We start from the raw sequence: 514,778 nt of genomic DNA, 5'->3' as shown, positions 1-514,778 counted from the left end.
GAGGGGAGAACCAGACAACACCTCCTCCTGAAGCCACAGAGGAACCAGCTGAGCAGCACAGGACCACACACAGTCTCCCTGAGGTGAGCCCACTGTGAACTACTGTCTGTATGGTATTAGGTCAGGGCCTGTATCCACAAACCCTCACAGAGAAGGAGTGCTGATCTAGGATCAGTTTAGCCTTTTAGATCATAGTGAATACGGTTATTTGTAAATATCTTAGATCAACACTCCTGGTCTTAGATGCTTTGTGGATACGGGCCCTGGTCTTGACAAATTTTGTGTTAAGTGTAGAACCATGCCTTAGAATGACCAAACCATCAAAGGCATAGTTCGGGATTCTGGCAATGGATCCCTTTATCCACTTCCCCAGAGTCAGGTGCATACCATTTTTACGTCTCTACATCCAGTATGCAGGAAGTTAGAGGTAATTTCATGAGTCAATGATAACTACACCATATTATGTTACATTACAGCCTTATTCTAAAATGGATTCAATAAATATTTTTCTCATCAATCTACAATCAGTACTCCATAATGACAAAGCAAAAACTGCTTTTTGGAATTTTTTGCAAGTGTATACCTAAGTATTTAGACCTTTGCTAGGAGACCATTGATCATCCTTGAGATGTTTCTACAACTTGATTGGCGTCCACCTGTGGTAAATTCATTGATTGGACATGATTTGGAAAGGCACACATCTGTCTATATAAGGTCCCGCAGTTGACAGTGCATGTCGGAGCAAAAACCAAGCAATGAGGTTGAAGGAATTGTCCGTAGAGCTCCGAGACAGGATTTTGTCGAGGCACAGATCTGGGCAAGGGTACCAAAACATTTCTGCAGCATTGAAGGTCCTCAAGAACACAGTGGCCTCCATCATTTTTAAATTGAATAAGTTTGGAACCCCCAAGACTCTTCCTAGAGCTGGCCACCCCGCCAAACTGAACAATTGGGCCTTGGTCAGGGAGGTGAAGAAGAACCCAATGGTCAAGAACCTTCCAGAAGGACAACCATCTCTGCAGCACTCCACCAAACAGGTCTTTATGGTAGAGTGGCCAGACGGATGCTTACTCCTCAGTTAAAGGCAGGACAGCATGCTTAGAGTTTGCCAAAAGGCCCCTAAAGGACTCTCTGACCATGAGAAACAAGATTCTCTGGTCTGATGAAACCAAGATTGAACTCTTTGGCCTGAACTTACAGCCATATTCTAAAATAACCGCCATAAAATAAGTAATTTTTGGGGGTGTGGAACGAACAGCTGACTTTAGACGGAATTAGGAATTTTCTAATCTGACTTCTCTGTGGCTGTGTATGGAAATTGTCTTTCTGCGCCGGGTGTCAGTTAAACTACAATACCAAAGAAATTCATATCTTGCAATAAACTACTTTAACCTCAAGAGAAGACAGGTTAAATGTAAAAAATAAAAAGCATAATGTTCTCGTACTTTAACAGTCCTGATCAGACAGGTCTAGACAATATCCAAAACAACTAAGAATACACTGAATTCATATATTTTCAATAATTTACAACACAATACCACTACAATGTTTTTCAATCTGGGAGGTCAAGTCAATAAAGTATTCGATAATTTGTGTATTTTGGATGCCATTAAAATGTACCAGAAGCCGCCAGAAGAGGGATAGTTTTCCAAAAAGTTCTTAACCCGGGGGATCCTGGCTGGCTACTCCATGTGCTTGTGGAAAACACTAAGCCCTACCATGGACGTCCGGTGTCGGTCGGTGCTCAGTGAGTGAGGATACTTGTTACAGTAAATGGAACGAGGGTAGGTGGTCCATGTCATGGGAGGTATCGGTAGAGGTGACATTCACTGGAGACAGAGAGGCAGTGTGAGGCGTTGTCCAGATTGTTTTTGCAGTCTTGCTCTAACCACCAGACAACAGAAAGGTGAGCTGAACATGACAGTATGCAAGTGGAAGGGAGGACAGTAACAGGTGACCCAACTGTGGTTTGTGACTACTACGATTTCCCATTGTAGCCAATTCAATGGCAGTAATTCCGTTACCAATTTGGTAACAGAATTGCGAGTTTCAATCCCTTGATATCAGAAAAAATAATAACTAATTGGTACAATAAGTCTACTTTTACATGTTACTTATGACCTGTTATTATGCTTCCTCCTCATGAGTGTAAACTGTGTAACAAGAGTTTCTAAGTAACCTTATCAGACATAGGAGTGTTCACAACGGGGAGAAATCGTATCAGTGTGGTACACAGGGGATATCTGGGAACTATTCTTTAGCTGACATATTATAACTATCATGTGAAATGTCTTGGGGTAAGAAGGTATGTCATCCCCCTTGGCGTTTTTCCTATTTTGTTGCATTACAACCTATAATTTAAATAGATTATTATTTGGATTTCATGTAATGTACATACACAAAATTGTCCAAATTGATGAAGTGAAAAAAATAACTTGTTCAAAAAAAACATTATAACGGAAAAATGGTGCGTGCATATGTATTTAACCCCTTTGCTATGAAGCCCCTAAATAAGATCTGGTGGAACCAATTACCTTCAGAAGTCACATAATTAGTTAAATAAAGTCCACCTGTGCGCAATCTAAGTGTCACATGATCTGAGTATATATATATACGCCCCAGAGTCTGCAACGCCACTAAGCAAGCAGCACCATGAAGACCAAGGAGCTCTCCAAACAGGTCAGGGACAAAATTGTGCAGAAGTACAGATAAGGGATGGGTTAAAAAAAAATGTCAGAAACTTTGAACATCCCGCGAAGCACCGTTAAATCCATTATTAAAAAATGGAAAGAATATGGCACCACAACAAACCTGCCAAGAGAGGGCCACCCACCAAAACTCACAGACCAGGCAAGGAAGGCTTTCAACAAAGAGACCAAAGATAACCCTGAAGGAGCTGCAAAGCTCCAGTGGAGATTGGAGTATCTGTCCATAGGACCACTTTAAGCTGTACACGCCACAGAGCTGGGCTTTACGGAAGAGTGGCCAGATAAAAATTCCTTGCTTAAAGAAAAAAATAAGCAAACATGTTTGGTGTTCGCCAAAAGGCATGTGGGAGACTCCCCAAACACACGGAAGAAGATACTCTGGTCAGATGAGACTAAAATGTAGCTTTTTGGCAATCAAGGAAAACGCTATTTTTTTCCTTGCAAATAGTTTTGCGCGCTCAAGTTTGTTTTATTTCTTGTTTGTTTCACAATAAAAAATATTTTGTATCTTCAAAGTGGTAGGCATGTTGTGTCAATCAAATGATACAAATCCCTCAAAAATCTATTTTAATTCCAGGTTGTAAGGCAACAAAATAGGAACAATGCCAAGGGGGGGTGAATACTTTCGCAAGCCACTGTGTCACTCAACAACCCCTTTGTTAACTTTTCATTTGAAACGGGCTTGTGTAAATATGTTTTTAGAGAAACTAAACCTAGGCTAGAACAAGGTCAGTTGAATATTTAACATACTGAGGTGATGTACACTGGAAAAAAATATAAACGCAATATATAAAGTGTTGGTCCCAGGAAATTGTCCATACGCACAAAAAGCTTATTTCTCTAAAATGTGTTTAAAATGAACAAGATAAAACAAACATTCAGATAGGATGATGGGGACAATTTCAGTGAAAAATATAAGAGGGCAACAGTACTTGTGCAGTTTCAGAATGATAACTTCCAAAATAAGTATGCTACATGACATTTATCATGAAGTCACCCAGGTGTCCCACACAAGTAGCCCAAATGTACCCAAGTGGCCAAATTCGTGAAGGTATACATTTTGAAACAAATAACTATATACGAAATACCAAAATGGTATTCTAACACCCCCCCCCCCCCCCCCCCACCAAAATGGAGAATAAAAAATAATAATAATGGAAAAAATAATAATTATTGATTAACCTGCGGGATTGTCGGAGACCAGCCATCCAGACAGCTGATGAAACCGAAGAATTTCTGCACAAACTGTCAGAAACGGTCTCAGGGAAGCTCAGCTGCGTGCTCACCAGGGTCTTGACCTGATTGCAGTCTGGCATCGTGACCGACTTAAGTGGGAAAATGCACACCTTCGATGGCCGCTGTCATGCTGGAAAAGTGTACTCTTCACGGATGAATCGAGATTCAACTGTACCAACTGATGGCAAACAGTGTGTATGGCGTCGTGTGGGCGAATGGTTTGCTGATGTGATGAGATCCTGAGGCCCGCCATCACCTCATGTTTCAGTATAATGTAATGACCCCATGTCGCAAGGATGGGTACACAATTCCTGGAAGCTGAAAATGTCCCAGTTCTTCCATGGCCTGCATACTCACCATACATGTCACCCAATGGAGCATGTTTGGGATGCTCTGGATCGACACGTGCGACAGCGTGTTTCAGTTCCCGCCAATATCCAGCAACATCGCACAGCCATTGAAGAGGAGTGGGACAACATTCCACAGGCCATAATCAACTGCCTGATCAACTCTATGGGAAGGAGATGTGTTGCGCTGCATGAGGCAAATGGTGGTCACGCCAGATACTGACTGGTTTTCTGAACCAGCCCCTACTTTGTTTTAAAAGGTATCTGTGACCAATATATGCATCTGTAATCCCAGTCATGTGCAAACCATATATTAGGGCCTAATTTATTTATGTCAATTGACTGATTTCCTTATATGAACTGTAAATCATATTTTTGTTCAGTGTAGATGGAATAAAGTAATTATATTATTTTCTACTCTATTCTTGCTAACACACCGTTCTTTCTAAAAAAGTCTGGTCTGAGCTTGAAAGATGGTCATCATAGGAGATTTGATGTGTAATGTAATAAGCAGGTCTGCCTTTCAAAATTTCATTCAACCACACCCTTTGAGCTATGACATCATGTCGCCAACCAATAAGATCCTCTCTATTAAGTAAAGCAGAGGCCAAGAGAACAGCGATCCTTGAAGCACCATCTCTGAAACCATTAACACTCGTAGCCAATGCATTAACCAAGTGTACCAAACTGAATGCACGTTCTCTGCTTTACACTCAGTTTGCAATTTAATAACATACTTCTAGCAAAACTGTAAACATTGGTCTCTACATTGCTACACAATTTCGCCAATTGCCTTTCCACATGTGAAAACACTTTTAGATAATGAGTTCACTTACAAATCAGAGCTTGAGCACTATAAATAGGCCACAGGTAAACATTTGGTTTGGACAACAATGTTGTCAACCATGGGATGAGCATGAGGGCGACTGGGCAACAGGTTCAACCAAATCTGAGCCACTATACTGTTGCAGGTATCATCTGGATATTTCGAAATTAGACTAAGTGCTGTAGTCTTACTGGTACAGTAATATGTACTGTACTTTCATAATGATAAGGATCTATCACTAAAACCATTCAAATGTTTTTACAGAACTGCAAGAAAACCAGTATCTGGTGGAAGAGGTCGACTGTTCACCCCAGAGCAGGAGACCCACATTGTAAATATGGTCATTGCAAATAACTGCATCAGACTCAGAGAACTGCAGGACCACATAATGGTAGATAACACCGTATTCCAAAACGTCAACCGAGTGAGTCTCTCTGCACTGTCTCGTCTACTGAAACGCAATAGAATTAGGATGAAGCAGCTGTACAGAGTCCCTTTCGAAAGAAATGCAGACAGTGTAAAACAACAGAGATATGAATATGTGCAGGTAAGCTATACTATCCTATCATTGGTACTGGATCTGGAAGTATATGGTCTACATCATATTGTCTTACATCCCTGTCTTTTCCTACTGTGCTACATTGTCTTGTCTCTTTCAGAGCGTCATGGAGCTAGAAGCAGATGCAGTGCATCATGAGCTAATATATGTGGACGAGGCAGGTTTCAACCTTGCAAAAACAAGGAGCCGCGGCAGAAATATCATTGGACACCGTGCCATCATCAACGTCCCGGGACAACGTGGTGGCAACATAACAATGTGTGCGGCTATTAGTCAAAACGGCGTCGTTCACCATCATGCAATCCTAGGCCCATACAACACTGCACACATTATCACATTTCTGGACACCCTCCACAACAGATTAATCCCTGATGACCAGGGGCCAGAGCATCCCAGGTACGTTATCATCTGGGACAATGTTAGTTTCCACCGGGCTGCTGTGGTCCGCAATTGGTTCACAGATCACCCACTTTTCATCTCACTCAATCTCCCCCCATACTCTCCGTTCTTGAGTCCTATTGAAGAATTCTTCTCTGCATGGCGTTGGAAGGTGTACGATCGCCAGCCCCACCAACGCATACCCCTTCTACAGGCAATGGAGGAGGCTTGTGGAGACATCGATCAGGGGTCATGCCATGCCTGGATACGGGACTCCAGGCGATACTTTCCACGCTGCCTAGCTCAAGACAACATCGCATGTGATGTGGATGAAGTCTTATGGCCAGACCCACAAAGGCGGCGAGATTTACCCTAATTTTCTTCTGTTCTTTTTTTTTCTTCTTGCACCAATGTTTTTGTTTTCTTCTACTGCGCTTGTTGTTTGAGGAGTGTTAGAACATTGAGGGGTAAAAAAAAAAACTTTTCCCCCTTATTTGTATTGATAGTGTGTTATGTTCGGAATACACATCCATAGTTTACACATTTGGATACCTGTGTTTACTACCTGTATGACAAAACTTTATTGCAAACTGCTATGCCCTGCACACAGAAAAAGTAAAAGCCACAAGTGTTTTTCCATTTGTACTATCAGTGCGTAGTTGGTGCTTATTCAAATGATGGGCTGTGTGTACTGAATTGACGCAAAAATACTTTTTTAAAAGAGTGAAGGGTTTTGCAAGAATTGTATGTTTTGGTGGCTAGTGTGTAGAGTTTTGCTAAAAAATAGCCTATAGTTTCAAAGATAGTGCCTAAGCAATCAGAAAAAAACTGTAATGGTAAGAGTTGTGGAACAGGGAGGGAAAGGGAAGACACCTGTATAAGATCCAGGAAAAGGTGGGGGAGGTCCTCGGGTCAACAGAGAAGGGAGGAAGACGTAATCACAAGACTGAAACTGGGACACACAAGGCTCAACAGCACTTTGAAATTAGGGAAACAATCCGACTGGGAAGTGTGATCAATGCCAGGAGATGGAGACAGTGGAACACATCCTATTTCAGTGACAGCGATATGGGAGGGAACGGGACAGTTTTATTAGTAGGAGTAATGGCATTGAACAGCCTAGTTTAATTTAATTGTTAAGAAAACCTTAAGGTGATATTGTAGTCAATGATGTATTCCGATAGGGAGAATTGTTAAATTGGGTAGGATTCAACTTCAGACCTTATCCATCTCTGGTCCACAGTCCAGTAGGTGGCGGTAATGCATCACTAAATTTGGTTGTCGAACGCGATTTACAAACCACTGAAGAAGTGTACACAGAAGTGACCAATAATTTTCACTTTAGCGTTTTTGTTGTTATTTAGACGTTTATTAACACACTGGAACTCGAAATATGACTCATTTAACTACACAGCATCACATACTTACCCCAGGTAGTTTTTAATTCGCGTTGGGGACATGACTTGATGGATAGATCTGTTAATAGGTAACTAACGCTAGCTAGCTGCTAACAATGGCTAACTGTATGGTTTTTCACACTCAAATAGCCTCCATCATGGAGGTTCTAGCGAATGCAGCCGTGTCAGAGATCTGTAAACTCGTAGACGACGACTATGCAGTGTGTCGTTTGGAAATAACTCAAAGCCAGAAAGAAAACAGGACATTGCGGAGAAAACTACTAGAACTGAAGGTGGCACGGGAGCGCGCAGCGAGAACAACGCGAGAGCGCGTCCCCGCCAGTCGTCCCAGTAGCGTCAAGATCCTCGATCGATACAGAGGAATGGCAAGAGGTACATTTTTCTGAATGTGGATGCTGCAGGGCCTATCGCCCCGTTCACATCTGCGCACATGTGACTTCAGATGCGTTAACAACAGGTTAACCAGATTTGGGTCTTGGTCAGTTTTGGGATAGTATACAATAACTCCACTGAATTTACTTAACTAACTTGCAAAAAGACAATCATTTTCTAACCAGATTCTTGATTTACTGCATTTCCTATGTAACAATCAATCCATCTATAAATTGTATATCAAGAAGTTATGCTTAGTGTCACCTTACATCCTTGACAATTCTAGTGCCAAAACTGTCATTAGTGTACAATATAGCATTGACAGTGGCTAACCTAACCACCTCTTTTCCCCCAATCACTTTCTCAGGGGAAGGACATCTCACTGGAGGTCACAGGAGCTTTGTGAAGCCAGCGGGACACAATATATGGAGAGATGACCAACCAATCACTGTTGATGAGGGGAGTGGAACCTCAACCCAGCACATTATTATGATAGAGGTCAGTGGAATAGTGTTACAGTACATTTCAGAAAGGCTCCCCTCAGCTATTCACTTCCTTACATGTACATCGGCATTTATCTGCCTGTGAGACTTCACTATGCCATTGTTATCCTATTCAACTCATGTATCGGTAATAACCTTGTGTCAGGCTGCAGATGCAGAGGCTGTAGGTCCTGGGGTCAAGCAGGAGAGGTCTGAAGGAGAAGAGGACCCACGGCAACGCAGAGACATCCAGACTGGAGCGGCTGGAGAGCCCCCTGTAGCCACGGAGGACCTCGCCACCACCACCCAGCCCAGGAACCGATGCAGCATCACGGAGGTCAGTGGAATGCCGAACGCCGTCCTCAAGTCAGAGACAGACACAGAGACGTTAACTGTAACACAAATGATCTCACACACAGGATCTGACCACAGATCAGACCCAAAGAGACTGAGTCTGGGTAGACTTTGCTGTCCTCCTGCTCCCGGCTCAGAGTACTTATCGGTATTACAACCAGAGCCAGGGGACTGTTAATTCCTATGGAGATAGTTATGCGTTAAACACTGGAGGTGATGATCGGTCTTGTTCTTACACTACAGAGATGGACCCTGGCAACATATCCTTGGGTTTAGAGACACAGACTGTTCGGTCCAGAGGGGACTGGAACCAGTACAGTAGTAGTGTATACTCTGAAGGGTTCCTAGATAAGAAAGGGGAGGGTCTGGTCGTAGATGAAGTGACTGTGAAAGTGGAAGGCGACACTCCTCTGACATAGAATGCAGATGAGACTCCGTTAGGAGAAGGACACTCGCAGGGCAACACCAGTGACTTCTTAGACTACAGGGAAAGCTTAGAGACAACCCACTCCCCTTTACATGCGTTCAGCGGTCCCGACCCAGTGTCCACGTCGATGGGGCCTTCCGATTCACACGGCCGCATCCTTTTTGATCAGGTATTGAACTCAAAAGACAGGACTAGAGCCCAGTCTCAGGGAGGGGGAGCCACATCAGGCACTAGTAAAGAGAAACGGTTCCTCTGCATGTTCTGTAACAAAGGCTTCAGCTGCACCCAGAAGTTGGAGATCCACCAGAGGGTCCACACAGGAGAGAAATCCTTCAGCTGTACCCAGTGTCATATGCACTTCGCCCAGGCTGGCAACCTGAAGAGGCACCAGAGGGTCCACACAGGGGAGAAACCATACAATTGCCCCCACTGTGAAAAGAGGTTCTCCCACCAACACCAACTGAAGATGCACCTGAAGGTCCACACTGGAGAGAGGCCGTTTGCCTGTAATCACTGTGGGAAGAGGTTCTCAGAGAGGAGCTACCTCAGGATACACCAGAAGAAAAAACATTCCACTCAATAACATCGAAAGAAACCATTCCACTCGATAGCTTCTGACATTTCAATCAAACCCTGCATTAAAGCTAGACTCAGCTAGATGATGTACATGCACAAAGTAAACAACAGTAGTGGGTCAATTTGCGCAACTACTAAGAGTGAGGCTTAACTTCTCTGCGGTTTTGGTACCACAGCTACCATGTTGTAGCAACGTGAAGCGAACCCGTGTGCATGCACAGATACTCTGTGTGACTGTGAGAGAGCAGTCTAACATCACGCTCATCAAAATATCTTCGGTTCTGATAGTGGTAACCTCAGTCTTCCTTTAAAAATGCAGGTTCATCTTGATTGTTGTCAGAATAACGGGAATAACAGATTTCTGGGTAGAATATTTTATTCAAGCATTGTGTGATTTATAAAGGCATATATAAGCTTAATGAGTCTCTTACATAGTGTTTGTACTATGTAGGCAATATATTCACAAATGCCTATTTCATTACTTGCATTCAACTACTTAATTTCCCCCCCCCCCCCAAGACACTTTTAATGAGAAAATGAGTGCAGTTCATCAAGTCCATGCAGATTTGTAGTTGGGCCGGAGGTATGTGGTGGTTTTCACATGGTGTAATTAAAACGTGTTTATGTTTAATAAACACAAAATGGAACTTTTAATTCTAAGACTTTCATTGAGACTCTCTTTAATATACATCTCACCCTATTCTGCATACACCCAACAGTGCTTTATAACCATTATACACTTACTAAATATACCTACACTAGGGCTGTGACAGTCATGAAATTTTGGATGAAGGTAATTGGCCTGCCACATTTTAAGGCACATTTTCTCCTCTTCTTCACTCCTGACTGCATGTTCTGCCATAGAAATATAATGACTAGAACCGGCGTCCCCATTCAAGTCATTGATGGCATAATACAACATGTTGCTTGTTTCAGCAAGGAGCTACAAAGTTTCATTGCCTTGTTAGGAGTCCATGTTACAGGAAAAATGGACTCAACCGCACAAATGCCTGACCGTCCCATCTTCAGTCCGCTGTTCGTTCCACAATTATATATATACAACAGAAATATAAACGCAATATGTAAAGTGTTTGTTCCATGTTTCATGAGCTGAAATAAAAGATCCCAGATATTTTCCATATCCACAAAAAGCTTTCCCAAATTTTGTGCACAAATTTGTTTGCATCCTTGTTAGTAAGCATTCCTTGAGAACCAATTAAAATCAGATTACCTCCCTCTCGCAAAGACTGCATCATTACCTCTTCATTTGAGTAAGAACATTTCAATATTTTATTAAATCAAATGTTTTTTTTTGTGTTAAATAGTGAAATACCTGTCACGTTATTTAGTAATGACAGAATGCATTTGAAACTTCACAGCACAGTAAAACTTTTGTTTGACAAATACAATTATGATTAAAATATATATAAGAGTGGGAAAAAGGATGCTCATTCATTGATAAGCACAACAAAAATGGCATTAATGCTAAGTAATAAAATGAAGACAGTACTTCTAAAATCCTATTTCACACCATAGCCTGCTGAACTTGCAAGCTTTTTCCTTCATTTTGATTTCGGCACAAATGAAAATGTGGCACTGACCCACCCATGGATTGATGTTTCAGTGTTGTCTCAATGAAGAGTTCGGCGTTCGACTAGCCCTGAGCGATATGCACACACAGATCCAGGCCTGCTAGAGTTAGCAGGCAGGCGGATGAGCAATATCCACCGTTGTAATACTGATGAAGCCTGAGCTGGATTGTGAAACCCTGAGTAGATCTAGCTGGCTTCGTATGATACACCTCTGAGGGAGTGTATGTCTGTGTAATCTGTATCACCTCTCTTCCAGGAGGAGGAGGGTCCAGGGGTGCTGCTGGTGAAGGAGGAGGGGTGTGAGGAGGGTCTGGGGAACACTGAGGGGACCATGGTCATGGAGGGCAACCAGACTACACCGCCTCCTGAACCCACAGAGGAACCAGCTGAGCAGCACAGGACCACACACAGTCTCACTGAGGTGACCCCACTGTGAAATACTGTCTGAATGGTATTAGGTCTGGGCCCGTATCCACAAAGCCTCAGAGCAGGAGTGCCGATCTAGGATTTTTTTTTTTTTAGGACAGTTTTACCTTTTAGATCATAATGAATAAGACGATGTAGACAGCTGGTGACCTGATCCTCGATCAGCACTTCTACTCAGACTTTGTTGGGCCCGTATCCACAAAGCGACTCAGAGTAGAAAATTGGTTGTAAGTGCTGAGAATAGAGACATTTTACTTCTACTCTTATGGGTAAAAATAAAAGCTATGCTTGAAGCCTCTTTAGTCATGAGTCCCACCTAGTTGACAGATATTTAGGAGACCTCATGAGCTTTCCTAACCAGTTAAGAGTTATCAGCTTTCCTAACCAGTTATTTCCTAACCAGAGATATCAGCAGGTGTCTTGATAATAGGAAAATGCAGCGAGTCAGTGGTTCCTGCGCCATAGACAGGCAATTGCTTTAGAGTTGTTCATTTTGTTTGTCGATATTTCTATATGATCAATCAATAAATAATCTAGACCTACATGCAACAGTATCTCTTGCGCCTTTTGACAATGATTTCACGAGGCCTATTTCATATGTTATGATTAATTACCTAGATGTTATTTCAAGTTATCCCTTTGGAGCTTAACATCAAAACTGCTCAAAAATATGACCTATGCCTTTAACGGAGTGAGCACTTGTCATTCACTCGAGTCGGACACTTTTTTGGGCCAAAATGATGATTGAGACGATCAGAGCGCACTTGTATCCCAACTGGAACTTGTCAATATTCCAAAACCAGTGCTTAATTTGAGGAACCGGATCCGGGAACCTCTCCGTTTTGGACTGTTTCGTTCCGGTACCTTGAAGAGGAGTGAGACAACATTCCACAGGCCACAATCAATCAGCAGCCTGATCAACTCTATGCAAAGGAGATGTGTCGCAAAGGTTATTTCTTTAAAATGCCAACATTTTAAGCAATAAATAATAGTAGGCAAAGTGATCGCGTCAGTCGGAAATTCCATTTGACGTACAGCCCCATTCACCGTGGTTGTCTGAAGCGTGCTATAGAGTGCACAGCGGGCGATGCCTCATCACGATTGTGGCAAATGATGGGGAATTACCAATGTCAATAAGCATTATCACAGTCTTTCCTTTGCAGTACCTCAAACTGTCGCGATAACCAGCTGAGAAACTTATGAGTGGATTTTACTCCTGGCTCAGAGTTTGTCTGGGCAGCGTCTTAACCCCACCCTAAAACCTACTCTGAGCTGTTTTTTGTTTTTGTTGTGGTCTTAAAACAGGTTTTAACAGTACTCCTAAGACCTTTTCTGAGATGGTTTGTGGATACGGCCCTGTTCTTGATACATTTTGTCTTAAGTGTGGGACCATGCCTTTCAATTATCAACCCATTAAAGATTGTCAAGTAGTTACATCAACTAACGTGTTTGCATAGTACTCATAGCAATCCCTCATTGCCCAATCAGAAGATGCTCCATAGCAGGGTGCTCATATCAGATTTCTTGATCCAACATCCTCTCACTTTGTATCTCTTACAGTCAGTACACATGGAGGATGGGAAGATTGATCTGCTGATAGTCAAAGAGGAGACAATAGAAGACGGACCAGAGAGCATTGACTTGCTGAGTGGACTAAAGTTGGGGGAGCAAGGTAAGGGAGACATACTCACACAGTTTTTTAGGTACACCATGCCGTTCACGAAAATGGTTTGCTTCTGCAGATAGTGATTCATGTGGCCGTAGCTTGCTATATAAAGCAGGCAGACAGGCACAGAGGCATTCAGTTACTGTTTGATTGAACGTTAGAATGGGCAAAACGAGTAACCTAAGTGACTTTAAGTGTTGTATGATCGTTGGGCCAGGCGCACCGGTTCCAGTATCTCAGAAACGGCCTCCTGGGCTTTTCACGCACAACAGTGTCTAGGGTTTACTGAGACTGTGTGACAAAGAAAAAAACATCCAATCAGTGGTAGTCCTATGGGTGAAAAAAACAGTCAGAATTGTGCAAGCTAACAGGCGGGTCACAGGCGGGTCACATACAAGCAAAGAAAAATGGCGCAGTACAACAGTGCTGTGCTGAACAGCATCTCCGAACGCACAACTCGTCGGTCCTTGTCACGGATAGGCTATTGCAGCAGATGACCACACCGGGTTCCACTCCTATCAGCTAAAAACAAGAAGAAGTGGCTCCAGTGGGCACGTAATCACCAACACTGGACAATTGGAGTGTGAAAAACATTTGCTGGTCCGACGAATCCCGGTTACTGTTGCCTCATGCTGATGGCAGAGTCAGGATTTGGCGTAAGCAGCATGAGTCCAGGGCTCGATACTGCCTGGTGTCATCGGCACAGGCTGGTGGTGTAAGGGTGTGGGGAATGTTTTCCTGGCACGTTAGGTCCCTTGATACCAACTAAGCAACATTTGAATGCCACAGCGTATCTGTCGCTGTTCTGGAGGAAAAAGTGGGCCCAACCTGTACTAGATGGGTGTACCTAATAAAATGTGTATAGCCTACTTTTAAAAAATATTTTTTATTTTATTTAACCTTTATTTAACTAGGCAAGTCAGTGAAGAGCACATTCTTATTTACAATGACTGCCTACTGGGGAACAGTGAGTTAACTGCCTTGTTCAGGGGGATTCGATCGAGCAACCTTTCAGTTACTGGCCCAACGCTCTAACCACTAGGCTACCTACCAAGTACGTGTCTTGACTGCATCAAACCGAGAGAAGCTAGTTGGCTAAAATAGCTAACTAAGTTAGCTAGCTGGGCTAATTGAGTCTGCATGCACTTTTTTCCTGTCCGTCAGTAATAAATAACAACACCTCCATTCAGATGATCAAATAGTAGCCTACCTGTTGGGTCTTGTTCGTTGTAGCATATACAGCAGATCAGAACGACAGATTTTTACATTGTCAGCTCGGGGATTCGATCCAGCAACCTTTCGGTTACTGGCCCAACGCTCTAACCACTAGGAATAGTGGTTAGAGTGTTGGGAATAGAATATATCTTCAATGGAATAGATCTTCAATGGGAATAGTGATGCACCTGGCTGTAATTATTTCTTCATTTTCTTCATTCATAAAATGAAACTTACGTTTACATGCAAAAACACGCATTATAATGTATGAATTTGACCAGGTAATTGACTCAAACTCCATTTGTAGAGTTCTCTGCCATGTTTGTAAAGTCTATTTTCTAAACTCTTCCTGCAGGTGGTTGGCTGGAGGCTAACAGAGGAGACTGGCCAGCCATCTTGGTATCCCAGACGGCTGCATTCAAGGGCCCGGGGGTCGCCATCACCAAGCAGGCCAAGACCAGAGACAACATAGTGGAGGTCAGTGGATGGGACAGCATCCTCAACTCTGGGCTGGTGAACAACACTGTTAACCACAACCAGAAACAGACAGTCGAACACAAAACAACAACCAAACGTAGTCTCCATGACAACAGACTGGCTGAGACCAGAGCGAGGCGTAGATTGGGTCTGCGGGGACGAGGAGCTGTCCCTATGTGGCGGGAGAGAACAGACACAAACTCGGCTAGCGATGCTCCATCATGCTCCTATAGTTGTGATTCAGAGAGACTGATGGGGCCTCAGGTTAACCCCCTAACAGGTGCTGCCTTCAGCCTGCCTTCTATAGGATCTATCAACTGGAACATGGACCCTGCGACAACACAGACACTCTCTGGCCTTCATCCTCCTCACACTCTCCTAATGTTAAACCAGACCTCAGACAATGCCAGTGCCTCAACACTAAATGGCTACACAAGCTCATTGACAAATGACATTATTGGAGATGGAATCTGTGGGAAAGCCTTCAGTTTCCCCAAACAGGTGGAGAGCCACCAGAGGATTCACACGGGGGAGAAACCATTCGGCTGCCAACTGTGCCGGGCCAGTTTCTCACATTCATTCAACTTAAAGAGGCACCAAAGGGTCCACACAGGGGAGAAACCCTTCAGCTGCCCCCAGTGTGAGAAAAGGTTCTCACACCAGCACCAGCTGAAGATGCACCTGAAGGTCCACACGGGAGAGAGGCCATTCGCCTGTACACACTGCGGGAAGAGGTTCTCAGAGAGGAGCTACCTCAGGATACACCAGCAGAAAATGCACACAGCCCATGTATAGAGTATAATGACATGTAATGTAGTACTAGTTAGTTTGTAGTTAATTGTGTTGGCTTTGGATGTAGTAGGGAACTGGGTGAGCTGAGGAAATAATGAGTATGATGAGGCAGAGTAGATGATATGGTGATGGTTGGTGTGATGTCTGTAAAAATGCTTCACTAATGAAAAGTGACAACCTTGTCCTGTTGTTTAATGCTGGTGTTTTATAATGAGACGATAGTGCCTTAATTCAGGTTTACTTGACGTGAAGCAATGTGTGCATTTGTACATATTTAGTTATTTTTAGGTGTTTTTAATGTCTTTTTTAAATCAGGTATTTTGTTTTTAATAACATCAAGTTTTTTTTATTGCAAATGTCTGCCATTTTTAAGCCAAGGATTTGCAGATTGACTTGACAGTTTAACACTTTTTGGCTTTGCTAGCTTTGTTTCCAAAATGCAGCCGGACACAGTACCATCTTTTTTTTAAATTTCACCTGGTTGCCAATTCCAGATATTTTAAGAACATCATTTGAGGAGTCTCCTGAAGCGTGAGAGGAATGGGAGCTAGAGGAATCCACTAGTGCTGAGGGCTCGTAACGAAGGACGACCGGCTACTATTCTGAGCTGAGTGCGGTGAGCTTTCTGGCGAACAGAGCTGCTGGAGCATCACCTAAGTGGCTGCTGCACAGAGGAGAAGTCCAGGCTGACTCAGGCTGGTTCCCAGACTTACCCTCTACAAGATCGTCAGCAAGACTTCGTCACCATCCTCTGTCTAGCTCCCTTCGCTCAAGCAATGAACTGACCCTCTCCGTCTTCGGAGGATGCCGCTTTCAACGACTTGGCCCACTATTGGTTGACCTGTCATGATATATTGCTTGTTTTTTGTCTTCTTTTAGCTCTTGAAGCACGTTGAGATTCTATGAAAAGCGCTATAGAAATGTAATGTTGAACCTTTTCCAAATGATTCTAAAATTAATTTCAGCAAAGCGAGTGTACCATATTTACAGAAAAGTAAATAGTGGGAAGTTATGCTACTTGTCACATGTATTGTTTTGTGCAATAAAAGTACTGTAATTCACATTATGTGAGTGCATGACCATTTCTTTGAAATTAAATACAAAATTGACTGTGCTGATTGACTTGGTTGTTTTTGTATCAAATCAAAATGTATTATCATTGCAGGGACTGAGTTTCCCTTATCTCCGTCTAACCAAAACATTATACTTAATTCTTGAATCAACACAGATGGACATTTTCTATAATAAACTCCAATGGCTCCATATTGTTGGGTACTTGAATCACAGTGTTAGAGATGGGCTTGTCTGTGGTTAACATTTTATAATATCAAGTTTCTGTTTGTACAGCAAAGTTTCTTATATAAACCTTTATGTTCTTCTGTTCAATTTGTGTTTATAGTCAGCAGTCCATGAGGACCTGCTGATATCTGGTGTTGCTGACGGGAGAGACTGGACCTCTGAAGCTCCTGGTCACAAACCCTGGCCCCAGATCAAAACCCTGGATCAGGAGCCGTTGCTCTTCCTTCCCGAGTCAGAACCAGGACTGAACCGTAAGGGACAGAGACTCCACCACCACACAGAACATAACCAGTGGACAGGTGGACTGAACAACCTCAGTCCTGGTGGTCATCAGAGAGACAGGCTCCAGTCAGGGATCCAGTCTGCAGCCCAGACCCTTCTCTTCACAGTCTCAGTGCAGGGATGGAGCAGGGCCTGGGGCTGATAGAGACAGACCCTCCTGTTCCTATGATACAAACCCCACAATATCCATGATGAACAGAGCAGGTCACCCTGGGCTTCAGCATTCACAGGGAATGGTGGGAGACCCACCTGGTGGGGTTTGGGTTCATAGAAAGCCTGGGTCTAGCCTTCCTCAGTTACCTCAGGTTTACCCCACCAATACAGAGAGGGTCAGGATGGGCGTTCACCACGAGAGGTACCTAGCCTATAACACAGCACACAATCCCAACAACACCCAAACAATGGCTAAAGGTCAAATAGGGAGCTCAAAGACTAACCACCTGAGGGCGGTGGCTCCTGCTTCTACCTCTTCTGGTGTCATTGGGTCACAACGTGGGAGGCTGAGCATTAGGACGGACAGCGACAAACCGCATGCCTGCCCCACGTGTGGGAAGCACTTTACTAAGGTGAAATATGTGAAGCAGCACCAGACCGTTCACACCAAGGAGAGGCCCTTCAAGTGCAAACTATGTTACAAGAGCTTCTCCCGCCTGAGTAACATTTTCAGACACAGGAGTGTCCACAACTGGGAGAAGTCGTAGCAGCGTGTCTTGAGATGTACACAGAGAATATCTGGGAACCATTCTTTGGCTGAAATATTATAGTGATAATGTAAAGTAGGGCCAGGCGGTATATCATATTTGACTATATAGCGGTAGTTTGTGTTTTTACTTGTATAACGGTCTTTCAGTGTTTGGTTTGATAAACGTGTTAAGCCAGTGTAATGTCCGTTTTTATAGTTTGCGACTTGAGTAGTCTCCCTTCCACACAAACCAAGCCCTGCACTCGGTGTCACTCAAGGAGAGCATGTTTTGCTGCTTACCACGAGTCACAACTACCACTTGCAGTGACAGTCTGCATGGTCAATGCATTCTATAATTTCACTATTAGTTTGTGTATCTTACTGTCTGCAAACAGCTAGTGTGTCTTTTCTTAGCAAGTTTGGCTAAAATAAATCGTATTAGCTAATGCTAATCGCACCTAGTTAGAGCAAACGCAGCTATCTAGCCGGATACCTGGTGTAGGCCGAACATGTTGTTTGTGCAACGGTATATCATAAATCGAAGAGGAACAGGCAAAGCATAAATATTTCAGCTACAGTAAGCGAAACATTTCATGTAACGTTCATTAGGGTCCACTGGGAAACACTGACCAACATTGGTTCCTACCCTGTTACAATAACCTTCCCTGGCTTTTTAATTCGTTATGTCATACGCTGCATTCAAAGTGACCACTATATTCCAGATTTTGGTTGAAGTTTCATTAAACAGTATAAAACCCATCAGAATGTACAAAGCCCCATTTATTTGCGTGTTTATCATTTAGAAATATAATTTCCTTCGAACCTTGCCACCGATATGATCTAGCCAGCCGTTCTTTTTAGGTAATTTACTGCTCTGAGTTTGAAAGGGTTTTCACTAGATAACACAGCCAAAGTCTAAATTGGTTATATCATAAAAATACATGAAAATAAAAATGAGCTTTCTGGTCTTAATTTAAGGTTAGGTGTAAAAATCAATGTTAAGAGAAATTGTAAAAATAGGCAGAGTTCAGCCATAATTATGACTTTGTATCTGTGTACGCTAGAGAAACAGATCGAAATATACTAATCATGAATTGGTTGATGTAACGTAATAAGCATTACCGTAAGTCAATGAACAGCACGCATACCCCTTTTCATTTGCCACGCCCTTTGAGCCATGACGCCAACCAATAATATCCTTTCTCTAAAGTGCAAACGAAAGTAAACAGTGACCAAGAGCAATTTAAACTTCAGCGTTTTCTATTGTTATTTAGACGATTATTAACGACATGGAACTCAAAATATGACTAATTTAACAGCAAAGCATTACATACTTACCCCAATGTAATATTTAATTCGCGTTGGAGAGGCCTTGGTTGATATATGTTATCTAGGTAAGGCTAGTTACTTTACCTGCTAACAATGGCTAACGTTACTAACTGTATGGTTTTTCACACTCAAATTGCCTCCATCATGGAGGTGCTAGCGAATGCAGCCGTGGCAGATATCTGTAAACTCGTAGACGACGACTATGCAGTGTTTCGTTTGGAAATAACTCATAGCCAAAAAGAAAACAGGGCATTGCGGAGAAAACTACAGCTACTGGATCTGAAGTTGGAACAGGAGCGCGCAGAGAGGACAACGAGAGAGCGCGTCCTCGCCAGTCGTCCCAGTAGTGTCAAGATCCTTGACCGATACAGAGGAATGGCAAGAGGTACTTTTTGCAGAAGGCTGCGTGACCTGTCTCCCGGTTCCCATCAGCGCATATGTTCCGATGTGTTGTTACCTAGAATTGGGTCTTGGTCAGTTGTTGGATAGTATGCAATGCTAGCTCCTGATTACTGAGCACAATTTTATTTTACCAGGCAGGTCAATTAAAAACAAATTATTATTGCACAAAGAAAAACACTATTCTAACCAGATTCTTGATGTACTGAATTTCATATTATTATATACAATGAAAACAATGTGATGCATAGAACATAATACATCGCTCAATAAATTGTGTATCAAGAAGTTATAAGAAGTGTTACCTTACATCCTTGCCAATTGTAGACAGGGTCAATAGTGTACAATATAGCATTGAGCATTGACAGTACCTAACTTAACCCCCCAATCACTCTCTTACATGAAGGACATCTCACTGGAGGCCACAGGAGCTTTGTGAAGCCAGCCGGACACAACGTGTGGAGAAATGACAAACCCATAGCTATAGATGAGGGGAGTGGAACCTCAATGCAGAATGTTATTGTGATAGAGGTTAGTGTTATAGTGTGACATAACATTTTAAGTACAGAAAATGTGGCCTGTTCACTTGCTTACATGTACATCCTTATTTATCTGCCATAGGGGTGCTTGTGAGACTTCCCCATGACATTGTTATCCAATTCTACTAATGTACCGATAATAACCTCCTCTCTTCTTGTGTCAGTCTGCAGATGTAGAGGCTGCAGGTCCTGGGGTCAAGCAGGAGAGGTCTGAAGGAGAGGAGGACCCACGGCACAGCAGAGACATCCAAACTGGAGCAGCCGCCGGAGTAGCGCACCCTGTAGTTCCGAAAGACCTCGCCGCCGGGCCCCAGGCCAGGACCCGACGCAGCATGACAGAGGTCAGTTGAAAGCCGTCCTCAAGTCAGAGACAGACACAGAGACTTTGACACACAGATCAGAGAGACTGGGCCTGGGGAGACTGGGCTGTCGTCCTGCTCCCAGCTCAGAGTATTTACCGGTATTTCACCAGAGCCAGAGGGCGGTTCCTTCTCGTGGTAATTGTGACGCGTTAGATATTGGTGTTGATGATCTGTCTTGTTCTTACACTACATAGATGGACCCTGGCAACATATCCTTAGGTTTAGAGGAGAGATGGATCCTGGCAACATGTCCTTGGGTTTAGAGCAGAGATGGACAACTGCCGGCCCGCATATCAATTTCCAAAAACAGATATAATTTTTTATATATATATATTTTTTTAAATTTGGTTGTGCATCAGCAGTTAATCTTGTGTCAGTCACTGACTGCTGAGCAATTAGCCCATGTCAGCTAACTTTTTTAAGATTGGTAAGTCCAGCCAGCTATCTAAACTTGTAGTGATCATGGTCAAATTACCGACTGGGGGGCCCCCATTGATTATGTTTGTCACTCTCACTCGGATATCATATTCAAAACTGCAAACATTTCTCTCCGCCCCATCGCAAAATGTGTAGAGTCAGGGATCGCGACTCAGTGTCCACGTCGATGGCACCTTCCGATTCACACAGCCCTGTTCTTTTCGTTTGGGTATGAACTACAATTTAGTAGATATTAAGATGGTGCCGAAGAGGATCGCTGAATTTTTACATGCTCTTAACTGTGCTATTTTGTTCGTTTTTTTGCGTTGCTTAACTTTTGTTGTACATAATGTTGCTGCTACCGTCGCTTATGACCAAAAATAACTTACCGACATAGGAACAGAGATTATTCACCTTGAGCTAGAAGAAGCTTTTTCCTTTAACGAGTTCGATGAGAAGGATATACTACTTTCCCGGGAACAGGCCATAATCCCCGTCATTTGCGTGAAGAAAAGATGGAGGAAAAGGGGGCGCAGGTCGGGCTGCCTTCTGAGAATCCGTAGGCGAGCGAGTAAACTCCCACTGCCATCCGTTCTACTAGCTAACGTGCAATCATTGGAAAATAAAATTGATGACCTATGATTAAGATTATCCTACCAACGGAACATTAAAAACTGTAATATCTTATGTTTCACCGAGTGTTGGATGAACGAAGACATGGATAATATAGAGCTGGCAGGATTTTCCATGCATCAGCAGAACAGAGAAGAAGCTACGTCTGGTAAGACGAGGGGCGGGGGTGTGTGTGTATTTGTCAATAACAGCTGGTGCGCAATGTCTAATATTAAAGAAGTTTCGAGGTATTGCTTGCCTGAGCTAGAGTACCTTAAGATAAGCTGTAGACCACACTATCTACCAAGAGTTCTCTATATTATTCGTAGCCTTCTATTTACCACCACAGACCGATGCTGGCACTAAGACCGCACTCAACCAACTACAAGCAAACAAGAAAATGCTCATCCAGAAGCGGCGCTCCTAGTGGCCGGGGACTTGAATGCAGGCAAACTTATATGTTTTACCATATTTTTACCAGCATGTCACATGTGTAACCAGAGGGGGAAAAACTAGACCACCTTTACTGCACACACAGATGCATACAAAGCTCTCCCCCGCCCTGCATTTGGCAAATCTTACCATAATTCTATCCTCCTGATTCCTGTTTACAAGCAAAAACTAAAGCAGGAGGTACCACTGACTCGCTCAATACGGAAGTGGTCAGATGACGCAGATGCTACGCTACAGGACTGTTTTGCTAGCACAGACTGGAATATGTTCCGGGATTTATCCAGTGACATTGAGGAGTATACCACCTCAGTCATCAGCTTCATCAATAAGTGTATTGACAACGCCGTCCCCACAGTGACCGTATGTCCAAATCCCAACCAGAAGCCATGGATTACAGGCAACATCCGCATCGAGCTAAAGGCTAGAGCTGCCGCTTTCAAGGAGCGGGACTCTAACCCGGAAGCTTATAAGAAATACCTCTATGTCCTCAGACAAACCATCAAACAAGCAAAGCATCAATACAGGATTAAGATTGAATCCTACTACACCGGCTCTCACGCTCGTCGGCTGTGGCAGGGCTTAAACTATTACAGACTACCAAGGGAAACCCAGATGCGAGCTGCCCAGTGACGCGAGCCTACCAGACAAGATAAATGCCTTTTAATGCTTGCTTCGAGGCAAGCAACACTGAAGCATGCACGAGAGCACCAGCTGTTCTGGATGACTGTGTGATAACGCTCTCGGTAGCCAATGTGAGCAAGACCTTTAAACAGGTCCACATTCACAAAGCCGTGGGGCCAGATGGATTACCAGGACATGTACTCAAAGCATGCCAGACCAACTGGCAAGTGTCTTCACTGACATTTTCAACATCTCCCTGACCGAGTCTGTAATACCTACATGTTTCAAGCAGACCACCTGCTAGTCCCTGTGCCCAAGGAAGTGAAGGTAACCTGCCTAAATGATTACTGCCCCATAGCACTCACATTGGTAGCCATGAAGTGCTTTGAAAGGCTGGTCATGGCTCACATCAACAGCATCCTCCCGGATACCCTAGACCCACTCCAATCCACATACCGCCCCAACAGATCCACAGATGATGCAATCTCAATCACACTCCACACTGCCCTTTCCCACCTGGACAAAAGGAACACCTATGTGAGAATGCTGTTCATTGACTACAGCTCAGCGTTCAACACCATAGTGCCCACGAAGCGCATCACAAAGCTAAGGACCCTGGGACTTAACACCTCCCTCTACAACTGGATCCTGGACTTCTTGACGGGCCACCCCCAGGTGGTAAGGGTAGGCAACAACATGTCTACCATGCTGATCCTCAACACTGGGGCCCCTCAGGGGTGTGTACTTAGTCCCCACCTGTACTCCCTGTTCACCCATGACTGCGTGGCCAAACACGACTCCAACACCATCATTAAGTTTGCTGATGACACAAGTGGTAGGCCTGATCACCAACAATGGATGGACAGCCTATAGGGAGGAGGTCAGTGTGGTGCGCCAGGACAACAACCTCGCCCTCAATGTGAGCAAGACAAAGGAGCTGATCATGGACTACAAGAAAAGGCAGGCCGAACAGGCCCCCATTAACATCGACGGGGCTGTAGTGGAGCGGGTTGATAGCTTCAAGTTCCTTGGTGTCCACATCACCAACAAACTATCATGGTCCAAACACACCAAGACAGTCGTGAAGAGGGCACAACAAAACCTTTTCCCCCTCAGGAGACTGAAAAGATTTGGCATAGGTCCCCAGATTCTCAAAGTTCTACAGCTGCACCATCGAAAGCATCCTAACTGGTCACGGCCTGGTATGACAACTGACCGTAAGGCGCTACAGAGGGTATTGCGTACGGCCCAGTACATCACTGGGGCCAAGCTTCCTGCCATCCAGGACCTCTATACCAGGCGGTGTCAGAGGAAGGCCCTAAAAATTGTCAGACTCCAGTCACAGACTGTTTTCTCTGCTACCGCACGGCAAGCAGTATCGGAGCTTGCCGTCTAGGTTCCTTGGTGTCCACATCACCAACAAACTATCATGGTCCAAACACACCAAGACAGTCGTGAAGAGGGCACAACAAAACCTTTTCCCCCTCAGGAGACTGAAAAGATTTGGCATAGGTCCCCAGATTCTCAAAGTTCTACAGCTGCACCATCGAAAGCATCCTAACTGGTCACGGCCTGGTATGACAACTGACCGTAAGGCGCTACAGAGGGTATTGCGTACGGCCCAGTACATCACTGGGGCCAAGCTTCCTGCCATCCAGGACCTCTATACCAGGCGGTGTCAGAGGAAGGCCCTAAAAATTGTCAGACTCCAGTCACAGACTGTTTTCTCTGCTACCGCACGGCAAGCAGTATCGGAGCTTGCCGTCTAGGACCAAAAGGCTCCTTAACAGCTTCTACCCCCAAGTCATAAGACTTCTGAACAATTAATCAAATGGTCACCGGACCCCATTTGTTTTGTACACTGCTGCTATTTACTGTTTTATTATCTATGCATAGTCACTTCACCCCTACCTACATGTCAAATTACCTCAACTAACCTGTAAACCCGCACACTGGCTCGGTACCGGTAACTCCTTTTTATAGCCTCTTATTTTATTGTTACTTTTTTATAATTTTTCTACTTTAGTTTATTTGGTCAATATTTTCTTAACTCTTCTTGAACCGCACTGTTGGTTAAAGGCTTGTAAGTTAGCATTACACAGTAAGGTCTACACTTGTTGTATGCGGCGCATGTGACAATTTTATTTTATTTGAATTTATTGTTGTCAGCAGAAAAGATCCACAGATGCAATTGGAATAACGAGAGTAAATTATTTCAGTGTTGAATATTCCCGAGTAAAATATTGCATCCAGGCATTGACTTTTGACGTATCATAGCTGACTATTTACCCACATGATATTTATGTCCACAATGATGGGTTTAACAACAATTAAGTAATTCTGTAACTACAGTATAGGACTCAAACGTACTGAGGATAGGTAAACGCTCCATGTTGAAAGTGTGTTTGTCTGTATCACCTGTTTCTTCCAGGAGGAGAGTCCCGAGTTGCTGTTGGTAAAGGAGGAGGGGTGTGAGGAGGGTCTTGGGAACCCTGAGGGGACCATGATCATGGAGGACAACCAGACTACATCTCCTCCTGAGCTGCACAGTACCACACATAGTCTCACTGAGGTGAGCCCACTGTGAACTACTGTCTGTATGGTATTAGGTCAGGGCCTGTATCCACAAACCCTCTCAGAGAACGAGTGCTGATCTAGGATCAGTGGAAGCCTTTAATATAATTATGAATAAGGTTATGTAGATGGGTGGGGAACTGATCCTGTATCAGTACTCCTACTCTGAGACTCTGTGGATCAGGGCCCAGGTCTTCATTAATTTAGTGTGGGACCATGCCTTTTCAATGTTCAAACCATTAAAGAATGTCAAGTAATAAAATCAACTAACACTTTTGCATAGTACTCATAGAAATCCCTCATTGCCCAATCAGAAGATGCTCCCAATCAGATGGTGCTCCAATCAGATTTCTTGATCCAATATCCTCACTCTGTATCTCACTAAAGTCAGTAGACATGGAGGATGGGAAGCCTGATCTGCTGCTGGTCAAAGAGGAGACAATAGAAGACGAACCAGAGAGCATTGACCTGCTGAGTGGATTAAAGATGGGGGAGCAAGGTAAGGGAGAAATACATATAGCCTCCATACAGTAATAGATATTCAATGGGGATAGTGATGCACCTGGCTATGTGTTCTTATTTTTCTTAATTCATAAAATTATATCAATACAACTTGTGTTTACATACAAAAACATACAGGTGGTTGGCTGGAGGCTAACAGAGGAGACTGGGCATCCATCTTGGATTCCCAGACCGGTGCAGCCACTGAGCATGCAAGGACCAGAGGTGACATAGTGGAGTCCTGTGGATGGGACAGTGTCCTTAACTCTGGGCTGGGGAACAACGCTGTTAACCACAACCAGAAACAGACTGTCGAACACAAAACAACAACCAAACTTAGTATCCATGACAACAGACTGGCTGAGACCAGGGCGAGGCGTAGATTTGGTCTGCGGGGACGAGGAGGTGTACATATGCAGCAGGAGGGAACAGATACAGACTCGGCTAGCGACGCTCCGTCCTGCTCCTATAGTTGTGATTCAGAGAGACTGATGGCACCTCAGGTTAACCCCCTAACAGATGCTGCCTTCAGCCTGCCTTCTATAGGATCTATCAACTGGAACATGGACCCTGCGACAACACAGACACTCCCTGGTCTTCATCCTCCTCACACTCTCCTAATGTTAAACCAGACCTCAGACAATGCCAGTGCCTCAACACTAAATGGCTACACAAGCCCATTGGCAAATAACAGTAGTAGTGACGCTATCAGTAGATCCGGTGGCAAAGAGAAGCGCTTTCTGTGTCCATTCTGTGGGAAAGCCTTCAGTTTCCCAAAACAGGTGGAGATCCACCAGAGGATGCACACGGGGGAGAAACCTTTCGGCTGCCACCTGTGCCTGGCCAGTTTCTCCGACTCGTCCAACCTGAAGAGGCACCAGAGAGTTCACACAGGGGAGAAACCCTTCACCTGCCCCCAGTGTGAGAAGAAGTTTTCCCATCAGCACCATCTGAAGAAGCACCTGAAGGTTCACATGGGAGAAAGGCTGTAGGCACTGCGAGAAGAGGTTCTCAGAGAGGATCTACCTCAGGATACACCAGAAGAAAAACCATTCCACTCAATAACATCGAAATAAGCCATTCCACTCGATAGCTTCTGACATTTCAATCAAACCCTGCATTAAAGCTAGACTCCGCTAGATGATGTACATGCACAAAGTAAACAACAGTAGTGGGTCAATTTGCGCAACTACTAAGCGTGAGGCTTAACTTCTCTGCGGTTTTGGTACCACAGCTACCATGTTGTAGCAACGTGAAGCGAACCCGTGTGCATGCACAGATACAGCTGCACAGCTGGATGAGGTGAACTGAGGAAAGAATGTGTATGATGAGGCAGAGTAGTGATGTTGAACCTTTTACAGAGTATTCTAAAATGTATTTATCAACATAGTGAGAAGTTATTATACTTGTCACAGATTGTTTTTGAAAGTAGGGGAGAGTGGGGTAAGTTGAGCCTTTTCATACATTCAGGGAGCTTGCAATTGGCATGCTGACTGCAGGAATGTCCACCAGAGCTGTTGCCAGAGAATTGAATGTTCACTTCCTGCCTCTTATGTTGTTTTTGTGAAATTGCAACTGCAGACCACGTATATAGCATCCTGTGGGCAAGCGGTTTCTGATGTCAGTGTTATGAACAGAGTGCCCCATGGTGGTGGTGGGGTTATTGTATGGGCAGGCATAAGCTACGGACAACAAACACAATTGCATTTTTATTGTTGCCAATTTGAATACACAGAGATCTGTGACCAACTGTATTTCATGTCATGTAAAATCCATTGATTAGGGCCTATTGAATTTATTTCAATTGACTGATTTCCGTATATGAACTGTAACTCAGTAAATTGTGGGAAATTGTTGCATATTGCATTTTATATTTTTGTTCAGTATATTTCAGGATGTTGTGTATCCCTGGAAATAATCTGCATGTATTTAAACATTACAGTTTACAAAACTTATGGGGTAAGTTGAGCTGCGGGACAGGGTAAGCTACACATTTTTGTTCTGTACCATTTTTATTTACCAAACAACATTTTGAAAATCCCCCCCAAAAAAGAAAGAAATTCAACACAATTGCTTTTTGGTATTTTAATTATTTAAAAAATGAACACAAGCTTAACACCTAACATAGTGTCCTCCAAGCTCATCACTAAGCTAAGGACCCTGCGACTGAACACCTTCCTCTGCAACTGGATCCTGGACTTCCTGACGGGCCGCCCCCAGGTGGTGAGGGTAGACGACAACACATCCACTGCACTGATAATTAACACGGAGCCCCCACAAGGGTGCATCCTCAGCCCCCTCCTGTACTCCCTCTATACCCACGACTGCGTGGCCTCACACAGTTCCAACTCCATCATCAAGTTCGCTGACGACATGACAGTAGTAGGCCTGATTACCAACAACGATGAGAAGGCCTACAGAGAGGAGGTAGGCACTCTGATGGTGTGGTGCCAGGTAAATAACCTCTCCCTAAAAATCAGCAAACCAGGAGGAACCAGGCTGGATGCCCCCCATCCTCATCAACGGGACTGCCATGGAAAAGGGAAAAAAACATTTAAGTTCCTCGGCGTACACATCTCCAAGGAGCTGAAATGGTCAAACCACACAGACACTGTGGTGAAGAAGGCAAGACTGCGAGTCTTCGACCTCAGGAGGCTTGATGCCTTTCCCCGAGGGTCCTCACAGTGTTCTACAAGAGCACCATTGAGAGCACACTGTCGAGCTGCATCACAGCCTGGTATGGCAACTCCACCGCCGCTGACCGCAAGGCTCTACAGAAGCCCATTTGAACACAACATTGGGTTCACACTGCCTGTCCTTCGGGACACCTAAAACACCACGTGTCGCAGGAAGGCCAAGAAGATCATCAGGGACCCTCTGCCACCAGAGCAACTGCCTGTTCTCCCCGCTTCCATCACTCAGTACTGCAAAAACTGTCAGACTGGCCTATAGCTTCTACACCCAGACCATCAGGCTGCTGAATAATCACCGCTAGACAGCTACCCGCCCCCCCGGACTTCCTGCCCGCTGCCCCCCCATGGGCACTCTTCACCCCCCAACTGACATTTACCCTGCCCCCACCCCCCAATGGACATTTATCATTGTTGTGGTTGTAAATATGTATATTGTTATTTTTTTATTATCGTTTCATTCACTTTTTTTTTACCTGCACTGTTGGAGCTTGGAGCTTAAAAATGTCTCCGTACCCTGCTGTTACACAAATTACACCTGTGCATGTGACTAATAAACTCATCTAATCAATACCTGGGGCTGACAGAAACGTCCATCTCTATGATACAAACACCACAGTATCCATGATGAACAGGGCAGGTCACCCTGGGCTTCAGCCTTCACAGAGAGTGGTGGGAGACCCCCCTAGTGGTAGTCTATCAGGAAGTCTCTTCTCCTTCAGGGTCTCATCTAATGCCTAGTGACTGAGTCTGTAAAAAGCCTCGAGTTGGACCCTATTTTTACCCCACCAATACAGATCGTGTAAGGATGGGCGTTCACCACTAGAAGTACCTAGTCTATAGCACAACACACAATCCTAACAACACCCAAACAATGGCTAGAGGTCAAGGAGGGAGCTCAAAGACTACCCCACTGAGGGGGGTGGCTCCTGCTCTACCTCATCTGGTGTCATTGGGTCACAACGTGGGAGGCTGAACGTTAGGTCGGACGCGAATAAGCCGTACAACTGCCTCACGTGTGGGAGGCGCTTCACTGAGGCGAACTATGTGAAGAGGCACCAGATCGTTCACACCAAGGAGGCAAATCAAGTGCAAGAGCTTCTCCTTTCTGAGTTACTTTCAGACATAGGTCCACAACGGGGAAAATCGTAGCAGTGTGGCTGAGATGTTCAAAGGGAACCATTCTTTGGCTGACATATTATAGTTATCATGTGAAGTGTCTTGGGGTAAAAGTGTAATTAACCACATAACCCTCTGTTAAATTGTCATTTGAAACAAGATTGTGTAAATACCTGTTTTTACAGAGACCGTTAACCTAAGCTAGAACAAGGAGTTACTGAGCTGAATAAAGTAATTATATAATTTTATACTCTTACTAACACACTGTTCTTTCTAAACACGAGCTTAAAAGATACTGATCATAGGATAATTGATGTGTAACGTAATAAGCAGTACCGTATTTAAAAGAACAACGCGCAAACTTTTAAAATTTCACCACACCCTTTGACCTATGACTCACACCAATAAGATCGTTTCTCTTCAGTGTAAACGGAAGTGAACAGTGACAAAGAACAATTTCCACGTTAACATTGTTATTTAGATGTGTATTAACACCCTGGACCTCAAAATATGACTCGTTTAACTGTACAGCATCACATACTTACCCCAGGTAGTGTTTAATTTGCGTTGGAGACAGGGCTTGGTTGATATATGTTATATAGGTAACGCTGCTGACGTTAGCTAACTGTAACGTTATGATTTTTCACACTCAAATAGCCTCCATCATGGAGGTGCTAGCGAATGCAGCCGTGGCAGAGATCTGTAAACTCGTAGACGACGACTATGCTGTGTTTCGTTTGGAAATAAGTCAAAGCCAGAAAGAAATCGTCGCATTGCGGAGGAAACTACAGCTACTAGAACTGAAGGTGTCACCGGAGCGCGCAGAGAGAACAATGCGAGAGCGCCTCCTCGCCAGTCGTCCCAGAAGTGTCAAGATCCTCGACCGATACAAAGGAATGGCAAGAGGTACATTTTGCCCCGTTCCCCTCTGCTCATGTGTTTGGATAGTAATGCAATAATTCCTCTGATTACATAGCTATCTTGCAAGAAGTTATGAAAAATGTTACCTTACATCATTGACAATTCTAGACAGTGTCAGTAGTGTACAATAGACGGTTGTGTCATTGACGATAGCTCACCTGCCTAACCACCTCTTTCCCCACAATCACTCTCTCAGGTGAAGGACATCTCACTGGAGCCTACAGGAGCTTTGGGAAGCCAGCGGGACACAATACATGGAGAGATAACCAGCCAATCACCGTTGATGAGGGGAGAGGAACCTCAACCCAGCATGTTATCATGATAGAGGTTAGTGTAATAGTGTGTCAGAAATATTTCATACCCCTTGACTTATTACACATTTTGTGTTATACCCTTAATTTAAAATATATTAAATTGCTTTTTCCCCCCACCCATCTACACACTACCTTATAATGACAAAGTGAAAACATGTTTTAAGAAATGTTAGCAAATTTATTGAAAATGATATACATAAATATCTCGTTTAGATAAGTATTCAGATTCCTGACACAATTTATAGAATCACCTTTGGCAGCGATTACAGCTGTGAGTGAGTCTTTCTGGGTATGTCTCTGCTTTCCACATCTGGATTGTGCAACCTTTGCACATTATTCTTTAAACGTTTTTTTTTTTAAGCTTTGTGAAATTCATTGTTTATCATTGCTAGACATTCATTTTCAGGTCTTGGCATATATTTTAAAGGAGATTTAAGTCATCTGTAACTCGGCCACTTAGGAACCTTCATTGTCTTCTTGGTAGCAACTCCAGTGTATATTTGGCATTGTGTTTTAGGTTATTGCCCTGCTGAAAGGTGAATTCTTCTTCCAGTGTCTGGTTAAAAGCAGGATTTTGCCTGTGCTTCGCTCCTTTCCGTTATTTTTTTTATCTTGAAAACTCCCCAGTCCTTAACGTTTACAAGCATACCCATAACACTATGCTTGAATAACCCATAACACTATGCTTGAATAACCCATAACACTATGCTTGAATAACCCATAACACTATGCTTGAATAACCCATAACACTATGCTTGAATAACCCATAACACTATGCTTGAATAACCCATAACCACTATGCTTGAAAATATGGAGAGTGGTACTCAGTAATGTGTTGTATTGGATTTGCCCCAAACATAATACTTTGTTTTCAGGACAAAACGTTTATTGCTTTGCCGCATTTTTTGCAGCATTACTTTAGTGCCTTGTTGCAAACAGGATGCATTTTTAGGATTTGTTTAATTCTGTACAGGCTTCCTTCTTTTCTCTCTGTCAATTAGGTTAGTATTGTGGAGTAACTACAATGTTGTTGATCCATCACAGCCATTAAACTCTGTCACTGTTTTAAAGTCGTCCCTGAGCAGTTTCCTCCTTCTCCGGCAACTGGGTTAGGAAGGATGCCTGTATCTTTGTAGTGACTCTGTGTATTGATACACCATCCCAAGTGTAATTAATAACTTCACCATGCTCAAAGGGATATTCAATGCCTGCTTTAAAAAAATATTTCAACCCATCTACCAATAGGTGCCCTTCTTTGCAAGGCAATGGAAAATCTCCCTGGTCTTTGTGGTTGAATTTGTGTTTGAAATGCAATGCTCAACTGAGAGACATTACAGAAAATTGTATGTGTGGAGTACAGAGATGAGGTAGTCGTTTAAAAAAAATCACATTAAGGCCTATTATTGCACACAGAGTGAGTCCATTCAACTTATAATGTGACTTGTTAAGCACATTTTTAGTCCTGATCTTATTTAGACTTGCCATAACAAAGGGATTTAATACGTATTGACTCAAGACATTTCAGCTTTTTATTTTTTATTCATTTGTAAAAAAAAATATGGCGGAAACATGATTCCTCTTTGACATTATGGGGTATTGTCTGTTGGCCAGTGACAAAACAAAAATCTAAATGTAATCCATTTTAAATTCAGGCTGGAACAAACAAAATGTGGAAAAGGTCAAGGCGTGTGAATAGTTTTATAAAGACAGTATATCTCCCATTGTGGCGTCTGTGAAAGCATGGGCCATTGAGACGGTGACGGAAATCTCAATTTTGAAGTAGTACATTTTATTTTTCTACTACTTCTATGAGATGGCAAACAAACTGAAAGGGTGCTCACTGCCACCTAGAGTCTGTTGCTTGAGCAGGTATGAAGTCCATGTTGATGATTTACTGGCACCTGCATTTACTCACAAGTATAATTAATTGGCTGATCAAAGATCCTTCCTGATGACCTGAATATAATTATGTGATCATTCCTTAACCCACAGAAAGTCCCACTGAGTTGACTGCTTCAAAACGGTGTAAGTCCTCAATGGCTTTGCCCATGCTAAAACAGGATTTTGGGCACCTGAGTCCTCTATCTCTGTTGTACATCTTCATTTATCTGCCATAACGGAGCTTGTGAGACTTCCCTATGACGTTGTTATCCAATTCAACTCATGTACCGGTAATAACCCTCTCTCTTCTTGTCAGTCTGCAGATGTAGAGGCGGCAGGTCCTGGAGGATCATCTCTGGTCAAGCAGGAAAGGTCTGAAGAGGAGGTGGACCCACGACACAGCAGAGACATCCAGACTGGAGCAGCAGCTGTAGTTGCGCCCCTTGTTGCCATGGAGGACCACGCGACCGCCGTGCAGCCCAGGACCCGACGCAGCATCACAGAGGTCAATGGAACGCTGAATGCCATCGTCAAGTCAGACACAGAGACTTTAACTGTAACACAAAGGCTCTTACACACAGGATCTGACCACAGATCAGACCCAGAGAGACTGGGGCCGGGGCCACTGGGCTGTCCTCCTGCTCCCGGCTCAGAATATTTACTTTCCGGTAACCCAAGCCCGAGGACGGCTCATTCCCATCGGGACTCAGGTGACGCATTAGAGACTGGCAATAATCCGTCTTGTTCTTACACTACAGAGATGGACCCTTGCAACATGACCTTGGATTTAGAGACCCAGACTGATCTGTCTAGAGGGGATTGGAACCAGTACAGTAGTAGTGTATACTCCGAAAGGTGCTTAGATAAGAAAGGGGAGGGTTTGGTCGTAGATGAAATGACTGTGAAAGTGGAGGGCGACATTTCTCCCACATGGAATGCAGATAGTGACCTAAGAGACGGACACTCACAGGGCAGAGATTTCTTAGATTACAGGGAATGCTTAGAAACGAATCCAAATGTCACGACCCACTCCCCTTTACTCGCTCTCAGAGATCGCGACTTAGTGTCTTCATCGATGGGGCCTTCCGATTCACACAACTGCCTTTTTGATCACGTATTGAACTCAAACGACAGGGCTAGAGCCCAGACTCAGGGAGGAGGAGCCACATCAGGCAATAGTAAAGAGAAACGGTTCCTCTGCATGTTCTGTAGCAAAGGCTTCAGCTGCCCCAAAAAAGTGAAGATCCACCAGAGGATCCACACAGGGGAGAAACGCTTCAGGTGTACCCAGTGTCACATGCGCTTTGCCCAGGCTGGTGACCTGAAGAGGCACCAGAGGGTCCACACAGGGGTGAAACCCTTCAGCTGTACCCAGTGTCATATGCGCTTCGCCCAGGCTGGCCACCTGAAGAGGCACCAGAGGGTCCACACAGGGGAGAAACCCTACAGCTGCCCCCAGTGTGAGAAGAGGTTCTCCCGCCAGGACCAGCTGAAGATGCACCTGAAGGTCCACATGGGAGAAAAGCTGTTAGCTTGTACGCACTGAGCTACCTCAGGATACACCAGCAGAAAAACCATTCCACTATATAACATAGAAAGTAACCGTTCTACTCTATAGCTTCTGACGTTTAGATCAAACCCTGCATTGAGGGCAAAGATTAATTTTCATTGTTGTCCGCAGAAAAGATCGACAGACGCGTTTGGAGTAACGGGAGTAACATATTTCGGTGTTGAATATTCCTGGGTAGAATATTGCATCCAGACATTGTGTGATTTATAAGGCATATATAAGCCTAGAAAGTAAAATCTAATTGTATTTGTCACATGCTTCGTAAACAACAGGTATAGACTAACAGTGAAATACTTACTTACGAGTCCTTTTCCGACAATGCCGAGTTAATGAGAAAAAATGAAGAAAAAAAATAGAAAGTAATAAGAGTAAAAAATAGACCGAGAATAACAATGATGAGTTAAAACAACATGGCTATATACAGGGAGTGCCAGTACCAAGTCGATGTGCAGGGGTACGAGGTAACTGAGGTAGCTATGTACATATAGATAGGTACTAGGCCTTACAAAAAAATTGTATGTGGGGTACAGAGATGGGGTAGTCCTTTAAAAATCATGTTAAACACTAATATTGCACACAGTGTCCATGCAACTTATTGTGTGACTTGTTAAGCACATTTCTTTTGTCGTGAACTTATTTAGGCTTGCCATAACAAAATGGTTGAATACCTATCGACTCAAGACATTTAAGCTTTTCATTTTTCATTAATTTGTAAACATTTCTAAAAACATAATACCAGTTGACCAAGCGGTGATGCATGCAGCCAGATCAGCTCCTTTGTCTTGCCAACGTTGAGAGAGGGGCTGTTATCCTGGCACGACACTGCCAGGTCTGTGACCTCCTCCCTATAGGCCACCGTTGTGTCGTCAGCAAACTTAATGAGGATGTTAGAGTAGTGTACGGCAGTTGTGGGTGAACAGGGAGTAAAGGAGGGGACTAAGCACGCACCCTTGAGGGGCCCCCGTGTTGAGATCAGTGTGGCGAATGTGTTGTTGCCTACCCTTCTGGTTGGGATACGTACGTACGGTCATTGTGGGGACGATGTCGTTGGTGCACTTATTAATGAAGCTGGTGATCAATGTGGTAAACTCTTCAAACAGTCCTGTAGGATAGCATCCGCTTCATCGGACCACTTCCGGGACCACTTGCACTGGTACTTCCCATTTGAGTTTTTGCTTGTAAGCAGGAATCATGAGGATAGCGTTATGGTCAGATTTGCCAAATGGAGGGTGAGGTCGAGTTTTGATGCGTTTCTGTGTGTTTTGATGTGTTTCTGTGAGTCGATAGGTATTCAACCATGTTCTAGAGTTTTTTTTCGCCTTTAGTTGCACAGGTGACATGCTGGTAGAAATGAGGTAAAACAGAATTCAGTTTCACTGCATTAAAATCACTGGCCACTAAGAGTGTTTTTTTATAGTATTTTCTTGTTTGCTTATGGCCCTATACAGTTTGCATCGGTTTGTACTTAGACAGCTACAAAAAATACAGATGGAAATTCTCTTAGTAAATAGTATGTTCTACAGCTTATCATGTGGTATTCTAGCTCAGGCGAGCAGAACCTTGAGACTTCCTTAATATTAGAGATCAGGCATCAGCTGTTGTTAACAAAGAGACACACACACCTCCCCCTGAGTTTACCCAAAGCTGCTGTTCTGTCCTGCTGATGCATAGAAAAACCAGCCAGATGTATATTGTCCTTGTTCAACCAGGACTCAGAGAAACATAGGATATTACAGTTCTTCAGGTCCCGTTGATAGGATAGTCTCGAACAGAGCTCGTCCAGTTTGTACTCCAGTGATTGTACGTTCGCCAATAGAACGGAGAGTAGATGCGTTTTTTTCACTCGGCGACGCAGATTTGTCAGGGTGCCCGCAAGTCAGCCTCGCTTTCACCGCCACCTCTTTCTCCTCGCAGTCTCTGTTTCATGGAAATATGGCTCTCTGTGGACATGCTGTCGGAGTTGGTACAGCCACCAGGATTCTTTGTGCGTAGCTCCGACAGGAATTACCATCCCTCCGGGAAGAAGAAGGGCGGGGGTGTATGTTTCATGATTAACGAGTGGTGTAATTGTAACAACATACAGGAACTCAAGTCCTTCTGTTCACCTGACCTAGAATTGCTTACAATCAAATGCCGGCCGATACCACGACAGTCCTCAAGGATCTCCACTGGACTCTATGCAAAATGGAAACCATATATCCTGAGGCTGCATTTATTGTAGCTGGGGACTTTAACAAAGCAAATTTGAGAACAAGGCTACCTAAATTCTATCAGCATATTGATTGTAGTACCCGGGCTGCAAAACACTGGATCACTGCTACTCTTACTTCTGGGATGCATACAAGGCCCTCCATTCGGCAAATCTGACCACGACTCCATTTTGCTTCTCCTCTCCTATAGGCAGAACTCAAACAGGATGTACCCGTGACAAGGACCATTCAACGCTGGTCTGACCAATCGGAATCCACACTTCAAGATTGTTTTGATCACGCGGACTGGGACATATTCCGGGAAGCCTCAGAGAATAATATTGATTTAAACGCTGATTCTGTGATTGAGTTTATAAGGAAGTGCATAGGAGATGTTGTACCCATTGTGACTATTAAAACCTACCCTAACCAGAAACCATGGATGGTGGCATTCGTGCAAAACTGAAAGCGCGAACCTACGCATTTAACCATGGAAAGATGACCGGGAATATGGCCGAATACAAACAGTGTAGTTATTCCCTCCGCAAGGCAATCAAACAAGTGAAATGTCAGTATAGGGACAAAGTGGAGTCGCAATTCAACGGCTCAGACACGAGACGTATGTGGCAGGGTCTACAGACAATCACTGTCAACAAAAAGAAAATCAGCCACGTCACTGACACCAACGTCTTGCTTCCAGACCAACTAAACACCTTTGCCCGCTTTGAGGATATCACAGTGCCACCGACACAGTGCCCACTACCAAGGACAGCGTGCTCTCCTTCTCCATGGCCGACGTGAGTAAGACATTTAAACATGTTAACCCTCGCAAGGCTGCCGGCCCAGACGGCTTCCCCAGCCGCGTCCTCAAAGCATGCGCAGACCAGCTGGCTGGTGTGTTTACAGACATATTCAATCTCTCCCTATCCCAGTCTGCTGTCCTTACATGCTTCAAGATGGCCACCATTGTTCCTGTACCCAAGAAGGCAGAGGTAACTGAACTGAATGACTATCGCCCCGTAGCACTCACTTCTGTCGTCATGAAGTGCTTTGAGAGACTAGTCAAGGATCATATCACCTCCACCTTACCTGCCACTTAGACCCACTGCAACTTGCATACCGCCCCAATAGGTCCACAGACGATGCAATCGCCATCACACTCCACACTGCCCTATCCCATCTGGACAAGAGGAATAGCTATGTAAGAATGCTGTTCATTGACTACAGCTCAACATTCAACACCATGGTACCCTCCAAGCACATCATTAAGCTTGAGGCCCTGGGTCTCAACCCCACCCTGTGCAATTGGGTCCTGGACTACCAGACAGGCCGCCCCCAGGTGGTGAAGGTAGGAAACATCTCCACTTTGCTGATCCTCAACACTGGGGCCCCACAAGGGTGTGTGCTCAGCACCCTCCTGTACTCCCTGTTCACCCATGACTGCATGGCAATGCATGCCTCCAACTCGATCATCAAGTTTGCAGACAACACAACAGTAGTTGGCTTGATCCCCAACAACGACGAGACAGCCTATAGGGAGGAGGTGAGGGTACTCGGAGTGTGGTGTCAGGAAACCAACCTCTCACTCAACGTCAACAAAACAAAGGAGATGATCGTGGACTTCAGGAAACAGCAGAGGGAGCACCCCCTATCCACATCGACGGGATAGTAGTGGAGAGGATGGAAAGTTTTAAGTTCCTCGGCATACACATCACGGACAATCTGAAATGGTCCATCCACACAGACAGTGTGGTGAAGGCGCAACAGATCCTCTTCAACCTTAGAAGGCTGAAGAAAATTGTCTTGCCACCTAAAAAAACTTTTACAGACGCACAATTGAGAGCATCCTGTCGGGCTGTATTACCGCCTGGTACGGAAACTGCACCGCCCACAACCGCAGGGCTCTCCAGAGGGCATTGCGGTCTGCACAATGCATCACCAGGGGCAAACTACCTGCCCTCCAGGACACCTACAGAACCCGATGTCACAGGAAGGCCAAAAGGATCATCAAGGACAACAACCACCCGAGCCATTGCCTGTTCACCCCGCTACCATCCAGAAGGCGAGGTCAGTACAGGTGCATCAAAGCTGGGACAGAGAGACTGAAAAATGCTTTAAATCTCAAGGTCATCAGACTGTTAAACAACCATCACTAACACAGAGAGGCTGCTGCCTACATACAGACTTGAAATCATTGGCCACTCTAACAAATGGGTCACTAGTCACTTTATTAATGCCACTTTAATAATGATGTTTACATATCTTGCATTACTCATCCCAAATGTGTATACTGTGTTTTATACCATCTATTGCATCTTGCCTATGGCACTCGGTCATTGCTCATCAATATACTTAGATTCGTGTGTATTAGGTAGTTGTTGTGGAATTGTTAGATTACTTGTTAGATATTGCGCACTGTCAGAACTAGAAGCACAAGCATTTTGCTACACTCAATAACATCTGCTAACCATGTGTATGTGACCAATAAAATGTGATTTGATTTGAATATGGCCTGGTCAGGGGTAAGCAATTTGTCCCGCGCCGCCGACCCATTGCAATAGAAATCTTAATCAAAATCAAGGTTAGTAATCGCTGTTCTGATGTCCAGAAAACAAACTAATGGCGGAAACATAATGTACTAAAAAAGGTAAAATGGCAGCTATTACGATCCAGTAGGGCTGTGATGGATTTGTTTTTGTACACCTCTGTTCGGTCCGCACCGTGAACCCGAATGAATACATAAAAAAACATTGTTATAAAATAAATGTTTAGATTAGGCCTAATGGCTTCACAGTCGTTTACAAGTGCGATGGACAGAGATTGTGGATTAAAAAAGTTAATAGTATGTTCTCCACTGCTCAACTACAATAGCCTATGCAGAGTGGCGGATGTAGCTTGTTGTTGGCCAATCACAAGTCATCAAAGTGCCACTACAGTCATAGAGCCTCCTTGTGTGGGTAAGCAAATTAGATTATCTAATAAATTGAAAATGGAATTAACATGATGGAATTAAACGTTAAAGGAGTATATGTATGTGCTACAACGAACAAGACCCAACAAGTAGGCTGCTATTTAATCATCTGAATGGAGGTGTTGTTATTTGTTACTGACAGACAGGAAAAAAGTGCATGCAGACTCAATTAGCCCAGCTAGCTAACTTAGTTAGCTATTTTAGCCAACTAGCTTCTCTCGGTTTGATGCAGTCAAGACAGGTACTTGGTAGGTAGCCTAGTAGTTAGAGCGTTGGGCCAGTAACCGGAAGGTTACTGGGTCGAATCCCTGAGCTGACAAGGTAACAATCTGTTGTTCTGCCCCTGAACAAGGCAGTTAACCCACTGTTCCCCGGTAGGCCGTCATTGTAAATTAGAATTTGTTCTCAAACTGACTTGCCTAGTTAAATAATAAATCATATTGGATGATAAATAACCTAGCTATGACAAGCTAGAAGTTCATATACTAGCGCAAGTCAGCTCAGTTTGTTGATGCCTCTCCCTTGCTCCAGTTTCACTTGCTCATGGTATACACACCTCACAGAAACACACCTCACAGTACAACACCTTCTAACCTTTCCTCCACCTGCTCTCCCTCGCACTGTATCAGCTCTAGTTAATAAACTAGCTTACAAATGGACTTTTCTGCTGCTTCCCTCACTCAGATCTGAACACGTCTATACAGAACTGGTCATCCTCGGGTCCGTTCGGAATGGGTCTCTGTATTTATGCATATTTGTCCGGGTGGGAAAGCCCCAGATTCATTTCGGAACAGGTCAAATTTTTTAGACCTCTATTTGTCAAAACAGGAACAGGAATGATGTCACCAAAACTGGAGTTGGGCCACAAATAGGGTGCTTTTTAATTTAGTGTATTTTGCCAAATAAACAAAAATGAACTACAGTAACTGTTAGAATTTCATTTTTCCTCTGTATCATAACCGTACCGTGACCCCAAAACCGCAATACGTACCGAACAGTGGGTTTGGTGAACCGTTACCTCCCTGTAAATAAATGAATGAATCACAGACCAGCCTAAATGTAGAGCTGCGCTCTTTCATGGTCCTTTGTTTCACCGGATTTGGGACTTGCTGCCACCACTATGACAGCTTACAGAGAGTTCGCAGGGGACTTGCCATACAGACCTTGGCCCTCGGATTATGCCCCCCTTTTCTTCACCAGCATGTGGAGTAAAGGCAGCTTCCGGTTGTGGGGAGGACTTGGAGTTTGACTCACGGCTTTGCCAGGATTTTATGAATTCCTTCTGCCTGTTTAGGCATTGACGTTGTGAACTTAAAGCCTCATTCAGTCGGGGGAACCCATCCCTCACAGCTGAGAGGGTGGCAGGACAGGTGACTGGGGATCCTGAGCAGGGATGTACCACCTCCTCGGCCCCAGCAACGCTACAGGGGATGTCTGTGACAGGGACTGGCCCCGCGCCTACTGGACTAATGGTGCCAGCCTTCAGAAGTCACGCAGCATCAACTCATCACCCCTTGCACACCTCTTCTCTGTACCAACAGGTCCAGCCAGCTGTACCCAGCTTGGTCCTCAGCCTGCGGGACCTGAGTTCCAGCCTCCAGCCCGAGCAGCATTGCTCCAGGCACCATCTCATTAACCTGTGCGTCAGCCATCAGACCGTGCACCGGTCCAGGAAGGAGCCCTGCCCCCACCAATCCCGTCTGCGGTGCTCCAGTGGATGCTGCAGCCTTCATCACTGCCTACACAAGGGCCTCAGGCACCCCAACTGTGCCAACGCCAGCACTCCACAAGTGAGACTTCTGGATGTTAAGCCTGTGATGGAGAACCCTCCAGACCCAGGAGTGGACCACCATCCTGTCCCGGTAGGAGAGCCTCTACCATGCCTACCCTACTCCTCTGCCTCCAATCTTGGGACACTATCAGGCTCTGTTGGGGAACCTACCCCAACACCCTACTGGACATAGTGGACTAGCCCTGCTTTAGGGTGCCTAGACACAGTTTGTCCCCTGGCTACTCCTTACTTGCCACTGACAGAGGGCAACATGGGGGTGCCGGAATATAGCTGGTCGAGGGGGGGCTCCCAGCTGACTTTGTTGACACTCAGGCAGGTGAAATACTTCTTCTCTAAGACCCAGAAAGTAAATCATTATTATACTGACTGATCTCTAGCTCAATGGAGAGGGTTCTCCATAACAGATCTAAGTTGCCTTTGCCATGTAGAGGAAAAACACACCTCATAACCAAAAAAGGTTGAAGAGGGTGTCACAGTGATCCCTGGAACCATGTTCTCCCGTGGGACAGGGATGAAATATGGTTTGGGTTCCCCTGTCTTGTTGTCCAGAGCAGTGGTTTTCAACCGGTGTGCCTTGAGGAACTCTCAGGTGTGCCCCGAAACGTTTCCTAATCTTGAAAAAAACAATACTCCCTTATAAACGTGACCTGTGGAACGCAAATTTAATTTTGACTTGAGGGCACCAGTGCCGCTCAGATAATATATCGAATGGCACATAGTTGCATCTGTATCGTTGTTTCAAGTCCAGTGCGGTCAGGCTGTTGTTATATTTGAATCATTCATGAGCAAAGTAATGTATCATTTTACTTTGCCTGTGAGAACCATTAGCACAGGCAAGTCTGATTATTAGTCTTAGCTCTACCAGAGCCTCTGCCATAGAAACAAACAGAGCAAGGCTTCTCCATCACAGGCTTAACATCCAGAAGTTTCACCTTTTACAATGCAGAAAACCACTTGCCTCTAGCTCAAACCATTCGAAACTAAAGACCTATTTTCCCGGATCTACATTAATTTCTTTCTTCTTAAAGGGGTACAAACCAATGAATCATGATGAGTAAGGAACTATGCAAACTATGAAAATAGTTCAAATAAACACTATTTAATCTCTAATGGGGATGGGTAAATACTCCATGTTGAAAGTGTGTTTATTATCTGTGTGTACATACCTGAGGGAGTGTATGTCTGTGTAATCTGTATCAGCTGTCTCTTCCAGGAGGAGGAGGGTCCAGAGGTGCTGCTGGTGAAGGATGAGGGGTGTGAGGAGAGTCTGGGGAACCCTGAGGGGACCATGGTCATGGAGGACAACCAGACTACACCTCCTGAACCCACAGAGGAACCAGCTGAGCAGCACAGGACCACACAGTCTCACTGAGATGAGCCCACTTTGAATGGCATTAGGTCAGGGCCCTAGTGCTGATCTGCAACATCCTTTCACTCTGTATCTCTTACAGTCAGTAGACATGGAGGATGGGAAGCCTGATCTGCTGCTGGTCAAAGAGGAGACAATAGAAGACAGACCAGAGAGCATTGACCTGCTGAGTGGACTAAAGATGGTGGAGCATCTTAGCCTCCCGCCAAACATCTGCAGGAAGAGGTTTTAACCTCATAACAGTTGCTGCCTTTAGCCTGCCTGCTACAGAAGATATCAACTGGAAGATGGACCCTGCGACAACACAGACTCTCCCTGGTCTTTGTCCTCCTCATACTTTCCTAATGTTAAACCAGACCTCAGACAATATCAGTGCTTCAACAGTAAATGGCCACACAAGCCCATTGACAAATAACAGTAGTAGAGATGGAATCAATAAAGGCGGAAGCACCAAAGAGAAGCGCTTCCTGTGTTCATTCTGTGGGAAAGCCTTCTGTTTCCTCGAACTGTTGGAGATCCACCAGAGGATGCACATGGGGGAGAAACCGGTCGGCTGCCACATGTGCCAGGTCAGTTTCTCCCACTTGTCCCACCTGAAGAGTTACAAGAGGGTCCACAAAAGAGGGAAATCTTACAGCTGATCCCAGTGTGAGAAGAGGTTCAGCACGAGCTGACGATGCCCCTGAAGTTCCACATGGGAGAGAAGCCGTTCGCCTGAATGCACTGCGGGAAGAGGTTCTCAGAGAGGAGTTACCTCAGGATACACCAGCAGAACATGCACATGGCCCATGTATAACATGTAATGTAGTACTAGTTAGTTTATAGTTCATTCTGTTGGTTTTGTATGTAGTAGGGAACTGGATGAGGTGAACTGAGGAAAGAATGAGCTAGATGAGGCAGAGTAGATGATATGCTGATGGTTTGTGTGATGGAGTCTGTAAAAATGCTTAACTTATGAAGAGTGACAACCTTGTCCATTTAGGTTGATACGGGTGTTTTATAGTAAGATAATGATAGTGCCTTAATTAATATTTACTTGACAAGAAGTAGTGAAGCTGTGTGTAATGTAATGTTGAACCTTTTCCAAAGTATTTTAACATTCATTTTATCCAAGTGAGGTACCAGATTTACAGAAAATGTAAAGCGTTACCATAATGAAAAGTTATTATTCTTGTCACATATCATTTTGTGCAATAAAAGTACTGTACTTCATAGTCCCTAATGTGAGTGTATGACCATTTTATTGAAATTAAATACAAAATCAACTTACGTTTTTGTTGTTGACAGAGACTCCACCACAACCACCACCACACAGAACACAACCAGTGGACAGGTGGACTGAACAACCTCAGTCCTGGTGGTCATCAGAGAGACAGAGGCTCCAGTCAGGGATCCAGTCTGCAGCCCAGACCCTTCTCTTCACAGTCTCAGTGCAGGGATGAAGCAGGGCCTGGTAGAGATAGACCCTCCTGTTCCTATGATACAAACACCACAGTACCCATTTTGAACAGAGCAGGTCACCCTGGACTTCAAGCATTCACCATGAGAGGTACCTAGCCTATAACACAGCACACAATCCCAACAACACCCCAACAATGGCTAGCGGTCAAGGAGGGAGCTCAATGACTAACCACCTAAAGGTGGTTGCTCCCGCTTCTACTTCTGGTGTCATTCACAACATGAAGAGGCCCTTCAAGTGTAAACTGTGTTAAAATATCTTCTCTTTCCTGAGTAACCTTATCAGACATTGGAGTGTCCACAAGGGGAAGAAATTGTATCAGTGTGGCTTGAGATATATATAAAAAAATATTTCATTAAACTAGGCAAGTCAGTTAAGAACCTATTATAATGACGGCCTACCCCAGCCTAACCGGGACGATGCTGGGCCAATTGTGCTCCACCCTATGGGACTCCCAGTCATGGCCAGTTGTGATACAGCCTGGAATCGAACCTGGGTCAGTTGTGAAGCCTCTAGCGCTGAGATGCAGTGCCTTGGAGTGCTGCGCCACTCGGGAGCCCAAAATCAGGGCTGGGGTCAATTAAAAATAAAGGCAGTCAATTCAGAGAGTAAACTTAAATAACAATTGGGGGATAAAATCTAATATTTTCAATTACTCCTCAAACTAATAGAAGATCATTTTTTTCCATGTTTTAATTTTAAATTAAAATCACTTCCTGGATTAACTGCCTTCAATTCAAATTGACCCCAGTCCTGCTTGAGATGTACGCAGATGATTTCTGAGAACTATTCATTTGCTGAAATATTAGATATCATGTGAAGTGTCCTGGGGCAAGAGTTTATTCAGATTTTTGGGGTAAGCTCACTTTTTATTGAAGTGTAACATATTTCCCCTCTGAGTTTGGTTTTGCCTATGTTTTATTAACCTCTCTAGGGTACGTGGGATGGTAGTGTCCCACCTCGTCAACAGCCAGTGAAACTGCAGGGCGACAAATTCAAAACAACAGAAATCCCATAAACATACATGTATTTTACACCATTTTAAAGATACACTTGTTGTAAATCCAGCCACAGTGTCTGATTTCAAAAAGCCTTTACGACGAAAGCAAACCAAACGATTATGTTAGGTCAGAGCCAAGTCACAGAAAAACACAGCCATTTTTCCAGCCAAAGAGAGGAGTCACAAAAAGCAGAAATATAGATACAATTAATCACTAACCTTTGATGATCTTCATCAGATGACACTCATGGGACTTCATGTTACACAATACATCTATGTTTTGTTCGGTAAAGTTCATTTTTATATCCAAATATCTGAGTTTACATTGGTGCGTTATGTTCAGTAGTTCCAAAACATCTGGTGATTTTGCAGAGAGCCACATCAATTTACAGAAATACTCATAATAAACATTGCTAAAAGATACAAGTGTTATGAATGGAATTTTAGATCCACTTCTCCTTAATGCAACCGCTGTGTCAGATTTCAAAAAAACTTTACGGAAAAAGCACACCATGCAATAATCTGAGTACGGCGCTTAGAGACCAAAACAACCCAAACAGATATACGCCATGTTGTGTAGTCAATAGAAGTTAGAAATAGCATTATAAATATTCACTTACCTTTGATGATCTTCATCAGAATGCACTCCCAGGAATCCCAGTTCCACAATAAATGTTTGTTTTGTTCGATAATGTCCATCATTTATGTCCAAATACCTCCTTTTTGTTTGTGCGTTCAGTACACAATCCAAACTCACGATGCGCGATCACTAGGAGCAGACGAAAAGTCAAAATGTTCCGTTAGTCCGTAGAAACATGTCAAACGAAGTTTTAGAATCAATCTTTAGGATGTTTTTAACATAAATCTTCAATAATGTTCCAACCGGAGAATTCCTGTAGAATTGCAATGGAACAGAGCTAACTATCACGTGAACGCGTGAGACTGAGCTTGTGGCTCTCTGGCAGACCTCGGACTCATTCCCCTCTCATTCGCCCCCACTTCACAGTAGAAGCATCAAACAATGTTCTAAAGACTGCTGACATCTAGTGGAAGCCTTAGGAAGTGCAATATTATCCCATAGACACTGTGTATTCGATAGGCCAAGAGTTGAAAAGCTACAAACCTCAGATTTCCCACTTCCTAGTTGGATTTTTTTCTCACGTTTTTGCCTGCCATATGAGTTCTGTTATACTCACAGGCATCATTCAAACAGTTTTAGAAACTTCAGAGTGTTTTCTATCCAAATCTTGACAATTGACGTTAAAGGTAAAAAATACAATTTTCATTAAATTCTTCTTCAAGTACTTCAAGAAATTATTAAATATTTTGACAACCCTATTTATAAGCTTTTAAATTATATCAAACTCAACCGTTAATATTTTCTAATGATGAAGACATGGATGTCCCATGGTGGGGGAAGCAAAATGTGTCAACTTTGAGCATCTCTATCTCCTGAATGTTCTGGCATTCAGATACAAAAAGTCACTTTCTGACCACTTGGGCAAATATGTACGGTAAATTTCATTCAAATCAAAAGGGGTGTGGTCAAAAAGTGATTGAAATCAAATGGAACGAGCCTTTTGTTTAAGAGGGTAATAGAGCTTGTATTCCTAAAAATCGGAGATGAGTTACCTCTGGTTCGTTCAGCCATTCCTATGGGGGAAAATATATATATCTATTTTTTGATAAACGGTGAAAATAAGGTCTGAGGTAAATTACAGGTTTAGGGGATATTTTATGTTATGTTCTATGATATATCATCAGACCTTTATGAATTATGAAGCCTTTATGTGATTGTTTTGATTACGTAAATGCTTCAGAATTCCCCCAAAGTTATGTTAGCTGATGAATCAGATCTCTTAAGCCTCAAGTTAGCTCTGATCTGGAAAGATACTGATGAATAGGAGATGTGTAATGTAACAAGCAGTACCGTATACAAAGAACAGCGCGCATACGCTTTTCTTTGTTTTATTCTTATTTTTTATTTATTTTATTAACAAATATCAACAAACAAAAGAGGAATAGTCACATGCAAACAAGCATACATACAAACTATTTACATTGCCAGGAATCCTAAACAAACAAATCATATTCATTAATAATACAAGTTTTAATTGCCTTTGTGACCAACCAAAATGACCAACTGACCAGCCCAAATAATTTTATTCTCAAACCAGTTACGAAAAAAAAGAGATTTATACGATTTTAAAATATCTTTGTTGTTCCATGTAAAGTATCTGTGAGGGGGGAAAGCGCGCAAACGCTTTTCATTTAGCCACACCCGTTTTGAGCTAACGTTACGTCCTTTCACCTCAGTGTAAACGGAAGTAAACAGTGACCAAGATCATTTCCACGTTACAGTTATTTGATATTTATACTTTTTGTTGACACGATGGAACTCTAAATATGACTCGTTTAACTGCACAGCATCACATACTTAACCCGTGCAGTCTTTATTTCGCGTTAGAGACAGGACTTGATAGGTGTTATCTAGGTAACGCTAGCTGCTAAGGGTTAGCTAACAATGGCTAACTGTATGGTTTTTCACACTCAGATAGCCTCCATCATGGAGGTGCTAGCGAATGCAGCCGTGTCAGAGATCTGTAAACTCGTAGACGACGACTATGCAGTGTTTCGTTTGGAAATAACTCAAAGCCAGAAAGAAAACAGGGCATTACGGAGGAAACTACTGGAAATGAAGGTGGCACGGGAGCGCGCAGAGAGGACAATGCGAGAGCGGGTCCTCGCCAGTTCCAAAAGTGTCAAGATCCTCGACCGATACAGAGGAATGGCAAGAGGTACATTTTGCAGAATAGTCCAGGCGAAATGAAAATGATGTTCACTGTTTCATAAAGCATATAATTTGCAACACTTGTACAAATTGTGGCCCTGAACATTTCAATACTATCCATCTGCAGCCCTGCGGTATAACCTGCGTCTTAAACTAGTCTGTCAACAAAATCAATACTATCGCCATCTACTTGTAGGGATTAAGGATGATTTTCCTCCCCCCTGAATTCGTATTTTATGACAATAGATGTAGAAAACACATTCATTAAAAAAAAACACACGATTAACTCTGGATACAATCGCGTTTGATCACAAACATGTATATTTATGCAATACATTTTCCAAAAAGGATGAAAAGAAAACTACAATGATATGTATGTCCAAAATAATCTGTTTTGAGGTACTGAAAATAATTACAAAAACATGTTATAGAATAGCGAACACTTTAAAATTAACTCAGTGGAAACGTATCTGAATTCTTGATAAATGGAGGAGGACGTTCAATTATCAATCATTTGGTAATTAAGAACAGTGGTATGATATGACATAACAATTTTAGCAATTTTATTTATCTTGCAGTGTTGAAAATTGTGTTCATATGAGAAAAAGTTTGAAACCAGTTTCTGCATATGTAAATATTTATATTTAAAGATGATAACAGGTTATAGCTACAAACATGCCAGTCTGGTGGTTTTAAAGGCCCGAGGTAGGGCTGAAATGTTAAACCTATATTAAAAGTGAGGTTTTCCGTTCAGCCCCACTAAAACAAAATCAAACTCATCAGAAAACAGTCACATACTGACAACGTATCAGGCTCCTTAACGCAATGACAAACATACCACACTTTTCTATTAAAAAGATCTTACAGTATGAATATGCATAGGTTAACCCTAATGTCCATTTGTTAAAATACACTCGTCTTTTTCATCAAAAAGATATGATACATGACAGAGATGTTAGAATCCCTCTTCTCTTTTCTTCCCTCGCTATATCTGACACTAATTACAGGCCTCTCTCATTGTTTTAAGTGGGAGAACTTGCACAATTGATGGCTGACTAAATACTTTTTTGCCCCACTGTACATGCCAAATATAGAACATAGTGTTCCATGAAGGTAATAGAAAAGAGCTCCTACTCTTTCTTTTATCTGTTCAGACACCAATCCTACCTACAGGTCTGGAAAATTAGCTCTTTTAGTATTTCTCCAGCAGGTTTCCTCATGTCAAAGATAATAAAAACAAAAACACTACAGTAAATACTACAGTATACAACAATCCGCAAAAACACTTACGATAGTATATACTACAGTTTTCTTTCACTAAAGTATTAATACAAGACTTTACAGTAAATACTACAGTATTCACTGTTGTGTTTTTCCAGACTTCAGTACACAAAAACACTAGTAGTAGAGTATAATATAGTCTCTTTTTTTTTTATTAGGGAAGCGAGAGATACTTCACATTGTTCCAGTTTTCCAGACGGTCAATGACTGCAGAATGGGTCTAAATGATAGTAATCAGAAAATGATAGTGTATGGGGAGAAGTACATCAATAAATAACCTCATAGCCATGTTCACAGATGGTTGCAAAAACACATTCATATGCACATGTAGTGACTGTTCAAATAAAAAGACTAAGTCATCACCTGAAGTAACCTCTTCAATAAGAGACACACATGGAGACTGAGCAGAACACTGTCATTGAAGTTGTGTAGCCACACTCATAATAAGAAGTGGTTGTTTCAAAGACAGAAACATAATGTTTGAATTTAGGCACACGGGCTGTGGTCTCAACAGACAAAACAGACTGAGCCATAGCCAGACATAGGAGCTTCAGGCACTCAGACATCTGGTCTCCAATCCATTTATTTCCTAGCATCTCCGACAAAACATCTTCCCTCATGTTTTCTCTTTCCGCTGTAGATGTACAATAGTCCACTAACTATTTGAAAGAAAATAACACTTGATCGTTGTGCTAGTTCATGGTTAGACTGGAATTGAGGTGACTCGCAGTACACTTCATATGCCTCCTCCTTTCTCTGTTTGTGAAAAAGCACACTTGAACCGTGCATTGTTTTGACAACAGCAAATACTCCATTTGCCTCTGCTGGATCCAGGAACTGGCTGGGCAGGTTTGAAGTTGAGGTGACATCCCCATGGTGAACACCTGAGTGCTTACTTAATACGTGCTTGGATAGCTTTTTCCTGTTTTCTTTCATGTTACATTTGGGGCGTACTACCGTTTGCCTGTTTTTATATGACACATACCCACCGGGAGATTATTTGATGTCCCAGCCTCTCCCCCGTTGTGTGGTGTCCCAGCCTCTCCCCCGTTGTGTGGTGTCCCAGCCTCTCCCCCGGTGTGTGGTGTCCCAGCCTCTCCCCCGGTGTGTGGTGTCCCAGCCTCTCCCCCGGTGTGTGGTGTCCCAGCCTCTCCCACGGTAGGTGATGTCCCAGCCTCTCCCCCGGTGGGTGGTGTCCCAGCCTCTCCCCCGGTGGGTGGTGTCCCAGCCTCTCCCCCGGTGGGTGGTGTCCCAGCCTCTCCCCCGTTGTGTGACCTGGTGTGTGGTGTCTCAGCCTCTCCCCCGGTGGGTGGTGTCCCAGCCTCTCCCCCGTTGTGTGACCTGGTGTGTGGTGTCTCAGCCTCTCCCCCGGTGGGTGGTGTACCAGCCTCTCCCCCTGTGGGTGGTGTCCCAGCCTCTCCCCCGGTGGGTGGTGTACCAGCCTCTCCCCCTGTGGGTGGTGTCCCAGCCTCTCCCCCGGTGGGTGGTGTCCCAGCCTCTCCCCCGGTGGGTGGTGTCCCAGCCTCTCCCCCGGTGGGGAGATGGAGGAACTGATTCTTATTCAAAAACAAAGTCGCAAAAACAATGGAAGTGAGCCTGCACCCTGAAACCAAGGTTGCACCTGTCGATGCAACATCCTTTGGGAACAAACACAAAATGCAGAATACATTAACTCCAGATCAAAATGAATGAACACTAGTGACAAATATTATTGACCAACTGTTATATTGAATTGCTCTACCGAGGTGAGCATTTAAATGCAGGTTTAGTTTGCTTCAGTCGGTGGCCATAAGGAATTTAGAGGCCCACAGAGGACAGTGATACAGCTTGCAGCACTGTGTGCATTTCTGCCCCGGGGGTGGCTGCGTCCCTTCCTGCACACTGATTTGACAACAAAAAAACTAGAGTTATCGAGGACATTGCTAGCTAGAACAACAACAATATGAATGAGGATGTACTTTCTGAGGACTAAGGATACAATGGAGGTTGGAACGAAAATATACTCCAGAACTTTCTAAGTGCCCTAGTGGTAAATTGAACGTCACCAAGTCAGCCTTCTTCCATCTGAAAAACATCTTACGACTCAGACCCTCTCTCACCGAGCCCACTGCTGAAACCCTCATTCACACGTTTGTTTTATCACGCCTGGACTACTGCAGCGCCATTCACTACGGAGTCCCCACCAATACACTGGACAGACTTCAACATGTATAAAACATTTTTTTTTTTTTTTAAATGAGGCTGCGCGAGTCCTCACACACACACCAGCCCTTGAGACCCCATCACCCCACCCTCATCGAACTCCACTGGCTCCCAGTTCAATACAGGATCATCTTCAAATTGCTCATGCTCACCCACAAAGCACTCAATGGACTGGCGCCCACATACCTTACTGACCTCCTGCACCCCTTCACTCCCACCTGTTCACTGCGCTCCTCTGACACCGGCCTCCTCCACCTCCCTCGCACCAGGCTCCGCTCCACGGGAGACCTGGCTTTTAGCACTGCAGCTCCCCAACTCTGGAACTCCCTCTCCATGTCTACCTCACGATCCATACACATATTCAGTTCCACACGAACACACTTCTTCACACAGGCTTACCTGGATTCTCTGTAGTCTTGAGCTTTTATCTGTCCGTCAAGTTCACGTCCCTGGTTAGTCTGTCGTCATGTTTAGTGTTCTCCCTGGTTAGTCTGTCGTCATGTTTAGTGTTCTCCCTGGTTAGTCTGTCATCATGTTTAGTGTTCTCCCTGGTTAGTCTGTCGTCATGTTTAGTGTTCTCCCTGGTTATTCTGTCATCATGTTTAGTGTTCTCCCTGGTTAGTCTGTCATCATGTTTAGTGTTCTCCCTGGTTAGTCTGTCGTCATGTTTAGTGCTCTCCCTGGTTAGTCTGTCATCATGTTTAGTGTTCTCCCTGGTTAGTCTGTCGTCATGTTTAGTGTTCTCCCTGGTTAGTCTGTCGTCATGTTTAGTGTTCTCCCTGGTTAGTCTGTCATCATGTTTAGTGTTCTCCCTGGTTAGTCTGTCGTCATGTTTAGTGTTCTCCCTGGTTAGTCTGTCGTCATGTTTAGTGTTCTCCCTGGTTATTCTGTCATGATGTTTAGTGTTCTCCCTGGTTAGTCTGTCATCATGTTTAGTGTTCTCCCTGGTTAGTCTGTCGTCATGTTTAGTGTTTTTCCTGGTTAGTCTGTCATCATGTTTAGTGTTCTCCCTGGTTAGTCTGTCGTCATGTTTAGTGCTCTCCCTGGTTATTCTGTCGTCATGTTTAGTGCTCTCCCTGGTTATTCTGTCGTCATGTTTAGTGTTCTCCCTGGTTAGTCTGTCGTCATGTTTAGTGTTCTCCCTGGTTAGTCTGTCGTCATGTTTAGTGTTCTCCCTGGTTATTCTGTCATCATGTTTAGTGTGCTTTTATATACTTAATTTAATATAGGATTTTATTGTTTTTTTATCCTGTTGACTTTGGGTGTCGTGACAATAAATAAGTCTAATAATAATAATACTTTTTTTTAAATTATCATTGTGGGAGGATTTGCTGATTTTCTGTTTCTCTCTAACTGAACATCTCAAAATGAGCTTGATTTGATGTTATCTTGACTGGGAGTGTGATCATAAAGTGCTCCAAAATGGAAATGTTCTCTTCTGAAATATAATTTGAGGAATGGTAGTTGACCCATAAAGTGCCCATGAAATCACCAGGTTCCTGGGTCCAGACCAATCAAAGGCCTTTGTGTCCCATGAATTTACACAAAGTTACAGGGTTTACACAGTCCACCATTATATAATAATCGGAAATCTTTATGATCCAAAAATGCCGATTACCAATTGTTATGAAAACTTGAAATCGGCCCTAATTAATCGGCCATTCCGATTTAATCGGTGGACCTCTAGTGCATGGCGTCATTGTCATCCTTGACCATCAAAACATAGGTGTAGACATCACCTTTTCTGTGTTAATGTTTCATTCAGAAGATAACGCAAAATAGATTATTCGGTTATGGCGGAATGGAAAATGGCCACCAAGAGGCATTTTTGTTATGCCTCCATATCAGAAAATGTAAAGGGAGCCAAATTGTACACGTGTGCCAAGTTTTATGCTTTTATGAAAAAGTTAAGTTGTCAACTAAAACTTGGCACATATTCCCTGGACTAGAAGGCAGAGGCTGCGGGGCCTGTTGCCCTGTTCTCTGCGTGTGATTTTTGATGTGTTAACCACATATATGGTTAACCAGAATTGGGTCTTGGTCAATTTTTGGATAGTAATGCAATAATTCACCCGATTACTTAGCAATCTTGCACAAAGACACTATCATATTCAAACCAGATTCGTTATTTAACACAATTCCTATTATTTACTCATAGAAAACAATGTGACGCATGGAACATAATAAATGAATCAATAAATAGTATATCAAGAAGTTATGAGAAGTGTTACCTTACATCCTTGTCAATTGTAGACAGTGTCTATATTGTACAAAATACCATTGAGCATTAACAGTAGTTAACCTAACCACCTCTTTTCCCTCAATCACTCTCTCAGGTGAAGGACATCCCACTGGAGGCCATAGCAGCTTTATGAAGCCAGCGGAACACACTACATGGAGAGATGACCAACCAATCACTGTTGATGAGGAGAGTGGAACCTCAACCCAGCACGTTATTGTGATAGAGGTTTGTGTAATAGTGCTGCATAAAGAAATAAACGTTTTACTTTGTAAATCAAATGTGGCCTGTTTATTTCAGAAAGGCTTCCCTCAGCTATTCACTTGCTTACATGAACATCCTTATTTATCTGCCATAGGGGAGCTTGTGAGGCTTCCCTACGACATTGTTATCCAATTCAACTAGTTACCGGCAACAACCTCCTCTCTTCTTGTGTCAGGCTGCAGATGCAGAGGCTATAGGTTCTGGGGTCAAGCAGGAGAGGTCTGTAGGAGAGGAGGACCCACGTCACTGCAGAGACATCCAAACTGGAGCGCCCCCTGAAGCCACGGAGGACCTCGCTGCCGCTGTGCCCCATCCCAGGACCCGACGAAGCATCACGGAGGTCAGTGGAACGGCGAACGACGTCCTCAAGTCAGAGACCGACACAGAGACTTTAACTGTAACACACAGGCTCTTACATACAAGATCTGACCACAGATCAGACCCAGAGAGACTGGTGCTGGAGAATCTGGGCTGTCCTCCTGCTCCTGGCTCAGAGTATTTACCTGTATTTCACCAGAGCCAGAGGACGGTTAATTCCCATGGAGATGGTGATACGTTAAACACCGGAGGTGATGATCCGTCTTGTTCTTACGTTACAAAGATGGACCCTGGCAACATATCCTTGGGTTTAGAGAGACAGACTGATCTGTCTAGAGGGGACTGGAACCGGTACAGTAGTAGTGTATACTCTGAAGGGTGCCTAGATAAGAAAGGGGAGTGTCTAGTTGTAGATGAGGTGACTGTGAAAGTGGAGGACGACACTCCTCTGACATGGAATGCTGACAAGACTCACTTAGGAGAAGGACACTCGCAAGGCAACACCAGAGACTTCTTAGACTACAGTGAAAGCTTAGCGACAAATCTAAATGTTGTGACCCACTCCCCTTTACACTCTTTCAGGGATCGCGACCCAGTGTCCACGTCGATGGCTCCTTCAGATTTACAAGGCTGTGTCCTTTTCGATCCGGTATTGAACTCAAACGACAGGGCTAGAGCCCAGGCTCAGGGAGGGGGAGCCACATCAGGCAATAGTAAAGAAAAATCGTTCCTCTGCATGTTCTGTAACAAAGGCTTCAGCTGCCCCCAGAACGTGGCGATCCACCAGAGGGTCCACACAGGGGAGAAACCCTACAGCTGTACCCAGTGTCACATGCGCTTTGCCCAGGCTGGAACCCTGAAGAGGCACCAGAGGGTCCACACAGGGGTGAAACCCTTCAGCTGTACCCAGTGTCATATGCGCTTCGCCCAGGCTGGTGACCTGAAGAGGCACGAGAGGGTCCACACAGGAGAAAAGCCATTCGCCTGTAATCACTGCGGAAAGAGGTTCTCTGAGAGGAGATATCTCAGGATACACCTGCAAAAAAACAATTTCCACTCTTTAACATAGAAAGTAACCATTCCACTTGATAGCTTCTGACGTTTAGATCCTACATTAAAGGAACACTCAGAGAGATGACGTAGATGCAAAAAGTAAACCGCAGCGGTGGGTCAATTTCTACAACAACTACGAGCGTTGAAGTGCAAGGCCCAGACATTGTTGGATATACAGTAATGTCAGAAATAATTCACACCCCTTGATTGTTTTCCACATTTTGTTGTGTTACAGTCTGATTTTTTGTTATTACTGAAATTGACATTTTGTGTGTCACTGGCCTACATACAATACCCCATAATGTCAAAGTGGAATTATGTTTTTAGACATTTTTACTAATGAATAAAACATTCAAAGCTGAAAGATCAAATCACATTTTATTGGTCACATACACATGGTTAGCAGATGTAAATGCGAGTGTAGCGAAATGCTTGTGCTCCTAGTTCCGAAGATGAGCGATGACTGAGCGGCAGAGGCAAGATGTAATAGATGGTATAAAATACAGTATATACATATGAGATGAGTAATGTAAGATATGTAAACATTATTAAAGTGGCAAGTGATCAATTTATTAAAGTTCCCAATGACTTTCAGTCTGTATGTAGGCAGCAGCCTCTCTGTGTTAGTGATGACTGTTTAACAGTCTGATGGCCTTGAGATATAAGCTGTTTTTCAGTCTCTCGGTTCCAGCTTTGATGCACCTGTACTGACCTGACCTTCTGGATGGTAGCGAGTTGAACAGGCAGTGGCTTGGGTGGTTTTTGTCCTTGATGATCTTTTTGGCCTTCCTGTGACATCGGGTGCTGTAGGTGTCCTGGAGGGCAGGTAGTTTGGCCCCGGTGATGCGTTGTGCAGACCGCTCCACCCTCTGGAGAGCTTTGCGGTTCTGGGCGGTGCAGTTGCTGTACCAGGCGGTAATACAGCCCGACAGGATGCTCTCAATTAAAAAGTTTGTGAGGGTTTTTAGGTGACAAGCCAAATTTCTTCAGCCTCCTGAGGTTGAAGATGCGCTGTTGCGCCTCCACCACACTGTCTGTGTAGTTGGACCATTTCAGTTTGTCTGTGATGTGTACGCCAAGGAGCTTAAAACTTTCCACCTTCTCCACTACTGTCCCGTCGATGTGAATAGGGGTGGGCTCCCTCTGCTGTTTCCTGAAGTCCATGATCATCTTTGTATTGTTTATGTTGAGAGAGAGGTTGTTTTCCTGACACCACACTCCTGGCCCTCACCTTCTCCCTGCAGGCTCTCATCATTGTTGGTAATCAAGCCCACTAATGTTGTGTCGTCTGCAAACTTGATGATTGAGTTGGAGGTGTCCATGGCCACACAGTCGTGGGTGAACAGGGAGTACAGGAGGGGGCTGAGAACACAACCTTGTGGGGCCCCAGTGTTGAGGATCAGCGAAGTGAAGATGTTGTTTCCTACCTTCACCACATGGGGGAACCTGTCAGAAAGTCCAGGACCCAGTTGCTCAGTGTGGGGTTGAAACCCAGGGCCTCAAGTGTAATGATGAGCTTGGAGGGTACTATAGTGTTGAATGCTGAGCTGTAGTTACTGAACAGGATTCTTACATAGGTATTCCTCTTGTCCAGATGGGATAGGGCAGTGTGCAGTGTGATGCCGATTGCATCGTCTGGGGATTTATTCGGTCAGTATGCAAATTGAAGTGGGGTGGCAGGTAAGGTGGAGGTGATATGATCCTTGACTAGTCTCTCAAAGCACTCCATGATGACAGCAGTGAGTGCTATAGGGAGATAGTCATTTAGTTCAGTTATCTTTGCCTTCTTGGGTACAGGAACAATGGTGGCCATCTAGAAGCATGTGGGGACAGCAGACTGGGATATGGAGAAATTGAATATGTCTGTAAACATGCCAGCCAGCTGGTCTGCACATGAGTCAATAAGTATTTAACCCCTTTGTTATTGCGAGCCTAAACAAGTTCAGGAGTAAGCATTTGCTAAAATGTCACATAATAAGTTGCATGGACTCTGTCTGCCATAATAGTGTTTAACATGATTTCTGAATGACTGCCTCGTTTCTGTACACCACACATGCAATTATCTGTAAGGTCCCTCAGTCGAGCAGTGAATTTCTAACACAGATTCAACCACAAAGACCAGGGAGGTTTTCCAATGTCGCACAAAGAAGAGCAGCTATTGGTAGATGGGTTAAAAATATAAAAATACTGTACATTGAACATATCCCTTTGAGCACGGTGAAGTTATTAATTGCACTTTGGATGGTGTATCAATACACCCAGTCACTACAAAGATGCAGGCGTCCTTCCTAACTCTGTTGCCAGAGAGAATGAAACTGCTCAGGGATTTCACCATGAGGCCAATGGTGACTTTAAACTAGAGGTCGACGGATTATGATTTTTCCTCACCGATACCGATTATTCGGACGATTTTTTACAATGTATTTGTAATAATGACAATTACAACAATACTGAATTAACACTTATTTTAACTTAATATAATACATCAATAAAATCAATTTAGCCTCAATAAATAATCAAACATGTTTAAATAATGCAAAAACAAAGTGTTGGAGAAGAAAGTAAAAGTGCAATATGTGCCATGTAAGAAAGCTAACATTTCAGTTCCTTGCTCAGAACATGCAGAGCAAGGGGAACAACTACTCCAAGTCTCAGAGCGAGTGACGTTTGAAACGCTATTAGCGAGCACCCCGCTAACTAGCTAGCCATTTCACATCGGTTACACCAGCCTACGCTTGAAGTCATAAACAGCGCAATGCTTGAAACATTGCGAAGAGCTGCTGGCAAACACAGTAAAGTGCTGTTTGAATGAATGCTTACGAGCCTGCTGTTGCCTACCATCGCTCAGTCAGACTGCTCTATCAAATCATAGACTTAATTATAATATAATAACACACAGAAATACGAGCCTTAGTTCATTATTAATATGGTCGAATCCGGAAACTCATATTATTCTTTCAGTGAAATACGGAACCGTTCCTTATTTTATCTAACGGATGGCATCCCTAAGTCTAAATATTGCTGTTACATTGCACGACCTTCAATATTATGTCATAATTACGTAAAATTCTGGCAAATTAGTTCGCAATGAGCCAGGCGGCCAGAACTGATGCATATACCCTGACTCTGCGTGCAATGAACGTAAGAGAAGTGACACAATTTCACCTGGTTAATATTGCCTGCTAACCTTTCTTTTAGCTAAATATGCAGGTTTAAAAATATATACTTCTGTGTATTGATTTTAAGAAAGGCATTGATGTTTATGGTTAGGTACACGTTGGAGCAACGACAGTCCTTTTTCACGAATGCGCACCGCATCGATTATATGCAACGCAGGACACGCTAGATAAACTAGTAATATCATCAACCATGTGTAACTAGTGATTTATGAATGATTGATTGTTTTTTATAAGATAAGTTTAATGCTAGCTAGCAACTTACCTTGGCTTCTTACTGCATTCGCATAACAGGCAGGCTCCTCGTGAGGCAGGTGGTTAGAGCGTTGGACTAGTTACCGTAAGGTTGCAAGATTGAATCCCTGAGCTGACAAGGTAAAGTGTACCTATGATGAGAATTACAGGCCTCTCTCATCTTTTTAAGTGGGAGAACTTGAACAATTGGTGGCTGACTAAATACTTTTTTGCCCCACTGTAAATGCATGCTCTTCAACCGATCACTGCCCGCACCTGCCCGCCCGTCCAGCATTACTACTCTGGACGGCTCCGGCTTAGAATATGTGGACAACTACAAATACCAAGGTGTCTGGTTAGACTGTAAACTCTCCTTCCAGGTTCAAATTAAACATCTCCAATCCAAAATTAAATCTAGAATCGGCTTCCTATTTCGCAACAAAGCATCCTTCACTCATGCTGTCAAACATACCCTTGAAAATCTGACCATCCTACCGATCCTCGACTTCGGCGGTGTCATTTATAAAATAGCCTCCAACACTCTACTCAACAAATTGGATGCAGTCTATCACAGTGCCATCCGTTTTGTCACCAAAGCTCCATATACTACCCACCACTGCGACCTGTATGCTCTCGTTGGCTGGCCCTCGCTTCATACTCATCGCCAAATCCACTGGCTCCAGTTCATCTACAAGCCTCTGCTAGGTAATGCCCCGCCTTATCTCGGCTCACTGGTCACCATAGCAGCCCCCACTTGTAGCAAGCGCACCAGCAGGTATATCTCACTGGTCACCCCAAAGCCAATTCCTCCTTTGGCCGCCTTACCTTCCAGTTCTCTGCTGCCAATGACTGGAACAAACTGCAAAAATCACTGAAGCTGGAGACTCATATCTCCCTCACTAGCTTTAAGCACCAGCTATCAGAGCAGCTCACAGATCACTGCACCTGTACATAGCTCATCTGTAAACAGCCTATCCAACTACCTCATCCCCACACTGTATTTATTTATCTTACTCCTTTTCACCCCAGTATCTCTACTTGCACATTCATCTTCTGCACATCTACCATTCCAGTGTTTAATTGCTATATTTTAATTACTTCGCCACAATGGCCTATTTATTGCCTTAACTCCCTTATCTTACCTAATTTGCACTCACTGTATATAGACTTTCTGTTTTCTTTTTTTCTACTGTATTATTGACTGTATGTTTTGTTTATTCCATGTGTAACTCTGTGTTGTTGTATGTGTCAAACTGCTATGCTTTATCTTGGCCAGGTCGCAGTTGCCAACCTGTTTTAAATAAAGGGAAAATGTAAAAAATTATGCAGATTCTTTGTTGAGACGTGTATGTGTGGTTTTCATATCGTGTATTTACAAATTGTTTATGTTTAATAAACACAAAATGGGACGTTTCATTCTAAGGCTTTCATTAAGACTCTCTTCAGTATACATCACATCTGATCTCACCCTATTCTGCATAAACCCAACAGCACTTTATAACCAATATACTAAAAATACCTACACATACCCACACACTAACAAACACCTACTGTACACGTCAAAATAGTTTAGTCAGGTTTGTCTGATGGTGACTTAGAACTTATCATAGCTGAATTATTTCTACCCACAACATATTAATGTCCACCATGATGGGTTTAACAATAATGAAGTAATTCTGTAACTACAGTATAGGACTCAAAAATAGTGGGAATGAGTAAACACTCCATGTTGAAAGTTATTATCTGTGCATGTGTACGTACCTGAGGGAGTGTATGTCTGTGTAATCTGTATCTCCTGTCACTTCCAGGAGGAGGAGGGTCCAGAGGTGCTGCTGGTGAAGGAGGAGGGGTGTGAAGAGGGTCTGGAGAACCCTGAGGGGACCATGGTCATGGAGGACAACCAGACTACACCTCCTCCTGAACCCACAGAGGAACCAGCTGAGCAGCACAGGACCACACACAGTCTCACTGAGGTGAGCCCACTGTGAACTACTGTCTGAATGGTATTAGTTCAGGGCCCGTATCCACAAAGTGTCTCAGAGCTGATCATTGATCATAATGAATGAGACTATGTAGGTGGGGAGCTGATCCTTGATCAGCACGTCTACTCTGAGACTCTTTGTGGATACTGGCCCAGATCTTGATTAATTTTGTGTGAAGTGTGGGACCATGCCTTTGAATTATCAAACCATTAGTGTCAAGTAATCAATTCAACTAACATGTTTACATCGTACTCATAGCAATCCCTCATTGCCCAATCAGAAGATGCTCCATAGTAGGGTGCTCATATCAGATGTCTTAATCCAACATCCTCTCACTCTGTATCTCTTACAGTCAGTAGACATGGAGGATGGGAAGCCTGATCTGCTGCTGGTCAAAGAGGAGACAATAGAAGATGGACCAGAGAGCACTGACCTGCTGAGTGGACTAAAGATGGGGCAGCAAGGTAAGGGAGACATACATATAGCCTACATACAGTAATACATCTTCAATGGGAATAGTGATGCACCTGGCTATTGTTTTAAACAAATTAGAATGTGTGAACTTGACCAGGTGATTGTCAAACAAAAAACTCCATATGTAGAGTTCTCTGCCATGTTTGTAAATTATTTTGTAACCGCTTCCTGCAGGTGGTTTGCTGGAGGCTAACAGAGACTGGGTGGCCATCTTGGATTCTCAGACTGGTGCATCCAAGGGCCCAGGGGACGACATCACCGAGCAGGCCAGGACCAGAAGCGACATAGTGGAGGTCAGTGGATGGGACAGCGTCTTCAACTCTGGGCTGGGGAACAACACTGTTAACCACAACCAGAAACAGACAGTCGAACACAAAACAACAACCAAACTTAATCTCCATGACAACAGACTGGCTGAGACCGAGGCGAGGCGTAGATTTGGTCTGCAGGGACAGGGAGGTGTCAGTATGTGGCGGAAGAGAACAAACACAGACTCGGCTAGCGATGCTCCATCCTGCTCCTATAGTTGTGATTCAGAGAGACTGATTGCGCCTCAGGTTAACCCCCTAACAAGTGCTGCCTTCAGCCATCCTTCAATAGGATCTATCAACTGGAACATGGACCCTGCGACAACACAGACACTCCCTGGCCTTCATCCTCCTCACACTCTACTAATGTTAAACCAGACAGACAATGCCAGTGCATCAACACTAAATAGCTACACAATCCCATTGACAAATGACAGTAGTAGTAACGCTATCAGCAGATCCGGTGGCAAAGAGAAGCGCTTCCCGTGTTCATTCTGTGGGAAAGCCTTCAGTTTCCCCAAACAGGTGGAGAGCCACCAGAGAATGCACACGGGGGAGAAACCATTCAGCTGCCACCTTTGCCAGGCTAGTTTCTCCCACTCCTCCAACCTGAATAGGCACCAGAGGGTCCACACAGGGGTGAAACCCTTCAGCTGTACCCAGTGTCACATGCGCTTCGCCCAGGCTGGTCACCTGAAGAGGCACCAGAGGGTCCACACAAGGGAGTAATCCTACAGCTGCCCCCAGTGTGAAAAGAAGTTCTCCTGCCAGAACCAGCTGAAGATGCACCTGAAGTTCCATACGGGATAGAGGCCTCCTACGCACTGCAGGAAGAGGTTCTCAGAGAAGAGCTACCTCAGGATACACCAGCTGATAAACCATTCCACTCTATAACAAAGAAAGTAACCACTCCACTCGATAGCTTCTGACTTTTAGATCAAACCCTGCATTAAAGACAATTCATTTGAATTGTAGTCAGCAGGAAATCTCTACATATGCATTTGGAGTACCGAGAGTAACATATTTTAGTGTTGAATATTTCTGGGTAGAATATTGCATCTAGACAATGCGTGACATGTAAGGCATTTAAGCAATGCAAGAACTTTCCATTATAAATTTCAATCTGGTTCTGGTGAGCATCATTTGAAAGCTTATTATATTTCCAACATGACTAGCTAAGTTCTAAAATACGATCTTACAGTGTTAGGCTTTGACAAGGCACTTTAGACAAACAGATCGGCGTTTTGGTGCGCGTAGAATGGAGTCATACGTGCATTCAAGTGCGTGTTCCACTTCAAATTTTCCTCACAATACGACAACCATGCTCATTCTGTTCAGGACAACCCAGGGTATGACATGTGTCATCCTTGTCACTGTACATCAAACATGACAAACGTTGATACTGCAAATGACACGGGTTTTCAAATGTGAAACGTGAAGTGCACATTTTTGTTGACAAGCTCCATTACTGCAGGAATGAAATAATACAGTTTGATTGTTTAAGAAATCTAAAAAGTCTCTCTTTTTTTGTTTACAATCATTCCACGACACTTCTCACAAAAACGTCTGTAGCGTCCGAACGGTTTTGCCTGCAAACTAATATGACCCCTCTATGGAAAGATGAGGCGCTCCCGAACATGATGTTCTCCGTTTTGCTCTACGGCCCCCATAAGTGTCACAGGACTTGTCGGAAGGTAACCGGTGCTGATTAAAACAATGAATGGAAGTATGGAAGTAGTTTTGGGCCTACCCCAAAAAAGAAGAATACACTAAGATCGTGTTTTGTAACTTAGCTAGTCATGTTGGGAAAAGAATAAGATTTAAAATGATGCCCACCTGACCCAGATTGAGATTTATAACGGAAGATGTTTGCATTGCTTTAACAACGATAGTAATTGTGTTATGGTGGGAACAGAGGGCAGTGTAATTATATATATATATATTTTTAAATAAATAGATGTGTGCTTGCTTCAGGTCCTCAACATCGAAGCTAGGGGAATTCAAAAAGCGCCTTATATTTGAAGGCTCTTTCCTTGATTCATAAAATATCATTATTTTGTAGGAACTGCACGGTTTGGAGAGGTGTGTCCACTTGGAGTCACCAGTTAGTCCTCACTTAAACCCTTGTCGTTTGTTGGTCTTATGTTGCACCTACCCCCCATTTTTCCAATGTTATTATCATGTTACTGAATGTATCCATTTCGTAATCAACAAATGTGGCAAAGTCCAGTAAAATGAATGTGAAATCAAGTGTCATGTTTGGATTCAGTCTTGTCAGGTGAACTGTTGTGTCCTGGGGAAATGATCAGACCAAAGTGTTCTCTTTCAACTGCTACCATGGTAATGCATATACATTTACATATTTATTCTGTTGGAAACATTTCAATATGGCCCTTTCTATATAGACAAATGTCCACAAGTGTAAAGGGTTAATGAGAAAATTTCTCAAGTTCATTACGTTTTTTTGTTGTTGAGATGTGTATGTGTGGTTTTCTTGTGTATTTAAAACTTGTTTATGTTTAATAAACACAAAATGGGACTTTTCATTCGGAGACTTCCATTGGGACAATTTTGTATACATCAGGGTCTGTATTCACGAAGCGTCTCTGAGTAGAATATTTGTCATAAGTGCTGAGAATAGATACATTTTACTCTGATGGGTAAAAATAAAAGCTATGCGTGAAGCGTCTTTAGTGATAAGAGCCATGCCTAGTTGACAGATACAGTATTTAGGAGACGTCTTAACCAGCTTAAAGTTACCAGCAGGTGTCTTGATGATAGAAAAAAGCAGCAATTCAGTGTTTATTGCACCACATGCAATTGCTTTGGAGTTCTTAAAATAATGTTTTTTCATCATTCTAAATGAACAATCCATAAATAATTTAGACCTACATGCAACAGTATCTCTTGCACTTTTTTGGATTTATAAGCTGGAAGTAGAAACTAAAATGTTGTTGTTCATTAGTTTACGCCAATAAGGGGAGGGGTGGTAGGGTTAGTAGAAAATAATAGAGTAAAATAAAAATAAAATGACATTGTTTATTTATATATGTATTTTATATGTGTTATGGCGGTGTAAAGGAGGCGAAGTCAGGTGCAGGAGAGCAGAGTAGAGTAAACATGAGCACTTTTATTCCGTTCAACAATAGGCACAAAAAAATGACATAAGTGCCCAAAAACACGGAACATAAACTATAAAAGTATCGCGCGTGAACATACACCATAAACAAAGAACAATTACACACAAAGACATGATGGGGAACAGAGGACTAAATACATGTAGCTTGATTGGGGAGTGAAAACCAGGTGTGTATGGAACAAGACAAAACAAATGGACATATGAAAAAGGGAGCGGCGATGGCTAGAAAGCCGGTGACGTCGATCGGCGAACGCCGCCCGAACAAGGAGAGGAGCCGACTTCAGCGGAAGTCGTGACTGTGGGCCAGATAAACTGGAACATACATACGCCCGACCGGACACTGGAGGGGAGCGGATTCTGTACGCAACGCCTGCTCAATGTCCGCGTCCAACTCCCACACGACCGGTGCTACCAGGCAAGAGGCCGGGAGTATGGGAGTCTGATCAATGGGCCGCTCCTCTGTGTCATACAGCCGGGACAGTGCGTCTGCCTTCGTATTCTGGGAACCTGGTCTGTAGGACAGGGTAAACACAAAATGGGTAAAGAACAGGGCCCACCTTGCCTGACGAGGATTCAGTCTCCTCGCTGCCCGGATGTACTCCAGGTTGCGGTGGTCAGTCCAGATGAGGAAAGGGTGTTTAGCCCCCTTTAAGCCAATGTCTCCACGCCTTCAACGCTTTAACCACAGCCAACACCTCCCGGTCCCCCACATCTTAGTTACGCCCCGCTGGGCTGAGCTTCTTCGAGAAGACAACACAGGGGCGGAGTTTTGGTGGCGCACCCGAGAGCTGTGAGAGCACGGTTCCTATCCCAGCCTCGGATGCGTCCACCTCCACTATGAACGTCAGAGAGGGATCCGGATGGGCCAGCACGAAGTAAACAGAGCTCTTAGCTGCCCAAAAGCCCTGTCCGCCTCAACCGACCACTGTAACCATACGGGACCCCCCTTCAGCAGTGAGGTAATGGGAGCAGCCACCAGGCCAAAACCCCAGATAAATCTCTGGTAGTAATTGGCAAACCCTAAAAATCGCTGCACCTCCTTTACCGTGGTGAGAGTCGGCCAAATACGCACGGCTGCAATGCGGTCACTCTCCATCTCCACCCCTGATGTGGAAATGCAATATCCTAGGAAGGAGACGGCCTGCTGAAAGAACAGGCATTTCTCAGCCTTGACATACAGGTCATGCTCCAACAGTCGTCCGAGTACCCTGCATACCAAGGACACATGCTCGGCGCGTGTAGCGGAGTATATCAAAATGTCATGTAATTTAAGAATGTGAAATGTCAGAATAATAGTAGAGAGAATTATTAATTTCAGCTTTTATTTCTTTCATCAGTGGGTCAGAAGTTTACATACACTCAATTTGTATTTGGTAGCATTGCCTTTAAATTGTTTAACTTGGGTCAAACGTTTGGGGTAGCCTTTCACAAGCTTCCCACAATAAATTGGGTGAATTTTGGCCCATTCCTCCTGACAGAGGAGGCGTAACTGAGTCAGGTTTGAAGACCTTGCTCGCACACTCTTTTTCAGTTCTGCCCACACATTTTCTATAGGATTGAGGTCAGGGCTTTGTGATGACCACTCCAATACCTTGACTTTGTTGTCCTTAAGCCATTTTGCCACAACTTCGGAAGTATGCTTGGGGTCATTGTCCATTTGGAAGACCCATTTGCGACCAAGCTTTAACTTCCTGACTGATGTCTTGAGATGTTGCTTCAATATATCCACATAATTTCCTGCCTCATGATGCCATCTATTTTGTGAAGTGCACCAGTCACTCCTGCAGCAAAGCACCCCCACAACATGATGCTGCCACCCCCGTGCTTCACGTTTGGGATGGTGTTCTTTGGCTTTCAAGCCTCCCCTTTTCCTCCAAACATAACGATGGTCATTATGGCCAAACAGTTCTATTTTTGTTTCATCAGACCAGAGAACATTTCTCCAAAAAGTACAATATTTGTCCCCATGTGCAGTTGCAAACCGTAGTCTGGCTTTTTTATGGCTGTTTTGGAGCAGTGGCTTCTTCCTTGCTGAGCTGCCTTTCAGGTTATGTCGATATAGGACTCGTTTTACTGTGGATATAAATACTTTTGTACCTGTTTCCTCCAGCATCTTCACTAGGTCCTTTGCTGTTGTTCTGGGATTGATTTGCACTTATAGCACCAAAGTACGTTCATCTCTAGGAGACAAAACGCTTTCCTGAGCGGTATGACGGCTGCGTGATCCCATGGTGTTTATACTATGTTTACTATTGTTTGTGCAGATGAGCGTGGTACCTTCAGGCGTTTGGAAATTGCTCCCAATGATGAACCAGACTTGTGGAGGTCTACAATTATTTTTCTGAGGTCTTGGCTGATTTCTTTTGATTTTCTCATGATGTCAAACAAAGAGGCACTGAGTTTGAAGGTAGGCCTTGAAATACATCCACAGGTACACCTCCAATTGACTCCAATGATGTCAATTAGCCTATCAGAATCTTCTAAAGCCAGACATACATTTCTGGAATTTTCCAAGCTGTTTAAAGGCACAGTCAACTTAGTGTTTGTAAACTTCTGACCCACTGGAATTGTGATACAGTGAATTATAAGTGAAATAATCTGTCTGTAAACAATTGTTGGAAAAATTACTTGTGTCATGCACAAAGTAGATGTCCTAACCAACTTGCCAAAACTTTAGTTTGTTAACAAGACATTTGTGGAGTGGTTGAAAAACAAGTTTTAATGACTCCAACCTAAATGTATGTAGACTTCAACTGTATGGAATCATGTAGTAACCCAAAAATCTTTTAGATTTTAGATTGTTCAAAGTAGCCACGCTTTGCCTTGATGACAGCTTTGCACACTCTTGGCATTCTCTCAACCAGCTTCACCTGGAATGCTTTTCCAACAGTTTTGAAGGTGTTCCCACATGTGCTGAGCACTTGTTGGCTGCTTTTCCTTCACTCTGTGGTCCAACTCATCCCTAACCATCTCAATTCATTCAACTCAACTCAATTCATCGTCATCTACAAGACCCTGCTAGGTAAAGTCCCCCCTTATCTCAGCTCGCTGGTCACCATTGCATCTCCCACCTGTAGCACACGCTCCAGCAGGTATATCTCTCTAGTCACCCCCAAAACCAATTCTTTCTTTGGCCGCCTCTCTTTCCAGTTCTCTGCTGCCAATGACTGGAACGAACTACAAAAATCTCTGAAACTGGAAACACTTATCTCCCTCACTAGCTTTAAGCACCAACTGTCAGAGCAGCTCACAGATTACTGCACCTGTACATAGCCCACCTATAATTTAGCCCAAACAACTACCTCTTTCCCTACTGTATTTTATTTATTTATTTATTTTGCTCCTTTGCACCCCATTATTTTTATTTCTACTTTGCACATTCTCCCATTGCAAATCTACCATTCCAGTGTTTTACTTGCTATATTGTATTTACTTTGCCACCATGGCCTTTTTGCCTTTACCTCCCTTATCTCACCTCATTTGCTCACATCGTATATAGACTTGTTTATACTGTATTATTGACTGTATGTTTGTTTTACTCCATGTGTAACTCTGTGTCGTTGTATGTGTCGAACTGCTTTGCTTTATCTTGGCCAGGTCGCAATTGTAATTGAGAACTTGTTCTCAACTTGCCTACCTGGTTAAATAAAGGTGAAATAAAATAAAAATAAATAAAAAAATTAGGTTGAGGTCAAATAGCCCTTACACCGCCTGGAGGTATGTTGGGTCATTGTCCTGTTCAAAAACAAATGATAATCCCACGAAGCACAAACCAGATGGGATGGCGTATCTCTGCAGAATGCTGGTTAAGTGTGCCTTGAATTCTAAATAAAAAATCGGCAGTGTATCAAATACTTGTTCTCCCAACTGGATAGGTTGGGAGAACATAGGTACCCTTCAACTGTGAGAGACGGAATCTAAAACAAAAATCCAGAAAATCACATTGTTTGATTTTTAAGTAATTAATTAGCATTTTATTGCATGACATAAGTATTTGATACATCAGAAAAGCAGAACTTAATATTTGGTACAGAAACCTTTGTTTGCAATTACAGAGATCATACGTTTCCTGTAGTTCTTGACCAGGTTTGCACACACTGCAGCAGGGATTTTAGCCCACTCCTCCATACAGACCTCCTCCAGATCCTTCAGGTTTCAGGGCTGTCTCTGGGCAATACGGACTTTCAGCTCCCTCCAATGATTTTCTATTGGGTTCAGGTCTGGAGACTGGCTAGGCCACTCCAGGACCTTGAGATGCTTCTTTCGGAGCCACTCCTTAGTTGCCCTGGCTGTGTGTTTCGGGTCGTTGTCATGCTGGAAGACCCAGCCACGACCCATCTTCAATGCTCTTACTGAGGGAATTAGGTTGTTGGCCAAGATCTCGTGATACATGGCCCCATCCATCCTCCCCTCAATACGATGCAGTCGTCCTGTCCCCTTTGCAGAAAAGCATCCCCAAAGAATGATGTTTCCACCTCCATGCTTCACGGTTGGGATGGTGTTCTTGGGGTTGAACTCATCTTTCTTCTTCCTCCAAACACGGTGAGTGGAGTTTAGACCAAAAAGCTCTATTTTTGTCTCATATGACCACATGACCTTCTCCCATTCCTCCTCTGGATCATCCAGATGGTCATTGGCAAACTACAGACGGGCTTGGACATGCGCTGGCTTGAGCAGGGGGACCTTGCGTGCGCTGCAGGATTTTAATCCATGACGGCGTAGTGTGTTACTAATGGTTTTCTTTGAGACTGTGGTCCCAGCTCTCTTCAGGTCATTGACCAGGTCCTGCCGTGCAGTTCTGGGCTGATCCCTCACCTTCCTCATGATCATTGATGCCCCACGAGGTGAGATCTTGCATATGGAGCCCCAGACCGAGGGTGATTGACCGTCATCTTGAACTTCTTCCATTTTCTAAAGATTGCGCCAACAGTTGTTGCCTTCTCACCAAGCTGCTTGCCTATTGTCCTATAGCCCATAAGTAAATAACACAAACAGCACTTACAGTTGACCGGGGAAGCTCTAGCAGGGCAGAAATTTGACTAACTTGCTTGTTGTAAAAGGTGGCATACTACGATGGTGCCATGTGAACGTCACTGAGCTCTTCAGTAATGCCAATCTACTGCCAATGTTTGTGTATGGAGATTGCATGGCTGCATGCTTGATTTTATACACCTGCAACGGGTGTGGTTGAAATAGCCAAATCCACTAATTTGAAGGGGTGTCTACATACTTTTGGCCATGTAGTGTAGTTGAAGGCTTTTTCTTTGCGTAATAAAAATGCATTGAAACTACTTAGGAACTGTACAGTTTGGAGAGGTGTGTGGCCACTTGGAGAGACACCAGTTAGACTTCTCACTCAAACCCTTGTAATAGGTTTTTCTTATCTTGCACCTACTCCAACGTTTCAATGAATATTTGTATTATGTTACTGAATGTATCCAAAGTATTTTCAGATTTAGTTATTGACAAATGCTGTGAAAAGTACAGTAAATGTAAAATGCACATAAAATCAACAGTGTCATTTTTGGATTCAATTTTGTGTCAGGTGAACTGTTATGTCCTTACGTTTGGTCTTATAATTTCCATATAATCTCCAAAGTGTTTTCTTTCAATTGCTACCATGGTAAATCATATGCTTTGTACAGTTCTTCTGTTAGAAACATTTCAATTTGGCCCTATCCATATAGGCCAATTTCAACAAATGTAAGGGGTTATCAAGTGTGGGACCATGCCTTTGAATAATCAAACCATTAAAGACTGTGAAGTAATTATTATACCTTTATTTCAACAAGGGACACAGACTAAGACCACGGTCTATTTTACAGCTGGGCCCTGCATATACATGTTTACACATACAGTTTAGGTACAATGATTAAAAAACTACACAAGACAAACAAAACTATCACAAAAAAATAATAAAAAAATACAGCAATAGATTTCATTTACACATAGGTTATTCTACTAACAGCACAAGAACTTGCATTCCCCGAAACAGTTACAAACAATACAAAAATAAAAATGCTCCAATAAATATTTAAAATGAGCAACAGGGGGACAAGAGTCTCAAGTTTTAAGTTTAGTCTGCGGGCTATTCCATAAGCAAGGAGCGTAACAGGAAAAGGCAGTCATACCCAACTCTGTGGAAATTGCATGGGCCTCAAGTGTAATCCATGCTTGAGACCTGGTTTTAGGAATTCTAATTCTAATATTGATGAGTGATGATAAATAAGAAGGTAGTTTATTCAGAAGTGCTTTATAGACAAACACGATAGCATGTTGTTCTCGTCTCACGGACAGCGAAGTCCAACCCACATTATGATATAAAACACAGTGGTGAGTTCTGTAGCTAGCACCCGTAATAAACCTAAGTGCACAATTATAAGTAGAATCCAGCGATTTAAGTGTTGTTGACGTAGCATGCATGTAAATAATATCCCCATAATCTATAACAGACATAAAAGTAGCTTGCACAATTTGTCTTCTATTTGCAGAGGACAAGCATGTCCTGTTTCTATAGAGGAAGCCTAGCTTGATTTTTAGCCGTTTAAAAAGTTTGTCAATATGCATTTTAAAAGACAGTTCATCATCAAACCAAATCCATAAGTATTTATATGCAGAGACCTGGTTAATTCGAGAACCATCTAAGCTCATAAGTGCAAGTATATTTTCAGCAAACTTTTTGAACCTATTAAAAATCATAAAATGTGTTTTCTTTGCTTTTAAAACAAGTTTCAGCTGTATAAAAGACCCTTGTAATATCTTAAAATCTGTTTCTAATAGTGATAATGCTTGGTCAGCCATTGAAGCGATAGAGTACATGACAGTGTCATCAGCATATAAATGAATTTGACACTTTCTTATCTCATCACCGATATTGTTTATGTAGAGAGTGAACAGTAATTGACCAAGTATAGAACCTTGTGGGACCCCTTTAACCAACTCCAATGGCTCTGACTGGATGCCGTCGACTCTAACAGCCTGACTTCTATCCTTTAGATAGTCATGAAACCAACGACAGACATCCAGGCCCAGTCCTATTGACGACAGCTTACCCAAAAGTATCGCATGGTCTACAGTGCCAAAAGCTTTAGATAAATCTATGAACAAGGCGGCACAGTACTTTCTATTATCTAGGGCATTAGTAATTTCATTTACAACACGTACAATGGCCGTAATAGTACTGTGTTTAGGTCTAAAGCCAGATTGATTACTAGAAAGAGTATTGTTAACAGTTAAAAAACATTGTAGTTGCCTATTCACCAGTGACTCTAGAATTTTAGCCAAACAGGAGAGCTTAGAGATGGGCTGATAATTATCCAACTCACTACCATCACCTCCCTTGAGGAGTGGTAAAACAAAAGCTGTTTTCCAAGATTTAGGAATCTTTCCTACGACAAATGTTTGATTAAAAATGTGTGTCACTACACCAGCAATAATAGATGCCGCACACTTGAGTACATATGGATCCAGATTGTCAGCGCCTAAAGATTTCTTAGAATCTATAGCAGATAAGACCTCATCTTATCTAATCAAAGCAAACTAACATCTCTGCATAGTATCAAATCAGCAAACATGTTTGCATAGTACTCATAGCCTTCCTTCACTGTCCAATCAGAAGATGCTCTATAGCAGGGTGCTCATATCAGATTTCTTGATCCAACATCCTCTCACTCTGTATCTCTTACAGTCAGTAGACATGGAGGATGGGAAGCCTGATCTGCTGCTGGTAAAAGAAAAGACAGTAGAAGATGAACCAGAGAGCATTGATCTGCAGAGTGGACAAAAAATGGGGGAGCAAGGTAAGAGAGAAATGCATATAGCACATTGTCTTCCAACAGGTAGCATCGCTTCTATGCAAGGCTCATCCCTCATCAGTGCTGGAGGGATCTTCTCACTATCTGACATAAAACAATGCATATAGTCTACATACAGTAATGCACCTGACAATTGTTTTGTTCTTCTTCATTCATAAAATGAAATCAGTACAACTTATGTTTGCATACAAACGCAGACATAATAAATTAACTTGACCAGGTTATTGACAAATAAAAAATCTAAAAAATCAAACCTCTTCCTGCAGGTGGTTGGCTGGAGGATAACAGAGGAGACTGGGCGGCCATCTTGGATTCCCAGACGTGTGCAGCCAATGGCCAAGCAGAGGTCATTGGATGGGACAGTGTCCTCATCTCTGGGCTAGGGAACAACACTGTTAACCATAATCAGATACAGTCAGCCGAAAGCAAAGCAACATCCAAACTTAGTCTCTATGACAACAGACTGGCTGAGACCAGGGCGAGGTGTAGATTTGGTCTGCAGGGTCGGGGAGGTGTCCGTATGCGGCTGGAGAGAACAGACACAGACTCTGCTAGCGATGCTCCGTCCTGCTCCTATAGTTGTGATTCAGAGAGACTGATGGTGCCTCAGGTTAACCCCCTAACAGGTGCTGCCTTCAGCCTGCCTTCTATAGGATCTATCAACTGGAACATGGACCCTGCGACAGCACAGACTCTCCCTGGCCTTCGTCCTCCTCACACTCTCCTAATGTTAAACCAGACCTCGGACAATGCCAGTGCCTCAACACTAAATGGCTACACAAGCCCGATGACTAATCACAGTAGTAGTATTGCTATCAGTAGATATGGTGGCAAAGAGAAGCACTACCCGTGTTCATTCTGTGGGAAAGCCTTCAGTTTCCCCAAACAGGTGGAGATCCACAAGAGGATACACACAGGAGAGAAACCGTTCAGCTGCCACCTTTGCCAGGCCAGTTTTTCACACTCATCCAGTCTAAAGAGGCACCAGAGGATGCACACAGGGGAGAAACCATTCAGCTGCCACCTGTGCCGGGCCAGTTTTTCCCACTCATTCAACCTGAAGAGGCACCAAAAGGTCCACACAGGGGAGAAACCATACAGCTGTACCCAGTGTGAGAAGAGGTTCTCCCGCCAGCAGCGGCTGAAGATGCACCTGAAGGTCCACACAGGAGAGAGTACGTTTGCCTGTACGCAGTGCGGGAAGAGATTCTCAGAGAGGAGCTGCCTCAGGATACACCAGCAGAAAATGCACACGGCCCATGTATAGAGTATAGTGACATCATAATCTAACTGAGCAGCAGCAGTTAGGGAGATCTCCTTGTAAAATGTTATTCTTTTTGTTAAATTATTTGGTATTTAGTGAACAGATTGGCTGTTTCAATGCAGTGCTGTGTTTTCCACATCTGGAGATGTTAGTAGATGTTTTTCCTTTGAGAAGATTGTTTGTTTTTGAGAGAATGATCAACCTGGCTCTAAAGACTAGATGATCAAGATGACTTAGTAGACTATCTGGCAAGAAGCAACAAGGGCAAGATTGAGGGACTAGGGCATCAGGACAAGAGAAGTAGGAGGAGAAATAGAGGATAAAACCAACAGAAAAAAGGAATTGATTTGGAGGATTTCTAAAGGAAAGACAGTACAAGACATTGGAAAGTCAACCAACAAACAAAAACACACACAAAGGAGAGGTAGGATTGTTCTGGACAATGTAATTGGTGACTACAGTGTTAATTACACAACTAATAGCATTATATTTTCATTATAAATAGTGCATTATTTAAAACCGTTACATGCATGTCAGTGGAGGCTGGTGGGGGGAGCTATAGAAGGACAGGCTCATTGTAATGGCTGGAATGGAATATATGGAACGGTATCAAACATATGGAAATCATGTTAGACTCCGTTCCTTTTATTCCATTCCAGCCGTTACAATGAGTCGGTCCTCCTATACCTCCTCCCGCCAGCCTCCACTGACATGCATCAATACTCAAATTCTAAAAAGAACAATGGCAACAGTAACAGAAGCTTGGCATATTCCATTTGATCTACTAGCAGAAAAAAACTCTGAACATTATAAACCATACTAAAACTGCTGAGGGAAAATCCAGAGACATTGTTGGCTGATTACACCCTAATTGGAGACTCGCCCACACCATCTGCCTGGTACAGTTGAAAGCAGAATTAATCCATGAAGAGCACACTTCTCCTGGGTGCCAGTGGCCAATCGAAGGTGAGCATTTGCCCACTGAAGTCGGTTAAGAGGCCGAACTGCAGTCAGGTCAAGACCCTGGTGAGGATGACGAGCATGCAGATGAGCTTCCCTGAGACGTTTTCTGACAGTTTGTGCAGAAATTCTTCAGTTGTGCAAACCCACAGTTTAATCAGCTGTCCAGGTGGCTGGTCTCAGACCATCCCGCAGGTGAAGCAGCCGGATGTGGAGGTCCTGGGCTCATGTGTTTACACGTGGTCTGCGGGTTGTGAGGGTAGTTGGACGTACTGCCAAACTCTTTAAAAACGACGTAGGCAGGTTTTTGGTAGAGAAACGAACAGTCAATTCTCTGGCAACAGCTCTGGTGGACATTCCTGCAGTCCGAATTGCAAGCTCCCTGTAAAACTTGAGACAGTGGTGGCATTGTGTTGTGTGAGATGCCTTTTACTGTCCCACGCACAAGGTTCTTGATATGCCATTGCAAAGGAGAAATGCTCACTAGCAGGGATGTAAACAAATATTTGCACAAAATTTGAGAGAAATAAACTTTTTGTGCCTATGTAAAATTTCTGGGATCTTTTATTCCAGCTCATGAGAAATGGGACCAACAATTTACAATTGCGTTTATATTTTTTTTCAGTATATTCTTTAAAGAACGAAGAAGTTAACTACTGACCTTCACCATGCATATAGGGAAAGGCACTCAACTTGTACTGCAGTGACTCAGATGACTCAGATGACTGATGTTTGGATAAAATAAATGGATAATAAGATGATATTTGGAGCTGTATTAGATTTATTAGATTTCAATGTTGCATTTTATGTTATTGATCATGATTTGTTATTGAAAAACCTCACTTGTTATGGCTTTACATCACCTGCCATCACAGTTACTACATCAGAGTTTCTTATCCAATAGAACTCAAGAGAGTATTCTTCAGTGGTAGCTTCTCTAACATCAGATATATACAGTGCGGTATCCCTCAGGGCAGTTGCCTTGGGCCGTTACTCAATTTTTACAAATTATTTGCCACTTGTCTAAAATGACAATGTATGCTGATGATTGCACACTCTACACATCGGCACCTACAGCCAGTACATCCAAGTAGTTAGTAAGTGTCAGAATGGGTCATTAAAAATAAACTGGTCATAAATACGTCTACAACCAAAAGCATTGTATTTGGTTCAAAGCATTCTCTTAGACCTAAACCTCAACTGAAGTTTTGCATAAAGGGTGTGACCATTGGACGAGTTGAAGAAGCTGAACTCCTAGGAGTAACATTGGATGGTCAGTTATCATGGTCAAGTCATATTTGGCCTCCCGAGTGGCGCAGCGGTGTAAGGTGCTGCATCTCAGTGCTCGAGGCGTCACTACAGACACCCTGGTTTGAATCCAGGCTTTATCACAACCGGCCATGATTGAGAGTCCCATAGGGCGGTGCACAATTGGCTTAGCGTTGTCCGGGTTTGACTGCTGTAGGCCGTCATTGTAAATAAGAATTTGTTCTTAACTGACTTGCCTAGTTAAATAAGGGTTAAAAAAATATACACTGCTCAAAAAAATAAAGGGAACACTTAAACAACACAATGTAACTCCAAGTCAATCACACTTCTGTGAAATCAAACTGTCCACTTAGGAAGCAACACTGATTGACAATAAATTTCACATGCTGTTGTGCAAATGTAATAGACATCAGGTGGAAATTATAGGCAATTAGCAAGACACCCCCAATAAAGGAGTGGTTATGCAGGTGGTGACCACAGACCACTTCTCAGTTCCTATGCTTCCTGGCTGATGTTTTGGTCACTTTTGAATGCTGGCGGTGCTTTCACTCTAGTGGTAGCATGAGACGGAGTCTACAACCCACACAAGTGGCTCAGGTAGTGCAGGGCAACAACCCAGCAGCAGAACCGCTACCTCCACCTTTGAGCAAGGAGGAGCACTGCCAGAGCCCTACAAAATGACCTCCAGCAGGCCACAAATGTGCATGTGTCTGCTCAAACGGTCAGAAACAGACTCCATGAGGGTGGTATGAGGGCCCGACGTCCACAGGTGGGGGTTGTGCTTACAGCCCAACACCGTGCAGGACGTTTGGCATTTGCCAGAGAACACCAAGATTGGCAAATTCGCCACTGGCGCCCTGTGCTCTTCACAGATGAAAGCAGGTTCACACTGAGCACATGTGACAGAGTCTGGAGACGCCGTGGAGAACGTTCTGCTGCCTGCAACATCCTCCAGCATGACCGGTTTGGCGGTGGGTCAGTCATGGTGTGGGGTGGCATTTCTTTGGGGGGGCCGCACACCTCCATGTGCTCGCCAGAGGTAGCCTGACTGCCATTAGATACCGAGATGAGATCCTCAGACCCCTTGTGAGACCATATGCTGGTGCGGTTGGCCCTGGGTTCCTCCTAATGCAAGACAATGCTATACCTCATGTGGCTGGAGTGTGTCAGCAGTTCCTGCAAGAGGAAGGCATTGATGCTATGGAATGGCCCGCCCGTTCCCCAGACCTGAATCCAATTGAGCACATCTGGGACATCATGTCTCGCTCCGTCCACCAACGCCACATTGCACCACAGACTGTCCGGGAGTTGGTGGATGCTTTAGTCCAGGTCTGGGAGGAGATCCCTCAGGAGACCATCCGCCACCTCTTCAGGAGCATGCCCACGTGTTGTAGGGAGGTCATACAGGCACGTGGAGGCCACACACACTACTGAGCCTCCTTTTGACTTGTTTTAAGGACATTACATCAAAGTTGGATCAGCCTGTAGTGTGGTTTTCCACTTTAATTTTGAGTGTGATTCCAAATCCAGACATCCATGGGTTGATAAATTTCATTGCCGTTGATCATTTTTGTGTGATTTTGTTGTCAGCACATTGAACTATGTAAAGAAAAAAGTATTTATTAAGAATATTTCATTCATTCAGATCTAGGATGTGTTATTTTAGTGTTCCCTTTATTTTTTTGAGCAGTGTATATACACTACTATTCAAAAGTTTGGGATCACTTAGAAATGTCCTTGTTTTTGAAAGAGTCCCAGAGTCGCCTCTTTACTGTTGATGTTGAGACTGGTGTTTTGCGGGTACTATTTAATAAAGCTGCCAGTTGAGGACTTGTGGGGCGTCTGTTTCTCAAATTAGACACTCTAATGTACTTGTCTTCTTGCTCAGTTGTGCACCGGGGCCTCCCACTCCTCTTTCTATTTTGGTTAGAGCCAGTTTGCGCTGTTCTGTGAAGGGATTAGTAAACAGCATTGTACGAGATCTTCAGTTTCTTGGGAATTTCTCACATGGAATAGCCTTCATTTCTCAGAACAAGAATAGACTGACGAGTTTCAGAAGCCTGTAATCAAACCCACAAATGCTGATGCTCCAGGTGCTCAACTAGTCTAAAGAAGACCAGTTTTATTGCCTCTTTAATCAGAACAACAGTTGTCAGCTGTGCTAACATAATTGCAAAAGGGTTTTCTAATGATCAATTAGCCTTTTAAAATTATCAACTTGGATTAGCTAACATAACGTGCCATTGGAATACAGGAGTGATGGTTGCTGATAATGGGCCTCTGTACGCCTATGTAGATATTCCATAAAAAATCAGCCGTTTCCAGCTACAATAGTCATTTACAATATTTATCTACACTGTAATTCTGATCAATTTGATGTTATTTTAAATGGAAAAAAAATTGCTCTCATTTAAAAACTAAGTGACCCCAAACTTTTGAACGGTAGTGTATATATATTGACAAAGTTGTTGTGAAGATGGAGAGAGGTATGTATGTTATAAAAACATATTCTGCGTTATTGGCACAAAGATCAACTGTACTATTTGTTCAGGCTTGGATCTTGTCCCATCTTGATTACTGTCCGGTAATATGTCAAGTGCAGTAAAGAAAGACCTAGCAAAGCTGCAGCTGGCTCAAAACAAAGCAGCACACCTTGCCCTTAACTTCACACAAAGAACTAACATCAACAGCATGCATGAAAGTCTGTCATGGTTTAGGGTTGAGAAGAAATTGACTACTTCTATTCTAGTCATTTTAATAAACATTTGTGTGTTGGAAATGCCTAAACACTTGTATAATCTATTTGCATACACTTCAAAACAGACATACATACCCCACCAGACACACCACTATGGGTTTCTTCACAGTACCCAAACCAAAAACAGATTTAATCCGTTGCTCAGTTATGTATAGAGCCATGTCATCGTGGAATGCTTTACAAAAACATATTCTATCACAGCGCCTCTCCTCTTTCTAAAAATCTAATTTAACTGTACTGTATATAAGAATATGAATATTTGAATAGTATTTTTGTTGTCTCTTGGTCTCTTTCCTATATATACAGTGCCATCAAGACAGTATTCGGACCCCTTGACTTTTTCCACATTTTGTTACATTACAGCCTTAGTCTAAAATTATATATTTTTTAAACATCCTCATCAATCTACACGAAATACCCCTTCATACATTTTTGCAAATTTATTAAAAAAAAGAAAAGGATGCAGACCCTTTGCTATGAGCCTCGAAATTGAGCTCAGGTGCATCCTGTTTCCATTGATCATCCTTGAGATGTTTCTACAACTTGATTGAAGACCACCTTTGGTAAATACAATTGATTGGACCTGATTTGAAAAGGCAAGACATGAGGTTGGAGGAGTTGTCCGTAGAGCTCCGAGACAGGAAGGGTACCAAAATATTTCTGTAGCATTGAAGATCCCCAAGGACACAGTGGCCTCCATCATTCTTAAATGGAAGAAGTTTAGAACCACCATGACTCTTCCTAGAGCTGGCCGCCCGGCCAAACTGAGCAATCGGGGGAAAAAGGCCTTGGTCAGGGATGTGACCAAGAACCCAATGGTCATTCTGATAGAGCTCTAGAGTTCCTTTGTATTGATGGGAGAACCTTCCAGAAGGACAACCATCTCTGCAGCGCTCCACCAATCAGACCTTTATGGTAGAGTGGCCAGACAGAAGCCACTCCTCAGTAAAAAGCACATGACAGCCCGCTTGGAGGAAACCTGGCACCATCCCTACGGGGAAGCATTATGGTGGCAGCGTCATGCTGTGGAGATATTTTTCAGCGGCAAGAGACTGGGAGACTAGTCAGGATCGAGACAAAGATAAACGGAGAAAAGTACAGAGATCCTTGATGAAAACCTGCTCCAGAGCACTCAGGACTCAAACTGGGGCAAAGGTTCACCTTCCAACAGGACAATGACTCTAAGCACACAGCCAAGTCAACGCTTTGGGACAAGTCTCTGAATGTCCTTGAGTGGCCCAGCCAGAGCCTGGACTTGAACCCGATCTAACATCTCTGGAGAGACCTGAAAATAGCTGTGCAGCAACGCTCCCCATCCAACCTGACAGATCTTGAGAGGATCTCCACCAGAGAATAATTGGAGAAACTCCCCAAATACAGGTGTGCCAAGCTTGTAGCGTCATACCCAAGAAGACTCAATACTGTAATCGCTGCCAAAGGTGCTTCAACAAAGTACTGAGTAAAGGGTCTGAATACTCTAAAAACCTATTTTTGCTTTGTCATTGTGGGGTATTGTGTGTAGATTGATGAGCAGAAAAAACAATTGAATCAATTTCAGAATAAGGCTGTAATGTAACAATGTGGGAAAGGTCAAGGGGTGTGAATCATTTCAGAAGGCACTTAATTCTTATGTTTTCATTTTTTGTTTTTGTTGAATGTAATAATGTGTCTATTACAGTTCTGTACTTTGTCATGTATTTGTATGTTTTATGTGGACCCCAGGCAGAGTAGCTGATGCATGTGCAGTAGCTAATCGGGATCCTAATAAACTAAACATGTAATGTATTACTAGTTAGTTTGTTTGTAGTTAATTCTGTTGTATTTGGATGCAGTAGGAAACTAGATGAGGTGAACTGAGGAAAGAATGAGTATGAAAAGGCAGAGTAGATGATATTGTGATGGTTGGTGTGATGGCCGGGGGCTTTACTTGGCTCATCGCGCTCTAGCGACTCCTTGTGGCAGGCCGGGCGCCTGCAGGCTGACCTCAGTTGTCAGTTGAGCGGTGTTTCCTCCGACACATTGGTGCAGGTGACTTCCGGGTTAAGCGGGCGGGTGTTAAGAAGCACAGTTTGGTGGGTCATGTTTCGGAGGACGCTTGACTTGACCTTCACCTCTCCAGAGCCCGTTGTGGAGTTGGAGCGATGATACAAGATCGTAATTGGATATCTCGAAATTGGATGCACCAAAAAAAAAATGATAAGCATTGTCTGTACAGTAAAATGCTGTAAATGACGTCAAGAGCTCAGGCTCTGTGCTTCACAGCGCTGGATGGGTTTTGAATGACAGCTGTTCTGAACTTGAGCACCACACGTGACAAGAAGTTGCCCCCATCCCTCCCTCTAATTGGGCAACTTTTGCAGATGTTTTGTTTTCTGAGGGAAATGCTGTAAATTAAGAGGTCTCAATGTATTCTGAAAGATGAGACGTTGAGGATTATAATAAATACTGCTTTGATGTCATACTTGCAAGTCAAAAACCTGTGAGTCCAGACGTGCTCTTCACATTTCCATGTCATCAAATTCATGTCATAAACACTGTGAACATTTATGATCACTATGTTTGATGTACATTTACTAGATGACATGGCATCATACCCTGGGTTGTTCTGAACAGAATGAGTCTGTCTATTGTGAAGAAAATTTGTCACGAAACACACACCTGAATGCACCCGACTCCTTTCTATACCCTATACAATTACAACCCGTTTCTCTGAATTGCCCTGTGAAACCTTAACACTAAGATTGTACCTCATGTTGGCAATAGAACAAGCTTTCAAATGATGCTTACCTGACCCAGACTGAAATTTATAATGGGCTGTTTTTGGATGGCGTAAACAACAGTAATTGTGTGATGTCGGGGATGAGGGTCTGTGTTCCAAACAAAACAGCTACAAGTCTGTTTGCTCTAGTTCCTCAATGGCACAGCTAGGAGCTCAAAAAAGCACCTGATAGTTGAAGACTTTGTGTCATGAAATTACTTAGGAACTGTGCACACTTTGGAGAGGTGTCACCAGTTAGCCCTCACTTAAACCCTTGTCATTTTTTGGTCTTATGTTGCACCTACCCCACATTTTCCAGGAATATTCTTATCATGTTAATGAATGTATCCAGACTATTTTCAGATTTCATTATCAACAAATGTGGTGAAAAGTGCAGTAAATGTAAAAATAGTGATTTTGGGACTCAGTCTTGTATCACATGAAATGTTGTGTTCTCAACTTTGGTCTAATAATGTTCCTATCAGCTCCTAACTGTTCCAATTTTAATTGCTACCATGTTTATGCATATGCTTTTCATATTTATTCTGTAAGAAACACCTCCCTGACCGAGGCTCCAGTCATGGATCCAGTCTGCAGCCCAGACCCTTCTCTTCACAGTCTCAGTGCAGGGATGATACAGGGCGATAGACCTTCCTGTTCCTATGATACAAACACCACAGTATCCATGATGAACAGAGCAGGTCACCCTGGGCTTCAGCCTCCACAGAGAGTGGTAGGAGACCCTCCTGGCGGTAGTCTACAGCAAGGCTGTCTTCTCCTTCAGGATCTCACCTGGTGACTGGGTTCATAGAAAGCCTGGACCTGGGTCCAATACAGACAGGGTCAGGATGGACATTCACCACAAGAGGTAAATAGCCTATAACACATCAAACAATCCTAACAACACCCAAACAATGACTAGAGGTCAAGGAGGGAGCTCAAAGACTAACCACCTGAGGGTGGTGGCTCCTGCTTCTACCTCTTCTGACGTCATTGGGTCACAACGTGGGAAGCCGGGCATTAGGACGGATGCTGACAAGCCGTATGCCTGCCCCACATGTGGGAAGCGCTTCACTGAGGCGACTTATGTAGAGAGGCACCAGACCGTTCACACCAAGCAGAGGCCCTTCAAGTGCAAACTGTGTTACAAGAGCTTCTCCTTCCTGAGTAACCTTTCCAGACATAGGAGTGTTCACAACGCGGAGAAATCATAGCAGTGTGGCTGAAGATGTAAACAGGAGATATCTGGGAACCATTCTTTAGCTGACATACAGTGGGGCAAAAAAGTATTTAGTCAGCCACCAATTGTGCATGTTCTCCCACTTAAAAGATGAGAGAGGCCTGTAATTTTCATCATAGGTACACTTCAACTATGACAGACAAAATGAGAGAAAAAAATCCATAAAATCACATTGTAGGATTTTTTATGAATTTATTTGCAAATTATGGTGGAAAATAAGTATTTGGTCACCTACAAACAAGCAAGATTTCTGGCTCTCACAGACCTGTAACTTCTTCTTTAAGAGGCTCCTCTGTCCTCCACTTGTAACTTGTTGTTACATGTATTAATGGCACCTGATTGAACTTGTTATCAGTATAAAAGACACCTGTCCACAACCTCAAACAGTCACACTCCAAACTCCACTATGGCCAATACCAAAGAGCTGTCAAAGGACACCAGAAACAAAATTGTAGACCTGCACCAGGCTGGGAAGACTGAATCTGCAATAGGTAAGCAGCTTGGTTTGAAGAAATCAACAGTGGGAGCAAATATTTGGAAATGGAAGACATACAAGACCACTGATAATCTCCCTCGATCTGGGGCTCCACGCAAGATCTCAGCCCGTGGGGTCAAAATGATCACAAGAACGGTGACCAAAAATCCCAGAACCACACGGGGGGACCTAGTGAATGACCTGCAGAGAGCTGGGACCAAAGTAACAAAGCCTACCATCAGTAACACACTACGCCGCCAGGGACTCAAATCCTGCAGTGCCAGACGTGTCCCCCTGCTTAAGCCAGTACATGTCCAGGCCCGTCTGAAGTTTGCTAGAGAGCATTTGGATGATCCAGAAGAAGATTGGAAGAATGTCATATGGTCAGATGAAACCAAAATATAACTTTTTGGTAAAAACTCACCTCGTCGTGTTTGGAGGACAAAGAATGCTGAGTTGCATCCAAATAACACCATACCTACTGTGAAGCATGGGGGTGGAAACATCATGCTTTGGGGCTGTTTTTCTGCAAAGGGACCAGGACGACTGATCCGTGTAAAGGAAAGAATGAATGGGGCCATGTATCGTGAGATTTTGAGTGAAAACCTCCTTCCATCAGCAAGGACATTGAAGATGAAACGTGGCTGGGTCTTTCAGCATGACAATGATCCCAAACACACCGCCCGGGCAATGAAGGCGTGGCTTCGTAAGAAGCATTTCAAGGTCCTGGAGTGTCCTAACCAGTCTCCAGATCTCAACCCCATAGAAAATCTTTGGAGGGAGTTGAAAGTCTGTGTTGCCCAGCAACAGCCCCAAAACATCACTGCTCTAGAGGAGATCTGCATGGAGGAATGGGCCAAAATACCAGCAACAGTGTGTGAAAACCTTGTGAAGACTTACAGAAAACGTTTGACCTCTGTCATTGCCAACAAAGGGTATATAACAAAGTTTTGAGAAACTTTTGTAGGTGACCAAATACTTATTTTCCACCATCATATGCAAATAAATCCATTAAAAATCCTACAATGTGATTTTCAGGATTTTTTTTGTTCTCATTTTGTCTGTCATGGTTGAAGTGTACCTATGATGAAAATTACAGGCCTCTCTCATCTTTTTAAGTGGGAGAACTTGCACAAAAGGTGGTTGACTAAATACTTTTTTGCCACACTGTATTATAGTTATCATGTTTAGTGTCTTAGGGTTAGAGGGTTTTTTGGATTACTAAGTCCCTCAGTTGAGCATCTTTCTCATATGAAACAGACTTATTTTTTAGTGTGCTGGCATACACAAAATATTGTCATTGAAGTGTAACTATATTTCCCCTCTGAATTGGTCTAATCTATTCATAAAAATATACTGTCCCTCTTTTGCATCACACACCCTTCCCCCAAAAAAACATTAGCAGTGGTGAGGTAGACCAGAATTAAGTGGTAGAGACTTACAATATTTGCCTAGTGAAGCCTACCAGAGAAGATTTTGGACTGGCGTGATTTTTTGTGTGCATCCTCCATCCAGAGGAAGCAGATGCTTCGCTGCTCAGGGCTCAACCTGTGTCAGGCTTTGCTCTCTGGAACAGGGAGCCGCTCAAAGGGGTGATCAGTATGGTAGTGTTGCGTGTAGAGGTGGATCAAAGAAAAATTTATATTTGTGGAGTTTGTGACGCCCGCTATTTGGTGAGACCCGGTGGCAATGGTGAGACTGAGAATATCGTCTGTCTTGTTGAGCTTTGACAGAGTTTCTACCTGATAAGGTCAGGTTAGGTTATATTTGCTATTCTATGAGGGCCTATACAGAGGGCCTATACGGAGCCCGCTACGGTTCTTTAGGTGCCAAGGATTCAAACATGTTGCATCAGTGTGTAGAAGGGATATCACACAATGTGAGAAATGTGTAGGAGGGAATAGTCATAAGGAGTGTACAGTTGGGATAGAGAAAGCATTGTATGTCAACTGTGGGGGCGCTCATGCAGCTGGGGATCCGAAGCGCCCTCAAGGACAGGTTGAGATTGCCAGAGTTCGAGTTGGGAGGAAAGTTTCCTATGCTGAGGCAGGGAAGAGAGTAGAGGTGAGTGATTTGACTGGGAGCCCCCTAGTGAGTAGGCCTAAAGGGAGAGATCCAGAGAGTATGAGATTTTGTCAGGTTGGACTTCCTGCTTTTATAGCCATGGTGATCAACCACACTGCACTGATGGAGTAGAAATCACAGAAGATAGATGTGGTAGTTGCAGCAGCAGAGAAATATTTGGGTGTGAGAGACTTTAGTGCAGAAAATGTACAGGGAGTTTTGAGAGAAGGGGTTCCATCCTCCAAGGCTGACGGCCAGATGTTGGATCTCTTAGGGCCAAAGTAGTTTGATGGGGTGGTGTGTTTTTGGGGAGAGTGGGTAGGTGTAGGGTTAGATGGTGGTGCAATTTAGAGGTCCTGAACAGTCATTCTGAAACGTATTTTTTAACTAACTACCAGGAAGTTAGAAAAGACAGGTTGGATGTGTGGGAAGCTTATATTAATGAGCTTGCCTTGACTGCCCTTTGAAACACCTATATCAAGCAACTTGGATGCAGGGAGAAGTGTTGCTGTAAAATCATCTCCGTTTTTTTGTAATACATCTCCCGTTTGGCATGTCTCTCGTGATGCAGTTCACAGCAGCACTGACGGGTGTGTTGACCTGACAACTGCGTTTGAGGTTTGAACGACCCTTTTGTTCCATGCAGGCTGAAGACCTAGCTAGCCCGTAACTAGCTACCCTCAGGCACAGCCAATAGATGAATAGGGTAAACTTTCAATTATATTTGCTGACACCTCACTGTCAAATGTTGGCACCAGTGGAGTAGCTATATAGCAATATAAACCACGCTCCTCTGCAAACACGCCTTCTCTGGTGTTGGTTTCACGGTGGTCCTTATTTAAATTAGATAAGAGAATATCATGTTGTATGAAAATGAGAGTTAAGGTGATGTCATCCCAAGGTGATGTCACCTTAACCCCTTAATAATGAATCCAAGTGTTTGACATGGGGAGGGGACCAGTCATTTATGATAAAACTTTATAAATGTAGAAGCAACAGTGACCTTGATGATTTTCCCATTACTTTTTTTTTTTAACCAAAAAGGTGCAATCCCCCCTCCGAGCTGCGAAAGGCAGCAATAAGCAATACGGCGTCTAGTCTGCTGGAAAGCCACCAACTAATAACATCCTTTCTTTTCAGTGTGTACGGAAGTAAACAATGACCAAGAACAATTTACACATGAGCGTTTTTTCATTGTTATTTGGACATTTATAAATACCATGGAACTCAAAATATGGCTCATTTAACTGCGCAGCATCACATTCCCCATCTATTATTTAATTCGCGTTAGAGACAGGACTTGGTTGTTAGACGTTATCTTGGTATCGCTAGCTGCTAACAATGGCTAACTGTATGGTTTTTCACACTCAAATAGCCTCCATCATGGAGGTGCTAGCAAATACAGCCGTGGCAGAGATCTGTAAACTCGTAGATGACGACTATGCAGTGTTTCGTTTGGAAATAACTCAAAGCCAGAAAGAAAACAGAGGATTGCGGAGGAAACTACTGGAAATGAAGGTGTCACGGGAGCGCGCAGATAGAACAATGCGAGAGCGCGTCCTCACCAGTCGTCCCAGTAGTGTCAAGATCCTCGACCGATACAGAGGAATGGCAAGAGGTACATTTTGTATGAGGCTGCGGAGCAGGTCGCCGTTCATATATAGCTCAGTGCCTGTTGCCCCGTTCCCCTCTGCACGTGTTCAGATGTGTAACCCAGAATTGGGTCTTGGTCAGTTTTTGGATAGAATGCAATAATTCTCCTGATTACTTGACTACCTTGCGCAAAAACACAATATCATATTGTAACCAGATCCTTTATTTACTGTATTTCTTATTATTTACTAATTGAAAACAATGTGATGCATGGAACATAATCGGCCTACATCAATCAATTAATAGTATATCAAGTAGTTATGAGAAGTGTTACCTTGCCAATTCTAAACAGCATCAATAGTGTACAATATACCGTTGAACATTAGCAGTAGCTAACCGAACCACCTCTTTTCCTCCAATCAATCTCTCGAGTGAAGGACATCTCACTGGAGGCCACAGGAACTTTGTGAAGCCAGCAGGGCACAATACATGGAGAGATGACCAACCAATCACTGTTGATGAGGGGTGTGGAACCTCAAACCAGCATGTTATCATGATAGAGGTTAGTGTAACAGTGTTGCATTGAAAATTACAATTACTTTGTAACTCAAATGTGGCCTGTCTATCTTAGCCTAGGCCACTCTGACATTGTTCATCCATATATTCTTATTCCGTTCCTTACTTAGATTTGTGTGAATTGGGTATTTGTTGTGGAATTGTTAGATATTGCTGAACTGTCGGAACTAGAAGCACAACCATGTGTATGTGACCAATCAAATTTGATAGATTGATCTGTCCTTGCTAGGTGCCCCGCTAACGCCTTCTCTGGGTTGGTATTATGCCTATTATCTCAACACCTTCCTTTTCATATAGAATTAGCTTGAGCACTTCATACCATTTTAATACCACAGTGAATATACCTATTTACATTATCAACACTTTTTCCCTTTCTTGCCCTAGTTTGGCGCAGTGGTAGCATATTGGGCAATTCTGGAAGGTTGAGCACCTCTGGGAGCCTCAGGGCCTCTCCTTCCTCTTCCACGTCCTCTTGACATTGTGGAGGCACGGTCGGCAGAGAACTGCCCTGGTGGGGTCTTCCCCATCTCCTCATTATGTGTCCTGCCCACACCATCCAGAGGATATTCACATTTTTCCCATGTAGACCTGCACAAGTCTGGTTCATCCTTGGGAGCAATTTACAAACGCTTGAAGGTACCACGTTCATCTGTACAAACAATAGTATGCAAGTATAAACACCATGGGACCACGCAGCCGTCATACTGCTCTGGAAGGAGACGCATTCTGTCCCCTAGAGATGAATGTACTTTGGTACGAAAAGTGCAAATCAATCCCAGAACAACAGCAAAGGACCTTGTGAAGATGCTGGAGGAAACGGGTACAAAAGTATCTATATCCACAGTAAAACGAGTCCTATATCCACATAACCTGAAGGCCGCTCAGCAAGGAAGAAGCCACTGCTCCAAAACCACCATAAAAAAGCCAGACTACGGTTTGCAGCTGTACATGGGGACAAAGATCATACTTTTTGGAGAAATGTCCTCTGGTCTGATGAAACAAAAATAGAACTGTTTGACCATAATGACCATCGTTATGTTTGGAGGAAAAAGGGGGAGGGGGGTCTTCCAAATGGACAATGACCCCAAGCATACTTCCAAAGTTGTGGCAAAATGGCTTAAGGACAACAAAGTCAAGGTATTGGAGTGGCCATCACAAAGCCCTGACCTCAATCCTATAGAAAATTTGTGGGCAGAACTGAAAAAGCGTGTGCGAGCAAGGAGGCCTACAAACCTGACTCAGTTACACCAGCTCTGTCAGGAGGAATGTGCCAAAATTCACCCAACTTATTGTGGGAAGCTTGTGGAAGGCTAGCCGAAACGTTTGACCCAAGTTAAACAATTTAAAGGCAATGCTACCAAATACTAATTGAGTATATGTAAACTTCTGACCCACTGGGAATGTGATGAAATAAATAAAAGCTGAAATCATTCTCTACTTTTAATCTGACATTTCACATTCTTAAAATAAAGAGGTGATCCTAACTGACCTAAGACAGGTAATTTTTACTAGTATTAAATGTCAGAATTTGTGAAAAACTGAGTTTAAATGTATTTGGCTAAGGTGTATGTAAACTTCTGACTTCAACTGTATATGTGAATAACTCACATCAGAGTGTTTAAATAAGTTCCGATCATAATCCTTTACTCGGGTGTTACACGTTGCAGGTCACGACATCCTAATCAGACACTCATAATGCACCTGTTTATCTATCCTAGATATGTGTCCCACTAGCGCCATCTCTGGGTTGGTATTATGACTATTATCTCAACACCTACGACATTGTTATCCAATTCAACTCATGTACCGGTAATAACCTCCTCTCTTCTTGTCAGTCTGCAGATGGAGAGGCTGCAGGTACTGGAGGATCGTGTCTGGTCAAGCAGGAGAGGACTGAAGGAGACGACCCACAACACAGCAGAGAAATCCAGACTGTAGACACGGGGGACCATTCCACCACCGCTATGCCCCAGCCCAGGACCAGACGCAGCATCACGGAAGTCAGTGGAATGCCGAACGCCGTCCTCAAGTCCGAGACAGACAAAGAGACTTTAACTGTAACCAAAAGGCTTTTACACACAGGATCTGACCACAGGTCAGACCCAGAGAGACTGAGGCTGGGGCCACTGGGCTGTCCTGCTGTTCCTGGCTCAGAGTACTTACCATTATTTCGTCAGAGCCAGATGACGGATCATTCCTGTGGAGATGGTGATCGTGACGCGTTAGACACAAGCAGTGATGATCCGTCTTGTTCTTACTCTACAGAGCTGGACCCTGGCAACATGCCCTTGGGTTTAGAGACACAGACTGATATGTCTAGAGGGGACTGGAACCGGTACAGTAGTAGTGTATACTTTGAAGGGTGCCTAGATAAGAAAGGGGAGGGTCTGGTCGTAGATGAAGTGAAAGTGGAGGGCGACACTCCTCCCACACGGAATGGAGATCGTCACCTTGGAGACGGACACTCACAGGGCAGAGATTTCTTAGATTACAGGGAAAGCTTAGAGACAAATCCAAATGTCACAAACCACTGCACTTTACACGCATTCAGGGATGGCGACCCAGTGTCCACGTCGATGGGACCTTCCGTCCCACACGGCTCAAATGACAGGGCTAGAGCCCAGGCTCAGGGAGGGGAAGCCACATCAGGCAATAGTAAAGATAAACGGTTCCTCTGCATGTTCTGTAATAAAGGCTTCAGCTGCCTCCAGAAGGTGGAGATCCACCAGAGAGTCCACACAGGGGAGAAACCCTTCAGCTGTACCCAGTGTCAGATGCGTTTTGCCCAGACTGGTGACCTAAAAAGGCACCAGAGGGTCCACACGGGGGAGAAACCATTCGGCTGCCACCTGTGCCGGGCTAGTTTCTCCCACTCCTCCAGCCTGAAAAGGCACCAGAGGGTCCACACAGGGGAGAAACACTACAGTTGCCCCCAGTGTGAGAAGAGGTTCTCCCACCAGCACCATTTGAAGATGCACCTGAAGGTCCACACGGGAGCGAGGTCGTTTGCCTGTACGCACTGCGGGAAAAATTTCTCAGAGAGGAGCTACCTCAGAATACACCAGCAGAAAAAACATTCCATTCTATAACAGAAAGTAACCATTCTGCTCAAAGTTTAGATCAAACCTTGCATTAAAGACAAAGATTAATTTATTGTTGTCAGCAGAAAAAAAACAGAGGTGCATTTGGTATAACAAGAGTTACAGATTTCAGTGTTGAAAATTCCTGAGTAGAATATTGCATTGAGATAGTGTGATATATAATATATACAGTGCCTTCGGGAAGTATTGAGACGCCTTGACTTTTTCCACATTTTTTTACATTACGGCTTTATTCTAAAATGGATTAAATTAAACAAATCCTCAGCAATCTACACACAACAACCCATAATGCGAAAATAGGTTTTTAGACATTTTTGCAAATGTATTACCAATAAAAAACACCTTATTTGCATACAGTACCAGTCAAGTTTGGACACCTACTAATTCAAGGGTTTTTCTTTATTTTTACTATTTTCTACATTGTAGAATAATAATGAAGACATCAAAACTATGAAATAACACATGGAATCATGTAGTAACCAAAAAAGTGTTAAACAAAGATTCTTCAAAGTAGAGACCCTTTGCCTTGATGACAGCTTTGCACACACTTGGCATTATCTCAACCAGCTTCATCTGGAATGCTTTTCCAACAATCTTGAAAATGTTCCCACATATGCTGAGCACTTGTTGGCTGCGGAGGCAGGGACTGGGAGACTAGTCAGGAAAAATGAACGGAGCAAAGTACAAACAGATCCTTGATGAAAACCTGCTCCAGAGCACTCGGGACCTCAAACTGGGGCGAAGGTGCACCTTCCAATAGGTCAACGACACTATGCACACAGCCAAGACAATGCAGGAGTGGATTCGGGACAAGTCTCAAAATGTCCTTGAGTGGCCCAGCCAGAGCCCGGACTTGAACCCGGTCAAGCATTTCTGGAGAGACCTGAAAATTGCTGTGCATCAATGCTCCCCATCCAACCTGACAGAGCTTGAGAGGATCTGCAGAAAAGAATGGGAGAAACTTCCCAAATACATGTGTGCCATGCTTGTAGTGTCATACCCAGGAAGACTCAAGGCTGTAATTGCTGCCAAAGGTGCATCAAAAAAGTACTGAGTAAAGGGTTTGAATACTTATGTAAATGTGATATTTCAGTTTTGTTTTTGTAATAAATTAGCAAACATTTCTAAACCTGTTTTTGCTTTCTCATTATGGGGTATTGTGTGTAGATATAATTTTTGATTAAGGCTGTAACATAAAAAAAAATGAAAAAAGTTAAGGGGTCTGAAGACTTTCCAAAGGGACTGTAAAGCCTAAAGTTTGTTGCATATTGTGTTTGTACTGTAAGCTCTACAATGTTCACGAATGCCTGTTTCATTACTTCCATTCAACTATTGTTTCGACATTTTTTTATAAGAAAATTAAGGCAATTTATCAAGTACATGCAGATTTTTAGTTCAGACACAATACCCCATGATGTCAAAGTCGAATTATGGTTTTTCAAAATGAAAAGATGAAATGTCTTGAGTAAGTTAGTTTTCAACCCCTTTGTTATGCCAAGCCAAAATAAGTTCAGGAGTTAACATTTGCTTAACAAGTCACATAAGTTGCATGGACTCATTGTGTGCAATAATAGTGTTTAACATGATTTTTGAATTACTACCTTTGTACCGAACACATCTGTCATGTCCCTCAGTCGAGCAGTGAATTTCAAACACAGGTTAAACCACAAAGACCAGGGATGTTTTCCAATGCCTCTGAAAGAAGGGCACCTATTGGTAGCTGGGTTAAATATAAAAAGCAGACATCAAATATCCCTTTCAGCATGGTGAAGTTATTAATTACACTTTAGGTGTATACAATATTCCCAGTCACTACAAAGATACAAGAAGGAAACCGCTCAGGGATTTCACCATGAGGCCAACGGTGACTTTAAAACAGTTATAGAGTTTCATGGCTGTGATAGGAGAAAACTGAGGATGCATCAACAACAACATAGTTACTCCACAATACTAACCTAATTAACAGAGTGAAAAGGAGGAAGCTTGTACAGAATAAAAAATATCCTGAAACATGCACCCTGTTTGCAACAAGGCACTAAAGTAATACTGCAACAATTGTGGCAAAGCAATGTCCTTAATACAAAGTGTTATGTTTGGAGCAAATACAACACATTACTGAGTACCACTCTCCATATTTTCAAGCAAGCATTATGTTATGGGTATGTTTGTAATCGGTAAGGACTGGGGAGTTTTTCAGGATAAAACAAACAGAATGGAGCTAAGCACAGGCAAAATCCTAGAGGAAAACCTGGTTCAGTCTGTTTTCCACCAGACACTTGGATATGACTTGACCTTTCAGCAGGACAATAACCTGTCAGGGGGGAGATAATCGGCATAACACCGGCATAATTATATTTAGATTCCCTATTAATTCAATAGCAACTCTGTGGGCCTAGTCATAAAGATTTAGCATTTTACTTTTAACATAGCAATTAGAACAAACATTTTGTTGGAGGAAAGCTGAATTGAGAATGTCCTTATTTATTGATTATGTTAATAACATGTATTTGTGGATCAACAGAACTGCTGTATTTATGTGGGGAATCTGTAAGTATCCTGTCAAATCTCATGTTGGTGAAGCAAGGTAGGTGAAGCATGGAGTAGGGTATAAAATGTATTTAAACATATCAGCTTCACATGTATTTCTTTAGTGTTATTAGCGTCTTTAGTGTTATTTTTTTTTCTGGGTGAATAAGGTTTGTAAAAAAAATATCCTTGTGGTTGGGGGGGTAATGCCTAAAGTATGGTCAGTATATGTGGTCTCATCTCATTGGGAACAATAGCAAGGTAAGTTTATGATGAAACTTGCATGTGTTTTTGATTAAGTTGATCACATAGTCCTCAGTCACACAATTGTTAATAATGTGATTTTTTTTGTAACAAACATTCTATCACAGGTGCAGTGTCCAGTGGGCTTACTGGCATAGTCTGCACAGATTAGTAGTGACAATGGAATGCAGGGACTCGGAGGAACCTTGAGCCAAAGCGGTTAAACAGCATTGACTATACACACCATAAGGCCATTGACCAATATGCAGAAAAGTGTCCAGAATGTCATCCCCTGCCTCCCACTCCTGCATTCCACTCACAGGAGGAATTGAATAGGAGCTTGAGACACCTGAATCTGCCTGTGGGGAGTCTGCTAAAATTGGACTTAAAGGATTATTTATTTGTGGCTGTGCCATTTTAATGTATTTGAAGAAAATTAGCTGATGGCCTCTCAGTGGCTGGAAGACTGTGGATACTCTGTGGCCCACAGAGGCCCTGTTGTCAGTGTTGAAGAGCCATGGCTGTCAGCAAGCCCTGATGGAGTGCTGAACACCAAGGAGCTGTTTGAGATCAAGTGTCCTGTCATGGGGAAGGGCGGTTTTCTCTGGATGTTGTCTTCAATGGGAAAGCCTGTAATGTGAAGGTGGTGGAGGGCACACCCCAACTGCAACCACATGGGCCACGTGGCTACTACATGCAGATGCAAATTGGTCTGTTTTGCACAGGACTGTGAGAAAGTAAGGTGTTCATCTGGACTCCGTCCCAGCAAGTTGCCATCCCTGTTCCCTATGATGCATAGTTCTGTGCAGAGGCTGTCCGGGGGTTGAAGGCATTCTACTCAACACACATGCTGCCATTTATTGTTGAGGAGCCTCAGGAAGGCAAAATATAGTGACAAAAATATGCAGCTCTGTAGACGTATGTAGTCAGATGTCTCTCCTGTTTTCAGTTACCATTAACAAATTGTTTTTCAATTAAAAAGCCTGACTTAATGCATCAACAGTCTCAGTGTTGTGGAAATTGTTTTTGACTTTGTTTTTAATATTAATGAGTATGTAAAACTAATAATTAAGTCGAGTTGTTATAGAATGAATTGACATTTATTTAACATAACTTTTGAGAACTTTCATTCAGCGTCTTCATGATTGATATCACCACGCAGGTTACACAAGGCAGCACAGATTCTAAGTATTTTGTCCATTTTCGATGAGAGGTTGATTGGCACTGTCTGTGAGATGATTCGAAACCGTTTGAGCCTTTGAATTACGCGTTCCACATGAACCCGCACGTTAGCTATCCGTCGTGTACATGTGGTCTCCTCTTCTGACAGCTGTGCGCCTCTTTTTGTGAAGGCTGGAATTGTTCATTTGACCTTCCTCTCATGTAGCAGATCACGGTTTGTGAAGCCCCGGTCTTGAAGCCCCGGTTCAGAAATCAGTATGGCTTGTTAAACAAGTTCATGGACAAAACCGTACAATAAAACACCATACTGCATGAACGCTCCCAATAATATTTAATAATCATAATAATTAAGTATATATAAAATTAGATTTTTTTTGAGTTGTGAAGGAAATAAATTGTGCTATTATGACTGTGCTTAGATGCAAGAGGGAGACACACAATGAGAGCAGGCAAACTGCTCAAGCGTTTGGCTTAACTGTCACTGATGACTGTCTGACCAACCCTTCTTCATGAATGCATCTAAGCTCTAGTCGGCTGGCCCTCGCTACATATTTGTCGCCAGACCCACTGGCTCCAGGTCATCTACAAGTCCATGCTAAGTAAAGCTCCGCCTTATCTCAGTTCACTGGTCACGATGGCAACACCCACCCGTAGCACGCGCTCCAGCAGGTGTATCTCACTGATCATCCCTAAAGCCAACACCTCATTTGGCCGCCTTTCATTCCAGTTCTCTGCTGCCTGTGACTGGAACGAATTGCAAAAATCGCTGAAGTTGGAGACTTTTATCTCCCTCACCAACTTTAAACATCTGCTATCTGAGCAGCTAACCGATCGCTGCAGCTGTACATAGTCTATCGGTAAATAGCCCACCCAATTTACCTACCTCATCCCCATACTGTTTATATTTATTTACTTTTCTGCTCTTTTGCACACCAGTATCTCTACCTGTACATGACCATCTGATCATTTATCACTCCAGTGTTAATCTGCAAAATTGTAATTATTCGTCTACCTCCTCGTGCCCTTTGCACACAAGTATATAGACTCTTTTTTTTCTTCTTCTCTTTCTACTGTGTTATTGACTTGTTAATTGTTTACTCCATGTGTAACTCTGTGTTGTTGTCTGTTCACACTGCTATGCTTTATCTTGGCCAGGTCGCAGTTGTAAATGAGAACTTGTTCTCAACTAGCCTACCTGGTTAAATAAAGGTGAAAATAAACACAACAATGGAGGATCGTAGCCAAGCCATTTGTCTGGGTAAGGATGCTCCACTTTAGGCTTCTTGTCAAAGAAGTGGTAGGAGCCCACAAAGAGACGTTTTGGAAGTTTCTTTAGGTTCAACGCTTTGAGCCAGAGCCGCAAAGGTGGATGCAGGTCCTATGGGGCTCCACAGGTACATACAGGTCGATGTCGCAGAGATGGTGTTCAAAACATTCTTGTTGTAAAAACGACCTCCTCTTCATCCAATTATTGTAATAGCCTCTTACTGAACACATAATGCTTGTCATGTTGATCGATATTAGGATTTTGTGCGGTTCTGTCATTGTAAAACTATCAAGCTCTCAACTAAAGGTACCGCTTTTGCAGCTTTCACCTCCCGCCTCTAGCACGCGCTAGCGTTTCGCGAATGTTGCCGGAAATAGAAACACGATTGCAACTGATAACTCGCCAGGATCACCGTGACGTTTCAGAATAAGGCGACACTATACCAGAGAAGAAGAAGTGAACAGTGACCATGAACAATTTCCACGTTAGCGGTTTTATTGTTGTTATTTATACGTTTATTAACATCATGGAACTCAAAATATAACGAATTTAACTGCACAGCATCACATGTAGTGTTTAATTTGCGTTGAAGACGACTTGGTTGATAGATGTTATCTATATAACGTTAGCTAACAATGGCTAACTGTATGGTTTTTCACACTCAAATAGCCTCCATCATGGAGGTGCTGGCGAATGCAGCCGTGGCAGAGGTCTGTAAACTCGTAGATGACGACTATGCAGTGTTTCGTTTGGAAATAACTCAAAGCCAGAAAGAAAACAGGGCATTGCGGAGGAAACTACAGCTACTGGAACTGAAGGTGGCACGGGAGCGTGTCGTTGCCAGTCCCAGTAGTGTCAAGATCCTTGACCGACACAGAAGAATGGCAAGAGGTACATTTTGGCGGAGGCTGCGCAGCCTGTCACCGTTAATATATAGTTTAGTGACTGTCGCCCCAATCCGCTCTGTGTTCGGATGTATTACACATAATTAGGTATTGGTCAGTTGTTGGATAGTGTGCAATAATTCCCCTGATTAGTAAGCTATCTTGCGCAAAGACACAATATCATATTCTAACCAGATTCTTGATTTACTGCATATTCTATTTACACAATGAAAACAGTGTTATGCATGGAATATAATACATCTCAGTAAATATTATATCAAGAAGTTATGAGAATTGCTACTTTACATCCTTGTCAATTGTAGACAGTGTCAATAGTGTACAATATACCATTGACAGCACCTAAACCACCTCTTTTCCCCAATCATTCTCACAGGTGAAATACATCTCACTGGAAGCCACAAGAGCTTTGTGAATCCAGCGGGACACAATACATGCAGAGATGACCAACTAATCACTGTTGATGAGGGGAGTGGAACCTCACCACAGAACATTATCGTGATAGAGGTTAGTGGAATAGTGTTACATTAAATTACAGTGCATCGTGTGACCAGTTCACTTCAGAAAGGCTCCCCTCAGCTTTTCACTTGCTTACATGTACATCCTCTTTTATCTGCCCTAATGGAGCTTGTGAGACTTCCCTATGACATTGTTATCCGTTAATAACCTCCACTCTTCTTGTGTCAGTCTACAGAGGCTGCAGGTCCTGGTGTCAAGCAGGAGAGGTCTGAAGGAAAGCAGGACCCACGGCATAACAGAGACATCCAGAATGGAACGGCTGGAGAGCCCCCTGTAGCCACGAAGGACCCCACCACTGCGCAGCCCAGGACCAGACACAGCATCACGGAGGTCAGTGGAACGCCGATCGCCGTCCTCAAGTCTGAGACAGACACCGAGACTTTAACTGTAACACAAATGCAATTACACAGAGGATCTGAACACAGATTATCAGGCCCAGAGATACTGGGCCTGGGGAGACTGGGCTGTCCTCCTGGCTCAGAGTATTTACCAGTATTTCACCAGAACCAGAGGACTGTTCATTCCCGTGGGGATGTTGATGGTGACTCGTTAGACACTGGCGGGGATGAACCGTCTTGTTCTTATGCAACAGAAATGGACCCTGGTAACATATCCTTGGGTTTAGAGACACGAACTGATCTGTCTAGAGGGGACTGGAACCAGTACAGTAGTAGTGTATACTCTGAAGGGTGCCTAGATGAGAAAGGCGAGGTTCTGGGCATAGATGAAGTGACTGTGAAAGTGGAGGGCGACGTTCCTCCCACATGGAATGCAGATAGTCACCTAGGAGATGGACTCACACAGGGCAGAGATTTCTTAGATTACAGGGAAAGCTTAGAGACAAATCCAAATGTCGCTACCCACTCCCCTTTACACACGTTCAGGAATCGCGACCCAGTGTCCAGATCAATGGGGCCTACTGATCCACACCGCCTCGTCCTTTTCGATAAGGGATTGAACTCAAATGACAGGGCTAGAGCCCAGGCTCGGCGTGGAGGAGCAACATCAGGCAAAAGTAAAGAGAAACGGTTCCTCTGCATTTTCTGTAACAAAGGCTTCAGCTGCCCCCAGAAGGTGGAGATCCACCAGAGGGTCCACACAGGGGTGAAACCCTTCAGCTGTACCCAGTGTCCCATGGCCTTCGCTCAGGCTGGTGACCTGAAGAGGCACCAGAGGGTCCATACGGGGGAGAAACCCTTCAGCTGTACCCAGTGTCCCATGGCCTTTGCCCAGGCTGGTCACCTGAAGAGACACCAGAGGGTCCACACAGGGTAGAAATAATACAGCTGACCCCATTGTCAGCAACAGCTGAAGATGCACCTGAAGGTCCACATGGTAGAGAGGCTGTTTGCCTGTACGCACTGCGGGAAGAGGTTCTCAGAGAGGAGATACCAGAAGAAAAAACATTCCACTCGGTAGCTTCTGATGGTTAGATCAAACCCTGCATTAAAGACAAAAAGACGAAAAAGATCCACAGACTCATTTGGAATTACAAGAGTTACCGATTTCAGTGTAGAATATTGCATTCGACGTTGTGTGATATATATACACTGCTCAGAAAAATAAAGGGAACACTAAAATAACACATCCTAGATCTGAATGAATGAAATATTCTTAATAAATACTTTTTTCTTTACATAGTTGAATGTGCTGACAACAAAACGACACAAATTATCAATGGAAATCAAATTTACCAACCCATGGAGGTCTGGATTTGGAGTCACACTCAAAATTAAAGTGGAAAACCACACTACAGGCTGATCCAACTTTGATGTAATGTCCTTAAAACAAGTCTAAATGAGGCTCAGTAGTGTGTGTGGCCTCCATGTGCCTGTATGACCTCCCTACAACGCCTGGGCATGCTCCTGATGAGGTGGCGGATGGTCTCCTGAGGGATCTCCTCCCAGACCTGGACTAAAGCATCCGCCAACTCCTGGAGAGTCTGTGGTGCATCGTGGCGTTGGTGGATGGAGTGAGACATGATGTCCCAGATGTGCTCAATTGGATTCAGGTCTGTGGAACTGGCGGTCCATAGCATCAATGCCTTCCTCTTGCAGGAACTGCTGACACACTCCAGCCACATGAGGTCTAGCATTGTCTTGCATTAGGAGGAACCCAGGGCCAACCGCACCAGCATATGGTCTCACAAGGGGTCTGAGGATCTCATCTCTGTACCTAATGGCAGTCAGGCTACCTCTGGTGAGCACATGGAGGGCTGTGCGGCCCCCCAAAGAAATGCCACCCCACACCATGACTGACCCACCGCCAAACCGGTCATGCTGGAGGATGTTGCAGGCAGCAGAACGTTCTCCACGGTGTCTCCAGACTCTTTCACGTCTGTCACATGTGCTCAGTGTGAACCTGCTTTCATCTGTGAAGAGCACAGGGCGCCAGTGGCGAATTTGCCAATCTTGGTGTTCTCTGGCAAATGCCAAATGTCCTGCACGGTGTTGGGCTGTAAGCACAACCTCCACCTGTGGACGTCGGGCCCTCATACCACCCTCATGGAGTCTGTTTCTGACCGTTTGAGCAGACACATGCACATTTGTGGCCTGCTGGAGGTCATTTTGCACGGCTCTGGCAGTGCTCCTCCTGCTCCTCCTTGCACAAAGGCGGAGGTAGCGGTCCTGCTGCTGGGTTGTTGCCCTCCTACGGCCTCCTCCACATCTCCTGATGTACTGGCCTGTCTCCTGGTTGCGCCAAACCTTCTTGCCACAGCTCGCATTGATGTGCCATCCTGGATGAGCTGCACTACCTGAGCCACTTGTGTGGGTTGTAGACTCCGTCTCATGCTACCACTAGAGTGAAGGCACCGCCAGCATTCAAAAGTGACCAAAACATCAGCCAGGAAGCATAGGAACTGAGAAGTGGTCTGTGGTCACCACCTGCAGAACCACTCCTTTATTGGGGGTGTCTTGCTAATTACCTATAATTTCCACCTGTTGTCTATTCCATTTGCACAGCAGCATGTGGAATTTATTGTCAATCAGTGTTGCTTCCTAAGTGGACAGTTTGATTTCACAGAAGTGTGATTGACTTGAAGTTACATTGTGTTGTTTAAGTGTTCCCTTTATTTTTTTGAGCAGTGTATAAGGCATGTACAGTTGAAGTCGGAAGTTTACATAGACCTTAACCAAATACATTTAGACTTTTTCACAATTCCTGACATTTAATCCTGGTAAAAATTCCCTGTTTTAGGTCAGTTAGGATCACCACTTTATTTTAAGAATGGGACATGTCAGAATAATAGTTTAGAGGGATTTATTTCAGCTTTTATTTCTTCTCATTCCCAATGGGTCAGACGTTTACATACACTCAATTAGTATTTGGTAGCATTGCCTTTAAATAGTTTAACTTGGGTAAAACATTTCAGGTAACCTTCCACAAGCTTCCCACAATAAGTTGGGTGAATTTTGGCACATTCCTCCTGACAGAGCTGGTGTAACTGAGTCAGGTTTGTAGGCCTTCTTGCTCACATACGTTTGTTCAGTTCTGCCCACAAATGTTCTATAGGATTGAGGTCAGGGCTTTGTGATGGCCACTCCAATACCTTGACTTCGATGTCCTTAAACCATTTTACCACAACTTTGGAAGTATGCTTTGGGTCATTGTCCATTTGGAAGACCAATTTGCAACCAAGCTTTAACTTCCTGACTTGAGATGTTGCTTCAATATATCCACATAATTTTCCTTCCTAATGAAGTCATCTATTTTGTGAAGTGCACCAGTCCCTCCTGCAGCAAAGCACCCCCACAACATGATGCTGCCACCTCTGTGCTTCACGGTTGGGATGGTTTTCTTCGGCTTGCAAGCCTCCCCCTTTTTCCTCCAAACATAACGATGGTCGTTATGGCCAAACAGTTCTATTTCTGTTTCATCAGACAGGGGACATTTCTCCAAAAAGTACGATCTTTGTCCCCATGTGCAGTTGTAAACCGTAGTCTGGCATTTTTATGGCGGTTTTGGAGCAGGGGCTACTCCCTTACTGAGCGGCCTTTCAGGTTGTCGATTTAGGACTTGTTTTACTGTGGATATAGATACTTTTGTACCTGTTTCCTCCAGCATCTTCACAAGGTCCTTTGCTGTTGTTCTGGGATTGATTTGCACTTTTCACACCAAAGTACGTTCATCTCCATGAGACAGAACGTGTCTCCTTCCTGAGCGGTATGACAGCTGCGTGGTCCCATGGTGTTTATACTTGCGTACTATTGTTTGTACAGATGAACATGGTACCTTCAGGAATTTGGAAGTTGTTCCCAAGGATGAACTTGACTTGTGGAGGTCTACAATGTTTTTTCTGAGGTCTTGGCGGATTTCTTTTGATTTTCCCATGATGTCAAGCAAAGAGGCAGTGCATTTGAAGGTAGGCCTTGAAATACATCCACAGGTACACCTCCAATTGACTCAAATTACGTCAATTAGCCTAACAGAAGCTTCTAAAGCCATGACCTAACTTTGGGGAATTTCCCAAGCTGTTTAAAGTCACAGTAAACTTCTGACTTCAACTGTATAGGGCTGGGCGATTTATATCCAATTAATTCAAATTAATGTTTGAAATGCATGTATCACAAGAATTTTGTTTTTGTTTGTATATATATTTTGCATTCTACAGTGCCTTCAGAAAGTATTCATAGCCCTTGACTTATTCCATATTTTGTTACAGCCTGAATTCAAAATGGATTAAAAATATAATAACTCTTGACCATCTACACAATACCCCATAATGAAAATACACAATACTCCATAATGAAAATACACAATAACCCATAATGAAAATACAGAAATATCTAATTTATAAAAGTATTCACACTCCTAAGTCAATGCATGTTAGAATTACAGCTGTGAGTGTCTAAGATCTTTCCACTCCTGGATTGTACAATATTTGCACATAAGTTTTTAATTCTTCAAACTCTGCCAAGTTGGTTGTTGATAATTGCTCCACAGCCATTTTCAAGTCTTGCAATAGATTTTCAAGTAGATTTAAGTCAAAACTGTACTTAGGCCCCTCAGGAACATTCAACGTCATCTTGGTAAGCAACTCCAGTATATATTTGGCCTTGTGTTTTGGCTTATTGTCCTTCTGAAAGGTGAACTCTTTCCCAGTGTCTGTTGGAAAGCAAACTGAACCAGGTTTTCCACTAGGCATTTGCCTGCGCCTAGCTCTATTCCGTAGTCCTTTGCCAATTTACAAGCTAACCCATAACATGATGCGGCCATCATGAAAATATGTGTTACTCAGTGATGTATTGGATTTGCCCCAAACGTAACGCTTTGCATTCAGGACTTTTATTTCTTTGCCATATTTTTTTGCATTATTACTTTAGTGCCTTATTGCAAACAGGAGGCATGTTTTGGAATATTTTTATTCTGTACAGGCTTCCTTCTTTTCACTCTGTCATTTGTGTTAGTGTTGTGGATTAACTATAATGTTGTTGATCCATCCTCAGTTTTCTTCTCTCAGCCATGAAACTCTGTAACTGTTTAAAAGTCACAATTGGCCTCGTGATGAAGTTCCTGAGCGGTTTCCTTCCTCTCCAGCAACTGAGTTAGGAAGAACGCCTATATATTTGTTGTGACTGAGTGTATCCAAAGTGTAATTCATAACTTCACCATGCTGAAAGGTATATTCAATGTCTGCTTTTTAAAATGTTTTACCCATCTACCGGGGTGCCCTTATTTGCGAGGAATTGGAAAACCTCCCTGGTCTTTGTGGTTGAATCTGAGTTGCAGCGATGGGACAAGACTGTAACTACCAATTGATACCACAAAATTGGGGTGAAAAAAATATTTTAAAAAACATGATTGTGGAAAATTAATGTTCAGTTCTGTCGCAAGTGGTTGTGGTTCTACGTACCGCTAGCTGTATTTTAGCCACATAGCACACATGCGCTTGCTGTCTAGTCTGTGTTTTATAAATGTGCAATGTATGTATGTAAAGAAAAAAAAATACATTCATAAAAGGAATTGGCAACTCGTTCTCATTCCGAGAAATAAGCATCTTCTTGTCCAGGTAGGCCACTTGATTTCAATATCTAAACAAAGTGAACAGGCTATGTTGTTCAAACAGTTGGAGATGGACAGGAGGGTGCAATCATCACACTTCAACTGTTCTGCCTTGGTAGCAAGCAAATAGATCCAAGTGAACCAATAACTTTGATTTGAAGTTGGCTAGACTTGAAATATAAAGATTAGCTGGCTACTCACTAGAACGTGGGCTTGTGCTTGAGAGATTGTTTATGAGACTGGTGTTAATTTTCAGCTACAAGGAGATAGTCATTATTAGTGAATGCACGTTATGCAGGGTTCTGGTTAAATTTGTAACATAAATTGCATTTTCATAGAATTGAAAGCTAGGTCAGTGATTAATGTAAAAAAAAAAAGCTGTTTAAATTATTTTGATAAAATAATTACATTATTTGTGGGTCTTATGGTTGAAGAAGGTCATATTTAGCCTAGGTATAATTTTACAAACCGTGAATTCATTAGATTTATTTATGACTGTTTGAAATGATTTGTATTGACCTTTTTTAATTGTGCAACAAAGCTTATTTAGAACTTTAGAAAATCGCCCAGCCCTAGGCATATAAGCCTAAAAAGTATGTTTATATATTGTTTGTATTGTATAGGCTCTGACGTTCATAAATGCCTATTTCATTACTTCCATTCAACTACTTAATTTCTTTCCCAAGACACTTTTTAATGAGAATTTATGTAGTTTATCATGGAGATTTGTAGTTGAGACGTGTATATGTGGTTTTCATATGGTGTATTTAAAACTTGTGTTTAATAAATACAAAATGGGACTTTTCATGCAGACTTTGAGACTTTCTTTAGTTCACATCTGATCTCACCCTATTCTGCATACACCTGACAGTGCTTTATAACCAATATACACTTACTAAATATACCTACACATACCCACACACTAACAAACACCTACTGTACACCTCAAAATAGTTTAGTCAGGTTTGTCTGATGGCGACTTAGAACTTATCGTAGCTGATTTATTTTTTACCCACAACATGTCCACTATGATGGGTTTAACAACAATAAAGTAATTATGTAACTAGAGTATAGGACTCAAACGCAGTGGGGATGGGTAAACACTCAATGTTGAAAGTGTTTTTATTTTCTGTGTGTACGTACCTGAGGGAGTGTATGTCTGTGTAATCTGTATCACCTGTCTCTTCCAGGAGGAGGAGGGTCCAGACGTGCTGCTGGTGAAGGAGGAGGGGTGTGAGGAGAGTCTGGGGAACCCTGAGGGGACCATGGACATGGAGGAAAACGAGACTACACCTCCTGAACCCACAGAGGAACCAGCTGAGCAGCACAGGATCACACACAGTCTCACTGAGGTGAGCCCACTGTAAACTACTGTCTGCATGTTAGTAGGCCAGGGCTCGTATCTGCAAAGCCTCTCAGAGCAGGGTAGCTGATCTAGGATCTGTTTAGCGTTTTAGATTCTAATGAATAAAGATATGTAGACAGATGGGGACCTAATCCTAGATCAGCATTATTACGCTGAGACGTACAAGTATTTCGCTACAACCGCAATAACATCTGTGTATGTGACCAATAAAATGTGATCCTAGATGAGCCCTCCTACTCTAAGACACCTTCTAGATACCGTCCCTGATGTTGACTTAGTCATCATTGCGACCAGGGTCTCTTTCACGAGTGGGCCCTGCTTATACAATTAATAATCAAATCCGATATAATGTAAAACAAACAAAAATACAGAATTACACAAATATTCAAGAAAAGGTTACGATGGCCCCCAAACAATATTTTAAATTGCCCGAGCGGCACCAGAACATCCAATTGTAATGTATTTTGTAGTTGGTTCCAGCAATGAGGTGCATTATAACAAAAAGTGGATTTACCAAGTTTGGCGGAGACCCGAGGAAACTCAAGTGTTAACCAACCGTATGAATGGGTTTGGTATCTCATGATTTTTATACTTTAACAACAAAGTTAGGTAAGTTGGAAGCTTGTGTAGTAGAGCTTTCAACAAAAATGTCTACAAGCACTGTTACAGCAACAGAAAAATGGCTTCAAGAGCTTTGTCCAAATAATGGTGGACTCGACTAACAAAATAATGGACGATCTGACCAGGGATAGGTGAATGTCATATGGAAGAGACTTGCAGCAAGATAATAACAAACTAAATCCACATGAGATGATATCAGCAAATCATAATTACAGATGACTGGGAAAACAGACTATCTAGGGACAATCCAGGAGGAATAACATTGTTGTGGATGGTATACCAGAGTCTACACATGAGACCTGGATGGAGTTAGAGGAGAAAGTGAGAAAATGATCACTGTGAAAAGCTGCAGATTGATCAAAAGAATATTGAGGTGGAGCACGCCCACAGGTCTGGAAAACATGTAACCAGCCCAGGTGACAGACCCAGGCTGATAGTGGTCAAGTTCCTAAGGTTCAAGGACAATATGGCTGTTCTGGAGAGACCCACGAACTTGAGATGAACCAACATCTTCCTTAACAAGGACCTCTCTGAAGTTCTACGCCAGAGGCAGAAAGAGCTTATCCCAGCTATATGAAAGCTAGCATGGGGACATTGCTTACATCTGTTACGACAGTCATTGTCCACCCTCTGTCATAAAAGCCCAGGAGGAGTGAGAGAGCCAAGCTTCCGGGTCAGTAGCTTCAGCCCAACATCACATACATACACCAACTGTCACTCACAGGTGCCTGATTGACTGACTCTTAGCGAAACAGTTATTATTTCTCCCTTCATATTATGTCCATCTCAGGTAAGCTACCCAGGAAAGGGCTAAGATTAGCCCATATTAATTACAGTGCCTTCGGAAAGTATTAATACCTATTGACCCATTCCACATTGTTGTTACATCCTGAACTCAAAATGGATAGAATGTATTTTTTTCTCACTCATGTACACACAATATCCTATAATGACAAAGTGAGAATATGTTTTTCAGACATTTTTTGCATATTTGAGATGAAATACGGAAATAGTACCTACCTACATCTTTAGTATCTTCTTTCAAACAGGATGCATGTTTTTGGAATATTTTTATTCTGTACATGCCTCCTCCTTTTCACTCTGTCAATTAGGTTAGTATTGTGGACTAACTATGTTGTTGATCCATCCTCAGTTTTATCCTATCAGAGCCATTAAACTGTAACTGTTTTAAAAGTCACCATTGGCCTCATGGTGAAATCCCTTAGCGGTTTCCTACCTCTCCGGCAACTGACTTAGGAAGGACACCTGTTTCTTTTTAGTGACTGGGTGTATTGATTCACCATCCAAAGTTAATAACTTCACCATGCTCAAAGGGATATTCAATGACTGCTTTTAAAAAATATGTTTACTCATCTACCAATATGTTCCCTTCTTTGCGAGGCATTGGAAAACCTCCCTGGTCTTGGTGGTTGAATCTGTGTTTGAAATTCACTGCTTGACTGAGGGACCTTACAGATGATTGTATGTGGGGGATACAGAGATGAAGTAGTCATTCAAAAAGCATGTTAAACACTATTATTGCACACAGAGTGTCTTGTTTAAGCAGGTCCAGTAATATCCACTCAACTTTCATGGGCATACTATTCGGTTGTCGTGATACTTGGCCTGGTATCGTATCGTTTGTAAAATGTTGGTATCATGACAACACTAGTTCAAATAAATTATGCAAAATAGGTGGCAAAAAAAGTCAGCCAGGCAGCTCAGCTGGTTGGTTGACATAATGTAAATGTAGATTGTTTTTTTTTACAAAATTTAACAAAATTGTGAAGTTATATTACCAAACCAAGATAAATGACCGAAAATGTATAACAAAACCTTTTGATATTGCCAATCATTTCAATGACTAATCAGGGCATAACTACAATCTGCCTCCTTAATTAGTCTAGTGCACATGCTCATTAGGCCCAAGCTCGTTTTCCCTGGCTAAAACGTTCTTATTATACCTCAGTGGGCTAAACTTCATAAATACTGCACCCTCAATTTCAAAACTTCTTTGCTAGTTATACAATCATGTAACTAAGAAATTAGCTGGGGAAAATTTTTTAATTATGTTTTGTTGAACAGTCATATCTTGTTTGAGATGTCTGTCATAAGATGACTGGTGAAGGATATCATTGCTACTAACGGGGATTCAAGTTCAGTTTTGAGATCCACCGGCATCATTGGCGTAGGGTTAGCTGGACATTTCTGACTGGTCTTGGAACTGTGACAACAGTCAGCCTCTCTCCGCTTGGCTCAATGGGATATGTAGTGATTTTTGCCAACACAGCCAGATATTTACAGTCTTGTACCCTTAACCTTTTTTTTAACTGACTATTGAATTACTTAATTAAATCGGACTATCAGTATAATGAGTAATCCAGGAATGTTACAAGTTAATTCACATGACAACTTGCATAAATAGCAAATCTACAGATCGCTAAGACTACACTGAATGGCTAAATTACTTCCAAACTCTCAGATTCCACGGAGCTCCTCTTCACCCCTCTGATCATGGTCAAGTCATAATGAGAGTTGTTGTGAAGATGGGGAGGGGCCTGTCTGTTGTTCTGTGTTACAGTACAAATCACCTGCACTGTAAAATCAACTGTTAAGGGTCTGGTATTGGCCCATCTTGATTACTGTCTGGTAATATGGTCAAGTGCAGCAAAGAAAGACCTACCTAGCAAAGCTGCATCTGTCTCAAAGCACTGAGATGCAGTGCCTCAGACCGCTGCGCCACTCAGGAGCACTAAAGGGTTGACGAGAGATGAACTGCTTCTATTCCAGTTTTCATCCGGAAATATTACTGTGATGAAAATTCACGATTGTCTGCATAATCAAATAACATTCAGCTCAGACACCCCACAAGACATGCCACCACGGGTGTCTTCACAGTCCCCAAGTCCGAAAACAAATTCACGGAAACGCACAGTATTATACTGAGCCTTGATCGCATGGAACTCCCTTCCATCTCCTATTACTCAAGCATCTCATTGACCGGTGGGGTCTGTGAGGCGACACACTAACACACATATTTTTGTTGTTGTATTGTTTGTATATAGTATTTTACATTTGTGTGACTGTCCTTGTCTATCACTAAGTGTTTTGTTACTTGTCGTCCTTTGTGGGTTTTTTTGTGGACCCCAGGAAGACTTTTGCTGCTGCTTTGGCAAAAGCTGATGGGGATCCAAATAGTGTTGTCTGCGTACATGCCTTTCAATGATACAAGTCCAACAAGTCCAAATAGTGCCAACTAAACCCAACCTTTACTATTGCAGTCAATAGACATGGAGGATGGGAAGCCTGATCTGCTTCTGGTCAAACAGGAGACAATGGAAGATGAAGCAGAGAGCATTGATCTGCTGAGTGGACTAAAGATGGGGGAGCAAGGTAAGAGAGAAATACATATAGCCTACATACAGTAATAGATCTTCAATGGGAATAGTGATGCACCTGGCTATTATTTTGTCCATACAACTCCATATGTAGAGTTTTCTTTGCCATATTTTTAAAGTCTATTTTGTGACCTATTCCTGCAGGTAGTTGGCTGGAGGCTAACAAAGGAGACTGGGTGGCCATCTTGGATTCGCAGGCCAGGACCAGAGGTGACATAGTGGATGTCAGGGGATGGGACAGTGTCCTCAACTCTGGGCTGGGGAACAACACTGTTAACCACAACCAGAAACAGACAGTCGAACACAAAACAACATCCGATCTTAGACTCCGTGACAACAGACTGGCTGAGACCAGGGCAAGGGGTAGATTTGGTCTGCAGGGACGGGGAGGTGTCTGTATGCGGCGTGAGAGAACAGACACAGACTCTGCTAGCGATGCTCCGTCCTGCTCCTATAGTTGTGATTCAGAGAGACGGATTGGGCCTCAGGTTAACCCTGTAACCGATGCTGCCTTCAGCCTACCTTCTATAGGATCTATCAACTGGAACATGGACCCTGCGACAACACAGACACTCCCTGGCCTTCGTCCTCCTCACACTCTCCTAATGTTAAACCAGACCTCAGACAATGCCTGTGCCTCAACACTAAATGGCAACACAAGCCCATTGACAAATGACAGTAGTGGAAGCAGCATTAGTAAAGGTGGCGGCGCCAAAGAGAAGCGCTTCCCGTGTTCGTTCTGTGGGAAAGCCTTCCGTTTCCCCCAACAGGTGGCAATCCACCAGAGGTTGCACATGGGAGAGAAACCGTTCGGCTGCCACCTGTGCCGGGCTAGTTTCTCCCACTCGTCCAACCTGAAGAGGCACCAGAGGGTCCACACAGGGGAGAAACCGTTTGGCTGCCACTTGTGCCGGGCTAGTTTCTCACACTCGTCCAACCTGAAGAGGCACCAGAGGGTCCACACAGGGGAGAAACCCTACAGCTGCCCCAGTGTAAGAATAAGTTCTCCCACCAGCTGAAGATGCAGTTGAAGGTCCACAAGGGAGAGAGGCCGTTCGCCTGTACGCACTGTAGGAAGAGGTTCTCAGGGAGGAGCTACCTCAGGATACACCAGCAGAAAATGCACATGAATAGTGACATGTAACGTATTACTAGTTAGTTAGTTTGTAGTTAATTCTGTTGGTTTGGGATATAGTAGGGAACTGGATGAGGAGAACTTAGGAAAAAGTATGATGAGGCAGAGTAGATAATATGGTGATGGCTGGTGTGATGGTGTCTGTAAAAATGTGTCACTGATGAAGAGTGACAGACTTTCTCTTTAGGTGTTTGATAGTGAGAATGATAGTGCCTTAATTCATGTTTACTTGACGAAGTAGTGAAGATGTATGTAGTGTGCAATTCCACGCTAACAGTGACGCTGATGCTCACTTTTTCACTTTATGTATGCTAAGCAAAAACCATTGATTGCAAAGTTTTACAAACCATACATACACCTACAGTTGAAGTTGGAAGTTTACATACACCTTAGCCAAATACATTTAAACAATTCCTGACATTTAATCCTAGTAAAAATTCACTGTCTTACGTCAGTTAGGATCACAAATATATTTTAAGAATGTGAAATGTCTGAAAAATAGTAGAGATTTATTTCAGCTTTTATTTAATTCATCACATTCCCAGTGGGACAGAAGTTTACGTACACTCAATTAGTATTTGGTAGCATTGCCTTTAAATTGTTTAACTTGGGTCAAACATTTTGGGTAGCCTTCCACAAGCTTTCCATAATAAGTTGGGTGAATTTTGTCCCATTCCTCCTGACAGAGCTGGTGAAACTGAGTCAGGTTTGTAGGCCTCCTTGCTCGCACACGCTTTTTCAGTTCTGCCCACACATTTTCTATAGGATTGATGTCAGAGCTTTGTGATGGCCACTCCAGTACCTTGACTTAGTTGTCCTTAAGCCATTTTGCCACAACTTTTGAAAAATGCTTGGGATCATTGTCCATTTGGAGGACTCATTTGCGACCAAGCTTTAACTTCCTGATTGATGTCTTGAGATGTTGCTTCAATATATCTACATAATTTTCCAACCTCATGATGCCATCTATTTTGTGAAGTGCACCTCCACAACATGATGCTGCCACCTCCGTGCTTCACAGTTGGGATGGTGTTCTTCGGCTTGCAAGCCTCCCCCTTTTCCTCCAAACATAACAATGGTCATTATGGCCAAACAGTTCTATTTTTGTTTCATCAGACCAGAGGACATTTCTCCAAAAAGTACGGTCTTTGTCCCTATGTGCATTCGCAATCCGTAGTCTGGCTTTTTTATGGCGGTTTTGGAGCAGTGGCTTCCTTGCTGAGCGGCCTTTCAGGTCATGTCGATATAGGACCTGTTTTACTGTGGATATAAATGATTTTGTACCTGTTTCCTCCAGCATCTTCACAGGGCTCTTTGCTGTTCTGGGATTGATTTGCACTTTTCACACCAAAGTACGTTCATCTCAAGGAGACAGAACGTGTCTCATTCCGGAGCAGTATGACAGCTGCGTAGTCTCATGGTGTTTATACTTGCGTACTATTGTTTGTACAGATGAACGTGGTACCTTCAGGCGTTTGGAAATTGCTCCCAAGGATGAACCAGACTTGTGGAGGTCCACTTTTTTTTTCTGAGGTCTTGGATGATTTCTTTTGATTTTCCCATGATGTAAAGCAAAGAGGCACTGGGTTTGAAGGTAGGCCTTGAAATACATCCACAGGTACACCTCCAATTGACTCAAATTACGTCAATTAGCCTATCAGAAGCTTCTAAAGCCATGACATCATTTTCTGGAATTTTTCCAAGCTTTTTAAAGGCACAGTCAACTTAGTGTATATAAACTTCTGACCCACTGGAATAAAAGTGTAATAAAAGTGAAATAATCTGTAAACAGTTGTTGGAAAAAATTGCTTGTGTCATGCACACAGTAGATGTCCTAACCGACTTGCCAAAACTATAGTTTGTTAACAAGAAATTTGTGGAGTGGGGGAAAAGGGAGTTTTAATGACTCCAACCTACGTGTATGTAAACTTCCGACTTCAACTGTATATGCAGAAGTCCACTTTTAACAATTGCCACTGACAATGTTACTAAAACACATTTATTTGAGGAACGGTGCAGATGCAAATTTTTATAAAAGAATGACAGTTTTTTTGTGACCACTTTTTCCCCAAAACTCTGAATTCAGATTCAAATATGTCTGCAGAAAGAATGTGTCAGCTATGATATGACACCTTGAGTTTGAAAAAAACAATGTAGATGATTGAACTACAGTCAGTGAAGTGGATCAACACCCAGTAACATAATGACATCATGGGTCCTTGATCTGTACTATATAGAAATGCATAATTATGAGTGTAATTCTCTACCAAGGTAGAAACATGTAACCCTCCTTTGCATGTTTGAGTATTATACTACACACTGGCTATTATTCTAATGAGCTCCGCACCCAAACAAGACCAAATTTGGTTGGTCAAGACCGGACCAAATCTGTACCAATCATAGACTTCTATGTTTAACAAGTTTGGACATTACAGTAAAGTCCAGTAGAGTATATTACATTATACTGTACTGAACTATAATCTTCTTTGCTGTACTTTACTGTGGTCTACTCTGCTTTACTGTAACTGTTTTGAGACTATGATTTCCTATTGTGGCCAATTCAATTGCAGCCATTCTGTTACTAATTTTTATTTTTTGTCACTGTTAGCGATTTGGTTAGAGAGGGTAGCGTCTCTGGCAACCTAACCGATAGAATGAACAACCAGCCGGATTGGGTAGCAGCACTAGATTTGTGTCAGGACTATAGCCTGTGGAAGGGTGAATAATTCAAGTTTATTGAAAATATGTCAAATCATTATTTGTATATGTTGGTAACCCGTTGTATAAAAGTGATAATGGCCTCGAACCCAGTGTTTGGAGGATATGTTGGGAGGGTGTTAGAAATGTCCTCTCACTGTCAACTGCGTTTGTTTTGAGCAAACTTAACATGTGCAAATATTTGTATGATCATAAGATTCAACAACTGAGACACAAACTGAACAAGTTCCACAGACGTGACTAAAATATATGGAATAATGGGGGGGGGGTAAAAAGTAACAGTCAGTATCTGGTGTGGCCACCAGCTGCATTAAGTACTGCAGTGCTTCTCCTCCTCATGGACTGCATCAGATTTGCCAGTTCTTGCTGTGAGATGTTACCCCACTCTTCGACCAAGGCACCTGCAAGTTCCCGGATATTTCTGGGGGGAATGGCCCTAGCTCTCACCTTCCGATCCAACAAGTCCCAGATGTGCTCAATGGGATTGAGATCCGGGCTCTTCGCTGGCCATGGCAGAGCACTGACATTCCTGTCTTGCAGGAAATCACGCACAGAACAAGCAGTATGGCTGGTGGCATTGTCATGCTGGAGAGTCATGTCAGGATGAGCCTGCAGGAAGGGTACCACATGAGGGAGGAGGATGTCTTTCCTGTAACGCACAGCGTTGAGATTGCCTGCAATGACAACAAGCTCAGTCCGATGATGCTGTGACACACCGCCCCAGACCATGACGGACCCTCCACCTCGATCCCGTTCCAGAGTACAGGCCTCGGTGTTAACGCTCATTCCATCGACTATAAACGTGAATCTGACCATCACCCCTGGTGAGATAAAACCATGACTCGTCAGTGAAGAGCACTTTTTGCCAGTCCTGTCTGGTGTTGCTGGTGATGTTTGGTGAGGGCCTGCCTTACAACAGGCCTACAAGCCCTCAGTCCAGCCTCTCTCAGCCTATTGCGGACAGCCTGAGAACTGATGGAGGGGTTGTGTGTTCCTGGTGTAACAGTTGTTGCCATCCTGTACCTGTCCCGCAGTTGTGATGTTCGCATATACCGATCCTGTGCAGGTGTTGTTACATGTGGTCTGCCACTGCGAGGACGGTCTGCCACTGCGAGGACGATCAGCTGTCTCCCTGTAGCGCTGTCTTAGGCGTCTCACAGTATGGACATTGCAATTTATTGCCCTGGCCACATCTGCAGTCCTCATGCCTCCTTGAAGCCCTCATGCCTCCTTGCAGCATGCCTAAGGCACGTTCACGCAGATGAGCAGGGACCCTGGGAGTCTTTCTTTTGATGTTTTTCAAAGTCTGTAGAAAGGCCTCTTTCGTGTCCTAAGTTTTCAGAACTGTGACTTTAATTGCCTAGTGTCTGTAAGCTTTTAATGCCTTAACGACCATTCCACAGGTGCATGTTCATTAATTGTTTACGGTTCATTGAATATGCATGGGAAGCAGTGTTTAAACCCTTTTACAATGAAGATCTGTAAAGTTATTTGGATTTTTACAAATTATCTTTGAAAGACAGGGTCCTGAAAAAAAGAGACGTTTCTTTTTTTTGCCGATTTCACATAGTCATTTCATCATTAAGACCTTTAGGAAATAATGTCTGGATGAAAATCCCCAAAACATTATTTTTGCTCAGAGTATTATTTATATCAACTCCCCTGTCTGATATCTTAACTTTCTGTATACCACAAAATCTAAAAGGTAGAAATGTCATATTTCAGGTCATTAAAATGTACTGCTGACTGGATAATACCTGTCGTTTCTCCTGATTTCAACCATTATGTACACAAATTATCTGCTTGAGAGAAACGAGAGGTTTTACCTACATAGCCCACGTGGACATTTAATAATGTAGATAACATGGGTGGTGGAACATGTAATAATGTCATTTATTTGGAATCATATTCCTGTATGTGGGTTTCTTCTTTTTTCTCATTGTATTCAATTGTTACCATGCACCTGCAAAAAAGATAGCTCAGATGTGTGAGTGCCTTTTGAATTTTGAAGCATACCAAACATATCCTACTAATTTGAGTGTCCCAGATTTACTATGTTACTTCTAGTCTGAGACAAGGCTGTTCAAATAGATACTCTTGCAGAGTTTCTCATGACTCTCCATCATTTGCTTGGAGCAGATATGCTCCTGCCCTCCCTCCTGGAATGCCTCCCAAAGCTTTCAGAATTCAGCATCACATAGCAGTTTTTCACCCATAGGTACTGCGGTCAAGTTTGACACCGGTCTGCAAATCAGTAGTTGCAGACTGCAGTAACTTGTTAAGAGGGTCAAGGAGCCCCAGGATTTTGTGAGCCGTGTTAGCAATAAACTTAAAGCTCGGCTCTCAGCTGCTTTCAGTATGCCTGTGATCTCAAGTCTCACATAGCAGCACCATATACGCGAGTAGATTCCACTTCATCGAGCATCTCTGTGATGTCACTTGATTTAAAGATGACTGACAGCATGGCAAGATGGTCATTCCGTCTTGGATCAAGCAGTCTTTTCAGTTTTTTTCCCACTGTACTGTGCAGCCACCGTGGGTTTCCTAAAGAAATTGTACAGGGAACTACATACATTACCGTGTCAATCTATCGCCTCCTCAGACGACATAGCGTACACCACAACCAACTGCAGACCTTGAACCAGGCGCTACAAAAAGCCTGTTTTCTCCCACTGAAAATGCGGCTTGGGTAAGTGTCAAGACGGGAGGCTCTTCCTCCTCATCACCGGGGTCGTCGACAGCAGTGGTGTATATTCATTGGATGCAATATATGAACCAAGAAAAAAAACTACCTAATTTATCAGGTAGCCTAGGACAACAACAACTAAATGGAAGAACTGTATGACAGAGTCATAGACCGTTTCGGCAACATGAGAGGAGGATGGCATTGGCGTTTCTCTACAAGTAGGGTGAGTCAACATGTTCTACTTGCAAGCACGCACGAACACACATGAAATCAGTACCATGGACAGCCAAATCATACTGTATTTAGTTTACGTTGGATTAAATTGTTTTTGGTATCTGTTATTTGTCACTGTATTAGACTAAGCATAGGTGATTTGATGATGATGAAATGTTGAAATTGCGTTGGAACAGTGTTTTATTTGTGACTTGCTTAACTCTCCATGGTTCTAAATCAATAGTTGTTAGGAGTCCGAAAATGTCGGAAACATTAACTTGCTTGACCATGCTGTGTAGGTCATGTAACTGCTTGTTACATGCAATATGCCTTGTGGACTTCACCGGACAGATGTTGCTCTCTGGTTTTGTGATGAAACGCAGGTGTGGTTGAATTTATTCTGCCACTGTGTCGTCTTATTGTCTCAGCCTTAGGCCTATATAGCTATGTCAAGGCATATGAACTAACAGGTTTATAGAGCAAACAATGCTATTATCACAACACAGGTTGTAATATGGTATTTTTGTTCCTGGCTTGACTTCCCCAGGGATTTTACCCACGCACCGCTACTTTCAGGTGCTAGTGGCTGGAGTAACAGTGGTGTTTGGTGATGATGTTTCCCTCGTGCTGTTGGTGCTAGGCCATGGCTATTTTCAATCTTGTTGGGTCTGCAGGCGGTATGGGGGATGTGCGGGTATTGAATTTGCTGCTAGGCTCCTCAACCTCGGTGGTCGGGCTAGCAGTGAGCTCTGCATCAGATGCAACATGGTGGTCTGAGGAAGGCCCTAAAAATTGTCACGGACTCCAGCCACCCAAGTCTTATTGTAATCTCCAGTACCGCACGGCAAGTGGTACCAAAGCACGAAGTCTGGAACTAACAGGACCATGAACAGCTTATACACCCAAGCCATAAGACGACTAAGTAGTTAGTTAAATAGTTAACCAAGTAGCTACCTGAACTTTGTCCATTGACCCTTTTTGCACCAACTTTTTATACTCATCACATAAGCTGCTGCTATGTCACTTTATTTCGTAATTATATGTACATATTTTTATTTTTTTTCACCTTTTTTAACCAGGTAGGCTAGTTGAGAACAAGTTCTCATATACAACTGCGACCTGGCCAAGGGAAGTTTAGACCGTCCCCTCGCCCATACCCGGGCGCGAACCAGGGACCCTCTGCACACATCAAAAACCGTCACCCACGAAGCATCGTTACCCATCGCTCCACAAAAGCCGCGGCCCTTGCAGAGCATACTACTTCAAGGTCTCAGAGCAAGTGACGTCACTGATTGAAACGCTATTTAGCGCGCACCGCTAACTAAGCTAGCCGTTTCACATCCGTTACACTCACCCCCCTTTTGACCTCCTCCTTTTTTCCGCAGCAACCAGTGATCCGGGTCAACAGCATCAATGTAACAGTATAATTTTAGACCGTCCCCTCGCCCATACCCGGGCGCGAACCAGGGACTCTCTGCACACATCAACAACCCACGAAGCATCGTTACCCATCGCTCCACAAAAGCCAGGGAACTACTACTTCAAGGTCTCAGAGCAAGTGACGTCACTGATTGAAACGCTATTTAGCGTGCACCACTAACTAAGCTAGCCGTTTCACATCCGTTACATAAACAAACATACAGTCAATAATACAGTAGAAAAAGTCTATATACAGTGTGTGCAAATGGGGTAAGATAAGGGAGGTAAAGGCAATAAATAGGCCATGGTGGCGAAGTAATTACAATATACCAATTAAACACGAGTGATAGATGTGCAGAAAATGAATGTGCAAGTTGAAATACTGGGGTGCAAAGGAGCAAGATAGATAAATAAATAAATCAATACAGTATGGGGATTAGGTAGTTGGATGGGCTTTTTACAGATGGGCTATGCACAGGTGCAGTGATCTGTGAGCTGCTCTGACAGCTGGTGAGCTGCTCTAAAGCTAGTGAGAGAGATATGAGTCTCTTGCAGTTCGTTCCAGTTATTGGCAGCAAACTGGAAGGAAATGCGGCCAAAGGAGGAATTGGCTTTGGGGGTGACCAGTGAGATATACCTGCTGGAGCACGTGCTATGGGTGGGTGCTGCTATGGTGACCAGTGAGCTGAGATAAGGCGGGACTTTAACTAGCAGAGACTTGTAGATGACCTGGAGCCAATGGATTTGGCGATGAGTATTACTCAAGGGCCAGCCAACGAGAGTGTACAGGTCGCAGTGAAATCGGAGAACGAGAGTGTGCAGGTCGCAGTGAAATCGGAGTAGATAGCCAGAGAAAATTTACAAACCCACCCTATGGCTCTATTTTCTTTCTCTCTACATTGTTGGGAAGGGCCCATAAGTAAGCATTTCACTGTTAGTCCACACCTGTTGTTTACGAAGCATGCGACTAAATACAATTAGATTTAGATGGTATAAAGTTGTTCTATTTTTTCTTACTATATTCTTACTCACACTTATTTCTAAACAAGTATGTTCTGCGAAAAAATAGCATATGAAATTTCGAATGCACAATTGCGGTTAGTCCTACCATTCATTCACTTTGCTACAGCGCGTCAAACATGTGAGTCGAAAAAGACGAGTGAATTCTACTAAATCAAGCGACTATATTAGTATGAAGTTTAATTATTAAACACATAGTACGCTAGTATTGTTATTCGGACAAAATCATTGATCATAGGAGATTTGATGTGTAATCTGTAGTACCGTATTTCAAAAAACCGTGCGCATAACTTTTTATTTTAACCACGCCCTTTGAGCAATGACGCCAACCAATAAGATAACTTCCTTCTACACAGAAGATACATTAACGGTGACAAAATACAATTTCACGTTAGCGTTTATGTTATTTAGACGTTTATTAACACCCTGGAACACAAACTAATTTAACGGCACAGCATCACATACTTAACTCAGGTAGTCTTTAATTCACGTTGGAGACGACTTGGTCGATATGTTATCTAGGTAACGCTAGCTAGCTGCTAACTTTAGCTAACAATGGCTAACTGCAATGGCAACGTTATGGTTTTTCACACTCAAATAGCCTCCATTATGGAGGTGCTGGCTAACGCAGCTGTGGTAGAGATCTGTAAACTCGTAGACGACGACTATGCAGTGTTTCGTTTGGAAATTTCTCAAAGCCAGAAAGAAAACCGGGGATTGCGGAGGAAACTACAGCTACTGGAACTGAAGGTGGCACGGGAGCGTCGTCCCAGTAGTGTCAAGATCCTCGACCGATACAGAGGAACGACGAGAGGTACATTTTGTAGAAGGCCGAGGCTGCGGGCATGTGTTCAGATGTGTTACCCAAAATGGTGTCTTGGTCCTAGAGAATGATAGTGGACTCAAGCTTGTTAGCATGGGCAGCATTTTGAAGCAGTCAACTGGGTGGGACTTCCAATGGGTTAAGGAAGGGCCACATTATGCCATTCAGGGATCTTTGATCAACTAACGAATTATACTCGTGAGTAAACATTCCATAACTGCAGGTGGCAGTAAATCGCCAACTTTGGCTTTATACATGTTCAAACAACGCAGTACAGGTGGCAGTATGCACGCTTCTAGTTTGTTTGCCAACTCATAGAAGTAGTAGAAAAATAAAATGGACTACTTCAAAATGGAGATGGCCTCAAATCAAATTGTATTTGTCACATGCGCCGAATACAACATGTGTAGACTTCACTTTGAAATGCATGCTTACAAGCGCTTCCCAACGATGCAGAGTAAAAAATAAGCAAAATACAAATTGTAACATGAGGTGTAAAACACACAAGATTGAAGCTATATACATGGAGAAAAAGTACCATATCACCAAAGATATTCATAACTAACCCAAGATAGTTCATCTGTGTCATTTACAGTGGGAGCAAATGAAGCATAGTGGTCAGAACAAGCAAGGAGGTGGGCAAAGCCAAGCACGAGCTAGCAAGATCCTATTGGTGTGTTGTAGTGTGTATTTGCATATTTCCATTAGGGAACACCACCTCTGAAGTGCACATGTGCACTCCAACACAATGCAATTAATTTTTTGGGGGGCAAAGGGTCAGGTCTATCAAACTTAGTGCACTGTGTTCATAACAGATTATAGTTTTGGGATCAGACGTTTCATGGTTGAGAATTTGCAGAATGTCGACCCAGTTTCATCATCCTCTCCCACTACCACATTTTATATATATTAGCTTTAGGTTGAATGTACACAACGGTAACAAACAATTGGGGGAACTCACGGGGCAGATAATAGGGTCGCAGTGACACAGAAAGCAGTTCAATGTCGGGGGTACAGCGTCTCTCTCAGCAGGATCGATTTACACCACTGGTCCCTGACAAGCAGGCAGATGCCCCCGCCGTGATGTTTCCCTGTGACTGTCAGATCACGGTCCGCTCTGACCAGAGTGAAGCTGGCCAGCTCCACTTCCCTGTCCGGGACTCTGTCATTGAGCCAAGTCTCAGTAAATGCCAGCAAACAGGCCTCCCGGTATTCGTGTTGGAAGCGCAGATTCGCTGACAGTGATTCTCTCGTTAACACAGGTGTGAGCGCTTTTCCCCCTCAGTGACTGGGCATTGATTAACAACTGATGGGTCAGGGAAGTTTTTCCTCTTTCCACGTTTGCATTTGGGTTTGTAATCCACTCGCAGACAATCGGGGATTAGATGGGCCATTGGGATATCCATCGCGTTTGTGTTGCATTGTACAATTGTGGCCAAAAGTTTTGAGAATGACACACTTTAATTTTCACAAAGTCTGCTGCCTCAGTTTGTATGATGGCAATTTGCATATACTCCAGAATGTTATGAAGAGTGATCAGATACATTGCAATTAATATCAAAGACCCTCTTTGCCATGCAAATGAACTGAATCCCCCAAAAACATTTCCACTGCATTTCAGCCCTGTCACAAAAGGACCAGCTGACATCATGTCAGTGATTCTCTCGTTAACACAGGTCTGAGTGTTGACGAGGACAAGCCTGGAGATCACTCTGTCATGCTGATTGAGTTTGAATAACAGACTGGAAGCTTCAAAAGGAGGGTGGTGCTTGGAATCATTGTTCTTCCTCTGTCAATCATGGTTACCTGCAAAGGAAACACGTGTCGTCATCGTTGCTTTGCACAAAAAGGGCTTCGAAGGGGAAAGTATATTGTTGCCAGTGCGATTGCACCAGAATCAACCATTTATAGGATCATCAAGGAGAGCGGTTAAAATGTTGTGAAATAAGTGTAAAAATTAAAAACATAAAAGAACGCCACATCAAACGTCACACACACTGCGGTATGATGCAACAGAGCCGCGCCCCTTCCTCCTTATTGGTAATCTCAATGCCTTTGGATGAATCCGGGAACATATCTCAGTCTGTACTACAATGGTGCTGCCCATGCTCTCACTGACCCATAATGGGACAGATACAATGTGATGTCTATCTAAGTCTATGGTCTTGGTTAGTGTTTGAATAGTATGCAGTATACCCTGCACAATTTGTTTTATTTTACCAGGCAAGTCAATTACGACTGTTCTTATTGCACAAAGATCATATCATATTCTAACCATATTTCCAATTGTAATACTTATAAAAGGATGTGATGCATGGAACATAATCAATAAATAGTATATGAAGTTAGGTGAAGTGTTACCTAACATCCTTGTCAAATGTAGACTGTCATTAGTGTACAATATACCGTTGATCATTGAGAGTTGCTAACCTAACCACCTATTTTCCCCCACTCACTCAGGTGAAGGCCACAGGACCTTGGTGAAGCCAGCGGGATACAATACATGGCAAGATGACCAACCAATCACTGTTGATGAGGGGAGTGGAACCTCAACCCAGCATGTTAACGTGATAGAGGTCAGTGTCATAGTGTAACAGAACGTTACAGTACATCAGATGTGTCCTGTTTATTTCAGAAAGACTCCCCTCAGCTATTCATGTACATCCTTATTTATCTGCCATAACAGAGCTTGTGAGTTCACTGCGACATTGTTATCCAGTTAAAATGCCTTTAATAACCTCCTCTCTTTGTGTCAGTCTGCAGATGTAGAGGCTGCAGGTCCTGAAGGATCGTCTCTGGTCAAGCAGGAGAAGTCTGAAGGAGAGGAGGACCCACGGCACAACAGAGATTTCCACCCTGTAGCCACGGAGGACCTACACACCGCTGCCGCGCCCAAGCCTAGGACACGGCACAGCATCACGGAGGTCAGTGGAACGCCGAACGCCGTCCTCAAGTCAGAGACAGACACCGAGACTTTAACTGTAACCAAAAGGCTTTTACACATAGGATCTGACCTCAGGTCAGATCCAGAGAGACTGGGGCCACTGGGCTGTTCTCCTGCTCCCAGTTCAGAGTATTTACTTTACGGTAACCCAAGCCCGAGGACAGCTCCATCCAATCGGGACTCAGGTGACGCATTCGAGAATGGCAATGATCCGTCTTGTTCTTACGCTATAGAGATGGACCCTGGTAACATATCCTTGGGTTTAGAGACACAGACTGATCTGTCTAGAGGGGACTGGAACCGGTACAGTAGTAGTGTATACTCTGAAGGGTGCCAAGATAAGAAAGGGGAGGTTATAGTTGCAAATGACGTAAAAGTGGAGAGCGACGCTCCTCCGACATGGAATGTAGACGAGACTCATTTAGGAGGACACTCACAAGGCAAAGATTTATTTGATTACAGGGGAAGCTTAAAGACTAATCTAAATGTCACCACCCACTACGCTTTACACAATTTCAGGGATTGCGACCCAGTATCCACGTTGATGGCCCCTTCGGATTCACACGACCGCGTCCTTTTCGATCAGGTATTGAACTCAAAGGACCAAAGGGCCAAGGCACAGGGTGGGTGTGCAAAATCAGGTAGTAGTAAAGAGAAACGGTTCCTCTGCATGTTCTGTAACAAAGGCTTCAGCTGCCTCCAGAATGTTGAGATCCACCAGAGGGTCCACACAGGGGTGAAACCCTTCAGCTGCCCCCAGTGTGAGAAGAGGTTCTCCCAGGCTTGTGACCTGAAGAGGCACCAGAGGGTCCACACAGGGGAGAAACCATATAGCTGCCCCCAGTGTGAGAAAAGGTTCTCCCAGGCTGGTGACCTGAAGAGGCACCAGAGGGTCCACACAGGGGAGAAACCATTTTGCTGTACCCAGTGTGACATGCGCTTCGCCCTGGCTGGCAACCTGAAGATGCACCTGAAGGTCCACATGGGAGATTCTCAGAGGGAAGCAGCAGAAAAACCATTCCACTATAACATAGAAAGTAACCATTCCACTCAATAGCTTCTGATGTTTAGATCAAACCCTGCATTAAATATAAAGATTCATTTTGGTTGTTAGAAGAAAAGGTCCACAGATGCATTTGCAATAACGAGAGAAACAGATTTCACTGTTGAATATTGTGTTACATATTGTTTGTACTGTGTAGGCTATATGATGTTCACAAATGCCTATTTCATTACTTCCATTCAACTACTTAATTTTTCCTAAGACACTTTTAATGAGGAAATGAATGCAGTTTTATCAAGTTCATGCAGATTTTTTGTTGTAACATTACATGCAAGTCATTTAACAGATTTTCTTATCCAGAGCGACTTAGTAGTGCATTAATCTTAAGATAGCTGGGTGAGACAACCACATATCACAGTTGCAGGAAGTCACTGCTTTGTTCTTTGTACTCCATGGAGTTGTCAATCAACCGTGATGTGGTTTTGGAGCTGGCAGGACTTCCCCGAGAGGAAGAGCAGCTCCGTCTTGTTGAGCTTGAGGTGGTGGGCCGGGTACGCAGAGAAACACGTATGTGTGGTTTTCGTATGGTGTATTTAAAACTTGTTTTATGTTGAATAAACACAAAATTCAAGACTTTAATTGAGACTCTCTTCAGTACACATCACATCTGATCGCACCCTATTTTGCAAACACACAACCACACTTTATAACCAATTATGGCAGGAATTGCCAGGGACCTCGGGATACAATATCACAAAATACAATATGTATTGCGATTCAATACTGTGATTTTATAGCTGTTCCATGGTTCAAACATTTCTCACCAAAAGTCTGTTGCAGAGGGACAAGAGTTCCATTAGAACACTTATGGAAATAAAAGTTGTGAAAACAAATTGGCTCCCTATTTTAAAAGGAATATGGAGAACAAACTATGAAGCAAAACACCTACAGTACACCAATAAATTAGTCAGGTTTGTCTGACTTTTGACTTATAATGGACTTCTTTTTACCCACAACGTCATATTAATGTCTGTGATGGGTTTAACAATGAAGTAACTAATGACAATATAGGATTCAAACGTAGTGGGGATTCGTAAACACTTCATGTTGAAAGTGTGTTTATCTGTGTGTACGTACCTGAGGGAGTGTATGTCTCTGTCACCTGTCTTTTTCCAGGAGGAGGAGGGTCCAGAGGTGCTGCTGGTGAAGGAGGAGGGGTGTGAGGGGAGTCTGGGGAACCCTGAGAGGACCATAGTCATGGAGGAATACCAGACTACACCTCCTCCTGAAACCCCAGAGGAACCAGCTGAGCAGCACAGGACCACACACAGTCTCACAGAGGTGAAGCCACTGAACTAGTCTGTATGGTATTAGGTCAGAGCCTGTATCCACAAAGCCGATCTAGGATCAGTTTAGAATTTTAGATTACAATGAATAAAGCTACAGTTGAAGTCGAAGTTTACATACACTTAGGTTTTAGTCATTAAAACTTGTTTTTCAACCACTCCACAAATTTCTTGTTAAACAAACAATAGTTTTGGTAAGTCGGTTAGGACATCTACTTTGTGCCTTTTTATATCGCTTGGAAAATTCCAGAAAATTATGTCATGGCTTTAGAAGCTTCTGATAAGCTACTTGACACCATTTGAGTCAATTGTAGGTGTATCTATGAATGTATGTCAAGGCCTACCTTCGAACTCAGTGCCTCTTTGCTTGATATCATGGGAAAATCTAAAGAAATCAGCCAAGACCTCAGAAAAAAGAATTGGATACCTCCACAAGTCTGGTTCATCCTTGGGAGCAATTTCCAAATGCCTGAAGGTACCATGTTTATCTTTACAAACAATAGTACACAAGTAATAACACCATGGGACCATGCAGCCGTCATAATGCTCAGGAAGGAGACGCGTTCTGTTTCCTAGAGATGAACATACGAAAAGGTGCGAAAAGTGCAAATCAATCTCAGAACAACAGCAAAGGATCTTGTGAAGATGCTGGAGGAAACAGGTACAAAAGTATCTATATCCACAGTAAAACTAGTCCTATATCAACATAACCTGAAAGGCCGCTCAGCAAGGAAGAAGCCACTGCTCCAAAACCGCCATAAAAAAGCCAGACAATGGTTTGCAACTGCACATGGGGACAAAGATCATACTTTTTGGAGAAATGTCCTCTGGTCTGATGAAACAAAAATAGAACTGTTTGGCCATAATGACCATCGTTATGTTTGGAGGGAAAAGGTGGGGAGGCTTGCAAGCCGAAGAACACCATCCCAACCGTGAAGCACGGGGGTGGCAGCATTATGTTGTGGGGGTGTTTTGCTGCAGGAGGGACTGGTGCACTTCACAAAATAGATGGCATCACGAGGCAGTAAAATTATGTGGATATATTGAAGCAACATCAAGACATCAGTGAGGAAGTTAAAGCTTGGTCAATGGACAATGACCCCAAGCATACTTCCAAAGTTGTGGCAAAATGGCTTAAGGACAACAAAGTCAAGGTATTGGAGTGGCCATCAAAGTCCTGACCTCAGTCCTATAGAAAATTGGTGGGCAGAACTGAAAAGGCGTGTGCGAGCAAGGAGGCATACAAACCTGACTCAGTTACACCAGCTCAGTCAGGAGGAATGGGCCAAAATTCACCCAACTTATTGTGGGAAGCTTGTGGAAGGCTACCCAAAACCGTTTGACCTAAGTTAATAAATTTAAAGCAATGCTACCAAATACTAAATTGAGTGTGTGCAAACTTCTGACCCACTGGGAATGTGATGAAAAATAAATAAAAGCTGAAATAAATCACTCTACTATTATTATGACATTTTCACATTCTTAAAATATATTGGTGATCCGAACTGACCTAAGACGGGGCATTTTTACTCTGATTAAATGTCAGGAATTGTGAAAAACTGAGTTTAAATGTATTTGGCTAAGGTAAACTTCAGACAGATTCTTACAGACACTTTGTGGATACTGTCTTGATTAATTTAGTCTGAAGTGTCAAGTAATCAAATGAAGTAAGACATTTACATAGCAATCCCTCATTGCCCAATCAGAAAATGCTCCATAGCAAGGTGCTCATATCAGATTTCTTTGACGCAACATCATCTCACTCTGTATCTCTTACAGTCAGTAGACATGGAGGATGGGAAGCCTGATCTGCTGCTGGTCAAAGAGGAGACAATAGAAGATGGACCAGAGGGTATTGATCTGCTGAGTGGACTAAAGATGGGGGAGCAAGGTAAGAGAGAAATACATATAGCCTACATACTGTACAGTAATAGATCTTCAATGGGAATAGTGATGCACCTGGCTATGATTTGAAACAATATACAAACTTGACAATGAAAAAATCTCCATATGTAGAGTTCTCTGCCATGTTTGTAAAGTATATTTTCTAACCTCTCCCTACAGGTGGTTGGTTGGAGGCTAACAGAGGAGACTGGACGGCCATATTGGATTCCCAGACCAAGACGGGTGCAGTCAAGGGCCCAGGGGACAACATCACAGAGCAGGCCAGGACCAGACGCGACATAGTGGAGGCCAGTGGTTGGGACAACATCCTCAACTCTGGGCTGGGACAAAACAACCAGAAACAGACAGTCAAACACAAAACAACAACCAAACTTATTCTCCAAAACAACAGACTGGCTGAGACCAGGGCGAGGGGTAGATTTGGTCTGCAGGGACGGGGAGGTGTCCATATGCGGCAGGAGAGATCAGACACAGACTCGGCTAGCGATGCGCCGTCCTGCTCCTATAGTTGTTATTCAGAGAGACTGATTTCGCCTCAGGTTAACCCCCTAACAGGTGCTGCCTTCAGCTTGCCTTCTATAGGATCTATCAACTGGGACATGGACCCTGCGACAACACAGACACTCCCTGGCCTTAATCCTCCTCACACTCTCCTAATGTTAAACCAGACCTCAGACAATGCCAGTGCCTCAACACTAAATGGCTACACAAGCCCATTGACAAATGACGGTAGTAGTGACGCTATCAGTAGATCCGGTGGCAAAGAGAAGCGCTTCCCGTGTTCGTTCTGCGGGAAAGCCTTCCGTTTCCCCAAACAGGTGGAGATCCACCAAAGGATGCACACGGGGGAGAAACCGTTCAGCTGCCACATGTGTCAGGACAGTTTTTCACACTTGTCCAGCCTGAAGAGGCACCAGAGGGTCCACACAGGGGAGAAACCATTTGGCTGCCACATGTGTCGGGCCAGTTTTTCACACTCGTCCAACCTGAAGAGACACCAGAGAGTCCACAGAGGGGAGAAGTCCTACAGCTTACCCAGTGTGAGAAGAGGTTCTCCCACCAGCTGAAGATGCAGCTGAAGGTCCACAGGAGAGAGGCCGTTCACCTGTACACACTGTGGGAAGAGGTACTTCAGGATACACCAGCAGAAATTCACACGGCCCATGTATAGAGTATAGCCCTCAAACTCAACTCTGGACCTCAATGCCAGTTCCACAGTGTTTTTTTTCCATTGTTCTCCATTGAGAACACTGAGGCACTGATTTAGACCTGGGACACCAGGTGGGTGTAGGGCTGTTAGTTACAGTGACCGCCGTAGCGGCGGTCACGTCTCATGACAGCAGTCAAATTCCACGTGACCATTTAGTCACGGTAATTAAGCTTCTCCAAGCTCTGATGGTGCTGATGATCATTAGTAGCCTACCAAACTTGCTAACTGCCTGGTGCTCAGCATTCTGTTGTCCCTCTAATCTCTCTAACATCAATGCAAATGTAATCAAACACTTCATGAGAGCCCATGTTGCACAACATTTATATAGACTATGCAATTGCTTGAGAAAACAGAGTGATGGCCTCCATTAAAAAGAGTATCCCATCAGATTTCTATAGGCTAGGCCTACTATATTTATTTCTCAATTTTCCTAATATTAAGCACATTGTTTCTCTTGGCACACCTGCACTTGGGGAGTTCCTCCCAATCTTCTCAAGAATACTTTCCGTATGCTTGTCTGTACAACTTTACAGTCTGCAGTCCATGAGGACCAGGTGTTGCTGGCAGGAGAGACTGGACCTCTGAAGCGGCTAGTCACAAACCCTGGCCCCATATCAGAAGCCATCGCTGTTCTTTCCCGAGTTGGAACAGGGACCAAACTGTAAGGGACAGACACTCCACAACCAGTGGACAGGGGGACTGAACAACCTCAGTCCTGGTGGTCATCAGAGAGAGACAGAGGCTCCAGTCAACAGCTCCGGAGCCGGGCCTGGGGCTTAGAGATAGGAACAGGAGGGTCTATGATAAACACCACAGTATCCATAATGAACAGAGCTGGTCACCCTGGGCTTCAGAATTCACAGAGAGTGGTGAGACTGGTCATGGAATATTCTAATCAAGTGAGAGAGACTCATTTCGTCAATCTTAATTTAAGATTGATTAATTATTGCAATAATGAAACTGTCAACCCCACAATCATGTGTTGGACCGAGCGCTTAACCTTACAGAAAAATGCATAGTTCTTACATGGTAGATTTAAAAATGCTTAGTCATGGCTGGTTCCACCCCTCCCAAGCAGATCGGGGGGCATCATAAGCCACCTCATGGTTATCTGCACTAGGTGTTGTTTTACCCCCAACCCGGCTCAGTTTCCCAGATACAATGAGGGGTTTGTTCTACTCCTCCAGGCTCTATCTCTGATCACACACACCACATCTTGTCTATGGAATGCAGTCTTTAGCCATCATAAATCAATTGTCAGCTCAAGCCCCAGAGGCCCAACTCAGTCCCACAGACACAGAATTCATCAAAGCAAAAACAGTATTAAACAATCTTATCATTTTTCTACCATAGACACCCTAATAATTTGGTATATTTTCACCTCTTAATTTTGCCTACTGTTCTGACTTGGTGGTGCACATGTAGCCTATAACACCCGCTTGCTTAACCCGGAAGCCAGTCGCACCAATGTGTTGGAGGCAACACCGTTCACCTGACGACGAGGTCAGCATGCAGGCGCCCGGCCCGCCACAAGGAGACGCTAGTACTCCCGGCCAAACCCTTCCCTAACCCGGACGACGGTGGGCCAATTGTGCGCCGCCCTATGGGACTCCCGATCACAGCCGGTTGTGATACAGTCCGGGATTGAGCCCAGGTCTTTAGTGATGGCTCTAGCACTGCGATGCTTAAGCAACAAAGCACGAGGGGTTGTGGTATATGGCCAATATACCACGGCTAAGGGATGTTCTTATGCACGATGAAACATGGAGTCCCTGGATACAGCCCTTAGCTGTGGTTTATTGGCCATATACCACAAACACCCGAGGTGCCTTATTGCTATTATAAACTGGTTACCAACGTAATTAGAGCAGTAAAAAGATATGTTTTGTTATACCTGTGATATACCACGGCTGTCAGCCAATCGGCATTCAGGTCTCAAACCACCCAGTTTATAAAGTGCCTTAGACTGCTGTGCCAATCGGGAGGCCCCCTCGCCTTCTTGTCTCAACATTTTCAATGTTCTCAATACACATCTTCACACATATTTTAGATGCTTTTCACTGACCGCAGCAACTCAAATCAGCTAGGCCTATTGCCATCCGCTCTGCCAAAATTGTAGGCTTCCCAAACAGGCATAGCACTACGAGCCTGTGATTTGAAACAATCCACAGCTTTTTTTTTAAAATAAGTTAATGATCCTGGATTCCTCTGTGGCCAAGTCATGCTTTCTGGTGTAGTATTTTATGTATGTATTATTTTATTTATGTATAAACATTTACTGTTCATTTACTTACCTATTCGACCCACCACTATGCCATTTCTCTCCTATACTATTGGCTTTCATTGTCCAGAAGCCAAAGACCAAATCAGTCATAATAGCAACCCATCCTAGTTGATGCATCTTTCGATTCCACCTCTTTACTAAGTTCAACAGATTTGAATCTGTCACATATGGACCCGCTATCAGGTGCTGCTGTTTAGAATAGCGTTTTACCAGGTGCTCTGTTAAGAATGGTCAAACCCACGAATTGCATTTTTGCAAATGTTAGAAAATTGTTTATTTTGCTTCATTACATGAGTTGTATGTTCTGTTAAGATGCATTATCATGATTTTGGTCATTTGGAGCACTGTGGGTGGATGCTCGATTGGACCCAATTCATATGGGTCTGGTAAATTTTCTCAAATGTCTGGTCACGTCGTCTGTCTGTCCGGCGACACATTTTCCTAAGAGAAAACCTGGAATGTGCCCACTCTGGTATTGGCGCACGCAGATAGTGCGGTAATGGTGCGCTGTCTGTTCATCCGCACCTGCCCACAAATGCTAATAACCCACTTGCAACTGCAGGGACAACTATGACTCACTTAAGTGAAAATCTGAGACCCTCACCTGGCTAATATAGTAAATTACTGTAGGCTACCAGTGGTGTGTATTCATGGTTGCCAAGAGAAGCCAGGTTTACTCAAATTGACCAAGGAAAAAAATAGAATGTCTTTCATAATTTTCCTTACATTCGACAAGAGGCTGAATGTCTCACCAGAGAAAGCATCTGAGCGAGCTAAACAGCGCCCCTCTGTCTCTGTAGGCCATCTATCTGATGCACACAAAAAAAAGCAGTGTGACATTGTTTGCCGCCCATAGCATTGAATGCAAGGGAAGCCAACAAGCATTTGGCCTCCCTTGATAAAAAATAATAATAGCCAATCAGCGTTGGGTAAACTGAGTGAGCTCAACTGTGAATGGTCCAGGCGCACCAAAAAAAAAGTCATTAAAGTGTCAAGGGAAGCCATTTTGGATTTTGCTTCACTCCAATCGCATCAAGAGCATACGTATATCATTGACAGAAACTCATTGTGTTGTCGTCCTCCAGTGGCTAGCTAGCTAAAATGGTCCCTTTCCTAAATTAGCCCTGGATGGAGATAAGGACTTGTGGTTTTACTTAATTCTCTACCTGCCAATGATTATAAAAGGTGATTCTAATCCAACCATACATTCATACATTGTGCCACTGGCCTGAGAGGATGGAAGTTCAAGATGTAGAAGGCTAATGTTAACTAGCTAACGTTGCCCACGAAAGGAAGTTAGGCTAGAATTTTAACCAGGTTGCCTAGGACAACAAATGAAAGCATGTACTGTATGACAGTGATAAACCGTTTTGTCAACATGAAAGAGGAAGGCATTGCCGTTTCTCAACAAGTAGGTCAACATGTTTTTTCTACTTGCACGTGCACACAGAAATCAGAACCATGGACAACCATGAAGAGCCACATAATATTTAGATTACGTTGATTGGACTAAATCGTTTTTGGTATCTTTTAGTTGTCATTGTATTAGACTAAGTATAGGTGATTTGATCATGTTGAAATGGTGCTGGAATAGTGGAGGCAGCTTCTGTTTTCTACTTGCGCTAACTCTCCGTGGTTCTAAATCAATATTTGTTTAGCAGCCCCAAAATGTCAGAAACATTAATTTGCTCAACCATGCTGTAGGTTATACCTTATGGACATTAATATTTAGACCTTTGCTAGGAGACTCGAAATTGAGCTCAGGTGCATCCTGTTTCCATTCATCATCCTTGAGATGTTTCTACAACTTGATTGGAGTCCACCTGTGGTAAATTAAATTGACATGATTTGGAAAAGGCACACACCTGTCTATATAAGGTCCCACAGTTGGACAGTTCATGTCAGAGCAAAAACCAGGCCATGAGGTTGAAGGAATTGCCCATAGAGCTCCGAGACAGGATTGTGTCGAGGCACAGATCTTGGGAAGGGTACCAAAACATGTCTGCAGCATTAAAGGTTTTCTAGAAATACAGTGGCCTCCATCATTCGTAAATGGAATAACTTTGGAACCACCAAGACTCTTCCTGGAGCTGGCCACCCAGCCAAACTGAGCAATAGGGGGAGAAGGGCCTTGGCCAGGAAGGTGACTAAGAACCTGATGGTCACTGATGAGCTCCTCTGTGGAGATGGGAGAACCTTCCAGAAGGACAACCATCTCTGTAACACTCCACCAATCAGACCTTTATGGTAGAGTGGCCAGACGGAATCCACTCCTCAGTAAAAAGCATGACAGCCCGCTTTGAGTTTACCAAAAGGCACCTAACGGACTGACCATGAGAAACAAGATTCTCTGGTCTGATGAAACTAAGATTAAACTCTTTGGCCTGAATGCCAAGCGGCACATCTGGAGGAAACCTAGCACCATCCGAAGATGTCGATTATGGCAGCCCCCCGCACCGCTCTGATTGAGGGTTAAATGCATTGTTGTACAACTGACTAGGTATCCCCCTTTCCCTACGGTGAAGCATGGTGGTGACAGCATCATGCTGTGGGGATGTTTTTCAGCAGCAGGGACTGGGAGACTAGTCCGGATCGAGGGAAAGATGAACGGAGCAAAGTGCGGAGAGATCCTTGATGAAAACCTCCTCCAGAGCGCTCGGCACCTCAGACTGGGGCTAAGGTTCACCTTCCAACAGGACAACGACCCTAAGCACACAGCCAAGACAAGGGAATCCATTTTTAGAATAAGGCTGTAATGTAACAAAATGTGGGGAAAAAGGGGTCTGAATACTTTCTGAATGCACATTTGGTTAGGGGTAAAGTGACTAGGCAACAGGATAGATAACACATTAGCAGCAGTGTATGTTCAGTCAAAAGTTAGTACAAAAAGGGTCATTGCATATAGTCCAGGTAGCTTTTTAGCAGCCATATGGCTTGGGGGCAGAAGCTGTCATATGGCTCAGGGTCCTGTTGGTTCCAGACTTTGTGCATTGGTACAGCTTGCCATGCGGTAACCGAGAGGACAGTCTAGGACTTGGGTGGCTGACAATTTTTGGGGCCTTCAAATACATCAACAATATTTTGTACACAGTACATCACTGAGGCCGAGCTCCCTGCCATCCCGGACCTCTATACCAGGCCGACACCCCGGACCTCTATACCAGGCCGAGGTCCGGGATGGCAGGGAGCTCGGCCTCAGTGATGTACTGTGCCGTACACACCTCTGTAGCGTCTTGTGCAGAGGCCTCAGTCGCACTACTGTCTGTCTCAGCAGCCTACTCTCTGTAAAGCAAAGTTATGAGAACTTACAAATTCAGGATGCAAATCCAGGGGAATGCAGGCGAACAAAGCACTATTCACGATTCCACTCGTTCACAAAGAGGCAGGCGATTAGAACTCCGTCAAATAAAGAATACGCGTTCTGAGCTTTGCTCAACACTGGGAGTTGACCCATAGGCTAATGGATTTTCTTTGTGTACAAAATATTGTTGATGTATTTGATTATAAAACAAAAGAGGAGGTCCGGACCTCTGTGTCATGGCCTTGCCGTACCAAGCGGTGATGCTGGCAGTCAAGATGCTCTCAATGGTGCAGCGGTAGAACCAAATATTTTCAGGCTCCCGAGGAGGGAAGAGGCATTGTCGTGTCTTCTTCACGACTGTTGGTGCGTGTGGACCATATTATTTCCATAGTGATGTGATATTTCACTAACGGTATGTATTTACTAAGTTTAATAGGTTCACGCCTATGCCCACGAAGCAGCCAATATTTTAGAGCGAAGCGTTGTCAAGCGAAGGCGCCGGTTCCGGTCAAAACACTGTGTTTGCGCCAGCCGAAAAGAGCCCTGGGCTTGTAGTAACGTAGTAAAACAGTACCGTATTTCAAAGAACAGCGCGCATACCCCTTTTCATTCAACCACACCCTTTGAGATATGACGCACGCCAATAAGATCCTTTCTCTTCAGTGTAAACGGAAGTGAACAGTGACCAAGAACAATTTCCACTATATCGTTTTAATTTGTTATTTAGACGTTTATTAACACCATGGAACTCAACATATTACTACTTTAACTGCACGGCATCACATATTTACTTCAGGTTGTGTTTAATTCCCGTTGGAGACAGGGCTTGGTTAATAGATGTTATCTAGGTAACGCTAGCTAACAATGGCTAACTGTATGGTTTTTCACACTCAAATAGCCTCCATCATGGAGGTGCTAGCTAACGCAGCTGTGGCAGAGATCTGTAAACTCGTAGACGACGACTATGCAGTGATCCGTTTGGAAATGTCTCAAAGCCAGAAAGAAAACAGGGGATTGCGGAGGAAACTACAGCTACTGGAACTGAAGGTGGCACGGGAGCGCGCAGAGCGCGTCCTCGCCAGTCGTCCCAGTAGTGTCAAGATCCTCGACCGATACAGAGGAATGGCAAGAGGTACATTTTGCAGAAGGCCGAGGCTGCGGGACCTGTGACCCCGTTCCCCTCGGCGCATGTGGCTTTAGATGCGTTAACCACATTATGGTTAACCAGAATTGGGTCTCGGTCAGTAGTTGGATAGTATGCAAGAATTCACCTGATTACTTAGATGTCTTGCACAAAGGCACAATATAATATTCTGAATGTTCTATGATGCATGGAACATAATCAATTGACCTATAAATTGACCTATACATAGATTGTCTGGAAGTTATGAGAAGTGTTACCTTACATTCTTGCCAATTCTAGACAGTGTCCACAGTGTACAATATAGCGAGTGATCATTGACAGTACCTAACCTAACCACCTCTTTTCCCTCAATCACTCTCTCAGGTGAAGGACATCTCACTGGAGGCCACAGGGGCTTTGTGAAGCCAGTGGGACACAATACATGGAGAGATGACCAACCAATCACGGTTGATGAGGGGAGTGGATCCTCAACCCAGCACGTTATCGTTATAGAGGTCAGTGTAATAGTGTTGCATTAACAATGAGTTACTTTGTAAATCAAATGTGGCCAGTTTTTTTCCCCAGAAATGATTATGCCTGCTCGCAGATTTCCCAAAAATGTATATTTCACTCAGCTCTTCACAGAGCGAGGTGGACAGGGCTATATAGGATTCGTAGTTCTTTGATTTTGTGCGATTAATTTACCAGCTATGAAACAAAACAGAGGAAGTACTTTTAAAATAGCTACTGCAGCATTTATTTGACTATAAATGTGATCATACTTTACTATTTTTATTCACAAATGTTAGGCCCTGCATGTAACTAACTATAAGTTCCTTGAATTTTACTTTCACGGGTGCCTTTTCATTATCTGGATAGACAATTGTGGTTTCTAGCTAACGTTACACCAATCAAAGCAGTGTTGTGTGAAGTGAAGCAAAACTTGAATGGTCAAAACCATTGATTTTGGGGCGACAGGTTTGCATAATGCGATCATATCACGCAATTATACCATTTATAAAATATTCAGTTCTATGTATATTTAATACAGACACAAGGCTGTTTGGCTCATCTCAGTCGCAAATGGGAATAACTTTACAGCTGTTTCTGATTAATGAACAATGCCATGTTGGTGGGTGGTAACATTCAAATAAAACCCAGCCCTGAAATGAAGAGTAGTTTGAAAAGCATTTGTATGTCGCATCATAGGAAAACACACCGCATTCACATGGATTTGCACAAAGTGGACAGTTCGGATTTGTCACTTCAAACCCAAATATATCATACTTTGATTAAAACAATGACTTATTGACTTAAATCATTGTGCAACATCATGGGTAAGCTATGGCCATCATCTTTCAGTTTGAAAAAGTTGATTTCTACTGGTGTGGGCATTTAAACTTCCAATTACGACCACAAAGATGGCCGCCGGTCAATTCACCATTGAATGTCAACTTAAGTAAGAATGTATATTCTGTTATCTATAGTTCTATGATTTCAATAGGTTTCCTATGGATATATTCACAGTATAATATAAAACAGCTGATATTCCCATTCAAGTCAACATTCTCTGATGTATGGACCGCCAACCCTCTTGGTACCAATTGAAAGTTAAAATTGTATTCCCATTTTAGTACATTTATCAGTAAAAACATGAAACCCACCACCCTGTTTTCAAGAGCGTGCCTCAACTGATGACTGGCACAACACAAACACCTCAGATGATGTAAAATAGTATAAGCTACAACATATGCAAGAAAAGTACCTTTTTTATTTTTAGAGAAATCAAAAAATAGACCCCTGTTTGTAAGCTTTTGAAATCATATCAAACTCACCATTTGTCTTCTGCAGTGGTATGCAAAATGGGTCAACTTTGAGCACCTCCCTCTCCTGAATGTTTTGGCACTCAGGTCTAAAATGTTACTTTCTTACCACTTCTACCATGGAAAGTTTCATTCAAATCAAAAGGAGTGCGGTCAAAAAGTGATTGAAATTAAATGGAATGCCCCATAGGGTAGCTTGTGAGACGTCCCTACGACATTGTTGTCGTTGTTGTCTTTTGACCAATCACATCACATCTTTTCACATCAGATCTTTTTCAGAGCTGATCTGATTGGTCAAAAGACCAATTAGTGAAAAAAAATATCTGAATTGGGCTGCTGTCTAAATGCAGCCTTCTTGTGTCAGTATGCAGATGCAGAGGCTGCAGGTCCTGGGGTTAAGCAGGAGAGGTCTGAAGGAGAGGAGAACAAACGACACAACAGAGACATCCAGACTGGAGCAGCGGCTGGAGTGGTTCCCCCTGTGGCTACGGAGGACTCTTCCACCACCCCATCGCAGCCCAGGACGCGACGCAGCATCACGGAGGTCAGTGGAACGCTGAACGCCGTCCTCAAGTCAGAGACCGACACAGAGACTTTAACTGTAACACAAAGGCTTTTGCACACAGGATCTGACCACAGATCAGACCCAGAGAGACTGGGGCCAGTGGGCTGTTCTCCTGCTCCCAGTTCAGAGTATTTACTTTACGGTAACCCAAGCCCGAGGACGGTTCATTCTCATCAGGACTCAGGGGACGTGTTAGAGACTGGCAATGATCCGTCTTGTTCTTACACTACAGAGCTGGACACTGGCAAAATTCCCTTGGGTTTAGAGACACAGACTGTTCTCTCTAGAGGGGATTGGAACCAGTACAGTAGTAGTGTATACTCTGAAGGGTGCGTAGAGGGTCTGGTCGTAGATAAAGTGACTGTGAAAGTGGAGGGCGATGTCCCTTCCACATGGAATGCAGATAGTCACCTAGGAGATGGACACTCACAGGGCAGAGATTTCTTAGAAAACAGGGAAAGCTTGGAGACAAATCCAAATGTCGTTACCCACTCCCCTTTACACGCATTCAGCGGTCGCGACCCAGTGTCCACGTCGATGCGGCCTTCCGATTCGCACAGCCGTGTCCTTTTCGATCAGGTATTGAACTCAAACGACAGGGCTAGAGCCCAGGCTCAGGGAAGAGGAGCCACATCAGGCAATAGTAAAGAGAAACAGTTCCTGTACAAGTTCTGTAACAAAGGCTTCAGCTGCACCCAGAAGGTGGACATCCACCAGAGGGTCCACACAGAGGAGAAACCATTCATCTGTACCCAGTGTCACATGCGCTTCGCCCAAGCTGGCACCCTGAAGAGGCACCAGAGGGTCCACACAGGAGAGAAACCCTTCAAATGTACCCAGTGTCACATGCGCTTCGCCCAGGCCGGTGACCTGAAGAGGCACCAGAGGGTCCACACGGGGGAGAAACCCTTCAGGTGCCCCCAGTGTGAGAAGAGGTTCTCCCGCCAGGACCAGCTGAAGATGCACCTGAAGATCCACATGGAAGAAAGGCCGTTTGCGTAGCTACCTCAGGGTGCACCAGCAGAATAACCATTCCACTCAATAACAGACCAAGAACGTAACCATTTCTACTTGATACTGTTGCTTCTGATATTTAGATCAAATTTAAAGACAAAGGTGAATTTTCATTGTTGTCAACAGAACAGATCCACAGATGCATTTGGAATAACAAGAGTAACAGATTTCAGTGTTGAATATTCCTGGGTATAATATTGCATCCAGACATTGTGTGATATATAAGGCATATTATAAGCCTAAAAAGTCTGTTACATAATGTATTTGTACGGTTTTGGCTATATGTTTTATTACTTCCATTCAACTACTTCAATTGTTTCCCAAGACACTTTCTATTTGTTATTAAGAAAAGAAAAAAAAATACCCCCTTTTTTTCACCAATTTCGTCATATCCAATTGTTAGTTACAGTCTTGTCTCATCGCTGCAACTCCCGTACGGACTCAGGAGAGGCGATGGTCGAAACACAACCCTGCCAAGCCGCACCAATGTGTCGGAGGAAACACCGAACACCTGGCGTGCACTGCGCCCAGGCCGTCACAGGAGTCACCAGGACTTCCCGTCCGGCCATACTCTCCCCTAACCCGGACGACGCTGGGCCAATTGTGCATCGCCTCATGGGTCTCCCGGTCATGGCCGGCTGCAACACAGCCCGGTATCGAACCAAGATCTGTAGTAACGCAGCTAACACTGCGATGCAGAGACTTACACCGCTGCGCCACTCGGGAGGCCCCCAAGACACTCCTAATGAGAAAATGTATGTGTATTTATTGTTGATACGTGTATGTGTGGTTTTCATATGGTGTATGATAAGCACCTAAATTCTAATGCAGTGGCTGTACAGTAATATGCTATAAATGACATCAGTGCTCAGGCTCGGTTTGGGTTTTGACTGACAGCTGTTCTGAACTTGAGCACAACATGCGACAAGTTGCCCTCATCGCTCCCGCTAATTTGGCAACGTTTTTGTTGTCTGAGTGAAGGAAATGCTGTAAATTAAGAGGACTCAATCTATTTTGAAAGATGAGATGTTAAGGATTATAATAAATACCACTTTGATGTCATACAAGCAAGCCAAACACTCATGTGTCCAATTGTGCACTTCACATTTCCATATCATAAAACTCATGTCATATACAGTCGTGGCCAAAAGCTTTGAGAATGACACAAATATACATTTTCACAAAGTCTGCTGCCCCAGTTTGTATGATGGCAATTTGCATATACTCCAGAATGTTATGAAGTGATCAGATGAATTGCAATTAATTGCAAAGTCTCTCTTTGCCATGCAAATGAACTAAATCCCCCAAAAACATTTCCACTGCATTTCAGCCCTGCCACAAAAGGACCAGCTGACATCATGTCAGTGATTCTCTCGTTAACACAGGTGTGAGTGTTGACGAGGACAAGGCTGGAGATCACTCTGTCATGCTGATTGAGTTTGAATAACAGACTGGAAGCTTCAAAAGGAGGGTGGTGCTTGGAATCATTGTTCCTCTGTCAACCATGGTTATCTGCAAGGAAACACGTGCCGTCATCATTGCTTTGCACAAAAAGGGCTTCACAGGCAAGGATATTGCTGCCAGTAAGATTGCACCTAAATCAACCATTTATCGAATCATCAGGAACTTCAAGGAGAGAGGTTCAATTGTTGTGAAGAAGGCTTCAGGGCGCTCAAGAAAGTTCAGCAAGCGCCAGGGCTGTCTCCTTAAGTTGATTCAGCTGCGGGATCGGGGCACCACCAGTAGAGAGCTTGCTCAGGAATGGCAGCAGGCAGGTGTGAGTGCATCTGCATGCACAGTGAGGCAAAGACTTTTGGAGGATGGCCTGGTATCAAGAAGGGCAGCAAAGAAGCCACTTCTCTCCAGGAAAAACATCAGGGACAGACTGATATTCTGCAAAAGGTACAGGGATTGGACTGCTGAGTACTGGGGTAAAATCATTTTCTTTGATGAATCCCCTTTCCGATTGTTTGGGGCATCCGGAAAAAAGTTAGTCCGGAGAAGACAAGTTGAGCGCTACCATCAGTCCTGTGTCATGCCAACAGTAAAGCATCCTGAGACCATTCAATGTGTGGGGTTGCTTCTCAGCCAAGGGAGTGGGCTCACTCACAATTGTGTCTAAGCCATGAATAAAGAATGGTACCAACACATCCCCGAGAGCAACTTCTCCCAACCATCCAGGAACAGTTTGGTGACGAACAATTGCTTTTCCAGCATGATGGAGCACCTTGCCATAACGCAAAAGTAATACCTAAGTGGCTCGGGGAACAAAACATCGATATTTTGGGTCCATGGCCAGGAAACTCCCCAGACCTTAATCCCATTGAGAACTTGTGGTCATTCCTCAAGAGGCGGGTGGACAAACAAAAACCCACAAATTCTGACAAACTCCAAGCATTAATTATGCAAGAATGGGCTTCCATCAGTCAGGATGTGTCCCAGAAGTTAATTGACAGCATGCCAGGGTGGATTGCAGAGGTCTTGAAAAAGAAGGGTCAAAGCTGCAAATATTGACTCTTTGCATCAACTTCATGTAATTGTCAATAAAAGCCTTTGACACTTATGAAATGCTTATAATTTTACTTCAGTATTCCATAGTAACATCTGACAAAAATATCTGACACTGAAGCAGCAAACTTTGTGGAAATTAATATTTGTGTCATTCTCAACTTTTGGCCACGACTGTCCACTGAGTGTACAAAACATTAGGAACACTCTTTCCATGACTGACTGACCAGGTGAATCCATGTGAAAGCTATGATCCCATATTGATGTCACTTGTTAAATCCACTTTAATCAGTGTAGATGAATGGAAGGAGACAGTTTATAAAATATTTTTAAGCCTTGAGACATGGATTATGTATGTGTGTCATTCAGAAGGTGAATAAGCAAGACAAAATATTTAAGTGCCTTTGATCGGTGTATGGTAGGTGCCAGGTGCACCAGTTTGAGTGTGTCAAGAACTGCAACGCTGCTGGGTTTTTCACACTCAACAGTTTCCCTTGTGTATCAAGAATGGTCCACCACCCAAAGGAGATCCAGCCAACTTGACACAGCTGTGGGAAGCATTGGACTCAATATGGGCCAGCATCCCTGTGGAATGCTTTTGACACCTTGTAGAGTCCATGCCCTCCTGACAAATTGAGGCTGTTCTGAGGGCAAAAGGGGGGTGCAACTCATTAGTAGGAAGGTGTTCCTAAGGTTTTATACACTCAGTGTACAGCGTCAATGTTTCTGATCACTATGTTTGATGTACAGTTACAAGATGTGGTGTCATAACATGGCATCATAACCTGTTCTGAACAGAATGAGCTATTCGCCACAGAACACGCACCTGAATGCTCACCAAAATTACAATCTGTTTCTCTGAAATGTCTTGTGAAAGCCAAACACTGTAATATCGTATTTTATAACTTAGCTAATCATGTTGGCAATAGATCTGCACCTGACCCAGATTGCCATTTTAAAATGGTCCGGTTTTGGATTGCGATAACAGCATTTGTGTGATGGCGAGGCTGCAGGGTTGTGTTCCAAACAAAACGACTACAAGTGCGCTTGCTGGAGTTCCTCAACGGCACAGCTAGGAGAGCAACTACAAGGTGCATTCTTTTTTTGAAGACTCTTCTTTGAGTCATAAAAGTGCATTGAAATTATGTTGGAACTGTGTACACTTTGGAGAGGTGTGTTGCCAGTTAGTCCTCACTCAAACCCTGTGTCATTTTTTGTTGCACCTACCCAACATTTTCCGGGAATATTCTTGTCATCTTACTGAATGTATCAAGAGTATTTTCAGATTTTCATTATTAACAAATGCGGTAAAAAAAAGTATAGTAAAATATAAAATGCACATCAAATGAACAGTGTAATGTTGCGATTCAGTATTGTGTTGGGTGAACTGCTGTGTCCTCTACTTTGGACGCAACAGTTATCATGATCTCAAAACTGTTCCCTTTCATTTGCCCACCGTGCATTTCATATTTCTTCTGTAAGAAACATTTAAATGTATCCATATCCTTATACAGTGCCTTCGGAAAGTATTCATACCCCTTGACTTATTCCACATTTTGTGTTACAGCCTGAAATCAAAATTGATTAAATTTTTAAAAATTGCTCACCCATCTACACACAATACCCCATAATGACAAAGTGAAAACATGTTTTCCGAAATGTTAGCAAATGTATTAAAAATGAAATACAGACATATCTACATTACATAAGTATTCACAAACCTGAGTCAATACTTTGTAGAAGCAAGCAGTGATTACAGCGTTGAGTTTTTCTGTGTAAGTTTCTGAGAGTTTTCCACACCTGGACTGTGCAACATTTGCACATGTATTATTTTCAAGATTTTTGAAGCTCTGTCAAATTGGTTGTTGATCATTGCTAGACGAGCATTTTCAGGTCTTGTCATAGATTTTAAAGTAGATTTGAGTCAACTGTAACTCTGGCACTCAGGAACATTCACTGTCTTTTTGGTAAGGAACTCCAGTGTAGATTTGCCAATATGCTTTAGGTTGTTGTCCTGTTGAAAGGTGAATTAATATCCCAGTATCTGGTGGAAAGCAGCCACTTGCCAGTGCTTAGCTTAGTTTATTTTTTATCCTGAAAAATTCCCCAGTCCTTAGCGATGACAAGGATGCCCATAACATGATGCAGCCACCATTATGCTTGAAAATATAGAGAGTGGTACTCATAACACATAACACTTTGTATTCAGGACAAAAAGTAAATTGCTTTGCCACATTTTTTTGCAGTATTACTTTAGTGCCTTGTTGCAAACAGGATGCATGTTTAGGAAAAATGTTTTATTCTTTACAGGCTTCCTTCTTTTCACTCTGTCAAATAGGTTTGGACTGTGGAGTAACTACAATGTTGTTCATCCATCCTCAGTATATCAAAAGGACGCCTGTATTGTTGTAGTGACTGGGTGTATTTATACACCATCCAAAGTGTCATTTAATAAATTCACCATGTTCAAAGGGATATTCAATGTCTTTTTTTTTTTTTACCCATCTACCAATAGTTGCCCTTCTTTGCGAGGCATTGGAAAACCTGTAGGGTACTGAGATGAGGTAGTCATTCAAATCATGTTGATTTCATGTTGATATTATTACACATGCAACTTATAAGACTTGTTCAGCAAATTCTTACTCCTGAACTTATTTAGGCTTGCCATAACAACGTGGTTGAATACTTATTGACTCAAGATATTTCAGCTTTTTGTTTTTTAGAAATTTCTAAGAATTTCTAAAAACATAATTCCACTTTGACATTATGGGATATTTGTATGTAGGCCAATGACTTAAACATCTAAATTTGACACATTTTGCATTCAGGCTGTAACACAACATGTGGAAAAAGTCAAGTGGTATGAATACTTTCTGAAGGCACTGTCGGCCGTGTAAAAGGGTTAATAAACACAAAATGAGACTTTCATTGAGACTCCATTCAGTAAACATCACACCCTATAAACACTCCATGTTGAAAGTGTGTTTATTATCTGTGTGTACGTACCTGAGGGAGTGGATGTCTGTATCATCTCTCTTCCAGGAGGGGGAGGGTCCAGAGGTGCTGCTAATAGAGGGGGGGGGGGTGTGAGGAGGGTCTGGGGAACCCTGGGGGGACCATGGTCATTGAGGACAACCAGACTACACCTCCTGAATCCACAAAGGAACCAGTTGAGCAGCACAGAACCACACACAATCTCACTGAGGTGAGCCCACTGTGAACTACTGTCTGTATGGTATTAGATCAGGGCCCGTATCCACAAAGTCTCTCAGAGGAGGAGAGGTGTGGGACCATGCCTTTGAATTATCAAAGTATTAAAGAGTGTCAACTAATCAAATCAACTAACATGCTTGCATAATACTCATCACAATCCCTCATTGCCCAATCAGAAGATGCTCCATAGCAGGGTGCTCCATATATTTAGGTGTACATATTCTTATTCCATCCCTTTAGATTTGTGTGTATTAGGTAGTTGTTGAGGAATTGTTAGATGACTTGTTAGATATTACTGCATTGTCAGATCTAGAAGCACAAGCATTTCGCTACACTCACAATAACATCTGCTAACCATGTGTATATGACCAATTTTTTTTTAAATGATATCAGATTTCTTGATCCAACATCCTCTCACTCTGTATCTCTTACAGTCAGTAGACATGGAGGATGGGAAGCCTGATATGCTGCTAGTCAAAGAAGAGACAATAGAAGATGGACCAGAGAGCATTGATTTGCTGAGTCAACTAAAGATGGGAGAGAAAGTTAAGGGTGAAATACATATAGCCTACATACAGTAATAGATCTTCAATGGGAATAGTGATGCACCTGGCTATTGTTTTTTTCCCATAATTTTCTTCATTCAACATTTTTTATCAATACAGCTGATCTTTACATACAAAAACACATATTATTACTAACATTATTAAAAGAGTTTCTTATATAAACCTTTATGTTCTTCTGTACAATTTGTGTTTACAGTCTGCAGTCCATGAGGACCTGCTGATATCTGGTGTTGCTGGTGGGAGAGACTGGACATCTGAAGCAGCTGGTCACAAACCCTAGCCCCGGATCAGAACCCTGGATCAGGAGCTGTCACTCTTATTTCCCAAGTCGGAACAAGAATCAAACCACAAGGGACAGAGACTCCACCACCACACAGAACACAACCGGTGGACAGAACAACCTCAGTCCTGGTGGTCATCAGAGAGACAGGGGCTCCAGTCAGGGATCCAGTCTGCAGCCCAGACCCTTCTCTTCAGTCTCAGTGCAGGGATGATACAGGGCCTGGGGCTGATAGAGACAGACCCTCCTGTTCCTATGATACAAACACCACAGTATCCACGATGAACAGAGCAGGAAACAATGTGGCCAAGCACCAGACCGTTCACACCAAGGAGAGGCCTTTCAAGTGCAAAGTATGTTACAAGAGCTTCTCTTTCCTGAGTAACCTTACCAGACATAGGAGTGTCCACAATGGGGAGAAAGCAGTGTGGTTTGAGTTTTACACAGGGGATATCTGGGAACCATTCTTTATCTGACATATAGTTATCATGTGTCTCGGGGTAAGAGGGTAATTAACCACATACCCCTCATTACCCTTTGTTAACTTGTCATTTGAAACAGGCTTGAGTAAATGTTTTTAGAGAAACAGTAAACCTAGGCTAGAACAAGGAGAGTTTAATATTTACCACACTGAGGTAATGTAGATGGAATAGTCATTCTCGGGTCGTTCCATCTGATTTTAATCACTTTTGACCACACCCCTTTATACATATCTGCCCATGGTAGAAGAGGTCAGAAAGTGCATTTTTAGACCTGAATTCCAAAACATTTAGGAGATAGAGGTGCTCAAAGTTTACCCAATTTGCATACCCCACCATACCATGAGACATCCATGTCTTCATCACTGGGAAAGATAAACAGTTGAGTTTGATAGAATTTAAGAGCTTACAAACAGGGTTGTCAAACTATTTTATAATTTATTTTAAAAAGTCATACAAATGAATAACTTTTAACCTAAATCCAGTTAAATTTTTTATTGATTTTACATTTAATTCAACCAAATGTAAATCAAAACTAGACGTTGAACTGACGTCAGTGCGCAGGATGTCTAATGGTGCAAAATGGATCAACTTTAAGCACCTCTATCTCCTAAATGTTTTGGCAATCAGACCCAAAAAGTCACTTTCTTGACCACTTCTACAATGTGCAAATATGTATAGAAAGTTGGCATCAAATCAAAAAAGTCATTGAAATCAAATGGAACGACCACACGCTTTGAGCTATGATCCCAACCAATAAGATCCTCTCTTCAGTGTAAAAGGGGGCACCGTTTGGTGTGACGCAGACCCGGTGGAGAACGCAAGACTGAAGTGACCCTGTCGGTACTTTTGAGTTTTGATACAGAGCTATTACCTGATAGAGTAATGTTAGGATATGTAAGTTATCCAGTGAGAGCGTTTGTTCCAAACCCCCTACAGTGGGACAAAAGAGTGTGTAGTTTTGGTGTGAAAAGCTGTGTGTCAATTGTGGGGGTGGCCATGTTGCTGGGGATCAGAAATGTCCTGTGCGAGTGAGACAGGGTGAGAGCAGAGCGGAAAGTGTCATATGCTGAGGCATTGAGGAAAGTAGAAGATGGAGCGCTATGGGTGAGAGATCCTGAGAGGATCCCTGTGAGTAGTAGGCCAGTACAGAGTGACTTGAATAGTTTAGGCTTTAGTAAGGTTGTCTTCTTGGTGTTTATTGCTATGGTCATTAATTGTACCGCACAGATGGAATGGAAATCCCAGAAGATAGATTTTTTAGTAGCAGCAGCAGGGACGTTTTTAGGTGTCAGATTTTAGGCGCAGAAGAAATACAGGAAATTTGAGAAGGGCTTCCATATTCGTCAGGGCCAAAGTAGTGGGAAGGAATGGTGGGTTTGTTGGGGATAGTGGTGTATATGAAGGGTTAGATGGAGGTGCAATTTCTTTTTTCCTATTCCCCTTTTCTGTGAACAAAATGTGCGATTCACACTGACCTGTGAAGGGCAGCAATACGCAACAAAGCATCTAGTCAGAAGATGTCGTATGCGGAGGCAGTGAAGATGGGTCAAGGATCCCAAGAGGCTCCAGTTGAGTAGTAGACTTTTGTCAGTAGAGTGATAGGCCTACAAATGAAACATGCTTCAGTAAGGTTGGCTTTTTTAGTGTTCATTGCCATGGTTATCAACTGTACCGCAGGAATGGAATGTAAATCACAGACAATAGGTGTTGTGGTGGCAGCTGCAGAGAAGTTCTTGGGATTACGAGAAATTACTACGGAAGAGTTATATGGTGTGTTGAATGGTAGTGTTCTGTCCTCCCAGGCTGTTGGCATGGTGTATTATCAGATAGGATCAACATAGCAGAATGGGGGGTGGGTTTTTAATGAATGTTGGGTTAGTTGGCAGGGTTTGAACTTTTCCCAATTATACTCCAGTCCAGCTGATGGCGGTAATGTAACGGTAATATTGGATGCCAACCGGAATTAAATTTACTGAAGACGTAGTCTCCCGGAAAACCAAACAAAAAGAAAGTAAACGGAAGTTAACAATCATTTCAAAGTTAGCATTTTATTGTTGTATTTAGACGTTTATTAACACCCTATAACCAACATATGACTCATTTAACGGCACAGCACCACATACTTACCCCAGGTAGTGTTTAATTCGCGTTGGAAACAGGACATAAATTAGAGGTTTTATATAAGTAACGCTAGCTAGCTGTTAACGTTAGCTAATAATGGCTAACTGTATGGTTTTTCACACTCAAATAGCCTCCATCATGGAGGTGCTGGCGAATGCAGCCGTGGCAGACATTTGTAAACTCGTAGACGACGACTATGCAGTGTTTCGTTTAGAAATAACTCAAAGCCAGAAAGAAAACAGGACATTGCGGAGGAAACTTCAGCTACTGGAACTGAAGGAGGCACGGGAGCGCGCAGAGAGGACAATGACGCGAGGACGCGTCGTCCCAGGTAGTACGACTACGAGTAGTGTCAATATCCTGGACCGATACAGAGGAATGGCAAGAGGTACATTTAGCTGAAAAATATATAGCTCAGCGCCTGTCACCATGTTCTCCTCTGCACATGTGTTCAGATGTGTTAATTGGGCCATGGTCAGTTTTTTGGCTAGTATGCAATAATTCTCCTGATTACTTAAATATCTTTCGCTAAGACACAATATCATATTCTAACCATATTCTTGATTAACTGCATTTCCTATTATTTACTCAATGACAACAAAGTGATGCATGAACATAATACAGAGATAAATAAATAGTGTCCAAACTGTCAATAGTGTACAATATAGCGTTGAGCATTGACAGTAGCAAACATAACCTCCTCTTTATCCTCAATCACTCTCTCAGGTGAAGGACATCTCACTGGAGGCCACAGGATCTCTGTGAAGCCAGCAGGACACAATACATGGAGAGATGACCAACCAATCACTATTGGTGAGGGGAGTGGACCCTCAACCCAGCACATTATCATGATAGAGGTTAGTGTAATAGTGTTGCATTACAAATTACAGTTACTTTGTAAATCAGATGTGGCCCATTTATTTCAAAGGCTTCCCTCAGCTATTCACTTGCTTACATGTACATCCTAATTTATCTGCCAATTGCAAGCTTGTGAGACTTACAACATATTTATCAAATTCTACTCATGTACTGGTAGTAACCCTCTCTCCTTTGCAGTCTGCAGATGCAGAGGCTGATGGCCCTGAGGTCAAGCTGGAGAGGTGTGAAGGAGAGGTGGACCCACAGCCCAGCAGAGACATCCAGACTGGAGTGCCCCCTGTAGCCATGGATGACCCAACCACTGCCCCAGTGCAACCCAGGACCCGACACAGCAGCACGGAGGTCAGTGGAACGCCGACCGCCGTACTCAAGTCAGAGACAGACACCGAGACTTTAACGGGGCTGGGGCGACTGGGCTGTCCTCCTGCTCCCCGCTCAGAGTATTTACTTTACGGTAACCCGAGCCCGAGGACAGTTCTATCACATCAGGACACAGGTGACGCGTTACAGACTGGCAATGATCCGTCCTGTTCATACGCTACAGAGACCGAGATGATACCTAGTGATATATCTGTGGACTTAGATACACAGACTAATCCAATGAGAGGGGACTGGAACCGGTACAGTAGTAGTGTATACTCTGAACGGTGCCTAAATAAGAAAGGGGAGGTTATAGTCTTAGATGACATGATTGTGAAAGTGGAGGACGACACTCCTCTGACATGGAATGCAAACGAAACTCACATAGGACACTCGCAGGGCAACACCAGTGACTACTTAGACTACAGGGAAAGCTTAGAGACAAATCCAAATGTCGCAACCCACTCCCCTTTACACGCGTTCAGGGATCGCGATCCAGTGTCCACGTCAATGGGGCCTTCTGATTCACACGGCCGCATTCTTTTTGATCAGGTACTGAACTCAAATGACAGGGCTAGAGCCCAGGCTCAGAGAGGGGGAGCAACATCAGGCAATACAAAAGAGAAACGGTTCCTCTGCAAGTTCTGTCACAAAGGCTTTAGCTGCCTCCAGAAGGTGGAGAGTCACCAGAGGGTCCACACAGGGGAGAAATCCTTCAGCTGTACCCAGTGTGAGAAGAGGTTCTCCCACCAGCACCACCTGAAGAGGCACCAGAGGGTCCACACTGGGGAGAAACCCTACAGCTGCCCCCAGTGTGAGAAGAGGTTCTCCCGCCAAGACCAGCTGAAGATGCATCTGAAGGTCCACACTGGAGAAAGGCCATTCGCCTGTACACACTGCGGGAAAAGGTTCTCAGAGAGGAGCTACCTCAGGACACACCAGCAAAAACACCATTCAACTCTAACATAGAAAGTAAACATTCCACTCGATAGCTTCTGAGGTTTAGATCAAGCCCTGCATTATAGACAAAGATTAATTTTCATTGTTGCCATCAGAAAAGATCCACAAATGAATTTGGAATAACAAGAGTAACAGATTTCAGTGTTGAATATTCCTGGGTAGAATATTGCATCCAGACATTGTGTGATATATAAGGCATAAGCCTAAAAGGTCTGTTAAATAATTGTGTTTCTACTGTGGAAGATATATAATGTTCATAAATGCCTATTTAATTATTTCCATTCAACTATTTAATTTTTTTCCCAAAACACTTGAGAAAATGAATGCAGTATCAAGTTCATGCAGATTTTTTGTTGTAATGGTGTATTTAAAACTTGTTTATATTTAATAAACATATAATGGGACTTTTCATTAAGACTTATTCACCACCCTGGGATTTCTTCAAATTTTGTAATAAAGTATGATTAAAATGGATTGACTTGTCATTTTTAGTCAATGATCTACAATGTCAAAGTGGAAGAAAGATTCCAACATTTTTGAAAGATGAATGAAAAATAAAAACGAATACCTTGATTAGCTAAGTATTCACCCCCAGATTTAATTCAAAACTGTAACTTGGCCACTCAGGAACATACCCTGTCTTCTTGGTAAGCAACTCCAATGTAGATTTGGCCTTGTAGGTTATTGTCCCGCCTGAAAGGTGAATTGCTCTCTCAGTGTCTGGTGTAAAGCAGATAGAAGCAGGTTTTCCTCAAGGATTTTTCCTGTGCTTTGCTCCATCCCGTTTCTTTTTATACTGAAAAACTCCCCAGTTTTGCAGAGTTCCAGCATACCCAGACCATGTTTAGAGCCACCACCATGCTTGAAAATGAGGCGGTTACTCAGTGATGTGTTGGATTTGCCCCAAACATAAGGCTTTGAATTTAAGCAACCAAAAAAAGTACAATTACTTTAGTGCCTTGTTGAATACAGGAATGTTTTGGAATATTTTTTTTCTGTGTATTTGTATTCTTTTCACTCTGTCGTTTAGGTCAATATTGTGGAGTCACTACAATGTTGTTGATCCATCCTCAGTTCTCCCATCACAGCCATTGAACTCTGTAGCCGTTTTAAAATCACCAATGTCCCAATGAGCAGTTTACTTCCTGTCCTGCAGCTCAGTTCAGAATGACGACTGCATCTTTTATGTGTCTGAGTGGTTTAATACATCATCCACAGCTTAACCCTTATGAAAAAAAGATTGCAGTCAGAGTGCAGTATAACTGCAGAATACTGCAAATACTGCATCCAAAATATTTTTTTACTGCAGTAATTTTTGCAAGGTAACTGCAGTTAGAGTGCAGTATAACTTATAATTAACAGTAATTCTGCAATTACTGTGTCCAAAATACCAGTCAACTGCAGTTATTTAACTTTTACTGTAGTTTCAAAACTGAAATATTTTTTTGTAAGGAAATTAACTTCAGCATGCTTAAATAGATATTCGATGTCTGATTTGTTATTGTTACCCATCTACCAATCACTGCCCTTCTTTATGAGGCTTTATAAAAGCTCCCTGTTCTTTGTAGTTTAATATGTGCTTTATTTGACTCAGGGACCTTGCAGATGTTGTATGAATTGGGGACAGCGGAAGGTGGAGTCATTTAAAAATCATGTCAACCCCTATTATTTCACCAAGTGAGTCCATGTTACAGAGTAGGTGATTTGTTCATGGTCAACTGCCCCTTAGAACCAACATCTCCGGCTTTAAATGGCCCATGTCGCATCAATACAAGTCAAACATTAATTCTAGTGTCAGAATTGACTACAAAGTGTAAAGTTAGTCTTGTCCAAAACAGAGTGAGTGAGCTTGTTGGAGGGCTGGGTATGGATTATCTACTGATGCTTAATTGCCCAGAGACAACACACCCCCAGCTGTGGTCCGCCCCCAACCATGTGGGCATTTGTTGTTAAGTCTGCAGCGCACGCACATTTCGCTCTGCAAATAGGAGTGAAAGTGGGCTTCCATAAAAGTTGTTCAACAACCTTGGGCAGATGGCCAGGATATAGATTTCAAATAAAATTGTATTGGTCACAAACATATTTAGCAGTTATTATTACGGGTGTAGCGAAATGCTTGTGTTCCGAGCTCCAACAGTGCAGTAGTAACAATACACAAATCTAAAAGTAAAAGAATGGAATTAAGAAAATATATAAATATTAGGATGAGCAATGATGGAGTGGCATTGACTAGGATACAGTATGTACATATGGAGATGAGTAAAGCAGTATGTAAACATCATTAAAGTGACTAGTGTTCTATTATTAACTTGGCCAGTGATTCCATGTATATGTACATAGGGCAGCAGCCTCTAAGGTGCAGGGTTGAGTAACCGGGTGTTAGATGGCTAGTGATGGCTGTTTAACAGTCTGATGGCCTTGAGATAGAACATGTTTTTCCAGTCTCTCGGTCCCAGCTTTGATGCACCTGTACTGACCTCGCCTTCTGGATGGTAGCGGGGTGAACAGGCCGTAGCTCAGGTGGTTGATGTCCTTGATGATCTTTTTTGGCCTTCCTGTGACATCGGGTGCTGTAGGTGGCCTGGAGGGCAGACAGTGTGCCTCCGGTGATGCGTTGGGCAGACCACACCACCCTCTGGAGAGCCCTGCAGTTACGGGTGGTGCAGTTGCCGTACCAGGTTTGCGCTTTCAGTTTGGCGTGAATGCTGCCATCTATCCACGGTTTCTGATTTGGGTAGGTTTTAATAGTCACCGTCGGAACAACATCCCCTATCGATTCCTGATGAATTCAGTCACCATGTCCGTGTATATATCATTGTTGTTCTCAGAGGCGACCCGGAACATATCCCAGTCCGCTTGATCAAAACAATCTTGAAGCATGGATTCTGATTGGTCAGACCAGCATTGAATAGACCTTAGCACAGGTACTTCCTGTTTGAGTTTCTGCCTAAAGGAAGAGAGTAGCAAAATGGAGTCGTGATCTGATTTGCAGAAGGAGGGCAGGTGAGGACCTTGTAGGCATCTCGAAAAGGAAAGTAGCAGTGGTCTACTGTTTTTCCTAAGCGAGTACTACAGTCAATGTATTGATAGAACTTCGGTAGCATTTTCCTCAAATGTGCTTTGTTAAAATCCCCAGCTTCAACAAATGAGGCCTCAGGATATGTGGTTTAAAGTTTGCATAAAGTCCAGTGTAGTTCCTTGAGGGCCGTCTCGTGGTTTCGGCTTGAGGGGGAATATACACAGCTGTGACTATAACGGAATAATCCCAAGAATTCTCTTGGGAGATAACCCCTGTCTGCATTTGATTGTGAGGTATTCTAGGTCGGGTGAACAAAAGGACTTGAGTTACTGTATTATCACAATCACACCATGAGTAGTTCATCATTAAACATACACCACCACCTTTCTTCTTCCCAGAGAGTTCTTTATTCCTGTCTGCACGATGAACTGAGAACCAAACTGGCTGTATGGACAGGGACAGTATATCCCTAGAGAGCCATGATTCCATGATACAGAGTATGCTACAGTCCCTGATGTCTCTCTGGAAGGAGATTCTCGCCCTGAGCTTGTCTACTTTATTGTCCAGAGACTGAACATGAGCGTAATATACCCAGGAAGCGAACAAAAAAAATACTGCAAAGTTGCTTCGGAGCTAGAAGTAGCGCTGCCATGTCTGTCCGCGCCATCTGGAATAGCTGGATTATTATCCAACTAGCTTCTACTTGGGCTGTCAACCGTCAAACCCGAGACTGCGGTGTTGTTGGTAAGTAGCTATGTTTTGTTTATAGCTAGTTGATAGGCTATGCCTGTATGATACTAGGACACCATCAAGGAAGGTAATTTGACTGACATGCTTGGCAAGGTAGCCCCAGCACCACCAGACAAAATGTTCATAGATACAGTATCTGTATCGGCTGTGAATAACAAAAGATGAAAGACAAGTGTAATATTTACAAATTGTTATAATTAGCACAACACTGCTTCTACAGTATTAAGGATGGTTTATTAGTAAGGCTTGCGAAGCAAGAGTCCCCACTTTAAATCTTTGACATACACTATGTATACAAAAGTATGTATAAAATCGAGCACACAGCTACGCAATCTCCATAGACAAACATTGGTAGTAGGAGGGCCTTACTGAAGAACTCAGTGACTTTCAACGTGACACAGTCATATAATGCCACCTTTCCAACAAGTCAGTTTGTAAAATGTCTTCCCTGCTAGAGCTGCCCGAGGCAAATGTAAGTGATGTTATTGTCAAATGTAACTTCTAGGAGCCACAATGGCTCTGCTGCGAAGTGGTAGGCCACACAAGCTCACAGAACGAGAGCGCAGCGTGCTGAAGCACGTAGTAAGTAAACATCGTCTGTCCTCAGTTGCAACACTCACTACCGAGTTCCAAACTTCCACTGGAAGCAACGTCAGCACAAGAGCTGTACGGCGAGAGCTTCATGAAATTGGTTACCATAGCCGAGCAGCCGCACACAAGCCTAAGATTACCAAGCATCGGCTGGAGTGGTGAAAAGCTCGCTGCCATTGAACTCTGAAATATTAGAAACGCGTTCTCTGGAGTGATGAATCACAATCCACCATCTGGCAGTCTGATGGATGAATCTGGGTTTGGCGGATGCCAATAGAATGCTACCTACTTGCCCCAATGCATAGGGCCACCTGGAAAATTTGGTGGAGAAGGAATAATGGTCTGGGCCTGTTTTTCACGGTTCGGGCTAGGCCCCTTAGTTCCAGTGAAGGGAAATCTTAAAGCTGCAGCAACATTCTGGACGATTCTGTGCGTCCAACTTTGTGGCAACAGTTTGGGGAAAGCCATTTGCTGTTTCAGCATGACAATGTCCCCATGCACAAAGCGAGGTCGATACAGAAATGGTTCGATGAGATCGATGTGGAAGAACTTGAATGAGCCCTGACCTCAACCCCATCGAACACCTTTGGGATGAATTGGAGTCCTAATCAGCAAACATCAGTGCCTGACTTCACTAATGCACTTGCGTCTGAATGGAAGCTATTCCCCGCAGTAATGTTACAACATCTAGTGGAAAGCCTTCCCAGAAGAGTGGGGGCTATTATTGCTGCGATGGGGGACCAACTCCATATTAATGCCCAAGGTTTTGGAATGAGATGTTCGATGAGCAGGTGTCCACATACTTTTGATAATGTAGTGTATTTAAATGTGTAATTCTTACTCTGACCTGAGAAAGGCAGCAATACAGCGACTAGTCTGCTGGAAACGCACAAGAAGAAGAGTGTAAACGGAAGTAAACAATGACAAAGAACAACTTCCACGTCAGCGTTTTTATTGTTGTTATTTAGATGTTTATTAACACGATGGAACTAAAAATATGACTAATTTAACTGCACAGCATCACATACTTACCCAATGTTGTATTTAATTCGCGTTGGAGACAGGACTTGGTTGATAGACGTTATTTAGGTATCGCTAGCTAGCTAGTTGCTAACGTTAGCTAAACGCAACAATGGCTAACTGTATGGTTTTCCACACTCAAATAGCCTCCATCATTGAGGTGCTAGCGAATTCAGCCGTGGCAGATATCTGTAAACTCGTAGACGACGACTATGCAGTGTTTCGTTTGGAAATAACTCAAAGCCAGAAAGAAAACAGGGCATTGAGGAGGAAACTACAGCTAATGGAACTGAAGGTGGCACGGGAGCGCGCAGAGAGGACAATCCGAGAGCGCGCCCTCGCCAGTCGTCCCAGTGGTGTCAAGATCCTCGACCGATACAGAGGAACGGCAAGGGGTACATTTTTTTTAGAATGCGGATGCTGCGGGGCCTATCGCCCCGTTCTCCTCTGCGTATGTGTTCAGATGTGTTGTCCAGAATTGGGTCTTTGACAGTTTTTGGATAGTATACAATACCAACCCCGTCTTGCACAACTTTATTTTACCTTTGTTTTACTAGGCAGACCAATTAAGCACAAATTATTATTCCACAAAGACAAGATCATAAAGTAGATTATTGATAAACTGAATGTTGAATTATCATACTCCAAAAGAATGTGATGCATGGAACAGTCAATCAATCAATAGTATATTAAGAAGTTATGAGAAGTGTAACCTTATCCTTGCCAATTGTTAGACAGTGTCAATAGTGATAGTGTACCATATAGTGTTGTGTATTGACAGTACCAAACTTAAGCACCCCTTTTCCCCCAATAATTTTCTCAGGTGAAGGACATCTCACTGGAGACCACAGGAGCTTTGCGAAGCCGGCAGGACACAATACGTGGAGAGATGACCAACCCTTAGCTGTTGATGAGGGGAGTGGAACCTCAACCCAGCATGTTATCGTGATTGAGGTTGGTGTCATACAGTGGCTTGTGAAAGTATTCACCCCCCGTGGCATTCTTCCTATTTTATTGCCTTACAACCTGGAGTTAAAATATATTTTGGGGGGGTTTATATAATTCGATTTACACAACATGCCTACCTCGTTGAAGATGCAAAATATGTTTTGTGAAATAAACAAGAAATAGAAAAAAAATGAAAACTTGAGCGTGCATAACTATTCACCCCCCCAAAGTCAATACTTTGTAGAGCCACCTTTTGCAGCAATTACAGCTGCAAGTCTCTTGGCGTATGTCTCGAAAGCTTGGCACATCTAGCTACTGGGATTTTTGCCCATTCTTCAAGGCAAAATTGCTCCAGCTCCTTCAAGTTGGATGGGTTCCGCTGATGTACAACAATCTTTAAGTCATACCACAGATTATCAATTGGATTGAGGTCTGGGCTTTGACTAGGCCATTCCAATACATTTAAATGTTTCCCCTTAACCACTTGAGTGTTGCTTTAGTAGTATGCTTAGGGTTATTGTCCTGCTGGAAGGTCAACCTCTGTCCCAGTCTCAAATCTCTGGAAGACTGAAACAGGTTTCCCTCAAGAATTTCCATGCATTTAGCACCATTTATCATTTCTTCTATTCAGACCAGTTTCCCAGTCCCTGCCGATGGAAAAACATTGACAGGGATGGTGTTCAAGGTGATGAGAGGTGTTGGGTTTGTGCCAGACATAGCGTTTTCCTTGATGGCCAAAAAGCTCAATTTTGGTCTCATCTGACCAGAGTACCTTCTTCCATATGTTTGGAGAGTCTCCCAAATGCCTTTTGGCCAACATATTATATATTTTTTTTATTCAATGGCTTTTTTCTGGCCACTCTTCTGTACAGCCCAGCTCTGTGGAGTGTACGGCTTAAGGTGGTCCTATGGACAGATACTCCAATCTCTGCTATGGAGCTTTGCAGCTCCTTCAGGGTTATCTTTGGTCTCTTTGTTGCCTTAATGCCCTCCTTGCCTGGTCCGTGAGTCTTTGGTGGGCGGCTCTCTCTTGGCAGGTTTGTTGTGGTGCCATATTCTTTCCATTTTATAATGAAACAATATAGGAAAAATTCAAAGGCAGGTGAATACTTTTGAAAGGCACTGTAGTGTAACATTAAAAGTTACAGTACATCAAATTTGGCCCGTTTATTTCAGAAAGGCTACGCATAGCTTTTCATTTGCTTACATGTACATCCTAATTTATCTGCCATAGGGGAGCTTGTTAAAGATGGCGCTGAAGAGGATGGCTGACGTTTTACATGCTCCTGACCAATTGTGCTAGTTTTTTTGTGTTGTTTAACTTATTTTTGAAACTTATTTTGTACATAATGTTGCTGCTACCATCTCTTATGAATGGAAATAACTTCTGGACATCAGAACAGCGATTACTCACCACGAACTGGAAGAAGCTTTTTCCTTTAACGAGTCCAACGAGAAGGACATACTGCTCTCCCGGGAACTGGCCCAAATCCCAGTCTTTTGCGTGAAGAAAAGACGGAGGAAAAGAGGACGCAGATCGGGCTGCCTTCTGAGAATTCTTAAGCGAGCGAGTAAACTCCCACTGCCATCCATTCTACTTGCTAACATGCAATCATTGGAAAATAAAATTGATGACCTACGATTACCCTACCAATGGCACATTAATTATTAAGAACAGTAATATCTTAAGTTTCACCGAGTCGTGGCTGAACGACGTCACAGATAATATAGAGCTGGCCGGATTTTCCATGCACCGGCAGAACAGAAAAGCTGTTGTAAGAACAGAGAAGATGTCTGGTAAGACGAGGGATGGGTGTGTGTGTCTTTTTGTCCATAACAGCTGGTGCGCAATGTGTAATATTAAAGAAATCTTGAGGTATTGCTCGCCTGAGGTAGAGTACCCAATGATAAGCTGTAGACCACACTATCTACCAAGAGAGTTCTCATCTATATTATTCGTAGCCATCTATTTACCACCACAGACCTATGCTGGCACGAAGACCGCACTCAACCAACTCTAGAAGGCCATAAGCAAACAAGAAAATGCTCACGCAGAAGCGGTGCTCCTAGCGGCCGGGGACTTTAATGCAGGCAAACTTAAATCCATTTTGCCACATTTTTACCAGCAAGTCACATGTGCAACCAGAGGAAAAAAAACAATAGACCACATTTACTCCACACACAGAGATCCATAAAAAAACTCTCCCTCGCCCTCCATTTGGCAAATCTGACCATAATTATATCCTCCTGATTCTTACTTACAAGCAAAAACTAAAGCAGGAAGTACCCGTGACTTGCTCAAAGTGGTCAGATTACGTAGATGCTACACTACAGGACTGTTTTGCTAGCACAGACTGGAATTTGTTCTGGGATTCATCCAATGGCATTGGGGAGTATACAGTACCACCACCTGAGTCATCGGCTTCATCAATAAGTGCATCATCCCCACGGTGACCGTACGTACATATCCCAACCAGAAGCCATGGATTACAGGCAACATCCGCATCTAGCTAAAAGCTAGAGCTGCCGCTTTCAAGGAGCGGGACACTAATCCGGACGCTTATAAGAAATCCCGCTATGCCCTCAGACGACCCATCAAACAAGCAAAGCATCAATACAGGATTAAGATTGAATCCTATTACCCCGGCTCTGACGCTTGTCGGATGTGGCAGGGCTTGCAAACTATTACTGACTACAAAGGGAAACCCAGACGCGAGCTGCCCAGTGACGCGAGCCTACCAGACGAGCTAAATGCCTTTTATGCTCGCTTCGAGGTAAGCAATACTGAAGCATGCACGAGAACACCACCTGTTCTTGATGACTGTGTGACAACGCTCTTGGTAGCCGATGTGAGCAAGACCTTTAAACAGGTCAACATTCACAAAGCCGCAGGGGGCCAGATGGATTACCAGGATGTGTACTCCAAGCATGCGCGGACAAACTGGCAAGTGTCTTCACTGACATTTTCAACCTCTCCCTGACTCTGTAATACCTACATGTTTCAAGCATACCACCATAGTCCCTGTGCCCAAGGAAGCGAAGGTAACCTGGCTAAATGATTACTGCCCCGTAGCAGTCACATCGGTAGCCATGAAGTGCTTTGAAAGGCTGGTCACGGCTCACATCAACAGCATCCTCCTGGATACCCTAGACCCACTCCAATTCTCAAACCGCCCCAACAGATCCACAGATGACGCAATCTCAATTGCACTCCACACTGCCCTTTCCCAACTGAACAAAAGGAACACCTATGTGAGAATGCTGTTCATTGACTACAGCTCAGCATTCAACACCAGTGCCCATTAAGCTCATCACCCTGGGACTAAACACCTCCCTCTGCAACTGGATCCTGGACTTCCTGATGGGCCGCCCCCAGGTAGTAAGGGTAGGCAAAACACGTCTGCCACGCTGATCCTCAACACTGGGGCCCCTCAGGGGTGTTTAGTCCCCTCCTGTACTCCCTGTTCACCCACGACTGTGTGGCCAAACACGACTCCAACACCACCATTAAGTTTGCTGACGACACAACAGTGGTAGGCCTGATCACCGACAAGGAAGAGACAGCCTATAGGGAGGAGGTCAGAGAACTGGCAGTGTGGTGCCAGGACAACAACCTCAATGTGAGCAAGACAAAAGGAGCTGATTGTGGACTACAGGAAAAGGCGGGCCGAACAGGCCCCCATTCACATCAACGGGGCTGTAGTGGAGCAGGTCGAGAGTTTCAAGTTCCTTGGTGTCCACATCACCAACAAACTTTACATCGCTGGGGCCAAGCTTTCTGCAATCCAGGACCTATATAATAGGCGGTGCCAGAAGAAAGCCCACAAAATTGTCAGAGACTCTAGTCACCCAGGTCAGACTGTTTTCTCTGCTACTGTACGGCAAGTGGTACCGGAGCACCAAGTCTAGGACCAAAATGCTCTACCCCCCCGAGCCATAAGACTGCTGAGTACTTCCGGGTCACGGAATCTCCCCATTTTTCAAAATAAAAGTCCTCCATGTCGAAGTGTCAACCTGTATTTATTCATGAAATGAAAAATAATTGTCTGAACATTAACAGTGATTCATATTTCTACATATTTAGGTGACATTAAATATGGATTTTAAAACAGAATCTATATATGGAGTTATTTCATGGGGGACTGAGGTCTATATGCACAGCAACACCTTTTACTCCACCCACTCCATTGGTCGCAATGCAATACACTGTAGGCCTACACATTACATATTGGCTTATAGAGAAAGAAACTATTCTATGTGCAGAGGTAAACATGGGGTTGGGAGTACAAACCTATATACACACTAAAATATCAGCACAAAAAAAACAACACAAGGCTAATTTCTGTTGTCTAAACAAAAACTAATTCATTTACAATTTAAATGTAATGAACATCAACCAGGCTATAGGTACACAGTCACTACAGTCACCAATTGTATCAGATGTGTACCATTTAAAAATCATGGTCAAACACACTCTAGGATACATTCAATAATTTCAGTCCCCCATTTCATAAAATGTTTCGGCAGAGACAATGAATTTTACACACGTTATGATACATTCATTTGTTGCGATCCCTCAGAATAAATCCACTGAATTAGTGATGGGAACCCCTGAAATGGAAATGTTTTTATTAGGATATTGATATTGGTTCATAGAAAATACTTTGAAACTGTGATTGTTCAAAGTCCAGACAACTGCTTGTGGCTTGCCTATGTGGCCAGGTGTGTTCTGGTGGTATAAACCTACCTAACCAGATTGAATACAATGAGAAGCCCATCCACAATTGACGGTCCATCAGCAGATAATTAAGTAGGCTAAGCAACCGGTTTTTGTTTTATTGTTAGTTTTTTGAAGTATGCTAAGCAGTCAGGGCTTTGTTCATGCAGGAACAGTCATGTATGCCTTTTTAGAGAATAGTGTAGGTTAAAAGGAAGAATAAACCAATATCACAAAATGCCTCGCTCAAATCGATATTATATACAACTATAGATATTGGTGCCCTCCACTATATGATTTCCTCATCTGATAAACCTCTACCACAACTTTCTGTCTCTAAGTGGTAGTATGCACCTCTGACACTCTTGGATGCATCTTTATCCTCAAAAGTGTGTCCATTTTGCATATTAAGTTGGCAGTCTGAGGGTCTTCTCTGAGCAGTTGACATTCCCTCATTTAAACTCTCTACAGGCAATAGGTTTTGTAGCTGAGCCCCATATACATTCTCTGTACCATTTTGTTCAATTTCACCTTGTTGTCACGAGCAATAGAATGTCTAAATATGACCTCTTATTGTAACACATATTCCTACCATTTGACACTGCGTTTAATGACAGTGGGTTTTCCAATTTGCCATTGCAAAGTTTTTGGCAACTTCCTCCCAAAATTGGAAGTCAAATGTTTCGCCATTGAAATAGCATGATAATCTAAAAATGTATTTAAGAACAAATTTTTTTTGTAAAAAATGGGGTGATTCTTAACTTTCTGATCCTCCCCAACATCCCTGCCACCCTCATACAATTTGTTTCAGATTTGGTGGTTCAACAGCATTATTTTAATTTGTCATCTGTTGTGTCACGTTATTCAGATCTATGCATTTATCAGTACGGTCCGCTCCACACTTAACTATCACCATAGACAACGGTGTCACTATCAGTACAGTCAACTCCTACTATAGCACTTGGTCCACCCTTTAACAGTCCCTCCACATGTACAGTATATTGCATTTTTTGGACAAATACAACAACATCGGAAGAAGCCTTTGACTTGCCTCCCAAAGTGCCACCATACACAGCACAGCCATTAGTTAGACAGCACAAGCATGTTTACATCAGCAAGAGCAGGGCAGGGCTCATGATTGGAATATCAATTGCAGTGTGTAATGCAGTGCAGCCTCGTTTTATTTTCACCATCTCAGCAGCGCAAAAAACTCAGGAACGAAGTTTGACGTGTAACTTTTCCCTGTGCTTCTCCGAGCATGCACTTCCTATAGCCTATTATAAACTGGGTGGTTTCGAGCCCTGAATGCTGATTGGCTGAAAGCCATGGTATACCATTTGTTATGACAAAACATGTATTTTTACTGTTCTAATTACGTTGGTAACCAGTTTATAATAGCAATAAGGCACCTCGGGGGTTTGTGATAAATGGCCAATATACCACGGCTAAGGGCTGTGTCCTAGCATTCCGCGTTGCGTCGTACATAAGAACAGCCCTTAGCCATAGTATAGTGATCATATACCACCCCCTCCATATACCACACCCCCTGCAGTTTATCAAGTTCATGCACATTTTTTGTTGAGACATGTGTATGTGTGGTTTTCATATGGTGTATTTAAAACTGATCTCACCCTATTCTGCATAAACACGACAGCGCTTTATAACCAATATAAACTTAAATATACCTTCACATACCCACACAAACAAACATCTACTGTACACGACAAAATAGTTTAGTCAGGCTTGTCTGATGATGACTTTTGACTTATCATTGCTGACTGTATGTCCACCATGATGGGTTTAAAAACAATGAAATCATTCTGTAACTACAGTATAGGACTCAAACGTAGTGAGGATGGGTAAACACTCCATGTTTAATCTGTGTGTACATACCTGAGGGAGTATACAGTATGTTTGTGTAATCTGTATCACCTGTCTCTTCCAGGAGGAGGGTCCAGAGGTGCTGCTGGTGAAGGAGGAGGGGTGTGAGGAGAGTCTGGGCAACCCTGAGGGGACCATGGTCATGGAGGACAACCAGACTATACCTCCTCCTGAACCCACAGAGGAACCAGCTGAGCAGCACAGGACCACACACAGTCTCACTGAGGTGAGCCCACTGTGAACTTCTGTCTGAATGGTATTAGGTCAGGGCCTGTATCCACAGAGCCCCTCATTGCAGGAGTGCTGATCTAGGATCAGTTTAGCCTTTTAGATCCTAATGAATAAAACTATATAGGCAGGTGGGGACCTTATCCTAGATCAGCACTCTTACACTTAGATGCTTTGTGGATACGGGCCCAGGTCTTGATTCATTTTGTCTTAAGTGTGGGACCATGCCTTTAAATTATCAAACCATTAAAGCGTTTCAAGTAATCAAATCAACTAACATGTTTGCATAATACTCATAGCAATCCCTCATTCTTGATCCAACATCCTCTCACTCTGTATCTCTTACAGTCAGTAGACATGGAGGATGGGAAGCCTGATCTGCTGCTGGTCAAAGAGGAGACAATAGAAGACGAACCAGAGAGCATTGACCTGCTGAGTGGTCTAAAGATGGGGGAGCAAGGTAAGGGAGAAATACATATAGCCTACATACAGTAATAGATCTTCAATTGGAATAGTGATGCACCTGGCTATGATTTTGTCTTTCATAAAATTAAATCAATACAACCTATGTTTACATACAAAAACACATTATATGTATGAACTTGACCAGATAATTGAGAGAAAAAAACTCCATATTTAGAGTTCTCTGCCATGTTTATTTTTCTGCAGGTGGTTGGCTGGAGGATGACAGAGGAGACTGGGCGGCCATCTTGGATTCACAGACCCAGACGGATGCAGCTAAGGGCCCGCGGGACAACATAGTGGAGGTCAGTGGATGGGACAGCGTCCTCAACTCTGGGCTGGGGAACAACACTGTTAACCAGAAACAGACAGTCGAACACAAAACCACGTCTGAATTTAGTCTCCATGACAACAGACTGGCTGAGACCAGGGTGAGGCGTAGATTTGGTCTGCAGGGACGGGGAGGTGTTCCTATGCGGCAGGAGAAAACAGACGCAGATGCGGCTAGCGATGCTCCGTCCTGCTCCTATAATTGTGATTCAGAGAGACTGATGGCGCCTCAGGTTAACCCCCTAACAGGTGCTGCCTTCAGCCTGCCTTCTATAGGATCTATCAACTGGAACATGGACCCTGCGACAACACAGACACTCCCTGGCCTTCATCCTCCTCACACTCTCCTAATGTTAAACCAGAACTCAGACAATGCCAGTGCCTCAACACTAAATGGCTACACAAGCCCATTGACAAATGACAGTAGTAGTGACGCTGTCAGTAGATCCGGTGGCAAGGAGAAGCGGTTTTCGTATTCATTTTGTGGGAAAGCCTTCAATTTCCCCAAACAGGTGCAGCTCGACCAGAGGATGCACACGGGGGAGAAATCGTTTGGCTGCCACCTGTGCCATGCCAGTTTCTCCCGCTCGTTCAACCTGAAGAGGCACCAGAGGGTCCACACAGGGGAGAAAACCTACAGCTGCCCCCAGTGTGAGAAGCGGTTTTCCCACCAGCACCACCTGAAGCGGCACCAGAGGGTCCACACAGGGGATAAATCCTACAGCTGCCCCAGTGTGAGAAGAGGTTCTCCCACCAGTACCATCTGAAGATGCATCTTAAGGTCTATACGGGAGAATGTTTGCCTATACTCACTGCAGGAAGAGGTTCTCAGAGAGGAGCTACCTCAGGATACACCAGCAGAAAATGCACACGGCCCATGTATAGAGTATAGTGACATGTAGTAATAGTTTGTTTGTTTGTAGTTCTGTTGGTTTTGGATGTATTAGGGAACTGGATGAGGTGAACTGAGGAAAGAATGAGTATGGTGACAAACCCCACTGATCTCATGAGCCTTATTAATACATACCCCAGTTCTTACTCCCAGTCCCCTGCTGACCTCATCACTAACTACAATGACTGCCTTTTTCCCTGGATACCCTCGCTCCCCTCAAAACCCGCTCAGTCTCCTTCACCCACACTGCTCCCTGGTACACCCCCGAGCTACGCCAGTTAAAAGCAAGGGGACTGGTCTAGTAGTTAATTCTCAAACATACAAAGATCACCTGTTAAAACGCCCTCTCAGCTGCAAGAACATTTTACTACTCCGACATCAACTCTGTTTAAAAACAACCCAAAAGTTATCTTCTCCACAGTGAACCGCCTACTTCAGTCTCCTGACAACTTCCCTGCAGACTCCTCCCCCAAACAGTGCAACAAGTTCCTGAAAATCCATGACATTCACCAACACCTACTTACAATGCCCAGTACAACCTCAGCATCACCATAGATAGTTTTTACGGTCCCTCTGTCAACACAAGTCAAAAGCCTTGGGGTCACTTTGGATCGAAACCCTCATCCATGCCCTCGTCACTTCCCGTTTCGACTATTGCAACACTCTCCCTCCCAAACTCACCAACAGACTTCAACTGGTCCAGAACTCTACTGCTAGAATCCTCACCCAGATCAACCGATCACATTATACCAATCCTCATCAATCTACACTGGCTCCCTGTGCAATCCCGTATTAACTTCTAAGGTACTCCTCCTCATCTACAAAGCCCCCCACAACCCGGCACCCACCTACCTCTCTGACCTTCACCCAGCACGTGCCCCCTCTGCTCCTCCTCTTTCCATGTCACCCCCCCCCCCCCCATGCACAGGTCAAATAGAGGGTGCTTATATTTGTCCTGTTTCACTGCATGTATTAGTGGTTAACCAGTGTGAAATGGAAATGTGTGTTTTTTTAATTTCCCAACGCCCTCAGACACCCTGGGAGAGTGTCACGGGCAGGGATCAGCCATTATTGACGGCGATACTGGAGCAATTAGGGTACATTGACAGATTTTTTTTATCTAGTCTGCTCAAGGATTGTAACCAGCGACATTTTCGGTAACCAGCCCAATTCTCTTAACCGACGACTACCTGCCGCCTCTCCACCATAGTTGCCTGAACCTTCAACTGCTCTGCACCAGGCTCTGGAATGCACACACCCCAAACATACAACATGCAGACTCAGTCATCTCCTTCAAAAACATCCTAAAAACACACCTCTTCAAGGATGCCTATAACCTATAGCCTATCATTGACTCTGTCCTACCCAACCCCCCCACCCCGTGTCTTCTCAGTATACCTACAGTGCCTTCAGAAAGTATTCAGTTCACACCACTTGATTTTTTCCACATGTTGTTGTGTTACAGGATTAAATAGAACATTTACAGTGCCTTGCAAAAGTATTTGTACCCCATGGCGTTTTTCCTATTTTGTTGCATTACAACCTGTAATTTAAATGGATTTTTATTTGGATTTCATGTAAAATAGTCCAAATTGGTGAAGTGAAGATGAAAAAAATTACTTGTTTCAAAGAATTCTACTAAATCTAAAACGGAAAAGTGGTGCGTGCATATGTATTCACCCCCTTTGCTATGAAGCCCCTAAATAAGATCTGGTGCAACCAATTACCTTCAGAAGTCACATAATTCGTTAAATAAAGTCCACCTGTGTGCAATCTAAGGGTCACATGATCTGTCACATGATCTCAGTATATACACACACACCTGTTCTGAAAGGCCCCAGAGTCTGCAACACCACTAAGCAAGGGGCACCACCAAGCAAGCGGCACTATGAAGACCAAGGAGCTCTCCAAACAGGTCAGGGACAAAGTTGTGAAGAAGTACAGATCAGAGTTGGGTTATGAAAAATATCCGAAACGTTGAACATTCCACGGAGCACCATTAAATCCATTTTTAAAAAATTGAAAGAATATGGCACCAAAACAAACCTGCCAAGAGAGGGCCGCCCACCAAAACTCACGGACCAGGCAAGGAGGGCATTAATCAGAGAGGCAACAAAGAGACCAAAGATAACCCTGAAGGAGTTGCAAAGCTCCACAGCGAAGATTGGAGTATCTGTCCATAGGACCACTTTAAGCTGTACACTCCACGGAGCTTGGCTTTATGGAAGAGTGGCCAGAAAAAAATCTAATCAAATTTTATTTGTCACATACACATGGTTAGCAGATGTTAATGCGAGTGTAGCGAAATGCTTGTGCTTCTAGTTCCGACAATGCAGTAATAACCAACTAGTAATCTAGCTAACAATTCCAAAACTACTACCTTAGACACAAGTGTAAGGGGATAAAGAATATGTACATGAAGATATACGAATGAGTGATGGTACAGAGCGGCATAGGCAAGATAAGATACAGTAGATGGTATTGAGTGCAGAATATACAGTGCATTGCGAAAGTATTCGGCCCCCTTGAACTTTGCGACCTTTTGCCACATTTCAGGCTTCAAACATAAAGATATAGAACTGTATTTTTTTGTGAAGAATCAACAACAAGTGGGACACAATCATGAAGTGGAACGACATTTATAGGATATTTCAAACTTTTTTAACAAATCAAAAACTGAAAAATTGGGCATACAAAATTATTCAGCCCCTTTACTTTCAGTGCAGCAAACTCTCTCTAGAAATTCAATGAGGATCTCTGAATGATCCAATGTTGACCTAAATGACTAATGATGATAAATACAATCCACCTGTGTGTAATCAAGTCTCCGTATAAATGCACCTGCACTGTGATAGTCTCAGAGGTCCGTTAAAAGCGCAGAGAGCATCATGAAGAACAAGGAACACACCAGGCAGGTCCGAGATACTGTTGTGAAGAAGTTTAAAGACGGATTTGGATACAAAAAGATTTCCCAAGCTTTAAACATCCCAAGGAGCACTGTGCAAGCGATAATATTGAAATGGAAGGAGTATCAGACCACTGCAAATCTACCAAGACCTGGCCGTCCCTCTAAACTTTCAGCTCATACAAGGAGAAGACTGATCAGAGATGCAGCCAAGAGGCCCATGATCACTCTGGATGAACTGCAGAGATCTACAGCTGAGGTGGGAGACTCTGTCCATAGGACAACAATCAGTCGTATATTGCACAAATCTGGCCTTTATGGAAGAGTGGCAAGAAGAAAGCCATTTCTTAAAGATATCCATAAAAAGTGTTGTTTAAAGTTTGCCACAAGCCACCTGGGAGACACACCAAACATGTGGAAGAAGGTGCTCTGGTCAGATGAAACCAAAATTGAACTTTTTGGCAACAATGCAAGACGTTATGTTTGGCGTAAAAGCAACACAGCTCATCACCCTGAATATACCATCCCCACTGTCAAACATGGTGGTGGCAGCATCATGGTTTGGGCCTGCTTTTCTTCAGCAGGGACAGGGAAGATGGTTAAAATTGATGGGAAGATGGATGGAGCCAAATACAGGACCATTCTGTAAGAAAACCTGATGGAGTCTGCAAAAGACCTGAGACTGGGACGGAGATTTGTCTTCCAACAAGACAATGATCCAAAACATAAAGCAAAATCTACAATGGAATGGTTCAAAAATAAACATATCCAGGTGTTAGAATGGCCAAGTCAAAGTCCAGACCTGAATCCAATCGAGAATCTGTGGAAAGAACTGAAAACTGCTGTTCACAAATGCTCTCCATCCAACCTCACTGAGCTCGAGCTGTTTTGCAAGGAGGAATGGGAAAAAATGTCAGTCTCTCGATGTGCAAAACTGACCGATCGCAGCAAAAGGTGGCACTACAAAGTATTAACTTAAGGGGGCTGAATAATTTTGCACGCCCAATTTTTCAGTTTTTGATTTGTTAAAAAAGTTTGAAATATCCAATAAATGTCGTTCCACTTCATGATTGTGTCCCACTTGTTGTTGATTCTTCACAAAAAAATACAGTTTTATATCTTTATGCTTGAAGCCTGAAATGTGGCAAAAGGTCGCAAAGTTCAAGGGGGCCGAATACTTTGGCAATGCACTGTACATATGAGATGAGTATGTAAACAAAAAGCCACTGCTTAAAGAAAAAAATAAGTAAACATGTTTTGTGTTTGCCAAAAGGCATGTCGGAGACTCCCCAAACATATGGAAGAAAGTACTCGGGTCAGATGAGACTAAAATTGAGCTTTTTGGCCATCAAGGAAAACCCTATGACTGGCACAAATCCAAAACCTCTCATCACCCTGAGAACACCATCCCGACAGTGAAGCATGGTGGTGGCAGCATCATGCTTTGGGGATGTTTTTCATCGGCAGGGACTGGGAAACTGGTCAGAATTGAAGGAATGATGGATGGTGCTAAATACAGGAAAATTCTTGAGGGAAACCTGTTTGTCTTCCAGAGATTTGAGACTGGGACGGAGGTTCACCTTCCAGTACGACAATGACCCTAAGCATACTGCAAAAGCAACACTCGAGTGGCTTAAAGGGAAACATTTAAATGTCTTGGAACGGCCTAGTCAAAGCCCAGACCTCAATCCAATTGAGTATCTGTGGTATGACTTAAAGATTACTCTACACCAGCGGAACCCATCCAATTTGAAAGAGCAGGAGCAGTTTTGCCTTGAAGAATGGGCAAAAATCCCAGTAGCTAGATGTGCCAAGCTTATATAGATATACCCCAAGAGACTTGCAGCTGCAAAAGGTGGCGCTACAAAATATTGACTTTTGGGGGGTGAATAGTTATGCAAGCTCAAGATCTGTTTTTTTTTGTGTATTATTTCTTGTTTGTTTCACAATAAATATTTTGCATCTTAAAGTGTTGTGTACATCAAATGATACAACCCCCCCCCCCCCAAAAAAAAATATATTTTAATTCCAGGTTGTAAGGCAACAAAATAGGAAAAATGGGGGTGAATACTTTCGCAGGTCACTGTATTAAATTATCAAATTGAGATTTTTGTTTTGTCAGTGGACTACACACAAGACCCCATAATGTCAAAGTGGAATTATGTTTTTTGAAATGTTTAGAAATTAAATTAAAAATTCGAACTGAAATGTCTTGAGTCAGTAAGTTTTCAACCCCTTTGTTATGGCAAGATTCAACCACAAAGACCATGGAGGTTTTCCAATGCCTCGCAAAGAAGAGCAGCTATTGGTAGATGTGTAAAAATAAAATAAAAAGCAGACATTGAATATCCCATTGAGCATGAGGAAGCTAGTTACACTGTGGATGGTTATCAATACACTCAGTCACTACAAAGATACAGACGTCCTTCCTAACTCAGTTACCATAGAGGAAGGAAACCTCAGGGATTTCACCATGATGCCAATGGTGACTTTAAAACAGAGTTTAATGGCTGTGAAAGGAGAAAACAGAGGATGGATCAACGACATTGTAGTTACTCCACAATACTAACCTAATAGACAGAGTGAGAAGAAAGAAGCCTGTATATAATTGAAATAGTCCATAACATGCATCCTGTTTGCAACAAAAGCATAAAGTAATACTGCAAAAAATGTGGCAAAGCAATTCACCTTTTGTCCTGAATACAAAGTGTTATGTTTGGGGCAAATACAGTACATTACTGAGTACCATTCTCCATATTTTCAAGCATTGTGGTGGCTGCATCATGTTAAGGGTATGCTTGTAATCTTTAAGGACTGGGGAGTTTTTCAGGATAAAAATAAACAGAATAGAGCTAAGCACAAGCAAAGTCCTAGAGGAAAACCTGGTTCAGTCTGCTTTCCACCAGACACTGGGAGATGAATTCAACTTTCTGCAGGACAATAACCTAAAATACAAGGCCAAATATACACCGGAGTTGCTTGCCAAGAAGACAATGAATGTTCCTGAGTGGCTGGGTTCTATGGCAAGACATGAAATGGGTTGTCTAGCAATGAACAACATCCAATTCAACAGAGCTTGAAGAATTTTGAATAGAATATTGGAAAAATGTTGCACAGTCCAGGTGTGAAAAGCTCTTAAAGGCTTACCCGGAAACACTCTAGCTGTAATTGTTGCCAGAGGTACTTCTACAAAGTATTGACTCAGGGCTGTGAATACGTATGTAAATTAGATTTCTGTACTACATTTGCAAACATTTCCAAAAACAGTTTTTAACTTTGTCATTATGGGGCATTGTGTGTAGATGGGTGAGATGTATTTAATCAATTTTGAATTCAGACTAGCACAAATAAATGTGGAATAATTCAAAGGGTATGAATACTTTCTTAAGGCACCTACAGTACATTCGGAAAGTATTCAGACCTCTTGAATTTTCACATTTTGTTACATTCCAGCCTTATATATATATATATATATTTAAAATCTCATTAACACAATACCCAATAATGATGAAGTAAAAACAAGTTAAGAATGTTTTGCACATACAAAAAAATACAAAATATATCACATTTACATAAGTATTCAGACCCTTTGCTAGGAGACACAAAATTGTGCTCAGGTGCATCCTTCCATTCATCATCCTTGACATGTTTCTACAACTTGATTGGAGTCCACCTGTGGTAAATCCAATTGATTGGACATGATTTGGGAAGGCACACACCTGTCTATATTCGGTCCCACAGTTGACAGTGCATGTCAGAGCAAAAACCAAGCCATCATATCGAACGAATTGTCTGTAGAGCTCCAAGACAGGATTGTGTTAAGGCACAGATCTGGGGAAGGGTACCAAAACATTCTGCAGCATTGAAGGTCCCCAAGAACAGTGGCCTCTATCATTCTTAAATGGAAGAAGTTTGGATCCACCAAGACTGGCTGCCCGGGCAAACTAAGCAATTGGGGAGAAGAGCCTTGATGTGACCAAGAACTCGATGGTCACTCTGACAGAGCTCCAGAGATCCTCTATGGAGATGGGAGAAACTTCCAGAAGGACAACCATCTCTGCAGCACTCCACCAATCAGGCCTATATGGTAGAGTGGCCAGACGGAAGCCACTCTTCAGTAAAAAGCACATGACAGCCCGCTTGGAGTTTGCCAAAAGGCACCTAACGGACTCTCAGACAATGAGAAACAAGATTCTCTGGCCTGATGAAATGAAGATTGAACTATTTGGCCTGAATGCCAAGGGTCACGTCTGGAGGAAACCTAGCACCATCCCTACGGTGAAGATGGTGGTGGCAGCATCATGCCGTGGGGATGTTTGTCAGCGGCAGGGACTGGGAGACTAGTCAGGATCGAGGCAAAGATGAATGGAGAAAAGTACAGAGAGATTCTTGATGAAAATCTGCTCCAGAGCGCTCAGGACCTCAGACTTGGGCGAAGATTCACCGTCCAACAGGACAACTACCATAAGCACACAGCCAAGACAACGCAGGAGTGGCTTCGGGAAAAGCCTGAATGTTCTTGAGTGGCCCAGCCAGAGCCCGGACTTGAACCTGATCGAACATCTCTGACGAGACCTGAAAATAGCTGTGCAGCAACGCTCCCCATCCAACCGGATGAGAGGCTCTGCAGAGAAGAATGGGAGAAACTCCCTAAATACAGGTGTGCCAAGCTTGTAGCTTCAACAAAGTACTGAGTGAAGGGTCTGAATACTTATGTAAAGGGAACATCTGTTACTTTTTATTTACCCAAAAAATTACAAACCTGTTTTTCCTTTGTCATTATGGGGTATTGTGTGTAGATTGATGAGGGGGGAAAAACAATTTAATAAATTTTATAATAAGGCTTTCAACTAACAAAATGTGGAAAAAGGGGTCCCAATACTTTCCGAATGCACTGTATGTGTCCCCCTATCCCGCACCCTAAACCGGGTCCATATCCTCTACCCAACTCCTCCCTCCTCTTTTTATCTGCCCTGTTTTGTCTGGTCCTTTATTTAAATATTAATTTGATTGATGCACTTGATTTGATCTTTTGTACAGTTATTGATTTTATGTAGGCCTACGTTTAATGTAAGATTACCTTGATTTCCCTGAAAGGTGTCCTCCAAATATAATGTATTATTATTCTATTATGATGATGATGATGATGATGATGATGAGGCAGACTGGATATGGTGATGGTTGATTTGATGGTGTCTGTAAAAATGCTTTACTGATGAAGAGTAACAAACGTTGTTCCTTTAGGTTGATACTGGTGTTTTATAGACAGATAATGATAGTGACTTAATTCATGTTTACCTGACATGAAGTAGTAAAGATGTGTGTAATGTTGAACCTTTTCATAAGTATTCTAAAATAATTTTTTATCAAAGCGAGGGTACCAGATTTACAGAAAAGGTAGTGTTACCATAGTGATAAGTTATTCTATTTGTCACATTGTTTTGTGCAATAAAAGTGATGTACTTCATATTATGTGAGTGTGTGACCATTTTGTTAAATACAACGTGAACTGTGTCGACTGCCTTGGCTATTTTTGTACCATTGCAGGGACTGAATTTTCCTTCTCCCTCTCTCTAGTGGTCCGTCGGTTTCGACGGTGACGACTCGTGGATGTCATTTTGGTTTATTGTGGGTTCTTCAGTGTCTCAGGAGTCAGTTTTGAAGAGCAAACTGAGGCATGAGGGACAGACATGTACTTCTGGTGGTGTTATGGGCGCGGTTGTGCAAGAATGATGCTTTGCTCTGGCTACAGATAGATGTTTCTGTCCCGCTCTAAATTGTCTACAGAGGTGAGCGTTTGAGTGCCAAGTGGATATCGGGTAGAGGCGATGTCTGTGAGTTGGCTGGGCTGGATATTGCAAAACTTGAGGTTGTGTTTAAGGTGGTCTATGAAGCGTTTTTTGGGGTCGGCCTATATTCTAGTGCCCTTGCTGCAGCTTGCCAAAGAATATCCTGATGATGTGGCCTGTACATCGGACCTGTGCCTTAATGATCTTAGTCTCAATGCTGGTACTGTTAGCTTTGTGCAGTACCTCCAGGTTGGAGACCTTGTCTTGCCGCCGGATACCCATAATAGATCTCAGAGATTGTGTATGGAATGTCTCCAGCTGTTTGAAGTGGTGACTGTACAGGGTCCAAGTTTCACAGCCATACAACAGAGTTAGGATGACTACCACATTGTAGATTTTCACCTTTGTGAAAAGAGTGATGTTACGGTTTAGTATTCTGTTCCTCAGCCTTTCCAATGACTGGCTTGCTTTCTGGATTCTGCTAGTTATTTCTTGGTCGAGTGAGCCATCCTTGGAGATGGTGCTCCCCAGATATGCGAAGTGGTCGACATTCTGGAGCTTGGATCCACTGGGTTGGACAGGAGTGATGGTTGATGATTACAGTTTTTTCCCAAGCTTTATCAAAGTTGTCTGCTAAAGACTGGAGGTCTGCCTCTGTGTGCGCAAGTAGGGCACAGTCATCGGCAAAGAAGGCCTTGCGGACAAAATGTTCTTGTGGTTTGGTCTTTGCTCTTAGCCTGCACAGGTCGTAGATTCAACCATCATCCCTGTATCTGATGTAGATGCCTGTTGAGGTCCTTAGTGGCGTGGTTGAGGACGGCGGTGAAAAAGAGGTTGAACAGCATCGGGCTCAAGATACATCCTTGCTTGATGCCATTGAAGATGGGAAAGCCTCAGAGATATCACCACAACAGTGGATCTGCCCTTGCATTTCATCATGGAGTACACGTCATGGATGGCCTTTTGGGGCATCAGGTTTATGGTTGTGGGTCGAACAGTGGATTGTCTGTTCAGGAGATTGCTTAAGTGTTCCACCTCTCTGCAATACTTGTTTTGTCTCTGAGGAGGTTTTTGTCATCTGCTGATCTCAGAGGTGATGTGCAACATTTCACCGGTCCGTAGATGGTTTTGAGGCATTCAAATAACTGTTTGGTGCAGTGTGTGTGTCTGCATACATTTGTGTGCATTCTGCTAGTCCCTCTCACCATTGATCTTGCATCGATCGGAGCTGTTTCTGCAGTCTTTGCTGCAAGTTTTTGAACTTGTCTCTCTAGGAGGCAGATTGCATTCTTGTCTTTCCAAAACAACCCCCAGACTTCTTTTCCTTCAGGAGCATCATGATTTCGTCATCATTGTCATTGAACCCGTCTTGGTGGGTTCTCTTTTTAGTGCCAAGGAGTTTTGTTGCTGATTCCTGTACAGTCTCTTTGAACTCCTCACACATTTTTCCGAAGGCGTATCCAAGGGGATGATGCAGTTTGCAAGTTGGGTATCCAAGCTGCCTTGCAACTGAGCCCTGAGGTGGGCATCTTGCAGCTTCCCTGGGGCGGGTGTAGATTTTTTTTGTGACGCCTTGGGTGGTTTGGCACGATGTACAGTGGGGCAAAAAAGTATTTAGTCAGCCACCAATTGTGCAAGTTCTCCCACTCAAAAAGATGAGAGAGGCCTGTAATTTTCATCATAGGTACACTTCAACTATGACAGACAAAATAAGACAAAATAATCCAGAAAATCACATTGTAGGATTTTTAATGAATTTATTTGCAAATTATGGTGGAAAATAAGTATTTGGTCACCTACAAACAAGCAAGATTTCTGCCTCTCACAGACCTGTAACTTCTTCTTTAAGAGGCTCCTCTGTCCTCCACTCGTTACCTGTATTAATGGCATCTGTTTGAACTTGTTATCAGTATAAAAGACACCTGTCCACAACCTCAAACAGTCACACTCCAAACTCCTATGGCCAAGACCAAAGAGCTGTCAAAGGACACCAGAAACAAAATTGTAGACCTGCACCAGGCTGGGAAGACTGAATCTGCAATAGGTAAGCAGCTTGGTTTGAAGAAATCAACTGTGGGAGCAATTATTAGGAAATGGAAGACATACAAGACACTGATAATCTCCCTCGATCTGGGGCTCCACGCAAGATCTCACCCCGTGGGGTCAAAATGATCACAAGAACGGTGAGCAAAAATCACCACACACGGGGGGACCTAGTGAATGACCTGCAGAGAGCTGGGACCAAAGTAACAAAGCCTACCATCGGTAACACACTACGCCGCCAGGGACTCAAATCCTGCAGTGCCAGACGTGTCCCCTGCTTAAGCCAGTACATGTCCAGGCCTGTCTGAAGTTTGCTAGAGAGCATTTGGATGATCCAGAAGAAGATTTGGGAGAATGTCATATGGTCAGATGAAACCAAAATATAACTTTTTGGTAAAAACTCAACTCGTCGTGTTTGGAGGACAAAGAATGCTGAGTTGCACCCAAAGAACACCATACCTACTGTGAAGCATGGGGGTGGAAACATCATGCTTTGGGACTGTTTTTCTGCAAAGGGACCAGGACGACTGATCCGTGTAAAGGAAAGAATGAATGGGGCCATATATCGTGAGATTTTGAGTGAAAACCTCCCTCCATCAGCAAGGGCATTGAAGATGAAATGTGGCTGGGTCTTTCAGCATGACAATGATCCCAAACACACCGCCCGGGCAACGAAGGAGTGGCTTCGTAAGAAGCAGTTCAAGGTCCTGGAGTGGTCTAGCCAGTCTCCAGATCTCAACCCCATAGAAAATCTTTGGAGGGAGTTGAAAGTCTGTGTTGCCCAGCAACATCCCCAAAACATCACTGCTCTAGAGGAGATCTGCATGGAGGAATGGGCCAAAATACCAGCAACAGTGTGTGAAAACCTTGTGAAGACTTACAGAAAACGTTTGACCTCTGTCATTGCCAACAAAGGGTATATAACAAAGTATTGAGATAAACTTTTGTTATTGACCAAATACTTATTTTCCGCCATAATTTGCAAATAAATTCATTAAAAATCCTACAATGTGATTTTCTCATTTTGTCTGTCATAGTTGAAGTGTACCTATAATGAAAATTACAGGCCTCTCATTTTTTTTAAGTGGGAGAACTTGCACAATTGGTGGCTGACTAAATACTTTTTTTGCCCCACTGTACATACCAAGGATTGCTCTGACCATTCTATGTGCAGCACTCTTCGCCATGCATGGCTCTTGGTATCTTGACATCCTTAATGTAAGTCTGTCGCACAATGATATAATCCATCAGGTGCTTGGATCTTGGGTGCATTCATGTAGTTTTGTACTTGTCTGCTTGCCCAACAATGGTGTTGATGATGGCGAGGCTATGCTCTGAGCATTTGCTCAAGAGCAGGAGCCCATTTCCATTCATGGTTCCCACTCCATATTTGCTAATCACTCCTTGCCAGTTGGTGCCGTCTTTGCCCACCCTGGCATTGAAGTCTCCAGCAATGATTAGTTTGTCACTCCGGGGAGTTGTTGGATGAGTAGAACTGCTCTTTCATATTGTCAGGGCTTGGTAATGTAGGTGCATTAGCACTGATTATTGTGGCATGTCTGGTCTTGTTGAGAGGAATCCTGATTTTCATTAGCCTCTCATTTAGGTCAAATAAAATACAATTTTATTGGTCACATACACATGGTTAGCCGATGATACAGCCCAACAGGATGCTCTCAATTGTGCACCTGTAAAAGTTAGTGAGGGCAAATTTGATGATTGAGTTGGAGGCGTACATGGCCACGCAGTCGTGGGTGAACAGGGAGTACAGAAGGGGGCTGAGCATGCACCCTTGTGGGGCCCCAGTGTTGAGGATCAGCGGAGTGTAGATTTTGTTTCCCACTTTCACCACCTGGGGGCGGCCCGTCAGGAAGTCCAGGACCCAATTGCACAGGGCGGAGTCGAGACCTAGGGTCTCAAGCTTAATGATGAGCTTGGAGGGTACTATGGTGTTTAATGCTGAGATGTAGTCAATGAACAGCATTCCTACATAGGTATTCCTCTTGTCCAGATGGGATTGGGCAGTGTGCAGTGTGATGGCGATTGCATCGTCTAGACCGATTGGGGCGGTAAGCAAATTGAAGTGGGTTTAGGGTGACAGGTAGGGTGGATATTACATGATCCTTGACTTGTCTCAAAGCACTTCATGATGACAGAAGTGAGTGCTACGGGGCGATAGTCATTTAGTTCAGTTATCTTTGCTTTCTTGGGAACAGGAACAATGGTGGCCATCTTGAAGCATGTGGGGAAAGCAGACTGGGATAGAGATTGATTGAATATGTCCGTAAACACACTACGGAGAAGGAGAGCCCACAGTCTTTGGTCGCTGGCCGTGTCGGTGGAATTATATTGTCCTTCAAGAGCGTAAAGAAGTTGTTTAACTTGTCTGGGGCCCACTACTGAAGTCTTGCAGGTGCCTGTGAAGGTTGGTTTTCATGGCAAGTCCCAACCCATGTATTCTATCCTCATCGTTTGGTTTCCCTTTCCAGAAAAACGTTCACTGATGGTGCCATCGTCAGCTAACCTTGTTTCACTCAGAGCTGCTATGTTGATCTTACATCTGCTCAGTTCTCTGCACAGCAAGGGAGTTCTTCTCTCGGGATGTTGTCCATTGTTCTAACGTTCCAAGCAGCTATTATGAGCTTATTTTTTACCGGTTTGCCTGTTGTTTCTTTTTTGTTTATATTGCTTGTGTTTCTACCGTTTGGGGAATTATCTGCCAGCCATGGTAAGCTGGACAGATTCAGTAGAGCAGGCGATTTCTAGGGCACCTTTTCTAGCCCCTTCCCTAGGTTAGATTGAACAGTGCTGTCCTGAAAGGGCTGCTCAGACATCCAGGGTGCTGCCACACATTTTCTCTGTCCTGGTTACGCAGATGAGCGGCCAATATCCTGAACCGCCAACATGCAGGTTCATGGCTACGACTGCCAGTGAACATCTCTCCCTGTCCATTCGCCATTCCCCCACCACTGTAGGGCTGTAGAGAAGTGATGTTAGCATGAGTTACCTGTGCGTGAGTTAATTATAGTGGGAGAGCCGTTGCACTGAGAAAGTCCCACTGTCTCTAGGTCCAAAGCTAGGGCCCAGAGGCACGGTAAATGTTGCGGCTGGAAGCTTCTTCAGCTCCAGTGGATGGTCAGGGACATGTGTGTCCTGCCTTCGTGCACTCCACAATGCATTGCTGCTATTTAACCCATAGGTGGGTTAGAGATTGACGGGCGCCAGGGCATGTCTGCTCACTGCCCACTACTGCTCCGAGATCCCCTGGAGTTTAATATGGGGTCGCTCGATACCCAGTTACGATGTATTGCCACGGGGAGGCACTACAGTAGTCTTGGTGGTGGAGAGGCTATGTACTGGCAGGGGAGACTTACATACAGTGCATTCAGAAAGTATTCGGATCCCTTGACTTTTTCCACATTTTGTTAAGTTACAGCCTTATTCTAAAATGGATGGAATTGTTTCCCCCCTGTCAACTAACACGCAATGCCCCATAATGACATTTTTGCACATTTATTAAAAATAAACTATTACATTTACATAAGTATTCAGACCCTTTACTCAGTACTTTGTTGAAGCACCTTTGGCAGCGATTACAGCCTTGATTCTTATTGGGTATGACGCTACAAACTTGGCACACCTGTATTTGGGGAGTTTCTCCCATTCTTCTCTGCAGATACTCTCAAGCTCTGTCAGGTTGGATGGGGAGTGTCACTGCATAGCTATTTTCAGGTCTCTCCAGAGATGTTTGATAGGGTTCAAGTCTGGGCCCCTCAAGGACATTCAGAGACTTGTCCCGAAGCCACTCCTGCATTGGCTTTTCTGTGTGCATAGGGTCGTTGTCCTGTTGGAAGGTGAACCTTTGCCCCAGTCTGAGGTCCTGAGCACTCTGGAGCAGGTTTTCATCAAGGATCTCTCCGTTCTTTGCTCCATTCATCTTCCCTCAATCCTGACTAGTCTCCCAGTCCCTGCCACTGAAAAACATCCCCACAGCATGATGCTGCCACCACCAAGCTTCACCATAGGGATGGTGCCAGGTTTCCTCCAGACATGACACTTGGCATTTAGACCAAAGAGTTCAATCTTGGTTTCATCAGACAAGAGAATCTTGTTTCATGTTTTGAGAGTCCTTCTGGAAGGTTCTCCCATCTTCACAGAGGAACTCTGGAGCTCTGTCAGAGTGACCATTTGGTTCTTGGTCACCTTCCCTGACCAAGGCCCTTCTCCCCTGATTGCTCAGTTTGTCAGGGCGGCCAGCTCTAGGAAGCGTCTGGTGGTTCCAAAGTCTTCTATTTAAGAATGATGGAGGCCACTGTATTCTTGGGGACCTTCATTGCTACAGAATGTTTTGGGTAACCTTCCCCAGATTTGTGCCTCGACACAATCCCGTTTCGGAGCTCTATGGACAATTCCTTCGACTTCATTGCTTGGTTTTTGCTCTGACATGCATGGTCAACTGTGGGACCTTATATAGACAGGTGTGTGCCTTTCCAAATCATGTCCAATCAATTGAATTCACCACAGGTGGACTTCAATCAAGTTGTAGCAACATCAAGGATGATCAATGGAAACAGGATGCACCGGAGCTCAATTTTGAGTGCCATAGCAAAGTGTCTGAATACTTATGTAAGTAAGGTATTTATTTCTGTTTTATATATTTTTTTACAAATGCAACAATTTCTAAACCTGTTTTTACTTTTTATTATGGGGTAATGTGTGTAGATTGTGGACTTTTTAAAAACGTAATCCATTTAAAATAAGGCTGTAACATAATGTAGAAAAAGGGAAGGGGTCTGAATACTACTGAATAGCTGAAAGCAGAAAGTAGCAAGCAGGCAGGCGGCAAGCACTAACTACCACTACACCACGGCACTAGATGCATCACACACACACAAAGTACTTTGACCATTTGGTCAAGTTAACCATGTGTTGACTGACTTGGTTATTTTTGTGTCATTGCAGGGACTGAGTTTCCATTATACTTAATTCCTAAATCAACACATATGGCCATTTTCTATAATAAACTCCAATGGCTCCATATTGTTTGGTACTTTTAAAAACATGTCACCTTTATTTAACTAGGCAAGTCAGTTAAGAACAAATTGTTATTTACAATGACGGCCTACCTGGGAACAGTGGGTTAACTGCCTCGTTAAGGGGCAGAACAACAGATTTGTAACCTTGTCAACTCGGGGAGTCGATCCAGAAACCTTTCGGTTACTGGCCCAACGCTCTAACCACTAGGCTACCTTCATTTAATCACATTGTTAGAGATGGGCTTGACTGTGGTTGACATTTATAATATAATGTCATGTTTCTGTGTGTACAGCAAAGAGTTACTTATATAAACCTTTATGCTTTTCTGTACAATTTGTGTTTATAGTCTGCAGTCCATGAGGACCTGCTGATATCCGGTGTTGCTGGCGGGAGAGACTGGACCTCTGAAGCGGCTGGTCACAAAACCTGGCCCCTGATCAGGACCCTGGATCAGGAGCCGTCACGGTTGCTTCCTGAGTCTGAACCAGGACTGAACCACGAGGGACAGAGACTCCACCACCACACAGAACACAACCAGTGGACAGGTGGACTGAATAACCCCAGTCAGAGATCCAGTCTGCAGCCCAGACCCTTCTCTTCACAGTCTCAGTGCAGGGATGGAGCAGGGCCTGGGGATGATAGAGATAGACCCTCCTGTTCCTATGATACAAACACCACAGTATCCATGATGAACAGAGCAGGTCACCTTGGGCCTCAGCATTCACAGCGAGTGGTGGGAGACCCCCCTGGTGGTAGCCTATCAGGAAGCCTGTCTTTTCCTTCAGGGTCTCGTCTATTGCCTTGTGACTGGGTTCATAGAAGGCCTGGGACTGGACCTGGGTCTAGCCTTCCTCGGTTACCTCAGGGTTACCCCACCAATACAGACGGGGTCAGGATAGGTGTTCACCACAAGAAGTACTTAGCCTATAACACAGCGCACAATCCCAACAACACCGAAACGATGGCAAGAGGTCAAGGAGGGAGCTCAAAAGCTCCTGCTTCTACCTCCTCTGGTGTCATTGGGTCACAACGTGGCAAGCCGAATATTAGGGCAGACGCCGACAAGCCGTACAGCTGCGCCACGTGTGGGAAGCACTTCACCCGGGCAAACTATTTGAAGGAGCATCAGACAGTTCACACCAAGGAGAGGCCCTTCAAGTGCAAACTATGTTACAAGAGCTTCCCCTTCCGGAGTAACCTTATCAGACATAGGAGTGTCCACAATGGGGAGAAATTGTAGCAGTGTGGCTTGAGATGTACACAGGGGATGTCGGGGAACCATTCTTTAGCTGACATAGTTATATTGTGAAGTGTCTTGGGATAAGAGGGTAATTAACCACATACCCCTCATTAACCCTTTGTTAACTTGTCATTTGAAACAGGCTTGTATAAATACCTGTTTTTAGAGTGACAGTAAAACTAGGCTAAAACAATGACAGTTTAATATTTACGTTATTGACGTGATGTAGATGGAATAAAGTTCTATAAATTTCTCTTCTTGCTAACACACCGTTCTTTCTAAACAAGTCTGCTCTCTGCTTAAAAGATACTGATCATGGCAGATTTGACGTGTATTGTAAGAAGTAGTACCGTATTTCAAAGAACAGAGGGCACACCTTTTTATTTTAACCACACCCTTTGAGCTTTGACGGCAACCGATAAGATCCTTTCTCTTCAGTGTTAACGGAAGTGGTGTGTCTTGATTTGTCTAGTTCTCTCTGGCCTTTTCTCATTTGGGCAAAAGTCTGTCCTCTGCAGTAGTGTAGGGTATATGCAGGTATACACCTATATCCACTTATTTTTCAGTGTGCTCAATTCTTAAAATCCCCATAATGCGTATAAAAGTAGTGTAGTGGAGGTATACACTGCATAAATTAATAAGGCCGATGGAACATATCAGAATGTTTAGCTTAAAATGTTGATAAACTATTATTGCTTCACATTTTAGGTGCAGCAATGTGCACACAGCAGTAGGCCTCAGTGGGAATGTTCCAAAATGCAATTTCCAGGTAAACACCATTCTAAAATGTGCACCGCACATTCAAGCGGTTTCCTGGACAGAGATGGTCATATCTGTTAGAAATTTAGAAAGAGGGGAGATCTAAAGATGCAACAACTATAATGGGTTGCTAATATGACTAGGATAATGCCTTGGCTGTTAGACAATGAAAGAAAGAAAACCAATAGAATCAAATTTATAAAGCCCTTTTTACATCAGCCCGGGCCTCCCGGGTGGCGCAGTGGTCTAGGGCACTGCATCGCAGTGCTAGCTGTGCCACCAGAGACTCTGGGTTCGCGCCCAGGCTCTGTCGCAGCCGGCCGCGACCGGGAGGTCCGTGGGGCGATGTGCACTGTGTTAAGAAGCAGTGCGGCTTGGTTGGGTTGTGTTTCGGAGGATGCATGGCTTTCGACCTTCGTCTCTCCCGAGCCCGTGCGGGAGTTGTAGCGATGAGACGAGATAGTAACTACTAACAATTGGATACCATGAAATTGGGAAGAAAAGGGGGTCAAATAAAAAAATTGCTATACAGAAACCCAGCTTAAAATCCCAAACAGCAAGCAACGCAGAAGCTCTGAGGGGTGGCCAGTCCTCTTCTGGCTGTCCTGGGTGGAGATTATAACAGTACATGGCCAAGATGTTCAAACGTTCATAGATGATCAGCAGGGTCAAATAATAATAATCAGTGGTTGTAGAGGGTGCAACAGGTCAACACCCCGGGAGTAAATGTCAGTTGGCTTTTCAGGAGAATGTATGAGGAAGTTGTTATAAAATAATTGACTCCACGTTTCTATGGTGGGATTTGGGCTATACAGTGACAGGTGTGGTTGAGACTTCCAACGTTATCCCTGAGAATCCTATCAGAGATGATTTTTTGATCGTTAGAAGTGAGGATTTTTGAAAAAGTGGATCCCTTCTTTTTGGCTGACCTATATGTTGTTTCAAGCTCGGTAAAAGACAAACTGGGAACTGTTACATCTGTAAAATTTTTGAGGAGGGGGAGGGTTTAGATTTTTTTGTGCATTCTCTGCCCAGAGACAAAAGATGCTCCATTTCCCACGCCTCGGTGATTGACCTGTGTTATGCCTTGCTCTCCAGAGCAGGATGCCGCATGGGGTAGTGTAGAAGTGGATCAAATGATATTCCTGGAGTTTGTGACGCGTGCCGTCATCCTCCGCCCAGAGGCAGCTGGCACTCCACGTCATGTGCCTCGCGGTTTTGAGTGTAGAGGTGGATCAAATGACACAAACCGGTGCACAAACCGGTGCGTTCAAATGCACTCAGATATTGTGTCTTGCTCATTTACCTTCTGAATGGCACACATACACAATCCATGGCACAATTGTCTAAAGGCTTAAAAATCATTCTTTAACCTGTCTTCTCCCCTTCATCTACACTGATTAAAGCAGATTTAACAAGTGACATCAATAAATTATCATAGACTGACCAGGTGAAATCTCTCTCATGGAAAGAGCAGATGTCTTTAATGTTTTGTACACTCAGTGCATGTGTAGGGTTAGATTATTATTATTTTTTTCTCCCTTCCCCACTTTTTTTTGATAATGTGCAATTCACATTCTGACCTGTAAGAGGCAGCAATATGCAGCACAGTGTCTATTCCCCCTATCCCTGCTTTGTTGGTTGAAATGGGGGTGGTTTCGTTGAGTTTCGACGAGCTAAGCTGGCCATGCTCTATGGGATGAAAGTATGGGGGCATGACTCAACTCACCCCGCAAGGTGTCTGTTGGGAGAGACATGGGAATGGGGAGGTGAGGGAACTGGAGTGAGAAGAGGAAGAGGTAGACCAAGCTATGTGACTCCTGTCTGTTGGCCGTGTGTTCCTCGGTGGCTGTTGCCAGAGCCTGATGTTGACATGACCATTCTCTGTGAAATAAGGGCAGAGGACTGCGGAAAGCCTTCTGTGATGGTTGAGGCGCATCTGTGGTCGTTGTGGGGTCTCTAATTGCAGATTTTCACAGATGGGTCAAGGGACCCAGACAGTGGGAGAACAGGGTTTGGGATACATATTCCCCAGTTTCAGATACACCAGGGTAGGCGGCTGTCTGATGGAGCTTCAGTTTTCTCTGCTAAAATGCTAGCACTAGTGTGGGTATTGGGATGGGTGAAAGAAGTGGGGCCTAAAGGGGTAATTGTGTGTTCAGACTCTGCGACTAGCCTGGTCAGGCTGAGAGAAGGTTAGTCAAAGGCACGCCCAGACCTGATAACAGCTGTTGATGGCACTTTATAGGGTGGGGAAGAAAGGGTGTAAAGTAGGTTTTCAGTGGGCCCCAGCTCATATTGGGATGGGGAGAAATGAGTCAGCAGATGAGGTGGCTCTGAAGAGGGACGTAGATGTGGTGGTCCTATTAGGGGGGGATGGAATGTAGGCGCATCATAGCAGAAGGGTTGACCCAGGAGCGGCAATATATGTGTGTGTGAGTGAGTGAGTGAGTGAGTGAGTGAGTGAGTGAGTGAGTGAGTGAGTGAGTGAGTGAGTGAGTGAGTGAGTGAGTGAGTGAGTGAGTGAGAGAGAGAGAGAGAGAGAGAGAGAGATTTTCTCTATCCAGAATTCTGAGAGGAAGGTCAGTAGGTATCTGTGGAGTGAAAGGCAGAATGGAGTGCTGTTGACAAGACTGCGGTTGTTGTTTTTCTCTATTCCACCGGCCTGCACCTACAGGTGTGAGGCTATTAGTTGTTTAAAATGTGTAATCACACTCCGACCTGAGAAAGGCAGCAATGCAGCGTGTAGTCTGCCTGAGAAACTCACACAAAGGTGAAACTGAGAAGACACTGTCTGTCATTTTGAGTTTTGAAGCGGAGTCTTTACCAGAAAAAGTCATGTTAGCATATGTCAGTTATCCTGTGAGAGCTTTTTAGCCAAACACACAAAGGCTGTTTTAGATCCCAAGCTTATGGCGATGTTGCAGCAGTGTGTCGGAGGAAGAGTCCGAGATGTGAGAAGTGTACAGGAGGGTATGGGACTGTGTGGTATCAGTTGAAAAATAAACTCTGTCAATTGTGGGGGTGCCCATGTTGCTGGGAATTAGAAGTGCCTGGTGCGAGAAAGACAGGTTTTATGCTGAATCAGTAAAGAGAGTAGAGGATGATGTTAACGTTCACTGCCTACTCGCTCTCAAAAACACTAGGCGGCATTCAGTCTTCTCCCAACTACAATCCTGCTGATGCTGTGTTTTAACGTTTAGAAACCGCTTGTGATTTGGCTTTTGAAAAATATGGCCCTTATCTTTCACAAGCAAGAAAGAATCTAAAATAATAAAGATACATTTACTGTAGCATTTTTTTACACACAGATCCATACATGCTAGATAGCTAATGAGCACAGGTTGTCTTCAGTAAACAAGCACTGTAACATTGAGATACGGCCGTGTGGGAACACTAACCCTATCATGGTGTGTATCAATTTAACCTTTAGTTTAAACGTTTTATTCTCGCTGATAAGGTACATATGCTTCCAAAACCGAACCGAAAGTGACGCGTGTTTATGTTACGTTGTTGCCTTAGCTAGCTCTCCCAATCAACACCTGTGATTGCTTTATGCCTTGATTTTATGTCTCTCTCAAATGTCAACATGCCTTGCACACTGTTGTTTAGGATAGTTATTTTCTTAGTTTACTGTGGAGCCCCTAGTCCCACTCAACATACCTCAGATACCTCCTTTGTCCCACCTCCCACACATGTGATGACCTCACCCAGCATAACTAGCCCGTCCAGAGATGCAACCTTTCTTATCATCACTTGGTGCCTGGGTTTACCTCCACTGTACCCGCACCCCACCATACCCGTCTGTACATTATGCCCTGAATCTATTCTACCACACCCAGAAATCTGCTCCTTTTATTCTCTGTCCCCAACGCACTAGACGACCAGTTTTGATAGCTTTAAGCCATACCCTCATCCTACGCCTCCTCTGTTCCTCGGGTGATGTGGAGGTTAACCCAGGCCCTGCGTGTCCCCAGGCACTCTCATTTGTTGACTTCTGTAACCGAAAAAGCCTTGGTTTCATGCATGTTAACATCAGAAGCCTTCTCCCTAAGTTTGTTTTACTCACTGCTTTAGCACACTCTGCCAACCCTGATGTCCTTGCCGTGTCTGAATCCTGGCTAAGGAAGGCCACCAAAAATTCTGAGATTTCCATCCCCAACTACAACATTTTCCATCAAGATAGAACTGCCAAAGGGGGAGGAATTGCAATCTTCTGCAGAGATAGCCTGCAAAGTTATGTCATACTTTCCAGGTCTATGCCCAGCTTCTAATTTAAAAAATGTATCTCTCCAGAAATAAGTCTCTCACTGTTGCCGCCTGTTATATACCCCCCACAGCTCCCAGCTGTGCCCTGGACACCATATGTGAAATGATTGCACCCTATCTATCTTCAGAGTTCGTTCTGCAAGGTGACCTAAACTGGGATATGCTTAACACCCCGGTAGTCCTACAATCTAAACTAGATGCTCTCAATCTCACACAAATTATCAAGGAACCCACCAGGTCCAACCCTAAATCCATAAACATGGGCACCGTAATAGATATTATCCTGACAAATTTGCCCTCCAAATACACCTCTGCTGTTTTCAATCAGGATCTCAGCGATCACTGCCTCATTGCCTGCATCCGTTATGGGTCCGCTGTCAAACGACCACCCCTCATCACTGTCAAACACTCCCTAAAACACTTCTGCGAGCAGGCTTTTCTAATCAACCTGGCCCAGGTATCCTGGAAAGGTATTGACCTCATCCCGTCAGTCAAGGGTGCCTGGTCGTTCTTTAAAAAGTAATTTCCTCACCATCTTAAATAAGCATGCCCCTTTCAAAAAATATAGAACAAAGAACAGATATAGCCCTTGGCTCACTCCAGACCTGACTGCCCTTGACCAGCACAAAAACATCCTGTGGCGGACTGCACTAGCATCAAATAGTCCCCCGAGATATGCAACTTTTCAGGGAAAACAGGAACCAATACACGCAGTCAGTCACGAAAGCAAAGGCTAGCTTTTTCAAACAGAAATTTGCATCCTGTAGCTCTAACTCCAAAAAGTTTTGGAACACTGTAAAGTCCATGGAGAATAAGAGCACCTCCTACCAGCTGCCCACTGCACTGAGGCTAGGTAACACTGTCACCACCAATAAATCCACGATAATTGAGAATTTCAATAAGCATTTTTCTACAGGTGGCCATGCTTTCCTCCTGGTTACCACAAACCCGGCCAAAGCTAAGTTAATAAACAGATCACTGACCATTTTCCCACTGTACCTTCACCCCTGTGCAATCCGGCTTCCGAGCTGGTCACGGGTGCACCTCAGCCACGCTCAAGGTACTAAACAATATCATAACCCCCATCGATAAAAGACAGTACTGTACAGCCATCTTCATCGACCTGGCCAAGGCTTTCGACTCTGACAATCACCATATCCTTATCGGCAGACTCAACAGCCTTGGTTTCTCAAATGACTGCCTCGCCTGGTTCACCAACTACTTCTCAGACAGAGTTCAGTGTTTCAAATCGGAGGGCCTGTTGTCCGGACCTCTGACAGTCTCTATGGGGGTACTACAGTGTTCAATTCTCGGGCCGACTCCTTTCTCTGTATATATCAACTATGTCGCTCTTTCTGCGGGTGATTCCCTGATCCACCTCTACGTAGACGACACCATTCTGTATACATCTGGCCCTTCTTTGGACACCGTGTTAACTAAACTCCAAACTAGCTTCAATGCCATACAACACTCCTTCCATGGCCTCCAACTGCTCTTAAACGCTAGTAAAACCAAATGCATGCTTTTCAACCGATCGCTGCCCACACCTGCCCGCCCGACTATTCTGGACAGTTCTGATTTAGAATATGTGGACAACTACAAATACCTAGATGTCTGGCTAGACTGTAAACTCTCCTTCCAGACTCATATTAAACATCTAAATTCCAAAATTATATCTAGAATCGGCTTCCTATTTCACAACAAAGCCTCCTTCACTCATGACGCCAAACATACCCTCGTAAAACTGACTATCCTACCGAACCTCGACGATGTCATTTACAAAATAGCTTCCAATACTCTACTCAGCAAACTGGATGCAGTCTATCACAGTGCCATCCGTTTTGTCACCAAAGCCCCTTATACCACCCACCACTGTGACCTGTATGCTCTAGTCGGCTGGCCCTCGCTACATATTCGTCGCCAGACCCACTGGCTCCAGGTCATCTATAAGTCTATGCTAGGTAAAGCTCTGCCTTATCTCAGCTCACAATAACAACACCCACCCGCAGCACGCGCTCCAGCAGGTATACAGTGCCTTGGTAAAGTATTCGGCCCCCTTGAACTTTGCGACCTTTTTCCACATTTCAGGCTTCAAACATAAATATATAAAACTGTATTTTTTTGTGAAGAATCAACAACAAGTGGGACACAATCATGAAGTGGAACGACATTTCTTGGATATTTCAAACTTTTTTAACAAATCAAAAACTGAAAAATTGGGCGTGCAAAATGATTCAGCCCCCTTAAGTTAATACCTTGTAGCGCCACCTTTTGCTGCGATTACAGCTGTAAGTCGCTTGGGGTATGTCTATCAGTTTTGCACATCGAGAGACTGACATTTTTTCCCATTCCTCCTTGCAAAACAGCTCGAGCTCAGTGAGGTTGGATGGAGAGCATTTGTGAACAGCAGTTTTCAGTTCTTTCCACAGATTCTCGATTGGATTCAGGTCTGGACTTTGACTTGGCCATTCTAACACCTGGATATGTTTATTTTTGAACCATTCCATTGTAGATTTTGCTTTATGTTTTGGATCATTGTCTTGTTGGAAGACAAATCTCCATCCCAGTCTCAGGTCTTTTGCAGACTCCATCAGGTTTTCTTCCAGAATGGTCCTGTATTTGGCTCCATCCATCTTCCCATCAGTTTTAACCATCTTCCCTGTCCCTGCTGAAGAAAAGCAGGCCCAAACCATGATGCTGCCACCACCATGTTTGACAGTGGGGATGGTGTGTTCAGTGTGATGAGCTGTGTTGCTTTTACGCCAAACATAACGTTTTGCATTGTTGCCAAAAAGTTCAATTTTGGTTTCATCTGACCAGAGCACCTTCTTCCACATGTTTGGTGTCTCCCCCAGGTGGCTTGTGGCAAACTTTAAACGACACTTTTTATGGATATCTTTAAGAAATGGCTTTCTTCTTGCCACTCTTCCATAAAGGCCAGATTTGTGCAATATACGACTGATTGTTGTCCTATGGACAGAGTCTCCCACCTCAGCTGTAGATCTCTGCAGTTCATCCAGAGTGATCATGGGCCTCTTGGCTGCATCTCTGATCAGTCTTCTCCTTGTATGAGCTGAAAGTTTAGAGGGACGGCCAGGTCTTGGTAGATTTGCAGTGGTCTGATACTCCTTCCATTTCAATATTATCGCTTGCACAGTGCTCCTTGGGATGTTTAAAGCTTGGGAAATCTTTTTGTATCCAAATCCGGCTTTAAACTTCTTCACAACAGTATCTCGGACCTGCATTGTGTGTTCCTTGTTCTTCATGATGCTCTCTGCGCTTTTGACGGACCTCTGAGACTATCACAGTGCAGGTGCATTTATACGGAGACTTGATTACACACAGGTGGATTGTATTTATCATCATTAGTCATTTAGGTCAGCATTGGGTCATTCTGAGATCCTCACTGAACTTCTGGAGAGAGTTTGCTGCACTGAAAGTAAAGGGGCTGAATAATTTTGCACGGCCAATTTTTCAGTTTTTGATTTGTTAAAAAAGTTTGAAATATCCAATAAATGTCGTTCCACTTCATGATTGTGTCCCACTTGTTGTTGATTCTTAACAAAAAAATACAGTTTTATATCTTTATGTTTGAAGCCTGAAATGTGGCAAAAGGTCGCAAAGTTCAAGGGGGCCGAATACTTTCGCAAGGCACTGTATCTCACTGGTCGTCCCCAAAGCCAACACCTCCTTTGGCCGCCTTTCTTTCCAGTTCTCTGCTGCCAATGGCTGGAACGAATTGAAAAAAAAAAATTTGGTGAAGCTGGAGACTTATATTTCCCTCACTAACTTTAAACATCAGCTATCTGAGCAGCTAACCGATCGCTGCAGCTGCACATAGCCCATCTGTAAATAGCCCATCCAATCTACCTACCTCATCCCCATATTGTTTTTATTTACTTTTCTGGTCTTTTGCACACCAGTATTTCTACCTGCACATCATCATCTATCACTCCAGTGTTCATTTGCTAAACTGTAATTACTTCGCTACTATGGACTATTTATTGCCTTACCTCCTCACGCCATTTGCACACACTGTATATAGACTTTATTTTTTTCCCTATCGTGTTATTGACTGTACGCTTGTTTATTCCATGTGTAACTCTGTGTTGTTGTTTGTGTCGCACTGCTTTTCTTTATTTTGGCCAGGTCGCAGTTGTAAATGAGAACTTGTTCTCAACTAGCCTACCTGGTTAAATAAAGGCGAAATAAAAATAAAAAGATTGTGTGTCGGGGATCTTAAACTAATCTTCCCCATACAGAAGACACCTTCGTCCAATTACTTTTATGTGTAATGTCATGGAACTGAGAGTCATGATAAATGTCCAACTGCCTGCCAGACCAGTGAAAACAATTATGCTGGCTTGCGCAGCAATCAAGCAGATTTAAAAATATATATATTTCGGATCTATTTCGGTCTGATAGACCAGACCCAATTTGGATCTGATTCACCCTCATCTCTGAAATATTTTGGGTCGACCCACCTCGGATTCAAAACGGAATTGATTTTCAAAAAATGACGGGGTCCTGTAGGTGTCGGATGGGAATTTTACAGATCCAATTCGGTTCAGATCTCAATTTTGGGATTCGAGAAATGTGCAATTCACACTCCAAACTGTGAACGGCAGCAATACCGCAACACGGCGTCTAGTCCGTTAACACGAAGAAGTTAACGGACGCGAACAGTGCCCAAGAGTAATTAATACGTTAGTATTTTTATTGTTGTTATTTAAACGGTTATTAACACTCTGGAATTCAAAATGTGACTAATTTAACTGCAAAGTATCAAATACTTACCGGCTATAGTGTTTAATTCGCGTTGGAGACAGGACTTGAATGATATATGTTATCTAGGTAACGCTAGTTGTCGAGCTGCTAACAATGGCTAACTCTAACTGCATGGTTTTTCACACTCAAATAGCCTCTATAATGGAGGTGTTAGCGAATGCAGCCGTGGCAGAGATCTGTAAACTCGTAGACGACGACTATGCAGTGTTTCGTTTGGAAATAACTCAAAGCCAGAAAGAAAACAGGGCATTACGGAGGAAACTACTGGAAGTTAAGGTGGCACGGGAGCGCGCAGAGAGGACATTGCGGGAGCGCGTCGTCGCCAGTCGTCCCAGTAGTGTCAAGATCCTCGACCGATACAGAGGAATGGCAAGAGGTACATTTTACAGAAGGCCAAGGCTGCCTGTCATTTATAGCGCAGTGCCTGTCGCCCCGTTCCCATATGCACATGTCTAGATTTGTTACCCAGAATTGGGTCTTGGTCAGTTTTTAGATAGCTAATCAGAGGAATTATTGCATACTGTATGCATGTGAAAAGACACTATCATATTCTAACAAGATTCTGGATTTACTGCATTTCCTATTATTTACTCAATGAAAACAATATGATGCATGGAACATAATACATCGATCAATACATTGTATTGTAAGTTATGAGAAGTATTACCTTACATCTTTGCCAATTGTAGACAGTATCAATAGTGTACAATGTACTGTTGAACATTGACAGTACCTAACCTAACCATCTCTTTTCCCCCAATCACTCTCTCAGGTGAAGGACATCTCACTGGAGGCCACAGGAGCTTTGTGAAGTCAGCGGGACGCAATACATGGAGTGATGACCAACCAATCACTGTTGGTGAGGGGAGTGGAACCTCAACCCAGCACGTTATCATGATAGAGGTTAGTGGAATAGGGTTACATTAAACATAATTGTGACTATATCAAATGTGGCCATTTATTTCAGAAAGGCTCCCCTCAGCTATTCACTTGCATACATGTACGTCCTCATTTATCTTCCATAGAGAAGCTTGTGAGGCTTCACTACGACATTGTTATCCAATTCAACTCATGTACCAGTAATAACCCTCTCTCTTCTTGTCAGTCTGCAGAGGCTGCAGGTCCTGGAGGATCCTCTGTGGTCAAGCAGGAGAGGACTGAAGGAGAGGAGGACCCACAACAGAGCAGAGACATCGAGACTGGAACAGCGGCTGTACTAGTGCCCCCTGCAGCCACGGATCACCTATCCACTGCTGCGCCCCAGCCCAGGACGCAATGCAGCATGGTGGAGGTCAGTGGAATTCCGAACACGGCCCTCAAGTCAGAGATGGACACAGAGACTTTAGTTGTAACACAGAGGCTTTTACACACAGGATCTGACCACAGGCCAGACCCAGAGAGTCTGGGGCTGGGGAGACTGGTCTGTCCACCTGCTACCGGATCAGAGTTTTTACTTTACAGTAATCCGAGACCGAGGACTGTTCATTCCCATCGGGACTCAGGTGACACATTAGAGACTGGCAATGATCCGTCTTGTTCTTACTCTACAGAGGTGGACCGTGGCAACATGCCCTTGGATTTGGAGACACAGACTGATCTGTCTAGAGCGGACTGGAACCCCTACAGTAGTAGTGTATACTCTGAAGGGTGCCTAGATAAGAAAGGGGAAGTTATAGTGGTTGATGAAGTGACTGTGAAAGTGGAGGGCGACGCTCTTCTGGCATGGAATGTAGACGAGACTCACTTAGGAGAAGGACACTCACATGGCAGAGATTTCTTAGATTACAGGGGAAGCTTAAAAACAAATCTAAATGTCCCGACTCACTCCCCTTTACACGCATTCAGGGATCGCGACCCAGTGTCCACATCAATGGCACCTTCCGATTCACATGGCCGCATCTTTTTCGATCAGGTATTGAACTCAAACGACATGGCTAAAGCCCAGGCTCAGGGAGGGGGAGCCACTTCAGGCAATAGTAAAGAGAAACAGTTCCTCTGCATGTTCTGTAACAAAGGCTTCACCTGCCCTCAGAAGGTGGAGATCCACCAGAGGGTCCACACAGGAGTGAAACCCTTCAGCTGTACCCAGTGTCACATGCGCTTCGCCCTGGCTGGCAACCTGAAGAGACACCAGATGGTCCACACAGGGGAGAAACCCTTCAGCTGCCCCCAGTGTGAGAAGAGGTTCTCCCAGGCTGGTGACCTGAAGAGGCACCAGAGGGTCCACACAGGGGAGAAACCCTTCAGCTGTACCCAGTGTCACATGCGCTTCGCCCTGGCTGGCAACCTGAAGATGCACCTGAAGGTCCACACGGGAGAAAAGCCGTTTGTCTGTACACACTGCGGGAAGAGGTTCTCCGAGAGGAGCTACCTCAGTATACACCAGCAGAAAAACCATTCCACTCTATAACATAGAAAGTAACCATTCCACTTGATATCCTCTGACGTTTAGATGAAACCCTGCACAAAGACAAATAGATTGATATTGTTGTCAGTGGAAAATATCCACAGATTCATTTAGAATAACGAGTGTAACAGATTTCAGTGTTGAATATTGCATCCAGGCATTGTGTGATATACACGGAGTGTATGAAACATAAAGAACACCTTCCTAATATTGAGTCGTACCACCCCCTTTTACCCTCAGCACAGACTCAATTCGTCAGGGACATGGACTTTACAAGATGTCGAAAGCATTTCCCAGGGATGCTGGCACGTGTTGACTCCATTGCCTCTCCCACATTTGTGTCAAGTTCCTTTGTGGTGGACTATTCTTGATACACACGAGAAACTGTTGAGCTTGAAAAACCCAGCAGCGTTCCAGTTCTTGACACAAACTAGTGCCCCTACTACCATCCCCCGTTTTAAAGGCACTTAAATATTTTATCTTTCCCAATAACCCTCTGAATGGCACACATACACAATCCCTGTCTCAATTGCCTCAAGGCTTAAAATTCCTTTAACCTGTCTCCTCCCCTTCATCGACATTGATTGAAGTGGATTTAACAAGTTACAACAATAAGGGATCATAGCTTTCAGCTCGATTCACCTGGTCAGTATCATGGAAAGAGCATAATGTTCATGTTTTTTTACACTCTGTATAAGGCATATATATATATATATATATACATACATACATATCTACTGTGTAGGCAGACCAGTGGTCACCAATCATTCGATCGACCTGTCAATCTCCAAGGCATTTCTAGTCGATCACCAAACATTTCTATATAAAGTGTTCCTATTTTTTTTTAAATTGGTCTCGGGCTGTTGGTGGTAGGTGCAGCCAATTCAGCTACCCTGTGTGCCGGGTAGGCAAACTGTTGCCATTTCATGTGTCTGAAGGTACAAATTCTGCCTTCCGGTGGGCCTGGAGAGGAAATCAAGTGCACTATGCTACCGCTGGCCAATCAGAATGCTCAGATGACAGAGTCTGCAGTAACGTAGCAGGCATGAAAGAAAGCTATGACAAAATTGATACTGTGAGATTTCAAAACGTTTAAAACCATGACTAGAGAGAGACTGTCAACGAACACAGCAAAGAGCTGCTGTTTTTATGAGTGAGTTCATGTTTAAGTTCTTACTCAGAACTGTCAACCCTTTGTATTTCACACTTTTATAAACCATACAATGCACGTTCTTCCTATTTCTACTCAGCGCTACAACAAGCAGTGCAGCGGTAATGAATGAGGAGGAAAGTGTCTCTATAAGCCTTGTTATTCTTAGCGGCTTGAGTCTTTTTTAATATCAAGGAATATTTCACTTTCTCTGTTCATAGCAGTAACAACAGTAACAACAAGCCGTGTTTGGCCACGCGGTCGTGGGTGAACAGGGAGTACACGAGGGGACTAAACACCAGAGGGGCCCCAGTGTTGAGGATCAGTGTGGCAGACATGTTGGTGCCTACCCTTACCACCCGGGGGCGGCACGTCAGGAAGTCCAGGATCCAGTTGCAGAGGGAGGTGTTTAGTCCCAGGGTCCTTAGCTTAGTGATGTTCTTCGTGGGCCCTATGGTGTTGAATGCTGAGCTGTAGTCAATGAACAGCATTCTCACATGGGTGTTCCTTTCATCCAGGTGGGAAAGGGCAGTGTGGAGTGCAATTGAGATTACGTCATCTGTGGATCTGTTGGGGCGATATGAGAATTGGAGTGGGTCTAGTGTATCCGGGAGGATACTGTTGATGTGAGCCATGACCAGCCTTTCAAAGCACTTCATGGCTACCGATGTGACTGCTACGGGGCAGTAATCATTTAGGCAGGTTACCTTCGCTTCCTTGGGCACAGGGACTATGGTGGTGAAGACACTGATCCATAGATTTGTCTGTCAAATCCTCCACCCACCATGCACTCTTTAAATAGCCTACTTAGGTGTCAGTGAAGGGCTGTTAAGTTAAAACCAAGACTCGAATTGAGAGGGTATAACATAGGCCTACCTTTTTATTAAAGAACATTGTGAAAAACACAGGCCTACCCCTTAGCTTAAGATTTTGAAGAAAATGAAACCGATCTGATTATATAAAGTGGATCTATAACAGCGCTTGGGTCCGTGATGCTTTAAGCTAGGAACAAACTATGAAATGCCCGGGAAAGACGTGACTCTGATATATACAGTGCCTTGGGAAAGTGTTCGGCCCCCTTGAACTTTGCGACCTTTTGCCACATTTCAGGCTTCAAACATAACGATATAAAACTGTATTTTTTTGTGAAGAATCAACAACAAGTGGGACACAATCATGAAGTGGAACGACATTTATTGGATATTTCAAACTTTTTTAACAAATCAAAAACTGAAAAATTGGGCGTGCAAAATTATTCAGCCCCCTTAAGTTAATACTTTGTAGCGATTACAGCTGTAAGTCGCTTGGGGTATGTCTCTATCAGTTTTGCATATCGAGAGACTGACATTTTTTCCCATTCCTCCTTGCAAAACAGCTTGAGCTCAGTGAGGTTGGATGGAGAGCATTTGTGAACAGCAGTTTTCAGTTCTTTCCACAGATTCTCGATTGGATTCAGGTCTGGACTTTGACTTGGCCATTCTAACACCTGGATATGTTTATTATTGAACCATTCCATTGTAGATTTTGCTTTATGTTTTGGATCGTTGTCTTGTTGGAAGACAAATCTCCGTCCCAGTCTCAGGTCTTTTGCAGACTCCATCAGGTTTTCTTCCAGAATGGTCCTGTATTTGGCTCCATCCATCTTCCCATCAATTTTAACCATCTTCCCTGTCCCTGCTGAAGAAAAGCAGGCCCAAACCATGATGCTGCCACCACCATGTTTGACAGTGGGGATGGTGTGAGCTGTGTTGCTTTTACGCCAAACATAACGTTTTGCATTGTTGCCAAAAAGTTCAATTTTGGTTTCATCTGACCAGAGCACCTTCTTCCACATGTTTGGTGTGTCTCCCAGGTGGCTTGTGGCAAACTTTAAACAACACTTTTTATGGATATCTTTAAGAAATGGCTTTCTTCTTGCCACTCTTCCATAAAGGCCAGATTTGTGCAATATACAACTGATTGTTGTCCTATGGACAGAGTCTCCCACCTCAGCTGTAGATCTCTGCAGTTCATCCAGAGTGATCATGGGCCTCTTGGCTGTATCTCTGATCAGTCTTCTCCTTGTATGAGCTGAAAGTTTAGAGGGACGACCAGATCTTGGTAGATTTGCAGTGGTCTGATACTCCTTCCATTTCAATATTATCGCTTGCACAGTGCTCCTTGGGATGTTTAAAGCTTGGGAAATATTTTTGTATCCAAATCCAGCTTTAAACTTCTTCACAACAGTATCTCGGACCTGCCTGGTGTGTTCCTTGTTCTTCATGATGCTCTCTGCGCTTTTAACGGACCTCTGAGACTATCACAGTGCAGGTGCATTTATACGGAGGCTTGATAACACACAGGTGGATTGTATTTATCATCATTAGTCATTTAGGTCAACATTGGATCATTCAGAGATCCTCACTGAACTTCTGGAGAGAGTTTAATGCACTTTTGCCACCTGATATGTGGCAAAAGGTCGCAAAGTTCAAGGGGGCCGAATACTTTCACAAGGCACTGTATATGGGAATATCGTTGTTGCGTTTCTTTGACTTTGAGGCTGAGCTACAACCTATAGCCGAGGAGAGAAAACATTTGCCATGCTTGGGAAGTAATCTAATTCTTTCACTATCAATTGATTAATATTCATTTTCTGTACAACAGAAGCTTTTCAAACCCAGACAGCTTTTAGGGGAACACTTGTGACCTCTCTTTGGGTTAAGCCACAGAAGAAGAGTCGCCAGCAGTTAAAGCTTACATTTCCTTAGTTGGTAGACCTACTCTGTTTGGGCTGGAAAGGTATAGGCCCAACTTTTGAATGTACCATGCTCAGATTCCTAATGATGTCACAAATTAAATGATTTGCAAACGGACAGTTTTGTTGCAAACAAAACACACTGATTTGGCATTGGAGAAATATGGTAAGATGAACACATCAGTCCATTCTTAGCCTGTAATTTCGCAAATTTGTTTGGTGTAAAAGGACAAAGAGTTGCATGACATTTCAATTTCTCTGACCTGCAAATATGATGATAGATTCATGCAATGCTTTTACTATAAAAGGAGATCTTTCCACCCCTACTCTTGTTCACGGTGGTCTGCGAACCCACAACCTTCTGGCCCGCAGCCGTTTGCGTTATCAAAATTCCTGCATTGCCAAGTAATGCTTATAGGACGAAGAACAGTTTGTAAAACTGCATATCTAAGGCTATGGTCTGTCCAAGAAGTGAGGGTAAATGATAGCTTTGTTATCTGCTATCCACTTATTATTTTGGGTATAGTGGAGAGTCACTTTTTTTCTTTTCTTCAAGCGTTCAGGTAGGGTTTAGGTCAAATATATTTTGCTGAAGGGACATTTTCATTTCAGAGAGGTCCGATTTTTAATAATGTTCACTCCCTAAAGTTACTGACTGAAAACCGAGAAATAACTGCTAATTCTGTTTTTATACTAACTGGTTACCATGGTGAATAATCCAATAATTATTGGTAGGACACATGAAAGGAAACAGAGTTTACCGGAATCTCTTCATCAAAAATACTGTCAGATAAATAAAATGTCCTTGTAGGTCTAATAGAAAAACACCACATAGCCTATATTGGCTCAGAACAGGGCAGCACGGCTGGCCCTTGGATGTACATAGAGAGCTAACATGAATAACATGCATGTCAATCTCTCCTGGCTGAAAGTGTAGGAGAGATGGACTTCATCACTACTTGTATTTGTGAGACATATTGTCATGTTGAATGCATAGATCTGTCTGTTTGAACTACTGGCACACAGCTCAGACATCCATGCATACCCCACAAGACATGCCACCAGAGATCTCTAAACAGCCCCCAAGTCCAGAACAGATTATGGGAGGCACACAGTACTACATAGAGCCATGACTACATGTAACTCTATTCCACATAAAGTAACCGACGCAAGCAGTAAAATTTGATTTTTTTTTTTAAAGAAAAAAAGATTAAAATACACCTTATGGAACAGCGGGGACTGTGAAGCAACACAAGCAGACATACACACACACAATAACGTACAGCGCATTTGGGAAAGTATTCAGACCCCTTGACTTTGTCCTCATTTTGTTATGTTAGCCTTATTCTAAAATGGATTAAATTATATTTCTCATCAACCTACACACGATACCCCATAATGACAAAGCGAAAAAAGGTTTAGATATGTTTGCAAATTAATAAAAAAATCACATTTACATAAGTACCCTTTGCTATGTGATTAGAAATTGAGCTCAGGTGCATCCTATTTCCATTAATCATCCTTGATATGTTTCTACAACTTGATTGGAGTGTACCTGTGGCGCAGCGGTCTGAGGCACTGCCTCTCAGTGCTTGAGGCGTCATTACAGACACCCTGGTTCGAATCCAGGCCGTTGGGCGGTGCACAATTGGCCCAGCGTAGTCCGGGTTTGGCCGTCATTGTAAATAATAATTTGTTCTTAACGGACTTGCCTAGTTCAATAAAGCTTAAATTAAATTTTAAAAAATTGAATCTATTGATTAGACATGATTTGGAAAGGCTTTGGATCTGTCTATATAAGGTCCCACAGTTGACAGCAAAAACCAAGCCATGACAGCAAAAACCAAGCCATGAGGTCCAAGGCATTGTCTGTAGAGCTCCGAGACAGGATTTTGTCAAGGCACAGATCTGGGGAAGGGTACCAAAACATTTCTGCAGCATTGAAGGTCCCCAAGAATACAGTTGCCTCCATCATTCTTAAATGGAAGAAGTTTAGAACCACCAAGACACTTCCCAGAGCTGGCCGCCCGGTTGAACTGAGCAATCGGCGGAGAAGGGCCTTGGTCAGGGAGGTGACCAAGAATCCGATGGTCACTCTGACAGAGCTACACAGTTCATCTGTGGAGATGGGAGAACCTTCCAGAAGGACAACCAGCACTCTACCAATCAGTGGCCAAACGGAAGCCACTCCTCAGTAAATGGCACATGATAGCCCTCTTGGAGTTTGCCAAAGGGCACATAAAGACTCTCAGACCATGAGAAACAAGATTCTCTTGTCTGATGAAACCAAGATTGAACTCTTTGGCCTGAATGCCAAGTGTCACGTCTGGAGGAAGTCTGGCACCATCCCTACGGTGAAGCATGGTGGTGGCAGCAACATGCGTTGGGGATGTTTTTCAGCGGCAGGGACTGGGAAGACTAGTTAGGATCGATGGAAAGATGAATGGAGCGAAGTACAGAGAGATCCTTGATGAAAAACTGCTCCAGAGCGCTCAGGAGATCAGACTGGGGCTAAGGTTCACCTTCCAACAGGACAACAATCCTAAGCGCACAGCCAAGACAACGCAGGAGTGGCTTCGGGACAAGTCTCTGAATGTCCTTGAGTGGCCCAGCCAGAGCCAGGACTTGAACCCAATTGAACATCTCTGGAAAGATCTGAAAATAGCTATGCTGCGATGCTCCCCATCCAATCTGACAGCTTGAGAGGATCTGCAGAGAAGTGGAGAAACTCCCCAAATACAGGTGTGCAAAGCTTGTAGCATCTTACCCAAGAAGACTCAAGGCTGTAATCGCTGCCCAAGGTGCTTCAACAAAGGACTGAGTAAAGGGTCTGAAATACTTATGTAAATGTGCTGCTTTTTATTTTTAATACATTTGCAAAATGTTCTAAAAACCTGTTTTTGCTTTGACATTATGGGATATTGTGTGTAGATTTATGGGGGGGGGGCAACTTAATTTTAGAATAAGGCTGTAACGTAACAATGTGGAAAAGGTCAAGGGGTCTGAATATTTTCCAAATGTACTGTACGCACTATACACACAAGTACCAATGGATTTTGTGTTGTAGATATGTAGTAGTGGAGTAGGGGACTGAGGGCTGTTTTTAAAATTGTATAACTGCCTTAATTTTGCTGGATCCATAATAAATGTCATATATCATAGAATTCAAAAGCTATTTCCATGTTATTGAAAATGTTATTGCATCAGTGGTTTTGTTGCTAGGACACTCTGATAGGACCACATTATGTTCAAATAGCCACAATAGCCTATTGGATAGTCTAAAACTTCAACTTAAAGCGGGTACAGGACCTAAAATGCGCGCAGGAAGTTCCACAGAATTCTCACAACATTCTAGTTAATGTCCACACAAACTGAAATTTGCTCAGTGCCACCCAAAAAATTAAGGGAACAGTGGTCCCCCAGCTCATGTTGGGGTTGGGGAAATTAAGCAGCAGATAAGGTAGCGAAGGGAGCTCTGAAGAGGGAGGAGGTAAATGTGTCCCATTAGGAGGGATGGAATGTTGGAGCATCATAGCAGAGGGGCTGACCCAGGAGTGGCAACGTGAGTGGGAGAGAAGAAGGCAGTTTTTCTCTATCCATAATTCTGTGAGGAAGGTCAGTGGGTATGGGGAGTGAGGTTGGGTTATTGTTAGTGATGAAACACACAGATGGGAAGTGTGAGGAAGGTGGCGAGGTAGAGATTGAAGTATGTTATATTGCCGGTGGTATGTGGAGAATAGGACATTCTTCCATGAGCTGACTAACCGCATTTTTGCTTGTAACAATTTTGAGCTCAAATGATAGGCAAAGCGAAATACCAAGGAAGCTGTTGTCTTTTCTATATTCCACCGGCCTGCACCTACTGGTGTGAGGCTATTATTAATTCGCATTCCGACCTGAGAAAGACAGCAATTCACAGTACATCGTCTAGTCTGCCGGAAACGCACAAGACGACGAAGAAGACAGCAGATAGTCTGCTGGAAACTCACAGGAAGAAAAATAAGTCAACGGAAGTGAAGTGACCAAGAACAATTTCCACGTTAACGTTTTTATTTAGACGTTTATTAAAACCCTGGAACTTAAAATGACTAATTTAACTGCACATCATCATATACTTACCGCATGTAATGTCTAATTCGGGTTAAGGACTTGATTGATAGATGTTATCTAGGTTATGCTAGCTAACTGCTAACAATGGCTAACTGTATGGTTTTTCACACTCAAATAGCCTCCATCATTGAGGTGCTAGCAAATGCTGCGGTGGCAGAGATCTGTAAACTCGTAGACGACGACTATGCAGTGCTTCGTTTGGAAATAAGTCAAAGCCAGAAAGAAAACAGGGAATTACGGAGGAAACTACTGGAACTGAAGGTGGCACGGGAGCGCGCAGAGAGAACAACACGAGAGCGCGTCCTCGCCAGTCGACCCAGTAGTGTCAAGATCCTCGACCGATACAGAGGAATGGCAAGAGGTACATTTTGCGGAAGGCATATGAGGCTGCGCGGCCTGTCGCTCTGTTCAACGCTGCATGTGTTCAGATGTGTTACCCAGAATTGGGTCTTGGTCAGTTTTTGGAAAATATGCAATAATTCGCCTGATTGGCTTAGACACTATCACATTCGAATCAGATTCTTGATTTACTGCATTTCTTATTATTTACTGAATGAAAACAATGTGAAGCATGGAATTTAATAGATTGATTATAAATAAACTCAGCAAAAAAAGAAACGTCCCTTTTTCAGGACCCTGTCTTTCAAAGATAATTTGTAAAAATCCAAATAACTTCACAGATCTTCATTGTAAAGGGTTTAAACACTGTTTCACATTCTTGTTAAATTAACCATAATTAATAAACATACACCTGTGGAACGGTCGTTAAGACACTAACAGCTTAGACGGTAGGCAATTAAGATCACAGTTATGAAAACTTAAGACACTAAAGAGGCCTTTCTACTGACTCTGAAAAACACCAAAAGAAAGATGCCAGGGTCCCAACTCATGAGTGTGAATGTGCCTTAGGCATGCTGCAAGGAAGCATGAGGACTGCAGATGTGGCCAGGGCAATAAATTACTGTGAGACGCCTAAGACAGCGCTACAGGGAGACAGGATGGACAGGGGATCGTCCTCGCGGTGGCAGGCCACGTGCAACAACACCAGCACGGGATTGATACATCCGAACATCACACCTGCGGGACAGGTACACGATGGCAACAACTGCCCGAGTTACACCAGGAACGCACAGTCCCTCAATCAGTGCTCAGACTGTGCGCAATAGGCTGAGAGAGGCTGGACTGAGGGCTTGTAGGCCTGTTGTAAGGCAGGTCCTCACCAGACATCACCGGTAACAATGTCGCCTATGGGCACAAACCCACCGTCGCTGGACTAGGCAGGACTGGCAAAAAGTGCTCTTCACTGACGAGTCACGGTTCTATCTCACCAGTGGTGATGGTCGGATTCGCGTTTATCGTCAAAGGAATGAGCGTTACAGCGAGGCCTGTACTCCGAAGCAGGAACGATTTTTTTTGGGGTGGTGGGTCCGTCGTAGTCTGGGGCGGTGTGTCACAGCATCATCGGACTGAGCTTGTTGTCATTGCAGGCAATCTCAACGCTGTGCGTTACAGGGAAGACATCCTCCTCCCTCATTTGGTACCCTTCCTTCAGGCTCATCCTGACATGACTCTCCAACATGACAATGCCACCAGCCATACTGCTCGTTCTGTGCGTGATTTCCTGCAAGACGGGAAGGTCAGTGCTCTGCCATGGCCAGCGAAGAGCCCGGATCTCAATCCCATTGAGCACGTTTAGAACCTGTTGGATTGGAGGGTGAAGGCTAGGGCCATTCCCCCAAGAAATGTCTGGGAACTTGCAGGTGCCTTGATGGAAGAGTGGGGTAACATCTCACAGCAAGAACTGGCAAATCTGGTGCAGTCCATGACGAGGAGATACACTGCTGTACTTAATGCAGCTGGTGGCCACACCAGATACTGACTGTTCCTTTTGATTTTGACCCCCCATTTGTTCAGGGACACATTATTCCATGTCTTTGGAACTTGTTCAGTTTGTCTCAGTTGTTGGATCTTATGTTAATGCAAATATTTACACATGTTAATTTTGCTGAAAGTAAACACAGTTGAAAGTGTAAAGACATTTTTTGCTGAGTTTAGTATATCAAGAAGTTATGTGAAGTTTTACCTGACATCTTTGCCATTTCTGTGTCAATAGTCAATAGTGTACAATATACCATTGAGCATTAACAGTGCTTAACCACCTCTTTTCCCCCAATCACTCTCTCAGGTGAAGAACATATCACTGGAGGACACAGGATCTTTGTGAAGCCAGTGGGACATAATACATTGAGAGATGATAAACCAATCACTGTTGATGAGGGGAGTGGAACCTCAACCCAGCACATTATCATGATAGAGGTCAGTGTAATAGTGTTATGTTAAAATGAGTTACTTTTTATAAAACAAATGTGGCCTTTTTATTTCAGAAAGGCACCCCTCAGCTATTCACCATCTTAGATGTACGTCCTCATTTATCTGCCATAAGGAAGTTTGTTAGACTTCCCTAGGACATCAACTCATGTACCGGTAATAACCTCCTTTCGTGTCAGTCTGCAGAGGTTGCAGGTCTTGGGGTCAAGCACGAGATGTCTGAAGAAGAGGAGGACCCACGGCACAGCAGAGACATCCAGACTGGAGAGACTGGACCACCCCTTGTAGCCACGGAGGACCCCACCACCACCCCAGCACAGCCCAGGATCAGAAGCAGCATCACGGATGTCAGTGGAAAGCCAGATGCCGTCCTCAAGTCAGAGACAGACACCAAGACTTTAACTGTAACACAAAGGCATTTACACAGAGAAAGACAGGGGCTGGGGAGGCTGGGCTGTCCTCCTGCTCCCAGCTCAGAGTATTTACTTTACGATAACCCGAGCCCGGTTCATTCCCATCGGGACTCAGATGACGAGACTAGCAATGAACCGTCTTGTTCTTACACTACAGAGATGGACCCTGGCACGCCCTTGGGTTTAGAGACACAAACTGGTCCATCTAGAGGTGATTGGAACCGGTACAGTAGTGGTGTATACTCTGAAGGGTGCCTAGATAAGAAAGGGGAGGGTCTGATCGTAGATGATGTGAAAGTGGAGGGCGATGTTCCTCCCACATGGAATGCAGATAGTCACCTTGGAGACGGACACTCACAAGGCAGAGATTTCTTAGACAGCAGGGAAAGCTTAAAGACAAATCTAAATGTCGCAACCCACTCCCCTTTACAGGCGTTCAGGGATCGCGACCCAGTGTCCACGTCGATGGGGCCTTCTGATTCACACAGCCGCGTTCTTTTCGATCAGGTATTGAACTCAAACGACCGGGCTAGAGCCCAGGCTCAGGGAGGGGGAGCTACATCAGGCAATAGTAAAGAGAAAAGGTTCCTCTGCATGTTCTGTAGCAAAGGCTTCAGTTGCTCCCAAAAGGTGGAGATCCACCAGAGGGTCCACACAGGGGAGAAACCCTTCAGCTGTACCCAGTGTCACATGTGCTTCGCAGAGGCTGGCAACCTGAAGAGGCACCAGAGGGTCCACACAGGGGTGAAACCCTTCAGCTGTACCCAGTGTCACATGCTCTTCGCCCAGGCTGGTAGCCTGAAGAGACACCAGAGGGTCCACACAGGGGAGAAACCCTTTAGCTGCTCTCAGTGTGAGAAGAGGTTCTCACGCCAGCACCAGCTTAAGATCCACCAGAAGGTCCACACAGGAGAGAGACCATTTACCTGTACGCACTGCGGAAAGAGGTTCTCAGAGAGGAGCTGCCTCAGGATACACCAGCAGAAAAACCATTCCACTCTATAACATAGGAAGTAACCATTCCACCCAATATCTGTTTAGATTTCAGCGTTTAATATTCCTGGGTAGAATATTGCATCCAGACATGGTGTAAAATACAGTATAAGGCATATACAGTATATACAGTGCCTTCAGAAAGTATTCACACATCCCTTGGCTTTTTCCACATTTTGTTGTTACAAAGTGGAATTAAAATGGATTGAATTGTGATTTTTTTGTCAATGATCTACACAAAATGGAATTTCTTACATTTGTTTAAAAAAAGAAAAATAACACTATCTTTATTAGCTTAGTATTCAACCCTCCGAGTCAATACGTGTTAGAATCACCTTTGGCAGCGTAATCGCTGTAAGCCCTTTCCACACCTGGTTTGTGCAACGTGTGCTGATTTTATTCTTCTCAAAATTCGTCAAGCTCTGTCAAATTGGTTGTTGATCATTGCTCGACAACAATTTCAGGTCCTTCGCTCCATTCTGTTATTTTTTTTTTTTATCCTGATAAACTCCCCAGTCTTTAACGATTACAAGCAGACATAAGCCTAGGAAGAGTAGTGTGAATATTGTATATATTTTTTAATAATTTTGATTGTTTCTTTTTGCATTTGTATATTTTAGTTTTGGCTGCTCTAGGGTTTGATCACTATATCCTGTGGTCTTGACTCTTGAAGTTGCAGGATCGTAAAATGAAGTATTTTGGCTTGATAGCTTGCTGGCTGTTTGTTTAATCTGTTTGGAAATATTACAACAAGGACTGCGTGCTGTGTCCAGAGGTAACAGAGAAAGTTCCAGTGAAAGCTCCTAACCAAGGGGTTGAATACTTAGTGGCAAGAAAAGGTTTGTTAACCCTTTGGAAATACCTGAATTCCTGCATAAATTGGTCATAAAATTTGATCTGATCTTCATCTAGGCCACAACAATAGACAAATGGTCTGCTTAAACTAATAACACACAAACAATGATACGTTTTCATGTCTTTGAGCACAGTGTAAACATTCACAGTGCAGGGTGGGAAAAGTGAAGCCTCGGATTTAATAACTGGTTGACCCTCCTTTGGCAATTTTCTGTAGTTGCGGATCAGACCTGCACTACGGTCAGAAGGAATTTTTCACCATTCCTCTTTACAAAACTGTTTCAGTTCAGCAATATTCTTGCGATGTCTGGTGTGAACTGCTCTCTTGAGGTCATGACACAGCATCTCAAATCGGGTTGAGGTCAGGACTCAGGTCAGGCATATTTTCATCTGTTGAAGCAATTCTGTTGTTGATTTACTTCTGTGTTTTGGGTCGCGGTCCTGTTGCATCACCCAACTTCTGTTGAACTTCAATTGGCAGACAGCCTAACATTCTCCTACAAAATGTCTTGATAAACTTGGGAATTCATTTTTCCATTGATGATAGCAAGCTATCCAGGACCTGAGGCAGCCCCAAACCATGATGATCCCTCCACCATACTTTACAGTTGGGATGAGGTTTTGATGTTGGTGTGCTGTGCGTTACTTCCAAACAACTCAACTGTAGTTTCATCTGTCCACAGAATATTTTGCCAGTAGCGCTGTGGAACATCCAGGTGCACTTTTGCAAACTTCAGACGTGCAGCAGTTTTTTTTGGACAGCAGGGACTTTTTACGTGGTGTCCTCCCATGAACACAATTCTTGTTTAGTATTTTACTTATCGTAGACTAGTCAACAGAGATGTTAGCATGTTCCAGAGATTTCTGTAAGTCTTTAGCTGACACTAGGATTCTTCTTAACCTCGCTGAGCATTCTGCGCTGTGCTCTTGCAGTCATCTTTGTAGGACGGTCACTCCTAGGGAGAGTAGCAACAATGCTGAACTTTCTCAATTTATAGACAATGTCTTACCATGGACTAATGAACATCAAGGCTTTTAGAGATACTTTTGTATCCCTTTCCAGCTTTATGCAAGTCAACATTTCTTAATCTTAGGTCTTCTGAGATCTCTTTTGTTTAAGGCATGGTTCACATCAGGCAATGCTTCTTGTGAATAGCAAACTCAAGTTTTGTGATTTTTTTTTTAGGGTAGAGCAGCTCTAACCAACATCTCCAATCACGTCTCATTGATTTGACTCCAATTAGCTTTCGGAGGAGTCATTAGCCTAGGGGTTCACATACTTTTTCCAACCTACACTGAATATTTAAATCTTGTATTCAATATAGACACAAAAAATACTATAATTTGTGTTATTAGTTTAAGCACACTGTTTATTGTTGTGACTTAGATGAAGAGCAGAACATTTGATGACCAGTTTATTCAGAAATCCAGGTAATTCCAAAGGGTTCACATACCTTTTTCTTACCACTGTAGCAGAGAAAGTTCAGGGAATGCGCCTAACCACTGCCAAGATGTGGCTTTTCAGCAGCGGTGGCATCACCCAGGTGGGTGCTACATTCCTGTCAATGGAGGACCAGTACCAGAGAAGCAGCTCCAATGGAGTGACTGACCAGTCAGCGAAGCAGGTGCGGTGGCCTGTTTTCTTTCAGACTGTCTTTGTTTCACCTTGGCTGTCCCCTCGATGCCCCCTCTACTGAACCTCCACTGCCTTTCCACTGACCCTAAAGTCCAAACTGCCTCAACTTCATCCCAAGCTGCCTGAAGCTTTCAATCTCGATAATTGACATTTGTTTGACTATTTATACGCTTTGAGTCTTTGAAAAGCACTATACTAGTTCAAAAATGTATTCATATCTGTAACCCAACTATTCCTAGGTTGGGTCTACATGTTAATGTTCTTCAATTGTTTGAGCCATTTAAGAGGACCACAATGGAAATATGTTTTCAAACTTGTCATCCTCGATTACTTTAAAATGCGTTATCCAGATGCGTGGTTGAATGGATGTAAATGATCAAATAAATCTAACATGATGCAGCCACCACTATGCTTGAAAAGATGGAGAGTAGTACTCACTAATGTGTTGTATTTGCCCCAAACATAACACTGTATTCAGGAAAAAGTTAATTGCTTTGCCACATTTTTTTGCAGTATTACTTTAGTGCCTTGTTGCAAACGGGATGCATGTTTTTTGGTCTGTACAGGCTCTCTTCTTTTCACTGTGTCAATTAGGTTAGTATTGTGGTGTAATTACAATGTTGATCCATCCTCCGTTTACTATCACAGCCATTAAACTCAAACTCTTTTAAAGTCACCATTGGCCTCGTGAAATCCCTGAGCGGCTTCCTTCCTCTCTCCGGCAACTGAGTTAGGAAAGATGCCTGTATCTTTGTAGTGAATGGACGTATTGATACACCATCCAATGTATATACTGTATTTTATACCATCCATTGCATCTTGCCTATGCCGCTCGGTCATCGCTCATCCATATATTTATATGCCACCCCTTAGATGTGTGTATTAGATGTGGAATTGTTAGGTGTTACTGCACTGTCGGGACTAGAAGCACAAGCATTTCGCTACACTCGCAATAACATCTGCTAACCATGTGTATGTGACCAATAACATTTTATTTGAAGTGTAATGAATAACTTCACCATGCCCAAAGGGATATTCAACTTTTGCTTTTTAAAATTGTAATTGAATTTATATCTACCAATCGGTGCCCTTCTTCACGAGGCATTCGAAAACCTCCCTGGTCTTTATGGTTGAATCTGTGTTTGAAAGTCACTGCTTAACTGAGAGACATTACAGATAATTGTATGTGGGGGTACAGAGATGAGGTACCCCACATACATTACAGATAATTGTCTCTCAGTTCAAAAGCCATGTTGAACACTTATTACACACGGAGTGAGTCCATGCAACTTAAGCACATTTTTACTCCTGAACTTATTTAGGCTTGACATAACAAAGGGGTTGAATACTTATTGACTCAGGACATTTCACCTTTTCAGATTCTAATGAATTTGTTAGTGTGTAGGCCAGTGACAAAAAAAATATATATACAATTTAGTAAATTTTAAATTCAGGATGTAACACAACAAAATGTGGAAAAAGTCAAGGTGTGAATACTTTCAGAAGACACTGTAAGCCTAAAAAAAAGTTGACATTTATCTATATCTAAAGCAATGTCATCTAATTAAGCAAGAAAAAAACTAATGAATAGTGGACTCAGTGATATGTTTGAAATGTAAGTTGATTTATTGTTGAAATCGTTTTAATTCTCTTATGACAAGTGTCATTCGTTCACAATAGTTGTATCCAATACAAAAATACAAATATTTAATGAACTGGGTACCCAATAAAAATAACATTTGAGCGCACTCAATTATCTCTGTGTAACTCTGTGTTGTCTGCTCATACTGCTATGCTTTATCTTGGCCAGGTCGCAGTTGCAAATGAGAACTTGTTCTCAACTAGCCTACCTGGTTAAATAAAGGTGAAATAAAAATGTTAAAAAATCTCAGTTCCTACCAGAGATGAGGCGATGATGATTGTGGCTGATGATTGTGGCGGCTGCAGATCAGGGGTATTCTACCTTAACCCTACGAGGTCTGGCATCTGCTGGTTTTGTTCTACCTGATAATTAATTGGACCCACCTGGTCTGCCAGGTCTAAATCAGTATCTGATTAGAGGGGAACAATAAAAACAAGCAAGTGGAACTGGCTTCGCGGTCCAAACGCCAGTTAGCACAGAATAGATGTTCAGGCTCTAGGGGTTGCCAACAAAGTCCAAATCCATCAAATTATTGTGAAGAATTTAGGGACTCTCTTTTTGTGTGAAAACGTTGTCTAAAATAGCATGGCCTACATATACAGTAAGTGTGATGCACGTGACATCATGGGAACTCCGAGAGAAAAAAAAAACACTTTATATCGGAGTTGTCTCTTAAAATTGGAGACGGTCTATTCATGAGGCTAGCATAACATCTCACTCACTTTTGTATTGAATCCAGGCGGTTAACGTGAGATTCAACTCTTACCCTACGAGGTCTGGAGGGGTATTCCTATCTAGGCCTAAACGGCATTCTCCTTATGTAGGCTACCATGACGGTTCCACGTGGGCGAAAACATTGCAGCCTAAATGTAATTATACTGTTAATTACATGCTTCAAATTATGATGAAAAGCCAGGAATTTCACTAGCATTCATAACTGAATGTTTATGATGCAAATCAAATAGGCGAAACTTTGTGCAAACTCGACAGCTGTCCATTTTGCGCGCCTCTTATCCCCGCGACCCAGTATTTTACCCCTTATGCATGATATTAGGGCTATATACGGCCAGTAAAACATGGTGCAGCCAAGCGCCATGGTATGTTTATGTTAACAATTGTACATGACTCATCAGAGGGAGAAAGGTTTGGAAGCCCATTCCCGCCACCCCCCAAAAATAACCAAAATGTATACTGTCTCAAAATGTCAAGATATTAAATCTACATTTCGAAATAGTATAGAAAATATACAGTGGGGCAAAAAAGTATTTAGTCAGCCACCAATTGTGCAAGTTCTTCCACTTAAAAAGATGAGAGAGGCCTGTAATTTTCATCATAGGTACACTTCAACTATGACAGACAAAATGAGAAAAAGAATCCATAAAATCACATTGTAGGATTTTTTATGAATTTATTTGCAAATTATGGTGGAAAATAAGTATTTGGTCAATAACAAAAGTTTCTCAATACTTTGTTATATACCCTTTGTTGGAAATGACAGAGGTCAAACTGTAAGTCTTCGCAAGGTTTTCACACACTTGCTGGTATTTTGGCCCATTCCTCCATGCAGATCTCCTCTAGAGCAGTGATGTTTTGGGGCTGTTGCTGGGCAACACGGACTTTCAACTCCCTCCAAAGATTTTCTATGGGGTTGAGATCTGGAGACTGGCTAGGCCACTCCAGGACCTTGAAATGCTTCTTACGAAGCCACTCCTTCGTTGCCCGGGCGGTGTGTTTGGGATCATTGTCATGCTGAAAGACCCAGCCACGTTTCATCTTCAATGCCCTTGCTGATGGAAGGAGGTTTTCACTCAAAATCTCACGATACATGGCCCCATTCATTCTTTCCTTTACACGGATCAGTCGTCCTGGTCCCTTTGCAGAAAAACAGCCCCAAAGCATGATGTTTCCACCCCCATGCTTCACAGTAGGTATGGTGTTTTTTGGATGCAACTCAGCATTCTTTGTCCTCCAAACACGACGAGTTGAGTTTTTACCAAAAAGTTATATTTTGGTTTCATCTGACCATATGACATTCTCCCAATCTTCTTCTGGATCATCCAAATGCTCTCTAGCAAACTTCAGACGGGCCTGGACATGTACTGGCTTAAGCAGGGGGACACGTCTGGCACTGCAGGATTTGAGTCCCTGGCGGCGTAGTGTGTTACCGATGGTAGGCTTTGTTACTTTGGTCCCAGCTCAACTGCAGGTCATTCACTAGGTCCCCCCGTGTGTGGTGATTTTTGCTCACCGTTCTTGTGATCATTTTGACCCCACGGGGTGAGATCTTGCGTGGAGCCCAAGATCGAGGGAGATTATCAGTGGTCTTGTATGTCTTCCATTTCCTAATAATTGCACCCACAGTTGATTTCTTCAAACCAAGCTGCTTACCTATTGCAGATTCAGTCTTCCCAGCCTGGTGCAGGTCTACAATTTTGTTTCTGGTGTCCTTTGACAGCTCTTTGGTCTTGGCCATAGTGGAGTTTGGAGTGTGACTGTTTGAGGTTGTGGACAGGTGTCTTTTATACTGATAACAAGTTCAAACAGGTGCCATTAATACAGGTAACGAGTGGAGGACAGAGGAGCCTCTTAAAGAAGAAGTTACAGGTCTGTGAGAGCCAGAAATCTTGCTTGATTGTAGGTGACCAAATACTTATTTTCCACCATAATTTGCAAATAAATTCATTAAAAATCCTACAATGTGATTTTCTGGAATTTTTTTCTCATTTTGTCTGTCATAGTTGAAGTGTACCTATGATGAAAATTACAGGCCTCATCTTTTTAAGTGGGAGAACTTGCACAATTGGTGGCTGACTAAATACTTTTTTTGCCCCACTGTATATATATATATATATATACATACAGTTGAAGTTGGAAGTTTACATATACCTTAGCCAAATAAATTTAAACTCAGTTTTTCACAATTCCTGACATTTAAGCCTAGTAGAAATTCCCTGTTTTTGATCAGTTTAATATGAAATGTCAGAATAATAGTACAGAGAATGATTTATTTGAGTTTTTATTTAATTCATCACATTCCCAGTGGGTCAGAAGTTTACATGCACTCAAATAATATTTGGTAGCATTGCCTTTAAATTGTTTAACTTGGGTCAAACGTTTCAGGTAGCCTTCCACAAGCTTCCACAGCCAAGACAAGTGTCTTGATTTCTTTTGACTTTCCCATGATGTCAAGCAAAGAGGCACTGGGTTTGAAGGTAGGCCTTGAAATACATCCACAGGTACACCTCCAATTGACTCAAATAATGTCAATTAGCCTATCAGAAGCTTTTAAAGCCATGACATCATTTTCTGGAATTTTCCAAGCTGTTTAAAGGCACAGTCAAGTTAGTGTATGTAAACTTCTGACCCACTGGAATTGTGATACAGTGAATTACAAGTGAAATAATCTGTCTGTAAACAATTGTTGGAAAAATCACTTGTGTCATGCACAAAGTAGATTTCCTAACCGACTTGCCAAAACTATAGTTTGTTAACAAGAAAATTGTGGAGTGGTTGAAAAACGGGTTTTAATGACTCCAACCTAAGTGTATGTAAACTTCCGACTTCAACTGTATACATGTATGTATATTTCCATATGTTTCTTAATTTCTAGCATTGTGTGGCGATTTCCATCAATCCGTGTTGCAGAGATAAGCATAGCAGGGCTGCCGGCAAACGTGTGTTGAGCTGGCATATACCCCAACACTTTTGATTCTGTGTGATAAAAAAATATTGACACAAAGGCATTGAAAATGTTGGAATTAATAGACCAGCACAATATTGATGACTTACTGTGTGAGTAACTTTTTAATTGCAGATGCAAATTCCTACACAATTGCAACCCTTCTTAAAGCAAACTCAGCCCTGTTCGTTCTATTGTCCAATCACAGATGTCTAAATTTTTTTTTAACCATATGACCTGATTAGAAACAATCTGGTTCCATCATTGCCCACATAAAGTGGTTCTCAAACCTCTCCTCAGGGACCCCCAGATGTTTCACAATGTTGTTTGAGCCCTGAACTAGTTCAACTGATTCACCTAGTCAAGGGTTTGATGATTAATTTACAAGTTAAATTAGCTCTGGGACAGATCAAATACATGAACCGGCTGGGGGTCTACGAGGACAGGTTTGAGAACCTCTGGTTTAGCCAACCAGATAAGGCAAAACTCTGGGCCCCCGGAAAAAAAAAAAAAAAAAAGGAATTGATAAAACAAATTCTGAGGGAACGGATAAAATAAGATGGAATGGATAAAAAGAAAACAGGCGGAACAAATAAAACAGAGGGAACGGATAAAACAAAACTGAGCGAACGATTTAGTTTGGCTGTTTTTTTTCTCCTCCACCAAGGCCCCTAAGGGTCTCCATAGGCTTAGGCTGGAGTTTGACAGTCAGCCGTTCCGCTCTGTGGACAACTAGTCCCATTGTTAGGGCGGGGATACAAGCATCTCGTCATTGTATCTAGTATCTCTGGTACCGTAATTCAAAGAAAAGAGCGCACAACTTTTTATTTTGCAACACCATTTGCGCTATGACGCTAACCAATAACATACTTTCTCTACAGTGTAACGGAAGGAAACAATGACGAAGAACAATTTCCACCTTGGCGTTTTTATTGTTGTTATTTTGACGTTTATTAACACCAAGTGAATTTAAAATATTACTAATTTAACTGCACAGCATCACATATTTACCCCATGTAGTCTTTAATTCTCGTTGGAGACAGGACTTGGTTGATAGACGTTATCTAGGTAACGCTAGCTAGCTAACTAACAATGGCTAACTGTATGGTGTTTCACACGCAAATAGTCTCCATCATGGAGGTGCTAGCGAATTCAGCCGTGGCAGAGATCAGTAAACTCGTAGACGATGACTATGCAGTGTTTCGTTTGGAAATAACTCAAAGTCAGAAAGAAAACAGGGCATTACGGAGGAAACTACAGCTACTGGAACTGAAGGCAGCACGGGAGCGCGCAGAGAGGACAATGCGAGAGCGATACAGAGGAATGGCAAGAGGTACATTTTGCAGGAGGCCGAGGCTGCGGGGGCTTTCGTCCCGTTTCGCATGCGTTTAGAAGTGTTACCCAGAATTGGGTCTTGCTCAGTTTTTGATAGTATGCAATTCTTCCCCTGATTACTTAGCTATCTTGCACATTTGTTGTATTTTACTTTTATTTTACCAGTCAGGACAAATTCTTGCACAAAGACACCACCATATTCTAACCAGATTCTTGATTTACTGAATTTCCTATTATCATACTTTTAAAATAATGTGATGCATGGAACATAATCAATCAATAAATAGTATGCCAACAAGTTATAAGTGTTACCTTACATTCCTGCCAATTGTAGACTGTGTAAATAATGTATAATTAAGCGTTGAGCATTCACATGATCTAATCTAACCACCCCTTTCCCCCCAATCACTCTCTTAGGTGAAGGGCATCTCACTGGAGGCCACAGGAACATTGTAAAGCCAGCGGGACACAATGGGTGGAGAAATGACCAGCCCATAGCTATAGATGAGGGGAGTGAACCTTCAACCCAGCATGCTATCGTGATAGAGGTTAGTGTCATATTGTAACATCAGAATTACAGTACATTAAATGTGGCTTGTTCATTTCAGAAATGCTTTCCTCAGCTATTCACTGGCTTGCATCAATATGTATATGCCGTGTAGGAGCTTGTGAGACTCCCTAAGACATACTTATCCAATTATATTGATTATAACCTCCTCTGTTCTTGTCAGTCTGTAGATGCAGAGGCTGCAGGTCCTGGGGTCAAGCAGGAGAGTACTGAAGGAGAGGAGGACCCACAACACAGCAGAGACATCCAGACTGGAACAGCGGCTGGAGTGGCGCCCCCTGTAGCCACAGAGGACCTGGCCACTGCTCTGAATGTCAATCTCAAGTCAGAGACAGACACTGATACTTTAAATGTAACACACCGGCTCTTACACACAGGGTCTGACCACAGATCAGACCCAGAGGGGCTGGGTAGACTGGGCTGTCCTCCTGCTCCTGGCTCAGATTACTTACCGGTATTTCATCAGAGCCAGAGGACAGTTCATTCTCTTGGAGATGGTGACGTGCTAGACACTGGGGTTGATGATCTCTCCTGTTCTTATGATACAGAGATGGACCCTGGCAACACGTCCTTAGGTTTAGAGACACAGACTGATCTGTCTAGAGAAGACTGGAACCGGTACAGTTGTAGTGTAAATTCTGAAAGGTGTCTAGATAGGATAGGGGAGGTTATTGTGGTAGATGAGGTGACTGTGAAAGTGGAGGGCGATGCTCCTCCTGCACGGAATGCAGATAGTCACCTTGGAGACGGACACTCACAGAGCAGAGATTTCTTAGATTACAGGGGAAGCTTGGAGACAAATCTAAACGTCACAACCAATTCTCCTTTACATGCGTTCAAGGATCGCGACCCAGTGTCCACGTCGATGGGGCCTTCCGGTTCACACCATTTCGATCAGGTATTGAACTCAAACAACAGGGCTGGAGCCCAGGTTCAGGGAGGGAGAGCCACATCAGGCAATGGTAAAGAGAAACGGTTCCTCTGCATGTTCTGTAACAAAGGCTTCAGGTGCCTCCAGAAGGTGGAGATCCACCAGAGGGTCCACACAGGGGAGAACCCCTTCAGTTGTACCCAGTGTGAGAAGAGATTCTCCCGCCAGGACCACCTGAAGAGGCACCAGATGGTCCACACAGGGGAGAAACCCTTCAGCTGCCCCCAGTGTGAGAAGAGGTTCTCCCGCCAAGACCAGCTGAAGATGCACCTGAAGGTCCACACGGGAGAGAGGCCATTCTCCTGTACGCACTGTGGGAAGAGGTTTTCAGAGAGGAGCTACCTCAGGACACACCAGCAGAAAATGCACACGACCCTTGTATAGAGTATGGTGACATGTAATCAGGATGAAAGTAAGGTGGTCCTGGTGGCGTCCCGGCAAAATAAATAGTGGGGGTATGCCGTACCGGTAAAACATGAGCCAATCACAATAATGCAAGCAAAATGTCAATAAAACTGTAGGCTATTACACCATTATTTTTCATTAAGCTACCGCATAGCTGAGGCATGAACAATTTGCGAATAGACTTGAAAACCAGTGGTATAACTTCTCCAAAATTCGACGTGGTTCGACGGGAACACTGACATTTTTCCAAGGCAGTGATGAATGGCTGACAGACACGTGGACAGCAGTGGATGTATAAATTCTGGCCTAATGAAAAATCGTCAAAATGTCATTAGACTTTGTGGTGTTTTGTGTGACAGACGTCTCTTTCCGTTTCCATGTTTGGGGGCTGGAAATACAGTGCATTCAGAAAGTATTCATAGCCCTTGACTTATTCCACATTTTGTCATGTTACAGCCTGAATTCAAAAGGTATTCAATATAGTTTTTTCTCTCATCCATCTAAACATGTTTTTAGAAATGTTAACTGTATTTCATTTCAGAAATTTGCTATCTAATTTACATATGTATTCACAATCCTGAGTCAATACATGTTGGAATCACCTTTGACAGTGTTTACAGCTGTGATGTCTTTCTGGCTAAGTCTCTTAAGAGCATTGCACACCAATATTTGCACATTATTATTTTTATTTTTTTTCAAGCTCTGTCAAGTTGGTTGTTGATCATTGCTAGACAGCCATTTAAGTCTTGCCATAGATTTTCAAGCTGCTTTAAGTCAAAACATTTAACGTCATCTTGGTAAGCGACTCCAGTGTATATTTGGCCTTGTTTTAGGTTATTGTCCTGCTGAAAGGTGAATTAATTTCCCAATGTCTGGTGGAAAGCATACTGAACCAGGTTTTCCTCTAGGGTTGTGCCTGTGCTTATCTCCATTCCGTTAACTTTTTATCCTGAAAACCCCCACATTCCTTAACGATTACAAGCATGCATATAACATGATGCAGCCACCACTATGCTTGAAAATATGGAGAGTGGTACTCAGTAATGTGTTGAATTGGATTTGCCCCGAACATACACTTTTTTGCCCTGAATACAGTGTTATTACTTTGCCACATTTTTTACAGTATTACTTTAGTGCCTTGTTGCAAACAGGATGCATGTATTGGAATATTGTTATTCTGTAGAGGCTTCCTTATTTTAATTCTGTCAATTAGGATAGTATTGTGGAGTAACTCTAATTTTCTTGAGCCATCCTCAGTTTTCTCCTCTCACAGCCATTCAGCCATTAAACTCTTAACTATTTTTAAGTCACTACTGACCTCATGGTGAAATCCCTGAGCGATTTCCTTCCTCTCAGGCAACTGAGTTACGAAGGATGCCTATATCTTTGTTGTGACTGGATGTATTGATACACCATCCAAAGTGTAATAACTTCACCATGCTCAAAGAGATATTTAATGTCTGCTTTAAAAATATATATATTGAAATACCTACAGGTGGCCTTCTGTGCGAGGCATCGGAAAACCTCCCTGGTCTATGTATTTGAAATTCACTGTTCGACTGATGGACATTACAGATAATTGCATGTGTGGGGTACAGAGATGAAGTCATCAAAAAAAAAAAGTTTAACATTATTGCTGAACTTATTTAGATTTACCATAACAAAGGGGTTGAATACTTAATGACTAAAGACATTTCAGCTTTTCATTTTTTAATTCATTAGTAAAATAATTCAACAAAATATAATTCCACTTTGACATTATGGGGTTTTGTGTGTAGGCCAGTGACAAAGGAATTCATAATTGAATGTATTTTAAATTCAGGCTAACACAAAATGTGGAAAAATTCAAGCGGTGTGAATACTTTCTGAAGGCAATCCTGACCCTGGACCCTAGATAAGATAGACTGGGCTAACACAGCAAACCTTTTAGGCCAATAATATGCTGTTTTTAAATGTTTTTTTGTTTGCTTTATAATCGTGAGAGAAATTAGTTATACATAGATAGCTATCAAGGTTAGCAGTATTTTCTCAAAATGAACCTCATTGTGCTTCTACATCTGCATTGCTAGCTGTTTTGGGTTTTAGGCTGGGTTTCTGTATAGCACTTTGACATCTGCTTATGTAAAAAGGGCTTTATAAATGCATTTAGAAATACCAGGCCTTTGGCATGGTGCAGGAGCAGATAGGGTCAAAGTAGTGGAATGGGGTAGTGGGTTAATGAGGAAGGGTGTTTATTTATTTTAAAATATCTTCCAATTTAAAATAATGTTTTTTTAAAATTATCGCAAAGTATAATGGATTTATATTATAGTCCAGTTGGGGGAGGTAATGCAACATATTGGATGCCAACCGCCGTTAAACTCCGAAGAAGAAGTAAATGGAAGTAAACAGTGATCAAGAAAACGTCAGCGTTTTAGCAAAGATATTACTCATTTAATTGCACAGCATCACATACTTATCCAATGTAGTCTTTAATTCGATTTGGAGATGTTATATAAATAATCAAATATCAAGCATTACTAGTTGGCCAAACGCTCTGGTTAAACCGGATGTCCTCAGATAACTCTGGGCCCAGTGTCCTCAGTCAAGTTTAGAGCCTACGTGCAATAACATGATTATCCTTGCACAAAACAGCTCAAGGGAAGGACACATGGCTGCCATCGCTCAAAATGTACTCCCCTGTAAACTACAAAGAACATCCTGCAACACTAACGAGCTTAGAGTGCCAAACTATTTCACTGACATTGGTCTTTGCTTGCACTCCTGCAAAAACAGGAAACACCTGAGCCTAAAGCAGACACTGCCAGTTCCCCTTATCTCACGCTTCCTTGACACACAGACATTTCATAAGCACTCACACTCCACCCCCCTCTACTGGTCGGGTGCCAAGAGCAGAGGACTCTGCTGTGCACCAACACGACGAGACTCCGCCTACATTATTCTGTGTATACATTCTGCTGCAAACTCTGTCTAAGCAGCTTAATTAGCTGACTCCTCACAGAGGCATATGCTTCGGTCTTTTAGGTTTTTGCTACACTTGAATCCACTCTGTCCAGCGTCATTGTTTTGCACTCCCTCTCCAGTATGTGAACACCAACAGAGACAGGACTTGACTGATAGCTAACGTTACCTAGATAGCATCTAACAATGGCTAACGTGAACAGTATGGTTTTTCACACTCAAATAGCCTCAATCATGGATGTTCTAGCGAATGCAGCCGTGGCAGAGATCTGTAAAGTCGTAGACGACGACTATGCAGTGTTTCGTTTGGAAATAACTCAAAGCCAGAAGGAAAACAGGGCATTGAGGAGGAAACTACAGCTTCTGGAAATGAAAGTGTCACGGGAGCGCACAGAGAAGACTATGCGAGAGCGCGTTCTCGCCAGTCCCAAGATCCTCGACCGATACAGAGCAACCGCAAGAGGTACATTTTTCAGAATAGCCCTGGCAATATGTGGAAATTATGTTCACGCTTTCATAAAAGCATGACACCAAGGGTGCGTTCGTAAATTCAATCTATCTACTCTGATTTCAGCGCACTCTCGTCTGGGTGTGCCAGGGAGGGCAGAAAATCTGATGCATTTACGAACGCGCAACACCGGTTAAAAGTGACCGGTGTCAGTAAACCTCTGCAAAAAGTGATTCTATTGTTGCCAGCAGATTGTCACCAACGATCTAGATAACATGAAAACAGCCTAACTAGCTCTGCTACGGCGAGTAAAATGGTCAGAGTGAGGTGTTCTCTCATGTGTCTGGAAGTAGCTAGCCAACTTTAGCCTGTTAGCTTGGGTGCTTGACTGCCGTTTTGAGGTCAGAACGCTCGGATGAACCCAGTTCCTCGATCAGAGCGTCCAGTGTGCACTCCGAGAGCGAAACGTTCTGAATTTACGAACACACCCTTAGTAGACAAGTAGAATTTGGGGGCCCTGAACACATATGCAGCCATCGTAAAAAAAAACGCATCCTGGTGGCTTTTTTCCATTCCGCCATAACCAAATAATCTAACATGATATTACAGAAAAGGTGATGTATACCTACCCCTATGTTTTGATGGTCAATGACTACAAGGATGCCATGCACAACCTCAAACCTCATTTTGCTATTCCACCATAACCGGACAATGCATTTTCTGTAATATCTGCTGAACCAAACACAACACAGAATGTGATTTATAAAAAAATGACACACCTACACGGCCAAAAGTTTGGACACCTCTTCAAATGAGTTGATTTGCTATTTCAGCCATACCCATTGCTGACAGGTGTAAACAATCGATCACACGACCATGCAATCTCCATAGACAAACATTGGCAGTAGAATGGCCCGTACTGAAGAGCTTTGACTTTCAACGTGGCACAATCATAGGATGCCACCTTTTCAATGAGTCACTTTGTTCAATTTCTGCCCTTCTAGAGCTGCCCCGGTCAACTGTAAGTGCTGTTATTGTGAAGTGTAAATGTCTAGGAGAAACAACGGCTCAGCTACGAAGTAGTAGGCCACACAAGCTCACAGAACGGGACTGCTGAAGCGCATAGAGCGTAAAAATCGTCTGTCCTTGGTTGCAACAATCACTACCGAGTTCAAAACTGCCTCTAGAAGCAATGTCAGCACAATAATTGTTTGTCGGGAACTTCATGAAATGGGTTTCCATGGCTAAGCAGCTGTACGCAAGCCTAAGATCACCATGCGCAATGCCAAGTGTCGGCTGGAGGGGTGTAAAGCTTGCCACCATTGGACTCTGGAACAGTGGAAACACGTTCCCTGAAGTGCCAGGAGAATGCTACCTGCCCCAAATCCATAGCGCCAGCTGTAAAGTTTGGTGGAGGAGGAATAATGGTCTGGGGCTGTTGTTCATGGTTCGGGCTCGGCTCCTTAGTTCAAGTGAAGGGAAATCTTAACGCTGCAGCAAAGTGACATTCTAGACCAGGTCTGGGCAACTCCAGGCCTCGGGGGCTTGATTGGTGTCACACTTTTCCCCCATCCCTAGCAAACACACCTGATTTCAACTAATTGCATTGAACTGAAGATCATAATTAGTTGATTATTAGAGTCAGGTGTGTTAGCTGGCTGGGGCATAAGTGTGACACCAATCAGGCCTCCGAGGCCTGGAGTTCCCCAGACCTGTCTAGACGATTCTGTGCTTCCAACTTTGTGGCCATAGTTTGGGGAAGGCCCATTCCTGTTTCAGCATGACAATGCCCCCGTGCACAAAGCGAGGTCCATACAGAAATGGTTAGTTGAGATCGGTGTGGAAGAACTTGACTGGCCTGCACAGAGCCCTGACCTCAACCCCATCGACTGCGAGCTGGGTGGAAACGCATTCTCATCAGTGCCCGACCTCACTAATGCTCGTGGCTGAATGGAAGCAAATCCCTGCAGCAATGTTCCAATATCTAGTGGAAAGCCTTCCCAGAAGAGTGGATGCTGTTATGGCAGCAAAGGAGGGACCAACTCCATATTATTGCCTATGATTTTGGAAGGAGAGTTTTGATGAGCAGGTGACCATACTTTTGTCCATGTACTATATGCTTTGATGGTCAAGTACAACATCATAAACAGTTCCGATAATTATATAATGGTGGACTGCCATGGGAAGGTCTCCTCTAAAATCGCCATTTCTCACAACATACACCATAGAATATTATTTCTGTTGATTTAAAAAAAACTTTTTTTTGAGAAACAACACTTGAAAGTGAGTCCCAGTTTAGGAGCAATGCGGAATCAACCATTTTTTTTATTTATTCTGCTTTACTGGAAATGTATTCATAGAGTTAGGCCAATATTGGACTAAAGGAGCCTAATGTTAGTCCTTATAGTCCAAGGATCTAAAATGTTTTGTTTAAAGGCGAATTGTCTCTGGAAGCCAAAACAGCCAAACACTATTTCTAAACATGAATTGATTCTCAATTGCGGTACTGTTGTAGAAGCATAAAGACCTCTACATTCATATCACATCAAAATGATTTCACAAATGCAAAATACACACTTAACTTGTTTTAATTAAACACGGTTGCAACCAACCAACAGTATTTTTCAGTGACGTGTTTGTGGCGTCCATCTTCCGTTTACACAGGTGTTCGGAGACACAGGAAGCTAACTAACACAGGTAGTCCACTCTGTCGTCCTTCTGTTTTCCATAAACAAGCACTGTAACATGTTAATAGGGCTGTGTGGTAACCCTATAAAAAAAGGTGTCGTAAATAATTTATTGCTGATATGAAAGATATGTTCCCAAAACCGTACTGCAAGCGATGTTAAATGTTGAAAGCAAGTGTTGGGGCTCTTAATAACAAAACTACCCAGGTCAGAAGATACTATCGCCAATTGGCGCTAAAGCAGTTTTGCGTCTATGAATGAAGTAGCATGGAGTCAGCTATTGACACCAAGCTAAGGCAATAGCAAGCAGGATTCTGAACAGGACAGGGACATATGTCTGGTCCCCCCCCCACTATAACTTTTTAACCATAGACTTCAAGAAGGCTTCGGTAGTATGCATGGTGCTGGAAGATTGAGATTCTATGGTATGCTTCTCAAGATTGTTACAAACATGGACATTTTTTTTGACTACAAGGGTCGTTTCACCAAATGAGTACCTTCCTTTTGATATTTTAAGTAGAAATTGTGCACCGGTATTACATTTTAAAGCCTGTTTATATTAAATGAAGTTTCCCTTAATATAGACCACATGGAAACATTGGATACATTTGATTTGCCTATATGAATAAAGACTTCCTAATGTGCCACAATTCAGCATTTTGACATGCCGCCCTCTTGTGCATCTTCTGTGACTTAGAATATTTGAACCCACTTAACTTGGGAGAAATGTTGGGATTTTCTCCATCATTGTAAAGCCCTAGCTGTTGTGTTTCTTTGACAGTCATTTCTGAAGATTTTTGTTTCTTTCATGTGATTAGTGGTTCGTCTCCTCACGTGAAATGCCTGTCCCTCATTTTAAGGTCAACCCTGTTACGTGAACTCTTGTTCAATAGTTTCACTATATTAAAACATCTAATAGACTAACCAGTGTAAAAGCTGAGCTGGTTCTACTCTTCTTTTTAAATCGTCCATTTTCTGGTGATTTGTGCTGGAAAACTAAGCAGGTCGAGCATTACACATCAACCTTGTTACCCATAGATAGACATGCTATAAAATGTTTTTTTAACAATGATTTTTGTGGTTGTGAAGGACACATTCAATTACCCCTCCCTGTTGCCCACAACAAGCTTCCATTCCCCCTGTCATAAGGGGATTTACTGATGATTTAGGATGAAATCGTCAACCCTGTTACTTTATTTGGCACTTACACTACCCACAATTTGGTGGCACAACCCTCAATTATGGGCAATACAAGAGTTTTCAAACCCAGAGTTCCAAGTGGCCAGCACAGGAACACCTCTCAAAGCAGACTCGACAGACCAGCCAGGGGTTTGAGAAGTGATTTGTTACTTTTCTCAATCTGAAGGCACGACATAGATTCCAATGTCTCAAGTAGCTGAACAAGTCATCACAATAACCTGTTCTAATTTGTCAAAAACAACTTTATAATCGAAGGAGTGCCTTTGATTTGACGGTCTGCACGTTTATCAAAGTTAAAAAAATATATTATATATATATATACATACACACATACATACACACACACACACACACACACACACACAGTACCAGTCAAAAGTTTGGACACCTACTCATTCAAGGGTTTTTCTTTATTTTACTATTTTCTACATTATAGAATAATAGTGAAGACATCAAAACTATGAAATAACACATGGAATCATGTAGCAACCAAAAGTGTTAAACAAATCAAAATATTTTTTAGATTATTCAAAGTAACCACCCTTTGACAGCTTTGCACACTCTTGACATTCTCTCAACCAGCTTCATGAGAAATGTTTTTCCAACAGTCTTAAAAGGAGTTCCCACATATGCTGAGCACTTGTTGGCTGCTTTTCCTTCACTCTGCGGTCCAACTCATCCCAAACCATCTTAATTGGGTTGAGTTCGGGTGACTGTGGCAGCCAGGTCATCTGACGCAGCACTCCAATACTCTCCTTCTTTGTCAAATAGCCCTTACACAGCCTGGAGGTGGGTGTTGGGTCATTGTCCTGTTGAAAAACAAATGATTGTCCCACTCAACGCAAACCAGATGGGATGTCGTATCGAAGCAGAATGCGGTGGTAGACATGCTGGTTAATTGTGCCTTGAATTCTAAATAAATCACTGACAGTGTCACCAGCATAGCACCGTCACACCACCACCTCCATGCTTCACGGCGGGAACCACACATGCGGAGATCATCCGTTCACCCTCTGCGTCTCACAAAGACAGGATGGTTGGAACCAAAAATCTCAAAATCTCACATTTCCACAGGTTTAATGTCCATTGCTTGTGTTTCTTGGCCAAAGCAAGTCTCTTCTTATTGGTGTCCTTTAGTAGTTTCTTTGCAGCAATTCGACCATGAAGGCCTGATTCACACAGTCTCATCTGAATAGTTGATGTTGAGATGTGTCTGTTAATTGAACTCTGTGAAGCATTTATTTGGGCTGCAATCTGAGGCTGGTAACTAATGAATTTATCCTCTGCAGCAGAGGTAAATCTGGGTCTTCCTTTCCAGTTGTGTTCCTCATGGGAGCCAGTATGATCATAGCACTTGATGGTTTTTGCAACTGCACTTGAAGAAACTTTCAAAGTTCTTGAAATGTTTCGTATTGACTGACCCATGTCTTAAAGTAATGATGGACTGTCGTTTCTTTGCTTATTTGAGCTGTTCTTGCCATAATATGGACTTGCTCTTTTACCAAATAGGGCTATCTTCTATATACCACCCCTACCTTGTCACAACAACTGATTGGCTCAAACGCATTAAGGAAAGAAATTACACAAGATTGTGCAAAGCTGTCATCAAAGCAAAGGGTGACTATTTTGAAGAATCTTTTTTTGGTTACTACATGATTCCATATGTGTTATTTCAGTTTGTCTTCACTGTTATTCTACAATGTAGAAAATAAAGAAAACCCCTTGAATGAGTAGGTGTGTCCAAACATTTGACTGGTACTGTATATAATAGTTTTTATTCTCCAAATTCATAAAAATTAACAAAAATATAGTTGTTGCATAAGTATTTAGCCCCTTTTGGTTACGCACGCCTAAATTAGTTCAGAAGTTGGCTTAGAAATCACAATTTTATATGGACTTTTTATGAAAGAATAGGTTGACACGATTTTTGAATGTTTACCTTTTTCCCTGTCCCCCATACATCTGTAAGGTCCCCCAGTCAAGCATTGACATTCAAGCACAGATTCAACTACAAAGACCAGGGAGATTTTCAAAAGCCTCAAAGAAAGGCGGGGATTGGTAGATGGTAACAATAACACATCAGACATTGACTATCTCTTTAAGCATGGTCAAGTTAATAATTAGGCTGTGGATGATATTAAATCCTCCAGACACATCGGCCGAATGAAATACAAGAAGTACAACAGTACTTCAGTACGGTTATACAAGAAGACCGGTTGACCAAATGTCACAACACATCAAGAGACAATGACTTGCCCACATTCTCAGAATGCCCAGTTTTGACTCATTATGGGCTAATGTCCCAAAGAGGATGAAGTGGAATGAGTATGTGCATCTATTTAGAATGAGATTTGTCAGCCTTTGTGGACAACTCTCTGGCTAGAGGGTCTCGTACACTCTGATCTGCTATGACCCTGTTGGTCATCCAAGCCATGAATCTTGCCTAAAATGAATATCTGTACAATGGACAAGTACTGTATACTCTACCCTACTCTACCCCCCCCCCCCCCCATTGCTACTGCTTGCTCTTTGGGGGTCTAGGCCAGGCTGTTGTGAAGCACTCTGACCGTCATTGTTGTGAAAAGGGCTATATAAATGAGTCTGTATTTGTCAGTTGATCGTCCAGCCACAAAGCATCATTTGTTGGCGGATTTGCTCATTTTATGTTTAATTCTAATATTATGTTGTGTATGTTGTCAGAATCTGCGATTTCAGTGGCTTTCTTCCCATGGCTTACTATGGCAGTCCACCATTATATAATAAACTGAACTATTTATGATGCTGTACTGGGCATCATTGTCATCCTTGACCATCAAAACATCGGTGTAGACATCACCTTTTCCTGTGTTTTAATGTTTGGCTCAGAAGATATGACACAAAATACATTTAGTTGTGTCAGAATGAAAAACTGCCGTTTTTGTGATAGCCCCATATCTGAACATATTCATTCCCAAAGTGTACCAAGTTTCATACTTTTTATGAAAAAGTGAACATATCACCTAAAGTTTGGCACATATCGACTGAACGACATGGCAGAGCCTGTGGGGCCTATAGCCCCGTTCTCTTCTGAGCATGTGTAACTTTAGATGTGTTAATGATATCGTTAACCAGAATTTGGTCTTGGTCAGTTTTTGGATAGTATGCAATAATTCCCCTAATTACTTAGTGATCTTGCGCAAAGACACATTCTAACCAGATTCTTGATTTACGGCATTTTCTTTTATTTCCTCAATGAAAACAATATCGATTTATAAATAGCATATCAATAAGTTATGCTAAGTGTTACCTAACATCCTTGCCTTGTAAACAGTGTACAGTAGTGTGGAGCATTGACAGTACTGAACTTAACCTCTTTTCCCCCAATTACTCTCTCAGGTGAAGGACATTTCACTGGAGGCTACAGGAGCTTTGGGAAGCCAGCGGGACACAATACATGGAGAGATGACCAACCAATCACTGTTGACGAAGGGAGTGGAACCTCAACCCAGCATGTTATCGTGATAGAGGTTAGTGTTGCATCAAATTTACAGTACATTAAATGTGGCCAGTTTATTTCAGAAAGGCTCCCTTCGGCTATTCACTTGCCACAGGGGAGCTTGTGAGACTTCCCCACGACATTGTTATACAATTCAACTCATGTACCGGTAATAACCTCTTGTGTCAGTCTGCAGATGCAGAGGCTGCAGGTCCTGGGGTCAAGGAGGAGAGGTCTGAAGGACAGGAGGACCCGCGTCACTGCAGAGATATCCAGACTGGAGCGCCCCCTGAAGCCACGGAGAACCTCGCTGCCGCCGCACCCCAGCCCAGGACCCGACGCAGCATCATGGAGGTCAGTGGAACGCCGAACGCCGTCCTCAAGTCCGAGACAGACAACGAGACTTTAACTGTAACACACAGCCTCTTACACACAGGATCTGACCACAGATCAGACCCAGAGAAACTTTGTCTGGGGAGACTGGGCTGTTCTCCTGCTCCCGGATCAGAGTATTTACCATTATTTCACCAGAGCCAGAAGACTGTTCATTCCCATGGAGATGGTGACACGTTAGACACTGGAGGTGATGATCCATCTTGTTCTTACGTTACAAAGATGGACCCTGGCAACATATCCTTGGGTTTAGAGACACAGACTGATCTGTCTAGAGGGGACTGGAACCGGTACAGTAGTAGTGTAAACTCTGAAGGTTGTCTAGATAAGAAAGGGGAGGGTCTGGTCGTAGATGAGATGACTGTGAAAGTGGAGAGTGATCCTCCTCTGACATGGAATGCAGACGAGACTCACTTAAGAGAAGGACACTCACAGGGCAACAATAATGACTTCTTAGACTACAGGGAAAGCTTAGAGACAAATCTAAATGTCCCGACCCACTCCTCTTTACACATGTTCAGGGATCGCGACCCATTATCCATGTCGATGGGGCCTTCCGATTCACACGGCCACATCCTTTTAGATCAGGAATTGAACTCAAACGACAGAGCTAAAGCCCAGGCTCAGGGAGGGGGAGCCACGTCAGGCAATGGTAAAGAGAAACGGTTCCTCTGCATGTACTGTAACAAAAGCTTCAGCTGCTCCCAGAATGTGAAGATCCACCAGAGGGTCCACACAGGGGAGAAACCCTTCAGCTGTACCCAGTGTCACATGCGCTTCGCCCAGGCTGGCGCCCTGAAGAGGCACCAGAGGGTCCACACAGGGGAGAAACCCTTCAGCTGTACCCAGTGTCACATGTGCTTCACCCAGGCTGGTCACCTAAAGAGGCACCAGAGGGTCCACACAGGAGAGAAGCCGTTCGCCTGTACGCACTGCAGGAAGAGGTTCTCTGAGAGGAGATGCCTCGGGATACACCAGCAGAAAAACCATTCCACTCTATAACATAGAAAGTGTTGGATTCGGGGTTAAACTTGGAACATTGTTATACTCAGAAGTATAGGAACACTAGTTACAAAAGAGACATGAGGGGGGGGGGGGGGGGGGCTGAGTGCATGGAAAACAATCGCATGTGACAGTATTGGTAAGGGGAGAAACCGTTGAAGGCTCATATCACTTAGTTCCCTGCTTAGCAATAATGATGCAATGTTTAGCGATAAGGAGGAGACTCCACCCACAGTGGGGTATGAATACTACCACGGGGGAAGCCATGTCTGTGTCGGAATTACAGCTGTATCGACCCTTTGGGAAGAATTCAACTTGGTTAAGCTTCTCTGGTGTCCGTGAGTTATTTACTCAAAATTAGAACCGAACAAAAGTAACCATTCCACTCGATAGCTTCTGACGTTTAGATCAAACCCTGCATTAAAGGAACACTCAGAGAGATGACGCAGATGCACAAAGTAAACAACAGTAGTGGGTCAATTTCCACAACAACTACGTGTTGAAGTGCAAGGCCCAGACATTGTAAGATGTATAAGCCTAAAAAGTAAATTGCTTAGTGTTTGTACTGTGTAGGCCAGTGTTTACCAACTCCAGTCCTCAAGTCCCCCAACAGTACACATTTTCATTGTAGCCCCGGACAAGCACACCTCATTCTACTCAGAGGGCTTGATGATTAGTTGACAAGTTGAATTAGTGCCACAATAAAAATGTTTAATGTTGGTGGTACTTGAGAACTGGAATTGGGGAAACACTGGTGTAGGCTATATGATGTTTTCACATGCCTAGTACATTCCTTCCATTTAACATGTTTTTTTCCCCCCAAGACACTAAGATAACATGAATGCAGTTCATGCAGATGTTTAGTTGAGACGTGGATGTGTGGTTTTCAGATGGTGTATTTCAAACTTGTTTATGTTCAATAAACACAGATGTAACAGGGTTATATTGGTGATTCCCCTTGCCACTTTATTGTTAAGCCAATGGGTTTTTGGTTTGAGTTTGTTTTGCCTTCACCTACTCAACATGGCATCTTATTGGCTGGTTTGCGTAGCTCCCTTACGAGGGAGGATGTTCCAGTTAGAATCGTCCCAGTGAACAAGCACCAAACCAGCGGTAAGTTGTTGGTTGCAAAGCACTGTACATCAAAAGTGATTTTATACTCAAGTGATGATTTAAATGTACAATTTATATCAAATTGTTTGTAAATGTTATTCGAACATCACACATAAGATGCAGCGGTTTTTTGGAGAATATTTGTTGTGCATTTTGTTGTAGAGAATTCCCGCCAGTACTAGCTAGCAACTTACTGTGTCTGGTGGGGGGGTTCATATATTTTGTACAGTGCGTGAGTGCAGAGTTGGATGGTGAGACGTGCATTGCATGACGTGCAATTTTGTGTCGTTCTTATCAGGTACATTGTTAAATACATTATATTGTATATTGTAATTGTATTATTTTGGTAACTAGCCCAGTGAACAAGCACCAAACCAGCATGCGTGAGTGCAGAGTTGGATGGTGAGACGTGCATTGCATGACGTGCAATTTTGTGTCGTTCTTATCAGAATAAAGCTACATGACTGGTGCTACATGTTGGAGTTCCGTGTCGATGACTGATTGTACACAACGCAAGACGAGTACTGTTACACCTACATGGGACTTTTCATTCTAAGACTTTCATTGAGACTCTTTAATAAACATCACATCTGATCTCACCCTATTCTGCATAAACATGACAGCTCTTTAGAACAAATATATACCTACTCACTAACAAACACCTACTGTATACGTCAAAATAGTTTAGTCAGGTTTGTCTGATGATGACTTGACTTATAGCTGACCCATTTACCCACAACATATTTATGTCCACCATGATGGGTTTAACAACAATGAAGTCATTATTTAACTACAGTATAGGACTCAAACGGAGTAGGGATGGGTAAGACTCCATGTTTTTATCTGTGTGTACGTACCTGATGGAGTGTATGTCTGTGTAATCTGTATCACCTGTCTCTTCCAGGAGGAGGAGGGTCCAGAGGTGCTGCTGGTGAAGGAGGAGGGGTGTGAGGAGGGTCTGGGGAACCCTGAGGAGGCCATAGTCGTGGATGACAACCAGACTACACCTCCTCCTGAACCCACAGAGGAACCAGCTGAGCAGCACAGGACCACACACATTCTCACTGAGGTGAGCCCACTGTAAACTACTGTCAATTATATTAGGTCAGGGCTGATCCAGGATCAGTTTAGCCTTTTAGATCACAATTAATACAATTATATAGAAATATCCTAGATCAGTACTTCTATTCTGAGACTCTTTGTGGATACGGGCCCAAGTCCTGATGAATTTTGTCTTAAGTGTGGGACCAAGCCTTTTTATCAAACCAATTATCAAACCATTAAAGACTGTCAAGTAATTAAATAAATTAACATGTTTGCATAGTACTCACAGCAATCCCTCATTGCCCAATCAGAAAATGCTCCATAGCAGGGTGCTCATATCAGATTTCTTGATCCAACATCCTCTCACTCTATCTCTTACAGCCAGTAGACATGGAGGATGGGAAGCCTGATCTGCTGCTAGTCAAAGAGGAGACAATAGAAGATGGACCAGAGAGCACTGACTTGCTGAGTGGACTAAAGATGGGGGAGCAAGGTGAGGGAGCAATACATATAGCCTACATATAGTAATAGATCTTCAATGGGAATAGTGATGGATCTGGATATTTATCAAAATGAAATCAGCACAACTTATGTTTACATACAAAAACACACAAATGTATGAACTTGACCTGGTAATTGACAAAAAAAAACATGTAGAATTCTCACATGTTTGTCAAGCCCATTTTATAACCTCTTCCTGCAGGTAGTTGGCTGGAGGCTAACAGAGACTGGACGGCCATCTTGGATTCCCAGACCCAGGCGGGTCCAGCCAAGGGTCCAGGGGACAACATCACTGAGGCGGCCAGGACTAGAGGTGACATAGTGAAGGTCAGTGGATGGGACAGTGTCCTTAACTCTAGGCTGGGGAACAACACTGTTAACCACAACCAGAAACAGACAGTCGTACACAAAACAACATCCAATTTTAGGCTCCATGACAATAGACTGGCTGAGACCAGGGCAAGGTGTAGATTTGGTCTGCGAGGACGTGTCCGTATTCGGCTAGCGAGGCTCCATCCTGCTCCTATAGATGTGATTCAGAGAGACTGATGGCGCCTCCGTTTTTAAAAGTTTTTTTGTTGAATTTTACCCCCTTTTTCTCCCCAATTTCGTGGTATCCAATTGTTAGTAGCTACTATCTTGTCTCATCAAAACAACTCCCCTCCCGTACGGGCTCGGGAGAGACGAAGGTTGAAAGTCATGCGTCCTCCAATACACAACCCAACCAAGCCGCACTGCTTCTTAACACAGCGCGCATCCAACCCGGAAGCCAGCTGTGTCGGAGGAAACACAGTGCACCTGGCAACCTTGGTTAGCCCGCCACAGGAGTCGCTGGTGCGAGATGAGACAAGGATATCACTACGGGCCAAGCCCTCCCTATGCCAATTGTGCGTTGCCCCACGGACCTCCCGGTCGCGGCCGGCTACGACCGAGCCTGGGCATGAACCCAGAGTCTCTGGTGGCACAGCTGGCGCTGCAGTACAGTGCACTTTACCACTGCACCACCCGGGAGGCCTGATGGCGCCTCAGTTTAACCCCCTAACAGGTGCTGCCTTCAGCCTGCCTTCTATAGGATCTATCAACTGGAACATGGACCCTGTGACATCATAGACACTCCCTGGCCTTCGTCCTCCTCACACTCTCCTAATGTTAAACCAGACCTCAGACAATATCCGTGCCTCAACACTAAATGACTACACAAGCCCATTGACAAATGACAGTATTAGTAGTAGTAATGCTATCAGTAGATCCGGTGGCAAAGAGAAGCGCTTCCCATGTTCGTTCTGTTGGAAAGCCTGGATATCCACCAAAGGATGCACACAGGGGAAAAAATCGTTAGTCTGCCACTTGTGCCGGGCCAGTTTGGCCCACTCCTCCAACCTGAAGTGGTACCAGAGGGTCCACACAGGGGAGAAACCCTACAGCTGCCCCCAGTGTGAGAAGAGGTTCTCCCGTCAGCACCAGCTGAAGGTGCACCTGAAGGTCCACACTGGAAAAATGCTGTTCACCTGTACGCACTGTGGGAAGAGGTTCTCAGAGAGGAGCTACCTCAGGATACACCAGCAAGAAATGCACACGGCCCCTGTATAGTGACATGTAGTGTAGAACTAGTTAGTTTGTAGTTAATTCTATTGGTTTAGGATGTAGTAGATTACTGGATGAGATGAACTGAGGAAATAGAGTATGATGATGATGCAGAGTAGAGGATATGGTGATGGTTGGTGTCCTAAAATGCTTCACTGATGAAGTGTCATGTTTACAGAATGTAATTTTTAACCTTTTCCAGAGTATTCTAAAATACATTTATCAAAGGGAGGGTACCAGATTTACAGAAAATGTCAAGTTATTCTAAACTCAGCAAAAAAATAAATGGCCCTTTTTCAGGACCCTGTCTTTCAAAGATATTTGGATTTTTATGAATTAACTTCACAAATCTTCATTGTAAAGGGTTTAAACACTATTTCACATGCTTGTTCAATGAGCCATAAACAATTAATGAACATGCACCTGTGGAACGGTCGTTAAGACACTAACAGCTTACAGACGGTAGGCAATTAAGGTCACTGTTATGAAAACTTAGGACACTAAAGAGGCCTTTCTACGGATTCTGAAAAACACCAAAAGAAAGATGCCCAGGGTCCCTGCTCATCTGTGTGAATGTGCCTTAGGCATGCTGCAAGGAGGCATGAGGACTGCAGATGTGGTCAGGGCAATAAATTGCAATGTCTGTACTGTGAGATGCCTAAGACAGCACTACGGGGAGACGGGGCGGACAGCTGATCGTCCTCACAGTGGCAGACTACGTGTAACAACACCTGCTCAGGATCGGTACATCCGAACATCACACCTGCGGGACAGGTACAGGATGGCAACAACAACTATGCGTTACAGGGAAGACATCCTCCTCCCTCGTGTGGTACCCTTCCTGCAGGCTCGTCCTGACATGACCCTCCAGCATGACAATGCGACCAGCCATACTGCTCATTCTGTGCTTGATTTCCTGCAAGATAAGAATGTCTTGGCCAGCGAAGAGCGCGGATCTTAATCCCATTGAGAATGTCGGGCCATTCCCTGCCCAGAAATGTACGGGAAATTGCAGGTGCCTTGGTGGAAGAGTAGGGTAACATCTCACAGCAAGAACCAGCAAATCTGGTGCAGTCCATGACGAGGAGATGTACTGCAGTACTTAACGCAGCTGGTGGCCACAGTTACATTTGATTTGGAACCCCCCCCCACACACACACACACACACACACACACACACACACACACCATTTTATTCAGGGACACATTATTCAATTTCTGTTAGTCACATGTCTGTGGAACTTGTTCAGTTTTACTTGTCACCTGATTGTAATGCCATTTTGTTTTAATGTTATTTTTGTATCATTCCAATGGCTCTATATTGTTAGGTACTTGATTCACATTGTTAGATATTTGCTTGACTGTGGTTAACATTTTAGAATGTCATGTTTCTGTTTGTACAGCAAAGAGTTTCTTATATAAACCTTCATGTTCTTCTGTTCAATTTGTGTTTATAGTCTGCAGTCCATGGAGACCTGCTGATATCCGGTGTTACTGGCGGGAGAGACTGGACCTCTGAAGTGGCTGGTCACAAACCCTGGCAACAAATCAGAACCCTGGATCAGGAGCCGTCTCTCTTCCTTCCTGAATCGGAACCAGGACCCAACCAAGAGGGACAGAGACTCCACCACCACCACACAGAACACAACCAATGGACAGGTGGACTGAACAACCTCAGTCCTGGTGGTCATCAGAGAGACCAAGGCTCCAATCAGGGATCCAGTCTGCAGCCCAGACCCTTCTCTTCACAGTCTCAGTGCAGGGATGATACAGGGCCTGGGGCTGATAGAGATAGACCCTCCTGTTCGTATGATACAAACACCACAGTATCTATGATGAATAGAGCAGGTCACCCTGGGCTTCAGCCTTCACAGGTAGTGGTGGGAGACCCCCCTGGTGGTAGTCGGTCTTCTCCTTCAGGGTCTCATCTAATGCCTGGTGGGGTCTGGGTTCATAGAAGGCCTTGGCCTGAATCTGGGTCTAGCCTTCCTCAACTACCTCATGGTTACCCCACAAATACAGACAGGGTCAGGATCAGTGTTCACAACGAGACGTACCTAGCCTATAACACAGCACACAATCCCAACAACACCCAAACAATGGCTAGAGGTCAAGGAGGGAGCTCAAACACTAACCACCTGAGGGTGGTGGCTCATGCTTCTACTTCCTCTGGTGTCATTTGGTCACAACATGGGAGGCCGAGCATTAGGACGGACGCCGATAAGCCGTATGCCTGCCCCACATGTGGGAAGCTCTTTGCTAAGACAAAATATATGAAGCAGCACCAGACCGTTCACACCAAGGAGAGGCCCTTCAAGTGCAAACTATGTTACAAGAGCTTCTCCTTCTTGAGTTACCTCATCAGACATAGGCGTGTCCACAACAGGGAGAAATTGTAGCTATTCTTTAGCTGAAATATTATAGTTCTCATTAAGTCTACTGGGGTCAGAGTTTTTGGGGGATTACTAGGTCCTTTTAGTTGATTATCTGGGGATGCTCTCATGATACAGGCTTGTTGTTTGGTGTGCTGGCATAGCCAAACAAAAAAACACTGAAATTAGCCAAAAACTAAGTTTTCATGAATTTTTGCAATACCTTACATTTTTTGGACTTTGTACCTGTGGAACATAGTGGAAACCCTTTAAAGCTTGGTCCTTGCCCTCCGGGGGTCCTTGCTATCCAGAATCCTTTGGATGTTACACACAAGCCTCTGAATTTGGTTTTGCCTTTTTTTCCTATTCATAACAAATGATTTATAATACCTTTAACACATTTGGCATAGTCAGGTTGCACCTGTTCCTTTATGTGATCAAATCTGTTAATAAATGCCCCTCCTAAATGTGGAGTATGAAATCATTTTTACATAACTTGTTTTTGCTATCGTTCTTTTTTTTTTACATCCGTTATTAGACAGTGGCAACGATGATGATTATTGAAATGGTCTACAACCGCCACTGCCCAGCTCATGTTGGGGTAGGGAGAAATGAGGCAGCAGATGAGGTAGCCAAAAGCAGCTGTGAAGAAGGAGGCGGTGCATAAGGGGGGATGGAATGTACGAGCATCATAGCAGAGGGGTTGATCCAGGAGTGGCAACGAGAGAGAGAGAGAGAAGTGGGGAATGCAGTTTCTCTATCCAGAATTCTGAGAGGGAGGTCGGGTATCTGGGGTGTGAAAGGAGGGATGGGGTTCTGTTGACAAGGCTGAGGTTGGGTCATTGTGGATTGGGTAGTGGGTTATTGTTAGTGGGGAAACACACAGATGGGAAGTGTGAGGAAGGTGGTGAGGTAGAGATTGAAGTATACCATGTTATATTGTCGGTGGTATGCTGAGGATAGGACATTCCTTCTGTGAGCTGACTAACCGCATTTTCGCCTGTAACAATTTTGAGCTAGGACTTTCACGTCTGATGTAAAAAAGGGCTTTATAAATACATTTGATTGAGCTCAAATGACAGGCAAATCGAAACAACAAGGAAGCTGTTGTATTCCACCGGCCTGCATCTACTGGTGTGAGGTTATTAGATATTTAAAATGTGCCATTTGCACTCTGACCTGAGAAATGCAGCGATACAGCGTCTAGTCTGCCGGAAATGCACAAGAAGAAGGTTTGATGTGTAACGGAGCAGTATCATATTTCAAAGAACCGCACACATACATTTTCATTTAACCACACCCTTTGAGCTATGATTCCCAACCAATATAAGATCCTTTCTCTTCAGTGTAAACAGAAGTGAGGATGTGACTCGTAGGTGCAAGATGGCGCAAGCAGGAGGAGGTGTGGATCATAAAGATAGATAGAGGACTCTTCTTTATATCTGTGCCATTATAGCGTCTGACAGCCTGGAAAACAGAGCAAAGCAGAGTTAGGAAATAAAACGTCCAGTTCTGTGTATGTCCCCTCGTCTTATAGGAGAACGTTTGTTGAAGAGGAGCGGAACAAGTTGCCAAATCAGAGTAATCCATTTGAGATATCCAGACTGGTGGAAAGAGTGATGGTAAAGGGAATTCTGTGTGGATTATGAGAAGTGGACTTGTTCTGATTTCTTGTACATCAGAGGAACAGAAGGAGCGGGTGTTGTGTTTCACCCGATTCGAGAAGGTTGCCATGTCATGCGTGGCTATTCGGAGCAGGGCACCCCTCAAGGGGGTCATATCTGGCGTCCACAGGAGGCTGCGGAGGGGACAACGGCTGGAACGGAGCAAATGGAATGGCAAACATGGAAACTGAGTTTGATACCATTCCACTGATGCCGCTCCAGCCATTACCTCAAGCCCGTTCTGCCCAATTAAGGTGCCACCAACTTCCTGTGCAGGAGTCTTGTGGGAAATCGACGTTGCAGAAATAAAAAGGTATCCATGGGGTGATTGATGCACGGCATTCACGTGTGGTGAATGGAGTTTTTTTTTTTAAATAATAATTTACGAGTCCATCCGTACCCAGGTGCAGTTTGGGTATATGAATTACCATGTAAGAGGGTTTATCCAAAGACCAACGCAGTGTAATCACTGTAGAGGTTATGGACATGTGGAAAGTGTCTGCAGAAGGGACAATTCGAGATGTCCATGTTGTGGAAGAGATCATCTCATGTGTTGTAAAAGTGAGGAGCATGTGAAGTGTTGCAATTGTGGTGGGGATCATGAAGCGAACATCTTAAAAATGGCCGACGAGGGTGGAAGAGGATGAGGTCACTGAAGTCAGGGCCAACCAGAACATTTCATATGAAACAGCTGTAAAAAAAGGATTGAGGGATCTAATAGTCCTGAAGAGCCTATGGTGGTGAATAGGCCTTCTCTGCAGGGGTTGCCAGACATTTTGCATGTCAAGAAGGTGGACTTTGTGGCCTTTATAACTATGGTGGTTAACGGCACTGCCAAGGTGGAGAGGAAGTCCAGGGAAATAGCCATCATTGTGGATGTGGCAGAGCAGTTCCTGGGACTGGAAGACTTCTCAGCGGAGGAGATGCATGGAGTATTGTCAAGAGCCATACCACCCTCTCAAGCCTTAGAGCCTGAGAGGGGAGATATGAAGCTGAAGGGTGGAAGTAGTGAGCTTTGTTTTTGTTAATGTATTATTTTTTGTTGTGTGGATTAAGTTAGTTTTCCTACATCACATATGGATTTTCTTTTTAACTTGTTTTTTTCCAACCCCGTCCAGTTGGTGGCAGCAACACACCTTATTGGGGAAAAAAAACCCCACAGAAGAAGTTGTAGAGGTAGTTGTAAACAGAAGTGAAGACTTAACGTAGGAAGATGTCGGAAGCGGATGTTTTGTTTGAAACTGACGGCTTTGGATGAAGTGACATCCGTGAGAATAACAAGAATTGGGCTTATTTTGTTTGTGTGTGTCCGGAGCAGACGGAGCGTGCTTTGCGACTCATAAAGATATCGGATTGGAATGTGTCGCGTGAGGATCATCAAAGCAGGGCGCCTATCAAGGGGGTTATCTCTGGGGTGACACTAGAAGGGAAAGCAAAATACATCACTGAAGAAGTAGATGGAATGGTTGGTGCACGCCGACTGACCTGCATGGTGGATGGATTGAGGAAGCCCGCTTCATCCATTCTATTGTCCTTTGAATTAGTCTCCCTTCTCACATATTTGGGTTATGTAAGAGCCTTTGTGCCCGAACATAACGCAGTGTGATAAATGCAAAATATTTGGATGCAAGTGTACACTACTGGTCAAAAGTTTTAGAACACCTACTCATTCAAGGGTTTTTCTTTATTTTTACTATTTTCTACATTGTAGAATATTAGTGAAGACATCAACTATGAAATAACACATATGGAATCATGTATTAACCAAAAAAAAAAGTGTTAAACAAATCAAAATATACACTACCATTCAAACGTTTGGGGTCACTTAGAATTGTTTTTGAGAAAAGAAAAGCATATTTTTTTGTCCATTTAAAATACATTTATCAGAAATACAGTGTAGACATTGTTAATGTTGTAAATGACTATTGTAGCTGGAAACGGCAGAATTTAAATGGACTATCTACATAGGCATACAGAGGCCCATTATCAGCAATCGTCACTCCTGTGTTCCAATGCACGTTGTGTTAGCTAATCCAAATGTATCATTTTAAAAGGCTAATTGATCATTAGAAAACCCTTTTGCAATTGTTAGCACAGCTGAAAATTGTTGTCTTGATTTAAAGAAGCAATAAAACTGGCCTTCTTTAGACTAGTTGAGTATTTGGAGCATCAGCATTGGTGGGTTCGATTACAGGCTCAAAATGGCCTGAAACAAATAACTTTTCTGAAATGCATCAGTCTATTCTTGTTCTGAGAAATGAAGGCTATTCCATGTGAGAAATTGCCAAGAAACTGAAGATCTCGTACAACTGTGTACTACTCCCTTCACAGAACAGAGCAAACTGGCTCTAACCAGAATAGAAAGAGGAGTGGGAGGCCCCGGTGCACAACTGAGCAAGAGGACAGTACATTAGTGTCTAGTTTGAGAAACAGACGCCTCACAAGTCCTCAACTGGCAGCTTCATTAAATAGTACACGCAAAACACCAGTCTCAATGTCAACAGTGAAGAGGCGACTCCGGGATGCTGGCCTTCTAGGCATGATTCCATATGTGTTATTTCATAGTTTTAATGTCTTCTATTATTCTACAATGTAGAAAATAGTACAAATGGTGTTCTAAAACTTTCGACCGGTAGTGTATGTAGACGGGATGACTATCAAAACATTATATGCCAGATGGTTAAATGCTGCAATTGTGGTGGTGAACATGCACCCAAATTCCTGAATTGTTAGGGTGAAGGAGACAGAGGTGGCAAAAATAGGGCTGTCAGGGAGAAGGGAGTAACGTTTTGGAAACAATGGTAGTTCGATTAGAGACACTAGGGAATGTTCCTCGCCATCAGAGAGATCCTTACATGTTAAACGATGACTTGCAATGGTTATAAACTGCACGGCGCAAACAGAAAGAAAAATCAAAGAAAATGGTAACCATTGAGTGCTGCTCAACATTTTTTTGGGGGGACTTATAGCAGAGACATTACAAGTAATCCTGTCAATGAATGTTCCGCTCTCACAGGCCCCTGAGCCTGTGTTGGGATGCGATTTGGACTATGATTGAAGGAGTGGGATGGGTTTTGGATTTATTTCACTTTTTGTATGACGTCGTCGCCCTCCCTCCCATTTGGTGGATGCCAGATGCAGCGAGAGGCTAGAGAGGCTCAGAGATTTAGAATCAGTCAGGATGTTTCATATACAGAGGATGTAAGACAGATTGGTATGACTACAGTGCAGAATGATGGAGCTCCCATGGCTGCTCCTGTACTAAGTGGACCAACTGTTGGGGCTGGTATGTTTTCTAGACCTGTTCAGAAGTCTTGCGCTCATGAACGTGCTCTGTCAAAGGACATTTTGATAGTGACAAAACTTAACCTATGACGTTATCAACACGACTCGGGTTGTGGAAAGCCGAAATGCCAGGTTGAAGGTTATTGTGGATCCGGCAAAATAGTTATTGGGGTTAACAGATACCGTTGAAATGGTTGTAGACATGCTGAAGAATCCTACGGGTGGATTGTTTCAGAATGATATAAATACAGTTTAATGGGTTGGGGGCTTGGGAGGGTTAGTAGGGCTTTCCCCCCCAGTTATTTTTTCTTAGTAGTGCATAATTAGGTAGACCATGATTAACGCACACTCCAACACAGTAGGTGGCGGCATGCACCTTTAAACGTTTGTTTGCGGACGGCAATGATATCGAAGACTATGACGAACGGAAGTGAACAGTGACCAAGATCCACGTTAAGAGTTTTTATTGTTAATATTTAGACGTGTATTACCACCCTGGAACGCAATATGACTTGATTGCACAGCATCACATACTTAACCCAAGTAGTTTTTCATTCGCGTTGGAGACAGGACTTGGTTGATATGTTATCTAGGTAACGCTAGCTAGCTGCTAATAATGGCTGGTAACTCTAACTGCATAGTTTTTCACACTCAAATAGCCTCCATCATGGAGGTTCTAGCGAATGCAGCCGTGGCCGAGATCTGTAAACTCGTAGACGACGACTATGCAGTGTTTCGTTTGGAAATAACTCAAAGCCAGAAAGAAAACAGGACATTGCGGAAGAAACTACTGGAACTGAAGGTGGCACGGGAACTCGCAGAAAAGACAACACGAGAGCGCGTCCTCGCCACTCGTCCCAGTAGTGTCAAGATTGTCGACCGATACAGAGGAATGGCAAGAGGTACATTTTGCAGAAGGCTATATACATATATATATATATATATATATATATATATATATATGGCAATGCCTTTCGCCCCCTTGCCCTATGCAAATGTATTCAGATGTGTTACCCAGAATTTGGTCTTGGTCAGTTTTTGGACTGTACGCAATAATTCCCCAAATTACTTAGCTAATTTGTGCAAACACACACTATCATATTCTAACAAGATTCTTGATTTACTGCGTTTCCTATTATTTACTCAATGAAAACAATATGATACATGGATCAATAAATAGTATATCAATAAGTTATGAGAAGTGTTACCTTATCCTTGCCAATTGCAGACTCTCAATGGTGTATAATATACCATTGAGCATTGACAGTAGCTAACGCCAGGGTTTCCCCAAACTCAGTCCTTGGGGTGCACGTTTTGGTTTTTGCCCTAATACTACACAGCTTATTCAAATGATCAAACCTTGATGATTAGTTGAGTATTTGAATCAGCTGTGTAGTCTTAGGGCAAAACCCAAAATGTGCACCCCTTTGGGTCCTGAGGATGGAGTTTGGGAAACCCAGAGTTAACCTCACCACCTCTCCCCCCCCCCCCCCCCCCCCCCCCCCCAAATCACTCTCTCAGGTGAAGGACATTACACTGGAGGCCACGGGAGCTTTGTGAAGCCATCTGGACACAATACATGGAGAGATGACCAACCAATCACTGTTGATGAGGGGAGTGGAACCTCAACCCAGCAAGTTATCGTGATAGAAGTTAGTGTAATAGTGTTACATAAAAATGTGTTACTTTATAAATTAAATGTGTCTGTTTATTTCAGAAAGGCTCCCCCTCAGCTATTCACTTGCTTACATGTACATCCTCATTTATCTGCCGTAGGGGAGCTTGTGAGACTTCCTTACAACATTTATCAATTCTACTCATGTACCGGTAATAACCCCCCCTCTTCTTGTCAGTCTGCAGAGGCTGCTGGCCCTGAGGTCAAGCAGGAGAGGTCTGAAGGAGAGGAGGATCCATGGCACAGCATAGACATCCAGACTGGAGTAGCTGGAGCACCCCCTGTAGCCACAGAAGACCCCACCACTGCCACAGCACCGCCCAGGACCCAATGCAGCATCACGGAGGTCAGTGGAACCCCGAACGCTGTCCTCAAGTCAGAGACCAAGACTTTAACTGTACACACAGGATCTGACCTAAGGTCAGACCCAGAGAGACTGGGCTGTCCTCCTGCTCCCGGCTCAGAGTATTTACCGGTATATCAACAAGTCTTGAAGCTGGTTCATTCCCATGGAGATGGTAATGCATTAGACACTGAAGTTGATGATCCATCTTGTTCTTACACTACAGAGATGGACCCTGGCAACATGCCCTTGGATTTAGAGAGACAGACTGATCAGTCAAAATGGGACTGGAACCAGTACAGTAGTAATATATATTCTGAAGGGTGCCTAGATAAGAAAGGGGTGGTTGTAGATGAGATGACTGTGAAAGTGGAGAGGGATGTTCCTCCCACATGGAATGCAGATAGTCAACTAGGAGACGGACACTCACAGGGCAGAGAATTCTTAGATTACAGGGAAAGCTTAGAGACAAATCCAAATGTCACGACTCACTCCCCTTTACACGCACTCAGGGATTGCGACCTAGTGTCCACATCGATGGGGCCTTCCAATTCACACCTTTTCGATCAAGTATTGAACTCAGACGACAGGGCTCAAGGAGGGGGAGCCACATCGGGCAATAGTAAAGATAAACGGTTCCTCTGCATGTTCTGTAACAAAGGCTTCAGCTGCCTCCAGAAGGTGGAGATCCACCAGAGGGTCCACACAGGGGAGAAACCTTACAGCTGTAACCAGTGTGAGAAGAGGTTCTCCCGCCAGGACCACCTGAAAAGGCACCAGAGGGTCCACACAGGGGAGAAACCCTACAGCTGTACCCAGTGTCACATGCGCTTCGCCCAGGCTGGTCACCTGAAGATGCACCTGAAGGTCCACACGGGAGAAAGGCAGTTTTCTTGTACGCACTGCAGGAAGATGTTCTCAGAGAGGAGCTACCTCAGGATACACCAGCAGAAAAAACATTCCACTCTATAAAATAGGAAGTAACCATTCCACTTGATAGCTTCTAGTGTTTCGATCAAACCCTGCATTTAAGACAAAGATACATTTATCAGAAATTTGGGAGAATGAGAGTAACAAATTTCAGTGTTGAATATTCCTGGGTAGGATATTGCATCCAGACGTGTGAGATGTATAAAAGTCTGTTTCATATTGTTTGTGCTGTGTAGGCTATATGGTGGTCACAAATTTTCCCAAGACACTTAATGAGAAAATGTATTCCGTTCATCAAGTTCATACTGATTTTTAGTTGAGACACATGTATGTGTGGTTTTCATATGGTGTATTCAGCTCTTGTTTGTTTAATAAACACAAAATGGGACTTTTCATTCCCATGACTTTCATTGAGACTCTTTAGACCCACACATTAAAAAGCACCTTCTGTACAAGTCAAAATACTTTAGTCAGGTTTGTCTGATGACTTTTGATTGATAATTTCTGACTTGTTTTTACCCACAACATCAGTAATGTCCTCCCTGATGGGTTTAACAACAATTTAAGTAATTCTGTAACTACGGTATAGGACTCAAACGGAGGAGGTCAGAGGCCTGGCAGTGATTGTGGACATGATCGTGGATTATAGGAAAAAGGGGGCTGAGCGCGCCCCCATTCTCATCGACGGGGCTGTGGTGGAGCAGGTTGAGAGCTTCAAGTTCCTTGGTGTCCACATCACCAACAAACTATCATGGTCTAAACATACCACGAGAGTTGTGAAGAAGGCACGACAATGCCTATTCCCCCTCAAGAGACTGAAAGGATTTGTCATGGCTCCTCATACTCAAAAATGTCTACAGCTGCACCATTGAGAGCATCCTAACTGGTTGCATCACCGCCTGGTGTGGCAACTGCTCGGCCTCTGACCGCAAGGCTCTACAGAGGGGATTGCGTACGGCCCAGTACATCACTGGGGCCAAGCATCCTGCCATGTAGGACCCCTATACCAGGCGGTGTCAGAGGAATGCCCTAAAAATGGTCAAAGACTCCAGCCACCCTAGTCATAGACTGTTCTCTCTGCTGCCGCACAGTAAGCGGTACTGGAGTGCCAAGTCTAGGTCCAAAAGGCTTCTTAACAGCTCCTACCCCCAAGCCATAAGCCTGCTGAACAGCTAATCAAATGGACCCCCCGCCCCCCAAACACACACTTTTTTCCTACGCTGCTGCTACTCACTGTTTATTATTTATGCATAGTCACTTCACCCCTACCTACATATTACCTCAACTAACCTGTACCCCCGCACATTGACTCGGTACCGGTACCGAGTCAACGTAGCCTCGTTATTTTGTTGCTCTTTTATTTTGTATTTTATTTAGAAAATATTTAGCTTAACTATTGTTGGTTAAGGGCTTGTAAGTAAGCATCAAATACAATTTGATTTGAAACAAGGTGGGGATGGGTAAATACTGTTTTACATTAGTCCTTTGGCAGACACTCTTATCCAGAGCGATTTACAGTAGTGAGTGCATACATTTTCATAACTTTTTTGTACTGGTCCCCTGTGGGAATCAACCCACAACCCTGGCGTTGCATGCGCCATGCTCTACCAACTGAACCACACGGGACGCCATGTTGAAAGTGTGTTATCTCTGTACACATGTGTACATAGCTGATACAGATTACACACGCCCTCAGGTATCTCTTCCAGGCAGGAGAAGGGTCTAGAGGTGCTGCTGGTGAAGGAGGAGGGGTGTGAGGAGGGTCTGAGGAACCCTGAGGGGAACATGGTCATGGAGGACAACCAGACGACATCTCCTCCTGAAACCACAGAGGAACCAGCTGAGCAGCACAGGACCACACACAGTCTCACTGAGGTGAGCCCACTGTGAACTACTGTCTGAATGGTATTCGGTCAGGGTCTGTATCCACAAACCCTCTCAGAGTAGGAGTGCTGATCTAGGAACAGTTTAGCATTTTAGATTATAATGAATGAGACTTTTGTGAGGGCATTTTGAAGTTAAACCTTACTAATGCTTATGTACCGAAATATGTCTTTACGCCCAGGCATTGGGCTTGAGATTGTCAAAGAAACTAACTCATAAGATATAAAGGTGTGCGTGCATTAATAAGAGGCTTGTTCTAACTGTTCTGTGTGTGTAGCATAACCCCATCATATCTGGGCGCACAGCCAAGAGCTGACAGAAACTAACTGGTTCCTCTTAGCTTAACTGGAGACAGGGAAAAGTGTTATCTTCTGCACACAAGTCATAGAGCTATTGTTCTGTTTGGAGCCTGTTTCTGGGCGAGAGACTCATGCTTTGTGTGTGTGAACAGGTCGACCATACATAATCTGGGCCGACAGTCAAAGGCGCTTGCTTGCCCAACTTGGGAGGACCGTTGAGCTACTCTTAGCTGAAGTATGCCTGGAGTGACTTCCTGTCATTCTGGACCGTATTGTCCTCACTCAGTTGTGACAGACTGAGGCAACCTTTTCACCCAGTTGTCTCCCCTCACACACACATACACAGGGTCACGTGTTTTGCAGATGCTTGCATGGGGTAGTTTGACTATATAAATGCTCCTGTATTCTTTGCACAGGAGGGTCTCTCTCCATCTCACCTGCGTGGGTGGTGCGACCAGCCTCCTCATTATAATACGTTTTTAATAACAGTAATTGATTATTATTATTTTGCCTCTCTTCATTATTAGTTCAAGGTAGAATTTCCACCACACTATGTAGACCGGTGGGGACCTGATCCTCAATCAGAACTTCTACACTGAGACTCTTTGTGGATACGGGCCCAGATCTTGATGGATTTTGTCTTAAGTGTGGGACCATGTCTTTGAATTATCAAACCATTGAAGAGTGTCAAGTAATCAAATCAACTAACAAGTTTGCATAGTATTAATAGCAGTCCCTTATTGCCCAATCAGATGATACTTCATAGCAGGGTGCTCATATCAGATTTCTTGATCCAACATCCTCTCACTCTGTATCTCTTACAGTCAGTAGACACGGAGGATGGGAAGCCTGATCTGCTGCTGGTCAAAGAGGAGAAAAGAGGATGGACCAGAGAGCATTGACCTGCTGAGTGGACTAAAGATGGGGGAGCAAGGTAAAGGAGAAATACATATAGCCTACATACAGTAATAGATCTTCAATGGGAATGGTGATGGGTCTGGCTTTTATTTTCTCTTTATTCATAAAATTAAATCAATTCAATTCAACTTATGTTTACATACTAAAACACACACAATCTATGAACTTGACCAGGTAATTGACTCAAATTCCATTGGGCCCGTGGGACGACATCACTGAGCAAGCCAGGAACAAAGGCAACATAGTGGAGGTCAGTGGATGGGACAGCATCCTCAACTGTTAACCACAACTAGAAACAGACAGTCGAACACAAAACGACAACCAAACTTAGTCTCCATGACAACAGGGTGTGGTCTGTGGGGACAGTATACGGCGGGAGGGAAAAGATTTGGCTAGAGATGTTCCCTCCTGCTCCTATAATTGTGATTCAATGAGACTGATGCCGCCTCAGGTTAACCCCCTAACAGGTGCTGCCTTCAGCCTGCCTTCTATAGGATCTATCAACTGGAACATGGACCCTGTGACAACACACTCTCCTGGCCTTCGTCCTCCTCACACTCTCCTAATGTTAAACCTGTCCTCAGACAATGCCTGAAGACTAAATGGCTACACAAGCCCATGACAAATGACAGTAGTAGAGATGTAAAGTTGGCAGCGCCAAAGAGAAGCGCTTCCTGTGTTCGTTCTGTGGGAAAGCCTTCAGTTTCCCCAAACAGGCTGAGATCCACCAGAGGGTCCACACAGGGGAGAAACCATACAGCTGCCCCCAGTGTGAGAAGAGGTTCTCCCACCAGCACCAGCTGAAGATGCACCTGAAGGTCCATAAGGGAGAAAGGCTGTTTGCCTGTATGCACAGCATGTAATATAGTACTAATTCGTTTGTAGTTAATTATGTTGGTTTTGGATGTATCGGGAACTAGATGAGGTGAACTGAGGAAATAATGAGTATGATGAGACAGAGTAGATATGGTGATGGTTGGTGTGATTGTGTCTGTAAAAATGCTTCACTGATGAAGTGACAAACTTTGTCCCTTTAGAGACTGGTGTTTATAGTGAGATAATGATAGTGCCTTAATTAATGTTTACTTGACATGAAGTAGTGAAGCTGTGTGTTATGTAATGTTGAACCTTTTTAAAGTATTCTCAAATGTATTTTATCAAAGCGAGAGTACCACATTTACACAAAAGGAAAAGTGTTACCATAGTGAGAAGTTATTCTTCTTGTCACTTATCGTTTTGTGCAATAAATGTGATTTGTAATGCCGTTTTGTTGAAATTAAATACTAAATGGACTGTTCTGACAGACTTGGTTATTTTTGTATCATTGTAGAGACAGTGTTGGCTCCATATTGTTAAGTACTTGAATCCCTGTGTTAGAGATGGGCTTGACTGTGGTTAACATGTAATATAATATGCCATGTTTGTTGGTAAAGCAAAGGGTTTATTTTATAAACCGTTATGCTTTTCTGTACAATCTTTGTTTGCAGTCTGCAGTCCATGAAGACCTGCTGATATCCAGTGTTACTGGCGGGAGAGACTGGACCTCTGATGCGGATGGTCACAAATCTTGAACCAGGACAATGCATCAGGAGCCATTCCTGAGTCAGAACCCAACCGTGAGGGACAGAGACTCCACCACAACCATTACACACACAGTGCCTTCTGAAAGTATTCACACCCCTTGACTTTTTCCACATTTTGTTGTTACAGCCTGAATTTAAAATGGATTAAATGTAGATGAGTTGTGTCACTGGCCTACACACAAAACCCCATGTCAAAGTGGAATTATGTTTTTCAAAATGTTTACAAATTGATTAAAAATGAAAAGCTGAAATGTCTTGAGTCAATAAGTATTCAACCCAATTGTTCAGGAGCAAGAATGTGCTTAACAAGTCACATAAGTTGCATGGACTCACTGTGTGCAATAATATAGTGTTTAACACGATTTCTGAACGACTACCTCTACCCTACACATACAATTATCTGTATTAAAATGAGTACCACTCATTTTCAAGCATAGTGGTGGTTGCATGAATTGTGTATGGGGAGTTTTTCAGGATAAGAGACACGGAATAGAGTTAAGCACAGGCACAATGTGCATTATTGTTATGAATCTCACATGGCTGTAGCAAACTTTGCCACCCAATAATTGACTTTGGCTGTATTTATACAGATGTATGTCACCGTGTCACTGTGTTTAGTCTACAGTCCTTGACCTCAAGCGGTTTGCAGTAAATGGCCTATAAGTTACCTTCAGGTGATGACTGAGGTGAAATATTGAACCTGTAGTTGATATTCCAGACTGTCTGGTCTTCACAAACTGAGTCAGTGTACAACATGTTGACTTCTGGGTCATGCCATTTGATTTCAATCACTTTTTGCCCACACTCCTTTTGATTCGAACTAAACTTTCAATACATATTTGCCCATGGTAGAAGTGGTCAGAAAGTAACATTTTGGACCTGAGTGCCAGAACATTCAGGAGAGGGAGGTGCTCAAAGTTGTCCCATTTGGCATACCTCATCATACCATAAGATCAATGTCTTCCTCACTGGGAAAGATAAACAGTTGAATTTAATATTTTAAAAGCTTGCATACAGGATTGTCAAACTATTTGATAATTTCCTGAAATTAAAGTTTAATTTAAAACATTTTTAAACTTTAATGTCAATTATCTAAAAACAAATTAAACTATTTTATATATATATATATATTTTTACATATGTTGCAGCTTTTGACCATATTTGACATAATCTGAGATGTTTGTGTTTATGCCCGTCATCGGTTGAGAGACAGCACGCTCTTGAGAACATGGTGGGTGTCATGTTTTGGCTGATTAATGTACTAAAATGGGAATAACATTGAAATTTCTACTTTCAAATGGTACCACAAAAATGGTTGGAGGTCCACATATCAGAGAATGTTGACTTGAATGAGATATCAGTTAAATTTACTGTCAATCTTCCATATGAAACCTATTGATATCATAGGAATATAGATAATAGAATAGACATTCCCATTTAAGTTGATATTCAACAGTGGGTGGACCGGCAGCCATCTTTGTAAGTAGGAATTGGAAGTTAAAATATCAATTTCAATATCAATGGTGTACCAGCTAAATTGCAGTGGTCTGAAGGGATAGGCCCATTCTATGAATTATATTTATATGATTGAATTAACGCCCACCCTGTATTCAAGAGTATGCATGCTGTCTCAACTGATGGCGGACACAACACATACACCTCAGAGGATGTTAAATTAGGGTCTAAACTACAACATATACGAAAATAAATTAAACAAATCTGAGTTTGTGTTATTAGATACAGTCTTTTATATATTTTTTTTATAAAAAAACATTTACTTCAAGAAATTCTAAATAGTTTGACAACCCTGTTTTTAAGCTTTTAAATTATATCAAACTCAACAATAATATTTTCCAGTGATGAAGATATGGATGTCTCATGGTATGGTGGGGTATGCAAAAAGGGGCAGCTCTATCTCGTGAATGTTTTGGCATTCAGGTCCAAGAATGTCACTTTCTGACCACTACTCCCATGGGCAAACATGTATGGAAAGTTTCATTCAAATCAAAAAGAGTGTGGTCAAAAAGTGATTCAAATCAAATGGAATGACCTTTCTGTTTACGAGGGTAATTAACCACAAACCCCTCATTAACTTGTCATTTGAAACAATGTGGCCAATCAGCTTAAATCCAATAGTTTTTTTTCATATTGAACATAGATATTAAGCTGTACACAACCAGTGCTATATGTATGTCCAATATGAAAAAAAAAACGATTGGATTTAAGCTGATTGGCCACACTTTAAAAGCCACAAAATGAGCAGAAACGCTCCTCTGGGTGTAAACTCTGTGGATTTGGAAACAAGTGCTCCTGAGTAGAATGGAACCCCCCCTTTTACTGCGACACAACGTACAGGCAATTCTGTAATAAATTATAGGAGTACACACACACAAAAAAAACATTGTTGAGCATTTAGACTTGAAAAAACAAATAAATCACATAATATCTCATAGAAATACTTTGAATTATTCTTTGTATGATAACTAGTATAACATTTGGATAATTGTGCACCTTTCCCATCATTTTCAACCTAATTATTAATTCCTTACAAAACAACATTGCAGTTTCATAACTGCCGTTTTGGACTCAGTAATTGCAGAATAATTGCAGTTTGCGGTGGTTGAACTGCAGTTTTACTGCACTGCAACTGCAGTTACAGTTACTAAAGTATGCTTTAGTGAGTAATCCCAACCCCACTTTTACTTTGGCACCTAGAAGTTGTCTCTATAAGCCAATATGCAATTGAAGGCCTATATTGTATTGCATTGGGACCAACGGTGTGGGTGGAGTTGAAAGTGTTGCTGGACATACAGTATACACCTCAGTCCCCCATGAAATGACACCATATAGCTTCTACGGACACTAGTGAGTAATCCCAATCCCACTTTTACTTCAGCACCTAGAATAGTTATCTCTAAACGCCTATATGTATATAATGTATAGTGTATTGCATTGGAGGGATTTATTTGACATTGGAACATGTTTAAAACCTCAATGTAATGAAAATATCACTTAAATATGAACAAATATGAATCATGGTTAATGTTTAGACAATTACGTTTCACATATGAATTAGTACAGGTTGTTGATACTTTACTAGTACATGGGGAACTTTTATTTTGAAATATTTCGAAAATCCGTGACCCGGAAGTACTTTTTTGTGTCGTGACAAGGCGCTGGCGTAAACAGTGACCAATAACGTTTTCGCAGTTAAGAGTTTTACTTTAGACGTTTATTAACAACCTGGAACTCAAAATATGAATAATTTAACAGTATAACATAATATACATACCCCATGTAGTGATTTCGCGTTTGAGACGGGACTTGCTTGATATATGTTATCTCGGTAACGCTAGCTAGCTAGCTGCGTAGCTAACAATGGATAACTGTATGGTTTTTCACACTCAAATAGCCTCCATCATGGAGGTGCTGGCGAATGCAGCCGTGGCAGAGATCTGTAAAGTTGTAGACGACGACTATGCAGTGTTTCGTTTGGAAATAACTCAAAGCCAGAAAGAGAATAGGGCATTGCGAAGGAAACTACAGCTACTGGAATTGAAGGTGTCACGCGAGCGCGTCCTCGCCAGTCCAAGAAGCATCAAGATCTTCGACCGATACAGAGGAATGGCAAGAGGTAACGTTACATTTTTGCAGAATGCCGAGGCCTGTCGTTCCGCTCTGCGCATGTGTGACTTTAGATTTGTTACCCACATACTATATATGGTTAAAAATCATTGGGTGTTGTAATGTATGTATGTAATAATTCCCCAGATTACTTAACTAGATATCTTGCGTAAAGAGACTATTATAACCTAACCAGATTCTTGATTTACTGCATTTCCTGTTATTTACTCATTGAAAACAATGTGATGCATGGATCATAATACATCAATCAATAAATAGTATATCAAGAAGTTATGAGAAGTGTTACCTTGCATCCTTGCCAATTCTAGACATGATCAAGAGTGTACAATATAGCTTTGAGCATTGACAGTAGCTAACTTAACCTCCGCTTTCCCCCAATCACTCTCTCAGGTGAAGGAAATCTCACTGGAGGCCACAGGAGCTTTGTTAAGCCAGCGGGACACAATAAATGGAGAGATGACCAACCAATCACTGTTGATGAGGGGAGTGGAACCTCAACCCAGCACATTATCATGATAGAGGTCAGTGTAATAGTGTTGCATTGCAAATTACAGTTACTTTGTAAATCAGATGTGGCCCATTTATTTCAAAGGCTTCCCTCAGCTATTCACTTGCTTACATGTACATCCTTATTTATCTGCCAATGGGGAGCTTGTGAGACTTCCCTATGACATTGTTATCCAATTCTTACATGCTGACTACACCGGCCACACGTGTGCGCCATCGCGCGCATGTTGATTTTGTGTATCCACACCAGACACGATCAGGACACGCAGGTTGAAATATCAAAGTGAACTCTGAACCAACTATATTAATTTGGGGACCAGTTGTTACTCGGTGAGGGAAATGTTATTTTTATGTATCGAATCAATGCTACTTTTTAATAACTAATTAGAAAGGTTCAAGCAGGTGACGGACTGATTGTGTATGGAGAAACCCTCATTATCACTGTTCCTCAACTTGGCAGTACGCCCAGAATATTGCTATGGGAACAAAAGAGGTATCTGTTTCAAGATCTCAACTTGGAGAGAGAGAGCCTCGTGAGGCACCGGTAGTGATTAATTAATTATGTTAAATCATGCAAATATAACTTGTCTGTGCGTTGCCATATATAAGACAACTGTTGGGACCGCCCCAACGGAGCTTCTTATAGACTTGTACGGGTTTGTTGTAACCTCTCCAGCTTGCTGATATTAAATAGTTATTCATGTTAAGATTGACTTCAGGTGTCCCTGGTGTTGAATTTCCACCACAACACATATGAAACATTCATGGACATTTAGCTAGCTATCTTGCTGTTGCTAGCTAATTTGTCCTGGGATATAAATATATTTTTTGGTCTGGATCTGAAGAATATCGACCCACTTTGAGTCACAGAAAATGTGTTCTCTACTCTAACAATGAATCCACAGATACCAGGGGAAACCGAGTTGGTTTCTAGTAATCTCTCCTTGTTCAGTCATCTTCTGTGGATTTTACAGATGGAAGTTTACATACCTTAGCCAAATACATTTGAGCTCAGTTTTTCACAATTCCTGACATTTAATCCTAGTAAAAATTCCCTGTCTTAGGTCAGTTAGGATCACCACTTTATTTTAAGAATGTGAAATGTCAGAATAATAGTGATTTATTTCAGCTTTTATTTCTTTCATCACATTCCCAGTGGGTCAGAAGTTTACATACACTCAATTAGTATTTGGTAGCATTGGCTTTAAATTGTTTAACTTGGGTCAAATGTTTCGGGTAGCCTTCCACAAGCTTACCACAATAAGTTGGGTGAATTTTGTCCCATTCCTCCTGACAGAGCTGGTGTAACTGAGTCAGGTTTGTAGGCCTCCTTGCTCGCACACACTTTTTCAGTTCTACCCACAAATTTTCTATGGGATTGAGGTCAGAGCTTTATGATAGCCACTCCAATACCTTGACTTTGTTGTCCTTAAGCCATTTTGCCACAACTTTGGAAGTATGCTTGGGGTCATTGTCCATTTGGAAGACCCATTTGGGACCAAGTATTAACTTCCTGACTGATGTCTTGAAATGTTGCTTCAATGTATCCACATCATTTTCCATCCTCATGATGTCATCTTTTTTGTGAAGTGCACCAGTCCCTCCTGCAGCAAAGCACCCCCACATCATGATGCTGCCACCCCCGTGCTTCATGGTTGGGACAGTGTTCTTTGGCTTGCAAGCCTCCCCCTTTTTCCTCCAAACATAACAATGGTCATTACGGCCAAACAGTTCTATTTTTGTTTCATCAGACCAGAGGACATTTCTCCAAAAAGTACAATCTTTGTCCCCATTTGCAGTAGCAAACCGTAGTCTGGCTTTTTTTATGGCGGTTTTGGAGCAGTGGCTTCTTCCTTGCTGAGCGGCCTTTCAGGTTATGTCGATATAGGATTTGTTTTTACTGTGGATATAAATACGTTTGTACCTGTCATCTCCAGCATCTTCACAAGGTCCTTTGCTGTTGTTCTGGGATTGATTTGTACTTTTCGCACCAAAGTACGTTCATCTCTAGGAGACAGAACGCATCTCCTTCCTGAGCGGTATGATGGCTGCGTGGTCCCATGGTGTTTATACTTGCGTACTATTGTTTGTACAGATGAACGTGGTCCCTTCAGGCATTTGGAAATTGCTCCCAAAGATGAACCAGACTTGTGGAGGTCTACAATTTTTTTTCTGAGATCTTGGCTGATTTCTTTTGATTTTCCCATGATGTCGAGCAAAGAGGCACTGAGTTTGAAGGTAGGCCTTGAAATACATCCACAGGTACACCTCCAATTGACTCAAATTATGTCAATTAGCCTATCAGAAGCTTCTAACGCCATGACATTTTCTGGAATTTTCCAAGCTGTTTAAAGGTACAGTCAACTTAGTGTATGTAAACTTCCGACCCACTGGAATTGTGATACAATGAATTATAAGTGAAAAAATGTCTGTAAACAATTTGGAAAAATTACTTGTCATGCACAAAATAGATGTCCTAACCGACTTGCTAAAACTATAGTTTGTTAACAAGAAATTTGTGGAGTGGATGAAAAGCAAGTTTTAATGACTCCATCCTAAGTGTATGTAAACTTCCGATTTGAACTGTACTAGGCACATGATCTGAACCAAATGGGAGTCTAGGTCTGTACCACTATCCGATTAGGGGGGTCAATGTGTTTTTGTGTCCCCACTTTGGTTCTGAAATCACCAACACCTACTAATTAACTTGTCATGTTTGCAGTTGAAGTGTTGAAGCTCGTAATGTATCAATATTGATTGTTAAAAAAAGTGCGCCAGATTGCTGTCCTCAATCTGAAATGATGAACTTTACCCTGTATATCTAAAAATGACCATATACACTGATTGTTCGAAGCAAAACTACCAAAACGTATTGCTGATGGTGAACCTGAACAATCGAAACTCAAATCTATTGTAAACCCCCGTTCAGCAGCTTAACTAGGCTACTGATATTTCCTGGGGTTGTTCGGCATGCAAGCTGACTTGTAGACCAATGACTGTCGACACAGGCATATTCTTAGTTTGACACTGAATAGAGGACGCATTAGTTGTGACAAAAGATGAGGTATGGTAAGGTAGAAATAAAGTAACATGTTAGTGAATCAGTGCTTCGTAATGTTTGAATGGACTTTCTGACCGAAGCGTGCTACATTTGGATCGGTTTGGGATCCGCGGACCAATGCAGTTGTATCTGAAACGTTTCAATTGGGACCGTTGCGTTTTGGTTAAATAGTTACATCCCTTCCAATTCTACTCATGAATAATAACCTCTTGTCAGTCTGCAGATGCAGAGGCTGCAGGTCCTGAAGGATCATCTCTGGTCAAGCAGGAGAAGTCTGAAGGAGAGGAGGACCCACAACACAGCAGAGACATCCAGACTGGAGCAGCGGCTGTAGTAGCGCCCCCTGTAGCCACGGAGGACCTTGCCCCCGCCCCCCAGCCCAGGACCCGATGCAACATCACGGAGGTCAGTGGAACTCCGAACGCCGTCCTCAAGTCAGAGACAGACACCGAGAATTTAACTGTAACACAAAGGCTTTTACACACAGGATCTGACCACAGATCAGACCCAGAGAGACTGGGGCTGGGGCCACTGGGCTGTCGTCCTGCTTCCAGCTCAGAGTCTTTACTTTACGGTAACACAAGCCTGAGGACGGTTCATTCCCATCCGGACTCAGGAGACGCATTAGAGACTGGCAATGATCTGTCTTATTACACTACAGAGATGGACCCTGGCAACATATCCTTGGGATTAGAGATACAAACTGATCTGTCTAGAGGGGACTGGTACAGTAGTAGTGTATACTCAGAAGGGGGCCTAGATAAGAAAAGGGAGGGTCTGGTTGTAGATGAAGTGACTGTGAAAGTGGAAGGTGACGTTTCTCCCACATGGAATGCAGATAGTCAACTAGGAGACGGACACTCACAGGGCAGAGGTTTCTTAGATTACAGGGAAAGCTTAGAGACAAATCCAAATGTCGTGACCCACTCCCCTTTACACTCGCCCAGGGATCCAGACCCAGTGTCCACATCGATGGGGCATTCCAATTCACACGGCCGCGTCCTTTTCGATGAGGTATTGAACTCAAACGACAGGGCTAGAGCCCAGGCTCAGGGAGGGGGAGCAACATCAGGCAATAGTAAAGAGAAACAGTTCCTCTGCATGTTCTGTAACAAAGGCTTCAGCTGCCCCCAGACAGTGGAGATCCACCAGAGGGTCCACACAAGGGTGAAACCCTTCAGCTGTACCCAGTGTCACATGCGCTTCACACAGGCTGGTGATCTGAAAAGGCACCACAGGGTTCACACAGGGGAGAAACCCTACAGCTGCCCCCAGTGTCATATCCGCTTCACCCAGGCTAGCAGCCTGAAGAGGCACCTGAAGGTCCACACGGGAGAAAGGCCGTTCGCCTGTACGCACTGTGGGAAGAGGTTCTCAGAGAGGAGCTACCTCAGGATACACCAGCAGAAAAACCATTCCACTAAATAAAAACCATTCCTATTCATAGCTTATTTAGTTTAGATCAAACCCTACATTAAAGACAAAGATGAATTGTCAGTGTTGTCAGCAGGAAATATCCACAGATGAATTTGGAAGAACGAGAGTAACAGATTTCATTCAGTGTTGAATATTCCTGTGTAGAATATTGCATCCGGACGTTGTGTGAAAAATAAGGCATATATAAGCCTAAAAGGTCTGTTATATATTGTGTTTGTACTGTGTAGGTTATATGATGTTCACAAATTCCCCCCAACGCTGTTAATTAGAAAATGTAGGCAGTTTATCAACTTCATGCAGATTTTATGTTGAGACGTGCATGTGTGGTTTTCATATGGTGTATTTAAAACTTGTTTATATTTAGTAAACACAAAATTGAACTTTTCATTCTGACTTTCATTGAGACTCTCTTTAGCAGACGTCACATCTGATCTCACCCTGCTATGCATACACCCAACAGCGCTTTATAACCACTATACACTTCCTAAATATACCCATAGTCTATTATACTAACAAACACCCTATATAGTCTATTACACTAACAAACACCCTGTTGTCTATTACACTAACAAACACCCTGTTGTCTATTACACTAACAAACACCCTATATAGTCTATTACACTAACAAACACCCTGTCGTCTATTACACTAACAAACACCCTGTCGTCTATTACACTAACAAACACCCTATATAGTCTATTACACTAACAAACATCCTATAGCAGGGCTGCACAACCCTCTTCCTGGAGATCTACAGTCCTGAGGGTTTTCAGTCCAACCCTAATTTAACACACCTGATTCTACTTGTTAGCTGCTCAACAAGACCTTACCTAGCTGAATCAGATAAATTAGGGTTGGAATGAAAACCTACAGGACAGTAGATCACCAGGAAGAGGGTTGGGCAGCCCTGCTCTATACTTTATTACACTAGCAAACACCCTATATAGTATATTACGCTAACACCCTATATAGTCTGTTACACTAGCAAACACCCCGTCGTCTATTACACTAACAAACACCCTATATAGTCTGTTACACTAGCAAACACCCTATATAGTCTATTACACTAACAAACACCCTATATAGTCGATTACACTAACAAACACCCTATATAGTCTGTTACACTAGCAAACACCCTATATAGTCTATTACGCTAACACCCTATATAGTCTGTTACACTAGCAAACACCCCGTCGTCTATTACACTAACAAACACCCTATATAGTCTATTACACTAACAAACACCCTATATAGTCTATTACACTAACAAACACCCTATATAGTCGATTACACTAACAAACACCCTATATAGTCTATTACACTAACAAACACCCTATATAGTCTTATTACACTAACACCCTAAATAGTCTTATTACACTAACAAACACCCTATATAGTCTATTACACTAACAAACACCCTATATAGTCTTATTACACTAACAAACACCCTATATAGTCGATTACACTAACAAACATTATGTCGTCTATTACACTAACAAACACCCTGTATAGTCTATTACACTAACAAACACCCTATATAGTCGATTACACTAACAAACATCCTGTCGTCTATTACACTAACAAACACCCTGTATAGTCTATTACACTAACAAACACCCTATATAGTCTATTACACTAATAAACACCCTATTACACTAACACCCTATTACACTAACAAACACCCTATATAGTCTATTACATTAACAAACACCCTATATAGTCCATTACACTAACAAATACCCTGTATAGTTCATTACACTAACAAATACTCTGTATAGTCTATTACACTAACAAACACCCTATATAGTCTTATTACACTAACAAACATCCTATATAGTCTATTACGCTAACAAACACCCTATATAGTCTATTACACTAACACCCTATATAGTCTATTACACTAACACCCTATATAGTCTATTACGCTAACAAACACCCTATAGTCTATTACACTAACAAACACCCTGTCGTCTATTACAATAACAAACACCCTATATAGTCTATTACACTAACAAACATCCTATAGCAGGGCTGCACAATCCTCTTCCTGGAGATCTACAGTCCTGAGGGTTTTCAGTCCAACCCTAATTTAACACACCTGATTTTACTTGTTAGCTGCTCAACAAGACCTTACCTAGCTGAATCAGATAAATTAGGGTTGGAATGAAAACCTACAGAACAGTAGATCTCCAGGAAGAGGGTTGGGCAGCCCTGCTCTATACTTTATTACACTAGCAAACACCCTATATAGTCTATTACGTTAACAAAGACCCAAAATAGTATGTTACGCTAACACCCTATATAGTCTGTTACACTAGCAAACACCCCGTCGTCTATTACACTAACAAACACCCTATATAGTCTATTACACTAACAAACACCCTATATAGTCTATTACACTAACAAACACCCTATATAGTCGATTACACTAACAAACACCCTATATAGTCGATTACACTAACAAACACCCTATATAGTCTATTACACTAACAAACACCCTATATAGTCGATTACACTAACAAACACCCTATATAGTCGATTACACTAACAAACACCCTGTCGTCTATTACACTAACAAACACCCTATATAGTCTTATTACACTAACAAACACCCTATATAGTCTTATTACACTAACAAACACCCTATATAGTCTATTACACTAACAAACACCCTATATAGTCGATTACACTAACAAACACCCTGTCGTCTATTACACTAACAAACACCCTATATAGTCTTATTACACTAACAAACACCCTATATAGTCGATTACACTAACAAACATCCTGTCGTCTATTACACTAACAAACACCCTGTATAGTCTATTACACTAACAAGCACCCTATATAGTCTTATTACACTAACAAACACCCTATATAGTCTTATTACACTAACAAACACCCTATATAGTCTTATTACACTAACAAACACCCTATATAGTCGATTACACTAACAAACACCCTATATAGTCTATTACACTAACAAACACCCTATATAGTCGATTACACTAACAAACACCCTGTCGTCTATTACACTAACAAACACCCTATATAGTCTTATTACACTAACAAACACCCTATATAGTCTTATTACACTAACAAACACCCTATATAGTCTATTACACTAACAAACACCCTATATAGTCGATTACACTAACAAACACCCTGTCGTCTATTACACTAACAAACACCCTATATAGTCTTATTACACTAACAAACACCCTATATAGTCTTATTACACTAACAAACACCCTGTATAGTCTATTACACTAACAAACACCCTATATAGTCTTATTACACTAACAAACACCCTGTATAGTCTATTACACTAACAAACACCCTATATAGTCTTATTACACTAACAAACACCCTATATAGTCTTATTACACTAACAAACACCCTATATAGTCTTATTACACTAACAAACACCCTATATAGTCGATTACACTAACAAACACCCTATATAGTCTATTACACTAACAAACACCCTATATAGTCGATTACACTAACAAACACCCTGTCGTCTATTACACTAACAAACACCCTATATAGTCTTATTACACTAACAAACACCCTATATAGTCTTATTACACTAACAAACACCCTATATAGTCTATTACACTAACAAACACCCTATATAGTCGATTACACTAACAAACACCCTGTCGTCTATTACACTAACAAACACCCTATATAGTCTTATTACACTAACAAACACCCTATATAGTCTTATTACACTAACAAACACCCTATATAGTCTATTACACTAACAAACACCCTATATAGTCGATTACACTAACAAACATCCTGTCGTCTATTACACTAACAAACACCCTGTATAGTCTATTACACTAACAAACACCCTATATAGTCTTATTACACTAACAAACACCCTATATAGTCTTATTACACTAACAAACACCCTATATAGTCGATTACACTAACAAACATCCTGTCGTCTATTACACTAACAAACACCCTGTATAGTCTATTACACTAACAAACACCCTATATAGTCGATTACACTAACAAACACCCTATATAGTCTATTACACTAACAAACACCCTATATAGTCGATTACACTAACAAACACCCTATATAGTCGATTACACTAACAAACACCCTGTCGTCTATTACACTAACAAACACCCTATATAGTCTTATTACACTAACAAACACCCTATATAGTCTTATTACACTAACAAACACCCTATATAGTCGATTACACTAACAAACACCCTGTCGTCTATTACACTAACAAACACCCTATATAGTCTTATTACACTAACAAACACCCTATATAGTCTTATTACACTAACAAACACCCTATATAGTCTTATTACACTAACAAACACCCTATATAGTCTTATTACACTAACAAACACCCTATATAGTCGATTACACTAACAAACATCCTGTCGTCTATTACACTAACAAACACCCTGTATAGTCTATTACACTAACAAACACCCTATATAGTCGATTACACTAACAAACACCCTATATAGTCTATTACACTAACAAACACCCTATATAGTCGATTACACTAACAAACACCCTATATAGTCGATTACACTAACAAACACCCTATATAGTCTATTACACTAACAAACACCCTATATAGTCGATTACACTAACAAACACCCTATATAGTCGATTACACTAACAAACACCCTGTCGTCTATTACACTAACAAACACCCTATATAGTCTTATTACACTAACAAACACCCTATATAGTCTTATTACACTAACAAACACCCTATATAGTCGATTACACTAACAAACACCCTGTCGTCTATTACACTAACAAACACCCTATATAGTCTTATTACACTAACAAACACCCTATATAGTCTTATTACACTAACAAACACCCTATATAGTCTTATTACACTAACAAACACCCTATATAGTCGATTACACTAACAAACATCCTGTTGTCTATTACACTAACAAACACCCTGTATAGTCTATTACACTAACAAACACCCTATATAGTCGATAACACTAACAAACATCCTGTCGTCTATTACATTAACAAACACCCTGTATAGTCTATTAAACTAACAAACACCCTATATAGTCTATTACACTAACAAACACCCCAAATAGTCTATTACACTAATAAACACCCTATTACACTAACACCCTATTACACTAACAAACACCCTATATAGTCTATTACACTAACAAACACCCTATATAGTCTTATTACACTAACAAACACCCTATATAGTCGATTACACTAACAAACATCCTGTCGTCTATTACACTAACAAACACCCTGTATAGTCTATTACACTAACAAACACCCTATATAGTCGATTACACTAATAAACACCCTATTACACTAACACCCTATTACACTAACAAACACCCTATATAGTCTATTACATTAACAAACACCCTATATAGTCCATTACACTAACAAATACCTTGTATAGTTCATTACACTAACAAATACTCTGTATAGTCTATTACACTAACAAACACCCTATATAGTCTTATTACACTAACAAACACCCTATATAGTCTATTACGCTAACACACACCCTATATAGTCTATTACACTAACACCCTATATAGTCTATTACATTAACACCCTATATAGCCTATTACGCTAACAAACACCCTATAGTCTATTACGCTAACAAACACCCTATATAGTCTATTACGCTAACAAACACCCTGTAGTCTACTACGCTAACAAAAACCCTATATAGTCTAGAGTACTCCCAGCGCCGACAGAGATGGCTGCCTCGCTTCGCGTTCCTAGGAAACTATGCAGTATTTTTTTTTTTTTTACATGTTATTTCTTACATTGGTACCCCAGGTAATCTTACATTTCATTACATACAGTCGGGAGGAACTACTGAATATAAGAGCAACGTCAACTCACCATCATTACGACCAGGAATATGACTCTCCCGAAGCGGATCCTGTGTTTTGCCTTCCACCCAGGACAATGGATCGGATCCCAGCCGGCGACCCAAAACAACGACGCCGTAAAAGGGGCAAACAAAGCGGTCTTCTGGTCAGGCTCCGGAGACGGGCACATTGCGCACCACTCCCTAGCATACTACTCGCCAATGTCCAGTCTCTTGACAACAAGGTTGATGAACTCCGAGCAAGGGTAGCATTCCAGAGAGACATCAGAGACTAACGTTCTTTGCTTCACGAAAACATGGCTCACTCGAGAGACGCTAACGGAGTCGGTGCAGCCAGCTGGTTTCTTCACGCATTGTGCCGACAGAAACAAGCATCTTTCTGGTAAGAAGAGCCTTATGATTAACGAGACTTGGTGTGATCATAACAACATACAGGAACTCAAGTCCTTCTGTTCACCTGACTTATAATTCCTCACAATCAAATGTCGACCGCATTATCTACCAAGTGAATTCTCTTCGATTATAATCACAGCAGTATATATTCCCCCCCAAGCAGACACATCGACGGCCCTGAACTAACTTTATTTGACTCTATGTAAACTGGAAACCACATATCCTGATTTTATTTATTCGTTATTTTACCAGGTAAGTTGACTGAGAACACGTTCTCATTTGCAGCAACGACCTGGGGAATAGTTACAGGGGAGAGGAGGGGATGAATGAGCCAATTGTAAACTGGGGATTATTAAGTGACCAGATTAGGAATTTAGCCAGGACACCGGGGTTAACACCCCTACTCTTACGATAAGTGCCATGGGTTCTTTAATGACCTCAGAGAGTCAGGACACCCGTTTAACGTCCCATCTGAAAAACGGCACCCTACACAGGGCAGTGTCCCCAATCACTGCCCTCGGGCATTGAGATATTTTTTTAGACCAGAGGAAAGAGTGCCTCCTACTGGCCCTCCAACACCACTTCCAGCAGTATCTGGTCTCCCATCCAGGAACTGACCAGTACCAACCCTGCTTAGCTTCAGAAGAAAGCCAGCAGTGGTATGCAGGGTGGTATGCTGCTGGCTGAGGCTGCATTCATTGTTGCTGGGAATTTTGACAAGGCTAATCTGAAAACAAGACTCCCTAAATTCTATCAGCATATCGATTGTGCTACCAGGGCTGGTAAAACCATGGATCATTGTTATTCTAACTTCCGCGATGCATATAAAGCCCTCCACGCCCTCCTTTCAGAAAAGCTGACCACGACTCCATTTTGTTGCTTCCAGCCTACAGACAGAAACTAAAACAAGAAGCTCCCACGCTCAGGTCTGTTCAACGCTGGTCCGACCAATCTGATTCCACGCTTCGAGACTGCTTTGATCACGTGGATTGGGATATGTTCCGCATTGCGTCCAACAACAACATTGACGAATACGCTGACCGAGTTCATTAGAAAGTGCATCGGCGATGTTATACCCACAGCAACGATTAAAACATTCCCAAACCAGAAACCGTGGATTGATGGCAGCATTCGCGCGAAACTGAAAGCGCAAACCACTGCTTTTAACCAGGGCAAGGTGACCGGAAACATGACCGAATACAAACAGTGTAGCTATTCCTTCCGCAAGGCAATCAAACAAGCTAAGTGTCAGTATAGAGACAAAGTAGAGTCGCAATTCAACGGCTCAGACACAAGAGGTATGTGGCAGGGGCTACAGTCAATCACGGATTACAAAAATAAAACCAGCCCCGTCGCGGACCAGGATGTCTTGCGTGAGTAAAACATTTAAACATGTTAACCCTCGCAAGGCTACAGGCCCAGACGGCATCCCCAGCCGCGTCCTCAGAGCATGCGCAGACCAGCTGGCTGATGTGTTTACGGACATATTCAATCAATCCTTATCCCAGTCTGCTGTTCCCGCATGCTTCAAGAGGGCCACCATTGTTCCTGTTCCCAAGAAAGCTAAGGTAACTGAGCTAAACGACTACCGCCCCTTGGCACTCACTTCCGTCATCATGAAGTGCTTTGAGAGACTAGTCAAGGACCATATCACCTCAACCCTACCTGACACCCTAGACTCACTCCAATTTTCTTACCGCCCCAATAGGTCCACAGACGACGCAATCGCAACCACACTGCACACTGCCCTAACCCATCTGGACAAGAGGAATACCTATGTAAGAATGCTGTTCATCGACTACAGCTCAGCATTTAACACCATAGTACCCTCCAAACTCGTCATCAAGCTCGAGACCCTGGGTCTCGACCCCGCCCTGTGCAACTGGGTACTGGACTTCCTGACGGGCTGCCCCCAGGTGGTGAGGGTAGGTAACAACATCTCCACCCCGCTGATCCTCAACACTGGGGCCCCACAAGGGTGCTTTCTGAGCCCTCTCCTGTACTCCCTGTTCACCCACGACTGCGTGGCCATGCACGCCTCCAACTCAATCATCAAGTTTGCGGACGACACTACAGTGGTAGGCTTGATTACCAACAACGACGAGACGGCCTACGGGGAGGAGGTGAGGGCCCTCGGAGTGTGGTGTCCGGAAAATAACCTCACACTCAATGTCAACAAAACAAAGAAGATGATTGTGGACTTCAGGAAACAGCAGAGGGAGCACCCCCCTATCCACATCGACGGGACAGTAGTGGAGAGGGTAGTAAGTTTTAAGTTCCTCGGCGCACACATCACTTTTGGCTTGTCACCAAAAGCACTCACAAACTTCTACAGATGCACAATCGAGAGCATCCTGTCGGGCTGTATCACCGCCTGGTACGGCACAACCGTAAAGCTCTCCAGAGGGTACCTTCCCTCCAGGATACCTACACCACCAGATGTCACAGGAAGGCCATAAAGATCATCAAGGACAACAACCACCCGAGCCACTGCCTGTTCACCCCGCTATCATCCAGAAGGCGAGGTCAGTACAGGTGCATCAAAGCTGGGACCGAGAGACTGAAAAACAGCTTCTATCTCAAGGCCATCAGACTGTTAAACATCCACCACTAACATTGAGTGGCTGCTGCCAACATACTGACTAGACTCCAGCCACTTTAATAATGGAAATTGATGTAAAAAATGTTATCACTAGCCACTTTAAACAATGCCACTTAATACAATGTTTACATACCCTACATTACTCATCTCATATGTATATACTGTACTCTATACCATTTACTGCATCTTGCCTATGCCGTTCTGTACCATCACTCATTCATATATCTTTATGTACATATTCTTTATTCCTTTACACTTGTGTGTATAAGGTAGTAGTTGTGGAATTGTTAGGTTAGATTACTCGTTGGTTATTACTGCATTGTCAACTAAAAGCACAAGCATTTCGCTACACTCGCATTAACAACTGCTAACCATGTGTATGTGACAAATAAAATTTGATTTGATTTACACTAACAAACACCCTATATATTCTATTACACTAACAAACACCCTGTCATGTATTACACTAACAAACACCCTGTAGTCTATTACACTAACAAACACCCTGTAGTATATTATGCTAACAAACCCCCAGGTGGTGATAGTCTATAGTCTATTACACTAACAAACACCTTATATAGTCTATTACACTAACAAACACCCTGTCGTCTATTACGCTAACAAACACCCTGTCGTCTATTACGCTAACAAACGCCCTGTAGTCTATTACACTAACAAACACCTTGTCGTCTATTACACTAACAAACACCATGTAGTCTATTACGCTAACAAACACCCTATATAGTCTATTACACTAACAAACACCGTATATAGTCTATTACACTAACAAACACCTACTGACTTATCATACCTGACTTAATTTTACCCACATCATATGTCCACCATGATGGGTTTAACAACAATGAAGTCATTCTGTAATTACAGTATAGGGCTGAAACGTTGTGGGGATTGATAAACACTCTGGGCCATACTTGCAAAAAATAGAAAAAGTTAAAGGTTAAGTTTAAGCGACCAACTGATTAGCGTAATAGGTTAGCATAGGGATACATTTGCAAGCTTATGTAATGGAAACAGCTGACATGTAGCCTTTGCTCACATGCCACTATGTCAACGATTTTAATGGGCTGATGCTTAAACTTAACCTTGAACTTAAACCTGTTCTAATGTTCGTAAGTATGGCCTCCACTTGCTAAAAGTGTGTTTATTATACGTGTGTGCGACTGTGTGTGTACGTACCAGAGGGAGTGTATGTCTGTGTAATCTGTATCACCTGTCTCTTCCAGGAGGAGGAGGGTCCAGAGGTGCTGCTGGTGAAGGAGGAGGGGTGTGAGGAGGGTCTGGGGAACACTGAGGGGACCATGATCATGGAGGACAACCAAACTACACCTCCTGAACCCACAGAGGAACCAGCTGAGCAGCACAGGACCACACACAGTCTCACTGAGGTGAGCCCACTGTAAACTACTGTCTGAATGGTATTAGGTCAGGGCCCATATCCACATAGCTTCTCAAAGTAGGAGTGCTGATCTAGGATCAGTTTAGCCTTTTAGATCATAATAATAACAAATCAAATGTATTTATATAGCCCTTTGTACATCAGCTGATATCTCAAAGTGCTGTACAGAAACCCAGCCTAAAACCCCAAACAGCAAGCAATGCAGGTGTTGAAGCACGTTGTCTAGAAAAAACTCCCAAGAAAGGCCAAAACCTAGGAAGAAACCTAGAGAGGAACCAGGCTATGTGGGGTGGCCAGTCCTCTTCTGGCTGTGCCGGGTGGAGATTATAACAGAACATGGCCAAGATGTTCAAATGTTTATAAATGACCAACATGGTCCAATAAGAATAAGGCAGAACAGTTGAAACTGGAGCAGCAGCACGGCCAGGTGGACTGGGGACAGCAAGGAGTCATCATGTCAGGTAGCCCTGATGCATGGTCCTAGGGCTCAGGTCCTCCGAGAGAGAGAAAGAAAGAGAGAATTAGAGAGAGCACACTTAAATTCACACAGGACACTGAATAGGACAGGAGAAGTACTTGAGATATAAAAAACTGACCCTAGCCCCCCGACACATAAAGTACTGCAGCATAAATACTGGAGGCTGAGACAGGAGGGGTCAGGAGACACTCCAGAGCCTTTCCGTTCACCTTCACACTCCTGGGCCAGACTACACTCAATCATATGACCCACTGAAGAGATGAGTCTTCAGTAAAGACTTAAAGGTTGAGACCGAGTTTGCGCCTCTCACATGGGTAGGCAGACCATTCCATAAAAATTGAGCTCTATAGGAGAAAGCCCTGCCTCCAGCTGTTTGCTTAGAAATTCTAGGGACAATTAGGAGGCCTGCGTTCTGTGACCGTAGAGTACGTGTAGGTATATACGGCAGGACCAAATCAGAGAGATAGGTAGGAGCAAGCCCATGTAATGCTTTGTAGGTTAGCAGTAAAACCTTGAAATCAGCCCTTGCCTTGACAGGAAGCCAGTGTAGGGAGGCTAGCACTGGAGTAATATTATCAAACTGTTTGGTTCTAGTCAGGATTCTAGCAGCCGTATTTAGCACTAACTGAAGTTTATTTAGTGCTTTATCCGGGTAGCCGGAAAGTAGAGCATTGCAGTAGTCTAACCTAGAAGTAACAAAAGCATGGATTCATTTTTCTGCATCATTTTTGGACAGAAAGTTTCTGATTTTTTGCAATATTACGTAGATGGAAAAAGCTGTCCTTGAAACAGTCTTGATATGTTCGTCAAAAGAGAGATCAGGGTCCAGAGTAACGCAGAGGTCCTTCACAGTTTTATTTGAGACGACTGTACAACCATTAAGATTAATTGTCAGATTCAACAGAAGATCTCTTTGTTTCTTGGGACCTAAAACAAGCATCTCTGTTTTGTCCGAGTTTAAAAGTAGAAAGTTTCCAGCCATCCACTTCCTTATGTCTGAAACACAGGCTTCTAGCGAGGGCAATTTTGGGGCTTCACCATGTTTCATTGAAATGTACAGCTGTGTGTCAGCCGCATAGCAGTGAAAGTTAACATGTTTTCGAATGACATCCCAAGAGGGAAAATATATAGTGAAAACAATAGTGGTTCTAAAACAGAACCTTGAGGAACACCGAAATGTACAGTTGATTTGTCAGAGGACAAACCATTCACAGAGTCAAACTGATATCTTTCCGACAGATAAGATCTAAACCAGGCCAGAACTTGTCAGTGTAGACCAATTTGGGTTTCCAATCTCTCCAAAAGAATGTGGTGATCGATGGTATCAAAAGCAGCACTAAGGTCTAGGAGAACGAGGTCAGATGCAGAGCCTCGGTCTTATGCCATTAAAAGGTAATTTACCACCTTCACAGTGCTATGATGGGGTCTAAAACCAGACTGAAGCATTTCATATACATTTTTTTTTTTTTTATTATTATTTTTTATTTTAGCCCTTTTTCGTGGTATCCAATTGTTGTAGTAGCTACTATCTTGTCTCATCGCTACAACTCCCATACGGGCTCGGGAGAGACGAAGGTTGAAAGTCATGCGTCCTCCGATACACAACCCAACCAAGCCGCACTGCTTCTTAACACAGCACGCATCCAACCCGGAAGCCAGCCGCACCAATGCGCCGGAGGAAACACCGTGCACCTGGCCACCTTGGTTAGCGGGCTGGGCACACTGCGCCCAGCCCGCCACAGGAGTCACTGGTGCGCGATGAGACAAGGACACCCCTACTGACCAAGCCCTCCCTAACCCGGGCGACGCTAGGCCAATTGTGCGTCGCCCCATGGACCTCCCGGTCGCGGCCGGTTACGACAGAGCCTGGGCGCGAACCCAGGGACTCTGATGGCACATCTGGCGCTGCAGTACAGCGCCCTTAACCACTGCGCCACCCGGGAGGCTCGTATACATTGTTTGTCTTCAGGAAGGCAGTGATTTGCTGCGCAACAGCCTTTTCTAAAATGTTTGAGAGGAATGGAAGATTCGATATAGGCCGATAGTTTTTATATTTTCTGGGTCAAGGTTTGGCTTTATTACTGCCACTTTTAGTGAGTTTGGTACACATCCAGTGGATAGAGAGCCGTTTATGTTCAACATAGTAGGGCCAAGCACAGGAAGCAGCTCTTTCAGTAGTTTAGTTGGAATAGGGTCCAATATGCAGCTTGAAGGTTTAGAGGCAATGATTATTTTCATCATTGTGTCAAATGATATAGTACTGAAACACTTGAGTGTCTCTCTTGATCCTAGGTCCTGGCAGAGTTGTGCAGACTCAGGACAACTGATCTTTGAAGGAATACGCAGATTTAAAGAGGAGCCCGTAATTTGCTTTCTAATAATCATGATATTTTCCTCAAAGAACACTATGTAGACAGGTGGGGACCAGGGCCCGTAGTTATCCAACTGCCTGAAATTTCAGTTTTGCAAATTTGGTCCTAATTTTACACATAGGAGTAAGAGCCGGTTATCAACATTCCTATCTCAAGGTGTATTTAAGAGAGCTCAAGAGGTATCCTAACCAGTTAGGAGTTGCCAGAAGATGGCTGCATTGAGACGATGATAAGCACACACATTTTTAACAAACATATGGTAATGACAATTTAATCAAAAGATACCGGTTAGATAGAGATTTTATACTTTGTGACTGACCTTGTCTGTGATGCTATTTCTCCATCTATGAAAAATACACTGTGTACAAAACATTAAGAACAGCTTCCCAAAATTGAGTTTTGCCTTCAGAACAGCCTCAATTTGTCAGGGCATGGACTCAACAAGGTATCGAAAGTGTTCCTCAGGGATACTGGCCCATGTTGACTCCAATGCTTCCATCAGTTGTGGCAAGTTGGCTGGATGTCCTTTTGGTGGTGGACCATACTTGATACACACAGGAAACTGTATCAAACTGTACCCCTTCAAAGGCACTTCAATATTTTGTCTTGCCCATTCACCCTCTGAATGGCACACATACACAATCCATGCCTCAAGGCTTTAAAATGTTTTTTTTTTTTTTTTTTTTACATGTTTCCTCCCCTTCATCTGATTGAAGTGGATTTAACAAATGACTTGAATAAGGGATCATAGCTTTCACCTGGTCAGTCTGTCATGGAAAGAGCAAGTATTCATAATGTTTTGTACACTCAACGTATGATTATTTATTAGCCTAGTGGTTGTTAGTATTTAGGCATATCATGTGAATGAAACCTCGTGAAATCATTGTCAAAAGCGCAGGCCTACATGGGAATACTGTTGCATGTAGGTCTAGATTATATATATATATATATATATATAGAAATATCAATACATTATTTCAACAACTCTAAAGCAATTTCCTGTCTATGGCACCGGAACCAATGACTCGCTGCCCTTTTATATTATCAAGACACCTGCTGATATCTCTGGTTAGGAAATAACTGGTTAGGAAAGCTGATAACTCTTAACTGGTTAGGAAAGCTCATGAGGTCCCCTAGATATCGGTCAAATAGGTGGGACTCATAACTAAAGAGGCTTCAAGCATAGCTTTTATTTTTACCCATAAGAGTAGAAGTAAAATGTCTCTCTTCTCAGCACTTACGACCAATTTTCTACTCTGAGGCTTTGTGGATATGGCCCCTGTTCTTGATTAATTGTGTCTTAAGTGAGGGATCATGTCTTTGAAGTATCAAACCATTAAAGAGTGTCAGAAAGTAAAATCAACTAACACGCTTGCAAAGTATCACATCAACTAACATGCTTGCATAGTACTCATATCAATCCCTCATTGCCCAATCAGAAGATGCTCCATAGCAGGGTGCTGATATCAGATTTCTTGATGCAACATCCTCTCACTCTGTATCTCTTACAGTCAGTAGACATGGAGGATGGGAAGCCTGATCTGTTGCTGGTCAAAGAGGAGACAATAGAAGACGGACCAGAGAGTATTGATTTGCGTGAACTTAAGATGGGGGAGCAAGGTAAGGGAGAAATACATATAGCCTACATACAGTAATATATCTTCAATGGGAATAGTGATGCACCTGGCTTATTTTATATTTTTCTTCATTCATTCATGAAATCAATACAACTTATGTTTACATACAAAAACACACATATTGTATGAACTTCTCCAGGTAATTGACAAAAAAAACTGCATATGTAGAATTCTCTATTCGCCATGTTTGTAAAGTCTATTTTGTAACCTTTTCTTGCAGGTGGCTGGCTGGAGGCAAACAGAGGAGACTGGGTGGCCATCTTGGATTCCCAGACTGGTGCAGCCAAGGACCCAGGGGACAAAATCACTGACCAGTCCAGGACCAGAGGTGACTTAGTGGAGGTCAGTGGATGGGACAGCGTCCTCAAGTCTGGAGTGGGGAACAACACCTTTAACCACAACCAGAAACAGACAGTCGAACAAAAAACAACAACCAAACTTAGTCGCCATGACAACAGACTGGCTGAGACCAGGACAAGGGGTAGATTTGGTCTGCAGGGACGGGGAGGTGTCCGTATGCGACAGAAGAGGACAGACACAGACTCTGCTAGCGATGCTCCGTCATGCTCCTATAGTTGTGATTCAGAGAGACAGATTGGGCCTCAGGTTAACCCCCTAACAGGTGCTGCCTTCAGCCTGCCTTCTATAGGATCTATAAACTGGAACATGGACCCTGCGACAACACAGACTCTCCCTGGCCTTCATCCTCCTCACACTCTCCTTATGTTAAACCAGACCTCAGACAATGCCACTGCCTCAACACTAAATGGCTACACAAGCCCATTGACAAATGACAGTAGTAGTAATGCTATCAGCAGATCTGGTGGCAAAGAGAAGCGCTTCCCGTGTTCATTCTGTGGGAAAGCCTTCAGTTTCCCCAAACAGGTGGAGATCCACCAGAGGATGCACACAGGGGAGAAACCGTTCAGCTGTCATATTTGCCGGGCCAGTTTCTCCCAATTGTCCAACTTGAAGAGGCACCAGAGGGTCCACACAGGGGAGAAGCCTTACAGCTGCCCCCAGTGTGAGAAGAGGTTCTCCCACCAGCACCATCTGAAGATACACCTGAAGGTCCACACGGGGGAAAGGCCTGTACGCACTGGGGAAAGAGTTTCTCGGAGAGGAGCTACCTCAGGATACACCAGCAGAAAATACACACGGACAACGTATAGTGTATAGTAAGTGATACAGAATTTGTCACTTAAAAAAAAAGCCAAAAACAAATAAAGTATGTCTTCTCTTTCAGGGTCCTGTCTAATGCCTGGTGACTGGGTTCCTACAAGGCCTGGGCCTGAATCTGGGTTTAGCCTTCCTCAGTTACCCCACCAATACAGACAGGGTCAGGATGGGCATTCACCACAAGAGGTACCTAGCCTATAACACAGCAAGCACACAATGCCAACAACACCCAAACAATGACTAGAGGTCAAGGAGGGAGCTCAAAGACTAACCACCTGAGCGTGGCTCCTGCTTCTACCTCCTCTGATGTCATTGGGTCACATCATGGGAGGCCGAGCATTAGGACGGACACAGACAAGCCGAATGCCTGCCTCACGTGTGTAAAGCGCTTTGCTGAGGCGAACTATGTGAAGAAGCACCAGACCGTTCACACTAAGGATAAGCCCTTCAAGTGCAAACTGAGTAACATTATCAGACATAGGAGTGTCCACAATGGTGAGAAATCGTAGCAGTTTGTCTTCAGATGTACACATGGGATATCTGGGAACCATTCTTTAGCTGACATATTATAATTATCATGTGAAGTGTCTTGGGGTAAGAGGGTAATTAACAAAGATTTTATGAATTATGTGGTTAACTTGTCATTTAAAATAGGCTTGTGTACCTGTTTTTAGAGAGACTAGGCTAGAATAAAGGACAGTTTAATATTGACCTTACTGAGGTGATGTAGATGGAATAAAGTAATTATTATTTTCTACTGTATTCTTGCTAAACAAGTCTGCGCTCAGCTTGAAAGATCCTGATCATAGGAGATTTGATGTGTAATGTAATAAGCAGTACCTTATTTCAAAGAACAGCGTAAATAACTTTTTCATTTAACCACACCCTTTGAGCTATGACGCCAACCAATAAGATACTTTCTCTTCAGTGTAAACAGAAGTGGGTGCGGCTAGGCGACAAGGTGGAAGCGGATGTGGAACTTGAATCGGATGGCGGTGTAAAAAAGGATGAGTGGATTTTTGTCCAAAAGAATGGGAAAAGGAGAAAAATGTGTGGATTCTGATCATATCCCATTTTATCTGATATTCCTGCGTTTTTTGGAAAAACAAATGTAGGCCTATGCCAGACTTGGTGAATCCGTCTCCATGTAGTGCGTTTCTGCTGATCAGAAAAGGCGTGTCTCAACCAAATGTATGAATATAATGTGTCTTGCATTGATGTGCCACCTGTCAAAAGGAGTCATTTTTGGAGTCTTGGAAAAAGTCGACATTGCTCTACTGAGGAATGAATCGTATGGTAAATGACATGAAGGAGAAGAGTTTGTCTGTCCTTGTTTTTTGTGTCTCCCAAACCAAGTGCAGCTGTGATATGCGTGCTATCCTGTGAGATCCTTTATATACAGACTAATTAATAAAGTGATGGAGAAGCTACTCATGACAAAAGGTTAAAAAAAATAATAATTGAATCACTTCCTGAATTGCAGTAGCGGTGCGTGGGTAAAATCAACAGGGAAGCCAATCTAGGGGGAAAATGCCATATTACATCCTCTGTGTTGTGATAATTGTTTACTCTAAGAAAACCAATGGTCCAAACCTAATTTCTCTATCGTAATCTTTTTAAAAGTTATTGGAGCTTTTACCCTTGTAAAATGGCCAATTTTGAGACATTATTATCTCATTTTAGTAAACGCTTTTCACAGTAAATTCAGCTTGTGTCATGTTAATTCCTCAAAAGTCACTGCTGTCAACAGAGCGTGCTGTTTATTATCAGACGTTTTACGTTTCCGAAATGTAAATGTTTTATTTATTTTATTTCATCTTTATTTAGACCAGCTGAGAAAAAGTTCTCATTTACAACTGCGACCTGGCCAAGATAAAGCAAAGCATTGCGACAAAAACAACAACACAGAGATACACATGGGATAAACAAACGTACAGTCAATAACACAATAGAAAAATATGTATACAGTGTGTGCAAATGAAGTAAGGAGGTAAGGCAATAAATAGGCCAATAGTGGCAAAGTAATTACAATTTAGCAATTTACACGAGTGATAAGTGTGCAGATGAGGATGTGCAAGTAGAAATACTGGTGTGCAAAAGAGCAGAAAAACAAATATGGGGATGAGGTAGGTAGTTGGTTGGATGGGCTATATACAGATGGGCTGTGTACAGCTGCAGCGATCGGTAAGCTGCTTTGACAGCTGACGCTTAAAGTTAGTGAGGAAGATACAGTTTAGGTCGGAAGTTTACATACACTTCGGTTGGAGTCATTAAAACTTGTTTTTCAACCACTCCACAAATTTCTTGTTATTATCAAACTATAGTTTTGGCAAGTCGGTTAGGACATCTACTTTGTACATGACACAAGTCATTTTTCCTACAATTGTTTACAGACAGATTATTTCACTTATAATTCACTTATTAACAATTACAGTGGGTCAGAAGTTTACATACACTGAGTTGACTGTGCCTTTAAACAGCTTGGAAAATTCCAGAAAATTATGTCATGGCTTTAGAAGCTTCTGATAGGCTAATTGACATCATTTGAGTCAATTGGAGGTGTGCCTGTGGATGTATTTTAAGGCCTACCTTCAAACTCATTGTCTCTTTGCTTGACATCATAGGAAAATCAAAAGAAATCAGCCAAGACCTCAGAAAAACAATTGTAGACCTCCACAAGTCTGGTTCATCCTTGGGAGCAATTTCCAAACAACTGAAGGTACCACGTTCATCTGTACAAACAATAGTACGCAGGTGTAAACACCATGGGACCACGCAGCGTTCATACCACTCAGGAAGGAGACGCGTCCTGTCTCCTAGATATGAACGTACTTTGGTGCGAAAAGTGCAAATCAATCCCAGAACAACAGCAAAGGACCTTGTGAAGATGCTGGAGGAAACAGTTACAAATGTATCTATATCCACAGTAAAACAAATCTTATATTATTTTATTTACCTTTATTTAACAAGGCAAGTCAGTTAAGAACAAATTATTATTTTCAATGACGGCCTAGGAACAGTGGGTTAACTGCCTTGTTCAGGGGCAGAACGACAGATGTTTTACCTTGTCAGCTCAGGGATTCGATCTTGCAACAAAAATAGAACTGTTAGACCATAATGACCATCGTTATCTTAGGAGGAAAAAGGGGGAGGCTTGCAAGCCGAAGAACAGCATCCCAACCGTGAAGCACAGAGGTGGCAGCATCATGCTTTGGGGGTGCTTTGCTGCACGAGGGACTGGTGCACTTCACAAAATAGATGGCATCATGAGGATGGAAAATTGTGGATATATTGAAGCAACATCGCAAGACATCAGTCAGGAAGTTAAAGCTTGGTCGCAAATGGGTCTTCCAAATGGACAATGACCCCAAGCATACTTCCAAAGTTGTGGAAAAATGGCTTAAGGACAACAAAGTCAAGGTATTGGAGTGGCCATCATTAAGCCCTGAACTCAACCCTATAGGAAATGTGTGGGTAGAACTGAAAAAGCATGTGCGAGCAAGGAGGCCTACAAACCTGACTCAGTTACACCAGGAGGACAGAGCTGAGTGTATGTAAACTTCTGACCCACTGGGAATGTGATGAAAGAAATAAAATATGAAATAAATCACTCTACTATTATTCTGACATTTCACATTCTTAAAATGAAATGGTGATCCTAACTGACCTAAGACAGGACATTTTTTTACTAGGATTAAATGTCAGGAATTGTGAAAAACTGAGTTTAAATGTATTTGGCTAAGGTGTATGTAAACTTCTGACTTCAACTGTAAAATCCACAGAAGATGACTGAACAAGGAGAGATTACTAGAAACCAGGTTTCCCCTTCCCCTACAAGGTTTCCCCTTGTATCTGTGGATTAATTGTTAGAGTAGAGAACACACAAAATAAGTCTCTAACTTCAGTGATTTTTGCAATTTGCTCCAGTCATTGGCAGCAGAGAACTGGAAGGAAAGGTGTCCAAATTAGGTGTTGGCTTTGGGGATGACCAGTGAAATATACCTGCTGGAGCCCGTGCTGCGCGTGGGTGCTGCTATACCTAGCAAAGACTTATAGATGACCTGGAGCCAGTGGGTCTGGCGACAAAATGTAGCGAGGACCAGCCAACGAGAACATACAGGTCGCTGTGGTGGGTAGTATATGGGGCTTTGGTGACAAAACGGATGGCACTGTGATAGACTGCATCCAATTTTCTGAGTAGAGTGTTGAAGGCTAATTTGTAAATGACATCGCCTAAGTCAAGGATCGGTAGGATCGTCCGTTTTACGAGGGTAAGTTTGGCAGCATGAGTTGAAGGAGGCTTTTGTTTTGCGAAATAGGAAGCCGATTCTAGATTTAATTTTGGATTGGAGATGCTTAATGTGAGTCTGGAAGGAGAGTTTACAGTCTAGCCAGACACCTAGGTATTTATAGTTGTCCACATATTCTAAGTCAGAACTGTCCAGAGTAGTGATGCTAGTCAGGCGGGCGGGTGCAGGCAGTGATCGGTTGAAGAGCATGTTTTTAGTTTTACTTGCATTTAAGAGCAGTTGGAGGCCACGGAAGGAGTGTTGTATGGCGTTGAACCTCGTTTGGAGGTTTGTTAACACAGTGTCCAAAGAAGAGGTGGATCAAAGAATCACTCACAGCAAGAGCGACATCATTGATATATACAGAGAAAAGAATCGGCCCGAGAATTGAACCCTGAGACTGCCAGAGGTCCGGACAACAGGCCCTCCGATTTGACACACTGAACTCTATCTGAGAAGTAGTTAGTGAACCAGACGAGGCAGTCATTAGAGAAACCAAGGCTGTTGAGTCTGCCGATAAGAATACGGTGCTTGACAGAGTCGAAAGCCTTGGCCAGGTCGATGAAGACGGCTGCACAGTATTGTCTTTTATTGGTGGCGGATATGTTACAGACCCCACTGAGCGAGATAGAACATGAAGAATCAGATTTGTCTTGGTAAATTTTATAACATAAGGAAGTGAAATTTCATCACCTCAGCGCGTTTAGTGGGTGGACACCCTATAATATGCTAACTCCAGGCTGTAGCCATATGTACAACAATGTATTATTGTGGATTCTGTCATCATGGGCCTTCAGAAGCTTCAAGGAAGCTAAAGGTCATTTGACACGAATTTTGATTTTGCATTTACTATCCCTTTAAAACCTCCCAGTTTGAACACACCCAGTAGGTGGCAACAATACACCATTTTTGTGTAGTCCGTCGATAAAACCTCAAAGAAGACGACGTAAACAGAAGTAAGCCGTGACCAAAAACTATTTCCACGTTTGCGTTTTTGTTGTCATTTAGACGTTTATTAATACCCTGCAACTCAAAATATGACTCATTTAACTGCATAGCATCACAAACTTACCCCAGGTATTATTTAATTCGCTTTGGAGACAGGACTTGGTTGATATATGTTATCTAGGTAACGCTAACTAGCTAGTTGCTAAAGTTACCTAACAATGGCTATGGTTTTTCACACTCAAATAGCCTCCATTATGGAGGTTCTAGCGAATGCAGCCGTGGCAGAGATCTGTAAACTCGTAGACGACGACTATGCAGTGTTTCGTTTGGAAATAACTCAAAGCCAGAAAGAAAACAGGGCATTGCGGAGGAAACTACAACTACTGGAACTGAAGAAGGTTGCACGGGAGCGCGCAGAAAGGACAATGCGAGAGCGTGTCAACGCCAGTCGTTTCAGTAGTGTCAAGATCCTCGACCGATACAGAGGAATTGCAAGAGGTACATTTTGCATGAGGCTGCGTGGCCTGTCGCCCCGTTACCCTCTACACATGTAGAGCGTTAACCACATATGTTTAACCATAATTGGGTCTTGGTTAGTTTTTGGATAGTATGAAATAGCCTAATTCCGCTGATTACTTGCAATATAGCGTTAAACATTGACAGTAGCTAACCTAATCACCTCTTTTCCCCCAATCACTCTCTTGGGTGAATTACATCTCACTGGAGGCCACATGAGCTTTGTGAAGCCAGCAGGACACAATACATGGAGCGATGACCAACCAATCACTGTTGATGAGGGGAGTGGAACCTCAACCCAGCAAGTTATCATCATAGAGGTTAGTGTAATAGTATTACATCAAAATTACAGTACATTTCAGAAAGGCTCCCATCAGCTATTCACTTGCTTACATGTACATCCTCATTTATCTGCCATAAGGGAGCTTGTGTGACTTCTCTACGACATTGTTACCCAATTCTACTCCCGAGTGGCACAGCGGTATAAGCCACTGCATCTCAGTGCAAGAAGTGTCATTACAGTCCCTGGTTCGAATCCAGGCTGAATGACATCCGGCCATGATTGGGAGTCTCATAGGGCGGCGCACAATTGGCCCAGCGTCACCCGGGTTTGGCCGGGGTAGGCCATCATTGTAAATAAGAATTTGTACTTAACTGACTTGCCTACCTAAATAAAGGTTAAATAACATTTTAAAAATACCATCAACCCCCCCTTCTTGTGTCAGTCTGCAGGTCCTGGGGTCAAGCTGGAGAGATCTGAAGGAGAGCACATCCAGACTGGAGTGGCTGGAGTGCCCCCTGTAGCCACGGAGGACCCCACCACCGCCCCAGCGGCACCAAAGACCCGACGCAGCATCACGAAGGTCGGTGGAACGCTGAATGCCGTCCTCAAGTCAGGGATCGACACCAAGAATTTAATGGGTCAGGGGCGACTGGGCTGTCCCGCTCTCCACTCAGAATATTTACTTGATGGTAACCCGAGCCCGAGGATGGATCTGTCCCATCAGGACTTAGGAGACACGTTACAGATTGGCAATGATCCGTCTTGTTCATACGCTACAGAGATGATACATGGTGACATGCCTGTCGGCTTAGATACACAGACTAATCCAATGAGAGGGGACTGGAACCAGTACAGTAGTAGTGTATACTCTGAAGGGTCCCTAGATAAGAAAGGGGAGGTTATAGTCATAGATGAGGTGACTGTGAAAGTGGAGGGTGACTCTCCTCTGACATGGAATGCAGATGAGACTCGCTTTGGAGAAGGACACTCACAGGGCAACACCAATGACTTCTTAGACTACAGAAAAAGCTTAGAGACCAATCTAACTGTCGCAACCCACTCCCCTTTACACACGCTCAGGGATTGCGACCCACTGTCCACGCCAATGGCATCTTCCGATTCACAATACCTTTTCGATCAGGTATCGAACTCAAAGGATCAAATGGCTAAAGCACAGGGAGGGGGAGCCACATCAGGAAATAGTAAAGAGAAACGGTTCCTTTGCATGTTCTGTAACAAAGGCTTCAGCAGCTCCCAGAAGGTGGCGATCCACCAGAGGGTCCACACAGGGGAGAAACCATTCAGCTGTACCCAGTGTCATATGCGCTTCACCCAGGCTGGTGACCTGAAGAGGCACCAGAGAGTCCACACAGGGGTAAAACCCTTCAGCTGTACCCAGTGTCACATGAGCTTTGCCCAGGCTGGCAACCTGAAGAGGCACCAGAGGGTCCACACAGGGGAGAAAACAACAACCCCCTAGTGTGAGAAGAGGTTCTCCTACCAACACCAACTGAACATGCACTTATAAGTCCATACGGGAGAAAGTATGCGCTACGAGAAGAGGTTCTCAGAGGATACACCAGCAGAAAAAAAAACATTCCACGGATTGACCTAGAAATTAACCATTCCACTCAATAGCTTCTGACATTTAGATCAAACCCTGCATTAAAGACTAAGATTAATGTTAATTGGTGTCAGCAGAAAAGATCCACAGATGCATTTGGAATAAAGAGAGTAGCAAATTTCAGTGTTGAATATTCCTGGGTAGAATATTGAATCCAGACAGACGTGTGATATCTAAGCCTGAAAGGTCTGTTTCATAGTGTTTGCACTGTGTAGGATATATGATGTTCAAGTACAGAATATTTTTCCCACAATACTTTTAATGAGTAAATGAATGCAGTTTATGAAGGTCATGCAGATTTTTAGTGTGTGGTTTTTATATGGTGTCTTTAAAAAAGGTTGGTTTAATAAACACAAAATGGGACTTTTCATTTATTGAGACTCTTTAGTATACATCACATCTGATCTCACCATATTCTTAAAACACCAGGCAGCGCTTTATAACCAATAAACATGTATAAAAAAAGAAAAGGCCATTCCAGCAAACTGGACGCACTTGAATGGACGTTTTTACATGGTCCTTTGTTTCGCCGGATTCTGACTTGGCTACGGTTAAGATGTTCCATTACCCAAAACATAATTAAATTCTGCGCCCAAAACAGAATAAAATTCTGCGCCCAGGAGGCAGATGAGTTATCCTGCCCTGCAAAGCCATGAGGCTGTTGTCACCACCCACAACACACGGACGAAGCCATCGAGTCCCAGAAGAAGATGAGCTGCGAGGTCTTACGCACCTCTCTCATCACACAGTCAACCATTGGTCAGGTAGTGACCTCCCTCACCAGCTGGGAGCTGCTGAGGGACTACGAGGACCTGCCCTGTAAAAGAGAAGAGATCAGGAGGGCATACTCTAGGGAACATTTTTTATATAATTTTCTTAGGTTGGGGAGAAACAAACTCGATATACATAAAAATGACTAATCTAAACTGTAGAAATTATAATGGACTTACATTTACAGTGCATTCAATTCAGACCCCTTGACTTTTTCCGCATTTTGTTAAGTTACAGCTTTATTCTAAAATGGATTACATTGAGAGAAAACAATCTACACACAATACCCATAATGACAAAGCAACATTTTTTCCAGTTTATTGAGAATAGAAATACTGAAATCACATTTACATATATAAAGTATTCAGACCCTTTACTCAGTACTTTGTTTGAAGCACCTTTCGCAGCGATTACCATCTCAAGTCTTCTTGAGTATGATACTACAAGCTTGGCACACCTGTATTGGGGACGTTTCTCCCATTTTTCTCTGCAGATCCTCTCAACCTCTGTCAGGTTGGATGGGGAGCGTCGCTGCACAGCTATTTTCTGGTCTCACCAGAGATGTTTGATCGGGTTCAAGTCCGGGCTCTGGCTGGGCAACTCAAGGACATTTAGAGACTTGTCCCGAATCCACTCCTGCGTTGTCTTGGCAGTGTGCTTAGGGTCGTTGTCCTTTTGGAAGGTGAACCTTCACCCCAGTCTGAGGTCCTGAGTGCTCTGAAGCAGGTTTTCATCAAGGATCTCTCTGTACTTCGCTCCGTTCATCTTTCCCTCGATCATGACTAGTCTCCCAGTCCCTGACGCAGAAAAAAGGCTCTCTTGGTAGGCTCTCAGTTTCCGGCCGTACCCAGTCTTCAGTCTCTGGCCCTAGTTGCAGGTTCACACTGTTCTGACTTAGGTTCCTGGACTCCTGTCTTAGTGCTAGGTCCCCAGTCCTCTGCTGTTCTAGGTCCACAGCCTCCTGCACTAGTAACCCCTAAGTTTGCTGCTCTTTCAGGCCCTAGGCACCCTACATTGCTAAGCCCAATGTTTGCTTTGCAGTCAGGTTTTCAGTCTCCCTGCCTTATTAGGTGTGCAGCTTCCTATCCCGCCAGGATTAGAGCCCCCCTGCCATGCTAGGCCCTAAGTTAACTGCCCCATTGCAGGTCTGCAGTCTCCTACCCTGCTTAGATTTCAGCCACCTGCCTGAGTTGGTAGACAGTTGCCTAGCCCACCAGGCTGAAGGTGCCCGCATGCTTCCCACTCGAAACAGTTCGGTAGAGTTTGTGAATTATGACATTTGGTGACGTTTTTGTTAGTTTTGGACATCAGTTAATGTTTTTTTCGGCTGTTCGGGCACACATTTTTTCTGGAGGCAAGCAGAAGTTCGGAGCCGAAGTCTACGCACCTTCATCAGTGATTGGTCAACAGTAGGGATTCTTCAATAAAGGTCTGTTGTAGTTCAACGAGAGACAACTCGTTTTCGTCGAAAAATACTGCATCAAACATCTTAGACGTAAAACTGCGCGACTAAGATCGGTAAAAACGTCAAAATTAATGACCGATGTCTTGAGTTATCTTATATTAATTCTGACTATTTTGAGGAACTGTATTCTGGCTACAGCATTTCAAAATGGACAAACATTACTTTTGCTGCTTTTTTCTCATTTTTCAAGCGAATGTATTTTAAAGCCTAACTGAAACATGCTGACACCTTTAGAGCCCCTTGCTATGCTATGTTCGCTGCCCTATTGGTGTTTTTAGTTGTAGACAGACGACAAGTTTGGCTGTTGACCAAGTTTTCAGAGTTTCTTCTAGAAGTGTTCATCTGAAATAAACCACATTATCACTTATGGTGTAAATGTATGTGCAACTGTGTGGTGGTGACCAAGGGCCAGATTCAGATTTATGTAATGTACACCTTTTTCTTACGCATTTCTCAGTAGTTGGTAGACGTACCTTATGCAGGTGAGTAACAGGCTTTGCAGGCGTGGTTCCCTTGCGCGGGCTGAATCAATTTAATTCAACCGCAGAAATCCCTCCAACTGGCTGGCCAACAGATTTTCTTGTGGAGTTTTCAATCAATCGTGTTTTCAGGACATTTATCTAAAGTCATCCCTTTAAATTTGGTGTACCTTTAATAATTTGAATTTTCTCGACTCATTAGAATATACGGAGAGAATGGTTCAGAATATTAGGGATCAATGAAAGAAAGCCATTTAAATACATGCATATTCGTCTCTTTTTCAGCACCAATTGTTAGATTTAAAAATATATATTCTTGTAGAATATTTAGGGTTAGGAAAGTATTTATGAATCATACATAAACAGGTTTGGAGAGCCTATTACGCACAAAAAATATTGGTGAATCAAAAATATTGGTTTGATTCGTTATGAAAATTGCCAAATTAAATGGTTTATTCCATGAAATATTGGAAGGTGAAACATGTGTGCAACAGGAGTTCAACAATAGTCCTATAAATCTTCCCTAATCACGGAACTGCGTTCCATGATTCAAATAGGCTACGTGTCCCAAATTATTGCGCAATTTGTAATACGTTAGCCTAATACAATCCACTATTGCTAGCGACCCCCAGGAACAACCACACAGACATGGCAGAGGAATGGAAGCTAAACTAACAATGTAATGAAATTATGCCTACAAAATCAAGCCATAGGCCTACAATTAAAAGTCAGAATAACGACACAGCGATTTATACTACACTGTGGAAAAGTTGAAATACCGGTCATGTTGACATGCTTTTCAGTTAGCTGAAATATTACTGTTTTCACATTTATCTCCAGCGATCATTAGGTAAAATATATCTTAAACGATTGTAATTTATATTTACAATCCAAACGGATTATTCATTTACCTAGGTGTTATCAATAGCTCTTATCAATTTGTAACTGACAGTGCATGGAGAATGGTGTAATTTCTATTAGAAAAAATTAAGTAGATGCTTTTTTCACTTGGAAGCGGAAAGTGTGCTCGACCTTATTCGTAGTTTCCTCGTGCATAAAGGTGGCGGAATTATGCGGGAATCAAGTCAAGGTCAGAATATGGCATCTGCTGACACACCTCCGCCACACCTTCATTCCTTTGAAACGAATAGCATTGATATGGACACATCTGCCTGGTTCTTACCGGACCGCCTGTGGTCAGACCTAAGTCAACTCGGCATTTAAGTCACTAGCGGATGAGGGTTCAGACGGCGTCAGCTAGCCGTTTTACAATACTTACTGAATATACCTACACACAGCCACACACAAACACCTACTGTACACGTCAAACTAGTTTAGTCAGGTTTGACCAATAATGACATTTGACTTATCATAACTGACTTGTTTTTACCCACATGATATTTATGTCCACCATGATGGGTTTAACAATGAAGTCATTCTGTAACTACAGTACAGGACTCATGTAGTGGGGATGGGTAAACACTCCATATTGAAAGTGTGTTTATTATCTGTGCCTACCTACCTGAGGGAGTGTGTGTCTGTGTCACATGTCTCTTCCAGGAGGAGGAGGTGCTGCTGGTGAAGGAGGAGGGGTGTGAGGAGGGTCTGGGGGAAATGCACAGGCCCATGTGTAGAGTATGTAATGTAGTACTAGATAGTTCATTCTGTTGGTTTAGGATGTAGTAGAGAACTGGATGAGGAGAACTGAGGGAAGAATGAGTATGATGAGACAGAGTAGATGATATGGTGATGGTTGGTGTGGTGGTGTCTGTAAAAATGCTTCACTGATGAAAAGTGACAACTTTGTCAAATCAAATCAAATGTATTTATATAGCCCTTCGTACATCAGCTGATATCTCAAAGTGCTGTATAGAAACCCAGCCTAAAACCCCAAACAGCAAGCAATGCAGGTGTAGAAGCACGGTGGCTAGGAAAAACTCCCTAGAAAGGCCAAAACCTAGGAAGAAACCTAGAGAGGAACCAGGCTATGTGGGGTGGCCAGTCCTCTTCTGGCTGTGCCGGGTGGAAATTATAACAGAACATGGCCAAGATGTTCAGATGTTCATAAATGACCAGCATGGTCGAATAATTGTAAGGCAGAACAGTTGAAACTGGAGCAGCAGCACAGTCAGGTGGACTGGGGACAGCAAGGAGTCATCATGTCAGGTATTCCTGGGGCATGGTCCTAGGGCTCAGGTCCTCCGAGAGAGAGAAAGAAAGAGAGAATTAGAGAGAGCATATGTGGGATGGCCAGTCCTCTTCTGGCTGTGCCGAGATAATGATAGTATCTTAATTCATGTTTACTTGACATGAAGTAGTGAAGCTGTGTGTAATGTAACGTAAAACATTTTCCAAAGTATTTTAACATTCATTTTATCAAAGGGAGGATACCAGATTTACAGAAAAGGCAGTGTTACCATGATGAGAAAAGTCATTCTACTTGTCACATATCGTTTTGTGCAATAAATGTGATTTGTTTTAATTAAATACGAAATTGACACTGTCCTGACTGACTTGGTTATTTTTGTATCATTGCAGGGACGGAGTTTGAACATAAAAAATCAATCCAATGGCTCCATATTGTTAGGTACTTCAATCAGTGTTAGAGATGGGCTTGACTGGTTAACATTTTATAATGTCATGTTTCTGTGTACGGTAAAGAGTTTCTTATATAAACCTTTATGCTTTTCTGTACCATCTTTGTTTGCAGACTGCAGTCCTTGAAGACCTGATGATATCCAGTGTTACTGGTGGGAGAGACTGGACCACTGAGGTGGCTGGTCACAAACCCTGGCCCCGTCTCAGAACCCTGGATCAGGAGCCATCGCTCTTCCTTCCCGAGTCGGAACCAGGACCCAACCGCAAGGGACAGAGACTCCACCACAACCACTACGTAGAACACAACCAGTGGACAGGTGGTCATCAGAGAGACTCCAGTCAGGGATCCAGTCTGCAGCCCAGACCCTTCTCTTCACAGTCTCAGTGCAGGGATGAAGCAGGACTTGTGGCTGATAGACCATCTTGTTCCTATGATACAAACACCACAGTATCCATGCTGAACAGAGCAGGTCACCCTGGGATTCAACCTTCACAGGGAGTGGCGGGAGACCCCTCTAGTGGTAGTCTTCTCTTTCAGGGTCCCGTCTAATGCCTACTGAAAGGGTTCATAGAAGGGACCTGGGTCTAACCTTCCTCAGCTGCCTCAAGGAGAGTCCCTTCATGTGCAAACTATGTTACAAGAGCTTCTCCTTCCCAAGTAACCTTATAGACATAGGAGTGTCCACAACGGGAAGAAATCGTAGCAGTGTGAGATGTGCGCAGGGGATATCTGGGAACCATTCTTTAGCTGTTATATTATAGTTATGTTAAGTGTATTGGGGTAATGCTTTGTTAACTTGTCATTTGTAAAAAACTGTTTTTAGAGAGATGGTAAACATAGGCTATAACAAGTAAGTAGCCTTGCATGAACCTTAGCTCATCTCCTATTTCTGTAGTGTGAGGCAGCTTGACGTACAAGTACACCCCCTGGACAAGACGCAGTCTATTGCAGGGCCTTAGCCTTAATCTAGCTCCTTAATGCTGAGTGCCAAGCCTAGACTCATCAGGGCCCATTTTTACAGTCTTTGGTATGACTCGGCCAGGGATTGAACTCAACCTTCCAATCTCAGGGCAGACACTAACCACAAGGCCACTGAGTTGGTCAGACTATAACAAGGACTATTGAATATTTACCTTACTGAGGTAAAGTCATGCTATTTTCTACTCTATTCTTGCTAACACACTGCTCTTCATAAACACGTCAGCTCTCAGCTTAAAAAAATACTGATCATAGGATATTTGATGTAATGTAATAAGCAGTACCGTATTTCAAAGAATAGCACGCATACATTTTTCATCTAATTATACCATTCAACCTATGACGCACACCAATAAGATCCTTTCTCTTAAGTAAACGGAAGCGAACAAGGACCAAGAACGATTTCGATGTTAGCGTTTTTATAGTTATCTAGACGTTTATTAACACCCTGAAACTCAAAATATGATTAATTTAACTGCACAGCATCACATACTTACCTCAGGCCGTCTTTAATTCGCGCTGGGAGACTTGGTTGATATATGTTATCTAGGTAACGCTAGCTAGCTGCTAACAATGGCTAACCATATGGTTTTTCACACTCAAATAGCCTCCATCATGGAGGAGCTAGCAAATACAGCCGTGGCAGATATATGTAAACTCGTAGACGACGACTATGCAGTGTTTCGTTTGGAAATAACTCAAAGCCAGAAAGAAAACAGAGGACTGCGGAGGAAACTACAGCTACTGGAACTGAAGGTGGCACGGGAGCGCGCAGAGAGGACAATGCGAGAGCGCGTTCTCGCCAGTCGATCTAGTAGTGTCAACATCCTGGACCGATACAGAGGAATGACAAGAGGTACATTCTACAGAAGGCTGCTGGCCCTGTCGCCCCGTTCCCCTCTGCGCATGTGTTCAGATGTGTTACAGAATTGGGTCTTTGTCAGTTTTTGGATAGTATACCATACTTCCCCTGATTACTTGGCTATCTTGCACATATATATATTTTTAACCAGCCATGTCAATTAAGTGCAAATTATTCTTGCAAAAATATTCTTTACCGAATTTCCAATTGTCATACTCAAAAAAAAATTAAGTGATGCATGGAACATAGTCAATCAATAAATTGTGTATCAACAAGTTATGAGAAGTGTTACCTTACATCCAGGGCCAGATTACTGAATAGGCACTCAAGAGTTCAATTTTCATTTCATCTGACCAGGGCACCGGTTCCAATCCAAGTGCCAATGCCATTTAGCAAACTTACATTTGTTGGTAGTCAGATTAATCAGGCTGCAATACACAATTTATTGGTATATACAGTTTGAAAATAATAGGGATGGGCATTGACATTTTTCGACTGTTGGAGTACTTGCATGCTTTCTTTCTGAGTAAAAATGGAAAAAATATGTGCATTTATCTATATGCCAACAGAGTGCAACAATGCCTAATTTATCAAACCGTTACAAATAAAATCCTAATTGCTAAATTGCCCTGTATATATTCAGTCATTTAAAAAGCAAGCGCCATTTAAGATTCATTTATTGACATCGTAATATCAACTGCTAGTAACTGGATTGTTCACAATCCTCCTCTGATTCAGAATATACCATTTTCATTGTCCTGACATAGCTATTGAAGATGAAAAACGAATATCCCCCCAATTTTTTTTTTTACCTTGGTGCCAAACTGAACCATATACCCACCAGCTCTCTAAAAAGTTGGGTAAACAATACTTTCCTGTCTATATTTTGTCTGCCAGAGTAAGTTTAAATGTATAGTACGTTTTAAATTTAAATTTTACATTTGCAGGCATTAGTTTCAGGCTGTATATCCCAATTCATTGTGTATTACAGCCTTATTAATCAGAATAATTTGTTGGATAACATGAAATAGAGCTCTATGGCCACGCACACCAATGGTGGGTTTGTCTTCGAAATGAGAATGCATGAGCAGAAAATAACCTCACACCTTACTGTAAAATATAGTGGTGGATCTTTGGTCCTGGGGCCCTTTAAGGTCAACCGCATCATGAACTTTACCCAGTTGCAGGTGTAACGGATGTGAAACGGCTAGCTTAGTTAACGGTGGTGCGAGCTAAATAGCCTTTCAATAGGTGACGTCACTTGCTCTGAGACCTTGAAGTTGCTCTGCAAGGGCCGCGGCTTTTGTGGAGCGATGGGTAACGATGCTTCGTGGGTGACTGTTGTTGATGTGTGCAGAGGTTCGCGCCCGGGTATGGGCGAGGGGACGGTCTAAAGTTATACATTGATGCTGTTGACCCGGATCACTGTTTGCTGCGGAAAAGGAGGAGGTCAAAAGTGTAACGCTGCTAGCGGTAGTGCGAGCTAAATAGCGTTTCAGTCGGTGACGTCACTTGCTCTGAGACCTTGAAGTAGTAGTTCCCCTTGCTCTGCAAGGGCAGCGGCCTTTGTGGAGCGATTGGTAACGATGCGTGTCAGTTGTTGATGTGTGCAACAACTGTGGTTCGAGCCCGGCGAGGGGACGGTTTATAAAGTTATACTATTACACAGGCAGTGTATGGGCGAGGGGACTGTTTATAAAGTTATACTGTTACACAAGCAGTGTCAATAGTGTACAATATATTGACAGTACCTCACCACCACCTCTTTCTCTCAGGACTTCTCACTGGAGGCCACAGGAGCTTTGGGAAGCCAGCAGGTCACAACGTGTGGAGAGACCAACCAATCACTGTTGATGAGGGGAGTGGAACCTCGACCCAGCAAGTTATCGTGATAGAGGTTAGTGTAACATGAAAAATGACAGTACATAAAATGTGGCCCATTAATTAATTAAGGCTTGAATGTTAAATGACGAGACAGAGGCATTGATGCGAGTAACCAGTCTTGTTCAGTACATCAGAACACATCCGGGTATCTCAAGCACCCCGGTAAAACACATTTACCAACAGATGGCATCTTACTTTTATAACATCTTCCATTTAATAAAATAGTAACAATTTCCAACATGAACAGTTTAGTATTATTTTTTTTATTTTTTTCCTCAGGTAACAACACATTTTGATATTCTCTTCACTTTTATCTGTCTGTCAACAATCCCTGATGGGAAACCTACAGATTAAGTCTTTTGTCATGCGACCCCTTTGGCCATCAGGGTTCTGAGTAGGTGCTGGCTCAGCAATCCGAAGGTCAACCCTGTTACGGTACTGGAGCCATGTGTGGTGCCACTTTCTGTACACAGGATCCGAGTCTCCAGAGGCCTGTCCGGTCCCCTGGTAGGGGCTTCATTCGCACCGTTTCACCCACCCTGAGCTCAGGTAAGTCTTTTGCTGATTTGTCGTAGATGAACTTGGAGACCTGTCTTCTGTGACGTAGCTTCACCAGCACGTCTGTCACCACACATGGCTCTAGGAGAGTGCTGGCTACTGGCAGAACTGCTTTTAAGCGCTGTGCCATGAGGCGCTGTGCCGGGCTGCTATCCATGCCTTCTGTCGGGGAATTGCGCCACTGCAGGATTGCTTTCCAGGCATCTTTGCCCTCTCGCAGAGCCTTTTTGCAGAGGTTCTTTGCGATTTTTACTGCGGACTCCGCCTTCCCATTAGCCTTTGGGTGTCGTGGTGATGAAGTGACGTGCTCGAATTCCCATCCTGCAGCAAATTTTCGGAACTCAACTCCGGAGAATTGGGGTCCATTGTCTGAAATTACCCTATCTGGCTGGCCATAGCGGGCAAACTGAGCCTTGCAGCGTTTGATCGTTGTCTCTGCTGAGAGGTCGGGGAGGAGGTCGATCTCCCAAAAGTCTGAGTAATGATCGACTACCAGCAGAAAGTCTTTGCCACTGTGCTGGAAGAGATCTAGACTTACTATCTGCCAGGGGCGCATCGGTAGCTCGTGGGACATCATCGTCTCTCTCTGTTGCTCAATGGAATATTCATGCAGATTGTGCATTTACTGACATAGTCTTTGATTTCACTCTGCATTCCTGGCCAATACAGTGTGTCACGTGCTTGTCTGTAACAGGCCTCACCTCCTATGTGACTTGAGTGCACACGTGCTAACATCTCAGGGCGCAGAGACCGGGGAATAACGACTCTCTGACTCTTGAATATTACTCCGTTTTGAACACTGAGCTCCTCTTTGACTGGCCAATATTCTCTGACGGCTAAAGCAGTTTCTTCCCTGCAGTCGGGCCAGCCCATCAGAATCACAGACCTCAATGCCTGGAGTTGCTCGTCCCTGTCTGTGTGCTGTCTGATTTGTATAAGGCGCTGGTCCGTAACATTGAGGTAGTCAGCCTGGTTGATGTGTTCAACATCCACTTGCTCTGTTTGTAAGCTGCACACTGCATGTTGTTCATGCATGGAGCGTGTGTGAGTGCCTGATGCAGTAGCCCTGCTGAGCGTGTCACTTTGACACATTGTAGTATCGCAGTACAGGTGTCTGGGTGACCAGTTGTTTTATTTCCCTCGCCGCTGCGTCATGTTTTGGGGGCCAATGCCAGATGGTGTCCTTGTTCGGTAGGAATTTGGCCAGGTAGGTGACGAAGGACAAGATGTGCCCATGAAAGCGGACCTCTGGCACTTTAAACTGAAACTTTTTTATGCTTAGCCTTAGCTTGATCTGTCTGCATCTGACCATCAGGGCCAGCAGCTTGGCGTCATGGTCACATTCTGCCTCCTCATCACTGTCCCCACAGCCCACTACGAGGATGTCATCTGCTATGGGTTCCACGCCACTGAGTCCCATCAACAGCTCATGCTGTTTCCACTGATACACCTCTGGAGCCACAGAGACACCAAACGGAAGCTTCAACCACCTCTTCCTGCCCCAGGGTGTCCAAAAGGTGGTCATGTAGCTGCCGGGCTCGTCGAGCTTGCACTGCAGGAAGGCATCTCTGGCATCCACGAGTGTGAAGACTCTGGCCTTTGGGAGCTTGTAAAGAACATCCTCCAACGTGGGCATAATGTAATGTGAATGTCGCAGAGCCCGGTTGAGGTGTTTAAGGATCAATGCATATCCGTAGCTTGTCTAGTTTCTTGACGATAACCATATTACTTATCCAGTCTGTAGGCTCGGTGACGGATATGATGTGGCCATCTGCTTCGTATTTGTCAAGCTGAGCCTTCGTAGCTGCTTTCATGGCCACTGGTACATTGCGGGGTGCACACTGGACAGGCTGGATTGCTGCGTCCAACTCAAAGTGGACTTCCCCGGGAACTGACTCAACCGGTGCGTTGAAGACATCATGGTACTTTGCTTAGGAGTGTCTCCTTGCTCAGGGGCCCAGCCTGGACTTTGTCTATAATGTTAAGATCAGCTGGGATGGTGAAGTTAATAAGCCCAAGGCGCTCACATGTAGAAGCTGACAGTAATGGCTGTTGACTAGCCTCAACTATTTCAAACTCAAGGGTGTATTTCTGGCCTTGAAAAAGGTCATGTCTCGTTTTGTTTTGAATTTTCTCAATGGCAATATTAATCTGATCATTCTTGTAGCCCCTCTCCTTGAACTTCCTTTGCGTCTCAGCCATATTTCTGTCGAAATCTGATTGTTTTTTGCAAATTATTTTGATTCGACAGAATTGGCTGTAGGGCAAACAATTTTTCAAGAGAAGTGGGTGACAACTATCAGCCCTCAACAAACTGTTACGATCAGTAGGTTCTTTGCTTAATAAAGGGTTATATTTTGTGCCTACAACCCAGTGCAACGATTTTGATGTTAAGGTAGACATGTTTAAGTTTTTTAGAAATATCCGCTTAAGGGAATACTTTAGCTCCCCTAATTCTGACACTTCTATTGAACCAGTAGGTTGCTCTCCTGCACATACTCCGACTCCTTTTAGAAGCAAGAGTTATTTTATACCTCCAGCCAAACGCAATCACTCGCTCGAGACATATTGCAGACTTGTGGAAAATGATGTTGGAAATCTCCTTAAGAATAATAAACAGGGGTCCAAATCTTTCCATAATTTACCTAAAGATGAAAAACAAGCTTTGCTTGATTTACAATCCGATACGTCAGTCCTTATTCGTCCTGCTGATAAGGGTGGGTCAGTTGTACTCATGGATAGGACAGTTTATGTACATGAGTGTCATAGACAGCTGCTTGACAACACCTTTTACAAGAAACTCAGAAGTGACCCCACTTCCAATTTCAGAACACTATCTTTACTGTCCTAGATTGGTATTTAAGTTCTGGTAGATAACCAAAAAATAACATGATTTCAACACCCTAAAATTGCCACTTTCTACACTTTGCCGAAATTACACAAGAATGTTACACAACCTCCAGGGCGCCCTATTGTAGCGGGCATTGATGCAGTAACGGCCCCTCTATCTACTTTTGTTGACTTTTTTATTAGACCACTAGCAGAACAGCTCCCCTCCTTTATAAAGGACACCAGCAGTATGATCTCTATCATTGAATCTATTGATCCTCTCCCTGAGAATACCTTGTTAGTTACTTTTGATGTTGAGTTGTTATACACAAATATTCCACACGAGGACGGCATTGAAGCTATGGAACATTTTCTTCTGCAACGTGACCCTAATGAATTTCCTTCCAGTGCCTGCATTATAACATTGGCTGAAATAGTACTCACACATAACTATTTCATGTTTCTAAATGATTTCTTTATTCAGACGAAAGGTACTGCTATGGGATCCCCCATGGCTCCTAACTATGCTAATTTGTATGTGGGTTGCATGGAGAAACAGTCTTTTTTCAATCCTCTCAAAAATGTTTTCTTGTCTCACGTCATTATTTGGAAACGGTATATTGATTATATTTTTGTTCTATGGAAGGGTGATGCAAAACAGCTCCAGGCGTTCCATGCTTTTCTTAACTCCTGTTCTGAGCATCTGAGATTTACTATGCAATCTGACACACGTCAAATCAGTTTTTTTGATCTTCTGATCTTGTGTGAAGATAATGTTCTATACAATTTACAGAAAACCTACTGATCGTAACAGTTTGTTGAGGGCTGATAGTTGTCACCCACTTCTCTTGAAAAATAGTTTGCCCTACAGCCAATTCTGTCGAATCAAAATAATTTGCAAAAAACAATCAGATTTCGACAGAAATATGGCTGAGACGCAAAGAAAGTTCAAGGAGAGGGGCTACAAGAATGATCCGATTAATATTGCCATTGAGAAAATTCAAAACAAAACGAAACATGACCTTTTTCAAGGTCAGTCTCGCAAAAACACGCATTCTTGTGTTCTAACTACCCGCTATTCAAAGTGCTCTGAACAAATTAAGGGAATTGTTCACAAACATTGGCACATCCTAAAATGCGATGATCGTCTCGATAATGTGTTTTCGGACCTTCCCTTTGTCGTATTCTCGCGGGGCAGAAATCTCAGAGACCAATTGGTACACTGATTTACCACCCCAAGATATTTCTGAACAACGTCTATTTGCGTCCCTACTGGATGGAAATTACAAATGTAATGGCTGTGCTCAATGCAATGGCACTTATAAATGTACATCCTTCAAACACCCACAAACAGGGAAATCGATCCCAATCAAATGTGTTATTACGTGCTCCACTAAGGCAGTTATTTATCTTATAACTTGTCCTTGTGGTAAAAATTATGTAGGTAAAACAAAGCGCGAATTAAAAGTAAGTATCTCAGAGCATCGTAGCACCATTAGGTGTAAAAACTTTACTTACATGCCTTTTGCACACAATGTATATAGACTCTTTTTTTTCTTCTTTTTTTTCTACTGTGTTATTGACTTGTTAATTGTTTACTCCATGTGTAACTCTGTGTTGTCACACTGCTATGCTTTATCTTGGCCAGGTCGCAGTTGCAAATGAGAACTTGTTCTCAACTAGACTACCTGGTTAAATAAAGGTGAAATAAAAAAATTAAAAATCCAGTTGCGGCCCACTTCTTGGAGGCAGGCCACTCGATTTCGTCTCTGCGTTATATTGGCATCGAACATGTCACCCTCCCTAGGAGAAGGGGTGACCTTGATAATTTATTGTTAAAACGAGAGGCTGCCTGGATCTTTAACTTAAAGACCCTTGCGCCCTTCGGTCTCATCGTAGACTTTGACCTGAAGCCATTCTTGTGATTATTGTGACTTTGCCATTGTAATTGTTTGTAAGCTTGTGTAGTCATATTTGTCTATGATCGTAAGCTATCCATTTGTTGTTTGTATGCTGTTTTTTGTATGACATTTTAATATTTGATAATTAACCAATTATATTAGGCCACTCTTGGCCATGATTACAGACACCTGTGTCTTTTGACGCTACATAAACGAGTCATCCCGCAGTGTTTGTGATTATACCCTGATGAAGACAGCTTGGCTGTTGAAACGTTGGTAATTAAATTTTTGCATCTGAGCTCCTACAGTGTGCGTTTCTTTTTCTTCTAGATCATCCTTATTTATCTACCATAGGGGAGCTTGTGAGACTTCTCTATGACATTGTTATCCAATTCAACTCATGTACCAATAATAACCTCCCTTGTTGTGTCAGTCTGCAGATGTAGAGGCTAGAGGTCCTGAGGTCAAGCAGGAGAGGTCTGAAGGAGAGGACCCACGACACAGAAGAGACATCGAGATTGGGACGCCCCCTGTAGCCACGGAGAACCGCACTGCTACGCCCCAACCCAGGACCTGCCGCAGCATCACGGAGGTCAGTAGAACGCAGAACACTGTCTTCAAGTCAGAGACAGAGACTTTAACACAAAGGCTCTTGCACAAAGGATCTGACCAGAGATCAGACCTAGAGAGACTGGAGCTGGGGCCACTGGACTGTCCTCCTGCTCCCGACTCACAGAGTAACCCGATTCAATCCCATTTCGACCCTGGCAACATGCCCTTGGGTTTAGAGACACAGACTGATCTGTCTAGAGAGGACTGGAACCAGTACAGTAGTAGTGTATAGGATCCAAACAGGGATGAAATCCTTCAGCTGTACCCAGTATGCACTTTACCCAAGCTGGACACCAGAAGAGGCACCAGGTGGTCCACACCGGGGAGAAATCCTACAGCTGCCTCCAGTGTGAGAAGAGGTTCTCTCACCAGGACCAGCTAAAAATATACCTCTAGGTCCACACAGGAGCAGAAAAAACATTCCACTCTATAACATGAACCACGTTTCCATTCTCAGATTTTGTGCAAGTAAAGTCATACCGAGGAAAAAAAAATCATGGCAGCTGTGATGGAAACAGGAAGTTTCGGTACAATTTTCTAAATGCCGACAGAATTTGTTTGTTCGACATGGGATCTTTTTGCGTCTGTAAAATTCATTATGAGAGAATGGGCGGTGGAAACGCCTCTATGCGCAAATGTTGATATAAAAGCCATCATATCGAAGTAAACTTGGAGTCACGCGATGACATGGTGTGTGGTCCTCCCACTACGACTAGGCTCGTTAGTTAGGCTCCCGAGGGTGGCGTAAGTGCACGGTGATCTTGATGCTCATTTTCAAAGAAATATCAAGGCTTGACTTACGTTTGACAAATAAATATTCTTGCTGTTTTCCATAATAATATCATGACGTAGACTAGCCTACCCGTACTGTATATGCGAGCTGTTGGCTAGAGCCCACGTGCCAAGACCAGATTAGGCACATTTTCTATTTAACGCAACAGTTTGTATGACAAAACTATCCGTAGAGTTGAAAATGCGATGGAAACACATTGAACGTAATATTTGTATTCTGTACGTGAGAACGTAAGCGAAAAAGTACATTTCGTGTGCGCTACGTCATCACGCAATGATTTTTTTTATCTGCATCATGTCAGTTTGGTGGAAACACCACTGGTGGGAAAATGTGCACGTTTTCTTTCAAATCTGTCGTCAATTGAATGGATACCGAGCTATAGAAAGTAACCATTCCACTCGATAGCTTCTAACGTTTAGATCAAACCCAGCATCAAAGACTGATGAATGTTCATTGTTGTCAGCAGAAAAAAAAGCCAGATACATTTGGAATAACGAGAGTAACATATTTCAGTGTTGAATATTCCTGGGTAGAATATTGCATCCAGACATTCTGTGAATTTTTTATATATATATATATATGGCTTAAGCCTAAAGTCGGTCACAGTGTTTCCACTGTGTAGGATATATGATGTTTCATTATTTCCATTCAACTACTTTAATTATATATACTGTATATAAGGCATATTCAATGGGGTCCTAAATTATGGAAACTTGATAAAGATGAACAATTTTTTTTGTTTAGTATTTTCCCTGATCTTTATCAAGGGTGCCAATAATTTTGCGGTTACATTTGCATGTACAGGAATTTGTGAAATCGTATGAGACTCAAACATAGTGGGGATGGGTAAACACTCCATATTGAAAGTGTTTATCTGTGTGTACGTACCTGAGGGAATGTATGTCTGTGTAATCTGTATCACCTGTCTCTTCCAGGAGGAGGAGGGTCCAGACGTGCTGCTGGTGAAGGAGGAGGGGTGTGAGGAGGGTCTGGGGAAACCTGAGGGTCCCATGATCACGGAGGACAACCAGACTACACCTCTTGAACCCACAGAGCAACCAGCTGAGCAGCACAGGACCACACACAGTCTCACTGAGGTGAGCTCACTGAACTACTGTCTGAATGGTATTAGGTCAGGGTCCGTATCCACAAAGCCTCTCAGAGTAGGACTGCTGATCTAATATAATTTTATTCATTATGATCTAAAAGGCAAAACTGATCCTAGATCAGCACTCCTACTCTGAGAGGCTTTGTGGATACAGGCCCAGGTCTTGATTCGTTGTCTTAAGTGTGGGACCATGCATTTTGAATGATCAAACCATTAAAGAGTGTCAAGTAATCAAATTGACTAATGCGTTTGCATAGTACTCATAGCTATCCCTCATTGCCCAATCAGAAGATGCTCCATAGCAGGGTGCTCATATCAGATTTCTGGATCCAACATCCTCTCACTCTGTATCTCTTACAGCCAGTAGACATGGAGGATGGGAAGCCTGATCTGCTGCTGGTCAAAGAGGAGACAATAGAAGACGGATCAGAGAGCATTGCTCTGCTCAGTGGACTAAAGATGGGGGAGCAAGGTAAGGGAGAAATACATATAGCCTACATACAGTAATAGATCTTCATTGGGAATAGTGATGCACCTGGCTATTATTTAATTTCTTCATTCATAAAATCAATATAACTTATGTTTAGTTACCGAAAAACACACACATTATAATGTATGAACTTCACCAGGTAATTGACTCAACTCTAGATATGGAGTTTTTTCACTGCCATGTTTGTAGTCTTTTTTTGCAGGTGGTTGGCTGGAGGCTAACAGAGGAGACTGGGCATCCATCTTAGATTTCCAGACCCAGACCGGTGCAGCCAAAGGCCCAGGGGATGATATCACTGAGCAGGACAGGACTAGAGGCAACATAGTGGAGGTCAGTGGATGGGACAGCATCTTCAACTCTGGGCTGGGGAACAACGCTGTTAACCACAACCAGAAACAGACTGTCGAACATAAAACAACAAACAAATTTAGTCTCCATGACAACAGACTGGCTGAGACCAGGGCGAGGCGTAGATTTGGTCTGCAGGGATGGGGAGGTGTCCGTATGCGACGGGAGAGAACAGACATAGACTTGGCTAGTGATGTTCCATCCTGCTCCTATAGTTGTGATTCAGAGAGACTGATGGGGCCTCAGGTTAACCCCCTAACAGGTGCTGCCTTCAGTCTGCCTTCTATAGGATCTATCAACTGGAACATGGACCCTGAGACAACACAGACACTCCCTGGCCTTCATCCTCCTCACAATTTCCTAATGTTAAACCAGAACTCTGACAATGCCTCAACAAGCCCACTGACAAATGACAGTAGTAGAGACGTAATCAGTAAAGGTGGCAGGGCCAAAGAGAAGCGCTTCCCGTGCTCGTTCTGTGGGAAAGCCTTCAGTTTCCCCAAACAAGTGGAGCTCCACCAGAGGATGCACACGGGGGAGAAACCATTCAGCTGCCACCTGTGCCAGGCTAGTTTTTCGGACTCTTCCAACCTGAAGAGACACCAGAGAATGCACACAGGGGAGAAACCGTTCGGCTGCCACCTGTGCCAGGCCAGTTTCTCCCACTCGTTCAACCTGAAAAGGCACCAGAGGGTCCACACAGGAGAGAAATCCAACAGCTTCCCCAGTTTGGGAAGCAGTTCTCCCACCAGCACCAGCTGAAGATGAACCTGAAGGTCCACACGGGAGAGAGACCGTTCGCCTGCACACACTACGGGAAGAGGTTCTCAGAGAGGCGCAACCGCAGAATACACCAGCAGAAAATGCACACGGCCCATGTATAGAGTCTAGTGACATGTAGTAGTACTAGTTTGTTTGTAGTTCTGTTGGTTTTGGGTGTAGTAGGGAACTGGATGAGGTGAACTGAGGAAAGAATGAGTATGATGAGGCAGAGTAGATGATATGGTGATGGTTGGTGTGATGGTGTCTGTAAAAATGCTTAATTGATGGGTCCAACCCTAACTGCTTGTCACTTTAGGTTGATACTGGTATTTTATAGTGAGATAATGAGTGCCTTAATTCACATTTACTTGACATAAAATAGTGAAGATGTGTGTAATGTTGAACCTTTTCCAAAGTATTTAAACATGTATTTTATTAAAGTGAGGTACCAGATTTACATTAAAGGTAAAGTGTTAGTGAAAAGTATCATGTATCATTTTGTGCAATATAAGTACTGTACTTCATGTTATGTGAGTGTATGACCATTTTGTTGAAATTAAATACAAAATTGACTCTGTGCTGATTGACTTGGTTATTTTTGTATCATTGCAAAGACTCCAATAGATCCATATTGTTAGATACTTGAATCGCAGTGTTAGAGAGGCTTGACCGTAGTTAACATTTTATAATGTCATGTTTCTGTGTGTACAGCAAAGCGTTTCTAACATACCCCAACCAAAAACCAGGGATAGATGGCTGTATTTGCGCAAAACTTTGGAACCACAGCATTCAACCACGGTAAGGTGACCCGGAACATGGAGTACAAACAGACCAGCTACAAACTCCGTAAGGCAACCAAAGAAGCAGAAAGTCAGTACAGGGACAAAGTGGAGTTGCAATTCAACGGCTCAGACACAAAAAAGCATGTGGCAGGGACTGTTAACTCTTAAATGGCTGCCAGCCCGGACGGCATCCCAAGGCGTGCGCAGACCAGCCGGCTGGAGTTTTTACTGACATATTCAATCTCTCTATCCTAGTCTGCCATCCCCAAATGCTTCAAGATGTCCACCATTGTTCCTGTACCCAAGCAATCTAAGGTAACTGAACTAAATGTCAATATTGCCCCATAGCACTCACTCCTGTCACCAGGAAGTGCTTAGAGAGGCTAGTCAAGGGTCACATCACCTCCATCTTAGCGTCCCAACAGATCCACAGACGACACAATCACATTCACACTAGAAAAGAACACACTATCCCACCTGAACAAGAGGAATACCGACTATAGCTTAGCTTTCAACACCATAGTTCCCTCAAAGCTCGTTACCTTGGAACTCATCCTTGTGCAACTGGGTCCTGGACTTCCTAAAAGGCTGACCCCAGTTGTTGAGGATAGGCAACAGCACCTTTGCCATGCTGACGTTTAATACAGGGGGCCCCCCAGGGGTGTGTGCTCAGTCCCTTCCTGTACTCCCTGTTCACCCACGACTCCAACACAATCAAGTTTGCCGACGACATGACAGCGGTAGGCCTGATTACCAACAATGACGAGACAGCTTACAGTGAGGAGGTTGGAGCCTTGGCGGAGTGGTGTCAGGACAATAACCTCTCAAAGTCAACAAAACCAAGGAGCTGATTGTGGAGTACAGGAGACAGAAGGGAGAGCACACCCCCCTCCACATAGACTGGGCCACAGTGTTGAGGGTCAAAAGGTTCAAGTTCCTCTGTGTGCACATCACCGAGGACCTGATATGGTCACATCACATCAGCACCATGGTGAAGAAGTTCGGCATTGCCCTTACGACACTCACAAACTTCTACAGATGCATCATTAAGCGCTTTCTGTTGGGCTACATCACCGCCTGGTACAGTAACTGCATCACCCTCAAACGTACGGCTCTTCAGCGAGTGGTGTGATCAGCCAAAAGCACCATCGGGGGCACGCTGCCGGCCCTCCAGGTCATTTACACCACTCTGTGTCGATGGAAGGCCAAGAAGATCATTATGGACCTCAGCCAACGAGCCACGGACTGTTCCCTCTACTACCGTCTGGCAGACGGTACAGGAGCATCAGAGCCGGAACCAACAGGCTCCGGGACGGCTTCTAACATCCGACCATCAGGCTGTTGAACAGCCATCACTGGCTGTCTGCCTGTCCTGCATCGTAGAGACTTTTTTTGCACACATACACCTGCTCACTCACACAAAATACACACACAAGCTCTCTCACACACACGCAGACTCTGCACTCATATACAGTGCCTTGCGAAAGTATTCGGCCCCCTTGAACTTTGCGACCTTTTGCCACATTTCAGGCTTCAAACATAAAGATATAAAACTGTATTTTTTTGTGAAGAATCAACAACAAGTGGGACACAATCATGAAGTGGAACGACATTTATTGGATATTTCAAACTTTTTAACAAATCAAAAACTGAAAAATTGGGCGTGCAAAATTATTCAGCCCCCTTAAGTTAATACTTTGTAGCGCCACCTTTTGCTGCGATTACAGCTCTAAGTCGCTTGGGGTATGTCTCTATCAGTTTTGCACATCGAGAGACTGACATTTTTTCCCATTCCTCCTTGCAAAACAGCTCGAGCTCAGTGAGGTTGGATGGAGAGCATTTGTGAACAGCAGTTTTCAGTTCTTTCCACAGATTCTCGATTGGATTCAGGTCTGGACTTTGACTTGGCCATTCTAACACCTGGATATGTTTATTTTTGAACCATTCCATTGTAGATTTTGCTTTATGTTTTGGATCATTGTCTTGTTGGAAGACAAATCTCCGTCCCAGTCTCAGGTCTTTTGCAGACTCCATCAGGTTTTCTTCCAGAATGGTCCTGTATTTGGCTCCATCCATCTTCCCATCAATTTTAACCATCTTCCCTGTCCCTGCTGAAGAAAAGCAGGCCCAAACCATGATGCTGCCACCACCATGTTTGACAGTGGGGATGGTGTGTTCAGCTGTGTTGCTTTTACGCCAAACATAACGTTTTGCATTGTTGCCAAAAAGTTCAATTTTGGTTTCATCTGACCAGAGCACCTTCTTCCACATGTTTGGTGTGTCTCCCAGGTGGCTTGTGGCAAACTTTAAACTACACTTTTTATGGATATCTTTAAGAAATGGCTTTCTTCTTGCCACTCTTCCATAAAGGCTAGATTTGTGCAATATACGACTGATTGTTGTCCTATGGACAGAGTCTCCCACCTCAGCTGTAGATCTCTGCAGGTCATCCAGAGTGATCATGGGCCTCTTGGCTGCATCTCTGATCAGTCTTCTCCTTGTATGAGCTGAAAGTTTAGAGGGACGGCCAGGTCTTGGTAGATTTGCAGTGGTCTGATACTCCTTCCATTTCAATATTATCGCTTGCACAGTGCTCCTTGGGATGTTTAAAGCTTGGGAAATCTTTTTGTATCCAAATCCGGCTTTAAACTTTGGATCATTCAGAGATCCTCGCTGAACTTCTGGAGAGAGTTTGCTGCACTGAAAGTAAAGGGGCTGAATAATTTTGCACGCTCAACTTTTCAGTTTTTGATTTGTTAAAAAAGTATCCAATAAATGTCGTTCCACTTCATGATTGTGTCCCACTTGTTGTTGATTCTTCACAAAAAAATACAGTTTTATATCTTTATGTTTGAAGCCTGAAATGTGGCAAAAGGTCGCAAATTTCAAGGGGGACGAATACTTTCGCAAGGCACTGTATACGCTCAGACACATGCATACACCCATACTCACAAACACATTCAACACTGCTGTCCCATGCATAGAAACATTGGACACTTCCCTCTTCTTTTTTTATACACACTGTATTTACAGTGGGGCAAAAAAGTATTTAGTCAGCCACCAATTGTGCAAGTTCTCCCACTTAAAAAGATGAGAGAGGCCTGTAATTTTCATCATAGGTACACTTCAACTATGACAGACAAAATGAGAAAAAAAAATCCAGAAAATCACATTGTAGGATTTGTAATGAATTAATTTGCAAATTATGGTGGAAAGTAAGTATTTGGTCAATAACAAAAGTTTATCTCAAAACTTTGTTATATACCCTTTGTTGGCAATGACAGAGGTCAAATGTTTTCTGTAAGTCTTCATAAGGTTTTCACACACTGTTGCTGGTATTTTGGCCCATTCCTCCATGCAGATCTTCTCTAGAGCAGTGATGTTTTGGGGCTGTTGCTGGGCAACACGGACTTTCAACTCCCTCCAAAGATTTTCTATGGGGTTGAGATTTGGAGACTGGCTAGGCCACTCCAGGAACCTTGAAATGTTGCTGGAACCTTCATTGCCCGGGCGGTGTGTTTGGGATCATTGTCATGCTGAAAGACCCAGCCACGTTTCATCTTCAATGCCCTTGCTGATGGAAGGAGGTTTTCACTCAAAATCTCACGATACATGGCCCTATTCATTCTCTCCTTTACACGGATCAGTCGTCCTGGTCCCTTTGCAGAAAAACAGCCCCAAAGCATTATGTTTCCACCCCCATGCTTCACAGTAGGTATGGTGTTCTTTGGATGCAACTCAGCATTCTTTGTCCTCCAAACACGACGATTTGAGTTTTTACCAAAAAGTTATATTTTGGTTTCATCTGACCATATGACATTCTCCCAATCTTCTTCTGGATCATCCAAATGCTCTCTAGCAAACTTCAGACGGGCCTGGACGTGTACTGGCTTAAGCAGGGGGACACGTCTGGCACTGCAGGATTTGAGTCCCTGGCGGCATAGTGTGTTACTGATGGTAGGCTTTGTTACTTTGGTCCCAGCTCTCTGCAGGTCATTCACTAGGTCCCCCCGTGTGGTTCTGGGATTTTTGCTCACCGTTCTTGTGATCATTTTGACCCCACGGGGTGAGATCTTGCGTGGAGCCCCAGATCGAGGGAGATTATCAGTGGTCTTGTATGTCTTCCATTTCCTAATAATTGCTCCCACAGTTGATTTCTTCAAACCAAGCGGCTTACCTATTGCAGATTCAGTCTTCCCAGCCCGGTGCAGGTCTACAATTTTGTTACTGGTGTCCTTTGACAGCTCTTTGGTCTTGGGCATAGTGGAGTTTGGAATGTGACTGTTTGAGGTTGTGGATAGGTGTCTTTTATACTGATAACAAGTTCAAACAGGTGCCATTAATACAGGTAACGAGTGGAGGACAGAGGAGCCTCTGAAAGAAGAAGTTACAGATCTGTGAGAGCCAGAAATCTTGCTTGTTTGTAGGTGACCAAATACTTATTTTCCACCATAATTTGCAAATAAATTCATAAAAAATCCTACAATGTGATTTCCTGGATTTTTTCTTCTCATTTTGTCTGTCATAGTTGAAGTGTACCCATGATGAAAATTACAGGCCTCTCTCATCTTTTTAAGTGGGAGAACTTGCACAATTGGTGGCTGACTAAATACTTTTTTGCCCCACTGTATATACAGTATTCTCGAAATAGCTCATTCTAATACATCTACTGCTGTACATATCATTCATCCTGTGTATATACGCACCACCGATGGCTATTTGGATTATTGATAGTGTTATTTGGATTGATTCGTTCTGTTATTTCTTCATTTGAATTTTTCATTGTTTGACATTGTACTGCACTGTTAGGAGCTGGTAACAAGCATTTAGCTAGTAACTAACATCCAATAAACTGTGTACGCCACCAATAAACTTTGATTTGATCATATAAACCTTTAAATGACGGTGGTAGGCTTGATCACCAATGACAATGAGACAGCCTACAGGGAGGAGGACCTGGCAGTGTGGTGCCAGGACAACAACATCTCCCTCAACAAAGGATCATGGACTACAGGAGAAGGAGAGGTGAGAATGCCCAATCCACAGGGCTTTAGTGGAGCATGTCGAGAGCTTCAAGTTCCTCTGTGTCGACATCACCAAGGACTTAACATCGTCTTCTCACACTAGCACAGTCATGAAGAAGGTGCGACAGTGCCTCTACCCCGTCGGGAGGTTAAAAAGATTTGGCATGGCCCTTCAGATCCTAAAAAAATTATACAGCTGCACCATTGAGAGCGTTTTTACCGGCTGCATCAACGCTTGGTATGGCAACTGCACCACCCTCGATCGCAAGGCACTACAGAGGGTGGTGTAGATGGCCCAGTACATCACTGGTGCCGAGCTCCCTGCCATCCAGGACCTCTATAACAGGCGGTGTCAGAGGAAGCGCCGGAAAATTGTCACAGACTGTTCCTCTGCTATCACACAGCAAGCGGTACTGGAGCGTCAATTCTGGGACCAAAAGGCACCTGAACATCTTCTACCCCCAAATCATAAGACTGCTAAATAGCTAATCAAATGGCTACCCAGACTATTGCATTGACCATTTATTGCACCGACTCTTACACTGACTATGCACACTCGCTGGACGCTACCCACATACACTTACACAAACACTCCATATGCTCACACACATTGCTGCTACTCTGTTTATTATCTATCCTGATTGCCTAGTCACTTTTACCCCTACCTATATGTTCATATTACCTCAACTACACTGAACAAAAATATAAGCACAACAAGCAACAATTTCATAGATTTGACTGAGTTACAGTTCATATAAGTCAGTCAGTCAATTTAAATAAATGAATTAGGCCCTAATCTATGGATTTCACATGACTGGAAAGGGGCACAGCCATGGGTGGGCCTGGGAGGGCATAGGCCCAACCACTTGGGAACAAGGCCCACCCAATCAGAATTATTTTTTCCCCCACAAAAGGGCTTTAATACCGATATAAATACTCCTCAGTTTCATCAGCTGTCCGGGTTGCTGGTCTCAGACGATCCCACAGGTGAAGAAGCCAGGAGTGGAGGTCCTGGGATGGAGTGGTTACACATGGGCTGGCGTTGTTACACTGCGGTTGTGATGCTGGTTGGACGTACTGCCAAATTCTCTAAAACTCAGTTGGAGGAACCTTATGATAGAGAAATTAACATTAAATTCTCTGGCAACAGCTCTGGTGGACCTTCCTGCAGGCAGCATGCCAATTGTATGCTCCTTCAAAACTTGAGACATCTGTGGCATTGTGTTGTGTGACAACACTGCACATTTTAGATTGGTCTTTTGTCTCCAGCACAAGGTGCACCTGTGTAATGATCATGCTGTTTAATCAACTTCTTGATATGCCACACCTGTCAGGTGGATGGATTATCTTGGAAAAGGTAACATGCTCCTAACATGGATGTTAGTGGATATTTTATATGTGCATATGGAACATTTCTGGGATATTTTATTTCAGCTCATGAAACATGGGACCAACATTTTACATGTTGCGTTTATATTTTTTGTTCAGTGTAAATGGAATGAAGTCAGTCATTCTATTCTTCTCTACTCTATTAATATTAACACAGTGGCCTTGTAAGAATACCCATACTAGTATTACATACTTAAACTGCATACTAATTTCAGCGTTTGATATAGTATATTAAACTCATATTTTTGACTCACGTGTTTGACAAGAGCAGATAAAATGACGCCTGTACCAAAATGAACGAATGGCGGGAGTCAACACAATCACGCATATTAGTTGAAACTTTCAGTGTACCAATGCTGCGTTTACATTTTAGTCGGATGTACAGGCGTTCAACGAATCTACAGATCGGAAATTTCGGAGTTTCTAGTTCCGACTGGAATATGAAGGCGGCATATTTTCGAAATTTCACATACTTATAAAACTTATTTTTTTCGCATACTACTACGGGTATTCGGACACGGCTACTGTTCTTTCTAAACAAGTCTGCTCTCAGCTTGAGAGAATGATCATAGGATATGTTATGTGTAATATAATGTAATAAGCATTACCGTGTTTCAAACAACAACGCGCATTCCTTTTCCGTTTAACAAAACCCTTTGAGATACAGTATGACGCCAACCAATGAGATCCTTTCTATTCAGTGTAAACGGAAGTGAACAGTGACCAAGAACGATTTCCCCGTTCGCGTTTTTATTGTTGTTATTTAGACGTTTATTAACACACTGGAACTTAAAATATGACTAATTTACTTGCACAACATCACATACGTACCTAGGGTAGTTTAAATCACGTTGGAGACAGGATTTGGTTGATAGCTAGCTAGCTAGCTGCTAACTAGCTAAAAATGGCTAACGTGAACAGTATGGTTTTTCACACTCAAATAGCCTCCATCATGGAGGTGCTAGCGAATGCAGCCGTGGCAGAGATCTGTAAAGTCGTAGACGACGACTATGCAGTGTTTCGTTTGGAAATAACTCAAAGCCAGAAAGAAAACAGGGCATTGCGGAGGAAACTACAGCTACTAGAATTGAAGGTGTCACGGGAGCGCGCAGAGAGGACATTGCGGGAGCGCGTCCTCGCCATTTCCAGTAGTGTCAAGATCCTCGACCGATACAGAGGAATGACAAGAGGTACATTTTGCAGAAGGCGGAGGCTGCGCGGCATAGCTCAGTGCCTGTCACCCGAATTGAGCCTTGGACAGTTTTTCGATAGCTTAGTAATCAGGGCAATTATTGCATACTATCTTGCACAAAGACATATCATATTTTAACCAGATTCTTAATTTACTGCATTTCCTATTATTAGCTCAATGAAAACAATTAGATGCATAGAACATAATTCAGTCAATCAATAAATTGTATGAAGTGATGAGAAGTGTTACCTTACACCCTTGCCAATTCTAGACCGTGTCAATGGTGTACAATATAGTGTTGAACATTGACAGTAGCTAACCTAACCACCTCTTTCCCCCCAATCACTCTCTCAGGCGAAGGACATCTCACTGGAGGACACAGGAGCTTTGTGAAGCCAACGGGACACAATACATGGAGAGATGACCAACCAATCACTGTTGATGAGGGGAATGGAACCTCATCCCAGCACGTTATCGTGATGGAGGTTAGTGCAATAGTGTTGCATAAAACATTAGTTACTTTAAATGTGGCCTGTTTATTTCAGAAAGGCTCCCCTCATCCTTCATATGATGTGGGAATGCCCTGTAGTTAAATGCTTCTAGGACACAGTTCATTTCGAAGTGCATGAATGTAAATATTGAATGTGTTGCATCTACTATGTTACTTAACGATGATAGCTCCTTGAATCTCTCAATCAATAAGAGATTATTACTGCTGTCAGGCAGTGCTGCTGCTGCAAAAAATAAAGGAAAACACAAAAAAATAAAATGATATATATTTATATGGTGGATTGGAAATGATGCAGACAATTACATTAATGGAAGCCACAATCTATCTGCAACATTAAAGCTAATCTACCACCTTAAATAAATACCTTATTTACATAAGTATTCAGACCCTTTGCTATGACACTCAAAATTGAGATCAGGTGCATCCTGTTTCCATTGATCATCCTTAAGATGTTTCTACAATTTAATTGGAGTCCACCTGTGGTATATTCAATTGATTGGACAGGGTAGCCTAGTGGTTAGAGCGTTCGGCTAGTAACCGGAAGGTTGCAAGTTCAAATCCCCGAGCTGACAAGGTACAAATCTGTCGTTCTGCCCCTGAACAGGCAGTTAACCCACTGTTCCTAGGCCGTCATTGAAAATAAGAATTTGTTCTTAACTGACTTGCCTAGTTAAATAAAGGTAAAAAAAAAAAAAATCTGGAAAGACACACACCTGTCTATATAAGGTCCCATAGACAGTGCACGTCAACCTCTTTGGACCCGTGAAGACGTCTAAATGGGATGGGGGAGTTGGTGGTGCAGGACCACCTCTTTATGTTTCTCTCTTTACACCAATTTTATTATTTACACAATACTGTGTGATCAATATGATAATTTCTCTGTATGTTTTTCTTTGGCAGCCTACGGATGCTGTATGAACTGTGTAAATTGACATTAATATTGTACCCCCCCCCCCTCCAAAAAAAAAGACAAAACATATACAAACTTGGTTTAAAAAAAAAAAGACTTCCCTACAACATTGTTATCCAATTCCACTAATGTACCGTTAATAACCTCCACTCTTCTTGTGTCAGTCTGCAGATGCAGAGGCTGCAGGTCCTGAGGTCAAGCAGGAGAAGACTGAAGGAGAGGAGGAACCATGGCACAGCCGTAACATCCAGACAGGAGCTCCCCCTGTAGCCGCAGAGGACCCCACCACTGCCACAGTGCTACCCATGACCCGACGCAGCATCACGGAGGTCAGTGGAACGCCAAACGCCGTCCTCAAGTCAGAGACAGACACCAAGACTTTAACGGGGCTGGGCTGTCCTGCTCCCCACTCAGAATATTTCCAGTACGGTAACCCGAGGACGGTTCTGTCCCATCAGGACTCAGGTGACACGTTACAGACTGGCAATGATCCGTCCTGTTCATACACAACAGAGATGATAACTGGTGACATGCCTGTGGGCTTAGATACACAGACTAATCCAATGAGAGGGAACTGGAACCAGTACAGTAGTAGTGTATACTCTGGACGGTGCCTAGATAAGAAAGGGGAGGGTCTGGTCGTAGATGAGATGACTGTGAAAGTGGAGGGCGATGTTCCTGTGACATGGAATGCAGACGAGACTCACTTCGGAGAAGGACACTCGCATGGCAGCTCCAGTGACTTCTTAGACTACAGGGACAGCTTGGAGACAAATTTAAATGTCTCGACCCACTCCCCTTTACACCCGGTGTCCATGTCGATGGGGCCTTCCGATTCACAAGGCTGCATCCTTTTAGATCAGGTATTGAACTCAAACAACCAAACGGCCAAGGTGTGGGGAGAGGGAGCAACAACAGGCGGTAAAGAGAAGCAGTTCTTTTGCATGTTCTGTAACAAAGGCTTCAGCTGCCCACAGAAGGTGGAGATCCACCAGAGGGTCCACACAGGGGTGAAACCCTTCAGCTGTACCCAGTGTCATATGCGCTTTGCCCATGCTGGCAACCTGAAGAGGCACCAGCGGTTCCACACAGGGGTAAAACCCTTCAAATGTACCCAGTGTCACATGCGCTTCACCCAGGCTGGTGACCTGAAGAGGCACGAGAGGGTCCACACAGGGGAGAAACCCTACAGCTGCCCCCAGTGTGAGAAGAGGTTCTCCCGTCAGGACCAGCTGAAGATGCACTTGAAGGTCCACACGGGAGAGAAGCCATTTGCCTGTACACACTGTGGGAAGAGGTTCTCAGAGAGGACCTACCTCAGGATGCACCAGCAAAAACACCATTCAACTCTATAACATAGAAAGTAACCATTCCACTCGATAGCTTCTGACATTTAGATCAAACCCTGCATTAAAGACTAAGATGAATGGTCATTGTTGTCAGCAGAAAAGATCCACAGATACATTTGGAATAAAGAGAGTAACAGATTTCAGTGTTGAATATTCCTGGGTACAATTTTGCATCCAGTCATTGTGTGACATACACTGCTCAAAAAAATAAAGGGAACACTAAAACAACACAATGTAACTCCAAGTCAGTCACACTTCTGTGAAATCAAACTGTCCACTTAGGAAGCAACATTGATTGACAATAAATTTCATATGCTGTTGTGCAAATTGAATAGACAACAGGTGGAAATTATAGGCAATTAGCAAGACACCCCCAATAAAGAAGTGGTTCTGCAGGTGGGGACCACAGACCACTTCTCAGTTCCTATTCTTCCTGGCTGATGTTTTGGTCACTTTTGAATGCTGGCGGTGCTTTCACTCTAGTGGTAGCATGAGACGGAGTCTACAAGCCACACAAGTGGCTCAGGTAGTGCAGCTCATCCAGGATGGTACATCAATGCGAGCTGTGGCAAGAAGGTTTGCTGTGTCTGTCAGCGTACTGTCCAGAGCATGGAGGCGCTACCAGGAGACCTCCTAATGCAAGACCTCATGTGGCTGGAGTGTGTCAGCAGTTCCTGCAAGAGGAAGGCATTGATGCTATGGACTGGCCCGCCCGTTCCCCAGACCTGAATCCAATTGAGCACATCTGGGACATCATGTCTCGCTCCATCCACCAACAGTTGCACCACAGACTGTCCAGGAGTTGGCGGATGCTTTAGTCCAGGTCTGGGAGGAGATCCCTCAGGAGACCATCTGCCACCTCATCAGGAGCATGCCCAGGCGTTGTAGGGAGGTCATACAGGAACGTGGAGGCCACACACACTACTGAGCCTCATTTTGACTTGTATTAAGGACATTACATCAAAGTTGGATCAGCCTGTAGTGTGGTTTTCCATTTTAATTTTGAGTGTGACTCCAAATCCAGACCTCCATGGGTTGATAAATTTGATTTCCATTGATAAGTTTTGTGTGATTTTGTTGTCAACACATTCAACTATGTAAAGAATATTTCATTCATTCAGATCTAGGATGTGTTATTTTAGTGTTCCCTTTATTTTTTTGAGCAGTGTATAAGGCATAAAAAAGCCTACAAAAGTCTGTAACATATTGTGGTTGTATTTTGTAGGCTATATGATGTTCACACATTTTCCCAAGACACTTTTAATGAGAAAATTAAAATTATATTCATCAACTTCATGCAGATTTGTAGTTGAGACATGTGTATGTGTGGTTTTCATATGGTGTGTTTAAAACTTGTTTGTTTAATAAACACGAAATGGGACTTTTCATTCTTAGACTTTCATTGAGAGTCTCTTTAGAATACATCACATCTGATCTCACGCTTTACAACCAATATACACTTACTAAATATACCTACACATACCCACACACTAACAAACACCTACCGTACACCTCAAAATAGTTAAGTCAGGCTTATCTGAGATTATAAATCATATTTATGTCCACCATAATGGGTTTAACAACAATGAAGTTATTCTATAACTACAGTATTGGACTCATGTAGTGGGGAAGCGTAAACACTCCATGTTGAAAGTGTGTTTATTATCTGTGTGTACGTACCTGAGGGAGTGTATGTCTGTATCACATGTCTCTTCCAGGAGGAGGGTCCAGAGGTGCTGCTGGTGAAGGAGGATGGTTGTGAGGAGAGTCTGGGGAACCCTGAGGGGAACATGGTCATGGAGGACAACCAGACGACACCTCCTTCTGAACCCACAGAGGAACCAGCTGAACAGCACAGGACCACACACAGTCTCACTGAGGTGAGCCCACTGTGAACTACTGTCTGAATGGTATTAGGTCAGAGCCTGTATCCACAAAGCCTCTCAGAGTAGGAGTGCTGTTCTAGGATCAGTTTAGCCTTTTAGATCATAATAATAACACTATGTGTTTATTTATTTGACAGGTGGGGACCTGGTCCTCGATCAGCACTCAATCATGCCTTGATTAATTTTGCCTTAAATTACATGGGTTTCTATTCTATCTATTTTCTATTGTTCAACTCTACTAATGGCTTTATCACAACAAAATGCTGGGTTATTGCGAATGTCCACACTGTGGTCTTGGCACATGAGCTCCAGCTGGCAGATACAATGCAGGTAGGATTATTATGGATAAGAGTGAGATTCTTTTTATTTTTCAAACGGCAGCCAATCGTCATTTCACCAGAATAAGACCTTTGATATTTAATTGAAAATAGCATCAAGCTCACTGTGCATTTAATTTTTTTTTTAACCTTTAGGCAAGTCAGTTAAGAACAAATTCTTATTTACAACAGTGGGTTAACTGCCTTGTTCAGGGGCAGAGTGACAGATTTGTACCTTGTCAGCTCGATAAACTGCATGCTTTCTCGAGCCGTAGTGAGAATACCAGACAACATATCGTGTTTTTCGTGCCCTCCAAGTTCACTTCGATATGATGGTTATTATATCAATATTTGGGGTTCCACCGCCATTTGTCGCAGAATACATTTTAACGACACAAAAAGGTCCGTCCTTGTCTAGCCTATTTTGTTATGTTGACATTTGGAGAGTTTACCGCCAGATTTGCTGTTTCCATCAGGCCTGTTTTGACATTTATTATCCAATGTACTTTTCTCACATAAAAAGGTTGGATGGAATCCTGGTTACACACAAAGTTGGATGTATTTAAACTGATGTACTTCACTGTGTTCATCAACGCAATAATGACCAAAACATGCTCAAGTCAAGCCCCTCAACTGTTTCTGTTATGCAAAATCCCAGAGCACACAAGCTTATCTATCATCTGTGTTATGGGATCGTTACAAATAGTCCTTGACCTCAAGCTGTTTGCAGAAAATGGCATGAAGGCTTCAGGTCTTGTGATGACTGGGGTGAAATATTAAACATGAACAAATGCAACCCTGTACTTGATATTCCAGACTGACTGGTCTCTCATCTTGCAAGAGATGTAGACTCGGACACTGTCGAAAAAGAGGAATAAATGCAACAAAAAAAAATATATATATATGGTGAAAAGATGAAAACAATACGCTTCCCCATCAAGCCATCATCAGTGTAAATCAGAGGCATCAAACTCATTCCATGGAGGGCCTAGTGCCCTCAAATTCAACTCTGAACCTTGAAGACAGTGCCACTGCACTTTTAATTGATCCCCTCGAATCAGAGACTGATTTAGACCTGGAACATCAGGTGTGTGCAATTAATTATCAGGTTAAACAGAAAACCAGCAGGCTCCAGACCTCGTAGGGTAAGAGCTGAGTACCTCTGGCCTAGTGTATGTTGGTTTTAGTTTTTTCCTTTCAATTAGGTGTGGGGAGTTCTTTACTAATTAGTGACCTTACTTCATCAATCAAGTACAAGGGAGGAGCGAAAACCCGCAGACACTCGGCCCTCCGGTGAATGAGTTTGATTCGTGACTTAAATGATTGGCACACACACCTCTGACTTCGATTTCAAGGATAATTGCATGTGTCACATGATCAAGAAAGAAAATGCATTAAATCAGTACCTTATACAATAGAATGCATGAACTAATACATTGTGTATATAAGCAGACAGAGAAACATAATAAATTATTGCTTTTAGAAATACCATGTGAACCTTTCCTCAGAATAAATAACACAGGGTTGTAGAAAAACAGAATATAGAGTAGGGACCTTGAAAGAAAACACTAGATGAGGGTATCAAGCTCCAGTAAAACTTACAGAAAACACTTCAATAACGATTCTTCGTTCATGCCTGATAGGTGGAGAGTTTTTAGAACATCCACCTGTATTCTGTCTGGAGAACACTCAGTTCAAGATTACCACCCCTATGTGAACAATTTATCTTCTGTACAGAAGGACATGGAGGAGACTGGGTGACCGGCCTTTGAGAAAAGACGTGCTATTGGGGATTTAGGGTCATTTCTCCTTACACCACTCCTGTGTTCTATAATACGTGTTCTGTTTACTGGTTTGGCCCATGTGAGGAACTGCTTCATAGTGTATTGCTTACCAGTGGCAGAGCTACTGAATTCGCACAGTTTAATACAGGAGTCCCTATATGGCGCACACCTACGGCAGGGGTAGAAGCCGGTAACCTCGTTCATTTTCTACTCTATTCTTGTTAACGCAGTCTTCTTTCGAAACAAGTCTTCTCTGAGCTTGAAAGATACTGATCATAGGAGATTTTATGTGTAATGTAATAGGCAGTATCATATATTTTTTTTAAACACTGCACACCTTTTTCATTTAACCACTCCCTTTGTTCTATTACACCAACCAATAAGATCATTTCTCTTAAGTAAAGCAGAGACCAATGGATTAATAAGAACAGTTATAAAAATGGTATGAGTTGAGGAAGGGAAAGACACCTGTATAAGATCCAGGAAAAGGTGGGGGCAGGGAGGTCCTCAGGTCCAGAGAGAAGGGACGAAGATGTAATCACAAGGCTGAGACTCATCAGGCTCAACAGCACTTTGAAATTAGTAGGGAAACATCCAACTGGGAAGTTAAATCACAAGCAGAGGGAGATGGAGACAGTGGAACACATTCTATTTCAGTGACATTGATATGGAAGGGAAAGGGACAGTTTCTGGAATAATGGTATTATGGAGCCACGTTTTATTGAACTGTTAAGAAAACCTTAATGTGATATTGTATTGAATTATATATTTCGTTTACTTAGGGAGAAGGGTTTAATTGGGTAGGGTTAAACTTTAAACCTTCCCTATCTCTGATCCACACTCCAGACGGTGGCGGAAATGCATCATTAAAGTTGGTTGTCAACCGCCATTTGAAAACCACTGAAGAAGAATCGTAAACGGAAGGGAACAGTAACAATTTTCAAGTTAGCGTTTTTTGTTGTTATTTTGACGTTTATTAACACCCTGGAACTCAATATGCCCCATTGAACTCCACAGCATCTCCTACTTACCCCATATAGTGTTTAATTCGCGTTTGAAACAGGACTTGGTTGATAGATGTTATCTAGGTAACGCGGACGTTGACTAGCTAGCTGCTAACAATGGCTAACTGTATGGCTTTTCACACGCAAATAGCCTCCATCATGGAGGTGTTAGCGAATGCAGCCGTGGCAGAAGTCTGTAAACTCGTAGACGACGACTATGCAGTGTTTCGTTTGGAAATAACTCAAAGCCAGAAAGAAAACAGGTCATTGCGGAGGAAACTACAGCTACTGGAACTGAAGGTGGCACGGGACCGCGTCCTCACCAGTCGCCCCAGTAGTGTCAAGATCCTCGACCGGTGCAGAGGAATGACAAGCGGTACATTTTGCAGAAGGTGGAGGCTGCGGGCCGGTCTCCCCGTTCACATCTGCGCATGTGTAACTTTAGATGTGTTAACCAGAATTCGGTCTTGATCATTATTTGGATATTAGGCAATACTTCTGATTACTTAGCTAACTTGCAGAAAGACACTATCATGTTCTAACCATTCTTGATTTACTGCATTTCCCATTATTTACTCATTGATTATGTTCCATGCATTATATTGTTTTCAATCTATAAATATTATATCAAGAAGTTATGCGAAGTGTTATCTTACATCCTTGCCAATTCTAGACAGTGTCAAAACTGTCAATAGTGTACAATATACCATTGCGCATTGACAGTACCTAACCACCTTTTCCCCCCAATCGCTCTCTCAGGTGAAGGACATCTTACTGGAGGCCACGGGAGCTTTGTGAAGCCAGCAGGACACAATACTTGGAGAGATGACCAACCAATCACTGTTGATGAGGGGAGTGGAACCTCAACCCAGCACGTTATTGTGATAGAGGTTAGTGTAATAGTATTACGTCAGAAAATAAAATGTGGACAGTTTATTTCAGGAAGACTCCCCTCAGCTATTTACTTGCTTACATGGACATACTTATTTATCTGCCATAGGGGAGCTTGTGAGACTTCCTTACGACATTGTTATCAAATTCTACTCATGTACTGGTAATAACCTCCCCTCTTCTTATGTCAGTCTGCAGATGCAGAGGCTGCAAGTTCTGGGGTCAAGCAGGAGAGGTGTGTAGGAGAGGAGGACCCAAGACACAGCAAAGACATCCAGACTGGAGTGGCTGGAAAGCACCTTGTAGCCACCAAGGACCTTGCCACCACCACCGTGCCCCAGGCCTGGACCCAACCCAGCATCACAGAGGTCAGTGGAACGCCGAAGGCCGCCCTCAAGTCAGAGATGGACACCGAGATATTCATTGTAACACAAAGGCTCTTACACACAGGATCTGACCACAGATCAGACCCAGAGAGACTGGGGCTGGGGAGACTGGGCTGTCCTCCTGCTCCCAGCTCAGAGTATTTACCGGTATTTCACCAGAGCCAGAAGACAGTTCATTCCCGTGGAGATGGTGATGCGTTAGACACTGGTGGTGATGATCCGTCTTGTTCTTACACCACAGAGATGGACCCTGGCAACATATCCTTGGGTTTAGAGACACAGACTGATCTGTCCAGAGGGGACTGGAACCGGTACAGTAGTAGTGTATACTCTGAAGGGTGCCTAGATAAGAAAGGGGAGGTTATAGTGGTAGATGAAGTGACTGTGAAAGTGGAGGGTGATGCTTCTCCCATATGGAATGCAGATAGTCACCTAGGAGACGGACACTCACAGGGCAGAGATTTCTTAGATTACAGGGGAAGCTTAGAGACAAATCTAAATGTTGCCTCCCACTCCCCTTTACACACATTCAGGGATCACAATCCTGCGTCCACATTAATGGCACCTTTCGCTTTACACAGCCATGTCCTTTCCGATCAGGTATTGAACTCAAACGACAGGGCTAGAGTCCCGGCTCAGGGAGTGGGAGCCACATCAGGCAATGGTAAAGAGAAACGGTTCCTATGCATGTTCTGTAACAAAGGATTCAGCTGCCCCCAAAAGCTAGAGATCCACCAGAGGGTCCACACAGGGGTAAAACCCTTCAGCTGTACCCAGTGTCATATGCACTTTTCTGTGGCTGGAAACCTGAAGAGGCACCAGAGGGTCCATACAGGGGTGAAACCTTTCAGCTGTACCCAGTGTCAAATGCACTTTGCTCAGGCTGGTGACCTGAAGAGGCACGAGAGGGTCCACACAGGGGAGAAACCCTTCAGCTGCCCCCAGTGTGAGAAGCGGTTCTCCCGTCAGCACCAGCTGAAGATGCACCTGAAGGTCCACACGGGAGAGAGGTCGTTCGCCTGTACACACTGCAGGAAGAGGTTCTCAGAGAGGAGCTACCTCAGGATACACCAGCAGAAAAACCATTCCACTCAATAACATAGAAAGTAACCATTCCATTTAATAGCTTCTGACGAAGATGCATTTATTGTTATCAGCTAAAAAGACCCACAGATGCATTTGGAATAACAAGAGTAACAGATTTCAGTATATATTGCAATAAGGCATAAAATGCATTTGTAAAGTATTCTGACCCCTTGACTTTTTCCACATTTTGTTACTTATTCTAAAATGGATTAAATCAAAACTAATCTATACACAATAATGCATAATGACAAAGCGAAAACATGTTTAGAATTTTTTGCAAATGTATTGTCAGGCCTTTATGGTAGAGTGGCCAGGCGGAAGCCACTCCTCAGTAAAAGGCACATGACAGCCCGCTTGGAGTTTGCCAAAAAGGCACCTAAAGACTCTCAGACCATGAGAAACAAGATTCTCTGGTCTGATGAAACCAAGATTGAACTCTTTGGCCTGAATGCCAAGCGTCACGTCTGGGGGAAACCTGTCGCCATCCTAACGGGGAACCATGGTAGTGGCAGCATCATTCTGTGGGGATGTTTTTTAGCCATCAGGATCAAGAAAGATGAACGGAGCAAAGTACAGAGAGATCCTTGATGAAAAACTGCTCCAGAGCGCCCAGGACCTCGAACTGGGGTGACGGTTCACCTTCCAACAGAACAATGACCCTAAGCACACAGCCAAGACAACACAGGAGTGGCTTTGGGACAAGTCTCAATGTCCTTGAGTGGCCCAGCCAGAGCCCGGAATTGAATCTGATCAAACATCTCTTGAGAGACCAGGAAATAGCTGTGCAGGGACGCTCCCCATCCAACCTGACAGAGCTTGAGAGAATCTGCAGAGAGAAATGGGAGAAACTCCCCAAATACAGGTGTGCCAAGCTTGTACCTTCATACCCAAGAAGACCCGAGGCTGTAATCACTGCCAAAGGTGCTTCAACAAAGTACAGAGTAAAGGGTCTGGATACTTATGTAAATGTGATATGAGGAATTTTTATATAAAGTTTGCAGAAATGTTTTTAAAAAAAGGGGGGGGGGGTTGTTTTGTCATTATGGTGTATTGTGTAGATTGAGGGGAAAAAAACAATTGAATCCATTTTAGAACAGGGCTGTAGTGTAATAAAATGTGTAAAAAGTAAAGGGGTCTGAATACTTTCTGAATGCATTGTAAGCCTAAAGTCTGTTTCAAATTGTGTTTGTACTGTATAGGCTATATGATGTTCATTAAAGAATATTACATTACTTAAATTCAACTGCTTAATTTTTTTCCCAAGACACTTTTTTTAATGAGAAAATGAATGCAGTTAATCAAGTTCATGCTGTTTTTTTTTTTTTTGTTGAGACCTGTGTTTTCATATGTTGTATTTAACTTGTTTGTTTAATAAACACAAAAATGGGACTTTTCATTCTGACATTCATTGAGACTCCCTTTAATATAAATCAGATCTGATCTCACCCTATTCTGCTTTTAAAACCAATAACACGGTTCATCACTAGTTAACAGTCAGTCATAATTATTGCTAAACCCCACCTATTTCTACAATTTCTCTTAATTTGATTTTAAATCTAACCATAATACTAACCTCATGCCTTAACTTAAATTAAGACCAAAAAGCAAATGTTTAATTTTCATTCATTTTTATGGTTAATTGTGACTGTGTTAACTATTGATGACAAATATACACTTACTAAATATACCTACACTAACACCTACTGTACATGTCAAAATTGTTTAGTCAGGTTTGTCTGATGACTTGACTTATCATAGCTGACATCTTTACCCACAACATATTTATGTCCACCATGATGGGTTTAACAGCAATGAAGTCATTATGTAACTACAGTACAGGACTCAAACGTAGTGGGGATGGATAAACACTCGATGTTGGAAGTGTATTTTATCTGTGTTCGCACCTGAATTTTTGATTCAAACGGGAAACTGGAAAGTGACAAACCGAGCAGCGTTGCAGTTCTTGACACAAACTGGTGCGCCTGGCACCTACTGCCATACCCCGTTCATAGGCACTTTCACCCTCTGAATAGCACACATACACAATCCATGTCTCCGTTGTCTCCAAGCATAAAATGACTTATTTAACACTGATTGAAACAAGTGACGTCAATAAGGGCTCAGACTTGACCAGGTGAAAGCTATGATCTCTTGACGTCACATGTTAAATACACTTCAAATCAGTATAGATGAAGTGGAGGAGACAAGTTAAAGACTCTTTAGTACACATCACATCCGATCTCCCCCTATTCGCATACACCTGACAGTGTTTTATAACCAATATACACTTACTAAATATACCTACACATACCCACACACTAACAAACACCTACTGTACACGTCATTATAGTTTAGTCAGATTTGTCTGATGGTGACTTTTGACTATTTCCCCACAACATATTTATGTCCACCATGATGGGTTTAACAACAATGAAGTCATTCTGTAACTACAGTAGGACTCAAACGTAGTGGGGATGGATATACACTGTGTTTATTATCAATGTGTACCTACCTGAGGAGTGTATGTCTGTGTAATCTGTGTCACCTCTCTCTTCAAGGAGGATGAGGAGGTACTGCTGGTGAAGGAGGAGGGCCTGGAGAACCCTGAGGAGACCATGGTCATGGAGGACAACCAGACTACACCACCTCCTGAACCCACAGAGGAACCAGCTGAGCAGCACAGGACCACACACAGTCTCACTGAGGTGAGCCCACTGTGAACTACTGTCTAAATTATATTTGGTCAGGGTCCATATCCACAAAGCCTTTTATTTTTTAATTAACAATGATTTATTTCAAACGTCAGGATTTCCGTTAGGGAAATGTGGCACCGGACAATGTAACCGGGAAGATTTATTTACCGTCCATTTGAGAAAATTACCGGACCCATATGCCGTGGGTGCATAACCCATTAATATCCACCCACGTTGCTCAGAACGACATAAATCACATTTCGTTTATGGTAATGCATCTTAACAGAACATGCAACTCATGTAATGAAGCAGCCAAGAAAACAACATTTTAAACATTTGCCAAAATGCAATTCGTGGGAAAACACCATTGCTAATATGGTTAGGATTGTGGCGTCTGGACAATAAAAGAAAGTTGATATGAAAACCAATAGAAAAGGAGAGAAATGGCATAGTGGTGGGTCCAATAAGAAAAGAACATGGAAATAAATTAGCCAAAATTATATATACTGAACAAAAATATAAAATGTCTAAACATCTAAAGTGTTGGTCCCATTTTTCATTAGCTAAAATAAATGATTCCAGAAATGTTCCATACGCACAAAATGAGTTTACATCCCTGTTAGTGAGCATTTCTCCTTTGCCAATATAATCCATCCACCTGACAGGTGTGGCATATCAAGAAGCTGATTAAACAGCATGACCACTACACAGGTTCACATTGTGCTGGGGACAATAAAAGGCCATTCTAAAATGTGCCGTTTTGTCACACAACACAATGCCACAGATGTTTTGAGGGAGCGTGCAATTTGAATTGACAGGTTCTAAATTAACCTTATAAGCCACTCCCCTTGCGAGTAAGATGTTAAATGTATTTCTCCATCCCAATCTTTTAACATTTCTTCCATGTCTTGTCCCATTATATGAGTTTCTTGCAACAGGGCTATGACCAATGTTCCCTCAAAAAAAATTGGGCACTGAGCAAATTTCAGGTCTGCTGAGTGCAAGCTTGAGCATTAAAAATTCTGTGCAATTTCCAGCACGCCGGTACTCTGAACACTGAGGCTGTACCTTCTTTAATGGTGCAGTTTAACAGTGGCCATTTAGGCTACTGTGGCTATTTGATCATAATGTAGACCTACCAGAGTGGCCTACCATCAAAAACAATGGAGAAAATGCATCCCATAACATTTTAACATGTTAATAGCTATTCTATCATTCAGCCTACAGTAGCAGCCAACATTCCATGAGAAAAACATGCAGGCCCTGACATTAACCTGTTTATCCACTTGTCCTTCAGACAAGGAGGTGACTGAAAATGTTGTTTGATTTCAAGAAACCACTTTACAAAATAAAAAGCATTATTATTCCCATACCATTATTACAGAGAATCACACAAACAATGCTACCTTCTGCCTATTGTCTACTTAGTTTATTAGGGCTCCCGAGTGGCGCAGCGGTCTAAGTCACTGCATCTCAGTGCTAGAGGCATCACTACAGACCCTGGCTCGATTCCAGGCTGTATCACAACCGAACGTGATTGGAGTCCCATAGGGCGGCGCACATTTGGCCCAGTGTCGTCCGGGTTAGTCTCGGGGAGCTGCCCTGGCAGCCTCGGGGAGCTGCTGGACATGCAGCTGAGGGAACATTAGCTATGACACATTTTAATTTATTTAGGTAATTAAATATTTGTTTCCTTTTAATGCGATGTGCCGTAAACTTCACATTCCATGAAATGATGTTCAATTCAGAAAATTAATTCTGTGTATTGGCCATGAATAATTTTTTTTATATATTCACATCTAAAAAATGTATGGCTGTAGTACCATAGGATGAACCATAGAGTGGGCTCTCATGCCGCGTTAAAATCAACTCGGAACTGGGAACTCGGAAATCTCAGTCTTCCGACTTAAGTGCGTCCAAAGCAATTGGGAACTCTGGGAAAAAAACTAGCTCTGACTGGGGAAAATCATCGGTCATCCAACCCGGAATTCCAACTCGGGTCTCTTTCTAGAGCTCCGACTTTCCGACCTGAATATCACCGATGTCATGATTTGACCTCATATTTTTTCGAGTTCACAATTGTTTTGAATGTGGCATCAGAGTCGGAGTGATCTAGGATCCGTTTTTCCTTTAAGATAATAATGAATAAGATTAGTTGGAAAGATCCTAGATCAGCACTCCTACTCTAAGACTCTTTGTGAATAAGGACCCAGGTCTTGATTTATTTTGTATTAAGTGTGGTACCATGCCTTTGAATTATCAAACCATTAAAAGGGAAGTTAGAGGTAATTTTGTGAACCAGTGCTAACTAGCTGGAAGTCTTCCGGTACAGCTAGCAAGCTAGTTAGCATTGGTTCGCTGAATTACCTCTTAACTGCCTGCATATTGGACGCAGAGACAATAATGGTATCCACGAGTTCATCTGATTCATCTCTTTAAAGAGTGTCACGTAATCAAATCAACTAACAGGTTTGCATCGTATCAAGTCAACTAACATGTTTGCATAGTACTCATGGCAATCCCTCATTGCTCAATCAGAAGATTCTCCATAGCAGGGTGCTCATATCAGATTTATTGATCCAACATCCTCTCACTCTGTATCTCTTACAGTCAGTAGACATGGAGAATGGGAAGCCTGATCTGCTGATAGTCAAAGTGGAGACAATAGAAGACGAACCAGAGAGCATTGATCTGCTGAGTGGACTAAAGATGGGGGAGCAAGGTAAGGGAGAAATACATATAGATATACCTCAATGGGAATAGTGATGCACCTGGCTATTATTTTCTTCATTTATAAAATACAATCAATACAACTTATGTTCACACACATCATTTATGTACTTGACCAGGACATTGACTCAAACTCCATATTTAGAGTTTTCTCTGCCATGTTTGTAAATGTCTATTTTGTAACTTCTTCCTGTAGGTGGTTGGCTGGAGCCTAACAAGGGAGACTGGGCAGCCATCTTGGAATCCCAGACGGGCGCAGCCAAGGACCCAGGGGACCACATCACTGAGCAGGGCGAGATAGTGGAGGTCAGTGGATGGTACAGTGTCCTCAACTCTGGGCTGGGGAACAACACTATTAGCCACAACCCCCCAAAATATTCCTAGTAGTGTACACACAATACCCCATAATGCCAAAGTGAAAACAGGTTTTTAGAAATCTTTGTAAATTTAATACAAATAAAAAACATACCTTATTTATATAAGTATTCAAACCCTTTGCTATTAGACTCGAAATTGAGCTCAGGTGCATTCTGTTTCCATTAACTTCTCTAGGGTAGGAATTTTGGATGAAAAGCGTGCCCAAATTAAACTGCCTTCTACTCAGGCCCAGAAGATAGGATATGCATATAATTGGTACATTTGGATAGAAAACACTCTAAAGTTTCCAAAACTATTAAAATAGTGTCTGTGGGTATAACAGAACTGATTTGGCAGGCGAAAACCTGAGAAAAATCCATTCAGGAAGTAGGATTTTTTGTTGTGGTTGTAGTTTTCTATTCAATACAGTATCCATTGACTTAGGACTCAAATTGCAGTTCCTATGCCTTCCACTAGATGTCAACAGTCTTTAGAAATTTCAGTTTCAGGCTTGTATTCTGAAATATTAGGGAGTAAGAGCAGTCTGAATGAGTGTACCCTGCTGTGTCACAGAGCTTTTTCATGCGCGTGACCGAGAGAGTGCCTTTCTTGTTTACCTTTTATATTGACGACGTTATTGTCTGGTTGAAATATTAGCGATTATTTAGCCTAAAAACAACCTGAGGATTGAATATAAACATTGTTTGACATGTTTCTATGAACTTTACGGATACAATTTTGATTTTTTTGTCTGCCTGTCGTGACTGCGTTTGAGCCTGTGGATTACTGAAGAAAACACGCAAACAAAACAGGTTTTTGGATATAAAGAGAGACTTTATTGAACAAAAGGAACATTTATTGAATAAATGTTTGCCAAAAAGGCACCTAAAGACTCTGACCATAAGAAACAAGATTCTCTGGTCTGATGAAACCAAGATTGAACTCTTTGGCCTAAATGCCAAGAGTCACGTCTGGAGGAAACCTGGCACCATCCCTACGGTGAAGCATGGTGGTGGCAGCATCATTCTGTGGGGATGTTTTTCAGCGGCAGTGACTGGGAGACTAGTCAGGATCGAGGGAAAGATGAACAGAGCAAAGTACAGAGAGAGCCTTGATGAAAACCTGCTCCAGAGCGCTCAGGACCTCAGACTGGGTCGACAGTTCACCTTCCAACAGGACAACGACCCTAAGCACACAGCCAACGCAACGCAGGAGTGGCTTCGGGACAAGTCTCTGAATGTCCTTGAGTGGCCCAGCCAGAGCCCGGACTTGAACCCGATCTAAAATAGCTGTGCAGCGACGCTCCCCATCCAACCTGACCGAGCTTGAGAGGATCTGCAGAGAAGAATGGGAGAAACTCCCCAAATACAGGTGTGCCATGCTTAAAGCATCATATCCAAGAGGCTGTAATCGCTGCCAATGGTGCTTCAACAAAGTACTGAGTAAAGGGTCTGAATACTTAGGTAAATGTGATATTTCAGTTTTTTTTTAATAAATTAACAAAAATGTCTTAACCTGTTTTTGCTTTGTCATTATGGGGTCTTGTGTGTAGATTGATGAGGGGAAAAAACATGTTAGAATAAGGCTGTAACCTAACAATGTGGAAAAAGTCAAGGGATCTGAATACTTTCCGAAGGCACTGTGTTCCCTACAGGTTATATCCGTTCAGACCCCAGTCTTACCTACAGTTGAAGTTGCAAGTTTGCATACACTTAGGTTGGAGTCATTAAAACTCGTTTTTCAACCACTCCACAGATTTCTTGTTAACAAACTATAGTTTTGGCAAGTCGGTTAGGACATCTATTTTGTGCATGACACAAGTCATTTTTCCAACAATTGTTTACAGTCAGATTATTTCACTTATAATTCACTGTGTCACAATTCCAGTGGGCCAGAAGTTTATATACACTAAGTTGGCTTTGCCTTTAACCTCTAATGACTCCCCATTCCGTGAACGGGACTGTTGTCATCATCTGACACGAATTAGCATAACGCAACAGACATAAATATTACTAGAAAATATTCCTATTCATGAAAATCACAAGTGAAATATATTGAGACACAGCTTAGCCTTTTGTTAATCACCCTGTCATCTCAGATTTTCAAAATATGCCTTACAGCCAAAGCTAGACAAGCATTTGTGTAAGTTTATCGATAGCCTAGCATAGCATTTTGTCCAGCTAGCAGCAGGTAACTTGGTCACGGAAATCAGAAAAGCAATCAAATTAAATTGTTTACCTTTGATGAGCTTCAGATGTTTTCACTCACGAGACTCCCAGTTAGATAGCAAATGTTCCTTTTTTCCCAAAATAGTATTTTTGTAGGCGAAATAGCTTTGTTTGTTTTTCACGTTTGGCTGAGAAATCGCCCGGAAATTGCAGTCATGAAAACGGCGAAAAATATTCAAAATTAGCTCCATAATATCGACAGAAACATGGCAAACGTTGTTTATAATCAATCCTCAAGGTGTTTTTCAAATATCTATTAGATAATATATCCATCGGGACAATTAGTTTTTCAGTAGGACCGATTGGAGTAATGGCTACCTCTGTATTTTACGAGAGAATCTCTCTGGGCGCATCAGGTGACCACTTGCGCAATGTAGCCGCCTACGGGTATTCTTCAACATAAATGCGTAAAACTACGTCACAATGCTGTAGACACATTCGGGAATACAGAGAAAGAGTAATCTGGTTGATAGCCCATTCACTGCTCAATGGGGACGCATTGGAACGCAGCGCTTTCAAAACATGAGGCACTTCCGGATTGGATTTTTCTCAGGCTTTCGCCTGCAACATCAGTTCTGTTATACTCACAAACAATATTTTTACAGTTTTGGAAACTTTAGAGTGTTTTCTATCCTAAGCTGTCAATTATATGCATATTCTAGCATCTTGTCCTGACAAAATATCCCGTTTACTACGGGAACGTTTTTTTTCTCCAAAAATGAAAATACTGCCCCCTAGTCACAAAAGGTTTTAAACAACTTGATAAATTCCAGAAAATGATGTCATGGCTTTAGAAGCTTCTGATAGGCTAATTGACATAATTTGAGTCAATTGGAGGTGGATGTATTTCAAGGCCTACCTTCAAGCTCAGTGTATCTTTGCTTGACATCATAGGAAAATCAAAAGAAATCAGCCAAGAGCTCAGAAAAATAATTGTAGACCTCCACAAGTCTGGTTCATCCTTGGGAGTAATTTCCAAACGACTGAAGGTACCACGTTCATATGTACAAACAATAGTACGCAAGTATAAACACCACGGGACCACACAGCCATCACACCGCTCAGGAAGGAGACGCGTTCTGTCCACTAGAGATTAACGTACTTTGGTGCAAAAAGTGCAAATCAATCCCAGAACAACAGCAAAGGACCTTGTGAAGATGCTGGAGGAAACAGGCACAAAATAATCTATATCCACAGTCAAGCAAGCCCTATATCAACATAACCTAAAAGGCCGCTCAGCAAGGAAGAAGCCACTGCTCCAAAACCGCCATAAAAAAAGCCAGACTACAGTTTGCAACTGCACATGGGGACAAAGATCGTACTTTTTGGAGAAATGTCCTCTGGTCTGATGAAACAAAAATAAAACTTTTTGGCCATAATGACCATCGTTACGTTTGGAGGGAAAATGAGGAGGCTTGCAAGCTGAAGAACACCATCCCAACCGTGAAGCACAGGGGTGGCAGCATCATGTTGTGGTGGTGCTTTGCTGCAAGAGGGACTGGTGCACTTCACAAAATAGATGGCATCATGAGGATGGAAAATGATGTGGCTATATTGAAGCAACATCTCAAGACATCAGGAAGTTAAAGCTTGGTCGCAAATGGGTCTTCCAAATGGACAATGACCCCAAACATACTTCCAAAGTTGTGGCAAAATGGCTAAAGGACAACAAAGTCCAGGCATTAGAGTGGCCCTGACCTCAATCCCATAGAAAATGAGTGTGCAGAACTGATAAAGCGTGTGCGAGCAAGGAGGCCTACAGTTAGTTACACCAGCTCTGTCAGGAGGAATGGGCCAAAATTCACCCAACTTATTGTGGAAAGCTTGTGTAAGGATACCTGAAATGTTTGACCCAAGTTAAACAATTTAAAGGCAATGCTACCAAATACTACTTGAGTGTATGTAAACTTCTGAGCCACTGGGAATGTGATGAAATAAATAAAAGCTGAAATAAATCGTTCTCTACTATTATTCTGACATTTCACATTCTTAAAATGAAGTGGTGATCCTAACTGACCTAAGACAGGGAATTTTTACGAGGATTATATATCAGGAATTGTGAAAAACAGAGTTTAAATGTATTTGGCTAAGGTGTATGTAAACTTCTGACTTCAACTGTACCTACACGTCTATGTCAAAGATAATAAAACAAAAACACTATAGTACTACAGTATTTTATATTATAGTTAACTGTGTATACTACAGGAAATACTACAGTAAAGTCAGCAAAAACACTACAGTGAATACTATATTATTTATTACCATACTATAGTACTTTTTCATGTGGGGGACCAGGATGAGACATAGATTTGGTCCGTGGGGACGGGGAGGTGTCCGTATGCAGCTGGAGAGAACAGACTTGGCTTGCTCCTTCCTGCTCCTATAGTTGTGATTCAGAGAGAATGATGGCGCCCCAACAGGTGCTGCCTTCAGCCTGCCTTCTATAGGATCTATCAACTGGAACATGGATCCTGGGACAACACAGACACTCCCTGGTCTTTGTCCTCCTCACACTCTCCTAATGTTATACCAGATCTCAGACAATGCCAGTGCCTCAACACTAAATGGCTACACAAGTCCATAGACAAGTGACAGTAGTAGAGACGTAAATCAGTAAAGGTGACAGCGCCAAAGACAAGCACTTCCCGTGTTCATTCTGTGAGAAAGCCTTCAGTTTCCCCAAACAGGTGGAGATCCACCAGAATGCACACGGGGAGAACCGTTCAGCTGCCACCTGTGCGGGGACAGTTTTTCCGACTTGTTCAACCTGGAGAGGCACCAGAGGGTCCGCACGGGAGAAACCCTACAGCTGCCCCCAATCTGAGAATAGGTTGCCCCACCAACACTAGCTGAAGATGCACCTGAAGGTCCACACTGGAGAGAGACCGTTCGCCTGTACTCCCTGCAGGAAGAGTTTCTCAGAGAGGAGCTACCTCAGGATAGATACACCAGCAGAAAATGCACACGGCCCATGAGTATAGTGACATGTAATGTAGTACTAGTTAGTACATTCTGTCATTTTGGATGTAGAGGGAACTGGATGAGAAGAAATGAGGAAATAATGAGTATGATGAGGCAGAGTAGATGATAAGGTGATGGTTGTTGTGATGGTGTCTGTAAAAATGATTCACAAATGAAAGTGACACTGTGTTGATACCTTTATAATGGTGAAATGATCGTGCCTTAAAGGCTCAGTGCAGTCAAAAACGTGAGATATTTAGATATATTTTCTCACTGAGGTTAGAATAATACTTTGAAATTGGGAAAATTATAATACCCTTTTAGTGTAAGAGCTGTTTTGGTGGGATAGAGTTTTGGCCCTGTCTGGTGACAGCACCAGGTGGTAAATTAGTGTATAGACCAATAAGAGAGCGCCAAACCTCTCTGCCAACAACAGCTAGTTTTCCCCTCACCACTCCCAGACGGTCCTAGTTCAATTCTTGCTTGAGAAATTGCTCTTTGCTAAGAAGCTATTTTTGTTTCTTTTTGACCTTTTGAAAACAATCACAGTAAGGTACTTAGTTGTTAACCAGAAATTATTAGATACTGAGATAAAAAACAGCTGCATTGGACCTTTAATTAATGTTCACTGGACATAAAGTAGTGACGCTGTGTGTAATGTCATGTTGAAACTTTTCCAAACTATTCCAAAATTAATTTTATCAAAGAGAAGTTAGCAGATTTACATGTGTTACCATAGTGAATAAAGTTATTCTACTTCACATGTATCGTTTTGTGTAATAAAAGTACAACATTATATGAGTGTATGACCATTTTGTTGAATTTAAATACAAAATTGACTCTGACTTGGTTATTTTTGTATTATTGCCGGGACTGAGTTTCTCTTATCTCAGTCGAACCAAAACATTTTACTTAATTCTTGAATCAACACGTGGACTTTTTTTTAATAGTAAACTTGAATGGGTCAATATTGTTAGGTCCTTAAATCACAGTGTTAAAGATAGGCTTGACTGTGGTTAACATTTAATAATATCATGTTTCTGTGTGTACAGCAAAAAGTTTCTTATATAAACATTTATGTTCTTCTGTACAATTTGTGTTTATAGTCTGCAGTCCATGAGGACCTGCTGATGTCCGGTGTTGCTGACGGGAGAGACTGGACCTCTGTAGCGGCTGGTCACAAACCCTGGCCCCGGATCAGGACCCTGGATCAGGAGCTGTCACTGTTCCTTCCCGAGTCGCAACTAGGACCAAACCAAGAGGGACAGAGACTCCACCACCACACAGAACACAAGCAGTGGACAGGTGGACTGAACAACCTCAGTCCTGGTGGTCATCAGAGAGACAGAGGCTCCATTCAGGGATCCAGTCTGCAGCCCAGACCCTTCTCTTCACAGTCTCAGTGCAGGGATGAAGCAGGGCCTGGGGCTGATAGAGATAGACCCTCCTGTTCCTATGATACAAACACCACAGTATCCATGATGAACAGAGCAGGTCACCCTGGGCGTCAGCCTTCACAGAGCGTGGTGGGAGACCCCCCTGGTGGTGTTCTTTCAGGAAGTCTGTCTTCAGGGTCTTGTCTAATGCCTGGTGACTGGGTTCATAGAAAGCCTGGGTCTAGCCTTCCTCAGCTACCTCATGGTTACCCCACAAATACAGACAGGGTCAGGATGGACGTTCACCACGAGAAGTACCTAGCCTATAACACAGCACACAATCCCAACAACATTCAAACAATGGCTAGAGGTCAAGGAGGGAGCTCAAAGACTAACCACCTGAGGGCAGTGGCTCCTGCTTCTACCTCCTCTGTTGTCATTGGGTCACAACGTGGGAGGCCGAGCATTAGGACGGACGCCGACAAGCCGTACGCCTGCCTCACCTGTGGGAAGCGTTTCGCTGAGGCAAACTATGTGAAGAAGCACCAGACTGTTCACACCAAGGAGAGGCCCTTTAAGTGTAAGCTGTGTTACAAGAGCTTCTCCTTCCAGAATAACCTTATCAGACACAGGAGTGTCCACAATGGGAAGAAATCATAGAAGTGTATGAGTTTTACGCAGGGGATATCTGGAAACCATTGTTTAGCTGACATACACTACATGACCAGTATGTGGACACCCCTTCAAATTGGTGACAGGTGTTTACAATCGAGCACATAGACATGCAATCTCCAAAGACAAACATTGGCAGTAGAATGGCCCATACTGAAGAGCTCAGTGACCTTCAACATGGCACCATCATAGGATGCCTCCGTTCCAAGAAGTCAGTTCATCACATTTCAAGCGTCGGCTGGAGTGGTGTAAAGCACGCCGCCATTGGACTCTGGAGCAGTGGAAATGCGTTCTCTGGAGTGATGAATCTGGCAGTCCAATGGATGAATCTGGGTTTTGCGGATGCAGGGAGAACACTACCTGCCCGAATGCATAGTGCCAACTGTAAAGTTTGGTGGAGGGGGAATAATGGTCTGGGGCTGTTTATGGTTTGGGCTCCTTAGTTCCAGTGAAGGGAAATCTTAACGCTACAGCATGCAATGACATTGTAGACAATTATGTGCTTTGTGGCAACAGTTTGTGGAAGGCTCTTTCCTGTTTCAGCATTACAATGCCCCTGTGCACAAAGCGAGGTCCATACAGCAATGGTTTGTCTCGATCGGTGTGGAAGAACTTGACAGGCCTGCACAGATCCCTGACCTCAACACCTTTGGGATGAATTGGAACACCGATTGCGAGCCAGGCCTAATCGCCCAACATAGGTACAGGACCTCACTAATGCTTTTGTGGCTGAATGGAAGAAAGTCCCTGCAGCAATGTCCCAACATCTAGTGGAAAAGCCTTCCCAGGAGAGTGGAGGCTGTTATAGCAGCAAAGGGGGGGACCAACTCCATATTAATGCCCATGATTTTGGATTGAGATGTTCAACGAGCAGGTGTCCACATACTTTTGGTAATGTAGTGTATTATAGTTATGTGTAGTGTATTGGGGTAAGAGGGTTTTTTGGATTACTAGGTCCCTCGTTTGAGCCTCTGGGTACACTCATATTCTTACATGATACAGACTTGTTTGGTGTGCTAGCATAGCCAAAACACTGTCATTGAAGTGTAACACAACATGTCCCCTCTGAATTTGGTTTTGCCTATGTTCTATTCAAAACAAATATAATGTCTCCCCCCCAACATTATTCGGCATAATCAGGTGGTACCTGTTCCTTTATGTACTAAAAAAATAGGTGATCAAATCTGTTAATAAATGAGAAATCATGTTGTCATGCTCTTTTTATTTGCCTGTGTATCATTTAGAATAAAAATTGGCCTCGGCTTCCTTCGAACCTATAGGTTTCTGTCCTTGACACTGATGGGATCTAACCAGCCATTCTTATTAGGTCATTTACTGTAATTTTTCCACCACATTTGTAGTGAAAGAAAGTGACCGGTCAGCCATATTGGCACTCCCTAGTATGAATGAACGGAATCCTACAGTATTTCAATTACATGTATTACTTTTTTTTTTTGTGTGGGGAGAGTAACATTAGTCACCTGAAAAAATTATACTTCAGGAAAATGCTATATTTTTGTTTTAACTCACATATTCATTTCAAAGTATGAATTAAGGGGTCTGTAATATACAAAACGTGGCAAAAATGAATGTAGATAATAATAAATATTTCTATAGCTTCCAAAATATTTTTTACAATGAAGGAGGCACGGTGCCTTCAACACGGCAGGTAGCCTAGTGGTTAGAGCGTTGGGCCAGTGAACGAAAGGTTGCAAGATCGAATCTCCGAGATGACAAGTTAAAAATCTGTCATTCTGCCCCTGAACAAGGCAGTTAGGCCGTCATTGTAAATAAGAATTTGTTCTTAATTGACTTGCCTAGTTAAAGGTTAAAAATAAATGAATAAACACAGCGCCCCCTACAGTATTCTAGAGTGCGTTCGTAAATTTAGTCTGGCTATCTACTAGCGCAGAATATGAATTTACTAACACGCAACACCCGATGAATATGATGTTTAATCGTTATCTCAGCTTTTCATTTCCTTAACTGGTCATACTGATTCAGTGGTGATTTTAGCATGTACATCTTGGTGGGGCAAACAAAAAGAAATTGGTGGGATGCATGCCAGCAAAGCCACTACACAACACTAAACAATACATTAATTGCAATATAAAGGTGACAAAAGGTGCCCACAAACTGTTAGGGCCTACATGAAGCTGTCCCAACACCTTACCACTACTACACCTGGCTATCAGCTGAGCCTCGTCTGGCAACGAAACAGTTAATTCAACCTCATTTACTGCCTTTAAAAAAAAAACATAGCTGATATGGCTGACTTGCTTAAACAAGTGTGGTTTCTACTGACAACTGAGATGTGCAAACACTGACATAAGGGGACGACAAGCGGCTGAGAGGCAATCCGTAATTTAAATTAAGACATTAATGAGCGAGCAAGGACGGATGTAGTCAATATAACTATTTGTTCAGCACTTTCGAAATGTACAGCGACAGAATTCAGAACATGGGCCGTTCTTAGTGTTCTCCCTGTACACCAAGTCAGAACTGTAGGATAAATAAAGGGGGCATTTAAGCAGACAATGAAAGCTCTTACAATATTCAATGATTACATTTCTCTAAAACAGGTTATAAAACATGTGCACCACCAAGTCAGAACAGTAGGCGAAATTAAGAGGTGAAAATAGAAAACTTTATTAGAGTGAAGCATATGGGCTACTAACAGCTTACTACACAACATAAACTTAGTATTACTTTCTTAGCTACAGTATACATATCTCCCTGGCATATTACATAATTTATGCAGCAGCATACAAGACATTTTTGTACACCATGTGCTGTTCTCACTTGAACAGGAAGGTAGCGCGGCGGTCTTTCGTAGGCAGATTTTGTCAAAGTCTGTGATTATCTGGATTTATGGTGCTTTCAAGACAACTGGGAACTCTGAAAAAAACAAGGTTGAATCATGACGACGTCAGTGATCTTCAGGTCGTAGCTCTAAAAAGAGACTTGAGTTCCCAACTTACAATTCCGAGTTGGATGACCGTTCAAAATGTATTTTCCCATTCCGAGCTCATTTTTTCCTGAGTTCCCAGTTGTCTTGAAGTCAGATTCCTAGTTCTGAGTTAAGTTGTTTTGAGTGCGGCAGAAATTATGCTGGATTGACAGCATGGCCAATGTTGAATGTTATAATTTTGGAATGGAAAAGAGACCTTTAAACCGACAATTGGGACCACACACCCACTCCACTGAATAGCACGCTAGTGATTGCTTTGCAATGCTTGCGGATAGCCACGGATTCTTTCCAAACCACTCCTTTGAAATTTCCAACTTGAGTAATGTTTATGTCCAAAGGCCAATGAGTACCGATACGTTTTATCTATAATTTCTCATCATTATTTATCTTCATATGACAAGGAGTAAAAAGGATTTGCCAGTAGATTGTCGACTTGATTCATGATGACTGCTAGCTAAGTTTTTGATTGTATGATGTTGACATGATCAGTCCAATCAAAGCTACTGTAGATACAGTGCCTTGCGAAAGTATTCGGCCCCCTTGAACTTTGCGACCTTTTGCCACATTTCAGGCTTCAAACATAAAGATATAAAACTGTATTTTTTTGTGAAGAATCAACAACAAGTGGGACACAATCATGAAGTGGAACGACATTTATTGGATATTTCAAACTTTTTTAACAAATCAAAAACTGAAAAATTGGCCGTGCAAAATTATTCAGCCCCTTTACTTTCAGTGCAGCAAACTCTCTCCAGAAGTTCAGTGAGGATCTCTGAATGATCCAATGTTGACCTAAATGACTAATGATGATAAATACAATCCACCTGTGTGTAATCAAGTCTCCGTATAAATGCACCTGCACTGTGATAGTCTCAGAGGTCCGTTAAAAGCGCAGAGAGCATCATGAAGAACAAGGAACACACCAGGCAGGTCCGAGATACTGTTGTGAAGAAGTTTAAAGCCAGATTTGGATACAAAAAGATTTCCCAAGCTTTAAACATCCCAAGGAGCACTGTGCAAGCGATAATATTGAAATGGAAGGAGTATCAGACCACTGCAAATCTACCAAGACCTGGCCGTCCCTCTAAAGGCCCACGATCACTCTGGATGAACTGCAGAGATCTACAGCTGAGGTGGGAGACTCTGTCCATAGGACAACAATCAGTCGTATATTGCACAAATCTGGCCTTTATGGAAGAGTGGCAAGAAGAAAGACATTTCTTAAAGATATCCATAAAAAGTGTCGTTTAAAGTTTGCCACAAGCCACCTGGGAGACACACCAAACATGTGGAAGAAGGTGCTCTGGTCAGATGAAACCAAAATTGAACTTTTTGGCAACAATGCAAAACGTTATGTTTGGCGTAGAAGCAACACAGCTGAACACACCATCCCCACTGTCAAACATGGTGGTGGCAGCATCATGGTTTGGGCCTGCTTTTCTTCAGCAGGGACAGGGAAGATGGTTAAAATTGATGGGAAGATGGATGGAGCCAAATACAGGACCATTCTGGAAGAAAACCTGATGGGAGTCTGCAAAAGACCTGAGACTGGGACGGAGATTTGTCTTCCAACAAGACAATGATCCAAAACATAAAGCAAAATCTACAATGGAATGGTTCAAAAATAAACATATCCAGGTGTTAGAATGGCCAAGTCAAAGTCCAGACCTGAATCCAATCGAGAATCTGTGGAAAGAACTGAAAACTGCTGTTCACAAATGGTCTCCATCCAACCTCACTGAGCTCGAGCTGTTTTGCAAGGAGGAATGGGAAAAAATTTCAGTCTCTCGATGTGCAAAACTGATAGAGACATACCCCAAGCGACTTACAGCTGTAATCGCAGCAAAAGGTGGCGCTACAAAGTATTAACTTAAGGGGGCTGAATAATTTTGCACGCCCAATTTTTCAGTTTTTGATTTGTTAAAAAAGTTGTCGTTCCACTTCATGATTGTGTCCCACTTGTTGTTGATTCGTCACAAAAATATACAGTTTTATATCTTTATGTTTGAAGCCTGAAATGTGGCAAAAGGTCGCAAAGTTCAAGGGGGCCGAATACTTTCGCAAGGCACTGTATAACGTGATTTGATGTCATTTTATTTGCGGCCAATGACCTTGAGCCTTCTTGGATGGGCACTTCTAATGTAACTCTATGGCAGCATCCAAGGTGCTTGCATTTTTGAGCCCTTAGATTTGGCAGTGACATAGTGTCCCCATGAGTGACATAACACTGAGTCAATCACGAAGAAACTATAGAGAATATTACCAACCCCTACACTCTGTATTTTAATTTGGCTTCCCCACCACCACAGAAAGCACTTAGCTAGACTGAATCACCTGCATTTTGGAGTTGACTTACTCAAGAAAGAAAAAAAAGAGACTGTGTTTGTATGGATGTTTTATTAACTCAATGACCAGTTCACTGGTCACGATGGCAACACCCACCCGTAACACGCACTCCAGCAGGTGTATCTCACTGATCATCCCTAAAGCCAACACCTCATTTGGCCGCCTTTCGTTCCAGTTCTCTGCTGCCTGTGACTGGAACGAATTGCAAAAATCGCTGAAGTTGGAGACTTTTATCTCCCTCACCAACTTCAAACATCTGCTATCTGAGCAGCTAACCGATCGCTGCAGCTGTACATAGTCTATCGGTAAATAGCCCACCCATTTTTACCTACCTCATCTCCATACTGTTTTTATTTATTTACTTTTCTGCTCTTTTGCACGCCAATATCTCTACCTGTACATGCCCATCTGATCATTTATCACTCCAGTGTTAATCTGCAAAATTTTAATTATTCGCCTACCTCCTCATGCCTTTTGCACACAATGTATATAGACTCTCCTTTTTTTCTACTGTGTTATTGACTTGTTAATTGTTTACTCCATGTGTAACTCTGTGTTGTCTGTTCACACTGCTATGCTTTATCTTGGCCAGGTCGCAGTTGCAAATGAGAACTTGTTCTCAACTAGCCTACCTGGTTAAATAAAGATGAAATAAAAAAATAAACATTGTTTGCAAACTAATGCCAAAATTACATGCAAAAAAATGTATTTATTTTTAGCTAAAAATGTGGGTCTCAAAACAGGTGGGGCTAAGATCAACATAACCCATAGCTGGATTTCTCATAACCATGATACGAGTTTATCTGGGTTATTGTAAACCGGACGTGATGTTTATATGCGTCAACTCAAAAACAATACTTTAGTATCTTCAATAATAATGGGATATTGCATGTACATGGGTAGCGATAAAGTTAACTATTTTGAGCAGAAGAAATATGAGTAGCATATGCATAACCATGGTACTAATTGAAAGGGAACACTGGAGGTTATGGGGAAATGCAGACTAAAGGTGAGGACACAAGACTGAATCCAAATATTACACTAGATTTTATGTGCATTTTACATTTACTGTACTTTTTGCAACATCTGTCAAATTGAATCTTATGACTCAAGGAAAGAGCTTTCAAATATCCAATGCAAATTTTTTTTGTTGCTCTCCTTGCTTGGCCATTGAGTAATTTAAGCTTGGAACACAGCTCTAAATCCCCACCATCACATCACTGTTGTTTACTGTCATGAGAATTTTCAATCACAATGATAATAACTAACAATCAATAGCTTTGACCAATCCCCGAAGTTTGTAAGACCATGTGTTTAATAATAATTAGGCAAAGACTCAGCTTATGCAAAAGGTTAGTACAGTTTATTCACGAGAATGTTCTGAAGTCCATTATACAAAGACATCCATTTTATACTTGCGCACATACTTCCACACAAACAGTAGGTATCCTACGCACATACATACACACGAACAGTAGGTGAGTTGTATCCTTCTCCAGAGTTCTCACCACTGTGTATCACTACCCAGCCGACAGTTCCATTCCCCCGAGATTAGGGAAACCTTGAGAAGTACTCCCTGTCCTATCATATGTTTCTCAGAGTTCTAGCCAGGTCGGGTCAACCACAGTTTAATTGTTCTCTGTATTTTCTTGGGCACACACATACACACACATTACTTTAATTATTCCTTATAAATGCTACATAAACTATAATCCCTAATGGTGAAGTTTCAGGGTAGAATTATTTAACCATTATCTTTAAACATAAATTCTTTTTTTTTCTTCATTTACGCAATCCAAAAACGGGGTCAGGTCAGGTCTGCCACTGCGAGGACGATCAGCTGTCCGTCCTGTCTCCCTGAAGCGCTGTCTTAGGCATCTCACAGTACGGACATTGCAATTTATTGCCCTGGCCACATCTGCAGTCCTCATGCCTCCTTGCAGCATGCCTAAGGCACGTTCACACAGATGAGCAGGGATCCTGGGCATCTTTCTTTTGGTGTATTTCAGAGTCAGTAGAAAGGCCTCTTTAGTGTCCTAAGTTTTCATAACTGTGACCTTAATTGCCTAACGTCTGTAAGCTGTTAGTGTCTTAACGACCATTCCACAGGTGCATGTTCATTAATTGTTTATGGTTCATTGAACAAGCTTAGGAAACAGTGTTTAAACCCTTTACAATGAAGATCTGTGACGTTTTTTGGATTTTTACGAATTATCTTTGAAAGACAGGGTCCTGAAAAAGGGACGTTTCTTTTTTTACTGAGTTTAGATTCATTAAGCCTTAATCTATGGATTTCACATGACTGGTTTCTACATGACCAAGAGTAAAACGGTCTGAATTTAAAAACAGACAATCTGACAAATCTCTGAATTTATGAATGACCCAGAGAGCACTCTGACACCCTGGAGGCAATTTACGAACGGGGGAAGGCGTCTCGCGATATTACCCTACCAGTCTAACATCAACTTGCTATCACTGAGATGGGAGGGGTGGAAATATTTGAGGTGTCCTAAAAAATGTGTGCCAAACTGCCAATTAAGGCTGGCTGTGGCATGGATTTAGCCAGCACAGTAGCCTAGTCAGTGGCATATCAATGTTGTATTAAATGCGATGCCCATTGAATGAAAGGTGACTGTGGGAAGCCTGTTTAGGAACATCAATTTATTTAAAAAAAGACTGCATCTTCCACTTTCCTCTGTTGGACCTACGGTAACTGTCAACAACCCCTACTGTGGCCCTCCCAAGTCACTGGGTAGTAAGTTGGAGTTACACTTAAATCAGATATTTGTTTGTGCTCCTCTATAAACCTTCATCTATATCTGTTATGTGTATTATTATTATCTCATGATTGCAGTGTTTCCCAGCCCTGGTCCTCGAGTACCCCTGGATAAGCACACCTGATTCAACTTGTCAACTAATCATCAAGCCCTCACTAAGTTGAATGAGGTGTGTTTGTCCAGGTGTTTGTCCAGGGCTACATTAAAAATATGTGTACTGTTGGGGTACTCGAGGACCTGGAGCATAGCCTTTTCATTTAACCACACCCTTTAAACTATGATGCCAACCAATAACACACTTTCTCTTCAGTGTAAACAGACATGAACAGTGGCCAACAACAATTTCCACCTTAGCGTTTTTATGGTTATTATTTTGAACTTTATTTACACCATGGGACTCAAAATATGACTATTTTAACTGCACAGCCTCGCATACTTACCCCAGGTAGTGTTTAATTCGCTTTGAAGACATGATTTGGTTGACAGACGTTATCTAGGTAACCCTAGCTAGGTGCTGGATAACTGTATGGTTTTTCACACTCAAATAGCCTCCATCATGGAGCTGCTAGCGAATGCAGCCGTGGCAGAGATCTGTAAACTCGTAGACGACGACTATGCAGTGTTTCGTTTGGAAATTTCTCAAAGCCAGAAAGAAAACAGGGTATTACGGAGAAAACTACAGCTACTGGAACTGAAGGTGGCACAAGAGTGCGTCCTCGACAGTCACCCAGTAGCGTCAAGATCCTCGACCGATACAGAGGAATGGCAAGAGGTACATTTTGAAGCTGCTGGGCCTTTCGCCAGTCATATATACTGTAGCTCAGTGCCAGAACACAGGAGCTTTGTGAAGCCAGCGGGACACAATACATGGAGATGACCAACCAATCACTGTTGACGAGGGGAGTAGAACCTCAACCCAGCACATTATCGGGATAGAGGTTAGTTGAATAATGTTGCATAAAAAATGTGTTACTTTTGTAATCAAATGTGGCCTGTTTATTTCAGAAAGGCTCCACTCAGCTATTCACTTGCTTGCATCCCAATTTATCTGCCATAGGGGATCTTGTTGTGAGACTTCCCTATGACATTGTTATCCAATTCTACTCATGTACCGATAATAACCTCCTCTATTCTTGTGCCAGTCTGTAGATGCAGAGGCTGCAGGTCCTAGAGTCAAGCAGGAGAAGACTGAAGGAGATGTGGAACCACGGCGAAGCAGAGACATCCAGACTCGATTCACATGGCCACGTCCTTTTCGATCAGGTATTGAACTCAACCGATAGAGCTAAAGCCCAGGTACCTAGCCTTTAACACTGCACACAATCCCAACAACACCCAAAACAATGGCTAGAGGTCAAGACTAACCACCTGAGGGTGGTGGCAGCTGCTTCTATCACCTATGGTGTCATTGGGTCACAACGTGAGTGGCTGAGTGTTCAGACACAAGCTGTACGCCTGCCCCACTTATGGGAAGCGCTTTGTTGAGGCAAACTATGTGAAGATGCACCAGACCGTTCACACGAAGGAGAGGCCCTTCCAGTGCAAACTTTGTTAGAAGAGCTTTTACTTCCTGACTAATATTATCAGACATAGGAGTGTCCACAATGGGGAGAAATCATAGCAGTGTGGCTTGAGATGTACACAGGGGATATCTGGGCAACATTCTTTATCTGGCAAATTAAAGTTCTCATGTGAAGTGTCTTGGGCAGGGAATAAAATTAATACCTGCCAAATGTGGGTAGATTTAGGTATTGCCTGGTAAGAATGTCTATTTCACTAGCCACGTGGATGGGTGGGCAATTTGCAGGGCTCTACAGTGTGAGCATTACATTCGCATTTGGAAATAAAAATAAGAGTAACAAGTCAAGTATGAGCACATGTGAAAGTTGTGATTTATAACAGAGAAATGCTGCAGTAGCTGTTTTCAAAGTACTTCTGACATTTTGTTTCATAGCTGCTAATCGCAAAAATAAATACGAATCTATATCTGATAAGGGAATTTATATGTTTAAAGTAATGACTAAAGGATTCCACCCTGAAATCATATAATTGTATGAAATGTGTTAGTAGTCATAATTCCATAATATGTGTGACTAGACCATTGTGTTGCTGTGTAGTGGTGTGAGAGTTGAGAGAACAAACAGGAAAGAGATTCCTTCCAAGGTCCCTCTTATCTGGGGAGGAAAGGAATGGCGAGAAACTGCCAAGGCTGGTAGAAAAGTGATAAACCTGTCTGTGTGTGTGTGTGTGTGTATATGTGTGTGTGTGTGTGTGTGTGTTTAGGGGGTTATAAACACTTCAAATTTTGGGTGACTTTAGAGCTCTCTGAATAAAGAACCAACCTTTTGCAGAAATCTGTGACTTTGCCTAATTCTTATTAACCCTAGCTTTACAACCTAGGGGGAATTGGTCAAAGCTATAGTGATTGTTATCATCATTGGGATTGAAAATTCTCGTGACAGCTTGGTCCTTTCGAGCCGGATCTCAATACCTTTTTCTGTCGTCCCATGGGACACCGAAACCGTGCAAGGTAGATTAAAGACCTTGCCCCATTCTGAGGGTTCTTTACAGGCCTGTGGCGAACTGGTACACGAAAGAAACGGTGACAAGATCCAACCTACATTGAAATCTCAGCTGCAAGGATAAGGTCAGTAATCTTTATTCATTAGTTTGGGGTTAAATTCTAAATGCACTAGATTAAATTCCTATAGAGCATTGGTCAAGATAAATGTGAGGGAGAATTTTAACTGCAAAACTAACAGTAAGTAAGATTTGTATCGGGTATACCGTCCATATAATCTAATGTAGAGAAATTTTAAAACAAAAGTATCAACTACCCTGAGTCATTTCAGACCCACATTTACTTACTCTTACTCTTATTTCTTACTGGGATCTGTAATACAGTGCCGCCAACACTAACATAGTTAGCACTGTATTACAGATCCCAGTGAGAAATGTAGAGTAAGTAAATTTGGGTCTGAAATGACTCAGGGTAGTTGAGGCCATTACCAAAATAAACCTAGTAAATTACGTCTAAGACCAACGGGAGTAAGTGAGATTAAGTATAATAACAGTAGAAAGTAAAAGCACACACATAGGAGGCAGAGATACATACAGAAATAATTATTTCAGATTTTAAAAAGCACACACAGAAGTTTTCAATGAGGATAAGAAGATAATTACTTGGGTCTAAGATAGATATATTAATCAGTCGAAAGTCATAAGAAACAACGGAAAAATAGGCTGTTAACCAGGGCCTTACAACCCCTGGGAAATAGCTTATTGAACGTAAGAGTTCTGGTGTTGTATACGTGTTAAGACCTAATAATCTATCAAAAGTCATAAAAATAATTATTCTAAAATCCTAGGAGAGATCAACGGGAGGTATTTATCAACATAGAAAGTAAAAGCACATACATATAAATTGTGAGATTAAGGATCATAACAGATTATAGAAACACACACACAGATTGTGAGAATAAGCATAATAACAACAATTAGTAATTGAATAAACATGGGTGGCAAATCCTCAAAGAAGGTTCCGGAATTAACCGGAGATGAGAGAGATATGGAATCTAAAGATAAAAGGAACATTTATTTTGGCACAAAATGGAGAAAGAAGTACGAATTTGATGGACGTCTAGAAGTAAAAAAGCCAGAATTAATGATAAAACAGATACATAAGACGTGTGTGTATAATCAGGGGAACAGCAGGTCGAAGGTTTGGATACAGCCAGGGTGTGGCTGTCAGAGGCCCGGAAAAGAGTAGAAGGTAATAATAAAAGGGCAAGTGAAAAGCAGGAAGAGCCAAGTAGGATTAGAGAGAGAGAGCAAAGTATTCAGGAAGAAACAATGAAAGATAAGAAAGATATGAACACGAACAGAGAGAGCAAGCCAAAGCCAGGAAGAGGAAAGAAGAGCCAGAACCAAGAGAGTCTAACCTTAAAAAGCGATTAGCACCATATAATAAACCAGGACTGAGGGAGGTTCAATCAGATTGGGAGGAGGATCAGTGTCCTCTCATAGAGCTTCCTAATCCTAGGGCAGGCGAAGCTGATCAATCGGATACCTTACAAGTGTATCGACCCTGGACTCAAAGAGATGTAGCAAGAGCAGTTGAGGTAATAGTACATCCAAAAACAGGAATAGAAGGGTTTAGGAGAGATATGGAGGGACTGACGGAGAGTTTTAAACTAAATACAGGAGAATTGGAAAGGGCTTTCCTACAGATAGTGGGGAAAGACTGGGCAGCAGTGAGGGGAGCCTGGGTTCCAAGGCACAGAGGAGAACCGGTTTTACCATGGGCAGGAGATGGGGATTATGCAGTCAAATTGACACAGCTTTGTGATAATCTTAGGGACTATTACCATAGACATGGACTTTTCAAAGATACGTGTGTCATGTATTGTCATGTTGTGTCTTTCTGTCCTTTCCTTTCACCCTGTCTCCCTCTGCTGGTCGTATTAGGTTACCTTTTCTCCCCCGCTTTCCCCCAGCTGTTCCTTGTCTCCTCTTGACTACCTCGTCACCCCTTCTCCCACCTGTTCCCCTTTTCCCTCTGATTAGTCCCCTATATCTCTCTCTGTTTTTGTTCCTGTCCTTGTCGGATTCTTGTTTGTTGTGTTTCATGCCTGAGCCAGACTATCGTCATGTTTGCTGTAACCTTATCCTGTCCTGTCGGAATCTGCCGGTCTATCTGAGCCTACCTATGTTTGGTTATTAAAGAAGCTCTGTTTAAGTTAGTTCGCTTTTGGGTCCTCATTCACTCACCGTAACAGAAGAATCCGACCAAGAATGGACCCAGTGACTTCGGATCCTCTCCACTCAGCCGTCGGGATCCAGGGAGCGATGCTAGGCAGACACGAGCAGGAATTGTCTGCTGCTCGACATGCCGTTGAGACCCTGGCCACCCAAGTCTCCAACCTCACAGAACAGGTTCACCATCTCCGCCTCGATCCACCGGCCACTTCCAGGGCTTTCGAATCTCCGGAGCCCAGAATCAATAACCTGCCGTGTTACTCTGGGGAGCCCACTGAATGCCGCTCGTTCCTCACCCAGTGTGATATTGTGTTTTCTCTCCAGCCCAACACTTACGCCAGGAGCACTGCTCGTGTCGCCTACGTCATATCTCTCCTTACTGGACGGGCTCGTGAGTGGGGCACGGCAATCTGGGAGGCAAGGGCTGAGTGTACTAACCAGTATCAGGACTTTAAGGAGGAGATGATACGGGTTTTTGATCGATCTGTTTTTGGGGAGGAGGCTTCCAGGGCCCTGTCTTCCCTATGTCAAGGCAATCGATCCATAACAGACTACTCTATTGAGTTTCGCACTCTTGCTGTCTCCAGTGGCTGGAACGAGCCGGCCTTGCTCGCTCGTCTTCTGGAGGGTCTCCGCGCAGAGGTAAAGGATGAGATTCTCTCCCGGGAGGTTCCTTCCAGCGTGGATTCCTTGATTGAACTCGCTATTCGCATTGAGCGACGGGTTGATCTTCGTCACCGAGCTCGTGGAAAGGAGCTCGCGCTCTCCGTCGCCCCCCTCTCCGCATCACTACCATCTTCCTCTGCCGGCTCGGGAGCTGAGCCTATGCAGCTGGGAGGTATCCGCATCTCGACTAAGGAGAGGGAACGGAGAATCACCAACCGCCTCTGTCTCTATTGCGGTTCTGCTGGTCATTTTGTCACTTCATGTCCAGTAAAAGCCAGAGCTCATCAGTAAGCGGAGGGCTACTGGTGAGCGCTACTACTCCTGTCTCTCCTTCAAGATCCTGCACTACCTTGTCGGTCCATCTACGCTGGACCGGTTCGTCAGCTTCCTGCAGTGCCTTAATAGACTCTGGGGCGGAGGGCTGTTTTATGGACGAGACCTGGGCTCGGGAACATGACATTCCTCTCAGACAGTTAAGGGAGTCCACGGCCTTGTTCGCCCTGGATGGTAGTCCTCTCCCCAGGATTCAGCGTGAGACGCTACCTTTAACCCTCACTGTTTCTGGTAATCATAGCGAAACCATTTCTTTTTTGATTTTTCGTTCACCTTTTACACCTGTTGTTTTGGGCCATCCCTGGCTAGTTTGTCATAATCCTTCCATTAATTGGTCTAGTAATTCTATCCTCTCCTGGAACGTCTCTTGTCATGTGAAATGTTTAATGTCTGCTATCCCTCCTGTTTCCTCTGTCTCTTCTTCACAGGAGGAGCCTGGTGATTTGACAGGGGTGCCGGAGGAATATCACGATCTGCGCACGGTGTTCAGTCGGTCCAGGGCCACCTCTCTTCCTCCACACCGGTCGTATGATTGTAGTATTGATCTCCTTCCGGGAACCACTCCCCCCCGGGGTAGACTATACTCTCTGTCGGCTCCCGAACGTAAGGCTCTCGAGGATTATTTGTCTGTAGCTCTTGACGCCGGTACCATAGTCCCCTCCTCCTCTCCCGCCGGAGCGGGGTTTTTTTTTGTCAAGAAGAAGGACGGGTCTCTGCGCCCCTGCATAGATTATCGAGGGCTGAATGACATAACAGTTAAGAATCGTTATCCGCTTCCTCTTATGTCTTCAGCCTTCGAGATCCTGCAGGGAGCCAGGTTTTTCACTAAGTTGGACCTTCGTAACGCTTACCATCTCGTGCGCATCAGGGAGGGGGACGAGTGGAAGACGGCGTTTAACACTCCGTTAGGGCACTTTGAATACCGGGTTCTTCCTTTCGGCCTCGCTAACGCTCCAGCTGTCTTTCAGGCATTAGTCAATGATGTCCTGAGAGACATGCTGAACATCTTTGTTTTCGTTTACCTTGACGATATCCTGATTTTTTCACCGTCACTCCAGATTCATCTTCAGCACGTTCGACGTGTCCTCCAGCGCCTTTTAGAGAATTGTCTTTTTGTGAAGGCTGAGAAGTGCACTTTTCATGCCTCCTCCGTCACATTTCTCGGTTCTGTTATTTCCGCTGAAGGCATTAAGATGGATCCCGCTAAGGTCCAAGCTGTCATTGATTGGCCCGCCCCTAAGTCACGCGTCGAGCTGCAGCGCTTTCTCGGCTTCGCGAACTTCTATCGTCGTTTCATCCGTAATTTCGGTCAGGTGGCAGCTCCTCTCACAGCCCTTACTTCTGTCAAGACGTGCTTTAAGTGGTCCGTTTCCGCCCAGGGAGCTTTTGATCTCCTCAAGAATCGTTTTACATCCGCTCCTATCCTTGTTACACCTGACGTCTCTAGACAGTTCGTTGTCGAGGTTGACGCGTCAGAGGTGGGCGTGGGAGCCATTCTTTCTCAGCGCTCCCTCTCTGACGACAAGGTCCACCCATGCGCGTATTTTTCTCATCGCCTGTCGCCGTCGGAACGTAACTATGATGTGGGAAACCGCGAACTGCCCGCCATCCGGTTAGCCCTAGGCGAATGGCGACAGTGGTTGGAGGGGGCGACCGTTCCTTTTGTCGTTTGGACTGACCATAGGAACCTTGAGTACATCCGTTCTGCCAAACGACTTAATGCGCGTCAGGCGCGTTGGGCGCTGTTTTTCGCTCGTTTCGAGTTTGTGATTTCTTATCGTCCGGGCTCTAAGAACACCAAGCCTGATGCTTTATCTCGTCTCTTCAGTTCTTCAGTAGCCTCCACTGACCCCGAGGGGATTCTCCCTGAGGGGCGTGTTGTCGGGTTGACTGTCTGGGGAATTGAGAGGCAGGTAAAGCAAGCGCTCACTCACACTCCGTCGCCGCGCGCTTGTCCTAGGAACCTTCTTTTCGTTCCCGTTCCTACTCGTCTGGCCGTTCTTCAGTGGGCTCACTCTGCCAAGTTAGCCGGCCACCCTGGCGTTCGGGGTACGCTTGCTTCCATTCGCCAGCGTTTTTGGTGGCCCACCCGGGAGCATGACACGCGTCGTTTCGTGGCTGCTTGTTCGGTCTGCGCGCAGACTAAGTCCGGTAACTCCCCTCCTGCCGGCCGTCTCAGGCCGCTTCCCATTCCCTCTCGACCGTGGTCTCACATCGCCTTAGATTTTGTCACCGGACTGCCTTCGTCAGCGGGGAAGACTGTTATTCTTACGATAGGTTCTCTAAGGCGGCTCATTTCATTCCCCTTGCTAAGCTTCCTTCTGCTAAAGAGACGGCACAAATCATCATCGAGAATGTTTTCAGAATTCATGGCCTTCCGTCAGACGTCGTTTCGGACAGAGGTCCGCAATTCACGTCTCAATTTTGGAGGGAGTTTTGCCGTTTGATTGGGGCTTCCGTCAGTCTCTCTTCCGGCTTTCACCCCCAGTCTAACGGTCAAGCAGAACGGGCCAATCAGACTATTGGTCGCATCTTACGCAGTCTTTCTTTTCGCAACCCTGCGTCTTGGTCAGAACAGCTCCCCTGGGCAGAATACGCCCACAACTCGCTTCCTTCGTCTGCGACCGGGCTATCTCCTTTTCAGAGTAGCCTCGGGTACCAGCCTCCGCTGTTCTCATCTCAGTTCGCCGAGTCCAGCGTCCCCTCCGCTCAGGCTTTTGTCCAACGTTGCGAGCGCACCTGGAAGAGGGTCAGGTCTGCACTTTGCCGTTATAGGACGCAGACTGTGAGGGCTGCTAATAAGCGTAGAACTAAGAGTCCTAGATATTGTCGCGGTCAGAGAGTTTGGCTCTCCACTCAGAACCTTCCCCTTAAGACGGCTTCTCGCAAGTTGACCCCGCGGTTCATTGGTCCGTTCCGTATTTCTCGGGTCATTAATCCTGTCGCAGTTCGACTTCTTCTTCCGCGATACCTTCGTCGCGTCCACCCGGTCTTCCATGTCTCCTGTATTAAGCCCGTTCTTCGCGCCCCCGCTCGTCTTCCCCCCCCCCCCCCCATCCTTGTCGAGGGCGCACCCATCTACAGGGTCCGCAGGATTTTGGACATGCGTCCTCGGGGCCGTGGTCACCAGTACCTCGTTGATTGGGAGGGGTACGGTCCTGAGGAGAGGAGTTGGGTTCCCTCTCGGGACGTGCTGGACCGTGCGCTGATCGAGGATTTCCTCCGTTGCCGCCAGGTTTCCTCCTCGAGTGCGCCAGGAGGCGCTCGGTGAGTGGGGGGGTACTGTCATGTATTGTCATGTTGTGTCTTTCTGTCCTTTCCTTTCACCCTGTCTCCCTCTGCTGGTCGTATTAGGTTACCTTTTCTCCCCCGCTTTCCCCCAGCTGTTCCTTGTCTCCTCTTGACTACCTCGTCACCCCTTCTCCCACCTGTTCCCCTTTTCCCTCTGATTAGTCCCCTATATCTCTCTCTGTTTTTGTTCCTGTCCTTGTCGGATTCTTGTTTGTTGTGTTTCATGCCTGAGCCAGACTATCGTCATGTTTGCTGTAACCTTGTCCTGTCCTGTCGGAATCTGCCGGTCTATCTGAGCCTACCTATGTTTGGTTATTAAAGAAGCTCTGTTTAAGTTAGTTCGCTTTTGGGTCCTCATTCACTCACCGTAACAACGTGAGTGTAAACAAGGGGATGGGGAAACTGTTAGCCAATATTTAGAGACACTGAGAGACGTGTTCAATGCTAACAGTGGACTGGTAGATCCTAGACAGGGAGACGACGGACCTTACCACCAACAGTTAAAAATAGCCGCCTTTAACTGTTGTATGAAGCCTGAAATTTGCCAGATCTTAAAAAAGATTCCGATATGGTAGGGAATAGTCACATTGGCCGAAGAGGTATGCTATACACCATGAGCAGAATGGCAAGGAAAATAAAAGAAAGAAAGAACAGGCAGGAGCAGAATATTTGATCGCCACTCTTGGGGAAATTGCAGGAAAGAGCAGGAACGATTTTAAAGAGAAAGGGGGAAACAGGGAGAGTAGAAAATGGACAGAAAGTGCTACAACTGCGATAAAACAGGCCACATGGCAGAGGATTGTAAGGCCCCACCAAGGAACAGTAGACGGAGACAGTTTAGGGATAGACAGAAAAGGGAACGTAGGCAATGAGAGAGAGCGAGAGGAGTAGTAGGAGCAAAGGCAAGAACAGGAAGAAAAAGGTCAGAGGAATAGAAAATAAAGAACAGAAAGGAGCAGAGCATCTAATAGTAACTCTCGGGGTAATTGTAGACCAGCGTAACGGAGGACTCAAGGGTAGGAAACCTGGGAAAGACAGTGGTAAATGGACCGGGAGCGATTGGAAATGTTGTAATTGTGATAAAACTGGCCATTTCGCTAGAGACTGCAAGGCACCCTGTTCCAGCTGTCATAAACCAGGGCATCTTTCCCAAAATGGTAAGACCAAAGGGAAAGGCAGGAGAGAAGATAAGGAGACATAGAGAAAGAGAGCGACAGAGACAACGAGAGCGAGAGTAATGAGAATCATTGCCGGAGTAATGCTTGGACCTTTAAATTAGGGCTATTTTCTGGGAATTGTCTCGGTAGTATGTGCCTGATTTTATGACTACAGACAATTATAAATAGGGTTATTTACGGGGAGTCTTCGTCATTTCAATAGCTTTGGTTCAGTGGTAGAATTCTTGCCTGCCACACGGGAGGCTCGGGTTTGTTTCCCGGCCTATGCACCAATTGACTAAAATCTGGGTTTCTGTTTGTAATTCAACTATTGGTATGTTTTGCCTGGAAAGATACGGTTGTTAGTGTTTGTTTAAGATATAAACTGAACATTTTAATAATAACAGACATAAGCCCGTCAAATTGAGTGCATTGAGTTCTATCAGACAGATAGTTAGCAAACCATGCAACTGCATGCTCTGAAAGACCTACACTCGACAATCTCTGCCTTAGTATAGCATGATCAACTGTATCAAAAGCCTTCGAGAGATCAATAAAAAGTGAGACACAGTGCTGTTTTTGTCAAGGGCTTCAGTGATATCATTTAAACCTTCATGGCTGCTGTAATTGTGCTATGCTTCTTCCTGAAGCCCGATTGGTATATTGATAAAATAGTTAGTAATTAAAAACTCTTTTAGCTGTTCATTCACAAGGGTTTCATGTACTTTCACCAGGGGTGACAGCTTTGAGATTGGCCTATAATTATTTAAGAGTTTGCATGCTGACTGCAGGAATGTCCACCAGAGCTGTGAATTTCCAAATTAAATTCAGTGAATTTCTTAAATATAAAAATGGTGAAACATTTAGAAAGTTACGTTTTTAGATTAAACTATAATATTAATGTCACCGAAATAGTTGATTAAAACGCTGTTTTTCAATGAATGTTACAGTAGCCTCAACAGCACTCTGTAGGGTAGCACCACTAACCACCACTGGAACCCACTAAGGTGTTTCAGATGCTAAGCTTATGGTAATTTTGCAGCAGTGTGTAGACTGGAGATACCGAGATGTGAAGTGTGCAGGAGAGCATGGGCCAAACGAATATGTAGTATTGGTGAGGGAAAAAAACTGTTAATTATGGGGTGCCCATGTTGCTGGGAATCAGAAGTGCCTGGTGCGAGAAAGACAGGTTGAGGTTGCCAGGGTCAAAGTAGAACAGAAGTTGTCATATGTTGAGGCAGTGAGGAGAGAAGAGTTTTTTTTATTTCACCTTTTTTTTAACGAGGTAGGCTAGTTGAGAACAAGTTCTCATTTACAACTGCGACCTGGCCAAGATAAACTAAAGCAGTGCGACACAAACAACAACAGAGTTACCCATGGAATAAACAAACATACAGTCAATAACACAATAGAGAAAAGGCTATATACAGTGTGTGCAAATGAGGTAAGATAAGGGAGGTAAGGCAATAAATAGGCCATAGTGGTGAAATAATTACAATTTAGCAATTAAACACTGGAGTGATAGATGTGCAGAAGATGAATGTGCAAGTAGAGATACTGCGGTGCAAACAGTATGGGGATGAGGTATTAGCTATGTACAGGTGCAGGTGCAGTGATCTGTGAGCTGCTCTGACAGCTGGGGCTTAAAGTTAGTGAGGGAGATATGGGTCTCCAGCTTCAGTGATTTTCGTTCCAGTCATTGGCAGCAGAGAACTGGAAGGAAAGGCAGCCAAAGGAGGAATTGGCTTTGGGGGTGACCAGTGAATTATAACTGCTGGAGCGCATGCTACGGTGACCAGTGAGCTGAGATAAGGCGGGGCTTTACCTAGCAAAGACGGCAGCATTCCAATCTTTGGGGATCCGGGACGATACGAAAGAGGTTGAACAGGCTAGTAATAGGGGTTGCAACAATTTTGGCTGTTAATTTTAGAAAGAGAGGGTCCAGATTGTCTAGCTCTGCTGATTTGTAGGGGTCCAAATTTTGCAGCTCTTTCAGAACATCAGCTATCTGGATTTGGGTGAAGGAGAAATGGGGAGGCTTGGGCAAGCTGCTGTGGGGGGTGCAGGGCTGTTGACCAAGGGTAAGGGTTGCCAGGTGGAAAGCATGGCCAGCCGTAGAAAAATGCTTATTGAAATTCTCAATTATTGTGGATTTATCGGTTGTGACAGTGTTTCCTAGCCTCAGTGCAGTAGGCAACTGGGAGGAGGTGCTCTTATTTTCCATGGACTTTAGTGTCCCAGAACTTTCTGGAGTTTGTGCTGCAGGATGCTAATTTCTGTTTGAAAAAGCTAGCCTTTGCTTTCCTAACAGCATGTGTATATTGGTTCCTAACTTCCCTGAAAAGTTACATATCGCGGGGGCTATTTGATGCTAATGCCGTACTCCACAGGATGTTTTTGTGCTGGTCAAGGGCAGTCAGGTCTGGAGTGAACCTGGATGATGAGTTAAGTGTGAGTAGTAGGCCTAGGCCTAGGCCAATACATAGTGATACAAATGTGTGCTTCACTCAAGGTTGGCTTCTTCTTAGCATTCATTGCCATGGTTATCAACTGCACAGCAGAATTGGAATGTTAAAAAAATGATGGTGGCAGCTGCATTGAAATACTTGGGTGTATGAGGTTTTACTACAGAAGGGTTACAACACCGTTGGCCTGGTGTAGGATCAGTTAGGGTCAAATTATTGGAATGGTGTGTTGGTATATAGGTGTTGGGTTAGTTGGCGGTGCAATGTTTTCACAGTAGGTGGCGGCATGCACAAACAAAATGTGTAAACGCCATGACACCAAAGAATAAGAAGTAAACGGACGTGAACAGTGAGTTTCCACGTTAGTGTTTTTATAGTCGTTATTTAGACGTTTATTAACACACTGGAAATCTAAATATGACTAATTTAACTGCACAGAATCACATACTTAATTCGCGTTGTAGATAGGACTTGATATTATATAGATAACGATAGCTAGCTGCTAACAATGACTAACTGTAACGTTATGGTTTTTCACACTCAAATAGCCTCCATCATGGAGGTGCTAGCTAGTGCAGCCGTGGCAGATGTCTGTAAACTTGTAGACGACGACTATGCAGTGTTTCGTTTGGAAATAACTCAAAGCCAGAAAGAAAATAGGGCATTGCGGAGGAAACTACAGCTACTAGAATTGAAGGTGGCACGGGAGCGTGCAGAGAGGACAATGCAACAGCGCGTCGTCACCAGTCGTCCCAGAATTGTCAAGATTCCGGACCGATACAAAGAAATGGCAAGAGGTACATTTAGCATTGGGCCGAGACAACCCCTCTGCGCGTGTGTGACTTTTGACGCGTTAACCAGAAATTGGTCTGTTTTTGGGGTCGGATGCAATAATTCCCTTAATTACTTAGCCATCTTGCACAAAGACACTATCATATTCTAAACATATTGATTTACTGCATGTCCTATTATTTACTAATTGAAAACAATATGATGCATGGAACATAATCGATCAATAAATAATATATTGTAATGAAACCGCACGGAGCAGGTCTCGAACCTTCGAGCCTGAGGTCCGGCGCGCTATCGACTGTGCCGCAAAAGCATGCTCGTGCGGCAGGGTCGATTTCCGCGCTTATAAACCCAGGGTCGTTACAATATCAATAAGTTATGCGAAGTGTTACCTGTCAATAGTGTGTACAATATAGAGTTGAGCATTGAAAGTACCTAACCTAACCACCTCTTGGCTCCCGAGTGGCGCAGCGGTCTAAGGCACAGCATGTCAGTGGTTCGAATCCAGGCTGTATCCCATCTGGCCGTAATTGGGAGTCCCATAGGGTGGCGCACAATTGTCCCAGCATCGTCCGGGTTTGGCCTGGGTAGGCTATCATTGTAAAGAAGAATTTGTTCTTAACTGACTTGCCTAGTTAAATAAAGGTTACATTCCCCCCCCCCCCAATCATTTTCTCAGGTGAAGGACATCTCACTGGAGGCCACAGGAGCTTTGTGAAGCCAGTGGGAGACAATACATGGACAGATGACCAACCAATCACTGTTGATGAGGGGAGTGGAACCTCAACCCAGCATGTTATCGTGATAGAGGTTAGTGTAATCGTGTTACATCAGAATTACAGTACATCAAATGTGTCCCGTTTATCCCGTCTGCTATTCACTTGCTTACATGTACATACTTATTAATCTGCCAAGGTTGAGCTTGTGAGACTTCCCTATGACATTGTTATCCTATTCAACTCATGTACCGGTAATAACCTCCTCTCTTAATGTGTCAGTCTGCAGATGCCAAGGCTGCAGGTCCTGGGGTGAGAGGAGTGGACCCACAGCACAGCAGAGACATCCAGACTGGTGCGGCTGTAGCAATGGAGGACCCCGCCACCACCCCAGCGCAGCCCAGCTCCCGACACAGCATCACGGAGGTCAGTGGAACACGGAATGCCATCCTTAGGTCAGAGTCAGAGACTTTAACTGTGACACAAAGGCTTTTACACACAGGATCTGACGACAGGTCAGACACAGAGAGACTGGGGAGACTGGGCTGTCCTCCTGCTCCCGGCTCAGAGTATTTACTTTACGGTAACCAAAGCCTGGTTCATTCCCATCGGGACTCAGATGACGCGTTAGAAACTGGCAATGATCAATCTTGTTCTTACGCTATAGAGATGGACCCTGGCAACATATCCTTAGATTTAGAGACACATGCTGATCCGTCTAGAGGGGACTGGAACCAGCACAGTAGTAGTGTATACTCTGAAGGGTGCCTGGATAAGAAAGGGGAGGTTATAGTGGTAGATGAAGTGACTGTGAAAGTGGAGGGTGACGTTTCTCCCACTTGGAATGCAGCTTGTGCAGGACTCTCACAGGGCAGAGATTTCTTAGATTACAGTTTAGAGACAAATCTAAATGTTGTGACACACTCCCCTTTAGACATGCTCAGGGATCGCGACCCAGTGTCCACGTCGATTGCGCCTTGCGATTTACAAGGCCGTGTCCTTTTCGATCAGGTATTGAACTCAAACATCAGGGCTAGAGCCCAGACTCAGGGTGGGGGAGCCACATTAGGCAATAGTAAAGAGAAACGGTTCCTCTGCATGTTCTGTAGCAAAGGCTTCAGCTGCACCCAGAAGGTGGAGATCCATCAGAGGATCCACACAGGGGTGAAACCTTTCAGCTGTACCCAGTGTCACATGCGCTTTGCCCAGGCTGGCCACCTGAAGAGGCACCAGAGGGTCCACACAGGGGTGAAACCCTTCAGCTGTACCCAGTGTCAAATGCGCTTTGCTCAGGCTGGTGACCTGAAGAGGCACCAGAGAGTCCACTCAGGGGAGAAACCCTTTAGCTGCCAGATGTGTGAGAAGAGGTTCTCCCGCCAGCACCAGCTGAAGATGCACCTAAAGGTCCACACAGGAGAGAGGGCATTCTCCTGAAGGCATATATAGATTTGTTTAATATTTGAATATTATATTGCATCCAGACATTGTGTAATAAGGCATACATATATATGCGTGGAGTCATGTAGTAACCCAAAAAGTGTTAAACAAATCAAAATATATTTTATTTTTTAGATTCTTCAAAGTAGCCACCCTTTTGCCTTGATGACAGCTTTGCACACTCTTGGCATTCTCTCAACCTGCTTCACCTGGAATGCTTTTCCAACCGTCTTGAAGGATTTCCCACATGTGCTGAGCACTTGTTGGCTGCTTTTCCTTCACTCTGCAGTCTAACTCATCCCAAACAATCTTAACTGGGTTGAGGTCAGGTGATTGTGGAGACCAGGTTATCTGATGCAGCACTCCATCACTCTCCTTCTTCGTCAAATAGCCCTTACATAGCCTGGAGGTGTGTTGGGTCATTCTCCTGTTGAAAAACAAATTATAGTTCCACTAAGTGCAAACCAGATGGGATGGCGTATCGCTGCAGAATGCTGTGGTAGCCATGCTAGTTAAGTGTGCCTTGAATTCAAAATAAATCAGATAGTGTCACCAGCAAAGCACCATCACACCACCTCCTCCATGCTTCACGGTGGGAACTACACATGCCGAGATCATCCATTCATCGACTCTGCGTCACACAAAGACACGGCAGTTAAAACCAAAAGTCTCAATTTTACTTGGTCTTTTACCAAATAGGGCTATCTCCTGTATACCACCGCTACCTGGTCACAACACAACTGATTGGCTCAAACGCATTAAGAAGGAAAGACATTTCACAAATTAACTTTTAACAAGCACACCTGTTAATTGAAATGCATTCCATGTGACATCATGAAGCTGGTTGAGAGAATGCAAAGCTGTCGAAGGCAAAGGATGGCTAATTTGAAGAATCTCAAATACAAAATATATTTTGATTTGTTTAACACTTTTTTTGGTTACTACATGATTCCATATGTGTTACTTCATAGTTGATGTCTTCACTATTATTCTACAATGTAGAAAATAGTAAAAATAAAGAAACCCTGGAATGAGTAGGTGTCCAAACTTTTGACTGGTACTGTATGTATGTATGCATGAGTTCGAAGTAATTGTCCATAGAGCCCCGAGACAGGATTGTGTCGAGGCACAGATCTGGGGAAGGGTACCAGTGGCCTCATTCTTAAATGGAAGAGGTATGGAACCACCACCTCCCCATCCAACTTGACAGAGCTTGAAAGGCTCTGCAGACAAGAATGGGAGAAACTCCCCAAATACAGGTGTGCCAAGCTTGTAGCGCCATACCCAATTAGACTCGAAGCTGTAATCGTTGCCAATGGTACCCTTTACTCAAAGTACTGAGTAAAGGGGTCTGAATACTTATGTAAATGTGATATTTTAGATTTTATTTTTAGAAATGTGCAAACATTTCTAAAAAGCTGTTTTTGCTTTGTTGTTATAGGGTATTGTGTGAAGATTGGGGGGAGACACAATTTAATCAATTATAGAATAAGGCTGTAACGTAACAAAATGTGTAAAGTCAAGGGGTCTGAATACTTTTCGAATGCGCTGTTCATTCTACAGTCCCTGAATATTCTCAACAATTATTTTACTACGGCACACAGAATAGTTCATGCTCTAAGCCTATGTGTATTCCATATACAGTGATTCGCATTGGGGGCATTTATTTGACCTTAATGGAAATGTCACTTAAATATGAACAAATAAATAATTGTTACATTTTTTAGACAATTATTTTTCATATGAGTGGTTGCCACTATTACATGGGGGACTTTTATTCTGAAAATCTCAAATTCCACTACACGAAAGTACTTTTTTAGTGTTGCTGACATGACGCGTTCGCAAATCAAATTCCCACTTGTGCTGCCACTGGACAGCGGAAAACTTAATTTATTGTAATTTAGTTTACTACAAACTCAACCTTTAAAAAAAGTTAGTGTTGAGTTAGATGAAATACTATAGCTCCTTCCTAAATAGTTATTTCAAATCATTTTGGTGACTTCACAGCGAATGCTACCTATTCGAAATGTAACTAGCTAGCAGGCTCAGCTAAATACAAATCCCCCTATATACAGCGACATCATGAGATTTGTGAATGAAAGAGGAATATAATAATACAAATTGGAGTTTCCCCATCTTCCCATTTAGAGTTTCTGGCAGGGCACAGAAATGCCCTTATCCAGGATGTGTGACAAAAGGCATTTCCTAACAGATCTGTTAACTTTCTATGTTACATTAAAGGTTGAAACCAACAAGCAGTACCTCCAGCAGGAAGAGAGGCAAGAACCATTTGTCCGCCATCTCACTGACAAGCTACACTATTCACAGCCCTGTGTAATGTTCAATGTAATCGCATTATTATATTTTTTGAAACATGTCTTTAATGTGTATTTGTTTTAGCTGTTAGTTATAATTCCCAACGTGATAATACATTTGTGTTCACATCATTAAGGTTTTATGTATGTGTTATAAATGACCAAAGTGGTCTGACTTTAAATTAAGTACAGCGTCATGCATTATAGCGTCTTTATGGATGTGTTATGAATGACTGACTTTCACTTCAAACTAAGTAATACAGAACACTACATAAAGTGTCAATAAATAGGTTATTTACAGTCTGCTGATTTATGAAGGATCTCTCATGATCCACAGGTGTATGCTGTGAGAGGTATTTAAAATGGGTTGATGGACCTGCAAAATTGTGTGTGTGTGTGTGTGTGTCAGAACCAAGAAGATTTGGGAGTAGTCCAACCTGAAATTACCGCACCAGGTATTACTCTAGTGTTCCCATGCTGGAGACCAGGGCTTGATTACAACCTGTTACAATGTTGCCAACATTTTGTGACTGATCTTTTAGTGGGGGAATGTGTCAAAGACATGACTGGGCTTAGCACCTGCGCATATGGCTAATTTTTGTTGTGCGTATGTGTGTGTGTGTGTTTCTGTACTGAGGAACATGTAACTTGGTTCCAGAAGAAAGACAATTTCTTTCGGTTGGGGGCTTTCATCAAGGTAAGTGTTGGCTATTGCACACACAGCACATACTGTATAAACCTGGGATATCAACCATTCAAAGTTGGCCTTAGTGGGAGTGACCATAGAATTCTATAGGAGTGACCTTACTGAGTATAACATATGTCATCACTAAACAAAGTCATAATTATGGCTAAACCCGGCCATTTCCACAATTTATTTTCTTACGTGATTTTAAACCTAATCCTAACTAATGAAGGCCAAGTTTGATGCGTTGGTCCACCAGACCTTCCGCACATTAGGGCGGAAGTGTCTGGGAACGAGATTAGGTGTAACATGACATCCCATTAGAGCATATTGCCATCCTTCAGCACAACATGTCACCCTTTATAAAGCACGTGTTTATATCATTTGACAGTGGGTTATGTCACATTTGACATTGGTGATTGTCACACGGTTATGCCACATTTATTAACCTTTTATAAAGAATGACATATGGTTATGGATGCTTTTTTGCATGTATTTAAACAAATATATATTTAACCTTTATTTCACTAGGCAAGTCAGTTAAGAACCAATTCTTATTTACAATGACGGCCTACCCTACCCAAATTCCTCTGGGTGTTAACTCTGGATTTGAAACTAAAGTGACCCTGACTAAAATGGATCCCCCTTTTACTGCATACAGAAAATGATGTAAGGTGCAATAAATGATACACACACAAAAAAAATAGACCATTTAGGATTGAAAACATAAAATTAAGTACAATCAAAATATATTTTAGAAATACTTGTAATTATTGGTTGTATGATAACTAGTATAAAATATCGACAATTCTGCACATTTTCGCCTTAATTATTAATGTACAAAGTAATAGGAAAGGATTCTTATTCTGAAGGATTACAAAAATCCGTGACCTGGAAGTACTTAGCTTGTTATTCTTGCCTGCTTCAGTGGTAAAAACATTTACGTTTTTATTAACGTTTTTATTGTTGTGATTTAGACGCTTGTTAACACCCTGGAAGTCTAAATATGACTTAACTGCACTGCATCACATATTTACCCTAGGTCATCTTTAATTCGCGTTGGAGACGGGGCTTGGTTGATTGATATTATCTAGATAACGCTAGCTGCTAACAATGGCTAACTGTATGGTTTTTCACACTCAAATAGCCTCCATCATGGAGGTGCTAGCGAATGCCGCCGTGGCAGAGATCTGTAAACTCGTAGACGAGGACTATGCAGTGTTTCGTTTGGAAATAACTCAAAGCCAGAAAGAAAACAGGGCATTGCGAAGGAAACTACTGGAAGTTAAGGTGGCCCGGGAGCGCGCAGAGAGGACAATGCGAGAGCGCGTCCTCGCCAGTCGTCCCAGTAGTGTCAAGATCCTCGATCGATACAGAGGAATGGCAAGAGGTACATTTTTGCAGGAGGACGACGACGGTGCGCTGCCTGTCGCCCCTAGTGTATAGCACAGTGCCTATCTCCCCGTTTCCCTCTGCACTAGGTACAGATTGTAACACCAGATAATGAATGTGATTCAACCAAATATGTTTTGGACCATTATACTCGTAGTTACTGGCGTGGCTCTACAAAACGTCGCCAGAGATGAACTAATCTCACCTGGTATTGGCGATACTATTTTCGTCCTTGATTTGTGGAAACAGGAGTCTAATAAAAATGTTAGTGTCCAGTTGCAGGGAGTCCGTTTAACTTTAAAACTGTACATTTTCTAAATTCAATCCGATTTTTGGTCCATGAAGTAGCCAAGACCGGTGTCTGTCATCATGACGTTAGACAGTTTGGGGTGGACTCACCTGTCTCAATCAATGGTGGAGTTAATTTTGCTTGGCGGTGCTGCATCTGGTAAGTGAAGATTAATTTATGGACCAATGGAATGGTCTAAAATGTCCAAACTCTGGTGGGTCATTCAAAACGAACTCAACCAGTGAGAGAAGATTTGAAAAACACAGGATTGAACATTGTTGGATTAGTTAATGGACCCCAAAAAAGTATTTATTTTAATAACGGAGCATTTTCTAAATTCAAACAGAACCCCTGCAACTGGACAGACATTTTATGAGACTCCTGTTTCCACTAATTGAGGATGAAGATAGTATCGCCAATACCGGATTAGTTGAAAAATCTCTGACTACATTTTGTATAGCCACACCTGTAACTACTAGTACAATAGATACCAAATGTTTTGGTTAAATCACATTATTCGGTGTTAGTCTATAGCCTCTCTGCACATGTGTTCAGGTGTTTATCCAAAATTAGTTCTTGGTCAGTTTTTGGATAGTATGTATTAATTCCCCAGATTTACTTAGCTATCTGACACTCATATTCTAACCAGATTCTTGATTTCCTGCGTTTCTAATTATTTGCTAAATTAAAACAATTTTCTTATTATTTACTCAATGAAAGCAATGATGCATGGGACATAATACATCAATCAATAAATAGTATATCAAGAAGTTATAAGAAGTGTTACTTTACATCATTTTCTAGACCGTGTCAATAGTGTACAATTATAGCGTTGAGCATTGAGTAGTTAACCTAACCACCTCTCTTCTCCAATCACTCTCTCAGGTGAAGGACATCTAACTGGAGGCCAAAGGAGCTTTGTGAAGCCAGTGGGACACAATACATGGAGAGATGACCAGCCAATCACTGTTGATGAGGGTAGTAGAACCTCAACCCAGCACGTTATCGTGATAGAGGTTAGTGTGGCATTGAAAAACAAATTACAGTTCCTTTTGCAAATCAAATATGGCCCATTTATTTAAGAAAGGCTCCCCTCATCTATTCACTTGCTTACATGTACATCCTCATGTATCTTCCAAAGGGGAGCTTGTGAGGCCCTACAGCAACTCAACTAATGTTCCGGTAATAACCTCCTCTCGTCTTCTCAGTCTGAAGATGCAAAGGCTGCAGGTCCTGGGGTCAAGCTAGAGAGATCTGAAGGAGATGAGAACCCACGGCACAGCAGAGAAATCCAGACTGGGGTAGATGGAGTGCCCCTTGTAGCCACAGAGGACCCCACCACCACCCCAGGGCAGCCCAGGACCCAATGTAGTATCGCAGAGGTCAGTGGAACGCCGAACGATATCCTCAAGTCAGAGACAGACACCGAGACTTTAACTGTAACACACAGGCTCTTACATACAGGATCTGACCACAGATCAGACCCAGAGAGACTGGGGCTGAGGAGAATGGGCTGTCCTCCTGCTCCTGGCTCAGAATATATACCGGTATTTCCCCATAGCCAAAGGACAGTTCATTCCCATGGTGATAGTGATGTGTTAGACACTGGCGGTGATGATCCGTCTTGTTCCTATGCTACAGAGATGGATTCTGGCAACATGCTCTTGGGTTTAGAGACACAGACTGATCTGTCTAGAGGGGACTGGAACCAGTACAGTAGTAGTGTATACTCTGAAGGGTGCCTAGATAAGAAAGGGGAGGGTCTGGTCGTAGATGAGGTGACTGTGAAAGTGGAAGGCGACATTCCTCCAACACTGAATCCAGATAGTCACCTAGGAGAAGGACACTCACAGGGCAGATATTTCTTAGATTACAGGGGAAGATTAGAGACAAATCCAATTGTCACAACCCACTCCCCTTTACACTCATTCAGGGATCGTGAGCCAGTGTCCACCTCAATGGGGCCTTCCGATTCAAACGGCCTCGTCCCTTTCGATCAGGTATTGAACTCAAACGACAGGCCTAGAGCCCAGGCTCCGCGAGGGGGAGCAACATCAGGCAATAGTAAAGAGAAACGGTTCCTTTGCATGTTCTGTAAGAAAGGCTTCAGCTGCTCCCAGAAGGTGGAGATCCACCAGAGAGTCCACACAGGGGAAAAACCCTACAGCTGCCCCCAGTGTCACATGCGCTTCACCCAGGCTGGTGACCTGAAGAGGCACCAGAGGGTCCACACAGGCGAGAAACCCTACAGCTGCCCCCAGTGTCACATGCGCTTCACCCAGGCTGGCAGCCTGAAGAGGCACCTGAAGGTCCACACGGGGGAAAGGCCGTTTGCCTGTACGCATTGCGGGAAGAGGTTCTCGGAGAGGACCTACCTCAGGATACACCATCAGAAAAACCATCCCACTCTATAAAATGTAAACCATTCTACTTTAAAGCTTATTACATTTAGATCAAACCCTGCATTAAAGACAAAGTTTAATTTTAATTGTTGTCTGCAAAAAAGATCCACAGATGCATTTGGAATAATGAGATTAACAGATTTCAGTGTTGAATATTCCTGGGTAGAATATTGCATCCAGACATTGTGTGATATATAAGCCTAAAATGTCTGTTACATATTGAGTTTGTACTGAATAGTCTACATGATGTTAGGAAATGCCCGCTTTCATTTTTAATAGTGTACTTAATGTGTTATGTTCAATAGAATGAAAAGTCCCATTTTGGTGATTCTTTAGTAATCAGTACCAGTCAAAAGTTTGGAAACACCTACTCATTCAAGGGTTTCTTTATTTTACTATTTTCTACATTGTTTAATCATTGTGAAGACATCAAAACTATACAATAACACATATGTAGTACCCAAAAAAGTGTTAAACAAATGAAAATACTTGAGATTCTTCAAAGTAATCACCCTTTGCCTTGATGACAGCTTTGCACACTCTTGGTATTCTCTCAACCTGCTTCATGAAGAATGCTTTTCCAACAGTCTTGAAGGATTTCCCACATATGCTGAGCACTTGTTGGCTGATTTTCCTTTACTTTGCCATCCAACTTATCCCAAACCATCTCAACTGGGTTGAGGCCAGGTTATCTGTTGCAGCAGTCCATCACTCTCCTTATTGGTCAAATAGCCCTTACCCAGCCTGGAGGTGTGTTGGGTCATTGCCCTCTTGTAAAACAAATTATAGTCCCACTAAGCACAAACCAGATGGCATGACATATCGCTGCAGAATGCTGTGGTAGCCATGCTGGTTAAGTGTGCCTTAAATTCTAAATAAATCACTGACAGTGTCACCAGCAAAGCACCATCACACCTCCACACTGGGATCCACACATGCGGAGATCATCCGTTCACCTACTCTTCGTCTCACAAAGACACGGCGGTTGGAACAAAAAATCTCAGATTTGGACTCGTCAGACCAAAGGACAGATTTCCACAGGTGTAATGTCCATTGCTCGTGTTTCTTGGCCCAAGCAAGTCTCTTCTTATTGGTGTCCTTTAGTAGTGCTTTCTTTGCAGCAATTCAACCATGAAGGCCAGATTCACACGGTCTCATCTGAACAGTTGCTGTTGAGAACTGTTATTTGAACTCTGTGAATCATTTATTTGGGCTGCAATCTGAGGTGCAGTTAACTAATGAACTTATCCTCTGCAGCAGAGGTAACTCTAGGTTTCATCATACCGCTTGATGGGTTTTGCGACTGCACTTGAAGAAACGTTCAAAGTTCTTAATGTTCCGCATTGACTGACCTTCATTTCTTAAAGTAATGATGGACTGTCGTTTCTCTTTGCTTAGTTGTTCTTACCATAAAATGGACTTGGTCTTTTACCAAATAGGGCTATCTTCTGTATACCACCCCTACCTTGTCACAACACAACTGATTGGCCCAAACACATTAAGGAAATTAATTCCACAAATTAACTTTGAACAAGGCACACCTGTTAATTGAAAGGCATTCCAGGTGACTACCTCATGAAGCTGGTTGAGAGAATGCAAAGCTATCATCAAGGCAAAGGGTGATTACTTTGAAGAATCTCAAGTATTTTCATTTGTTTAACACTTTTTTGGTTACTACACAATTCCATGTGTTATGTCCTAGTTTTGATGTCTTCTATTATTCTACAATGTAGAAAAGTTTTTTTTTTTAATGGAATGAGTAGGTGTGTCAACTTTTGACTGGTACTGTACATCACATCTAATCTCACCCTTATTCTGCATACACCCATATACTCTATAACCAGTATATGCTTACTAAATATACCTACACATACCCACACTAACAAACACCTACTCTACATGTCCAAATAGTTTAGTCAGGTTTGTCTGACTTGACTTATCATAGTGGACTTATATTTACACACATCTCTAAATGCGGAAGACACATTTTAATGCATTCAGTTGTACAACTGACTGGGTATCCCCCTTTCCCATCATATTTAAGTTCTCCATGTAGGGTTTAACAACCATGAAGTCATTCTGTAACCACATTATAGGACGCAAACGTAGTGGGGATGGGTAAACGCTCCGGAGCCAAGGTTAAATTGAAGCATCCGCCAATTAAAATCATTGACGTAGATGCACGTGATTAAAGGCTTCATGTTAGCTGTTCCCATTACATAAACTTGCACATGTAATTCTATGCTAATCTCACCAGGTGGCCTTGTTTCCTGTAATAAATTGTGTATTTACAAATTAAAATGTTTCAACAATTTTTCATGGAAGCGTCCTTAACAGAAGTATAACCGCACACTGATAATCATAGCAACTACATTGTGTATTTGATTTACTGCTCAAATTGTGATTAGCTCGGTTCGAATCTCACTTGAGATCCCCCCCCTTTGAAATTCAATTTATTTTGTGTTAAGGGACGTAGCCTACAGCCAACAGTTTGAAAATTAAGATTAATAATTAATTTAATAAGGAGCTACCTTTTTCTTCAGCCTTGCAGACAAACAATCTGCTATGGCCTAATAATCATATTGCATAGGCTATATTATATGGACTTGTACACATAAATGTAGGCCTACGTTTTATATGCATATTTATAATCATCTACTTCGTCACGTTATTTGACTCGACGAGCATTCAAGTGTAATAGAGTAGGATTACAGGTTGCACTCTCACCATCATCCTACAGATGGGAGTATTGCAGTTATTTAGAAAGTGTATTGTGACTCCGGATCCGAACCCACACTTAGCCTACTATATGTAAAATATTCCAAATCGACAGTCTTAAATGGAGGAAGACACTTAGCAGTATCAGATGGTGAATTACTTCTATTTGACAAAGTTATCCAACTTCGATTCTCATTACTCTGTAATATAGGAATTCCGATCACGAATATAGCTAGTCTACATTAATTCACTTCAGATAGTGTCATCCTTATGCTTTAACTTATTAATGCATATGGGACTTTGTATGGTACACTTCAATTCACTTCGACAATGTGTGTGAGAGGCTATAGACCTACATAAATTAAACAAATCACTCCTTGAGCCCTCATGTGAAATCCATTAATTCAATGTAAAAATGTAGACTGGTACATAGGCTACTGGCACTGCTACATAAATAATCGTCACTACTATAGTATATGCTCTATTACATAGACGTGTAGACCTACATATACAATGATGTATGTATTATAATCATCCACTTCGTCACATGTGGAACAGCAGTGAACAATATTTTCCTTACCAAAAAGGCCGGCAGCGAGGGGTGTTCGCCAGTGTATATTAACCGCGGGTTTGTTTACTAAACCGCTTCTGCGCGGTTTGCCACCTGGAAAGCAATGATGGTTACCTTACATGACAATTCCACGATACTGATTTTTTTTCTTTTTTTACAATGTACGATCAATTTAAATGTTGTACAGACCTCGTCTTTTCTCTGTAAAAACACATGGATGTATGTGAAACGGGTAAGCAAAAACGTGGGACTTATATACAAACATTTTACTTTAGTAAGTCTCCTAGTCAAGGATGCGACGATTATGTAATATTGTCAATCTACACCTGAGACAGACCAAGTGAAGAGGAACAAAAGTAAACCTTGAATTGAGGTTTAAAAGTGGCCAAGTTGTTCTATTTTAAGAAATTCCATTGGTTTGTGGAGAAAAAGTTCAAGGTCTTTGATAGGCTGATACAGATTTTTTTTATAGGAAATATTCACTGCCACCTGGTGAGGTTAGCGTAGAGCTAAATGTTCAAGCTTGTGTAATGGGAATCGCTAACATTTAGCTTTGTAAAGTGTTGGTTAACATGTAAACAATTCGTTGCATGAGCTGAAATAAAAGACCCCGGAAATGTTCCATACACACAAAAAGCTTTTCTCAACTTTTGTGCACAGATTTGTTTACATCCCCATTAGTGATCATTTCTCCTTTGCCAAGATAATCCATCTGACAGGTGTGGCATATCAAGAAGCTGACAGCATGATCGTTACACAGGTGCACCTTGTGCTAGGGGTCAATACAAGGCTACTAAAATGCCACATAAGTCTCAAGTTGAATATGCAGTTGGCATGCTGACTGTAGGAATGTCCACCAGAGCTGTTGCAGAGAATTTAATGTTAATTTCTCTACCATAAGCTGCCTCCGTTTTAGAGAATTTGGCAGTACTTCTTATGGGCTAGTTCCCATCAAATAGAAGGACCGAATTGACACCTTGCATAGAATGTCCTTTTAATAGAGTTGTGATAACATACTATGTCGTGGAGTAACAATATAAACCTTGTCTGCAAAAAAAACAACTTTGACGTGGGGGCATGCTTTGTAGACCATTCAAAAGTGTTCCGATACCTTGTCCGCAAGAAAAACCCCACATGTTATGATAGCTTATAGACAGTAGTAGGCAAATGAAGGGACAAAGTTCAAATATTAAGATGATGGAATAACATTTCTAGGGTCTATTTTCTGGTAATTGGAAACATGCCCCTTTCGAATTTCGTCCCCCGTTCCTAAAAACATCCATTCTATAGTGTAGGTTTTGAAGATTCATAATCTATGTTTGTAGTCATCAGAAGAAGATTGAGGAACGGTTGGTGGATCCAAGAAGTACAAGCCCCCACACCATTCTCCAACCTCTGAAATGTTGTCTTTGATGTGTGCATTTTGAAGTATCCCTTAACATTTAGTCTCTGTCTGTCTGGTAGAGTAGTGGTTATGGTGTTTGCTCCCCAAACCAGAGTTTGAGAGTTCAAATCCCAGAGAAACAGTTAATGTAGCAACTTCTTTCTTGTTGCCTTTGTGGGCCTGAAAGAGCAAACAAGAGTTACAGTGCCTTGCGAAAGTATTCGGCCCCCTTGAACTTTGCGACCTTTTGCCACATTTCAGGCTTCAAACATAAAGATATAAAACTGTATTTTTTTGTGAAGAATCAGCAACAAGTGGGACACAATCATGAAGTGGAACAACATTTATTTGATATTTCAAACTTTTTTAACAAATCAAAAACTGAAAAATTGGGTGTGCAAAATTATTCAGCCCCCTTAAGTTAATACTTTGTAGCGCCACCTTTTGCTGCGATTACAGCTGTAAGTCGCTTGGGGTATGTCTCTATCAGTTTTGCACATCGAGAGACTGAAATTTTTTCCCATTCCTCCTTGCAAAACAGCTCGAGCTCAGTGAGGTTGGATGGAGAGCATTTGTGAACAGCAGTTTTCAGTTCTTTCCACAGATTCTCGATTGGATTCAGGTCTGGACTTTGACTTGGCCATTCTAACACCTGGATATGTTTATTTTTGAACCATTCCATTGTAGATTTTGCTTTATGTTTTGGATCATTGTCTTGTTGGAAGACAAATCTCCATCCCAGTCTCAGGTCTTTTGCAGACTCCCATCAGGTTTTCTTCCAGAATGGTCCTGTATTTGGCTCCATCCATCTTCCCATCAATTTTAACCATCTTCCCTGTCCCTGCTGAAGAAAAGCAGGCCCAAACCATGATGCTGCCACCACCATGTTTGACAGTGGGGATGGTGTGTTCAGTGTGATGAGCTGTGTTGCTTTTACGCCAAACATAACGTTTTGCATTGTTGCCAAAAAGTTACATTTTAGTTTCATCTGACCAGAGCACCTTCTTCCACATGTTTGGTGTGTCTCCCAGGTGGCTTGTGGCAAACTTTAAACAACACTTTTTATGGATATCTTTAAGAAATGGCTTTCTTCTTGCCACTCTTCCATAAAGGCCAGATTTGTGCAATATACGACTGATTGTTGTCCTATGGACAGAGTCTCCCACCTCAGCTGTAGATCTCTGCAGTTCATCCAGAGTGATCATGGGCCTCTTGGCCGCATCTCTGATCAGTCTTCTCCTTGTATGAGCTGAAAGTTTAGAGGGACGGCCAGGTCTTGGTAGATTTGCAGTGGTCTGATACTCCTTCCATTTCAATATTATCGCTTGCACAGTGCTCCTTGGGATGTTTAAAGCTTGGGAAATCTTTTTGTATCCAAATCCGGCTTTAAACTTCTTCACAACAGTATCTCGGACCTGCCTGGTGTGTTCCTTGTTCTTCATGATGCTCTCTGCGCTTTTAACGGACCTCTGAGACTATCACAGTGCAGGTGCATTTATACGGAGACTTGATTACACACAGGTGGATTGTATTTGTCATCATTAGTCATTTAGGTCAACATTGGATCATTCAGAGATCCTCACTGAACTTCTGGAGAGAGTTTGCTGCACTGAAAGTAAAGGGGCTGAATCATTTTGCACGCCCAATTTTTAAGTTTTTGATTTGTTAAAAAAGTTTGAAATATCCAATAAATGTCGTTCCACTTCATGATTGTGTCCCACTTGTTGTTGATTCTTCACAAAAAAATACAGTTTTATATTTATGTTTGAAGCCTGAAATGTGGCAAAAGGTCGCAAAGTTCAAGGGGGCCGAATACTTTCGCAAGGCACTGTATATCACTAGCCACTTTAAACAATGCTACCTTATATAATGTTACTTACCCTACATTATTCATCTCATATGCATACGTATATACTGTACTCTATATCATCGACTGTATCCTTATGTAATACATGTATCACTAGCCACTTTAAACTATGCCACTTTGTTTACATACTCATCTCATTTGTACATACTGTACTCGATACCATCTACTGTATCTTGCCTATGCTGCTCTGTACCATCACTCATTCATATATCCTTATGTACATATTCTTTATCCCCTTACACTGTGTACAAGACAGTAGTTTTGGAATTGTTAGTTAGATTACTTGTTATTACTGCATTGTCGGAACTAGAAGCACAAGCATTTCGCTACACCCGCATTAACATCTGCTAACCATGTGTATGTGACAAATAAAATGTGATTTGATTTGATTTGACCCCCATGCTGCCCGTTTCTGCATGATTCAAGCAGGCAATGAGCCCCATCGGGTCTTTTTTTAAATGGCGGGTGGGGAAGCGAAACTAATGCGTGATAGTGAGGAGAGATGTGTGGGAAAATTGCTTTCTTTCACTCGATCTGTCCAACTTATCACCTTATCGCCAATAAAATATAAATAAAACACTATATAAAGAGTTTATATAATGTGTCATTACATACCTATTTGAAGGTTTGTGTCGAATTTAAATCGTGTTTTTTGGGCGGTGCTAAAGTGATCTTCAGAAGTAAACAGCGGCTTTGAGAATGATGATCGCTTGCAGTGATGACGCCAAAAATGACTAGATAGCTACTTAACCAGCAATAACGTTAGCTAAATTATGCCAGAGGTCATATAACAGTATCTCTGGTTATACTCACCACCACCGAACGTTGCACACCAAGCTAGCGTTCCTATACTGGTGGTGCAGAGGGGACTGGCGAACTCCAACTGCCTTTCCGCATACTAGGGTCCTGACAACAGGGCTACACTTCCTCCCGAAACCACAGAGGAACCAGTTGAGCAGCACAGGACCACACACAGTCTCACTGAGGTGAGCCCACTGTGAACTACTGTCTGAATGGTATTAGGTCTGGGCCCTTATCCACAAAGCCTCTCAGAGCAGGAATGCTGATCTATGATCAGTTTAGCCTTTTAGATCATAATGAATATAATTAAATGGAAAGATGCTAGATCAGCAATTCTACTCAGACGCTTTGTGGATACAGGCCCAGGTATTGATTCAATTTGTCTTAAGTGTGGGACCATGTCTTTGAATTATCAAACCATTAAAAAGAGTGTTGAGTAAGCAAATCAACTAACATGTTTGCATAGTACTCATAGCAATCCCAATCAGAAGATGTTCCATAGCAGGGTGCTCATATCAGATTTCTTGATCCAACATCCTCTCACTCTGTATCTCTTATAGTCAGTAGACATGGAGGAATGGAAGCCTGATCTGTTGCTGATTAAAGAGGAGACAATAGAAGATGGACCAGAGAGCATTGATCTGCTAAGTGGACTAAAGATAGGGGATAAGGTAAGGGAGAAATACATATAGCCTACATACAGTAATAGATCTTCATTGGGAATAGTGATGCACCTGGGAATTTTTCAGAATTTTCAGCATTCATAAAATGAAATCAATGCAACCTATGTTTACATCCAAAAACACACGTTATAATGTATAAACTTGAAACAAGAGTTTTCTCTGCCATGTTTGTAAAGTCTATTTTCTAACATCTTCCTGCAGGTGTTTGGCTGGAGGCTAATAGTGGAGACTGGGTGGCCAACTTGGATTCCCAGAGAGGTGCAGCCAAGGGCTCTAGGGATGACATCACTAGGCAGGCCAGGACCATAGGCGACATAGTGGAGATCAGTGGATGGGACAGCATCCTCAACTCTGAGCTGCGGTACAATACTGTTAACCAGAAACAGACTGTCAAACACAAAACAACATCCAATCTTAGTCTCCATGACAGCAAACTGTCTGAGACCAGGCCCGAGGCGTAGATTTGGTCTGCGGGGACAGGTAGGTGTCCATATGTGGTGGGAGAGAACAGACACAGACTCGGCTAGCGATGCTTCGTCCTGCTCCCATACTTGTGATTCAGAAAAACGGATGGTGTCGAAGGTTAACCCCCTAGCAGGTTCTGCCTTCAGCCTGCCTTCTAAAGGATCTATCAACTGGAACATGGACCCTGCAACAACACATACACGCCCTGGCCTTCATCCTCCTCACACTCTCATAACGTTAAACCAGTCCTCAGACAATGCCAGTACATCAACACTAAATGGCTACACAAGCCCATTGACAAATGAGAGTAGTAGAGAAGGCATCAGTAAAGGTGACAGCGCCTAAGAGAAGCGCTTCCCGTGTTCATTCTGTGAGAATTCCTTCAGTTTCCCCATAGAGGTGGAGATCCACCAGAGGATGCACATGGTGGAGAAATCGTTCAGCTGCCATCTGTGCCAGGCCAGTTTCTCCCACTCGTTCAACCTAAAGAGGCACCAGAGGGTCCACACAGGGGAGAAACCCTACAGCTGCCCCCAATGCGAGAAGAGATTATCCCGTCAGTACCAGCTGAATGTGCACCTGAAGATCCACATGGGAGAGACTGTACACACTGTGGGAAGAGGTTCTCAAAGGAGCTACCTCAAGATACACCAGCAGAAAAACCATTCCACTGTATAACATAGAAAGTAACCATTCTACTCAATAGCTTCTGATGTTTAGATCAAACCCTGAGAGTAACAGATTTCAGTGTTGAATATTGCATCCAGACATTTTTTGATATACACGGTATAAGGCACATACAGTGCCATCAGAAAGTAGTCATACCCATTGACTTATTCCACATGTTGTTGAATACAGCCTGAATTCAAAATGTATTAAATATTTTTAATACAAAATCTCACCCACACAATACCCCATAATGACAAAGTGAACATGTTTTTAGAAATGTTTGCAAATGTATTAAATTAAATACACTGCTCAAAAAAATAAAGGGAACACTAAAATAACACATCCTAGATCTGAATGAATGAAATATTCTTATTGAATACTTTTTTCTTTACATAGTTGAATGTGCTGACAACAAAATCACACAAAAATTATCAATGGAAATCAAATGTATCAATCCATGGAGGTCTGGATTTGGAGTCACACTCAAAATTAAAGTGGAAAACTACACTACAGGCTGATACAACTTTGATGTAATGTCCTTAAAACAAGTCAAATGAGGCTCAGTAGTGTGTGTGGCTTCCACGTGCCTGTATGACCTCCCTACAACGCCTGGGCATGCTCCTGATGAGGTGGCGGATGGTCTCCTGAGGGATCTCCTCCCAGACCTGGACTAAAGCATCCACCAACTCCTGGACAGTCTGTGGTGCAACGTGGCGTTGGTGGATGGAGCGAGACATGATGTCCCAGATGTGCTCAATTGGATTCAGGTCTGGGGAACGGGCGGGCCAGTCCATAGCATCAATGCCTTCCTCTTGCAGGAACTGCTGACACACTCTAGCCACATGAGGTCTAGCATTGTCTTGCATTAGGAGGGCCAACCGCACCAGCATATGGTCTCACAAGGGGTCTGAGGATCTCATCTCGGTACCTAATGGCAGTCAGGCTACCTCTGGCGAGCACATGGAGGGCTGTGCGGCCTCTCAAAGAATTGCCACCCCTGACTGATCCACTGCCAAACCTGGGTTGTTGCCCTCCTACGGCCTCCTCCACGTCTCCTGATGTACTGGCCTGTCTCCTGTTAGCGCCTCCATGCTCTGGACACTACTCTGACAGACACAGCAAACCTTCTTGCCACAGCTCGCATTGATGTACCATCCTGGATGAGCTGCACTACCTGAGCCACTTGTGTGGGTTGTGGACTCCGTCTCATGCTACCACTAGAGTGAAAGCACCGCCAGCATTCAAAAGTGACCAAAACATCAGCCAGGAAGCATAGGAACTGAGAAGTGGTCCGTGGTCCCCACCTGCAGAACCACTCCTTTATCTGCTAATTGCCTATAATTACCACCTGTTGTCTATTCCATTTGCACAACAGCATGTGAAATTTATTGTCATCAGTGTTGCTTCCTAAGTGGACAGTTTGATTTCACAGAAGTGTGATTGACTTGGAGTTACATTGTGTTGTTTAAGTGTTCCCTTTATTTTTTTGAGCAGTGTATATATCTATCAAATTTACATAAGAATTCACACCCGAGTCAATACATGTTAGAATCACCTTTGGCAGCAATTACAACTGTGAATCTTTCTGGGTATGTCTTTAAGAGCTTGACACACCTAGATTGTACAATATTTGTACATTATTTTTTAAATTCTTCAAGCTCTATCAAGTTGGTTGTTGATCATTGCTAGACAGCCATTTTCAAGTCTTGCCATAGATGTTCAAGCCTATTTTAGTGAAACTATCTAGGCCACTCAGGAACATTCAATGTCATCTTGGTAAGCAACTCCATTGTAAATGATGTTTGTGTATATTTGGCCTTGTTTTAGGTTATTGTCCTGCTGTTTGTTGGAAAGCAGACAGCCAGGTTTTTCCTCTCGGATTTTGCCTGTGCTTAGCTCTATTCCGTTAATTTTTTGTTATCCCTAGTCCTTGCCCATGACAAGCATATCCATAGCACAATGCAGCCACCACCATGCTTGAAAATATGAAGAGTGGGACTCAATGATGTGTTAGATATGCCCCAAACAAAACGCTTTGTATTCAGGACAAAGTTGTTAGCAGTTTTACTTTGGTGCCTTATTCCAAACAGTTGTATTCTGTACATGCTTCCTTCTTTTCACTCTGTCATTTAGGTTAGTATTGTGGAGTAACTACAATGTTGTTGATCCATCCTCAGTTATTTCTCTTCCAGCCATTAAACTCAGTAACTGTTTTAAGTCACCATTGACCTCATGGTGAAATCCCTGGGTGGTTTCCTTCCTCTCCGGCAACTGATTTAGGAAGGACGCATGTATTTTTGTAGTGACTGGGTGTATTGATACACAATTTAACGTGTAATTAATAATTAATAACCCCCCCATGCTCAAAGGGATATCCAATGGAAAACATCCCTGGTCTTCGTGGTTGAATTTGTGTTTGAAATTCACTGCTCGACTGAGGGACCTTACATAAGTATTCAACCTCTTATGGCAAGCCTAAATATGTATGGGGTACAGAGATGAGGTACAGTGCCTTGCGAAAGTATTCGTCCCCCTTGAACTTTGCGACCTTTTGCCACATTTCAGGCTTCAAACATAAAGATATAAAACTGTATATTTTTGTGACGAATCAACAACAAGTGGGACACAATCATGAAGTGGAACGACATTTATTGGATATTTCAAACTTTTTCAACAAATCAAAAACTGAAAAATTGGGCGTGCAAAATTATTCAGCCCCTTTACTTTCAGTGCAGCAAACTCTCTCCAGAAGTTCAGTGAGTATCTCTGAATGATCCAATGTTGACCTAAGTGACTAATGATGATAAATACAATCCACCTGTGTGTAATCAAGTCTCCGTATAAATGCACCTGCACTGTGATAGTCTCAGAGGTCCATTAAAAGCGCAGAGAGCATCATGAAGAACAATGAACACACCAGGCAGGTCCGAGATACTGTTGTGAAGAAGTTTAAAGCCGGATTTGGATACAAAAAGATTTCCCAAGCTTTAAACATCCCAAGGAGCACTGTGCAAGCGATAATATTGAAATGGAAGGAGTATCAGACCACTGCAAATCTACCAAGACCTGGCCGTCCCTCTAAACTTTCAGCTCATACAAGGAGAAGACTGATCAGAGATGCAGCCAAGAGGCCCATGATCACTCTGGATGAACTGCAGAGATCTACAGCTGAGGTGGGAGACTCTGTCCATAGGACAACAATCAGTCGTATATTGCACAAATCTGGCCTTTATGGAAGAGTGGCAAGAAGAAAGCCATTTCTTAAAGATATCCATAAAAAGTGTCGTTTAAAGTTTGCCACAAGCCACCTGGGAGACACACCAAACATGTGAAAGAAGGTGCTCTGGTCAGATGAAACCAAAATTGAACTTTTTGGCAACAATGCAAAACGTTATGTTTGGCGTAAAAGCAACACAGCTCATCACCCTGAACACACCATGCCCACTGTCAAACATGGTGGCGGCAGCATCATGGTTTGGGCCTGCTTTTCTTCAGCAGGGACAGGGAAGATGGTTAAAAGTGATGGGAAGATGGATGGAGCCAAATACAGGACCATTCTGGAAGAAAACCTGATGGAGTCTGCAAAAGACCTGAGACTGGGACCGAGATTTGTCTTCCAACAAGACAATAATCCAAAACATAAAGCAAAATCTACAATGGAATGGTTCAAAAATAAACATATCCAGGTGTTAGAATGGCCAAGTCAAAGTCCAGACCTGAATCCAATCGAGAATCTGTGGAAAGAACTGAAAACTGCTGTTCACAAATGCTCTCCATCCAACCTCACTGAGCTCGAGCTGTTTTGCAAGGAGGAATGGGAAAACATTTCAGTCTCTCGATGTGCAAAACTGATAGAGACATACCCCAAGCAACTTATAGCTGTAATCGCAGCAAAAGGTGGCGCTACAAAGTATTAACTTAAGGGGGCTGAATAATTTTGCACGCCCAATTTTTCCGTTTTTGATTTGTTATAAAAGTTTGAAATATCCAATAAATGTCGTTCCACTTCATGATTGTGTCCCACTTGTTGTTGATTCTTCACAAAAAAAATACAGTTTTATATCTTTGTTTGAAGCCTGAAATGTGGCAAAAGGTCGCAAAGTTCAAGGGGGCCGAATACTTTCGCAAGGCACTGTAGTTATTCAACAATCATGTTGAGCATGATTGCACACAGAGTGAGTCCATGCAACTATGTGACTTGTTATGCACATTTTAACTCCTGAACGTATTTAGGCTTGCCATAAGAGGTTGAATACTTATTGACTTTAGACATCTCAGCTTTTAATTTAATTCATTTTGTAAAAAATATATATAAAAACCTAATTCCATTTTGACATTATGGGGTATTGTGTGTAGGCCAGTGGGGGGGGGGGGGGGGGGGGGGGGTGTATTAATTAAAACACAAATTATGGAAAAAGTCAAGGGGTGTGAATACTTTCTGAAGGCACTGTATTTGTTGGGTGGTTATGCAATACTTTTTTGTAAACGAAATGTGCAATTCACTCTCCGACCTGTGTCAGGCGGCAATACACAACAACACGTCTAGTCTGCCGTAAAACCACACGAAGAAAAATAAGTAAACGGAAGTGAACAGTGACCAAGAACGCCTTAGCGATTGTATAGTTCTTATTTCGACATTTATTAACTTAAAGACAAATTACATTTCATAGCAAAACATACTTACCACAGGCAGTCTTTAATTCGCGTTAGAGACAGGACTTGGTTGATATGTGTTATTTAGGTAACGCTAACTAGCTGCTAAGGTTATCTAACAATGGCTAACTGTAATGGCAACGTTATGGTTTTTCACACGCAAATAGCCTCCATCATGGAGGTGTTAGCGAATGCAGCCGTAGCAGAGATATGTAAACTCGTAGACGACGACTATGCAGTGTGTCGTTTGGAAATAACTCAAAGCCAGAAAGAAAACAGGGGATTGCGAAGGAAACTACAGCTACTGGAACTGAAGGTGGCACGGGAGCGCGCAGAGAGGACAATGCGAGAACGCGTCCTCGGCAGTCGTCCCAGAAGTGTCAAGATCCTCGACCGATACAGAGGAATGGCAAGAGGTACATTTTGCCCCGTTCCCCTCTGCGCATGTGTTTGGATAGTATACAATAATTCCTCTGGTGTGATTACTTGGATGTCTTGCAAGAAGTTAAGTGTTAGTTTATATCCTTGCCAATTCTAGTCTGTCAAACTGACCAGGTCAAATTTGTTTTATATTGGGTATTCGGTGTATATTTGGTTCTCTCTCTGCAATAGCTACCAAGCATGAGATAATACGATGTCGGCACATAACTAAGAAATGACTATATTCTGAACCAGAGGATGGAGAAAAATCCACCCCTTTTTTCGTTGTTGAATTATTATTATTTATTATTTTCGGATTTCAGTCTTCAATAGCATTCACTGTTCAGCTATTAGTGCCCTCAGAAAGTATTCACATCCCTTGACTATTTCCACATTTGGTTTTGTTACAGCCTGAATTTAACATTTATTATATAGAGATTGTGTCACTGGCCCACACACACAATACCCCATACTGTCAAAGAGGATTTTGTTTCGTTGAAATGAATTAAAAATGAAAAGCTGAAATGTCTTGACTCAATAAGCATTCAACCCCTTTGCAAGCCTAAATAAGTTCAGGAGTAAAAATGTTCTTATCAAGTCACATATGTTGCATGGACTCACTCTGTGTACACTAAGTGTTCAACATGGTTTTTGAATGACTACCTCATCTCTGTACCCCATACATACTGATAATTGTAAGGTCCCTCAGTTGAGCAGTGAATTTCAAACACAGATTCAACCACAAAGACCAGGGATGTTTTCCAATGCAAATATTGTACAATCCAGGTGTGCAATGCTCTTAGAGACTTACCCAGAAACACTCACAGCTGTAATCACTGCCGAAGGTGATAATATGTATTGACTAAGGGGTGTGAACTTATGTAAATGAGATTTCTGTATTTCATTTTCAATACATTTCATTAGAAACATTGGGCATTCTAATGTAATACATTTTATTGTAAACATAAGCATTGGGTGCCTGGAGAAGAGAGGATTCCCCATTGTTGCATCTTTATAACAAGCCAATGTGATCACATCACACCAGAGAAGCTCTCGCCATTCAAATCTCCCCGCCAGTTCACTGTGTGAATGCTGTAACCTATTTTATATCCAGCAAGCAAGAGCAAGGTGCTTCTTTCCTCAAATATACAGTACCAGTCAAAAGTTGCCAAGAGTGTGCAAAGATATTAAGACAAAGGATGGCTACTTTGAAGAATCTCATATTTTTTTGGTTACTACATGTGTATTATTTCATAGTTTGTCTTCACTATTATTCTACAATGTAGAAAATAGTCTAAATAAATAAAAACCCTGGAATGTGTAGGTGTGTCCAAACGTTTGACTGGTATTGTAGATTGTTAAAGGAATTAGATTCCTATATCATTATTAACCAATTCAATTAAACACTCTGCCCATTCCTAAGAATTTGTAAGATACTTATTTGCATAAAATGGACTGAGGCCAGTCTCAAAATCAATCAATAGCGTTTATTCTCGAGAGTACTGATCATGGTACAGTTTACAACAGGTTATAAACTAAAAATGACGTCATAGGTTTTAAACTGTCCCTCCTCCACTCTGATACAATGGCAGTATAGTTCACAAGCCTTCCCACATCGTCCACCACCTGTTAGATCATTTACTACCAGCCCAAGGTCTCTCCCCTCCCTGTGTAGAGACAGGATGTCTCATAAGGAACACAGCATTCCAGCCAGTCTGACGATAGCTCCATTCGTTTCTAACAAGGAACAGAACGTCTTTGTTCTAATTCTTGATTATAATTACACACACTATATTCAGTACTATGATTATAAGATTCATAAATCCATACAGTAACATAATAGTATTCTCTTTAGTATAGTTCTGATTGAAATGTATACATAATTTAGTCATTATTGATAAAAATCCCTTAACATAGATATATATATATATTTTTGAGTTGCTCAATAAGTGACCAAACTATACATCTACCTCTGGGACACATTTGGGATAGGCAACTAGTTCAGGAGCTATAAGAGGAATAGAGAGAGGTTGGAAGAGCGTGAGGCCAGTGGATATGCACGACCTGCGCAACGTTTCATCTTCACTGTCCCAATGACCCGACTCCACATCGAAGGCAGCTCCAGAATCTCCAGGGAGTGTAGGCTGGGGTCTTATCCTACCCCCACTGAGCGGCGCTCCACAGAGGTATCTTCCACAGCGTAAATTGGCTATACTGGGGCCGTGGTCAGACTGCACTTCCTGGTACCTGAAACGGTCATTTTTCTGGGTAGGGTCCTGTAAGTGCAGGGGCAAGTCTGGCAGCAGGGCCTCCTGGACAGGACGTCAGCATTTGCGGTGGCATCCTGGATGTATGACCTTGAAGTTATACTCCCCAAGCTTCTCGAGCCACCTCGCCAGTTGACCTTCTGGTTCCTTCATCCTTATGAGCCACCGAAGACTGCTGTGGTCGGTTCGCACCATGAAAGGTCTTCCGAGCAGGAATTGCCGAAAGTGTGTAGTGAACTCCACTACTGCCAGTAGCTCACTCCGTGTGGTACAATAGTTTTGCTCGGTAGAGGACAGCCGCTGTCCGGCTGCATAATAAATGTTGAGATTGCCCAAAAGCTTTGGAAAATGACAGGAGTGGAATGTTAGCTACGAAGACTGGTACCCAGACTAGCTCCTAGAGAAAGTGTGTCATGAATATTGGGAGGATGGAGAAAAATCCACTTTTTGGGGCAGGCTTGGCACACTTTGTTGAAGAGCTATTGAAGAATAGAAATCTCCCCAAAATGAAAAGGTATGGACTTTCGTCTAACTCCCGCGAGTTCTGCAACCAAATTGCAAACACAGAAAGGGGTCTATACCTTGGAGCAGATAGTAGCTAACCTAACCACCTATTTTCCCCCAATCACTCTCTCAGGTGAAGGACATCTCACTGAAGGCCACAGGAGCTTTGTGAAGCCAGCAGGACACAGCACATGGAGAGATGACCAACCAATCACTGTTGATGAGGGGAGTGGAACCTCAACCCAGCACATTATCGTGATAGAGGTCAGTGGAATAGTGTTGCATTAAAAATGACAGTTACTTTGTAAATCAAATGTGTCCCCAGCTATTCACTTGCTTACATGTACGTCCTCATTTATCTGCCATATGGGAGTTTATGAGACTTCCTTACGACATTCTTATCCAATTCAACCGTTGTACCGATAATAACCTCCTCTTTTCTTGTCAGTCTGCAGCTGCAGAGGCTGCAGGTTCTGGAGTCAAGCAGGAGAGGACTGAAGGAGAGAAGGACCCACGGCACAGCAGAGACAACCAGACTGGAGGGTCTGAAGCGCCCCCTGTAGCCATGGAGAACCCCACCACCGCCCCAGCACAGCCCAGGACCCGACACAGCATCACGGAGGTCAGTGGAACGCAGAACGCCGTTCTCAAGTCAGCGACAGACACCAAGACTTTAACTGAAACACACAGGCTCTTACACACAGGATCTGACCACAGATCAGAACCAGAGAGACTGGGGGCGCGGAGACTGGGGGTTCCTCCTGCCCCCAGCTCAGACTATTTACCTGTATTTCACCAAAGCCAGAGGATGGTTCATTCAAGTGGGCTTGGTGAATCTTTAGACACTGGCAGTGATGATCCGTCGTGTTCTTACTCTACAGAGCTAGACCCTGGCAACATGCCCTTGGGTTTAGAGATACAGACTGATCTGTCTAGAGGGGACTGGAACCGTTACAGTAGTAGTGTATACTCTGAAGGGTGCCTTGATAAGAAAGGGGAGGGTCTAGTCGTTGATGAAGTGACTATGAAATTGGAGGGTGATGTTCCTCCCACATGGAATGCAGATGGTAACCTAGGAGATGGACACTCACAGGGCAGAGATTTCTTAGATTACAGGGAAAGCTTAGAGACAAATCCAAATGTCACGACCCACTCTCCTTTACACTTGTTCAGGGATCACGACCCAGTGTCCACATCAATGGGCCCTTCCGATTTACATAGCCACGTCCTTTTCCATCAGGTTTTGAACTCAAATGACAGGGCTAGAGCCCAGGCTCAGGGAGGGGGGGCCACATCAGGCAATAGTAAAGAGAAACGGTTCAGCTGTACCCAGTGTCACATGCGCTTCACCGAAGCTGGCACCCTGAAGAGGCACCAGAGGGTCCACACAGGGGAGAAACCCTACAACTGTCCCCAGTGTGAGAAGAGGTTCTCCCGGCAGGACCATCTGAAGATGCACCTGAAGATCCACACGGGAGAGAGGCCGTTTGCCTGTACGCACTGTGGGAAGAGGTTTTCAGAGAGGAGCTACCTCAAGATACACCTGCAGAAAAACCATTCCACTCTATAACATAGATAGTAATCATTCCACTCAATAGCTTCTGACGTTTAGATCAAACCCTGTATTAAAGGTAGACTCGGCAAGATGATGTACAGTGCCTTCGGAAAGTATTCAGACCCCTTGACTTTTTCCCCAAAAAATTTAGGTTACAGCCTTATTCTGAAATTGATTAAATTGTTTTTTCCCCCTCATCAATCTACACACAATACCCCATAATGACAAAGCAAAAACAGGTTTAGACATTTTTGCTAATTTATTACAAATAAAAACAAAAATTACATTTACATTTACATAAGTATTCAGACTCTTTACTCAGTACTTTGTTGAAGCACCTTTGGCAGCAATTACAGCGTCAAGTCTGGGTATGACCCTACAAGCTTGCCACACCTGTATTTTGGGAGTTCTTCCATTCTTCTCTGCAGATCCCCTCAAGCTCTGTCAGGTTGGATGGGGAGTGTTGCTGCACAGCTATTTTCAGTTCTCTACAGAGATTTTCGATCGGGTTCAAGTCCGGGCTCTGGCTGGGCCACTCAGACATTCAGAGACTTGTACTGTTGGAAGGTGAACCTTCCGCTCTGGAGCAGATTTTCATCAAGAACCTCTCTGTACTTTGCTCCATTCATCTTTGCCTTGATCCTGACTAGTCTTCCAGTCCCAGCCGCTGAAAAAAGAACAACACAATATGATGCTGCCACCACCATGCTTCACCGTAGGGATGGTGCCAAGTCTCCTCCAGACATGACACTTGGCATTCAGGCCAAAGAGTTGAGTCTTGGTTTCATCAGACCAGAGAATCTTTGTTTCTCATGGTCTGACAGTCTTTAGGTGCCTTTTGGCAAACTCCAAGCGGGCTGTCATGTGCCTTTTACTAAGGAGTGGCTTCCGTCTGGCCACTCTATCATAAAGGCCTGATTGGTGGAGTGCTGCAGAGATGGGAGAACCTTCCAGATGGACAACCATCTCCACAGAGGAACTCTGGAGCTCTGTCAGAGTGACCATCGGGTTCTTGGTCACCTCCCTGACCAAGGCCCTCCCCCACCGATTGTTCAGTTTGGCCGGGCGTCCAGGCCTAGGAAGAGTCTTGATGGTTCCAAACTTCTTCCATTTAATAATGATGGAGGCCACTGTGTTCTTGGGGGACCTTCAATGCTGTAGACATTTTTTGGTACTCTTCCCCAGATCTGTGCCTGTCTCGGAGCTCTATGGCTTGTTTTTTGTTCTGATATGCACTGTCAACTGTGGAACCTTATATAGACAGGTCTGTGCCTTTCCAAATCATGTCCAATCAATTGCATTTACTACAGGTGGACTCCAATCAAGTTGTAGAAACATCTCAAAGATGATCAATGGAAACAGGAGGCACCTGAGCTCAATTTTGAGTCTCATAGCAAATAGTCTGAATACTAATGTAAGTAAGGTATTATTTAAAAACATTGTCATTAGGGGGTATTATTTGTAGATTACTGAGAATTTGTATTTATTTAGTCCATTTTAGAATAAGGCTGTGACTTAACAAAATGTGGAAAAGATCAAGGGGTCTGAATACTTTCCAAAGGCACTGTAGATGCACAAAGTAAACCACAGTAGTGGGTCAATTTCCACAACAACTAAGTGTGTTGAAATGCAAGGCCCAGACATTGTGGAATATATAAGTCATATTTAGAGGGCAGCAGGTAGCCTGGCGGTTAAACGCTTTGGGCCAGTAACCGAAAGGTGGCTGGTTCGATTCCCTGAGTAGACTAGGTGTGAAATCTGTCTCTGCCCTTGAGCAATTTCTAATTTCTCCTGTAAGTCGCTCTGGATAAGAGTGTCTGCTAAATGACATAAACATGTAAAGGTAAAATGACAAACAGTATAGCATAAAAAGTATGTTACATATTGTGTTTGTACTGTGTAGACTATATGATGTTCACAAATTTCTGTACAGCACTTTGAGATATCAGCTGATGTACGAAGGGCTATATAAATAAATTTGATTTGATTTGAAATGCATATTACATTACTTCCATTCAACTACTTTTTATCCCAGAATACCTTTAATGAGAAAAAGAATGCAGTTCATCAACTTCATGCAGATTTTTTTGTTCAAACGCGTATGTGTGGTTTTCATATGGTGTATTTAAAACCTGTTTGTTTAATAAACACAAAATGGGACTTTTAATTCCAAGACTTTCCTTGAGACTCTTTAGTATACATCACATCTGATCTCACCCTATTCTGCATACACACGACAGTGCTTTATAACCAATATACACTAAATATAGCTACACATACCCACACACTAACAAACACCTACTGTACACGTCAAAATAGTTTAGTCAGATTTGTCTGATGACTTTTGACTTATCATAGCTGACTTATTTTTGCCCACATCATATTTATGTCCACCATGATGGGTTTAACAACAATGAAGTCACTAACTACAGTATAGGACTCAAACGTAGTGGGGAGGGATAAACACTCCATGTTGAAAGTGTGTTAATCTGTGTGTACTTACCTGAGGGAGTGTATGTCTGTGTAATCTGTATCACCTGTCTCTTCCAGGAGGAGGAGGGTCCAGAGGTGCTGCTGGTGAAGGAGGAGGGGTGTGAGGAGGGTCTGGGGAACCCTGAGGGGACCATGGTCATGGAGGACAACCAGACTACACCTCCTCCTGAACCCACAGAGGAACCAGCTGAGCAGCACAGGACCACACACAGTCTTCCTGAGGTGAGCCCACTGTAAACTACTGTCTGAATTATATTAGGTCAGGGCCCGAATCCACAAAGACTCTTAGTGTAGGAGGACTGGTCTAGGATCAGTTTTGCCTTGTAGATCATAATGAATAAGACTATATGGAAAGATCCTAGATCAGCACTCTTTGTGGGTACGGGGCCGGGTCTTTATGAATTCTGTGTTAAATGTGCGACTATGCCTTTGAATTATCAAACCATTAAAGAGTAAATTAATCAAATCAATTAATACGTTTGCATCGTATCAAATTAACTAAAAGTTGCATAGTACTCATATCAATCCCTCATTGCCCAATCAGAAGATGCTCCAAAGCAGGATGCTCATATCAGATGTCTTGATCCAACATCCTCTCACTCTGTATCTCTTACAGTCAGTAGACATGGAGGATGGGAAGCTTGATCTGCTGCAAGTCAAAGAGGAGACAATAGAAGACGGACCAGAGAGCATTAACCTGCAGAGTGGACTAAATATGGGGGAGCAAGGTAAGGGAGAAATACATATAGCACATTGTTTTCCGGCAGGTGGCATCGCTTCTATGCAAGGCTCATCCCTCATCAGTGCTGGAGGGATCTTCTCACTATCTGGGCGGCAGATAGCCTAGTGGTTAGAGCGTTGGGCCAGTAACCGAAAGGTTGGTGGATCGAATCCCTGAGCTGACAAGATAAACTGTCGTTCTGCCCCTGAACAAGGCAGGTTTACCCACTAGGCCGTCATTGTAAATAAGAATTTGTTCTTAACTGACTTGCCTAGTTAAATAAAGGTTCAATTTAAAAAACTGATATAAAACAATGCATATAGTCTACATACAGTAATAGATTTTCAAAAGGAATAGCGATGCGCCTGGCTCTCCTCATTCATAAAATTAAATCAAAAACACATTATAATGTCTGAACTTGACCAGTTAATTGACCAAAATAAAGTGAGTTTTCCCTGTCATGTTTGTAAAGTGTATTTTCTAACCTCTTCCTGCAGGTGGTTGGTTGGAGGCTAGTAGAGGAGACTGGGCGGCCAGCTTGGATTCCCAGACCGGTGCAGCCAAGAGCCCAGAGGACGACGTCACTGAGCAGGTCAGGACCAGAGGCGACATAGTGGAGGTCAGTGGATGGGACAGTGTCCTCAACTCTGGGCTGGGGAACAACACTGTTAACCACAACCAGAAACAGACAGTCAAACACAAAACAACAACCGATCTTAGACTCCATGACAACAGACTGATTGAGACAAGGGCGAGGTGTAGATTTGGTCTGCAGGGACAGGGAGGTGTCCGTATGCGGCGGGAGAGAACAGACACAGACTCGGCTAGCGATGCTCCGTCCTGCTCCTATAGTTGTGATTCAGAGAGACAGATGGGGCCTCAGGTTAACCCCCTAACAGGTGCTGCCTTCAACCTGCCTTCTATAGGATATATCAACTGGAACATGGATCCTGTGACAACACAGACACTCCCTGGCCTTCATCCTCCTCACACTCTCCTAATGTTAAACCAGACCTCAGACAATGCTAGTGCCTCAACACTAAATGGCTACACAAGCCCATTGACAAATGACAGTAGTAGAGACGCTATCAGTAGATCCGGTGGCAAAGAGAAGCGTGTTCATTCTGTGGGAAAGCCTTCGGTTTCCCCAAACAGGTGGAGATCCACCAGGGGATGCACACGGGGTGCTAAACCTTTCAGCTGCCAGTGTTTCACACTCGTCCTGATGTGGCAGGGGAGAAATCCTACAGCTGCACCCCAGTGTGCGAAGAGGTTCTCCTGCCAGCACCAGCTGAAGAAGCAACCGAAGGTCCACACGGGAGAGGGGCTGTTCACACTGCGTGAAGAGGTTCTCAGAGAGGAGCTACCTCAGGATACACCAGCAGAAAATGCACACGGCCCATGTATAGTAATGTAGTACTAGTTACTTTGTAGTTAATTCTGTTGCTTGTGGATGTATAGGGAACTGGATGAGGTGAACTGAGGAAAGAATGTGTATGATGAGGTAGAGTTGGTGTGATTGTGTCTGTAAGAATGCTTCACTTATTAAGTGTCATTTTTACTTGACATAAAGTAAAGATGACATAAAGATGTGTATAATGTTAAATATTTTTCAAAGGATTCTAAATTGTATTTTATTAAAGCAAAGGTACAGAAAGGTTTACGTAATATCAAGAATGTACTCAGGTTGTCCCTCGTTTAGAGGCACAGACTAGTTTCCCTTCTTAGGAAAATAGTTTATTACGACAGAAGAGCAAATCAGGTTCACATGATTTAGGTAAAATGCTTCATTCATATAGAGTTCTAGTCGCTCTATTATAGCTCATATAGTTAGTTATTCAGGTCTAAGAAACTGACAAAGGCCAAATCTGAAACCAAAAACAGAACACAATGTAAGAAATACAGCATGGCTACAATGCATGATTTAAAGATGGAAATGCAATTGGTTAAGCATGAAACGCACTGAGAACACTTCCGATAGGTACTTATCACAGTGGGAGGCCGTTCCTCCTCTTGCTAGAACAAAAGCGTTACCTGCTGTATGCCGACCCGGTAGCGACGAACCCTTCGGTTTCTACTTGTAAAATTGTGATGCTTGTCATTGGCCAACAACTTGACTTTGAGCCAATCCGAGAGCACGAACTGGGGGAGCTAAAATGTGTGACAACAAAAGGGGGAAGAAAATAAGGCACGTTCTCTGTACATCCATGGTTAAATGTCATGAGCCAGACTTCATATGCAATGTAAGCTATAGGATGGTAGCTGGCTAAGTGCACAGACGCAATGCGGTTTATGCTTATTTATAAAACCCTCTTAGGCCTCACTTCCCCCTATCTGAGATATCTACTGCAGGTCTCATTCTCCACATACAACGCCCGTTCTGCCAGTCACATTCTGTTAAAGGTCCCCCAAAGCACACACATCCCTGGGTCGCTCGTCTTATCTGTAACCCACAAGGAAGGACTCAAAAGGGCTGGTTACACACACTTGCTATCAGTCTTCCCTTTTGAGAGAAATGGCGCATGCCATTTATTTCATTTACATTAAAAATAGTCAATGTAATGTCCAAAACAGTTCTTCAACACAGCAACGCAGGTTCTCACACAAACACTATATCCCCGTCTCTCGGTTGTAGCTCTTGTCTAACTGCACGCAACACTGCTTGAACAACCCGCTGTTAGCAAAGCGTGGACAGTGTTGACCAAGTAAGAGAGACTGCCGTCTGCCATACTGTTTACCTTTAACCTTCCTGTACCAGCTAGGGCAGGGTCTGACCCCAAACTTCTACCTGGTCACATTAACACAGTGAGAAAATACACTGCTCAAACAAATACATGGAACACTTAAACAACACAATGTAACTCCAAGTCAATCACACTTCTGTGAAATCAAACTGTCCACTTAGGAAGCAACACTGATTGACAATAAATTTGACATGCTGTTGTGCAAATGGAATAGACAACAGGTGGAAATTATAGGCAATTAGCAAGACACCCCCAATAAAGGAGTGGTTCTGCAGGTGGTGACCACAGACCCCTTCTCAGTTCCTGTGCTTCCTGGCTGATGTTTTGGTCACTTTTGAATGCTGGCGGTGCTTTCACTCTAGTGGTAGCATGAGACGGAGTCTACAAGCCACACAAGTGGCTCAGGTAGTGCAGCTCATCCAGGATGGAACATCAATGCGAGCTGTGGCAAGAAGGTTTGCTGTCTCTGTCAGCGTAGTGTCCAGAGCATTGAGGCGCTACCAGGAGACAGGCCAGTATATCAGGAGATGATGACAACCCTGCAGCAGGACCGCTACCTCCGCCTTTGTGCAAGGAGGAGCACTGCCAGAGCCCTGCAAAATGACCTTCAGCAGGCCACAAATGTGCATGTGTCTGCTCAAACGTTCAGAAACAGACTCCATGAGGGTGGTATGAGGGCCCGACGTCCACAGGTGGGGGTTGTGCTTACACCGTGCAGGACGTTTGGCATTTGCCAGAGAAATAATATTGGCAAATTCGCCACTGGTGCCCTGTGCTCTTCACAGATGAAAGCAGGTTCACACTGAGCACATGTGACAGACGTGACAGAGTCTGGAGACGCCGTGGAGAACGTTCTGCTGCCTGCAACATCCTCCAACATGACCGGTTTGGCGGTGGGTCAGTCATGGTGTGGGGGGGCCGCACAGCCCTCCATGTGCTCGCCAGAGGTAGCCTGACTGCCATTAGGTACCGAGATGAGATCCTCAGACCCCTTGTGAGACCATATGCTGGTGCGGTTGGCCCTGGGTTCCTCCTAATGCAAGACAATGCTAGACCTCATGTGGCTGGAGTGTGTCAGCAGTTCCTGCAAGAGGAAGGCATTGATGCTATGGACTGGCCCGCCCGTTCCCCAGACCTGAATCCAATTGAGCACATCTGGGACATCATGTCTCGCTCCATCCACCAACGCCACGTTGCACCACAGACTGTCCAGGAGTTGGCGGATGCTTTAGTCCAGGTCTGGGAGGAGATCCCTCAGGAGACCATATGCCACCTCATCAGGAGCATGCCCAGGCGTTGTAGGGAGGTCATACAGGCACGTGGAGGCCACACACACTACTGAGCCTCATTTTGACTTGTTTTAAGGACATTACATCAAAGTTGGATCAGCCTGTAGTGTGGTTTTCCACTTTAATTTTGAGTGTGACTCCAAATCCAGACCTCCATGGGTTGATAAATTTGATTTCCATTGATAATTTTTGTGTGATTTTGTTGTCAGCACATTCAACTATGTAAAGAAAAAAGTATTTAATAAGAATATTTCATTCATTCAGATCTAGGATGTGTTATTTTAGTGTTCCCTTTATTTTTTTGAGCAATGTATATTTTACTTGTCACGTATCGTTTTGTGCGATAAAAGTACTTAACGTTGAAGTAATGTGAGCATATGGCTATTATGTTGAAATGAAATACAAAATTGACACTGCTGACTTGATTTTTTATTTGTATTTTTAGGGACTGAGTTTCCCTTATCTCAGTCGAACCAAAACATACTTCATTCTTAAATCAACACATATGCAATTGTTTTAATAATAAACTCCAATGGCTCCATATTGTTAGGTACTTATATCACAGTATTAGAGATGGGCTTGACTGTGGTTAACAGTTTATAATATCATGTAATGTTTCTGTGTGTACAGCAGAGTTTATTATATAAACCTTTACACTTTTCTGCACAATCTTTTTTTGCAGTCTGCAGTCGAAGAAGACCTGCTGATATCCAGTGTTACTGGTGGGAGAGAGTGGACCTCTGAAGAGGCTGATCACAAACCCTGGCTCCGGATCAGGATCCTGGACCAGGAGCCTTCACTCTTCCTTTCTGAGTCGGAACCAGGACCCAAACGTGAGGTTAAGAGACTCCACCACCACACAGAACACAACCAGTGGACAGGTGGACTGAACAACCTCAGTCCTGGTGGTCATCAGAGAGACAGAGGCTCCAGTCAGGGATCCAGTCTGCAGCCCAGACCCTTCTCTTCACAGTCTCAGTGCAGGGATGGAGTAGGGCCTGGGGCTGATAGAGATAGGAACAGGAGGGTCTATGATACAAACACCACAGTATCCATGATGAACAGAGCAGGTCACACTGGGCTTCAGCTTTCACCGAGAGTGGTGGTAGACCCCCCTGGCAGTAGTCGATCAGGAAGTCTGTCTCCTTCAGGTTCTCGTCTAATGCCTGGTGACTGGGTTCATAGAAGGCCTGGACCTGGGTCTAGCCTTCCTCAGCTGCCTCGTGGTAACCCCACGAATGCAGACAGGGTCAGGATGAGCGGTCACCATGAGAGGTACCTAGCCTATAACACAGCACACAACAACACCCAAACAATGGCTAGAGGTCAAGGAGGTAGCTCTAAATTGGCTCCTGCTTCCACCTCATCTGGTGTCATTGGGTCACAACGTGGGAGGCCGAGCATTAAGACGGACGCAGACAAGCCGTACGCCTGCCCCACATGTGGGAAGCGCTTCGCTCATGCAAACTATGTGAAGCAGCACCAGACTGTTCACACCAAGGAGAGGCCATTTATGTGCAAGCTGTGTTACAAGAGCTTCTCCTTCCAGAGTAACCTTATCAAACATAGAAGTGTTCACAATGGGGAGAAATCATAGTAGTGTGGCTTGAGATGTACACAGGATATCTGGGAACCATTATTTAGCTGACATGGTTATCATGTGAAGTGTCTTGGGGTTAGAGGGTTTTTTGGATTACTAAATCCTTCAGCGCTGTTCAATGTCAGTCTTGGAGGGCCAAAACCCTTCTGGTCTTCATCTTTTCCTAATAAGGGACTAATTCAGACCTAGGACACCAGGCGAGTGCAATTAACTACCAGGATTGAACAATAGTTTGTTTTGTACAAAGAAATACAGTGGGGCAAAAAAGTATTTAGTCAGCCACCAATTGTGCAAGTTCTCCCACTTAAAAGGATGAGAGGCCTGTAATTTTCATCATAGGTACTCTTCAACTATGACAGACAAAATGAGAAAAAAAATCCAGAAAATCACATTGTAGGATTTTTTATGAATTTATTTGCAAATTATGGTGGAAAATAAGTATTTGGTCACCTACAAACAAGCAAGATTTCTGGCTCTCACAGACCTGTAACTTCTTATTTAAGGGGCTCCTCTGTCCTCCACTCGTTACCTGTATTAATGGCACCTGTTTGAACTTGTTATCAGTAAAGAAGACACCTGTCCACAACCTCAAACAGTCACACTCCAAACTCCACTATGGCCAAGACCCAAGAGCTGTCAAAGGACACCAGAAACAAAATTGTAGACCTGCACCAGGCTGGGAAGACTGAATCTGCAATAAGTAAGCAGCTTGGTTTGAAGAAATCAACTGTGGGAGCAATTATTAGGAAATGGAAGACATACAAGACCACTGATAATCTCCCTCGATCTGGGGCTCCACGCAAGATCTCACCCCGTGGGGTCAAAATGATCACAAGAACGGTGAGCAAAAATCCCAGAACCACACGGGGGGACCTAGTGAATGACCTGCAGAGAGCTGGGACCAAAGTAACAAAGCCTACCATCAGTAACACACTACACCGCCAGGGACTCAAATCCTGCAGTGCCAGACGTGTCCCCCTGCTTAAGCCAGTACATGTCCAGGCCCGTCTGAAGTTTGCTAGAGAGCATTTGGATGATCCAGAAGAAGATTGGGAGAATGTCATATGGTCAGATGAAACTAAAATAGAACTTTTTGGTAAAAACTCAACTCGTTGTGTTTGGACGACAAAGAATGCTGAGTTGCATCCAAAGAACACCATACCTACTTAGAAACATGGGGGTGGAAACATCATGCTTTGGGGCTGTTTTTCTGCAAAGGGACCAGGACGACTGATCCGTGTAAAGGAAAGAATGAATGGGGCCATGTATTGTGAGAGTTTGAGTGAAAACCTCCTTCCATCAGCAAGGGCATTGAAGATGAAACGTGGCTAGGTCTTTCAGCATGACAATGATCCCAAACACACCGCCCGGGCAATGAAGGAGTGGCTTCGTAAGAAGCATTTCAAGGTCCTGGAGTGGCCTAGCCAGTCTCCAGATCTCAACCCCATAACAAAATCTTTAGAGGGAGTTGAAAGTCCGTGTTGCCCAGCAACAGCCCCAAAACATCACTGCTCTAGAGGAGATCTGCATGGAGGAATGGGCCAAAATACCAGCAACAGTGTGTGAAAACCTTGTGAAGAATTACAGAAAACGTTTGACCTCTGTCATTGCCAACAAAGGGTATATAACAAAGTATTGAGATAAACTTTTGTTATTGACCAAATACTTATTTTCCACCATAATTTGCAAATAAATTCATAAAAAATCCTACAATGTGATGTTCTGGATTTTTTTTCTCATTTTGTCTGTCATAGTTGAAGTGTACCTATGATGAAAATTACAGGCCTCTCATCTTTTTAAGTGGGAGAACTTGCACAATTGGTGGCTGACTAAATACATTTTTGCCCCACTGTAGGTGAGCAAATCTGTTAATGAATGAGAAATCATGTTATCCTTTCATGTATTGATTTTGTATTTGCTTGTTTATCATTTAGAATTAAAATTCAACTTAGTCTCCTTGGCATCCTTCGAACCTATAAGTGTCTATCCTTGCCACCGATTGGATCTAGCCAACCATTCTCTTTAGGTCATTCACGGTAATTGTTCTATACAAGTCTGCTCTGAGCATGAAAGATACTGATCATGGCCTTTTCTCAATTGGTTTTGAGCAAATCCTGTGTCCTCTCTCCTCCGGCCTCCTTTTTAATAAGTTCAAAGGTAATCGAGGAGAGGTAATGTGGACGAAAATGCGCTTGAATGAAATGAGACTGCTTCTCCGTATTCGCGGATCATGAGGCAAATAATGTTTAGGGCTGGATCCCAAAATAAATGTGTAAAGTGATAATTAAGTTAGTTGTGCAAGATAAAACATAAGTAGCACATTTGTTTTTAAACATCTGCATGCTTTTCTCCACCAACAAAACAAAAGCTGATTCAAAGGTTGCATGGTAGATTTCAAAAAGACTATCAAGGAGGGGAGGACACTTCCTTCCGACTACTAACGAATTCATATGTCCTCGACCACTTATCCTAGGACGTAAGGCGCACCCGGGTGGATGGTGGTTGGAAGGGCGCGCTTGTTTGAAATGGAAAAGCGTTGCGTAGCTTTGATAAAGAATAACATCAAGACGAAGCAGCTGCTTTATAAGTGGGATACACTGTTGAGCGCTACATCCCGAGGGGTTCGTGCTGATTGTCCGGAGATTGTGACAGCCGGTTAAATGGTGTCCCTTGACAAGGCACAAGGCAAGAACAACATCTATGTCAGAAGAAGTGCAGTATTATCATAAGGAGACGTAGGAGGAGGAATGGAGGGAAAAAGAGAGACAGAGGAGGTCTAAGAGAGAGAGGGAGGAATACGGTGAGCTTGAGTCGGTTAAAAATGGCAGAAAAAAGGGATGGTTTGTTAAAGAAGAATTGTAGAAAGTGTAAGCAGAGAGCTGAAGACAGGAGGAGAAATGAGGTCAAAGTATCAGAGGTGGTAGGTGTGGTGAAGTACTCTGAGCCCGAGGCTTGCACTTAGGGTCAGGATAGATAAAGATGAGTCTGTTACAGTAGGAGTGAAGTTTTTGGGAAAAGTGGACCCTTGCCTTTTGGCTGATCCATTTGCCGTTTCAGGGTGGGTGAAAATAGAGTTGGGTGCTGTGGAATCGATGAGGGTAACCAGAAGTGGTCTTGTGATAATTGTTTGTGTTTCTGCTGGTCAGAGGGAGAAGGCGCTCCAAGTTAAACAAATGGGGGCAAGAAATGAATTGAATTGTTTTGCTCTCAAGAAAAGGGCACCATTGAAAGGAGTGATTACTGGGGTAGCAATAAATGTAAAAGTTGACCAACTGAAGGGGAAGATGCCCAGACAGGGTGGCTTGAGTGATGAAACAGAAGAGTCATTGTCTGTTCTTTTGAGTTTTGATGTTGTCTTTAGCCGACAAAGTGATGTTAGGATATATAAGCTATCCTGTACAAGCTTTTGTGCCGAATACATTACGTTGTTACAGGTGTCAAGCTTATGGGCATGTGGCAGCAGTGTGTAGGAGGGAGGATCCTAGGTGTGAGAAGTGTGCAGAAGGGCATGAGACAAAGGAATGTGTAGCATTGGGGAAAGTAGTGGTATGTGTTAATTGTAGCGGTGCCCATCAAATCAAACTTTATTTGCCACATGCGCCAAATACAACAGAGGTAGACTTTACCGTGAAATGCTGACTTATAAGCCCTTAAGCAACAGTGCAGTTCAAGAAGAAGAAAATATTTACCAAGTAGGCTAAAATCAGATCAGAAATGTCCCGTGCGAGAGAGGCAGGTTGAGGTTTCCAAGGTTAGAGTGGGGGGTCCTGAGAGCAGTGGTGTGAATAGTGGATCTGTACCAGTACAGAAGAATAAACCAACAAGTGATATGTTTCAGTAATATGTTGTTGTTTTTTTGCATTTATAGCAATGATTATCAGCTGTACTGCAGGGATGGAACGTAAGTCTCAAATTCAGGTTGTGGTGGCAGCTGCAGAGAGGTAGTTGTGTGTGCGAGATTTGACATCAGAAGAGTTACAGGGTGTGTTAAGTGGTGGTGTCCCATCCTTTCATTTTTCTATTGTGTTATTGACTGTACGTTTGTTTATCCCATGTGTAACTCAGTGTTGTTGTTTTTGTCGAACTGTATAAGTGAGTTGTCCTCCAGTCTAGTAGGTGGCGGCAATGCAACATGTATTTGATGCCAACCGTGGTTAAACCTCAAAGAAGAAGACCACTTATCGGTTTCCGGTTCACGGACGATACTTTTTTTTCTCCCTCAAATGCGGGAAGGCCCATGAATAGGTTTGATGTGTAACGTAATAAACAATACCGTATTTCAAAGAACAGCGCGCATAGACTTTTTATTTATCCGCCAACCAATAACATCTGTGTAAACAATGACCAATAACAATTTCCACGTTGCATTTGTGTTGATATTTAGACTTTTATTAACATCCTGGAACTCAAAACTGCACATCACTCCATGTAGAATTTAAATCGCGTTGGAGTCCGAACTTACTTGATGTTATCTAGGTAACGTTGGCTAACTGTATGGATTTTCACACTCAAATAGCCTCCATCATGGAGCTGCTACCGAATTCAGCCGTGGCTGAGATCTGTAAATTCGTAGACGACGACTATGCAGTGTTTAGTTTGGAAATAACTCAAAGCCAGAAAGAAAACATGATTGCGGCGGAAACTACAGCTACTGGAAATGAAGGTGGCACGAGAGCGCGTCCTCGCCAGTCGTCCCAGTAGAGTCAAGATCGTCGACCGATACAGATGAATGACAAGAGGTACATTTTTCAGAAGGCCGATGCCGTGGGTCATGTCTAGAAGGCATGTCATGCCGCTAATGTCAAAAGTTTCGTCAGTGAGACTTTTGAAATTTCAGCTAATACTTTTCCTAACATTAACCTAATTATTATAGTAACCTGCTACGTTAAGTATCCAAAGCTGCTTAAAGTCCTCTAACCTGATACGAAAAGTGACTTCTGACATTAGCTGCATCCTACCTAGTCAAAATCGACGCTACGTGGACAGTACATTATTGAACCACCTCCTTTCCCCCCAATAACCTTTTTAGGTGAAGGACATCTCACTTGAGGCTACAGGAGCTTTGTGAAGCCAGCGCGACACAGCATGTGGAGAGATGACCAACCCATATCTATAGATGAGGGTTGTGGAACCTCAACCTAGCATGTTATCGTGATAGAGGTTGGTGTCATAGTGTAACATAGAAAATTATTGTACATCAAATGTGGCTTGTTTATTTCAAAAAGGCTCCCCTCAGCTATTAATTTTCTTACGTGTTCATCCTTATTTATCAGCCATAGGGGTACTTGTGAGACTTCCCAGTGACATTGTCATCCAATTCAAATCATGTACAGATAATAACCTCTCGTGTCAATCTGCAGAGGCTGCAGGTCCTGGGTTCAAGCAGGAGAGGACTGAAGGTGAGGACCTAAGACACAACAGAGACATTGACTAGAGCAGCGGCTGGAGTGATGCCCCCTGTAGCCATGGAGGACCTCCCCACCGTCACCATGCCCCAGACCAGGACCCAGCACAACGTCAGTGGAACGGCGAACACCGTCCTCATGTCAGAGACGTACACCAAGACTTTAACTGTAACACAAAGGCTCTTACACACCAGATCTTCCCACAAATCAGACCCAGAGAGGCTGGGTCTGATCCTGGCTCAGAGTATTTACAGGTATTTCAGCAGAGCCAGAGGACAGTTAATTCCTGTGGGGATAGTGATGCATTAGACATTGGCAGCCATTATCCATCTTGTTCTTATGCTACAGAGATGGACCCTGGCAACATATCCTTGGGTTTAGACACAGACTGATCTGTCTAGAGGGAATTGGAACCTGTACAGTAGTAGTGTATACTCTGAAGGGTGCCTAGATAGGAAAGGGCAGGGAAGGCGACATTCCTCCTACATGGAATGCAGAGATTTCTTAGATTACAGGGAAAGTTTAGAGACAAATCCAAATATTCACAACCCACTCCCCTTTCCACATGCTCAGGGACTGCGACCCAGTTTCCTCATCGATGGGGCGTTCCGATTCAAACGTCCTTTTCGATCAGGTATTGAACTCAAGGGCCAAATCACGGGGAGGGGGAGCCACATCAGGCAATAGTAAAGAGAAACGGTTCCTCTGCATGTTCTGTAACAAAGGCTTTGGCTGCCTCCAGAAGGTGGAGTTCCACCAGAGGGTCCACACAGGGGAGAATCCCTTCAGCTGTACCCAGTGTGATAAGAGATTCTCCCGCCAGGACCACTTGAAGAGGCACCAGAGGGTGGATTCTCCCGACATCACCAGCTGAACATGAGCCTGAAGGTCCACAGGGGAGAGAAGCCTGTACACACTGCAGGAAGATGTTCTTAGAGAAGAGCTACCTAAGGACACACCAGCAGAAAACAATCCCACTCTAGAACATAGAAAGAAACCATTCCACTCGATAGCTTCTGATGTTTAGGTCAAACCCTGCATTAAAGACAATGAATTGTGATTGTTGTCAGCAGAAAACATCCACAGATGCATTTGGAATTACGAGAGTAAAAGATTTCAGTGTTGAATATTCCTGAGTAAAATATTGCATCCAGACACTGTGTGATATATAAGACAAACAGTTCCTTCAGAAAGTATTCACACCCCTTGACTTTTTCCACGTTTTGTTGTGTTACAGCCTGAATTTAAAATAGATTAAATATATTGTTTTTCACTGGCCTACATGCAATATAATGTTAAATAATGTTAAAGTGAATTATGTTTTTAGATTTATTTTTTTACAAATAATAAATAAATGAAAAGCTGAAATGTCTTGAGTCAAGTATTCAACCCCTTTGTTATGGCAAGCCTATATACTTTTGGGAGTAAAAATGTGCTTAACAAGTCACATAAGTTGCATGGACTCACTCTGTGTACAATAATAGTGTTTAACATGATTTTTGAATGACTATCTTATCTCTGTACGCCACACATGTAATTATCTGTAAGGTCCCTCAGATTGAGCAGTGAATATCAAACATAGAATCAACCACAAAGACCAGGGAGGATTTTCAATGCCTTGCAAAGATTGGTTAAAAATTTTGAAGACATTGGATATCCCTTTGAGCATAGTGAAGTTATTAATTACACTTTGGATGTTGTATTAATACAAAGAGACAGGCGTCCTTCCTTACTCAGTTGCCGGAGAGGAAGGAAACTGCTCAGGGATTTCACTATGAGGCCAATGGTGACTTTAAAAAAGAGTTTAATGGCTGTGATAGGAGAAAATTGAGGATGGATCAACAACATTGTAGTTACTCCACAATACTAGTCTAATTGACAGAGTGAAAAGAAGGAAGACTACAGAATAAAACATATTCCACAATATGCATCCTGTTTGCAACACGGCCTACTACCAAAACCTGCGGGCTCTCCTTCACTGCAGCCAACGTCAGTAAAACACTTAAACGTGTTAAACCTCGCAAGGCTGCAAGCCCAGACGGCATCCCCAGCCGCGTCCTCAGAGCATGCGCAGACCAGCGGGCTGGTGTGTTTACGGACATATTCAATCAATCCTTATCCCAGTCTGCTGTTCCCACATGCTTCAAGAGGGCCACCATTGTTCCTGTTCCCAAGAAAGCTACAGTAACTGAGCTAAATAACTATTGCCCCGTAGCACTCACTTCCGTAATCATGAAGTGCTTTGAGAGACTAGTCAAGGACCATATCACCTCCACCCTACCTGACACCCTAGACCCACTCCAATTTGCTTACCGCCCCAATAGGTCCACAGACGACACAATCGCAATTACACTGCACACTGCCCTAACCCATCTGGACAAGAGGAATTCCTATGTAAGAATGCTGTTAATTGACTACAGCTCAGCATTTAACACCATAGTACCCTCCAAACTCGTCATTAAGCTCGAGACCCTGTCCTGTGCAACTGGGTCCTGGACTTCCTGACGGCCCGCCCCCAGGTGGTGAGGGTAGGTAACAACATCTCCACCCCACTGATCCACAACACTGGGGCCCCACAAGGGTGCGTTCTCAGCACTCTCCTGTACTCCCTGTTCACCCACGACTGCGTGGCCATGCACACCTCCAACTCAATCATCAAGTTTGCAGACGACACTACAGTGGTACGCTTGATTACCAATAATGACGAGATGGCCTACAGGGAGGAGGTGAGGGCCCATGGAGTGTGGTGTCTGGAAAATAACCTCACACTCAATGTCAACAAAACAAAGGAGATGATTGTGGACTTCAGGAAACAGAAGAGGGAGCAGCCCCCTATCCACATTGACGGGACAGTAGTGGAGAGGGTGGAAAGTTTTAAGTTCCTTGGCATACACATAACGGACAAACTGAAATGGTCCACCCACACAGACAGCGTGGTGAAGAAGGCGAAGCAGCGCCTATTAAACCTCAGGAGGCTGAAGAAATTTGGCTTGTCACCAAAAACACTCACAAACTTTTACAGATGCACAATCGAGAGCAATCTGCCAGGCTGTATCACCGCCTGGTACGGCAACTGCTCCGCCCATAACCGTAAGATTCTCCAGAGGGTAGTGAGGTCTGCACAACGCATCACCGGGGGAAAACTACCTGCCCCCCAGGACACCTACACCACCCGATTTCACAGGAAGGCCAAAAAGATCATCAAGGACAACAACCACCCGAGCCACTGCCTGTTCACCCCGCTATCATCCAGAAGGCGAGGTCAGTACAGGTGCATCAAAGCGGGGACCGAGAGACTGAAAAACAGCTTCTATCTCAAGGCCATCAGACTGTTAAACAGCCATCACTAACATTGAGTGGCTGCTGCCAACATACTGACTCAACTCTAGCCACTTTAATAATGGACAAATTGAGGTAATACATGTATCACTAGCCACTTTAAACAATGCCACTTTATATAATGTTTACCCTACATTACTCATCGCATATGTATATACTGTACTCTATACCATCTACTGCATGTTGCCTATGCCGTTCGGCCATCACTCATTCATATATTTTTATGCACATATTCTTATTCATTCCTTTATACTTGTGTGTGTATAAGGTAGTTGTTGTGAAATTGTTAGGTTAGAATACTTGTTAGAAATTACTGCATGGTCGGAACTAGAAGCACAAGCATTTCGTTACACTAGCATTAACATCTGTTAACCATGTGTATGTGATAAATAAAATTTGATTTGATTTGATTTTAACAAGGCGCTGAAGTAATACTGCAAAACATTTTGCAAAGCAATTTACTTTTTGTCCTGAATACAAAATCATATGTTTGGGGAAAATACAATATATTACTGAGTACTGTACCATTTCAATTCATCCCAAAGGTTTTCGATGGGGTTGAGGTTAGGGCTCTGTGCAGGCCAGTCAAGTTCTTCCACACTGATCTCGAAAAACAATTTCTGTATGGACTTTGCTTTGTGCACAGGGGCGTTGTCATGCTGAAACAGGAAAGGGCCTTCTTCAAACTGTTGCCACAAACTTGGAAGCACAGAATCGTCTAGAATGTCATTGTATGCTGTAGCGTTAAGATTTCACTTCACTGGAACTAGGGGGCCCCAGACCATTATTCCTCCTCCACCAAATTTGACAGTTGGCACTATGCATTGGGGCAGGTGGCAAGCTTTACACCTCTCCAGCCGACACTTGGCATTGCGCATGGTGATCTTAGGCTTGTGTGCAGCTGTTCGGCCATGGAAACCCATTTCATGAAGCTCTCGACGAACAGTTATTGTGCTGACGTTGCTTCCAGAAACAGTTTGGAACTCAGTACTGAGTGTTGCAACCAAGGACAGATCATCGGCGTCCCGTTCTGTGAGCTTGTGTGGCCTACCGCTTCGCGGCTGAGTTGTTGCTCCTAAACGTTTCCACTTCACAATAACAGCACTTACAGTTGACCGGGGAAGCTCTAGCAGGGCAGAAATTTGACAAACTGACTTGTTGGAAAGGTGGCATCTTCTGACGGTGCCCCGTTGAAAGTCTACAGTGAATGTTTGCTTGTCCATGATTCCATGGCTGTATGCTCAATTTTATACACCTGTCAGAAATGGGTTTAGCTGAAATAGCCAAATCAGCTAAACCCAAGTGATACATTCGACACTGTTGACAATGATGTCTTTCTGGACAGACTGGAGAGGTGGGTTAGCCTCTCCGATCCAGTTCTATATTGGTTTAGGACCTATTTAATCAGTCAATATTTTTTTTGTCACCCTTAGTGAACATAACTTAGTGGCATAGTGAACATAACTTGTGGCATACCACAAGGTTCGATTTTGGGTCGGGTACTGTTCAGTTTATATATGTTATCAGAAAGCACATGAAACACAACAACAATACACAACTTTACATTTCTGTGACACCGGAGGATTTTAGCTCCACGGATAAATGATTATACTGTGTTAGTGATGTAAATACTTGGATGACTCACAACTTCCTCCAGCTAAATCAAGACAAGACGAGGTACTTATTGTTGGAGCTAAAGCACAGAGAGAACCTGGTCACACTTTTTAATTCAATAAAGATTAAACACCAGGTAAAAAAACATAGGTGTTATTTTAGATTCGGAACTCAATTTTGAATCACACATTAGGAATGTGACCAAAATAACTTTTTACCACCTGAGGAACATTGCCATGGTGGGGCTGTTTCTCTCTCAGGCTGATACAGAGAGACTCATTTACGCTTTTATTATAAGCAGGCTTGACTACTGTAATGCTCTCCTGTCTGGTCTACCCAAGAAAGCCATTGGTCAACTGCAAAACATACAGAATGCTGCAGCATGAGTACTGGCCAAGACCAGACGGAGAGCACACATTACACCGGTTTTAAGGTCTCTGCACAGGCTGCCTGTGAGTTTTATAATTAATTTTAAGATTCTTCTCTTGGTTTTTAAATCAATCCATGATTGTGCACCCCAATACATGTCAGACATGCTTTTAAATTATGTACCCATTATGTACCCAGTAAGCAGGTTACTTTCTAAGTGTAATCCATTACAGTTACTAATTATCTGTAACGTAACTTTTGGATTACCTAAACTCAGTAACGTAATCTGATTACATTCAGTTACTTTTATACTACTTTCCCCTTAAGATGCTTTAGAATACGACAAAAATGTATGTTACCAATTGAACCACATCTATTGCAGGATAAATCAATTTTAAAGTTTACATAGCTGGCCATATATTGATGTTAAATTTTACCTTATGGGTTGGTTATGTAGGCTTCTTCTAACCCATCGCTTTCTACTACATATAATAATACAATTAAATTAGACTTTGGTTTTTAATGTAAAGATATATAAAAATTCCAGTCATTACAATAGATGTTATACCCCTTGATGTCCAGGAATAGGACTTGGAAATATGGAAGTATAGATTAAGCCAAATTGTTTCACCTTAGCATAACCCCAAAACTAAGGGCTTATTAGCCAGCCTACTCTGTTGTTTATGATTTTGTTGTCATGGAGGACTGATTGGGCTCATTGATTCGAGTTAAAAATTAAAAGCTGCGCTCATGGAATGGCATGCTTTGAGCACTACTGAAAAGTGCTATTTACATGTGAAAAATTAACGCCATATGCTGCATTTGCTATAGGCCTATTCTTTACCTTTTTGTTGGTGACACTTTGATATCTTTATAATATGCAGCTGTTTAAAGGGCAAATCCACAGATGAAATAATAACAAAATGGACACCCTGCCTCTGTTTTGGTAAAAAGCTGAGGGATGGGGCTGGAGAAATGTAACCAGTGTCAAATTAATAGACAGAGCTATGGATGCAAGGACCGACCATCCATGGTATCAAAATGATTGTTTTAACCATGTTATGAGGCTATACAGTGTTTGTTTACAAACATTGGAGAAAAACAAGCTTATATTTTGGGTTCTAATAAAGTGTGACAGTTGAACTAAGTTCGAGACATTTTACAAGTTATATTCTTCAAGAACCAATGGATATATAAGTCCCAAAATGGATGTAGCAATTACAGATTGTCCCTTTTCAGTCTATGAAAAGTGTGTAAGTTTGAACATGTGTCCATTAAGCCTATGGATTTTTAAAAAATGTATCAGCATGAATTAAAAGCCCCTCTTTTATTCCATAGGCTGGAATCCGCACTGTGCTGCTGTTGCAAGAGCACATTTTTCACTGGCTGTCCACTGGTTTCAAAAACAATGATTGATAGGCAGCGTAAACTTCTTGAACTCAACCATTATTGGGTTCAAATACACATTTAGATTTGCGAACAGCCATCCACAACAACCACAATCCGTAAGGCGCAAATAGCTAAAAGAGAGTGCAGCATTGTGATTCACATCAATGCGCTGTGTAGATATCAATAATAAGTGATATCCGTATCGCCGTAGAGTACACCACTGCTGTCATCCTTACCTCCAAGTATTTATTGAAGTTGGATAATCTTTGGATGACAACAGCAGTCGTACCATTGGAAGACATAGCTTGGACTGTTGCCTACAAAAGCCTATTCTTGTTCTTCACCAAATGATGACACACATTTGATATCTCAAAGTGCTGTACAGAAACCCAGCCTAAAATCCCAAACAGGTGGAGATTATAACAGAACATGGCGAAGATGTTCAAATGTTCATAGATGACCAGCAGGGTGAAATAATAATAATCACAGTGGTTGTCGAGGGTGAAACAGGTCAGCACCTCAGGAGTAAATGTCAGTTGGCTTTTCATAGCCGATCATTCATAGTATCTCTGCCGCTCCTGCTGTCTCTAGAGAGTTGAAAAGAGCAGGTCTGGGACAGGTAGCATGTCCCGTGAACAGGTCAGGGTTCCATAGCCGCAGGCAGAACAGTTGAAACTGGAGTAGCAGCATGGCCAGGTGGACTGGGGACAGCAAGGAGTCATCAGGCCAGGTAGTCCTGAGGCATGGTCCTAGGGCTCAGGTCCTCCGAGAGAAAGAAAGAAAGAATGAGAGAAAGAGAGAATTAGAGAGAGCATACTTAAATTCACACAGGACACCGGAAAAGACAGGAGAAATACTAAAGATATAACAGACTGACCCTAGCCCCCCCCCCCCCCCCCCCCCCCCGACACATAAACTACTGCAGCATAAATACTGGCGGCTGAGACAGGAGGGGTCGGGAGGCACTATGGCCCCATCTGACGATACCGCCGGATAGGGCCAAACAAGAAGGATATAACTCCACCCACTTTGCCAAAGCACAGCCCCCACACCACTAGAGGGATATCTTCAACCACCAACTTACCATCCTGAGACAAGGCCGAGGATAGCCCACAAAGATCTCCGCCACGGCACAACCCAAGGAGGGGAGCCAACCCAGACAGGATGATCACATCAGTGACTCAACCCACTCAAGTGACACACCCCTCCTAGGGATGGCATGAAAGAGCACCAGTAAGCCAGTGACTCAGCCCCTGTAATAGGGTTAGAGGCAGAGAATCCCAGTGGAAAGAGGGTAACCGGTCAGGCCGAGACAGCAAGGGCGGTTCGTTGCTCCAGAGCCTTTCCGTTCACCTTCACACTCCTGAGCCAGACTACACTCAATCATATGACCCACTGAAGAGATGAGTCTTCAATAAACACTTAAAAGGTTGAGACCGAGTTTGCGTCTCTCACATGGGTAGACAGACCATTCCATAAAAATTGAACTCTATAGGAGAAAGCCCTGCCTCCAGCTGTTTGCTTAGAACTTCTAGGGACAATTAGGAGGCCTGCGTCTTGTGACCGTAGCGTACGTGTAGGTATGTACGGCAGGACCAAATCAGAAAGATAGGTAGGAGCAAGCCCATGTAATGCTTTGTAGGTTAGCAGTAAAACCTTGAAACCAGCCCTTGCCTTAACAGGAAGCCAGTGTAGGGAGGCTAGCACTGGAGTAATATTATCACATTTTTTGGTTCTAGTCAGGATTCTAGCATCCGTATTTAGCACTAGCTGAAGGTTGTTTAGTGCTTTATCAGGGTAGCCGGAAAGTAGAGCATTGCAGTAGTCTAACCTAGAAGTAACAAAAGCATGGATTAATTGATATATTCGTCAAAAGAGAGATCAGGGTCCAGAGTAACGCCTAGGTCCTTCACAGTTTTATTTGAGACGACTGTACAACCATTAAGATTAATTGTCAGATTCAACAGAAGATCTCTTTGTTTCTTGGGACCTAGAACAAGCATCTCTGTTTTGTCCAAGTTTAAAAGTAGAACGTTTGCAGCCATCCACTTCCTTATGTCTGAAACACAGGCTTCTAGCGAGGGCAAATTTGAAATGTCATCCGCATAGCAGTGAAAGTTAACATTATGTTTTCAAATTACATCCCCAAGAGGTAAAATATATAGTGAAAACAATAGTGGTCCTAAAACGGAACCTTGAGGAACACCAAAATTTATAGTCGATTTCTCAGAGGACAAACCATTCACAGAGACAAACTGATATCTTTCCGACAGATAAGATCTAAACCAGGCCAGAACATGTCCGTGTAGACCAATTTGGGTTTCCAATCTTTCCAAAAGAATGTGGTGATTGATGGTATCAAAAGCAGCACTAAGGTCTAGGAGCACGAGGACAGATGCAGAGCCTCGGTCTGATGCAATTAAAAGGTAATTTACCACCTTCACAAGTGCAGTCTCAGTGCTATGATGGGTCTAAAACCAGACTGAAGCATTTCATATACATTGTTTGTCTTCAGGGAGGCAGTGAGTTGCTGCGCAACAGCTTTTTCAAAATTTTTTTAGCGGAATGGAAGATTCGATATAGGCCAATAGTTTTTTCTGGGTCAAGCTTTGGCTTTTTCAAGAGAGGCTTTATTACTGCCACTTTTAGTGAGTTTGGTACACATCCGGTGGATAGAGAGCCGTTTATTATGTTCAACATAGGAGGGCCAAGCACAGGAAGCAGCTCTTTCAGTAGTTTAGTTGGAATAGGGTCCAGTATGCAGCTTGAAGGTTTAGAGGCCATGATTATTTTCATCATTGTGTCAAGAGATATAGTACTAAAACACTTGAGTGTCTCTCTTGATCCTATGTCCTGGCAGAGTTGTGCAGACTCAGGACAACTGAGCTTTGAAGGAATACGCAGATTTAAAGAGGAGTCTGTAATTTGCTTTCTAATCATGATCTTTTCCTCAAAGAAGTTCATGAATTTATTACTGCTGAAGTGAAAGCCCTCACTTGGGGAATACTGCTTTTTAGTTAGCTTTGCGACAGTATCAAAAATAATTTTCCTAAATTAAGTTGGAAAAATAGGATGATCGAGCAGCAGTGAGGGCTCTTCGATACTGCACGATACTGTCTTTTCAAGCTAGTCGGAAGACATCCAGTTTGGTGTGGCACCATTTCCGGTCCAATTTTCTGGAAGCCTGCTTCAGAGCTCGGGTATTATCTGTATACCAGGGAGCTAGTTTCTTATGAGAAATGTTTTTAGTTTTTAGGGGTGCAACTGCATCTAGGGTATTGCGCAAGGTTAAATTGAGTTCCTTAGGTGGTTAACTGATTTTTGTCCTCTGACGTCCTTGGGTAGGCAGAGGGAGTCTGGAAGGGCATCAAGGAATCTTTGTGTTGTCTATGAATTTATAGCATGACTTTTGATGCTCCTTGGTTGGGGTCTGAGCAGATTATTTGTTGCAATTCCAAACGTAATAAAATGGTGGTCTGATAATCCTGGACTATGAGGAAAAACATTAAGATCCACAACATTTATTCCATGGGACAAAACTAGGTCCAGAGTATGACTGTGACAGTGAGTAGGTCCAGGGATATGTTGGACAAAACCCACTGAGTCGACGATGGCTCCGAAAGCCTTTTGGAGTGGGTCTGTGGACTTTTCCATGTGAATATTAAAGTCACCAAAAATGTGAATATTATCTGCTATGACTACAAGGCCCGATAGGAATTCAGGGAACTCAATGAGGAACGCTGTATATGGCCCAGGAGGCCTGTAAACAGTAGCTATAAAAAGTGATTGAGTAGGCTGCATAGATGTCATGACTAGAAGCTCAAAAGACGAAAACTTTGTTTATTTTTTTGTAAATTGAAATTTGCTTTCGTAAATGTTAGCAACACCTCCGCCTTTGCGGGATGCACGGGGGATATGGTCACTAGTGTAACCAAGAGGTGAGGCCTCATTTAACACAGTCAATTCATCAGGAATGGAGGAGGTCTTTATCCTAGTGAGATTGCTAAGGCGAACATCGCCATGTTTAGTTTTGCCCAACCTAGGTCGAGGCACAGACACCGTCTCAATGGGGATAGCTGAGCTGACTACACTGACTGTGCTAGTGGCAGACTCCACTAAGCTGGCAGGCTGGCTAACAGCCTGCTGCCTGGCCTGCACCCTATTTTAATATTTTCTACATTGTAGAATAATAGTGAAGACATCAAAACTATGAAATAATACATGGAATCATGTAGTAACCAAAAAAAGTGTTCAACAAATCAAAATATATTTTAGATTTGAGATTCTTCAAGAGTGTATAAAGCTGTCAAGGCAAAGGGTGGCCACTTTGAAGAATCTAAAATCTATTTTGATTTGTTTCACACTTTTTTTTGCTTAAAACATGATTCCATGTGTTATTTCATAGGTTTGATGTATTCAATATTATTCTACAATGCAAAAAAAAAGAAAACTCCTGGAAAGAGTAGGTGTCCAAACTTTTGACTGGTACTGTCTGTCTGTATATTTACTTAATCTATGGCAAGAACTGAAACTGGTTTTCTAGCAATGATCAACAACTAATTTAACAGCTCTTGAAACATTTGAAAAGTATAAATGGGCAAATATTGCACAATCCAGGTGAGGAAATCTCGTAGAGACCCAGAGACCCCGAAATACTCAGTTGTAATCACTGCCAAAGGTGCTTCAACAATGTATTGACTCGGGGGTGTGAATACTTACGTAAACTACAGTGCCTTGCGAAAGTATTCGGCCCCCTTGAACTTTGCGACCTTTTGCCACATTTCAGGCTTCAAACATAAAGATATAAAACTGTATTTTTTTTGTGAAGAATCAACAACAAGTGGGACACAATCATGAAGTGGAACGACATTTATTGGATATTTCAAACTTTTTTAACAAATCAAAAACTGAAAAATTGGGCGTGCAAAATTATTCAGCCCCCTTAAGTTAATACTTTGTAGCGCCACCTTTTGCGGCGATTACAGCTGTAAGTCGCTTGGGGTATGTCTCTATCAGTTTTGCACATCGAGAGACTGACATTTTTTCCCATTCCTCCTTGCAAAACAGCTCGAGCTCAGTGAGGTTGGATGGAGAGCATTTGTGAACAGCAGTTTTCAGATCTTTCCACAGATTCTCGATTGGATTCAGGTCTGGACTTTGACTTGGCCATTCTAACACCTGGATATGTTTATTTTTGAACCATTCCATTGTAGATTTTGCTTTATGTTTTGGATCATTGTCTTGTTGGAAGACAAATCTCCGTCCCAGTCTCAGGTCTTTTGGAGACTCCATCAGGTTTTCTTCCAGAATGGTCCTGTATTTGGCTCCATCCATCTTCCCGTCAATTTTAACCATCTTCCCTGTCCCTGCTGAACAAAAGCAGGCCCAAACCATGATACTGCCACCACCATGTTTGACAGTGGGGATGGTGTGTTCAGGGTGTTGCTTTTACGCCAAACATAACGTTTTGCATTGTTGCCAAAAGGTTCAATTTTGGTTTCATCTGACCAGAGCACCTTCTTCCACATGTTTGGTGTGTCTCCCAGGTGGCTTGTGGCAAACTTTAAACGACACTTTTTATGAATATCTTTAAGAAATGGCTTTCTTCTTGCCACTCTTCCATAAAGGCCAGATTTGTGCAATATACAACTGATTGTTGTCCTATGGACAGAGTCTCCCACCTCAGCTGTAGATCTCTGCAGTTCATCCAGAGTGATCATGGGCCTCTTGGCTGCATCTCTGATCAGTCTTCTCCTTGTATGAGCTGAAAGTTTAGAGGGACGGCCAGGTCTTGGTAGATTTGCAGTGGTCTGATACTCCTTCCATTTCAATATTATCGCTTGCACAGTGCTCCTTGGGATGTTTAAAGCTTGGGAAATCTTTTTGTATCCAAATCCGGCTTTAAACTTCTTCACAACAGTATCTCGGACCTGCCTGGTGTGTTCCTTGTTCTTCATGATGCTCTCTGCGTTTTTAACGGACCTCTGAGACTATCACAGTGCAGGTACATTTATACGGAGACTTGATTACAAACAGGTGGATTGTATTTATCATCATTAGTCATTTAGGTCAACATTGGATCATTCAGAGATCCTCACTGATCTTCTGGAGAGAGTTTGCTGCACTGAAAGTAAAGGGGCTGAATAATTTTGCACGCCCAATTTTTCAGTTTTTGATTTGTTAAAAAAGTTTGAAATATCCAATAAATGTCGTTCCACTTCATGATTGTGTCCCACTTGTTGTTGATTCTTCACAAAAAAATACAGTTTTATATTTTTATGTTTGAAGCCTGAAATGTGGCAAAAGGTCGCAAAGTTCAAGGGGGCCGAATACTTTCGCAAGGCACTGTATATATTTCATTTTCAATACATTTACAAAAATGTCTAAAAACATGTTTTCACTTTATCATTATGGGGTAGAGTGTGTGGATGAGAGAGAAAAAAATCTATTGAATCCATTTTGAATTCAGACTAACAACAAAATGTAAAATAAGTCAAGGTTTTGAGTACTTTCTGAAGGCACTGTATAAGCCTAAACGGCTGTTACATATTGTGTTTGTACTAAATAGGCTATATGATATTAACAAAGGCCTATTTCATTACTTCCATTCAACTGCTTCATTTTTTTTCCCCAAGACACCTTTAATGAGAAAATGTATGCAGTTCATGAAGTTCATCCAGATATTTATGGTGCGTTTAAAACGTGTTTATGTTCAATAGAATGAAAAGTTACATTTTGTGGTTAAGACTTGATTGAGACTCTTTAGTATACATCACATCTGATCTCACCCTGTTCTACATACACCCGACAGAGCTTTATAACCAATACATACTTACTAAATATAGCTACACATACCCACACACAAACAAACACGTACTGTACACGTCAAAATAGTTGTCAGGTTTGTCCGTTGATGACTTTTGACTTATCATAGCTGACTTATTTACCCACAACATCATATTTATGTACACCATGATGGGTTTATCAACAATTAAGTAATTCTGTAACTACAGTATAGGACTCAAACGTAGTGGGGATGGGTAAATACTTCGGGGCCAAACATTAGAAAAAGAAGAAGTTCAAGGTTAAGTTTAAGCATCAGCCAATTAAAATCATTGATGTAGTGGCACGTGATCAAAAGCTACATGTTAGCTTTTCCCATTGCATAACCTTGTACATTTAGCCCTATGATAACCTCACCAGGTGGCCTTTACTATTTCCTGTAACAAATTCCGTATCAGCCCATTCAAATCATCAACGTAGTTGTACGTGTTCCTACACTTGTTCACGGAAGCGTCCTTCAGAGAATTAAGAGAAGTACAACGGCACATACTGATAATCAATGCAACTACATCAAGTGTCTTTAACTGACTGGTCAAATTGCGCTCTGTGTAGAGTGCCTAGCTCCATGCAGTTGTCGCAGATTGTGACAAGGTTTCGAATCGCACGTTTTTTTCACCCCCTTTTGAAATGTAGAATTAAATGTATTGTGTGTTGAAGGTACGAAGCCAACAGCTTGAAAATTAAAATTAAGAATGAATTTAATAAGGAGCTACCTCTTTCTTAAGTCTTGTAGACAAACACACTGTAAAAATGCTTCACCAGTGAAGAGTGACAAACTTTGTCCCTTTAGGTTGATACTGGTGTTTTATAGTCAGTTAACGATAGTGCCTTAATTTATGTTTTCTTGACATGAAGATGTGTGTAATGTTGAACCTTTTCCAGAGTATTCTAAAATAAATGTTATCAAAGCGAGGGTACCAGATTTACAGAAAAGGTCAAGTGTTACCATAGTGAGAAAAGTTATTGGACCTGTCACATGTATCGCAATAAAAATATTGAACTTCAAAGTTGAGTGTAAGACCATTTTGTTAAAATTAAATATAAAATTGACTCTATGTTGTTTGACTTGGTTATTTTTGTATCACTGCAGGAACTAAGTTTCCCTTATCTCAGTCGAACCAAAACATACTTAATTCTTGAATCAATACATATGGAACGCTTTTTTAATAACCTCCAATGGCTCCATATTGTTCACAGTGTTAGAGATGGGCTTGACTGAGGTTAATATTTTATGATAAAATGTCATGTTTCTGTGTGTACAGCAAAGAGTTTCTTATTTAAAACGCTATGCTTTTCTGTTCAATTTGTGTTTATAGTCTGCGCTTGCTGACGGGAGAGACTTGACCTCTGAGGTGGCTGGTCACAAACCCTGGCCCCGGGTCAGAACCCTGGATCAGGAGCTGTCGCGCTTCCTTCCCAAGTCGGAAGCCAGGACCCAACCATGAAGGAAAGAGACTCCACCACCACACAGAACACAACCGGTGGACAGGTGGACTGAACAACCTCAGTTCTGGTGGTCATCAGAGAGACAGAGGCTCCAGTCAGGGATCCAGTCTGCAGCCCAGACCCATCTCTTCAGTCTCAGTGCAGGGATGAAGCAGGGCCTGGGGCTGATAGAGATAGACCTTCCTGTTCCTATGATACAAACGTCACAGTATCCATAATGAACAGAGTAGGTCACCCTGGGCTTCAGCCTTCACAGAGAGTGGTGGGAGATCCCCTGGTGGTAGTCTATCAGCAAGTCCTTCTTCTCCTTCAGGATCTTGTTTAATGCCTAGTGAATGGGTTTATAAAAGGTCTGTGTCTAGACTTCCTCAGTTACCTCATGGTTACCCCACCAATACAGACAGGGTCAGGATGGGTGTTCACCACAAGAGGTGCCTATAACTTGCTCTCTAAGCAGATTCTCTCCCACTGGATCTCCCTGGCATAGCGCAGCAAGGGTTAACTACTGTAGCGCTGCACGCCCCAACTCCACCAGGGCCCTGGCAGCGTCTTGGCTGTTGTTTAAAGGGTTGACTGTAGGAGATATTTGTGCTGTGGCGAGTTGGGCATCACCACACACTTTTGTGAGATTTTATCGCTTGGATGTCACTGCTCCCAGTTTAGCCCACAACGTGCTTACTGCGGGGACAGGGGACTGACTGAAAGGGAAGGTAACGTTATGACTATAACTACTGTTCCCTGAAGGAGGGAAACGAGATACGACACCCATTTGGCCCCGCACCGCCCGTTACTGGGCTCGTTGAAGACCAGTATTAAATTGAAGGAATGGATCGAACTTCACGCTTTTCACCTGTGGAAGGCGGGGCTTCCAGCGAGGCGTAGATTTCTTTGGCCTTCATTGGATTTTAGATCCTTCAACCATAGTTTGTTATACCTCGTTTCCCTCCTTCAGGGAACAGTAGTTATAAAGTTACATTAAGAGTACAGTTGAAGTCGGAAATTTACATACACTTAGGTTGGAGTGTTTAAAACTTGTTTTTCAACCACTCCACAAATTTCTTGTTAACAAGCTATAGTAATTTTTCCAACAATTGTTTACAGGCAGATTATTTCACTTATAATTTGCTGTATCACAATTCCAGTGGGTCAGAAGTTTACATACACCAAGTTGACCGTGCCTTTAAACAGCTTGGAAAATTCTTTAGAAGCTTTAGAAGAAAATGGCTTTAGAAGCTTCTGACATCATTTGAGTCAATTGGAGGTGTACCTGTGGATGTATTTCAAGGTCTACCTTCAAACTCAGTGCCTCTTTGATTGACATTATGGGAAAATCTAAAGAAATCAGCGAAGACCTCAGAAAAATAATTGTAGACCTCCACAAGTCTAGTTCATTCTTGGGAGCAATTTCCAAATGTGATGAAAGAAATAAAAGCTGAAATAAATCATTCTCTCTACTATTATTCTGTCATTTCACATTCTTAAAATAAAGTAGTGATCCTAACTGACCTAAAACAGATAATTTTTTACTAGGATTAAATGTCAGGAATATGAATAACTGAGTTTAAATATATTTTGCTAAGGTGTATGTAAACTTCCGACTTCAACTGGATATGCAATTCTGTTAGGTCCTATTTTCCAAACCCGCTACGGAGCTTTAGGTGCCAAGGATAAGGACACGTTGCAGCAGTGTGTAGAAAGGAAATCCCATGATGTGAGAAATGTTCAGGAGGGCATAGTCAGGGGAAGTGTAAAGTTGGGATAGAGAAAGCACTGTGTGTCAACTGTGCAGCTGGGGATCAGAAAAGCCATGTGAGAGAAAGACAGGTTGAGATTACCCAAGGGTGAGTGATTTGACTGGGAGCCCCCCAGTGAATAGGCCTGAAGAGAAAGATCCAGAGTTATTAAGGTAGGATTTCTTGCATTTATTGCTATGGTTATTAATTGTACTGCACTGATGGAGCATAAAACCCAGAAAATAGATGTGGTAGTGGCAGCAGCAGAGACATTTACAGGTGTAAGATTTTAGTGCAGAAGATCTACAGGGGGGTTCTGGAGTATAGGTTCCATCCTCCCAGGCTGTTCTCCTGGAGTAGGATCTGGTAGAGCTAAGGTCGTGGGATAGGGGTGGTTGGTTTTGGGGTTATAGTGGTGTATATGTGTAGGGTTATATGGTGGTGCGATTTACTTTTTTTACTTTGCTTGAACTATTTTTTTGTGACAAAATGTGCAATTCACACTCCGACCTGTGACAGGCAGCAAAACGAATCACAGCGTCTAGTCTGCCGGAAAATCACACAAAGACGTGACCAAGAACAATTTCCAAGTTAGCGTTTTTATTGTTGTTATTTAAACCTTTATTAACACTCTTGAACTCAAAATATGACTCATTTAACTACACCTCGTCACATATTTACCCCACGTAGTGTTTAATTCGCGTTGGAGACAGGACTTGGTTGATATATGGTATCTAGGTAACGCTAGCTGCTAACGTTAGCTAACAATGGCTAACTGTATGGTTTTTCATACTCAAATAGCCTCCATCATGGAGGTGCTAGCGAATGCAGCCGTGGCAGAGATTTGTAAACTCGTAGACGACGACTATGCAGTGTTTCGTTTGGAAATAACTCAAAGCCAGAAAGAAAACAGGGCATTGCGGAGGAAACTACTGGAACTGAAGGTGGCACGGGAGCGCGCAGAGAGGACAATGCGAGAGCGCGTCCTCGCCAGTCGTCCCAGTAGTGTCAGATACAGAGCACTGGCAAGAGGTACTTTACATTTAGCAGAAGATCGAGACTTTAGCATTTACAGTATCTAACCACCACTTTTTTCCCACTCTCAGGTGAAGGCCACAGGAGTTTTGTGAAGCCAGCGGGACACAATACATGGAGAGATGACCAACCAATCACTGTTGATGAGGGGAGTGGAACCTCAACCCAGCATGTTATTGTGATAGAGGTTACTGTTGCATAAAGAATGACAGTTACTTTGTAAATCAATGTCCCTGTTTATTTCTGTAAGGCTCCCCTCAGCTATTCAAGTGCTTACATGTACAGTACATCCACATTTACCTGCCATAGGGGAGCTTGTGAGACTTCTCTGCGGAGTACTGGTAATTACCTCTCTTCTTGTGTCAGTCTGCAGAGGCTTCAGTTCCAGGGATCAAGCAGGAGAGGTCTGAAGGAGAGGAGGAGCCACGGCACAGCAGAAACATCCAGACTGGAGCGCCCCCTATAGCCACAGAGAACCCCACCACCACCCCAGCGCAGCCCAGGACCCGATGCAGCATCACGGAGGTCAGTGGAACGCCGAACGCCGTCCTCAAGTCAGAGACAGACACCAAGATCTTAACTGTACACACAGGATCTGACCACAGATCAGACCCAGAGAGACTCGGGCTGGGGAGACTGGGCTGTCGTCCTGCTCCCAGCTCAGAGTATTTACCGGTATTTCACCAGAGGACGGTTTATTCCTGTGGGGATGGGGATGGTGATGCGTTCGACACTGGCGGGGATGATCCGTCTTGTTCTTACACTACAGAGATGGAACCAGGCAACATATCCTTGGGTTTAGAGACACAGACTGATCTGTCTAGAGGGGACTGGAACCAGCACAGTAGTAGTGTATACTCTGAAGGGTGCCTGGATAAGAAAGGGGAGGTTATAGTGGTAGATGAGGTGAAAGTGGAGGGTGACGTTTCTCCCACATGGAATGCAGATAGTCACCTAGGAGACAGACACTCGCAGGGCAGAGATTTCTTAGATTACAGGGAAAGCTTAGAGACAAATACAAATGTCGCCACCCACTCCCTTTTACACACGTTCAGGGATTGTGATCCAGAGTCCACGTCGATGGGGCATTCCGATTCACACGGCCTTGTCCTTTTCGATCAGGTATTGAACTCAAACGACAGGGATAGAGCCCAGAATCAGGGAGGGGGGGACACATCAGGCAATAGTAAAGAGAAACGGTTCCTCTGCATGTTCTGTAACAAAGGCTTCAGCTGCCCCCAGAAGGTGGAGATCCACCAGAGGGTCCACACAGGGGAGAAACCATTCAGCTGCCCCCAGTGTCACATGTGCTTCGCCCAGGCCTGCAGCCTGAAGAGGCACCAGAGGGTCCACACAGGGGAGAAACCCTACAGCTGCCCCCAGTGTGAGAAGAGGTTCTCTCGCCAGCACCAGCTGAAGACGCACCTGAAGGTCCACACGGGGGAAAGGCCATTTGCCTGTATGCACTGCGGGAAGAGGTTCTCAGAGAGAAGATGCCTAAGGATACACCAGCAGAAAAACCATTCCACTCTATAACATAGAAAGTAACCATTCCACTCGATGGCTTCTGATGTTTCGATTTAACCCCGCATTAAAGGTAGACTCAGCGAGATGATGAAACGCACAAAGTAAAAACAGCAGTAATGGGTCTATTTCCTCAAGAACTAAGAACGTTGACGCGAGAGGCTAAACTTCTCTGCGGTTTTGGTCCCGCAGCTGTGTGCATGTGCAGGTACTCTTTGTGACTAGGTGAGACCAACGTCTTGCATCGCACTCATCGCAATATCTGCGGTGCTGCTCCTGGAAACCTCATAGCGCTGAGTCTTCCTTTAAAGACGAAGGTTCATTTTCATTGTTGTCAGCAGGAAAGATCCACAGATGCATTTGGAATAACGAGAGTAACAGATGTCAGTGTTGAATATTCCTGAGTAAAATATTGCTTGCAGACATTGTGTGATAATAAGCCTAAAAAGTCTATTACATATTGTGTTGGTACTGTGTAGGCTATATGATGTTAGGAAATGCCTGTTTCATTACTTCCATTCAACTACTATTTTTTTCCCAAGACACTTTTAATGAGAAAATGAATGCATCATTTTAGTTAAGATGTATGTGTGGTTTTCATATGATGTATTTAAAACTTGTTTAATAAACACAAAATGGGACTTTTCATTCTAAGACTTTCATTTAGACTCTCTTTAGTACACATCACATCTGATCTCACCGTATTCTGCATAAAAACGACAGCACTTTATAACCAATATACACTTGCTAAATATGCCCACACATGCCCACACACTAACAAACACTTACTGTACACGTCAAAATAGTTTAGTCAGGTTTGTCTGACTCTATAGCTGACTCATATTTACCCACAACATCATATTCATGTCCACCATGATGAGTTTAACAATAATGAAGTCCTTCTGTAACTACAGTATAGGACTCATGTAGTGGGGATAGGTAAACACTCCATGTTGAAAGTGTTTATGTGTGTGTACGTACCTGAGGGAGTGTATGTCTGTGTAATCTGTATCACCTGTCTCTTCCAGGAGGGGGAGGGTCCAGAGGTGCTGCTGGTGAAGGAGGAGGGGTGTGAGGAGGGTCTGGGGAACCCTGAGGGGACCATGATCATGGAGGTCAACCCGACTACACCTCCTCCTGAACGCACAGAGGAACCAGCTGAGCAGCACAGGACTACACACAGTCTCACTGAGGTACGGATAAAGGCCAGGTCTCGATTAATCACTCATTGTCCAATCAGAAGATGCTCCATAGCAGGGTGCTGATATCAGATGTCTTGATCCAACATCCTCTCACTCTGTATCTCTTACAGCCAGTAGACATGAAGGATGGGAAGCCTGATCTGCTGCTGGTCAAAGAGGAGACAATAGAAGACGAACCAGAGAGCATTGACCTGCTGAGTGGACTAAAGATGGGGGAGCAAGGTAAGGGAGAAATACATATAGCCTACATACAGTAATATGGGAATAGTAATACGCCTGGCTATTGTTTTTTCCCTAATTTTCCCCAGTTTACATACAAAAACAGACATTATAATGTATTAACTTGACCAGGTAATTTACAAAAAAAACTCCATATGTAGAGTTCTCTGCCATGTTTTAAAGTCTATTTTCTAACCTCTTCCTGCAGGTGGTTGGCTGGAGACTGATAGTGGAGACTGGGCGGCCATCTTGGATTACCAGACGGGTGCAGCCAAGGGCCCAAGGGACGACATCACAGAGCAGGCCAGGACCAAAAGCGACATAGTTGAGGTCAGTGAATGGGACAGCGTTTTCAACTCTGGGCTGAGGAACAATACTGTTAACCACAACCAGAAACAGACAGTCAAACACAAAACAACAACTGAACTCCATAACAACAGACTGGATGAGACCAGGGCGAGACATAGATTTGGTCTGCAGGGACAGGGAGGTGTGCATATGCGGCGGGAGAGAACAGACGGACTCGGCTAGCGATGCTGATTGAGAGAGACTGATGGCACCTCAGGTTAACCCCCTAACAGGTGCTGCCTTCAGCCTGCCTTCTATAGGATATATCAACTGGAACATGGACCCTGCAACAACACAGACACTCCCTGGGCTTCGTCCTCCTCACACTCTCCTAATGTTAAACCAGACCTCAGACAAGCTACACAAGCCCATTGACAAATTACAGTAGTAGTGATGCTATCAGCAGATGTATTGGCAAGGAGAAGCGTTTCCTGCGTTCGGTCTGTGGGAAAGCCTTCGGTTTCCCCAAACAGGTGGAGATCCACCAGAAGACGCACACGGGAGAGACATTGTTGGGGTGCCACCGGTCCTGAGCCAGTTTCTCAGACTCATCCAACCTGAAGAGGCACCAGAGAGTCCAGGCAGGGGAGAAATCCTACAGCTGCCCCCGGTGTGAGAAGAGGTTCTCCCACCAGCACCATCTGAAGGTCCACACAGAAGAGAGGCTGTTCGCCTGTACACACTGGGAAGAGGTTCTCAGAGAGGAGCTACCTCAGGATACACCAGCAGAAAATGCACACAGCCCATGTATAATGTAATGTAGTACTAATTAGTATGTTTGTAGTTACTTCTGTTGGTTTAGGATGTCATAGGGAACTGGATGAGGTGAACTGAGGAAAGAATGAGTATGATGAGACAGAGTAGATGATATGGTGATGGTTGGTGTGATGGTGTCTGTAAAAATGCTTTACTGATGAAGAGTGACAACCTTGTCCTGTTTGACACTGTGGTTTATAGTGAAATAATGATTGTGTCTTGTTACATTTATCCTTCAAAGTATTTAAAAATGCATTCTATCAGTGAAGGTACCAGATCTAACTTCACGTTATGAGTGTGTGACCATTTAGTTGAACTGAATTACAAAATTGACTGACTATTTTTTATTTTTTTTATTGCTGCAACTGAGTTTCCCTTATCTCAGTGGAACCAAAACATTATATATAATTTTTTTATCAACACATATGGATACTTTTTATAATAAACTCCAATGGCTCCATATTGTTAGGTACTTGAATCCATTGTTAGAGATGGGCTTAACTGTGGATAACATTTTATAATATAATGTCATGTTTCCGTGTGTACAGGAAAGTTTCTTATATAAAACTTGATACTTTTCTATTCAATTTGTGTTTAAAGTCTGCAGTCCATGAGGACCTGCTGATATCCGGTGTTGCTGGCTGGAAATACTGGACCTCTGAGGTGGCTGGTCACAAACCCTGGCCCCGGATCAGAACCCTGGATCAGGAGCCATCGCTCTTCCTTCCCGAGTCGGAGCCAGGACCCAACCTAGAGGGGGAGAGACTCCACCACCACACAGAACACAACCAGTGGACAGAGGGACTGAACAACCTCAGTCCTGGTGGTCATCAGAGAGACAGAGGCTCCAGTCAGGGATCCAGTCTGCAGCCCAGACCCTTCTCTTCACAGTCTCAGTGCAGGGATGAAGCAGGACCTGAGGCTGATAGAGATAGACCCTCCTGTTCCTATGATACAAACACCACAGTATCCATGATGAACAGAGCAGGTCACCCTGGGCTTCAGCCTTCACAGAGAGTGATGGGAGACCCCCCTGGTGGTAGTCTAACAGGAAGTATGTCTTCTCCTTCAGGTTCTCGTCTAATGCCTTGTGACTGGGTTCATAGAAGGCCTGGGACTGGACCTGGGTCTAGCCTTCCTCAGTTACCTCAGGGTTACCCCACCAATACAGACAGGGTCAGAATGGGTGTTCACCACAAGAGGTACCTTGCCTATAACACAGCACACAATCCCAACAACACCCAAACAATGGCTAAAGGTCAAGGAGGGAGCTCAAAGACTAACAACCTGAGGGCGGTGGCTCCTGCTTCTACCTCCTCTGGTGTCGTTGGGTCACAACGTAAGAGGCCAAGCAATAGGACGGACGCCGACAAGCTGTTCTCTTGCTCCACGTGTGGGAAGCGCTTCGCTGAGGCGAGCTATGTGAAGGAGCACCAGACCGTTCACACCAAGGAAAGGCCCTTCAAGTGCAAACTATGTTACAAGAGCTTCTCCTTCCGGAGTAGCCTTATCAGACATAGGAGTGTCCACAATGGTGAGAAATCGTAGCAGTTTGTCTTCAGATGTACGCAGGGGATGTCTGGAAACCATTCTTTAGCTGACATATTATAGTTATCATGTGAAGTGTCCTGGAGTAAGAGCAGTGGTGTTCTGGAGGGTGTACGCAGGTGGCCGTATACCCACTTATTTTTCAGTGGGCAATGAGTATAGTCGCTTCTTAATCCCCACGATGCCTATCAAAGTAGTGCAGTGGAGGTATAGACTGTGTCAATAAAGCTGATGGAGTAGATCTAGAATGTTTATCTTACAATGTTGATCATTTATTATTTATTCACATCTTCGCAATGTGCACACGGTGGTAGGCCTACGGGCAAATGATCCAAAATGCAATTTGTGGGGGAAAAAACTTGGCTACTTCAAAATGGAGATCGACTCGGTGGCGCTGTCCATGCTGCCACAGACGCCATAATGGAACGGATACAGTTTTGGCCTGACTGTGAAAGATCAATATGGATTCTATCATTTTAGGTCATTCAGAGTGTATGTCACTGTTTCACATTAAAACAATTACACAGGGCGCCTTCGCATTCTGGATTTTTTTTTTTTGCACCACTTCACCACTGGGTAAGAGGACAGTTAACCACTCATTAGCCCTTTGTTAACTTGTCATTTGAAACAGGATTGCGTAAATACCTGTTTTTATAGAGACAGTAAACCAAGGCTAGAACAAGGACAGTTGAATACTTACCTTGCTGAGGTGATATAGATGGAATAAAGTCATTATTTTGTATTTTATTCTTGCTAACACTGTTCTTTCTAAACAAGTCTGCTCTCAGCTTGAAAGATACTGATCATAGGAGGTTTTGGGGCTCTATTTTCGCCTGGCGTTATGGCAGGGCAAGCTCACGTTAGTTCAAATTGTACTATGTTAAAAACTGACACTGGCGTTTTCCACCCCATGCGCCAGGTTCAGCAATTGTTGTCTAATCTCAGCTCACTAGCTCTGAGGTGGGAGGGGTGGTAATATTTAAGGTGTGTCGTTGAAAACAAGTGCAAAAGTCACAATTTCATGCAGCGCATATCGAGACATTTAAAACCAAGGAAAAGCAGGTCATAGTTGTAACTGGCATGGATTTTGTGAGCGAAAGTGCAACCTATCCAGCTGTGATGCAAATTGCCCTTCTACTAATGGAACAAGAGAAGATATGTGCTTTATGTGCTGGTAACCCTTGTATTAATAAACAAGGCTGTTTTTTTTGTCCTGCCCATTGGGTTTGCCAAGTAGCCAAGCCTATCAATAAAGGGTTTTGCTTGTGAGACTGCTTAGAAATACAGTGCCCTCTGTCATTTTTGGGACAGTGACACATGTTTTGTTGTTTTGGCTCCGTACTCTAGCATTTTGGGATTTGAAATTATACAATGACTATGAGGTTAAAGAGCAGACTGTCAGCTCTAATTTGAGGGTATTTTCATCCATATTGAGTGAACAGTTTAGCACTTTTTGTACAAAGTCCCCCCATTTTAGGGGCCAAAAATTATTGGGACAAATTCACTTAAGTGTATTAAAGTGGTCAAAAGTTTTGTGTTTGGTCCCATATTCCTTGCAAGCAATGATTACATCAAGCTTGTGACTACAAATTTGTTGGATGCATTTTCTGTTTGTTTTGGTTGTGTCAGATGATTTTGTGCCCAATAGAAATAAATGGTGAATAATGTATTGTCATTTTGGACTCACTTTTAGGCTGGGTTTCTGCACAGCACTTTGAGATGTCAGCTGATGTAAGAAGGGCTATATAAATACATTTCATTTCATTTGAAAACACAGCAAGACACTTCCCCCCCAACTTGTTGCAGAAGGATCGGTTGCATGCTATAAGGGACAGGTTCGAGGTCCTCCGCCGCAGTACAGCTCATTCACTGCCAGCTGCTGTGGCTCACCGTCAAGGGGATGCTGCAGATTTACACCCTGCAGCCCAACTCCACTCTCACCATGTTTAAAACTGCTCATCAGCGTCACCATTAGCATGAGCCATCGACAACGCCCTCACGATCAGCGTCGGAGTCGCCATCAGCCCGGGTCTCGATCCCTCAGCTGTTAAGATCCAGCCTGCTCCTACCTTGGAGCTCAAGGTAGTAGTGGGGCCTACTACAGCCGCTCCTACCATGGGACCTCAAACCTCAGCCTTCCCCAGGGCCAGAGGAGCTGCCTGAGCTCACCCTGGGGGAGCACCATACCACTGTGCTCCAACTGACTCCCTCTGTGGCATCCCTCATAGTGGTTCCAGTGCCTTCTCCAGGGATGGAGGAGCTGCCAGAGCTCCCACCCTGAGGGAGAATCCCTACTCCTACTCCAGCCGACACCTCAGAATGTCAGTTGGTCCAGATTGTGGGAGCCATGCCTGCAGCTGCTGTAGGCAACAAGTCCGGCCGTGCCACTCAGATCTCTCCGGTCCCTGTCTGGTGGGATCTGCTAAGTCCCACCTTCGATGTCCAGCCTGCTGCTGTCTAAAGACATCTCCCTGCTTCTCCCTGGGGGCCCCCTCCAGTCTCTGCTGCAGTGGTTTGGTCCATGTCTGTTGTCCAGGCCCTGTCAGCCCCTGGCTGTAGGGACCTGCCGGTCCCAGCCTTGGTGTTCTTGCTAGCCCCTCCTGACCGAGGTGTTCAGTGTCCTGTCGTAGGAAACACCTCACCCTCTGTCCTACTTGGTCCTCAGTCTATAGCCCCAGTAGGTCCAGAGCATCATAGCCCTCAGTTCCCTGATCATCTAGTGGCTTCACAGTTTCCTGCTATGCTAGGTCCCCAGTCTCCTATCCCAGTAGGCCCACGGCTCTCGGTCCCAATAGGTCTAACTCCCCCTAGCTCAAAGTCTGTAGCCCGGTCAGGCCCAAGTTTCAAGCTCGGTCAGGCCCCAAGTCACTAGCTCTGGGCACTCACTTTCTTCATGACCCAGGGTCTAGCTCTCTTCCATCTTTGAGTATTTAGCAGGTAGCCTAGTGGTTAGAGTGGTGGGCCAGTAACCGGAAGGTTGCTGGATCAAATCCCTGAGCTTACAAGGTAATAATCTGTTGTTCTGCCCCTGAGCAAGGCAGTTAACCCACTGCTCCCCAGGAGCCGAAGACGTGGATGTCAGTTTAAGGCAGCCCCCCTGCACCTCTCTGATTCAGAGGGGTTGGATTAAATGCGGAGGACACATTTCAGTTGGACAACTGACTAGGTATCCCCCTTTATCTCCCACTCTTTCAGGTGTGCAGCTGTCTCTGGTCATGTGATCTTGAGCCGTCACTGCAGTGGAGATCAAATTACCTGTTCAACGTCTCTAAAGAAAATAATAAAACAATGTATTTAGCAAAGATAGGATTGGCCTACATTTTGTTATTTTGTTTCTGAAGGCTTTTTAACAAACTAGATTATAAGGGACTAATGGCGCGTTCACGTCATGTCGGAAGCTCTGAAATTTCAGACTTGCTTACTCGCTGTAGAAAGATGATACCGGAGTTTTCCAAGAATCAATGGGCACATACCATTAATATATAAGTCCAAAAATGTATAAAGTAACTGCACATTTTCTCTTTAAAGGGGCAATCTGCAGTTTCTACATGCATTTTTGTTCTCATAAATGAATATGTACCCATTGATTCTTGAATAATATAACTAAGAATTGCCTCATGAGCTTAGTTCAACTGTCTAACCCCATCAGAACCCAAAATATACAATTGTTTTACTCCAATATTTGTAGACAAAGTAAATGTAAACAAGAACGATATAGCCTCAACATGGTTAAAACTAGAATTTGATATCATTGATTTTTATTTTATTTTAAATACGTCAGTTAAGAACAAATTCTTACAATGACGGCCTACCCCGGCCAAACCCAGACGACGCTGGGCCAATTATGCGCTGCCCTATGGGACTCCCAATCACGACCGGATGTGATACAGCCTGGATTCGAACAAGGAATTGTAGTGATGCCTCTTGCCCTGAGATGTAATGCTTTAGACCGTTGCGCCCGAGTGGCTGGTCAGCCCTTTCATCCTTAGCTTGTCTATGAATTTGAGAGCGGCTACATTTTTCCAACCCTATCCCTAAGCTTTTTACAGAAACAGAAGAGGAGACTTCCCTTATTGTTTCATACACTGATTGGCGCTTTAATGTGTAACGTAATAAGCAGTACCTTATTTGGATTTCAAACAGCTCGCATACGTTTTTCATTTCACCACGCCCTTTGAGCAATGACGCGAACCAATAAGATCCTTTCTCTTATGTGTAAACGGAAGTGAACATTGACCAAGAACAACTCCCACGTTAGTGTTTTATTTTTGTTACTTAGACGTTTATTAACACACGGGAACAAAACATATTCATATTTTAACTGAAAGCCGTTTAATTCGTGTTGGAGACAGGACTTGCTTGATAGATGTTTTCTAAGTAACGCTAGCTAGCTGCTAACATCAGCTAACAATGCCAATGGATAACTTTAACGGTTTGGGCTTTCACACTCAAATAGCCTCCATTATGGAGATGCTAGCGAATGCAGCCGTTGCAGAGATATGTACACTCGTAGACAACGACTATGCAGTGTTTCGTTTGGAAATAACTCAAAGCCAGAAAGAAAACAGGGCATTGCGGAGGAAACTACAGCTACTGGACCTGAAGGTGGCACGGGAACGCGCAGAGAGGACCATTCGAGAGCGCACCCTCGCCAGTCGTACCAGTAGTGTCAAGATCCTTGATCGGTACAGAGGAATGGCAAGAGGTACATTTTGCAGAAGGCGGGGGCTGTCGCCCCGTTCCTGTCTTCATATAGCTCAGTGCCTGTTGCCTGGTTCTCCTCTGCACATGTGTTCAGATGTGTTAACCAGAATTTGGTCTTGGGTCAGTTTTTGGACAGTATGCAATAATTCCCCAGATTACTACACTACATGACCAAAAGTATGTGGACTCCTGCTTGTCAAACATCTTATTCCAAAATCATGGGCATTAATATTAGAGGTCGACTGATTGTGATTTTTCAACGCCAATACCGATTTATTGGAGGCCCAAAAAAGCCGATACCGATTAATCGGCCAATTTATTTTATTTGTAATAATGACAATTACAACAATACTGAATGAACACTTATTTTAACTTAATATAATACATCAATAAAATCAATTTAGCCTCAAATAAATAATGAAACATGTTCAATTTGGTTTAAATAATGCAAAAACAAAGTGTTACTTTTGGAGAAAGTAAAAGTGCAATATGTGCCATGTAAGAAAGCTAACGTTTAAGTTCCTTGCTCAGAACTTGAGAACATATGAAAGCTGGTGGTTCCTTTTAACACGAGTCTTCAATATTCCCAGGTAAGAAGTTTTAGGTTGTAGTAATTATAGGACTATTTCTCTCTATACCATTTGTATTTCATTAACCTTTGACTATTGGATGTACTTATAGGCACTTTAGTATTGCCAGTGTAACAGGAAAATAACCTCACACTCAACGTCAACAAAACTAAGGAGATGATTGTGGACTTCAGGAAACAGCAGAGGGAACACCCCCCTATCCACATCGATGGAACAGTAGTGGAGAGGGTAGCAAGTTTTAAGTTCCTCGGCATACACATCACAGACAAACTGAATTGGTCCACACACACAGACAGCATTGTGAAGAAGGCGCAGCAGCGCCTCTTCAACCTCAGGAGGCTGAAGAAATTCGGCTTGTCACCAAAAGCACTCACAAACTTCTACAGATGCACAATCGAGAGCATCCTGGCGGGCTGTATCACCGCATGGTACGGCAACTGCTCCGCCCTCAACCGTAAGGCTCTCCAGAGGGTGGTGAGGTCTGCACAACGCATCACCGGGGGCAAACTACCTGCCCTCCAGGACACCTACACCACCCGATGTCACAGGAAGGCCATAAAGATCATCAAGGACATCAACCACCCGAGCCACTGCCTGTTCACCCCGCTATCATCCAGAAGGCGAGGTCAGTACAGGTGCATCAAAGCTGGGACCGAGAGACTGAAAAACAGCTTCTATCTCAAGGCCATCAGACTGTTAAACAGCCACCACTAACATTGAGTGGCTGCTGCCAACACACTGACACTGACTCAACTCCAGCCACTTTAATAATGGGAATTGATGGGAAATTATGTAAATATATCACTAGCCACTTTAAACAATGCTACCTTATATAATGTTACTTACCCTACATTATTCATCTCATATGCATACGTATATACTGTACTCTATATCATCGACTGTATCCTTATGTAATACATGTATCACTAGCCACTTTAACTATGCCACTTTGTTTACATTTATTTTATTTTATTTTTTATTTTTTTATTTCACCTTTATTTAACCAGGTATGCTAGTTGAGAACAAGTTCTCATTTGCAACTGCGACCTGGCCAAGATAAGGCATAGCAGTGTGAACAGACAACACAGAGTTACACATGGAGTAAACAATTAACAAGTCAATAACACAGTAGAAAAAAGGGGAGTCTATATATACATTGTGTGCAAAAGGCATGAGAAGGTAGGCAAATAATTACAATTATGCAGATTAACACTGGAGTGATAAATGATCAGATGGTTATGTACAGGTAGAGATATTGGTGTGCAAAAGAGCAGAAAAATAAATAAATAAAAACAGTATGGGGATGAGGTAGGTGAAAATGGGTGGGCTATTTACCAATAGACTATGTACAGCTGCAGCGATCGGTTAGCTGCTCAGATAGCAGATGTTTGAAGTTGGTGAGGGAGATAAAAGTCTCCAACTTCAGCGATTTTTGCAATTCGTTCCAGTCACAGGCAGCAGAGAACTGGAACGAAAGGCGGCCAAATGAGGTGTTGGCTTTAGGGATGATCAGTGAGATACACCTGCTGGAGCGCGTGCTACGGATGGGTGTTGCCATCGTAACCAGTGAACTGAGATAAGGCGGAGCTTTACCTAGCATGGACTTGTAGATGACCTGGAGCCAGTGGGTCTGGCGACGAATATGTAGCGAGGGCCAGCCGACTAGAGCATACAAGTCGCAGTGGTGGGTGGTATAAGGTGCTTTAGTGACAAAACGGATGGCACTGTGATAAACTGCATCCAGTTTGCTGAGTAGAGTGTTGGAAGCAATTTTGTAGATGACATCGCCGAAGTCGAGGATCGGTAGGATAGTCAGTTTTACTAGGGTAAGTTTGGCGGCGTGAGTGAAGGAGGCTTTGTTGCGGAATAGAAAGCCGACTCTTGATTTGATTTTCGATTGGAGATGTTTGATATGGGTCTGGAAGGAGAGTTTAGAGTCTAGCCAGACACCTAGGTACTTATAGATGTCCACATATTCAAGGTCGGAACCATCCAGGGTGGTGATGCTGGTCAGGCGTGCGGGTGCAGGCAGCGAACGGTTGAAAAGCATGCATTTGGTTTTACTAGCGTTTATGAGCAGTTGGAGGCCACGGAAGGAGTGCTGTATGGCATTGAAGCTCGTTTGGAGGTTAAATAGCACAGTGTCCAAGGACGGGCCGGAAGTATATAGAATGGTGTCGTCTGCGTAGAGGTGGATCAGGGAATCGCCCGCAGCATGAGAAACATCATTGATATATACAGAGAAAAGAGTCGGCCCGAGAATTGAACCCTGTGGCACCCCCATAGAGACTGCCAGAGGACAGCATGCCCTCCGATTTGACACACTGAACTCTGTCTGCAAAGTAATTGGTGAACCAGGCAAGGCAGTCATCCGAAAAACCGAGGCTACTGAGTCTGCCGATAAGAATACGGTGATTGACAGAGTCGAAAGCCTTGGCAAGGTCTATGAAGACGGCTGCACAGTACTGTCTTTTATCGATGGCGGTTATGATATCGTTTAGTACCTTGAGCTTGGCTGAGGTACACCCGTGACCGGCTCGGAAACCAGATTGCACAGCGGAGAAGGTACGGTGGGATTCAAGATGGTCAGTGACCTGTTTGTTGACTTGGCTTTCGAAGACCTTAGATAGGCAGGGCAGGATGGATATAGGTCTGTAACAGTTTGGGTCCAGGGTGTCGCCCCCTTTGAAGAGGGGGATGACTGCGGCAGCTTTCCAATCCTTGGGGATCTCAGACGATATGAAAGAGAGGTTGAACAGGCTGGTAATAGGGGTTGCGACAATGGCGGCGGAAAGTTTCAGGAATAGAGGGTCCAGATTGTCAAGCCCAGCTGATTTGTACGGGTCCAGGTTTTGCAGCTCTTTCAGAACATCTGCTATCTGGATTTGGGTAAAGGAGAACCTGGAGAGGCTTGGGCGAGTAGCTGCGGGGGGGGGGGGAGCTGTTGGCCGAGGTTGGAGTAGCCAGGCGGAAGGCATGGCCAGCCGTTGAGAAATGCTTGTTGAAGTTTTCGATAATCATGGATTTATCGGTGGTGACCGTGTTACCTAGCCTCAGTGCAGTGGGCAGCTGGGAGGAGGTGCTCTTGTTCTCCATGGACTTCACAGTGTCCCAGAACTTTTTGGAGTTGGAGCTACAGGATGCAAACTTCTGCCTGAAGAAGTTGGCTTTAGCTTTCCTGACTGACTGTGTGTATTGGTTCCTGACTTCCCTGAACAGTTGCATATCGCGGGGACTATTCGATGTTAGTGCAGTCCGCCACAGGATGTTTTTGTGCTGGTCGAGGGCAGTCAGGTCTGGAGTGAACCAGGGGCTATATCTGTTCTTAGTTCTGCATTTTTTGAACGGAGCATGCTTATCTAAAATGGTGAGGAAGTTACTTTTAAAGAAAGACCAGGCATCCTCAACTGACGGGATGAGGTCAATGTCCTTCCAGGATACCCGGGCCAGGTCGATTAGAAAGGCCTGCTCAAAGAAGTGTTTTAGGGAGCGTTTGACAGTGATGAGGGGTGGTCGTTTGACTGCGGCTCCGTAGCGGATACAGGCAATGAGGCAGTGATCTTTGAGATCCTGGTTGTAGACAGCGGAGGTGTATTTGGAGGGCCAGTTGGTCAGGATGACGTCAATGAGGGTGCCCTTGTTTACAGAGTTAGGGTTGTACCTGGTGGGTTCCTTGATGATTTGAGTGAGATTGAGGGCATCTAGCTTAGATTGTAGGACTGCCGGGGTGTTAAGCATCTCCCAGTTTAGGTCACCTAACAGAACAAACTCTGAAGCTAGATGGGGGGCGATCAATTCACAAATGGTGTCCAGGGCACAGCTGGGAGCTGAGGGGGGTCGGTAGCAGGCGGCAACAGTGAGAGACTTATTTCTGGAGAGAGTAATTTTCAAAATTAGTAGTTCGAACTGTTTGGGTATGGACCTGGAAAGTATGACATTACTTTGCAGGCTATCTCTGCAGTAGACTGCAACTCCTCCCCCTTTGGCAGTTCTATCTTGACGGAAGATGTTATAGTTGGGTATGGAAATCTCAGAATTTTTGGTGGCCTTCCTGAGCCAGGATTCAGACACGGCAAGGACATCAGGGTTAGCAGAGTGTGCTAGAGCAGTGAGTAAGACACACTTAGGGAGGAGGCTTCTGATGTTGACATGCATGAAACCAAGGCTTTTTCGATCACAGAAGTCAACAAATGAGGGTGCCTGGGGACATGCAGGGCCTGGGTTTACCTCCACATCACCCACGGAACAGAGAAGGAGTAGTATGAGGGTGCGGCTGAAGGCTATCAAAACTGGTCGCCTAGGGCGTTGGGGACAGAGAATAAGAGGAGCAGGTTTCTGGGCATGGTAGAATATATTCAGGGCATAATGCGCAAACAGGGGTATGGTGGGGTGCGGGTACAGCGGAGGTAAGCCCAGGCACTGGGTGATGATGAGAGAGGTTGTATCTCTGGACATGCTGGTTGTAATGGGTGAGGTCACCGCATGTGTGGGGGGTGGGACAAAGGAGGTATCAGGGGTATAAAGAGTGGAACTAGGGGCTCCATTGTAAACTAAAACAATGATAACTAACCTGCACAACAGTATACAAGGCATATTGACATTTGAGAGAGACATACAGCGAGGCATACAGTAATCACAGGTGTTGAATTGGGAGAGCTAGCTAAAACAGTAGGTGAGACAACAACAGCTAATCAGCTAGCACAACAACAGCAGGTAGAATGGCGATTGATTAGGCAGAGAGGGTCGGATTAACTACACACAGAGCCTAAGTGCGGCTGGGGCCGACAGATAAAACATAAACAAGCAGAATGGATTACCGTGATTAATGGACAGTCCAGCATGCGTCAGCTATGTAGCCAAGTGATCAGTGTCCAAGGGGCAGCGGTGGATGGGGCAGGGAAGCTGGACTGGCGAGTGTTATCCAGGTTAGAAAACTAACAATGACTAAATAGCTTGTAGCCAGTCATCTCATATGTATATACTGTACTCGATACCATCTACTGTATCTTGCCTATGCTGCTCTGTACCATCACTCATTCATATATCCTTATGTACATATTCTTTATCCCCTTACACTGTGTACAAGACAGTAGTTTTGGAATTGTTAGTTAGATTACTTGTTGGTTATTACTGCATTGTCGGAACTAGAAGCACAAGCATTTCGCTACACTCGCATTAACATCTGCTAACCATGTGTATGTGACAAATAAAATTTGATTTGATTTTTGATTTGATTTGAGTATAGCTTCCTTCCCTCTCCTCGCTCCTCCCTGGGCTCGAACCAGGAACACATCGACAACAGCCACCCTCGAAGCAGCGTTACCCATGCAGAGCAAGGGAAACAACCACTCCAAGGCTCAGAGCGAGCGAGTGACATTTGAAACGCTATTAGCGCGCGCTAACTAGCCAGCCATTTCACTTCGGTTACACCAGCCTCATCTCGGGAGTTGATATGCTTGAAGTCATAAACAGCGCAATGCTTGACGCACAAGAAGAGCTGCTGGCAAAACGCACGAAAGTGCTGTTTGAATGAATGTTTACGCGCCTGCTTCTGCCTACCACCGCTCAGTCAGATACTTAATGCTTGTATGCTCAGTCAGATTATACGCAATGCGTGACACGCTAGATAATATCTAGTAATATCATCAACCATGTGTAGTTAACTCGTGATTATGATTGATTGATTGTTTTTTATAATTTAAGTTTAACTTTTTATGGCTGCAGGGGCAGTATTGAGTAGCTTGGATGAAAAGGTGCCCATTGTAAACGGCCAGCTCCTCAGTCTCAGTTGCTAATATATGCATAATATTAGTAGTATTGGATAGAAAACACTCTGAAGTTTCTAAAACTGTTTGAATTATGTCTGTGAGTATAACAGAACTCATATTGCAGGCAAAAACCTGAGAAATTCCACTTCTTGTTTGTATTTTTTTCTGGGGGTGGCAGATTTTCAACCAAGCTCTCATTGAAATTACAGCGAGATATGGATGAGTTTTCACTTCCTACGCCTTCCACTAGATGTCAACAGTCAATAGAACTTTGTCTGATGACTCTAATGTGAAGGAGGGTCGAATGAGACAGGAAATAGTCACCACTGCCACGAGTTGACCATGCTTTCACCATGCGCGTTCACAGGGGAAGGACCTGCGTTCCACCGGTCATCTGAAGTCATTCTAATTCTCCGGTTGGAACACATTTCAAGATATATGTAAACAACATTCTAAAGATTGATTCAGTACATCGTTTGACTTGTTTCTACTGACTGTTACGGAACTTTTGGACATTTCGTCACGTTATAGTGGACACGCTTTGTGACTTTGGAATTGTTTACCAAACGCGCTAACCAAAGTAGCTAATTGGACATAAATAACGGACATTTTCGAACAAATCAAGCATTTATTGTGGACCTGGGATTCCTAGGACTGCATTCTGATGAAGTTCATCAAAGGTAAGGAAACATTTATCATGTATTTTCTGTTCTGAGCTCCGTCTCAGATTATTGCATGGGTTGCTTTTTCCGTTAACTTTAAAAAAAAATCTGACACAGCGGTTGCAGTAAGGAGAGGTATATCTATAATTCCATGTGTATAACTTGTATTATCATCTACATTTATGAGTATTTCTGTTGAAACGATGTGGCTATGCAAAATCACTTGATGTTTTTGGAACTAGTGAATTTAATACGCCAATGTAAACTCAGATTTTTTTATGTAAATATGAACTTTATCAAACAAAACATGCATGTATTGTGTAATATGAAGTCATATGAGTGTCTTCTGATGAAGATAATTCAAGGTTAGTGATTCATTTTCTCTATTTCTGCTTTTTGCGAATGCTATATTTCGCTGGAAAATGGCTGTGCTTATTGTGGTTTGGTGGAGACCTAACATAATCGTTTGTAGTGCTTTTGCTGAAAAGCATATTTGAAATCGGACACTTTGGTGGGATTAACAACAAGATTAACTTTAAAATGATATAAAACACATGTATGTTTTAGGAATTGTAATTATGAGATTTCTGTGGTTTGAATTTGGCGCCCTCTATTTTCACTGGTAGTTGTCATCCCGTTAGCGGTATTGCAGCCATAACAAGTTAATGCTAGCTAGCAACTTACCTTGGTTTACTGCATTCGCGTAACAGGCAGTCTCCTTGTGGAGTGCAAGGAGGCAGGTCGTTATTGCGTTGGACTAGTTAACTGTAAAGTTGCAAGATTGGATCCCCCGAGCTGACAAGTTGAAAATCTGTCATTCTGCCCCTGAACGAGGCAGTTAACCCACCGTTCCTAGGCCGTCATTGAAAATAAGAATGTGTTCTTAACTGACTTGCCTAGTTAAATAAAGATTAAATAAAGGTGTAAAAAATAAATAATAAATCTGCAAAATCGGTGTCCAAAAATACCGATTTCCGATTGTTATGAAAACTTGAAATCGGCCCTAATTAATCGGCCATTACGATTTTATCGGTCGACCTCTAATTAATATGGAGTTGGTCCCCCTTTGCCTCATGAGCTTAGTTCAACTGTCTAACCCAATCAGAACCCAACATTTACAATTGTTTTATTCCAATATCTGTAAACAAAGTAAATGTAAACAAACACTATATAGACTCAAAACATGGTTAAAACTAGAATTGTGATATAATGGATGGTCAGTCCTTGCATCCATAGCAAAAGCGGTTACATTTTTCCAATCCCTTCCCTCAGCTTGACATTGCCCTATGTAGGGTGCCGTCTTTCAAATGGGACGTTAAGCAGGTGTCCTGACTATCTGTGGTCACTAAAGATCCCATGGCACTTATCGTAAAAGTAGGGGTGTAGCTATACCCCAGGTCGTTGCTGTAAATGAGAATGTGTTCTCAGTCAACTTACCTGGTAAAATAAGGGTTTAATTAATAAATAACAGCCTCCACTTTTCTGTGAAAGCTTTCCACTAGATGTTCAAACATTGCTGCTGGGACTTGCTTCCATTCAGCCACAAGAGCATTAGTGAGATGGGGTACTGATGTTGGGCAAGTAGGCCTGGTTCACAGTCGGCGTTCCAATTCATCCCGAAGGTGTTTGATGGGGTTGAGGTCAGGGCTCTGTGCAGACCCGTCAAGTTCTTCCACACCGATCTCGACAAACCATTTCTATATGGACCGCTTTGTGCACAGTGGCATTGTCATGCTGAAACTTGAAAGGGCCTATTCCAAACTGTTGCCACAAAGTTGGAAGTACATAATCGTCTAGAATGTCATTGTTAAATAAATTAAAATGTTTTTTGTCACATGCACTGACCTTACAGTGAAATGCTTACTTACAAGCCCTTAACCAACAATGCAGTTTTAAGAAAAATAAGTGTTATGAAAGTATTTACTAAAATATACTGAAGTTTTTTTTTAATAATGTCGCTCAATTGGTAATATTCATTTTTGTCTTCTTCTAATGCCTCTTAAGTGGAAAGTAATCTAAAAGTAATTGAAAGTAATCAGATTACGTTACTGAGTTTGGGTAATCCAAAGTTACGTTACTGATTATAATTTTGGACAGGTAACTAACTCATTCCCGATTACATTTAGAAAGTAACCTAACCAACCCTGAATATTCTAACCACAGCTTTTGGGTGCAGATTGCAGAATAAAAGCAGGTCACCCAGTCATCAGTCAGCGCCACAAAGAAACATTAATTGATTGTTGTAACCACAGCAATATATTTTTGGGTTGTCGTACACTTACAGTGTTTTGATTATTGCTTGAACAGTCACCAACATTATATTTGGTTGTGATCTTTGTACGATATATCTACTTTGGATGCAGCAGTTGTTAGCTAGAATGCTGACGCTCGTTCACATAGGCTGTAGCAAAGTTAGCCAAAGAGAAATTTGGCCCAGTAAAATGGAAGTGTTTTTTTAAAATTATAATGCAGTTGATTTGAGATGACACAAACGTTATATTAAGCAGGACATTCATATAAGCCTTATAATCCAAAAGTAGTTTGCAATGCATTCATAAGAAATATGTAAATAGATGTTTTTTTGGGGGAGGGGGCGGCGTTCTATGACAACTCTGCCGTGTTCTGCAACCAAATTGTGCATGTCGCCCTCGTGCAGCAATGTTTGCAAACACAGAAAGGGGTCTATATACCTTTGAGTAGACAATAGCTAACCTAACAACCTATTTTCCCCCAATCACTTTCTCAGGTGAAGGACATCTCACTGGAGGCCACAGGCGCTTTGAGAAGCCAGCGGGACACGATACATGGAGAGATGACCAACCAATCACTGTTGATGAGGGGAGTGGAACATTAACCCAGCACGTGATAGAGGTTAGGGTAACATTGTTGCATTAATAATTACAAGTACTTTGTAAATCAAATGTGGCTGATTTATTTCAGAAAGTCTCCACTCAGCTATTTACTTGCTTACATGTACATCTGCCATAGGGGAACTTGTGAGACTTCCCTAGGACATTGTTATCCAATTGTACTCATGTACCAGTAATAACCTCCTCTCTTCTTGTGTCAGTATGCAGATGCAGAGACTGCAGGTTCTGGGGTCAAGCTGGAAAGGTCTGAAGGAGAGCAAGCTCCACTGCACAGCAGAGACATCAAAACTGGAGTGGCTGGAGCGACCCCAGTAGCCACAGAGGACCCCACCACCGCCCCAGTGCAGCCCAGGACCCGACGCAGCATGACGGAGGTCAGTGGAACGCAGATCGCCGTCCTCAAATCAGAAACAGACACCCAAGGCTTTAACTGTAACACACAGGCCCTTACACACAGGATCTGACCACAGATCAGACTCAGAGAGACTGGGTCTGGGGAGACTGGGCTGTCCTCTTGGTATTTCACCAGAGCCAGAGGACGGTTCATTCCCATGGGGATGGTGATACGTTAGAAACTGGTGGTGGTGATCCTGCTTGTTCTTACACTACAGAGAAGGACCCTGGCAACATGCCCTTGGGTTTAGAAACACAGACTGATTTAGAGGGGACTGGAACCGGTACAGTAGTAGTGTATACTCTGAAGGGTGCCAAGATAAGAAAGGGGAGGGTCTGGTCATAGATGAAGTGACTGTGAAGTTCCTACAACATGGAATGCAGATAATCACCTAGGTGACAGACACTCACAGGGCAGAGATTTCTTAGATTACAGGGAAAGCTTCGATAAATGTCACGAAACGCGTTGAGGGATCGCGACCCAGTGTCCACCGCGATGGGGCCTTCCGATTCACGTGGCGATGTCCTTTTCGATCAGGTATTTAACTCAAACGACATGCCTATAGCTCAGGCTCAGGGACTCGGAGCCACATCAGGCAATCGTAAAGAAAACTGGTCTTCTGCATGTTCTGTAACAAAGGCTTCAGCTGCCCCCAGAAGGAGATCCACAAGAGGGTCCATACGGGAGAAACCCTACAGCTGTACACAGTGTCACATGCGCTTCGTCGAAGCTGGCACCCTGAAGAAGTATCAGAGGGCCCACACAGGGATGAAACGCTACAGCTGCCCCCACTGTGAGAAGCGGTCCTGCCACCAGCACGATCTGAAGAGGCACCTGAAGGTCCACACGGGAGAGAGGTCGTTCGCCTGTACGCTAAGGGAATGGAAAATAAGTCTGGAAACACAGCAGATTGGCAAACATTCAGCAAATTGAGAAATCATGTAACTAAACAAAAAGAAGAAGAAACTATACAATGGAACAAATATAAATTATATAAAGAATTATAATAAAAAGCTTTGGAATTCTTAAATGAAATTCTAGGCATTAAAGCTAACTCGGCTCCATCCTTCATTAAGGCTGATGGCTCATTCATAACAAAACGCTTTGATATTGCCAACTACTTTAATAACGTTTTTGTTGACAAGATTAGCATGACATGCAAACAAGAAATGCTGAGCCTTCATATTCATGCATAACTCACCAAATTATGAAAGACAAGCGCTGTAGCTTTGAATCCTGCAAAGTTAGTGTGGAAGAGATTTTTTTTTTTAAGTGTGATCTATAAATAAGGACAAACCACCTGGAACTGACTAGCTGGATGGTAAATTACTGAGGTTTGTTGCGGAATATATTGCGACTCCTATTTTCCAGATATTCAATCGAAGCCTAGAAGACAGTGTGCCCTCAGGCCTGGAAGGAGGCAAAGGTCATTCCGCTGCCCAAAAATAGCAAAGCACCTTCGACCAAATACTATGTTATTTTACAGAAAACAAATTAACAACAGACTTTCAGCATGCTTATAGGGAAGGGCACTCAACAAACTCGGCACTGACACGACTGATGACACGACAAGAAATTGTAAGAAGATTGTGGGAGTTGTTTTGTTAGACTTTGATATCATTGATCATAAGAAATTGCTGAAAAAACATAGGTGTTATGGATTAATGTCCTCTGCCTTATGGATGGACAGTTATCAATCCAATAGAACACAGAGGGTTTTCTTTAATGGAAGCCTCTCTAATGCAAATTTGATTTTGTGTGGTGTACCGCAGGGCAGCCGGCTTGGACCATTATTGTTTTCTGTGTTTACTTATGACCTTCCACTGACTTTGAATAAAGCCTGTTTGTCCATGTACAATGACGACTCAACAGTATACACTGCTGGTGCAAAATAAATAACTGACACCCTTAACATAGAGCTCCAGTCAGTTTTAGAATTTTGTAACTAGCAGTAGTCTGGTGCTAAATATCTCAAAAACTAAAATCATAATTTCTGGTAAAAATCACTGGCTCAACCTTAAACCTAATTTGGATCTATTATTTAAAAATGTGGCAATTGAGCAAGTTGAAGAGACTAAACTGCTGCGTGTCACTCTAGAGAAGAACATAGGCAAATTGCAGTTGGTCCAAAACAGAGCAGCAGGTTTTGCACTTAGATGTACACAGATGGCGAATGTCAAAGTTGAGGAGAGATTGACTGCGTCAGTGTTGGTCTTTGTGCGAGGTGTTGATGCGTTGAAGGTACCGAACTATCTGTTCAAGCAGTTGGCACACAGTAACTTATCTGTATCACACAAGACATGCAACCGGAGGTCTCGTCAGTCTCCAGGTCCAGAACAGAGGCTGGGAAACACACAGTATTAAATAGAGCCATGACTAAATTGAACTCTCTGCCACCCCAGGTAACTCAAGATAATAAAAAAACAGATAAGAGTACAACAGTGATTGTAAAGAGACACACAGACAATTCTATTCATTTTGTATTGTATTACATATTGTATTATGCATGTGATACGTGGTTGGGATACGACTGTGATATGTGGTCTCGCCTGACTATCTTAAGATGAATGCACTAGCTGTGGGTCACTCTGGATGGGTGCATCTGCTGAATGACTCAATTGTAATGTAAATGTAGTCGTATGTATGTACACTGAACAAAAATATAAATGTAACATGTAAAGTGTTGGTCCCATGTTTCATGAGCTGAAATAAAATATAACATTTTCCATACGCACAAAAAGCTTATTTCTCTCAAATTTTCTGCACAAATTTGTTTACATCCCTGTTAGTGAGCATTTCTCCTTTGCCAAGATAATACATCCATCTGACAGGTGTGGCATATCAAGAATCTGATTAAACAGCATGATCATTACACAGGTGCCCCTTGTGCTAGTGACAATAAAAGGCCTCTCTAAAATGTGCAGTTTTGCCACACAACACAATGCCACAGATGTCTCAAGGGAGCGTGCAATTTGCATGAGCTTTTGCCATAGAATTTAATGTTCAATTCTCTACCATAAGCCACCTCCAACGTTGTTTTTAGAGAATTTGGCTGTACGTCCAACGGGCCTCATAACTGCAGATCACATCGTGTGGGCAAGTGGTTTGCTGTTGTGAATAGAGTTCCCCATGGTGGCGGTGGGCTTATGGTATGAGCAGGCATAAACTACGGACAACGAACACAACTGCATTTTATCAATGGCAATTGGAATGCACAAAAATACCGTAATGCGCTCTTGAGGTCCATTTTATGAAGGTATCTGTGACCAGTTGTGAAATCCATAGATTAGGGCCTAATGAATGTATTTCAATTAATTGATTTTCTTATATGAACTGTAACTCAGTAAAATCTATACAATTGTTGCATTTATAATTTTGTTCAGTATATATTCATGTATATCATGTATTTTATTTGTTGTTGTGTTTTCTGCTTGGACCCCAGGAAGAGTCACCGCTGCCTTAACAGCAGCTCATTGTGGATCCTAAGAAAATACTAAATAAAAAAATAAACAGCAGTAGTGTGTCCTTTTCTGCAACAACTAAGAGCGTTGTGTGATATAAGGCATAAGCCTAAAAAGTCTAACATATTGTGTTTGTACTGTGTAAGTTATATGATGTTCACAAATGCCTATTTAAATGCCTATTATTACTTTAATTCAACTACTTAATGTTTTTCCCAAGATGCTTTTAATAAGAAAATGAAAGTAGTTTATCAAGTTCATACAGAATTGTAGTTGAGACATGTATGTGGTTTTCAGATGGTGTATTCAAAACTTGTTTATGTTTAATAAACACAAAATTGGACTTTTCATTCTAAGACATCCATTGACAGTCTCTTTAGTATACATTACATCTGATCTCAACCTATTCTGCATACACATGACAGTAGTTTTTCCTTTATAATCAATATACACTTACTAAATATACCTTACACATACCCACACACTAACAAACACCTACTGTACCCCTCAAAATAGTTCAGTCAGGTTTGTCTGATGATGACTTTGACTTGTCATAGCTGACTTATTTACCCACAACATATTTACACCGAGAGCACAACAAATTAGAAACACCTTCCTAATATTGAGTTTCACCCCCTTTCGCCCTAAGAACAAATCAAATCAATTTTTATTGGTCACATACACATGGTTAGCAGATGTTATTGCGAATGTAGCAAAATGCTTGTGTTTCTAGTTCTGACAGTGCAGTAATATCTAACAAGTAATCTAACAATTCCCCAACAACTACTTAATACACACAAATCTAAGTAAAGTGATGGAAAAAATCAATTTGTATGGGAATAGACTCTACAAGTCATCTACAAGCATCCCACAGGGATGCTGGCCCATGTTGACTCCAATGCTTCCCACAGTTATGTCAAGTTGGCTGGATGTCAGGTGGTGGACCATTCTGTTGAGCGTGAAAAACCCAGCAGCGTTGCAGTTCTTGACACACTCAAACTGGTACGCCTGGCACCTACTACCATACCCCTTTCAAAGGCACTTACATCTTTTGTCTTGCCCCTTCACCCTCTGATTGGTACACATACACATTCCATGTCTTAATTATCTCAAGGCTTGAAAATATATTTTTTAACCGGAAATATTTTTAAAAATTTATCCTCCGCTACACTGATTGAAGTGGATTTAACAAGTGACATCAAGAAGGGATCATAGCTTTCACCTGTTCAGTCTATGTCATGGAGAGAGCAGGTGTTCCTAATGTATTGTACACTCAGTTTATGTCCACCTTGATGGTTTTAACAACAACAAAGCAACAGTAAACATGTCGAGACAGGAGATCTGCTTGTTCAAAGTTTGAAATTTCAGTTGATTGCTATAGCGCCCTCTTGAGCCAATCAGTGTCATTTTGTAAATGCTAGGGCCCGGTTTCCCAAAATGGTGCTAATGATGAACTTAGCCTTAAGATGCTTTTGGGAAACTGGGACCCAGAGCTCTATGGCAAGATGTTTTATTAATCCAACTTTAGTCAAATTCGGGCCAGTGGTGTCTGAGATATTGCGTGTGACTAACGTGCGTACAGAGACAGTTCCATAGTCCCCTCTCTGATTTCATCGTGGGGGACAATGAAGTCATTCTGTAACTACAGTATAGGACTCAAACGTAGTGGGGATGGGTAAACACTCCATGTTGTAAGTGTGTTTATTATCTGTGTGTATGTACCTGAGGGAGTGTATGTCTGTGTAATCTGTATCACCTGTCTATTCCAGGAGGAGGAGGGTCCAGAGGTGCTTTTGGTGAAGGATGAGGGGTGTGAGGAGGGTCTGGGGAACATGGTCATGGAGGACAACCAGACTACACCTCCTCCTGAACCCACAGAGGAACCAGCTGAGCAGCACAAGACCACATACAGTATCACTGAGGTGAGCCCACTGTAAACTACTGTCTGCATGGTATTAGGTCAGAGCTCGGATCCACAAAGCCTCTCATTGCATGAGTGCTGGTCTAGGATCAGTTTAGCCTTTTAGATCATAATGAATAAGACTATGTAGACAGGTGGGGACATGATCCTCGATCAGTATTTCTATACTGAGACTCTTTGTGGATACGGGTCCTGGTCTTGATTCATTTTGTATGAAGTGTGGGACCATGTCTTTGAATTATCAAACCATTAAAGAGTATCAAGTAATAAAATCAACTAACATGTTTGCATAGTACTCATAGAAATCCCTCATTGCCCAATCAGAAGATGCTTCATAGCAGGGTGCTCGTATCAGATTTCTTGATCCAACATCCTCTCACTCTGTATCTCTTACAGTCAGTAGACATGGAGGATGGGAAGCCTGATCTGCTGATAGTCAAAGAGGAGACAATAGAAGACGAACCAGAGAGCATTGACCTGCTGAGTGGAATAAAGATGGGGGAGCAAGGTAAGGGAGAAATACATATAGCCTACATACAGTAATATATCTTCAATGGGAATAGCGCCTGGCTATAATTTTTTTCATTTTCTTCATTCATCAAATTAATTGTTTACATACAAAAACACACAATGTATGAACTTGACCAGATAATTTATTTTTTTTAAACTCCATATGTAGAGTTCTCTCTGCCATGTTTGTAAGGTCAATTTTCTAACCTCTTCCTGCAGGTGGTTGGCTGGAGGCTAACAGAGGAGACTGGGTAGCCATCTTGGATTCCCCCTACCAGGAAGGTGCAGCCAAGGGGCCTGGGGACAATATCACTGAGCAGGCGAGGACCAGAGGCGACATAGTGGAAGTCAGTGGATGGGACAGCGTGCTCAACTCTGGGCTGGGGAACAACGCTGTTAACCACAACCAGAAACAGACAGTCGGACACAAAACAACGTCCGAACGTAGTCTCCATGACAACAGACTGGCTGAGACCAGGGCGAGGCGTAGATTTGGAGGTGTCCCTATTCGGCTGGCGAGAACAGACACAGACTCGGCTAGCGATGCTCCGTCCTGCTCCTATAGTTGTGATTCAGAGAGACTGATGGCACTTCAGGTTGACCCCCTAACAGGTGGTGCCTTCATCCTGCCTTCTATAGGATCTATCAACTGGAACATGGACCCTGCGACAACACAGACACTCCCTGGCCTTTGTCCTCCTGACACTCTCCTAATGTTAAACCAGACCTCAGACAATGCCAGTGCCTCAACACCAAATGGCTACACAAGCCCATTGACAAATGAGAGTAATAGAGATGGAGTCAGTAAAGGTGGCAGCGCCAAAGAGAAGCGCTTCCCGTGTTCCTTCTGTGGGAAAGCCTTCAGTTTCCCCAAACAGGTGGAGATCCACCAGAGGATGCACACGGGGGAGAAACCATTCGGCTGCCAACTGTGCCGGGCAAGTTTCTCCGACTCGTCCAACCTGAAGAGGCACCAGAGGGTCCACACAGGGGAGAAACCCCACAGCTGCCCCCAGTGTGAGAAGAGGTTCTCCCGCCAGGACCAGCTGAAGATGCACCTGAAGGTCCACACGGGAGAGAGGCCGTTTGCCTGTACGCACTGTGGGAAGAGGTTCTCAGAGAGGAGCTACCTCAGAATACACCAGCAGAAAATGCACATGGCCCATGTATAGAGTATAGGACATGTTTTTATTTATTTTTTATTTCACCTTTATTTAACCAGGTAGGCTAGTTGAGAACAAGTTCTCATTTGCAACTGCGACCTGGCCAAGATAAAGCATAGCAGTATGAGCAGACAACACAGAGTTACACATGGAGTAAACAATTAACAAGTCAATAACACAGTAGAAAACAAAGGGGGAGTCTATATACAATGTGTGCAAAAGGCATGAGGTAGGCGAATAATTACAATTTTGCAGATTAACACTGGAGTGATAAATGATCAGATGGTCATGTACAGGTAGAGATATTGGTGTGCAAAAGAGCAGAAAAGTAAATAAATAAAAACAGTATGGGGATGAGGTAGGTGAAAATGGGTGGGCTATATACCAATAGACTATGTACAGCTGCAGCAATCGGTTAGCTGCTCAGATAGCTGATGTTTGAAGTTGGTGAGGGAGATAAAAGTCTCCAACTTCAGCGATTTTTGCAATTCGTTCCAGTCACAGGCAGTGACAGGCAGTGTAACGTAGTAATAGTACATTTGTTAATTCTGTTGGTGTTGGATGTAGAAGGAACTGGATGAGGTGAACTGAGGAAAGAATTAGTAGATGATATGGTGATGATGGTTGGTGTGATGGTGTCTGTAAAAATGCTTCACCGATGAAAAGGGACAACCTTGTCCTATTGTTTGAATTTTGGTGTTTTATAATGAGGAAATGTTTACTTGACATGAAGCTGTGTGTAATGTAATGTTAAACCTTTTCCAAAGTATTCTAAAATGTATTTGATCAAAGTGGGGTACCAGATTTACAGAAAAGATCAGTTGTGATCATACAAGTTCTTCAACAAATCATACAACTCTTTTTAATTACTCATTTTAAAGCAGTCTTTTTAATTACATTTTTTTAATCGTCACTTTGTCTAATAATTCACTGTGTGTTTATTTTTTTTAATAGAATGCCAAAATATATTTTTTTATCATTTATTTCCCTGAGAATCCACTGAAATGCTCAGTCTGATCGTGTGGAAGTTAGGAATCAAATTTGAATATGAAATTATATATTTACATACACAGTCCTGATTGGCTGATAGGAGGGGTGTAGATAACTTCCACAGGTGTGTAGGTTACTTTGTCTTGTCATCAAAACAAAAGTAATCTTAATATCATTGTTGTACGTTTTCCAATAGGTCACCAGAAGATGCAGGGCCAGAACAGACTTTTTGCATGGTGGACCATCCTGGCCTATACCCTGTCTGCCGTGTACTGTAGATATGTGGTAGTGGTGGAGTAGGGGCCTGAGGGCACACAGTGTGTTGTGAAATCTGTGAATGTGTTGTAATGTTTTTATTGTATAAACTGCCTTAAATTTGATGAACCCCAGGCAGCAGCTAATGGGGATCCATAATAAATAAAACAATTCATTGCAGAATGCAATGATTATCTACAGGGCAGTCTATATGGTATAATCTTCAGTATCATCAATAAAGCATAGAATCAATCAGATCAAGCGTTAACTGGCGATACCGGATGTTTTTGTGGTGTCGGAGGTGGAACTGCGTTGCAGCTGTCAAATTGGTGAGCAGCTGCTCTTGTGATTATGGTCACAAAGCCACACCCGCCCCCTCGATTTAGTTCAAAACAAGAAAGTGTAGACTATGTATAAATAATTACATTCAACTTGAAAAATCATTCAACTAAATAATGAGGATCTCTATCATCCTAATCGAGGTGTAGATTACATTTTACATTCCAGTGTTCAAACTTGTAAACAAGGCTGTATATTATTTCTGTTAATGCGACTGCGTGCAGCCAATGGCAATGTCCGCTTTAGTTATAATGCTAGGAGCCCCTTGTGGATTTGACAGCTCTAACACAGTTCCACCTCCGACACCACCAAAATAACTGCTATGTGAATGTCGACAACATTTTACGAAATAGACTTTGTGATGATACTGGAGATGATAACTGATTTACATTTTTCGAATGAATACACAGTTTGGAATGTTTTGCTGTTGAAAGTAAATAAAGAAACCAGACTGCAATGAAAGATTGTTGTCATTCTTCATAAATTATCCTTTCAGTTATTGACATAACATAATAAACATAATAAACAGATCGTAAAAACGGTTATAATGAAAGTCTAAATCATGGCATGTAAGTGTCTTTTCAAGTTATGTGCTCAAGCCAGACGGATTACCAGGACGTGTACTCAAAAGCATGTGCGGACCGACTGACAAGTGTCTTCACTGACATTTCCAATCTCTCCCTGACCGAGTCTGTAATACCTACATGTTTCAAACAGACCACCATAGTCCCTGTGCCCAAGAAAGCGAAGGTCACCTGCCTAAATGATTACCGCCCCGTAGCACTCATGTCGGTGAGCCATGAAGTGCTTTGAAAGGCTGGTCATGGCTCACACCAACACCATCATGCCGGAAACCCTAGACCCACTCCAATTTGAATACCACCCCAACAGATCCACAAATGACACAATCGCACTCCACACTACCCTTTCCCACCTGGACAAAAGGAATACCTATGTGAGAATGCTGTTCATTGACTACAGCTCAGCGTTCAACAACATAGTGCCCACGAAGCTCATCACTAAGCTAAGGACCCTGGGACTAAACACCTCCCTCTGCAACTGGATCTTGGACTTCCTGACAGACCGCCCCCAGGTGGTAAGGGTAGGCAACAACACATCTGTCATGCTAATCCTCAACATTGGGGTCCCTCAGGGGTGTGTGCTTAGTCCCCTCCTGTACTCCATGTTCACCCACGACTGCGTAGCCAAGCACGACTCCAACACCCTCACTAAGTTTGCTGATGACACTACACTGGTAGGCCTGATTACTGACAACGATGAGACAGCCTATAGGAAAAGGAGGGCCATACAGGCCCCCATTAACATTGATGGGGCTGTAGTAGAGCGGGTTGGAGGGTTTCAAGTTCCTTGGTGTCCACATCACCAACAAACTATCATGATCCAAACACACCAAGACTGTTGTGAAGAGTGCATGACAAAACCTTTTCCCCCTCAGGAAACTGAAAAGATTTGGCATGGGTCCCCAGATCTTCAAAAAGTTCTACAGCTGCACCATCGAGAGCATCCTGACCGGTTGCATCACCGATATGGCAACTGCTCGGCATCTGACCGTAAAGCACTACAGAGGGTAGTGCGTACGGCCCAGTACATCACTGGGGCCAAGCTTCCTGACATCCAGGATCTATATTCTAAGTGGTGTCAGAGGAAGGCCCAAAAAATGGTCAAAGACTCCAGTCACCCAAGTCATAGACTGTTCTCTCTGCTACCGCATGGCAAGCGGTACCTGAGCGTCAAGTCTAGGACCAAAAGGCTCATTAACAGCTTCTACCCATAAGCCATAATTCTGCTGGACAATTATTCCACCCAGTGTGAGGGTGTTGGTGAATGGAAAAATGTGGAGTCAGGCGCAGGACACAGATAGGGGTAATAGTCCGAAATGTACTCAAAATATAAGTCATGTTCCAACAAGGAAAACACAATAATCCAGAGCACAAAAAACACGAACCCACATGACAAACAATAACGAAACAAGCCAGCACGGGAGCCGAGGTAAACAGAGCCTACGGTTGACTAAAAGCCCTGTCCACTGCAGTCACACTGGTCCCCCCTTCAGCAAGGAGGTAATGGGAGCCGCTACCTGACCGAAACCCCGGATAAACCTCCAGTAGTAGTTGGCAAACCCTAAGAACCGCTGCACCTCCTTTACTGTGGTTGGAGTCGGCCAATTACGCATGGCTGAAATGCGGTCATTCTCCATCTCCACTACTGATGCGGAAAAGCGGTACCCTAGGAAGGAGATGGACTGTTGGAAGAACAGACATTTCTCAGCCTTGACGTACAGGTCATGCTCCAACAGTCGACCAAGCACCTTGCGCACCAGAGACACATGCTCAGCGCGTGTAGCGGAGTATATTAGAATGTCATCTATATACACCACTACACCCTGCCCGTGCAGGTCCCTGAAAATCTCATCTACAAAGGATTGGAAGACTGATGGAGCATTCATTAACCCGTACGGCATGACGAGATACTCATAGTGCCCAGATCTGGTGCTAAATGCCGTCTTCCACTCATCCCCGCCTTGATACGTACCAGGTTGTAAGCGCTCCTGAGGTCCAATTTTGTGAAGAAGCGCGTCCCGTGCAATGACTGTCATACTGGCTATGAGAGGTAGTGGGTAACTGTATTTTACCGTGATCTGATTCAAACCTCGATAGTCAATACACTGGCGTAAAACCTCCATCCTTTTTCTTCACAAAAAAAACTTGAAGAGACAGGTGAAATGGAAGGCCGAATGTATCCCTCTCCCAGAGATTCGGTGACATATGTTTCCATAGCCACCATCTCCTCCTGTGACAGAGGATACACTTGACAACTGGGAAGTGCAGCGTCTACCAGGAGATTTATCGCACAATCCCCCTGTCGATGGGGTGGTAATTGAGTCGCCTTCTTTTTACAGAAGGCAAGTGCCAAATCGGCATATTCGGGAGGAATGTGCATGGTGGATACCTGGTTTGGACTCTCCACCGTAGTGGCACCTAAGGAAACACCTACACACCTCCCTGAGCACTGACGGGACCATTCCTTGAGAGTCTTCTGTTGCCACGAAATAGTAGGATCATGAGAGGCCAACCAGGGAAGGCCCAACACAACAGGAAACGCAGGAGAGTCGATCAGAAAAATACTAATTCTCTCTCATGACTCTCCTGCGTTATCCTACGGAGTGGAGCGGTGGCCTCCCTGATTAGCCCTGACCCCAAAGAACGACTATCTAAGGCATGTACAGGGAAGGGAACATCAACAGGAACAATAGGGATCCCTAAACTAAGTGCAAAGGTACGGTCAATAAAGCTGCGCCTGAATCTACTAGCGCCTTATGCTGGGAATACTGGGAAAACTCAGGAAATGCTATATACAACCACATGTGTGCAACAGGGAGCTCTGGGTGAGGTGTGTGCCTACACACCTGAGATGATCCACCAGTGCTCCGCCTGCCACCTCAACTCCCTGGGGACCCTCCCCAGCACTGACCAGCAGTGTGTCCTCTGCGGCCACAGGTGGTGCAGGGAACGGTCCCCCCTCCGGTCCCCCTCATAGCAGCACCTCCCAGCTCCATAGGGGTAGGATCAGAGGTGCTGGGGGATGGAACTGACAGACTCCGATCCAGACGTCCGCGGGAGGCCAAAAGGTTATCTGGCCGGATGGATAGGTCCAGTAGTTGGTCCAGGTTAAGGGTGGTGTCACTGCAGGCTAGCTCCCTACGAACGCCCTCGTGTAAACTACACCTGTAGTGGTCTATCGGGGCCGCTCATTCCATCCCGCACCAGCGGCCAGAGTTCTAAAGTCCAGAGCGAACTCTTGAGCGCTCCTCATCCCCTGTCTTAAATGGGACAAGCGTTCCCTCGCCGCTCTCCCTTCAGATGGATGATCAAAAACCCCCAGAAGAGGCGGGTGAAATCTTCGTAGTTGTCCAACCAGTGCTTTTCCAGTCAGACAAGAGATGAGGGCGCTCACTCTCTCGCGTCCCGAGGGGCCGGCTGAACAGCTGCCAGGTAGAGTTCCAGCTGGAGTAGGAACCCCTGGCACCCGGCAGCCATTTCACCATACGCCCCCGGGAGCGAGAGCCGAATCCCACTGGATCCTGATGAAGGAGGTGTGAACATCTGTACCGAGACTCTGTAACATGGTCGGGTGCTGCTGAACACATTGGGAGAGGAGGGCTGGCTGTACCTGCTGACTCCATAAATGGTGCGTTATTCTGTGAGGGTGTTGGTGAATGGAAAAATGCGGAGTCAGGCGCAGGATACAGATATGAGTAATAGTCAGAAATTTACTCAAAATATAAGTAATGTTCCAACAAGGAAAAACACAATAATCCAGAGCACAAAAAACACGAACCCACATGACAAACAATAACGCACAAAACAGAGAGGGAAGCCAGATTGTTAAATAAGGAACATAATTAATGGAATGGAAACCAGGTGTGTATAATAAAGACAAAACAAAACGGAAATGAAACATGATTCGGTGGTGACTAGAAAGCCGGTGACGTCGACCGCCGAACGCCGCCCGAACAAGGAGAGGGACCAACTTCGACAGAAGTCATGACACCCAGACTATTTACATTGACTTCCCCCCCCCCACACACATTTTTTTGTTACCTTTTGATCTTATTTATTTTCACTTTAGTTTATTTAGTAAATATTTTATTAACTCTATTTCTTGAACTGCCTTGTTGGTTAATTAAGGGCTTGTAAGTAAGCATTTCACGGTTGTATTTGGCGCATGTGACAAATACAATTTGGTTTGATTTGATTTGAAGCCTGTAATGTGTTCTTGTGTGAGGTAAACAGATTATGGTGAAAGTAACAGGGTGTTAGCTAAACATAATCAGACAGGAGGTATAGAGCAGCAACAGCAGCTGGTATAAAGTACAAAAAACTAGTGGTTTTATTTACATTGTTATCACCAGCTTTCTCCAACACTGACATTACTATACACAACTATAATCTCATCCTGTGACAGGAAAGGTGGAAGAGTTAGTATGTCACACTTATTGCACATACATAGCTACATTTAGCTTCTCAACAAGAACTTGCTTGGCTTTAAGAGCTTTGGATTGTACAATATTTGTCCATAATTTGTTTTTTTATTCTTCAAGCTCAAGTTTGTTGTCATTGATCATTGATCATTTTAAGTCTTGCCATAGATTTTCAAACCGATTTAAGTTAAAACTGTAACTAGGCCACTCAGGAACATTCAATGTCATCTTGGCAAGCAACTCCAGTGTATATGTGGCCTTGTGATTTAGGTAGTTGTCCTGCTGAAAGGTGAATTCCCAGTGTGTGTTGGAAAGCAGACCAAACCATGTTTTCTTCTAGGATTTTGCCTGTGCCTAGCTCTATTACCTTTCTTTTTATCCTAAAAACAACTCCCTAGTCCTTGCCGATGACAAGTATACCCATAACATGATGCAGTCTGTGATGTGTTAATGTTGGATTTGCCCCAAACATTATGTTTTGTATTCAGGCCAAAAAGTTATTTTCTTTACCACATTTCTTGCAGTATTACTTTAGTGCCTTATTAATTAATTACTTATTACTCATTTCCAAGTGAAAATACCTACAAACAAAAGATGAGCTTCTACTTTAGTAAACTTTTTTGCAATATGTAAAAAGACATTACATTTCTCACAAAATAAGAAGGATTTTTATTGTTAGATTAATAATTCATTATTAGATTAAACAAATATATAGGCCTACTCACATAACACTCTTGGGTAACAGATACTGTGAGATACAGGTTCAGGGAAGACTATTGAGCCCAGGTAACGTTAGCTAGCAGCGATCATAGCATATTTGCCAGCTTTAGCTTAAGTCAAGGTTAGAAAACTAGCTAGCTAGCGTGCTAGCTAATCCCCAAAAACTCAAGAGATTGAACGGAAAGTCTAGATGCCAATTAGCTAGCCTAGTTGGTAGGCCCAACAAAAACTCCAGCTAACGTTTTCTATCTAGTTAGCTACAGTTAGCTAGCTAGCAGCACTGGGCTAGCTGGCGAGCAAATTCTAGCTAACTACCTATGCTAAATCGTCCAGCTGAGTTCATGTATAAAAAAAACCCAGAAACAAATTGCATAGAAAACTTACTTTCTATCTCCTGTGTTGACATTTTTGATCTACAACACTTTTGTTTCTTTCGCAGCAATTTTTCATGTCTGGATTTTGCACACTTACCTTCTTTTCAACCCCATTCTTTGCGCATTGTTACATGATGTCAGTGTCAACACGTGGGCAAGTTCGATGTTGCCGTTATTTCAAGTGTCTTGGGCAGATGGGCAGATCTTGACATGATGCGTTATTCCTGGGTTTAAATAATTGCAGCAATGCATCCCATCCAAAAGTGAGAATATTACTCAACAGTGAAAACCTTGCAAGGTTGCATGATGGAATAAAAGTTTGTCTAGCATCACATCACCAAAGCCCCATATACTACCTACCATTGCATCCTGTATGCTCTCGTTGGCTGGTCCTCGCTACATATTCATCGCCAAACCCACTGGCTCCAGGTCATCTATAAGTCTTTGCTAGGTAAAGCCCCACCTTATCTCAGCTCACTTGTCACCTTAGCAAAACCCACCCGTAGCATGCGCTCCAGCAGGTATTTCTCACTGGTCATCCACAAAGCCAACTCCTCTTTGGCCCCCTTTCCTTCCAGTTTTCTGCTGCCAATGACTGGAACGAATTGCAAAAATCACTGAAGCTGGAGTCTTACATCTCCCTCACTAACTTTAAGCATCAGCTGTCAGAACAGCTGACCGATCATTGCACCTGTACACAGCCGATCTGTAAATAACCCACCCAACTACCTCATCCCCATATTTTTTTCTTCTTCTTCTTTGCACCCCATTATCTCTACTTGCACGTTCATCTTCTGCACATCTATCACTCCAGTGTTAATGCTAAATTGTAATTATTTTGCCACTATGGCCTATTTATTTATTGCCCTACCTCCCTAATCTTACTATATTTGCACACACTGTATACAGATTTTTCTATTGTGTTTTTGACTGTATGTTTGTTTATCCCATGTGTAACTCTGTGTCGTTTGTGTTGCAATGCTTTGCTTTATCTTGGCCGGGTCACAGTTGTAAATGAGAACTTGTTCTCAACTGGCCTACCTGGTTAAATAAAGGTGAAATAATAAATACAAATATATTTTTAAAAAAGCTACGATTCTGGAATCTTTGGTAAATGTACAACTTGCTTTTTTCTATCTGAGTATAAATATAAACCAATCAGGGTTTAGGCCTGGGCAGAGCACTACTACAGCAACCACTTTACTTGTTAATGATCTTGTCAATGCTTTAGACACTAAAATAAATGTACTTCTTTGTTTGTGGACCTGTCAAAAGCCTTTGATACTGTTGATCATGCCATTTTATTGAATAAGTTGTCATCGATAGACCTGAGCTCTGACGCCTGTTCATGGTTTCAGAACTCAGGCCATTGTGATAGATTGGATTATTAAGTCTGAATTTATTGAAGTACATAAAGGTGTACCACAGGGGTCACTCTGATAAAAATTGTAAACTTAATCTCCAGTGCATTCAGAATGTATTCAGACCCCTTGACTTTTTCCACATTTTGTTACATTACAGCCTTATTTTTTACATCTGCAATCTACACACAATACCCCATAATGACAAAGTTAAAACAGTTTTTTTTAAAGACTTATTTACATAAGTATTCAGACCCTTTGCTATGAGACTCGAAATTGAGGTCAGGTGCATCCTGTTCTATTGATCATCCTTGAGATGTTTCTACAACATGAATGGAGTCCACCTGTGGTAAATTCAATTGATTGGATATGATTTGGAAAGGCACACAAAATCAAATCAAATCAAATGTTATTGGTCACATACACGTGTTTAGCAGATGTTATTGCATGTGTAGTGAAGTGCTTGTGCTTCTAGTTCTGACAGTGCAGCAATATCTAACAAGTAATATCTAACAATTTCACAACATATACCCAATACACACAAATCTAAGGAATGGAATTAAGAATATATAAATATGTGGACAAGCAATGTCAGAGAGGCGTAGACTAAGATACAGTAGAATAATATAGAATACAGTATATACATATGAGATTAGTAATTCAAGATATGTAAACATTATTAAAGTGACATTATTGAAGTGGCCAATGATTTCAAGTCTGTGTATATAGGCAGGAGCCTATCTGTGCTAGTGATGGCTATTTAACAATCTGATGGCCTTGAGATAGAAGCTGTTTTTTAGTCTCTCGGTCCCAGCTTTGATGCACCTGTACTGACCTCGCCTTCTGGATGATGGCGGGGTATAAGGTCCCACGGTTGACAGTGCATGTCAGAGCAAAAACCAAGCCATGAGGTCGAAGGAATTGTTCATAGAGCTCCGAGACAGGATTGTGTCGAGGCACAGTTCTGGGGAAGGGTACCAAAACATTTCTCCAGCATTGGAGATCCCGAAGAACACAATGGCCTCCATCATTATTAAATGGAAGAAGTTTGGAACCACCAAGACTTTTCCTAGAGCTGGCCACCTGGCCAAACTGAGCAATCGGCGGCAAAGGGCCTTGGTCAGGGAGGTGACCAAGAACCCAATGGTCACGCTAACAGAGCTCCAGAGTTCCTCTGTGGAGATGGGAGAACCTTCCAGAAGGACAACCATCTCTGCAGCACTCCACCAATCAGGCCTTTATGGTAGAGTGGCCAGATGGAAGCCACTCCTCAGTAAAAGGCACATGACAGCCCGTTTGGAGTTTGCCAAATGACACCGAAAGGACTCTCAGACCATTAGAAACAAGATTCTCTGGTCTGATGAAACCAAGATTGAACTCTTTGGCTTGAATACCAAGAGTCACGTCTGGAGGAAACCTGCCACCATCCTTGCGGTGAAGCATGGTGGTGGCAGCATCATGCTGTGGGGATATTTTTCAGGGGCCTGGACTGGGAGACTAGTCAGGATTGAGGGAAAGATCAATGGAGCAAAGTACAGAGAGATCCTTGATCAAACCCTGCTCCAAAGCGCTCAGAACCTCAGACTAGGGCGAAGATTCACCTTCCAACAGGACAATGACCTGAATGAAGCACACAGCCAAGACAACGCAGGAGTGACTTTGGGACAAGTCCCTGAATATCCTTGAGTGGCCCAGCCAGAGCCCAGACTTGAACCTGATCGAACATCTCTGGAGAGACCTGAAATTAGCGGGGCAGCAGTGCTCCCCATTCAACCCGATAGAGCTTGAGAGGATCTGCAGAGAAGAATGCCAAGCTTGTAGAGTCATACCTAAGAAGACTCGAGTCTGTAATCACTGCCAATGGTGCTTCAACAAAGTACTGAGTAAAGGGTCTGAATACTTATGTAAATTTGATATTTCAGTTTTTTATACATTTTCCCAAATTTCTAATAACCCGTTTTTGCTTTGCATTATGGGGTATTGTATGTAGATTGATGAAGGGGGGAAAACAATTTTAGAATAAGGCTGTAATGTAACAAAATGTGGAAAAAGTCCAGAAACAAATCGTGCCTTTCAGGTTATTCAGTCAACCTTTGAATCTGTTCTTGATTAATGTGATATTATTTATCAAAGTGCAGCTGTTACGACTCTCATACCTTTGGATGTAATCTACCATAGCGCCCTTCATTTTGTTACAGGTTACAGTTTTGATACTCATCACTGCATCCTGTTTCAAAAGTTTGCTGTTCTTAGCTAAAGACCCGTAGATTTCGACATTACTCCCTTTATGTTTACAAGGCCCTACATAAATGTCAGTTTTATCTAACTTTGTTGTTGAATTATAGGCACCTGAGTTGCCAAACCCATTTACAGGATTGGTTAACTCTTGAGGTTCCTAGGTTCTCCACAGAGCTAAGTAAATCTGCTTTTAGTTTAAATGCACCGTAACGCTGGAACAAAATTCGAAACACATTTCATCTGATGTTCTGGTGCCATTCGGGCCATTTAAAGTATTGATTGGGGATTTTGTGGAGGAATGTAACTGTTTTTCAGGGTGATTTATGATGTTTTATTTGTGCTTCCCATGCCTGTGGTTTTGTATTTTAATATATATATATATATATATATATGTGTGTGTGTATAATGTGTATATTAAATTATACAAGGCACAATATTTCTTCCCTGTTAAAGTAAAAGTTCAATAAAATAATGCTCCTTCTACTCTGTTTATCATTTATCCTGATGCCTAGTCACCTTACCCCTATACATATTGCATGTTGACACGCACACTTACAGACACACTCCATGTATGCAGTTACCCAGGACTCCTCCGACATGTAAAAGGGTCAGTCACTATCTACCACAGTTGTAAAGTCAAAACCCCGCATATTTCTACAAATTGTCTTCTGATTTTAAACCTAACCCTAAATTAAGACCAAAAAATATGTTTTTATTCACATGAACTTTTACGATATAGACAATTTTGACTTTGTGGCTGTGGTAACTAGTGGGACCCCTGTGAAAGGCGGAAATACGCAAAACAACGTCGAGTCTGCCGGAAACTCACACGAAGAAGTAAACGGAAGTGAACAGTTATTACAAGTTAATTTCCACCTTATCGTTTTTATTTAGACGTGTATTGACACACTGGAACTCAAAATATGACTCCTTTAACTGTATAGCATCAAACCCCATGTCGTGTTTAATTCACGTTGGAGACAGGACTTGGTTGATAGCTGTTATCTAGGAAACGCAAGCTAGCTAGTTGCTAACGTTAGCAAAAATGGCTAACTGTATGGTTTTTCACACTCAAATAGCCTCCATCATGGAGGTGTTAGCGAATGCAGCCGTGGCAGAGATCTGTAAACTGGTAGACGACGACTATGCAGTGTTTCGTTTGGAAATAAATCAAAGCCAGAAAGAAAACAGGGCATTGCGGAGGAAACTACTAGAACTGAAGGTTGCACGGGAGCGCGCAGAGAGGACAATGCGAGAGCGCGTCCTCGCCAGTCGCCCAAGTAGTGTCAAGATCCTTGACCGATACAGAGGAATGACAAGAGGTACATTTTGCAGAGGCTGTGCTACCTGTTGCCGTTCATATATAGTTCAGTGCCTGTCGAACCGTTCCCCTCTGCACATGTGTTCAGATATTACCCAGAATTGGGTCTTGGTCAGTTTCTGGATCGTATACAATAAATCCCCTGATTACTTAGCTATCTTGTGAGAGACACAATCATATTCTAACCTGATTCTTGATTTACTGCATTTTCTATTATTTATTAAATTAAACAATTAGATGCATGGAACATAATCCATACTCAATAAATAGTTTTTCAAGAAGTTATGAGAAGTTTTACCTTACATCCTTACCAATTGTAGACATTGTCAAAAGTGTACAATATAGCATTGACAGTAGCTAACCTAACCAGCTCATTTCCCCCAATCACTCTCTCAGGTGAAGGACATCTCACTGGAGTCCACAGAAGCTTTGTGAAGCCAGCAGAACACAATACATGGAGAGATGACCAAACAATCACTGTTGATGAGGGGAGTGGAACCTCAACCCAGCACATTATCATGATAGAGGTTAGTGTAATAGTGTTGCATTAAAAACAATGAGTTACTTTGTAAATCAAATGTGTCACGTTTATTTCAGAAAATCTCCCCTCAGCTATTCACTTGCTTACATGTAAGTTAAATAAAGGAAAGAGAGAAAAAAAGAAGTCATCTGCCATAGGGGAGCATGTGAGACTTCCTTAGGACATTGTTATCTTCTTGTTCCAGTCTACAGATGCAGAGGCTGCAGGTCCTGGGGTCAAACTGGAGAGGTCTGAAGGAGAGGAGGACCCACAGAACATCAGAGACATTCAGTCTGGAGCGCCCTCTGTAGCTACGGAGGACCCCACCACCCCAGCGCAGCCCAGGACCCGACGCAGCATCACGGAGGTCAGTGGAACACCGAACGCTGTCCTCAAGTCAGAGACAGACACCAAGACTTTAACTGTAACACACAGGCTCTTACACACAGGATCTGACCACAGATCAGACCCAGAGAGATTGGGGCTGGGTAGTCTGGGCAGTCCTCTTGCTCCCAGCTCAGAGTATTTACCAGTATTTCACCAGAGCCAGAGGATGGTTAATTCCCATGGTGATGGTGACGCGTTAGACACTGCCGGTGATGATCCGTCTTGTTCTTACACTGCAGAGATGGACCCTGGCAACATACCCTTGGGTTTAGACACACAGACTGATCTGTCTAGAGGGGACTGGAACCGGCGCAGTAGTAGTGTATACTCTGAAGGGTGCCTAGATAAGAAAGAGGAGGTTATATTGGCAGATGAGGGGACTGTAAAAGTGGAGGGCAACGTTCCTCCCACGTGGAATGCAGATAGTCACCTAGGAGACGGACACTCACAGGGCAGAGATTTCTTAGATTACAGGGGAAGCTTGGAGACAAATCCAAATGTCGCCACCCACTCCCCTTTACACGTGTTCAAGGATCGCGACCCAGTGTCCACGTTGATGGCACCTTCCGATTCACGCGGCCGTGTCCTTTTCGATCAGGTATTGAACTCAAACGACAGGGCTCAGGGAGGGGGAGCCACATCAGGCAATAATAAAGAGAAACGGTTCCTCTGCATGTTCTGTAACAAAGGCTTCAGCAGCTCCCAGAAGGTGGAGAGGCACCAGAGGGTACACACAGGAGAGAAACCATTCAGCTGTACCCAGTGTGAGAAGAGGTTCTCTCGCCAGGACACCCTGAAGAGGCACCAGAGGATCCACACAGGGGAGAAACCTTACAGCTGTTCACAGTGTCACATGCGCTTCGCACAGCCTGGTCAACTGAAGATGCACTTGAAGGTCCACACGGGAGAAAGGCCATTTGCCTGTATTCACTGCGGGAAGAGGTTCTCAGAGAGGAGCTACCTCAGGCTACACCAGCAGAAAAAACATTCCACTCTATAACATAGAAAGTAACCATTCCACTCGATAGCTTCTGACGTTTATATCAAACCCTGCATAAAAAAAAATGTCAGCTGAAAAGATCCACAGATGCATTTGGAATAACGAGAGTGACAGATTTCAGTGTTGAATATTCCTGGGTAGAATATTGCATCCAGACATGCGATATGTAAGGCATATATAAGCCTGAAAAGTATTTTACATAGTGTTTGTACTGTAATGTTTACAAATGTCTATTTCATTACTTCCATTCAACAATACATTTTTTCCCAAGACACTTTTAGTAAGAAAGTGAATGCAGTTTTAGTTTAGATATGTGTATATGTGGTTTTCATATGATGTATTTAACCCTTGTTTATGTTTAATAAACACAAAATAGGTATTTTTATTCTGACTTTCATTGAGACTCCCTTTAATATACACTGAGTATACATAACATTAATAACATCTGCTCTTTCCATGACATAGACTGACCAGGTGAAAGCTGTGATCCGTTATTGATGTCACTTGTTAAATCCACTTCAATCAGTGTAGCTGAAGAGGAGGAGACAGGGTAAAAATTGACTTTTACGCCTTAAGACATTTGAGACATGGATTGTGTATGTGTGCCATTCAGAGGGTGAAGGGGCAAGACAAGATTTAAGTGACTTTGAACAGGGTATGGTAGTAGGTGCCTGCGCACCAGTTTGTGTCAAGAACTGCCACGGTGCTGGGTTTTTCCACGCTCAACAGTTTCCTGTGTGTATCAAGAATGGTCCAACACCCAAAGGACATCCAGTTAACTTGACACAACTGTGGGAAGCATTGGAGTCAACATGGGCCAGCATCCCTGTGGAACGCTTTCAACACCTGGTAAAGTCTATGCCCCGACATATTGAAGTTGTTCTGATGGCACAAAATAGCGGGGGGTAACTAAATATTAGGAAGGTGTTCCTAATGTTTGGTATACTCCGTGTACATCACATCGGATCTCACCCTATTCTGCATGCACCCGACAGCACTTTATAACCAATATACACTTGCTAAATATACCTACACATACCCACACACTAACATTTGTCTGCTGATTACTTTTGACTTATCATAGCTGACATATTTATGTCCACCATGATGGGTTTAAAAATAAATAGTTGCACATTCGGCAGGTAGCCTAGTGGTTAGAGCATTGGACTAGTAACCGAAAGGTTGCAAGATCGAATCCCCGAGCTGATAAGGTAAAATCTGTCGTTCTGCCCCTGAACAAGGATAGTTAACCCACTGTTCATAGGCCATCATTGAAACTAAGAATGTGTTCTTAACTGACTTGCCTAGTTAAATCAAGGTAAAAAAAAAAAATTTATATATATATAATGATATATATTAGAGGTTGACCGATTATGATTTTTCAACACCGATACCGATTATTGGAGGACCAAAAAAGCTGATACCGATTAATCGGTCGATTTTTAAATGTTTTATTTTATTTACTTGTAATAATAACAATTACAACAATACTGAATGAACACTTATTTTAACTTAATATAATACATCAATAAAATCTATTTAGCCTCAAATAAATAATGAAACATGTTCAATTTGGTTTAAATAATGCAAAAACAAAGTGTTGGAGAAGAAAGTAAAAGTGCAATATGTGCCATGTAAGAAAGCTAACGTTTAAGTTCCTTGCTCAGAACATGAGAACATATGACAGCTGGTGGTTCCTTTTAACATGAGTATTCCCAGGTAAGAAGTTTTAGGTTGTAGTTATTATAGGAATTATAGGACTATTTCTCTCTCTACGATTTGTATTTCATATACCTTTGACTATTAGATGTTCGTATAGGCAATTTAGTATTGCCAGTGTAACGGTATAGCTTCCATCCCTCTCCTCGTTCCTACCTGGGCGCAAACCAGGAACACATCGACAACAGCCACCCCATTTCACATCGGTTACACCAGCCTAATCTCGGGGGTTGATAGGCTTGAAGTTATAAACAGCTCAATGCTTGAAGCATTGCGAAGAGCTGCTGGCAAAACGCACGAAAGTGCTGTTTGAATGAATGCTTACGAGCCTGCTGCTGCCTACCACCACTCAGTCAGACTGCTCTATCAAATCATAGACTTAATTATAACATAATAACACACAGTAATACGAGCCTTAGGTCATTAATATGGTAGAATCCGGAAACTATCATTTCGAAAACAAAACGTTTATTCTTTCAGTGAAATACATAACCGTTCCGTATTTTGTCTAACGGATGGTATCCCTAAGTCTAAATATTGCTGTTACATTGCACAACCTTCAATGTTATGTCATAATTATGTAAAATTCTGGCAAATTAGTTCGCAATGAGCCAGGCGGCCCAAACTGTTGCAAACTGTGCAATGAACGCAGGAGAAGTGACACAATTTCACCTGGTTAATATTGCCTGCTAACCTTTCTTTTAGCTAAATATGCAGGTTTAAAAATATATACTTCTGTGTATTGATTTTAAGAAAGGCATTGATCTTTATGGTTAGGTACACAGAGCAATGATAGTCCTTTTCCGCGAATGCGCACCACATCGATTATATGCAACACATGACACGCTAGATAAACCAGTAATATCATCAACCATGTGTAGTTATAACTAGTGATTATGATTGATTGATTGATTTTTATAAGATAAGTTTAATGCTAGCTAGCAACTTACCTTGGCTTCTTGCTGCATTCGCGTAACAGGCAGGCTCCTCGTGAGGCAGGTGGTTAGAGCGTTGGACTAGTTAACCGAAAGGTTGCATGATTGAATCCCCTCGTTCTGCCCCTGAACAAGGCAGTTAACCCACCGTTCCTAGGCCGTCATTGAAAATAAGAATGTGTTCTTAACTGACATGCCTCTTTAAATAAAGTTGTAATTTTTTTCTTTTTAATTTACAAAATCGGCGTTGAAAAATACCGATTTCCGATTGTTATGAAAACTTGAAATCGGCCCTAATTAATCGGCCATTCCGATTAACCGGTCGACCTCATATATATATATATATATATATATATATATATATATATATATATAGAAAAACTCCCAGTAATTTTTATATATATATATATATACACTGCTCAAAAAAATAAAGGGAACACTAAAATAACACATCCTAGATCTGAATCAATGAAATATTCTTATTAAATACTTTTTTCTTTACATAGTTGAATGTGCTGACAACAAAATCACACAAAAATTATCAATGGAAATCAAATTTATCAACCCATGGATGTCTGGAATTGGAGTCACACTCAAAATCAAAGTGGAAAACCACACTACAGGCTGATCCAACTTTGATGTAATGTCCTTAAGTCAAAATGAGGCTCAGTAGTGTGTGTGGCCTCCACGTGCCTGTATGACCTCCCTACAACGCCTGGGCATGCTCCTGATGAGGTGGCGGATGGTCTCCTGAGGGATCTCCTCCCAGACCTGGACTAAAGCATCCGCCAACTCCTGGACAGTCTGTGGTGCAATGTAGCATTGGTGGATGGAGCGAGACATGATGTCCCAGATGTGCTCAATTGGATTCAGGTCTGGGGAATGGGCGGGCCAGTCCATAGCATCAATGCCTTCCTCTTGCAGGAACTGCTGACACACTCCAGCCACATGAGGTCTAGCATTGTCTTGCAGTAGGAGGAACCCAGGGCCAACCACACCAGCATATGGTCTCACAAGGGGTCTGAGGATCTCATCTCGGTACCTAATGGCAGTCAGGCTACCTCTGGCGAGCACATGCTGTGCGGCCCCCCAAAGAAATGCCACCCCACACCATGACCGACCCACCGCCAAACTGGTCATGCTGGAGGATGTTGCAGGCAGCAGAACGTTCTCCACGGCGTCTCCAGACTCTGTCACGTGCTCAGTGTGAGCCTGCTTTCATCTGTGAAGAGCACAGGGTGCCAGTGGCAAATTTGCCAATCTTGGTGTTCTCTGGCAAATGCCTAACGTCCTGCACGGTGTTGGGCTGTAAGCACAACCCCCACCTGTGGACGTCGGGCCCTCATACCACCCTCATGGAGTCTGTTTCTGACCGTTTGAGCAGACACATGCACATTTGTGGCCTGCTGGAGGTCATTTTGCAGGGCTCTGGCAGTGCTCCTCCTTGCACAAACGCGGAGGTAGAGGTCCTGCTGCTGGGTTGTTGCCCTCCTACGGCCTCCTCCACGTCTCCTGATGTACTGGCCTGTCTCCTGGTAGCGCCTCCATGCTCTGGACACTACGCTGACAGAAACAGCAAACCTTCTTGCCACATCTCACATTGATGTGCCATCCTGGATGAGCTGCACTACCTGAGCCACTTGTGTGGGTTGTAGACTCCGTCTCATGCTACCACTAGAGTGAAAGCACCGCCAGCATTCAAAAGTGACCAAAACATCAGCCAGGAAGCATAGAAACTGAGAAGTTGTCTGTGGTCCCCACCTGCAGAACCACTCCTTTATTGGGGGTGTCTTGCTAAATGCCTATAATTTCCACCTGTTGTCTATTCCATTTGCACAACAGCATGTGACATTTTTTGTCAATCAGTGTTGCTTCCTAAGTGGACAGTTTGATTTCACAGAAGTGTGATTGACTTGGAGTTACATTGTGTTGTTTAAGTGTTCCCTTTATTTTTTTGAGCAGTGATATATATATATATATATATATATATATATATATATATATATATATATATATATATATATTATATTATATATACAGTGCCTTGCGAAAGTATTCGGCCCCCTTGAACTTTGCGACCTTATGCCACATTTCAGGCTTCAAACATAAAGATATAAAACTGTATTTTTTTGTGAAGAATCAACAACAAGTGGGACACAATCATGAAGTGGAACGACATTTATTGGATATTTCAAACTTTTTTAACAAATCAAAAACTGAAAAATTGGGCGTGCAAAATTATTCAGCCCCCTTAAGTTAATACTTTGTAGCGCAACCTTTTGCTGCGATTACAGCTGTAAGTCGCTTGGGGTATGTCTCTATCAGTTTTGCACATCGAGAGACTGAAATTTTTCCCCATTCCTCCTTGCAAAACAGCTCGAGCTCAGTGAGGTTGGATGGAGAGCATTTGTGAACAGCAGTTTTCAGTTCTTTCCACAGATTCTCGATTGGATTCAGGTCTGGACTTTGACTTGGCCATTCTAACACCTGGATATGTTTATTTTTGAACCATTCCATTGTAGATTTTGCTTTATGTTTTGGATCATTGTCTTGTTGGAAGACAAATCTCCGTCCCAGTCTCAGGTCTTTTGCAGACTCCATCAGGTTTTCTTCCAGAATGGTCCTGTATTTGGCTCTATCCATCTTCCCATCAATTTTAACCATCTTCCCTGTCCCTGCTGAAGAAAAGCAGGCCCAAACCATGATGCTGCCACCACCATGTTTGACAGTGGGGATGGTGTGTTCAGCTGTGTTGCTTTTACGCCAAACATAACTTTTTGCATTGTTGCCAAAAAGTTCAATTTTGGTTTCATCTGACCAGAGCACCTTCTTCCACATGTTTGGTGTGTCTCCCAGGTGGCTTGTGGCAAACTTTAAACAACACTTTTTATGGATATCTTTAAGAAATGGCTTTCTTCTTGCCACTCTTCCATAAAGGCCAGATTTGTGCAATATACGACTGATTGTTGTCCTATGGACAGAGTCTCCCACCTCAGCTGTAGATCTCTGCAGTTCATCCAGAGTGATCATGGGCCTCTCGGCTGCATCTCTGATCAGTCTTCTCCTTGTATGAGCTGAAAGTTTAGAGGGACGGCCAGGTTTTGGTAGATTTGCAGTGGTCTGATACTCCTTCCATTTCAATATTATCTCTTGCACAGTGCTCCTTGGGATGTTTAAAGCTTGGGAAATCTTTTTGTATCCAAATCCGGCTTTAAACTTCTTCACAACAGTATCTCGGACCTGCCTGGTGTGTTCCTTGTTCTTCATGATGCTCTCTGCGCTTTTAACGGACCTCTGAGACTATCACAGTGCAGGTGCATTTATACGGAGACTTGATTACACACAGGTGGATTGTATTTATCATTAGTCATTTAGGTCAACATTGGATCATTCAGAGATCCTCACTGAACTTCTGGAGAGAGTTTGCTGCACTGAAAGTAAAGGGGCTGAATAATTTTGCACGCCCAATTTTTCAATTTTTGATTTGTTAAAAAAGTTTGAAATATCCAATAAATGTCATTCCACTTCACGATTGTGTCCCACTTGTTGTTGATTCTTCACAAAAAAAATACAGTTTTATATCTTTATGTTTGAAGCCTGAAATGTGGCAAAAGGTCGCAAAGTTCAAGGGGGCCGAATACTTTCGCAAGGCACTGTATATACACACACACACACACACACACACACACACACACACACAGTGGGGCAAAAAAGTATTTAGTCAGCCACCAATTGTGCAAGTTATCCCACTTAAAAAGATGAGAGAGGCCTGTAATTTTCATCATAGGTACTCTTCAACTATGACAGACAAAATGAGAAAAGAAATCCAGAAAATCACATTGTAGGATTTTTGATTAATTTATTTGCAAATTATGGTGGAAAATAAGTATTTGGTCAATAACAAAAGTTTATCTCAATACTTTGTTATATACCCTTTGTTGGCAACGACAGAGGTCAAACGTTTTCTGTAAGTCTTCACAAGGTTTTCACACACTGTTGCTGGTATTTTGGCCCATCCCTCCATGCAGATCTCCTCTAGAGCAGTGATGTTTTGTGGCTGTTGCTGGGCAACACGGACTTTCAACTCCCTCCAAAGATTTTCTATGGGGTTGAGATCTGGAGACTGGCTAGGCCACTCCAGGACCTTGAAATGCTTCTTACGAAGCCACTCCTTCGTTGCCCGGGCGGTGTGTTTGGGATCATTGTCATGCTGAAAGACCCAGCCACGTTTCATCTTCAATGCCCTTGCTGATGGTAGGCTTTGTTACTTTGGTCCGAGCTCTCTGCAGGTCATTCACTAGGTCCCCCCGTGTGGTTCTGGGATTTTTGCTCACCGTTCTTGTGATCATTTTGACCCCACTGGGTGAGATCTTGTGTGGAGCACCAGATCGAGGGAGATTATCAGTGGACTTGTATGTCTTCCATTTCCTAATAATTGCTCCCACAGTTGATTTCTTCAAACCAAGCTGCTTACCTATTGCAGATTCAGTCTTCCCAGCCTGGTGCAGGTCTACAATTTTGTTTCTGGTGTCCTTTGACAGCTCTTTGGTCTTGGTCATAGTGGAGTTTGGAGTGTGACTGTTTGAGGTTGTGGACAGGTGTCTTTTATACTGATAACAAGTTCAAACAGGTGCCATTAATACAGGTAACGAGTGGAGGACAGAGGAGCCTCTTAAATAAGTTGTTACAGGTCTGTGAGAGCCATAAATCTTGCTTGTTTGTAGGTGACCAAATACTTATTTTCCACCATAATTTGCAAATAAATTCATTAAAAATCCTACAATGTGATTTTCTGGATTTTTCATTCTGTCTGTCATAGTTGAAGTGTACCTATGATGAAAATTACTGTCCTCTCTCATCTTTTTAAGTGGGACAACGTGCACAATAGGTGGCTGACTAAATACTTTTTTGCCCCACTGTGCGTGTGTGTGTATGTATATATATATATATATATATATATATAAAATGAGAAAATATATATATATATACACATACATTCCCAGCAACGTTTTGGCACCAATTCAAATAGTTGATTTACTTCCATGTGACCAAACGCAAACTTGTTACTGGTCCCATCAGATAACATGGTAGAAGTTAGCCCTACAGTATGCTGACCTCACCAGGTGGCACTGATTACATCCTGGCAGAACTTCTGCTTCAGCCTATCAAAGGTCTTAGATTTTCTACCCACCATCCAATGGCATTTCTTAAATATGCACTATGCAGAAATCGCTCTGCCATTTCCTGGTTGTTTAAATTCTAATATTTTACCTAATTTCAGTTTATGTGACAAAACAAGCAAGTATAGTGTAGAGAGTCATTGTACCATCTAAACCACTGTGAAAAATATTTTTCAGAACCAAAAAAGATTGCATTTTCAGCTGTTTGAAGCTGGTGTACGACACGCAAAAACTAAACTTAAGAACTGAAGCATAGAAATAACTCAAATAGAACAGAGCTACTGCTTTTTAGACTTGTTAACGCTAGACAACATTTCACATTTTCCACATTATGACAAAATCCACATTTTTGGTTCATCTGTTTCACACACATTCATATGCTTGTATGAAAGAAAGTTTATCGTTAAATAAAAATCAAGAGCCTTATGGATTTGTCAAATAGCAGTCATGAGGGCTATTGCCATCCTCATCACTTCTAGGTGGCTGCTAAAGAGGTTGACTTGTAACCTCACATCAAGCTTTTTTGTTGAGGAATAAACTGTTCAATGTCAGTCCTTGATACTTGATTCAAAGCACATGTGACGAAGTGGAATATTATAATAATGCATAAACTATAAAACATTGTAGTGTAGACTACATAAAATATACTGATGACAGCCAAGTATCTTCCTACATTAAAGGGACATTTCTAACATTTTCAGTTGAGAGAATGCCAAAAATGTGCAAAGCTGTCATCAAGGCGAAGGGTGGCTACTTTGAAGAATATCAAATATATTTCGATTTGTTTAACACTTGTTTGGTTACTACATGATTCCATATGCGTTATTACATAGTTTTGATGTCTTCACTATTATTCTACAATGTAGAAAATAGTACAAATAAAAGAAAAACCCTGGAATGAGTAGGTGTCCAAACTTTTGACTGGTACTGTAAGTGTAGCTTGCATACAAATATACTCTTCCTACATTAAAGGGACATATATAAAAATGTTCAACTTTATATTCACCACCCCAACATCAACATAATGTGAAAATGGCGCATTCTATGTTTTGTAGTAAAAAAGATAGAGGAAGATAAGTGTTTCCAATGACATCATTGGTGTGCATTGCGTGATTATTAACCAATTATAAGTAGGCACTGGCTACTAATTGTCAACTAATTGGTTGATGTCACTAGAAACACTTATCTTCCTCTATCTTTTTTACTACAAAACATAGAAAGCGCCATTTTCACATTTGTTGATGTTGGGGTGGTGCTTGAGATGAATATGAAGTAGAAGCTGGCGGCAGGTAGCCTGGTGTTTAGAGCGTTGGGCCAGTAACCGAAAGGTTGCTAGATCGAATCCCCAAGCTGACAAGGTAAACATCTGTAGTTCTGCCCCTGAACAAGGCAGCTAACCCACTGTTCCTAGGCTGTCATTGTAAATAAGAATTTGACTGACTTGCCTGGTTAAATAACAAAAAAAACATTTTGAAATGTCCCATTAAGACTGTTGATTCAAGCTGCAACACTGCCACCTGTAGGACGAGAACGAGAGTGCAAACTATTTCTATTGGACACTTTGGATCATCTTCCTCGAGGGAAAAAATATTAAGATTGTTGATTCAAGCTGCAACACTGCCACCTGTAGGACGAGAACGAGAGTGCAAACTATTTCTACTGTACACTTTGGATCATCTTCCTCGAGGGAAAAAATACGTGTGACAAAGCAGATTATAAAAATGCATATAAAACCTTGGCCTACATTTAGGTGTACACATCCATGTAATCATATGCAATGTGATTATTTGGCAATAGCAGTTTGTTTGTGTGCGGGGGGGTGGCGACTCATGTGAGATTCGAACCCTTGCCACAATCTGCGACAATTACATGGACTAGGCACTTTAGACAGAGAGCAATTCCACCAGTCAATGAAATACACACGATAGCCTTGTTGCTTTGCTGATCAGAATGTGCTTTTGGACTGGCGTGCTTTAAGGATGCTTCCATGAACACGTCCAACTACATCTACGACTTTAATTGGCTGCAGAAGTTGTGCCAGGAAGTAATCACTGCCACCTGGTGAGGTTAGCAAAGGGCTAATCTGTGTTATCTGATGGGACCAGTTACAATTTAGCTTTCTGTCACTTGCAAGTAAAACACACATTTTAGTTGGCTTATGTGCATTTTCTGCGTGATAACCTGTTTAACTTTAAATGCTTGCTTATGTTTGCAAGTTTGGCCCCTCCATGTTGAGTGTGTTTATTATCTTGTGTGTGTATGTACCTGAGGGAGTGAATGTCTGTATCACCTCTCTCTTCCAGGAGGAGGAGGGTCCAGGGGTGCTGCTGGTGAAGGAGGAGGGGTGTGAGGAGGGTCTGGGGAACCCTGAGGGTCCCATGGTCATGGAGGACAACCAGACTACACCTCCTCCTGAATCCGCAGAGGAACCAGCTGAGCAGCACAGGACCAAACACAGTCTCACTGAGGTAAACCCACTGTGAACTACTGTCTGAATGTTATTAGGTCAGGGTCTGTATCCACGAAGCCTCTCAGAGTTGGAGTGCTGATTTAGGATAAGTTTAGCCTTTTAGATCATAATGAATAAGATTATATGGAAAGATCCTAGATCAGCACTCTTACTCAGACTCTTTGTGGATACGGGCCCAGGTCTTGATTAATTATTTGTGTCTTAAGTGTGGGACCATGCCTTTGAATTATTAAAACATTAAAGAGTGTCAAGTAATCAAATCAACTAACACACTTGCATAGTATTAATAGCAGTACCTCATTGCCCAATCAGAAGATGCTCCATATTAGATTTCATGATCCAACATCCTCTCGCTCTGTATCTTACAGTCAGTAGACATGGAGGATGGGAATCTTGATCTGTTGCTAGTCAAAGAGGAGACAATAGAAGATGGACCAGAGAGCATTGAGCTTTTGAGTGGACTAAAGATGGGGGAGCAAGGTAAGGGAGAAATACACTGAGATTGCCAAACATTAAGAACACCTTCCTAATATTGAGTTGCACCCTCCCCACTCAGAGCAGCCTCAATTCGTCAGGGCATGGACTCTACAAAGTATTGAAAGCGTTCCACAGGGATGCTGGCCCATGTTGACTCCAATGCTTTCCACAGTTGTGTCAAGTTGGTTGGATGTCCTTTGTGTGGGGGGCCATTCTTGATACACACGGGAAACTGTTGAGCGTGAAAAACCTAGCAGCGTTGCAGTTCTTGACACAAACCGGTGTGCCTGGCTAAGGCTGTGGTGGTCGCGAAATTTTGTCAGCTGGTGATTGCCAAGCAAATAACTGTCTCTCCCACGGTAATTGACCATTAATTAACATAAACATATTTAGCATCTCCTGGCTACAACATATTGCCTACATCTACATTTTAAAAAGTATAATAAATCCATTTAATATAGCCTACACCATCACAATAAATCCATTATTTATTTTAGACAGGTCTAAAGAAGCATGATATGAAGAAAATGTAGTCTATTTCAGAATGTAAAGGTTTTCCTCCTCTTCTTCTGAAGAGGAGAGGCGAGAAGGATCGGAGGGCCAATATGCGGCATGGTAAGTGTCCATGGTTCTTTTAATAAGAAATACTCAACATGGGCCTCCCGGGTGGCGCAGCGGTTAAGGACGCTGTACTGCAGCGCCAGCTGTGCCATCAGAGTCCCTGGGTTCGCGCCCAGGCTCTGTCGTAACCGGCCGCGACCGGGAGGTCCGTGGGGCGACGCAAAATTGGCCTAGCGTTGTCCGGGTTAGGCAGGGCTTGGTCGGTAGGGATGTCCTTGTCTCATCGCGCACCAGCGACTCCTGTGGCGGGCCGGGCGCAGTGCGCGCTAACCAAGGTTGCCAGGTTCACAGTGTTTCCTCCGACACATTGGTGCGGCTGGCTTCCGGGTTGGATGCGCGCTGTGTTAAGAAGCAGTGCGGCTTGGTTGGGTTGTGTATCGGAGGACGCATGACTTTCAACCTTCGTCTCTCCCGAGCCTGTACGGGAGTTGTAGCGATGAGACAAGATAGTAGCTACTACAACAATTGGATACCACGAAATTGGGGAGAAAAAGGGGTAAAAAAAAAATTATTAAAAAGAAGAGAAAAAAAAAGAAATACTCAACATGAACAACTGAATACAAAAACAATAAACGTGGAACGAACTAAAACCAAAACAGTAACGTGTGGTGAAAAACACGGACACGGAAACAAACACCCACGAACAAACAGTGTGATTCTACGTATGATTCTCAATCAGAGACAACTAATGACACCTGCCTCTGATTGAGAACCATACTAGGCCGAAACATAGAAATCCCAAAATCATAGAAAACAAACATAGACTGTTCACCCCAACTCACGCCCTGACTATACTAAATAATGACAAAACAATGGAAATAAAGGTCAGAACGTGACACAGAAGAACAGAATAGCTGTGAGTTGTCCTTATGTTAGGTCCTGATCTGGCTATGCCAAATGACTGTGCCAAATGACTATGCCAAATGACTGACTAGTTCATTTAGCAGACAAGATTTGCTTAGAATTCCGTGGCATTAATTTATAGTATGAAGAATACAATTGAACAAAGCTGAATAAAATAGAAAGGATATTTTTGAGGGAGTGCGCACATGCGGTTATTCTGCGTTGGGTGGTTAACAAAGAAATAGGTACTCCTATATGCTTAATTTATAGTTATTAATTTGTAACTTTAGTTGTGATACAAACTTTGGGCTATATGTTTTGATTTGTAATACATTGGAAGGCTGCATGATGCGACTCTAATGATTATTTGAAAAAAATAGCTTGAAAGGCATGGGCTCTGCTTAGTTTTTTGCGCAGACTGTACACACTACATCAGTCACTCATTCACAATTTGACAAGCACTTGATAATGCCTAGAATTTTACTGCGGCAACCCCTTTGTGTGGCCGTAATGCACCCTAAAAAAATCCATGCCTTTTGCGGCCAGTGGCCATTGTGCCCTTCTCCCTGAGTGCTGCGTGCTCCTTCAAGTGAGCGGGTCTTTCTCACAGGCTACAAGTGAAGATAGACACATCGGGGACGCAACTGCGCGTGTCCTTATCCAATTCCAAGGTGCATATTGAATATATTTGAAGAACTGTCCACATTTACTTTTCGTCAGCCAACAAGATGAGTAGGCCTAACGAACAGCAAAAGCACTAGCCTTTGTCAATCTACTATCCTCCATAGTACAAAAGCCGACCTATTCTGTGCAATAAATAAATATTCCAAACATAGTCTGGGACAGTTGTGGGATGCGATAGATCCCAAATGAATACAAACACTTACATCAAAAAAACTTGTTTACGCAATGTGGCTGACGCAACAAATCAGAATGTTTAGCTTAAAATGTTAGGCAATTTTTTTAACATTATAAGCGCAGCATTGCGCACATGGTAGTAGGCTATAAGCGCGGATGTTCCATTAGCGGAAAACACCTTTGTCAAGAGTGACCACAAATGCAATTATGCATGCTTTTATTATACATTTTATTTTTTATGGTGAAAATTATCTAACCCAAACTTGAAACTCATGCGCTGCTTATGTATGCCAGTTAGGCTATACACCCCTTGTAAAGTTATTTGGCCACTTTAGTTGTGATACAAACCTTATTAAAACATATAGGCCCATGGGCTAGACCACATGAGGTGTGCTACTATGATTAGAAAAAGTTGCAAACAAAAGTCATTGTTCTTATGCTGGGCATCATTCACAAGTGATAGGCTAATATTGTCACACATCAGACTATTCCTGATTTATTCTTGTCTGTACATATACTAAATAATAAATGTGTGAAATTTGTGTTGATTTAGAATGGACCATTATCATGCACCTGTTTCGAAACAGGGGCAGCGGGAAAAAATACATGTCATCTATGCACTTATTGTAAGTAGCAAATGGAGGATGTTTTTCCCCGTGATTTATTTTCATTCCAGCCAGGTAGGCTATACTCCTGTTGTAAATATAAGAAATGTTCTTAATATTAGGAAAGTTGAGAAATAAATATAGTGGCCTAGCCTATAGAAAGCTGATGGGTTCCTCCTCTTTTTAAGAGGCCATCACGCCTATTGAAATGTTGCTCAACATGAGCTCATGGGCTCTCATTAATTGTTTGATTAGATTTTCGAATACATTTGCATTGTCAGAGTGATTAGAAGGACAATAGAGTGCTGATTACAAGGCAGTTAGCAAGTTTGGTAGGCCACTAATGACAAGCAGCAGCATCAGAGCTTGGAGAAGCCTAATTACTATGACTAAACGGCCACGCCGAATTTGACTGCCTTCATGACTTGTGACTGCTGGTGTGGCGGTAATACAGTCACCTCAACAGCACTATGCCTGGCACCTACTCCCATACCCCGTTCAAAGGCACTTAAATATTTTGTCTTGCCCATTCACCATCTAAATGGCACACATACAGTGGGGCAAAAAAGTATTTAGTCAGCCACCTATTGTGCAAGTTCTCCCACTTAAAAATATGAGAGGCCTGCAATTTTCATCATAGGTACACTTCAACTATGACAGACAAATTGAGAAAAAAAATCCAGAAAATCACATTGTAGGATTTTTAATGAATTTATTTGCAAATAATGGTGGAAATTAAGTATTTGGTCACCTACAAATAAGCAAGATTTCTGTCTCTCACAGACCTGTAACTTCTTCTTTAAGAGGCTCCTCTGTCCTCCACTCGTTACCTGTATTAATGGCACCTGTTTGAACTTGTTATCAGTATAAAAGACACCTGTCCACAACCTCAAACAGTCACACTCCAAACTCCACTATGGCCAAGACCAAAGAGCTGTCACAGGATACCAGACACAAAATTGTAGACCTGCACCAGGCTGGGAAGACTGAATCTGCAATAGGTAAGCAGCTTGGTTTGAAGAAATCAACTGTGGGAGCAATTATTAGGAAATGGAAGACATACAAGACCACTGATAATCTCCCTCGATCTGGCGCTCCACGCAAGATCTCACCCCGTGAGGTCAAAATGATCACAAGAATGGTGAGCAAAAATCCCAGAACCACACGGGGGGACCTAGTGAATGACCTGCAGAGAGCTGGGACCAAAGTAATAAAGCCTACCATCAGTAACACACTACGCCGCCAGGGACTCAAATCCTGCAGTGCCAGACGTGTCCCCCTGCTTAAGCCAGTACACGTCCAGGCCCGTCTGAAGTTTGCTAGAGAGCATTTGGATGAACAAGAAGAAGATTGGGAGAATGTCATATGGTCAGATGAAACCAAAATATAACTTTTTGGTAAAAACTCAACTCGTCGTGTTTGGAGGACAAAGAATGCTGAGTTGCATCCAAAGAACACCATACTTACTGTGAAGCATGGGGGTGGAAACATCATGCTTTGGGGCTGTTTTTCTGCAAAGGGACCAGGACGACTCATCCGTGTAAAGGAAAGAATGAATGGGGCCATGTATCGTGAGATTTCGAGTGAAAACCTCCTTCCATCAGCAAGGGCATTGAAGATGAAACGTGGCTGGGTCTTTCAGCATGACAATGATCCCAAACACACCGCCCGGGCAACGAAGGAGTGGCTTCGTAAGAAGCATTTCAAGGTCCTGGAGTAACCTAAACAGTCTCCAGATCTCAACCCGATAGAAAATCTTTGGAAGGAGTTGAAAGTCCGTGTTGCCCAGCAACAGCCCCAAAACATCACTGCTCTAGAGGAGATCTGCATGGAGGAATGGGCCAAAATTCCAGCAACAGTGTGTGAAAACCTTGTGAAGACTTGCAGAAAACATTTGACCTCTGTCATTGCCAACAAAGGGAATATAACAAAGTATTGAGATAAACTTTTGTTATTGACCAAATACTTATTTTCCACCATCATTTGCAAATAAATTCATAAAAAATCCTACAATGTGATTTTCTGGATTTTTTAAATATTTTGTCTATCATAGTTGAAGTGTACCTATGATGAAAATTACAGGCCTCTCTCATCTTTTTAAACGGGAGAACTTGCACAATTGGTGGCTGACTAAATACTTTTTTTGCCCCACTGTACATACACAAACCATGTCTCAATTGTCTCAAGACTTAAAAATCCTTATTTTTTCCTGTCCCCTCCCTTTCAGTCTGTCATCTCAATGTCAAGGAAAGAGCATGTTTTGTATACTCAGTGTACATATAGCCTACATATAGGGATAGATCTTCCATTGAAATAGTGATGCACCTGGCAAATTTTTTTTTTCATTCATACAATTAAATCAATACAACTTATGTTTACATACAAAAACTCAAATTATAAATGTATGAACTTGACCTGGTAACTGACAAAAAAAAACTAAATATAAGTCTATATTCTAACCTCTTCTTGCAGGTGGTTGGCTGCAGGCTAACAGGGGAGACTGGGTGGCCATCTTGGATTCCCAGAACCAGACGGGTGCAACCAAGGGCCCAGGGGACATCACTGAGAAGGCCAGGACCAGAGGCGACATAGTGGAGGTCAGTGGATGGGACAGCGTTCTCAACTCTGGGCTGGGGAACAACACTGTTAAACACAACCAGAAACAGACTGTTGAACCCAAAACAATAACCAAACTTAGTCACCATGACAATAGACTGTCTGAGACCAGGGCAAGGTGTAGATTTGGTATGCGGGGACAAGGAGGTGTCCGTATGCGAGGGGAGAGAACAACAGACACAGACTGGGCTAGCAATGCTCCGTCCTGCTCCTATAATTGTGATTCAGAGACATTGGTGGCGCCTCAGGTTAACCCCCTAATAGGTGCTTCCTTCAGCCTGCCTTCTATAGGATCTATAAACTGGAACATGGACCCTGCAACAACACAGACATTCCCTGGCCTTCATCCTCCTCACACTTTCCTAATGTTAAACCAGACTTCCGACAATGCCAGTGCCTCAACACCAAATGGCTACACAAGCCCATTGACAAATTACAGTAGCAGTAACTCTATCTGCAGATCCAGTGGCAAAGAGAAGCGCTTCCCGTGTTTGTTCTGTGGGAAAGCCTTCAGTTTCCCCAAACAGGTGGAGATCCATCAGAGGATGCACACAGGGGAGAAACCCTACAGTTGTACCCATTGTCAAATGTGCTTCGCTCAGGCTGGTCACCTAAAGAGACACCAGAGGGTCCACACAGGGGAGAAACCCTACAGCTGCCCCCAGTGTGAGAAGAGGTTCTCCCACCAGCACCAGCTGAAGATGCACCTGAAAGTCCACACGGGAGAGAGGCCATTCGCCTGTACGCATTGTGGGAAGAGGTTCTCAGAGAGGAGCTACCTCAGGATACACCAGCAGAAAATGCACACGGCCCATGTATAGTGAGTGACATGTAATGTAGTATTAGTTAGTTTGTAGTTAAATCTGTTGGTTTTGGATGTAGTAGTGAACTGGATGAAGTGAACCGGATGAAGTAAACCGAGGAAAGAATGAGTATGATGAGACAGAGTAGATGATATGGTTGGTGTGAAGGTGTCTGTAAAAACTCTTCACTGGTATAAAGTATTGAAAATATGTGAAAGGTAATGTTGAACCTTTTCCAAAGTTTTCTCAAATGAATTTTATCAAAGCGATGGTACTAGATTTACAGAAAAGTGTACCATAGTGAGACAAGTTATTCAACTTGTCACGTATCGTTTTGTGCAATAGAAGTACAATACTTCACGTTATGTGAGTATATGACCATTTTGTTGAAATTAAATTCAAAATTGACTCTGTGCTGACTGACTTGGTTATTTTTGTATCATTTTAGGGACTGAGTTTCCTTTATCTCAGTCTGACCAAAACATTATACTTCATTCATGACTTTGCCTGCGCTTATCTCCGTTACATCATTTATTTTTATCCTGATAATTCCTGAGCAGTTTCCTTCTTCTCCGGCAACTGAGTTAGGAAGAACACCTGTATCTTTGTAGTGACTGGGTGTATAGATTATTATTTTATAGGGCAAGGCAGCTCTAACCAACATCTCCAATCTCGTCTCACTGATTGGGCTCCAGGTTAGCTGACTCCTGACTTAAATTAGCTTTTAGAGAAGTCATTAGCCTATTCACATACTTTTTCCAACCTACACTGTGATTGTTTAAATGATGTATTCAATATAGACAAGACAAATACAATAATTTGTGTGTTATTAGTTTAAGCACACTATATTTGTCTGATGTTGTGACTTAGATGAAGATCAGATTAAATTTGATAACCAATTTATGCATAAATCCAGGTAATTCCAAAGGGTTCACATACTTTGTCTTGCCACTGTATTGACTCAAGACATTTCAGGTTTATATTTTGTATTTATTTGTAAACATTTCTAAAAACATAATTCCACTTTGACATTATAGGGTAATGTGTGTAGTCCAGTGACACAAAATTCAGGCTGTAAAGGGGTGTGAATACTTTCTGAAGGCACTGTAGATAAACAAAGGTAATGGAGGTGTTTTTCAAGGTTATTCTGCCATATAAAGACAAAGCTTTACCTTTCCACAGCAATAGTATTTTGTCAATCTTGGCTAGCTTCACATCTAAGTTCTCCTTTACAAGATCCTTCATTCTTTTGGAATGTGCATGTCCACTGGGCCATTGCTCCACTTCATTGGTACAAAACAGGGCAAGTTCTCCGCTGCAGAGGATAAGTTCATTAGAGTTACCAGCCTCAGAAATTGCAGCCCAAATAAATGCTTCACAGAGTTCAAGCAACAGTCACATCTCAACATCAACTGTTCAGAGGAGACTGCATGAAATCAGGCCTTCATGGTCAAATTGCTGCAAAGAAACCACTACTAAAGGACACCAATAAGAAGAAGAGACTTGCTTGGGCCAAGAAACACGATCAATGGAAATTAGACCGGTGGAAATCTGTCAGTTGGTCTGATGAGTCCAAATTTGAGATTTTTGGTTCCAACCACCGTGTCTTTGTGAGACGCAGAGTAAGTGAATGGATGATCTCCGCATATGTGGTTCCCACCGTGAAGTGGTGGAGGTGTCTGTGATTTGTTTAGAATTCAAGGCAGACTTAACCAGCATGGCTACCACAGCATTCTGCAGCGATACACCATCCCATCTGGTTTGCGCTTCGTGGGACTTTCTTTTGTTTTTCAACAGGACAATGATCCAACACACCTCCAGGCTGTGTAAGGGCTATTTGACCAAGAAGTAGAGTGATAGAGTGCTGCATCAGATTACCTAGCCTCCATAGTCTCCCAACCTCAACCCAATTGAGATGGTATTGGATGAGTTGAACCTCAGAGTGAAAGAAAAGCAGCCAACAAGTGCTCAGTATATGAAAAAAATTCCAGGTGAAGCTGGTTGAGAGAATGCCAAGATTGTGCAAAGCTGTCATCAAGGCAAAGGTTGGCTACTTTGAAGAATCTAAAATATATTTTGATTCGTTTAACACTTTTTTGGTTACTACATGATTCCATATGTGTTATTTCATAGTTTTGATGTCTTCATTATTATTTTACAATGTAGAAAATAGCTAAAAAAAATAGCTAAAAAAAAATAATAATATTTGAATGAGTAGGTGTGTCCAAACTTGACTGGTACTGTATATCTATTTTTAGACCTACAAATTCAAAATCAAATAGCTAAATAATCCCGGGTTGACCATCTTAGAACAATATTAACCCCCCAGTCTTAAACTCTAGAGAAATAACATTTATTTGAGCATTTTGTCACTTGATAATGAATTAACAATAGTTGTGAATGTTTTGACATTACCTTTGAGCTGTAGGTTGTCTTTGATCAGATTTTTAATTGGAGCTGGCTGAATTCCAGACTGGCTGTTAGGTCACTGAGATATTTGTGCACACATTTTTGTTGTTGTATATTTTCCGCTTATTCTCCCCAATTTTGTGACATCCAATTGGTAGTTAGTCTTGTCCCATCGCTGCAACTCTCCTACAGATTCGGGAGAGGCGAAGGTCGAGAGCCATGTTTAACAGTATAGCTTCCGTCCGTCCCCTCGCCCCTACCTGGACGCGATCGGGGACCCTCTGCACACATCCACAGTCACCCTCGAAGCATCGTTACCGATCGCTCCACAAAAGCCGCGGCCCTTGCAGAGCAAGGGGAACCACTACTTCCAGGTCTCAAAGCGAGTGACGTCACCGATTGAAATGCTATTAGCGCGCACCACCGCTAACTAGCTAGCCATTTCACATCCGTAACACGTGTCCACCGAAACACGACCCTGCCAAGCCAAACTGCTTCTTGACACACTGCTCACTTATCCAGGAAGCCAGCCGCACCAATGTGTCGGAGGAAACACTGTCCATTTGTACACAACTTCTAGCATGGATAATTTCTTGTCGACGGACTGTAGTACATTCCAAATCAAATGTCCATAGATTTGTTTCTGCATCTTTTCGCTCCTTGGGGAGCTTGTTCTAATGGTTCATGTTTTATAATCATAGAACGAGAAATGGGTGTGCGCAGCTCAAATGTTCATAGTGACAAAAGTTCTGCGGGTGCCGCTGATGAAGGCTGCCGGTGAAACGCATCCATTTGTTCTGGCCTCTGTTGCTAAACATGACATTTGAGCTGAGAACATGTGTGTACAGCAAATTGTTTCTCATATAAACCTTTATATGCTCTTCTGTACAATTTGTGTTTACAGTCTGCAGTCCATGAAGACCTGCAGATATCAGGTGTTGTTGGCGGGAGAGACTGGACCTCTGAGGCGGCTGGACACAAACCCTGGCCTCAGATCAGGACAGTGGATCAGGAGCTGTCATGCTTCCTTCCCAAGTCAGAACCAGTACCCAACCGTGAGGGACAGAGACTCCACCACCACACAGAACACAACCAGTGGACAGGGGGACTGAACAATCTCAGTCCTGGTGGTCATCAGAGAGACAGAGGCTCGAATCAGGGATCCAGTCTGCAGCCCAGACCCTTCTCTTCACAGTCTCAGTGCAGGGATGAAGCAGGGCTTGGGGCTGATAGAGATAGACCCTCCTGTTCCTATGATACAAACACCACAGTATCCATGATGAACAATGCAGGTCACCCTGGGTCTAGCCTTCCTCAGTTACCTCATGGTTACCCCACCAATACAGACAGGGTAAGGATGGGCGTTCACCACAAGATTTACCTTGCTTATAACACAGCACACAATCCAAACAACACCCAAACAATGACAAGAGGTCAAGGAGGGAGCTCAAAGACTAACCACCTGAGGGCGGTGGCTCCTGCTTCTACCTCCTCTGGTGTCATTGGGTCACAACGTGGGAGGCTGAGCATTAGGACAGACGCAGACAAGCCGTACGCCTGCCCCACGTGTGGGAAGCGCTTTACTGAGGCGACCTATGTGAAGAAGCACCAGACCGTTCACACCAAGGAGAGGCCCTTCAAGTGCAAACTATGTCACAAGAGCTTCTCCTTCCTGACTAACCTTACCAGACATAGGAGTGTCCACAAAGGAGAGAAATTGTAGCAGTGTGGCTTGAGTTTTACACATTAGATATCTGGGAACCATTCTTTAGCTGACATGACCAAAAGAATGTGGACACCTGCTCGTCGAACATCTCATTCCAAAATCATGGGCATTAATATTGCTATCCCCTTTGCTGCTATAACAGCCTCCACTCTTCTGGGAAGGCTTTCCACTACATGTTGGAACATTGCTGCAGGGACTTCCTTCCATTCAACCACAAAATAATTTGTGAGATCGGGCACTGATGTTGGGCAATTAGGCCTGGCTCGCAATCGGCGTTCCAATTCATCCCAAAGGTGTAAGATGGGGTTGAGGTCAGGGCTCTGTGCAGGCCAGTCAAGTTCTTCCACACCGATCTCAACAAACCATTTGTGTATGGACCTCACTTTGTGCACAGGGGCGTTGTCATGCTGAAACAGGAAAGGGCCTTCCCCAAACTGTTGTCACAAACTTGGATGCACAGAATCGTCTAGAATATCATTGCATGCTGTCGCGTTAAGACTGCCAGATTGTGAAGCGTGATTCATCACACCAGAGAATGCGTTTCCTCTGCTCCAGAGTCCAATGGCGGGCAGCTTTACACCATTCCAGCCAACCTTTGGCATTGCGCATGGTGCTCTTTGGCTTGTGTGCGGCTGCTTGGCCATAGAAACCCATTTCATGAAGCTCCCGATGAACAGTTCTTGTGCTGATGTTGCTTCCAGAGGCAGCTTGGAACTGGGTAGTGAGTGTTGCCACCAACGATTTTTACATGCTACGCGCTTCAGCGGTCCAGTTCTGTGATCTTGTGCGGCCTACCACTTTGCGGCTGAGGCATTGTTCCTACTAGACGTTTCCACTTCAAAATAACAGCATTTACAGTTGACCGGGGCAGCTATAGCAGGGCAGAAATTTGACAAACTGACTTGTTGGAAAGGTGGCATCCTGTGACGGTGCCACATTGAAAGTCACTGAGCTCTTCAGTAAGGTCATTCCAGCAGAAAATGTAATACTAGTTAGTTTGTATATGAATATGTAGTACTAGTTAGTTTGTAGTTAATTCTGTTGGTTTTGGATGTAGTAGTGAACTGGATGAAGTGAACCGAGGAAATAATGAGTATGATGAGGGTAGATGATATGGTGATGGTTGGTGTGAAGGTGTCTGTAAAAACTCTTCACTGGTATAAAGTGTTGAAAATATGTGAAAGGTAATGTTGAACCTTTTCCTACGTTTTTTCAAATGAATTGTATCAAAGCGAGGGTACTAGATTCACAGAAAAGTGTACCAGAGTGAGACAAGTTATTCAACTTGTCACGTATCATTTTGTGCAATATAAGTACTGTACTTCATGTGAGTGTATGACCATTTTGTTGAAATTAAATTCAAAATTGACTCTGTGCTGACTGACTTGGTTATTTTTGTATAGTTTTAAGGACTAATTTCCTTTATCTCACTCTGACCAAAACATTATACTTCATTCATGAATCAACACATATGGAAAACCTTTTTTTTTTATTATTAACTCCAATGGCTCCATATTGTTAGGTACTTGAATCACAGTGTTAGAGATGGACTAGACTTATTTTAAAAAAAAAAATGTTTTACCCACCTCCACCTTCCCACATTTAGGGGAACTAAACTATTTTTTATCATGAAACTATTTATTATTCTAAATATATATATATATTATTTTTTTCAAGGAGCCATCCTTTATCTTTTGGGGTTTTTTCTTTCCTTATATTTGTTTCAATCGTAGGCATGTAATATCATTGACAGATGTTACAAATAACCATCCCACGATAGGGAAGTGGGAGCTAAAGGTTCATGGTCACCCAGACTACCAGCCACATCTCCCCCAGACCACCCAACCCTCTTCAGTCCACTACCTCGCTGTGGTGGACACACAAAAGCAAAGAAGCAATTACCTTAAACTAGAAAAGGACATGCACAGGAATCACATACAAAAATACAAAACAACCACAATAAATACAACTCAACAAACAAACAAAAACTAAACAAATAGAATTGTCATATTACTGGCAATCAGGAGCACCTTTCTTTTGTATATGAAATCAAGGCCCATCCTTCTTGATGTGTTATTTGGTCCCACTTATCAGTTAAATCTGGAGACCTCACATTTTCTTTTGCAATCTAGTGTATAATAGTGTTTGACAATTAGGTTGAAAGAGTCCAATATTAACATATTTGTTTTCTGAGTTTTAAAAATGGAAACATCCCCCAGCAGCAGCCAATTTTACTGTTTGTGAAAAAATAACAAAACCGTGTAAAACAGGGAGTAACCACTCTTGTACTTTTGTCCAAAAGTTAACACCTATGTGGCAATACCAGAAAATATGTAAGAAATCCTCCACTTCCACACGACAAAAAACGGCAGAAAGGGGATTCTTCGATGCCCAATATTTGTAACATCTTATTAGTAGCCAAAAATATGTACAATATCTTCAACTGAAACATTCAGATTGTGGAGTCTAATGTTCTATAAATGCTTCCCCCAGTAAGAGTTGAAATTGTGTGGGAAGGCATCTAATTTGTTGTTTTTTTCAAATGAAAATGGTACTTGTCTTTATTGATTGTATCTCTAGTTAACCATCTGTGAGATTTAATATGAGATCTACAAACAGTTTCTCTTTCCTTTCCCTTAACTTTTTCTTCCGCTCTGTTGGAATTGCTGCCAGTACCTGATAGTAAATATTTTCCCATACAATTGTGCACAGTGTAAAATTCCCATTACTATCAATGATATAATTAAAAAATATATATCTTCTTTTCCAGAAACACATTCCCAATTTTTTTAAATTCATCAGTATATTTGAATTCAACCATATGATCTGCCTCTGAATTTTCCTGAGGATAATGGCTCTGAATTCTCCTGGGGATAATATTGAAAATGCAAGAAAGCTTTTATTGATTATTTGAAGAATGGGTGCCTTCATAACATATTAATATCTCTTGAATTAATGCAGTGTTTTTAGAAATGTCAGAAAATGTATTGAAAATGACATACAGAAATATATAATTGACATAAATATTCACACCCAATATAGTCAATATATGTTAAAATCACCTTTGGCAGCGATTACAGCTGTGAGTCTTTCTGGATAAGTCTTTAAGAGTTTTGCACACCTGAATTGTACAATATTTGCACATTGTTAACATTTTGTTTTAATTCAAGTTGGTTGTTGATCATAGCTAGACAGCCATTTTGAAGTCTTGCTATATATTTTCAAGCTGATTTAAGTCAAAACTGTAACTAGGCCACTCAGGAACATTCAATGTCATCTTGGTAAGCAACTCCAGTGTGAATTTGGCCTTGTGTTTTAGGTTATTGTCCTGCTGAAAGGTGAATTTGTATGTATGGAATGCAGACTGAACCAGGTCTTCCTCTAGGATTTTCCTGTGCTTAGCTTTATTCCGTTTCTTTTTATCCTAAGAAAAAAAGTCCCTTTTCTTTTTATCCTAAGAAAAAAAGTCCCTTGCCGATGACAAGCATACCCATAACATGATGCAGCCACCACCATGTTTTAAAATACACTGCTCAAAAAAATGGGGAACACTAAAATAACACATTCTAGATCTGAATGAATGAAATATTCTTATTAAATACTTTTTTCTTTACATAGTTGAATGTGCTGACAACAAAATCACACAAAAATTATCAATGGAAATCAAATTTATCAACTCATGGAGGTCTGGATTTGGAATCACACTCAAAATTAAAGTGTAAAACCACACTACAGGCTGATCCAACTTTGATGTAATGTCCTTAAAACAAGTCAAAATGAGGCTCAGTAGTGTGTGTGGCCTCCACGTGCCTGTATGCCCTCCCTACAATGCCTGGGCATGCTCCTGATGAGGTGGCGGATGGTCTCCTGAGGGATCTCCTCCCTGACCTGGACTAAAGCATCCGCCAACTCCTGGACAGTCTGTGGTGCAACGTGGCTGGTGGATGGAGCGAGACATGATGTCCCAGATGTGCTCAATTGGATTCAGGTCTGGGGAACGGGTGGGCCAGTCCATAGCATCAATGCCTTCCTCTTGCAGGAACTGCTGACACACTCCAGCCACATTGTCTTGCATTAGGAGGAACCCAGGGCCAACCTCACCAGCATATGGTCTCACAGGGGGTCTGAGGATCTCATCTCGGTACCTAATGGCAGTCAGGCTACCTCTGGCGAGCACATGGAGGGCTGTGCGGCCTCTCAAAGAATTGCCACCCCTGACTGATCCACTGCCAAACCTGGGTTGTTGCCCTCCTACGGCCTCCTCCACGTCTCCTGATGTACTGGCCTGTCTCCTGGTAGCGCCTCCATGCTCTGGACACTACTCTGACAGACACAGCAAACCTTCTTGCCTCAGCTCTCATGTGCCATCCTGGATGAGCTGCACTACCTGAGCCACTTGTGTAGGTTCTAGACTCCGTCTCATGCTACCACTAGAGTGAAAACACCACCAGCATTCAAAAGTGACCAAAACATCAGCCAGGAAGCATAGGAACTGAGAAGTGGTCTGTGGTCACCACCTGCAGAACCACTCCTTTATTGGGGGTGTCTTGCTAATTGCCTATAATTTCCACCTGTTGTCTATTCCATTTGCACAACAGCATGTGAAGTTTATTGTCAATCAGTGTTGCTTCCTAAGTGGACAGTTTGATTTCACAGAAGTGTGATTGACTTGGAGTTACATTGTGTTGTTTAAGTGTTCCCTTTATTTTTTTGAGCAGTGTATGAAGACTGGTACTCAGTGATGTGTTGTGTTGGATTTGCCTCAAACATAACACTTACTATTCAGTATAAAAAGTTAATTTATTTGCCACATGTTTTGCTGTTTTACTTTAGTGCCTTATGTTTTGGAATATATTTATTATGTACAAGCTTAATTCTTTTCACTCTGTCATTTGGGTTAGTATTGTGGAGAAACTACAATGTTGTTCATCCATCCTCAGTTTTCTCCTATCACAGCCATTAAACTTTGTAATTGTTTTAAAGTCACCAATGGCGTCATGTTGAAATTGGCCACCATTGGCCTCATGGAGCAGTTTCCTTCCTGTCCGGCAACTGAGTTAGGAAGGATGCCTGTGTCTTTGTAGTGATGGTGTATTGATACACCATCCAAAGTTTAATTAATAACTTCACCAAGTCCAAAGGGATATTCAATGTCTGCATTTTTACCCATCTACCAATAGGTGCCTTTATTTGCAAGGCTTTGTAAAACCTCCGTGGTCTTTGTGGTTGAATCAGTGTTTGTTTGAAATTCACAGCTCAACTGAGGGACCTTACATATAATATGTATGTGTGGGATACAGAGATGAGGTAGTCATTCAAAAAGTATGCTAAACACTATTATTGCACACTGAACATTCATTATCTTCTTTGATAAGCAACTCCAGTGTAGATTTGGCCTTGTGTTTTAGGCTATTGTCCTGCTGAAAGGTGAAATCATCTCCCAGTGTCTGGTGAAAAGCAGACTGAACCAGGTTTTCCTCTAGGACTTTGCCTGTGCTTATCTCCGTTACATAATTTATTTTTATCCTGATAATTCCTGAGCAGTTTCCTTCTTCTCCGGCAACTGAGTTAGGAAGAACACCTGTATCTTTGTAGTGACTGGGTGTATAGATTATTATTTTATAGGGCAAGGCAGCTCTAACCAACATCTCCAATCTCGTCTCACTGATTGGACTCCAGGTTAGCTGACTCCTGACTTAAATGAGCTTTTAGAGAAGTCATTAGCCTATTCACATACTTTTTCCAACCTACACTGTGATTGTTTAAATGATGTATTCAATATAGACAAGACAAATACAATAATTTGTGTGTTATTAGTTTAAGCACACTATATTTGTCTGATGTTGTGACTTAGATGAAGATCAGATTAAATTTGATAACCAATTTATGCATAAATCCAGGTAATTCCAAAGGGTTCACATACTTTTTCTTGCCACTGTATTGACTCAAGACATTTCTAAAAACATAATTCCACTTTGACATTATAGGGTAATGTGTGTAGTCCAGTGACACAACATTCAGGCTGTAAAGGGGTGTGAATACTTTCTGAAGGCACTGTAGATAAACAGAGGCAATGAATGTGTTTTTCAAGGTTATTCTGCCATATAAAGACAACGCTTTACCTTTCCACAGCAATAGTATTTTGTCAATCTTGGCTAGCTTCACATCTAAGTTCTCCTTTACAAGATCCTTCATTCTTTTGGAATGTGGATGCCAAGCATGTCCACTGGGCCATTGCTCCACTTCATTGGTACACAACAGGGCAAAAGATAGTTCTTAACTTTCTTAAGGAACCCACTCTCAAAAAGGTGTATTTCTCATAATTTGGTTTCAGACCCGATAAATTAGAAAAGTCATTCAAATCTTCAATAAGAGCAACTAGTGATGATTGTTGAGGCTGAAAGGCAAATGCTGTATCATCTGCATATAAGGACATTTTGGTTGTAATACCACTGATACACAGACCTACTATACTGAACAAAAATAAATGCAACAACTTCATGATTTTACTTAGTTACAGTTCATATAAGAACATCAGTCAATTGAAATAAATTCATTATGCCCGAATCTATGGATTTCACATGACTGGGCAGGGGCACAGCCATGGGTGGGCCTGGGAGGGCATAGGCCCACCTACTGAGGAGCCAGGTGCAGCCAATCAGAATGAGTTTATCCCTACAAAAGGGCTTTATTACAGACATAAATACTCCTCAGTTTCATCAGCTGTCTGGGTGGCTGGTCTCAGGTGATCCCGCAGGTAAAGAAGACAGATGTGGAGATCCTGTACTGTCAAATTCTCTAAACAGACGTTGAAGGTGGCTTATGGTAGAGAAATGAACATTAGATTCTCTGGGAACAGCTCTGGTGGACATTCCTGCTGTCAGCATGCCAATTGCGCACACCTTCTAAACTTGAGAAACCTGTGGCATTGTAATGTGTGACAAAACTGCACATTTTAGAGTGGCCTTTTATTGTCCCCAGCACAAGGTGCACCTGTGTAATGATCATGCTGTTTAATCAGCTTCTTGATATGCCACACCTGTCAGGTGGATGGATTATCTTGGCAAAGGAAAAATACTCACTAGAGAGAAATCATATTTTCTTGTGTATGGAACATTTCTGTGATCTTTTATTTCAGATCAACATGGGACCAACACTTTACATGTTGGGTTTATATTTTTGTTCAGTATATATTGGAATTGTTCCTGATTGGGATGGCCAGAATCTCGATAGCCAATAAGAATAAATAAGGCGAAACTGGATCCCCTTGTCGGACCCTCTAAATAAATAAATAAATACCCAATATTCATTCATCATTGAATAAACGACGATCAAAAGCCTCCTCAAAATCTGCACCTGTCTTTTCTTCTATTTCACAATGTTCAATAGTTTACGAAAAATAACCAATATTGACACCTATGTAGCAACCCTAAATAAAGCCAGATTGCTCACTTTGTGTATTACTTTCTTCATTCTAAGTGCTCAACATCTTGATAGAATATGGGTATCACAGCACAAAGTGAGGGGTCTTCAGTTTGAGGTGCACAGGGCTTATATAATGGCCATTTGCTTCCTGCTTCAATATTAATGTAATTAGTCCCTCTCTTTGGGATGTTGATCATTCCCCCTGTTCAAATGAAAAATGTAAGCAGGTGAGCAAAGGTTCTTAGTTTTCTGTAAAAATACCCTGTACCCCTCAATTGGCATACCATCCAAGCCAGGAGATTTACCAGTTTGGAATGACTTAATTGCTATTACTAGTTTATCGTCAGCGATCAACCCCTCACAGGATGCTATTTGTATTTCTGTTAAGCTGCAATATGTAACTTTTTGGGTGACCCGACCAAATTCACATAGAAAGCCAAGGTCTATCCTTTTCATCTCAGTATAGCTTGCCGTTAATATAGAGCTTGTCAACAACAATATAAGCACCAAGCCAAGTCTATCTTCCTTAAAGCTGCAATATGTAATATTTTGGGCGACCCAATCAAATTCATATAGAAATGTGCGTTATAGATCTGTCAATCTCATTGAACACAAGTCTAAGAAGCGGTAGATCTGTTCTATGTGCGAATTTCTTAAGTTTAGTTTTTGCATCTTTTACTTTTGGTTTTGTGCAACAGCTTCAGACAGTTGAAAAGATATTTCACATTGGTTTAGATAGTACAATGATTCTCTACACTGATTTCTTGTTTCGTCACATAAACTGAAATTAGGCAAACTATTAGAATTTTAGCAACCAGTGCTTCATATTGCATATTTAAGCATTGGGTAGGATGTTTTCCACCTGTTATTTCTTTCTTTAGGAAACTGGTCATTAAGCCCAAAGTTTGTACTTTGTAATAGTCTACCCTTGGATGTAACTGGTTATTTTTCTCCAACGACCGAATTTGGCCATGATGGGGCAATTTTCAATACCTCATCTGCTAGGATATATAGTTTTGTTTGTATAACGTATTTTCCTAAGAATTTCCATCATTATTTTCAGAAAGACCTGTGATAACCAGGTTCTCTTTCATCGAATGGGACTGTAGGTCTAATAAATCCCCCTAGAGTCTATTGATACACCAGTGCATCAATATAAGTAACACTTAAAAATTCCCATCAAAATCTTTCAGTTTAAGCTAGAGAAATCTGTATTGTGGCATAGGCTGAGTCTCAATCCATCACGTCCGCATCTGCGGTGGAAGGTGGCCAAGCTACAGTGGTGTTTGTCAGACCATGAGACATCCCGAAAATTGGTCTTCTCATGAAAACGTCTGTAGTGTCTGAACGGTTTGGCCTACAAAGCGAATATGGAAAGATGAGACTATCACGAAAACTATCCGTTTTGCTCTACGATCCCCACAAGTGTCACGGGACCCGTCTGAATGTAACTGGTACCAGTTTTTAAACATGAACGGAAGTATGGAGGTAGTTTTGTGTCTACCACAAAAAAGGGGTTAATTATGTGTAAAAGAAAAGCACAAATAAAACAAAGCACACTTGAAAACCTTTTGATTCCTTTTGATTTATTATTTCCATTTATGAATGTGTTATTCAATGTGTTATTCATGGGATCTGGTACTAAAGGCCAAAGTCTATATTTGATCAAATATATACAGTACCAGTCAAAAGTTGACACACCTACTCATTCAAGGGTTTTTCTTTATTTTTACTATTTTCTACATTGTAGAATAATAGTGAAGACATCAAAACTATGAAATAACACACATGGAATCATGTAGTAACAAAAAAAGTGTTAAACAAATCAAAATATATTTTATATTTGAGATTCTTCAAAGTAGCCACCCTTTTACTTGATGACAGCTTTGCACACTTGCCATTCTCTCAACCAGCTTCATGAGGTAGTCACCTGGAATGCATTTCAATTAACAGGCGTGCCTTGTTAAAAGTTAATTTGTGGAATTAATTTCCTTCTTAATGCATTTGAGACAATCAGTTGTGTTGTGACAAGTTATGGGTGGTATACAGAAAATAGCCCTATTTGGTTAAAGACCAAGTCCATATTATGGCAAGAACAGCTCAAATAAGCAAAGAGAAACAACAGTCCCTCAGTAGTTTAGGACATGAAGGTCAGTCAATCTGGAGAATTAAGAACTTTGAAAGTTTCTTCAAGTGCAGTTGCAAAAACCATCAAGCTCTATAAGGAAAATGGTTCATGAGGACCGCCACAGGAATGGAAGACCCAGAGTTCTCTGCTGCAGAGGATAAGTTCATTAGAGATACCAGCCTCAGAAATTGCAGCCCAAATAAATGCTTCACAGAGTTCAAGTAACAGTCACATCTCAACATCAACTGTTCAGAGGAGACTGCATGAAATCATGCCTTCATGGTCAAATTACTGCAAAGAAACCACTACTAAAGGACACCAATAAGAAGAAGAGACTTGCTTGGGCCAAGAAACATGATCAATGGAAATTAGACAGGTGGAAATCTGTCAGTTGGTCTGATAAGTCCAAATTTGAGATTTTTGGTTCCAACCACTGTGTCTTTGTGAGACGCAGAGTAGGTGAATGGATGATCTCCGCATGTGTGGTTCCCACTGTGAAGTGGTGGAGGTGTCTGTGATTTGTTTAGAATTCAAAGCAGACTTAACCAGCATGGCTACCACAGCATTCTGCAGCGATACACCACTCCATCTGGTTTGCGCTTCGTGGTACTATCTTTTGTTTTTCAACAGGACAATGATCCAACACACCTCTAGGCTGTGTAAGGGCTATTTGACCAAGAAGTAGAATGATGGAGAGCTGCATCCGATTACCTAGCCTCCATAGTCTCCCAACCTCAACCCAATTGAGATGGTATTGGATGAGTTGAACCTCAGAGTGAAAGAAAAGCAGGCAACAAGTGTTCAGTATATGAAAAGCATTCCAGGAGAAGCTGGTTGAGAGAATGCCAAGAGTGTGCAAAGCTGTCATCAAGGCAAAGGTTGGCTACTTTAAAGAATCTAAAATATATTTAGATTTGTTTAACACTTTTTTGGTTACTACATTATTCCATATGTGTTATTTCATAGTTTGAATGTCTTCACTATTATTTTACACTGTAGAAAATAGCAAAAAAAACAACCTTTGAATGAGTAGGTGTGTCCAAACTTGACTGGTACTGTATATCTATTTTTAGACCTACAAATTCAAAATCGAATAGCTAAATAATACACGGTATGACCATCTTAGAACAAAAAACTTAAACTCTAGAGAAATAACATGTATTTGAGCATTTTGTCACTTGATAATGAATTAACAGTAGTTGTGAATGTTTTGGCATTACCTTTGAGCTGTAGGTTGTCTTTGATCAGGTTTTTTAATTGGAGCTGGCTGAATTCCAGACTGGCTGCTAGGTCACTGAGATATTTGTGCACACATTTTTGTTGTAGTACATTTACCGCTTATTCTCCCCAATTTCATGATATCCATTTGGTAGTTAGTCTTGTCCCATCGCTGCAACCCTCCTACAGACTCAGGAGAGGTGAAGGTCGAGAGCCATGCGTCCACCGAAACGCGACCCTGCCAAGCCGAACTTCTTCTTGACACACTGCTCACTTAACCCGGAAGCCAGCCGCACCAATGTGTCGGAGGAAACACTGTCCATTTGCACACAACTTCTAGCATTGATCATTTCTTGTCGACGGACTGTAGTACATTCCAAATCAAATGTCCACAGATTTGTTTCTGCATCTTTTTGCTCCTTGGGGAGCTTGTTCTAATGGTTAATGTTTTATCATCATAGAAAGAGAAATGGGTGTGCGCAGCTCAAATGTTCATAGTGACAAGAGTTCTGCGGGTGCCGCTGATGAAGGCTGCCGGCGAAACGCATCCATTTGTTCTGGCCTCTGTTGCTAAACATGACATTTGAGCTGAGAACATGTGTGTACAGCAAATGGTTTCTTATATAAACCTTTATATGCTCTTCTGTACAATTTGTGTTTACAGTCTGCAGTCCATGAAGACCTGCAGATATCAAGTGTTGCTGGCGGGAGAGACTGGATCTCTGAGGCGGCTGGACACAAACCCTGGCCTCAGATCAGAACAGTGGATCAGGAGCTGTCATGCTTCCTTCCCAAGTCGGAACCAGCACCCAACCGTGAGGGACAGAGACTCCAGCACCACACAGAACACAACCAGTGGACAGGGGGACTGAACAACCTCAGAGAGACAGGCTCCAATCAGGGATCCAGTCTGCAGCATAGACCCTTCTCTTCACAGTCTCAGTGCAGGGATGAAGCAGGGCCTGGGGCTGATAGAGATAGATCCTCCTGTTCCTATGATACAAACACCACAGTATCCATGATGAACAAAGCAGGTCACCCTGGGCTTCAGCCTTCACAGAGGGTGGTGGGAGACCCCCCTGGTGATTGTCTTTCAGGAGGTCTGTCTTCTTCAGGGTCTCGTCTAATGCCTGGTGACTGGGTTCATAGAAGTCCTGGACCTGGGTCTAGCCTCAGTTACCTCATGGTTACCCCACCAATACAGACAGGGTAAGGATGAGCGTTCACCACGAGATTTACCTTGCTTATAACACAGCACACAATCCCAACAACACCCAAACATTGACAAGAGGTCAAGGAATCGAGCTCAAAGACTAACCACCTGAGGGCGGTGGCTCCTGATTCTACCTACTCTGGTGTCATTGGGTCACAACGTGGGAGGCTGAGCATTAGGACAGACGCAGACAAGCCGTACATCTGCCCCACGTGTGGGAAGCGCTTTACTGAGGCGACCTATGTGAAGAAGCACCAGACCGTTCACACCAAGGAGAGGCCCTTCAAATGCAAACTATGTCACAAGAGCTTCTCCTTCCTGACTAACCTTACCAAACATAGTGTCCACAAAGGAGAGAAATCGTAGCAGTGTGGCTTGAGTTTTAAACAGGGGATATCTGGGAACCATTCTTTAGCTGACATGACCAAACGTATGTGGACACCTGCTCGTCAAACATCTCATTCCAAAATCATGGGCATTAATATTGGTATCCCCTTTGCTGCTATAACATCATCCACTCTTCTGGGAAGGCTTTCCACTACATGTTGGAACATTGCTGCAGGGACTTCCTTCCATTCAACCACAAAATAATTAGTGAGCTCGGGCACTGATGTTGGGAAATTAGGCCTGGCTCGCAGTCGGCGTTCCAATTCATCCCAAAGGTGTAAGATGGGGTTGAGGTCAGGGCTCTGTGCAGGCCAGTCAAGTTCTTCCACACCGATCTCAACAGACCATTTGTGTATGGACCTTGCTTTGTGCACAGGGGCGTTGTCATGCTGAAACAGGAAAGGGTCTTCCCCAAACTGTTGCCACAAACTTGGACGCACAGAATCGTCTAGAATGTCATTGCATGCTGTAGCGTTAAGATTTCCCTTCACTGGAACTAAGGGGCCTAGCCCGAACCATGAAAAACAGCTCCAAACCATTATTCCTCCTCCACCCAACTTTACAGTTGGCACTATGAATTCGGGCAAGTAGTGTTCTCGTGGCATCTGCCAAACTCAGATTTGTCGGTCGGACTGCCAGATGGTGAAGTTGGACTGCCAGATTGCGAAGCGTGATTCATCACTCCAGAGAATGCGTTTCCTCTGCTCCAGAGTCCAATGCCAACCGTTGGCATTGCGTATGGTGATCTTAGACTTGTGTGCGGCTGCTCAGCCATAGAAACCCATTTCATGAAGCTCCAGACGAACAATTCTTGTGCTGACGTTGCTTCCAGAGGCAGCTGGGAACTGGGTAGTGAGTGTTGCTACCGACAATTTGCACACGCTACGCTCTTCAGCGGTCCAGTTCTGTGATCTTGTGCGGCCTACCACTTTGCGGCTGAGGCATTGTTCCTACTAGGTGTTTCCACTTCAAAATAACAGCATTTACAGTTGACCGGGGCAGCTATAGCAGGGCAGAAATTTGACAAACTGACTTGTTGGAAAGGTGGCATCCTGTGACGGTGCCACATTGAAAGTCACTGAGCTCTTCAGTAAGGTCATTCCACTACCAATGTTTGTTTATGGTGTGAGCAGACCAAGACCTTTGAGGCTGCTTCAAAGCTGAAAGGTGGAATAAACAAGTCGGGAGCAGGTTTTCTTACATTGATCAAAGTTGTCTATTGATGTCTTTCTTACTTCTCAAAGAATCCCACACAATCAAGGATGATCTCACAAGAAAAACAGAAATCTTCTTCTTTACAGGAACAAGGAACACAACTTTTAACTATAACATAATTACGGGTGTGTCCCCGCCTTAACTATCCGTTCGTGGAGAGCTCCCTTCTGGTGGTGTTGCGGATCCATGGTTGCCATTCCCAAGAGGTCGTTTGTCCTCTTCTTCTCCCTCCCATCCGGTAGGTCTTCACCTTTAGTAGAAGCAATCACTCTTTTTTTTCTCCAGTCTCCCCCACTGCCGGTTCCCTCCTCTCTCTTGTAGGGGGAAGAGAATAGGTAATTCATACCGTCAGCTGTGCTTACGTGCCTCTGATCACCTTGACTCACATGCCGGACTAGGCTACTATCCGTGGGACCAGCCTGCCCCCTGGTGGTCCTTCCACAATGGTGAATCCACTAATTTGAAGGGGTGTCCACATACCTTTGTATATATAGTGTATCTTACAAGAGCTTCTCCTTGAGTATCCTTATCAGACACAGGAGTGTCCACAATATGGAGAAATTGTAGCAGTGTGGCTTGAGTTTTGTTAGTATTGTTATTTTATTAGGATCCCCATTAGCTTTTGCAAAAGCATCAGGTTCTCTTCCTGGGGTCCACAAAAAACATGACACAATACAGAACATTAATAGACAAGAACAGCTTATGGACAGAACTACATACATTTAAAACGTCACACAGACTACATATGAGCACATACACACAAAATATCTAGGTCAAATAGGGGAGAGGCTCTGTGACATGAGATGTTCATTAATCTGTTTTTTTTTAAAACAGGTTTGCTGTTCACTTGAGTAATTTGAGATGGAAGAGAGATCCATGCAATCATGGCTGTATATAATACTGTATGTTTCTTTAATTTGCTCTGGATTTAGGACTGAAAAGACCCCTAGTGGCATGTCGGGTAGGCTAAGTGTGTGTGTCAGAGCTATGTGTAAGTGGACAATGCAAAGAATTTGGAATTTTCAACACATTGTTTCTTATGAAAAAAAGTGATGCAGTCACTTTTAGCCAAGAGAGACTGGTGTGTATAGTATTGATATTAGCTCTCTGATTACAGTGAAGGGCAACACGTGCCGCTCTGTTCTGGACCAGCTGCAGTTTTTCTATGTCCTTTGCAGCACCAGACTGGGCAATAATCAAGAAGAGATAAAACTAGAGCTTTCTTTTTGGAGTGTGGTGTCAAAAAAGCAGAGCATTATCTTTATCATGGACAGATCTCTCTCCATCTTTACAACCACTCAATTAATATGTTTTGACCATGACAGTTTACAATCATTTTCTGGTTAGATAAATAAAATACAAAAATCCAAGGTGCCTTTTGGCAAACTCCAAGCGGGCTGTCATGTGCCTTTTACTGAAGAATGGCCTCTGTCTGGCCACTCTACCATAAAGGCCTGATTGGTGGAGTGCTGCAGAAATGATTGGTGGAGTGCTGCAGAGGAACTCTGGAGCTCTGTCAGAGTGACCATCGGGTTCTTGGTCACCTCCCTGACCAAGTCCATTCTTCCCCGATTGCTCAGTATGGCCAGGGGGCCAGCTCTAGGAAGAATCTTGGTGGTTCCAAACTTCTTCCATTTAATAAGGATTGAGTCCACGGTGTTCTTGGGGTTCTTCAATGTCCTTCATTTTTTGGAACCCTTCCCCAAATCTGTTCCTCAACACAATCCTGTCTCGGAGCTCTATGGACAATTCTTTCGACCTCATGGCTTGGTTTTTGCTCTGACATGCACTGTCAACTGTCAGACCTTATATAGACAGGTGTGTGCTTTTCCAAATCATGTCCAATCAATTGAATTTACCACAGGTGGACTCCAATCAAGTTGTAGAAACATCAAGGATGAATCAACATTCGGCGCCAAAAGAGATGGCCGACTCGTTTCGCGTTCTTAGGAAACTATGCAGTATTTTGTTTTTTTATGTTTTATTTCTTGCGCTGTTACCCCAGGAAGTCTTATTACATACAGCTTGGAGGAACTATTGGATATAAGAGCAACGTCAACTTACCAACATTATGACCAGGAATAGGACTTTTCCGAAGCGGATCCTCTGTTATTGCAAGTTCAAATCTCCGGCTGACAAGGTACAAATCTGTCGTTCTGCCCCTGAACAGGCAGTTAACCCACTGTTCCAAGGCCGTCATTGAAAATAATAATTTGTTCTTTTATTTATTTATTTATTTTATTTTACCTTTATTTAACCAGGTAGGCAAGTTGAGAACAAGTTCTCATTTACAATTGCGACCTGGCCAAGATAAAGCAAAGCAGTTCGACAGATACAACAACACAGAGTTACACATGGAGTAAAACAAACATACAGTCAATAATAAAGTATAAACAAGTCTATATACAATGTGAGCAAATGAGGTGAGAAGGGAGGTAAAGGCAAAAAAAGGCCTTGGTGGCAAGGTAAATACAATATAGAAAGTAAAACACTGGAATGGTAGTTTTGCAATGGAAGAATGTGCAAAGTAGAAATAAAAATAATGGGGTGCAAAGGAGCAAAATAAATAAATTAATTAAATACAGTTGGGAAAGAGGTAGTTGATAGGGCTAAATTATATGTGGGCTATGTACAGGTGCAGTAATCTGTGAGCTGCTCTGACAGTTGGTGCTTAAAGCTAGTGAGGGAGATAAGTGTTTCCAGTTTCAGAGATTTTTGTAGTTCGTTCCAGTCATTGGCAGCAGAGAACTGGAAAGAGAGGCGGCCAAAGAAAGAATTGGTTTTGGGGGTGACTAGAGAGATATACCTGCTGGAGCGTGTGCTACAGGTGGGAGATGCTATGGTGACCAGCGAGCTGAGATAAGGGGGGACTTTACCTAGCAGGGTCTTGTAGATGACATGGAGCCAGTGGGTTTGGCGACGAGTATGAAGCGAGGGCCAGCCAACGAGAGCGTACAGGTCGCAATGGTGGGTAGTGTATGGGGCTTTGGTGACAAAACGGATTGCACTGTGATAGACTGCATCCAGTTTGTTGAGTAGGGTATTGGAGGCTATTTTGTAAATTACATCGCCAAAGTCGAGGATTGGTAGGATGGTCAGTTTTACAAGGGTATGTTTGGCAGCATGAGTGAAGGATGCTTTGTTGCGAAATAGGAAGCCAATTCTAGATTTAACTTTGGATTGGAGATGTTTGATGTTCTTAACTTGCTTAGTTAAATAAAGGTCAAATTAAAAATACGTTATCAGAGTCGGTACAGCCTCCTGGTTTCTTCACGCATCGTGCTGACAGAAACAAACATCTCTCTGGTAAGAAAAGGGGCGGGGGTGTATGCCTTATGATTAACGAGTCGTGGTGTGATCATAACAACATACAGGAACTCAAGTCCTTTTGTTCACCTAACCTAGAATTCCTTACAATCAAATCCCGACCGCATTATCTACCAAGAGAATTCTCTTCGATTATAATCACAGTCGTGTATATCCCCCCCAAGCAGACACCTCAACGGCCCCGAAATAACTTCTTGGACTCTATGTGAACTGAAACCACATATCCCGAGGCTGCATATCGAAGTAAATGTGGAGTCCCGCTATGATATGGTGTGTGGTCCTCCCACTACCACTCGGGAAAACATGCAGTTTATTAGGCTACAGATTAAATAATTTATGAAGTTCACAGGGTGGTTAAAGTGCACGGTGATCTTGATGCTTTTTTCCAATAAATATAGAGGGTCTGATTCTGGTGACTTGATGATCGATGCTTGACAATATTCTAGCTCTTATCCATAATCATTTAATCATGTAGCCTAGACTACCCAACCCTCACAGCCTTCCCGCACTGTATCTGTGAGCTGTTGGCTAGGGCGCAAGTGCCAAGACCAGAGAATTTGCGATTTAACACAACAGTTTTTGTGACAAATCAGTAGATTTTTATTCGGTACATGAAAACATAACTTCTAAAATTATTTGCATGTGCACTACGTGATCACGCAGAGCCTTTCATCCGCAACAAGTCGTTTTGATGGAAACATCTCTGGTGGGAAAATGTGCATATTGTTTTTATGCAGATGTTAGATTATTCGCATGAAAATCTGTTGCTAATTGGATCTAAACCTAGATATTATGAATCCCTCATGGCTGTAGCAAACATTGCCACTCAATCATTTATTTACTCAGCCACACAAGTCACACACTCAAAGTTGGCTGTATGTATACTGATCTAAACTCCCCTAGTATTTATTTGGACAGTGAAGCTACATTTTTTAATTTGGCTCTATTCCCAGAATTTTGGATTTGAGGTCAACTGTTTCATGTGAGGTGACAGTACAGAATGTCACTTTTATTTGAGGGTATTTTCATAACAACAGTGTCTTTAGAAAGTATTCATATCCCTTGACTTTTTCCAAATGTTGTTACAGCCTGAATTTAACATTTATTAAATTGAGATGTGTTGTCACTGGCCTACACAATAACCCATAATGTCAAAGTGGAATAATGTATTCCATAATTTTTTACAAATTAATACAAAATGAAAGCTGAAATGTATTGAGTCAATAAGTATTACATCCCTTTTATGGAAAGCCTAAATAAATTCAGGAGTAACAAAAAAAAGCTTAACAAGTCACATAATAAGTTGCATGTTTTTGTAACCCACACATACAACTATTTGTATGGTCCCTCAGTCGAGCAGTGAATTTCAAACACAGATTCAACCACAAAGACATCACAAAGAAGGGCACTAATGGTAAAAAAAAAAGAAGAGGACATTGAATATCCCTTTGAGCATGGTGAAGTTATTAATTACAATATGGATGGTGTATCAATATACAAAGTTAATACAAAGATACAGGTGTTCTTCCTAACTCAGTTGCCGGAGAGGAAGGAAACTGCTCAGGGATTTCAGCATGAGGCCAATGGTGACTTTAAAACGGTTACAGAGTTTAATGGCTGTGATAGGTGAAAACTGAGGAAGGATCAACAACATTATAGTTAGTCCACAATACTAGCCTAATTGTCAGAGTGAAAATAAGGAAGCCTGTACAGAATATTCTCAAAACATGCATCCTGTTTGCGCTGTGCTGGATACAAAGTCTTATGTTTGTGGCAAATCCAATAAAACAAATGACTGAGTATCACCATATTTTCAAGCATAGTGTTGGCTGCATCATGTTATGGGTATGCTTGTAATCGTTAAGGACTGGGGAGTTTTTTAGGATAAAAATGAAACGGCATAGAGCTAAGCACAGGCAAAGTCCTAAAGGAAAACCTAGATCAGTCTGCTTTCCACCAGATACCGGGAGATGAATTTGTCTTTCAGCAGGCCAATAACCCAAAACACAAGGCTAAATCTACTCTACACTGGAGTTGCTTACTAAGAAGACAGTGAAGGTTCCTGAGTGGCCGAGTTACAGTTGACTTAAATCTACTTGAAAATCTATGGCAGAGCATGAAGAATTTTTAAAAGAATAATGGGCAAATGTTGCACAATCCACGTGTGGAAAGCTCTACAGATATTTCCTTCGACCTCATGGCTTGGTTTTTGCTCTGACATGTATTGTCAACTGTGGGACCTTATATAGACAGGTGTGTGCCAATCCAAAGCATGTCCAATCAATTGAATTTACCACAGGTGGACTCCAATCAAGTTGTAGAAACATCTCAAGGATGATTGATGGAAACAGCATGTACCTGAGCTCAATTTTGAGTCTCATAGCAAAGTTTCTGAATAAATAAGGTATCTGTTTTTTATGTTGAATAACTTTGCAAAAACCTGTTTTCACTTTGTCATTAGGAGGTATTGTGTGTAGATTGATGAGGACAAAATGAATAAGGCTGTAATGTAACAAAATGTGGAAAAAGTCAAGGGGTCTGAATACTTTCCGAATGCACTGTAGGTAGGCCTACCTATGTTAGCACATGTTGAATGGAAAAATCCTGATAATATACACAGTTGTTTTGTGAGAAGGTGTTAATGTTCACAGTTAGCTGAAAAGTACCAGTGGCTTGCCTTGGGCCCAAAGTGAGAGCAGGTCTGCCAGAACCATGGTCCGGTGAGATACGGGTTCTGCCCCGCGTAGATGGAAACAGAAAACTCTGATATGGAAATGCGTCATTAGTCTCTTGGGACCTCTCTTTTTATCTGCAAACAGAGGCTTTCACAGCTTTCCATATCTTAGGACAGAAAACATCTCAAAGACACAGGCTTCATTAGACTCCAAATTAGACATCACTGAATATTATGTTGCTATTATCTCTCTGTCCTCATAGTTTTCCTCTAGGGACTGGAACTGGAGAATATTTTCATAATGTCCTCCCACAAAATGATTTTGACTCAGAAAAGGTTGGTGACGACTGGTGTAAAGTTAGTTGAGTTATCTTACAAAGTAGCCTACTACTAGTAGTATACATCGTTTTTTTTTTTTTTACATTTTCAAAATGTATTTACTTACTTGAATAGCTAACAGTGCCTCTGTTTTTGGGTCCTTACAACAACGAAATAATGGACAATGTTCAAGATATATCCGGTGGTAGCAAAGCACAGCCAGTAGCCATGTGGATGAATGGAGACTGGGCAAAAGGTGTGTACGTCACCAGAGCGGTTTAGAATGTGTTGTGACGTTTGACTTTACCAGCGTAATCCACTTTCAATTTCAATAAATATAAATCGCAAGACTGTCGACCACACTTCATAACTTGAAACAAGCATACGCAACAACTCTCTTCAAAATGTGTCCTACCCGGACAGAAAACAGTGACGTGCAGAACCCTTCTACAGGGCTATGGGGGAGGGTTCTTGAACTTTAACATCCATTCAGAATTCTGCCCCTGGGAGCCAGCAGCCCATTCAAACCAATTTTGCAATACAAAATTCTCCAGACATTCAAGGGAGGCGTGACAACGATGTGATTTCGAAGGTATGGCAATGCGAGACTATACTCATAGCAATCCCTCATTGCTCAATCAGAAGATGCTCGATAGCAGGATGCTCATATCAGATTTCTTGATCCAACATCCTCTCACTCTGTATCTCTTACAGCCAGTAGACATGGAGGATGGGAAGCCTGATCTGCTGCTGGTCAAAGAGGAGACAATAGAAGACAGACCAAAGAGCATCGATCTGCTGAGTGGACTAAAGATGGGGGAGCAAGGTAAGAGAGAAATACATATAGCCTACATACAGTAATAGATCTTCAATGGGAATAGTGATGCACCTGTGTTAGTAAACTTATTATTAAATGACTGAACAAATCATTTTAAATGGAACTGTGACTAAGTAAACTTATACTCTGTTTTATTATATCTGATTAACAATATGAGTTCATAAGATGGGATTGTGTGACACAGACAAGGAGTAATTCAAGTTAATAAACACCATTTCAACTAGGAAGAAAGAAGTGGACTGTGTAAACAGATAAGGTCGTTAACCTATGGCTGAACCGACGAAACTGAGCTCTGGGGTGTTGAAAATAAGACAGTGAGTGCATTCCTGGTTTTCTGTTAATTAGAACTGTCAGCTGAGTGGTGATCGATAATGTTGAGGGGGCAAAAGTTACCTGGGAGTTTGTTAGTAAGTTAGAATTAACTTTTCACCTCACTTTGTCCCGGTCGGGAGGAGGGGATTCTGTTAAGCAATGAAATGACATCATGTTATTTATATATAAACTGTTGCTCGTGGGAACGTGTCAGCGCACTCCGAGAATAAATTCTGTTACCTATTATTGAAATGGCTGGTCTCCGTCTATTTTATGCAAACAAGAATCTTACAAATTCTCATAAAATAGATGAAGGGTTTTCAATTAATGAAAACACATTGGCATCATTAAATTACAGTAACAACCTGGCTATTTATTCTTCATTCATAAAATTAAATCAACAAACTTGTGTTTACATACAAAAACACACAATGTATGAACTTGACCTGGTAATTGACAAAAAAAAACTTAATGTAGAGCTTTCTCTGCCATGTTTGCAAAGTCTATTTTGTAACCTCCTTCTGTAGGTGATTGGCTGGAGGCTAACAGAGGAGACTGGGCGGCCATCTTGGATTCCCAGACGGGTGCAGCCAAGGGCCTGACATAGTGGAGGTCAGTGGATGGGACAGCATCCTCATCTCTGGGCTGAGGAACAACATTCTTAACCACAACCAGAAACAGACTGTCAAACCCAAAACAATAACTAGATTTAGTCTCCATGACAACAGACTGACTGAGACCAGGGCGAGGTATAGATTTTGTCTGCGGGACGGGGAGGTTTTGGTATGCAGCGGAAGAGAACAGACACATACTGGGCTAGCGATGCTCCGTTCTGCTCCTATAGTTGTGATTCAGAGAGACTGATGGGGCCTCAGGTTAACCCCCTAACAGGTGCTGCCTTCAGCCTGCCTTCTATAGGATATATCAACTGGAACATGGACCCTGCGACTACACAGACACTCCCTGGCCTTCATCCTCCTCAAACTCTCCTAATGTTAAACCAAACACAAGCCCATTGACAAATGACAGTAGAAGTAAGGCTATCAGTAGATCCGGTGGCAGAGAGAAGCGCTTCCTGTGTTCATTCTCTGGGAAAGTCTTCAGTTTCCCCAAACAAGTGGAGCTCCACCAGAGGATGCACATGGGAGAAATAGTTTGGCTGCCATCTTTGTACCGGGCCAGTTTCTCCCAGTTGTCCAACCTGAAGAGGCACCAGAGAGTCCACACGGAAGAAATCCTACATCTGCACTGTGTGAGAAGAGGTTCTCCCCCCAGCACCATCTGAAAATACACATGAAAGTCCACACAGGAGAAAGGCCGTTCGCATGTACACACTGCGCGGAAAAGTTTCTCAGAGAGGAGCTACCGGATAGATCAGAAAAAAGGAGGAGTACAGGTGGCGACTGAGCACGCACCCCTGAGGGGCCTCCGTTTTGAGGATCAGTGTAGCGGATGTGTCGTTACCTACCCTTACCACCTGGGTGCGGCCCATCAGGAAGTCCAGGATCCAGTTGCACAGGGAGGTGTTTAGTCCCAGGGTCCTTAGCTTAATGATGAGCTTATGGTGTTGAACGCTAATGATCATGATCATTAATAAGCAAATTACAGACTCCTCTTTAAATCTGCGTATTCCTCCAAAGCTCAATTGTCCTGAGTCTGCACAACTCTGCCAGGACCTAGGATTAAGGGAGACACTCAAGTGTTTTAGTACTATATCTCTTGATACAATTATGAAAATAATCATGGCCTCTAAACCTTCAAGCTGCATACTGGACCCTATTCCAACTAAACTACTGAAAGAGATGCTTCCTGTGCTTGGCCCTCCCATGGTGAACATAATAAACGGCTCTCTATCCACCAGATGTGTACCAAACTCACTAAAAGTGGCAGTAATAAAGCCTCTCTTGAAAATGCCAAACCTTGACACAGAAAATGTAAAAAACAATTGGCCTATATCGAACCCTATTACAGGGGCTGAGTCACTGGCTTACTGTTGCTCTTCCATGCCGTCCCAACGAGGGGTGCATCACTTGAGTGGGTTGAGTCACTGACGTGGCCTTCCTGTCTGTGTTGGCGCCCCCCTTCGGGTTGTGCCGTGGCGGAGATCTTCGTGGGCTATCCTCGGCCTTGTCTCAGGATGGTAAGATGGTGGTTGAAGATATCCCTCTAGTGGTGTGGGGGCTGTGCTTTGGCAAAGTGGGTGGGGTTATATCCTGCCTGTTTGGCCCTGTCCGGGGGTTTCTTCAGATGGGGCCACAGTGTCTCCTGACCCCCCCTGTCTCAGCCTCCAGTATTTATGCTGCAGTAGTTTGTGTCGGGGGGCTAGGGTCAGTCTGTTATATCTGGAGTATTTCTCTTGTCTTATCTGGTGTCCTGTGTGAATTTAAGTCTCTCTCTCTCTCTCGCTCTCTCGCTCTCTCGCTCGGACTTGAGCCCTAGGACCATGCCTCAGGACTACCTGGCCTGATGACTCCTTACTGTCCACCTGGTCGTGCTGCTGCTCCAGTTTCAACTGTTCTGCCTGCTGCTATGGAACCCTGACCTGTTCACCGGAGGTGCTACCTGTCCCAGACCTGCTGTTTTCAACTCTCTAGAGACAGCAGGAGCGGTAGAGATACTCTCAATGATCGGCTATGAAAAGCCAGCTGACATTTACTCCTGAAGTGCTGACCTGTTGCACCCTCGACAACCACTGTGATTATTATTATTTGACCATGCTGCTCATTTATGAACATTTGAACATCTTGGCCATGTTCTGTTATAATCTCCACCCGGCACAGACAGAAGAGGACTGGCCACCCCTCATTGCCTGGTTCCTCTCTAGGTTTCTTCCTAGGTTTTGGCCTTTCTAGGGAGTTTTTCCTAGCCACCGTGCTTCTACACCTGCATTGCTTGCTGTTTGTGGTTTTAGCTGGGTTTCTGTACAGCACTTTAAGATATCAGCTGATGTAAGAAGGGCTATATAAATACATTTGATTTGATATTATGTCCAATGTATCGTCCATGTAAAAAAAACTGTCTCATTAGGATGAATAATATTTGACAACATTTTATGCGCAAAGCATTTAACAGTATAAGAGGTCTCCATTTTTTTTTAAATGGACTGGATCTTTAAATACAGTTGAAGTCGGAAGTTTCCATACACCTTAGCCAAGTACATTTAAACTCCATTCTTCACAATTCCTGACATTTAATCCTCATAAAAATTCCCTGTCTTAGGTCAGTTAGGATCACCACTTTATTTTAAGAATGTGAAATGTTCACATACACTCAATTAGTATTTGGTTGCATTGCCTTTAAATTGCTTAACTTAGGTCAAATGTTTCGGGTAGCCTTCCACAAGCTTCCCACAATAAGTTTGGTGAATTTTAGCCCATTCCCCCTGACAGAGTTGGTTTAACTGAGTCAGGTTTGTAGGCCTTTTTCAGTTTTTTCCCACACATTTTCTATAGGATTGAGGTCAGGGCTTTGTGATGGCCACTCCCAATACCTTGACTTTGTTGTCCTTAAGCCATTTTGCCACAACTTTGGAAGTATGCTTGGGGTCATTGTCCATTTGGAAGACCCATTTGCTATCAAGCTTTAACTTCCTGACTGATGTCTTGAGATGTTGCTTCAATATATCCACATAATTTCCCCTCTCTCATGATGCCATCTATTTTGTGAAGTGCACCATTCCCTCCTGCAGCTAGGCACACCCAGAAAATGATGCTGCCACCCCTGTGCTTCACGGTTGGGATGGTGTTCTTCAGCTTGCAAGCCTTCCCCTTTTTCCTCCAAACATAACGATAGTCATTATGGCCAAACAGTTCTATTTTTGTTTCATCAGACCAGAGGACATTTCTCCAAAAAGTACGATCTTTGTCCCCATGTGCAGTTGCAAACCGTAGTCTGGCTCTTTTATGGCGGTTTTGGAGCAGTGGCTTCTTCCTTGCTGAGTGGCCTTTCGGAATATTTCAATATAGGACTTGTTTTACTGTGGACATAGATACTTTTGTACCTGTTTCCTCCAGCATCTTCACAAGGTCCTTTGCTGTTGTTCTGGGATTGATTTGCACTTTTTGCACCAAAGTACATTCATCTCTAGGAGACAGAACACGTCTTCTTCCTGAGCGATGGTCTGCATGGTTCCATGGTGTTTATACTTGCGTGCTATTGTTTGTACAGATGAACTGGGTACCTGAACTGGGTTCAGGTGTTTGGAAATTGCTCCCAATGATGAACCAGACTTGTGGAGGTCTACAACTTTTTTTTCTGAGGTCTTGGCTGATTTCTTCTGATTTTCCCATGATGTCAAGCAATGAGGCACTGAGTTTGAAGGTAGGCCTTGAAATACATCCACAGGTACACCTCCAATTGACTCAAATGATGTCAATTAGCCTATCAGAAGCTTCTAAAGCCATTACATAAACAGCTTGGAAAATTCCAGAAAATTAAGGGCACAGTCAGTTTAGTGTATGTAAACTTCTGACCCACTGGAATTGTGATAGTGAATTACAAGTGAAATAATCTGTCTGTAAACAATTGTTGGAAAAATTACTTGCCAAAACTATAGTTTGTTAACAAGGAATTTGTGGAGTGGTTGAAAAATGAGTTTTAATAACTCCAACATAAATGTAAACTTCTGATTTCAACTGTATATACACTGTGTACAAAACATTAGGACACTGTTTTTTCCATTGCATGACTGACCAGATGAAAGCTATTATCCCTTAATAATGTCACCCGTTAAATCCAAAATCAGTGTAGATGGAGGGGGGGGGGGGGGGACAGGTTAAAGAAGAATTTTTAATCCTTGACACATTTTTGTGTGCCATTCAGAGGGTGAATGGGCAACATAAAAGATGTGTCTTTGAACAGGGTATGTTAGTAGGTGCCAGGCACACCGGTTAGAGTGTGTCAAAAACATTGCTGGGTTGTTCACGCTTAACAGTTAACCATGGGAATCAAGAATGGTCCACCACCCAAACGACATCCAGCCAACTTGACACAAATGTTGGAATTATTGGAATCAACATGGGCCAGGATGCCTGTGGGATGTTTTCAAACCCTTCTAGTCCATACCCAACTAATTGAGGCTGTTCTGAGGGCCCAAGGGGATGCAACTCAATATTAGGAAGGTGTTCCTAATGTTTTGTACACTCAGTGTTTGTGTAGGGTTGGATGGTGCAATTGGTGTGCCCCCCGAATTTGTGACAAAATGTGCAATTCACACTCCGATCTGTAAAAGGCAGCAGCAATAGGTTACGCCACGCAGCTTCTAGCCTACCGGAAACGCATACGAAGAAGAAAGGGAAGTGAACAGTGACCAAGAAACAATTTCCACGTTAGCATTTTTGTTGTTATTTGGACGTTTATTAACAACCTGTAACTCATAATATGACTCATTTAACTGCACAGCATCGAATACTTATCCCATGTGGTGTTTAATTCGCTCTAGAGACAGAACGTGGTTGATAGATGTTATCTAGGTAACGCTAGCTAAGTTGCTAACAATGGCTAACTGTATGGTTTTTCACACTCAAATAGCCTCCATCATGGAGGTGCTAGCGAATGCAGCCGTAGCAGAGATCTGTAAACTCGTAGACGACGACTATGCAGTGTTTCGTTTGGAAATAACTCAAAGCCGGAAAGAAAACAGGGCATTGCGGAGGAAACTACTAGAACTGAAGGTGGCACGGGAGCGCGCAGAGAGGACAATGCGAGAGCGCGTCGTCGCCAGTCGTCCCAGTAGTGTCAAGATCCTCGACAGATACAGAGGAATGGCAAGAGGTACGTTTTGCTGCTTGGCCTGCCGCGGATTATAAATTGCCCAGTGCCTGACGCCCTGTTACCCTCTGTTAAGATGTTACCCATAATTGGTTCTTGGTCAATTTTTGGATTGTATGCAATAATTCATCTGATTACTTTGCATTCTTGCGCAAAGGGACTATCATATTATAAACACTGATTTACTGCATTGACTATTACTCAAAAACAATGATGCATAATATATTGGTCAATACAATAAATGGTTTACCAGGAAGTTATGAGAAGTGTTACCTTACATCCTTGCCAATTGTAGACATTGTTAATAGTGTACAGTATAGCATTGACAGTAGTTAACCTAACCACCTCAATCACTCTCAGGTGAAGGACATCCCACTGGAGGCCAAAGGAGCTTTGTGAAGCCAGCGGGACACAATACATGGAGAGATGACCAAACAATCACTGTTGATGAGGGTGGTGGAACCTCAAACCAGCACGTTATTGTGATAGAGGTTAGTGTAAAAGTGTTTCATTACAAATTACAGTTACTTTGGAAATCAAATGTGGCCTGTTTGTCAGTAAGGCTCCCCTCACCTTTTCACTTGCTTACATGTACATCCTCATTTATCTGCCATAAGGGAGCTTGTGAGACTTCCCTACAACATTGATATCTTTGTGTCAGTCTGCAGATGCAGAGGCTACAGGTCCTGGGGTCAAGCAGGAGAGGTCTGAAGGAGAGGAGGATCCATGGCACAGCAGAGACATCCAGACTGGAGTAGCTGGAGCACCCCCTGTAGCCACAGAGGACCCCACCACCGCCCCAGCACCACCCAGGACCCGACGCAGCATCACGGAGGTCAGTGGAACGCAGAACGCCGTCCTCAAGTCAGAGACCAAGACTTTAACTGTAACACACAGGCTCTTAAACACAGGATCTGACCACAGATCAGACCCAGAGAGGCTGGGGCTGGGGAGACTGGGCTGTCCTCCTGCTCCCGGCTCAGAGTTTTTACCGGTATTTCACCAGAGCCAGAGGATGGTTCATTCCCGTGGTGATAGTGATGTGTTAGACACTGGCGGTGATGATCCGTCTTATTCTTACGCTACAGAAATGGACCCTGGCAACATGCCCTTGGGTTTAGAGACACAGACTGATCTGTCTAGAGGGGACTGGAACCAGTACAGTAGTAGTGCATACTCTGAAGGGCGCCTAGATAAGGAAGGGGAGGTTATAGTGGTAGATGAAGTGACGGTGAAAGTGGAGGACGACGCTCCTCCCACATGGAATGCAGATAGTCACCTTGGAGACGGACACTCACAGGGCAGAGATTTCTTAGATTACAGGGAAAGCTTAGAGACTGATCTAAATATCACCACCCACTCCCCTTTACACTTGTTCGGGGATCACGACCCAGTGTCCACATCGATGGGGCCTTCCGATTCACACAGCCACGTCCTTTTCGATCAGGTATTGAACTCAAACGACAGGGCTAGAGTCCCGGCTCAGGGAGTGGGAGCCACATCAGGCAATAGTAAAGAGAAACGGTTCCTCTGCATGTTCTGTAACAAAGGCTTCAGTTGCCTCCAGAAGGTGGAGAGGCACCAGAGGGTCCACACAGGGGAGAAACCCTACAGCTGTACCCAGTGTGAGAAGAGGTTCTCCCGCCAGGACCATCTGAAGATGCACCTGAAAGTCCACACAGGAGAAAGGCCGTTCGCCTGTACGCACTGTGGGAAGAGGTTCTCAGAGAGGAGATATCTCAGGATACACCAGCAGAAAAACCATTCCACTCTATAACATAAAGTAACCATTCCACACAATCTTCTGACTTTTAGATCAAACCCTGCATTATTTTAAATGTCAGCAGAAAAGATCCACAGATTGTGTGATATTTAAGCCTAAAAAGTATTTCATATTATTTGTTCTTTGTAGGCTATATGATGTTCAAACTTTCCCAAGGCAATTAGTGAGAAAATTAATTAAGTTTATAATGTTCATGTTGATTTCGTTGAGACTTGTGGTTTTCATATGGTGTATTTAACACTTGTTTGTTTAATAAACAAAACATTTAACTTTTTATTCTAAGACTTTCATTGACTCTAGACCCACACACTAACAAAAACCTACTGTACATGTTAAAATAGTTTGTAAGGTTTGTCAGATGACTTGACCCACATTGCCATATTTACAGTACCAGTCAAAAGTTGACACACCCACACATTCAAGGGTTTTCCCAAATTTTTTACTATTTTTTTACATTGTTGAATAATAGTGAAGACAACTTTGAAATAACACATGGAATCATATAGTAACCAAGAGTGTTAAATAAATCTACATTTATTTTAGATTATTCAAAGTAACCACCCTTTGCCTTGATGACAGCTTTGCACACTCTTGGCATTCTCTCAACCAGCTTCACCTGGAATGCTTTTCCAACAGTCTTGAATGAGTTCCCACATATGCTGAGCACTTGTTGGTTGCTTTTCCTTCACTCTGCGGTCCTACTCATACCAAACCATCTCAATTGGGATGAGGTTGGGTGATTGTGGAGGCCAGGTCCTCTGATGCAGCACTCCATCACTCTCCTTGGTCAAATAGCCCTTACACAGCCTGGAGGTGTGTTCGGTCATTGTCCTGTTAAAAAACAAATGATAGTCCCACTAAGCCCAAACCAGATGGAATGGCGTATCGCTGCAGAATGCTGTGGTAGCCATGCTGATTAAGTGCCTTTTTAATTCTAAATAAATCACTGACAGTGTCACCAGCAAAGCACCATCACACCACCTCCTCCATGCTTCAGTGTGAACCTCACATGCAGACATCATCCGTCCACCTACACTCCGTCTCAAAGATACAGTGGTTGGAAACCAAAGAGCTCAAATTTGGACTCATCAGACCAAAGGACAGATTTCCACCGGTCTAATGTCCATTGCTCGTGTTTCTTGGCCCAAGCAATTCTTCTTATTGATGTCCATTAGTATTGGTTTCTTGGCCATGAAGGCCGGATTCATGCAGTCTCCTCTGAACAGTTGATGTGTCTGTTACTTGAACTCTGAAGCATTTATTTGGGCTGCAATTTCTGAGGCTGGTAAATCTAATGAACTTATCCTCTGTAGCAGAGGTAACTCTGGGTCTTACTTTCCTGTGGCGGTCCTCACGAGAGCCAATTTCATCATAGCTCAATTAGTTTTTGCGACTGCACTTGAAGAAACGTTCAAAGTTCTTGAAATGTTCCATATTGACTGACCTTCATGTCTTAAAATAATGATGGACTGCCAAATCCACAATATGGACTTGGTCTTTTACCAACTAGGGCCTTGTCACAACACAACTGATTGGCTCAAATGCATTAAGAAGGAAAGAAATTGCACAAATTAACTTTTAACAAGGCACACCTGCTAATTGAAATGGATTCCAGTTGACTACCTCATGAAGCTGCTTGAGAGAATGCCAAGAGTGTGCAAAACTGTCAAGGCAAAGGGTGGCTACTTTGAAGAATCTCAAATATAAAATATATTTAGATTTGTTGAACACTTTTGGTTACTACAACGTAGAAAATAGTAAAAATAAAGAAAAACCCTTGAATGAGTAGGTATGTCCAAACTTTTGACTGGTACTGTATGTCCCCCGTCATGGGTTTAACAACAATGAAGTAATTCTGTAACCACAGTATAGGACTCAAACATAGTGGGGATGGGTAAACACTCCATATTGAAAATGTGTTTTATCTGTGTGTACATGTACATAACTGAGGGAGTGTATGTATGTAATCTGTATAAGCTGTCTCTTCTAGGAGGAGGGTCCAGAGGTGCTGCTGGTTAAGGAGGAGGGGTGTGAGGAGGGTCTGGAAAACCCTGAGGTGACCATTGTCATGGAAGACAACCAGACTACACCTCCTCCTGAACCCCCAGCTGAGCAGCACAGGACAACACACAGTCTCACAGAGGTAAGCCCACGGTAAACTAGTTTGAATGTTATTAGGTCAGTGCCTGTATCCACAAAGCCTTTCAGAGTAGGATTTCTGATCTAGGATTAGTTTAGCCTTTTAGATCATAATGACTAAGATTATATAGACAAGTGGGGACCTGATCCTCGATCAATACTCCCACTCTGAGACTGTTTATTGATAAGGACCCAGGTCTTGATTAATTTTGCCTTAAGTGTGGGACCATGCCTTTTAATTATCAAACCAATAAAGAGTGTCAAGTAATCAATTCAATTAACACGTTTGTGTAGTATCACATCAATCCCTCATTGCCCAATCAGAAGATGCTCCATAGGTGGGTGCTCAAATCAGATCTCTTGATCCAACATTATCACTCTATCTCTTACAGTCAGTAGTCATAGAGGATGGGAAGCCTGATCTGCTGCTGGTCAAAGAGGAGACGATAGAGGACGGACCAGAGAGCATTGATCTGCTGAGTGGACTAAAGATGGGGGAGCAAGGTAAGAGAGAAATGCATATAGCCTACATACAGTAGTAGATCTTCAATGGGAATAGTGATGTACATGGTTATTATTTTTTCTTCATTCATAAAATGAAATCAGTACAATGTATGTTTACATACTAAAACACACAATGTATGAACTTCACCAGGTAATTGACAAAAAAAAACTATCTACAGTTCTCTGCCATGTTTGTAAAGTCTATTTTGTAACCTTCAGGTGATTGGCTGGATGATAACAGAGGAGACTGGGCGGCCATCTTGGATTTTCAGACCCCAACCGGTGCAGCTAAGGTTCCAGGGAACAACATCACTGAGCAGGCCAGGACCAGTGACGACATAGTTGAGGTCAGTGTCCTCAACTCTGGGCTGGGAAACAACACTGTTAACCACAACCAGAAACAGACAGTCGAACACAAAACAACAACCAAACTTAGTATCCATAACAACAGATTGTCTGAGACAAGGTTGAGGCGTCGATTTGGTCTGCGGGGACGGAGAGGTGTCGGTATGTGGCTTGAGAAAACAGACACAGACTGCCTACCGATGCTAGGTCCTGCTTCTATAGTAACCCCCTAACAGGTGCTGCCTTCAGCCTGCCTTTTATAGGATCTACCAAGTGGAATATGGACCCTGGGACAAAAGACACTTCCTAGCCTTCATCCACCCTACACTTTCTGAATGTTAAACCAGACCTCAGACAATGTCAGTGCCTCAACATTAAATAGCCCATTGACAAATAACAGTAGTAGAGACAGAATCCGTAAAGGTGGCAGCGCCACAGAGAGGCGGTTCCCGTGTTCGTCCTGTGGGAAGGCCTTCAGTTTCCCCCAACAGGTGAAGAGTCACCAGAGGATTCACACCGGGGAGAAACCATTTGGTTGCCACCTGTGCTAGGGCAGCCTGAAGAGGCACCAGAGGGTCCACACAGGGGAGAAACCCTACAGCTGCCCCCAGTGTGAGAAAAGGTTCTCCCACCAGCACCAGCTGAAGATGCACCTGAAGGTCCACACGGGAGACATGAACTAGTTAGTTTGTTGTCAATTAGTTCGGTTTTAGAGGTATAGGGAACTGGATGAGGTGAAATGAGGAAAGAATGAGTATGATGAGGTAGAGTAGATGATATGGTGATGGTATCTATAAAAATTCTTCACTAATGAAAAGTTACAGCCTTATCCTGTTGTTTGATGCTGGTGTTTTATAACGAGGAAATTATAGTGCCTTAATTCATGTTTACTTGACATAAAGTGGTGAAACTGAGTGTAATGTTTAACCTTTTCCATAGTATTCTAAAATACATTTTATCATTGCGAGGGTATCAGATTTACAGAAAATGTTAAGTGTTACCATAGTGAGAAAGTTATTCTACTTGTCACGTATCATTTTGTTGAAATTAAATAAAAAGCTGACCGACTTGGTTATTTATGGATCATTACAGGGACTGAGTTTCCTTTATCTCAGTCGAACCAAAACAGTATACTTAATTATTGAATCAACGCATATGAAATTGTTTTTATAATAAACACCAATGGCTCTATATTGTTAGGTACAGTATTTCAATCAGTGTTAGAGATGTTTGACAGTGGTTACCATTTTATAATGTAATGTTTCTGTATGTACAGCAAAGAGTTTCTTATATAAACCTTTATGTTCTTCTGTTCAATTTGTGTTTACAGTCCGCAGTCAATGAGGACCAGTTGATATCTGGTGTTGCTTTTGGGAGAGACTGGACTTCTGAGGTGCCTGGTCACAAACCCTGGCCCCGGATCAGAACCCTGGGTCCGGAGCCGTCACTCTTTCTTCCCGGGTTGAAACCAGGACAGAACCACAAGGGACAGAGACTCCACCACACAGAACACAACCAGTGGACAGGTGGACTGAATAACCTCAGTCCTGGTGGTCATCAGAGAGACAGAGGCTCCAGTCAGGGATCCAGTCTGCAGCCCAGACCCTTCACTTCACAATCTCAGTGCAGGGATGGTACAGGGCCTGGGGCTGATGGAGATAGACCCTCCTGTTCCTATGATACAAACACCACAATATCCATGTTGAACAGAGCAAGTCACCCTGGGCTTCAGCCTTCACAGAGAGTGGTGGAAGAAACCCCTGGTGGTAGTCTATCAGCAGGTCTGTCTTCTCCTTCAGGGTTTCATCTAATGCCTGGTGACTTGGTTCATAGAAGGTCTGGACCTGGATCTAGGCTTCCTCAGTTACTTCATGGTTACCCCACCAATACAGACAGGGTCAGAATGGGTGTTCATCACAAGAGGTATCTAGCTTATAACACAGCACACAATCCCAACAACACCCAACCAATGGCTAGAGGTCAAGGAGGGAGCTCAAACACTAACCACCTGAGGGCAGTGGCTCCTGCTTCTACCTCTGGTGTCATTGGGTCACAACGTGGGAGGCAGAGTATTAGGACGGATGCAGACAAGCCATACGCCTGCCCCATGTGTGGGAAGCGCTTTGCTGATGCAAATTATGTGAAGAGGCACCAGACCGTTCACACCAAGGAGAAGCCCTTCAAGTGCAAACTATGTTACAAGAGCTTCTCCTTCTTGACTAGCCTTATCAGACATAAGAGTGTCCACAAAGGGGAAAATCATAGCAGTGTGGCTTGAGAAGTACACAGGGGATGTCTGGGAACTATTCTTTAGCTGAAATATAGTTCTCATGTGAAGTGTCTTGGGGTAAGAGGATAATTAATCACATACCCCTCATTAACTTGTAATTTAAACAGGCTTGTGTAACACTGGTTTTTAGAGAGACAATAAACCTAGGCTAGAACAAAGACAGTTTAATATTTACCTTACTGAGGTAATGTAGATGGAATAAATTAATTCTACTTTTCTAAACAAGTCTGCTCTCAGCTTGAAAGATACAGTACTTCTCATAGGAGATTTGATGTGTAACATAATAAGCAGTACCATACTTCCAAGAACAGCACGCATCCATTTTTCATTTAGCTACACCTTTGAGCTATGATGCCAACCAATAACGAAGGTTACGTATGTAACCACGGTTATGTGAGCTATATGGATCACTCCAATATATTGGTATCACTACGTGGTAGAGGGATACATCCGAGATGAGGATTTACAGATTTATTCCAGTGTACGGCTGGGGTACGCCCCTATACATAGACCCCATGGCAGCGACACACGTTCTCTACATAATTTGAGGCGCCACTAGCACCGTAGAGGATTGGAGTAACCCATATAGCTCCCATAACCGTGTTTACATACATACCCTTTTATTTTTCACTATATTGGATCACTCCAATATATCGGTATACCCGTACCCGATTTAGTCGGTGCTAGAAGTACCTGGCCAGTCAGCAGCGAAGTCCCAGCGCCGGGTCGAGATGCAAGAGCCGTCCATGTGGAAGGGGGGTCCCAGCAATGTCCCGGGACGAGGCGGCTACTCCGAGGACTGCTGTACAAGCCACAGAGGGAGGTGCCACATTTACCCGATAGTACCTAGCAAAGGTGTGAGAGGAAGCCCAGCTGGCCGCAGTACAGATATCAGCGAGGGGCACTCCTGTCAGTAGAGCCCAGGACGCAGCCACACCTCGTGTTGATTGTGCCACCACAGATCCTAGCACTGGCCTGCCAGCCAGGCGGTATGCTGTCGTAATCGTGTCCACGATCCAGTGAGAGAGCCTCTGCTTTGATAGCCCAGGCATCAGGACTCTCTTACCGTAGCAGACAAAGACCTGGTCTGTTGTTCATGCTGACCATATCCGCTCCACATAGGCAGCCAGTGCCTGCACAGGGCACAGCATGCCGGAGGGAGGCCCTCCGGTTAGAAGCCAGTGTCCCTCCGCCACTGTCGGAGGGTCGTAAGCAGACAGGATAAAAGGGATGTCTGACAGAACCTTCGGGAGAAATGAAGAGTTGGGGAAGAGTTGGGGCAAAGAGATATACTTCTTCCACCGGGGTCCATCCGGTAGCACTCAGAACTTACCGAAAGAGCATGGAGCTCACCCTCTTCATGGAAGTAATCGCTACCAAGAAAGCCACCTTCATAGAGAGGTGGTTTCAGGGTGGCAGACTCCCAACAGTTCAAAGGAGGCTTTGCCAAAGTTGCCAAGACCACATCCAGATCACCATTGAGAGGGTCCTAGCTGGACGCAGGGGACAAACCCTCTTCATAAAACTGGAGACCAAGGGATGGCACCCCACTGGCCTGTCCATCCACCCCACATGGCAGGCAGATATAGCAGCCAAATACCCTCTGAGTGTAGAGACTGCCAAGCCCTCATCCAAACCAGACTGCAGGTATTGGAGGACTTACTGCACCATGCATGACTCGGGCACAACCTCAATACCAGTGCACCAAGAGCAGAACAACCGCCAGCGCAACTGGCATGCTGCGGTTGTAGCCGGTGCCCTTGCCTGTCTGTGCTGACCAGCTCCCGGCGGCACATCCTCCGCAACACCCCACCTGAGAGAAAGGAGCGACAGCGCCACCTCAACAATGCCCTGAGGCACTGTGCAGTGGCGCTTCGGGTGCAGCCGGTGTGAGATGAACCACCATTGAAGAGGCCGGATTTGAAGCAGGCCCAGGGGAATCAGCAACAAGGCCGCCGTCAGCAAGCCCAACAGGCGTTGGCAGGTCAAGGCGGATTCTACCCACCCCTGCCAAAAGTGGTTGAGGCAAGATATGTTTGCCTGAACCCTTCTGGAGGGCAGGCTTGCTCATGAGGACTGAGTCCAGCTCCATGACATTGAAGGCCACCCTCTGGGTTGGCGTCAGATGACTCTTGTCGTTTACAGTAATCCCCAGCCCTTCCGATGTGGGTCAGGAGCATGTCTCTGTGTGACAGGACCTGAGTCCAGACAACCATCCAGATAATTGAGGATCAACAATCCTCGGGACTTGAGAGGTGCCAGGTCAGCATCCATGAACTTTGTGAAAGTGCGGGGTGCCAAGGAGAGCCCAAAGGGAAGATCCTGAATTCGTAAGCTGTCCCTTCAAAAGTGAATCAGAGGTACTGCCATGTGGTCAGCTGCTAACAGCCAGTGAGTTTACTTCCACGCAAGATATTAATACACTTATTATTATTAATACATTTACACATATTACACTTACCAGTGACTTACCAAGCGAACTTCAGGAAGTTTGTACCTCAAACTATATGAACGTCTGCCGAGAAAATGAAAGAGAACGTGTGTCGCGGCCTTGGGGTCTATATATAGGGGCGGACCCCAGTCTTGACACAGGTGTACATCGGAGTAAATCTGTAAATCCTCGCCTTGGATGTATCCCTCTGTTGCAGAGTGATACCAATATATCAGAGTGATTCAATATAGTGAAACATAGCAGGGTATTGCGGAGTAAACTACAGCTGCTGGAACTGAAGGTGGCACGGGAGTTCGCAGAGGACAATGCAAGAGCCCGTCATCCCAGTAGTGTCAAGATCCTCAGTATCTCCTCCAATACCGAGGAGTGGAATGGCCAGAGGTTCGTACAATTTGCGGAAGGCCGAGGCTGACTTGCGGCATTTCCACTAGTTACCACAATCACAAAGTATTTTAACAATTTATAAAGACAATAATGTGCTTTTTTGACCTTCATTTCCAGTTAGGTTAGGTTTAGAATCACATTTTAAGAAGATACATTGTAGAAATAGGATGGGGGGGTATGACTCTGTGGCTGTGGTAACTAGTGATGACCCGGTTGCGGGGCCTCTTGCGCATGTGTGACTTGCATGGATCCATGAACACCAACATGTGACGTTCATAGGAGCATGTCAAATGAAAGCGGTCTATATTTTTCTGAAATGAAGGCATACATACATGTTCAATCATTTTCCAACCTCAAAATGTTGAATAAACAAAAGCTTTGATTTCTTGTCAAACAGATGGATAAGGGGCCTTAGAAAATGTCTACCAGAATGTCTTAAAAGGTATTAGAAATACATCAAAACACGATGATGTTGAAGACCCATGCCAACATTGCCTTGTGGATTGAAATTCCGTTACCAAAAATCCACATCTTTAAGATATTCTCTCCCTCATGAGGAGAGAGGATCAAATAAAAGTTCAGCTGTAATAAGTGAAGGTAGACCTATCAATTAGTTATTGTTTTTACTGATATCAATTTTGTTTCTGAATTATTAAGTGATTAAAACTCAATATATAAAATCACTAATGGAATTTTGTCAATTGAATTGGCTGCAATGAGAAATCCTACTGGTCACAAACCACAGTTGAGTCACCTGCTACTGTCCTCCCCAGTGACATACTGTTATGTTCAGCTGATAACTGTTTTATTTCTCTTTCTGTCACCTGGTGGTCAAAGTAAGTGTGTGAATAGTCTGGACAGCCCCTCCCTCTCTCTTTTTTTCTCTCTCTCCAATTAATGTCACCCCTCCTGGCGCTTACTGACACCTACCCATGAGCCCCATCTTTCCATTTATTGCAACCAGCTTGCTCACTCACTGAGCACAGACTGACCACATGTCTACATTTATTCTGTCTGCCCTGGCATTGATTTCGAAGTCCACAGACGCCAGTTTATGTTCCTGTCCGGACCAGCCTTTATTTTAATGTCCGTAGACGTCTGGACCGCCCTTCATTTTTCCAAACATTGACGTTCATGATTGGTTCAGATTTTGTCCCATCCGGACCAATTCTGAACTAGTCACAGACGTCTATGTTTCACATGTTTGGACAGTACAGTAGAGTAGAGTATAGTTCAGTACAGTCCTGTACTGTTGAGTAGAATAGAGTGGAGTAGAGTTCAGAAGAGCACACTGGAGTTGAGGACACTAATGTACTGTACTCTATTGAGCTCTACTGTGCTGTACTTTGATGTTCAAACTTGTGAGACATAGAGGTCAATAGCTGGTTCAGATTTGATCTGGGCTGGACCAACCAAATTTGGTCTTGGTTTATGGCGGAGCTCATTAAAATAATAGTCTGTATGTAGAATAATACCCAAATATGCAAAGGAGGATATTGCTTATTTCTATCTTAGTGTACCAATTTATTATACATCACCATGAAGAGAATTACATTCATATCAATAAATAAGCATTTCTGTATAGCTAGTAGAGGGGCTCATGATGAAATTAATTTACCGCAATTCTGTTACCGGGTATAAATCCACTTCACTTACTGTAGTTCAAAAACCAAAATATTTTTTTCTCAACTCAAGGTGTCATGTCATAGCTGACACCCCATTCTTTCTGCAGACATCTTTGAATCTTAGCAGATATTTATGATTTTGGAAAACGTGGTCACACAAACTGAGAGAGATTTTCCCAAAATTATTTTACTTAACTTTTCATCTGCACAGTTCCTCCAGTAAATGTGTTTTTGTACAAATGTTCCTATACATTGTTAAAAGTAGGCCTTATGCATAGAGTTGTATGGTTTGTTAAACTGTTCAATCAATGGTTTTTCGTTTGGCATACATTTTAGGGGAAAATTCTAAGTCTCAGTCTCCGTTATTCTAAGTCTCCGTTACCATGGAATTGCCCATTTGTTAACCACATATGGTTAACCAGAATTGGGTCTTGGTCAGTTTTTGGATAGTATGCAATAATTCCCCTGATTACTTAGCTATCTTGCACAAAGACACAATATCATATTCTAACCACATTCTTGATTTACCTGCATTTCCTATTATTTACTAATTGAAAACAATATGATGCATAGAACATAATCAATCGATCTATGAATAGTATATCAAGAAGTTATGCGAAGTGTTACCTTACATCCTTGCCAATTCTAGACAGTGTCAAATAATAGTGTGCAATATAACTTTGAGCATTGACAGTAGTGTCATGCCCTTACTGTGATTAAATGAGATTACATTTTCAAATCGATCACCTAATGTTTAATTATTTGATTAAATTAATCAGGCAATAACTAACTCATTAGGAATCCGGGGCACCACGGAAGCATTAGTTTAAAAAGAGCGGCTATCTTTCGAATCCACAGATCTGATGATATTTTATATCAATAGCAGTCAATCATTAATTATTCTTTACCTTCTATCAGTCTCATCTGAACGTAGTAAAATTATTTGAAAAAAAAATCTGCACGAACCCTAGTATAAATTATGAATCAGCAACATAAATAACTAAATAAACTAAATAATCACAGAATACATAACAAACAAACAGTAGATATTGGTTACTAACAATGATAGGAAAGTCCCTAGTGGGCTAAGCCGATATGACGGCTTGGTAGACAAAGGGAAGGGAGTGTGGACTGAGAGAGCGAGAAAGACAACATGGATTCAGGACATGAAGTTGAAGTCAAAGTCTTGTAGGTGGTTAGAATGAATACTTCAGAGTACCATTCAGAAATATTCTCATAGATCTCTGTTTATGCAGTTGTCTGTATTCTCGACCTAGATTTACGTAATTTCTGGCTGCAGACTAGTAATTATACGGCTAAGATTTGCTCTTATTCTGTAGGAATCGATAGTCTCAGAGTTTAACCATTTCCAGCCATGTAGCCAATACTCCACGAGGTATAATCTTGTCCTTTGGTAGAGTTGTAAATTTAAACCACTTCACACACCAGCGTCACCCAGCATTTTGGTCTTAGAAATTCAACCATTTGCAACCTTAGTTTACACTTGTGTTTGCGTGGTCTGGTGTGAATCTCATCAGGAGTGGGTTTTATACGTTTCAGTAGAAAAGGGCGGTTCCATGAAGCCTAATGTGATGTCTGGGCTCACGGGGGTGTGGCCACTGACTAGTTAATCTTTATATGAAAATCCACACTCTCATTTAGAAGGTTATCACATTACATCTTTAAACATGAAACTATTTGTGAAATCACATACATTTCACAATATTTTGATGTAATCCTGACAGCTGGGAAATGTACATCTTAAGAGATACCGTTATGTGTGTTTCCTGTCCTTTATGAGATCACCAAATGAAACACACTCAACATAACTGTCCCATAAGTCCCACATTTTCAAAAGTAGAAAGAATGTTTAATTCTCCCATTTTGGGGATTTAGGAGTTTGGCCAAGTCCTTTGTTCTCTCTCTGTGCTCTCTCCCTCTCTTTCTGCATGACCAGGGGGAGAGAGTGCTGATGAGGGGAGTGGAACCTCACACCAGCACATTATCATGATAGAGGTTAATGTAATAGCATTACATCAAAATTACCGTACATCAATGTGGCCAGTTTTTTTCAGAAAGGCTCCCCTCAGCTATTCACTTGCTTAAATGTACATCCTTAAATGTACATTTCTGCCATAGGGGAGCTTGTGAGACCTACTATATTGTTATCCAATTCAACTCATGTACCGGTAATAACCTCCTCTCTTCTTGTCAGTTTGCAGTTGCAGGTCCTGGAGGATCGTCTCTGGTCAAGCAGGAGAGGACTGAAGGAGAGACATCCAGACTGAAGCTGCTGAAGCGCACCCTGTAGCCACGGAAGACCTCACCAGCGCCGCCCAGGACCCGATGGGGCATCGCAGCATTTCTCCTCCTCCTCCTAAACATGTCTGTCCTCACTCGCTCTCGCATCATTAACTCCACAACTGCTAGTAAATTCACGAATGCTTTTCTATCCCTTAACACTGATCCTGTTATTTTCTTCACACCGATGATTTGGTGAACAGTTTCAATGACATACTGTATGTCAGGCTGCTTTAGACTCAGTTATAACTAAGAATAAATTGTCTGCCAGTGTCTCACCCAGGTTAAATGAACACACTCGTGGTTGGAAAAAATGAAATTAAAAAGGCTGGACATAAATGGAAGGCCTGCAAACTTCAAGTATTCTATGAGATAATGAAGGATCTGATAAGAAATTATAATGTTGCTCTTATGCTACTTCTCTACACTGAACTA

At 43.0% G+C, this 514,778-nt stretch overlaps 19 protein-coding genes, 2 long non-coding RNA genes and 3 pseudogenes across 45 annotated transcripts; 23 read left to right on the top strand and 1 right to left on the bottom strand.

The window, feature by feature from the left end:
- The first annotated feature begins 6,440 nt into the window (after positions 1 to 6,440).
- Positions 6,441 to 16,965, top strand: LOC110498476. The gene is made up of 6 exons (XM_021575110.2): positions 6,441 to 7,844; positions 8,212 to 8,342; positions 8,493 to 8,663; positions 11,532 to 11,696; positions 13,262 to 13,373; positions 14,938 to 16,965. Exons 1-6 carry the CDS (start codon positions 7,568 to 7,570, stop codon positions 15,852 to 15,854), a joined length of 1,773 nt encoding a protein of 590 aa, XP_021430785.2. The 5' UTR covers positions 6,441 to 7,567; the 3' UTR covers positions 15,855 to 16,965.
- Positions 16,966 to 19,300: 2,335 nt separating this feature from the next.
- LOC110498481 lies at positions 19,301 to 29,182 on the top strand. Its single transcript, XM_021575118.2, has 6 exons — positions 19,301 to 19,828; positions 20,249 to 20,373; positions 20,546 to 20,722; positions 25,278 to 25,418; positions 25,808 to 25,919; positions 26,060 to 29,182. The coding sequence occupies exons 1-6, from the start codon at positions 19,537 to 19,539 to the stop codon at positions 26,911 to 26,913; spliced, it is 1,701 nt and encodes a 566-aa protein (XP_021430793.2). The 5' UTR covers positions 19,301 to 19,536; the 3' UTR covers positions 26,914 to 29,182.
- Positions 29,183 to 30,100: 918 nt separating this feature from the next.
- LOC110498506 (zinc finger and BTB domain-containing protein 18-like) lies at positions 30,101 to 37,093 on the top strand. Its single transcript, XM_021575164.2, has 3 exons — positions 30,101 to 30,636; positions 30,848 to 30,978; positions 33,163 to 37,093. The coding sequence occupies exons 1-3, from the start codon at positions 30,366 to 30,368 to the stop codon at positions 34,390 to 34,392; spliced, it is 1,632 nt and encodes a 543-aa protein (XP_021430839.2). The 5' UTR covers positions 30,101 to 30,365; the 3' UTR covers positions 34,393 to 37,093.
- A 10,387-nt stretch (positions 37,094 to 47,480) lies between these two features.
- On the top strand, positions 47,481 to 74,737 carry LOC110498460 (transcriptional regulator prz1-like). Of its 2 annotated transcripts, XM_021575079.2 has the most exons (8): positions 47,481 to 47,994; positions 53,807 to 53,937; positions 54,149 to 54,313; positions 60,563 to 60,727; positions 61,089 to 61,200; positions 61,385 to 61,503; positions 72,345 to 72,456; positions 72,738 to 74,737. In XM_021575079.2, the coding sequence occupies exons 1-8, from the start codon at positions 47,721 to 47,723 to the stop codon at positions 73,736 to 73,738; spliced, it is 2,079 nt and encodes a 692-aa protein (XP_021430754.1). In that variant the 5' UTR covers positions 47,481 to 47,720; the 3' UTR covers positions 73,739 to 74,737. The 2 variants fall into 2 exon arrangements, with proteins under 2 accessions (XP_021430754.1, XP_036809587.1); XM_036953692.1 differs by lacking the exon at positions 54,149 to 54,313.
- Positions 74,738 to 86,393: 11,656 nt separating this feature from the next.
- Positions 86,394 to 90,800, top strand: LOC110498486 (zinc finger protein with KRAB and SCAN domains 8). Its single transcript, XM_021575128.2, has 3 exons — positions 86,394 to 86,877; positions 87,290 to 87,414; positions 89,264 to 90,800. Exons 1-3 carry the CDS (start codon positions 86,601 to 86,603, stop codon positions 90,515 to 90,517), a joined length of 1,656 nt encoding a protein of 551 aa, XP_021430803.2. The 5' UTR covers positions 86,394 to 86,600; the 3' UTR covers positions 90,518 to 90,800.
- A 5,376-nt stretch (positions 90,801 to 96,176) lies between these two features.
- LOC110498471 lies at positions 96,177 to 110,166 on the top strand (annotated as a pseudogene).
- Positions 110,167 to 118,085: 7,919 nt separating this feature from the next.
- On the top strand, positions 118,086 to 123,156 carry LOC110498479 (zinc finger and BTB domain-containing protein 17). Its single transcript, XM_036953779.1, has 3 exons — positions 118,086 to 118,561; positions 121,031 to 121,146; positions 121,327 to 123,156. The coding sequence occupies exons 1-3, from the start codon at positions 118,303 to 118,305 to the stop codon at positions 122,569 to 122,571; spliced, it is 1,620 nt and encodes a 539-aa protein (XP_036809674.1). The 5' UTR covers positions 118,086 to 118,302; the 3' UTR covers positions 122,572 to 123,156.
- A 9,437-nt stretch (positions 123,157 to 132,593) lies between these two features.
- Positions 132,594 to 138,160, top strand: LOC118941339 (zinc finger and BTB domain-containing protein 18-like). Its single transcript, XM_036953786.1, has 3 exons — positions 132,594 to 133,695; positions 134,071 to 134,201; positions 135,874 to 138,160. Exons 1-3 carry the CDS (start codon positions 133,428 to 133,430, stop codon positions 137,074 to 137,076), a joined length of 1,602 nt encoding a protein of 533 aa, XP_036809681.1. The 5' UTR covers positions 132,594 to 133,427; the 3' UTR covers positions 137,077 to 138,160.
- Positions 138,161 to 143,503: 5,343 nt separating this feature from the next.
- On the bottom strand, positions 143,504 to 146,400 carry LOC118941345. 2 transcript variants are annotated; one of them, XR_005037588.1, is made up of 3 exons: positions 146,111 to 146,204; positions 145,613 to 145,741; positions 143,504 to 143,908 (listed from the first exon to the last, which is right to left on the bottom strand). It is a non-coding gene; the product is annotated as an uncharacterized LOC118941345 (long non-coding RNA). The 2 variants fall into 2 exon arrangements; XR_005037589.1 differs by lacking the exon at positions 146,111 to 146,204 and adding an exon at positions 146,265 to 146,400 and having other exon boundaries at positions 143,505 to 143,908.
- LOC110498480 (zinc finger protein 184-like) lies at positions 146,283 to 496,299 on the top strand. Of its 6 annotated transcripts, XM_036953760.1 has the most exons (8): positions 146,329 to 146,646; positions 146,985 to 147,115; positions 451,253 to 451,414; positions 462,572 to 462,736; positions 463,107 to 463,218; positions 468,615 to 468,739; positions 494,316 to 494,427; positions 495,279 to 496,299. In XM_036953760.1, exons 1-8 carry the CDS (start codon positions 146,355 to 146,357, stop codon positions 495,356 to 495,358), a joined length of 1,179 nt encoding a protein of 392 aa, XP_036809655.1. In that variant the 5' UTR covers positions 146,329 to 146,354; the 3' UTR covers positions 495,359 to 496,299. The 6 variants fall into 6 exon arrangements, with proteins under 6 accessions (XP_036809654.1, XP_036809655.1, XP_036809652.1 ...); XM_036953755.1 differs by lacking the exons at positions 146,329 to 146,646; positions 146,985 to 147,115; positions 494,316 to 494,427; positions 495,279 to 496,299 and adding exons at positions 450,008 to 450,528; positions 450,924 to 451,054 and having other exon boundaries at positions 468,615 to 469,974; XM_036953759.1 differs by lacking the exons at positions 451,253 to 451,414; positions 462,572 to 462,736; positions 463,107 to 463,218; ... (1 more) ...; positions 494,316 to 494,427; positions 495,279 to 496,299 and adding an exon at positions 147,315 to 148,931 and having other exon boundaries at positions 146,283 to 146,646.
- LOC110498523 lies at positions 153,704 to 164,768 on the top strand (annotated as a pseudogene).
- On the top strand, positions 178,605 to 180,715 carry LOC118941343 (zinc finger protein 30-like). Its single transcript, XM_036953803.1, has 2 exons — positions 178,605 to 178,658; positions 179,416 to 180,715. The coding sequence occupies exons 1-2, from the start codon at positions 178,608 to 178,610 to the stop codon at positions 180,307 to 180,309; spliced, it is 945 nt and encodes a 314-aa protein (XP_036809698.1). The 5' UTR covers positions 178,605 to 178,607; the 3' UTR covers positions 180,310 to 180,715.
- Positions 200,017 to 217,830, top strand: LOC118941336 (zinc finger protein 2-like). Of its 3 annotated transcripts, none has more exons than XM_036953774.1 (3): positions 200,017 to 200,887; positions 202,712 to 202,842; positions 203,034 to 206,280. In XM_036953774.1, exons 1-3 carry the CDS (start codon positions 200,611 to 200,613, stop codon positions 204,270 to 204,272), a joined length of 1,647 nt encoding a protein of 548 aa, XP_036809669.1. In that variant the 5' UTR covers positions 200,017 to 200,610; the 3' UTR covers positions 204,273 to 206,280. The 3 variants fall into 3 exon arrangements, with proteins under 3 accessions (XP_036809669.1, XP_036809670.1, XP_036809671.1); XM_036953775.1 differs by lacking the exons at positions 202,712 to 202,842; positions 203,034 to 206,280 and adding exons at positions 213,825 to 213,955; positions 214,139 to 217,830 and having other exon boundaries at positions 200,054 to 200,887; XM_036953776.1 differs by lacking the exons at positions 200,017 to 200,887; positions 202,712 to 202,842; positions 203,034 to 206,280 and adding exons at positions 212,582 to 213,405; positions 213,825 to 213,955; positions 214,139 to 217,825.
- On the top strand, positions 218,163 to 234,546 carry LOC110498662. The gene is made up of 7 exons (XM_036953723.1): positions 218,163 to 218,735; positions 225,983 to 226,113; positions 226,272 to 226,436; positions 229,495 to 229,659; positions 230,016 to 230,127; positions 230,338 to 230,462; positions 233,177 to 234,546. The coding sequence occupies exons 1-7, from the start codon at positions 218,459 to 218,461 to the stop codon at positions 234,116 to 234,118; spliced, it is 1,917 nt and encodes a 638-aa protein (XP_036809618.1). The 5' UTR covers positions 218,163 to 218,458; the 3' UTR covers positions 234,119 to 234,546.
- On the top strand, positions 239,384 to 329,151 carry LOC110498492 (gastrula zinc finger protein 5-1). 3 transcript variants are annotated; one of them, XM_036953727.1, is made up of 7 exons: positions 239,385 to 239,942; positions 240,562 to 240,692; positions 314,621 to 314,797; positions 318,460 to 318,606; positions 321,205 to 321,316; positions 321,521 to 321,630; positions 327,977 to 329,151. In XM_036953727.1, the coding sequence occupies exons 1-7, from the start codon at positions 239,657 to 239,659 to the stop codon at positions 328,904 to 328,906; spliced, it is 1,893 nt and encodes a 630-aa protein (XP_036809622.1). In that variant the 5' UTR covers positions 239,385 to 239,656; the 3' UTR covers positions 328,907 to 329,151. The 3 variants fall into 3 exon arrangements, with proteins under 3 accessions (XP_036809623.1, XP_036809622.1, XP_036809621.1); XM_036953726.1 differs by lacking the exons at positions 239,385 to 239,942; positions 240,562 to 240,692; positions 314,621 to 314,797; positions 318,460 to 318,606 and adding exons at positions 304,980 to 305,775; positions 306,132 to 306,262; positions 307,363 to 307,527; positions 310,266 to 310,427; XM_036953728.1 differs by lacking the exons at positions 314,621 to 314,797; positions 318,460 to 318,606; positions 321,205 to 321,316; positions 321,521 to 321,630; positions 327,977 to 329,151 and adding an exon at positions 240,894 to 242,398 and having other exon boundaries at positions 239,384 to 239,942.
- On the top strand, positions 245,045 to 246,386 carry LOC118941349. The gene is made up of 2 exons (XR_005037595.1): positions 245,045 to 245,105; positions 245,264 to 246,386. It is a non-coding gene; the product is annotated as an uncharacterized LOC118941349 (long non-coding RNA).
- Positions 249,815 to 272,989, top strand: LOC118941334 (annotated as a pseudogene).
- On the top strand, positions 276,127 to 279,325 carry LOC110498516 (zinc finger protein 583). The gene is made up of 3 exons (XM_036953799.1): positions 276,127 to 277,026; positions 277,255 to 277,364; positions 277,770 to 279,325. The coding sequence occupies exons 1-3, from the start codon at positions 276,747 to 276,749 to the stop codon at positions 278,805 to 278,807; spliced, it is 1,428 nt and encodes a 475-aa protein (XP_036809694.1). The 5' UTR covers positions 276,127 to 276,746; the 3' UTR covers positions 278,808 to 279,325.
- On the top strand, positions 285,780 to 297,967 carry LOC110498477. Of its 2 annotated transcripts, none has more exons than XM_021575111.2 (6): positions 285,780 to 286,099; positions 287,881 to 288,002; positions 293,711 to 293,869; positions 295,621 to 295,779; positions 296,151 to 296,262; positions 296,483 to 297,967. In XM_021575111.2, the coding sequence occupies exons 1-6, from the start codon at positions 285,817 to 285,819 to the stop codon at positions 297,388 to 297,390; spliced, it is 1,743 nt and encodes a 580-aa protein (XP_021430786.2). In that variant the 5' UTR covers positions 285,780 to 285,816; the 3' UTR covers positions 297,391 to 297,967. The 2 variants fall into 2 exon arrangements, with proteins under 2 accessions (XP_021430786.2, XP_036809661.1); XM_036953766.1 differs by having other exon boundaries at positions 295,618 to 295,779.
- LOC110498535 (zinc finger protein 264) lies at positions 349,989 to 352,816 on the top strand. Of its 2 annotated transcripts, none has more exons than XM_036953789.1 (3): positions 349,989 to 350,479; positions 351,154 to 351,284; positions 351,473 to 352,814. In XM_036953789.1, the coding sequence occupies exons 1-3, from the start codon at positions 350,191 to 350,193 to the stop codon at positions 352,622 to 352,624; spliced, it is 1,572 nt and encodes a 523-aa protein (XP_036809684.1). In that variant the 5' UTR covers positions 349,989 to 350,190; the 3' UTR covers positions 352,625 to 352,814. The 2 variants fall into 2 exon arrangements, with proteins under 2 accessions (XP_036809684.1, XP_036809685.1); XM_036953790.1 differs by lacking the exon at positions 349,989 to 350,479 and adding an exon at positions 350,487 to 351,061 and having other exon boundaries at positions 351,473 to 352,816.
- LOC110498528 (zinc finger protein 3-like) lies at positions 355,658 to 369,121 on the top strand. 3 transcript variants are annotated; one of them, XM_036953782.1, is made up of 5 exons: positions 355,658 to 357,017; positions 358,194 to 358,324; positions 358,517 to 358,690; positions 367,612 to 367,722; positions 367,936 to 369,121. In XM_036953782.1, the coding sequence occupies exons 1-5, from the start codon at positions 356,741 to 356,743 to the stop codon at positions 368,041 to 368,043; spliced, it is 801 nt and encodes a 266-aa protein (XP_036809677.1). In that variant the 5' UTR covers positions 355,658 to 356,740; the 3' UTR covers positions 368,044 to 369,121. The 3 variants fall into 3 exon arrangements, with proteins under 3 accessions (XP_036809677.1, XP_036809675.1, XP_036809676.1); XM_036953780.1 differs by lacking the exons at positions 367,612 to 367,722; positions 367,936 to 369,121 and having other exon boundaries at positions 356,089 to 357,017; positions 358,517 to 360,173; XM_036953781.1 differs by lacking the exons at positions 355,658 to 357,017; positions 367,612 to 367,722; positions 367,936 to 369,121 and adding an exon at positions 357,048 to 357,467 and having other exon boundaries at positions 358,517 to 360,173.
- Positions 373,383 to 438,027, top strand: LOC110498466 (zinc finger protein 777). Of its 7 annotated transcripts, none has more exons than XM_036953716.1 (7): positions 373,404 to 373,937; positions 376,846 to 376,976; positions 377,161 to 377,334; positions 412,840 to 413,004; positions 413,124 to 413,235; positions 413,441 to 413,562; positions 414,937 to 417,533. In XM_036953716.1, the coding sequence occupies exons 1-7, from the start codon at positions 373,643 to 373,645 to the stop codon at positions 415,882 to 415,884; spliced, it is 1,947 nt and encodes a 648-aa protein (XP_036809611.1). In that variant the 5' UTR covers positions 373,404 to 373,642; the 3' UTR covers positions 415,885 to 417,533. The 7 variants fall into 7 exon arrangements, with proteins under 7 accessions (XP_036809613.1, XP_036809612.1, XP_036809611.1 ...); XM_036953720.1 differs by lacking the exons at positions 373,404 to 373,937; positions 376,846 to 376,976; positions 377,161 to 377,334 and adding exons at positions 409,424 to 410,284; positions 410,359 to 410,532; positions 410,654 to 410,812; XM_021575089.2 differs by lacking the exons at positions 373,404 to 373,937; positions 376,846 to 376,976; positions 377,161 to 377,334 and adding exons at positions 409,426 to 410,284; positions 410,359 to 410,474; positions 410,654 to 410,812.
- On the top strand, positions 390,741 to 393,895 carry LOC110498549 (zinc finger protein 239-like). 3 transcript variants are annotated; one of them, XM_036953805.1, is made up of 5 exons: positions 390,746 to 391,853; positions 392,144 to 392,274; positions 392,475 to 392,773; positions 393,093 to 393,153; positions 393,262 to 393,895. In XM_036953805.1, exons 3-5 carry the CDS (start codon positions 392,565 to 392,567, stop codon positions 393,391 to 393,393), a joined length of 402 nt encoding a protein of 133 aa, XP_036809700.1. In that variant the 5' UTR covers positions 390,746 to 391,853; positions 392,144 to 392,274; positions 392,475 to 392,564; the 3' UTR covers positions 393,394 to 393,895. The 3 variants fall into 3 exon arrangements, 2 of the variants coding, with proteins under 2 accessions (XP_036809700.1, XP_036809699.1); XM_036953804.1 differs by having other exon boundaries at positions 390,754 to 391,853; positions 393,093 to 393,895; XR_005037585.1 differs by lacking the exons at positions 392,144 to 392,274; positions 392,475 to 392,773 and having other exon boundaries at positions 390,741 to 391,853; positions 393,093 to 393,895.
- Positions 496,300 to 499,563: 3,264 nt separating the features above from the next.
- Positions 499,564 to 511,100, top strand: LOC110498510 (zinc finger protein 768). 2 transcript variants are annotated; one of them, XM_036953722.1, is made up of 8 exons: positions 499,564 to 500,077; positions 500,281 to 500,523; positions 500,881 to 501,011; positions 501,182 to 501,355; positions 504,294 to 504,446; positions 504,835 to 504,946; positions 505,166 to 505,293; positions 506,622 to 511,100. In XM_036953722.1, the coding sequence occupies exons 2-8, from the start codon at positions 500,289 to 500,291 to the stop codon at positions 507,567 to 507,569; spliced, it is 1,881 nt and encodes a 626-aa protein (XP_036809617.1). In that variant the 5' UTR covers positions 499,564 to 500,077; positions 500,281 to 500,288; the 3' UTR covers positions 507,570 to 511,100. The 2 variants fall into 2 exon arrangements, with proteins under 2 accessions (XP_036809617.1, XP_036809616.1); XM_036953721.1 differs by having other exon boundaries at positions 499,567 to 500,523.
- Positions 511,101 to 514,778: the final 3,678 nt, after the last annotated feature.

The sequence above is a fragment of the Oncorhynchus mykiss genome, chromosome 19 (assembly GCF_013265735.2).
Source record: "Oncorhynchus mykiss isolate Arlee chromosome 19, USDA_OmykA_1.1, whole genome shotgun sequence".
Lineage (NCBI taxonomy): Eukaryota > Metazoa > Chordata > Actinopteri > Salmoniformes > Salmonidae > Oncorhynchus > Oncorhynchus mykiss.
Note: the sequence above shows the minus strand (reverse complement) of the source record. Positions and strands in the feature narration are given on the sequence as shown.

Bases quoted from the DNA above. Each gene is read 5' to 3' on its own strand.
- LOC110498535 (XM_036953789.1), top strand. From the start codon at position 350,191: ATGACTAACTGTAACGTTATGGTTTTTCACACTCAAATAGCCTCCATC. The intron at 350,480-351,153 runs GTACATTTAGCA...TCATTTTCTCAG, and splicing joins ATACAAAGAAATGGCAAGAG to GTGAAGGACATCTCACTGGA. The intron at 351,285-351,472 runs GTTAGTGTAATC...TTAATGTGTCAG, and splicing joins AGCATGTTATCGTGATAGAG to TCTGCAGATGCCAAGGCTGC.
- LOC110498492 (XM_036953726.1), top strand. From the start codon at position 305,490: ATGGCTAACGTGAACAGTATGGTTTTTCACACTCAAATAGCCTCCATC. The intron at 321,317-321,520 runs GTAAGGGAGAAA...TTCTTCCTGTAG, and splicing joins ACTAAAGATGGGGGAGCAAG to GTGGTTGGCTGGAGCCTAAC. The intron at 321,631-327,976 runs GTCAGTGGATGG...TTGTGTTTATAG, and splicing joins AGCAGGGCGAGATAGTGGAG to TCTGCAGTCCATGAGGACCT.
- LOC110498481 (XM_021575118.2), top strand. From the start codon at position 19,537: ATGGCTAACGTTACTAACTGTATGGTTTTTCACACTCAAATTGCCTCC. The intron at 19,829-20,248 runs GTACTTTTTGCA...TCTTACATGAAG, and splicing joins ATACAGAGGAATGGCAAGAG to GACATCTCACTGGAGGCCAC. The intron at 20,723-25,277 runs GTCAGTTGAAAG...TGTTTCTTCCAG, and splicing joins CCCGACGCAGCATGACAGAG to GAGGAGAGTCCCGAGTTGCT.
- LOC110498486 (XM_021575128.2), top strand. From the start codon at position 86,601: ATGGCTAACTGTATGGTTTTTCACACTCAAATAGCCTCCATCATGGAG. The intron at 86,878-87,289 runs GTACATTTTGTA...TCTCGAGTGAAG, and splicing joins ATACAGAGGAATGGCAAGAG to GACATCTCACTGGAGGCCAC. The intron at 87,415-89,263 runs GTTAGTGTAACA...TCTTCTTGTCAG, and splicing joins AGCATGTTATCATGATAGAG to TCTGCAGATGGAGAGGCTGC.
- LOC118941336 (XM_036953774.1), top strand. From the start codon at position 200,611: ATGGCTAACTGTATGGTTTTTCACACTCAAATAGCCTCCATCATTGAG. The intron at 200,888-202,711 runs GTACATTTTGCG...TCACTCTCTCAG, and splicing joins ATACAGAGGAATGGCAAGAG to GTGAAGAACATATCACTGGA. The intron at 202,843-203,033 runs GTCAGTGTAATA...CTTTCGTGTCAG, and splicing joins AGCACATTATCATGATAGAG to TCTGCAGAGGTTGCAGGTCT.
- LOC110498528 (XM_036953780.1), top strand. From the start codon at position 356,741: ATGGCTAACTGTATGGTTTTTCACACTCAAATAGCCTCCATCATGGAG. The intron at 357,018-358,193 runs GTACATTTTTGC...TCACTCTCTCAG, and splicing joins ATACAGAGGAATGGCAAGAG to GTGAAGGACATCTAACTGGA. The intron at 358,325-358,516 runs GTTAGTGTGGCA...TCGTCTTCTCAG, and splicing joins AGCACGTTATCGTGATAGAG to TCTGAAGATGCAAAGGCTGC.
- LOC110498480 (XM_036953755.1), top strand. From the start codon at position 450,252: ATGGCTAACTGTATGGTTTTTCACACTCAAATAGCCTCCATCATGGAG. The intron at 451,055-451,252 runs GTTAGTGTAATA...TTCTTGTTCCAG, and splicing joins AGCACATTATCATGATAGAG to TCTACAGATGCAGAGGCTGC. The intron at 462,737-463,106 runs GTAAACCCACTG...TGTATCTTACAG, and splicing joins CCAAACACAGTCTCACTGAG to TCAGTAGACATGGAGGATGG.
- LOC110498549 (XM_036953804.1), top strand. From the start codon at position 392,565: ATGCCCCCTGTAGCCATGGAGGACCTCCCCACCGTCACCATGCCCCAG. The intron at 392,774-393,092 runs GTATTTCAGCAG...CCACATGCTCAG, and splicing joins CTGGCTCAGAGTATTTACAG to GGACTGCGACCCAGTTTCCT.
- LOC110498477 (XM_036953766.1), top strand. From the start codon at position 285,817: ATGGCTAACCATATGGTTTTTCACACTCAAATAGCCTCCATCATGGAG. The intron at 288,003-293,710 runs GTTAGTGTAACA...TTGTTGTGTCAG, and splicing joins AGCAAGTTATCGTGATAGAG to TCTGCAGATGTAGAGGCTAG. The intron at 295,780-296,150 runs GTGAGCTCACTG...TATCTCTTACAG, and splicing joins CCACACACAGTCTCACTGAG to CCAGTAGACATGGAGGATGG.
- LOC110498662 (XM_036953723.1), top strand. From the start codon at position 218,459: ATGGCTAACGTGAACAGTATGGTTTTTCACACTCAAATAGCCTCAATC. The intron at 226,114-226,271 runs GTTAGTGTTGCA...CTCTTGTGTCAG, and splicing joins AGCATGTTATCGTGATAGAG to TCTGCAGATGCAGAGGCTGC. The intron at 230,463-233,176 runs GTCAGTGGATGG...TTGTGTTTATAG, and splicing joins CTAGAGGTGACATAGTGAAG to TCTGCAGTCCATGGAGACCT.
- LOC110498510 (XM_036953721.1), top strand. From the start codon at position 500,247: ATGGCTAACTGTATGGTTTTTCACACTCAAATAGCCTCCATCATGGAG. The intron at 501,356-504,293 runs GTCAGTGGAACG...TGTCTCTTCTAG, and splicing joins CCCGACGCAGCATCACGGAG to GAGGAGGGTCCAGAGGTGCT. The intron at 504,447-504,834 runs GTAAGCCCACGG...TATCTCTTACAG, and splicing joins CAACACACAGTCTCACAGAG to TCAGTAGTCATAGAGGATGG.
- LOC110498516 (XM_036953799.1), top strand. From the start codon at position 276,747: ATGGCTATGGTTTTTCACACTCAAATAGCCTCCATTATGGAGGTTCTA. The intron at 277,027-277,254 runs GTACATTTTGCA...ATCTCACTGGAG, and splicing joins ATACAGAGGAATTGCAAGAG to GCCACATGAGCTTTGTGAAG. The intron at 277,365-277,769 runs GTTAGTGTAATA...TTCTTGTGTCAG, and splicing joins AGCAAGTTATCATCATAGAG to TCTGCAGGTCCTGGGGTCAA.
- LOC110498506 (XM_021575164.2), top strand. From the start codon at position 30,366: ATGATTTTTCACACTCAAATAGCCTCCATCATGGAGGTGCTAGCGAAT. The intron at 30,637-30,847 runs GTACATTTTGCC...TCACTCTCTCAG, and splicing joins ATACAAAGGAATGGCAAGAG to GTGAAGGACATCTCACTGGA. The intron at 30,979-33,162 runs GTTAGTGTAATA...TCTTCTTGTCAG, and splicing joins AGCATGTTATCATGATAGAG to TCTGCAGATGTAGAGGCGGC.
- LOC110498476 (XM_021575110.2), top strand. From the start codon at position 7,568: ATGGCTAACTGTATGGTTTTTCACACTCAAATAGCCTCCATCATGGAG. The intron at 8,343-8,492 runs GTCAGTGGAATA...ACCTTGTGTCAG, and splicing joins AGCACATTATTATGATAGAG to GCTGCAGATGCAGAGGCTGT. The intron at 8,664-11,531 runs GTCAGTGGAATG...CCTCTCTTCCAG, and splicing joins ACCGATGCAGCATCACGGAG to GAGGAGGAGGGTCCAGGGGT.
- LOC110498479 (XM_036953779.1), top strand. From the start codon at position 118,303: ATGGCTAACTGCAATGGCAACGTTATGGTTTTTCACACTCAAATAGCC. The intron at 118,562-121,030 runs GTACATTTTGTA...CCACTCACTCAG, and splicing joins ATACAGAGGAACGACGAGAG to GTGAAGGCCACAGGACCTTG. The intron at 121,147-121,326 runs GTCAGTGTCATA...TCTTTGTGTCAG, and splicing joins AGCATGTTAACGTGATAGAG to TCTGCAGATGTAGAGGCTGC.
- LOC110498460 (XM_021575079.2), top strand. From the start codon at position 47,721: ATGGCTAACTGTATGGTTTTTCACACTCAGATAGCCTCCATCATGGAG. The intron at 54,314-60,562 runs GTCAGTGGAACG...TGTCACTTCCAG, and splicing joins CCCGACGAAGCATCACGGAG to GAGGAGGAGGGTCCAGAGGT. The intron at 72,457-72,737 runs GTAAGAGAGAAA...CTCTTCCTGCAG, and splicing joins ACAAAAAATGGGGGAGCAAG to GTGGTTGGCTGGAGGATAAC.
- LOC118941339 (XM_036953786.1), top strand. From the start codon at position 133,428: ATGGCTAACTGTATGGTTTTTCACACTCAAATAGCCTCCATCATGGAG. The intron at 133,696-134,070 runs GTACATTTTGCA...TCACTCTCTCAG, and splicing joins ATACAGAGGAATGGCAAGAG to GTGAAGGACATCTCACTGGA. The intron at 134,202-135,873 runs GTCAGTGTAATA...TTCTTGTGTCAG, and splicing joins AGCACGTTATCGTTATAGAG to TATGCAGATGCAGAGGCTGC.
- LOC118941343 (XM_036953803.1), top strand. From the start codon at position 178,608: ATGCACCGGAGCTCAATTTTGAGTGCCATAGCAAAGTGTCTGAATACT. The intron at 178,659-179,415 runs GTAAGTAAGGTA...TTGTGTTTATAG, and splicing joins CAAAGTGTCTGAATACTTAT to TCTGCAGTCCATGAGGACCT.
- LOC110498466 (XM_036953716.1), top strand. From the start codon at position 373,643: ATGGCTAACTGTAATGGCAACGTTATGGTTTTTCACACGCAAATAGCC. The intron at 373,938-376,845 runs GTACATTTTGCC...TCACTCTCTCAG, and splicing joins ATACAGAGGAATGGCAAGAG to GTGAAGGACATCTCACTGAA. The intron at 413,005-413,123 runs GTACGGATAAAG...TATCTCTTACAG, and splicing joins CTACACACAGTCTCACTGAG to CCAGTAGACATGAAGGATGG.